The sequence below is a fragment of the Hypanus sabinus genome, chromosome 19, assembly GCF_030144855.1.
Source record: "Hypanus sabinus isolate sHypSab1 chromosome 19, sHypSab1.hap1, whole genome shotgun sequence".
Taxonomy (NCBI): domain Eukaryota; kingdom Metazoa; phylum Chordata; class Chondrichthyes; order Myliobatiformes; family Dasyatidae; genus Hypanus; species Hypanus sabinus.
This window is the reverse complement of record NC_082724.1, coordinates 57,400,250-57,834,109: the sequence shown is the minus strand read 5'-3', so window position 1 is coordinate 57,834,109 and position 433,860 is coordinate 57,400,250. Positions and strand designations below refer to the sequence as shown.

The 433,860-nt window shown below is 41.1% G+C and overlaps 1 protein-coding gene across 1 annotated transcript; it reads left to right on the top strand.

Moving 5' to 3' along the window:
• The first annotated feature begins 28,271 nt into the window (after window positions 1-28,271).
• fgd5a (FYVE, RhoGEF and PH domain containing 5a) lies at window positions 28,272-279,036 on the top strand. Its single transcript, XM_059944304.1, has 21 exons — window positions 28,272-28,530; window positions 32,601-35,814; window positions 72,392-72,491; window positions 72,958-73,016; window positions 89,590-89,620; window positions 124,928-125,082; window positions 125,591-125,750; window positions 139,123-139,207; window positions 157,241-157,291; window positions 178,013-178,071; window positions 182,306-182,377; window positions 183,751-183,819; window positions 185,967-186,050; window positions 186,436-186,515; window positions 206,320-206,419; window positions 208,600-208,725; window positions 238,100-238,202; window positions 261,703-261,833; window positions 265,681-265,809; window positions 270,075-270,229; window positions 274,075-279,036. The coding sequence occupies exons 1-21, from the start codon at window positions 28,272-28,274 to the stop codon at window positions 274,109-274,111; spliced, it is 5,259 nt and encodes a 1,752-aa protein (XP_059800287.1). The 3' UTR covers window positions 274,112-279,036.
• The last annotated feature ends 154,824 nt before the right edge of the window (window positions 279,037-433,860 follow it).

Below are 433,860 nucleotides of genomic sequence, written 5' to 3'. Positions count from 1 at the left end.
TGGTGGGAAGGGCTTTACCCATGATGGACTGGGCCATAGCCATTACTTTTGATACGATTTTCTGTTCAAGGGCATTGGTGTTTCCATAACAGGCTGTGCTGCAGCCAGTCAATATACTTTTCAACACAGATCTATAGAAGTTCATCAAAATTTTTCGATATCATACTGAATCTTCACAAATTGTTAGGGAAGTAGAGGCAGTGTCATGCTTTTTTTTGTAATTGCACTTGCATGCTGGGCCCAGGCCAAGTCCTCTATTGCTCATCCCTGTCCCTGTCTCTTCCCCCTTCTCTCTGAATCTACCTTCCCTGGGGACCATGCTCCCAATGCTTCGTTTCCCCATGACCCAGGGTCCACCCATCTGACTTCAGGGTTTCTTACTCTTCCCTTGTACTTTCTAATCCAGTTCTGCAATTCTACGTTATTGTGACTGATGTTTTGCTTCATTGCCATATTCCTGCATCACCCAATTTGCTTAATATCTATAAATTAATTTGCATTGAACATTTTTAGTGATGTGTGCCCACTGACCTGCCACTGCCACATGTCCACCAGTGTGCTTCCATCCTGTCAACTTCTCATTGATTTTCACTGCACCTTTCATCATTATTTCTATCTTCCTTCCATTAGTTAGCTGTTTATTTTATTCTCCCTGCTTTTTAGTGGGATTGAGATCACTTATCTCTCCTGCTAAAGTTTGTGGTCTGTCAGATTTCTTCACCTCCCCACTTCTGCTCCATTACCTTACACAATTTCTGCTTCACTTTGGTCAGTTAAATCCTCCCCAGGCTCAAATGTTCTTTGCAACACATACAAAATGCTGGTGGAACGCAGCAGGCCAGGCAGCATCTATAGGAAGAAGCACAGTCGACGTTTCGGGACGAGATCCTTCATCGGGACGAACTGAAAGAAAAGGTGGTAAGAGATTTGAAAATCGGAGGGTGAGGGGAAATTCGAAATGATAGGAGAAGACAGGAGGGGGAAGGGTGAAGCTAAGAGCTGGAAAGGTGATTGGCAAAACGAATACAGAGCCGGAGAAGGGAAAGGGTCATGGGATGGGAGGCCTAGGGAGAAAGAAAGGGGGAGGGGAGCACCAGAGGGAGATGGAGAACAGGCAGAGTGATTGTGAGAGGGACAGAGAGAAAAAAGGGGGGGGGGGAGGAGGAGGAGGAGGAAAGAAAATAAATAAATAAATAAGGGATGGGTTAAGAAGGGGAGGAGGGGCATTAACGGAAGCTAGAGAACTCAATGTTCATGCCATCAGGTTGGAGGCTACCCAGATGGAATATAAGGTGTTGTTCCTCCAACCTGAGTGTGGCTTCATCTTGACAGTAGAGGAGGCCATGGATAGACATACTACTCAAATGTTCTTTGCATCTTTTTGTTATTAACTAATGCATGTAAGACACAATCATTTATTAGTTCATACTGTAATCACAGACATGCTGAAAGAAATCAGGACTGGCAAGCAGACATTAGGTTTTGAATAATTCTCATCTGTATTCATTAAGGAGAAGAACATTGCCAATGAAGATGGCAAATGGAATTTATTTCGGGTAAGTGTTACATTTTGGAAGGACAAATCAAGGTAGGTCTTAACATCGAAAGGAGGTCACTGGATACTGTTGTAGAACAGAGGGACCTTGAAGTACATGGGCATCGTTCTCTTAAAATGGAGATAGTGAAGAAGGCTTTTAGCATGCCATATTTCATCACTCAGTGCATGGAGAAGAGAAGTTGGGAGGTTATATTGCAATTGTACAAGACATGGGTGAGGGCCCACTTGTAGTATTGTGTTCAATTTTGGTTGGCCTCTCAAAGGAAGGATGGGATTCAACTGGTAAGGTTACCTAAAAGATTTACAATGGTGTTGCCAGAATTTGAGCAACTGAGGTTACGATAAAGGACCTTTACTCCTTGGAGTGTTGGAAACTGAGGAGAGATTTTATGCATATATATACATAGATAGGGTGAGAGGTCTTTTTTTCCAGTATTGGAGAATTGAAAACTTGAGGAAACAGTCAAAGTTTAGAGGTTAAAGATTTAATAAGGACCCAAGAGGCAAGCTTTTGGCGCTTCCTGAAATGGGATTAGCTTGAATAAACACTCAATGGCCACTTTATCAGGTACTCCCTGTACTTAATAGAGTGGCCACAAGTAGATGTATTGTCTTTTACTGCTCTAGCCCATCCACTTTAAGTTTTGACATGTGCATTCAGAGAGGCTCTTCTCCATATCATTGTAATGCATTGTTACTTGGGGTGCTATGCTCTTTCTGTCAGCTTGAACACATCTGGCATTTTCCTGTGACCTCTCTCATTAACAAGGTGTTTTTGCCCACACTGCTGTTGCTCACTGAATATTCTTTTGTTTTTCACACTATTCTCTGTAAACTCTAGAGATGGTTGTGCATGAAAATCCTTGGGGATCAACTTTTTATAATATACGCAAAATCATTTCATTTCTTCCTCATTCTGATGTTTGGTCTGAACAACAGCTCAACCTCTTGACCATGTCTGCATGCTTATATGCATTGGGTTGCTTCCACATAATTGGCTGGTTAGATATTTGCATTAACAACCAGACAGACAGGTTTACCTAATAAAGTAGCCACTGGGAATTATATATGCTGACTTGTTCAGCATCGACAAGTATGGGCCAAAAGGCTGTATCACTCTTTGACTCTAGAATCTTGGAGAAGGAGATGAAGGAAAATCCAGTATGTTCCCTGAAATGGAGGGCTAAGATTGTAAGGCGAAATTAGGCTCAAGTTCAAGGTTAATTATCATTCAATGATACAAGTATATCCATGAATACACCCAAGTGAAACAGTGTTACTCTGGGGCCAAGGTGCAAAACACAGTACCAACAGTCACACACAGTACAAGGCACAAAGAGCATATATATGATAGCATGTGGTGTCATTGGAGAGAGTCCAGAGCAAATTCACAAGGATGATTCTGGAAATGAAGGGGTTAATTTATGAGGAGCGTTTGGCAGCTTTGGGCCTGTGCTCGCTGGATTTTAGAAGAATGCGGTGTGGGGGGGGGGGAAATCTGATTGAAACCTACCGAATGTTGGAAGCATAACACCCCGGGAAAGATTTCACTGCTGACGTAATGGTCTTTCTGTAGAAGCAGTGTTTGGTTATGGTTAGAGATAACAGGTGCTTTGGAATGTGAACTGTCCAATGAAGGGAGTGTGTTTTCTGTGTTGTGTGCCTGACACTGGTGTGAGCTGGGTCTTTTGTTCAGTGGGAAGTGAAAGGAGAAGACGCCAGGGAGAAGAGGTCATAGGACTTGACCTGGAGCAGGGCCATGATTCAACGAAGCCCGGGGAGATCGAGGGAGGATCGGCGAAGGGGAAACCATGAGCTCCAACTTATGCACATCAGATTGTTTCATTCAAATGGACCCTTTTCATTTTATTTTCTTTACTCACCCTTTGGTCAAATTAAGAATTATAAAGCTAAATCTTTTACTCTATTTGGTGTACTGTTTGTTATTACGTGGTATTTATTTGTAATGGGAACAAATCACACAACATCCGCACAAACTGGAGGATTTGGGGTGGACTTGAACTTTAATCTCCCATGTTTGGCAGGGCCAGAGATTGTCTTCCCTAGACTTACGCAGCTGATGGAACCAGGTTGTTACAATTGTGGGACTCATCTGGGATCAATTTCATTGGATGCTGTGTGATCGCCCTGAGCATTGACCCAGTGTGTTGTGTGTTTAAGTCTGTGCTGAAAGAGGAGTATAAGATTTGGGCAGAGTAGATCTCTCAGTTAGTAAATGAGCGGCAGTGCTCTGATGCTGTAAAACGACAGCGATTGGTTAAAAGTTTGAGTGGGCAGGCTGCTGATGTAGTGAGAGCTATAAAAGAACAGAACCCCCTTACTACTTTTGTGGCCAATATGCAAGCACTAGAAAAGGTGTCTGGCACAAAGGGAAGTCCAGTGGTGCTCATGACAGGGTTTCAGAACATGTGTCATGAAAAAGGGGAGCTTTCTGCCTACATTTTTTGGCTAGAGAGGCAGCTAAATTGCTTGTGGTGTAGAGGGGCCATTCAGCTGGCTGAGGTGGATCAGTTAAGAATGAACCAAATAGAGAAAAGTGCCCAGTCCCAGAACCTGATCACTGACTGTCTCATAAGATGCGGCCCCTCCCTCATTTGATGAGCTGATTAGAAGAGTACGAGAGGAGGAGAATGTTTTGGAGGCATGGGAGGCCTCTGTCAGCAGGGTACAACCCTCTGTAGTGGTCCCCTGCAGCAAAGTGACCACAGAGAGCTTGCCCCAGGAAGTGGTAGAGGAGATGTCCCAGTTGCTTTCAGTAGGTGTGACCCCTTCCCCCTCACCCCATATGATGGGGCTGATAGGAAGACAGACCCTCTAAAGTGGAGCAACTGGTATTGTCTGTTATAACTGTGGTGAAGAGGGACACTTTTCAGGTGGGAATGTGAATGATGGGAAACCTCTTGGAGAGTGAGCCCCCAGATACCTAAGCAGAGAGAGACTTCAGAAAAACTTAAAAGAGACCCAGTGAGGGGACGGCCTGGTGTCTCAGTGGGAACACGTTCCCAGCAATATATCAAGGAGCACCCTAGAGCAAAAAATCCTATTCCTGAAGCCTTAGTGTGGCCAAGCTCTAGTGTATCGCTACGGATAGAGGGTATTTATGTTAGAGCCATACTCGACACAGGGTCACAGGTCACTTTGTTATACTATTAATTTTACAAACTGTATCTGAAGCATTTGCCTTTGACGCCTCTCAGTGCACCAGAGATCTGGGGTGATTATCCATATGATGGTTATTTGTCAGTGAAGCTGGAGTTTTTGGAAGCCGATGTGGGAACGTCTGAGGTCCTTGATACATTAGTGCTAATTTGTCCAGAAGGGCAGTATATCAATTCTTGTGGAGACCAACACTCCTATTGTGATGAGGCTCTTGGGAGCTGCAAGGAGAAAGCTGGAGAGAGCTTCCTGAGAATATTGTCCATTCACCCGGTGTTTCGAACTGCTTTTAAGGGAGTGCGTGGCTGCATTGGACTGGATAATGAGTTTAGACAAGGGTTTGTGTGGTTCACCCAGTCAAAGCCAATCATATTACTACCTGGAGAATTAGCAAGAGTGTTGGGAAATTTCCTGGAATGCCTGAGGATGAGGCCCTCTTGGTGGATGCTCCGGGAGACCACGAGGAGGAGTCGGGCTTACCTGCTGGGGCACTGGTGAGATCTGAACTGCAGAAGCCCTCGGTTGTACAGGTGAACAGGATGTCAGTGACTGTCAGGAACACTACGAAGAGGGATGTCACCTTCAAGTGGGGGATGCCCCAGCGCATCTTTTCCTGGTAAAGGTAATGTCTGGTGTCCCTATGAGACAAGCCAGGGAGGAACTCTGTTCGAGAAAGGGAAAGTTGACTGCTGAGTCATTCAACTTTGGGGAGTCCCTTGTATCTGCAGGTTGGAAGAGGAGGTTAATAGAAAAATGTTGAATCTGGAAGATGTCTTTTCCGCTGACAAGTTTGGTGTGGGTTGTTCTAAGAGCTCTCGCCACACTATCTGGGTGACCGAGGACACCCCGTTCAGAGAAAGATGTGGCAACTGGACCCTGCAGAGGTGGAAGACATTCGGCAGCATTTGTGTAAGTTGAAGGAAGCTGGGATCATCAGTGAATCCAGAAGCCCCTATGCGCCCACAGTAGTAGTGCCCAGGAAAAGAACGGGAAGGTACAAATGTGTGCAGACTATAGGACTCTGAACAGGCATACTATCCCTGACCAGTATATGGTCACGAGGTTTGAAGATGCGCTGGCCTGTCTGAGTGGTGCAAAGTGGTTCAGTGTGGTGGACTTGAGGAATGGATATTACCAGATCCTCATGAGTGAGACTGACAAAGAAAAGATGGCATTTATATGTCCACTGGGATTCTTCCAGTTCAAAAGTATATCGGGCATATCGGGAGCCCCTGCAACCTTACGGCAGGTCATAGAGAAGACGGTGGGGGATATGAACTTGCTTGAGGTATTGGTGTATCTGGATGACCTCATAGTGTTTGGGTCCGCCTTGGAAGAACATGAAGCAAAGCTGCTAAAGGTGTTGGGTTGCTTGAAAGCTGAAGGGTTAAACCTTTCCCTGGATAAATGCCAGTTCTGTAAGACATCTGTCAGCTATGTTGGGCACAGAGTCTCACGGAATGGAGTAGCTATAGATCTATCTAAGATAGAGCAGGTGAACACATGGCCAAGGCTCAGATTGTGAGCACGTTATGCTTGTTCCTTGGGTTCTGTGGGTACTATCGGAGGTTCATGAAGGGGTACATGAAAGTGAGTCACCCTTTAAATCAGCATCTGTATGGTTACCTTCCCTTGGGGAAGAAAGGGAGGAGGACAAAAGGAGAGGAGGGTAAAGAGTATCTTATCCCTTCGGACTTTTTGGATTGAGGTGGGATGCAAAATGTGAAGAGGTCTTTCACTGAAGGAGCTGCTGACACAGGCACCTGTGCTGGCTTTTGCAGACCCCCGATTGCCACACGTACTGCATACAGATGCCAGCAGAGAGGGTTTAGGGGGTATCCTTTCTCTGGTTTCCACATCCTAGTGAGGTGACCAGAATTGAGCACAATACTCTAGATGGGGTCTGACCAGGGTCCTATTACCTCTCGGCTCCTAAATTCAATTCCACGATTGATGCAGGCCAATACACTGTATGCTTTCTTAACCACACAGTCAACCTGCATAGCAGCTTTTAGTGTCCTATGGACTTGAACCCCAAGTTCTCTCTGATCCTCCACACTGCCAAGAGTCTTATCATTAATGCTATATTCTGCCATCATATTGGATCTACCAAAATGAACCACCTCACACTTATCTGAGTTGAACTCCATCTGCCACTTCTCAGCCCAGTTTTGCATCCTATCAATGTCCCATTGTAACCTCTGATAGCCCTCCACACTATCCACAACACCCCCAACCTTTGTGTCATCAGCAAATTTACTAACCCATCCCTCCACTTCCTGATCCAGGTCATTTATAAAAATCACCAGGAGTAGGGGCCCCAGAACAGGGTGGAGGAGGTTGGGGAGGTCCTAAATGAATACTTTGCTTCAGTATTCACAAGTGAAAAGATCTTGATCAGGATGAGGTCGAAGTAGAGCGGGCCAGTGTGCTGACAATGTGGAGATTAGGGAAGAAGAAGTGCTGGATCTTCTTAAAAACATTAAGATTGGTAAATCCCCAGGGCAGTTTATGATACACCCCAGGTTGTTGTGGGAATTGAGAGAAGAGATCGCAGGAGCATTAGCCATGATCTTTGAATCCTCTTTGGCTGCAGGGGAAGTGCCGGAGGACTGGAGAATGACAAATGTAGTTCCCTTGTTTAAAAAAGGTAATAGGGAGAAACCTGGGAACTATATACCGGTGAGTCTTATGTCAGTGGTATGCAAACTACTGGAAAAGATTCTTAAGGATAGGATCTATGAGCATTTGGAGAAATACAGTCTACTCGTGAATAGTCAACATGGCTTTATGAAGGGAAGATCGTGCCTCACGAGCCTGATTGAGTTTCTTGAAGAGGTAACAGAAGAAGTTGATGAGGGTAGGGCAGTGGATGTAGTCTACATGGACTTTAGCAAAGCATTTGACAGGGTCCCTCATGAGAGACTCATCCAGAAAGTCATGAGGCATGGGATAAGTGGAACCTTGGCTGTTTGGATAAAAAAATAGCTTAAAGGAAGAAAGCAGAAGGTAGTGGAAGGAAAGGATTCTGCCTGGAGGTCAGTGACTAGTGGAATGCCACAGGGATCTGTCCTGGGACCCCTGCTATTTGTGATTTTTATAAATGACCTGGATGTAGAGGTGGAAGGATGGGTGAGTAAGTTTGCGGATGACACGAAGATTGGAGGAGTTGTGGATGGAACTATAGGTGGTTGAAGGTTACAAGAGGATATAGACAGCCTGCAGGGTTGGGCAGAAAAATGGCAGATGGAGTTCAATCTGGACAAGAGTGAGGTGATGCATTTTGGAAGGACAAACCAGAAGACTGAGTACAGGATTAATGGTCAGCTACTTAATAGTGTGGATGAACAAAGGGACCTTGGGGTTCAAATCCATACATCCCTCAAGGTAGTTAAGAAGGCCTGTGGGATGCTCGGCTTCATTATCAGGGGACTGAGTTCAAGAGTAAAGAGGTCATGTTGCAACTCTACAAATCACTGGTGAGACTGCACTTAAAGTATTGTGTTCAGTTCTGGTCACCTCAGTATAGGAAGGATGTGGAAGCTATGCAGAGGGTGCAGAGGAGACTTACCAGGATGTTGGCTGGATTGGAGAACAAGTCATATGAAGCAGAGCTGGGACTTTTCTCTGGAGTGTAAAAGAATGAGAGGGGACTTGTTAGAGGTCTACAAGATTATGAGAGGCATTGTTAGGGTGGATAGTCAGTACCTGTTTCCCAGGGCAGCAATAGCAAACACCAGAGAATATATGTACAAAATTAAGGGAGAGAAGTTTAGGGGAGACATCAGGGGTAAGTTTTTTACACAGAGGGTTGTGAGTGCCTGGAATGACTTGCCAGGGATGGTGGTGGAGGCTAAAACATTAGGGGTATTTAAGAGCCCCTTAGACAGGCACATGGATGAAAGAAAAATGGAGGGTTATAGGGTAGTGTGGGTTTAGTACTTTTTTTTAAGGATTATATGGGTCAGCACAACATGGAGGGCTGAGGGGCCTGTACTGTGCTGTAGTGTTCTATGGTTCTATGGTAGTTTCGCTTCTTTACCAGACATCAATATCCCTGATAACCAACATTGCAGCTGTATAAAAGTCCAATTAGACTACACTTGTGCTAAGTTCTGGTTACCTCATTATAGGAAGGATGTGGAAGCCTTAGAGGGGGTGCAGAGGAAATTTACCAGGATGCTGCCAAGATTACAGAGTATGCATTATGAGAAACCTCTGAGTGGGCTAAAGCCGCTCTCTTTGGAGCGAAGAAGGATGAGAAATAACTTAATAGAGATGTACAAGATGAAAAGGGGCATAAATAGAATAGATGTCCAGTATGTTTTCCCTAGGGTGGCAATGGCTAATACGAGGGGACGTACTTTTAAGATGTTTGGAGGAAAGGTTAGGTGTGAAGTCAGAGGTAGCGTTCTTACACAGACTGGTAAGTGCATGGGACACATTGCCAGGGCTGGTGTTAGAGGCAGATATATTAGAGGCAATTAAGACATTTTTAGATGGTTCTGGTGATGTCATTGTCCAGAATGGCAGCTTAAGTCTATAGCTTCTCCAGAAAAATGCATATTTTGCCCCATTAATCCATCAAATACAAGATCTTTCAAAAATATCTGAATTGATAAGGGGGGCAAGAACGGGGAAGAAGAATGGAGATAAAAAAAGCATCACTGCAGAGCCTATGGACGAGAGGGGTGCAGCAAGCAGCTCTCAATAGACAATAGACAATAGGTGCAGAAGTAGACCATTCGGCCCTTCAAGCCTGCACCGCCATTCTGAGATCATGGCTGATCATCTACTATCAATACCCGGTTCCTGCCTTGTCCCCATATCCCTTGATTCCCTTATCCATAAGATACCTATCTAGCTCCTTGAAAGCAAATTTTTCGGGCTCTCCTGCCAGAATGCGTGGTAGCAAGGCTGACGATGGGCCTCGTCCAGGCAAATACGATAAGAATTTTGGAAGAGATACAGGGATATAAAACAGCAACTAAATGATATCAAGACAGAGCTCGCCAAAGTCAATCAAAAAATAATGGTGGCAGAGACACGAATTGAGAAGGTGGAAGATCATGTTCAAAATGTGGAACGGATACTAAGTAAGATGATAAAAATATTAAATTAACAAGAAAGTAAACTGCTTGACCAGGAGGGAAGATCACCGCTGGAAGATATCAGGATATACGATGTTCTCGAAGGAGTGGAGGGTTAATCTATGATGGAGTTTGTACGAAAGTTGCTGCGGGATGCACTGGAGATTCCTTCGACTATGGAACTTGAAATTGAGAGGGCACATTGTGCACTCAGTCTGAGGCCGACCGGAGACAGAGAAGATAAGCCACTCGATAGTAATTAGATTCCTTTGATACAATACCAAGGTGGAGTTTCTACAAAGGGCCTGGGGAAAGAAGAGGGTATTTTTGGATGGGAAATTAATATATTTTGATCAAGATTAACCCCTGTGGTCCTGCAGAAATGTAAAGAATACTCTGAAGTAAAGCAAATATTAAAGCAAGGAAAGATTAGATTCCAAACTCCATACCCTGCTTCGAGTGTCTTATAAAGATGGGATGCAACTGTATCAGACAATGGAAGTGGCGACTATAGACATGAAGGCCAGAGGGTTGCCCGTCAGTGTGATCAAACCGAGGGAAAGCCTGGCTGAGCAGTTATCCTGCTCTGCTTGGGAAATAGTGAGAGAATCGAGAAAGCAGGGGACAGGAGGAGGGTAAGAGAAGTATATCGGGAAAAGGCTGTGAATTTTCCGAAGACAGCCCTCACCCCCTCCAGAAGAGCCATAAGGTTTGGCTAACTTTAAAAATGTTGATAAGCTAAACGGAAGCAAAAATAGACAGTGCTATACCTATCTGAAGAAATACTTATTATAATGTGGATTTTATATTACTCAATTATTCTTTTTTATTCATTCATTCACTCCTTTTTCCCCACCTAAATAAAAATATATTTATATGGGAGGAATACACCGGGAAATCTTTTCTGTGTAATGGACATACATTTGTTCACTTACTTTTATGGGTACTGCAATGGGGGCCCTCAAATCACAGGTAGGAGGGGCTATCTCCCACAGATAGACATTTCCTCTACCTCAACCCAGGGTCATCTACTAGAGACCTCAGCCTTGGAATCACACCTTCATTTGCTTTTTTAAAATTATTTGCGTTTCTTGGTTCTTATTTGTTCAGGGAGTAGATCGATTAAGTTTTATTCTGCTAACTTCAATGATATATTGACAGATAAATACACATGGCTAAGGACAAAGTAAAATTCTTTTAATGTCAATGGGCTGTTAAATCCAATCAAATGCAGTAAAATTCTAGCCAAAATGGAAAAAAAAACAAGCCCATGTAGTATATTTACAGGAAACTCACTTAAGTGATAATGAGCATAGAAAACTAAAGAGAACGGGCTTCACTAATTTGTTTTTCTCATATAAATCAGGACGTAGGAGAAGAGTTGCTATTCTTATTTCAAACAAGCTAAATTTTGAAAAAGTATTTGAAATGGGAGATAAGGAGGACAGATATATTCGGGCAAGAGGGAATACAAACGGAAATTCAGTTACTCTATTGAATATATATGCAGCCCCAGGAAGTGATATTGGTTTCTTTAAGAAAATTATGGTAACGGAAACAGAAGGTCTCCTGATGTGTGCGAGACTTAAATTTACAATTACAACCAAAGTTAGACTCTGTCAATAGAAAAAACCTATGAAAAAAAATCCTTACATAAGAAAGTTAATACACTTTTTGAGGGTGCTGGTCTAATTGGTATATGGAGGGACCTATTCCCCAACAGAAGAGATTACACTCATTATTCTGCCCCCCATTCTGTATATACAAGAATAGACTATTTCATAACATTTGGAAAAGACAAAGACAAAATAAACACCTGTGGAATTGGGACGATAGATGTAAGTGACCATGCACCTATATATTTTATCTGTTGATTTTAACCTACAACCAAAGAATACAATTTGGAAACTAAATTCAAGTCTACTCAATGATCCCTACTTTAAGGAACAAATTAAAAAAGAAATTGGTCTTTACTTAGAATTCAATGATAATGGAGAGGTTTCACCTCCCACTCTATGGGATACTCTGAAGGCTGTTTTAAGAGGGAAAATTTAGCGATATCTTCATATAAGAGAAAAAAGGAATAAAACATTAGAGGAATTACAAAATAGGCTGAAGGAACTAGAAAAAAACACACAGGAAATTACAAACATTACAGGAAATTAAAAAAAAATTAAGAATAAAATTAATAGTTTGGCTATGCAAGAAATCAGGAAAAAAATTAATGTTTCTGAAACAGAGACATTATGAAAGTGGATCTAAGTCTATGAAAATACTAGCGTGGAAACTGAAAAAAAAAAGATAGCAGAAAATACAATTCATAGAATTAGGGATCCAAGAACAAAAATGGTAAAAAAAATAAGCTGAGTGAAATTCAAGAAGGTTTATATTCCGAAGTTCCAGGGGGAAGCATAACCCAAATTGACACCTTCCTGAATTCTCTAGAGTTACCCGCTTTAAGCGAAGAACAAAATAGAATGATGACTGCTGACATAACTGAAGTTGAACTAAAAGCTGTAATTAGTAGGCTTAAATTAAGTAACACACCAAGAACAGATGGGTATACTGCAGAGTGGTAAAAAGTATTTAAAAATGAGTTAATTCCTGTCTTACTCCCCACACTGAACTGGGCTCTAAAAAAGGCACAAATACCACCCAGCTGGAAGGAAGCCATAATCTCAGCTATACCAAAAGAAGGCAAGTATAAAATGGAATGTGGGTCATTTAGACCAATATCAGTTCTTAATGTAGATTATAGATTATTTACCTCCATCATGGACAAACAATTAGAGGAATTTCTACCCATACTGATATGTAACGATCAGACAGGTTTTATACGACAACGCCAGACACAAGACAGTATACGAAGGACACTCACATTATGGGTCATGTACAAAAAATAAAATCGAAGCAATAGTGATAAGCATGGATGCTGAAAAGACATTTGATTCGGTTAATTGGAATTTTCTTTACAGTTTTACATAGATTTGGTTTCCATGACACAATTATTAAAACTATATGGACACATATGAAAACCCTACCGCTAGGATTAAAATCAAGGATATTTATCAAATAGTTTTACCCCAGGAAGGGGCATGAGACAGGGTTGTGCATGGTCACCACTACTCTTTGCATTATATCTGGAACCATTTGCTCAATACATCAGACTAAATGAAGATATCAGGGGAATTACTATTAAAGGGACAGAGCATAAATTGGCCTGTCATGCAGATGACATTTTGATCTATATAGGGCAACCAACATACTCTTTACCTAAACTGATGCAATCCTTTGAACGCTATGGTCAATTATCAGGATACAAGATCAACATAGATAAAACCCAATTACTTTCATATAACTATAGCTCACCAAAAGAAATTGAAAGTAGATATCCCTGGGCATGGCAAACAGAGTCTTTCAAATATTTGAGCATTATTATGCCAAAAGATTTGGCAAGATTATCAGAATGCAATTATCAGCCTATATATATAAAAAAATTAAGGAAGATATAACATGGAACCCAATTCCTTTTTTTAGTCTCAGTTCAAGGATTGAATCTATTAAAATGAATATACTGCCCAGACTATTATATCTCTTTCAGACCCTACCAATAGAGATTAATCAAAATCAATTCAATGAATGGAACAAGATGCTATCAAGATATATTTGGCAAGGTAAAAGGCCTAGAGTTCATCTCAAAACTTTGCAATTAGCCAAGGAAAAGGGGGGATGGGGCCTACCTCCTCTTACAGATTATTATTTTGCTGCACAGTTGAGAGCTGTGATACGTTGATGCAACCCATCTTATGATGCTCAATGGAAAAACATTGAGGAGCAGATACTTCCCATCCCCATATGGGCAATTTTGGCTGACAACAATCTACAAAGGTACATAAATACTATTGATAACCCATGAGTGAAATGGACTCTTAAAATATGGAAAACTACTATAAAAGAATATAATCTAGAGGGACATATATCAATTCTTAAATGCTGAGCATATGACTCGGATTTTACGCCAAATAAACTGGATGCTAGATTTAAGGACTGGACAGCTAAAGGAATAACAGTTCTTTGCAATATAATGAAAGAAGGAATACTGTTCAGTTTTGAAATGCTTAAAGAGAAACACTTATTAGAAAAACAAGACTTTTATCAGTATTTACAGATGCGACAATATGTTAATAGGACAGTTAAAAATGTAACCAGGGCAAGTACATGTTTGATAGAGTTATTTAGAAAAGCATGTAATTCAGATAATGGTAGTACAATCACTTCAAGCATGTATAAGGGTTTGTCAAATCTTAAAACACATTCGACTTCATGCATTAAAACAAAATGCGAGAAGTAAGGAGGGATATTTATATCTGAGGAAGAATGGACAATAATATGGAGGTACCAATGGAAGTGTACCAGTTTACAGAAATGGAGGGAGTTCGGATGGAAAAACTTGATAAAATATTTCATTACACCCTCTCAGAAATCCCATTATGATAATAACCTTACTGTTTGCTGGAGAAATTGTGGAAATCAAAATGCAAACCATTATCATATTTTCTGGGAATGCCCTGTTATCAAAGACTATTGAAGTGGGATACACAATGCCCGACAAGACATCTTTAAATGTGAAATATCCTTAGAGTGTAAGACCATATATTTTGGATATATACCTCAAGAATGATTGAAAAGAGATAAATATTTAATGAATATACTGATGCTGGCTGGTAAAAAGACTCTTACTAGGAAATGGTTATCACAGGAGAGCCCAACCTTAAATGCATGGATGGAAATTACAATAGACATGTACAAAATGAAGAAGATAACAGCATCTGTTAATCATAAGTTGGAGCAATTTGATTTATACTGGGAAAAAAGAGCAACAACATTGTGTTGCCTTTATGGCAGTTATTTAGTTTATAATATTTTCACTTAGTAATTCATTTGTTAGTATTTTCTAGTTAGAATTAGAAGTGTTTAAAGTATATTCATTGCCTGTAAAATATATCGGCATGTGATGACGTCACATCCGGTTTCGCTGCGTCTTGTGGGAAAATACCGGTTTGAGGTCAACGCGAGGGCGGGGGCTCACCACGAGGCAGACCTGAGCAGATGTTGTTTTGCAAGCATTAGAAATCACAGTGAGAGCAACGCTTTTTCACTGTAGTGTTCTCGCTCAGGTGTAACTGAAACGCCAAATTAAACGCCGAGATAAACCATATGTTAATGTGAAGAGTATACGGTTTATCTCGGCGTTTAATTCGGCGTTTCAGTTACACCCGAGCGAGAACGCTACAGTGAAAAAGCGGCATTATCAGGTGTTTCAAGTGCTGCAATGTCATCTCGATCCAGTATCAAGTTGATGCCGCCCAGCGACAAGGGCAGTAGAGTGACATCAAGTAAGTCCACCCATGCAAGAGCCAAGGCAGAAGCCGCCAAGGTGCGACTGCGCTACGCCAGACAAGAAGCAGATTTGAAAATGGAACAGGCTGCCAAAGAAGCTGAAATCCAGAAGGAAAAGGCTGCCAGAGGAATGGAAGCGACCACCAAAGAAGCCGAAATCCAGAAGGAAAAGGCTGCCAGAGAAATGGAAGCGGCCACCAGAGAAGCCGAAATCCAGTTGGAAATGGCAAGGATATCGACAAAGTTGCAAGTGCTGCAACTAGAAGGAGAAGAAGAAGCTGCCAAGGCGGAAGCAGAGTACATAGAAGAAGCTGAAGGAATGCATGATCTGGCCGACGTAAGATCTACTTCAGAAAGGACCGGATTGGAACGCACAAGCAACTATGTCCGATCTCAAATAGACAGGCAGGCTTGTCCTTCCTCTCCATACGTATTTGATAACATCCCATGTCATGAGGAACCTCAGAGAGGCCCGATTGCATCACATCCATACGAGGAAGACAATTTACCCTCGCAACTCCGTTATGAAGTCGAGAATGAAAGAGATGACAACCAATACTTCTCGACACCAAACTTACAAGATTTGGGGAGAAGAGATGCAGAGGTCGAATTCAGGACAGCAAATTCCATAAGAAACGTACTCCCTCAGTCATATACGCGCCAATGTATTTCAATGTAAAATGATAAGGGGGAGGTGTGCCACTCAACTGTAGTCTCTGATAAATTGGCAGTAGAAGTTTGCTAACCCCAGGAATCTTTGAAGTTGTTTGCAGGTCTTGGGCCTAGGCCATTCTTCCACTGCCCGGATATTCTCAGGGTCTGCTCTCACTTGCCTGCTCTCGATGATATAACCCAGGAAGCTGACCGAAGGAACGTGGAACTCACATTTCTTCGCCTTCACAAATAATTAGTTTTCCCACAGTCTCTGGAGGACTTGATGGACATGGTGAACATGTTCTTGGTGGGTGCTAGAAAATATCAGGATATCATCAAGGTAAACGAATATGAACCAATTAATAAAGTCCTTCAGTACGTCATTAATGAGGGCTTGAATAATGGCAGGAGCATTGGGAGGGGGGCCAAATGGCATGACCAAATATTCGAAGTGGCTCAGAGGTGTATTAACGGCTGTCTTCCATACATTCCCCTCCCTCACCCTGACTAGATGGTATGTGTTCCAAAGGTCCAGCTTTGAGAAAATGGTGGCTCCATGCAGTGGTCCAAAAGCCGAACTAATGAGGGGTAAAGGGTACTTATTCTTAACTGTTATACTGTTCAGGCCTCTAATCAATATAAGGACGAAGTGACCCATCCTTCTTTTCTACAAAGAAGAAACCGGCGTCTACCGTAGAAGATGAAGGTCTGATAATGCCCACCTCCTGGGACCTGCTGATGTACTTCTCCATGGCATCTCTCTCCAGTCGGGAAAGGTTAAAAAGGTGACTGGTGGGTAGTGATGCCCCGGGGAGAAGGTCGATGGCACAATCATATGGGCAGGGAAAGGGCCTATTGTTTACTGAATTCCAGTCCCAGGTCATGGTACTATGCGGGGACTCTGGACAAATCGAGGGGTTCCGGAACAGGTGGAGTTGTGGTAGCTTCCCTGGGAGATGGGGCTGAGGTATTCCAGCCTGGGAGGCTATGTCTTTGTCCAGCAGATTGCCCTCGGTGCCAGAATCCACCATAGCGGATAGGGACAGAGACTATCATTGGTAATTCACGGTAGCCGGGATCTGCATCTGAGTCTGGGGGGCTGAAGGGAGTATCGTCTGGCTCACCGGTTGTCCTTTTTTCACTGGTGCCCTCCCTTTTGGCCACTGAGGGAAGGTATCCCTGAAATGTCCTGGCTGACCACAATAGAAACAATCCCCAGCTCTCCACCTCCGAAGTTGGTCGGCCGGTACCATCCAAGCTGCATCAGTTCCTCCCCCAGGGTGGTGGGGATGATCCTAGCAGGAGCTACACTTCGAGCGGCTGGGGAAGGCAGGCTGGCTGGGACGGATAAGGTGGACTGTGGGCTTCCCCGACTGGTTCTTTCTCTCAGCCGCTCTTGAAGTTGATTATTGAATCTAGTGCCTAGCGAGATCAGATAGTACAGACAGTCCATGTCATCCCTCGTTGCCAGTTCATCCTTTATCTTGTCTGAGAGGCCCTGTCGAAACACCTCCCGCAAGGCCTCACCATTCCACTCTGAGTCAGCGGCTAAGGTTTGGAACTCGATGGAATACCTTGCTACACTTCACAAACTCTGACAAAGAGTCAGCAGGCGTTTGGTGGCATCCTTACCGCAAATGGGTTGTTCCAAGACCTTCCTCATTTCAGCAACAAAGGAGGGGAAGGAAGAACACCTCCCTAGTGTAGGGTTCGGGCTCGGGGACGTATGGCTCTCGAGGGGATTGTGTTGCTGATCCCAGGGGCGACGCTATCCCAAGCAGTACAGTTTGGGTAGTCGGGGTTCTTGGAGGGGACAGAGAAAGGAAAGCCAAAACTCGATCTGCCTGCTCACTGACCTTCCGTACATTTGTGGTTTTCCATGACCTCCCTAAGTAGTGGGCGCCCAGTAGGTAGCACTGACTGGTGAGGGCCTGTTGTATCCATGTCTGCTGGGTTCATTATGGTCAGTTCATTCTGTTGCAAGAATAAGGCTGAGGATGAATGCAAGTGTAAGACACAGGTGCAGATGCAGAGTCGGGAGGTGATCTTGACATAGCAAGTATGGAGCAAAGCTAGACTTAGAACTGACAATCCTAAGAACCATGAAACAAGGTTACTCACACTGGAGTCAACCAACAGACTGGCAGCTCCTTGTTGTGATCACAGGGTTTTTATACTGCATTTGCTGATGGAAAGCAGGTGTGTGTAGTTAGTGAAACCTGGGAATGATTGGAACTAAACAAGGGGATTGAGGCCCAATTCCTAAGGTAAATAGCCAGGTGGGGGATTGCCAGAAGGGACCATGACAGGTTAAGATTTTGGATTCTTGGACCCTGCAGAGAAGACTGTGACTATTCACCATATCTATTTCCCTCATAAATTTATAAACCTCCAGAAGCTCACCCTCAGCCTCCTTTGCTCCAGGGATAAAAAGTTCCAGCCTAACTGATGACTTTTTATAAATCATCATGAACCTTTTTTGCGTCCTCTCCAATTTAATGAAGTTCTTTCTATAGAGTTACCAGAACTGTATGCAGTACTCCAACTGTGGCCTCAGTATGTCATGTACAACTGTAAAATGATACCCCAATTCCTATACTTAATATTCCATAAGACCACAAGACAGAGGAGCAGAATTAGCACATTCAGCCTGTCAAATCTCCTCTGCTATTCCATCATCTGCCACACCTTGCCCCATTCTTCCAGTCTATCTAAGTCCTTCTGCAGACTTACTACTTCCTTAACAATATCTGCCCCTCCACCTATCTTTATTTCATCTGCAAACCTGGCCACAAAGCTATTAACTTCATCATCCAAATTATTGACCATACAAGATGAAAAGAACACCCGCAGAACACCACTAGTCACTGGCAGCTAACCAGAATAGACCCATTTATCCCCACTCTTTGCCTCCTGCCAGTCAGCCAGTCTTCTACTCATGCTAGTATCTTTCCTGTAACACCATGAGTCTTACCTTGTTAAGCAGCTCATGCGTGGCAACTTATCAAAAGCCTTTTGAAAATCTGAATATATCACATTGACAGACTCTCCTTTTATCTCTCCTGTGTTATTTCCTCAAAGAATTCCAACATGTTTACCAAGGAAGACTTCCCCTTAAGGAAACCATGCTGACTTTGGCCTATTTTATTATGTCCTCCCAGTACCCAAAGTTTCATCCTTAATAATATCCTTAACAACTGCAAAAGTCAGGCTTCTGCCTTCCTTCCTTCTTAAAAAGTTGAGTGAGATTTGCAATTTTCCTGTTCTCCAGAACTTTCCAGAATCTAGTGGGTTTTGAAAGATCATTATTAATACCTTCACAATCTCATTAAGAATCCATACATCCATACATGACCTCCTCTATTGCCATGACGAGGCCAAACTCAAGTTGGAGGAACAATACCTCATATACCGTCTTGGTAGTCTCCAGTCCCTTGGTATGAACATCGAATTCTCCAACTTCTGGTAATTCCCTCCTTCTCCCTTCCCCCGTCCCACCTTCACTCTGCCTCCTCTTCCAGCTGCCTATCACCTCTCTCATGATTCTGCCTTCTTCTACTACTCATAATGCTTTCCCTTTACATTCCTTCTTCACCTTTCCTACCTATCCCCTCCCTGCTTCCCCTCCCCCACCCCTTGATCTTTCCTCTGATTGGTTTTTCACCTGCCACCTTCCCCCACCTTCTTTTTAGGGCCCTTGCCCCCTCCTTCTTCAGTCCTGACGAAGGGTCTCAGCCTGAAACGTTGACTGGAGTATAGTTCATCTGGTCCAGGTGACCTATCTATCTTCAGACCTTTCAGCTTCCCAAGCACCTTCTCCTTAATAATAGCAACTACACTAACCCCTGACACTCTTAAATTAATGGCATAGTGCTAGTGTCTTCCACAGTGAAGAATGGCGCAAAATGCATATTAAGTTCATCTGCCATTTCTTTGTTCCTCATTATTACCTCACTTCTGTCATTGTCCTGTGATCTAATATCCACTTTCACCTTTTTTTATTCCTTATATATCTGAAAATAAGTTAGGAACATAGAAAACCTACAGCACAGTACAGGTCCTTTGGCCCACAATGTTGTGCTGGACATGTACTTATATGTTGGTATCCACTGTTATACTATTGACTCGCTTATCTTCATGTTTCATCTTTTCTCTCTTATGGCTTCTTTAGTTGTCTTCTATTAGTGTTTAGGAGCTTCCCAATCCTCTAACTTCCCACTAATTCTTCCTACATTATATGCCTCTCTTTTCTTTTATGCTGTCATTGACTTCCTTTGTCAGCCTTATTCAGATTGATGAAGGCAAGCATGTCAAATACTTTCTGCACCATAGTAAGACAGTAGTGTAGGGTAATATAATGGGTGACAAATGACACATATTGTTCATAAGAGAAACTGTTCTATATAATTCACAAACACTGTCACTGAGTTGTGATCACTTTATGAAACAACGATGTCAGTGTAAAGCGATTGCTTTTTTTGGAAGCAAAGGGCTGCGAATATTTGTTAAGCGCATAAAACAACTCTGGCATGTTTTATTCACCCCAGCGCTCTCAGCTGATTACAGAGTCATTTAACAACGTCTCAACCAACACAGTCACTTTGAAGCTACTGCAGTTTTGGGAGCAGCATGCTACCGGGTGGCTTGCACAAGTCCAGTTTGCAGTGTAAGAAATCACTGCAGACAATACCAAATTTTACCACGTTGTAGCATTGCTAAGTAGTTACACTGCAAACAGAGTGGTGAGTCTACCAGAAGACCCGCCTGCATGTGATATATTTATCACTCTGAAAACTCATCTGTTACAGACTTTTGGACTGAGTCTGAGCGCATCAAACAGTTACTCTTCTTGCATGGTGACCCTTGGCCTTCACATCTAATGGACCACGTGAAATCTCTCCTGGGAAATTACCATCCTTGTTTTATTTTTTAAAAACTCTTTATGCGACAAATGCTGAACCAAGTTTGCACAGCCCTTGCTAATACACCCATGAAGCACAATAGGGAACTTGCTAAAATGGCTGATTGTCTACACTCAGCCAGGCAGAGGTGCAATGTTCCCTTGCATAGTTCCCTTAAAGGCAGTGCTCCTAATCACCTGCTTGAGTGGTCAGTGGACATGCCCAAAGCATTTGATGACATCAAACTAGCTCTTTCAAATGTAACCCTACTGACCCACGCACTCTCCAGCATACTTTTAGTCATCACTACTGATGTCTCAGACTGTGCTGTGCATGCAGTGAAACTAACAATTAGTTGGAGGCATGTGGCCTCCGCTTGCCTTGACACCCCCCTCTCCCCTGAGGAAGTGTAACATGTTTGACCATGAGCTTCTTGCTCTCTATCTGGCTGTCCACTATTTTCATTTTCTCCCGGAGGGTTGGCATTTCACAGCATTCATTGACCACAAACCCCTCATGCATATGATGGCCAAAGTGTTAGATCATTAGTCTACACCGCAGCAACACTATCTGGCCTAATTTCAGAATTCACTTCTGACATACAGCACATCAAAGGGAAAAATAATGGTGTGGCTGATTGCCAGTCATGGCCAACCATTGATGCCACACATATTGGGATCTTTCTTCTATGCGATGTTTCAACCGGTCAACCTCACCTCATATGTCACGGGCTCCTTGCAGCCGGGCAGAAAGGCTTCACAGAAATTGGTTGCTTTAAAGTTTGTGTGGCATGGGCTGAAGAACGATATGTGAGACTGGGTGCCTATACTGTATGTCAACGGGAGAAAATTAATGTTATGTTCAGACACCACTGGCACCTTTCAAGGTCCCTCGGCAACAGTTTGATCATGTCAACGTGGACCTGCTATCCCACCACCACCTGCACTTTCACACATCTCCTCACCAAGGTAGACTATACAACCAGGTGGCCAGAGGTTGTCCCTCGAGTCAATGATGGCTGCAGATGTGGCTCAGGCATTGATCAACACCTGGTTTGCTCAGTTCCATACCCCATCTGATATTTCTTCCAACCGCAGTCCCAAGTTTATGGCAGATCTCTGGGCTGCTATGGCACAGATCTTCAGCATTAAGTTGCATCTCAGCATGGCGTTGCACCCACAATCTGCGTTGGTATTTTATTCCTCATGTCACGACCCTGGTCAGCCCCTCAACAGCGTTCCACACTCCTTAGTAAATTCAGTTCTTTTTCACCTGTTTCTACCTCCCATCAGTAGTCTTGAGTTCCTGTTGACCTCTACGTTCCACCTCATTTGTTTCATCTGCCATGATGCACACCAATATACCCTTAGGCCTCCTTACAATGGCCTGTTGCATGTTTTGCGAGAGGTCAAAAAGACTTTTATTGTAGCTAGGAAGAGTAAACCTAAATACATTTCTGTAGATTGCCTTAAACCAGCCCACAAAGACCTGGATAGCTGCACTACTATACCCCCTACATCATTACATGCCCATGTGCATGTCATAAAAGCTTGCAGTTGTAAACATAATGAACTCAAGAATGAAATTAGGAGAGCAAGAAGGGGCCATGAGAAGGCCTTGGTGAGCAGGATTAAGGAAAACCCCAAGGCATTCTACAAGTATGTGAGGAGCAAGAGGATGAGTCATGTGAGAATAGGACCAATCAGGGGTGATAGTGGAAATGTGTGCATGGAGTTGGAGGAGGTACTTAATGAATACTTATGTAAGTTAGATAAGTCACTGGGACTGGCTGAGTTATACCCCAGGGTACTGTGGGAACTGAGAGAGGAGATTGCTGAGCCTCTGGCAATGATCTTTGCATCATCAGTAGGGGCAGGAGAAATACCAGAGGATTGGAAGGTTGCAAATGTTGTCCCCTTGTTCAAGAAAGGGAGTAGAGATAATCCAGGAAATTATGGACTCTTACTTCAGTGGTGGGCACGTTGTTGAAGAAGATCCTGAGAGGCAGGATTTATGAATATTTGGAGTGACTTTATCTGGCTAGGGATAGTCAATATGGTATTGTCAAGGGCAGATCATGCCTTATGAGCCTGATTGAATTCTTTGAGGATGTAACAAAACACATTGATGAAGTTAGAGCAGTGGATGTAGTGTATATGGATTTCAGTAAGGCATTTGATAAGGTTCCCCATGCAAGGCTCATTCAGAAAGTAATGAGACATGGGATCAAAGGAGACTTTGCTTTATGGTCCCAGAATTGGCTTGCTCACAGAAGGCAAAGGGTGATTGTAGATGGCTTGTATTCTGCATGGAGTCGGTGACCAGTGGTGTTCCACAGGGATCTGTTCTGCGAGTCCTCCTCTTTGTGATTTTTATTAATGACCTGGATGAAGAAGTAGAAGTGTAGGTTAATAAGTTTGCTGATGACACAGAAGTTGGGGGTGTTGTGGATAGTGTGGAGGGTTTGTCAGAGATTACAGTGGGACATCAATGGGATGCAGAACTGGGCTGAGAAGTGACAGATGGAGTTCAACCCAGATAAGTGTGAAGTTGTTCATTTTGGTAGGTCAAATTTGAAGACAGAATATAATTTTAATGGAAAGACTCTTGGCAATGTGGAGGATCAGTGAGATCTTGAGGTCCATATCCATAGGAAACTCAAAGCTGCTGCGCAGGTTGAGAGTGTTGTTAAGAAGGGTATAGTGTGATGGCCTTCATCAACCATGGGATTGAGTTCAAGAGCCACGAGGTAATGTTAAAGCTATATAAGATCTTAGTTAGACCCCACTTGGAATACTGTGTTCCGTTCTAGCCACTTCAGCACCGGAAGGATATAGATACTATTGAGAGAGTGCAGAGGAGATCTACAAGGATGTTTCCTGGATTGGAGAGCATGTCTTACAAGAAATGGTTGAGTGAACTTGGACTTTCCTCCTTGGTGTGATGGAGGTTGAGAATTGACTTGATATTGATGTATAAGATGATGAGAGGCATTGATTTTGTGGATAGACAGAGATTTCTTTCCGGAGCTGAAATGGCTCGCATGAGGGGACATAGTTTTAAGGTGCTTGGAAGTAGGTACAAGGGGGATGTCAGAGGTAAGTTTTTCACGCAGAGAGTGATGGGTGCGTGGATTACACTGCCAGTGATGGTGCTAGAGGTGGATACAATAGGGTCTTTTAAGAGACTCTTAGGTAGGTACATGGAGTTTAGAAAAATAGAGGGCTATGCAGTAGGGAAATTCTAGGCAGTTTCTAGAGTAGGTTACATGGCTAGCAGAACATTGTGGGCTGAAGGGCCTGTAATGTGCGATAGATTTCTATGTTCTATATTCTATTATAGAGCTGTCTTTTGAGGTTTGAGGCTTAGAGGGTGTAAAAGGAAGATTTACACCTTTTAAATCCAGAGGATATTTGGAGTTTGAAATACACTGCTTGAGGGTGTGAAAGAAACCCTCTCCCGCAGTATCTCTCACCTAAATAAGAGACGTAAACCTGAATGTATTTCCGTAGATCGCCTTAAAATGGCCAGCCAAGATTTGGAGGATTCCACTACCATCACGATATGACCATGGTTGTAAATGTGCCCCACAACCCAAGTACAGATCACAGAACTATTAAGGAAGCAGTGATCCTAGCAGCAACTGTTGTGGAAATCCACTGGGCACCTGTCCAATCAACAAATTCTCTCCATTGCTTCTTTTGACAAGTTCTATCCAATTTGATAGTTTTCATCCCCTTTTACTCCATGGTCTATCATTCCCATGATAAGCCTATTAGGTACCACATATCATGCACCTTTTTATCAAAGGCTTATTGGAAACCTATATAAATATAGAGAGACACCATCAACTGGACATCCTTCAACAACACCCTCTGTTGGTCAAAAATCTTCACCAATAACTTAGTGAAGTCAGTGAGATAGATGTGGTTTGCTTTTGATACATCCTTAATGGCTGTCTAATCAATCCTTACTTGTCAAAATCATGTCTAATTCTATCACCAATTATTGTTTCTAAAGCTTACCCCACCACCAATTATGAACTGAGTTCCTTAGCTTTTTCTTAAAAAAGGTGTAACATTTGCAGTTTTCCAGCCCTCAAGCAATACCCCTGAATTCCAGACATTTGAAAGATGTTAGTCAGCATTTCTGCAGGTTTTCGGTGACTTTTGATGCCTTTCATCTGGACCAGGTGATTTATCCATATTAAGTATTTGTATTATTTCCTCTTTCGCAACGTAGCCCACCCAGGTCCTCAACTACATCATGCCTTTCCAAAGCTCCAGCAGCATCTTCTCATTTAGCAACTTGGCCAAGCCCTCTGCATTCAAATAGAAATTGCTTTTAAAAATCTGATCAACTCAATCTCTCTTCCTATGGACCTCTCACAGATGGTTGGGTTGTGAAGTTCTGGAATTCTCTATTCTGGAGGGTTGTGGAGGCTGGATCATTGAGGCATTAAAGTGGAGCGGAATACTTTTTGGAAGCCGAGGGAATTGAGAACAATGAAAAATTTGCACAGTGACTAATAACCAAAAGCACAGCATGGCAACAACCTTCCTAAAGACATACCTAAACTTTTAGTCTGACTTCAAATCACCTGTCATAAACACCACAGTAGATTATGAATCGCTGGGTTTATCAAGGCTTCTGATTTGGTGGACTTGGAATTCTTTGTGTATACACACTTGTTTTTAATAAAGTCATTAATGAAACATGGGTGAGCAAAAGGCTGCATAGTTATAAATTATTTCCCCATTGTCCCTTATTCTGTCTCCTGCCACTCAATTCATGGTCAAAAATGTAATTTCATGCCTGGCCTTTGGTAACAATGTATGAATATACCAACTTCGTACCGTCCACTAGATGAGCCACTTTAAACTTCAATCAGGTGCATCTGGCAGACCTGCCTTTACAAATCTATTCCCACTTTTAAGTATTCAGTGATTTCACATTTGACTTTAAACCCTGTTGGTTTTCACATAATCTCAGTTTTTGAGCTTTGGTTTTCAAGTAGCAGACTCAATTGAGTATAACTTTGCGATCTGAAGGAACAGTTCTCAATTTGAGAACTTTTGAAAGGTAGGACAGCTGACTCTTTGCAGCAGCAAAATGTGCTGAATAACAATCTTAGTACCAGAGTAATTGCTGCTTGTTTAGTATGCTATATAAAGCCAATATTCATTTCATCCATTTTGTTTTCTGTGACTGTGGAGAGTGTTTTAATGCAGGGTTTCTGACGGCAACTTCCTCTGTATTAAAGTACAGTGTTTAGAGTCTGTTGTAGTTTGTTTTAGAGACAGGAATTATTCTGTATTGGAGTACACAGCCATCTCTTCCACCCACACGGATGACATAATTTAAATCCTGTCCGGGCCTGAACAGAGATGTGAGAGCTGGGTGCAGCTCCCTGCCCTCCTCAAACAATTATAGACAGGAAATGTTAATCAGGAGGGCGGGAGACTGACTATTGTTCATTGGGCTGAGTAGGAGCCATTCTCCAACCTCGACTAGGCACCCTCTCACCCACCTTCAGAATGTCCAGCAACATAAGACCTGCTAAACTTAAAGCATCTGCTGAATTTGGATGGGATGGAGCATGGAGAAAAGCTGGGGAAAGTCTGCCAACACTCTTCAGCATACAAATGAAGCCAGAAGGCTGGGCAGAGAAGGATTCTTCACTCAGTGACTAGCAGAACACCATTTAACAACTGTCAATGTGGAGTCTACCAACAGCCTCTCCCTGAGTGTCAATGACTATGAATGTTGAGCAGAGAAATTGTTAGTTATTAGCAAATGTGACCTATAAAGGGGAAATACTGAGGAAGAATTTCATATATCACATTGCCAACCAAGTGCATATTTGTACCTGAATAAGTGAGACTTGAGGAGATGACTGTGAGATAATTGGAAAATGAAGGACATCTGGGATAGAAGAGCCTTCTTTCAAGGAAAAAAGAGGGTGTTCCAGGGAAGAGAGGGAGGGGTTGTACTGGATTGAGACAGGAAAAGAGAGGTACTCACTGTATGGAGGGGGGTGTTCATTATAAGGAAGGAAAGAGGGTCTTTACTGGATTGGTGGTCCAGAGAGCAGATTTCACTTGAGTGATGGGAAAGGAAGCTGTAGTTACAGGAAAGCATGTACCATTGGTGGCAGAGGGAATGATGGAGGGGGGTGGGTGATACCTACTAAAGAGGCAACAGAATGAGGAAGAAGAGGGTTCACTGGAAACAAAGTTCTAGTGGTGTTTATTGGTGTGTTGGGAGGGTAATGTAATGTCACAGGGGTAGGTGGGTGGGAGGGAGGGAGAGAGAGAGAGGGAGAGAGAAACACCTGTGTCTAGGCTGGGAGAGCTATTCCATAGTTGGGCAAGCATTCTTCACAGAATCAGACCTTACAGATGATGTCTCATGTTCCTCCATCACAATCCCTAAATCCCTACATGGGGGTGACATGGTAGCTTAGTGGTTAGCACAACACTTTACAGGACCAGCTATCTGGGTTCAATTCCCACTGCTGTCTGTATGTTCTCCCTATAACCATGTGGGTTGCTTCTGTGTGATTCAGTTTCCTTCCACAGTCCAAAGATACCCCAGTTGGTAGGTTAGTTGGTCGTTCTAAATTGTTCTATGATGGCCATGGTTAAATCAGGGGTTTCTGGGTGGTGCAGTTTGAAGCACTGCAAGCTGTATGTCAACCAACCAATAAATAAATAAATAAACTTAGTCTCATCCCATTGGCATGAAAGATTGGTGGAGGCCTCTAAGCTTTGAATTGGACTGAGCATTTTTGACTGATCTTGAAGATAACCTGAAGATAATCCAAGTGAGAGAGTTTGGCAGATAAATAGTTAACATTTCAATCTCATGACCTTGCACAGATGTGGCCTGACATCAGTATTCACACTTATTCCAGTTTCAGTGGTATTTTGCTGTGTGTGAGTGTGGCAAGGAGCTGTCCCTTCCCTGGAGGATGTAGTTGGAAGCAACTAGTTCAATGTAGTTGAAGTGCCAACTATCCACTCTCCAATACACACTGCCCACTGTTGGGTTGTTGGTGTCCTAGGTCCAGAAGTAATTATCTGAGGTCTGGTGCCTGGCGTTCAGGGTCCAATGTGAGGTGCCCAGTACCAGGGTGAGAATCTAATGTCCTACGCCAGCATTCCTCACTTATCCTCCTATGAATCCTGCCACTCTCAGCTTTTTGGGATGTCTCCTGTGTTGCCTCATGTCATCTCTGATTGATGAAATGGGGAGGACTGCTGGGCCAGGGGTTGTCCAGCTATGGGTAGAAAGTGAGATCTGGAACAAGGAATGGGCGTCAGGATCAGTGAATGGGGACAGATATCAGGAGCTAGGAATTGGATCAAGGGATGTGTTAGGGGGTCAGGATTAGGGAACGGAGCAGGTTGAGAAGGTTGGGAGCAGAAGCAGAATCGAGAAACGACTTCAGGATAAGGAGCAGGCGCAGGGTTTGGGATCAGGTCAAGGATGCGGCTGAGGCGCCTGCTCTGGTATTGGTACTGGGACTGGGACCGGCCCAGCGGCGGAACTTCGACATCCTGTTGTGAAGCGGCCGCCCAGTCCAAGTCCGGAGCCGAACGCTCCCGGTGCCTGACTCCGACCTGTTCACCATCATCGGCTGGCGGCGAGCAGCTCTCCTCGGGAGAGGCTGCGGGAGTCCAAGGGAACGGACCAGTGCGTCGGGATTCAGACCGGGAGCAAACGAAAGGCCGCAGCATGGAGCCCGGTGAGAGCGGGAGGGAAGGGGAAGGGGGAGGGGAACCTGCGATCCGGGATCTGGGATCCGGAAAGGGGAGAGTCCCTGATAGCTCCATTGATATAGGATTATCTCACGATTCATCCGCAGCCTTTCCATTCTTTGTCATGTCTTCTCCTCTGTAGGCAGGGCTGGACTATCCTAAATGGAACTGGGGATTGTTGTCGGCTAAGGGGAACGGCCTGATGGGATGGAGTCAATGGGCTGGGCGAGTTTGCGAAAGGACAGTTCCGGTAGAACTGGGCTTCCCTACCTTTAGTCGGAGGAACCTTGGTTGAATGGATACAAATTGAGTTAAAAACTTGGAGACAAAGAGGGAGTCTGAAGTGTGATAAAAGATATTGGTGGTTGTGGGGTGAGGAGTATTTTTAGATGAGGTTGCTATGGCAGTATGTAGATGAGAAACAGGATGGTCGAAGATACTGTAGCTCCTTCAGGAGGAACTGTGGCTTTGGAGGAGAAGCTCTAAACATGGAACACGGAGAAAAACACTGAAACAGGCCCTTCAGTCCATTATGCTGTGCGGAACAAAATAACAAATTGAACTAATCCCACTACCTGCATATGGTCCACATCCCTCTGTCTCAGGTCTGGTTATACCACTTAATGTTGCTATCACATTTGCTTCCTCTACCTCTGGCACCCACCATTTCCTGAATATATATTTGCTCCACAAATCTTCTTTAAACTTTCCCCCCTCTCATCTCAAGCTTATGATGCCTTTTGATATTTGACATTTTCACCCTGGGGAAGACTCTAACTGTCAACTTTGTCTATGTCTCTTAAATTTATAAACTTCTGTCAGGCACCCTTGGCCTCTGGCACTCCAGAGAAAACAACACAAGTTTGTTCAAACTCTTCCTATATTTAATATTCTCTAAGTTAAGCTACAACTGGGTGAACATCTTCAGTACCCTGTCCCAAGACTCTGTCTATATCCTTGGTGTAAAGCAGAGATCAGGATTGCACACAATTCTACAAATAGACCTAACCAAAGGTCTTTTACAGCTGCAACATCAGTTATGTAGGTGAATAGAACAGAGGCCATTGAGTGGTGAGGAGTGCTGGAGAAGGATGAAAGGAAAATCAAGGAGAGTATAAAATGTCCTCTCCCCCTTCAGGAGGGATGATACTAATGTCTTTAGTTAGAACTACTTAATCATCTGGCAGAAAACAATCAAGGGCTTTATGAAAGAAAAAATAATTTAGTTTTGGATAAAGGTTTTAAGGATAACGGAGAATTTTCAACTTGGAAATCGTGTTGTCATTTTAGTGGAACTGGGATGAAAGTTGCAAGAGTTATGGATAAACTTGAAGAGGGTGATAGAAAATAAATTAGAGAAAGATGCAAATCAGGTCCAGAGCTGGATCATCCTGGAGAAGTCTAGGGTTTTTGATGAGGGATCAAAGAGGAGAAAAGAGACTTCATAAGAAGCAAGTCAACAAACTCCTAATGTGCGGCGTGGATTCAGAAGAGGCAGGAAAAGAATTGGAGTTAAACAGAGTCTTATATTACAGCTTGGTCACACGGCAGATCATTGCGTAACAGTTACTGAGAACCATCTCCAAAGGTTACTGCAGAACTGAACCATTTCTATTCACATCTTGTCCCATGGATGATGGTAGTCATACTCGGGAGTTCAGGCAGAGAAAGAATACAAATTTTTGAAGTTTCAGACAACAAAATAACGTCCTTAGAAATGGTTTTGTAAACAGCATTGGATTGTATGACATGGAATTTGTGGCTTAGAGTAATAATGTTGTACATCACAGTACTAGGCCCTTCAGAATCAGAATTAATATCACTGACATAGTCATGAAATTTGTTGTTTTATGGCAGCAGTACAATGAAATACATGATAAATAAATATGGAGGAAAAAGTGAGTTACATTAAGTATATATATATCTATTAAATAATTAAGTTAAAATAAAGGATGTTGCCTGAATTGGAGGGCGTACCTTATGAGAATAGGTTGAGTGAACTTGGCTTTTTCTCCTTGGAACGACAGAGGATGAGAGGTGACCTAATAGAGGTGTATAAGATGATGAGGGACATTGATTATGTGGATAGCCAGAGGCTTTTCCCCAAGATTGAAATGGCTAACACGAGGAAGGCATAGTTTTAAGGTGTTTGGAAATAGGTACCAAGGGGATGTCAGGGGTAAGCTTTTTGTACAGATACGTGCGTGGAATGCATTGTCAGCAACAGTGGTGCAAGAGGATACAATAGGGTCTTTTAAGAGACTCTTAGATAGGTACATGGAACTTAGAAAATTAGGGGGCTATATCCTAGGGGAATTCTAGGCAGTTTCTAGAGTAGGTTACATGATTGGTACAATATTTTGGGCAGAAGGGCCTGTAATATGCTGTAGGTTTCTATGTTCTATTTAAGTAGTGTAAAAAAACAAATAAAAATGTAGTGAGATTGTGTTGAAGAGTCTAATGTCCATTTAGACTTTGGATAGCAGAGGGGAAGAAGCTGTTCCTGAATTACTGAGTGTGTGCCTTCAGGCTTCTATACCTCCAGTGTGACAGTGTGAAGAGAGCATGTCTTGGGTGGTGGGGATACTTAATGATGGATACTGTCTTCTTAAGGCACCACTCCAAGAAGATGTTTTAGATACTGCAGAGGCTAGTACTCATGATGGAGCTGACTGATTTTACAAGCTTCTGCAACTTATCTTGATTGTGCAGAAGCCCCCACCCACCCCCCCCTCCATACCAGACGGCGATGCAGCCAGTCAGAATGCTGTCCAAGGTAAAATTGTAGAGTTTTTGGAGTGTTTTAGTTGACAAATCTAATCTCCTCAAATTCCAAATGAAATATAGCTGCTGCATTGAAATGTTGCATCCAGGTTAGGTCTTCAGAGATATTGACACCTAGGAATTTGAAACTTCAGTGCACCATATTCAGGTTGACTTCTTTACCCATCTACACTAATCCTATTTGCTTTACTTGTTCCCATTTCTAAAAGTCAATGACAGTAAAGGTCCAAGTGGTCACAGGGGGCACTAGTCACAGACTTCCAATTAGAAACACACCTTGCAGCATTACGCTCTGCTTCCATTAGCATGGGAATTTGTGGCATGGTCTAATATGTTTCACTGCGGATTTTTGTCTCTTTGTTCTTCTCTCTCTTTCTTCTGATCTTCTGCTGTCCATCTTCAACTCAACCACTCCCTTGCTCAGCCTCTATTGTCATCTGACTCTGTACACCCATCTTTCCTTAATTTCCATTTGCTCCATATTACAAATCAATTCTTGATCTGCTGCTTGTATTCCCATTTGAAGAAGACCAGTGAGTGGCTTTTTGCTTCAGCAGTGGAAAATATGAGCAGTTTCAAATTCTGGGAATGCACATCTTACAGATCCTCTCATGGTCCCAGAACACATCATACACAAACAACAAAGCTCACTAATGCCTCTACTTTCTGAGGAGGCTGAAGAGAGCTGAACTTTGCACATTAATACTCAGACTTTGTATAGAAGCGCAGTAGAGAGCATCCTAACATGCTGTACCACTGCATTGCAGCAGACAGGAAGGTTCTACAATGGGTAGTCAGAAAGGTACCAGCAGTATCATGAAGGATCCCACCCACACTGCTTATGGACTGTTTGTCCCACTCCCATCAGGGACAAGGCTGTATAGTATCCACGCCAGGACCACCAAACTCAAAAACAGTTACTTTCCCCAAGACATAAAGCTGATCAACACCTCCTTCCATTCACATCCCACTACCACACTTTATCATTGCTTATCAGTCCCCTTATTCACATACACTCCTGTGTCTAGTGTCACTTTCAATCAATCTATGTATATAAGCTATTTTATGTATTTATATTTATTGTGTTTTTTTGTGCTTCATCAGATACAGAGTAACAATTATTTCATACTTTTTTACACTTGTGTACTGGAAATGTTGTTAAACAATTGTGAATCTTAAATCCCTCACGTCCCTGGGTTCCAGATCCAAATGTTGCTGACCACATAAAATTCTACGCCAGTATGATGGCTAATTTCAAATTTTCTCATTTTAGATCTAAAGAAACCTCCCTTGGCGCCAAAGCCCAGGCCCCCGGATTCACAGCCCTTAGTCACTGTTCCAACGGTTCCTTTGCTTCTACTGTCTGCTCCTAAGGCCCTGAAGCCACCAATTGCTCCAAAACCAAACCTTTACAATGAAGTGCCAGAGGCAAACCTGAATGCACGGAAGGGGATTTTAAGCACGTACTCTAACGGGAGCTTTTTGGCAACCAATCCTGTCCTGGCTAAGGGGGTTGAAGACCCAACTTATAAAAGTTTGGGTCAGACAAAAGATTCAGCAGCCTGTAACTTCTTCCCAGCTGCCGATGACAGGAGCACTCTGGAAGCAGCAGCTACACTGTGCCATGAAAATGGGTCATCAATGCCTGATGGTTATGAAGACCAAATAGTTCCACAGGATGCCAGTGCTGTAATGTCACAAGACAGAGACTTATCAAATGTTGACATCTGTGGCTTTAGCAGTGCGATGCCCGGAAAGAATTTAGGAAACTTCAGAGTTCAGGCAATTGCTGGAGGAGCTTTTCCCAATAAACTTGATGATTGCCTGTGTCTGAAAGATGAACTTCTATACAAGGGCAGTGGAGAAACCACGGACAATACAGAATGGTGTGAATGGCATTCCCAGGATGTCAGTGACGTTGCAGACAGTTCTGGCCTGGGAGCAGGAGAGGAATGGCATCTATCACTCACACCAGCAACTGCCTCAGCATCTGGAGAGGTAGAAGGACTGGATGAGAAGAAGAATGGTCAGAAAAAAGGGGCCGATGGGCAGGAGGAAGGGGTAGACCTTCCCTCAGAATGGCTGATGGAGGGTGTGGACGGGCAAAGGGAGGGATCAGATTATCCCTCAGACATGCTGAAAGAGGATGAAGACAGTCCCACAGACGTGCTGAAGGAAGGGGCAAATGGGCAGGAGGAAGGGGCAGACAGTCCCTTAGATGTGCTGAAGGAAGGGGTGGATGGGCAGGAGGAGGGGAAGGAGGCAGACAAGCTGGAGGAGGGGACAGATGGACAGGAGGAGGGGGCAGACAGTTCCTCAGACATGCTAAAGGAAGGGATGGTTGGGCAGAAGGAAGAATTAGACAGTTTACTGGAAAAGGAGATAGACAGACAGGAAGAGGAGGGGGCAGACAGCATACCAGATATGCTGGAAGAGGGGGCAGATAGGCTGCAGGAGGGGGTGGACGGGCAGAAGGAAGGGGCAGACAGTCACTCAGACATACTGAAGGAGGGGCTGTACAGGCAGATAGAAGGGACAGACAGTTCCCCAGATGGGCCAGGAGAGGGGGCAAGCAGACAGGAGGAGAATGGGGAGGGGCAAGATGGACAGGAGGGGCTGGGGGAGGGGCCAGACAGACAGGAAGAGGAGGAGGATGGGGCAGGCAAACAGGAAGAGGAGGAGGACAGGGCAGGCAAACAGGAAGAGGAGGAGAAATGGCCAGATGGTCAAGAGGAGGAGAAGCCTGAGCCAGAGCCGCCAGACAGACAGGATGACAAGGCAGACAGGCAGGAAGAGGAGAGGGCAGATAAACAAGAGAAGGGAGCAGGCGGCTCCCCAGACTGGCTAGAAGAGGGGGTAAACAGACAAGAGGTGGGGGCAGATGAATGGAATGAGTGGGCAGACGTTGCCTCAAATAGACAGGAGGAGGAGGAGGCAGATAGCTCCCCAGATGAAACTGACATGCTTATTTATGAAGCGTTGTTACCAAGTGCCTATAGGCCTGCTGCACCAAACAGTCTGGATGCCACAGCCAGCTGTACAGGCAATCTGGAGTGGGTTAGAGAGCTAGTGGGATCTCCTGTGATAATGAGTAGTGAAGGGAGGTGCAGAGTTGGTGACAAAGCCAAGGGGTCTGCTATTGGTGAGGAAGCATCTTGTGTTAGTGAGGAGGACAAGATGTCTGTTGCCCATAAATCAGAGGAGAAGTTGGTTGGATGTGTCCCAGGGGTGGAGGGCTGGATCTTAGAAACTGAAGGCAATGAGGAGGGAGTTGAGAGAAGGGTCCTCACTGATGTCAATGCAGAGGACATTTCTTCTATAGCTCACCGTGCGATAGGGTTCACTTCACGAGTTAAATGTGGAACCACACTGAGGCGAGATACAGAGGCAGACACATTAGCAGGTGACAATCTGAGTCTGGTTGGTGACCTGGCTGGGAAAGCTGTTACAGAATGGAAAAAAGCAAGAACCAGAACACAGTCACTGAGTGCACAGGTGCCTGAGACAGTTCCTGAGGAGACAGATCTAATACCTGTGGAAGGACAGAGCTCTGAGAAAAGGCAGGAGCCATTTGAAAATACAATGTTTGCCGCCAGCCACAAGTATTTCATGTTCTATCCCCGCTCATACTCTGTCACAGGCCGAGAACTTCCTGTTTGTGCTGACCGGGAAATGGAGGGGTCACTTTTAGAAGACAGCAGATTGAACAGGAAGGAAGATAACCTGTCTCTACCAAGTGTTGCTGTATATGACCAGAGGCACATTGCCACCTCTGGTGCTTCTCCACCCAGTTCAATGCTGGACATCCCTGCTCCTTTCCAACTGGCAAGCATCACCAAAAAGCCCATCACCAAAAGTTCACCATCAGTTCTAGTTGAAACGGACTCTCCGGATAAATACTTTAAGCAGAGTACAAAGAAAAAGTCATCTTTCAAGCGTTTTTTACCAATTAAACTGTCACTTAAGAAGAAGATTGAAAACAGGATTACAGTTGAGGTTAATGTCTGCAAGTCTGTGTCTGAGGCAGCCAGAGCCTTGGATTTTGACAGGAGGAGCTTGGGAAACTCGCCACAATTAAAAGCTCGATCTGGAAAGATGCGTAAATCAGATTCTTCATCCGCCTTTTTATTTTACAAGGACGGCAAAGGAAAAGGAATGCCCAGACCCTTTAGCAGAAGTGTGTCCAGAGTCGAATCTTTTGAAGACAGATCTCGACACTCATACACATCACTTCCTCTGACCAAGCCCAGATCCATTTCCTTCCCCAACACAGACTCCTCTGATTATGAGAACATTCCGGTTGTGAGCTCAGATTATGAAAATATACAAATCCCTCCCAACAGGATTGGCCATTTAGGGACTGTCACAGATTTCTTTGAAGATCCCAGGAGAAATTTCTCTTCGGCGTGTGAAAATGATGGTTATGTAGACATGAGCAGCTTTACTCCGTTGGACAACAGGCAGACATCAGAGCAGGAGCTGGAGAGGTAAGCTTTGTACTCTAACCCTGCTTGTTCCTACTCTTGTCAAGATCTCCAGAGCAGGCAGGCAAACCCCATTGAGATGCAGTTGTGATAGAAATGATATTTATGTCAGCTACAAGAAACAGTGGTGTGTTTGTGTCTGTGTGTATATGTATGTGAAAGGGAATGAATGTGTGTCTGGTTCTCTGTATTGGGGTCTGTGAGTCCGTATGTGGGGGGGAGTATGTATGCTTATATTTAGAATGTGAGTGTCAGTGGTGGAAGATGTCTATCCGTGGGTGTGTGTGTGTGTGTTGGGGGGGGGATTGTGTGGGGGTTGGTCAGTCTGGGTTGCGGTCTTTGTGGAGCAGTTAGTGGGTGTGTGTGTGGGGCGGTTCTGTGTCTGCATGTGTTGTCCCATTTTTCCAGCCGTGCATAGATTGGACATAGTGCTGGGGTGGACAGGTGGTGATGGAGTGATTAGGAAATTTAAGTCATAGCAGGTGTTTATTGGTAATGTTGGAACTGGTGAAGGAATGGCAGCCACATTGAGGAATATACATCTCACGTAGTCACTGAATAATAATAGCAACAATTTGGAGGCTATTTTAACTTATGTAAGCAGAAAGATGCTTACCTAGACAAGGTCTGACACTTGGCACCTTAGATCTGTCCTGAGAGATTCTCTATGATGTTCAAACATTATCATCAGGTCAGAGGAGGAGCAGCTCACTTCTCTCAGGAATCTTCTAGGACCTTTTGTTACCTTGATGTTTACCTGTGGTCAGATTCACTGTGGTCAGGTTAATTGGGGTCAGGTTAATTAGGGTTAGATTCACTGGGGTCAGGATAATTGAGGGCAGACTGCATGAGGTTCTGCACCATTCATGACTCCTCAGATAGTGAAGCAATTCATACCCAAATGCAGCAGGACCTGGACAATATCCAGGCTTGGGGTGACAAGAGGCAAGTAACATTCGAGCCACACAAGTGCCAGGCAATGACCATCTCCAACCAGAGAGGCTCTAACCATCATCCCTTGACATTCAGTGGCATCACCATCACTGAATCCCCTACTATCAACATCCTGGGGGTTACCATTGACAGGAAACTGAACTGGTCTAGCCATACAAACACCATGGCTACTAGAGGAGGTCAAAGGCTAGGAATCCTGCAGCGAGTAACTCACCTCCTCACTCCTCAAAGCCTGTCCACCATCTACAAGGCTCAGGTCAGGAGTGAGTGTAATGGAATACTTGCCACTCGCTTGGATGAGTGCAGCTTCATCAACACTCAAGAAGTTAGACCCATTCAGTACAGGGCAGCTCACTTGATTGGCACCCCTTCTACAAGCATCCAGTCCCTCCACCATCGACGAACAGTTGCAGCATTGTGTACTTTCTACAGAATCAACTGCAACAACACAACAAAGTTCCTAAGGCAACACCTGTCAGACCCACAACCATTACCATATAGAAGGATGAGAACAACAGATAACTGGGAATACCACATTTTGGAAATCTACACCCCCCCAAGTCACTCACCATCCTGACTTGGAAACATATTGCCATTCCTTCATTGTCACTGAGACAAAAGCATGGAATCCCCTCACTAACTGCTCAGGGACTGCAGCGGTTCAAAAAGGCAGCTCATCACCACCTTCTCAAAGACAACGAGGGATGGGCAATAAATGCTGGCTTAACTGGTGATGCCCACATCCTGTAAATGAAAAAATTAAAATTCACTGTTGTCAGGTTAACTGGGGTCACGTTACTTGAGGTCAGGTTAATTAAGGTCAGGTTCACTGGGGTCAGGTTAACTGGGGTCAGATTCACTGGGATCAGATTAACTATGGTCACGTTAATTGGGGTCAGATTAATTGAGGCCGGATTCACTGGAGTCAGGTTAATTGGGGTGAGGTTCACTGGTCAGGTTAATTGGGGTCAGGTTCACTGGTCAGGTTAATTTGGATCTGCTGTTACTTTACGGACAACTCAAAGATTAGTTGCGTTGTGGATGGAAAATGAATGCACAGCAGTACGGCACAGGAACAGGCCCACAATTTTGTGCCAAACTAATTAAGCTGGTAATTAAAAGCCAAACTAAACTAAATCCATATGCCTGCACAATATTCCTATCCTCTCATTCCCTGCATCTATCCAAGAGATTCTCTAAAGAATCTTATGTATTTCCCTGCATCACCAACACAGAAAGTGCATTTCAGGCACAATACCGTGCAGAAAAAAACCATCTTATTTGAATTTACTCCACCCCCACTTAGATCCATGCACTCTATTATTAGACATTATGATCCTGTGAAATTGATAATGTGTGTCAGCTTTACTTATGCCTCTCATGATCTTATAAAGAGTACAAGACAGGCAAGAATAGATATCAGAGCTTTTGAAAATTACATTGGAGAAGTAATAATGGAGGACAAAGTAATGGCAGACGAATTCAATGAGTATTTTGCATCAGTCATCACTGTGGAAGACAGCAGCACTATGCCAGAAGTCAAGTCAAGTCACTTTTATTGTCATTTCGACCGTAACTGCTGGTACAGTACACAGTAAAAATGACACAGTACAAAAACTAGACTGAACTACGTAAAAAAAAACACAAAGAAAGCTACACTAGACTACAGACCTACACAGGACTGCATAAAGTGCACAAAAACAGTGCAGGCATTACAATAAATAATAAACAGGACAATAGGGCAAAGTGTCAGTCCAGGCTTCGGGTATTGAAGAGTCTGATAGCTTGGGGGAAGAAACTGTTACATAGTCTGGTCGTGAGAGCCCGAATGCTTCGGAGCCTTTTCCCAGATGGCAGGAGGGAAAAGAGATTGTATGAGGGGTGTGTGTGGTCCTTCATAATGCTGTTTGCTTTGCGGATGCAGCGTGTTGTGTAAATGTCCGTGATGGCGGGAAGAAAGACCCTGATGATCTTCTCAGCTGACCTCACTATCCACTGTAGGGTCTTGCGATCCAAGATGGTGCAATTTCCAAACCAGGCAGTGATGCAGCTACTCAGGATGCTCTCAATACAACCCCTGTAGAATGTGATGAGGATGGGGGGGGGGGGCGGGGGGTGGTGGGAGACGGACTTTCCTCAGCCTTCGCAGGAAGTAGAGATGCTGCTGGGCTTTCTTTGCTATGGAGCTGGTGTTGAGGGACCAGGTGAGATTCTCCGTCAGGTGAACACCAAGAAATTTGGTGCTGTTTATGATCTCTACCGAGGAGCCGTTGATGTTCAGCGGGGAGTGGTCGCTCCGTGCCCTCCTGAAGTCAACAACCAACTCTTTTGTTTTGTTCACATTAAGAGACAGGTTGTTGGCTCTGCACCAGTCCGTTAGCCGCTGCACCGCCTCTCTGTAAGCTGACTCAACATTCTTGCTGTTGAGACCCACCATGGTCGTGTCATCGGTGAACTTCATGATATGGTTCGAGCTGTGTGTTGCAGTACAGTTGTGGGTCAGCAGAGTGAACAGCAGTGGACTAAGCACACAGCCCTGGGGAGCCCCTGTGCTCAGTGTGATGGTGTTGGATATGCTGTTCCCGATCCGGACTGACTGAGATCTCCCAGTCAGGAAGTCTAGGATCCAGTTGCAGAGGGAGGTGTTCAGGCCCAGTAGGCTCAGCTTTCCAATCAGTTTCTGAGGGATGATTGTGTTGAATGCTAAACGGAAGTCTATGAACAGCATCCTAACATATGTGGCTTTTTTGTCCAGGTGGATTAGGGCCAGGTGGAGGGTGAAAATGGAGAGTGTCGGGGTAGAAGTAGAAGTGCTGTTACAAAGGTGAAGGTGCATGGGAAGCTGAAATGTCTGAAGGTAGATAAGTCATCTGGACCTGATGGGCTACACCCTGGGGCCCTGAAAGATGCAGCTGAAGAGATTATGAAGGTATTAGTGATGTTCTTTCAAGACTCACTAGATTCTGGAATGGTTCCAGAGGACTGGAAAATTGCAAATGCCACTCCAAATGTTAAGAAGGGAGGGAGGAAAACAACAGGAAATTATAGGATAGATAGCCTGAATTCAGAGGTTAGCAAGATATTGGAATCCATTATTAAGAATGAGGTTTCGGGGGTACTTGAAAACACATGCTAAAATGGGCCAAAGTCAGCATGATTTTCTAAAGAGGAAATCTCAGCTGACAAATCTGTTGGAATTTTTGAGGAAATAACAGGCAAGATAGATGAAGGAGATGAAGGATGTTGTTTACTTTGATTTTTAGAACTTCTTTAATAAGGGTTTGCACATGATGCTGCTAATTAAAACCCATGGTATTAGTGGAAAGTTACTAGCATTGATGATTGGCTGACTGGCAGGAGGCAAAGAATGGGAATAAAGAAGCCCTTCTCTGATTGGCTGCTGGTGAGTATTGGTGCTCCACAGGGTTTGGTGATGGGACCACTTCTTTTCACATTATACAGTATTTTGAAAAGGTATTCAGCCCCAACTCTTTGTTCAACATAAATGAGTATTACAACCAGGGATTTTGGTCAGTTGAACTGAGAATGGTGAAGCAAACTTGATGAACCAAATGTTCTAATGCCTTATATTAGTCTCAGTACCTATATGAACCCCCCTCAGTCTCCAGAGAAAACAACACAGGTTTTTTTGCAACCTTTTTTTCCATTACAGGCACTGTAATCCAAGTAGCATCCTGGTAAACCTTCCCTGCAGCCTCTCCAAAGCCTCCAGATCCTTCCCGTAATGTGGTGATCAAATTTGAATGCAATACGCCAGATGTGACCTAACTAGAGTTTAGTAACTGCTCTATCCTTTGACTATCTTTGACATGATCCACATCACCTTCAGTCTTTGTATCATCTGTGAATTACTAATCTACACATCTACATTTTTATCCAGCTCCTTTATACATATCACCAACAGCAGAAGTCCCATTACAATTCCCTGTGGAATCCCACAGTAGCCTGGGTATATCTCGTCTGGTCCCAGTGACTTATCCAACTTGATGCTTTCCAAAAGTTCCAGCACATCCTCTTTCTTAATGTCCATATGCTCAAGCTTTTTAATCCGCTGTAAATCATCCCTTCAATCACCAAGATCCTTTTCCGTATAGAATACTGCAAATGACTTTGCTTCAGCAAAGTACTCATTAAGTACCTCAGCTATCTCCTCCAGTTCCATACAGACTTTTCCACTGTCACATTTGATTGATCCTATTCTCTCAGGTCTTATCCTCTTGCTCTTCACATACTTGTAGAATGCCTTGGGGTTTTCTTTACTCCTGCTCGCCAAAGCCTTCTCATGGCCCCTTCTCATGGTTTAGTTTGTAAATGTCACATCTTTGTTGCTATGTGCCTGTGATGCTGCTGCAATTGAGTTTTTCATTACACATGTGTAACTTGTATATAGGACAGTAAATGTGAAAAATAGCACTCTAAGGCTTTTCTATCCATGTACCTGTCCGGATTTCTTTTAAATACTGCTATTGTACCAACCTCAACAACTTCCTCTGGCAGCTTGTACCTTAGGTACACTACCCTTTGTGTGGAAAAAGTTGCCACTCGGGTTCATCTTTCCTCTCTAACTTTAAATCATTCATATTTAATTTTCCAAGCCTGAGGGGAAATGACTATGGCCATTCACTCACTCCATGTCCTCATGATTTTATATACCTCAGATTCCTACATATCAAGGAATAAGATTCTAGTCTGTCAAATCTCTCTCTACAATGCAATTCATGCTACCTTGACAACATCCTCATAAATTTTCTTTGAAGTCTTTCCAGCTTAATGACATTTTTCTGATAGCAGGGTGACTGAAGCTGAAGACTGTATTCCAAATATGGCCTCACCAGCATCTTGAATAATTGCAACATAACATCCCAACTTCTATACTCAGTGCCCTGACTGATTGATGGTGTACCAAAAGTCTTCTTCATCACCCTGTTTACCTGTGACACCAATTTTGTGAAGCTGTGTATTTGTAATTTTTGGTCCCTCTTCTGCAACTCTCCCTAGGATTCTACCATTCGTTGTGAAAATCCTGCTCTCATTTGCCTTCTCAAAGTGCAACACTTCACACCTATCCAAATTAAGTTCCATTTTCCATTCCTCAACCTATTTATCCAGCTGATCACAACCACAAATTTCTAACAACAAAGTTGTGCTGACTATCCCTGTCTATCTAAACACATGTCTTACTCTTCCAGGAATTCCAGCTGCCTGACCTGACCCATACCTCCTATTTCTTGACTAAAGCCTCAATATCTCACCCACTGGGTTCCTTACTGCTGACCACCTACCCATCGAAGTCTCTCATAATTAAAAAATGTCTCCCTTCTGCCTGTGACACTGTATAAAGAGAACAAGCCACAAGCTTGTCAAATCTTTCCCTTTTGCTCATGCCCTCTAATCCGGGCAGCATCCTGGTAAACCTGCTGTACACCCTCTCTGCAGACTCTATATCCTTCCTGTAATGCAGCAGCCAGAATTGCATGCAATAGTCCAAGTGCAGTCTGACGAAAAGTTTTATATACTGTAGTTGTCGCATGCCTTCTTTGCTCTTAGCACCACCATTAATGAAAGCAAGACCATAAGACGTAAGACATAGGAGCAGGATTAGGCCATTCAGCCCATTGAGTTTGCTCTGTAAGCAGGCCATATGCCTCCTTTACTACCTTATGCACTTGTATAACCACTTAAAGGACCAGGGTCCCAAGTACACAATGTACCTCAGTGCCTTTAAGAGGTCTATCGTTAACTCTGTACTTTCTTTTTTCAATTGACCTCCCAAAGTGTAAAACATCACTCTTTCCCAGCTTAAACTCTATCTGCCCATATCTTCAGCTGATCTATATCCCAATGTATCCTTTTCAATCTTCTACACTTGTCTACAATGCCATCAATCTTTGTATTGCTTGCAAACTCAGTAACCCGCCTGTCCACATTTTTATCCAAGTCAGTCATGTATATCACAAACAGCAAAGGTCCCAGTGTGGATTGCTCTGGAATATGGAAGGAGATAGTAGATATTTGTAGTAAGCACAGGATTGTGATTGTGGGAGATTTTAATTTTCCACACATAGACTGGGAAGCCCATACTGTAAAAGGGATGGATGGTTTGGAGTTTGTAAAATGTGTGCAGGGTAGTTTTTTGCAGCAATACATAGAGGTGCCAACTAGAGAAGGGGTAGTGTTGGATCTCCTGTTAGGGAATGAGATAGGTCAGATGACAGAGGTATGTGTTGGGGAGCACTTTGGGTCTAGTGATCACAATGCCATTAGTTTCAATATAATTATGGAGAAGGATAGTACTGGACCCAGGGTTGAGATTTTTGATTGGAGAAAGGCTAACTTTGAGGAGTTGCAAAAGGATTTAGGAGTGGATTGGGACAATTTGTTTTATGAGAAGGATGTAATAGAGAAATGGAGGTCATTTAAAGGTGAAATTTTGAGGGTACAGAATCTTTATGTTCTTGTTAGGTTGAAAGGAAAGGTTAAAAGTTTGAGAGCACCATGGTTTTCAAGGGACATTGGAAACTTGGTTTGGAAAAAAGAGATCTACAATAAAAAAAGGCAGCATGGAGTAAATGAGGAGCTCGAGGAATATAAAGAATGTAAAAAGAATCATAAAGAAATTAGAAAAGCTAAGAGAAGATACGAGGTTGTTTTGGCCAGTAAGATGAAAATATGTGTGGAGCCAAAAGAGATGGGGGAAATTTTGAACTATTTCTTTTCTTCGATATTCACTAAGGAGAAGGATATTGAATTGCATAAGGTAAGGGAAACAAGTAGGGAAGTTATGGAAACTATGACGATTAAAGAGGAGGAAGTACTGGCGCTTTTAAGGAATATAAAAGGATGGTGCCGGAGGATTGGCGTATTGCTCATGTTGTTCCATTGTTTAAATAGGGTTCAGAGAGTAAACCTAGCAATTATAGGCCTGTAAGTTTGACATCAGTGGTGGGTAAATTAATGGAAAGTATTCTTAGAGATGGTATATATAATTATCTGGAGAAACGGGATCTGGTTAGGAACAGTCAACATGGATTTGTGCGTGGAAGGTCATTTTTGACAAATCTTATTAAATTTTTTGAAGAGGTTACTAGGAAATTTGATGAGGGTAAAGCAGTGAATGTTGTCTATATGGACTTCAGTAAGGCCTTTGACAAGGTCCCGCTTGGAAGGTTAGTTAGGAAGGTTCAATCATTAGGTATTAATATTGAAGCAGTATAATGGATTCAGCAGTGGCTGGAGGGGAGATGCCAGAGAGTAGTGGTGGATAACTGTTTGTCAGGTTGGAGGTCAGTGACTAGTGCAGGGATCTGTACTGGGTCCAATGTTGTTTGTCATATACATTAATGATCTGGATGATGGGGTGGTAAATTGAATTAGTAAGTATGCAGATGATACTAAGGTAGGTGGCGTTGTGGATAATGAAGTAGGTTTTCGAAGCTTGCAGGGAGATTTAGGCCAGTTAGAAGAGTGGGCTGAAAGATGGCAGATGGAGTTTAATGCTGATAAGTGTGAGGTGTTACATTTTGGTAGGACTATTCAAAATAGGATGTACGTGGTAAAGGCATTGAAGAATGCAGTAGAACAGAGTGATCTAGGAATAATGGTGCGTAGTTTTCCGAAGATGGAATCTCATGTGGATAGGTTGGTGAAGAAAGCTTTTGGTATGCTGGCCTTTATAAATCAGAGCATTGAGTATAGGAGGTGGGATGTAATGTTAAAACTGTACAAGGCATTGGTAAGGCCGAATTTGGAGTATTGAGTACAGTTCTGGTCACCGAATTATAGGAAAGATGTCAACAAAATAGAGAGAGTACAGAGAATATTTACTAGAATGTTACCTGGGTTTCAGCACCTAAGTTACAGAGAAAGGTTGAACAAGTTAGGTCTTTATTCTTTGGAGCGTAGAAGGTTGAGGGGGGACTTGATAGAGGTATTTAAAATTATGAGGGGGATAGATAGAGTTGACGTGGATAGGCTTTTTCCATTGAGAGTAGGTAGATTCAAACAAGAAGGGCAAAAGTTTAAGGGTAACACGAGGGGGAACTTCTTTACTCAGAGAGTGGTAGCTGTGTGGAACGAGCTTCCAGTAGAAGTGGTAGAGGCAGGTTTGGTATTGTCATTTAAAGTAAAATTGGATAGGTATATGGACAGGAAAGGAATGGAGGGTTATGGGCTATGTGCAGGTCAGTGGGATTAGGTGAGAGTAAGCGTTCGGCACAGACTAGAAGGGCTGAGATGGCCTGTTTCCATGCTGTAATTGGTATATGGTTATAATACTCCTCATTACAGACCTCAGCCAGAGTATGGCCCATTAACCAATACTTTCTGTCTTCTATGGGCAGCCCAGTTTAGAATCCTATGCACCTTAATCTTCTGGATGAGCCTCATGAGGGACTTCGTCAAATATCTTACTGAAATCTATGTAAATGTCATCCACGGCTCTACCTTCATCAATCACCCTCATTACCTCAAAGTTGAATACCAACCAAGATTCCCATCTAAGCTGGTCTCTTTCTTCTGTGTTTGGTTCATATCCCTCTAAACTAGGGGTTCTCAACCTAGGGTCCATGGATTTCTTGCTTAATGGTATTGGTCCATAGCCTGAAAAAAGGTTGGGAACCCCTGTGCTACACCTGTCCTATCAATGTACCTGTTCAAGTACCTTTTAAATGTTGTTAATGAACTTGCTTTAGAAACCTCCTCTGCCAGTTCATTGCATATTCTAGGCATCCTCTGGGTGTCCTTCAGATCTCTATTTATACTCCCCTCCTCTCATGTTAAACCTATGCCTTTTAGTTCTTACAGTAATAGAGTTCTACAGCATAGAAACAGTTCCTTCAGCCCATCTAGTCCATGCTGACTTGATTTCCTGCTATTTACCTACACCCGGACCATACCCCTCCTAACCATCTCATCTCTGTACCTATCAAAAAGTCTCTTAAATTTTACAATTGAACCAGTATCTACCACTTCTGCTGGCAGCTCACTCAAGCTCGTACCACCCTCTGAGTGAAGAGGTTTTCACTCAGGTCTCCCTGAAATATTTCATTTTTCACCCTGAATATATGACCTCTAGTTCTAGTTTCATCCAACCTGAGGGGCAAAAGCCTGAATGCATTCGGCCTATTTATACCCCTAATATTTTTGTATACCTCTCTCCATTTGCCTGCGCTCCAGGAAATAAAGTCCTAACCTATTCAACCTTTCTCAGTAACTCAGGTCCTCAAGTTCTAGCATAATTCTTGTAAATTTTCTCTGCACGTTTTCAATCATAATGGTATCTTTACTGTAAGCAGATGACCAGAGCTACGCACAATACTCTAAATTCAGACTCATCAACATCTTGTACCAACCCATTTCCTGGACTCTCTGCCCTGATTAATGAAGGCCAATGTGCTAAAAGCTCTTCTTAGAGCCCTATCTACCCGTGATGCCACTTTCATAAAATATTCTGAGCATCCTCTGATTGTCCTTCAGATTCCTGGACTGTATTCCCTTCTGTTCTGTGGCACACCTTGGAGCCCTACCATTTATTGTTTAAGTCCTACCCTGGTTTGTCCTCCCAAATTTCAATACCTCACACTTGTTTGCATTAAGTTCCATCTGCCATTCATCAGCTCATTTTCCCAGCTCCCAGGTCCAGATCCCATTGCAAGCTTCGATAGTCCAGTACACTCCCCAGTCATGGTACCATCTGCAAATTTGCTGATCCTTTTTAGCACATTATCATTGCTATCATTAAAACAGATGATAAACAACATCTGACTGAGTACTAATTCCTGGACCATTCCACTATTCACTATTCTCCAGTCAGAGAGACAACCATCTACCACCACTCTTTTGCTTCTCCCTCTCAGTCAATAATGGATGCAGCTCGCTGCTTCATCCTGAATGCCAAGTAACTGGACCTTCTGGATCAGGCATCCATATAAAACTTTGCCAAAGGTTTATATGGATCCACCCACCACCTTTCCTTCATGAACTTGCTTGGTAAACACCTCAAAAACTTTATAAGGTTGGTTAGATCTGACCTACCATACAGAAAGACTATCCTCAATTAGTCCACCGTTTTTGAAATGATCATAAATCTTATCCCTAAAAATCTTCACCAATACCTTCCCTGAAACTGACATGAGATTCAATGGTTTATAGTTTCTTGGTTTATTCCTACTTTTCTTCTTGAATAGTGGGAAACATTAATTGCTTGCCATCCCTGTGGAACCAAGCCTATAGCTAGAGAGGACACGAAGATTGTCATGCCACCAGCAATCTCATCTCTTACCTTTCAATAACCTGGGGTATATTCCATCAAGCCCTGTGGACTTACCCACCTTAATGTCCTTTAAGAAACCCAACACTGTCTCCTTCCTTAACTCTAAATGCTCCAGCATATTAGTATCCTCCAGGTTGTACTCCTTCCCCTCCCCTAACCACTGGGGTGGTAACGAAGTGAAGAGACTCAGGAAAGGAAGGATGGTAAAAGAGTGAAGATAGTGTGCAGTCAGATTGTCAGGAATGGCAGGCAGGTGATGGGACTTAGTTGCAGCCAACAGGATGAGTGTCAAATCATTAGGGATGCAGAGTCAGAAAGGATAGCAAATACGGTACTCAAGGAGCTGTATCTAAATGCACATGGTATATGAAATAAGGTGGATGATCTTGTTGCAATTTAACAGATTGCCAGGTACGATGTTGTGGTTATCATTAAATCGTGGCTGAAGGATGGTTGTAGTTGGGAGCTGAATGTCCAAGGTTACAAGTTATATAGGAGGGATAGGAAGGTAGGTAGAGGGGGTAGTGTGGCTCTACTGGTAAAAAATGGCATCAAATCAGTAGAAAGATGTGACATAGGATGGGAAGATGTTGAATCCTTGTGTGTTGAATTACGAAACTGCAAAGGTAAAAGGACATTGATGGCAATTATATCCAGGCCTCCCAACAGTGGCTGAGAGGAGGACCACATGTTACAACAGGAAATAGAAAAGGTGAGTCAAAAGGGCAACGTTCTGGTAGTCATGGGAGATTTTAACATGCAGGTCATTTGGGAAAATCAGGTTGGTAGAGGATCTCAAAGCGAGTTTGTTGAATGCCTAAGAGATAGCCTAAGAGATAGCTTTTTTAGAGCAATTTATCATTGAGCCTACTAGGGAATCAGCTATACTGAATTGGGTGTTATGTAATGAACCATAGGTAATTAGGGAGCTTAAGGTAAAAGAACCCTTAGGAACCTGTGATCACAATATGATTGTGTCCAACTTGAAATTTGATAGGGAGAAAGTAAAGTCCAATGTAGCAGTATTTCAGTGGAGTAAGGGAAATTACAGTGGTATGAGAGAGGAGTTGGCCAGAGTAAATTGGAAGGAGCTGCTGGCAGGGATGTCAGCAGAGCAGCAATGGCATGCGTTTCTGGGAAAAATGAGGAAGGACATCAGTATTCCAAAAATGAAGAAATACTCAAATGGTAAAATAGTATAGCCATGGCTGACAAGGGAAGTCAAAACTATTTTAAAAGCATACAACAAAGCAAAAATTAGTGGGAAGATGGAAGATTGGGATGCTTTTAAAAACCTACAGAGAGCAACTAAAAAATCATTAGAAGGGAAAAGAAATATGAAAGCAAGCTAGCAAATGATATTAAGGTGGATATCAGAAGTTTTTTTCAAGTATGGTAAAAATAAAAGAGAAATAAGAGTGGATATAGGACTTCTAGAAAATGAGCCAGGAGAAATAATAACGGGGGACAAGGAGATAGCTGATGAACTAAACTTGATACTTGATCTATTATTAGGAAGTAAGGCAGGGCAGCTGACAGAAGTTTGCGTAGGGGAGCACTTTGGATCTAGTGATCATAATGCCACTGGTTTCAAAGTAAACATGGAAAAAGGTGTGTTTTGTCTTTGGGTTGAGTATATAAATAGGAGAAAGGCCAATCTTCATGGTATTGGAACGGACCCAGCAGAGATCAGACAGGCTGTTTTCTCACAATGGTGTGCTTGATAGGTGGGAGGCCTTAAAAAGTGAATTTTTGAGAGTACAAAGCTTGTACGTGCCTATGAATAAAAGGTAAAGTTAATAGTTTAGGGAACCTTGGGTTTTCAAGAGATATTGAGGCCCTTGTTAAGAAATAAAGGAGGTTGCATAGCAAGAATATGCAGGTATGAATAAACAAGGGATTAATGAAGTATAAGAAATGCAAAAGACCACTGAACAAAGATATCAGGAGAACTAAAAGAAGGCATGAGGTTGTACTAGCAGTCAAGCTGAAGGAGACTCTTGAGAAATTCTACAACTATGTTAAGAATAAAAGTATTGTAAGGGACAATATTGATCTGGAGGAGAAGAATGGTCATCTATGTATGGAGCCAAAAGAGATGGGGGTGATCTTAAATGGGTTTTTTTGCGTTTTTGTTTACTCAGGAGATGGACTCAGAGTCCATAAAAATGTGGCAAAGCAGCAGCAAGGCCAAGGACCCTATACAGATTACACAGGAAGAAATGTTTACTATCTTGAGACAAGTTATATAGAACCCTGGTCAGACCCCACTTGGAGTACTGCGCTCAGCTCTGGTTGCGTCACTACAGGAAGGATGTGGAAGCCATAGAAAGGGTGCAGAAGAGACTTACAAGGATGTTGCCTGGTTTGGGGAGCATGCCTTATGAGAATAGGTTGAGGGAACTCGACCTTTTCTCCTTGGAGCGACGGAGGATGAGAGGTGACCTGATAGAGGTGTATAAGATGATGAGAGGCATTATTTGTGTGGATAGTCAGAGGCTTTTTCCCAGGGCTGAATGGTTGCCACAGGAACACACAGGTTTAAGGTGCTGGGGAGTACAGAGGAGATGTCAGGGTTAAATTTTTTACTCAGAGAGTGGTGAGTGTGTGGACTGGGCTGCCGGCAACGGTGGTGGAGGCGGATACGATAGGATCTTTTAAGAAACTTTTAGATTGGTACATGGAGCTTAGTAAAATGGAGGGCTATAGGTAAGCCTAGTAATTTCTAAGGTAGGGACATGTTCGGCACAACTTTGTGCGCTGAAGGACCTGTATTGTGCAGTAGGTTTTCTATATTTCTATAAAGTTAGGGTGGATAAATCCCCAGGGCCTGACAAGGTGTTCTCTCAGACCCTGTGGGAGATAGGTGCAGAAATTTATTGGGCTCAGGTAGAGATATTTGAATTATCTAAGTCAAAAAGAAAAACTAAAAAGGTTTGAATGTTATTCCTTGGAATGTAGAAGATTGAGAGGAGATTTGATAGAGGTATATAAAATGATGAGTGGTATAGGGTAAATGCAAGCAGGCTTTTTTTCACTGAGGTTGGGTGAGACTACAGCTAGAGGTCCTGGATTAAGGTTGAAAGGTGAAAGTTTCAAAGGGAACACAAAGAGAATCTTCTTTACTCAGAGAGTGGAACAAACTGCCAGCGCATGTGGTGCATTGCAAGCATGCATGTTTAAGAGGAGTTTGGATTGATACATGGATGGTAGAGGCATGGAAGGTTATGGTCTGGTGCAGGATAATGGGAGTAGGCAGTTTGAATGGTTTGGCATAGACTAGATGGGCTGAAGGGCCTGTTTCTGTGCTGTAATCTTCTATGACTTTCTGTGACTAAGTAAGTATTTTGCATCATTCTTCATTGTGGAAGACACTAGTAGTATGCCTGATGTTGTAGTGTGTTAAGGAAGAGAAATGGATGCAGTTATTGTTACAAGAGAGAAGGTGCTCAAAAAGCTGAAAGGGATATAAGTCAGCTGGACTAGTTAAGCTGCAGCCTAGGGTTCTGAAAGAGGTAGCATTAGAGATTGTGGTGGCATTAGAAATGATCTTTCAAAAATCATTGGACTCTGGCATGGTGCCAGAGGACTGGAAAACTGCAAATGTTACTGCACTTTTTAAGAAAGTAGGAAGGCAGCAGAAAGGAAGTTATAGACTGGTTAGCCTGACCTCAATGGATGATGCTAAGAGTCAGTTCTTGAGGATGTTGTGACAAAGGACAAGATAGTATAAAGTCAGCATGGTTTCCTTAAGGGAAAATCCTACCTGACGAGTCTGTTGGAATTCTTTGAGGAGATTACAAGTAGGTTAGATAAAGGGAATGTAGTGGATGTTGTATATTTGGACTTTCAGAAGGCCTTTGACAAGGTGCCGCACATGAGGCTGCTAACCAAGTTAAGAACCCATGGTATTATAGAAAAGTTACTAACAAGGTTAGAGCATTAGCTGATTGGTAGGAGACTGTGAGTGGGAATAAAAGGATCCTTTTCTGGTTGGCTGCCAGTGACTAGTGATGTTCTGCAGCTTGGTGTTTGGACCACTTCTTTTTATACTGTATATAAATGATTTAGATGATGGCTTTGTACCAAGTTTGTAGATAATATGAAGATTGGTGGAGGGGCAGGTAGTATTGAGGAAATAGGTAGGATGCAGAAAGACTTAAACAGATTAGGAAAATGGGCAAGAAAGTGGCAAATGAAATACAATGTTGGAAAATGCATGGTCATGCACTTTGGTAGTAGAAGTAAATGTGCGGACTATTTTCTAAACGGGGAGAAAATGTAGGAATCTGAAATGCAGAGGACCTTGGGAGTCCTTGTGCAGTGCACCCTGAAGGTTAAGTTGCAGGTTGAGTTGGTGGTGAGGAAGGCAAATGCCATGTTAGCATTCATTTTAAGGGGTCTAGAATAAAAGAGCAAGGATGTGATGCTGAGGCTTTATAAGGCACTGATGACGCCTCACCTTGAGTATTGTGAACAGTTTTGGGCCCCTCATCTTAGAAAAGAGGTGCTGGCATTGGAGAGGGTCTGGAGGAGGTTCACAAGGATGATTCCAGGAATGAAAGGTTTTTCTTACGAGAAACGTTTAATGGCTCTGGGTCTGTACTCACTGGAATCCAGAAGAATGAGGAGGGATGTCATTGAAACCTTTTGAATGTTGAAAGGCGTAGACAGAGCAGTTGTGCAAACAATGTTTCCCATGGTGGGAGAGTCTAGGACAAGGGGGCACAGCATCAGGATAGAGGGGCGCCCTTTCAAAACAGAGATGCGGAGAAATTTCTTCAGCCAAAGGGTGGTGAATTTGTGGAAATTGTTGCCACATACGGTTGTGGAGGCCAGGTCATTGGGTGTATTTAAGGCAGAGATTAATAGGTTTTTAATTGTACATGGCATCAAAGGTTTTCGGGAGAAGGCTGGGAACTGGGGTTGAGGAGGAGATAGAAATAAGGATCAGCCATGATTGACTGGTAGAGCAGACTCGATGGGCCAAATGGCCTAATTCTGCTCCTATGTCTTATGGTCTTATGGTTGTGATTAACCATCCGCCTGAGTTGCTTTACTTCCTGAACTGGTCCTCTGCCAAAGGCGGAATTTCCTGGTGGCAACCATTTCATTCCTATTCTTATTCCCATTCCAACATGTCAGACCATGGCCTCCTCTTGTGCCATGATGAGGCCATTATGGTGGAGTAGCAACACCTAAGTTTGGGCAGCCTGCAACCTGATACCATGAACATCGATTTCTCCTTCTGGTAATTTTCCCTTCACCTTCCCTCTTCATCTGTTCCCTACTCTGCCCTCTTACCTCTTCTCCTCAGCTATCACCTCCCCTTGGTGCCCCTCCATCTTCCCTTTCTTAAATGGTCCACTCTCCTCTCCAGCCCTTTACTTTTCCCACCTACTGGCTGCACCTATCATCTTCCAGCTATCCCCCCCCCCCCCCAACTTTTTTTATTCTTGCATATTTCCCCCTTCCTTTCCAGTCTTGAAGAAGAGTCTCGGCTCAAAACTTCGTCTGTTTATTCATTTCCATAATTCCATTTCCATAATTTATTCACTTCCTGACCTGCCGAGTTTCTCCAGCATTTTGTGTATGCTGCTCCTATCTGTTCTGCTCAGCCTCTTCACTGTTGAGCCAAAACTTCAGTGCTTACAGCTGAGACACTGCCACTCCAAACTGGCTGCTGCATTAACATTTGCAGGTGTTTGATACCTACAAAAGAGCATTTAAATAGTGCTGACTCCTCCCCTCTCCATACAAATTTGTTTCTCTAATTTCCATTGGTGGTTAGAGGCACCATCACAATAAAGTGATCGTTCCCTTCTTATTTGTGCTGAACTAATTAAATTAGTAGTTAAATGCCTAACTAAGATAATCCCTTCTATCGTATCCTAATCTCCATTGTCCCGATTCTCTGCAAGTACATGTGCCTCGTAGAGCCTCTTAATTGCAAATCCACTGTTAACTCCCAACCTGCATTTCAGGTACCAAGAACTATGTTAAAAGAACTTTACCACACGTTTCCTTTGAACTTTTCTCCCTCTCACCTTAGATGCCCTTTATATTAGACATATCAACATTGTCTATCTATCCCTCTCATAATCTTATAAATATCCACTCGGCTTCCCTTCAGCCTCTACTGCTCAAGAGAAAACAACTCGAGTATGTCCAGTGCCTTATTTATTTAGTGATACAGTGTGGAGTAGGTCTTTCCGGCCCTTCAAACTGTGCTGCCCCAGCAACTCCTGACAACCTTGATTTAACCTTGGTCTTATCATGGGACAATTTGTAATGGCCAATTAACCTACCCCGTACATCTTTGAACTGTGGGAGGAAACTGGATGACCCAGAGAAAACACACGCATTCCATGGAGAGGACGTACAGATTCCCTATCAAGGATGTCAGGATTGAACTCTGAATTCTGATGCTCCGAGCTGTAATAACATTGTGCTAACCACTATGCTGCTATGGTCTTCTTTTAGCACATGCCTTAATCAGGCAGCATCTTGGTGAATTCTCTTCTGCACGCTCTCCAAAGCCTTAACATCCTTCTGATAATGAGGCAACCAGAACTGAATTCAAAACTCCCCATGCAGCCTAACTAAAACTTTATAAAACTGCAACATAGCTTCCCAACTCTTGAACTCAATCACTCAAGAATGACATACCACCCAATCAAGCAACACACACAAAATGCTGGTGGAACGCAGCAGGCCAGGCAGCATCTATAGGAAGAAGCACTGTCGACATTTCGAGCCAAGACCCTTCGCCAGGACTAACTGAAAGGAAAGATAGTAAGAGATTTGAAAGTAGGAGGGGGAGGGGGAAGGGGGAAATGTGAAATGATAGGAGAAGACCGGAGGGTGTGAGGTGAAGCTGAGAGCTGGAAAGGTGATTGGCAAAAGGGATACAGAGCTGGAGAAGGGAAAAGATCATGGGACGGGAGGCTTATGGAGAAAGAAAGGGGAGGGGAGCACCAGAGGGAGATGGAGAACAGGCAGAGTGATGGGCAGCGAGAGAAAAAAAAAGAAGAGGGAGAAAAGAAACTAAATATATCAGGGATGGGGTAAGAAGGGGAGGAGGGACATTAACGGAAGTTAGAGAAGTCAATGTTCATGCCATCAGGTTGGAGGCTACCCAGCCGGTATATAAGGTGTTGTTCCTCCAACCTGAGTTTGGATTCATTTTGACAGTAGAGGAGGCCATGGATAGATGAGCTCAGCAAGCGTGCAGGAGGCAGCGCCAATGCAGTCATTGATGTCGCGAAGGAAAAGAGGGGGGTCAATGTAGCGAAGGAAAGGAGGTCCATGTTCCAAGCCTATACGGGTATCCGTCCCCCTCTTTTCCTTCACTACATCAACGACTGCATTGGCGCTGCCTCCTGCACACATGCTGAGCTCGTTGACTTCATTAACTTTGCCTCCAACTTTCACCCTGCCCTCAGATTTACCTGGTCCATTTCCGACACCTCCCTCCCCTTTTTTGATCTTTCTGTCTCCATCTCTGGAGACGGCTTATCTACTGATATCTACTATAAGCCCACAGACTCTTACAGATACCTGGACTATTCCTGTTCCCACCCTGTCTCTTGCAAAAATGCTATCCCCTTCTCACAATTCCCCCGTGTCCGCCGCATCTGCTCTCAGGATGAGGCTTTTCATTCCAGGATGAAGGAGATGCCTTCCTGTTTTAATCAAAGGGGCTTCCCTTCTTCCACCATCAACTCTGCTCTCAAACGCATCTCTCCTATTTCCCACACATCTGCCCTCACCCCATCCGCTCGCCACACCACTCAGGATAGGGTTCCCCTTGTCCTCACCTACCACCCCACCAGCCTCCAGGTCCAACCTATAATTCAACATAACTTCTGCCACTTCCAATGGGATCCCACTACCAAGCACATCTTTCCCTCGCACCCCCCTTCTGCTTTCTGCAGGGATCGCTCCCTATGCAACTCTATTGACCATTCGTTCCCCCCCCCATCCCTCCCCACCGATCTCCCTCCTGGCACTTATCCTTGTAAGCGGAACAAGTGCTACACCTGCCCTTACACTTCCTCCCTCACTACCATTCAGGGCCACAGACTGTCCTTCCAGGTGAGACGACACTTCACCTGTGAGTCGGCTGGTGTGGTATACTGCATCCGGTGCTCCCGCTGTGGCCTTTTATATATTGGTGAGACCCGACGCAGACTGGGAGACCGTTTTGCTGAACACCTACGCTCTGTCCGCCAGAGAAAGCAGGATCTCCCAGTGGTCACACATTTTAATTCCACATCCCATTCCCATTCTGATATGTCTATCCATGGTCTCCTCTACTGTCAAGATGAAGCCACACTCAGGTTGGAGGAACAACACCTTATATACTGTCTGGGGAGCCTCCAACCTGATGGCATGAACATTGACTTCTCTAACTTCTGTTAATGCCCCTCCTCCCCTTCTTACCCCATCCCTGATATATTTAGTTTTTTTCCCCCCTCCTTTTTTTTCTCTCTTTCTGCCCACACTCTGCCTGTTCTCCATCTCCCTCTGGTGCTCCCCTCCCCCTTTCTTTCTCCTTAGGCCTCCCATCCCATGATCCTTACCCATCTCTAGCTCTGTATCCCTATTGCCAGTCACCTTTCCAGCTCTCAGCTTCACCCCACCCCCTCCGGTCTTCTCCTATCATTTCGCATTTCCCCCTCCCCGTCCTACTTTGAAATCTCTTACTATCTTTCCTTTCAGTTAGTCCTGACATAGAAACATAGAAAATAGGTGCAGGAGTAGGCCATTCAGCCCTTTGAGCCTGCACTGCCATTCAGTATGATCATGGCTGATCATCCAACTCAGAACCCTGTACCTGCTTTCTCTCCATACCCCCTGAATCCTTTAGCCACAAGGGCCATATCTAACTTCCTCTTAAATATAGCCAATGAACTGGCCTCAACTGTTTCCTGTGGCAGAGAATTCCACAGATTCAGCACTCTGTGTGAGAAGTTTTTCCTCATCTCAGTCCCCTTTATCCTTAAACTGTGACCCCTCGTTCTGGACTTCCCCAACATCAGAAACAATCTTCCTGCATCTAGCCTGTCCAATCCCTTTAGAATTTTATACGTTTCAATAAGATCCCCCCTCAATCTTCTAAATTCCAGTGAGTATAAGCCTAGTCGATCCAGTCTTTCTTCATATGAAAGTCCTGCCGTCCCAGGAATCAATCTGGTGAACATTCTCTGTACTCCCTCTATGGCAAGAATGTCTTTCCTCAGATTAGGGGACTAAAACTGCACACAATATTCTAGGGCCTTGTACAACTGCAGTAGAACCTCCCTGCTCCTATACTCAAATTCTTTTGCTGTGAATGCCAACATACCATTTGCCTTTTTCACCGGCTGCTGTACCTGCATGCCCACCTTCAATGACTGGTGTACAATGACACCCAGGTCTCGTTGCACCTCCCCTTTTCCTAATCGGCCACCATTCAGATAATAATCTGTTTTCCTGTTCTTGCAACCAAAGTGGATAACCTCACATTTATCCATATTAAATTGCATCTGCCATGAATTTGCCCACTCACCTAACCTATCCAAGTCACCCTGCATCCTCTTAGCATCCTCCTCACAGCTAACACCGCCGCCCAGCTTTGTGTCATCCGCAAACTTGGAGATGCTGCATTTAATTCCCTCGTCTAAATCATTAATATATATAGTAAACAACTGGGGTCCCAGCACTGAGCCTTGTGGTACCCCACTAGTCACTGCCTGCCATTCTGAAAAGGTCCCGTTTACTCCCACTCTTTGCTTCCTGTCTGCCAACCAATTCTTGATCCACATTAATACCATACCCCCAATACCGTGTGCTTTAAGTTTGCACACTAATCTCCTGTGTGGGACCTTGTCAAAAGCCTTTTGAAAATCTAAATATATCACATCCACTGGCTCTCCCCTATCCACTCTACTAGTTACATCTTCAAAAAATTCTATAAGATTCATCTGAAAGACATGATTTTCCTTTCACAAAACCATGCTGACTTTGTCTGATGATTTCACCTCTTTCCAAATGTGCTGTTATCACATCTTTGATAACCAACTCTAGCATTTTCCCCACCACCGATATCAGACTAACTGGTCTATAATTCCCTGGTTTCTCTCTCCCTCCTTTTTTTAAAAGTGGGGTTACATTAGCTACCCTCCAATCCTCAGGAACTAATCCAGAATCTAAGGAGATTTGAAAAATTATCACTAATGCATCCACAATTTCTTGGGCTACTTCCTTAAGCACTCTGGGATGCAGACCATCTGGCCCTGGGGATTTATCTGCCTTTAATCCCTTCAATTTACCTAACACCACCTCCCTACTAACATGTATTTCCCTCAGTTCCTTCATCTCACTAGACCCTCGGTCCCTTACTATTTCCGGAAGATTACTGATGTCCTCCTTAGTGAAGACAGAACCAAAGTAGGACGAAGGATCTCGGCCCGAAACGTCGACAGTGCTTCTCTCTATAGATGCTGCTTGACCTGCTGTATTCCACCAGCATTTTACCAGCATTTTGTGTGTGTTGCTTGAATTACCAGCATCTGCAGATTTCCTCATGTTTACCACCCAATCAACCTGTGCGGCCACCTTCAGGGAGCTATGGACTTGGACACTAAGATTCCTTTGTACATCAACAGTTTTAGTTCTGACGTTACAGTGTATTGCACCTTTACGTTTGTAAAGAGGGTTTCTTCTTTTTTGTTAACTAGCAGGAATGCTAATTTACTGATAATGAGAATGGTATTCCTTTGTAAACCAAATGGGGATTAATGTTCTTTCTTCTGAGTCTGTAAGCTTTTGTTGACGGGCTTTTGGGCAGATCGGCGCGAGGGGGTCGAGAGACAGGACGCAATGCTCTAAGCTGGGCGAGGATCGGACCCCAAAGGGGGGTCCGAGGCCGGGAGATTCTCCGAGGAGGGGGGGGATGAAGCTAGATGTGCTTGGTTGACCACTCGGAGGGTCCTGAGCTGTTTGGAGAGTCCGAGGAGTTCGGAGGGTCCTGAGCTGCGAGTCGAGGAGTTCGGAGGGGATCGAATGGTGGCCAGAAGACTTCAGAAATTGAGCTCCAACGGCTGTGCACGAAGTGGTTTGGACTTTGATAAGTTTGGCGCCTTTTCTTTAATTTTCTCTTCATATATACTGTATCGTTATTAATCACTTAGTTATAGTAACCTTTATAAATTGTACTCATTTAATCGCATATGGTGTACTGTCTGTTTTTGGGTGAGGCGGGGACCTCACACAGCATCCACACCAGCTGATTACCCAGTTTGGCGGGGCCGAAGGCTGCTCCCCCTAGACGAGAACGAGCTGAGCGAGCCTGCGACCCAGGGGGTTACACGTTTGATTTCCCAAAGAGCGCGCGCGCACGCACACACACACACACACACACACACACACACACACACACACACACACACACACACACACACACACACACACACACACACACACACACACACACACACACACACACACACACACACACACACACACACACACACACACACACCTGCCCTGAACACCACTCCACTCCTTTTGCAATTTTTGCTCATTTCCTTCCGAATACCTGCTAAAACATTGTTTACATTTACATTTTTTACTATTATATTGTAATTTGCCCTTTACTGTGCCTATTGTCTTTTTTATTAATTATTGTACTGTCTTGTGCACTTTATGTAGTCCCATGTAGGTCTGAATGTAGTTTTGTGTTATTTCAGGCAGTCCAGTGTAGTTTTGTCTTCTTTCATGGTCCTGGAGGAATGTTGTTTTGTTTTTACTGTGTACTGTACCAGCACTTATGGTTGAAATGACAATAAAAGCAACTCAACTCGACTCAATTCAATAGGTGCAACTGATCTGTATCTCGCTGTCTCCTTTAGCACTCTTCTGTGCTACCCACACCAACAATTATTGAAAAGTCTGCAAACTTATTAACCCATCCATGTACATTTTTATCTAGGTCATTTATAAGTAAAATGTCTTAAGTCCCCATACAGATCCCTGTGGAACTCCACTCGTCATGGATCAATTACTAGCCTCTGTCTTCTATGGGCAACCAATTCTGAACCTGAGCAGGCAAGCCACCGTAGATCCCATGCATCTTATCTTGAGGATTAGTGGAACTTGAAGGATTTTGTCAAATGTCATACTATAATCTACAGCTCTACTTGAAAGCTTTTAAAAATCAACAGAAGTCAACTAAAATAAGGAGGGGAAAGATAAAATATGAAGGTAAATTAACCAATAATATCAAAAAGAATACCAAAAGATTTTTTTCAGATATATAAAGAGTACATGAGAGGTGAGAGTAGGTATCCGACTGCTGGAAAAAGATGCTGGAGAGGTAGTAAAGGGGGTCAAGGAAATGACAGATAAACTGAATAAGTATTTTGTATCAATCCTCACTGTGGAAGACATTAGTAGTCCAGAAGTTCAAGAATGCCAGGGTGCAGAAGTGAGTGCATTTGCTTTTACTTGTGAAAAGATGCTTGGGACGCTGAAAGGTCTGAAGGTAGATAGTGACCTGGACCGGATGAACTTCACCCCTGGGTTCTGGCTAGTCAATATAACGTAGAAATACGATTGTGTCAGCATGAATTAAGCAGTCTGATGGCCTGGTGGAAGAAGCTGTCCCGGAACCTGTCGGTCCTGGCTTTTATGCTGTGGTATAATTTCCTGGTTGGTAGCAGCTGGAACAGTTTGTGGTTGGGGTGACTCGGGTCCCCAATGATCCTTTGGGTCCTTTTTACACACTTGTCTTTGTAAATGTCCTGAATAGTGGGAAGTTCTCATCTACAGATGCACTGAGCTGTCTGCAGTACTCTCTGCACAGTCCTGTGATTGAAGGAAGTACAATTCTGATACCAGGTTGTGATGAAGCCAGTCAGGATGGTCTCAATTGTGCCCCTGTAGAAAGTCCTTAGGATCTGGGGGCCCGTACCAAACTTCTTCAACCGTCTGAGGTGAAAGAAACGTTGGTGTGCTTTTTTTCACCACATAGCTGGTATGTACAGACCACGTGAGATCTTTGATGATGTATATGCCAAAGAACTTAAAGCTGTTCACCCTCTCAGATCAGAATCAGGTTTATTATCACCAGCATGTGACATGAAATTTGTTTACTTAGCGGCAGCAATTTAATGCAATACAAAATCTAGCAGGGAAAAAAAATAATAATAAACAAAATAATAAATAGACAAGTAAATCAATCATGTATATTGAATAGATTAAAAAATGTGCAAAAACAAAAATACTGTATATTTTAAAAAAGTGATGTAGAGTCCAAAGATACAATGTCCATTTAGGAATTGGATGGCAGAGGGAAGAAGCTGTTTCTGAATTGCTGAGTGTGTGCCTTCAGGTTTCTGTACCTCCTATCTGATGGTAACAGTGAGAAAAGGGCATGCCCTGGGTGCTGGAGGTCTTTAATAATGGCTGCTGCCTTCCTGATACACTGCTCCCTGGAAATGTCCTGGGCACTTAGTAGGCTATTACCTAAGATGGAACTGACTAGATTTACAACCTTCTGCAGCTTCTTTCGGTCCTGTGCAGTAACCCCTCCTTACCAGACAGTGATGCAGCCTGTCAGAATGCTCTCCACGGTACAATTATTGAAGTTTTTGAGTGTATCTGTTGATATGCCAAATCTCTTCAAACTCCTAGCCGCTGTCTTGCCCAGATCCATTGATATCAATAGGGGTTAGCCTGTCTCCATTCTTCCTGTAGTCCACAACCAGCTCCTTGTTTTTGTGACATTGAGGGAGAGGTTGTTTTCTTGACACCATTCTTCTCTCTAGGCTGCCTCATTATTATTTGAGATTAAGCCAATCAATCTAGTGTCATTGGCAAATTTAAATAGCAGATTGGAGCTGTGGGTGGTGACACAGATATGGATATCTTGTTGATAGGCTTCTTGTTGAGCCTGAAGGGAATAACAGTGTTGAATGCTGAACTGTAGGCTAAGAAGAGCATTCCCACATAAGCGTCCTTTTTCAGATGTGTAAGGACTGTGTATAGAGCTGTGGCCATTGTGTCATCTATCAATTGGTTGTTTTGGGAGGTGAATTTTTACGGGGTCCAGTGTGGGTGGTAGCATGCTGCAGATGTAGTCCTTGACCAGCCTCTCAGATCATTTGCTTATTATTGAGGCGAATGTGACAGGACGCCAGTCATTCAGACATGTTACTTTGGTCTTTTTAGATAAAGGAAAAATGATGGATATCTTGAAGCAGGAGGGCACTCGACACTGGGTGAGGGAGAGATTAAAAATGTCTGTAATCACACCTACATTCTGACTGCCCTCCCTTGGATGCCGTCCGGTCCTGCATCCTTGCAATTGTGCCTTCGCTGGAAACACCTGGTGCTTCAGCCTCAGAGGTGATCAAGCTGTAGGTCTCTTTGGCAGTTCTCCTCAGGGGCTCAGTATTGGCAACATTGAACTGAGCATAAAAAAGTTTTAGCTCATCCGGGAAAGAGGCAGTAATGTTGCCAGCATCATTGCATTTAGCTTTGAAGTCTGTGATGGTGTGTAGACCTTGCCATGAATTGCATGTGTTGTTGGTGGAGAGCTGTGTCTGGATCTTGTCTCTGTATTGTTGTTTCGCTGCCTTGATGACTTTGCGCATATCGTAGCTGCATTTCTTGAGTTTCTGTGGTTACCAGCAACATAAGCTCTGTGTCGCGTGGTAACTGCTGCACACACGAAACTGTTGATCAGCGTTTCTGGTTTGGATACACACTGACCGATTTTTGGGAGACAACATCCTCAATGCACGTCCCGAAGTAGCTCGTGTACTGCGTATGTTAATCAAAATGGCTTCTTTGTTTGTTAAAAGTTAAACTGCTTCTTTGTTATGCAAACTGGTGAGGGAGTATTTTCTTGCAGAGCATTCTCGAAGCTTCTCGCAGCTTGTTTAGGTTAAAATTGCTGATAGCGGGGATTGTATTCATTTGTTAACCAATTGGGTTGGATGTTATTTTCTTTTGTGGGTCTGGGAGCTGGGATTTTGTGGTCTTTTTGGGAGTTGGGGAGAAGACAGCGAAGAAGGTGGACGCATGCTGCGTTGCTCGGTTGATCACTTTGGGTGGTCCTAGGTGCAGGGTCGTGGAGGTCGGAGGAGAGCGAAGAGGGGAAGAGGGGTGGTTGAGCTCCAACAATGTGCACTAAATTGACTGAATGATAAGTTTTGGCGACTTTTCTTTATTTTCTTTTCCTTCATATATATTGTATCGTTATTAATCACTTAGTTCTAGTAAGATTCATAAAGTGTATTCTGTAACTGTACCTGGTGTGAGCTTGATATTGTGTATGTGACGTTGCATTAACGTGTATTCCACAGCATCTGCGTATACGGAAGGCGGGGTTTGGTGGGTGCCTGGAAATTTCCCCCTAGACATATACCTGCCTGTCGCGTAAGTGTTACACTCGTGACCCCTTCTGTGAACTCAGAGACATCCTCATTATAGAAGACAGGAATGATCCAATTTCCAACCAGTGGCCGAAGGAGCACATTGCGGAAGGGAGAGTAGCAGTGGTTGAGTATGCTGTCTCCCCATGTGCTCACCTGGATGTGTTGGGAAAACTTTGGAGAGACTTCAGACATTCTATTAAGCGATGATGAAGGCAGCCTCTGGGTGTAAAGTCGCCAGGGTGCTGATGGTGTCGTACAGTTCCTTGAGAGCCAGGTCAGTATCAGCCTCCAGTGGAATAGACACAGCTGTGATAATAACAGGCATGAACTCCATAGGCAGCTAGAGAGGCCTACACTGTAGCACCAGGTACTCCAGATCTAGGGAACAAAATGATTTGAGGGCATGCACATTCCGGGGGTTGCACCAAGCATTATTGACCATTAAGCATGCCCCACCTCTTTTACTCTTCCCAGATAGGTTTTTAGACCTGTCCACCCAGAACAGGGAGAACCCAGAGGGCTTGATGGTGTGATACGGTATCTCCTCTGTCAGCCTGGTCTTCAAGAAGCACAAAATGTTACATTACTTTGTTTCCTGCTGATAGGAGATTCTGGCTCTCAGCTTGCACAGCATATTGTCCAGGGACTGAACGTTAGTCAGCAGTTTGCTAGGGTGTGGCAGCTGATTAGCACGCCGTCCCAACCTCACTTGGATGCCGGCTCTTCTCTTTCGCCTCCAACACCACTTTTTTCCTTCAGAAGAAAGGAAATTATAGGTATTCGTCTGACCTCAGTGGTATGGAAGATGTTGGAGTCGATTGTTATGGATGAGGACACAGGGTACTTGGGGGCACATGATAAAATAGGCTAAAGTCAGCATGGTTTCCTTAAGGGGAAAACCTTGCCTGACAAATATGTTGGAATTCTTTGAGGAAATTACAAGCAGGATAGACAAAGGAGAATCGGTGGTTGTTGCATACTTGGATTTTCAGAAGGCATTTGACAAGGTGCCACACATGACGCTGCTTAGCAAAATAAAAGTCCATGGTATTCCACGGAATATAGTAACACGGATTGAGGATTGGCTGGTTGATAGGAGGCAAAGAGTGGGAATAAAGGGAGCCTTTGCTAGTTGGTTGCCAGTGATTGATGGGGTTCTGCAGTGGTTGGTGTTGGGACCGCTTCTTTTTGAAGGTTATGTCAATGACTTCCATCAAATTGATGTCTTTATGGCCAAATTTGTAGAAGATACAAATAAAGGTGGAAGGGTAGGTTGTTTTGAGTAAGCAGGGAAGCTGCAGAAGCTCTTAAGTAGATTAGGAAAATGGACAAAGAATTGGCAGATGGAATACAGTGTTGGGAAGTGTATGGTCATGCACTTTTGGAGAAGAAATAAAAATGTAGACTTTTTTTTAAATGGGGAGAAGATTCAAAAATCAGAGGTACAAAGGGACTTGGGAGTCCTCAAGCAGGATTTGTTAACTTGCTGGTTGAGTCAGTGGTGAGGAAGGCAAATGTGATGTCAGCGTTCACTATTCTATTCTATTCACTAGAATAGAAAAGCAAAGAAGGATGTAATGTTAAGGCTTTATAAGTCACTGGTGAGGCCTCATTTGGAGTATTTTGAGCAGTTTTGGGTGCCTTATCTAAGAAAGGATGTACTAACATTGGAGATGGTTCAAAGAAGGTTCAAAAGAGCAGACTCAATGGGTCGAATAGCATAATTCTGCTTCTATGTTTTGTGGTCTTATGATCTACTTTCTCAAATCACTGTCACCTTCTTCAAAAACTCAATGTTTAGCAAGACAGAACTTGCCCCACCCAAAGTCATTTGACTGTTGCTAATTAGACCATGGTTTTCTAAATGTTCATAAGTCCTCTCCCAAATCTTCTGCAATAGCTTCCCTACTGTATTTGTGAGATTCATTGAAGAGTAAAGGAGGTGGGGTATACTTCATGGTCAATAATGCTTGGTGCAACCCCTGGAATGTGCATGCCCCCAAATCCTTTTGTTCAGCTGACCTGGAGTACCTTGCACTACTGTGGCTTTTGCTTATGACCTTTTTGGTTGCCTAGGGAGTTCATGGCTGTTATTATCACAGCTGTGTCTATTCCACTGCAGGCTGGTACTGACCTGGCTCTCAAGGAACTGTACGAGACCATCAGCACCTTGGAGACTGCACGTCGAGAGTCTGCCTCTCGTGGAATCGTGGCCAGTAATTTTAATTGAGCGTCGCTGACTAAAGTCTCTCTGAAGTTTTGTCAGCACATCCAAGTGAGCACTCGTGGAGATAACACACTTGACCACCCGGTACTCTCCCTTCCGCAATGCCTACCTTCGCCCGCCATTTGGAAAATCGAATCAGTCCTCTATCTCGCTGTTGCCGAGGAATAGGCAGAAGCTGGAACAAGAGGCGGCCATAATTAAAACTGTCCATTGTTGGTCCAACCAGTCAGCCTCCACATTATAGAACTGCTTTGATGATGTCAACTGGAATGTTTTCCATGATGAGGATGTCTTCTGGTTCGTGGAAGGGATCACGAGCTTCTTTCAGAAGTGCATCAAGGATGTTGTCCCTCAGCGATTGGTCAGGGTGTATCCAAACCAGAAACCCTAGAGCAATAGTTCCGCGTGTGCAGCACTTACTGCGTGACACAGAGCTTATGTTGCCGGTGACCAACAGGAACTCAAGAAATGCAGTTAATATCTGCACGAAGTCATGAAGACAGCGAAACAACAATACAGGGACAAGATCCAGATTCAGCTCTCCGCCAACAACACACACAGCTTATGGCAAGGTCTGCACACCTTTGCAAACTTCAAAGCTAAATGCAGTGGTGTTTCCAACATCATTGCCTTTCTTCCAGATTTTTACACTCGATTCGATGTTGTCAACACTGAGCCTCTGAGGAGAGCCTCTGAAGAGACCTGCAGTTTGGTCATTTCTAAGGCTGAAGTACACAGGTGTTTCTCGACAAGTGGACAGTCGCAAGGCTGCTGAACCGGACTGCATCCCCGGCGGGTACTCAGGATGTGTGTGGCACAACTGGCAGGTGTGTTTGTAGACACATTTAATCTCTCCCTTTCCCAGTGTAGAGTGCCCTCCTGCTTCAAAACATCCACCATTGTTTATATATATAAATAGACCAAGGTAACATCTGAATGACTGGCATCCTGTTGCACTCACCTCAATAATTAGCAAATGCTTTGAGAGGCTGGTCAAGGATTACATCTGCAGCATGCTGCTACCCACACTGGACCCCTACAATTCACCTACTGACACAATTGGTTGACAGATGATGCAATAGTCACAGCTCTATGCTGTGTCCTTGCACATCTGGAAAAGAAGGATGCTTTTGTGAGAATGCTGTTCTTGGACTACAGTTCAGCATTCAACACCACAGAGACCTTGGCCTTCACCCTGCCTGAGTTGGTTATGGACTGCAAGAGGAATGGAGACAGGCTAACTCCTATTGACATCAATGGATCTGGAGTTGAGAGAGTGAACAACTTTAAGTTCCTTGGCAAGCACATTACGGAGGATCTCATGTGGTCTGTACAAGCCGACTGTGTGGTGAAAATAGCATGACAGTACCTCTTTCACTTCAGACGGTTGAAGAAGTTTGGTATGGGCCCCCAATTCCTAAGAACTTTCTACAGGGGTACAATTGAGAGCATCCTAACTGATCTGGGAACTTTACTTCCCTCAGTTGCAGGACTCTGCAGAGAATGGTGCGGACAGCCCAGCACATCTGTGGATGTGAACTTCTCACTATTCAGGACATTTACAAAGCCAAGTGCATAAAAGGGGCCCAAAGGATGATTGAGGACCCGAGTTACCCCAAATACAAACTGTTCCAGCTGCTACCATCCGGGAATCGATACTGCAGCATAAAAACCAACAGGACCAACAGGCTCTGGGACAGCTTCTTCCACCAGGCCATCAGACTGATTAATTCATGCTGATACAATTGTATTTCTATGTTATATTGACTATCCTGTTGTACATACTATTTATTATAAATTACTATAAAATACACATTGTACATTTAGACAGAGACACAATGTAAAGACTTTTACTCCTCATGTATATGATGTAAGTAATAAAGTCAATTCAATTCCTGAAGGATCATTAGTAATGCTTCCACAATCTACTCAGAACCTAGGGGTGCAGCTTCTTCCACCAGGCCATCAGACTGCTTAATTCATGCTGACAGAATTGTATTTCTATGTTATATTGACTAGCCAAAACCCAGGGGTGCAGTTCATCTGCTCCAGGTCACTTATCTACCTTCAGATCTTTCAGCGTCCCAAGCATCTTTTCCCAAGTAATAGCAAGTGCGCTCACTTCTGCACCCTGGCATTCTTGAACTTTCGGACTAATAATGTCTTCCACAGTGAGGATTGATCCAAAATACTTATCCAGTTTATCTGTCATTTCCTTGTCTCCCTTTATTACCTCTCTAGCATCTTTTTCCAGCAGTCCGATACCTACTCTCACCTCTCATGTACTCTTTATATATCTGAAAGATCTTTTGGTATCCTCTTTGATATTATTGGCTAGTTTACCTTCATATTTCATCAATTCAATTCACTGGTTTATCACATCCAAGATTATCCTAGTTTTCTTTTTTGATAACAGAACAACACTAACTACTTAAACACAAAGTACACTGCAGATGCTGTGGTCAAATCAAGACGTACAAAAGAGCTGGATGAACTCAGCAGGTCGGGCAGCATCCATTGAAAGAAGCAGTCAACGTTTTGGGTCGAGACCCTTCGTCAGGACTAAAGAAGGAGGGGTCAGGGGCCCTATAAAGAAGGTGGGGAGAGGGTGGAAGACCAATCAGAGGAAAGATCAAGGGGTGGGGGAGGGGAAGCAGGGAGGGGATAGGCAGGAAAGCTGAAGAAGGAATCTAAGGGGAAAGCACTATGGGTAGTAGAAGAAGGCAGAGATGATAGGCAGCTGGAAGAGGAGACAGAGTGAAGGTGGGATGGGGGAAGGGAGAGGGAGGGAATTACCAGAAGTTGGAGAATTCGATGTTCATACCAAGGGGCTGGAGACTACCCAGATGGTATATGAGATGTGCTACACCTGTCCCTACATCTCCTCTCTTACCACCATTCAGGGCCTCAAACAGTCCTTCCAGGTGAGGCAACACTTCACTTGTGAGTCTTTTGGGGTAATCTATTCCACCTGGTGCTCCCGGTGCAGCCTCCTCTACATCAGCGAGACCCGACGCAGATTGGGGGACCACTTCATCGAGCACCTGCGATCCGTCCGCCTCAACAGATGGGATCTCCCGGTTGCCACTCACTTCAACTCTCCTTCAAATTCCCATTCGGATATGTCCATACATGGCCTCCTCTACTGCCATGATGAGGCCAAACTTCGGCTGGAGGAACAACATCTCATATACCATCTGGGTAGTCTCCAGCCCCTTGGTATGAACATCGAATTCTCCAACTTCCGGTAATTCCCTCCTTCTCCCTTCCCCCATCCCACCTTCACTCTGTCTCCTCTTCCAGCTGCCTATCACCTCTCATGACTCTGCCTTCTTCTACTACCCATAGTGCTTTCCCCTTAGATTCCTTCTTCAGCTTTCCTGCCTATCCCCTCCCTGCTTCCCCTCCCCCACCCCTTGATCTTTCCTCTGATTGGTTTTTCACCCTCCCCCACCTTTATAGGGCCCCTGCCCCCTCCTTCTTTAGTCCTGATGAAGGGTCTCAACCCGAAACATGCTTCTTTCAACGGATGCTGCCCGACCTGCTGAGTTCATAACACTAGCTACTTGCCAGTCCTCTGGGTCCTTGTCTCTGGCTGCAGAGGACCTGAATATCTAGGCCAGGGCCTTAGCAATCTGTCCTCTTGCTTCTCTTAATAAACTCACCTGGGACATACTCAACTTAATTATTTTCAAGAGACCCAACAGAACCTTTTTCTTTATCTCAAAATGCTCTAGCTTATTACTATAGCTCACACTGATCTCTCTATCCTTCACACCCTTCTCCTTGGCAAATACTGTTACAAAGTACTCATTTACAATCTCACCCACATCTTCTGCCTCCAAGCAAGCTCCTCTATCCTTGTGCCATCTTCTTCCTAGTTATCCTCTTGCTCAACGTATGTATAGAATACCTTGGGGATCACTTTAATCCTACATGACTAGGTCTTTACATGGTTCCTTCTGGCTCTCCTGATTCCTTCATTGAGTTATTTTCTTTCTTCTCAAGGGCTGAATTTTATTTTAACTTCCTTAAACCTTACAAATGCTTTGTTTTTCTTTTTGACTAAATTCATCACCTCTCTTGTGATCCAAGTTTCCCTTTACCTTGCCATCCTTGTATAGGTCTTTAAATTCCCTTCACATATCAGGTATGGATTTAGAGTCATAAGAATAATACAGCTCAGAAGCAGGTCCCTCTGCCCAACTGATTCCATGCTGACCACAGCATCCTTCCTGCTCATCTCAGTTGACCACACTCGGTCCGTATCTCCAAGCCCCACCTTCTATGTAACGATCCAAATGTCTTTTGAATCTTGTAATTATACCTGCCTCAACAACTTCTTCGGGCAGCTAGTCTGTGTACTCACTACCCTCTGTGTAAAGAAGTTAACTTTCAGGTTTCTTTTTAATTCTCCTCTCTTATCTTGGATTTGTGTCCTTTAGTTTTGGTCTCCCAATCCTGGCGGAAGGTCTTATCCATATTGATCATGACTTTATTGAGATCACCCCTCATTCTCCTGTGCTCCATGAAATGAAGATCCAGAGTGGACAATCACTCGCTATAACTCAAGCCCTGGAGACCAGGAAGCATCTCCATAAATCCCTTCTGTACCTTCTCCAGCTTCCTTTAACAGATGACCAAAACTGCACACAATACCCCAAGGGCAGCCTAACCAATTACTTACATACATAACTACAACATAATATGTCTGCATTTAGCCTCGATACCAGCATACTGATTGCCTTCTTCATCACCCTGTCTACTTGCGCAGCCACTTACAGTGAACTGTATACTCCCAGGGTCTTCTGTTCCACATCACTCAGCAAGTGCTCTGCTGTGCACTGTACAGGTACTACCCCACCCAAAATGCATCATTTTACATTTATGTAAATTGAAATCTATTTGTTAATCCTCAGCCTATCTCTATGTCTGATTAAGATTTTTTTGCAATTCATTGTAACTTGTTTCACTATCAAAAAGACTCTGTAAATTAGTATCAGCAAATTTGCTAATCATGTGATGTACATTCTTATCCACATAGTTTCAGTAAATAATACTGACCTTGGGAGGCCTCTAGTTGGACCTTCAACTGTCACCCTTTGCTTCCTAACACTGAGTCATTTCTGAATCCCCTTGCAATCTAACCTTACAAATTAGCTTTGCATTTGGGACCTTGAGAACATCCACTTCATCTTCTCCCTGAGTTACCTCTTCTAAAGACTCCTAAAGATTTGTAAGACATGACCTTATACGAAAAAACATGCTAATTATTCATGATCAGGCCTTGACTATCCAGGTGATTGTAGGTCTTGTCTCTCAGAATTCCTTTTAGTAACTGAAGTCAAACTCACTGGCCTGTAGTTCCTTGGCCTGTCTTTGTTACCCTTCTGAAATAATGGAACAATATTAGCCACACTTCAGTCTCCTGGAAATTCTTCAGTGGCTAACGACGAAGCACTGATCTCTACAAGGGCCTCTGTGATGTCATCCTCGCCCCCCCCCCCCCCCATAAAGTCTTGGATACATTTGCTCAGGTGCTGGAGATTTGCCCTCCTTAATGTGCTTCAAGGCTACAAATTCCTTCTTCATTGCAGTATAGCGGTGAGTGCAATTGCTTTACAGTGATCAACGATTGCAGTTAAATTCCTGTCTCTGCCTGTTAGTTTGTATGTTCTCCCCATGCTTGGGTTTTCTCCGGGTGCTCTGGTTTTTACCCAAGTTCCAAAGATGTACAGTTAGAGTTAATGAATACAGGTAGTCCCCGAGTTACGAACATTCGACTTACGGACAACTCGTACTTACGAACCAAGGAAGGAGAACGCTGTCAGCTATTTTAAGTCAGATCGCGACACCGTCCGCCATTTTAAGTTGGATTGGTCGTTGCCGTTGACACTGTGTTGAGTGTTTAACTTTGTATTTCACTTAAATTTTCCTGACCCTGACCCCGCCCCCCCTCCCCTATTCCGGTCAGCTGGTGGCACAGTGAGATCAGCGCCAGGCTGGAGAATGGAGGTTTCCAAGTTCGATCTAGTGACAGACTGCTCCCATGCTGGGTTGATGTCGATCCAGTGACTCCTGTACCATCCCTGCTGGGTTGATGTCGAGCTCGCAACTCGACCTTGTAAAAAAAACACTGCCACCTCCAGTTTAAATTCCCACGTGGAATATTGTGATGATCAAATAACCAAACCCAGCACAGCCTCCACTGAACCCATTTAGCCTGTCTCTGTACGGTGGTCCTTAGGACCCAGCAGACCTTGGGAATCGGCAGAGGTCGGGACCCACCACCCGCAGTGTTTCTGTTCCATTGACGGGAAGTGATTGCGATTGAAAATAAAGTGGAAATAATAAAGTGTTTGGAAAGAAGTGAAATGCCATCGGTCATTAGAAAAGCGTTGGTCAACGATCAGAACAATTTTAAAGGATAACGGATAAAGTAAGAATAATGGAGCATGTGAAAGGCCCTGCCCCGATGAAAGCTACAATTATTACTAGGCAACGCAGTGGTTTAATTATTGGAATACATACGTTTCTTAAGTGTTTTATATGCATAGAAAGGTAAAATATATACTATATACTAAGACAAATATTTGACTAACTGACGCTAAATAATAACGGATGTACTAGTTCCGACTTACGTACAAATCCGACTTAAAGACGGACTCAGGAACAGAACTCGTACGTTACCCGGGGACTGCCTGTAGTGGGCATGTTATGTTGATGTTAGAAGCATGGTGATATTTGTGGGCTGCTCAGACATTCCTCACTTATTTGAGGCAAACTGTGTATCTCATTGTATATTTCAATCTTTCAATGTACATGTATATGATCCAAAGCATTATTGTTTATTACCCTAATCTCATTGGCATCCAAAGAAATTACTGCATGCCAAAGATAAATTGGAGCACAGAGTACTAGTCTCTCTTGCTAATCATCCTTTTACTTTGTATTGTAATTAAAAAACCTTTTTAACCCTGCTACCAAATCAATGTGATACCTCCTTTTGCCCTCCTGATTTCCCTATTGTCTTGCCCAAAAGCAGCTGTACTCTCATAATTTGCCCTGCCCCAATTTAATGCACTTCTGCCAAGTCTGTACTTATTCTTCTCCATAGCAATCTTAAATCTTAATGTTAAGATTAAGTTGGTGCTGGGTGGGGGTTAGGCTGTTATTCCCTGGAAGATCGAATAATCAGAAGGGGTCTCATAGAAACATACTGTTCTGATCGGATTGGATGGGCTGATTGGAGGGTGTTCCCTGTGGTGGAGATTCCAGAATCTGGAAACATGGCTTCGGAGTTCAGATATTGCCGACCGGCAATGAGGTCAGGAGAAGTTCTATTTCTCGGAGGGAGTAAGTCTGTGGAATTCTCTGCCCCCTTGGCAAGAGAAGTCAGAGTTGCAAAACCATACTCCAGGAGGAGGAAGATAGTCCAGAATGCCAGAAAGATATGGGGAGAAGGTGGAGGGTGCTCTGAAGTGTATAATTAACTGTGACTAAAAGGAGTGGTGTTAAGTCCCCATTATTCCCTGCATCCAAATTCTTTGCATCACCTTTGATCCTATTTTAGTCTCTTGCCCAGAAGAGTGTCTTTTCTCAGTTATTATGAGCTGGTGGGCAGGAAAGTCCCAGTCTAGTAATGAGCAGCATAGTTGACCTCAGTGTTTGTCGTTCTAGCGTGGACAGTGAGGTCCTGGCAGTGCATCAGTCCAATGAGGAGATGGCCTCCAGTGAGCAGACGGGAAACAGTTCCGAGTCGGAGGAGCTGACTACACAGGTAGACCATTCCATACCTAATGAAACACAGAAGTTATGATGCCTACTAAGTGCGTTCTGGCTCCTACTTTCCTTTAATATCTTCATTCTTACACACACCCAGCAATTCTTTTCTGACATTAACTTCATAGGTGGCAGTTGATGGTGGGATGTTGGTGGGATGTTAGTTGGATGTGGGAGAAAAGTGGAACACCTGCACAGAGTGAAATCATGCAAAGTCCACAAACACAGCGCAATCAGGGCTGAACTGGCAGTGATTGAAATACATCAGCTGTTAATGGCTGGGATCCAGCCAGCTAGTTTCTGCAGAGTTCATTGTTTGCAACAGTATATAAAGGCTCTCCATTTTAATCAGCAAAGATCTGGCTGATTCTTTTTTGTTTTTACATGTTATGGCTACACTTTGGAAATGATATGATGCTTTGATATGTCAATAAATGTCTCCATGTTTCTTTACTTCCTTGTAGAGTAACACAGAAATTAAAGGATATCGCATTGCAAAAATGATGACCGCTTCAGAGAGAGCGTAAGTGTGTCTCCCTGACAAGAGAGAGAGACTGAATGAGTGTCTGCATGTGCTTGTGTGAGAGAGTGTGTGTCAGTGTACATTGCCAGATATAGAGGGTATGCCTCCGTTTATGCCAGCAACTACGAAGAGTGCTAAAGAGAGCGAGAGGGAGAGATGCATGTCCCTAAGTTCAGAGGGTAACTGTGTATACGTCTCTAACTACAGTGAGAGAAAGGGATGGGGCAGGGGGAGAGAGACAGACAGAGGGAGATGGAGAAAATAAATGAATGTAGGTAAATGCTGCCATTTGTATATCATATCTGCTTGCACCACCTCAACTGCTTTTAGTGGAGTGGCCCTATTGAGGACAACATACTGAGGATTTGGCTGAGCTACCCACAAAGAGGGTGAGCAGGGATAAGAGCCAACATAAGCAGACAATTCACAAAGGAGATCATGAGCAATTGGAAGCATGTACATTGGCACAAATGACATGGGTAGAGAATGGGGTGAGGTCCTACAGAGTTAGGAGAAGTTAAAAATCAGGACCTTGAAGATGGTAACTCTGGATTACTCCCAGAGCCATGGCTAATGAGGGTAAGAATAGGAGAATATGGCAGATGAATCATGGATGATTGAGAAGTTTTAAAAATCCAACAAAAGGCAACCAAAAAAGCTACAAGAAGGGAAAAGATAATATAATATAAGGCAGGATACTGTAAGTTTTTTCAGTTATATAGCGAGTAAAAGGATGTTAAGAATTGATATCAGACCACTGGAAAGTGTTGCTGGTGAGGTAGTAATGGGGGAGAAAGAAATGGGAAATAAACTTAATAAATACTTCACATCAGGCTTCGCTGTGGAAGACACTAGCAGCATGCCAGAGGTCCGTGAGTGTCAGGTAGCAGGAATGAATGCCATTGTTATTATGAAGGTAAAAGTGCTAGGCAAACTGAAAGGTCTTAAGGTGGATAAGTCACTTGGACCAGATGGACTACACCACTGTCTTCTGTAAGAGGTTGATGAAAAGATAATAGGTGCATTGGTTATGATCTTCCAAGAATCACTTAATTCTGGCATTGTTCCGGAGGACTGGAAAATTGTAAATGTCGCTCTATTCTTTAAGAAGGAAGAAGGCAAAGGAAAGGAGATTATAGGTCAGTTAGCCTAACCTCAGTGGTTGAGGTTTTGAGGCACTTGGAGACTAATGATAAGATAAATCAAAGTCAGCATGGATTCTGTGAAGGGAATTCTTGCCTGACAAATCTGTTAGAGTTCTTCAAGGAAGTAACAAGCAGGGTGGACAAAGGAAAGGCAGTAGATATCATTTACTTGAATTTTCAGAAGGCATTTGACAAGGTGAGGTTTCTTAACAAGATGAAATCCTATGGCGTTATACAAAAGATACTGACATGAATAGGAGAACCCCAAGGCATTCAACAAGTATGTGAAGAGCAAGAGGATAACACATGAGAGAATAGGATCAGTCAAGTGTGACAGTGGAAAAGTGTGTATGGAACTGAAGGAGATAGCAGAGGTACTTAATGACTAGTCAGACCCCACTTGGAGGACTGGTCAGTTCTAGTCACCTCACTACAGGAAGGATGTGGAAAGTATAGAAAGGGTGCAGAGGAGATTTACAGGGATTTTGCCTGGATTGGGGAGCATGCCTTGTGAGAATAGGTTGAGTGAACTCGGCCTTTTCTCCTTGGAGCGACAGAGGATGAGAGGTGACCTGATAGAGGTGTATAAGATGATGAGAGGCTTTGATTGCGTGGATAGTCAGAGGCTTTTTCCCAGGACTGAAATGGCTAGCACGAGAGGGCACAGTTTTAAGGTGCTTGGAAGTAGGTGCTGAGGAATGTCAGGGCAAATCTTTTATGCAGAGTGTGGTGAGTGCATGGAATGGGCTGCCAGCAATGGTGGTGGAGGCTGATATGATAGGGTCGTTTAAGAGACTCCTGGAAAGGTACATTGAGCTTAGAAAGATAGAGGGCTATGGGTAACCCTAGGTCATTTCTAAAATAAGTACATGTTCAGCACAGCATCATGCGCCAAAGGGCCTGTATTGTACTGTAGGTTTTCTATGTTTCTAACTACATTGTCTCTGTAGATATGGACATGAACTGACACTGCCTGCAGAAAGGGACGGGCACCCACACACTCTGTACACATTATGTACCAACAGTGCCTCTGCAGTTAGAGATATGTACATACCTGCATTACTTCTGCTGTTGGAGCATGTACCTACACTCTCTGTAGTGAGGTGTGTGTAACTACAGCATTGTTATGGACAATAACATACACCTTGGCATGTACATAAACTCTCTGTTGTTAGGGCATGTACATACCTTCTCTGTGTGCTTTCTGAACATGCACTTATGTTGTCTCTGTAATTAGGATAAAGTAGGTACATAGTCTGTTCCTGGGGACGGTGGTGGAGGCTGATATGATAGGGTCTTTTAAGAGACTCCTGGATAGGTACATGGAGCTTAGAAAAATAGAGGGCTATGTGGTAGGGAAATTCTAGGCAGCTTCTAGAGTAGGTTAAATGGACAGCACGATGTTGTGGGTTGAAGGGCCTGTGTAATGCTCACACGATTGGCTGGTGTATGTCTAGGGGAAAATTCGTCCACCTGCCAAACTGCGCCTCCCATATACATGGATGCTGTGAAATGCACACTAATACAAACTTGCACACACAATATCAAACCGCACACCATGTATGTTTACAGAATACACTTTATAAATCTTACTAGAATGAGTGGAATGAGCTTCCAGTAGAAGTGGTAGAGGCAGGTTCGGTATTGTCATTTAAAGTAAAATTGGATGGGTAGATGGACAGGAAAGGAATGGAGGGTTATGGGCTGAGTGTGGGCCAGTGGGACTAGGTGAGAGTAAGCGTGTGGCACAGACTAGAAGGGCCGAAATGGCCTGTTTCCGTGCTGTAATTGTTATATGGTTATAAAACGAAGTGATTAATAGCAATACAATATATATGAAAGAAAAGAAAGGAAAGAAAAGGTGCCAGAACTTATCAGGGTTCAGTCAATTAGTGCACAATCGTTGGAGCTCAACCATCGAAGTTTTCGGTCCACTATTTGATCTTCTTCGACCTCCACAACCCGCGCACTAGGACCACCCTCGGTGATTGACCAGAGCGCCTCCAGCACCTTCCACTTTCCTTGCGATCTCCTCTCCAACTCCCCAAAGCCCACGAAACCACAGCTCACAGTACCACAAGAAAGAATAACCTATCCCAATTGGTTAACAAATTGATACAATTCTCATTGTCAGTAATCATAACCCAAACAAGCTGCGAGAGAAAGCTCTCTCTCACCAGTTATCATAACAAAGAAGCATCCCTACTTTTACTTAACAAAGAAGCCATTTTGATTAACATACACAGTAACATAAGAAATTCTTTACACTCTCTCCCCACCAACAAAAGGCACACCCTCATGACACTAATAGACACCAATGCTTCTTGCAAAACACAAAACCCAACCCAGGTGCAGAAAGCAGTGACAAAACTTGCCAGGGCAGTAGAGATCACACTCGGTTCTCCCTGTGCTGCATATGTCAATCGCTCCGGGGGGTGCCTACTTCTCTGAGACCTCCGTACCTCCTCTGCCGACCCTTCCAGCTCAGACACCACGGGGGACACCCCAGATCTACCTGTTGGACCCTCACCCTCTCCCTCACTGAGATCCCTCCACCTGAGAGCCCTCTGTCTCGTGTTCAGGTTCCACCCTCTCTCCCCCCAGTGCCAGCTGTATCTCAGTCTGCCCTCCTCTCACCTATTTCAGTGGGGGAAGGGCCAGGAGCCTCTTCTTCCAGTACTGGGGAATTAACGAACGGAAACAGATGCCACACATCTGAATCATCGTCTTCCAAAGCAGTATCCCTTTCTGGGGTGAGGACTGGTCCCGTCTCTTCTGCAGCAGGCTCTTTCCTCACCCTGTGCCCTTGCAGAGTCCTCATACTAGGCGTGACCTCCCACTCAGACTCTTGATTCACCTGCACTTCTTGACCCAGGGGCAACAGGTGGTTCCGATGGAGTACCTTGACAGGCCCTTTTCTGTCCTCGGGTTTCACCCGGTAAACAGGTAGATTCGGCATCTGGCTCTCAACTTGTGCTTACCAGGTAGTCCTAAATTCTGTATAAGGAACAAGTCTCCCGGCAATAGTTGAGCGAACTTTATTTTCTGATCATACGTCTTCTTATTCCTCTGATTCTGCTTGGTGGCCGCCGCCTCAGCCAACTCGTATGCCCTTTCCAACTCTCTCCTCGTATTGAAAACATACTTCAGATATGGCTTCGAAGGTAATTCACCCGCCTCAGTCCCAAAACACAAGTCAATGGGCAACCTCGCTTCCCGCCCGAACATCAGATAATAAGGCGAGTACCCTGTAGCGTCATTGCGAATACAGTTGTAACAGTGAACCAAATGCCCGATGTGCCGACTTCACTTACTTTTCTGACCAATCTCCAGAGTCCTGAGCTTATCCAACATGGTCCGGTTAAACCTCTCAGGCTGCGGGTGATAGGGTGTTGTCCTGGATTTCTCAACCCCAAGCATACCCAGTAATTCATGGATAACCCGGCTCTCGAAGTCCCGTCCCTGATCAATATGGATCCGCCTGGGAAGGCCATAATGAACAAAGTGTTTCTCCCATAACACCTTTGCCACTGTAGTCACTTTCTGATCCTTAGTGGGAAACACATGAGCATATTGAGTGTAGTGATCTGTGATAACTAAGACATTCGTGGTGTTGTTGGTGTCTGGCTCAATAGACATGAAATCCATACACACCAGGTCCAGGGGTCCCACACTCTGCAAGTGTGACAGAGTCAGGCAGGGTCTTCCTCCTGATGCAACGACTGCACTTCTTACAGTATTCTTCAACCTCCCCCCTCATCTGGGGCCAGTAAAACCGGTCCTTGAGTAATCCATACGTCTTTTCCACCCCCAAGTGCCCGGAATCATCTTGCAGTGCCTGGAGCACGGGCTTCTGATATTTCTCAGGCATGACCAGCTGCCAACGCCGGGAGTGGTCTGGGGGCGATGTGGCCTGGTACAAGACTTGGTTCTTCAACTTTAACCGAGGCCATTCCTTCAATAATGGAGGCACTGAACCGTGTTTCATCCTTTCTGCCCACACCATATCCCCCTTCTCCACCGTGCTCCAAACAGTGCCAATACCCAGGTCATTTCTCTGAGCAGCTGCCACTTCCCCCGAACTTAGTTCTGGCAACTGTTCAGTCTTCAGTGCAGTCAGGTCACAGTAAACCGGGGGCAGAGCGTCATCAGAAGCCCCCAATGGGTCCATTGCTCGCTCCAGCCTCCCCTTTTCCTCAGCCTTCACGGTGATAGCAAACTGACACATGGTTTTCACTCCAGGGGCATGAATGCTCTCCCACTCCCCGTCCGTCTCCGGTTCCTCATGCTCCCGCCGTGACAAAGCATCCGCATCAACATTCCTGCTTCCCGGCTGGTACTAAAGGCTGAAATCATATACCGATAAAGTCACCAACCACCTGTGGCATCCAATTTCGCTGAAGTCAGGATGTAAGTGAGAAGATTGTTATCCGTTCCCACCTCAAACTTGGCCCCATATAGATAGTCACTCAACTTGTCCACCACCGCCCATTTCAGCGCCAGGAACTTCAACTTGTGAGTGGGATAGTTTCTCTCAGATGGCGACAAACTTCAACTGACAAATGCCACCCGTCTCAACGCATTGCCGTGTTCCTGGTATGGGACAGCCCCAGACCTTCTCGGCTGACATCAGTGTGCAGCACATATGGCTTCTGGGGATCGGCAAAAGCCAATACCGGGGCCTGTGTCAGCGCTATTTTCAGAGATTGGAACGCTTCCTCACATTGATCATCCCATCTCGATCCAAAAGGCTCTGCCGGTTTCCAGTATCATCCTGCTTCTTGCCCTCGGTCCCCCTTCCTTTTCTTCCCCACAGGTGGATAGCCACACAATAGCTGGGTCAATGGGTGACTCATTTTAGCGCATCCTTTCACGAATCGCCAGTAATACTCACAGAACCCCAAAAATGAGTGTAGGGTGCTCACCTTCTGGGGTCTCAGCCAGGTGGTCACAGCGTCTATCTTAGCCGGATCAGTAGTCACTGCTTCTTGCGAAATTATGTGGCCAACATAGCCGACCGATGGCTTACAGAACTGGCATTTGTCCAGGGGAAGTTTCAACCCTTCCTCCTTAAGCCGGCTTAACACCTTCAGCAGCCTCTCCTCATGTTTCTCCAAAGTAGATCCAAACGCTATCAGATCATCCAGATACACCAACACCTCGAGCAGGTTCATATCCCCTACAGTCCTCTCCATGAGCCTCTGGAAGGTGGCTGCGGCCCCCGATATGCCTTGGGGCATTTGTTCGAACTGAAAGAACCCCAGTGGGCAGATAAAGGCTGTCTTCTCTTTATCAGCTTCACTCATTGGTATCTGGTAATATCTACTCCTCAAGTCCAGCACACTCCACTCAGGCAGGCCAGCATGTCTTCGACCCTTGGGACGGTATACTGGTCAGGGACAGTTTGCCGATTCAAAGTCCTGTAGTCAACACACATGCCTACCCTTCCGTTTTTCTTCCGGGCCACTACTATTAGGGATGCATAGGGGCTTCAGGACTCAGTGATGATCCCAGCTTCCTTCAACTTTCACAAGTGCTGCCGCACGTCTTCCACATCTGCAGGGGCCAGTCGCCGTGACTTCTCTCTGAACAGGGTGCCCTCAGTCACTCAGATGGTATGGCAAGTGCTTTTGGAGCAACACATATCAAACTCACCAAGAGAAAAAACATCTTCCAGCTTCGACATCTTCTCCACCAGCCTGCATTTCCACTCTGGTGGCACAGGAGAGTTCCCAAAGTTAAAGGCCTCGGTGGTCAGCTTTCCTGTTTTCCAATCCTCCTACTTTAGTGGGCCTCACTGGTGTGCTAGACATTACCATCACCAGGAACAGATGTGCCAGCGGCGTTCCCCTCTTAAAGGTGATTTCTCTTGCCGTAGTGTTCCTGATACTCACGGCTATCTGCCTCGCATGTACCACCACTGGCCTCTGCACTTCAGGTCTCACCAGCATCCCCGCTGGAAATCGTGTCTCCCCCTCGAGATCGTCCGGGGCGTCTACTAACAGGGCTTCGCCCGCTGGCACCAGGGAATCTGGAGGTCCCCATCATGAGAGTCACCTCCCCTGGCCATATCACTTTAGGCTTCGCCTGCGTACACCACACCCTCCCTCGTTTGCACTCAGGATCCAGCCCTTGGGGGGTCACCCACTTTTTCGAACACTGCTTAAAACACTGGGTGTACCGAGAGGGTCTCCAGATAGTTCTGCCCTGCCTTCTCCTTACTGGCTCCCAGGAGCCGGCGCACAAGGGGGGAGTTAGTCCCCACCAGAAGGGCAGCGCCACCGGTTTCCACCGGGTCCGGACAAACCAACACCAACGTCTCAATAGCTTCCGACACTCCCACATCGCCCTCCGAGAATTCCAATCTCACTGACAGGTACCCATCGTATGGATAATCACCCTCACTTACAGCCCAAATCTCCAGTGCATCAAATGGGTTACTGGCAAGTGCTTTAGATATTTGTTGTAGAATGACCGGTACAATAAGATAACCTGCGATCATGTGTGGAGGATGGCTTTTGCATAAATTCCCTCTATCCATAGGCACACGCTGGAACAGGGTCCCACCAGCCCAGTCAGAATAAAGGCTTGGGCTTTCAGCGGTCCCCTGGTTACTGGGAATGTGTTCCTCCAGAGACTCCAGTCTGTTCCCTGACTGAGTCTCTGCTAAGTTTCCTAACACCTCTCCCTTCTTAGGTGCCCAGGGACTTGCCCTTCGCGGGACGCCTTGTCTCTCACAATCACTCCGAAAGTGTCCCTCTTCCCCACAGCTGTAGCACACCCCTGGCCACTCACATTCCTGCCGGAAATGCCCCTCTTTCCCACAGTTATAGCACACACTACCTGCCGCCCCTCCTCTCCTGGGACGCCACCACTCCCAGCCCCCTGAAGGGGGTACTCTCCCTGTCCATCCCCTTGAACAGGGGGGTCCCTACTACTCTGGGACCCCTTGGGTTTCTCAGTCCTTAACCCAGCCACCACTTTCTGTATCGCTGAGGGTCGCTCCCAGTGGCCCGAGCCCCTTTTCAGCTGCCCGAGTGATGGAGGGGGGCTCTTTTTATAGGACTGCCAGAGACTCCACGCCACCTTGTCCTCCTCCAGGGAACCACTAAATATCTGACTCATCCTCACTCTCGCCACATCGTGTGCCTTCACTACCCTCCGGCGCTGCAACCCCGTAAGCATTCTCTCCAGCCGAAATATGTATTCTGAGAGCTTTCCCCCCTCCCTTGCTCCATGTGGTGAAACTCCGCTAAAAGCAGCCCTGACATCCCAAACGTTCCCTCCAAAGCCTCTAAATGCTCTGCCGATGAAGACGAGGGCTGTTCAGCTTTCAGCTCCCGGACTACTCTGGCTGCCGCACCTCTCAAACTTCCCATCAATCGCTGTCTCTTTTCCTCATCTGAGCCTGGCCATGCCTCGAACAACAAGGATGTGTTTTTGATCCAGGTATCATAGCCAACCTCCCCATCTGGAGTAGGTGTGGCTCCTGAGATAACCCCCAGCTTCGGCTGTGGCCTCTCGGCCACTCCCACCAAGGAGTTAAGGGCGTCTGCAGCTCGGAGGCCTCTCCTCTAGCTGGGGGGGGGGGTGCAGTCTGGCCAAGCCTTCCCACTTTGATCTGCCCTTACTGGTTACTGTCACATCTAGCTCCTCCCCTGGTGTCTCCTCACCTTCGTCCTCTGGGAGGGTGTGGAGCCTCCCCCCGGGATCACTGGCGGTTCCAACGTCATGACGTCAGCACTCATATGAACCAACACCCAGCTAACCTCCACCTCTTTATTGCACCTTCTAGCCCCCAGTTCTATCTGCCCCATATCTTTGACCAAACTCTACCCCTGCACTAACGCACCTTCCGAAATGCGGAAATCCACCCCGCTTAACACGCATGCATAATTCACCGGTACGTCACACCAGTTTACAATCTTATCTCAATCCATCACCGCACTACTGAATGTGGCGTTTTACACAGCTTATCGAAAATTCAATCCGGGACAGGCACCCCACAAATGTAATGCTCACGCAATCGGCTGGTGTATGTCTAAGGGAAAATTCGTCCACCCACCAAACCGTGTCTCCTGTATAAGCGGATGCTGTGAAATGCACACTAATACAAACTCGCACACACAATATCAAACCACATACCATGTATGTTTACTGAATACACTTTATAAATCTTTCTAGAACTAAGTTATTAATAGCGATACAATATATATGAAAGAAAAGAAAGGAAAGAAAGTGCGCCAGAACTTATCAGGGTTCAGTCAATTAGTGCACAGTCATTGGAGCTCAACCATCGAAATCTTTGGTCCACTACTCGATCTTATTCGACCTCCATGACCCGCGCGCCTGGGACCACCCTCAATGATCAACCAGAGTGCCTCCAGCATCGTCCACCTTCCTCGCGATCTCCTCTCCAACTTCCCAAAAGCCCACAAAACCACAGCTCATAACAAAGTTGCCATAACAAAGAAGCATCCCTATTTTTTCTTAACAAAGAAGCCATTTTGATTAACATACGCAGTAACATAAGAAACACTTTACACCTGTAATGTGCTATAGATTTTCTATGTTTCTATGATGTCAGGCTCAGAGGCCTATAATTTCCTGGATTACTTTTAGAGCCTTTCTTAAACAATGGAACAACATTTGCTATCCTCCAATGGATCCAGCATTTCACTTGTCACAATGATGCTTTAAATATCTCTGCCAGGGCCACTGCAATTCCTGCACTAGCCTCCCACAGGGTATGAGGAAACACATTTTCAGGCCTTGGGGATTCAGCCACCCTAATTTGCCTCATGACAGCAGACATCTCCTCTTTTGAAATCTGTATAGAGTCCATGACCTCGTTCCTGCTTTCCCTCACATCTATAGACTCTGTGTCTATCTCCTGAGTAAATACAGCTGCAAAAACTCCATTTAAGATCTCCACCATCTCATTTGGCTTCACGCATAAATTACCTCTCAGATCTTCGTGCGGACCAATTTTGTTCCTCATTATCCTTTTGCTCTTAATATGCTCTTAATGTGTAGAAGACCTTAAGAATCTCTTTCACCTTGACTCCTGGAGCAACCTGATATCTTCTTTTAGCCTTCTTGATTTCCTTCTTAAATGTTCTCTTACATTTCTTATACTCCTCAAGTACCTCATTTGCACCTGCCTTCTTTTTCTTAAACAGGCCCTCAATATCTCTCAAAAACCAAGGTTCATTAAATCTGTTATCCTTACCTTTTACTCTGACTGGATGGAACATACAAACACTGTACTCTCAAAATTATACTTTTGAAGGTCTCCCATTTACCTGCTCTAACATTCCCTAATAGGAGATCTAGTATTGCACTCTCTTTATTTGGGACTTCTTTATTTGGGATTAAAGAAACATCTGAAAAATTCTTTTTCCCTCCAAGGCTCCTTAAAATATGGGAGGTCCAGTCAATATATGGAAAGTTTAAATCACCTATCACAGACTTACATTTTTGCAACTGTCTGCTATCTCTCTGCAAATTTGCTTCTCTAAATCCCATGGACGGTTGGGAGAGGGGAGTTCATAATGTAATCCCATTAATGTGACCATACCTTTCTTACTCCTCAGTTTTACCCATGAAGCCTCACTAAGCGAGTTCTCCAGTCTGTCCTGACTGAGCACTGCCATGACATTTACCCTGACTACTAGTGCTACCCCTTCCCATTTAACCCTCCCACTTTATGACATCTAAAACAACAAAGCCCCAGAATATTCAGCTGCCAGTCCTGCCCCTCCTGTAATCGTCTCATTAATGGCTACAATATCATAATTCCATGTGTTAATCCATGTTCCGAGCTCAGTTGCCTTTCCTACTATGAAAATTCAGCCAAGTTTCCCTGGATCCTATGCCTCCTGACTTTCTGAATGAGCCTATTATGGGGATCTTTATCAGAACCCTTCATCTACTGCTCGACCTTCTTCATCTATGTACTTTGTTTCATCCTCAAAGAATCCAGTTGGACTCATGAGGCATGACTTGGCCAACTGTGCTTCCTGAAATGCTCATAAATTCTGTCTCTAAGTATCATCCCCAGTAATTTGCACCACTGAGGTAATACTCACAGTTCTGCTCCCTTTCTTGAACCTACATTTGCTGCTTTTGTATCATCTGGTACTATTCCTGTAGCCAGTGAAGACACAAAGATAATTGCCAAAGGCACAACTATCTCTTTCCTTGCTTCCTGTAGTAACCCGGGGTATATTCTGTCCAGCCTTGGAGACTTATCTAGCCTTATATTTTTAAAGTTTCCAGCACATTCTCTTTCTTAACATCAACATGATCTATTACATCAGCCTGTTTTATGCTGTCCTCACAAATGTCAAAGTCCCTCTCACTGGTGAATCCTTGTTCAAGGACCTCACTGACCTTCTCTGTCTCCACACATATTTCCTCTTCTATCCCTGATCAGTCCTATCCTCACTCTGGACAAATGTGTAGAACATCTTGGGGTTTTCTTTAATCCTACTCACCAAGGCCTTCTAATGCCTCCTTCAAATGTCAGATGTGGACTTGCTCAGAAACAGCTGGTCCCTATTAACAACTGACAATGATTTTGTTTCTGCCTAATGCTCTCGGAATCTGCCCAGCTCCAACATAATACTCTCCTACAAGGTCCATACTTACCTTTATCTGTAGCTACCTTCAAACTTAAAGAGATGTATTACTGTTCCATAACTGTTCTCCCACTGGAATGTCAGTCACCTGGCTGGGTTATTTCTTAACATCACACCCAGTATGACTGCTCTCTTATCGGACTATCTACGTGTTAGTTTAACACTCCTGGATGTACCTAACAAATTCTGCCCCTTCTAAACCTCTTTCACTGAGGAGGTTCAATTCTATTCTGCCAAAGAGTTCAAACTGTGCAAATAAAAGCGATACTGAGAACGTAAGTTGTAAAGAGTCCTTGAAAGTGAGTCTGTTGATCATAAAATCAGTTCAGAGTAGTGGTGAATGAAGTTATCCATGTCTGTTCAAGAGCTGATGGTTGCTGAACATGTTGGTGTGGGACCAGTCCTTGCTATCAGTCCTGTCCCTCCTTTAGCCTATGGAAATGGTTATAATATCCCAATCCAAAATAGCTACCTGCCCAGCTTCTTGCATTGAAGTTAATGCAATTTATTCTTGTGTTTCTCTCAGCCATATTCCTGTCAGTCTTGTCTACTGAAATTTTTGTTGTTGAATTCTATCTGAGCTTACAATCTCCCATTTATCTCACTGCAGGTTTGGATCACAAACACTGGTAATTTAGTTTAAATTTTCACTAGCAAATCTGCCCAATAGAATATTGGCTTCCCTCCAGTTCAAGTGTAATAAGACCAGTAGATATAGGAGCAGAATTAGGCCTGTCAGCCTATCGAGTCTACTCTACCATTCCATCATGGCTGATCCCGAATCTCACTAAACACCCCCATACCTGTAATCTCGCCATAACATTTGATGTCCTGACCAATCAGGAAACGATCAATTTTCATTTTAAATAAAGCCATGGTCTTGGCCTCCACAGCTATCTACGGCAGAACATTCCACAGATTTCACTACTCTCTGGCTTAAAGAATTCCTCCTTACCTCTGTTCTAAATGGTCACCTGTCAATTTTGAGGCTGTGCCCTGTTGTTCTCAGCACACCCACCAGAGGAAACATCCTCTCCACATCTTTTCAACATTCAGTAGGTTTTAAATTCCAGTGAGTACAGGCTCAAAGCTGCCCAAACACTCCTCATATATTAACTACTTCATTCCTGGAATCATCCTCATTAACCTCCTCTGGACTCTTTCCAATGACAACACATCCTTTCTGAGATATGGGCCAAAAACTGATGACAATATTCCAAGTGCAGCCTGTCTAGTGTCTTGTAAAGCCTCAGCATTATCTCTTTGTTTTTATATTCTGTTACCCTTGAAATGAATGCAAACATCACATTTGTCTTCTTTACCACTGACTCAACCTGTGAATTAACCTTCTGGGAATCTTGTACAAGGACTCCTAAGTTGCTTTGCACCCCATTTGAATTTTCTCCCCATTTAGAAAACAGTTTGCACTTTTGTTCCTTTTACCAAAATGCATTATCATACATTTCCCAAAACTGTATTCCATCTGCCACTTTTTTGCCCATTTTTCCAATTTGTCTAAGTCCTGCTGCAATCGCATTACTTCCTCAGCACAACCTACCCTTCCACCCATCTTCGTATCATCCGCAAACTTTGCCACAAATCCATCAATTCCATTATGCAAATCATTGTCAAACAATGTGAAAAGTAACTGACCCTGAGGAACACCACTAGTCACTGGCAGCCACCCAGAAAAGGTCCTCTTTATTCCCACTCACTGTCTCTTGCCAGCCAGTCATTAGAAACATAGAAAACCTACAGCACAATACAGGCCCTTCGGCCCACAAAGCTGTGCCAAACATGTCTGTACCTGAGATAAAACCTAGGGTTACACATAGCCCTCTGTTTTTCTGAGCTTAATATACCTGTCCAGGAGTTTCTTAGAAGATCCTGTCTCATCCACCTCCACCACAATCCCCGACAACCCATTCCACGCACTCACCACTCTCAGCGTAAAAGACTTACCTCTGATATCTCCCCGTACCTACTTACAAACACCTTAAAACTGTGCCCTCTCGAGCTAGCCATTTCAATCCTGAGAAAAAGTCTCCAACTATCCAGATGATCAATGCCTCTATCAGGTCACCTCTTATCCTCCGTCGCTCCAAGGAAAAAAGGCCGAGTTCACTCAACCTATTCTCATAAGGCATGCTCCCCAATCCAGGCAACATCCTTGTAAATCTCCTCTGCACCCTTCCTATGGTTTCCACATCCTTCCTGTAGTGGGGCTACCAGAACTGAGCACAGTACTCCAAGTGGGGTCTGACCAGGGTCAACATTACCTCTCAGCCCCTAAACTCAATTCCCTGATTGTTGAAGGCCAATGCACTGTATGCTTACTTTACAACAGAGTCAACCTGCAGCTGCCTTGAATTTTCTATGGACTCGCACCCCAAGATACCTCTGATCCTCCACACTGCCAAGAGTCATACCATTAATGCTATATTCTGCCATCACATTTGATCTACCAAAATGAACCACATCACACTTACATGGGTTGAACTCCATCTGCCTCTTCTCAGCCAAGTTTTGCATCCTATCGGCATCCTGTTGTAACCTCTGATAGCCCTCCACACTATCCACAACACAGAGAATGTCTCTGTCTTTAACTACAAAGAACGTACAGTGGCATGCAAAAGTTTGGGCCACCCAGTCAAAATTTGTGTTACTGTGAATAGTTAAGTGAGTAGAAGATAAACTGATCTCCAAAAGTCATAAAGTTAAAGATGAAACATTCTTTTCAACATTTTAAGCAAGGTAAGTGTATTATTTTTGTTTTGTACAATTTTGGAGTCAAAGAAAGGAAAGGAGGGCCATGCAAAAGTTTGGGCACCCCAAGAGATTTGAGCTCTCAGATAACTTTTACCAAGGTCTCAGACCTTAATTAGCTTGTTAGGACTATGGCTTGTTCACAGTCATCATTAGGAAAGGCCAGGTGATGCAAATTTCAAAGCTTTAAATTTCAAACCCTGACTCCTCAAACCTTGCTCCACCAATAAGCAGTTGTGGTCTCCTCTAAGCAGCTGCCTAGCACTCTGAAAATTAAAGTATGTAGGAGAAGGCTATAAGAAAATAGCAAAATGTTTTCAGGTAACTGTTTCCTCAGTTCATAATGTAATTAAGAAATGGCAGTTAATAGGAATGATGGAGATTAAGTTGAGGTCTGGAAGACCAAGAGAACTTTCTGAGAGAACTGCTCGTAGGATTGCTAGAAAGGCAAAATCAAAATCCCTGTTTGACTGCAAAAAACCTTCAGGAAGATTTAGCAGACTCTGGAGCAGTGGTGCACTGTTCTACTGTGCAGCGACACCTGCACAAATATGACCTTCATGGAAGAGTCATCAGAAGAAAACCTTTTCTACATCCTCACCACAAAATTCAGCATCAGAAGTTTGCAAAGGAACATCTAAACAAGCCTGATGCATTTTGGAAACAAGTCCTGTGGACTGATGAAGTTAAAATAGAACTTTATGGCCGCAATGAGCAAAGGTATGTTTGGAGAAAAAAGGGTGCAAAATTTCATGAAAAGAACACCTCGCTAACTGTTAAGCACGAGGGTGGATCGATCATGCTTTGGGCTTGTGCTTTGGGCACGTGGGGAACATTTCACTGTTAGAGGGAAGAATGAATTCAATTAAATACCAGCAAATTCAACGTCACACAGTCTAAAAAAGCTGAAGATGAAAAGAGGATGGCTTCTACAACAGGATAATGATTCTAAACACACCTCAAAACCCACAATGGGCTTCCTCAAAGAGGTGCAAGCTGAAGGTTTTGCCATGGCCCTCACAGTCACCCGACCTAAATGTCATCGAAGATCTGTGGCTAGACCACAAAAGAGCAGTGCATGCAAGACGGCCCAAGAATCTCACAGAACTAGAAGCCTTTTGCAAGGAAGAATGGGTGAAAATCCCCCAAACAAGAATTGAAAGACTCTTAGCTGGCTACAGAAGGCGTTTAAAAGCTGTGATACTTGCCAAAGGGAGTGTTACTAAGTACTGACCACACAGGGTGTCTAAACTTTTGCTTCGGGCCCTTTTCCTTTTTTTGTTATTTTGAAACTGTAAAGGATGGAAATACAAAAGTTTTCTTGCTTAAAATATTAAAGAAATGTGTCATCTTTAACTTTATGCCTTTTGGAAATGAGGTAATCTTTTACTTGCTTAGCTATTCACAGTAACAGAAAATTTGACCGGGGAGCCCAAACTTTTGCATACCACTGTATTACATATTCCTCACTATAGTTGCATGCCCCTCTCTACACAGACAGTGCAGGAACACGTTCAAACTGTAGAGCGAAATTCGACACATGACTCTGACTACAGACACAGTATTGGTATATGTCACTAACTAATGAGAGAGTGTAGGTCCCTAATTACAGAGACAGCATCGGAACATATTCCTGATAAAGAGAGAGTGTATGTAAATGTTTCTAACTGCAGGCACTGCAGTTAATTATCGCTAGTATAGGTGCTGACCATGAATACAGAGACAGCATAGGTTCAAGTCCCCAAAGTCAGAGAGAGTGTAGGTTCATGCCCTGAATTACTGTATGTACATCTCCCTAGCTGTACACCATCTATACATGTCCAGAGATTGTGTAAGTACATTTCCTCAATGACAGGGAGTGAAGGTATACCTACTTATCTAGAGAGCGAGTGTGTATGTTGGCATCATGATCAGCACAGACATATTGGCCTGTTCCTCTACTATCCAGCTGTATATTTTATACTCTTCTCTACTCCTCCATGTTTACTAAGTACCTCTCCATTTGTCTCCCTGATACAGGTTTGTGAATCTTCTTCAGGACCTACATTTGGTGAGTAGCAGTGTTTACTTAACGTTCCTGGGGATGTCAGTGCAAGATGTGCTGTGGATCTTCAGATGTCTGTGATGATTGTTTCTTCAGATGTTAGGATGAGAATGAACTGCAGGAAACAACTTCTGAAAGAATCTGTTGTGTATTTACTATTTCAATAATATTTGAGTAATCTTGTATATGGTTTGATGAAGCATTCTTGGTCATTAAAATAATTAATTACAGGTTAAATGTAAAATACATGAATTGCATACGTAATCACGTTACTATGCATGTGCACCTATGTGCACCTACGTTACTATACATGTGCACCTCGCTTAAAGTAAGCTCAAAGTATACACCCATATTTTTGGACTCCTGTGAGTTTCTTTGAATTAGTTTAATGTTTTGAAGTTACAAAACATAAAATTGGTGATGATGTATTTTCAAAACGAACCCGACACAGTTGCCAACCTGTTAAATGCAGCAAGATGTTCGAAATAAAATAAAACACCGCAAGAGCATCAGTGTGTTTAAAAAAAGGCACCCTAACATGTGGAGAGATGGTCAAGTTTAAAACAAGAGCAACCAGTACATGCTCTTTGGAAGGGAAGACTCAACTGAGTTTTTATTAAGGCAATAAGTGGAAGAATTCAGGGTTCATAAACTATGAGCACTGGATGATACTAATCCGATTACATTGGAAATATTGATGAGTTTGATTGCACAACAGGCAACTGGCTTGTGTATCATGAACTATTGGCAAAGTATTTTCAAGCAAATAAAATAACCTATGAGAAACAAGTGTCAATTTTGCTGTGTGCATTTGGGTTAAAGGCATTCAGTTTGCTTTGAAGTTTGACTACTTCAATGAAACCTGTAGAAATGAGCTTGTCAAAGTAATGCAGGAACACTGAGAACCAAAGCCATTGTTGATTGCAGAATGCTTTAGGTTTCATAAATGGAATCAAAAAGAAGAGGAGTCCTGGTCTTATGGTCTAAGACCTTATACCGGAGAAAAGATAACTCCTGTTGGAATGACATTCATGACTGTAAAATACAACAACCAACAAGCCAGTATGTGGTAAAAACAGAAGGACCAGCATCAAGAGGGTGTGACTGGCTGAACCAACAAAAACTTGATTGGAGACCATCCACAATATACATGCCAAATCCCCTGCAATGAAGCTATCTATCTGAAAGCAAATTTAGAAAGATACTGGATAATGCCACAACTGTCTCCATGCCAAACACTATGAATTGTTGCCCAACAGAGTGCAAACAAATGTTTGTGACAACCTCTGTGCCTTTGGTTGGAAAGCATATTGGACCAGGGAAAGACCAGGCTGGTCAGAAGAATTGTGAAAGTGACGGAAGTTCTGATTTGGCTACAACAGTTTTCGTAGGCAACATATCTGGGATCAGATTGTAAGCTTCTGATACGTTAATCAGACAGTTACTTGCAAAATGTGGCTTAGTTTTGAGCAGGAAGAAAGTTCAAGAAGCTTTAGGAAAATTGTAAACATTCGGCTTTTGTGAGTATAAAGAACCAGAATCTACTCTGCATACATTAAGGTTGTTGCATAAACTTAACTGGGAGACAAAAAACTGCTTGTAAAGTAGATGCAAAGACCAAAGCCCAGCTGGATGAATGGAAGGCCAAAAAGAAAGGAGTCAATGGAGATATGGAAACAGAGTATTAGTCAGATGTTGTGGATAAGGAAGCCAAGAGGAGAGCTCAGATTGTAAAAGGAGCAAATGAAGGATTAACAAGAAAATTCTCCAGTGAGCTGAATGCACTTTCCCAAAATCAAGATGCATAAACTAGAAGAATTAAAAGGAAGAAGGTGTCCAGAGCCGTCAGAATATCTTCCTGCAGTCCCAGAGTCAACTCCTGCAACCACCATGGAGGATGCCCCAGTACCTGAGATTGTTTCACAGCCACAAGTCTCACATGCTCAGCAGAGCGATCCCCCTTGTCAGAAAAGGCATTATCCCACTATAGTAAGAAATTCTTCACAGTGAATCTTTAAGCCTGACTGGAATAATTTAAAATTTACGATGCTGTGGATGTCTGCATTCTATATTGAGGTGGAGTTTGGAGGAGCTTATGTATTTTATATTTCAATTATATTTGAGTAATCTTGAATATATGGTTGATTAAACATCCTTTTTCATTTAAATAAATAATTATGGGTGAAGTGTCAAGTACATTAATTGCGTACATCATCATGATATGTGCATGCCTCGCTTAAAGTAAACTCAAAGTATACGGCTATATTTCAGACTCCTGTGAGTTTCTTTGAATTAGTTTAGTTTAATATTTTGAAGTTACAAAACATAACAGAATCCACATCAAAGTACTTAACTAATTTCTCAGTTTCTGCTGAGACTGTTTGACCCATGATCCTGATTTGCATGTCATGGGGTCATAGAGTCAGAGATTCATACAATGCAGAAACAGATCTTTTCAATCAACCGGTCCATGCTGACCAACATTCCCATCAAAGATCATCCTATTTGCTCACATTTAACCCACATCCTTCTCAACCTTTCCTATTCATGTACAGTACTGTGCGTAAGTTTTAGGCACACAAGCTAGGGTAATTGTCAACATGGAGCAGAGAGTGAGTTTCTGAGACTGGTGGGACTAAAGGATGTTGGGAATAGTGAGGTGGAGCACCGCAGGAAGAGTGTGGGATAGGTGGGGAGAAAGATTGCCAGGGTGGGGTGGTGTGAGATGGTTCAGATGCAGGCACACCCAGTGCTGAGGCACCAAGTAGGGAAATTTGACTCCAAACATTTGGTTTATTGATCATTACAGAATGTCTCTCTGGTGTTTCCCACACCCTCCCCTCTCCCTTCCCCTTTTCCCAACCGTGATTCCCCTCTCCCTGCCCCCTTTCCACTGTCAGTTCACAATTTGGAGTATTGTGTACAGTTATGGGAAGGATGTCAATGAAATAGAGAGAGTACAGAGGAGATTTACTAGAATGTTACCTGGGTTTCAGCACCTAAGTTACAGGGAAAGGTTACGGGTCTTTATTCTTTGGAACGTAAAAGGTTGAGGGGGGGACTTGATAGAGGTATTTACAATAATGAGGGGGATAGATAGAGTTGACGTGGATAGGCTTTTTCCATTGAGAGTAGGGGAGATTCAAACAAGAGGACATGAGTTGAGAGTTGGGGACAAAAGTTTAAGGGTAACATGAGGGGAAATTTCTTTTCTCAGAGAGTGGTAGCTGTGTGGATCGAGCTTCCAGTAGAAGTGGTAGAGGCAGGTTCGGTATTGTCATTTAAAGTAAAATTGGATAGGTATATGGACAGGAAAGGAATAGAGGGTCGTGGGCTGAGTGCGGGCCAGTGGGACTAAGTAAAAGTAAACGTTCGGCATGGACTAGAAGGGCCGAGATGGTCTGTTTCCGTGCTGTAATTACTATATGGTTATAATAGAGATATCAGAATCAGGTTTCTCATCACTCACATTTATCATAAAATTTGTTTTTTTTTGCAGTAGCAGTATACTGCAGTACATAAAATTACTACAGCATTGTGCAAATGTCTCTTGGAAGTTATTATTGTACTTACCTCACCGACTCCCTCTGCATATGAAAGTTGCCGCTTTGACCTCTTGGAAATATTTCCCCTCTCATCTTAAAGAATACACATGAGTTTTTGATTTTCTTTCTTTGTAAAGAGACTACATGCATTCACCCTATCAACGCCACTCAGATTTTATATACCTTTATAAGGTCAGTCTTGTGTCTCCTCTGATCCAAGGGAAAAAAAGGAACTGGCCTGCTCAGCCTCTCCTTATAACTCAAGTCCTATTTTAAAGAGTAAGGGTAGGTGAGGGTAAAGCTGTGATATGACCATTTGGATTGTAGCAAGGCCTTTGAAAAGGTCCTGTATGGTAAGTTGGTCTTGAGGTTTAGGTCCTGTGGAATTCAGGAAACTTAGTTACCTAGATTCAAAATTTGCCTTGAAAATTTTGGTTGGAAGCAGGGGCTGGTGGTTGAAGGTTGTTTTGCAGAACATAGGCCATTGAGGGGTAGTGTGCTGCAGGAGTTGGTGTTAACACTGTTATTTGCTATTTATATAAATTATTCGGATGAGAATGTTTAAGACTTGATCAGCAAGTTTGCGGATGACTTTCAGGAGGTGGTTGTTGATTTAGGAAGTTATTGTCGATTACAGAGGGACTTTCATCAATTATGGAAGTGCGTGAAGAGTGGCAAATGAATTTCAATACAGTTAAGTGTGAGGTGATGCGTTTTGGAAAGTTAAACTGGTGAGGGAATTGTACTATGAATGTAGAGCACTCAGAAACAGTGGAAACTAGGAGCACAGGTGCATATTTCATTGAGAATGGCATCACAGGTAGACAGGCTGGTGAAAAATTTATAATTTCCCCCTTTCCCCCCTTTTTTTTCTTTCAATCTTTTATAATTTTTCGCGGGTAGGTTAGATTTAGTTTTCTTTTCTGATTTTTTTTGTATTAAATTTTATACTTTTTCTGTTGAAGTTGTTCCTATTTGTAATTCTGTTCTCTAGTGCATAAATTATTTGCTATATTTGCTATATTATTTATATGGAACTTTTGTTAACGATATGGAACTGGAAGTCATTTTTGGGTTAATTTTTTTTGTAGAGCTAGCTGCTTTTTTGGGTAGCCGTCTAGTTTTGGGTTGCGAGGGTGGGGTGGATTCTCCAGTTCCAACACTACTCACTGTTTCTTTTGTTTTCCCTTGTTATTCAGGACATGTCTCTGTTTTGATTCTATTGATTTATGTTTACATTTTTGCTCCCAGACTGTACTGCTTGATTTTTTATATGCCTGCTACCTTCTATGCACTAACAATCGATAATGGTTAATACACTTAAATTTGTGAGCTGGAATGTAAAGGGATTGAATTATCCTGTTAAAAGAAGGAAGGTCTTCTTTCATATTAAACAACTCAAAGCTGACATAGCTTTCCTTCAAGAAACTCATATTCGTAGTTTTGATAATTCTCAGCTTTTGTCAAAGTGGGCAGGTCAGCATTTTCATTCATTCCTTGCCGCCAAAGCTGGGGGGGGGGAGGGGTCTCCATCCTTATTAACTCAAATATTCCTTTTGAACTCCATAATAAGATATTTGATACAAATGGCCGTTTTATTATTGTTTCTGGTAAATTACATAATACTAAAGTTGTACTAGCAAACCTGTATGCTCCCAATTTTGATGATGTTAATTTTTTTGAACGTTTTTTCTCCTCACTACCAGATTTAAACATATTCTCTCATACTGGGTGGCGATTTTAATTGTTGGTTAGATCCTAATTTGGATCGATCGTCCTCTGTTACTAGATCACCTACTAAATCTGCCTTAGCTATTCACTCTTTTCTTTCTAATTATTGGTATCTCAGATATATGGCGTTTCCTTCATCCTACTGAGAGAGATTATTCTTTTTTTTCACATGTTCACCATACTAGAATTGACTATTTTTTACTTGATAATCAACTTATTCCATTTGTCTATTCTTGTGATTATCAGAGTATACTGATTTCTGACCATGCCCTGATTACTTTGTCTTTAAATTTTCCTGGTCTTCCTCAGAGGAATAAACACTGGCGTCTTGACTCGACTTTATTATCGGATGATGATTTTCTAAAATATTAAGGATCAGATGACCTTTTATTTTAACACCAATACATCATCTGAAATGTCATCCCAGATTGTCTGGGATGCCATGAAGCATATTTGAGGGGTCACATAATCTCCTATATAGCAAATCTTAATAGAAAGTCCTGTACAGATAGATTAGACCTCATTAATCAGATTAAAGAATCATAACAACTGTATGCTCAAACTAAGAGTCCTGAATTATACAAGAAGCGTGTAGAACTTCAAACTAAATTTAATCTTCTGTCTACTCAACCTGTTGAACGTCAGCTTCTTGAATGTAAGAGTCGCTTTTATATTCATGGTGACAAATCTGGTAAATTTCTAGTTAATCAGCTGAGGCATTCTAAAGCTAAACAACATATTACAAAGATCCAGAAGGAAAATGGAGATTTTACATCGGATCACTTAGAAATCAATGACGTATTTAAAAATTTTTACTCTCGACTTTATTCCTTTGAATCTCTGAATGAGAATATTTCTGTTGATCTTTTTTTAAATAATCTGAATATTCCTTCACTTTCATCTGATTTTAAAGCCAAACTTAATGCACCTATATCATCAGAAGAAATACCTTTTGCAATTTCTGCATTGTCTTAAGGGAAATCTCCTGGACCTGATGGGTTCCGCGTAGAATTTTATAAATCATTCTCTTCACTTCCTTCTTCTCAGTTACTCTCAGTACTATCTGACTCGTTTAATTATGGTAAATTACCACCCTCTTTTAATGAGGCATCTATTATTCTTTTATTAAAAAAGGTTAAAGACCCAACAGAGTGTTCCTCGTACAGGCCGATTTCTTTGCTTAATGTTGATGTTAAAATCTTGGCCAAAGTTTTGGCTTATAGATTAGAAACTGTTATTCCCTCTATTATTTCTGATGATCAAACTGGTTTTATTAAAAACCGTCTTCCTTTTTTTAATATTTGCCGTTTATTTAACATTTTATATTCACCTTCAACTGGGATTCCTGAATGTGTTATTTCCCTCGATGCGGAGAAAGCTTTTGATCATATAGAGTGGAACTACCTTCTTGCAGTTTTAGAAAAATTTGACTTCGGTCAAAGTTTTATCTCTTGGATCAAATTGCTGTATCTGTGTCCTACTGCCTCTGTTTTGACTAATTTTCAGAAATCCCGGTTATTTAACCTCAAATGTGGCACACGTTAAGGATGCCCTTTAAGTCCCTTTCTCTTTGATTTGGCTATAGAACCTTTGGCGATAGCATTTCAAAGCTGTCCTGAATTGACCGGGATTTGGGGGGGGGGGGTGTTGAGCATAAAGTTTCTCTTTATGCTGATGACTTATTACTTTTTCTTTCAAATCCGTCTACATCCTTACCTCCAATGTTCTCACTTCTTGATAAGTTTAGCCAGTTTTTTGGCTATAAACTTAATTTACATAAGAGTGAACTTTTCCCAATTAATAAAGAAGCACAAGAATTAGCATTTCGTGACCTCCCTTTTAAAGTAGTTCATAATCAATTTACTTATCTTGGGGTTACAGTTACAAGGAAGTTTAAAGATCTTTTTCGTGAAAATTTTGCCAATCTTTTATATACTACAAAACAGAGTCTGTCACAATGGTCACCTCTATCTATGTCTTTGGCAGGTCGTATTAATGTTGTTAAAATGTATGTTCTCCCTAAATTTTTATATTTATTTCAATCAATCCCAATATTTATTTCTAAAACTTTTTTTGATTCCTTAGACTATTATTTTGTCATATCTGTGGAAGAATAAGCATTCCAGAATTAATAAAGTTTATCTCCAAAAATCTAAAAATAGAGGGTGGCATGGCCTTACCTAACTTTCGTTTATATTATTAGGCAGCCACTATACGTTGTGCTACCTTTTGGCCTTTTTTCCATAGCCAACCCGAGTGCCCTAATTGGGTGGCAATGGAATTGAGTTCCACTAAAGATTTATCTATTTCTGCACTTCTTGGCTCTGTACTCCCTAGTAGTTTGTCTAGATTAATTGTTAATCCTCTTGTTAGACACACTTTGCGAATATGGGCTCAGTTTAGGAAATTTTATGGTTTCTATGGTTTTTCCTCTTCTAGTCCTATCTTACATAATCACCTTTTTTTACCTACTATGTATGATTCAACATTCCATGATTGGTATAGGAAGGGCATTAGACATTTTGAAGATCTTTTTATTGATAATCGCTTCGCATCTTTTCAACAGCTCTCTGCTAAGTTCAATCTGCCCAATGCTCATTTTTTTAGATATCTCCAAATTAGACACTTTATTAATCCTTTAATTCTAACTTCCCTGAAATGCCTGAGAAAAATGTTATGGATTTATTTCTTTCTATTAATCCTCTGGGTAAAGGTTTAATATCATTTATTCGTGATAAAGTAGCATTCTTATGGCGTGCCCCTGTGGATAAAATTAGAATGGCTTGGGAGCATGATTTAAATATCTCTTTATCTGATAAGACTTGGGACTCAATTCTCAAATCGGTTAATTCAACCTCTCTTTGTGCTCGCCATTGCCTTTAACAATTTAAGATTGTTCATAGAGCCCATATGTCTAAATCTAAATTATCTCGATTTTACCCTAATATTAGTCCTCTTTGTGATAAATGGAAAAGTGGCGAGGCCTCTCTTATTCATATGTACTGGTCCTGTCCTAGCTTAGAGAAATTTTGGAAAGATGTCTTCATAACTTTATCCTATATTCTGATTCACCACTTAGAATCTAACCCTTTAATTGCTTTGTTTGGTTTTTTGGGTGAGACAGATGTACGTTTGAGTTCGACTAAGTGTCGAATATTATCTTTTGCTTCTCTCCTGGCTAGATGTTTAATCCTCCTTAGATGGAGAGATGTTGCCCCGCCCACGCATGCTCAATGGCTTAATGATATTATGTCCTGCTTAGACCTTGAAAAAATTCATTATTCAGTTCTTAATTCGGATATAAAGTTCCATAAGGTCTGGGGACCTTTTATTGAGTACTTTCATAACCTTCCTCTTAATTAAGGTTTTTTTTTCGGTCCCTTGCTTTCAGCTCTTTTTTTTTGGTAGTAGGCATTATTATCTTCTGTTTTCAAGTGTACTTACAGTTTTGGGGGTTTGAATGTCCTGATTTATATTCTCTATATTGTGTTGTGGTTAGTCTGGAGTTATTTTTGTTGCGGGGCTTGGGGAGGATACTAACTTTACATGACTTCAATTTAGTTGCTTTCTCAATGATCTTTTTTGTATTATATTATTATTGTATGTTTATTTTTGCACTGTATTAATTTTCTTCATTTTGGTTTGGGGTTTTTTTCTATCTGTAGTGATGTAGAAAATGCATAAAAAAACAATAAAAAAGCTGCAGTTCAAAGTTAAATTTATTATCAAAGTATATGTCACCATATTCATTTTCCATTTTCTTGCGGGCCTACACATTTAAATCGAAGAAATTAATAAAATCAATGAAAGGCCACATTCAACAGGACGGACAAACAACCAACATACAAAAGACAACAATCTGTGCAAATACAAAAGGAAAAATAACAACAATGGTCTCTGGCCATTACAGAGACTTGGCTCAGGGGCAGGAATGGCTGTTGAGTGTGTCAGGTTTTAGGTATCAGATCTCTTGGTGGGGGAGCATTTTAGAGGTAGTGATCACAACTTTATCATACTGCTGAAGAGGGATAGGAGTAGACAGTTTGGGAAAAGAAAACATTTGGTGTAGGGGAAATATAATGTTATTAGGCAGGAACTTAGGAGCATATATTGGGAGCAGATGTTCTCAGTGGAAATGTGGCAAATTTCAGGGAACATTTGAATGGCTTTCTGCATAGGCATGTTCCATTGAAGCAGGGAAAGGATGGTAGGGTAACAGACCATGGTGTACAAAGAATGTGGAAAATCTAGTTAAGAAAAAAAAAGCTGACAAAAGGTTCAAGAAGCTAGGTACTAATAAAGTTCTAGAAAATTACAAGGTTGCCAGGAAGGAGCTGAAGAATGATATTAGGAGAGCTAGAAGGGGCAATGAGCAGGCCTTGGTGAGCAGAATTAAGGCAAACCCCAAGGCATTCTACAAATATAGGAAGAGCAAGAGAATGAGCCGTGTGAGAATAGGACAAACCAGGTACGATAGTGAAGAGTCGGAGGAGTTAGTGGAGGTACTTAATGAATACTTTGCTTTAGTATTCACCAGGGGAAAGGACCATGGTAATTGTGGGATGACTTACAGTGGACTGAAATGCTTGAGCATATAGATATTAAGAAAGAGAATGTGCTGTAGCTTTTGAAAAGCATTAAGTTAGGTAAGTCACCAGGAGTGGATGAGATATACCCCAGGCTATTCTAGAAAGCGAGGAAAGAGGTTACTGAGCCTCTAGCAATGATCTTTGCATCAATAGGGATGGGAGGATTGGAAAGTTGCAAGTGTTGTTCCCTTGTTCAAGAAAGGGTGTAGAGGTAACCCAGGAAATTATAGTTCAGCAAGTTGTTGGAGAAAATTCTGAGAGGCAGGATTTATGAGTATTTCGAGAGACATAATCTGATTAGGATCGTCAGCATGGTTTTGTCAAGGACAGGTCGTGCCTAATTGAATTCTTTGAGGATATGACAAAAGACATTGATGAAAGTACAGCAGTGGATGTAGTGTATATGGATTTCAATAAGGCATTTGATGAGGTTCCCCATCCAAAGGTTGGAGGTATTGTGGATAATCTAGAGGGTTGTCAGAGGTTACAGTGGGACATCGATAGGATGCAGAACTGGGCTGAGAAGTGGCAGATGGAGTTCAACCCAGATAAGTATGAAGTAGTTCATTTTGGAAGGTCAAATTTGAAGGAAGAATGTAATATTAATGGTAAGACTCTTGACAATGTGGATGATCAGTGAGATCTTGGGTCCGTGCCCATAGGACACCCAAAGCTACTGTGCAGGTTGACAATGTTGTTAAGAGGGTGTATGTTGTGTTGACATTCTTCAACCATGGGATTGAGTTCAAGAGCCATAAAGTAATGCTACAGCTACATAAGACCTTGGTCAGACCCCACTGTGTTCAGTTCTGGTTTCCTCACTACAGGAAGGATGTGAATACAATTGAGAGATTGCAGAGGAGGTTTACAAGGATGTTGCCTGGATTGGAGAGCATGCCTTATGAGAACAGGTTGAGTGAACTTTGCCTTTTCTCCTTGAAGTGACAGAGGCTGAGAGAGATGTATAAGATGATAAGAGGCATCAATCATGTGGATAACCAGAGGCTTTTTTCCAGGGCTGAAATGGCTAATATGAGGGATAATGGTTTTAAAGTGCTTGGAAATAGATACAGAGATTATGTCAGTGGTATGTTTTTCACAGAGAGTGATGGGTTTGTGGAATGCGACAGTGGTGGTGGTGGATACAATAAGGTTTTTAAGAGTCTCTTAGGTCTTTGAAAGTGAGGTCATAGGAGTGGGAAAGTGTCCATGATGGGGTGAGTGAAATTCTCTGCTCTAGTTATCCCAGGTACAAGGGTCAGGGATGTCTCTGATCATGTGCACAGCATCCTGAAATGTGAAGGTGATCAGTCAGATGTTGTGGTACACATTGGTACCAATGACATAGGCAGAAAGAGGAGATCCTGAAGAGTGAGTACAGAGAGCTTGATAGGAAGCTGAAAGAAAGGACCTCAAGGGTAGTAATCTCCGGATTGCTACCTGTGCCACGTGCCAGTGAGGGTAAGAGTAGGATGCTCTGGCAGATGAACACGTGGCTGAGAAACTGGTGTAGGGTACAGGGTTTCAGATTTCTAGATCATTGGGACATCTTCTGGGGCAGGTGGGACCTGTACAAGAGAGACGTGTTACACCTGAACTACAAGGGGACCAATATCCTTACAGGGAGGTTTGCTAGTGTTATTGGGGAGGGTTTAAACTAGATATGCAGGGGGATGGGAACCAGAGTGCCAGAGTAGATAGTGGAACAGGGGTAAAAATAAATTATGTTAGTAGTTCATGCAAAGTCACAAATAGTAAGGTTGTGTGTGGTGGTAACAATCTTCTGAGGTGTGTATATTTCAATGCGAGGAGTATTGTGGGAAAGGCAGATGAGCTGAGGGCCTGGATTGACACGTGGAATTATGACATTGTAGCCATCATTGAAACTTGGCTACAGGAGGGGCAGGACTGGCAAGCTCAATGTTCCAGGGTTCTGATGTTTCAGACGTGATAGAGGCAAAGGGATGAAGGGTGGGGGGGTGGGGGGGGGGTGGTGGCGGCTCTGCTAGTGTCGTGGTTACTTGAAATGACTTGGAGACACAGACAATTCTTCAAGAAAATTAAACCTTTATTTGCAAACAAAGGCTGAGGCAATCAATGAATTTGTCACTGAAAGCCCGCTGAGCTCTGATGTATAGCATTCTTTATAGTAGTTTCTTATCTCAGTTACATTTCGGGTTCATCGCCATACCCAATCGAGTGTTAATTGCATATCATCTATATATGAATTAATTAATCGCTTTTGCTTAGCCTGCGGTGCGCCACCATTATGTGCCACCCGTTCGCATTGGGACTTGAGTCTTTGCCAAGATTATGTTCTCCAGACATCCCCCCTCACATTACATTCCTGCCCGCCATCGTTATCTAATACTGAACAAAGGCTGAGTGTAATACATGGGATATACCTCAGCTAATAGTGCTGCAAAACAACAGGTGTTCTGTAAGTGCCATAATATGCAGCTAAAAGAGTACAAAGTATTTAATGAAAACAACACATAACAAAATGTGTCTAGAAAATAATACATATTAATATTTGGTACCTAGAAGTGATTACATAGTATAGTAAATAGCTAATACATAGTGATTATATTTCAGGTATATATATAGTGGTTATGTTTCAGGTATATAGTGGTTATGAGTGGTTATGTCAGGTATATTTCTCAATATAATCCCCCCTTTGAGACCCACAGGGTCTCACACAGAAAAAGAACACTCAGAGGCCGTGCACCAAAGCCAAAATAAAGTTCAGCATTTTAATCCCAAATCTGGGTCAACTACAATTTTCATACTCGGAGCTCAAAATGATCTCTCTCTCTGTTAACCTAGGCTGTTGAGCCAAAAACCTGTCCTTCCGTAGCTGAGACAGGAAAAAAGACTCAGACACCTTTACAGACTAGTGTCCACATCTTTAACACTTTCCAGTCCGCTTGGTGCATCGTGCAGACTGTAACAGTACATCATCGTTTTTTTTCCTTGTCCAGGGTCAGATTCAACAATTTCCAGGAGCACCGGAAATTGTTTTGCTGTCGCACACATTATCAAAGTCTTGATACGTGGAAGAAAACAGCACAGAATAAATGCACAACTTATTAGCACAATCTGCAGTCATTGCCAGTTTAGTCAGCCACGCACCCCATCCCCCTAGTTTGCTTTCTAACCAGTCAAACCACTGATGCCCAAATCCTGCATTCTGTTTGACCTCCTTCCGCAGATCCTTTAATTTATTCATTGCTCTGGTGAAAGACCCTTCTGGGCTAGTATTGTTCTGTATGAAAGTGCAGCATTGTTCTCCAAACATTACACACACACCTCCTTTTTCTGCCAAAAGCCAATCCAGTACCTGTCTGTTTTGCCACACCACCCTGCTAGTTGCATCCAGCTGTTGCCCTAAGGCCTCCAGTGCATCATCAGTGTAGTTGATGAACCTCTGTTGATTGTAGTATATATAATTTATCCATTCAACATTTTTACTTATCCCTATCACAGGTATGAGAGCTTCCCAGCCTGCAGCAATCTCATTCCGCGCCTTGAGTTCGTTAGGTATACCTCTCGGCTGTCCTATACTGTCAATCTGGATTGTCGGGTTAGGTTCATATTTTCTCTTCCGCTGTAGCAGTGTCCGTTGCTCAGGGAAGTTAGCGCTGGACTGTACTTCAGGGGACATTATAACTTCCTGAAGCAGCATGACACGCGTGTATGTTCCTGCCCACCTGAGGGGGAGCGCAGATCTCAGACCTCCTTCCTGTCCACACAGCCACCAAGTGTTTGTTAATGGGATAGTCTGAGAGTCCAATGCTCCCTCAGGAGGAGGGGTACCTATTAAGTGTTTTTTACCTGGGGTGACATCCCACGTCTGAGTGCAGTTGCCTTGGAAATGGCCAACTGGGCGAGTGCCCACCCGCATGAAACATTCATAATTCAGATGACCCTGCATTGTTCCTGCATAGGTGTTTGGCTCCTTTTATTTATAGCCCAGGGTCTACTATAATTACAGTGATAGGCAAGCTTGTTTTGGTCAAAATGAGAGGACGCCTGATACAGCATACAACAATATGGGCACATGGGTGCATTGTTCAGACAGTTTCTATAACAGGAATCCTCATGTAACAAGCCCTAGCACTGACTGGACCAGGACATCGTTGCTCACATTGCTCCCTGTGATCCCTACGCCACTGCGCACAAGTGGAAGAATTATAAGGCATGGGGACTACGTGCTGCCCAGGGTTTGCCTTTGAGCACAGGTAGCAATTCTGTCTTTCCATCGTGCTTGCTGTATACATTGCCCATTGGTACCATGTGTTCTCTTGTCGTGACAAAACGGTGTGTGTGCTACTTCTCTTACTGCGTGCTCCCGAGTTTCCCAGGGTTACATCATTCCCATGCCATATCCATGTTGATGGTTTCCAAGTCTGCGCTATAGTAGGCAGGTGTGTTATTCTGTGGGGCAAAACTGTTTGCACCCAAACCATCCCCATTATCTGGAGGAATATTACTATCCCCAACTTCATTCCCAGAGTCATCAGAATTACCAAAGATCTCCCTTACCACCTGGTCAAATTCCTGTGCTGCAGTGTCGGCTTCTTGATCCTCCAGGCTGGCCTCTGCAATCTGCTCCTCCTCACCACTTACCTCAGGTTCCGCATCTGACTATACCTGTGGAACTGGCCTAGTGTAGTGGTTGAGATGATACCAAGTGGAACGCCCTTCCACCTAAACCACAGTGGGCGATGCCTTGATTACTGTGAAAGGCCCTTCCCTTCTTGGTTCGTTCCACTTCCTTCGAAACGCTCGCACGTAGACCTGATCTCCTGGTTGGATTGGTCCTTCCCTTTGGACCGTCTCCGGCTCTTTCTGTTTTTCCTGTGTATAAATAGACTGATGTATCATAGTTAATTGCCACATGTATTGTCTTAGTTCAAGTTCTAATTGCTCTAATCTGGGTCCCTTATATGGTCCTCTCCATTGGGGCACTTGCATGGGCCTTCCAGTTAGCATTTCATGTGGTGTCAAGCATGTTACCCGATTAGTCTGCACACGGTAACTCATTAATGCTAACGGTAATGCATCAACCCAATTTAGTCTAGTCTCTGCACAAATTTTGTTCAGTATGGCCTTCAGAGTGCCATTGATTCATTCTACCATGCCCTGTGACTGTGGGTGGTACACACATCCAAACCTTTGTTTTATTCTCAGTACTTTTAATACCAATTTGACCACCCTTTGGATGAAGGCCGAACTGTCATCCGAGCTAATCTCCGTAGGTATTCCAAATCTGGGGATCACTTCATTTGTCAGGAACTTTACCACTGTTCCTGCCCCTTGATCTTTCGAGGGTACTGCCTCTACCCATCTGCTGAACCTGTCAAATACCACCAGAATATATCTTTTCCCTCTTACCGTCTTTATCATATCTACGTAGTCGACCACCAGATGTCGAAAGGGTCCTTCAGGCATGGGTATGTGACCTATTGGGGTTGTAATCCCCTTTTGAACGTTATTCTGTGCACAAACCTCACATTGTGCTAGAATATAGTCTATCGAAGCCTGTAAGGCGACCAGAAACCATCCTTTTTTATTTTCCTTATTACTTCCCCCCTTGCACAATGGTCCACTCCATGTGCTTCTGAAATTAGGATAGTCAACAAAGGAGTAGGTGCTACCCACAAACCATCCTCCGTGCTCCACAGGCCTTCTGAGTTTTGTTTGGCCCCCCCGTCGCCTCCACATTGTCTGTTCTGCCAACGTTGCCCTACCTTGCATTTCAACCAGGTCCTCTAGCATGGGTTCTGGCTCTAGGCGTACCTGGGGTGCAATAATAACTGATGTACACCCAGACGTTTTCCTGGCTGCTTCATCTGCAGCTTGATTTCCTTTAGTTATCATACCATTCCATTTCTTGTATGCCTGGCATTTCACTATAGCCAGTGCTTGGGGTTTCATAAGTGCTTTTATTAAGTCTGAAATTTGCTGACAATGTTGAATGGGGTCTCCATTACCTTTCCTGAAACCTCTCTGTTTCCACACTGCCCCAAACAGATGACACACCCCGTGGGCATATGCCGAATCAGTGTAAATGTCTACTTTCTCACCTTCCGTCATCTCACATGCTGCTGTCAAAGCCTTGAGTTTTGCTAATTGGGCGGAGCACGGTTGTGGACAAGCTTCCACTCTAATGATCTTAAAGCTTGACTGGTCCTGCTGTACTATTGAGAATCCTGCATGATTTCCATCATAATCCCTATGACAAGAACCATCTACAAACAGAACCTTTTTATCCAAATCCTCTAGTGGCTCTGACCGTAAATCTGCTCTCAGCTTGGCAAATGTCATCGTTTTCCCTACACAATCATGGGGTTCTCCTTCGCAGCTCAAAGGGACGTAATCGGCTACGTTACTGGTGGTACATCTTTGTATAGTTACATCTGGAAATGTCAACAGCATCTGATACGCTGCTATCCTGGCTGGTGTTAACACAAATTTCCCTCTATCCAGCAATTCTGCTACCTTGTGGTGTGTGTACAGAATTACAGGATAACCCATAGTTACAGATGATGCCTTCTCATACGCACAGTACAGTGCTGCCAATTCCTGATAACAAGGTGGTTAGCCCTGGGCCACCTCGTCCAGTTTTGCACTGTAGTACGCTATTGGCTGCTTCGCCTTCCCTGTACCTGTAACTTGTATCAGCACTGCTGCGGCATAGCCTTCCCGTCGATTAGATACATACAAATGGAAAACCTTTTCATAGTCAGGTAATGCTAATGCTGGGGCTGACTGCAATCCCTGTTTAATAGTATTGAAAGCTATCTCTGCCTCCTCATTCCACTGCAAGCTAGTTCTCAAATTGGTATGGCCTGCTTCCTTCATTATCTTCCTCAGTGGTGCTACAATCTCAGCATATTCTCCAATCCAATCTGAGCTATATCCTGTCATTCCTAAAAACGTCATCATCTGCCCTACTGTTTGGGGCTTTGGAGCTTTCGTTATCACCTCAATCTGACTCGGCACTACTGCCTTTACGCCTTTAGATACCATCCTTCCTAAATATTCCACCTGCTGCTTACAAAATTGCAGTTTTTTCCTAGATATTTTATGTCCATACGCCAGTTTCTCTAGAAGTATCACAGTATTCCGTTCACACTGCTCCTTACTTTCAGAGCAAATCAACAAATCATCCACATACTGTATCAGTGTACTTACCAGCGAAATGCCATCCAAATCTTCCTTCAATACTTTATTAAAAACATGTGGTGAATGCTTAAATCCTTGTGGCATTCTAGTGTAGGTGTACTGGCTGCTTCTGTATGTAAATGCAAACAAATACTGACACTGTTCGGCTAGGGCAGGGGTCAGCAACCTTTACCACTGAAAGAGCCACTTGGACCCGTTTCCCACAGAAAAGAAAACACTGGGAGCCGCAAAACCCGTTTGACATTTAAAATGAAATAACACTGCATACAACGTTTTTTTTGCCTTTATGCTATGTATAAACAAACTATAATGTGTTGCATTTATGAAATTGATGAACTCCTGCAGAGAAAACGAAATTACATTTCTGCATGCAACAAAAACATTTTGAACTCCGAAAAAAAGACGGGTTGAAAGTTACTTTTAAGTAAAATATTCAATGTCTATTTGAGTCCTTCTTGTATTTATGAAAAACGCTGAACTTAAATTTTCCGCCAGCAGCAAACCAAAAATAACGTCAGCCAGCTGTCATCCTGAAAAATGAAAGGACTATTTCACTGAACAATGAAAAAATATGAATATAAGTAAAATAATAGGCAATTAAAATATTTATCATACTTGGTTAATGGGATTTCTGCTCCTGGACCTCAGCGCACAGCGTCTGCACATCAGGGCTGTATGATGTCACCTTCATCTTTACACAGGATCGCAAGCTGTCATCTGTGAGGTTTTCAATATCACTCCATTTGTGTTTCTGAGCAAGAACGGCCTTCTGACGGGCAACATCTTCAAGGTCTGCTGTCAAGCGTCTAAACTTGGACACCCATATGTCTTTGTCGGCTATGTCGGCCAGTTCCATCTCAAGATCAGGTTGACTCACACCTGCCAATGCAGTCGTATTCAGTAGGGATGGATCGATGCTTAAGGGAGTGACCGGGAAGGATAATGTGTTTTTTTCCTCTCTGAACTCACAGAAGCGTTTCCCAAACGATGTTTGCATTGCGATGATTGCAGAATGTAAATACTCCGAAATTATCATGTCGTGACCTTGTTTGAACTCTCTCAAATTGGGGAAGTGAGACAAAGTGCCTTTCTGTAAATCTCTGGCAAGCACTGTCAACTTGCGCTCGAATGCCAAAACATCCTCCAACATGTGCAGGGCTGTACGTCCTTTCCCCTGAAGAGCTGTGTTCAGCGTGTTCAGGTGCGCTGTCATGTCTACCATGAAGTGTAGCTTTTCCAGCCACTCTGGCTGTTCCAGCTCAGGAAAGGTGAGCCCTTTGCTGCCCAGGAAAGTTTTCACTTCTTCCAGACACGCGACAAAGCGTTTCAGCACCTTCCGTCTGGACAGCCAGCGATAAAAACACGTTGTAGCGGTGTCAGTAAACTGCAGTCAAAGATAGCTTTATTCGAACTAAACAGCCTTGCTTTTAAGCCTCCCTCAACCCAGCCCCCATGGACGCAGATGCTGCAAAAGACGCGTACTCACAAACCCCCGTAGGCTATCTCCCTTAGCCGGAATGCTGGCTAATTGTGAGCCGTTTCGGATGTGGCAGGAAATGTGTCGCTACACTTAGGTTGTACAAGATCACCATAATTACATTTCAAAAGCTAACAAACTAACATAAAATACATTTTAATTAAATACTGACCAATTATTTCCCAAAGCCACAGGGAGCCGCAGCGCAGAGGTGAAAGAGCCACAAATGGCTCGGGAGCCGCAGGTTGCCGACCCCCGGGCTAGGGGAATGCTGAAGAAAGCCGAACACAAATCAATTACTGAAAAGTAGCTTGCTTCTGGCGGGATATTAGTCAGCAGCGTGTGTGGATTTGGGACCACTGCTGCCAAATCCTCCACTACCTCATTCACTGCTCGTAAGTCATGCACCAGTCTCCATTTAGACCTGTCCGCTTTTGGGACAGGCAACAGCGGAGTATTGCAGGGGCTGTTTACTCTCTTAAGCACTCCTGCCGCCAACAGTCCCTGTATTGTCGGCACTATACCTTCCTCTTCTTCCGGCCTTAAGGGATATTGTGGTCTCCTAGGTGGAACTGCTCCTTTTTTTAACCTTACCTCCACCGGACTGGCTGTTTTTATTTTCCCCACGTCCGTGTCATGTTGCGACCACAGAATAGATGACAACTTGTCCAATATTCTATTTTCCTGCTGACCCCTTGCCTTCCCCAACAACGGCATATGTGGCTGAGGAGTTACTTCAACTTCCTTCGTAGTTCCTGTCACATCTATGTTTACCCCTATTTTATTGTAGTTGTTGTTTCCGGATATCCATACCTCAGGCATAACCTTTCTCCAAACTGTTATGGTGCATACCTGCTTTACCAGAGGTCCTAAGTCTTTAGACTGGTATCCCTCATTTACCAGCAGGGTTATATGGGGTACAGATTCCGGTATTCTGTACCATTCCTTCAAGAAGGTATTCCACCTGACTTGCAGGGCTGCCCCCTGCTTCCCAATTACTATGGCTTCCCCTTTTAGGTGTTGTCGAATATCTGTCCTCATGTTCCATTTCCTCTCTACCTCCTTATTCTGAGCCTCATCGAAAATTACAGTACAATGTAACTCAGATTTGGGCGCTACAGCCTTAGGTAATACTTTTCCCAGGTATCCCAGATCTGATCTTCTGTGTCCCCTATCCAAAAAAACATTGGCTCTCTTATCTTCTCGCACTATTAATTGAACCCCTGCTCTTTCCACACTTAACCCATTTCTGGTGCATTCTAATTTTAATTCCAATTTCAATAGAGCATCTCTGCCTAACAAATTAATTGGAGTTCCTTTAGATACTAGTACTGGTAAAACAATTCCTTTATTTCCCATTTTCAAATGCTCTGGAGCCGTGTATTGTGTCAACTGTGTTTTCCCCGAGAACCCTACCGTCTTTATAAACTTTCCTGACATGGGAAGGTGAAGGGCATACTGCGGCTGTACGCAAGTGTACGTGGCTCCAGTATCTATCATCATTGGTGTCAGTTGCCCTTCTAACATAACCTGAACCATAGGTTCCTCCTCTGCCTCCTTCGTTATCATTGGGTAATGTCCCTTCCCACTCGAGTTCTCGGGGCACCCCTAATACCTTGCATTAGGGTTTACAGGTCCGCCTTTACCCCCAGGAGCCGGCATGTGGCCAAACTGTGGTTCCCTTGTCATCGGTTCCTGCTGATACGAGACAGGCCATGGTTTAAATGGGCAGTCTCTCTTCATGTGTCCAGGCTGGTTGCATCCCCAGCATAATCTTTCTATCTCTCTTTCCCTCTGTCTCCTCACTAGTCCTCTCTGCCCATAATTCCTCTGTCCCCCTCCTTGGAAGTTCCAGTCCCATCTGGGCTGTTGCTTAAATTTACTCTGTCCCCAATAGGGCATCTGTGGAAATGTTCCTCCGAAGACATTCATTATTGGCATGGGGTTTTCTGGCCCTTGACTGACAGAATGACCGGTTCCCCCATCTAATGGTGTAATGGTTGTACTCACACTAGTGATGGCTGGCAGCATCTTTTTGCTTTTTTCTTTGTCCTTCTTTTTCAGTTCTTCGAGCTGCATTTGCAATAGTTTTCGCTGCACCTCTTCTTGCTGCTCAGCCAGCTTTTGTTTGTCTCTCCGATATTTCTCCACCGCGTGGACTACGTGATCACTGAATGCTCGTGGGGTCAGTGATGACAGCCCAACCACTTCCTCCAATTTAGACTTGACCTGTGGAGGCATCGCATCCAAAAATGTTCTGACGGAACAGTGAGTTCAGAAACAAGCTATTTTCCACCTCTTGCTCAGTCTCCAGTCTCCATCTTTTCAACTGGTTTTCTACATAGGCTGTTGGGTTTTCAGTGTCTCCCAGTAGTTCCCCCTTTAAGGCTTTGGGGTCTACTCTGGGTGGATAAAGCTTCCTGAGGGCCTGCCATACCCTCTGTCTCACTGGATTAAAATTGGCCCCATCAGTCTGTGGGCTGTCCACATTCTGTAATTCAGCCATCTCCATCAGTTCTTTCAGCTTGGAAGATCCCATCAACCTTATCAGCAGTGCCTTCAAATCTCCCATAGCCAACAATTGTCCCGTTGTTTCCTCCTCAGAGGCTCTAATCCACTTTCCTGCCCCCTCGTGCAGACTAGGCAGAGTATTTTTCAGCCTTTCCAGGTCCTGGGATCCCCAAGGGATATACTGTACTTGTCCTGATCCCTTTACCAGCAGTAGCAGCATTTCCCTCTCCCCGTTCCATGTAATCAAACTTTCTGCCTCACCTGATTCTTCATCTATTGCTGACCCTATTTCTACTGGCTGCCACTCATACCTCCTTGGGGTATACCTTCTTCCTTGCTCCTTCTCTTCTCTAGTCCCCTCTTCCATCTCCAATATCTGCCTCTCCGTCCTCTCTCGTACTTCCTCCAAACTCTCGTCTCCTACCTTTCTCCAACTTCCTCTTAACTCACTCCATTCTTGCTGTCTGGATGATTCCTGTTCTCTTCTAGTCCGTCTGTCTCTACAGAATAACCCGATATTCCTCATAATCCCTCTTCTCTCTCAGCTGCTGTAGCTTTTCCACTTCTCTTTCCATCTCCTTTCTTTCCTGTTCTATCTTTATCTTTTCTCCCTCTATCTCGTTCCTCAGCACCTCTCTCACCTTCTCATACTTCCTTTTTTCCTCCTCAGAGTCCCAGACCTCTACCTCCCCCTGCAGGCTTACTGTTCCTGATATTATGGGGCATTGTTTGGGTGTTCCCTGCTCATTACAGGGAGGGGGTCTTTCTACTTCTTTCAGATCCGGGTACAGAGCTGAAGCCGGGCTTCTGTTAGGTTTTTCCTCTCCCCCACCTGACTGTATTTCCTGTTCCTTTTTGTCTTTTTCGTTTATAATCAATATCCTGCCTGTCTTCCTCAATCTCTCCCCCTCCATCCTAAAAAGTTTCAATACTTCCATCTCCTGCTCTCTCCTTTCCTCCCTTTTCTTGGACTTATTGTTTGGTTTATAATTTTTAATTAGTGCTTCCAGCTCTTCACACAAGCTTACATTGAATGTCCCTTCTTTTGGCCATTTCGTGCACAGGTTTTTGGTTCTTTTTTCCCATTTCTCTGAAATTGCAGTAATCTCACCTCTACTTACCGGGAATTTCTTGCACAGTATGTCTACTGCTGTTCCTTTTTCCTCCATCATGTTATTTTCTCCTTTTCTTAGGTATTATTTCTTAAAAGTCTCACAGTTCAAATACTTCCCCGATCCTATCTTTACACCTAGCCCTACAGTTGTCTACCAGTGTTTAAGCACTTTATCAAATACTTCTTACTTTCTGTACCGTTTTGTCCAAGCAGCCCTCAACCTAGGGCAGTACTCACAGAAGTTTCTCTTCACTCACCCTGCCCGTTCAGCCCTTCGCTTTGTGCGAAGCGGTATCCACAGGGATTTACCAACACCACGTGGAATTTTCTTTACTCAACTTCTTGTTACCTTATTCGTACTTACCCCCACTGCAGTGTTCTCGATCAATCCTCTGAGCCTCCTGTCAAACCCTCAATTCTGCCAGATTCTATGGATCGGAGAGACCCTTCGGCAGTTGCTACACACTTCTGAGTCCCCGAGACCCCCAAAACCAACAGAATTTTAATCCAAATTATCGCAAAAAGCACTTACCTTTTTCTGGGTGCACCCGTAATTCTGATAGCTCTGTAAGGGCTCCCGAGGGACTGGGAAGCGACCTCAACCCGCCGGATCTTTTCCTCGGGTCTCTTCCCGGTCCTGCCGCAGTCGCCAATTTTGTCGTGGTTACTTGAAATGACTTGGAGACACAGACAATTCTTCAAGAAAATTAAACCTTTATTTGCAAACAAAGGCTGAGGCAATCAATGAATTTGTCACTGAAAGCCCGCTGAGCTCTGGTGTATAGCATTCTTTATAGTAATTTCTTATCTCAGTTACATTTTGGGTTCATCGCCATACCCAATCGAGTATTAATTGCGTATCATCTATATATGAATTAATTAATCGCTTTTGCCTAGCCCGCGGTGCGCCACCATTATGTGCCACTCGTTCGCATTGGGACTTGAGTCTTTGCCAAGATTATGTTCTCCAGACATCCCCCCTCACATTACATTCCCGCCCGCAGCATCCTGCCCGCCACCGTTATCTCATACTGAACAAAGGCTGAGTGTAATACATGGGATATACTTCAGCTAATAGTGCTGCAAAACAACAGGTGTTCTGTAAGTGCCATAATATGCAGCTAAAAGAGTACAAAGTATCTAGTGAAAACAACACATAACAAAATGTGTCTAGAAAATAATACATATTAATATTTGGTACCTAGAATTGATTACATAGTGTAGTAAATAGCTAATACATAGTGATTATATTTCAGGTATATATGTAGTGGTTATGTTTCAGGTATATAGTGGTTATGAGTGGTTATGTCAGGTATATTTCTCAATACTAGTCAGGGAAAATATTACAGCAGTGCTTCAGCAGGAAAGATTAGAGGGCTTGTCTACTGAAGCCATATGGGTGGAGCTGAGAAACAGGAAGGGTGTGACCACATTAATAGGGTTGCATTATAGACCACCCAATAGTCAGCAAGAATTGGAGGAGCAAATCTGCAGAGACAATTGCAGGAGACAGAAAGTTGTGATTACTATCAAAGGTCTAGATGGGTTAGAATTTGTGAAATGTGTTCAGGAAAGTTTTCTAAATCAATATATAGATGTACGAACTAGGGAAGATGCAATATTAGATCTCCTTTTAGGAAATGAGTTAGGGCAGGTGACGGAAGTGTGTGTAGGGGAACACTTTGGTTCCAGTGATCATAACGTCATTAGTTTCAACTTGATAAAGAAAGATCTGGTCCTCGAGTTGAAGTTCTAAACTGGAAAAAGGCCAAATTTGAAGAAATGAGAAAGGATCTAAGAAGTGTAGATTAGGACAGGTTGTTCTCTGGCAAGGATGTGATTGGTAAGTGGGAGGCCTTCAAAGGAGAAATTTTGAGAGTGCAGAGTTTGTATGTTCCTGTCAGGCAAAACGAATAAGAATAAGGAACCTTGGTTCTCAAGGGATATTAGACCTCTGATAAAGAAGAAGTGAGATGTACAATATGTATAGGCAACAGGGAGGAAATAAGATGCTTGCGGAGTATAAAGAGAGTAAGAAAATACTTAAGAAAGAAATCAGGAGGGCAAAAAGAAGACATGAGGTTGCTTTGGCAGTCCGGGTGAAGGATAATCCTAAGAGCTTCTACAGGTATGTTAAGAGCAAAAGGATAGTAAGGGATAAAATTGGTCCTTTTGAAGATCAGAGTGGTCGGCTATGTATGGAACCAAAACAAATGGGAGAGATATTAAAAGGTTTTTTTTGTATCTGTATTTACTAAGGAAACTGGAATGGAGTCTATGGAAACAAGGCGAACAAGTAGGGAGGTCATGGAACTTATACAGATTAGAGAGGAGGAGGTACTTGCAGTCTTGAGGCAAATCAGAGTAGATAAATCCCCAGGACATGACAGGGTATTTCCTCGGACCTTGAAGGAGACTAGTGTTGAAATTGCAGGGGCCCTGGCAGAAATATTTTAAATGTCAATATCCATGAGTCAGGTGCCAGAGGATTGGAGGATAGCTCATTTAGTTCCATCGTTTAAAAAAGGCTCAAAAAGAAAGCCAGGAAATTATAGGCCGGTAAGTTTGACATCGGTAATAGGTAAGTTATTGGAGGGAATACTAAGAGATAGGATCTACAAGTATTTGGATAGACTGGGACTTATTAGAAACAGTCAGCACGGCTTTGTGTGTGATAGGTCATGTTTAACCAATCTATCAGAGTTTTTCGAGGAAGTTGCCAGGAAAGCGGATGAAGGGAAGGCAGTGGATGTTGTATACATGGACTTCAGTAAGGCCTTTGACAAGGTCCCTCATGGGAGGTTAGTTAGGAAGATTCAGTCACTAGGTATACATGGAGATATAGTAAATTAGACATTGGCTCAATGGAAGAAGCCAGAGAGTGGTAGTGGAGGATTGCTACTCTGAGTAGAGGCCTGTGACCAATGGTGTGCCACAGGGATCAGTGCTGGGTCCATTGTTATTTGTCATCCATATCAATGATCTGGATGATAATGTGGCAAATTGGATCTGCAGATTTGCTGATGATACGAAGATTGGAGGTGTAGTGGACAGTGAGGAAGGTTTTCAAAGCTTGCAGAGGGATTTGGACCAGTTGAAGGAATGGGCTGAAAAATGGCAGGTGGAGTTCAATGCGGACAAGTGTGAGGTATTGCACTTTGAAGGACAAACAAAGGTAGAACATACAAGGTAAATGGTAGGACACTGAGGAGTGCAGTAGAACAGAGGGATCTGGGAGTACAGATACATAATTCCCTAAAAGTGGCGTCACAAGTAGATAGGGTTGTAAAGAGAACTTTTGGTATATTGGCCTTTATAAATCAAAGTATTGAGTATAAGAGTTGGAATGTAATGGTGAGGTTGTATAAGACATTGGTGAGACCGAATTTGGAGTATTGTGTGTAGTTTTGGTCACCTAATTACAGGAAGGATATATTGGTAAGGTTGAAAGAGTGCAGAGAAGGTTTACAAGGATGTTGCCGGGACTTGAGAAACTGAGTTACAGAGAAAGGTTGAATAAGTTAGGACTTTATTCCCTGGAGCATAGGAGAATGAGGGGTGATTTGATAGAGGTGTCTAAAATTATGATGGGTATAGATAGAGTGAATGCAAGTTGGCTTTTTCCACTGAGGCCAGGGGAGAAAAAAAAGAGGTCATGGGTTAAGGGTGAAGGAGGAAAAGTTTAAAGGGAACATTGGGGGGGGCTTCTTCATGCAGAGAGTGCTGGGAATGTGGAATGAGCTGCCAGATGAAGAAAATCTTGGACAGATATATGGATGAGAGGGGTTTGGAGGGATATGGCCAAGGTGCAGATCAGTGGGACTAGGCAAAAAAAAATGGTTTGGCACAGCCAAGAAGGGCCAAAAGGCCTGTTTTTGTGCTGTAATGTTCTATGATTCTATGGTTCAAGAGGCTGATGGTTGAGGAGTAATTACAATTCCTGAACCTGCTGGTATGGGTCCTGAGGTTCCTATACCTTCCTCCTGATGGCAGCAGTGAGAAGAGAGCATGATCTGGATGGTGGGGGCTTTGATGATGGATACTGCATTTCTGTGACAGCACTCTGTGTAGATGTGTTCAATGGTAGGTAGGGCTTTTCCTGTGGACTGGCGGATCCACTCTTTTTGTTCAAGGGCACTGGTATTTCCTTTCCAGGCTGTGATGCAACTAGTCAATATACTCTTCACCACACATCAAAAGCATTTCAGGATGTATATTATATATATTCCTCTGACATTAAATTGGACCTTTGAACATCTACAGAGTTTGGCAAAGACTTCTCATTCCAAATCTTCACAATCTTCTAAGGAAATAGAGGCCTGCAGTGCTTTCTTCATAATGGCATTTACCCACTGGACTGAGGACAGATCCTCTGAAATGGTAACACTGAGGAATTTAAAGTTAATGACCTTCTCCACCTCTGATCCCCCAGTAAGAAATGGAGGTCTCATGGACCTCCATTTTCTTCCTCCTGAAGTCAATAATCAGCTTCTTGGTCTTGCTGACATTGAGTGAGGGGTTGTTGTGGCATCACTCAGCCAGATTTTCAATGTCCCTCTTATATGCTGATTCATCATCACCTTTGACTTGGCCAGCACCAGTGGTGTCGTCAGCAAACTTAAATGTGACATTGAATCAGCGCTTAGCCACACTGTCATAAGTGTAAAGCGAGTGGAGCAGGAGGCTTAGCACACAGCCTTGTAGTACACTGTGCTGATAAAGATTGTGGAAGAGGTATTGAGGCCAAAGTCTTGAAGTTTATTGATTAGTTTTGCGTGGGTGATTGTATTGAATGTTGAGCTGTTGTTAATGAAGAGCATCCTTTTCTGATCAGATATTTCAGGGTTGAGTGAAGAGCTAATGAAGTAGCATGTGCTGTGGACATTGTGAGAGTAGGAAAACTGGAGTGGATCCAAGTTGCCTCTCAGGCAGGAGTTGATATATTTCATCACCAACCTCTCAAAGTACCTCATTATAGTGAATGTAAATTCTACTAGACAATTGTTATTGAGGCAAATTTTTCTTAGGCACTGCCTAAGGCACTAATGGCACTAATTGAAGCCTGCTTGAAGCAGATGGGTACCCCGGACTGCTGAAATGAGAGATAAAAGGTATTGGCAAACATTAGACAATAGACAATAGGTACAGGAGTAGGCCATTCAGCCCTTCGAGCCAGCACCACCATTGAATGTGATCATGGCTGATCTTCCACAATCAGTACCCCGTTCCTGCCTTCTCCCCATATCCCTTGACTCTGCTGTCTTTAAGAGCTCTATCTAACTCTTTCTTGAAAGCATCCAGAGAATTGGCTTCCACTGCCTTCTGAGGCAGAGCATTCCATAGATCCACAACTCTCTGGGTGCAAAGGTTTTTCCTCAACTCTGTTCTAAATGGCCTACCCCTTATTCTTAAACTGTGGCCTCTGGTTCTGGACTCCCCCAACATCAGGAACATGTTTCCTGCCTCTAGTGTGTCCAATCCCTTAATAATCTTATATGTTTCAATCAGATCCCTTCTCATCCTTCTAAATTCCAGTGTATACAAGCCCAGCCGCTCCAATTTTTTAACATATGACAGTCCCGCCATCCCGGGAATTAACCTTGTGAACCTATGCTGCACTCCCTCAATAGCAAGAATGTCCTTCCTCAAATTTGGAGACCAAAACTGAATTCTAGCCAGTTGATCAGCACAGGTCTTTAGTACACGGCCAAATACCCCATCTGGGCTGGATGCTTTCTGTAAGTTCACCTCCTGGACAACGCTTTCAAGTCAACCTCAGAAACTGAAATCACAGGGTCATCGGGGCTATGGGAACTTGTGCAGGTTACTCTGTGTTTTGGTGGTCATGGTGAGGATAGATGGCATTGAGCTCATCTGGGAGCAAAGGCTTGTTGTCACCTATGTCCTATGTCACTTGGTTTCACTTTGTGGAACCCTATTATTCAAACCCTGTCACAGCTGTTGAGCATCCTTCAGTGATTCAAGTTTGGTTCAGACTTGCCACTTTGCATGTGAGATGGCTTTCCAGAGATTATACTTGCATCTTACCTGGTCACCAGACCTGAATCCCATTGATCTGGCCCTTGCAGATTGCACATCTCATAGATCATTTGGAGTTTCTGGTTGGGGAAGACACTCTCTTTATGACTGTTTCTATGAAGTCCGTTACAACTTTGGTGTATCTGTTCAGATCTTCTGATGAGTCCTTAAATAGGGCACAGTGCATCGACTCAAAGCAATCCCTTAGCCACTTCTCTGACCCCCAACCATCATTCTGTTGTCCTTATCTCTAGAGCTTTGCTGTTTAGCCTCTGCCTGAATACAGGTAGGAGGAGGACAGCCAAGTGATCAGCTTTCCCAAAATGTGGTCTAGCAATGGAACAGTCTGCATTCTTAATCATAGTCGCAGTGGTTGAATGTGTTGGGACCCCTGGTGCTGCAGGTTATATGTTGATGATAAAGGGCAGTAATTCCTTCAAACAAGCTTGATTGAAGTCTCTGACAATGGTTTGAAAGGCATCAGGATATGTTGCCTCTTGTTCGCTGATGGCAGTACTTTGAGAGTCTGTTTAACAACTGCCCTTGATAGAATGTAAACTGTAGTCAAGATCAGGGAGGAAAACTCTCTTGGTAAGTAGAATGGTCGGCACTTAACCGTTAGGTGTTCCATGTCAAAGGAACAAGAATGTGACAAGACCACGGTGTGAAAAAACCCTGTAGAGTTTATCATGAAACACAGACCTCTCCAACTTTTTTCCTTCTCCAAAACAGCTGTCTGGTCCATCTGCCGTTTTGAGAAGCCCTTGGAACTTATTGATGTATCAGGTGTGTCCAGAGTGAGACATGTCTCCATGCACCTCTAAACACAACAATTTCACATATCCCTCCGATACAGCAATCTTCCCCCGGGGTCGTCAATCTTGTTCTCCAGTGACTACATTTACTAGCAAGACGTTGAGTATTGGAAGTTTCATTCTCCTGCATTTCAGTCTATCTTGGAATCCTCCCATCCTCCAGTTCTGTCAGCCATAGCAATGTACCTTCATCTGTTTAAAGTTACCGTACCTGTATACTTGAGAGTTAAGTCCACTGAGTCCTTCAGAAGATTGTGAAATTACTAGTTGATTAAGACAGTTCAAAAGTACGTTACTTACGGGGAAATTACAGGCTGCAGATTTCAATGAGAGTAGTTCAGTAGAACATTTAGAAGTTTTGCAGCTGCCTGCACAAGTTGCCATGGTTTACCTGTGCCACCTTGCCACACTGACTTACATCAGAAAGAGCATTGCTATGGAGTAGGGACATTCTGTTGTAATTGTATGAGTTGTTAGTGAAGCAACACTTCTAGCACTGCATATAGTGTAGTGTGGCGGCCTGCACACACAGGACTCGAACTGCCATCGGGAGCCACAGGCAGACACGTGGTAGCACGTTTGGAACTACCCGCTTGGGGGCGGACCTTCTGGGGACAGTCTGATGCCACGTCCAACGCACGGGTCGCAGAGGCCCGTGGGAGGGGAGATTTAAGTGCACGATTTTGAGTCAGTAAAGGCATTCTGAGTTCAGCTCTCTCTGCCTCTGTGCATTTCTTTAGTAGCGCGTTGCGTGTGACTACATTGGTGACCCCGACGTTGCAGACGGCATCTGGAGCCGGTGAGTCAGTGACCAGCCATGAGTTCGAGCAACTTGCACAGTACAGTCTCTCTGAAGCTCCCAACTTTCTGGGCCACTCAGCCCCACATTTGGTTCGAGCAGGCTGAGGCCCAGTTCAATAACAGAGACATTATAGCCAACGCCATGGTCAGCACGCTTGAGCAGGAGACGGCAGGCCGATCATCGACTTCCTACGCCAGCCACCAACGGAGGACAGGTACACTAAGCTTAAGGCGCTCCTGATCCGTACCTTTGGACTCTCCTGCCGCGAAAGAGCTTCTACACATGGACGGCCTGGGTGAACGCATGCCATCCGAGCTCATGAATGATGTGCTGGCGCTTATGGATGGCCATAAGCCGTGCCTTTTATTTGAACAGTTGTTCCTCGAGCAAATGTCAGAGGACATTCGCCTCCTCCTCGCGAGTGAGGATTTTAGCGACCCACGCAGGGTCAGCGTACTCCCCCCCTCGAACAGGGAGACTCGTAACGCGGTCCCAGGCCCAGAACTCACTGCTGCAAATGGCATCAGTATTCAGATGTACTGAAAACTATCTCACTGCATTTTGGGTCCAGCCATTTCACTTGGACCTTCACGTTGACAGCGGTGTCACAGCCACTACTAGGGGCAGATTTCCTGTGGGCCATCTGCTTCCTGGTTCACATAAAAGGCCGGTGTTTGATCCACACCGAGATGTTCCAGACTTTCCAGCTCGGAGAAGCCAAGCTATCAGCCTTCCACCTGGATTCTGTGACCCTCTAGGATAACGAATTTGCCAGGGTGTTGGCGGAATTCCCCTCCATAGTCACCCTACAGGTCTTCATGGCCGACCCCAAGCACGACGTGCAGCACCACATCACCACGCAAGGACCGCCACTGCATACCCGAGCTCGCAGGCTCCCACCCGACAAGCTCCACCTCGCCAAGGAGGAGTTCCATAAGATGGAAGAGAAGGGAATCGTACGCCGCTCAGAGAGCCCGTGGGCATCCCCGCTGCACATGGTGCCCAAGTCCGCAGGAGGTTGGAGGCCCTGTGGAGAGTCCAGAGGCTCAACGATGCCACAACCGCTGACAGATACCCGGTACTCCACATCCAGGACTTCAAGGCGAACCTGCACGGAGCGACCATCTTCTCCTTAATCAACCTGGTCAGGGGATACCATCAGATCCCAGTGCACCCCGACGATGTGCCCAAGACAGCCCTCATCACCTCATTCGGTTTGTTCGAATTCCTGAGGATGCCTTTTGGTCTCAAGAATGCAGCCCAAACTTTCCAAAGGCTCATGGACTCGGTGGGATGTGGCCTGGGTTTTGTTTTCATTTACTTAGACGATACCCTGATGGCCAGCAGTTCTCACCAAGAGCACGTGGCACATTTGCGCCAGCTCTGCCAATGCCTGAGCGACCACGGACTGGCAATCAATCCGGCGAAGTGCCAGTTCGGGCTGACTGAGATCAACTTCTTGGGCCACGGAGTCAACCGACATGGCGCAGTTCCCCTACTGAACAAGGTCCAGGCCATCTGCCAGTTTTCCAAGCCCAGCACGGTCAAGGGCCTGCAGGAGTTCATAGGGATGGACAACTTTTATCATCGGTTCGTGCTGGCGGCGACCTGCATCATGAGACCCTTGTTCCACCTGATGGCCAGCAAGGCCAAAGAAGTGGCATGGTACATGGAGTCCACGGAGGCATTTGAGCAGGCCAAGGAGGCGCTGGCAAGGGCGGCCCTCCTAGCGCACCCGAGAGTCGATGTACCAATGGCACTCACAGTAGTCGGTGGAGTCCTGGAGCAGCTCGTTGAGGACCAGAGGCGACCACTCGCTTTCTTCAGCTGGCACCTTCGGCCACCAGAGGCTTTCAACAGAGAGTTGCTAGCACTCTACCTGACTGTCCGGCATTTCCGGTACTTCCTTGAGGGAAGGGAGTTCACTGCGTATATGGACCACAAGCTCCTCACCTTCACACTGGCCCATGGTCAGCTCAGCAGCAGAGGCACCTGTCCTTCATTTCAGAATTCACCATGGACGTCCGCCACATTGCAAGGAAGAACAACGTCATCGCCGACACACCGTCTCGCCCCTGCCTCCAATCAGTAGACATATCGTCCTCAGGAATAGACTATGCAGCACTGGTGGAAGCACAACGGTCAGACGCCAAGATCCCGGATTACCGCACCGCCGTTTCGGGGCCCCAGTTGGAGGATGTCTCCATCAGCCCGGCAGTGGATCGACTCTTGTCTGACGTGTCTGCTGGCAAACCCCAACCTGTGATACCAGTGGCATGGAAGCGCCGGGAGTTCGACACGCTGCACGATCTGGCCCACACGTCCATCTGGGCGTCCATCAATCTGGTAGCGGACAGATTCATCTGGCACGGTTTGCGCAAACAGGTCGGACACTGGGCTAGGACCTGCGTACACTGCCAGACCGCCAAAGTCCTGTGGCACGTGAAGGCTCCCCTCCAGCAGTTCCAGCCAACGCAAAGGAGGTTCCAACACATCCACGTGGACATCGTCAGCCCCCTGCTAGTCTCAGGTATATCTTTACCATGGTAGACAGGTTCACCAGATGCCCAGTAGCCGTACTGCTGACAGACATGTTCACTGAGTCCTGCGCCAGGACGCTCATTGCAAGCTGAATTGCCAGGTTCAGCCTCCCAATGATCATCACCTCCGACAGAGGGGCGCAGTTGACGTCTGGTTCGTGGACAGCTCTGGCGTAGCTCCTAGGCACCCAGCTGCATCACATCACAGTGTACCATCCCCAGTCCAATGGTTTGATAGAGCGATTCCACAGGCATCTCAAGTCAGCCCTGATGGTGTGCCTCAAGGGCCCCAACTGGACAGATGAGCTTCCCTGGGTGCTACTGGGCATCCACACAGTCCCCAAGGAGGACCTGGACACCTTCTCGGTGGAATTGGTTTACGGTGCCCCCCCAACAGTCCCAGGCGAGTTCATACCAGAGGCATGAGGTTCAGAAGAAACTCCAGCAGCGCTGGTAACGAGGCTGCGGGACAAGGTAGGGACCCTGGCACCAGTCCCGACCTCCAGGCATGGTCCCGCACCATCCTTCACCCCTAAAGACCTCCAAGACTGTGAGTATGTTTTTATTTGCAGGGGCATGCACAGGTCACCTCTACAGCGGCCATACGAGGGACCCTTCAAGGTGATCCGGCACAACGGAACCACGTGTGTCGTGGAGGTGGGTGGCCGGGAAGAGACTTTTACAGTGGACCGCCTCAAACCGGCGCACTTGGACAGTGAGCAACCAGTGAGGGTACCCGCACCACGCCGGCAAGGCAGGCCACCCAGACAAGCCACGCAGACTGGGGGCTCCACTCCCCCGATGGATGTTTCTGATGGGGGTGGGTGGGTGGTGAGAGCTTCAAGTTCTTAGGAGTGAACATCACCAATAGCTTGTGCTACTTAACCATATAGACACAATGATCAAGGAAATGCCTCTACTTCCTCAGGAGGTTAAAGAAATCCAGTATGCTCCTGTTGACCCTTATAAATTTTTATCACTGCACCATAGAAAGCATCCTACCTGAATGCATTATGGCTTGAATTGGAACTGCTCTTCCCATGACCACTAGAAACTGCAGAGAGTTATGAGCATAGCTCAGCACATCCTCTCTATGCCTCTTGCTATCTCAATAAAGCAGCCATCATAATCAAAAACCCCACCCACCCCAGATAATCTATCCCATTGGGCAGAAAAGCTTGAAAGTATGCTGCTCCAGGTTCAAGGACAACTTCTATGCCGCTGTTATAATAGACTGGTTTCCTAATATGATAGCTTGAGCTCTTGACCTCATAATCTCAGCCCGAAATGTCAACTTTTTATTTCACTCCATAGATACAGTCTGACCTGCTGAGTTCCTCCAGTATTTCTGTGTGTGATTCTTGACCTCACAATCTACTTTGTTATGATGTTGCATCTATTGTCTAACTGTACTGCACCTGTACTGTACTACCACCACTTAGCTGGTACAGTCGGCCCTCCTTATCCGCGGGGGATTGGTTCCAGGACCCCTCGCGGATACCAAATTCGTGGATGCTCAAGTCCCTTATTCAGCCTGTCTTTATGCACTGGACCTTAGGACCCAGCGGAACCCCAGACCTTATTTAGCGTGTCTTAGTACGGTGGACATTAGGACCCGTGCCAGAGCTCTGAATCTGCAGTGTTTCTGTTCACGAAAATAATCACTATTGAAAATAAAGTGGAAATAATAAAGCGATCGGAAAGAGGTGAAATGCCTTCGGTCATTGTAAAAGCGTTAGGCTACAGTCGGTCAACGATCGGAACAACTTTAAAGGATAAAGTGAGAAAGGCTCTGCCCCAATGAAAGTTGCAATTATTACTAAGCAACACAGTGGTTTAATTATTGGGTTTTGGGGTTTTGAGCTTTTCAGAAGTGGTCTGTCACTGGATCAAACTCGGAAAATTCCGTTCTCGAGCCCGGCGCTGAAACATACGTTCTTAAGTGCTTTATATGCATAGAAAGGTAAAATATATACTATATACTAAGACAAACATTTGACTAATTGGTGCTAAATAATACTGGATGTACCTGTTCCGACTTACTTAGTAAGAGAACTTCCGACTTCTTTTGATCCCGATGCACGATAATCCACACACATCCTCCCATATACTTTAAATAATCTCTAGATTACTTATAATACCTAATACAATGTAAATGTTATGTAAAATGGTTGTTATACTGTATTGTTTAGGGATTAATGACGAAAAAAGTCTGTACATACTCAAACAAGTGCTGGAAGATCACTTCCGGGTTTTCGCAATTTGCAGTTGGTTGAACTTGCGCATGCGGAAGCTGCGGATAAGGAGGGCCAACTATATTGGAATTGGTTTATTATTATCACTTGTAACAAGATACAGTGAAAAGCGTACTGCATATCAAATTGCAGCATAGTGTATTGAGCTAGAACATGGTAAGACAACAAAAGAATGCAGTAATAAAGTGTAACAGCTACAAAATTTATCCTGTACTTTATTCTGCATTCGGTTTTACATTGCACTATCTCTGTGCATAAGGTAATGATTTGCTCGGTATGAATAATAGTGCAAGGTAAGGTTTTCACTGTATCTTGGTACATGTGAAAAATAATAAACCAATTCCAATTACGTATGTAGAACAATGATGCTCCATGACGCTATAACATTCTCATAAATATTTATTGCACTTTCTCAAGCTTAATGAAGCTTTTCATATGACAGAGCAATGAAAAGTGTGGCCTCATCGAAGTTCAGTACAACTGTCTGAAACCAGAATCAGAGTTATGCAGCTCTTGTTCCTTGTCCCCTCTGTGTTAATGGAGAGAAATTGTAGGCGTAGTGGGTCAAGGTGGGAGTTGTGTGATTGGACAAGTTTGCTATTGTCTAGACTTGGGAAGTGGGGGTACTGCCATAGAAAGTCAAATATGGGATGCCATGTACTGTGTTTTTAGTTTTACAGTTTTGGACATTTCTGTTTCAACAGAACTTCAGAGAGGTGGTCACAAGGATCATGGATGATAGTAATGGACAGCTGGTGATTGACCAAGAAGGAGTGACCCATACCCTACACCTCATCAATGAGTTACGCACAGTTCACCATGAGATACTGAGAGAGCTGGAACGAAGCATCCTGGAGTGGTACCTGCATAGCATTTCCGTAACAAGGGGAGGTGGGGTTGCTGAGTGTGGATGGAGACTGTTTAGCAGCATTGTAGCAGATCACGGCTAACTTGTGACTCTTCTCCTTAGCCTGTCCTATGGATCAAAGATAATACTTTGGGTTCAGAGGTGGTTGATTAGTGTAGAGTCACCGACTCTGCCTCAGCTGGGCTGAAGTCATTTGCCCCACTGCTGAGGCCCAGGGTTGATGGAAGGCACAAACTAAAGGTAAAAGGTCACTTAGTCAATCTGGAAACAACTAAGGACATCATAACACTGAAAGTGATTCCTTGGCCAGGAGCAGGCTCCCATATGAGTTGGTTGTTAGGCCTTTGTGCTTCCATGTTTTGGGGATGAATGACGTCTCAGAGGTTTGGGGTGTTGGTGTTTCAGAGTACCACGAGTGAAGAGCCATGTAGCTGGATATTCCAACATGGAGGACAGGGAATGTACCTGCCTGAATGACTTCTGTCTGTTTTGCTGCCAGGGATCAGACTGGGCCGAGTTTGGGTTGTGCATTGTCAAAATATGGACTAAGACTGAGCATATACTTCACGTATATTGAGCAGTTTGACAACAGTATTGCCTTTCTGGAAGAGAGCTGCTGGAAGGCACCTGGAATCTCCACTGCTCCCCTGCAGTCTGAGGTAACTCTTTCCAAATTGTTCTCATACAAATAGGAATGATATTTATAACTTTTAATTATAAAAGTTATGTCCCTTCTGTCTTGGCTCCTGTTCAACTTCTGGGCCCTGCTAAACAAATAATAATTTGGTTGTTTCACCAAATGCAACCACCTCATTCTAAATGGCATTAAATCACATTTATTGCTCAACTTCTCTGTAAAATTTCAAATTCCTTTTATCTTCCAAAGAACTAACTGCATCTCCTGTTTCTGTATTATTTGGCCTATAGAACATTGAACAGTACAGCATTGGACAGGCCATTTGATATTGATGCCAATTTATAATAAAGGTTCTCCTCATGTATCATCCATATACATTCCCATCATATTCGTGTGCCTACCTAAAAGCACCCTTTTGGATAGACTCATAATCATGTTCAAAGGCCATTTTAGATAAACTCACGTTCATGTGTCTACCTGAAATGGCCTGATTCCACAAATACCTTTGGCAACCCATTCCAGACACCTACCACTATCTGCCAAAATAAAATGCCCCTTCTGTTGCCTGTAAACCTCCCTTACTCTAACCTCAGGAATTTGACATTTCTACCAAAACAGATTCTGACTGTCTACCCTATCTATGCTTCTCATAATTTTAAAAAGTGATTTTTTATTATTTGGCTATAAAATATAATAAAATTCAATACTTAAATAGCTTTAACAACACAGCCTCTAACTCTCTAGGGAGAACAACCAAAGTTTGAACATTTCCTTATAACTAATGCCGTCTAACACAGGCTGCATCCTCTTATGCACCCACTCCACATCCTTCCTATAATGGGGTGATTAGAATGACACACAATACGCCAAGTACTGTCTACTAAAGTTTCATATAGGTGCAGCATGACTTCTTTACTCACTACCCCTACGAATGAAAGCAAGAATGCCATACAGCTTCCTAACCACCTTATCCACTTCCCCAGCTATTTTTAGTGAACTATGGAACTGGACCTTCAAGATAGCTCAATTCTCAATGATATTAAGATGAATATCATTCATCTTTTCATTTGACTTCCCAAATTACAACATTTCACACTTGCCCAGATTAAACTGGTCCATCTGCCACTTACCTCTATACCTGAACAATATCCCGCTGTATTTCTTGACTATCCATTACACTGTCCACAACTCCACAAATCTTGCTAATCCATCCAAATCATTCATATGTATCACAAATATCAGGAGAGATTTATAGAGTCTCTCAAAAGCAGATGTGAAGGTCAACTTCTCTTGGTGCACAAATATATCAGTGCTGTCCCAATTCTGCTCACTAGACCTGGAATATCTAGCAGTTATATCTATCATTTTACCTACCACGTGAAATTTCTGTGATCATTGTGGTAGTGGTATAACATAGAAACATAGAAAACCTACAGCACAATACAGGCCCTTCGGCCCATAAAGCTATGCCGAACCTTACCCATAGCCCTCTATTTTTCTAAGCTCCATGTAGCCATCCAGGAGTCTCTAAAAGACCCTATCATTTCTGCCTCCACCACCATCGCTGGCAGACCATTCCACGCACTCACCACCCTCTGAGTAAAAAACTTAACCCTGACATCTCCTCTGTATCTACTCCCCAGCACCTTAAACCTGTGTCCTCTTGTGGCAACCATTTCAGCCCTGGGAAAAAGCCTCTGACTATCCACACAATCAATGCCACTCATCATCTTAAACACCTCTATCAGGTCACCTCTCATCCTCCGTTGTTCCAAGGAGAAAAGACCGAGTTCACTCAACCTATTCCCATAAGGCAGCTCCCCAATTCAGGCAACATCCTTGTAAATCTCCTCTGCTGCCTTTCTATGTAGTACATCCTTCCTGCAGTGAGGTGACCAGAACTGAGCACAGTACTCCAAGTGGGGTCTGACCTGGGTCCTATGTAGCTGCAATATTACCTTTCGGGTTCTTAAACTCAATCCCATGATTGATGAAGGCCAGTGCACCTTGATTTCACCTCAGGCCAATGTCAATCAGGCTTCAGATGATCTGAGAAATGGGATCAATATGCACAAAACAGTGCACCCTGATGCCTTCACCCTCATTTTGGGGGATTTTAACCAGGCCAGTCTGAAAAAAAAATCACTAAACAATTACCATCAATGGATCACTTGCAATACCAGAAGAAACTCATCCACACAGGTTTTAATGACCATTGTTACACCACTATTAAGAATGTCTACCGTGCTATTCAATGCCCTCACTTCAGGAAGTCTGATCACCTGGCTATACTTCTACTCCCTGAGTACAGGCCGAGACTGAAGACTGCAGCACCAATAGTGAGGACCAAGAAGGTATGGACAAGGGAAACACAGAAGAGCCTACAAGACTGCTTTGAGTCGGTGGACTGGACTGTATTCAGGAATTCATTTTTGAATCTGGATGAATATGCTGCAGTTGTTACAGTCTTCATTAAAACCTGTGTGGATGAGTATGTGCCTACAAAGACTTGCTGTACATTCCCAAACTGAAAGCCATGGATGAAACAGGAGGTACATTGTCTGCTGAAGGCTAGATCTGTGATATTCAAGTCTGTTGACTCAGGTTTGTACCAGAAAACCAGGTATAATTTGCAGAGGGCGATTTCAAGGGCAAAGAGTTAATTTTGAATGCGGTTGGAAGTGACATCAGATGCACAGCAACTCTGGCAGGGTTTGTAAGACGTTGCTTCCTACAAAGCGAAACCCAATAGCATGAATGGCATTGATTCTTCAGTACCAGATGAACTCAACACCTTCTATGCCCACTTTGAAAGGGAGAATATAACTACAGCTGTGAAGGTCCCTGCTGTACCTGGTGACCCTGTAATCTCTGTCTCAGAGGCCGATGTTAGGGTGTTTTTAAAGAGGGTGAACCCTTGCAAGGCAGAAGGCCCCGATAGAGTACCTGGTTAGGCTCTGAAAACTTCTGCCAACCAACTGACGGGTGTATTCAAGGACTTTTTCAACCTCTTACTGCTATGGGTGGAAGTTCCCACTTGCTTTAAAAAAGCAGCAATTATACCAGAGTTTAAGAAGAATAATGTGAGCTGTCTTAATAACTGTTGCCCAGTAGCGTTCACATCTACATTAATGAAATGTTTTGAGAGGTTGCTCATGACTAGACTGAACTGCCTCAGCAAGGATCTGGACCTACTGCAATTTGCCTATCTCCACAATAGGCCAATGGCAGATGCAATCTCAATGGTTCTTTACATAGCCTTAGACCACCTGGACAATATGAACACCTATGTCAGGATGCTGTTCATCTACTATAGCTCAGCATTTAACACTGTTATTCCCGCAATCCTAATTGATAAGTTACAGGTTGTGGGCCTCTGTACCTCCCTCTGCAATTGGATCCCCAACTTCCTAACCAGAAGACCACAATTTGTGCGGATTGGTAATAATATCTCCTTCTCGCTGAAGATCAAAACTGGTACACCTCAGGAGTGTGTGCTTAGCTCACTTCTACTCTCTGTATAAACATGACTGTGTGGCTAGGCACAGCTCAAAGACCATCTTTAAATTTGCTAATGAAACAACCATTGTTGATAGAACCTCAGATGGAGATGAGAAGGCCTACAGAAGTGAGAAGCTAGTGGAGTGGTGTCACAGCAACAATCTTGCACTAATCATTAAGATGAAGAGCTGATTGTGGAATTCAGGGAGGATAAGATGAAGGAACACATACCAATAGAAGGATCAGAAGTGGAGAGAATGAGTAGTTTCAAGTACCTGGGTGTCAAGATCTCTGAGTATCTAACCTGGTCCCAAAACATTGATGTAGCTTTAAAGAAGGCAAAACAGTGACTATACTTCATTAGGAGTTTGAAGAGATTTGGTATGTCAACAAAAACACTCAAAGACTCTACAGGTGTACTGTGGAGAGCATTCTGACTGGCTGCCTCATTGTCTGGTATGGGTGGCTACTGTACAGGACCAAAAGAAGCTACAGAGGGTCATAAATTTACTCAGCTCCATCTTGTGTACTAGCCTACAAAGTACCCAGGACATCGACAAGGAGTGGTGTCTCAGAAAGTCTATTGTTAAGGACCCCTAGCACCCAGGGCATGCCCTTTTTCTCATTGTTACCATCAGGTAGGAGGTACAGCAGCTTGAAGGTATACACTCAGTGATTCAGGAACAGATTCTTCCCCTTTGCCATTCTATTCCGAAATGGACATTGAATCCTTGAACACTACCTCACTTTTTAATATATATTATTTTTGTTTTTGCACAATTTTTAATCTATTCAATATTCATATACAGTAATTTTACTTTATTCAATATTCATATACTTTATTTTTGCTTTTTTCTTTTATATTATGTGTTGCATTGAATTGCTGCTGCTAAGTTAACAAATTTCACAACACAGGCAGTGATAATAAACCTGATGCTGATTCTGATTCTGATTCTGACAAACAAAAGAAATCCCAAAACTGATCCTTGAAGAACACAACTGGTCACGGACCTATAGCCAGAATAACACAGCCTTCCACCTCTGCTCTCTGCCTTCTAATGGCAAGCCAGTTCTGCAACTCACCCTCCCGTGGATCTTTATTTTTTTGTATCAATCAACCACATGGAACCTTTTCAAATACCTTTCTACAGTCCATGTACATAATACTCACTGTCTTATTTTCATCCAAGTTTCTTTGTCACCTCATTAAAATGCTCTATCAAGTTTGTATAGTTTTGCTTGCCCTTCACAATGTCTTGTTGATTGTCCCTAAGTAGACCAAATGCACATTAATCATATTCTTAGGTATTCTCACCAATAGGTTCCCTACCACTGACCTAATGCTCACTGGCCTAAATTACCTGGATTATCTTTACTTCCTTTCTTGAACAGAGGCACAGCATTTATTCTCACCATTTTCAGGGAACTTATAGTACTAGGCCTCTCGGTTTTACAACAGTCCCCAAGACTCTGCCATTCACTGTATATGTCCTGCCCTGCCTTAACTTCCCAAAATGCATCACTCCACTGCTCGAGAAGAGATCTCAATGGTCCAAGAACATGAATCTCTCCCTCCTGCACCATGTCCTCACTCACATATTTACATCTCCTATTCGCTTATTCCTATCGTCACTTAGCACGTGGCATCCAGAGCTTACAATTCTTGAAGATCCTACTTAGTAACCTTCTGCCTAACACCCCACATTCACTATGCAGGATCCAATTGCTTTTCTGCCATTGTGCACTATGACCTTCATTTGCTACTGCACTCTTAACCTTGAAAAGAACATCTTTGATCCTGGTATTGCACCATCCTGGAGTCCTGTTCATGGCCACAGGTTCACCAGTTTGTCCCCATGATAATCAAGTCTTCTATCACTATATCTCTTTCCTTGTCTCCGCCCCAGCCTTTTGTACATCAGAGGCAGCCCTGGCTGAGGGACTGTCTGCCTGATCCCTCCATCTTTCCTACCTGTATCCACTGGGTGATTATGTCACTAAAGCTGCTATCTATGATGTTTTCAGCATCCTGGAGTCCAAACACAGCTCCATTTGCTCAATGTGGTCAGTCAGAAACTGCAGCTACCCACAGCTATAATTATCACGGACACCGGAAGTGTCTCTGACCTCCCACATCCTGCAGGAGGAGTTAGTGACTACCATCATTAAGCACCAAGACCACAGATTGCTCAGCCCTGGGCCAAAGCCTCTTGAGACAAATCCTCAGCACTGACACCTCAAACACAGCTACTCACAGAATACTCAAAAGCAACTGCTGTGCTGGACGTCAGCTGCTTTTAACTCTTCCTTCAAGATAGGCTCAAGGCTCTTGTTTGGACCAAGGCTGAGATGATGTCTGGAATCTGGGTTGAGATGGAGAATCCCAAACTGGACATTATGAGCAGGCTATTGATATCACTGCCTTCACTTCCCTGATGGTTGAGCATGCACTGATTGGGCAGGTCGATGTATTGGGTTTATCCTGCTTGTTGTGAATGAGACAATGTACCATGTGGTTGGGTAGATGTCACTGTTCTAACACTGCTTTCTGTACCCATTCCAACTGTTCATCATGTAGAAGCATACCGTCCTGAGGGAGGACAGTAGATAGTACTCAGGAGGGGGTTCCTTGCCCATGTTCAACCTGAGAGGAACCTTGATGATTGTGAGCTCAATGTAAAACAGTCAAATATGGTTGAACATATTGATGCTAAGAAAGAGGATGTGTTGGAAAGTTTGAAAAATATTAGGATTCATAAGATACTATGAGATTTGAGGGAAGAGATTGCTGTGCCTTTGGTGATGATCTTTGTGTCTTCACTAGCCACAGGAGTTGTACTGGATAATTGGAGGGTGGTAAAAGTTATTCCTTTGTTCAGGAAAGGAAGTAGGAATAACACTGGGAGTTATGGACCAATGTGTTTTTAATGTCAGTGGTGAGCAAAGTTTTGGGGAAGATTCATAGAGACAGGATTTATGAACAATTGGAGAAGCATAATCTGAATAGGGATAGTTAGTATGGCTTTGTGAGGGATGGTCATGCCTCACAAGCCTGATTGAAATCTATGACGATGTGACAAAGCACATTGATAAAGGTAGAACAGTGAATGTGATGTATATGGATCTTAGTAAGGTATTTGATAAGGACGGGTAGGGAAAGGAAGAGGAAAGCAGTAGTGATAGGCAACTCTATAGTTAAGGGGTCAGTCAGGCGATTCTGTGGACGCAGGAAAGAAAATTGGATGGTAGTTTGCCTCCCAGGTGCCAGGGTCTGGGATGTTTCAGATTGCGTCCAAGATATCCTGCAGTGGGAGAGAGAACAGCCAGAGGTCGTGGTACATATTGGTACCATTGATATAGGTAGGAAAATGGAAGAGGTCCTGAAAAAAGACTACAGGGAGTTAGGAAGGCAGTTGAGAAACAGGATCACATAGGTAGTAATCTCGGGATTATTGCCTTTGCCATACGACAGTGAGAATAGGAATAGAATGAGGTGGAGGATTAATGCGTGGCTGAGGGATTGGAGCAGGAGGCAGGGATTCAGATTTCTGGATCATTAGGACCTCTTTTGGCGCAGGTGTGACCTGTACAAAAAGGATGGGTTGCACTTGAATCCCAGGGGGACCAATATCCTGGTGGGGAGGTTTGCTAAGGCTTCTGGGGAAAATTTAAACTGGAATTGTTGGGAAGTGGGAACCAAACTGAAGAGACTGGGGAAGAGGTGACTGGCTCACTCAGACCGAAGATTTGAGATGTATCTATTTTAAAGCAAGGAGTATTGTGAATAAAGCAGATAAGGTTAGAGCGTGGATCAGTATTTGGAGATATGATGTGGTGGCCATTACGGAGAGTTGGATGGCTCAGAGACAGGAATGGTTACTTCAAGTGCCAGGTTTTAGATGTTTCAGAAAGGGCAGGGAGGGAGGCAAAAGAGGTGGGGTTGTGGCACTGTTGATCAGAGATGGTGTCACGGCTGCAAAAAAGGTGGACGTCATGGAGGGATTGTCTACGGAGTCTCTGTGGGTGGAGATTAGGAACAGGAAGGGGTCAATAACTTTACTGGGTGATTTTTCTAGGTTGTCCAATAGTAACAGGGATATCGAGGAGCAGATAGGGAAACATATCCTGGAAAGGTGTAATACTAACAGAGTTGTTGTGATGGGAGTTTTTAATCTCTCAAATATCGATTGGCATCTCCCTAGAGCAAGCGGTTTAGATGGAGTGGAGTTTGTTAGGTGGGTTAGGGAAGGTTTCTTGACACAATATGTAGCTAAGCCTACAAGAGGAGAATTGTACTTGATTTGGGATTGGGAAATTAACTTGGTCAGGGGTCAGATCTCTCAGTGGGAGAGCATTTTGGAGATAGTGATCATAATTCTATCTGCTTTACAAAAGCATTGGAGAGAGATAGGAACAGACAAGTTAGAAAAGTGCTTAATTGGAGTAAGGGGAATTATGAGGCTATTAGGCAGGAAATTGGAAGCTTAAATTGGAAACAGATGTTCTCAGGGAAAAGTATGGAAGAAATGCAGTAAATGCTCAGGGAATATACATCTAACTAGAATGTTACCTAAGTTACAGGGAAAGGTTGAACGAGTTAAGTCTTTATTCTTTGGAGTGTAGAAGGTTGAGGGGGGATTTGATAGAGGTATTTACAATTATGAGGGGGATAGATAGAGTTGGTGTGGATAGGCTTTTTCCATTGAGAGTAGGGGAGATTCAAACAAGAGGACATGAGTTGAGATTTAAGGGGCAATAGTTTAGGGGTAACAGGAGGGGGAACTTCTTTACTCAGAGGGTGGTAGCTGTGTGGAACGAACTTCCAGTAGAAGTGGTAGAGGCAGGTTTTTAAATGTTGTCATTTAAAAAAATTGGATAGGTATATGGACAGGAAAGGAATGGAGGGTTATGGGCTGAGTGCAGGTAGGTGGGACTAGGTAAGAGTAAGCATTCAGCATGGACTAGAAGGGCCAAGGTGGCCTGTTTCCATACTGTAATTGTTATATGGTTATATGGTTAATATTTGTGTGGAGTTCTGCATAGGTACACTCCAAAGAGACAGGGAAGTTATGGTAATGTACAGGAACTGTGGTGTACATAGGCTGTAATAAGTCTAGTCAAGAAGAAAAGAAAAGCTTACAAAAGGTTCAGAGAGCTAGGTAATGTTAGAGATCTAGAAGATTTTAAGGTTAACAGGAAGGAGCTTAAGGAAATTAGGAGAGCTAGAAGGGGCCATGAGAAGGCCTTGGCAGGCAGGATTAAGGAAAACCCCAAGGCATTCTACAAGTATGTGAAGAGCAAGAGAATAAAACATGAAAGAATAGGACCTATCAAGTGTGACAGTGGGGAAGTTTGTATGGAACCGGAGGAAATAGCAGAGGTACTTAATGAATACTTTACTTCAGTATTCACTATGGAAAAGGATCTTCGTGAGAGTAGTGATCAATTGCAGCAGACTGAAAAGCTTAAGCATGTAGATATTAAGAAAGAGGATGTGCTGGATCTTTTGGAAAGCATCAAGTTGGATACTTTGCTGGAACCGGATGATTTCTACCCTAGGCTACAGTGGGAGACGAGGGAGGAGATTGCTGAGCCTCTGGCAATAATCTTTGCAGCATCAATGGTGATGGGAGGGGTTCTGGAGGATTGGAGGTTTAAGCCATAGAACACTACAGGCCCTTCAGCCCTTCATGTTGTGCTGACCCATATAATCCTTTAAAAAAAGTACTAAACCCACACTACCTCATAACCCTCTATTTTTCTTTCATCCATGTGCCTGTCCAAGAGACTCTTAAATACCCTGAATAGTTTTAGCCTCCACCACCATTCCTGGCAAGTCATTCCAGGCACTCACAACCCTCTGTGTAAAAAAACTTACCCCTGATGTCTTCCCTAAACTTCCCTCCCTTAATTTTGTACATATGCCCTCTGGTGTTTGCTGTTGGTGCCCTGGGAAACAGGTACTGACTATCCACCTTATCTGTGCCTCTCATAATCTTGTAGACCTCTATCAAGTCCCCTCTCATTCTTCTACGCTCCAAAGAGAAAAGTCCCAGCTCTGCTAACCTAGCTTCATATGACTTGTTCTCCAAAGCAGGCAACATCCTGGTAAATCTCCTCTGCACCCTCTCCATAGCTTCCACATCCTTCCTATAATGAGGTGACCAGAATTGAACACAATTGTGGATTGCGGTTGCGGATGTTGTTCCGTTATTCAAGAAACGGAGTAGAGATAGCCCAGGAAATTATAGACCAGTGAGCCTTACCTCAGTGGTTGTTAAGTTGATGGAGAAGATCCTGAGAGGCAGGATCTATGAACATTTGGAGAGGCATAATATGATTAGGAATAGTTAGCATGGCTTTGTCAAGGGCAGGTCTTACGAGCCTGATTGAATTTTTGAGGATGTGATTAAACACATTGATAAAGAGCAGTAGATGTAGTGTATATGGATTTCAGCAAGGCATTTGATAAGTTACCCCATACAAGGCTTATTGAGAAAGTAAGGAGGCATGGGATCTAAGGGGACATTGCTTTGTTGATCTAGAACTGGCTTGCCCACAGAAGGCTAAGTGTGGTTGTAGAGGGGTCATGTTCTGCATGGAGGCCGGTCACCAGTGGAGTGCCTTAGGGATCTGTTCTGGGACCCTTACTCTTTGTGATTTTTACAAATGACCTGGATGAGGAAGTGGAGGGATTGGTTAGTAAGTTTGCTGATGACATAAAGGTTGGAGGTGTCGTGGATAGTGTGGAGGCTGTCAGAGATTACAGTGGGACATTGATAGGATGTAAAACTGGGCTGAGAAGTGGCAGATGGAGTTCAACCCAGATAAGTGTGAAGTGGTTCTTTTTGGTAGGTCAAACATGATGGCAGAATATAGTTAATGGTAAGACTCTTGGCTGTGTGGAGGATCACAAGGATCTTGGGTTTTGAGTCCATAGGACGCTCAGAGCAGCTACGCAGGTTGACTCAGTGGTTAAGACAGTGTACTGTATATTGGCCTTCATCAATCGTGGAATTGAATTTAGGAGCTGAGAGGTAATGTTGCAGCTAAGTAGTCAGACCCCACTTGGAGTACTGTGCTCAGTTCTGGTCACCTCACTATAGGAAGGATGTGAAAGCAATGGAAAGTGTGCAGAGGAGATTTACAAGGATGTTGCCTGGATTGGGGAGCATGCCTTATGAAAATAGGTTGAGTGAACTCGGCCTTTTCTCCTTAGAGCGACAGAGGATGAGAGGTGACCTGGTAGAGGTGTATTAGTTGATGAGAAACATTGATCATATGGACAGTCAGAGACTTTTTCCCAGGGCTGAAATGGTTGCCACAAGAAGTCACAGATTTAAGGTGCTGGGGAGTAGGTACAGAGGAGATGTCAGGGGTAAGTTTTTTACTCAGAGAGTGGTGAGTGCATGGAATGGGCTGCTGGCAACGGTGGTGGAGGCGGCTACAATTGGGTCTTTTAAGAGACTTTTGGATAGGTACATGGAGCTTAGAAAACTAGAGGGCTACAAGTAAGCCTAGTAATTTCTAAGGTAGGGACATGTTTGGCACAACTTTAGAACTATAGAACATTACAGTACAGAAACAGGCCTTTTGGCCCTTCTCGGATGTTCCATACCATTTTTCTGCCTAGTCGCACTGACCTGCACCTGGAACATATCCCTCCATACACCTCTCATCCATGTACCTGTCCAAGCTGTTCTTAAATGTTAAAAGTGAGCACACATTTATACTTCATCTGGCAGCTCATTCCACACTCCCACCACTCTCTGTGTGAAGAAGCCCCCTCTAATGTTCCCTTTAAACTTCTCCCCCTTTACTCTTAACCCAGGTCCTCTGGTTTTTTTCTCCCCTAGCCTCAGTGGAAAAAAGCCTGTTTGCATTCACTCTATCTATACCCATCATAATTTTATATGCCTCTATCAAATCTCCCCTCATTCTTCTACGCTACAGGGAATAAATTCCTAACCTATTCAACCTTTTTCTGTAACTCAGTTTCTCAAGTCCCAGCAACAACCTTGTAAACCTTCTCTTTACTCTTTCTACCTTATTAATATCCTTCCTGTAATTCAGTGACCAAAACTGCACACAATGCTCCAAATTTGGCCTCACTAATGCCTTATACAACCTCACCATAACATTCCAACTCAAACTCAATACTTTGATTTATAAAAGCCAATGCATCAAAAGCTCTCTTTATGACCCTATTTACCTGTGACGCCACTTTTAGGAAATTTTGTATCTGTATTCCCAGATCCCTCTGTTCTACTGCACTCCTCAGTGCCCTACCATTTACCTTGCATGTTCTACCTTGGTTTGTCCTTCCACAGTGCAATACCTCACACTTGTCTGTATTAAACTCCATCTGCCATTTTTCAGCCCATTTTTCCAGCTGGTCCAAATCCCTCTGTAAGCTTTGAAAACCTTCCCCATTGTCCACTACACCTCCAATCTTTGTATCATCAGCAAATTTGCTTATCCAATTTATCACATTATCATCCAGATCATTGATATGGATGACAAATAACAATGGATCCAGCACCGATCCCTGTGGCAAACCACTAGTCATTGGCTTCCACTCAGAGAAGCAATCCTCCACTACCACTCTCTGACTTCTCCCATTGAGCCAATGCCTAATTCAATTTACTACCTCACTATGTATACCTGGCGACTGAATCTTCCTAACTAACCTCCCATGCGGGACCTTGTCAAAGGCCTTACTGAAGTCCATGTAGACAACATCCACTGCCTTCCCTTCATCCACTTTCCTGGTAACCTCCTTGAAAAACTCTAATAGATTTGTTAAACATGACCTACCACGAACAAAGCCATGTTGACTCTCCCTAATAAGACCATGTCTATCCAAATACTTGTAGATCCTATCTCTTAGTACTCCTTCCAATAATTTACCTACTACTGATGTCAAACTTACTGGCCTATAATTTCCCGGATTACTTTTAGAGCCTTTTTTAAACAACAGAACAACTTGAGCTATCCTCCAATCTTCTGGCACCTGACCCGTAGATACGGACATTTTAAATATATCTGCCAGGGCCCCTGCAATTTCAGCACTAGTCTCCTTCAAATCCCCTGTCAGGTCCTGGGGATTTATCTACTCTGATCTACCTCAGGATGGCAAGCACCTCATCCTTTTCAATCTGTATAGGTTCCATGACCTCACTACTTGTTTGCCGTATTTATATTGACTCCAGGCCAGTTTCCTTCGTAAATACAGATGCAAAAAAATCATTTGAGATCTCCCCCATTTCTTTTGGTTCCATGCATAGCCGACCACTTCAAGAGGACCAATTTTATCCCTTACTATCCTATTGCAATTAATATACCTGTAGAAGCTCTTTGGATTATCCTTCACCTTGACTACCAAAGCAACCTTATGTCTTCTTTTAGCCCTCCTGATTTCTTTCTTAAATTTTTTTTGCACTTTTTATACTCCTCAAGTACCTTATTTGCTCTCTGTTTCCTATACATGTAATTTAAAAACATTTAGATAGACGCATGGATGTTAGAAAAATAGAAGGTTATATTGGAGGGAAGGGTCAGATTGATCTTAGAGTAAGTTCAAAGGTTGACACAACATCATGACTTGTTCTGTAGTGTATCATTATTTGTTCTATAGTACAGGTCTTTATTGGTCTGGACAACTGCTGAAGATTCGTTGAACTTCATCCTGACTTTTAGCACTCTCCATTTGTCTCTGCATGTTCCTTCCTGCTGAGAGAAGGTGTACCCTATCTTTGATTCTGTGTGTGAATATTTTGGGCGTCCTGTTTGTGCAGTACTTTGTTACACGCTATTTCTGGGTCAGACTTCGGAGTGAATTGTATGATTTGCTTGGAATGGAGATTTTTATATTTGTCTTCCTGGTTTTCCAGGTGCCTGTCTCAGAGTGTGCCCGTGTGAAGCAGCAGCTCTTCAGGACCCTCCGGCAAGTGTCACTCTACCATCATCACCTAACAGGTAGGGGGACCCGTGTCTGCTCCTTACCCTGAACCTGTGCTGTGTGGGTGGGAGGTTTGTACTCTGTACTGCTCATCATCCTGTATAACTCTGTGAGCTCCTCCTTCAGCTTTTTCTTCTCCAAGGAATACAGATCCAGCTTATTCAGTCTTTCGTCATACTGATACATTCCATCCCAGGCAATATCCTAGTGGATCTTACCCAATCTTTCTCTGTGTATTCATGCCCTTCTCATAGTGTGGTGTTGCCTAATGGTGTTGTTCTATGCATTTGAACCTATACTGCTCTCATTTTCTATGTCCTCAGCTAATGACGCAATAGAACATTATAGCACGGGAGTAGGCTATTTGGCCCATCTTGTCCATGCCAACGTATTTTACCTGCACCCAGACCATAGTTCTTCATACCCCTCTCATTCATGTACCTATCCATTCTTCTGTTAAGTGTTGCAATTGAACTTCCACTAGCTTGTTCCTCACCCTTACCGCCCTGGAGGTATGTTTCCTTCACGCAGAATTAGGCCATTTGACCCATCGAGTCTGCTCTGCCATTTTATCCTGCGTGATCCATTTTCCCACTCAGCACCAATCTCCTGCCTTCCCTCATATCCCCTATGCCCTGACGAATTAAACACCTATAACTTCTGCCTTAAATATACCCCAAGACTTGGCCTCCACAATCACCCGTGGCAACAAATTCCACAGATTCAGCACTCTCTGGCTATGGAAATTTTTCTTTATCTTTGTTCTAAAAGGATGTCCCACTATTTTGAAGCTGTGTCCTCAGGATACAGACTCACCCATTAAAGGAAACATCCTTTCCGCATCCATCTTATCAAGGCATTTCGACACTCAGTAGGTTGCATTCTTCTGAATTCCTGTGAGTACAGACCTAGAGCCATCAAACACTCCACATATGACAAGCCTTTCAATCCCAGGTTCATTTTCATGAACATCCTTTGAAACCTCTCCAATGTCAGCTCATCCTTTCTTAAATAAGGGGCCCAAAACTGTCTACAATACTTTAATGAGGCCTCACCAGTGCTTTATAAAGCCCGATATCATTACATCTTTGCTATTATATTCGAGTCCTCTTCAAATGATTGCTAAATATTCTGGTTGCTTCACTACAGGAAGGGCGTGGAAACCATAGAAAGGGTGCAGAAGAGATTTACAGGGATGTTGCCTGGGTTGGAGAGTATGCCTTATGAGAGTGAGAATAGGTTGCGTGAACTCGGCCTTTTCTCCGTGGAGCAACGGAGGATGAGAGGTGACCTGATAGAGGTGTTACAAGATAATGAGAGGCATTGATTGTGTGGCTAGTCAGAAGCTTTTCCCCAGGGCTGAAATGGCTAGCACACGAGGGCATAGTTTTAAGGTGCTTGAAAGTAGGTACAGAGGAGATGTTGGGTAAGTTTTTTATGCAGGCAGTAGTGAGTGCGTGGAATGGGCTGCTGGTGACGGTGGTGGAGGCGGAAACGATAGGGTCTTTTAAGAGACTCCTGAATGGCTACATGGAACTTAGAAAGATAGAGGGCTATGGGTAACCCTAGGTAGTTCTAAGGTAGGGACATGTTCGTCACATCTTTGTGGGCCGAAGGGCCTGTATTGTGCTGTAGGTTTTCTATGTTTCTATATTTCCAGCATCACATTTGCTTTCCTAATCACTGACTCAAACTGCAAATTAACCTTTAGAGAATTCTGCAGGAGAACTCCCAAGTTTCTTTGCACCTCAAATTTTTGAATTCTCTTTCCATGTAGAAAATAGTCTACACTTTTATTTCTTCTACAAAATTGCACAAATGTACACTTCCTGACACTGCATTCCATCTGCCATTTTTGGTCAATTTTCCTAATCTGTCGTCCTTCTGCAGCTTCTCAGCTTACTTAAAACTACCTGCTCCTCCACCTGTCTTCATATTATTCACAAACTTGATCACAAATCTATCAATTCCATTGTCCAAATCATTGACACATAACTCAAAAAGAAGCATCCCAACACAGTCCCTGTGGAACACCACTAGTCACTGGCAGCCAAATCGAAAAGGCTCTCTTTATTCCCACTCTTTGCCTCCTGCTAATCAGCAAAAGCTCTATTCATGCTAGTATCTTTCCTATAATACCATGGGCTCTTGTTAAGCAGCTTCATGTGTGGCACCTTCTGGAAATCTAAGTATACAACATCCACTTTGTCTAACCTGCTGGTTATATCGTCAAAGAATTCCACAGGCAAGATTTTCCCTTAAGGAAACCATGCTGTCTATGGCCTATTTTATCATGTACCCCAAAACCACATCCTTAACAAATAACTTCAACATCTCCCTAACTACTTAGGTGAGATTAACTGGCCTATAATTTCCTTTCTTTTATCTGTGGAGTGACATTTGCAATTTTCCATACCTCCTGAAGCATGCTGGAATCAATTAATTCTTGAAATGTTATTACTAATGCCTCCACAACCCCTGTAGCCACTTCTTTCAGAACCCTAGGGGTGTACACCATCTGGTCCAGGTGACTTATTTACATTCAGACCTTTCATTTTCCCAAGAACATTGTTCAGGGGGCAGAACTTCACACTTCTGCCCCCTGACACTCTTGAACATCTGGCATACTGCTGGTGTCCTCCATAATGAAGGCTGATGCAAAATACTTATTCTGCATTCAGCACAATTCTCTGTAACTTCTGCCATATTCAGTGGGATCCCACCACCAAGTACATGTTTCCCTCCCCCCCCCCCACACTTCTTGTTTTCTGCGGGGATCATTCCCTATGTGACTCCCTTGTCCATTCTTTCCTCCCCACTGATCTCCCTCCTGGCACTTACTCTTGCAAACAGAACAAGTGCTACACCTACCCCTACATCTCCTCCCTCACTACCATTCAGGGCCCCAAACAGTCCTTCCAAATGAGGTGACACTTCACCTGTGAGTCTGTTGGGGTCATGTACTGTGGTCGGTGCTCCCAGTTGGCCTTCTGAATATCGGTGAGACCTGATGTAGATTGACGGACCACTTTGCCAAGCACCTATGCTCCATCCACCAGAAAAAGCCAGATCTCCCAGTAACCACCCATTTTAATTCCATTTCCCATTCCTATTCCTCCATGTCAGTCCATGGCCTCCTCTACTTCTGCAATGAGACCGCACTTGGCATGGAAGAGCAACATGTTATATTCCATTTGGGTAGCCTCCAACCTGATGACATGAACATTGATTTCTCGAACTTTCGGTAATGCCTCAACCCTTCTTCTTCACCATTCCTCATTCCCATTTCCCTTTCTCACCTTATCTCCTTACCTGCCCATCACCTCTCTCTGAAGCTCCTCCTTTTCTTTCCTCCATGGCCTTCTGCCCTCTCCTATCAGCTTCCCCCTTCTCCAACCCTGTATCTCTTTCTACAGTCAACTTCCCAGCTCTTCAGCTCATCCTTCTCCCCTCCTGGTTTCACTCATCACTTTGCATTCTTCCTCACCCCCCCCAAACTTTTTACTCTGGCCCCTCATCTTTTCTTCTCCAATCTTTATGGGGGTCTTGGCCCGAAACGTCATCTATACTCTTGTCCACAGATGCTGCCTGGCCTGCTGAGTTCCTCCAGCATTGTGTGTGTGTGTTGTTTGGATTTACAGCATCTGCAGATTTTCTCTTGTTAATTATTCAGTTTGTCTGCCATTTCCTTATCTCTCATTACTACCTCTCCAACATCATTTTCCAGTAGTCCAATATCTACTATCACCTTTCTTTTACAACTTATATATCTGAAGAAGCTTTTGTATTCTTTTTAATATTATTGGCTAGCTTACTTTTTTATGACCTTTTTAGTTACCTTCTGTTGTTTTTTAAAAGCTTGTCAATCCTCCAACTTCCCACTAACTTTTGATCTACTATATGCCTTCTTGTTGGCTTTTGTGTTAGTTTTGACTTCTCTTGTTGTGTCATCCTGTTTTTAGAATACTTCTTTTTCTTTGGAATGTATATATCCTGTACCTTGCAAATAGCTCCCAAAAATTCCAGCTATTGCTGCTCTGCCATCATCCCTGTCAATGTTCCTTTCCAGTCAATTTCCTCTCTCATGGCTCTGTAACTCCTTTTATTCCACTGTAATACTGATACATCTGATTTTAACTTCTCCTTCTCAAATTTCAGGGTGAATTCTATCATGATCACTGGCTCCTAAGGGTTCCTTCACCTCAAGCTTTCCTCTGGTTTATTGCACAATGCCCAATCCAGAATAGCTGATACCCTAGTGAGCTCAACCATGAGCTGTTTTAAAAAGACATCTTGTAGGTGTCCTAGAAATTCCCCATCTTGGGATCCAGCACCAGCCTAATTTTCCCATCTACCTGTATATTGAAACCCACCTCCCCCCACCCCCCAAGCCTATGGCAACATTGTGATTTTGTATCTCTCATTGTAATTTGTAGACCACATCCTTACTACAGTTTGGGGCTCTGTTTATAACTTCCATCAGTGTCTTTTTACCTTTGCAGTTTCTTAGCTCTCGCCACAATGATTCAACACCTTCTGATCCTATTTATGTTTTTGCACTATTTAATATACATATATAAACTTACTGCAATTGATTTACTTTTCTAACAATCTAATTTAATTTTTTACCAACACAGCCAACACACCCCCTCTGCCTACTTGCCTGTCCTTTCGATACAATGTGAGTCCTTGGACATTAAGCTCCCAGCTATAATCTTCTTTCAGCTACAATTCACTGATGCCCACAACATCATACCTGCCAATCTGCAACTGTGCTACAAGTTTAGCTACAGTTACAGAGTCATAGAAAAGTACAGCACAGGAACAGTCCTTTGGCCCATCCAGTCCATGTAAAAACAACCTAAACTGCCTACTCCCATTGAATTGTACCAGGATCATAGCCCTCCATATCTCTACCTTTGACGTACTTATCCAAACTTTGCTTACATGTTGAAATCAAACTTGCATTGATTGCATTGTGTTGGCAGCTCGTTTCACACTCTCATGACCCATTGAATGAATCAGAATCAGATTTTGGATCACCAGCATATGGCATGAAATTTGTTAACTTAACAACAGCATTACAATGCAATACATGATAATATAGAAGAAAAGTAAATCAATTGCAGAAAGTATATATAATAGTGCAAAAATAGAAATAATGAAAGTGAGGTAGTGTTCATGGGTTCAATGTCAATTTAGGAATCAGATGGCGGAGGAGAAGAAGCTGTTCCTGAATCGCTGAGTGTGTGCCTTCAGGCTCCTTCCTGAAAGTAACAATGAGAAGAGGGCTGTCCTGGGTGAGGGGGGGTCCGTAATAATGGACATCACCTTTCTGAGGCACTGCTCCTTGATGTCTTGGATTCTACAGGGGCTCGAACCCTAGATGGAGCTGACTAATTTTACCAATCTCTGTAGCTTCTTTCAGTCCGGTGCAATAGCCAACCCTCCCATTTCAGACAGTAATGCAACCTGTCAGAATGCTCTTCATTTGTAGAAGTTTTGAGTGTTTTAGGTGACAAAGCAAATCTCCTCAAATTCCTAATGAAATATGGCTGCTGTCTTGCCTTTGTTTATAGCTGCATTGACATGTTGGGACCAGGTTAGATCCTCAGTGATCTTGACACCCAGGAAATTACTCACTCTTCCTACTTATGATCCCTTTATGAGGATTGGTTCATATTCCCTCATCTTACCCTTACTGCCCACAATCAGCTCTTTCGTCTTATGTTGAGTGCATGGTTAGTGCTGCATCAACTAGCTGGTATATCTTGCTTCTGTACGCTCTCTCATTTTCATTTGAGTTTCTACCAACAATGGTTGTATCATCAGCAAATTTATAGATAGTATTTGAGCTATGCCTAGCCACACAGTCATAGGTATAGTCAGAGTAGAGCAGTGGGCTAAGCTACACCCCTGATGTGCACCAGTGTTGATTGTCAATGAGGAGAAGATGTTATTTCCAATCCGCAGAGATTGTGGTCTTCTGGTTAGGAAGTAGAGAATCCAGTTGCAGAGGGAGGTACAAAGGCCCATGTAATAAGCCCATTAATGGGCTTATTAATCTGGACTGTGGGAATGAAGGTTGTTAAATGCTGAGCTCTAGTAAATGAACAGCATCCTGATATAGGTGTTTGTATTGTCCAGGTGATCTAGGGCCATGTGAAGTGCCTTTGAGACTGCATTTGCCATAGACCTATTGTTGTGATAGGCAAATGGCAGTGGGCCCAGGCCTTGGTGAGGTAGGAGTAGGTTCTAGTTATGACCAATCTCTCAAAGCGTTTCACCACTGTAATTGTGAGTGCTACTGGACAACAGTTATTAAGGCAGCTCATCAGTTGGTATGAAGAAGTTTCTCAATATGTTCCTCTTAAACTTTTCACCTTTCACCTTTACCACATGGCTTCTGGTTGTAGTCCCACCCAGCCTCAGTGGAAAATGCCTATTGTATTTACAGTATGAATACCCCTCATAATTTTGTATAACTCTGTCAAATCTCTCAATCTTCTACATTCTAAGGAATAAAGTCCTAGCCTATTCAATCTTTCCTTATAACTTAGGCCCTCCAGTCCCAGCAACATCCCTGTAAATTTTCGCTGCATTCTTTCAACCCTATTTACAACTTTCCTGTAAATAGGTGATCAAAACTCTACACAATACTTCAAATTAGGCCTCACCAATGTCTTATACTTCAACGTAACATCTCACCTCCTGTACTCAATACTTTTATTCATGAAGGCCAATGTTTCAAAAGCTGTCTTTACGATTCTATCCACTTGTGACACTATTTTCAATGAATTGTGGACCTGTATTCTTAGATCCCTTTGCTCTACCACACTCTTCAGTGCCTTAGTGTTCACTGTTTTAAGAACTACCCTGGTTGGTCCTACTGAAGTGCAACACCTCTCATTTGTCTACAATAAATTTCATCTACCATTTTTCATGCCATTTTTCCAGCTAATCCAAATGCCTCTGCAAGCCATGATAGCCTTCCTTGCTGTCCACTACATGGCCAATCTTGGTGTCATCTGCAAATTTGCTGAAGCCAATTAACCACATTATCATCCAGATTGTTGATATAGATGACAAACAACAATGGCACTGATTCCTGCGGTACTCAACTAATCATAGGCATCTAGTCAGAGAGGCAACCATGTACTACCTGGCTTCTTTGGCTTTTCCTACAAAACCTATGTCTAATCCAGTTTACTACCTCATGTAAAATGCTGAGTGGCTGAACCTTCTTGACTAGCCTCCCATTTGGAACCTTATCAAATGCCTTGCAAAAATCCATGTAGACAATATCCACTGGCTTGCCTTCATCCACTTTCATGGTAGCCTCCTCAGAACACTCTGTAAGATTGTTTAGACATGACCTAACACACACAAAACCATGCTGACTATCCTTAGTCAGTCCATGTAAACAGTGGAGTAACATTGGCTATCCTCCAGTCCTCTGGTATCTCTTCTGTCACTCAGGATTATTTAAATATCTTTGCTAGGGCTACGGCAGTTTGTACATTTGCCTCCCATAGAGTCCAAGGGAAGACCTTGTCAGGCCCTAGGGACTTATCCACCCTGGTTTGCCTTGAAAGCAAACACCTCCTGCTCTGTAATCTGTATAGGGTCCATGAAGTTCCTGTTGCTTTGCCTCATTTCTATACACTCTGTGCCTGTCTCCTGAATAAAAGCATAAGGAAAAAAATTATTTAAGACCTCTCATATCTTTTGGCTCCACACATAGCTTAGCATTCTGATCTTGCAGAAGACCAATTTTCTCCCTTGCAATCCTTTCACTATTGCATATCTGTAGAATCCCTTAGGATTCTCCTTTTACCTTGTCTGCTAGGGCATCCATATCCCTTCTTTTATCCCACGATTTCTTTCTTAAGTGTTTTTTGCATTTCTTATACTCAATAAGCACCTCATTTGTTCCTACCTGTCTATACTTGCTATGCACCTCCTTTTTTTTCTTAACCAGTCCTCAATATCTCTTGAAGTGCGAGGTTCCCTACACTTGTTATTCAAGGTCCTTACACCTTTTATGGTGACAGACACTGCTATGTATCCCGTGACAGGTTAAAAAGAACCAGAAGAAATGGACACACCTGGAGTCTGAGTCTTTAGTTATAAACTCTATTTTATTAATAACTTCGTGAATAAAGTAATATAAAACAAGATAAAGTAAACAGGTTAGCAGAGTATATGCATATATATAGGTGAGTAAATAAGGTTCCCAAGCTTCCCCAGCTCAGGTGATTAGGTGATACAGCCTTACAGTGGTATGGTAAGTAATCAGTTCAGTTCTGGAACTTGATTTGAGTAGTTGGAGAGAGACAGAAAGAGAGTTGGTTTGTTTTCCTGATGCCGATGCCGATCCTCTACATCATCCTCCCGAAACTTATGGTCACCGACTGGGACCACAAAAAGAGGATGCCGTCTTCTGTGGTGGAGTTATCAACCTAAACCAGAGTTAATCACACCGATAGCTCCCCACCGGTCACCACTTTGTCCACACTGTGAGCAAAAACCCCACCCTTGTCATGGCACACAAAGCTCACCAGTGTCCTCCTTGCCTCTGGCGTTGTGTGTCTCTTATGAGTCCGATTAAAAAGTCGACTGACCTTGCATATGTCTCCAAGTGCTGAACACGAGCTGTCCATCATATAGCTCCGCCTTTCAGTTTCCAAGGCAACTCACAGACTTTCTCTCTGTCCCTGCTGTTGAATTAGTACACAAGCTGTTCGCTCCCTCTCTCTCTTAAAGAAACAGTCCACTTTAGAACAATCCTTCAGATCTTGTCACAAACACATACAAGCTTTGACTTCCCAAACTTTGACTTTTGAAGTCCTCCTACTTTCCCAGTACAGCATTGCCAGAAAACAGCCGGTCTCAATCCACACTTGGCCAGATTATTTCTGATACCATCAAAACTGGCCCTCCCCCACAGACCAGACCTATCTTTTTGCATATTTACTTTGAAACTAATGGCATTGCAGTCACTAGATGCTCAGTGTTCCCCTACACAAACTTCTGTCACCTGGCCTGTCTCATTCCTTAATAGCAAATCAAATATTGCACACTCTCTCATTGGGACTTCTATGTTGTGATTATGGAAGCTCAGCTGAACACACTTGACAACCTCTGTTTCATCTAGTCCTTTTACAGTATGGGAGTCCCAGTCAATATACGGAAAGTTATAATCACCTACTATAACAACCTTAGGTTTATGCAACTGTTTATGAACTCTCTACAAATTTGTTCTTCTAAATCCCTCTGACTGCTGGGTGGTCTGTTGTGCTGACCCTTAAACCCTGCCCCCCATATAACCCTCCACCTTAAATTAATTCATATACCTGTCTAGTAGTCTCTTAAATTTCACTAGTGTATCTGCGTCCGCCACTGACTCAGGCAGTGCATTCCATGCACCAACCACTCTCTGAGTAAAAAAACCTTCCTTTAATATCCCCCTTGAACTTTTCTCCCCTTACCTTAAAGACATGTCCTTTTGTACTGAGCAGTGGTGCCCTGGGGAAGAGATGCAGGCTGTCCGCTCTATCTATTCCTCTTAATACCTTGTATACCTGTATCATGTCTCCGCTCATCCTCCTCCTCTTCAGAGAGTAAAGCCCGAGCTCCCTTAATATCTGATCATAATGCATACTCTCTAAAGCAAGCAACATCCAGGTGAATCTCCTCTGTACCCTTTCCAATGCTTCCACATCCTTCCTATAGTGAGGTACTGGACACCGTAATCCAAGTGTGGCCTAACCAGCATTTTATAGAGCTGCATCATTACCTCACGACTCTTAAACTCTACCCTTTGACCTATGAAAGCAAACACCCCATAAGCTTTCTTAACTACCCTATCTACCTGTGAAGGAAAATAAAGAATGGTAGGGTGAAGGAACCATGGGTGACAAGTGAAGTGGAGAATCTAGTCAGGTGGATGAAGGCAGCATACATGAGGTTTAGGAAGCAAGGATCTTATGGGTCTATTGAGGAATACAGGGTAGCAAAAAAGGAGCTTAAGAAGGGGCTGAGGAGAGCAAGAAATGGGTATGAGAAGGCCTTGGTGAGTAGGGGAAAGGAAAACCCCAAGGCATTCTTCATTTATGTGAAGAACAAAAGGTTGACAGGAGTGGAGATAGGACCGATTAGAGATAGTGGAAAGATGTGCCTGGAGGCTGTGGAATTGAGCAATGTCCTCAATGAATACTTCTTTTTGGTATTTACCAATGAGAGGGAAGTTGATGATGGTGAGGACAATATGAGTGAGGTTGATGTTCTGGAGCATTAAGGGAGAAGAGGTGTTGGAGTTGTTAAAATACATTAGGACAGGTAAGTCTCCGGGGCCTGATGGAATATTCCCTGGGCTGCTCCAGGAGGTGAGGGAAGAGATTGCTGAGCCTCTGGCTAGGATCTTTATGTCCTCGTTGTCCACTGGAATGGTACTAGAGGATTGGAGGGAGGCGAATGTTGTCCCCTTGTTCAAAAAAAGTAGTAGGGATAGTCCGGGTAATTATAGACCAGTGAGCCTTGCGTCTGTGGTGGGAAAGCTGTTGGAAAAGATTCTTAGAGATAGAATCTATGGGCATTTAGAGAATCATGGTCTGGTCAGGGACAGTCAGCATGGCTTTGTGAAGGGCAGTTCGTGTCTAACAAGCCTGATAGAGTTCTTTGAGTAGGTCACCAGGCATATAGATGAGGATAGTGCAGTGGATGTGATCTACATGGATTTTAGTAAGGCATTTGACAAGGTACCACATGGTAGGCTTATTCGGAAAGTCAGAAGGCATGGGATCCAGGGAGGTTTGGTCAGGTGGATTCAGAATTGGCTTGCCTGCAGAAAGCAGAGGGTCATGGTGGAGGGAGTACATTCAGATTGGAGGGTTGTGACTAGTGGTGTCCCACAAAGATCGGTTCTGGGACCTCTACCTTTCGTGATTTTTATTAACAACTTGGATGTCAGGGTAGAGGGTGGGTTGGCAAGTTTGCAGGTGACACAAAGGTTGGTGGTGTTGTGGATAGTGTAGAGGATTGTTGAAGATTGCAGAGAGATATTGATAGGATACAGAAGTGGGCTGAGAAGTGGCAGATGGAGTTCAACCCAGGGAAGTGTGAGGTGGTACATTTTGGAAGGACAAACTCCAAGGCAGAGTACAAAGTAAATGGCAGGATATTTGGAAGTGTGGAGGAGCAGAGGGATCTGGGGGTACATGTCCACAGATCCCTGAAAGTTGCCTCACAGGTAGATAGGGTAGTTAAGAAAGCTTATGGAGTGTTAGCTTTCATAAGTCGAGGGATGGAGTTTAAGAGTCGCAGGGTAATGATGCAGCTCTATAAAACTCTGGTTAGGCCACATTTGGAGTACTGTGTCCACTTCTGGTCGCCTCACTATAGGAAGGACGTGGAAGCATTGGAAAAGGTACAGAGGAGATTTACCAGGATACTGCCTGGTTTAGAGAGTACGCATTATGATCAGAAATTAAGGGAGCTAGGGCTTTACTCTCTAGCAGGGGTGTCAAACTCATTTTAGGTCACGGGCCGGATTGAGAAAAATGTGACTTCATGCGGGCCGGATCAGTTGTGCACGCGCGCATGCTCCCACTGCTTTCGTTGCCTTCATTTTTTCAACCTGCTCTCATGTGTCTCAGTCTCTGCTACATCTAAAATTGTTTCACTTTACAAATTTCATTTTTTATGAAACAGATTGCCTAGCAAGCATTCTTTTTATGATTGGTATTAACTTACAGACGTAGATTACAAGAAAGTAGGCAACGAGAAAGAAACGATGCTATTTCGGCTAAGATTGTTTTGGGAGCCATACGTTTTCCATTAATAAACCATTTGAAATCAAGCATTAGCAAACACAAATGTAGACCACAAACGCAGGGGTGTCAAACTCAAATACACAGTGGGCCAAAATTTAAAAATCGGTACAAGTCGAGGGCCAGACTGGTTCAGCGTTTATTGCAAAACTTAGGTTATTGCCTACAAAAACAACATTGAACATTAAATAAATTTAAAAAAATCAGTTGCATTTATTTCTTATGGCTTTATCTGCAGCTTTTCCAGAGTAATTTCTAATGAAAACATTTTTCCACAGGCCAACACTCTGTGATTCACACTAGTCTAAGCCAGATACTTGGCATCTCATCTTGGATGCAAGTTCATCAATGTTTGGAGTCAGGCACTGAGCTGAGGAAATCCTCAGAATTGAGTGAAGGTGTTCATCAGAAAGACGACTCCTGTGTGATGTTTTGTTTATCTTCATCAAAGAGAACAGTTGTTCACACAGATATGTGCTGCCAAACATAGAGAGCATTTGAGCAGCTTGGGTACGCAGCTGGGGCATTGTGTCGGGAGTGAAACGTAGAAACTGTGCAGCGCCCACCGAGTCACACTTTGCCTTGAGTGTGTCACTACATCGGAGTTCAATCAGCTCCATTTGTATGTTGGCTGGTGCGCTTTCCACGTCAGCTGCAAATGGATTACTGAGCAGTTCAAACCTGCTTTTTTGGGCTTCAAAGTTGGCAAATCACCGTGTGAAGTCGGCACCAAGTATGCTAAGTTTTTCAAAAAACTTTGCACGTGGGAACACTGCGGTAGAAACCTGCACTTTCATAGATTGGCAATACGGAAAATGGCTCAAGTTTTCTTGCTGCATCTGCGTCTCCCACAGGCGCAGCTTGGTTTTAAAAGCCCTCACTGCAGCGTACATGTCTGTGATCACACGACCCCGCCCCTGAAGCTGCAGGTTGAGTGCATTGAGATGGCTCGTGATGTCACACAGAAACGCCATTTCACAAAGCAACTTTTTATCCCGGAGCTCTGTTGTGTCTTTCCCTTTGCTTTCCATGAACTGACAGATCTCTTCATGCAACTCGAAACATCTTTTCAGCACTTCTCCTTGGTTTAACCATCGCACCTCTGTGTGATAGGGCAAATCATTATATTCTGAACCCAACTCCTCCAGAAACGACTTGAACTCGCGGTGATTTAAACCTTTGGCTCTTATGAAGTTAACTGCTCGTATTATGGTGCTTATTATATGTTCCATTTTCAAGGCTTTGCCACACAACGATTCCTGGTGTATGATGCAGTGATAAGCTGCCAGCTCACCTGCGCCGTTTTCCTCCCGCATCTTCTCCCGGATCCTGCCCACCAATCCACTCTTTTGACCGCACATCGCGGGCGCTCCATCTGTCATCAGTCCCACAAGTTTATCCCAAGGCAGCCTCATTATATTTACACATCTGGATACCTCTTCAAAGAGATCTTTTCCAATAGTTGTGCCATGCATTGATCTTAATCCCAAAAGTTCCTCTGTTACACACAGACTTGAGTCCACTCCACAAATGAAAATTGACAATTGGGCAGTATCAGAAGTGTCCCTGCTCTCATCCACAGCAAGGGAATATGCGATGAAATCTCTTCCCTTCCCCACCAGCTGTTGTTGTAGAGTGGTGGCAAGCTCACGTACATGGTCAGCAACGGTGTTTCTGCTCAGGCTCACATTTGAAAATGCTTGCCTTTTATCTGGGCACACGACGTTGCAAACGTTCATCATGCAGTTTTTAAAAATTCTCCCTCGGTAAAAGGCCGGGCTGATTTAGCGATCTCTGCTGCCACAATAAAACTAGCCTTTACAGCAGCCTCACTTTGTGTTTTGGCTTTTGTGAACATAGCCTGCTGTGACGCCAGACTTCTTTTCAACTCTTCTACCTTCTGGAGCTTCTGTTTCTTGTCAGATGCTTGTATTTGTCGTGGTGTTTCGTTTCATAGTGTCGTCTTACGTTATATTCTTTAATTACAGCCACACTGTCTCCGCACACAAGACAAACAGTTTTGCCCTTTATATCTGCGAACATATACTCTGTCTCCCGCCTGCCTTGAAAACCCCTGTTTTCAAAGTCCACCTTTTGATCAGCCATTTTTGGGGTGAGGGATAGCTGAAAGTTGACCACACGTGACTAGCGCCATAAGGATGCTGATGAGAGAGTAAGGCAAGCGCAAGCAATTGTGGGATTTGTAGTATTAGTGGTGCATGCAATATACTGGCGGGCCAGCTCTAATAGAAAAAAAATTTATTCATTAATGATATTCAGGAAATAAACCAGGGAAACCGAATAAACACTAAAAACCAGCATTAGCCATAGGCGCTTCGATTACTGGGGCCAGCTTTAATAGTAATTAGGTATCATCTCGCGGGCCAAAGATAATTCCACCGCGGGCCGGATTTGGCCCGTGGGCCTTGAGTTTGACATATATGCTCTAGAGAGAAGGAGGATGAGAGGAGACATGATAGAGGCATACAAGATATTACGAGGAATAGATAGAGTGGACAGCCAGCACCTCTTCCCCAGGGCACCAGTGCTCTTGTATTAAGAGGACATGGCTTTAACGTAAGGGGTGGGAAGTTCAAGGGGGATATTAGAAGGTTTTTTATTCAGAGAGTGGTTGGTGCGTGGAATACACTGCCTGAGGCAGATACGGTAGTGAAATTTAAGAGACTACTAGACAGGTATATGGAGGAATTTAAGGTGGAGGGTTCTATGGGGGGGGCAGGATCTAAAGGTTGGCACAACATTGTGGGCCAAAGGGCCTGTACTGTGCTGTATCGTTCTATGTTCTAGGATCTGCTATGGGCTCAACAACAAGCTGTTCTAAAAAGCCATTCCTTAGACTTTCTACAAATTCTCTCTCTTGCGGTCTTGTATTGGCCTAGTTTTCCCAATCCACTTTCATGTTAAAATTCCCAATGATTATCATGACATTACCCTTCTGCCATGCCTTTTCTGTCTCCTGCTGTAATTTATAATTCACATCCCGGCTAGGCTCTACACCTTCTGATCCTATGTCATCCCTGTCTAATGATTTAATATAATTTCTTATACACAGGGCCATGCTGCCCCATCTGTCTACTAACCTATCTTTCCGATATATGTATATCCTTGGATGTTCAACCCCCAATGGCAACCATCCTTTAGCCAAGTTTCAGAAGTGGCCACAATGTCATACTTGCCAATCTGTAGCTGTATTTCAAGATCATCCAATTTATTTCTTATGCTGCATGCAATCAGATACAACACTTTCAGTCCAGTATTTGTTGCTTTGTGTTTTAACTGCACCATGCCTCTAATGCCCTGTAACTCATCCCACTGTCTGTCCTTTCTATCATCTCTGTTGCATGCTATCTTTGATCTATTTCTGCTTCCTCTTCCTCAGCCCAATCACTCCGGTTCCCACCCCCCCCCCCCCCCAATCAAATAAGTTTAAATCCTCCTTAGCAGCCCTATTAAACCTGCCTGCTAGGATATTGGACCACTTTGGGTTCAGGTGTAACCTGTCCTTTTTTTACAGGTTGTACCTCCCCCAGAAAATGCCCCAATGATCCAGGAACCTGAAGCCCTTCCCCCTACACCAGTCTCAGCCATGCATTAATATGCCTGATCTTGCTATTCCTGTGCTTGTTAGTATGTGGCACAGGCAGCAATCCCAAAATTGCTACCCTGGAGGTCCTGCTTTTCAGCTTCCTACCCAACTCCCTGTTCAGGACATCCTCCCTTTTTCTACCTGTGTCAAAGTGTGCCAAGACTTCTGGCTGTTCACCCTCTCACCAGAATACTCTGCACCTGGTTGGAGACATCCCTGGCACCCTGGCACGTGGGAGGCAACACATCATGCTGGTATCTCTGTCGGCTGACAAAACCTTCTGTTTGTTTCTCTCACTATGGAATACCCTATGACTCCCTCATCTTCTCTCCCTTCTGTACCATGAAACTAGGCTCAGTGCCAGAGACCCGATCGCCACAGTTGTCCTCTGTCAGGTTACTCCCCTCAACAGCGTCCAAAATGAGATAATGATTACTGAGGGGGATGGCCACAGGGGTGCTCTCTACTATCTGAGCTCTTCCCATCCCTTCCCTGACAGTCACCCACTTATCTACCTCCTGCATCCTCAAGGCGACTAACTCCTTTTAGCTCTTATCTATCTCCTGCTCACGTTCCCTAATAAGCTGCAGGTCATAAAGCTGCAGCTCCAGATCCCTAACACGGTCTCTCAGAAGCAGCATCTCAATGCACCTGGTGCAGATGTGGCCATGTGGGAGACAGTATTCCCATATCTTGACACCCAGAGGAAAGTACTAGCCCTACAGACATGCTCTTTATCCCTCTTAAAAAAAATGGAAAGAAAAAAAATGAAGTCCACTCACCACTTACCTTGCTGAAGCCCGAATGAGCCAAAGCCCTACCACTCTGCCTCAGACCACTCCATTATGCAGTGTCTCCTTTTTATGCCTGAACCTTCCCTGCTATCTAACTCATGGCTAGTGCTCCAGTTATAGCTGCTGATAGGCCATGTATAATTGACAAACAACTCTTGAAGCTCCCTTTTTAAATAACCGCCACTGACCTGCGGAAAATGCCTCTTGGTAAAGCTCTGTTGATGCCGCTGATAGGCCACGTACGACTGCAACGAATTCGAGGTGATGCATTTTGAGAAGTTAAACAGGAGTAAGAAATAAAGAGTAATTTGATAGCGAGGTAAAGGACACAAAGTTCTTCAAAAAGAACTAGGCAGTGCAGAAGGGATGTTTATTCTACAGTTCATCTGTGTTATAACTGACCTGAATGATTTGGTGCATCAGATAAAGGGATCTACGTCCTAGCTACACTATCTTGCTATTAAAGTGATGGGATGACAGTGGCTGAATTTATCCTGCATCAACTTCTGGCCTGATGCCCTGTGAGCCATGTAGTCGGTGTTGATTGTATCACTAGTTCCTGCTGTTCTTGTAAAATTCTATTGCATTTTATTTTCCCTGTAATTGTCTGGAAGAAGTGAGTCTCAAGGTGGCAACATATACAGTAAGTATACGGAATATACATAAACCAAATATTGAAATGGATGTAGGGAAGATATTTCAAATTGTGGGGGAGTCTAGGATAGAGCTGAGGATGAATTTCTTTAGCCAGAGAAATCTGTGAAATTCATTGCCACAGATGACTGTGGAAGCAAAATCATTTGGTATATTTAAAGCAGAGGTTGATAGCTTCCTGATTAGTAAGAGTGTCAAAGGCTACAGAGAGAGAATGTAAACACAAGGAAATCTGCAGATGCTGGAAATTCAAACAACAACACACACAAAATGCTGGTGGAACACAGCAGGCCAGGCAGCATCAATAGGGAGAAGTACTGTCGACATTTCGGGCCAAGACCCTTCGTCAGGACTGGCGAGCCTGCCTAGCCTGCTGTGTTCCACCAGCATTTTGTGTGTGTTGTAGAGAGAGAATGTAGTTGAGAAGAAAATAAATCAGCCATGATCAAATGGTGGAGTAGACTCGATGGGCCTAATGGCCTAATCTTTTTCTTGGTCATGGTCTTATGGTCTATTTCTCTTAGTGACATCAATAACTAGGCAACAGTAAACTAAAGCGATTGACAGGGGGCTAGGGGGTGGGGAGGGAGACAAGCACCATTGATTTCACCCAGAGGCAGTGTAGAAAATAGTTGCTCTCATCACATTAAACAGAATGTGGAATAGAGCAGTGCCTGCAGGTAGGTGGGATTGGGCTGAGAAGCTCTCCTCTGTAGATGGAAAAGCTTGGCTTCATGTCCCAGAATGGACAGAGAAATGTTGGTGAGATACTACTGAGATGAATTTTCTTGTAATTAAGTCCTTGGTTGCTACATCTCAAATCAATGTCACTAACCACTAGGGAGGGATTTCACAAGATGATGAAAGGCAGGAGAGGACAATATGCTGTGTATGCTTGGAATTGGTGGTGACTCTGAGTACCAGCTTCTTGAAGAAGGGTTGTGGGAGGCCATATTCTGGATGAGGCGCCCATTGGATGAGAGATGGAATTCTAAGGCCTTGAATGATTTCATGGATTTGAGAAGCAACAAACTCAGTCCAGAAGTGCCAGCAAATCCTCTGGAAGTCAACACTGTAAAGTACTAGGAATACATCTTGGGTGCAGATCCTGAATATCATGGGTGCAGCATACTCTTATCTCACCTCTATTTGCTTATTTTCCAGATTATTTAAAGTATTTGTGTCCAGACACTACTGAATATGAAGACACGAAAGGTAATTCTAGAATTATAATCACAAAACATCATTACAAAACTTCAAATGTACTGCAGTTGGCATCGAATCAAAAAGAAACTCTGCTCTACTCCGCTACCTGTAGTTTTAATGAATTGTCTATGAAAGTAGATTCAACAAACATGTGGTTGGTCTGGGGATCCAGAAAGCTGATGGGAGAGGTGTGTGATTGGGCAGGATGGCCTGTCTGATGATGGGGGAGGTATGTAACTGGGTGAAACGGTTCACCCACTGATGGGGGGGGGGGGGGTATGTGACTGGGTGAGATGGTCCATCATTTGATGGGTTAGGTGTGTGATTGGGCAGGAGGGCCTGTCAGTTGAAGGGGTGATGTGTGATTGGGCAGGAGGGGTAAGATTCACCCACTGATGGGACAGCTGCTATCAGTTGAGTGGCAGTGATCTGCTTGACTGATTATGAAGGTGTTGAAATCCCGAGGGCTGCATCTTGTATGTGGAAGTGGGCACAGTGACCATAACTCAGCATAGTATGAATGGAACTGCAACACTCTAAATTGGCCGAATGTGCTGTTTGCCTGCTGCCTCCATGCTGGGATTCTGGGATTAACAACTTCCAATTTCAGTACTTTAACACTGTCCTTGCAACACTCGTTAGAGAGTCCTGGAGTCATACAGCAGGGAAACAGGTGTTACAGCCCAACTGATCCATGCTGACCAAGATGCCCATCCAAGCTAGTGCCATTTACTCATGTCATGTTTGGGCATAACCGTGTAAACCTTCTCTATCCATGTAACTGTCCAAGACCCTTTAAATATTGATGATATATTGGTTCAACCACTTCTTCTGGCAGCTCATTCTCTCTGCATGGAAACTGTTGCCCTTGTTCCTATTAAATCTTTTAAATATTAAATTGTTCCTATTAAATCTTTTGCCTTTTACTTTATACATACCCTGCAGCCCTGGGAAAATGATTGAGTGCATTCACTCTGCCTATGCCTTTTATTATTTTATGTATGTACCTCTTTAACATCTTGGTCTTCCGTGCTGAAAGGAAAAAGGTCCTTGCTTCTCCAGCTTCTCTCTTAACTCAGCTTCTTTAATCCTTATAAATATTTTTTGGACTTGTTCCTGTGTACAGCAGGGTAACCAGAAACTGAAAACAATACTCGAAGTGCTGCCTCAACTACATCTTATAACCACCTTATAACATCCTAACTCCTAATGCCCTGACTTTTGAAGGACAGGATGCCTTTCTTCCACTCTGTCTGCACCTTCTGGGGACCATGTACTTCATGTATTTGGAATTTCTTGATTCTACAATAGGACTCACATCAGGAATCAGGAGGAACTGTGAGATGCTACCTAAATGTGACATTCCAAACTGCAATACTTAACACTTACCTGACTTAACTCCATTTGCCAGTCCTCTGTCCACTTGCTGCAGGGAGCAGGGAAAGTCTATGGAGACCTCTCCTCTGGTCAACACATAGATGGTAAATTCTCTGTACTGACAGCGGTAGAGTTCTTATGCATGGAAATATTAATGCATGAAAACTTTACTGATATTGGGTAATTTGGAACTGAGTTTGCTGCTTCTTAAATCAATGTCACTTAAGTGCTGGACAGGATTTCACATGGTGATGAAAGGTTGAAAAGGAGAATGCATGTGCTTTGGTTTGGTGTTGGTCGGAGTGCCACCATCCACCTCTAGCTGACCAAGATGCCTCTGTCTTGTTGATAACCTTCTTCACTGTCTGCTATACCACATATTTTTGTGTCATTTGCAAACTTACTAACAATGTTTATACATTCATATCCAAATTGCTGACATTGATAACAAAGAACAATGGGCCAAGTTCTGACTCTTAAAGCACACCACTAGTCACAGGTCTCCCATCCAGGAAACAAGCTTTTACCATCACCCTTTGTTTCCTCCTATCAATTCAACTGTATGAAGGATCTTGGCCTGAAACATTGACTGTTTATTCCTCTCCATAATTCTGCGTGAGCGACTGAGTTTCTCCAACATTTTGTGTTTGCTGCTCAAGATTTCCAGCATCTGCAGAATCTCTTGTATTTCTTCATGCCTCAAATTAGTCAACTCTCCCTGGATCCAACCTTTCGGAGCAACTTGCCTTATGGAACTTTGTCAAAGGCCTTCATGAAGGCAATATGACCATGCTACCACTCTGCCTTCATCAATTTCCATGATCACTTCTTCAAAAACTCAATCTTCATAAAACATGATTTCCCATGCACGAAGCCATGCAAACTATCCCTAATTACCCTGTCTTTCAAGATGCATCTGATCCCTCAGAATCCTTTCCAGTAACTTACCTACCAAAGACTTTAGGTTTTCTGCTCTACAATTCCCAGATATTTCTTTGCAGCCCTAATAAATTAAGGTACAATATTAGCAACCCTCCAGTCTTTCGACACTTCACTCATCACTAACAATGATCAATATTTCAGCTACGGTTCCTGAAACTTATTCTATGGACTCTCACCTTGTTCTAGGATAAACCAGAATCAGAACTGGAATCCAGTTTAACATCGTAGAACATAGAAACATAGAACACCTACAGCACAATACAGGCCCTTCGGCCCACAAAGTTGTGCTGAACATGTCCCGACCTTAGAAATTACTAGGGTTACCCATAGCCCTCTATTTTTTTAAGTTCCATGTACCTATCCAAAAGTCTCTTGAAAGACCCTATCGTATCTGTCTCCACCACCATTGCTGGCAGCCCATTCCACGCAGTCATCATTCTCTTGAGTAAAAAATCTTAGCATTGACATCTCCTCTGTACCTACTCCCAAGCACCTTAAACCTGTGCCCTCTTGTGGCAAACCATTTTAGCCCTGGGAAAAAAGCCTCTGACAACCCACACGATCAATGCCTCTCATCATCTTATAGTGTCCACCTTTATCAGGTCACCTCTCATCCTCCGTCACTCCAAGGAGAAAAGGCTGAGTTCACTGAACTTTTTTTATAAGGCATGTTCCCCAATCCAAGCAACAACCTTGTAAATCTGCTCTGCACCCTTTCTATGGTTTTGGCATCCTTCCTGTAGTGAGGCAACCAGAAATGAGCACAGTATTCCAAATGGGTCCAGGGTCCTATATAGCTGCAACATTACCACTAAATTCAATTTCACGATTGATGGCCAATACACCGTATGCCTTCTTAACCACAGAGTCAACCTGCACAGCTGCTTTGAGCGTCCTATGGACTTAGACCTCAAGATCCCTCTGATCCTCTACATTGCCAAGAGTCTTATCATTAATACTATGTTCTGCCATCATATTTGACCTACCAAAAGGAACCACTTAACACTTATCTGGGCTGAACTCCATCTGCCACTTCTCAGCCCAGTTTTGCATCCTATCAATGTCCCGCTGTAACCTCTGATAGCCCTCCACGCTATCCTCCACACCCCCAACTTTTGTGTCATCAGCAAACTTACTGACACATCCCTCCACTTCCTCATCCAGATCATTTATAAAAATCAGGAGGAGTGAGGGTCCCAGAACAGATCCCTGAGGCACACCACTGGTGCAGAATATAACCCGTCTACACTCACTCTTTGCCTTCTGTGGGCTATCCAGACCCACAAGGCAATGTCCCCTTAGATCCCATGCCTCCTTACTTTCTTAATAAGCCTTGCATGGGGCACCTTATCAAATGCCTTGCTGAAATCCAGATACACTACATCTACTGCTCTACCTTCACCAATGTGTATAGTAACATCCTTAAAAAATTCAGTCAGGCTCATAAGGCATGACCTGCTCTTGATAAAGCCATGCTGAATATTCCTAATATAAACATATTACCATATAACAATTACAGCACGGAAACAGGCAATCTCGGCCCTTCTAGTCCATGCCAAATGCTCACTCTCACCTAGTCCCACCGACCAGCACTCAGCCCATAACCCTCCATTCCTTTCCTGTCCAGATACTGATTCAATTTTTTTTCAAATGACAAAATCGAACCTGCCTCTACCACTTCTACTGGAAGCTCGTTCCACATAGCTACCACTCTCTGAGTAAAGAAGTTCCCCATCATGTTACCCCTAAACGTTTGCTCCTTAACTCTCAACTCATGTATCTTGTTTGAATCTCCATTACTCTCAATGGAAAAAGCCTATCCAATTCAACTCTATCTATCCCCCTCATAATTTTAAATACCTCTATCAAGTCCCAACTCAATCTTCTGTGCTCCAAAGAATAAAGAACTAACTTGCTCAGTCTTACTCTGTATCTTAGGTGCTGAAACCCAGGTAACATTCTGATAAATCTTCTCTGTACTCTCTCTATTTTGTTGACATCTTTCCTATAATTCGGTGACTAGAACTGTACACGATACTCCAAATTTGGCCTCACCAATGCTTTGTACAATTTTAACATTACATCCCAACTCCTATACTCAATGCTCTGATTTATAAAGGCCAGCATACCAAAAGCTTTCTTCACCATCCTATCCACATGAGATTCCACCTTCAGGGAACTAAGCACCATTATCTAGATCACTCTGTTCTACTGCATTCCTCAATGTCCTACCATTTACCATGTATGTCCTATTTTGACTAGTCCTACCAAAATGTAGCACCTCACACTTATCAGCACCTCACACTTATCCGTCTGCCATCTTTCAGCCCACTCTTCTGACTGGCCTAAATCTCTCTGCAAGCTTTGAAAACCTACTTCATTATCCACAATGCCGCCTATCTTAGTACCATCTGCATAATTACTAATCCAATTTACCACCCCATCATCCAGATCATTAATGTATATGACAAACAACATTGGACCCAGTACAGATCCCTGAGGCATACCACTAGGCATACCACCGGACAAACAGTTATCCACCACTACTCTCTGGCATCTCCCATCCAGCCACTGTTGAATCTATTTTACTATTTCAATATTAATTCCTAACTAACCTTCCTTGTGGAACCTTGTCAGAGGCCTTACTGAAGTCCATATAGACAACATCCTTTACCCTTGTCACCCTCTCTAGTAACCTCTTCAAAAAATTCAGTAACATTTGTCAAACATGACCTTCCACTCACAAATCCATGTTGACTGTTCCTAATCAGACCCTGTCTATCCAGATAATTATATATACCATCTCTAAGAATACTTTCCATTAATTTACCCACCACTGACGTCAAACTTACAGGCCGACAATTGCTAGGTTTACACTTAGAACCCTTTTTAAACAATGGAACCACATGAGCAATACATCAATTCTCCGGCACCATCCCTGTTTCTAATGACATTTGAAATATTTCTGTCAGAGCCCCTGCTCTTTCTATACTAACTTTCCTCAAGGTCCTAGGGAATATCCTGTCAAGATCTGGAGACTTATCAACTTTGATATTCTTTAAAAGCACTAGTACTTCCTCTTCTTTAATAATCATAGTTTCCATAACTACATTACTTGTTTCCCCTGCCTTACACAATTCAATATCCTTCTCCTTAGTGTATACAGATGAAAAGAAATTGCTCAAAATCTCCTCCATCTCTTTTGGCTCCACACAAAGCTGTTAACTCTGATTCTTTAAAGGTCCAATTTTATCCCTCACTATCCTTTTGCTATTAATATAACTGTAGAAACCCTTTGGATTTATTTTCACCTTTTTACATTCTTTATATTCCTTGAGCACCTCATTTACTCCATGCTACCTATATTTATTGTAGATCTCTCTCTTTTTCCAAACCAAGTTTCCAATATCCCTTGCAAACCATGGCTCTCTCAAACTTTTAACCTTTCCTTTCAACCTAACAGGAACATAAAGATTCTGTACCCTCAAGATTTCACTTCCATTTCTCCATTACATCCTTCTCATGAAAAAAATAGTCCCAATCCACTCCTTCTAAATCCTTTCACATCTCCTCAAAGTTAGCCTTTCTCGGATCAAAAATCTCAAACCTGGGTCCAGTCCTATCCTTCTCCATAATTATATTGAAACTAATGACATTGTGATCACTGGACCCAAAGTGCTCCCCAACACATACCTCCGTCACCTGACCTATAACATTCCCTAACAGGAGATCCAACACTGTCCTTTCTCTACTTGGTACCTCTTTGTATTGCTGCAAAAAACTATCCTGCACACATTTTACAAACTCCAAACCATCCATCCCTTTTACAGTATGGGCTTCCCAGTCTATGTGTGGAAAATTAAAATCTCCCACAATCACAACCTTGTGCTTACTACAACTATTTGCTATCTCCTTACAAAATTGCTCCTCCAATTTTCGCTCCCCATTAGGTGGTCTATAATACACCCCTATAAGTGTTACTACACCTTTCCCATTCCTGAATTCCACCCAAATAGCCTCCGTAGACGAGCCCTCTAATCTATCCTGCCAAAGCACCGCTGTAATATTATCTCTGACAAGCAATGCAACACCTCCCCCTCTGTCTCTCTGATTCTATCACATCTGAAGCAACGAAATCCAGGAATATTTAGTTGCCAATCATACCCCTCACTAATTTTCACTAATAGCTACAACTTCATATTTCCAGGCATCACACCATGCTCTAAGCTCATCCACCTTTCTTACAATGCTCCTAGCATTAAAATAGATGCATTTAAGAAATTCTCCACCTCTTACTCTCGGTTTATCCCTAATGGTGCAAATAACTTATTATCTTTTTTTTTCTTTCTCCCCTACACCTTCGGTCTGAGCGCTCCCCTTCTCTGTCAGCTGCCTATCCTCCCTCACACACTGTCTACTAGCTTTCTCTATTTGTGAACTAACCTCCTCTCTCCTAGTCTCTTCAATTTGATTCCCACCCCCCATCCAATCTAGTTTAATGTCTCCCCAGTAGCCTTTGCAAATCTCCCCGCAAGATATTGGTCCCCCGAGGATTCAAGTGCAACCCATCCTTTTTGTACAGGTCACACCTGCCCCAAAAGAGGTCCCAATGATCCAGAAACTTGAATCCCTGCCCCCTGCTCCAATCCCTCAGCCACGTATTTATCCTCCACCTCATTCCATTCCTACTCTCACTGTCGTGTGGCACAGGCAGTAATCCCGAGATTACTACCTTTGCGGTCCTTTTTCTCAACTCCCTTCCTAACTCCCTATATCCTCCTTTCAGGACCTCTTCCTTTACCCTACCTATGTCATTAGTACCTATATGTACCACGACCTCTGGCTCATCACCCCCCCCCCCCACTTCATGATATCTTGGATACGATCAGAAACATCCTGGATGCTGGCACCAGGGAGGCAAACTACCATCTGGCTCTCCTGACAGCATGCACAGAATTGCCTATCTGACCCCCTAACTATTGAGTCCCCTATTACTACTACCTTACTCTTCCTTTCCCTACCCTTCTGAGCTACAGGGCCGGACTCTGTGACGGAGGCACGGCCATTGTTGCTTCCCCCAGGTAGGCTGTCACCCCCAACAGTACTCAAACAGGAGAACTTATTGCCAAGGGGTACAGCCACTGGGGTACTCTCTAGTACCTGACTCTTTCCTCTTCCCTCTCCTAACCGTGACCCACTTGTCTGCCTTCCGTGTCCCCGGTGTGACCACCTGCCTGTAACTCCTCTCTCTCCTCTCACTCTCCCTGACCAGATGAAGGTCATCGAGCTGCAGCTTCAGTTCCCTAACACAGTCCCTTAGGAGCTGCTGCTCGGCGCACGTGATGCAGATGTGGACTTCTGGGAGGCTAGGAGACTCCAGGACCTCCCACATCCAACACTAAGAACAACAAGCTGCCCTCACACGCATACTTACCCTTTTCCTCAATAACAGGAAAAAGTGAAACCTAAATCTACCTTGCCTTGCCTGTTTCCGCCTAAGCTCATTGAGCCCAAGTCCTTAAGCCTTCACTTTGCTCCCTGCTCACTCTGCTGCCCACAAAACGACACCTCCCGCTGTATAAGGCTGTGATCCTTTTAAATCTAGTGTGCTTCACTGCCCGACATCACACTCCTGCACAGTCCCGCCTTACTTAACTCCAATGAGAAGAAGAAAAAATCAAAATGGCTCCCGCTGCTCTCCCACTCCAATTCTCAGACTTCCTTCTCCAAATTGATTCTCCAAATCATGTTATACCTCTCCATATGCTCATAAATCCTGCCTGTCAGGTTCTTCTCCATCAACTTACCAACTCCTGAAGTAACACTCACTAGTCTATAATTACCTGGGATATCGCTACTCCCTTACTTGAATAAGGGAAGAGCATCCGCAACCCTTCGATCCTCCGGAACTGCTCCTGTCCCCAATGATAATGCAAAGATCATCTCCAGAATCTCAGCAATCTCCTCCCTCACCTCCCACTATAGCCTGGGGTACATCTCATCCGTCCCAGTGACTTATCCAACTTGATGCTTTCCAAAAGCTCCAGCACATCCTCTTCCTTAATATCTACATGCTCAAGCTTTTCAGTCTGCTGCAAGTCAGCACTACAATCACCAAGATCCTTTTCCATAGTGAATACTGAAGTAAGGTATTCATTAAGTACCTCTGCTATTTCCTCCAGTTCCATACACACTTTCCCACTGTCACACTTGATAGGTCCTGTTCTTTCATGTCTTATCCTTTTGCTCTTCACATACTTGTAGAATGCCTTGGGGATTTCCTTAATCCTGCCCACCAAGGCCATCAGGGCCCCTTCTCATGGCCCCTTCTGGCTCTCCTAATTTCCTTCTTAAGCTCCTTCTTATTAACCTTATAACCTTCCAGATCTCTAACATTACCTAGCTCTCTAAACCTTTTGTAAACTTTTCTTCTTGACTAGATTTATTACAGCCTTTGTACACCACGGTTCCTGTACCCTACCATAACTTTCCTGCCTCATTGCAACGTACCTATACAGAGCTCTACACAAATATCCCCTGAATATTTGCCACATTTCATCCGTACTTTTCCCGAGAACATCTGTTTCCAATTTAAGCCTGCAATTTCCTGCCTGATAGCCTCATAATTCCCCTTACTCCAATTAAATGCTTTTCTTTCTTTCTTTTTCTTTTTCAATCTTTTTATTGATTTTCACATATACACAAAAAAATAACATAATAATAAGTAAATTATAAATACAATAGACTTGAAATCACATTGATAATAAGATAATAATATCCTACTAAACATCAGCAAAAGAAAGTACCTTAATCAAGTCCACATGATTATATGAAAAAAAAAACAAATAACCATTAAAAAAGAAAAAAAAAAATATTAAAAAAATATGTGAGAAAAAATATATGTTAAAAAAAAATAAAACACTAAACTAAACTAACATAGGCAATAACAACAGTTTACAAGTATAAGATAGTGTCAAAGAACTCCGGAACTCCATACCTGAACATGAATAAGCAGAAAGGTCCGGAAAAGGCCAAATTAATTCATATGAAAATGTCGAATAAACGGTCTCCAAGTTTCTTCAAATTTAATTGATGAGTCAAAAATAGTGCTTCTAATTTTTTCCAAACTCAGATAAGAAATAGTTTGAGAAAGCCACTGAAATGTAGTAGGAGGATTTACTTCTTTCCAATTTTGTAGTATAGACCTTCTGGCCATTAATGTTACAAAAGCAATCATTCGTCTGATTGAAGGGGAAAACTGATTGCCATCTTCATTTGGTATGCCAAAAATTGCAGTAATAAAATGAGGTTGTAAATCTATATTCCAAATTGAGGAAATAGTAGTAAATATATCCTTCCAATAATTATGTAAAGTGGGACATGACCAAAACATATGGGTCAATGAGGCCACTGCTAAATGACATCTGTCACATAGAGGGTTAATATGAGAATAGAATCGAGCAAGTTTATCTTTAGACATATGAGCTCTATGTACAATTTTAAATTGTATTAAAGCATGTTTAGCACATATAGAAGAAGAATTAACCATTTGCAAAATTTTTTCCCATTTATCTGTTGATATGTTATATTGAAGTTCTTTTTCCCATTCTTGTTTAATTCTAACTGATATTTCTGGTTGTATCTTCATAATCATATTATAAATAAAAGCTACTAATCCCTTCTGACAAGGATTTAAGATAAAGATCAAATCTGTAGTATCCATCAAAGTTGAATTAGGAAAAGATGGTAAAACTTTATGTAAAAAATTTCTAATTTGTAAATATCTGAAAAAATTAGATTTAGGTAATTCAAATTTATTAGAAAGTTGATCAAATGACATCAAAGTATCTTCAAAAAAGAGATCACGAAAACATTTTATACCTTTCCTTTTCCATATGTTAAAAGCTTGATCTGTCCAGGAAGGTTTGAAAAAGAAATTAAATAAGATAGGGCTATCAAGAACAAAGTTTTTCAAAATAAAGAACTTACGAAATTGAAACCAAATTCGTAATGTATGTTTAATAACAGGATTAAATATTTGTTTATTAAATTTAACTAAATCCGTAGGAAGACACGAACCAAGAACAGAGAATAGAGAATATCCCTTTACCTCATTACATTCCAAATTTACCCACTGTGGGCACAGTGGTGAATCCAAATCCAATTTCCAATACAATAAATTACGAATATTATTTGCCCAATAATAAAATCTAAAATTAGGTAAAGCTAAACCACCATCTTTTTTTGATTTTTGTAATTGCTTTTTACTTAACCTAGGGTTTTTATTTTGCCACACAAATGAAGAAATTTTTGAATCAATGCTATCAAAAAAAGACTTAGGAATAAAAACTGGTAGGGCTTGAAATAAATATAAAAATTTCGGTAAAATCATCATTTTGACAGCATTAATCCGACCAATTAATGATAAAAACAAGGGAGACCATCTTGTAGTAAGTTGATGAATTTGATGGAGCATAGGTAAAAAATTCATTCTAAATAAATCTTTATATTTCTTGGTAATTTTTATACCTAGATAAGTGAAGTTATCAGTAACAACTTTAAATGGTGTCCTATCAGTCAATAAAGTTCAACCTTTCCCTGTAACTTAGGTAACATTCTAGTTAGATGTATATTCCCTGAGCATTTACTGCATTTCTTCCATACTTTTCCCTGAGAACATCTGTTTCCAATTTAAGCTTCCAATTTCCTGCCTAATAGCCTCATAATTCCCCTTACTCCAATTAAGCACTTTTCTAACTTGTCTGTTCCTATCTCTCTCCAATGCTTTTGTAAAGGAGATAGAATTATGATCACGATCTCCAAAATGCTCTCCCACTGAGAGATCTGACACCTGACCAGGTTCATTTCCCATTTCCAAATCAAGTACAATTCTCCTCTTGTAGGCTTATCTAGATATTTTGTCAAGAAACCTTCATGAACTCACCTAACACACTCCACCCTTTCTAAACCCCTGCTCTAGGGAGATACCAATCAATAATTGGGGAATTAAAATCTCCCACCACGATAACTCTGTTATTATTACACCTTTCCAGGATCTGTTTCCCTTTTTGCTTCTCGATATCCATGTTACTATTGGGCGGCCTATAAAGAACACACAGTAGAGTTATTGACCCCTTCCTGTTCCTAACCTCCACCCACAGAGACTCCGTAGACAATGCCTCCATGACGTCCACCTTTTCTGCAGCTGTGACACTATCTCTGATCAACAGTGACATGCCCCCACCTCTTTTGCCTCCCCCCCTGTCCTTTCAGAAACATCTAACTAGCTCTCCACTCATTATCACTGGCATATGTTGTGAAATATGTTGTTTTGTGGCAGCAGTACATTGCAATACATGATAAAAAAACTATAAATTACAACATAGATTAAATTAAATTAAATAAGTAGTGCAAAGAGAAAACAAAAAAAAAATAGTGAGGTAGTGTACATAGGTTCGTTATCCATTCGGAAGTAGTTTCTGAAGTGTTGAGTGTTTATCTTCAAGCTTCTTTACCTCTTCCTTGATGGTAGCAATGAGAAGAGGGCATGTTGTGGGTGATGGGGGTGTTGCTAATGATGGATGCCACCTTTTTGAGGCATCACATGTTGAAGGTCTTTTTGATGCTGGGGCCACTATTGCCCATGGTAGAGCTGGTTGAGCTTACAACTTTCTGCAGCTTTTTCTGATCCTGTGCAGTGGTCCTTCATACCAGACAGTGATGCAACCTATAATGATGCTCTCCATGATACAGCTATAGGAATTTTGTTGGAGTCTTTGTTGACATACTAAGTCTCCTCAAACTCCCAATGAAATATAGCCATTGTCATGCCTGCGGAGATATTGACATCCAGGAATTTGAAACTGCTCACCCTTTCCACTTCTGATCTCTCAATGAAGACTGGTATGTGTCCCCTTGACTGCCCCTTCCTGAAGTCCACAATTAATCCTTCTTCTTACTAATGTTGAGTGCAAGGCTGTTGTTATAGCACCAATCAATCAGCTGAACCATCTCACTCCTGCACGCCTCCTTGTTGCCATCTGAAATTCTGCCAAAAAAATTTGTGTCATCAGCAAATTTATAAATGGTGCTTGAGCTGCACCTAACCACACATTTGTGAGTGTAGAGAGAGTAAAGCAGTGGGTTAAACACTCATCCTTGCGATACACCAGGGTTGATTGTCAGTAAGTAGAAAATATTATTTCCAATCTGCATTGACTGTGCTCTATCGATGAGTAAGTCAAGAATCCAGTTGCAGAGGGAGGTATAGAGGCCCATGTTTTGGAGCTTATTGATTAGAACTGAGGGTATGATTATGTTGAACGCTGAGCCATAATTAATAAATACTAGCCTGACATAAGTATTACTATTGTCCAGGTGATCCAAGACCCAGTGGAGAGCTAGTGAGATTGCATCCTCTGTAGACCTATTTCAAATTTCAGCAGGTCCAAGTACTTGCTTAGGCAGGAGTTGACCAACCTCTCAAAGCACTTCATCATAATAGATGGGAGTGCATCTGGGCGATGGTCCTTGATGCAGCTTACCCTGCTGTTCTTGGGCATTGGTATGATTTTTGATATTTTGAAGCAGGTGGGAAATTCTGACTGCAACAGTGAAAGATTGAAGATGCCCTTGAGCAGTCCTGCCAATAATTTGGCACAGGTTTTCAGTGTACACCATCAGGGCCTTGTGTGTATTCACCCTCTTGATAGATGTTCTGACAGTGGCCTCTAAGACACAGATCTCCGTGTCACCAGATGCTGCAGGGATTTCCCCAGGTGTACGTGAACCTGATCACACTTTGGAAATCTGTCTACCTTCTCACATAGAAAATAGAAGATAATAGTACAGTCCAGTTCAGAACCGTTCAGCCCACAATTTTGTGCCAACTGTTTACCTACTCCAAGATCAATCAAACCCTTCCCTTCCCTCTCATTTAACTCACCATTTTTTCTTTGATCCACATGCCTATCTAAGAATGTCTATCTCTACCACCACCCCTGGCAGTATGTTGCATTAACCTTCACTCACTGTGTAAAAAAAAGATCTTTGACATTTCCCCAAACATCTTAAAATTAGGCCCCTTATGTTAGCCATTTCTGCTCTGGGTAAAAGTCACAAGCTGTTAGTCCCTTATGATATTGTACACCTCTATCAAGTCAACTCTCATCCTCCCCCTTCCCAAAGAGAAAAGCCCTAGCTTGCTCAAACTATACTATTAAGATATACTCTCCAATCCAGGCAGCAGCCTGGTAAATCTCCTCTGCACCCTCTATAAAGCTTCTAAATCCTTTCTATAATAAGGTGACCAGAACTGAACACAATATTCCAAGTGTGATCTAACTAGGGTCTTATAGAGCAGTGATATTACTTCATGGCTCTTGAAATCAGTCCAAGAACTAATGAAAGTCAATACACCATACACCGTCTTAACAATGATATCAACTTGCACAGCAACTTTAATGATTCAAGATCACTGTTCCTCCACACTGCTAAGAATCCTGCCATTAACCCTGTAATTTACTTACAAGGGTGAATCATTTCCAAAATGAATCACTTCACACTTTTCTGGGTTGAACTCTATCTGCCACTTCTAAAGCCTGGCTCTGCATTTTATCAATATCCTGTTGTAACCAACAACAGCCTTCACAACACCACCAATCTTTGTATCACAAAACTATGTTGACTAACCCTAACCATAGTACTCTTCTCCAAATGCCCATAAATCCCGTCTCTAAGAATCCTCTCCCATGTTCTATGATCACTGCTTTTGTTGCTACTACTCACATTAAAATAAACACATTTCAACCCATCCAACTAACTGTAATTATCCCCTTTCCACTGCCTGTTCTTTCCTCATTGTCTCTACATACTGCATCTTCTTTTGCACCAACTGTCCCATCCTCTGACCTATCACTGCAGTTCCACCCTCTGCCAAACTAGTTTAAGTCCTCTGCAACAGCTTTAGCAAACCTTTTCATAAAGATATTGGTTCTCCCTAAAGTTCAGGTGTTACCCATCACTTTTGTATAGGAAATACCTTCACTAGAAGAAATTCCAATTACCCACAAATTTGAAACCTGCCACCTGCACCAATTCCTCAGTCACATATTCATATATCAGATCACCCCCTTTCCCTCACTATTGTGTGACACAGGCAGAAGTTCAGAGATTACCACCCTTGAGGTACTGAATTTCACCTTTCTACCTAGCTCCACACATTCTCTCTTAAGGATCTCGTCCCTTTTCCAAGCTATGTTGTTGCTACCAATATGTACCACAATTTCTAGCTCCTTACACTCCTCCTTAAGATTGCTGTCGACCCAATCTGAGACATCTCTGATCCTGGCACCTGGGAGGCAACATACCATCTGGGGGACTCTGTCACATCCACAAATCTCCTGTTTGTTCCTCTGACCACTATCCCAATTGTTTTCGTCTTCTCCCCACTTTCCCTCTTAAATTATGAGCCACTGATCCAGACTCATTTCTACAGGCCTGACTGCTGAGGCTTTCCTCTGCTGGGTCCCTGCCCCCTTTGAGGTGAATAGCCACAGGGGTATCCTTCATTTGCTGCATATCCCCTTTATCCCTCCTGATGGTAACCCAGTTACCTCTGTCATGCACCTTTAATTGTATCTATCTCCTTGCATCTGCTGTCAATCAATCTCATTCCAAATGATCCAGAGTTTACCCAGCTCCAGCTCCAGTTCTCTAACATGATTTGTACGAAGCTGCAGTTGGATGCACTTCTTGCAAGTGTAGTCATCAAGGGACCGTGGAGGTCCCCCTGTTTTCCATATTCCAGACATCTCCACACAAAGGTATCTACTTAGGTGTTTGAGAGGCCTAATTCTCTCTCTTGTAACTCTAGAAGTACTCCTTATTACTTCTGCATGACCAAGTACCTGAACTGGCTGCAATTTATCTACCACCACAGCTGGTCTACAGCAGTTGCAGTCACACAGGCTTTTCACTTGGCCTTGGACAACCTAGAGAGCAACAATGTGTCAAGCTGCTGTTTATTGATTGCAGTGCAGCATTTAGCACCATCATTCAGTCAATACTAACCAAAAAGCTTCAACACCTGGGCCTCTGTAACTCCCTTTGCAATTAGATTCATGGCTTTCTCATTAGGAGATTAGTGGTAACATCTCCTCTTCGCTAACAATCAACACAGGTGCACCTCAAAGATGTATGCATCGTCCACTGCTCTGCCCCTCTGCATTCATGACTGTTTGGTTAAACACAGCTTTAGCACCATCTATAAATTTGCTAATGACACTACTGATGTTGGCAGAATCTCAGTTGGAAATGAGGAGGTATACAGGAGTAAAATGGATTGGCTGGTAGAGTGGTGTATCAATAACAATTTTGCATTTAATGTCAGAAAGACCAAAAATGTAATTGCATACTTCAGGATGGAGAAGTTGGGTGAACATACACCAACTCTCACTGAGGCGTCAGTGGTGGAATGTTCTTGAACATCTACATCCCAGATCTAACCTGGGCCCAACATATTGATGCAATTGCAAAAACGGCATGCTAGTGGGTATATTTCATTAGGAGTTTGATGAAATTTGGTATGTTTCCAAAGACACTAGCAAATTTCTACCTATGTACTTTGGAGAGCATTCTGACTGGTTGTATCATCGTCTAGTACGGAGGTACACGGGATCTTAAGAGGCTTCAGAGGGCTGCAGACTCAGCCAGCTTTATCACAGGCATAAGCCTCCACACTAAAGGATATTTTTAAAAGATGGTGTCTGAAGCAGGTAGCATTGATCATAAATGACCCTCACAATATGGGACATGCCCTCTTAGTCATTACCACCATCAACAGGGAGCTACAAGAGCCCGAAGTCCGGTGAACACTACCTTGCTATTCCTCTTTCAGTCTACTTATTTATTTTTTAATTATTGGAACTTATAGTAATTTGCTATGCCTACACTGTACTGCTGCCACAAAACAACAAATTTCATAACTTATGTCAATGCAAGTACACCTGATTCTGATTCTAAATAAAGTATAAAATCTATTTGGATTCTCCTTTATATTTTCTGTCAACGATATCTCATGCCTCCCCTTTTGTCCTCTTGATTTCCTTCTTGAGTATACTTCTGTGTCCCCTATATTCCTCCAGAGCTTTGCTTGATTCACGCTGCCTATACTTAACCCATTCCTCTATTGTTCTCCTGACCAGAACATTAGTATTCCACATCATCCAGGGTTCCTTACTCCTGCCAGTCTGACCCTTCACTTTAACAGGGACATGCAAACTATGAGCTTCATTTTATTTTTAGAAGCCTCCCGCTTGCCAGATATCCCATAAGCATGTGTAATACCATCAAAATTCACTTTACTCCAATTTAGAACTTGAACCTGTGGACCAGTTATGTCCCTTTCTATAACAATTAAAATTGATAGAACAATAGTCACTGACCCCACTGTCACCTCAGTCACCTGTTCTACCCTATTACCTGCTTTGCCACCGATAGTAATAGCTTCTCAAAATCCGAATCTGGTTTATTATCACCGACATGCTGTGAAATTTGTTGTTTTGTGGCAGCACTGCAGTACATAACCTAAGATCAGAATCAGAATCAGGTTTATTATCAAGAATGCAGGACTGAAGGTGCTTTATTTAAATGCACGTAGCATTCAGAATAAGGTGGCCGAGCTTGTGGCACAATTACAGATTGGTTGGTATGACATTGTGGACATCATTGAGTCATGGCTGAAAGAAGGCCACAGTGGGAATTTAACATCAAAGGATTTATTTTGTATCAAAAGGATAGGGAGGAAGGCATAGGCGGTGATGTGGCTTTATTGATAAGAGATGGAATTACATCTTTAGAAAGAGGTAACATAGAATTAGAGAATATCAAATCTCTGTGGGTGGAGTTAAGAAGCTGCAAGGGTAAGAAAATCATTATGGGAGTCATATATAAGTCTCCAAATAGTAGCTAAGATGTAGGGTTGAGATTGCAAAGGGAGCTGGAAAGGGCATGTAATAAGGGTAATGATACAACTGTAATGAGGGACTTCAATATGTAAGGGGTTTGGGAAAATCAGGTTGGTGTCAGGTTGCAAGGAATGTCTTGAATACCTACAAGATGTTTTAGAGCTACTTGTGCTTGGCACTACTCGAGGAAAGGCTATCTTAGATTGGGTATTGTGTAATAACCCAGATCTTATTTGGCAGCTTAATGTAAAGGAACCCTTAGTAGGCAGTGATCGTAATATGATTGAACCAGTGACTAGTAGTGTTCCACAGGGGCTGGTGTTATGACCGTTTCTTTTTATGCTGTATATAAATGATTTAGATGATGGAATAGATGGCTTTGTTGTCAAGTTTGCAGATTGGTGGAGCGCCAGGTAGTGTTGAAGAAACAGGTAGGCTGCAGAAGGACTTAAATTAGGAGAATGGGAAGAGAGTGGCAAATGAAATACAATGTTGGAAAATGCATGGTCATGTACTTTGATAGTAGAAATAGATGTTCAGACTATTTTCTAAATGGGGAGAAAATCCAAAATTCTGAGATGCAAAGGGACTTGGGAGTCCTTGTGCAGAACATCCTAAAGGTTAACTTGCAGGTGGTGAGGAAGGCAACTGCAATGTTAGCATTCATTTCAAAAGGTCTAGAATATAAGAGCAAGGATGTGATGCTGAGGCTTTATAAGGCACTGGTAAGGCCTCACCTTGAGTATCATGAGAAAATAAGTGCTGGCATTGGAGAGGGTTCAGAGGAGGTTCACAAAGGTGATTCTGGGAAAGAAAGGGTTATCATACGAGGAATGTTTGATAGCTATGGGTCTGTACTAGTAGGAATTTAGAAGGATGAGGGGGGATCTCATTGAAACCTTCTGAATGTTGAAAGGCCTAGACAGAGTAGGTGTGAAAAGGATGTTTCCCATTGTGGTGGAGTCTAGGACAAAAGGGCACAGCCTCAGGATAGAGGAGCATTCACTTAAAACAGAGATGCGGAGAAATTTCATTAGAAATTATAGTAAAAGTTACCATAAGTTACAAAAAGAATTAAATAGTGCAAAAGATAAATAATGAGGTAGAGTCATGGTTTCATGGACCATTCAGAAGTCTGAGGGGACATATGGTTATAAATTACATGAATAATTTCATGACTAACGACAGGAGTAACTTTTGAACTTCTACATGATGCTCCCTTTAATAAAAAATGCAAATCACCCCCACTTCAATCCTGCCTATAGCACTTCTACCTTGGAATATCTAGCTGCCAACTGTCCCTCCCATTACCATACTGCTGTAATGGGTAACATATCCCAATCTCATGTAGCCATCTGAACTTTACCTGTCATTGAAACACGATTTTATCCCATAGACTTTCCCTACTCTCTGGTGTGCTAGTGTCCGTTTTGTCTTTTCAACTTGCTGTCACTTTGCAGCTTCCCATCTACATCATTGCCATTTTTGGATTCCACTCCTTCCACATCTATTGCACTGACAAATCCATCAGACAGCATATTGGACTCTCCAGTTCAGGTGCTTCCCATCTTCTTGTGGTAAAATCATTTCTCCTTTATTAAGAAAAAAGCTGTGCAGACAATGTACTTCTTGCTGCAGTTAGTAAAATTCCATCTTCCGCAGAACATACTGATATAATTTTACATTGCCGTCATCCTCACATCAGCCATTACTCTGGTGCAGCATCCTTTCACAATGTACAAAAACTCCAGCAAACTGTCAGGTCAGCAGAATAGGTCATTTGCTGCTGTCTGCCATCACACAGAGCTTGTATGTGTCCAGGTCAAAGAAGCAGGCAAGAAAAATCATTGCTGATACTATCCACTTGCAGACTGCCTTTTGCAAAGCTCCCTTCTGGAAAGTGCTCCAGGGCTATTAAAACAAAAAACTTCATAACATCTTAAAAACTTCTTGCCCCAGGCTGTTAACCTGATCAATTATTCTAGTTTGCCCCTGCTCCAACTATTACCCCTGTCACTGCACTGCACTTTAAAACACTTTTTATAATATGTAAATAAATGCTGGTATTTATGCATTTTACTCCATACCAGTACTTTAGCCTCTAACCTTTTTAATATGATTCTTTATAATGGTTGAACATTGTTTTGTTGCATATTTCACCCTGACCAACACATCACAACGAATTTTTAATTCATGTAAATGTATCTGGTAAGTAAGGTGCTGATCCATGATTTTTTTATTTTGTCTAGGTTTCCTCTGTCCTAGGAAAAATTCTAATGATCCATGAATTTGAATCTCTGAACTCCAGCTATCTGCCATACCCTTCTAATTCTTACCTTCACTAGCTCAAGGCAGAGGCATTAATCCTACAATGCTTCACTTGCAACATTGTGCTCCCATACCTGCAGTGAAACAATATGGAATATACTGTAAACAAGCCTGACATTAATCTAGTTGTAAAATTGCCGGTTCCCTAAATAGCAAACAAGAGAAAATCTGCAGATGCTGGAAATCCAAGTAGTGAACCCTGCCAAAGGGTCACAGCCCAAAACATCAACTGTACTTTTTTTGAAAGATGCTGCTTGGCCTGCTGAGTTCTTCCAGCAATTTGTGTGTGTAGCTCCCTAAATAGATCTATTCTATCATTCATGGCGATTTGGTTCTTGCTTCACCTAGTTAGCAACATCAAATTCATCACTTGCCAGGTCTTATTTCTGAATACTAATAAGGGTTTTTTTTCCCCATGAACATTTGTTTTGCTCTCTGCTGATGCTGCCTGACCTGCTGAATATTTAACTAGAACGCTGCTGAAATGGGACAGACAGCAGTGACCACCACCGTGGACTTTGACCAACACTGACAGTAGTGGGAGATGTGGAGGGACAGTGGAGAATAGGAGTGTTCTCATAGTTGTAGGTCTCACTGCATGTGTGCAGCACATATGTCAATGGTTGTAGTGTGAAGGGCCAAGAAAAAGGAGGAATGTGCTCGAGGTGCACAGTAAATTTGGCAGAGTGGGTCAGAAATGGAGTAGGGGGAGGGATGCAAGGGGAAGAAGGGAAGGTGAGGGATGGGGTGGATGGTTGTGGGTGGGGTGGAAGTAATAGGTAGCCAGGAGGCGGAGGGATGGGTAGTTTGCTTCCTCACCATTTGATGCCACGTGGCAGTATTGGAGCCTACTCCTCCTTAGCCTTCTGTACTGAACACTGGATGTGTCCTTTACTGTGGGTGAGCTACAATGTGATCAAAGCCTGTTGTTCTGGTCCCCAGCCCTCAGAAGTGGTAGGTCTGGCCAGTCAACTGCTTTTCCATTCAGCACAGGACATTTCCTCATGCACAGTCTGGTCTCTCTCACTGACTTAGAAACCTCTGTAGCAGTCGGTGGTGTAGGGATGACCTCAGTTCTCAGCCCTTCATTGATGATAACCTTTTCTTTGCTTTGCAGCTGTGCTGGTTGTCGTGGATGAAGTCTGTGACCAGGTCCGGCTGAGTGTGAAACACGGAGTAAGGATTCATACTTTGCTATCGGAATGTCCCAGGATAGGGATGGGATGGGTTGGGACAAGGACTGGTAGAGACCAGGTCAGGGTGAAACTGGGACAGGTACAGAGACAGAGAGGGACAAACTGAGACCAGTGCAGTTTGAGCCCACACAGGAACACAGTGGCATAATTAAATCACCAAACAGGTAATTGGGGAACCACACTGTAAATCACACCAGGGCCATCAGTACTTTGGAAAATCAGCAGGCAAACAAAAGGAATAGATTCCTTTAAATTAATTTTTGAGGAAGGAGGGCATCAGGCTGATGTGATTCCAGAATCATCATCCCACCATCTACAAGGCATGTCAGGAGAGGGATGGAGTAGTTTCCATTGCCTGGAATGCAAACACCATCCTCCACAGCAAATGAACACATGCTCACACCTACACACCATAGACATATTCTCACCCCATCCATTCCCACCTCCACACCTTTCTACCACTTCCCTTTTCCCATTTCCCACCCTCTTCCACTTACCACCTTTCCTGTTACCTTCATCCTTCTACTTTTCTCTCTCTCTCCACCCTGCTTTCTACCCCACTTCTTCTTCTGCCCTATTTTCCTGCTCCTCCCTCCTTCTCTCCACACTCCTCCCCTTTTCCTTCCCTAACCCCATTTAAACACAGAAACATAGAAAACTTACAGCACAATACAGGCTCTTCAGCCCACAAAGTTGTGCCAAACATGTCCCTACCTTAGAAATTACTAGACTTACCTATAGCCCTCTATTTTACTAAGCTCCATGTACCTATCTAAAAGCCTCTTAAAAGACCCTATCGTATCTGCCTCCACCACTGTTGCCAGCAGCCCATTTCACGCACTCACCGCTCTCTGAGTAAAAAACATACCCCTGACATCTCCTCTGTGCCTACTCCCCAGCACCTTAAACCTGTGTCCTCTTGTGGCAACCATTTCAGCCCTGGGAAAAAGCCTCTGACTATCCACATGATCAAAGTCTCTCATCATCTTGTACACCTTTATCAGGTCACCTCTCATCCTCTGTCACTCCAAGGAGAAAAAACGGCCGAGTTAACTCAACCTATTCTCAAAAGGCACGCTCCCCAATCCAGGCAACATCCTTGTAAATCTCCTCTGCACCCTTTCTATGGCTTGTACATTCTTCCTGTAGTGAGGTGACCAGAACTGAGCACAGTACTCCAGGTGGGGTCTGAGCAGGGTCCGATATAGCTGCAACATTACCTCTTGGCTCCTAAATTCAATTCTACGATTGATGAAGGCCAATACACCACATGCCTTCTTAACCACAGAGTCACCCTGCGCAGCTGCTTTGAGCGTCCTATGGACTCGGTCCCCAAGATCCCTCTGATCCTCCACACTGCCAAGACTCTTACCATTAATACACTATTCTGCCATCATATTTGACCTACCGAAATGAACAACTTGACGCTTATCTGGGTTGAACTCCAACTGCCACTTCTCAGCTCAGTTTTGCATCGTGCTGTAACCTCTGACAGCCCTCCACGCTGTCCACAACACCTCCAACCTTTATGTCATCAGCAAACTTACTAACCCAGAATAGATCCCTGAGGCACTCCACTGGTGACCAACCTCCATGCAGAACATGACTCGTCTACAACCACACTTTGCCTTCTGGATCCACAAAGCAATGTCCCCTTGGATCCCATGCCTCCTTACTTTCTCAATAAGCCTTGCATGGGGCACCTTATGAAATGCCTTGCTGAAATCCATATACACTACATCTATAACCATATAACAATTGCAGTATGGAAAGAGGCCATCTCGGCCCTTCTAGTCCGTGCCAAATGGTTGCTCTCACCTAGTCCCACCTACCTGCATCAGCCCATAACCCTCCATTCCTTTCCTCTGTCCATATACCTATCCAATTTTTTTTTAAATGACTAAATCGAACCTGCTTCCACTTCTACTGGAAGCTCGTTCCACACAGTTACCACCCTCTGAGTAAAGAAGTTCCCCCTCATGTTACCCCTGAACATTTGCCCCCGAACTCTCTAATCATGTCCTCTTGTTTGAATCTCCCCTACTCTCAATGGAAAAAGCCTATCTACTGCTCTTCCTTCATCAATGTCTTTAGTCACATGCTCAAAAAATTGCCTTTCCTTTACAAAGCCATGCTGACTACTAATCATATTACACCTGTCCAAATGTTCATAAATCCTGCCTCTCAGGATCTTCTCCATCAACTTACCCACTGAGGTAAAACTCACTGGTCTATAATTTCCTGGGCTATCTCTACTCCCTTTCTTGAATAAAGGAACAACATCTGCAACCCTCCAATCCTCGGGAACCTCTCCCATCCCCATTGATGATGCAAAGATCATCACCAGAGGCTCAACAATCTCCTCTCTTGCCTCCCACAGTAGCCTGGGGTACATCTCATCCGGTCCCAGCGACTTATCCAACTTGATGCTTTCAAAAAGCTCCAGCACATCCTCTTTCTTAATATCTACATGCTCAAGCTTTTCAGTCCACTGCAAGTCATCACTACAATCACTAATATCCTTTTCCTTAGTGAATACTGAAATAAAGTATTCATTACCTCTGCTATTTCCTCCGGTTCCATACACACTTTCCCACTGTTACAGTTAATAGGTCCTATTCTTTCACGTCTTATCCTCTTGCTCTTCACGTACTAGTAGAATGCCTTGGGGTTATCCTTAATCCTGCCCACCAAGGCCTTCTCATGGCCCCTTCTGGCTCTCCTAATTTCCTTCTTAAGCTCCTTCCTGTTAGCTTTATAATCTTCTAGATCTCTAACATTACCTAGCTCTCTAAACCTTTTGTAAGCTTTTCTTCTTGACTATACTTATTACAGCCTTTGTACACCACGGTTCCTGTAGCCTACCATAACTTCCCTGTCTCATTGGAACATACCTATACAGAGCTCTACACAAATATCTCCTGAATATTTTCCACATTTCTTCTGTACTTTTCCCTGAGAACAGCTGTTTCCAGTTTAAGCCTGCAATTTCCTGCCTGATAGCCTCATAATTCCCCTTACTCCAGTTAAACGCCTTTCTACCTTGTCTCTTCCTATCTCTCTCCAATGCTATTGTAAAGCAGATAGAATTATGATCGCTATCTCAAAACACTCTCCCACTGAGAGATCTGACACCTGACCAGGTTCATTTCCCAATACCAGATCAAGTACAGCCTCTCCTCTTGTAGGCTTATCTACATACTGTGTCAAGAAACCTTCCTGAACACACCTAACAAACTCCACCCCATCTAAACCCCTCACTCTAGGGCGATGCCAATCGATATTTGGGAAATTAAAATCTACCATCATGACAACTCTGTTATTATTACACCTTTCCAGGATCTGTTTCCCTATCTGTTCCTTGATATTCCTGTTATTATTAGGTGGCCTATAAAAAACACCCAGTAAAGTTACTGACCCCTTTCTGTTCCTAACGTCCACCCACAGAGACGCCATAGACAATCCTTCCATGGCATCCACCTTTTCTGCAGCTGTGACACTATCTCTGATCAACAGTGCCACGCCCCCACCTCTTTTGTCTCCCTCCCTGTCCTTCTTGAAACATCTAAAACGGGCACTTGAAGTAACCAATCCTGTCCCTAAGCCATCCAAGTCTCTGTGATGGCCACCACATCATATCTCCAAGTACAGATCCATGCTCTAAGCTCATCCGCTTTGTTCACAGCACTCCTTGCATTAAAATAGACACATCTGAAGCCTTCGGTCTGAGTGGACCCCTTCTCTATCACCTGCCTATCCTCCCTTTCGCACTGTCTACAAGCTTTCTCTATTTGTGAACTAACCTCCTCTTCCCCAGTCTCTTCAGTTGGGTTCCCACCCCCAACAGTTCCAGTTTAAACTCTCCGCAGTAGCCTTAGCAAACCTCCCTGCCAGAATATTGGTCCCTCAGGATTCAAGTCCTTTTTGTACAGGTCACTCCTGCCCCAAAAGAGGTCCCAATGATCCAGAAATCTGAATCGCTGCCCCCAGCTCCAATCCCTCAGCCACGCATTTATCCTCCACCTCATCCTATTCTCACTGTCACATGGCACAGGTAGTAATCCCAAGATTACTTATTACCCTTTCTCTCATACCTCCTTCACCTTCCATCCCAATCCCTCCATTCATCTCTGTTCTACTGTCTGTTTTGCACTCTCTCCATCTCTATCTATTTGTCAATTCCCTTGATGATTCTTATTTTCGTCTTCAAACAGGAGAGCTTTCAGAAACTGCTTGACATTGAGTACCGAGTGAAGGGCTTCCATCAGGGTTTCCAGTCCGATAGGGTGAGTACATTCTTTCCTGGCTCTCAACCTACCATTTACTGTACTCCTCTTCTCGCACTGACAGCCAGTGTCTGTGGTGGCAGCCTTGGTGCCTGCAGCCAGACTGGGGCTGTCATAAGATTGGGTGTAGCAGGAACAGCAATATTAGAGGTTAGAATAGACTATGTTTGTAAGAGTACAGACCCTTACAACAGCCATAACTGGAGTGGGGAACGGACAGATTGGGAATAATGTCCAATGCAGGAGTGGGGAGCAGCAGGAATAGAAATCTAGTCCAGTGCAGAAGTGACCATCCTTCTAGTGACAGTGTAGGGACCACAGACAATAGAGCCACTGAAATATAGAAGTATATTATAGAATTTGGATAACGTTCAGTGCAGCAGTGGGAGGCTCATCAGGATAGGAGTATTATCCAATACAAATGGGGAATCTCTGAATGGGAATAATGTTCACTGCAGGAGCATAGAGAATGGAAATACTATCTAGTACAGGAATGGGGAGCACAGGGAATGAAATGGAATGGGAATATCTTCCAATGCAGTACTGGGAACAGGATACTGATCCAGAACAGAAAAGGGGACATAAGCAATGGGAATTCTGTACAGTGAATAAGTGACAAATGGTATAGAATAGGAATGTCATCTAGTGCAGGAGCAGGGATCATAGAGAATGGGAATGCAGTTTTATGCAGAATTTGGGAGCATAAGAAATTGGACAGTGGGGAGCAGTCAGAATTGAATAATCTGATGCAGAAGTAAAGGTAATGGAAATATTGGCAGTACATAGGTGGAGACCTCAAGGTTTGGAAATCTTGTCCAATAGTAGACCAGAGACACAATTAATGAGAATAAAGCCAGATGCAATAAATCAGAATATCATCCAAAACAAGAGTGGAGAGTTGGAGGACTGGATACCATTCAGTGCAGAAGCAAGACTATATGGAATGGGAATTCAGTGTCAGTGAAGTAGAGTCCTCAGCGAATGGATATGCTGCTCTGTATGGAAATGAGGGGAATCCCAAGTGGTCTGGGTGTGAGATCCAGGGAGAAAAGGGATTACATTTGTGGCTGAGTGGTCCACAGAGTGGTGGAAGATCAGCTCGTATCAGTATGGTGGGGGGAGCAACTGCTAGTTATTGGATCAATGTCCTCTCACAATCTGTAGCTCACAATCCTCAACAGATTGTCACACTACGCTGGGCAAAGGGCAGTGCTGACATAACCATTCTGGACATCCCAGGGTTAAAAAAGGATAAAATTTTGTGTTTTGGAGCATTAGACCCTTCAGTGCTGAGTGACAGGAGATATGGGGAGGAGTGTGGTTTTTGAACAGCACTTTGGAGCATTCATTTACCTGCCACTTTGTTGCTGCAGATGTTTATCAAAGAGGGACGTCTACTGAGACTGACTGATGGAGCCATGCAGCCTCGATACTGCTTCCTGGTAATATACACTTGCTTTATTTGAACTTATATTAGGGTGTAAATATTATCAGTGAATATTCACCGTAATACCATAAGATATAGGAGCAGAATTAGGCCATTTGGCCCATAGAGTCTGCTCTGCCATTTCATCATGGCTGTCCCAGTTTTCTTCTCAGCCCATTCTTCAGCCTTCCCCCCCATATCCCTTCATGCCCAGACCAATCAAGAATCTATCAACCTCTGCCTTAAATATGCATAAAGACTTGACCAGGCAGCATCTATAAGGAGAAGCACTGTCGACGTTTCAGGCTGAGACCCTTCGTCAGGACTAACTGAAAGAAAAGATAGTAAGAGATTTGAAAGTAGTGGGGGGAGGGGGAGGGGGAAATGTGAAATGATAGGAGAAGACCGGAGGGGGTGGGATGAAGCTAAGAGCTGGAAAGGTGATTGGCGAAAGTGATACAGAGCTGGAGAAGGGAAAGAATCATGGGACGGGAGGCCTAAGGAGAAAGAAAGGTGGGGGGGGCGGTGGGGGAAGCACCAGAGGGAGATGGAGAACAGGCAGAGTGATGGGCAGAGAGAGAGAAAAGAAACAAACAACTAAATAAGTCAGGGATGGGGTAAGAAGGGGAGGAGGGGCATTAACAGAAGTTAGAGAAGTCAATGTTCATGCCATCAGGTTGGAGGCTACCCAGCCGGTATATAAGGTGTTGTTCCTCCAACCTGAGTTTGGATTCATTTTGACAGTAGAGGAGGCCATGGATAGACATATCAGAATAGGAATGGGATATGGAATTAAAATATGTGGCCACTGGGAGATCCTGCTTTCTCTGGCGGACCAAGCATAGATGTTCAGCGAAACGGTCTCCCAGTCTGCGTCGGGTCTCACCAAAGGCCACACCGGGAGCACCGGACACAGTATACCACACCAGCCGACTCACAGGTGAAGTGTTGCCTCACCCGGAAGGACTGTCTGGGGCCCTGAATGGTGGTGAGGGAGGAAGTGTAAGGGTAGGTGTACCACTTGTTCCGCTTACAAGGATAAGTTATAAAAGGCCACACCGGGAACACTGGATGCAGTATACCACACCAGCCTCCAACCTGATGGCGTGAACATTGACTTCTCTAACTTCCATTAATGCCCCTCCTGCCCTTTTTACCCCATCCCTGACATACTTAGTTGTTTGTTTTTTTTCTCTCTCTCTGCCCATCACTCTGCCTGTTCTCCATCTCCCTCTGGTGCTTCCACCCCCCCCCCCCCCCCACACCTTTCTTTCTCCTGAGGCCTCCCGTCCCATGATCCTTTCCCTTCTCCAGCTCTGTATCACTTTCACCAATCACCTTTCCAGCTTCATCCCACCTCCTCCGGTCTACTCCTATCATTTCACATTTCCCCCTCTCCCCACTACTTTCAAATCTCTTACTATCTTTCCTTTCAGTTAGTCCTGACGAAGGGTCTCGGCCCAAAACGTTAACAGTGCTTCTCCTTATAGATGCTGCCTGGCCTGCTGTGTTCCACCAGCATCTTGTGTGTGTTGTTTGAATTTCCAGCATCTGCAGATTTCCTTGTGTTTGATTTTTCTAGTTCTTGCTTTATATTTCATTTATTATTCTGAGTTACTGTTTGCTGTATGTTAACATGTTTGCATGTTTACTGTGCTCTTTCATAATTTGCTACATTTAGATCCCATGAATATTTGAATTGCATAATCCAAGGTGTAGCAATCCATACAGTTCTGTTTATTATTAGCCTTATGACCATATAAGTACATAGAGTCATAGGAGAGAAACAGGCCCTTTGATTCAACTTGTCCATTCCAGCCAATCTCTCTAACAGAGTTAGTCCCATATCTCTTTAATCCTACTGTACCTACCTCTACCACTTCCTCCATCAGTTTCCATATATCCATCACATTATGAATAATTTGCCTCTTAGATCACCTTTAAATCACTCCCATTAAACCTATTTTCTCTAGTTTTAGACTCCCATACCCTGAGATAAGGGATTGTGATTATTCACCTCCTGAATGTCCCTCATGATTTTACAAGACCTTGAGATTGTGTCCACAACTTCTCTCAGCTACTGACATTACAGGAAGTATGAGATCTGACTGTAGATGAGGCTCACAGGATAAATGACTTAGTAAATTATCATTGTCTCCACAGCTGAGTGATATGTTGCTGTATACGGTGCCAAGACGTGGTGGCAAATGTCAGCTACGGAAGGTCCTGCCGCTGGAAACCCTAAAGGTAAATAGTGGGGTGGGTGTGAAAGTATTTGTGGAGGGGGCCCCTTCCCACTCCCCACCTTTGCAAGGCATTCCTCCACCACTTTGGTCTGCGAAGGGGGAGTGTTGAAGACATCCATTCACACAATGCAGGAATAGTCCATTTAGCCCAACACCCACAGTGGTGGGCACCCTTCATCTTAACCCCATGTGTGAACCCTTGGCCAAAATCTGCCTGTGTCAAGATGATTCAGTCTGGACCTTCCTTACACACTGTCAGTGTTCGCGCACTGCACTTACGTATTTACCTACTGTCCATAAAGACCTGCAATGCCCCACCTGCCTGTCCCTCACCATGGATGTGACCCTGAGTCTCCTGCTCATTCTTTGCTGCATTCCATTGTCAGGTGAGGAAGCTCTGTGCTGACACGGTGGAGAATGTGCTCAGGATCCAAGGTGTACATGGATCGCTCACCCTCTGTGCAAGGTACCAGTGCTATGCTTCAGCTTATCCCTCCTAGGGTGAGGGTCAATGTCAGGGTGGGTATATTCCTGTCCTACAGTGGTCAATGGTGAGTACTGGTGATAGTGGGGGAATTGGGCAGTGATGTTCAAACACCTCCTCTCTATATTCATGGGGAAATTGGGGGTTGGTGATGTTCAGATACTCTCCACAGTGTATTCATATTGCAATAGGTGGGTGTAAGGTGGCAGTGACATCTTCTACTACCAAGTTTGTTCCTATCCAAGACCTCTTTAAGTTCAAGTCATATTTGCTTGTATCACCACTGTTGCAGTGCAGTCCAGGCGCTGACCACTGTGTAAACCAACAGCTTGCTCCACACATTTTTGAACTTATCCCTCTCACATGCTCTCTTCTATAAGACATTTTAACCGAGGGGTGATTGGGGGAAGAAAACATTGGCTGTCTATTTTATCTATGTCATTCAGTCTTACAAACTTCTACCAGGTCCTTCCCCTCAGTTTGACTTTTCCTGGCTTCTCCTGGCTCTAATTCCTCTGTTGAGTTATTTTCCAGCTTTTTTATAATCTTCAAGAGCCCCATTTCATCTTCGCTTCCTAAGCCTTATTTCATCTTTTCCTTCTTGGATAAATTCACTGCCTAAATCTTAATGAAAATTTCTCTACCTTGCCATTCTTGTCTTTACTGTGACTGGGATATACCTATTCTGTACAGTTTGTCTTTAAACACCCTTTATGTCTCAGATATGCATTCATTCAGCAACAGTTGTTCCCTAGTTCCTGTCAAATACCCTCATAGTTTGCCCCTTGCCATTTTAAGGTTATAGGGCATGGAAGCAGTCTCACCAAGATTCCCATCTAAGCTTGACCCATTTGTCTGCATTTGGTCCACATCCCTCTAGCCCAAGGGTTCCCAACATTTTATTATGCCATTGAGCCTTAACATCAACTGAGGGGCCTGAGTTGAGTCCCTGCTCTAGGCTTTCCTATCCATGTATGTGTCTAAGTACCTTATAAATGTTGTTAATGCAGTACCTCACCACTTCCTTTGGCTGTGCAATCCATAAACACACACCACCTTTGGTCGTTGTTAATTCTCACCGCTCTCTTTTAAACAAGTCCTCTAGATTTCAATTCCCTTATCCTAACTGTGGCTCTCGTTTTTATACATCTCTATAAGATCACCCCTCAGTTTTCTACACTCCAGTGGAAAAAAATGCTCCAACCTTTCTCCACCTTTACTTTCAGTGACACCACCTATGTTATTGTCATCAGCAAATTTACTAATCATGCTGTGTAGTTTCTCAATACCAAGCAACAAGCCATAAGGCATACCTTGATTATTATCAAGGCAATTATCAAGGCAATTATCAAGGCAATTCCTATTATCAGGCAATTCCGTATCTAATTCACTAACTCTCCCTGGATCCCATGGTGGCTAACTTTCAATAGTACCCTATAAAGGAATCTATACAGACCACATCTACTGTCCTGCCCTCATGAATCTTCTCAGTCACAATATCAAAGCAAAATCAAATTCCAGAGACATGATATGCAACATACAAAGCTGTGCTGACTGTCCATAATCAACCGCTATATTTCCAAATGCTTGTTCATCTTATCCCTCAGAATTCCCTCCGCTAATTTGCCGACCATAAATTACTGGTCCAATTTTTCTTAACAGTCCTTTTTAAATATAGGCACATTGACCACCCTCCAGTCTTCTGGCACTTCACTTTCCACTAATGATGATATATATATTTCTGCCAGATTCCCTCAATTTGTTTTCTAGCTTCCCACTGCATTCTTGGGATGTACCTGGTCAGGCCATCAAGATTTACCTATGTTTTAACAGATCCACTGCCTCTTCTCCTGTACATAGAACATAGAAATCTACAGCACAATACAGGCCCTTTGGCCTACAATGTTAAAAGACCCTATTGTATCCACTTCCACCACTGCCTCCAGCAGTGTATTCTATGCACGCATCTGTGCAAAACATTTACCCCTGATATCCTGTTGGCACCTATTTCCAAACACCTTAAAACTATGCCCCCTCATGTTAGCCATTTCAGCCTTGGGAAAAAGACTCTGGCTATCCACATGATTAATGCCCCTCATCATCTTATACACCTTTATCAGGTCACCTCTCATCCTCCATCGCTCCAAGGAGAAAAGGCCAAGTTCACTCAACCTACTCTCATAAGACATGCTCTCAATCCAGGCAACGTCCTTGTAAATCTCCTCTGTTCTCTTTCTATAGTATCCACATCCTTCCTGTAGTGAGGTGACCAGAGCTGAACACAGTACTCCAAGTGGGGTCTAAATAAGGTCTTATATAGCTGTAACATTACCTCATGGCTCTTGAACTCAATCCCATAGTTGATGGATGCCAACACACCAAACGCCTTCTTAACAACACTGTCAACCTGCGCAGCAGATTTGAGTGTCCTGTCGACAAAGACACCAAGATCTTACTGATTCTCTACACTACCAAGAATCTTACCATAAATATTGTATTCTGTCTTCAAATTTGACATTCCAAAATGAACCACTTTACACTTTCCTGAGTTGAAGTCCATTTGTCTCTTCTCAGCCCAGTTCTGCAATATATCAATGTCCCGCTGTAACCTCTGACAACCCTCCAGACTCTCCACAACACCCCCAACTTTTGTGTCGTCGGCAGAGTTACTAACCCACCCTTCTACTTCATCCAGGTCAATTATAAAAGTCACAAGAAGGAGGGGTCCCAGATCACCACTGGTCACCAGCCTCCATGCAGAATATGACCCATCTATAACCACTCTTTGCCTTCTGTGGGCAAGCAAATTCTGGATCCACAAAGCAAGATCTCCTTGGATCTCATGCCTCCTTACTTTCTGAAGGAACTTTGCAAATGCCTACTGAAATCCATATACACTATACAGACTTCATCAATGTGTTGTGGTACATAATTAAAGAACTCAGTCAAGCTCATAAGGCACAGCCTGCCCTTGACAAAGCCATGCTGACTATCCCTAATCAGATTATGTCTCTCCAAATGCTCATAAATTCTGCCTCTCAGGATCTTCTCCAACAACTTGCCCACCATTGAAGTCAGACTCACCGGTCAATAATTTCATGGATTACCCCTACTCCCTTTCTTGAACAATGGAACAACATTTGCAACCCTCCATCGTCTGGTACTTCTTCTGTCCCTATTGATGATGCAAAGATCATTGCAAGAGGCTCAACAATCACCTCCCTCACTTCCCATGGTAGCCTGGGTTATATCTCATCTGGTCCTGGTGACTTATTTAACAATGCTTTTCAAAAGCTCCAGCACATCCTCTTTCTTAATGTCTATATTCTCAAGCATTTCAATCATCCCCACAATTGCCAAGGACTTTTTTCCTGGTGAATACTGAAGCAAAGTATTAACCATATACCATATAAGAATTACAGAATGGAAGCAGGCCACCTAGTCCCACTCACCCACTCTCAGCCCATAGCCCTCCATTCCTTTCCTGTCCATATACCGAACCAATTTTACTTTAAATGACAATACTGAACCTGCCTCTACCACTTCTACTAGCAGCTCGTTCCACACAGCTAAATTTCTCTAAAGAAATTGTCCCTTGTGTTACCCTTAAACTTTTGCCTCCTAACTCTTAACTCATGTCCTCTTGTTTGAATCTCCCCTATTCTTAATAGAAAAAGCCTATCCACGTCAACTCTATCTATCCCCCTCATAATTTTAAATACCTCTATCAAGTCCCCCCTCAACCTTCTACGCTCCAAAGAATAAAGACCTAACTTGTTCAATCTTTCCCTGTAACTTAGGTGCTGAAACCCAGGTAACATTCTAGTAAATCTCCTCTGTACTCTCTCTATTTTGTTGACATCTTTCCAATAATTCGGTGACCAGAACTGTACACAATACTCCAAATTCGGCCTCACCAATGCCTTGTACAATTTTAACATTACATCCCAACTCCTATACTCAATGCTCTGATTTATAAAGGTCAACATACCAAAAGCTTTCTTCACCACCCTATCCACATGAGATTCCACCTTCAGGGAACTAGACACTATTATTCCTAGATCACTCTGTTCTACTGGATTCTTCAATGCCCTACCATTTACCATGTATGTCCTATTTGGATTATTCCTACCAAAATGTAGCACCTCACACTTATCAGCATTAAACTCCATCTGCCATTGTTCAGCTCACTCTTCTAACTGGCCTAAATCTCTCTGCAAGCTTTGAAAACCTACTTTATTATCCATAACACCTTAGTATCATCTGCATAATTACTAATCCAATTTACCACCCCATCATCATTAATGTATATGACAAACAACATTGGACCCAGTACAGATCCCTGAGGCACACCACTAGTCACTGGCTTCCAACCTGACAAACAGTTATCCACCACTACCCTCTTGCATCTCCTCCCATCCAGCCATTGTTGAATCCATTTTACTACTTCAATATTAATACCTAACGATTGAACCTTCCTAATTAACCTTCACTGTGGAACCTTGTCAGAGGCCTTACTGAAGTCCATATAGACAACAACCACTGCTTTACCCTCGTCACCTTTCCTGGTAACCTCTTCAAAAAATTCAATAAGATTTGTCAAACATGACCTTCCACGTACAAATCCATGTTGACTGTTCATAATCTGACCCTGTCTATCCAGATAATTATATATACCATTATATTATATTATATATAATTATATATCCTTTAAATACCTCTGGCTACCTTCTCCAACTCAATGCACACGTTTCCACTAGTGCACCTGATTGGTCCTATTCTCACACGGCATATCCTCTTGCTCTTCACATACTTGTAAAATGCCTTGTGATTTTCCTTAATCCTGCTCACCAAGGCCTTCTCATGGCCTCTTATAGCTCTGCTCATTCCATTCTTAAGTGCCTTCCTTTCAACTTTGTAATTTTCTAGAGCTCTAACAGTACCTAATTTCTTAAACCTTCTTTAAGCTTTTCTTTCCTTCTTAGCTAGATTTTCTATATCCTTTGTACATCATGGTTCTTTTACCCTACCAACCTTTCCGTGGCTCAATGAAACATACCTATGCGTGACTCCATGCAAACGTTCTCTGAACATTTGCCATAATTCTGCCGTGCATTTCCCTGAGCATCTGCTCCCAATTTATGCACCCAAGTTCCTGTCTAATAGCATCATATTTCCCTCTACCCCAATTAAATGTTTTCCCAAAGTATCTGCTCCTATCCCTCTCCAGCACTATGGTAAAGGAGATAGTGTTGTGGTCACTCCCTCCAAAATGCTCTCCCACCGAGAGATCTGACACCTAACCGGGTTCATTTCCCAATACCTGATCAAGTACAGCCTCCCCTCTAGTTAGCTTATCTACATATTGTGGCAGGAAACCTTCAACACACCTAACAAACTCCACCCCATCTAAACCTTTTGTGCTAAAGAGATGCCAGTCAATATTAGTAATGTTAAAATCTTCCATCACAACAACCCTATTATTATTGCTCTTATCCAGAATCTGCCTCTCTATCTACTCTTCAATATGTCTGTTACTATTGGGGGGGGGGGTTTATTAAAACACCCAGTAGTTACTGCCCGTTTTCCTGTTTCTGACTTCCACCCACACTGACTCAGTAGACCATTCCTCCGTGATATCCTCCTTTTCTGCAGCCATGACACTATCCCTGATTAGCAATGCCATGCCCCCACCTCTTTTGCCTCCCTCTCTGTTCTTTTTGAAACATCTGAAGCCTGGCCCACTCAGCAGCCATTCCTGCTCCTGAGACATCCAAGTCTCTGTTATGGCCACGACATCATAGTTCCACATATTGATCCATGCTCCAAGTTCATCTGCCTTGTTCATGATACTCCTTGCATTAAAATAGACACATCTCAAACCATCTGCCTATTCTTCCTCACAGACTCCCAACAAGTTGTACTCCAACCTTCCCATCCTGTGACTCTTCACTTCAGTTCCCACCCCCCTGCAAATCTAGTTTAAGCCCTGCCCAATAGCATTAGCAAAACCTCCCTGCCAAGATATTGGTCCCCCTCAGATTCAAGTGCAACCCGTCCTTTCTCTACAGGTCACGCCTGCCACAGTAAAGGTCCCAATGATCCAAAACTCTGAAACCCTGCCCCCGCTCCAATCCTACAGCCAGACATTTATCCTCCACCTCATTCTATTCCCATACTCACTGTTGCATGGCACAGGCAGCAATCCCAAGATTACCATAAGACCATAAGACCATAAGACAAAGGAGCAGAAGTCGGCCATTTGGCCCATTGTCTGCTCCACCATTTCATCATGAGCTGATCCAATCTCCCCTTGAGTCCCATTCCCCCGCCTTCTCACCATAACCTTTGATGCCCTGACTACTCAGATACCTATCAATCTCTGCCTTAAATACACCCAATGACTTAGCCTCCACTGTCGCCCATGGCAACAAATTCCATAGATTCACCACCCTCTGGCTAAAAGAATTTTTTCACATCTCTGTTCTGAATGGGTGCCCTGCATTCCTCAAGTCATGTCCTCTCGTACTAGACTCCCCCACCATGGGAAACAACTTTGCCATATCCACTCTGTCCATGCCTTTTAACATTCGTAATGTTTCTATGAGGTCCCCCCTCATTCTTCTAAACTGCAAGGAGTACAGTCCAAGAGCAGTCAAACATTTCTCATATGTTAACACTCTCATTCCCGGAATCATTCTAGTGAATCTTCTCTGAGCCCTCTCCAATGTCAGCACATCGTTTCTTAAATAAGGAGCCCAAAACTGCACACAGTATTCCAAGTGAGGTCTTACCAATGCCTTATAGAGCCTCAACATCACATCCCTGCTCCTATACTCTATTCCTCTAGAAATGAATGCCAACATTGCATTCACTTTCTTCACCACCGACTCAACCTGGAGGTTAACCTTAAGGGTATCCTGCACGAGGACTCCCAAGTCCTGTTGCATCTCAGAACTTTGAATTCTCTCCCCATTTAAGTAATAGTCTGCCTGTTTATTTCTTCTACCAAAGTGCATGACCGTACACTTTCTGACATTGTAATTCATTTGCCACTTCTTTGCCTATACCCCTAATCTATCCAAGTCTCTCTGCAGACTCTCTGTTTCCTCAGCACTACCGGCCCCTCCACCTATCTTTGTATCATCAGCAAACTTAGCCACAAAGCCATCTATTCCATAATCCAAATCGTTGATATGCAAAGTAAAAAGAAGCGGCCCCAACACGGACCCCTGTGGAACACCACTGGTAACTGGCAGCCAACCAGAATGTGATCCCTTTATTTCCACTCTCTGTTTCCTGCCAATCAACCAACGCTTTATCCACGTATGTAACTTTCCTGTAATTCCACGGGCTCTTATCTTGTTTAGCAGCCTTATGTGTGGCACCTTGTCAAAGGCCTTCTGAAAATCCAAATACACAACATCCACTGCATCTCCCTTGTCTAGCCTACTTGTAATTTCCTCAAAAAATTGCACTAGATTTGTCAGGCAGGATTTTCCTTTAAGGAAACCATGCTGAGTTCTGCCTATCTTGTCATATGCCTCCAGGTACTCCGTAACCTCATCCTTGACAATCGACTACCAACAACTTCCCAACCACCGATGTCAAGCTAACAGGTCTATAATTTCCTTTTTGCTTCCTTGCCCCCTTCTTAAATAGCGGAGTGACATTTGCAATCTTCCAGTCCTCCGGAACCAGGCCAGAATCTATCAACTTTTGAAAGATCATTGCTAATGCCTCTTCAATCTCCACTGCTACTTCCTTGAAAACACAAGGGTGCATTCCATCTGGTCCAGGAGATTTATCTACCCTTAGACTATTCAGCTTCCTGAGTACTTTCTCTGTCGTAATTGTGACTGCACATATTTCTCTTCCCTGACACCCTTGAATGTCCGGTATATTGCTGATGTCTTCCTCAGTGAAGACTGATGCAAAATACTTGTTCAGTTCCTCTGCCATCTCCTTATCTCCCATTATAATTTCTCCAGCATCATTTTCTATCGGTCCTATATCTACTCTCACCTGTCTACTGCACACAGTATTCCAAGTGAGGTCCTTATTTCACAGTGAATTCAATCACGTTGTGACCACTGCCTCCTAAAGATTCCTTCATTTCCATCTCTCTAGTCACCTCTGGTTCATTACATAATACCCAATCCAATACAGTCGATCCCCTAGTGGGCTCAACAACAAGCTGTTCTAAAAAGCCATCTCATAGACATTCTACAAATTCTCTCTCTTGAGATCCAGTGCCGACCTGATATTCCCAATCCACTCGCATGTTAAAATCCCCGACAATTATCATAACACTGCACTTCTTGCAAGCCTTTTTTATTTCCTGTTGTAATTTGTAGTTCACCACCCTTGAGGTCCTGCTTCTCAGCTTCCTTCCTAACTCCCTTTATTCTGCTTTTAGGACATCCACCCTTTTTCTGCCTATGTTATTGTTACCAATATGTATCATGACCTCTGGTGCTCACTTCCCATTTCAGGATATTGTGGAGGTGTTCAGAAATATCACGGTGGCACCTAGGAGACACACTACCATCCTTGTTTCTTTCTCGCGTCCACAGAATCACCCATCTGTTCTCCTAACTATAGAGATCTCTATTACCACTGCCATCCTTGTCCGTTCCCCAAATGTAGTCTGTAAAGCAGACTGTCCCCAAAACCTCTCCATTAACTGTCTCAGGTCTATAAAAGTGAGGCAAAGCAGTCGTGAGTATATGGACCCTGTACAAATTACAGAAGAGGAGGTGTGTGCTGTCTAGAGGCAAATTGGAGTGGATACATCCCCAGAACCTGACAAGGTATCCCTTAGACTGTGTGAAAGACTCATGTAGAAATTGCAGGGGCCCTAGCAGAGATATTTAACACATTTTTAACCACTCATGAGATTCCAGAACATTGGAATGTTGTTCCGCTGTTTAAGAAAGGCTCTAAGAATAAGCCAAGAAGTTATAGGCCAGTGAACTTGGCATCAGTAATTGGAAAGTTATTGGAAGGTATTCTTAGGGACTGGTTATGGCTTTGTGCATGGTAAGTTGTGTCTAACTGGTCTTATAGAGTTTTTAAGAATGTTACCAGAAAATTTGATGAAGTCAAGGTAGTTGATGTTGTCTACAATGAATTTAGCAAGGTATTTGACAAGATCCTGCATGGGAGGTTGATCATGAAAGTTCACTTGCTTGCCATTCAAGATGAGGTAGTAAATTAGATTAGACATGGGTTTCGTGGGAGAACCCAGACAGTGGTTATAGATGGTTGTCTCTCTGACTGGAGGTTTCTGACTGGTGGGTTCAGTGCTGAATCCATTGTTTGTCATCTACATTAAAGCTTGCAGGCAGGATCTGGACCAGCTGGAAAAACGGGCTGAAAAATGTCAGATGTAATTCAATACAGATAAGTATGAAATGTTATACTTTGGAAGGACCACCCATTGGAGCAAGTGGCAGGGCATTAACGAGTGCAGTAGAACAGAAGGATCTGGGAATACAAATCCATAATTCATTGAAATTGGCATCAAGGGAAGATAGGGTTGTAAGGAAAGCTCTTGGCACATTGGCCTTCATAAATCAATTTATTCAGTACAGAAGTTAGGATGCGATGTTGAAGGTGTATAAGATGCTGGTGAGGCTTAATTTGGAGTATTGTGAGCAGTTTTGGTCAACTAACTACAAGAAAGATGTAAATAAGATTGAAAGAGTGCAGAGAGTTATAGGGAATAGTTTAATAGAGTAGTACTCTATTCCCTAGAACACTGAAGATTGAGGGGAGATTTGATAGAGGTACACAAAGTTATGAGGGGCATAGATAGGGTAAATGCAAACAGTCTTTTTCCACACTGAGGTTGGTGTGAAAAGTACTAGAGGTCATGGGTTAAGGGTGAAAGGTAAAATATTGAGGGGGAACATGAGGGGAAGCTTTTTCACTCAGAGGGTGGTATGAGTGTGATGCAGGTTCAATTTCAACATTTAAGAGAAATTTGGATAGATACACCGAAAGGAGTGAAATGGAGGGCTATAGCCGAAGTGCAGGTTAATATGAGTATGTCAATTAATGGTTTAGCATGGACTAGATGAGCCAAAGAATCTGTTTCTGTGCTGTAGTGTTCTATGGCACTATGTCTTTCTCCACGGTAAAACACAAAATTGCCTTTGAGGATCCCAGCCATCTCCAATGGCTCCATTCAAATATGTACTTTGGTCTTTGTTCTCTCTCATTACACTGTTCCCCTTAATACAATTTACAATTATAAAACCTCTTTGGATTCTGCTTAATCATCTGTCAAAGCTTATGCTCCCTTTGTGTACTCTGATTTCCTTTTTAATTATACTACAACATCTCTAGGATTCCTCCTAGGATTCTCTTGATCCCAGCTGCCTGTACTTGCCCACTTCTTCATCCTGACTGAAGCCTTAATAGCTCTGCTTACACATCAGCCTTGTTCTTCACTCTAACAGGAATATGCAGACTTTGAATACTAGATATCTCACTTTTAACAGTTTTCCACTTTGCTTACGAACAATGTAATCCAATCCAACTTTAGGATAGAGATAAGGAGGAATTTCTTTAGCCAGAAGATGGTGGATCTGTGGAATTCATTGCCACATATGCATGTGGAGACCAAGTCATTGGGTACATTTAAAGTGGATGTTGATAGGTTCTTGATTAGTAAGGGCATCAAATGTTCAGTATCAGAACCAGGTTTAACATTACTGGCATATGCAGTGAAATTTGTCTTGTGGCAGTCATATATTGCAATGCGTATTAATAATAATAATAAAAACATAAATTACATTAAGAAATTTGTCTTGTGGCAGACATATATTGCAATGCATAATAATAAAAACATAAATTACATTAAGAAATACATATAATTAAATTAAGTTGTTCAAAAAGAGGAAAAAAAATAGTCAGGAAGTGTATATGTGTTCATTGCCCCATCAGAAATCTGATGGCAGAGGGGAAGAAGCTGTTTCTGAAGCATTGAGTGTGTGTCTTCAGGGTCCTGTACCTCCTGCTTGATGGTAGCAGTAAGAAAAGGGCAAGTCCTGGGTGATGAGGATCTTTAATGATGGATGCTGTCTTTTGAGGCATCACCTTTTGAAGGCATCCTCGATGCTGAGAAGGCTGGTGTCCATGATGGAGATAGTTGAATTGCAAATTTCTGCACTTTTTCCAATCCTATGCAGTGGTCCTTCCATACCAGATGGGAATGTAACCAGTTACAATACTCTCCATGGCATATCTGTAGAAATTTGTAAGAGTCTTTGGTGACATACCAAGTCTACTCAAACTCCAAGTGAAGCATAGCCTCTATCGTGCCTTCTTTGCATCACATGTTGGGCTCACAACAGTTCTTCAGAGACGTTGACACTTGGTGTCTACACTTTGTTTGTCGTTTCTTGTGAGGAAGACAAGGATCCACTTTCAGAGGGAGGAGGCAGGGGAATGGGATTGAGTGGGATAATAAATCAGCCACGCTTTAATTGTGCAACAGACTCGATAGGCCAAATGTCTAGTTCTGCTTTTATATCTTATAGTCTTTTATGGTCCAGCTAACTTCAAAGATTCAGGGCACATTTATTATTAAGGAATGTATAAATTATACATCTTGAGATTTGTCTGCTTACAGGCAGCCAGGAAGCAAGAAACCCTAATAACCCAATTTATAAAAAACGGAAGACCCAAAACCACCGTGCAGAGAAAGAGAGAGAAAAAAAATACAAATCATGCAAATCTCGGTCCCAGTTCATCACACCAGCAGGGCAAAAATGTACGGTAGCCATATCATTTCATAACCTCGGAGCTGCAGAGAAAGTATGAACATTCAGGGGAGAGCAAGAGAAATCAGCTTCTGCAAGTTGTGGTTTAATGGCATCAAAATTTGCCTTGATCCAATTTCAAACATTAACCAGTGGACCAGGACTCATTTCTTCACTAATTTAAAACAAGTAGAACTGTTCCACCCTGCCCTCAAATGTACTTGGTCCATCTCTGACCCTTCTCTCCCCTTGCTCAATTCCTTTGTCTCCATCTCTGATACATCTGTCTAATGATATATTTTTATATACCTACTGTTTCTCATTATCTTGACTGTACCTCTGCCCACCCTGTTGCTTGTAAAAAAAAACAGTATAACCTTTTCTTAGTTCCTACCTCCACTGCATCTGTTCTCAGGATGAGGCTTTCCATTCCAGAACTTCTAAGATGTCCTCCTCCTTCAAAGAACATGGTTTTCTTTCCACCACTAGAGATGCCCTCACCCACATCTCCTCCATTTCCCTCACATCTGTCCTTTCTGTCTCATTCTCTTGCCCACTACCGTAATAGGGAGATTCAGTTCACTTTGTCTTTACCCATTAGCCTCTATATCCAGCACATCATTGTCCATAACCTCAGCCATCTAAAATGAGACCCTACTAATAAGCACATCTTTCGCTTCCCATCCCCCACACTTTTCATAGGGATCTTTCTCTACACAACTGCCTTGTCCACTTGGATCTTCCCCATTGATCTCCCTCTGGACACTTATGAGCCAAGTATCCCTACACCTCCACCCTCATTACCATTCAGGCCCCCAAGCAGTCCTTCTAGGTGAGGTGACGCTTCACCAGCAAATCTGTCAGGGTCATCTACTGTAACCGGTACTCCCAGTTTGGCTTCCACTATGATGATGAGGCCTGATGTAGAGTGGAAGACGACTTCATTGAGCACCTTTACTCCATCTGCCACTGAAGGCATGGTTTCCCAGTGGCTACCTATTTCAATTTGACTTCCCATTGCCATTTGGACCTGTCAGTCTATGGCTTCCTTCACAGTTATGGCGAGACCACACTCAGGCTGGAGTAGTACACCCCATATTCCATCTGGGTAGCCTCTGATCTAATGGCAAAAACATCAATTTCACTAACTTTTGTAATTTCTCTCCCCACCCCTTCTCTTTTTTTTTATTCTCTATTCTGGTTCTCCTCTCACCCCTTCTATTCTCCTCACCTGTCCATCACCTCCTCCCCTTTCTTCCTTGGTTCACTGTCTTCTCCTATCTGTTTCCATCTTTGGCCTTTTACCCCTTCCTCCTATCACTTCCCAGTTTCTTACTTCATCCCACCTTCCCCCTCTCCTGGTCTCACCCATCACATGCCAATTTGTACTCCACCCCATTCCCCACCTTCTCATTCAGACTTCTGCTGCCTTCCATTCCAATCCTGATTAAGGGTCTTGACCTGAAGCATTGATTGTTCATTCCTGTCCACAGATGCGGCCTGACTTAGAGTTGTTCCACCATTTGTGTGTGTTCCTCAAGATTTCCAACATCTGCAGAATCTCTTGTCCCAAAGCACCTTTTCCAAAGAATAGGTCAACCTTTGTCCTCTTCCTCATAGGGCCTTTGATATTTTGCACAAGGGAACTTTCCTGAACACTAACACATTCTACCTTTCCTAAGCCTTAGCACCGTGTCTATTTTGGTGAAGTTAAAATACCCTACTATGATAATCCTATTATTCTTGCAACTTTCTGCAAACTCCCTGCATTTTATTCCTCTAATTCCCATTGGCTGTTAGGTGGCCTATGTTACAATCCCAACAACGTGATCATCTCCTTCTTATTTCTCAGCTCCACCCATAAAGTGTTACTAGATGATCTTCCAGTAATTACATCTCTGACTACTGCTGTGATGTTCTCTTTAATCAGAAATGCACTCCCACTCCTCTATCCTCCCCAAATCACCTGTACTCTAGAATATTCAAATGTCACTCCTGTCTTAGCAATATTTCTGTAATCCCCATCCATGCCCTGAGTCCATATGCCTTCCCTGGCAGGCTTAATCCAACTCTTTCTTTGTTCCCTGCCATGCTGCTGCTGCCTGTCTTGATGACTAACTGCATTGTCATTGAATTCTATCTCAACCTGCAGCCTTCCATTTGTCTCATTTCTGCTTTGGATTCTACTCCCTTGCAACCCAACTTAAACCCTCTATGGTAGCACCAGGAAATATCCCTGCTGGGATATTGGGGCCTCTTGAATTCAGCTGAAACCTGTCCCTCTTGTACAGATCACCTCTACTGTAGAAGGGATCCCAACTGGTCACAGATCTGAAATCCTGCCCACTGCAACAACACTTCAACCACACATTTATCTACCATACCTTCCTGTTGTTACCCTCACTAACGTGTAGCACTAGAAATAATCCAGAGATTATTACCTTTGAGGCCCTACTTTCTGTATTGTCTGAAGGACATCATTCCTTTCCCTACCCAATGCACGCAATAACTTCTGACTGTTCCTCTTCCCCACTGGAAACGCTTTGTAGTCACTGAGACAACCTGACCCTGGCACTATGGAGGAAACAAACCATCCTAATCCCTTTTGTGGCCACTGAATCTCCTGCCTAATTCTTTAATTATTAAGTTTCCTATTACTATGGTCCTATCAGCTTTTACTGCTCCAATTGAGGCTGAAAGACAGGCCTGCTGCCACAAATCAGGGTGCATAATGTCTCATCCCTCTCCCCAATCCTCTCCCAAGAGGTATCCGAATGTATTGCTTTAGGACTTGTGCTCCGTAAGATTAACCATATAACCGTATAACAATCACAGCACGGAAACAGGCCATCTCGGCCCTCCTAGTCCGTGCCGAACACTTACTCTCACCTACTCCCACCTACCCGCACTCAGCCCATAACCCTCCACTCCTTTCCTGTCCATATACCTATCCAATTTTACCCTAAGTGACACAACTTCTACAGGAAGCTCATTCCACATTAGGAGCTCATTAGGAGCAGAATCAGGCTATTTGGCCCATTGTATCTACTCAGCCATTCCATCATGGCTGATTTATTATTCTTTGTCAACTTCCTGATCATGCCTTTCCCCATAATCTTTGATACCCTTACAAATCAGGAACCTATTAACTACTGTTTTAAATATACTTAATCATTTGGCCCCACAGCCATCTCTGGTAAAGAATCCACCACACTCTGGCTAAAGAAATACTGTTCTGAAGGGATATACATTAATTCTGAGGCAGAACCTTCTGATCCTAGACTCTCCCGCTGGTGAAACATCCTTTACATGTCAACTCAATCCAGTTCTTTCAATATTCAGTAAGTTTCATTGAGAGCCCCCTCATTCTTTTGAACTCCAGTGAGTCTAGGCTCAGAGGCAGCAAACGCTCCATTTGCATTAACCCTTTCACCACAAGAATCTTTATTGTAGGCTTCCTGTAGAACCTCTCCAACACCTGCACATTGTTCCTTAGATATGGGGCACAAAATTGTTCACAATTCTCCAAATATGATCTGACCAATACCTTATAAAGCCTTAACATTGTATCTTTGCTTTTATATTCTAGTCCTCTCAGGGGTATATTTTAATGGTCTGCTTGCTCCCTCTACTTTTCCCATTTGTTTCTCAACTATCTGCTACCTGTGTCTTAGTAGGTGTTACTACCTCACTAAAACTTTTATGATGTTCTCAGCATCCCAGATAACCCCAAGTATGTCCAGCTCCAGCTCTAATTCTTTCACTCAGTTGGAATATGGCCAATAACTTATATATGGCCACACTCAAAAATGGTTGGTGCAAACATTCCCTGAATGTTTGCCTCTTAATTGCTGGCTCTGGCTCCAACATTCACTGAGCGTTTGGTGAGCCTTCTATACCTTTGTGATTAAGTGCTCAACTGGACAATAATTAAATCTTGTGACAACACCTGCACAACCACAACCACAGACCTCATATTCCAGATTCCAACCACACCCTGGGTTTAAAAAAAAAATGAGAATTTCTCACTTTGAAATAATAAACCCACACCTCTGGTTATTTAAACCTTTGCCATTAGGAAAAGTTTATTACCATCTATTCTATTTATGTCCTTTAAGATTTCACGCACCTCTATCAAGTTTCCTGCTCAGCCGTGTCTGCACCAGAGAAAACAGAAGCAGGTACCAATAACGGATGGGAAGAGTGATGAGGTTCTGCAAAGTGAGTTCAGGAAGTTAGGTGCTAAGTTAAAGGACAGAACCTCCAGAGTTGTCATCCCAGGATTGCTACCTGTGCCATGTGCAAGCGAGACCAGAAATAGGAAGATTATACAGTTTAACACGTGGCTAAAGAGTTTCAGAAAAGACAAGGAGGGAGGCAAAAAAAGTAGGGGTGTGGCACTGCTGATCAGAGATAGTGTCACGGCTGCAGAAAAGAGGGGTTTGTCTACTGAGTCTCTGTGGGTAGAAGTTAGAAACTGGAAGGGGTCAATAACTGTACTGGGTGTTTTTTATGGACCACCCAATAGTAACAGGGACATCGAGGAGCAGATAGGAAGACAGGTTCTGGATAGGTGTAACAATAACAAAGTTGTCGTGGTGGGAGATTTTAATTTCCCCAGTTATTGGAGAGGGATAGGAACAGACAAGTTAGGGAAACGTTTAATACGTGTAAGGGGAAAATATGAAACTATCAGACAGGAACTTGGAATCATAAATTGAGAATAGATGTTCTCAGTGAAACACACGGCAGAAATGTGTCAAATGTTCAGGGGATATTGCGTTGTGTTCTGCATATGTACGTTCAAATGAAACAGGGAAAGGATGGTAGAGTACAGGAACAGTTGTGTACAAAGGGACAAAGTTGGTCCTCTGGAAGATCAAAATGCTAATCTATGTGTGGAGTCAAAAGAGATGGGAGAAATCTTACATACATTTTTTGCATCTATATTTATTCAGAAGACAGACAGAGTCTATAGAAGTGAGGTAAACCAGCATCAACTTCATGGACCCTATACAGGTTACAGAGGAGGTGGTGTTTGCTATGCTGAGGCAAATCAAGGTGAAAAAATCCCCAGGGCCTGACAAGTTGTTCCCTCAGATCCTAAGAGGGCAAGTGTAGAAATTGCTGGGGCCCCGACAGAGATGGGGGTCCCTGTCACCATAGTGACAGGGAAGGTAACAGAGGCTTGGAGTATTGCCAATGTTTTTCTATTTATTAAAAAAGGCTCTAAACATAAACCAGGAAACTATAGGATGGTGAATTTGAGTTGTGAGAAAGCTAATGGAAGGTATTCTAACAGACTGGATAATTAAGCATTTGGATAGACATGGATTGATTAATGATAGTCACCATGACTTCATGCATTGTAGGTCATGTCTATTCAAATTTATAGAGTTTTACGAGGAAGTTGCCAGGCAGTGGATGTTGCATATGTGGGCATTTGACAAGGTCCCACGTGGGAGATTGGTCAAGAAGGTTTAGTCACTCAGCATTCAGGATGCAAAAGTAAATTGGATTAGACATTGGCTTTGTGGGAGAAGCCAGAGAATGGTAGTAGATGGTTGCCTCTCTGATTAGAGACCTGTGACTAGTGGAGTGCTGCAGGATTAGTGCTGGGTCCATTGTTGTTTATCATCTGTATCAGTGATATAGATGATAAAGTAGTTAACTAGATCAGCAAATTTGCAGATGATATCAAGATTGAGAGTGCATTGGATAGCAAGGAAAGCCATCCTAGCTTGCAGAGGGATTTGGATCAGCTGGAAAAATAGGCTGAAAAATGGTAGGTGGAATTTTTTGCAGACAAGTGCAAGGTGTTGCAATTTGGTAGCACCAAACTTGGTAGGTCTTACACAGTGAACAGTAGAGCACTGAGGAGTGTGGTGGAACAACAGAATCTGTGAATACATGTCCATAGTTCGTTGAAAGTGGTGTTACAGGTAGATAGGGTTATAATGAAAGCTTTTGCCACATTGGCCTTCATAAATCAAAGTATTGAATACAGGAGATGGAATATTGTTGAAGGCATTGGTGAAACCTAATTTGGGAGTCTCAGAAATGATGTTAATAAGGTTGAAAAGATATTGCTGGGTCTGAAGAACATGAGTTATAAGGAAAGATTGAATAGGTCAGCTCTTATTCCTTGGAGTACAGAAGTTTGAGAGGAGATTTGATAGAGGTATACAAAATTATAAGAGGTATAAATAGTTATATGCAAGCAAGGTTTTTTTCCACTGAGGTTCGGTGGGACTACAACCAGAAGCCATGGATTAAGTGTGACAGGTGAAAAGTTTAAGGGGAACATGAGAGGTGGTGAGAGTGATGAATGAACTGTCAGCACAAGTGAAGCATGTGAGCTCAAATTCATTGTTAAAGCAAAGTTTGTATAGGTGCGTGGATTGTAGGGATATGGAGGGACATGGTCCCAGTGCAGGTTAATGGGAGTAGGCAGTTCAAATGGTTTTGGCATGGACTAGATGGGCTGAAGGGCCTGTATCTGTGCTGTACTTTTCTATGACTCTAATTAGAAATTTGGTTTTAATATCACTGGATTATGTCATGAACTTTGTTAACCAGTCACTACAGTCACCCCTCGTAACTGAAAAGCTTGATCCCAGGCAGCATCCCGGGGAATCTCCTATGTATCTCCACTATTCCCAGGGCACCTTTTTCAGTCTATGTCTAAAAGCTGGTAGTTTTGTCTGAATTTGACAAAGAACCTTTGACAAGGTTCCGCACGGAAGGTTAGTTAGGAAGGTTCAATTGTTTCGTATTAATATTGAAGTAGTAAAATGGATTTTACTACTAGATGGAGATACCAGAGAGTATTGGTGGATAACTGTTTGTCAGGTTGGAGGCCGGTGACTAGTGGTGTGCCTCAGGGATCTGGGTCCAATGTTGTTTGTCTTATACATTAATGATCTGGATGATGGGGTGGTAAATTGCATTAGTAAGTATGCAGATGATACTAAGGTAGGTGGCGTTGTGGATAATGAAGTAGATTTTCAAAGCTTGCAGAGAGATTTAGGCCAGTTAGAGAAGTGGGCTGAACGATGGCAGACGGAGTTTAATGCTAATAAGTGTGAGGTGCTACATTTTGGTAGGAATAATCCAAATAGGACATACATTGTAAATGGTAGGGCATTGAAGAATGCAGTAGAACAGAGTGATCTAGGAATAATGGTGTATAGTTCCCTGAAGGTGGAATCTCATGTGGATAGGGTGGTGAAGAAAGCTTTTGGTGTGCTGGCCTTTATGAATCAGAGCATTGAGTATAGGAGTTGGGATGTAATGTTAAAATTGTACAAGGCATTGGTGAGGCCAAATTTGGAGTATTGAGTACAGTTCTGGTCACCGAATTATAGGAAAGATATCAACAAAATAGAGAGTACAGAGAAGATTTACTAGAATGTTACCTGGGTTTCAGCACCTAAGTTACAGGGAAAAGCTGAACAAGTTAGGTCTTAATTCTTTGGAGCGTAGAAGGTTGAGGGGAAACTTGATAGAGGTATTTAAAATAATGAGGAGGTGGATAGGCTTTTTCCATTGAGAGTAGGGGCAATTCAAACAAGAGGACATGATTTGAGAGTTGGGGGCAAAAGTTTAAGGATAACACAAGGGGGAATTTATTTACTCAGAGAGTGGTAGCTGTGTGGAACGAGCTTCCAGTAGAAGTGGTAGAGGCAGGTTCGGTATTGTCATTTAAAGTAAAACTGGATAGGTATATGGCTAGGAAAGAGGGTTATGGGCTGAGTGCGGGCCAGTGGGACTAGGTGAGAGTAAGTGTCGGCACGGACTAGAAGAGCCCAGATGGCCTGTTTCCGTGCTGTAATTGTTATATGGTTATTTTGTCCAGTGGTAGAGATCTAACTGTGGCAGATACATTTCAATCTTCTTAATGTGATGAAGCAGCAAATAAACATGTTGAAAAGTTAGGAAAGATTTGTCACTGGAACTGGTCTTATCAGCTGAGATAGACCATGTCATGGCTTCATGTCTTCCTTCCTTGTCAGCTCTGCTCAAGACTGCGACAATTGGGTGTCTGCACTCAGCACCGCCGTGGAGGATCTACGGATTGTACAACTTGCGCTGGCCTTACCAGAGGAGCCCGAGGTTGGTGTCTGATAGCCTCCACTTTCCCACTGTGGTCCATTCTTTGCTTGCCACTTCGCGTGGTCCATATATATCCATCACCCAAAGACAAGTGTACATCCCATATAGCCATGGTTCAAACACACACACACACCTGAATACTGGTCTCAGAATATCCACTCAGGAGTAGGGAAATTTGGGTCCCACTGGTGGAAGGATCGGGCTCAGGTTGCTCATAGGCACAGCACCACCTCTGCTCCGTAGTGTGGTATGTAACAGCAAACAACAGCAGCAGGACTGAGAGACCCACCATTCCATGCAGCCAACGGTCAGCCCTAGACACATGGATCTCACACACACATGCATGTGTGCGCGCACACACACACTCTCTCCACAAATAAACATACACACACAGATGCTCCACAAATACTTCCAGGATGACTAACATCAGACAGAAACACTTGAGCATATAGATATTAAGAAAGAAGATGTGCTAGATCTTTTGAAAAGCATTAAGTTAGATACGTCACCAGGACCGGATGAGATATACCCCAGGCTACTGTGGGAAGTAAGAGAAGAGGTTGCTGAGCCTCTGGCGATGATCTTTACATCAATACGGATGGAAGAAGTACCAGAGGATTAGAAGGTTGTCAATGTTGTTCCCTTGTTCAAGAAAGGGAGTAAATAGAACCCAGGAAATTATAGACCAGTGAGTCTTACTTCAGTTGTGGGTAAGATTTTGAAAAAGATCCCCAGAGGCAGGATTTATGAGAATTTGGAGAGGCAAAGTCTGATTAGGGATAGTGAGCTTGGCTTTGTCAAGGGTAGGTCGTGTCTTACGAGCCCTATTGAATTCTTTGAGGATGTAACAATACACATTGATGAAGGTAGAGCAGTGGATATAGTGTGTATGGATTTCAGTAAGGCTTTTGATAAGGTTCCCCACACTTACAAATGCACACTGCACAAATACACACACACACACACACACACACACACACACACACACTTGATAAAGGCGCATACATACCCGCATATCTCATAAATACATATATATGCACTCACAGAGACACACACTCCACAAATACATACACACATATACTCACACTCACACACAGAAATACACAGATACTCCAGAAATAGACACGCAAACACACACAGACACCCACGGTCACAGAACTCCCAGACGTTAGTCATACACTCATGAACCCCTGCCCCCCCGACACCTAGATATCCATATTTCTACAGAGCTACAAACCGATACTCACACTCCATAGATTTAAAGAGCCATGCAACCAGACACAGACCACAAGCACACAGACATACATGCAAACACACACACTCACTCATACACCCATATACGTATCTGCACACAAAGCTGAACTGACCCCCACATACCTACACTCCCATAGAAACACAGACAGACTCATGTCCTTACCCACGTCCTTACCTCTGGAGAAACAGGCACAACCATATGCCCTTGGCCCCATAAAGACACTCACTCAGCCACCCATGCAAACCAAACCACATGACCACAGAGACACAACTAAATAACCACAGACCTACAGATGTGCAAAGCTTGTTTGGATGTCAGTGTAGGGAAGACAAGAAGCCTGCATCTCTCACTGGTCATTCCCACATCTGGAACAGGAGCAGAGGTATTCAAAGTGAATGTACACAGGTAGCATGCCTCCTAGAACCATAGAACACTACGGCACAGTACAGGCCCTTCTGCCCTCCATGTTGTGCTGACCCATATAATCCTTAAAAAAAAGTACTAAACACACACTACCCCATAACCCTCCATTTTACTTTCATCCATGTGCCTGTCCAAGAGGCTCTTAAATACCCCTAATATTTTGGCCTCCACCACCATCCTTGGCAAGTCATTCCAAGCACTCACAATCCTCTGTGTAAAAACTTACCCCTGATGTCTCCCCTAAACTTCCCTCCCTTAATTTTGTACATATGCCCTGGGACATATGTAATATGTACATATGTTGGTGCCCTGGGAAACAGGTACTGACTATCCACCCTATCTGTGCTTCTCATAATTTTGTAGACCTCTATCAAGTCCCCTCTCATTCTTCTACGCTCCAAAGAGAAAAGTCCTGTGGCAGAAATGGTGTGTGATGGGGAGTCTCAAAATTGCAACATTATATGTCATCTTTGTACTTGTGTTTGTCTTTCTCCTTGTGTAGGTGAACAGTTGCCTGGGAAGCACAGCGCCTGTGCTCATCCCTGCTTCCCATGTGCTGATGTGTATGCTGTGCACAGTTGGTTTCACCCTCCCATGGAGTCGCCTGCATTGTAACACTTGTGGGAAGGTATGTCCATCTGTCAAAACCCCAGTCCTCATGTGTAATACGTGTAGGAAGGCAAGTCCATCTCTTACAACCAAGTCCTTACGTATAACGTGGGAATGCAAGTTCTAACCTGTAACCCTTCACATACCTAGTCCTCACCCTCAACACACTGACAGAGAATGGCATAATCACACACAGCACAACAAGTCCCCAAGGACTTCTGCAGTTTTTTCCCCATAAGGTCCAGCCGTGCACATGGTCAGTATTGAAGATGTGCCAATTGTAATGTGCTTCAAGCTACAATTTCTCCTTCCTGTAATATGTTCTCACTATTATACCCTCATTTCTTTGAAATCTATGATATTCTCATTTGTAAACAGTGAAGAGAAATAGACACTAAAATATTTGGTAATCTCCTGTAGATCTACACGTAGGCAGCCTTAATAGTCTTTAAGAGGACCTAGTCTCTCTTTAACTGTCAATATAATTGAAGAACTTCTTGTGATTTGCCTTAATTCTGCCGGCCAAGTCAACCTCATATTCTCTTTTTGCCTTGATTTTCGTCTTAACCTATTCTTAAACATTTTATGTTCATTGAGTTCAGGAGCCATGAGGCAATGTTACAACTCTATTAAACCCTGGTTAGACCATACTTAAAATATTGTGTTCACTTTTAGTTGTCTCATTATAGAGGGCGCAGAGAACATTTACCAGGATGCTGCCTGGATGAGAGAGCATATTTTATGAGTAAAAGCTAAGTGAGCTAGAGTTTTTCTGTTTGGAGAGACAGAGGATGAGAGGTGACTTGATATAGATATACAAGATGATAAGAGACATGGATCAAGTGGGTAGCCAGAGACTTTTTCCCAGTGTGGAAATGGCTACTATGAGGACAGATAATTTTAAGGTGATTGGAGGAAACTATGAGAGATGTCAGAGGTACTGTTTTACACACAGAGATTGGTGGGTGCATGAAACATGCTGTCAGGGTAGGCAGTAGAGGCAGATAAATTAAAGGCATTTGTGAAACTCTTAGATTGGCACATAGATGATAGAAAAATTGTGGTTTAGATTGATCTTAGAGTGGGTTATCTTCATCATAATACAAAGAACCTTCATTGTGCTGTAATGTTTATTCATACCTAGCTAGCTAAAAGCATGTATACTTCCTTCATTTTCCTAACCAGAGCTTCAATATTTCTTGGAGATAAGGTTCCCTGCACATGCTTTATCTAGACTTCACACTAACAGAAACATGTTGCCCCTGGTCTCATGATATGATCCTTATAAAGTTTAATCATGCTAGTAACTCTACTAAAATACCATGGGCTCTTAACTTGGTAAGCAGCCTTATCTGTTGTACCTTGTCAAAGGTCTTCTGAAAATCCAAATATACAACATCCACTGCATCCTCTTCATCCACTGCATCCTCTTCATCTATCCTACTGGTAATCTCCTCAAAGAATTCCAACAGGTTCATCAGGCAAGATTTTCCCTTAAGAAAACCATGCTGACTTTGTCCTATCTTGTCCTGTGTCACAAAGTACTCCATCACCTTATCCTTAACAATTGACTCTTAACATCTTCCCAACCACTGAGGTCAGGCTAACTGGTCTATAATTTCCTTTCTATTGCCTTCCTCCTTTCTTAAAGAATAGAGTGACATTTTCAATTTTCCAGTCTGCCGGCATGACTGGAATCCAATGATTTTTTAAAGATAATTTCTAATGTCACCACAATCTCTACCACTACCTCTTTCAGAACCTGAGGGCACAGTTCATCTGGTCTGGGTGATGTATGTACCCTGAGGTTTTTCATCTTTTTGAGCACTTTCTCCCTTGTAATAGTAACTGCACCCAATTCTATTCCTTCACATCCTTCCACATCTGGCATACTGCCAGTATTTTCCACAGTGAAGACTGATACAAAGTACTCATTTAGTTAATCTGCCATCTCCTTGTCCCCCATTATTATTTCTTCAACCTAATTTTCTAGTGGGCCTATATTTATTCTCATCTCTCTTAATTTTTATATACTTCATAAAACTTTTACTATCCACTTTGATATTGTTTGCTAGCTTACTTGCATATTTAATTTTTTTCCCTCCTAATGACTATTGTACTTGCTCTCTGTAGGTTTTTAAAAACTTCCCAATCCTGTCTTCCTGCTAATTTTTGCTCTCTTTTACTCTTACTTTGCTCAAAGGAAGCTTTGACTTCCTTTGTCAGCTGTGGTTGTACTATTTTGCCATTTGGGTATTTCTTTGTTTTTGGAATACATTTATCCTACACCTTCCTCATTTTCCCACAGAAACTCATGCCATTACTGCTCTGCTGCCATCCCTGCCAACATCTCCTTCCAATTTACTTTGGCTGACTCCTCTCTCATACCACTGTAATTTTTTTTTTACTCCACTGAAATACAGCTACTTCAGACTTTACTTTCTCCCTATCAAATTTCAAGTTGAACTCAGTCATATTATGATCACTGCCTCCTAAGGGTTCTTTTGCTTTAAGCTCCCGAATCACATCTGGTTCATGACAGTACATCCAATTCAGAATAGCTGATCCTCTCGTAGGCTAAACAACAAACTGCTCTAAGAAGCCATCTTATAGGTGTTGAACAAACTCATTCTCTTGAGATCCATTACCAACCTGATTTTCCCAATTGACCTACATGTTAAGAATCTCCCATGACTATCATAACATTGCCCTTTTGACACGTCTTTTCTATCCCCTGTTGTAATCTGTGGTCCACATCCCAGCTACTGTTGGGAGGCCTGTATATAACTGCCATCAGGGTCCTTTTACCCTTGCAGTTGCTTAATTCAACCCAGAAGGACTCAACATTTTCTGATCCTATGTATCACCTTTCTACTGATTTGATGCCATTCTTTACCAGAGAGCCTAAGGTAGAAGGAGTCAATTTTTGAAAACCTAGCATATTTATTTTTCAACATAGTCCCCTCCTACATTTACACACTTAGTCCAACAGTAGTGGAGCATATGGATCTTGGACCTCCAGAAAGTGTCCACAGCAGGGGTGTTTGATAAGTTTGTTGGCCTAAAGTAGAAGGAGGTGAGTTATACAGCTCTCATTACATGCACTGCAGGTCAACTCTTTGAGTGATTATGCAGAAAGTTTGAAGTTAATAACTCATTAGTTAATAATTCATCGGGGTGATTGATAAACTTGTGTCCTAAGGTAGAATGAGATGCATTATTAACTTCAAACTTACTGCATAATCACTCAAAGAGTTGACCTGCGGTACATATAATTCATCTCCTTCTACCTTAGGCCACGAACTTATCAATCACTCCTTGTATAACAGTTTGATAATTATATCTTCTACCCTTTTTGATTCTGCATCCCTAATGCACTGATACTCACCCTGTTGCCTGCAATTATGTCCTATCATTTGCCTGCCCTTCCTGACAGTCTGACTACAGGCTATCTTTGTTTTTTTTTTAACCATCCATTAGTCTGCCTCCTGCACCCCTGCCATATTAGTTTAAACCCTTCCCAAAAGTTCTAACAAGCCGGCCCGCAAGAATATCAGTCCCTCTTGTGTTCAGTGCAACCTGTCATTTTTGTACAGGTCATACCTTCCCCAAAAGAGATTCCAATGATCCAAGAACCTGAAGCCCTGCCCCCTGCACCAGCTTCTCAGCCATGCTTCAATCTGCCATATCATCCTGTTTCTACCCTCACTGGTGCATGGGAAAGGCAGCAATCTAGAAATTACTATCCTGGAGGTCCTGCTTCTCAGCTTTCTACCCAGCTCTCTAGATTCTCTTTTCAGGACCTCTTTTCTTTTCCTACATGGATCAAGACATTTGGTTGCTTTCCATCCCTCTTCAAAATGCTGTGGACGCAGTTTGAGGTGTCCCTGATTCTCTGTTCCTGGCACCTGGGAGGCAACATATAATTCGTGTGTCCCATTCACGTCCACAGAATCTCCTGTCCATTCCCCTGACGATTGAGTCCCCTATCTCTACAGTTCCCCTCTTCTCCTTCTTTCCCTTCTGCACCATGGACCTGTGCTCAATACCAGTAACCCTATCTCCATGGCACACCCTGGATGTCATCCCCCACAACAGTATCCAAAGCAGATAACTTATTTTTGAGGGAATGGCCACAGAAGAGCTCTGTGCTAACTGCCTATTCATATTTCCAGTTCTCCTGACAGTCACCCAGCTACTTGCCTCCTGCAGCTATGGGGTGACTACTTCCCTGTATCTCTGATCGATTATCTCCTCTCTCTCCCATACAAGCCAAAGGTCACCATCTGTTACTTCAGATCCCTAACACAGTCTTCAAGGAGCTGCAGCTGGATGCACTTCACACAGATGTAGTTCCCTGGATGACTCTGGATTCCAACATCCGGCATGCAACAACCATTTATTACACCAGGTATAGTAAGAGAAAAATAAAGAAGCTTACCTAGAGCCAATGCCTCTTTTGAGCTGAGTCCTCCTTTGAGCCAAAGTCAGAGACCACTGGCCTGCTCCTAACAATGGCTTTCTGTACTTTTAAACAAGCATTGCCAGTTTGCAAGAAACCTCATTGCTGTGCCCTGCTCCTGCCTCTGATTGGGCCACCGGAAAAAGCCCGAACGCCTGCAAAGCTCTCCTTTTAAGCAAGCATCGCCAACCTGTGAGAAGTCTTATAGCATCTCGAGGTCCTCCATTTTAAATTTTTATCCAACTCGCCTGTAATCATTCTGTAGGTTTTCATCCAATGTCTACTTACAGTGTGTCAATTCTATCAAGGTATACAACAACCTCTGGCTACTGCAACTCCATAACCTGGTTAGACCACATGGGGAGTACTGTGTTCATTTATGGTTGCCATTAAGGATACAAAAGCTTTGGAGAGGGTATGGAGGAGATTTACCAGAATCCTGCCTAAATTAGAGAGCATATCTTATGAGGATGGGTTGAGTGAGTTAGGGATTTTTTCTTTTGAATAAAGGAGAATGAGAGATATCAATAGAGGTGTGTAGGTGATATGAGGGATAGACAGAGTGGATTGCTAGAGACTTCATTCCAGGTTTTTTACACACACACACACACACACACACACACACAATACTGCTGAGGGTTGTGGTAGAGCAGATACATTAGGAACATTTAAGAGACTTAATAAGCACATAGAATCATACTACACTACAGCAGAAAAATAGACCCCAACGTGTTGTCTTGTCTGTGCTGAACCATCCATTTGCCTAGGTCCATCAACCTCCACTGACCATAGCCCTCTATACCCCTCCCATCTAAGTATCTATCCAAATTTCTCTTAGATATTGAAATCAACCCCACATCCAGCACTGGTGCTGAGAGCTCATTCCACACTTTCACCAACCACTGAATAAAGAAGTTCCCCCTCATGGTCCCCTTAATTATTTCACCTTTCACCCTTAACCCATGACCTCAGTGGAAAAAGCCTGTTTGCATTTATCCTATCTCTACCCCTCATAATTTTGTATATCACAATCACTATCTCTGCTCCATTTTTTACGTTTTAGGGCATAGAGTCCTAACCTATTTAACCTTTCCCTAGAACTCAGATCCTCAAGCCTCAGCAAACTCCTTGTAAATTTTCACTACACTCTTTCAAACTTATTTACATCTTTCCTGTAGATAAGTGACCAAAACCGGAACAATTTTGCATATTAGGCCTCACCAACGCCTTATACAATTTCAACATAACATCCCAACTCCTGTACTCAATACATTGATTTATAAGGGTTAATGTGCCAAAAGATTTCTTTATGACCCTAAATACCTGGGGCACACTTTCAAAGAGTTGTGCGTCTGTATACCCAGATCCCTTTGTTCTACTGCACTTCTCAATGTACTACCACTCACTGTGTAAGATCTATCCTGGCTGGTCCTCTCACACTGCAATATCTCACACTTGTCTCCATTCATTTGCATCTGGCATTTTTGAAATCTTTTGTCCAGCTTAAAAATCACTGTGGCACAACATTAATCACAGGCCTTCAGTAAAAGAGGCAACTACTCTCTGGCTTCTTCTGTGAAGCCTATGTCTAATCCAATTTACTGCCTCATCTTGAATGCCAAATGACTGAACCTTCTTGGCCATCCTTCCATACAGGATCTTGTCAAAGGCCTTGCTGAAGTCCATGTAGAAAACAGCCATTGCCTTGCCTTCATTAACTTTCTTAGTAACTTCCTTGAAAAACTCTATAAGATTGGTTAGACATGCCTTAGCATGCACAAAACCATATTGACCATCCCTAATCAATCCTTGTATATCCAAATACATATATATCCCATCCTTAAAATGCCTTCCAAGAACCTCCGCACTGCTGATGTCAGGCTCCCCAGCCTACAGTTTCCTGCTTTATTTTTAGAGCCTTCCTTAAGCAATGGAACAACATTAGCTATCCTCTAGTGCTCAGGCACCTGAGCCATGGCTAAGGATGTTTTAAATATCTCTGCTAGGGCCCCTGCAATTTCTGCTCTAGTCTTACAGAGGGTCTGAACATTGTCAGGCACTGGGGATTTATTCACAATAATTTGCCCCAGACATCCTTGCAGCTGCATTGACTTAAATCTATATACTCTGTGTCCATCTCCCAAGTAAATACAGATGCAAAGAAGATCTCCATCTCATTCTGATCTTCCAGAGGATCAATTTTATATTTTGTCCTTTGCTATCCTTTAGCTCTTAATATTCTCCTTCACCTTGTCTGCAAGAGCAACCTTATGCCTTCTTTTAGCCTTCCTGATTTCCTTCTTAAGTGTCCTCTTGCATTTCTTATACTCTTCAAGTACCTCATTTCTTCCTACCTACCTATAGGTAGGTACTATGCACTTTTTTTTCTCAACTAGAGTCTCAATATCTCTTGGAAATAAGATTCCCTAAACCTGTTATCCTTGTCTTTTATTCTGATAGGAACATGCAAAACTCTACTCTCAAAATTTCACTTTTGAAGGCCTTCCACTGACCAAGTACACCTTTGCCAGAAAACTAATCTGTCCCGTTCCACACTTGCTGGATCCTTTCTGCTACCATCAAAAAAGGCTTTTCATGATTTTAGAATTTTCACCTATCTTTTTCCATAATTAGCTTGAAACAAATGGCATGATCACCAGGTGCAAAGTGTCCCCCCCCCCCCCCGCACACAAATTTCTGTCATCTGCCCTGTCTCATTTCCATAACAGGAGATCCAGTATCACGCTCCCTCTGGTTGGGACTTCTGTGTACTTATTAAGAAAATATTCCAGAACATATTTGTCAAACTCTTTCATATCCAACCCTTTTATAGTGTGGGAATCTCAGTCAATGTGCAGAACATTAAAATCATCTACTATCACAACTTTATGTTTCTTGCAACAGCTTGCAATCTCTCTACAGATTTGTTCTTCTAAATCCCTTGGAGTGTTGGGTGGTCTATAAGATAATCAATTAACATAGTCATATCTTTCTTATTCCTCAGTTCTACCCATAAAGCCTCACTAGATGAGTTCTCCAGTCTGTCCTGACTAAGCACCGCCATGACATTTTCCCTGACTAGTAATGCCCCTTTAATTCCCCCTATGCGATCACGTCTAAAACAATGGAAACCTGCAACATTGTACTACAAGTCCTGCCTCTCCTGCAAGCAAGTCTCACTAATGGCTACAATGTCATAATTCCACATGCTGATCTATGCCCTAAGCTCATCTGCCTTCCTTAGAATTGCTTATTCGTTATGTGTCATGTCATATGATGCAGTTGATCGTGGTCTTTTTATGATCATGATTATCCTGGGCAATTTGTATTACAAAAGTAGTTTGCCATTGCCTTTTTCTGGGCAGTGTCTTTACAAGATGGGTATCCCCAGCCATTATCAATACTCTTCAGAGATTATCTGCCTGGCATTAGTGTTTGTATAATCAGGACATGATAAGTAGTAGCTGTTTATATGACCATCCACCAGCTGCCTCCATGGCTTTATATGACTCTGACTGGGGAGGGGGTGTGCCTAAGCAGATGCTAGACCTTGCCCAAAGGTAACCTGTCAGCTAGCAGAGTGAAGGGGTGCCTTACACCTCCTTTAGTAGAGACGTATCTTCACCCTACCTTCTGTCTTACAATATTCCTTGCATTCAAATTTACACAACTCAGAACCACGCTCATCCTTCTGATTCCTCACGTATATAAGAAAACTTGAGGGCAAACTATTATAAAAGAATATAAACAGGAGGGAGATATTGTAATTCTTAAATGGGGTGCATACTGTATGACTCGGATTTTATGCCAAATAAACTGGATGCTAGATTTAAGGACTGGACAGCTAAAGGAATAACAGTTCTTTGCAATATAATGAGAAAAGGAACACTGTTCAGTTTTGAAATGCTTGAAGAGAAACACTTACTAGAAAAACAAGATTTTTATCCATATTTACAGATGCGACAATATGTTAATAGGACAGTTAAAAATGTAACCAAGGCAAGAATGTGTTTGATAGAGCTATTTAGTAAAGCATATAATTCAGATAATGGTAGTAGAATCATTTCAAGCATGTATAAGGGTTTGTCAAATCTGAAAGCATATTCGACTTCATACATTAAAACAAAATGGGAGAAGGAAGGAGGGATAATTACATCTGAGGAAGAATGGACAACAATATAGAGGTATCAATGGAAGTGTACCAGTTCACAGAAATGGAGGGAGTTCGGATGGAAAAACTTGATAAGTTATTTTTACTACACCCTCTCAGAAATCCCATTATGGTTGTAACCTCCCCATTTGCTGGAGAAATTGTGGAAATCAAAATACAAACCATTATCATATTTTCTGGGAACGCCCTGTTATCAAAGACGATTGGAGTGGGATAGACAATGCCCTACAAGACATCTTTAAATGTGAAATACCCTTAGAAAGTAAGACCATATATTTTGGGTATATACCTCAAGAAAGGTTGAAAAGAGATAAATATTTAATGAAAATACTGCTGGTGGTGGGTAAAAAGAGGCTTACTAGGAAATGGTTATCACAGGAGAGCCCAACCTTAAATGCATGATGGAAATTACACTGGACATTTATAAAATGGAGAAGATAACAACATCTGTTAATAATAAGTTGGAACAATTTGATTCACATTGGGAATCCTGACTAACTAGAAAAAAAAACCCATTAGGAATCAACCCCCCGGAGCAATACATTTGACCATCATCTAAATATATTAAAAAAAGAGTCATCAACCGCCAATTCATATTTATAAAAAATATAAAATTGGAAGGAAACCATATAGAATAATTCAAATTAAATGATAATATTTGGCAAAAGAACCCCACCTTCTCTCAAAATCGAATCGAGGATCAAAAATTCTTCTAATTTTTTTTCAAACTGAGACATAATATTACTTGAGAGAACCATTCAATTAATGCAGGGGAAGAGATATCTTTCCATTTTAATAAAATAGCCCTTTTTGCCAGTAGTGTAACAAATGCAATAACATATTGATCTGAAGATGAAATACCATGAATATGATGCAGAACTATTACAAATAGAACAGTCAATCTACAAACCCCATTTCCAGAAAAGGGATATTTTCCAAAATGCAATAAAAACAAAAATCTGTGATACGTTAATTCAGGTGAAACTTTATTTAACTGACAAAAGTACAAAGAAAAGATTTTCAATAGTTTTACTGACCAACTCAATTGTATTTTGTAAATATACACAAATTTAGAATTTGATGGCTGCAACACAGTCAACAAAAGTTGGGACAGAGGCATTTTACCATTGTGTTACATCACCTTTCCTTTTAATAACACTTTTTAATTGTTTTGGAACTGAGGATGCTAATTGTAGTAGATTTGCAATTGGAAATTTTGTCCATTCTGCTTGGTATAAGACTTCAGCTGCTCAACAGTCCGTGATCTCCGTTGTCTGATTCTCCTCTTCATGATGCGCCATACATTTTCAATAGGAGATAGATCTGGACTGGCAGCAGGCCAGTCAAACACACGCACTCTGTGACTACAAAGCCACGCTGTGTAGCCCATGCAGAATGTGGTCTGGTATTGTCCTGCTGAAATAAGCATGGACGTCCCGGGAAGCGATGTCACCTTGATGGCAACATGTGTCTCTCTAAAATCCTAATATACGCCTCAGAGTCAATGGTACCTTCACATACATGCAACTCACCCATGTTGTGGGCACTGATGCACCCCCATACCATCACAGATGCTGACTTTTGCACCTTTCGCTGATAACAATCAGGATGGTCGTTTTCATCTTTGGCATGGAGAACTCGATGCCTGTTTTTTCCAAAAACTAGCTAAAATGTGGACTCATCTGACCACAGCACACGGTTCCATAGTCTTTCGGTCCATCTGAGATGAGCTTGGGCCCAGAGAACTCACCAGCGTTTCTGCATAGAGTTGATGTATGGCTTCCTCCTTGTGTAATACAGTTTCAAGTTGTATTTCTGGATGCAACGACGGACTGTGTTAAGTGACAATGGTTTTCCGAAGTGCTCCCGAGCCCAGGTGGCTATAATTGTCACAGTAGCATGACGGTTTCTTAGGCAGTGCCGCCTGAGGGCTCGACGATCACGCGCATTCAACAGTGGTTTCTGACCTTGCACTTTATGCACTGAAATGCCTCTGAATTCTCTGAATCCTTTCACAATATTATGTAATGTAGATGTTGAAAGACCTAAATTCTCTGCAATCTTGCATTGGGAAATATTCCTTTTGAACTGACTAACAATTCTCTCATGAATTTTGGCACAAAGAGGTGAGCCACGACCCATCCTTGCTTGCAAAGACTGAGCCTTTGATGGACGCTGCTTTTATACCCAGTCATGATACCTCACCTTCTACCAATTAGCCTGCTTAATGTGGAGTCTTCCAAACCGGTGTTACTTGAATATTCTGTGCACTTTTCTATCTTATTTTAACTCTGTCCCAACTTTTGTTGAGTGTGTTGCAGCCATCAAATTCTAAATTTGAGTATGTTTACAAAATACAATTAAGTTGGTCAGTAAAACTATTGAAAATCTTTTCTTTGTACTTTTGTCAGTTAAATAAAGGTTTACGTGAATTAACATATCACAGATTTTTGTTTTTATTGCATTTTGGAAAATATCCCAACTTTTCTGGAAATGGGGTTTGTATTAGGTTGTAAATTAATTTTCAGAGTTTTAGAAATAGTAGAAAATAAAGATTTCCAAAACAATTTTAATGAAGAACATGACCAGATCATATGTGACAGAGTAGCTACTTCAGTTTTACATCTATCGCAGTAGTTGTCTATACTAGGAAATATTTTAGATAGTCTCTCCTTTGTTAAATAATAATGGTGAACAATTTTAAATTGAATTAAACAGTGGTTGGCATATATAGAAGAAGAAATTACGTTTTTCAAAACTTGAAGCCAATCTTCATTTACGAAGGTCATGCTAAGTTCTCTCTCCCAATCTTGTTTAATCTTTAGTGGTAGGTTCTCTTTTTGTGACAAAAATAAATTATAAATTCTGCTAATGGAACCTCTCACTAAAGGATTCAACTTCAAAATGGTATCCAACAAATCAGATTCTTATAAAAATGGAAACTTAGGTAAATATTGTTGTAAAAAATGTCTAACCTGAAAATATTGCAAAAAATCTGTATGAGTGAGAGAATATTTGTTAATTAATGCTTCAAAAGTCATCAATCAACCATCACAAAATAAATCTGTAAAACGGATCCCTTTATTTCTCCATAGGAGAAAAATGGGGTCAGTTATTCAAGGTTTAAATGAAAAGTTTCGATATAAATAATTAGACAACTTAAATTGTTTAAAATTTTAAAAAATTACGAACTGAACACAAATCCATAAAGCTTGTTTAATAACCAGGTAAAGCATTAAATTTGGAATTTTAGAGAGCTGTAAAGGTAATGGAGCTCCTAATACTGAAGTTAAATGAAATTGTTTAACAGCTTTTAATTCCAAATCAATCCATAATGGTTTTTGGTTCTTATCGAGCCAGTATAACCAAAAACATAATCATCTAATATTTACAGCCCAATAGTACAGTCTTAAATTAGGAAGAGCAAGTCCACCATCTTTTTTAGAGTTTTGTAAATGATACTTGTAAATTCATGATCTCTTATTGTTCCAAATAAAGGAAGAAATAAGAGAGTCAATTTGATCAAATTTTTTTTTAATTAAAAAGATAGGTCTATTGTGGAAAATATATAAAAATCTAGGTAAAATCATCATTTTCACAGCATGGATATGACCTATTAAAGAAAGAGTAAGTGGATTCCATCTAGAAAATAGTTGTTTCATGGAGTCCATTAAAGGAACTATATTAGCTTTGTAAATATCTTTGTATTTTTTCGTAATTATAATACCTAAGTATCTAGATGTATTTACAATTCTAAAAGGAATATCATTATATATACTAACATGGACAGTTAATGGAAACAATTCACTTTTATTCATGTTAAGTTTAAATCCTGAAAATTTACCAAAATCCTTAAGTGTTTCCAAAAGATTAGGAATTGATTCCTCAGGATTCGAAATAAAAACTGAAAGATCATCTGCATAAAGAGAAGTTTTATGCATGGTTCCATTCATAGAGATGCCATGAATATTTTTAGCTTCACATGATGTTATAGCTAAAGGCTCCAATACAAGATTAAATAATAAAGGGCTTAATGGACATCCCTGTCTAGTACCACGAGAAAGTGAGAAAAAAGGAGACCTGCAGTTATTAGTAATGACAGTGGCAATAGTATTCTTATAAATAATTTGAATCCACCTTTTGAAATTATTAACAAAACCAAATTTTTCTAATATTTTAATACTTTTCTAAATACTTATAATACTTTATAATTTTTTTAATACTTTGTAATACTAATACTTTAAACAAATATAGCCACTCAACTCTATCAAAAGCCTTTTTTTGCATCGAGAGAGATAACACATTGAGGTTGCTTAGATAATGATGAATATATAATGTTCATCAATCTCCAAACGTTAGAGAAAGAGTAACGTCCTTTAATAAAGCCCGTTTGATCCATAGAGATGATTTTAGTTAAAATATTTTCCAAGCGAGGCCATTATTTTAGAGAGAATTTTTGCATCCACATTTAATAGCGAAATAGGTCTATATGATGAACATTCAACAAGATCTTTATCTTTTTTAAGAATTAAGGAAACAGGTGTTTCATAAAAAGGTGGCAAATTACCCTTCTCAAAGGATTCATGAGATATTTCCAAAAGATAATGAGAAAGTAATCTTTCAATTTTTTTAAAAAATCCTACCAAATAACCATCAAGTCCAGGAGCTTTACCTGACTGTATTGATAAAATTGCTTTCTGAATTTCATGCTCAGGCATCTGTTGATCTGCAACAGAAATTTGTGGAAATTTAATCTTATGTAAAAAAGACTTCATTTTGGAGGAATCTGCAGGAAATTGAGATTTATAAAGATCAGAGTAAAAATATTTAAAAATATTATTACTGTCCTCATGGTTACTTGCTTTATCTCCATTATTTTTACAAATCTTTAAAATTTGTCTTTTAGCTCTGGCTGCTCTTAATTGGGAATCTAAAAGAGCTTATAGTTTTTATCCCCAAAAGTATAAAATTGACTTTTCAATTTAAGCAAATATCCTTCAATAGGATATGTTAGTAATAAATTATACCGTGATTGTAATTCTACTCTTTTAAATGAAACAACATTTGGAGAGATTGCATTGATGTAATCTAATTCTTTAATTTGTTTAGAGATTTTATCTAATTCCATTCTTGTTTGTTTCTTCAGTTTAGCTATATACGAAATAATTTGACCACGTAAATAAGCTTTTAATGTATCCCAAATTGCTACCTTTGAGATGTTTCTTATATTATTAAAGAAAAAAACTCTTTTATCTGAGCTTCAATAAACTCAACGAATTCTGAACTTTGTAATAAATGTTCTGGAAAACACCAAAATGGTCTGGTAGAAACAACATCTTTCAGTTCAAATATTAAGTTTAAAGAAGCATGATCAGAGATAGCAATCGCATCATACTCACATTTCTGAACATTAAATAAAAGTCGAGGGTCAACTATAAAACTATGATTCTTGAATATTTATTATGAACATCTGAGAAAAAAGAGTATTCTCTATCACTAGGGTGCATATGTCTGCAGATCTCAATTAAACAATAATCAATGGTTTTTAGTTTTACACCTTTAGTTTTACTCTGGGAGTTTGCATGAAACTGAGGACCTTCCAAAAGTTAAAAAAATTGATTTTTATCACATAACCTGAAATACATCTCTTGAGCAAAGATTATATCAAGCTGGAATCGGTTAATTAAATGTTTTCTTACGTAGGATGATTCCAACCAGAAACATTCCAAGTTAAAATGTTTAACTGTTTAGATACTATCATGGAACTTTGTATCTAAAAAGAGTAGTTAGATGCATGTCAGGATAAGGTAGGCGAAAATGGTGGAGATGAACAACAATAAAAATAATTGGCGTATTCCATAATGAGGATAAAAAAAGAAAAAAACCCACCCAAAGTACAAAGCCCAGAAACAAGTCGATATCAATCGGTGCAAGCCCCAAGAGAAGCATAGATGCAAATACAAACTCCGCCTACCTAAGTAAAATTAAAGTGAAAAAAGTAATCTCTGTCTCTGACAGTCATTACAGTCAGCAGATATCTCAATATAATTAACTTGGAAGGAAAGTGTTTTTCTTGTAAAACAAAATGACCTTTAGTCTGAAAGTAACCTTCATAATATTAGATAAGGGAAGAAAAACACATCCAAAACAGTTCTTGAAATATTTGCACAAATGAAAAACAATTGCCATCTTTAAATTGTCCAATCTATCTTTAAAACATAAGGAAATCCAAATAATTACTTAAAACATCTTTACAAAAGCATACGAAACAAAAACAAAACAATTAATTCATTTAAATGCTGCAGAGAAAAAATTCTAAATGGTTCAGACTTATCTACAGTCTATCACCAGTTCTCCCGCTATGTCTTCTGAGGTTAAAGCCATCCAAACCAGTCTTTTTCAGAGATAAAAATGCATTTTAAAGTAAAGAAGTTCTGTAACCATCAAATCTTCCAATCTCATCATCACTCTTTACACCGCACGACAATCAAGCCATTCTATATCATTCAGGCTTCAGAGTTGTCATCAGATCCATCAGGTAAAGAGTTAATAAAACGCAATGCTTTGGCTAGATCATCAAAAATATGAGCGCCAGACTTTTTGACAAAAAGCCTTAATTTAGCTGAGTACTGAAGCAATGGAAAAAGCTTTTTTTGATATGCTAGTTTCATAACCGATGCAAATCCAGCACGCTTCTTAGCAATTTCGCGTGGAAAATCTTCAAAAAAATGAATCTCTGAATCTTGATACTGAAATAGGCTTTTTTTTCTCGCAAGCTTAATAATACGGACTTTGTCTCTGAAACGGAGAAAACGCACAACAATGTGTCTGTTTTTACCTTGATCAGGGACTTTAAAGTGCCGATTCTAATGAGCCATTTCGATATCTGAAGGCTGTAAACAAACCTCCAGAAATAAAGACTGAAACATTTTTGCGAAATAATCCAGTGTGTCGGCCGATTCTGATTTCTCTTTTAACCAAACAATTCAAATATTATTCCAACGTGATCGAGCTTCGAGATCGATGATCCATTATTGGGCTTTTTCCAAACGAGAAGAAAGATCGGCAGCATTTCGACTAACTTCTTCAAGATCAAGGCTCAGAGAGTGAACTTTTTCTTCAAATTTCTCTTTTTATTGAGTATTTCAATGCCGATACTGCTGATTTGGGACTCCAGTCTCTTCACCCGGGTGCGGGGGGGGGGGGGTGGGGGGGTGGGGGTTCCTCCGAGAATTTGTCAGCTGTTTTGGGCTTCCCATTGCCCGGGTCCAGATTTATTTTGGTGCTTCTGAGAGTAGCCATAATTATAACTGTACCTCTACAGATCCGACTGAGTAAAGTTGAAATTTCAAAGTTTAAGTCGGAAAAGGGAGAGATTAAAGGCAGACATAAAGATACTATGTCTTACATGTCCGTATGTGGAGGGCGGAGTCCGAGAATTCTTTGTAGTCACTGAAAGATATCCTTTACCTGGGCACACAGGAAGCAATACACCATCTTGGTATGTTTTCTGCACTCACAGAATCTCCTGTCTGTCCCTCTCACAATGGTCTCCACATTATTGCCTTGTCTGACTGCAGCTTTATCTCTGAGCCTTGTAGCCAATCACAGTACCAGAGACCTGACTGATGCTGCTAGCCCCTAAAAGACCATTGCCTTCAACAGTATCTAAAAAGGTGTATCTGTTAAATGAGGGGAATAGCCACAGGGGTATCTTGCTTTGTCTGCCCACTGCCCTTACTCCCCTGATGGTCAGTCATTTATCTGAAGCCTGGACCTTAGGCATGGCCACCTTTATAAACATCTCATCAATGAAGCCCTCAGGTATCCATTGGATCTTGAGAACCTCCAATTCATGCTCCAGTTTGTCAGGATCTACAGCTAGGTGCACTTCCCAAAGATATCATCATCAGTGAGACTGTGAAGCTGCCACACCTTACAGGAGCAGTATGTCCTCTCATATTACTCATTTCCACCCTGGGGGAAAAGTGTTAGCTATCCACTCTATCCATGCTCAAACCACCCTGACTGGCACTAACAATCATTCCATAATTTCCACAGTCACTTAGATCACATTTCTTCCCCATTCTGATAGTTTGACTAAACACAACTGAACCTCTTGACCATGTCTGCATGCTTTTATGCTTCATGATATGCTAATTAGAAATTCTTATTAATGTCCAGGTATATATAACAAAGTGGCCAATGAGTGTGTATAAGAATGTAGATTTTATGATTAGTATGTTTGCAGATTACACAAAAATTGGTGGTGTGGTTAATAAGGACAAAGTTAGGTATAGGATGAGAGTGATCAGTTGGTAATATGGGTAGATGGAACTTAATCTTTATAAGGGTGAGGTGACGCACATTGGGTGAACAAATAATGATCAGACTCAACAAGTGACCTATAGAGTCCTTAGGGAGCATTGAGAAATAGAGGGATCTTGCTACACAAGTTGAAGAATCAGGAAAGTGGCAGCAATACAAAATTGATGGTGAAAGCAGCATGCGGAATGTCTACTCCTTCATGAGACAGGCCATAGAATACAACAGCGGGGGTGTTATGGGACAACTTCATAAGATATTGCTTGGATCATAAATGGAATGTACAATTCTGGTCACCACATAGTTGGAAAGCATCACAACCTGGATTTTGCTGTGAGATTTACGCACCTGTGCAGGCAGGCTGAAGAACAGGGTTGGCAAGCTCACTCGTGGCTATGTACATTCCAGCTAATCACTGTTTAATTATGATGGTACTTAACTCCCCTCTTTTCATTCTAGTTTTGTTGAGTTGACTAAAAGCACAGCAACTTTTATGTTCCCTGCTTACCCTCTTTTTTTGTCTGGAAAGATGACTACCATTTTGACAGATGCTGTAAAGGAGTGGTATTTAGTTATTGTTTCCAGCCACAGTGTTAGCATTTAACTTTCAGTTAGAGGGTTTTAGTTAACTGCCCTGTGGACCAGTGTTTATTGCTTTTTTTTAAATTCTGCAACAGTTCTCATTGAAGTCAGTGAACTTAACTTGCTTTAGTGTCTCACTCTTTCTCTGCACTTCAACCATATCCAAACATTGTGTCGGCAAATCTCAATCATGAAAGTGGACCCAGCAGAGACAGAACAGCTGACCATGGTCCCAAGGTTTATTAGCCAGGTAAGGGAGAAGTTCCAGGCAATCCATTCTATGTTGGGGGAAGTGACTGAAGCCATGCGACAGATAATTTCAATTCAGCGAGCCCAGTCTGAGGTGGAGAAATAGATGTCATCCATCATAGCAACAGTTCCGTAGCTCACCACCGATAATGAGAATCAGGTGGCAGCCATCTCTGCTCTCACAGACATGGTCCATGAGCTTACAGCCAACAGCCAGTGTCAGTTGACAGCCATTAGCACTCAGACAAGTACAATTCAGCAGCCTTAGGCCACATCAGTCCCACTCCCAGTTCTTGGAGATCCTCTTGTTCTGCTGGCCTAACAACATCAACCATAATTCCCTGAATCCTGTGACCATAGCAGAATTAGGTATTCCTCCACTGAACTCATTCCACCAAGATGCAACACTGAACATCATAAGAAGTCATTCCTGCGTGTGGCCATCAAAATTTACAACTCCTCTTTCAGAGTGTCAGACACCCTGAGCCAATAGGCTGGTCCTGGACTTATTTCTACTTGGCACAATTTACTTATTATTTAATTATTTATGGTTTTATATTGCTGTATTTCTACACTATTCTTGGTTGTTGCGACTGCAACGAAACCCAATTTCCCTCAGGATCAATAAAGTATGTCTGTCTGGACAGATACCCTGGTGACTGCAGGAATTTCATTACCCAGTGTGAGCTGACTTTCCAAACCCAGCCTGGTCAGTTTGCTTATGATGTGCATAAATTAGTGTAAGTGGTAAATCTCCTGTATAGAGGTCCACTCAGCCCGTTTAACGCTCTACGGGAGCAAGGTTCACTCACTGCCCGTTCATTTCAACATTTTGTTGTAAAGTTAAGGAGAGCTTTTGACCATCTAGTACTGGATCAGGAGGCTGCCTGCTGATCCAATGTGCCAAGGTAGAGGGATGGTATGTTAAGTTCGGCACATGTGCAGTGGAGACAGGATGAAATACGAGATTCCTCATCACAGCCTTGCAGCACAGACTAAACGCAGGGGTCTGACATGAGATTGCACTCTGTGATGAGCAGGACAGTTTGGATGATGTGATTAATCTAGCTATTCGAGTAAAACAGCAGGTAACTGAGTGGCACAGAGAAAGAAAGTCCCTGGCCAGAAGAAAATAGTGCCAGCGAATGATGCAATCAAGGGCAACATCCTCCAGACCGTTCGCAAACTACCTCCTTTGCTTCTTTTGCATTTTTTTTCTTTTGAATGTGTTCTGCTACTTTTGGAGCCTGTGATATACATTTTGGTGGAGCAGTTTCGAGCCAATTGAGTGATCTGGCGCTTTGCTATCTTTGAGTGTTTTATTGAGGCTTCAGGTGAAGTATGTGGCCTTGAGGCCAAGAAGTCTAGAATGCGACACAAGCCCATGATCAACTCAATTTCTTGTCAGTCTTGCCAATTGAAGTTTTGAGGAAGGTTTGAATCAACAAGGTTTGAATGGAAGGAGAGTGGGTGTTCAGCACCGTCTATCAGCCTCTCACTTGCTGCTGCTGGAGGAAGGTCCCTGCATGTGACGGTCCACCTCTCTCCCTCTCACTTGCTGCTCCTAGAGGAAGATATCCTTACATTTTAATGATCTGTCTCTCCCTCTCACTCAATGCTGCCACAGGATTGTGTTGGAGTCCTGGGTCTTGGACAAGGTTTAATCAATGCAGTTTGTGGATTGGATTCTTTAGTACATATTATAATGTCTTTCTAGTTCCTTTTTTTGTTGCCATTTTGGGTGATTTTGAATGGGGTGGCCTGCAGATAACAAATGACAAAGAGCTAAATTGAAATGAACTCAGCTGAACTGAATATGCCTGACTCTTTTGATTTTTGTGTTTTATACTGTTTTTCACTTGTTTTAAAACTATTTTGCCATTTGCACATTTTTTTGCGTGTCGGGGTTGAGTGTGTGGAAGGAGTGGTTGGCTGCTTTTCTTTGAATGAGTTCCAGGGTTTTCTTTGTTTTGTGACTGTCTGGGAAGATGAATCTCAAGGTTGTAGAGTGCATGCATACTTTGATAATAAACATACTTTGAATTTTTGAATCTTTGAATCTTGAGCTTCCTACTCTTTAGATCAGCATCTGAATTTCCAGCACCAAGTCCACAGTGGAGCCTATGCATGTGGGAAGCATGTGCCTATCTCAAATAGGTGTGGTGCTTCATGGGGTTAGCAAACCTTTATCACCGCTTAATCTGAACTTTCAGCTCTATGTGGCCTCCATAAATGCACTCACCAGGTGACCTCTATAGGATTTAATTGGACAAATGAAGCAGACCAAGTACTCTCAGAACTAAAGCTGTGCTTCCCCACTGCCCCATTGTTGCAAACACCCAGACACATCCCAGCCATTCATTGTTAAGTTTGATGCATCAGATGGCAGCATAGGATCTGGACTCTCTCAGGCCTGTCTGCAGATAGTTGGCTGCACACTTGTGCCCTTCCTTAACTCTAGCCAAGAGTAACTACGATGTTAAGAACTGAGAACTTCTGGCTGTCAAGGAGGCTCTGGAAGAATGGCGACATTAGCTGGAGGGGCAGATTTGATTTGATTTTTTGATTTGGATAGATTGCAAGTATATCTCCTACGTTTGGGACACTAAGAGATTCAACGCCCATCAAGCATGTTATGCCCTCTTCACCTGGTTTAATTTCATCCTCACCTATCTTCAGCAAGGTTGATACTCTCTTCTGGCAGTTAGATGGGTCTAAGGACAAAGCCAGTCCAGAGCCCATACTTCCTCACTTGTGCATTGCTGCTCTGGTGATTTAGGGAGTAGAAGTGGAGATGAAGGCCACCCAACAGTTGGATCCAGGCCCAGGTGGGGGACCTCCAACTGACTGTTTGTCCCCTTTAAGGTGCACTCCAAAGTGTTGGAATGGTGTCACATCTCTTGTCTGGTTGACCATCCTGAATTCAGTGGACCTGGGAGTTCATCAAGGGACAATTTTGGTGACCATCTATGTCCCAGGATGTCCACGACTTCATCTCTGCCTGCCCCACATGCTTAAAACAAGATATCATGCTAGCACTTTGTGGGTCTGCTATGTCCACTGCCTGTGCCCCACTGCACTTGGTCCCAGTTCTCTGTGGATTTCTTCACTGGTCTGCACCTGTCTAATGGAAACGCTACCATTCTGGTCATTGTGGGTCAATTCTCCAAGGCTATCCACTCTATTGCTCTCCCTAAGGCCCTGTTGATTTGTGGGACTGCCACCCTCCTGGTTCAGCATGTGTTCAGGCTGCCCAGCTTCCCTCAGGACATAATGTCTGATTGAGCACCATAGTTCATATCCCTCTTTTGAAAGGCTTGCTGTTTTCTTGTGGGTGCCACAACCAGCTTCTCATCTGGTTTCCATCTCCAATTTAACAGCCAGATTGAATCAGGAGTTGGAGACAACCTTGCACTGCTTTCCTTCATCCAATCCCACATCCTGGAGCTCCCAATTGGTTTGGGCAGAGACTGCGCACAATAGCATCCAGTCATCCTCCTGTGGCATGTCCCCCTTTGAATGCCAGAAGAGATTCCAGCCACTGATGGTACACTGTTGATCCACTTCAGCCAGTCTCCCTCTCTCTCCCTGTCTCCCCCTCGCCCACCTGGGCCATATCTGAACATTGTGTCAGAAGGAAATACTGGAGATTGACCAGGATGTTGGCTAGCATAAAGTGTTTTAGTTTTCTGGAGAGACTGGACAGGTTGGATTTGTAGAATTGAGGGAAGTATCTGTCTAAGCACTTGAACTGCCAGGGCATAAAAGACTATGGATCAAGTGCGAGTAAACGAGACTACTATGGATGGTCAGCATGGACATAGAATTGAATTGACTTTATTACTTACATCCATCATATACATGAGGAGTAAGAATCTTTACGTTATGTCTCCACCTAAATGTGCAATGTGCAATTGCAGTAATTTATAATAAGTATTATGTACAATTGGATAGTCAGTATAACATAGAAATATACGGTAGTTGCATCAGTCTGATGGCCTGGTGGAAGAAGCTGTCCGGAGCCTGTTGGTCCTGGCTTATATGCTACGGTACCATTTCCCAGAGGGTAACAGTTGTAACAGTTTGTGACACGAGTCCCCAATGATTCTTTGGGCCCTTTTTGCACACTTGTCTCTGTAAATGTCCTGAATAGTTGGAGGTTCACATTTACAGATGCACTGGGCTGTCCGCACCACTCTCTGCAGAGTCCTGAGATTGAGGGAAGTATGGTTCCCATACCAAACAGTGATGCAACCAGTCACGAAGTTCTCAGTTGTGCCCCTGCAGAAAGTCCTTAGGATTTCAGGGCCCATACAACCGTATACAACTCTGAGGTGAAAGAGGCGCTGTTGTGCCTTTTTCACCGCACAGCTGGTATATAAAGATCATATGAGATCCTTGGTGATGTGTATGCCGAGGAACTTCAAGCTGTTTACCCTCTCATCGCCAGATCCATTGATGTCAATAGAGGTTAGCCCCCTCCATTCCTCCTGTAGTCCACAACCAGCTCCTTTGTTTTTACGACATCGAGGGAGAGGTTGTTCGCTTGACACCACTATGTCAGGGTGATGACTTCTTCTTTGTAGACCATCTCGTTATTGTTTGAAATTAGGCCAATCAGTGTAGTACACTGTGGTATAGTACAGTGTGGAGTAGCACAGAGTAATACAGTGTGGAGTAGCACAGTGTGATGTAGTGTGTAGTACAGTGAAAAAGTGTAATACAGTGTGGTGTACAGTGTGATGTAGAACAATGTGGAGCAGTACAGTATCGTACAGAGTAGAACAGTGTAGAACATGAGGGTAGCACAGTAGTGGGGCAAAGCAACTGTTTCTGTGCTGCATGTCTCTATTATTCAATGACCCTAGGCACTATGGGGCCTGCTGTGCAAGGCCTTGATCCTTGGCATTGCCGAAAGGTCTTGGGGTGTTGGGAGATGAGTTTCTCACCATACCTATCAGCCTCTGAGCTGTTTTTGGAGCTACAGGATTCATATGGCTGTTTACTATTTATGACCCTTCACTATTCTTTCCCCTACAACACTTACTGACTTCAGTTTCACCTGGGTTATTTGATATCAAATTTCATCTTGATATTACGAGCTGCCATTCTTACCTCACCTCTTGATTAGGTAATTTCTCCATGTTGGCCAAGTCTGTACTAAGGTCTGGAGATTAATGTTCCAGGCAAAATCCAACCTAGACATTATGAGCCAGAAACAGGCCCTTAGGCCTACCATGTCCATGTCGATATTTTGCCATCTATCCCAATCCCATTTGTTCACTCAGGGACCTGCCTATTTAAGTGCTTGTCTAAATGCCTCTTATACAGACTGATCGCATCTTATTTGACCACCTGCTCTGGTAGTGTGTCCCAGATAGCAACCACTCTCAAAATAAAAAAAAACTTACCCCAGATATTCCATCCTCTCAATTGTGCCCTCTTGTTTTGATCACTTGGAATATCGTGAACAGTTTTGAGCTCCTTATCTTAGAAAGGAAATGCTGAAACTGGAGAAGGTTTAAAAGAGATTTACAAAAATGATTCCAGGATTGAATGGCTTGTCATATGAAGAGTGTTTGATGGCTCTGGGCCTATATTCACTGGAATTCAGAAGAATGAAGGGTGACCTCATTGAAACTTATTGAATCATGAAAGGCCTTGAGAGAGTGGATGTGGAGAGGATAGAACATAGAAATGTACAGCACATTACAGGCCCTTTGTCCCACAACATTGTGCCAACTATGTAACCTACTCTAGAAACTGCCTAGAATTTCCCTACTGCATAGAACTATTTCTTCTAAGTGCCTATGTAAGAGTCTCTTAAATGACCCTATTGTACCCACTTCTACCTCCATCACTGGTAGTGCATTCCATGCACTCATCACTTTCCGTGTGAAAAACTTGCCTCTGACATCCCCCTTGTACCTCCTTCATAAAACCTTAAAACTTTGTCCCCTCATGTTAGCCATTTGGGAAAAAGCCTCTGGCTATGCACATGATCAATGCCTCTCACCATTGCTTCAAGGAGAAAAAGCCAAGTTCACTCTGTCATGTATCCCATGAGCAGGTTACCAAACCAGCAGAATGGAATAATACGTTGGAGTCTGGTGGTACTGTAACTAAGAGTATTTATTAGTAAACTAAGTAATACAATACAATAAAATGCAAATATACATATAAAACAGGTTAGCAATGATATATACAGAAGTGTAGAAATAGGAATCAAAACCAAGCTCTATCAATGTCTTGGGGTAAATGAATATTATGATGGTGCAGAGTTCAGTTCAGTTTAGTTTAGGTCGAGGTAGTTGCCATTGTACCGTTGGGGGGAGAGAGAGAGAGCGAGAGATGAGCAGTTGCAGCAAGCAAACCTTCCATTGTCTTCTTGTTCTGTTGTGCTGTTGTGGTCACTGACTGTGACCCCTCCGTTCCCGGCCAGACCGTTCTTCAGTGGTGAGCCCATTACCCGGGCGAGGGTGGACATACACACAAGCCCCCACCGGTCTGCTTTCACACACTGTGAGCCTCTGATCGATTCCCCTGAATCAATCCTCCAAGCCCCCACCTTCCTGTGGGTGCACAATGCTCTTTCAGTGTCCCGTGGTGTGTCTGCTTGTGTCTCAGCAGACCTGCCTTTTCTCTGCCCTGCCAGGGTACCAGCCATCCATCATGTCCATCACCTAGTCCTGCCTTGCTGTCTCAGCAAGAATTTTACAAGCAGGCAAAGAATGTGTCCTTGGAGCAAAAGTAAATAATCAGCCATGGAGCCATAACTTTAAATCTTTGTCTCTCTCTTTCACATCTGCGCTGGGTGCCCCTTCCTCTTCTTCTCTCTCTCTCTCATTAGCAGCTCAAACAGTGTCCAAAAGCCAGTACCATTTTCCCGCCATTTTAAAGTGGTTGTCCACAGAAAATATGAACCCTAGGGGTACCTAACAACTCAAACTATTCTCATAAAGCATGCTTGTAAATCTTTGCACACCTTCTATAGTATCTACATCCTTCCTGTAATGATGTGACCAAAACTGAACATAGTACTCCAAATGGTGTCTAACTAAGGTTTTATATAGCCTCCCTGCTCTTGAACTCAATCCCATTGTTGATGAATGTTATGAATGTCTTCTTAACAACACTGTCAATCTGCAGAGCAGATTTAAGTGTCCTACGGACACAGACCCCAAAATCTTGCTGATCCTCCACACTGCCAAGAGTCTTACCATTAATATTATATTCAGTCTTCAAATTTGACAGAAGAATGAACTACTTCACAAATATCTGGGTTGAACTCCATCTGCCACTTCTCAGCCTAGTTCTGCATCCTAACAATGTCCTGCTGTAACCCAGACTCTTCACAACACCCCCAACTTTTGTGTCATCAGCAAACTTACTAACCCACCCTTCTACTTCTTCATTCAGGAGGGGTCCCAGAACAGATTCTTGCAGAACACCACTGTCCTCCATGCAGAATATGAACCATCCACAACCACCCTTTTGCCATCTGTGGGCATGCCACTTCTGGATCTATAATTAAGGTCTCCTTGGATCCCATGCCTCATCACTTTCTGAATGAGCCTTGCATGGGAACCTTATCAAATGACTTACTGAAATCCATATACACTACATCCATTGTTCTACCTTCATTAATGTGTTTTGCTACCTCCTCAAAGAATTCAATCAGGCTCGTAAGGCACGACCTGCCCTTGACAAAGACTGTTCTTAGTCAGAGTATGTCTCTCCAAATGCTCATAAATCCTGCCTCTTAGCATCTTCTCCAACAACTCGCCCACCACTGAAGTAAGACTCACTGGTCTATAATTTCCTGGGTTATCTCTACTCCCTTTGTTGAAAAATGGAGCAACAATTGCAACCCTCCAATCCTCTGGGCTTCTTCCATCCCTATTGAAGATGCAAAGATCATTGCCAGAGTCTCAGCAGTCTCCTCCCTTGATTCCCACAGTAGCCTGGGTTATATCTCATCTGGTCCCAGTGACTTATCTAACTTAATATCTTTCAAAAGCTCCAGCACATCCTCTTTCTTAATGTCTATATGCTCAGGCGTTTCAATTCACTGTAAGTCATCCCTACAATTACCAAGGTCCTTTTCACTGGTAAATGCTGAAACAAAGTATTCATCAAGTACCTTTGCTACCTCCTCCGACTCCATGCACATATTTCCACTGTCACTCCAGATTGGTCCTAATCACACACAGTTCATTCTCTTCACATACTTGTAGAATGCCTTGGGGCTTCCTTAGTCTTGCTCACCAAGGCCTCTCATGGCTCCTTCCACCTCTCATAATTTCATTCTCGAGCTCCTTGTAACTTCCTAGAGCTCGAACAGCTTTCTAGAAGTCAAACAGGGTTCTTGAATCTTTTCTAAGTTTTTCTTTTCTTCTTAACTAGATTTTCTGTATCCTTTGTACACCATAGTTCTTTTAACCTGCCATGCTTTCCCTGCATCATTGGAATATACCTATGCAGAATGCCCTGCACATGTTTGCTAAACATTTACCACATTTCTACCATGCATTTCCCTGAGAACATCTGCTCCCAAGTTATGTTTCCAAGTTCTTGCCTAATAGCATCATACGAACGTTTTTATTTCCCCCTTCCCCAATTAAATGTTTTCCCAAATTGTCTGCTCCTATCCCTCTCCATTGCCATGGTAAAAGAGATAGATTCTCCCACCAAGAGATCTTTGTCACCTGACCAGGTTCATTTCCCAATACCAGATCAAGTACAGCCTCCCCTCCAGTTGGCTTATCTATGTATTGTGTCAGGAAATCTTCCTGAAAACAGCTAATAAACTCCACTCCATCTAAACCTATTGCTCTAAGGAGATGCCTGAGAAAAGTTAAAATCATCCATCACAACAACCCTATTATTAATGCACCATTCCAGTCTCTGTTACTATTGGGGGTAGTTATTGCACCATCCTGTTTCTGACTTCTACCCACAATGACTCAGTAGGCAATCCCTTCATGCCTTCCTCCTTTTCTGCAGCTCTGATACTATCCCTGATTAGCAGTGCCACTCCCCCACCTCTTTTGCCTCCCTTCCTGTCCTTTTTGAAACATCTATAGCCCAGCACACTCAGCAGCAATTCCTACCCAGAGTCATCCAAGTCTCTGTAATGGCCACAGCATCATAGTTCCACGTATCGAGTTCCACACTCTTAAGTTTATCCACCTTGCTTATGATACTCATTTCATTGCATTAAAATAGACACATCTCAAACCATCTGGATGAGTGCATCTTTGCTCGATCATCTGCTTATCCTTCCTCTCAAGCTGACTCTACTTGTGTGTCAACCACCTCATCCTCTGCCTCTTCACTTCCATTCCTATCCTCCCTGCATATCTAATTTAAACCCTCCCCAACAGCATTAGTATATCTCCCTCCCAGGATATTCATTCCTCTAGTGGGAGAATCTAAGATCAGAGGACACAGCTTCAGAATAGAGATATGTCCTTTTAGAATGAAGATGAAGAGGAATTTCTTTAGCCAGAAAGTAGCGAATCTGTGGAATTCTTTGTCACAGGCAGCCATGGAGGCCAAGTCTATGTTTATTTAAGTCAGAGGTTAATAGATTCTTGATTGGTCAGAGCAAGAAGGGGATACAGGGAGAAAGCAGGAGATCAGAGCTGACAGGAAAATTGGATTAGCCATGATGAAATGGCAGAGCAAACTCAATGGGCCAACTGGCCCAATTCTGCCTCCATATCCTATCTATACTAATCCTACTAGCCTGCATTTATTTCATATCCCTTTAAGCCTTGCTCATTCAAGAACATGTCCAGATCCATCATTATATCTCTGAAACCTTTTGAGGGTTTCCAAGAAACATAGAAAACATAGTGCGCAATACAGGCCCTTCGACCCACAAAGTTATGCCAAACATGTCCCTACCTTAGAATTATCTAGACTTTACCCATAGCCCTCTATTTTTCTGAGCTCTATGCAGCCATTCAGGAGTCTCTTAAAAGACCCTCTCATTTCCACCACCACCAGCAGCCCATTCCACGCATTCACCACTCTTTGTGTAAAAAAACTTACGCCTGACATCTCCTCTACTCACTTCCAAGTACCTTAAAACTATGCCCTCTCGTGCTAGCCCTGAGGAAGAGTCTCTGACTATCCACACAATCAATGCCCCTCATTATCTTGTACATCTCTATCAAGTCACCTTTTATTCTCCATCGCTCCAAGGAGAAAAGGCCGAGTTCATTCAACCTATTCTCATAAGGCATGCTCCCCAATCCAGGCAACCTCCTTGTAAATCTCCTCTGCACCCTTTCTGTGGTTTCTACGTCCTTCCTGTAGTGAGGCAACCAGAATTGAGTACAGTACTCCAGGTGGGATCTGACCAGGGTCCTATATAGCTGCAGTATTACCTCTCAGCTCTTAAACTCAATCCCACGATTGATGAAGGCCAATACACCATAGGCTTCTTAACCACAGAGTCAACCTGCGCAGCTGCTTTGAACATCTTATGGAGTTGGACCCCAAGATCCCTCTGATCCTCCACACTGCCTAGAGTCCTACCATTAATGCTATATTCTGCCGTAATATATTTGACCAAAATGAACCACATCACACTTATCTGGGTTGAACTCCATCTGCTACGTCTCAGCCCAGTTTTACATCCTATCAATGTCCTGCTGTAACTTCTGACAGCCCTCCACACCATCCACAACACCCCCAACCTTTGTGTCATCAGCAAATTTACTAACACATCCCTCCACTTCCTCATTCAGGTCATTTATAAAAATCACAAAGAGTGGGGGTCCCAGAACAGATCCCTACCACTGGTCACCGGCCTCCATGCAGAATATGACCTGTCTACAACCACTCTTTGCCTTCTGTGGGCAAGCCAGTTCTGGATCCACAAAGCAATGTTCCCTTGGATCCCATGCCTCCTTACTTTCTCAATAAGCCTTGCATGGGATACCTTATCAAATGCCTTGCTAAAATCCATATACACTACATTTACTACTCTACCTTCATCACACCCTCAAAAAATTCAGTCAGGCTCGTAAGGCACAACCTGCCTTTCACAATGTCATACTGACTATTCCTAATCATATTATGCCTCTCCAAATGTTCATAAATACTGCCTCTCAGGATCTTCTCCATCAACTTTCCAACCACTGCAGTAAGACTCACTGGCTTATAATTTCCTGGGCTATCCCTACTCCCTTTCTTGAATAAGGGAACAACATCCGCAACCCTCCAATCCTCCGGAGCAATGCAAAGATCATTGTAAGAGGCTCAGCAATCTCCTCCCTTGCTTCCCACAGTAGCCTGGGGTACATCCTGTCCGGTCCCAGTGACTTATCTAACTTGATGCTTTCCAAAAGCTCCTGCACATACTCTTCCTTAATATCTATGTTCTCAAGCTTTTCTGTCCACTGCAAGACATCCCTACAATTGCCAAGATCCTTTTCCATAGTGAATACTGAAACAAAGTTGCTGTAACTTTGATCATGGAGTAAAGAGATGACTGACATCCATGGGCTGGATGTTTGGAGCTGGGAATCAATGAATGGTGCAAAATTGAGAGGATAGTGGCACCCACTTACTTGTAACTTTGTCTCTCAGGTTGTTTGTCGAACATGCTGCAGGAACAAATATCCACTTGGCTATCTGAAGGGCAGGCTGGCTCGGGTATGTGATCAGTGTCACAAGCAGCTGCAGAGGACAGGTAATGAACATGTTCCACAGCAGAGATTACTGCCCTTTGATCTGTCTTCATTCTCCACTTCTCACTTCCTTCTCCATTCCCCCTCCTGTGACTGTTGTAGAGCACAACATAGCGGGTGGCAGTTAGTGTAGTAATTAGGACTACACTTTACAGTACAGGCGACCCGGGTTTAATTCCTGCCGCTGCCATAAGGAGCTTGTTCATTCCCCGCATGCTTGTATGTGTTTCCTCTATCTGCTCTGGCTTCCTCCCACAGTCCGAAGATGTACCAGTTGGTACGTTAATTGGTCATTGTAAATTATCCCGTGATTAGGCTAGAATTAAATTGGTGGATTTCTGAGCAGTACAGCTCAAAGAGCCAGAAGGGCCTATTCCACACTGTATCTCAATAAATAAAAGTAGTTTTAAATATAGTATGAGAAAGATTGCTTGCCTGCTGGATTCTTGTGTTAGCCATTTCAACCCTGGGAAAAAGACTCCGCTATCTACACGATTGATGCCTCATACACCTCTATCAGGTCACCTCTCATCCTCCGTTGCTCCAAGGAGAAAAGGCCAAATTCACTCAACATATTCTCATAAGGCATGCACTCCAATCCAGGCAACATCCTTGTAAATCTCCTCTGTACTCTTTCTAGACCATCCCCTTCCTTTCTTTAATGAAGTGACCAGAACTGAACACAGTACGCCAAGTGGGGTCTAATGAACATTTACCACATTTCTGCTGTGCTCAGATGCTCTGAGAACATCTGCTCCCAATTTATGTTTCCAAGCTCCTGTCTAATAGCATCATATTTCCTCCACCCCAATTAACTGTTTTCCCAAATTGTCTGCTCCTATCCCTCCTCAGCGTGATGGTAAAGGAGGTAGAGTTGTGATCACTATCTCCAAAATGCTCTCCCACTGACACTTGGCTTGCTTAATCTCCCAATACCAGATCAAGTACAGCCTCTCCACTAGTTGGCTTATCTACATATTGCATCAGGAAACCTTCCAGAACACACCTAACAAACTCCATCACATCTGAACCCCTTGCTCCATGGAGACAGCAATGTTAAGAACGTTAATATCACCCATCACAATTCCCCCATTATTATTGCATCCTTCCAAAATATGCATCCTTGATTCTCTGTCACTATTTGGGGGGTGGGGTCAATAAAAATACCCAGTAGAGTTATTGCCTCCTTCCTGTTTCTGACTTCCACCCACACTGACTCAGTAGACAATCCCTCCGTGACTTCTTGCTTTTCTACAGCCATGATACAATCCCTCATTAGCAATGACACTCCCCCTCCTCTTTTTCCTCCCTCAGTCTGTTTTAAAACAGCTGAAGCCTGGCACACTCAGCAGCCATTCCTGCCCTTGAGTCATCCCAAGTCTCTGTAATGGCTGCAACATCATAGTTGCACGTATTGATCCACACTCTGTTCATCCGCCTTGCTCATGATACTCCTTGCATTAAAATAGACACATCTCAAGCCATCTGGCCGAGTGTTTCTTTGCTCTTATCATTTGCCTATCCTTTCTCATAAACTCCCTATAAGCTGTCACTACTTATGCACCAACTGCCCCATCCTCTGCCTCTTCACTTCTGTTCCCACCCCCCTGCAAATCTAGTTTAAACCCTCCCCAATAGCATTAGCAAACCTCCATCCCAGGATATCGGTTCCCCTTCAGTTCAGGTGCAACCCATCCCAATTGTACAAGTCACCCCTTCCCCAGAAAAAGTTCTAATGATTCAAGAACGTGAAATCCTGCCCCCTGCACTATCTCCTCAACCACTCATTCGTCTGCACTATCTTCTTGTTCTGATCTTCATTGGCTCATGGCACTGGGAGTTATCTGGAGATTACCACCTACTCTTCAACCTCCTTTCTAACCTTACTGCGCAGGACCTCTACCCCTCTCCTGCCTACGTCATTTGTACCAACATGTACCATGACCTCTGGCTATTATTGGAAGAAGTCCCGGAAATAATAGGTTATTGATTTGTGGCCTTCGTACAAAGAATATAGAAAGCAGAACATTACAGTCACTTTGGTCCACAATGTGCTGACTCTTTAACCTGTTCGAAGATGAATCCAACCCTTTCCTATTTTCCCCCTACATATCCATATCGGATACATTCGGGTCTTCTAAGAGACTCCTGGATAGGTATGTGGAGCTTAGAAAATTAGAGGGCTAATGGTAATTCTAGATAATTTCTAAAGTAAGTACATTTTCAGCGCCGCATTATGGCCTGAAGGACCTGTATTGTGCTGTAGGTTTTCTGTGTTTCTGTATTTCTTTCATTTAAGAGTTTCATAAGTGTCCCTAATGTATCTTCCTCTGCCACCACCACTGGCAGGACATTTGATGCACCTATTACTCTATGTATGAAGTTCTTACCATTCATACAAGCACCCCATACTTTCATCCAATCACCTTAAAGTTATACTCCTCATATAAGCCATTTCTGCCGTGGGAAAATGTCTGCAGCAATCCACTTGATCTACTCCACTTAACATCTTGTCCACTTCTATCAAGTCACCTCTCAACCTCCTTTGTTCCAAAGCGAAACACTAGCTCGCCCAACCTATCCTCATAAGACGTGCTCTCTAATCCAGGCAGTATCATGGTAATATCCTCTGCAACATCTCTAAAGCTTCCACATCGTTCCTATAATGAGTCAACCAGAAATGAATACAATATTCCAAGTGTGGTCTTATCAGTTACTGAACTCAAACCTCAACTAATAAAAACCAGCACACCATGCACCTTTTTAACAACCTTATCAACTGTGCAGCACCTTTGAAGGATCTAGTGACATGGATACTGTATTTTGTCTTCAAATTCAACCTTCAAAAATGAATCATGTCACACATTTCCAGATTGAACTCCTTCTGCCATTTCTTAACCCAGCTCTGCATGCTGGAAATCCAGAGGAACATACACAAAATGCTGGAAGAACTCAGCAGGTCAGGTAGTATCTATGGAAAGAAGTAAACAGTCAATGTTTCAGGCCAAGACCCTTCATGTCCTCCTCTACCGTAACGATGAGGTGACTCTCAGCTTTGAGGAGCACCACTTCATATTCCACCCGGTTAGCCTCCAATGGTATGAACTTCAATTTCTCTAATTTGTGGTAATTTTTTACTCCTCCCCTTTCCCTCATCTTCCATTCCCCACTCTGGATCTCTTCTCTTACAACTTCTCTTTGCCTTGCCTGCCTATCTCTCCCCCCTGGTGCACTCTTCCTTCCCTTTCTCCAATGGTCCACTCTCTTATCCTATCAGATTCCTTCTTCTTAGCTCTTATTCTTTTCCACCTCCTAACTTCTTACTTAATTCCTCCAAATCACTTTGGTTTAACCTATCGCCTACAAGCTGTACTCTTTCTCCTGAGCCCTCCCCCCCACCCCCCAACTTCTTATTCTGGCTTTTCCGTCCTTCCTTTCCAGTCCTGATGTAGGCCTTACCCTGAAACATTGACAGTTTATTTCTTTCCACAGACGTCACTTGACCTATTGAATTCCTTCAGCATTTTGTGTGTCTTCCACTTCCTCATCCAAGTCATTTCTAAAAATATCATAAAGCAGGTGTCCCAGAACAGATCCATGTGAAGTACCACTGGTCACTGACCTCCAGGCAGAAAGCACTCCATCTACAATCACACTCTGACTTATATAGTCAAACCAAAACAAAATCTTCACTGCCAAGTTTCCCTGGATTCCATGCTTCCTAACTTACTGAAATCCATATACACCACATCTACTGATCTACCTTCCTCAGTATATTCTTTGAACATCCTCAACAAATTCAGTCAGGCTCATTAAGTATCACTAAGCTATGCTGACTATTCCTAACTAGATTATGCTTCTCCATATGCTCGTATATCCTGTCTCTAAGAATCTTCTCCAATAATTTGCCCACTGGTCTATCATTCCCAGGGTTATCTCTCCTCCCTAACTTGAGCAAAGGAATAACATGAACCCTGTTGCTATTCCTGTGGCCAGTGAGGATGCAAATATTTTCCCTTACTTTCTGTAATAACCTGAGGTATATTCCATCTGGCCCTGGGGATACAGAATCTGTTGGACTCTGGAGTAGTTCCCACTAATTGCAAGTTGAAAGTATTTTCACCACTGTTTAGAAAAGTCTCTCTACAGGCTCTCTGTTTCCTCAACACTACCCGCTCTTCCACCTGTCTTTGTATCATCAACAAATTTAGCCACAAATTCATTAATACCGTAGTCCAAATCATTGACATATGTTGTGAAAAAACAGTAGTCCCAACACTGACCCCTGTGGAACTCCACTGGTAATTGGCAGTCAGCCAGAATAGGATCTCTTTATTCCCACTCTCTGTTTTCTGCCGACTAGCCAATGCTCCACCCATGCTAGTAACTTCCCTGTAATTCCATGGGGTCTTACAGGGTTGCGTAGAATTGTCAGGCAGGATTTTCCTTCATGAAACCATGCTGGCTTTGGCCTATCTTGTCATGTGCCTCCAGATACTCCGTAGTTTCATCCTTAACAATCAATTCCAACAACTTACCAACCATTGGTGTCAGGCTAGCAGGTCTTTCTGCTGCCTCCCACACTTCTTAAATAGTGGAGTAACATTGGCAATTTTCCAGTCATCTAGTACAATGCTAGAATATATTGATTCTTGAAAGATCATCGTTAATGTCTCCACAGTCTCTCCAACTACTTCCTTCAGAACCCAAGTTGCATTCCATCAGGTCCAGGAGATTAAGATTCTGGAGCACCTTCTCAGTCATAATTTTCACTGCAGATACTTCACTTCTCTGATACTCTTGAATGTCCGGTATACTGCAGATATCTTCCACTATGAAGACTGATGCAAAGTACGCAATCAGTTCCTTTGCCATCTCTGCATCTCTCATTACAATATCTTCAGCGTCTGAGTGTAAAGAACAAAATGATGTAGCATAAAATACACAATGGGCATAAAGAAAACATTAAAGAAACAAACATAAAATATAAATATAAAAGCAATCCTATAAAACACAATGTAGAAGTAACTGCTTTTAAATATATATAAACTGTATGGACTGTTGTAAAAAATACTACTTATAATGATGATTAGTGAGGCACAGAGAGATCTGTATTTACTGTCAACTATCTTTATTGTTTAAACTAACAAGTACATGAATTCATACACTAAATACCTTGTGTGCACACCTGCTAAGTCAGATTCAGATTCAATTTATTGTTATTTATAAACCACAAATACAATGCAGTTAAAAAATGAGACAATGTTCTCCGGAATGATATCATGAAAAAGCGCAAAACAGACCACACAAGAAAAACCACATAATGTTTGATAATCCCCAATCCAGAGTCCGGAGAGGCTGCTGCGTATTGATATTGCGCTACTGTCTTAGCACATTCCCCAGAAAGGGGAACCCATCAGACAAACCTAAAGTTACAAGACATACACAAAACCACATAGTTACATACAGTTATAGTTAACATATAGTTTCAATAGTGCAGACAATACCATAATTGATAAAAGACTAACTGACAAAGACAACATAATTAATACACATAGTTTCAACAGTGCAAAACAATACCGTAAGAGCAGTCCATGCAAGGTTTAAAAGAAAGTCTCAAAGTCCCAACAGCCCATTATCTCACATCGACGGTAGAAGGAAGAAAAACTCTTCCTGCCTTGAACCTCCAGTGCCGCAGCTTGCCGATACAGCACTTTGGGAGCTCCGACCACAGCCAACTCCGAGTCTGTGACTCTCCCTGAATAATCAAAGAATAGCAAAGGTGTTACCTGGGCAAAGGAGTTTACGCTGGCCAGGTGTTCCTCATTGTTCCGATGCACTCACCATATGTTTCACAGAGGGTTGCTCATGCTTGTATCTGTGATGGTTATTCTTCAAAGTTACTGCTAAGAGCACACATGAAGCATCCACTTTTATATCCATTCCTTATCAATTCAAATATTGCATTCCAATGTCATTGGGCACAGGTCATGTATCTGTCCTTTAAAAACTTGTTATTGACTCTGCTTCAAGCCAGCATCCATTTATTGCCCTCTTCCAATCAAGTGACAATTGATAATTTATAGCTGTTTGTTCTCAATCAGCAATGAGCTCGAATCACTTCAGGCAGGCATCTACCCCAACATTCACAAACCTGGATTTTTTCGCCACCCAGAGAACATCTCACAAATAGCTTCTTATTTGGAAATGATCTCCAGTCCAGCAGATTACTTGAAGTATCAGTGTCTTCTTTTAAAACATTGATCAATCCCAGCATGTCAAGCTCACAAAATGAAAAATAGAGTGTCTTCACAAAATGGCAGCTTCCATCTCCAAGCATATGGCAAGAACAAAGACAATTTGTCTGCTTCCACTGTCCTTGATTGATTTGAATTCACTGATTTGTAAATTGTTATTCTTTCTGGCCAACATCTCCCTCCTCTTGATCCAAAGATATTTATCTTAGGATCACTATCCTCCACTACTCTGTTGACTATCCATTGGATTGCCATGGATCCCCAGCAGGTGTGCTGCACTTACATTATAACCTTTACTTACTAAATTCATCCAATTTTTATACCAGCCATCATTTTCTCAGTATTGCAAAATCATCACCCTCTACCTTTTGCATAATTTCAGCCTTCCATCTTCTAAGTTGATACAATATACACATTAAACCATACAACTATCACTGTACATAAAATTAATATTACAGAAGCATGAGAGATTATTCTTACCCATGGATGTATTTGAACATTTGAGCCCCAATTCCAAATCTTATCCCATAAGGTTCAGTCACTCAATATTTTATTTGCCTTATTATAACCAATACAGCAGAGAAACAGGCCCTTCGGCCCTTCTAGTCTGTGCCGAACACTTACTCTCACCTAATTCCACTGACCCACACTCAGCCCATAACCCTCCATTCCTTTCCTGTCCATATACCTATCCAATTTTGCTTTAAATGACAATACCGAACCTGTCTCTACCACTTCTACTGGAAGCTCATTCCATGCAGCTACCACTCTCTGAGTAAAGAAATTCCCCCTCATGTTACCCTTAAACTTTTGCCCCCTAAGTCTCAACTCATGTCCTCTTGTTTGAATCTCCCCTGCTCTCAATGGCAAAAGCCTATCCACATCAACTCTATCTATCCCCCTCATAATTTTTAATACCTCTATCAAGTCCCCTTCAACCTTCTACGCTCCATAGAATAAAGACCTAACTTGTTCAATCTTTCTGTGTAACTTACGTGCTGAAACCCAGGTAACATTCTAGTAAATCTTCTCTGTACTCTCTCTATTTTGTTGACATCTTTCCTATAATTCGGTGACCAGAACTGTACACAATACTCCAAATTCAGCCTTACCAATGCCTTGTACAATTTTAACATTACATCCCAACTCCTATACTCAATGCTCTGATTTATAAAGGTCAACATACCAAAAGCTTTCTTCACCACCCTATCCACATGAGATTCCACCTTCAGGGAACTATACACCATTATTCCTAGATCACTCTGTTCTACTGCATTCTTCAATGCCCTACCATTTACCATATATGTCCTATTTGGATTATTCCTACCAAAATGTAGCACCTCACGCTTATCAGCATTAAACTCCATCTGATCTGCCATCGCTCAGCCCACTCTTCTAACTGGCCTAAATCTCTCTGCAAACTTTGAAAACCTACTTTATTATCCACAACGCCACCTACCTTAGTATCATCTCCATACTTACTAATCCAATCTACCATCCAGATCATTAATGTATATGACAACAACATTGGACCCAGTACAGATCCCTGAGGCACACCACTAGTTATCGGCCTCCAGCCTGACAAACAGTTATCCACCACTACTCTCTGGTATCTCCCATCCAGCCACTGTTGAATCCATTTTACTACTTCAATATTAATACCTAACAATTGAACCTTCCTAACTAACCTTCCGTGCAGAACCTTGTCAAAGGCCTTACTGAAGTCCATATAGACAACATCCACTGCTTTACCCTCATCAACTTGCCTCGTAACCTCTTCAAAAAATCCAATAAGATTTGTCAAACATGACCTTCCATGCACAAATCCATGTTGACTGTTCCTAATCAGACCCTGTCTATCCAGATAATTATATATACCATCTCTAAGAATACTTTCCATTAATTTACCCAGCACTGACGTCAAACTGACAGGCCTATAATTGCTAGGTTTACTCTTAGAAACCTTTTTAAACAATGGAACCACATGAGCAATACGCCAATTCTCCGGCACCATCCCCGTTTCTAATGACATTTGAAATATTTCTGTCAGAGCCACTGCTATTTCTACACTAACCTCCCTCAAGTTCCTAGGGAATATCCCTAGGACCTTGACCTATCCCCACACCACCCTGAAACAGTATTCCCACATTTCCCTGAAACCCCCTGTGACCACTATCCCCACACTATCCTGGAACTCATCACAACCACTATCCTCTCAATAACCTGCAACTCGCTGGGACCACTGACCTCACACTACCCTGAAAATCACCTGGGCCACGTTCACCACACTACCCTGACACTCTCGAACCACTATTCCAACATGGCCCTAAAACTCACTGGGACCACTATTCCCACACTAACGTGAAATTTATTATGACCACTGTCCCCTCGTTACCCTGAAACTTTCTCTGAACACAATTCCCGCATTACAGTGAAACTTATCCAGCACCTCTATACATACAGTACCCTGACACTCACTGGGAACACTATCCCCTCACTGCACAGAAATGCACTGTGACTACTGCCTGCAAACTCCCCTGAAACTCATTGGGACAACTATCCCCACACCACCCTGAATCTCACAGGGACCGCTATTCCCACATTGCCCTGAAACTCACTGTGACATCTCATCCTACACTATCCTGAAGCTCACTCTGACCACTGTCTCCTCACTACCCTGAAACTCAATCCGACCACTATACACACACTACCCTAAAACTCACTGTGACCACTATTCCCACATTCCCCTGAAACTCACTGTGACCGCTGTCCGCACACTACCCTGAAAATCACCTGGGCCACGATCACCACACTACCCTGAAACTCTCTAGGACCTCCATCACAACTATACCCTGAAACTCATTTGGACAACTATCTCCATACCACTGTGACTGTTCCTAATCAGACCCTGTCTATCCAGATAATTATATAGACCATCTCTAAGAATACTTTCCATTAATTTACCCAGCACTGACGTCAAACTGACAGGCCTATAATTGCTAGGTTTACTCTTAGAACCCTTTTTAAACAATGGAACCACATGAGCAATACGCCAATTCTCCGGCACCATCCCCATTTCTAATGACATTTGAAATATTTCTGTCAGTGCCCCTGCTATTTCTACACTAACCTCCCTCAAGTCCTAGGAAATATCCTGACAGGACCCAGAGATTTATCCACTTTTATATTCCTTAAAAGCGCCAGTACTTCCTCCTCTTTAATTGTCATAGTTTCCATAACTCCCCTACTTGTTTCCCTTACCTTACACAATTCAATATCCTTCTCCTTAGTGAATACCGAAGAAAAGAAATTGTTCAAAATCTCCCCCATCTCTTTCGGCTCCACACATTAGCATGTGTCTTAATAACTTCTGTATATTCAGTCCATTGATGAATTATCTCCTTTGCCTCTTCCACAATTTGTGTCCAGTCTGCAGTCAAATAAGGTATTGGTGGCAACTCAGTTACAATATAGTCCCACCAATATCAATCCTTATCAGTTCATTGGATTGCAAGCTTTTCCTCCACCACCTTCTCCACTGCTGGTTGAGGCAAAGTTTATCCTCCAATAGTCAAATTTAAAGTCACATTGCAATATTGTAACTTTCCAAAGGATACTCCTTCCATCCCTTAGTATAACTAACTCATGGCTGATGTTGCTATATAATATGTTCGACCCTCCAGTGCATACTGCAAGAAAGAATCATTATTCACAGGCAAAATAGACAATGAACAATTCTCATAAGTATTGAAACCACAATCCACAAATTTCTGTCTTGTCATCTCTTCTGGACAAGCCCAGTGACTTCCGCCTCAATGACATTTTGATAAATCTAACCCTCTTCCAATACCATTCATAACAATAGCATGTTTTGGTGGGTTACTTAAGGATATACAAATATTCTCATAATATTTACCCACAGTGTGAACCCTTTTCAATGAGTAAGTTCAAAATTATTTCCATGACGGAATGTGAAATACTGCACCAAAGTAAAACCTCCCTCTACCATCATCACAAGTATCTAGAACTCTATTGGATAGTGTAAGATTTCTAATACGACATAAGGGAACCTCTTCTCCAACCCATTCTATTAATTGCTCATCTGATATCCAATTTGGTACTTGATGTGCATCAAGTTGTAAAAAATTCATATCAACTGTGGTGAGTAATCAACTAGTATAGGTACCACAGATCTCTGCTTTATGTGTTCCTTTAGAGAGGAGGTCTATGTAGTCACTTAACAAATTTGTTGTATCCTGAAGGGTTTTCAGAAATTTAAGTGAATCCAGTGTTACCTGCGATGCACTCCGGCCAATCTGACTAGTTTGCATCTAATCCCAATAAGTTCTTCCAGTAATATCCCACATTTTTAGCTGAGGAGACTGTATCTGATAGTCCAATTCTGCTACCCCTGATGCGTAACCTGCTCCCACTAATTCCAATAGTCCTCTTTTCTTTCTATTTTTGATTGAACTAAACTCACTCCTGCTTAGTTGTCTCCCAAAATGGTGAGTAAATAATCGTCTTGTTGTAGATGAGCACCATTCAGGCACCATTATTTCAGTTAAATTAAAAATTACCTGCACTTGCTGGTATCATAGTACCAAAGTGACAAATTCCCCTATATCTTCTAACACTAATCCTACCATATTTGTATTACATGGAGTCTCACTACATTCAGGCTCTGGTGTAGTTTTAGTTAATTGGGGTTGTGGAGTGATCAATTTCCTGTTAGTTTTGAAAACCCTGAAAGAACCTGACAGAAACTTACCTATGTCCCTTAGTGTCCTTTCCATTCTACTCTCCCTGTATTCTATATCCTCCTGTGAACAGTTGTGTGGGGGTATGTTCTGTCAGTATTGTAATTGGATTAAATCCAACATGTAGGCAAAATGTTGTACCGCCCAGAAAACTGCTATCAAGTGTTTTTCACATACAGTATACCCATTCTACTGGTGAGAGCATATGCTACTGGTCTTAACTCTGCATGTGTCTCCTGTAATAGCATTGCTAAGAGGGTGGTGTCAGTTGTCACGACCTCCAATGAGAATGGCTCATTTAGATTTGGGGTTTTTAGAGCAGGCGCAGTGGCCAGTGCTTGCCACTGTGATGGCCTGGATGTGTTCTGATTTCCATTCCCACACCACATTCTTTTTCAGTAATTCCATTAAAGGAGCTGCCTTCGTGAAAAATCCATCAATATGATCCCTACAGTATCCTACCAGCTCCAGAAAGGACCTCAGCCCTTTCACATCTTGGGGAATAGGCAGTTTCATAACCAATTCTACTCTTTGCTTATCAATTTTTCTTTTTCCCAGTGTCAAGGTCATTCCCAAATAACTAACTTCTTGCTTCATTACATGTGCTTTTTTAGGGTCTACCTTTAGTCCCAATGCATGTACTTATTGCAGCAGTTCTGACAATACCTGATACTGTTCTTGCTTAGTTTCAGTCTGCAAGAGTAGATCATCTACATATTGGACAAAGCATTCAGGCTTTCAGAACCATCTCAGCCCTTCCCCTAAATACTCTAAATTCTAAATCCCTGTGGTAGGGCAGTCCCTGTATACTGCTGACCCTGGAATGTAAATGCAAACTAGTATTAACACTCCGTTTCTAGTGGGATAGACCAAAATCCATTGTTTATATCTAAAACTGTGAACCATTGCTCTCTTTCATTCTGTTTGACCACTGTCTCCAGGTTTGTTGCTACAGTTGGGGCTGTTAAGGGGATTACTTTATTCAGCTCTTGATAGTCTATTGTCAGCTTCCAACTACCATCTGGTTTCCTCACTGGCCATATGGGTCAGTTATTAGTGGAGGTTACTGGCCTCAGTACCCCTTTTTGTACCAAACTCTGTATTATCTTACGCATTTTCCTCAGCTTTTTTTGGAAACCCATATTACCTCTGTGGTTTGGGGTCTGGGCCGGCCATTTTTCTACAGTAATGCTTGTACCATGCAAATGCCCGAGTTCTGTGCAATGATTTGCTGTGCCATGTGATCGTTGCTTATCTCCTCCGGTTTTATCCACATTTCACCTATTATTCATATTATATCCTGATATTCACTTACTGTCTGTGACATATGTCATTCATACCAGTTGGCATTCACCAAATCATACAGTTAACTGGGTCAAAACAAAGCACTGCTTTGACCATGTAATCACTCCCCAGTATATGTTCCTGCTCCCAGGGTAATTCAACTAGCACTACAGAATGTGCTAATGCTATGTATCCTATTCTAACTTCTAAGGGTGCACTTACATGTCCCACTTGTGAATGTCCTGTCCTTTACTTAAGGTAATTTTGCCTCGTATTTCCCAATTTGCATTAGTTACATTAGTGGTGATGATGGTGGTTCGGGATCCTCCAGTGTCCCATAAGAAGGTAACAGGGCGGCCTCTGACCCTACCATTCACTAGAGGTCTTCCAGTCTTGTCCCACTTTGTGTCACATACATAGAAACATAGAAAACCTACAGCACAATACTGGTCTTTCAGCCTATAAAGCTGTGCTGAACATGTCCTTACCTTAGAAATTACCTAGGGTTACCCGTAGCCCTTGATTTCTCTTAGCTCCATGTACCTATCCAGGAGTCTCTTAAAAGACCCTATCGTTTCCATCTCCACCACTGTCACCGGCAGCCCATTCCAAGCACTCATTACTCTCTGTGTAAAAAAAACTTATCCCTGACATCTTCTCTGTACCTACTTCCAAGCATCTTAATATTGTGTCCTCTTGTGCTAACCATTGCAGCCCAGAAAAAGCCTCTGACTATCCACACAATCATTGCCTCTCATCATCTTATACACCTCCATCAGGTCACCTCTCACCCTCTGTCAATCCACGGAGAAAAGGCTGAGACATGCTCCCCAATCCAGGCAACATACTTGTAAATCTCCTCTGCACCCTTTCTATGGCTTCCACATCCTTCCTGTATTGAGGTGACCAGAACTGAGCACAGTACTCCAAGTGGAGTCTGACCAGGATCCTATATAGCTGCAACATTACCTCTTGGCTCCTAAATTCAATTCCACGATTGATGAAGGCCAATACACCGTACGCCCTCTTAACCACAGAGTCAACCTGTACAACTGCTTTGAGCATCTTATGGACTTGAACCCCAAAGTCCCTCTGATCCTCCACACTGCTAAGAGTCTTACCATTTATACTATATTCTGCCATCATATTTGTCCTACCAAAATGAATTACCTCACATTTATCTGGATTGAACTCCATCTGCCACTTCTCAGCCCAGTTTTGCATCCTATCAATGTCCTGTTGTAACTTCTGACAGCCCTCCACACTGTCCACAACATCTCCAAACTTTGTGTCATCAGCAAACTTACTGACCCATCCCTCCACTTCCACATCCAGGTCATTTATGAAAATCACGAAAAGTAAGGGTCCCAGAACAGATCCCTGAAGCACCCCATTTTCCATGCTCTTCTCATTGTTTTCTCTGGGATGTCAGAGGCTGAGGGGAGATCTGATAGAGGTTTACAAGATTGCAGCAGTGATTGGGGACTCTATAGTTTGGGGTTCAGATAGGTGATTCTCTGGATGCAGGGAAGAAACACAGATGGTAGTTTGCCTCCCTGTTGCCAGGGTCTGTGATGTTTCTGATCGCGTCCACAATATCTTCAAATGGGAAGAACAGCCAGAGTTTGTGGTACATATTGGTACCAACAACATAGGTAGGAAAAGAGAGGAAGTCCTGAAAACAGAATTCAGGGAGTTAGGAAAGAAGTTGAGAAGCAGAACTTCAAAGGTAGTAATCTTGGATTTGCTGCCTGTGCCACGCAACAGTGATATAGGAATAGAATGAGGTGGAGGATAAATGCATGGCTGAAGGATTGGGGGGGGGGGGGCAGGGATTCAGATTTCTGGATCATTGGGACCTCTTCTAGGGCAGATGTGACTGTACATAAAGGATGGGTTGCACTTGAATCCGAGGGGGACCAATATCCTGGTGGGGAGGTTTGCTAGGGCTATTGGGGAGAGTTTAATCTAGAATTGGCTCACAAATAGAAAAGCTTAGAGACAGTGCAAAAGGGAGGATACGCAAGTGATTGAAAAGGGACATGCTCAGACCTGTGGTTCGATATGTGTCTATTTTAATGTGAGGCGTGTTATGAATAAAGCGGATGAGCTTAGAGCATGGATCAGCACTTGGAGCTATGATGTTGTGGCTTGGATGGTGCACGAGCAGGAATGGCTACTTCAAGTGTCTGGCTTTAGGTGTTTCAGAAAGGTCTGGGAGGGAGGCAAAAGAGGTGGGGGCGTGGCAGTGTTGATCAGAGATAGTGTCACGGCTGCAGAAAAGGAGAGGTTGTCTACAAAGTCTGTGTGGGTAGAAGTTAGGAATAGGAAGGGGTCAATAAACCTACTGGGTGTTTTTATAGACCACCCAATAGTAACAGGGACATAGAGGAGCAGATAGGGAGACAGAGTCTGGAAAGGAGTAATAATAACAGGGTGGTTGTGGTGGAAGATTTTAATTTCCCAAATATTCATTGGCATCTCCCTAGAGTGAGAGGTTTAGATAGAGCAGTGTTTGTTAGGTGAGTTCAGGAAGATTTCTTGACACAATATGTAGATAAGCCTACAAGAGGAGAGGCTGTAGTTGATCTGGTATTGGGAAATGAACCTAGTAAGATGTCATGTGGGAGAGCATTTTGGAGATAGCGACCACAATTCTATCTCCTTTACCATAGCATTGGAGAGGGATAGGAACAGACATGTTAGGGAAATGTTTAATTGGAGTAAGGGGAAATACCATGCAGAAACTTGGAAGCATAAATTGGAAACAGATGTTCTCAGGGAAAATGTACGGAAGAAATGTGGCAAATGTTTAGAGGGATATTCGTGTGTGTTTCTGAGAGCAGGTATGTTCCAATGGAACATGGAAAGGATGTTAGGGTACAGGAACCATGGTGTACAAAGGCCGTTGTAAATCTAGTCAAGAAAGAAGAGCTTATGAATGGTTCAAAAAAAAACTAGGTAATGATAGGAATCTAGAACATTATAAGGTTAGCAGGAAGGAGTTTAAGAATGAAATTAGAAGAGCCAGGGACTTCCGGTGAGGCACGAGGCAAGATGGCAGCACGGCACTGAGCACTGACATATAACCCTCCTTTTTCACGTTCTTTAGGGTTCATAGACGGTCTTAATACAGTTTGAGTTGGATAAAGATCTAACTAAAGACATGACCTCAAAAAAAAGATCGAAATTCAACCAAGGAACAAGATACCAGCAGACAACACCAAGCTAGTGATTCATCTGAGGAAATAGCTATGCTAATTAAGCCAACAATGGCAATGGAGACAGAATCACAGCAAGAAACTTGCTAAAGAAATTGCTGGAAAAGGCCTCATACAGAAGCATATGGCAGAGAATGGCAACATTCTCCAGTCGTTAAAGGAGCAAGCGGACATTCATGCTAAAAAATTTAGTACGGTCTTCGACAAGACAGACAACGTTCAGATTAGCTTACGCAAGAATGAGAAAGATACTAGCTCCTGTCTCGCGGAGGTGACTAAGATACAGAAGAAGTTAAATGACCTGGAGGATAGATCCAGAAGAAACAATGTACGGCTGGTCAACTTAACCGACGATCCAAGAGGCTACCTCCAGGAGATGCTGCCTAATTGGATTCCAGTGCTCAAGAATTCCTACAGCACTCCATTGGAGATCAATAGAGCACGTAGGATCTTTTCCAGCAACATCTCAAGACCGTGGACCATTGTCTTTAGGCTTCTATGGTACGCTGACTGGCAGGCTATCCTGGAGAGCGCGAGAAAAGCCAAACCTACTTTCCCTGATGGCACCCAGCTGCAGTTCTTTGCCGATTACAGCCCCGGTACAATGCAGGAACGGCAGGGATACAAGGAGATCCACACTAAGACAGAAGGGGATTGACTCATTCCTCATATACCCGGCGATTTTGAGAGTGAATATCAAGGGCGTGAAGATGTCGTTTAACTTGGCAGAGGAAGCAAAAGCATTGGTGCCGGGAGATATGGAAGAAGACTCTGGACGAAGTCCACACATCCCTCAGGAGGAGATGGAACTGCATTAAGAGCTCGGACCAGCCTATACGCGCATTCTAATAGGCACGGGCAAGTTAGTATCCTAGGTGTGCTGTTTTCTGGTTATTCTTTTATTGGAAAGTCATTCGATGCACTTTTGTACTTAGTTAATTAGGGGGCCAATTAGTTTCTGAGTATTGCAGGGCAGAGTTTTAAGGCAATGGCTCAGTTAACTTGTTAGTACAAGGATAACATGGTAATGTGATATAAGTCCACCTAGGATATGCTTTTTATCTTTTACTTTCTAAGGTGATATTCAACACACCCAAATATCATACTTCATCAAGAATGAAGCTGAAAAACAGCAGTTTGTTCTAAATAACCTTAGTTCTACATGTTCATTTCGGGTTATGGCTCCAGTAGACTTGTTTACATTCTTGGGCGCCAGGTAAGGCATCACTGCATCATCGCTGAACGACGGTCTATTAAAGCAACAGTCTCCTGCAAGAGCTGTGTTGAGGGTCTTGATTATGTGTTATACTATATTTGAGACAGGAATGGTTTTAATTATATAGGTTAATGGGTTTGACCAGGTTTTTTCTTGTCTCTTTGATATGATTGTCTATGAGAACTACTTTGCCTTTCTAATTTGTTGGTGCTGGAGGGGGGCGGTTGATGTTCAATGTCTGACATTGCTAAGTGACACTCACAGATGTTACAAAGTAAAGGGTTGAATGTGAGGGGTGATGGGAGGGGGAGTGGGAAGAGAGTAACTCAGGGCTCCAACACCAACTTACAAGATCAGATCCAGGAAGATGAGCAACACAGATAAATTAGAAAATCTTACTATTGTATCACTTAATGTTAGAGGATTAAACTCTCCCTACAAACGTTCAAAGGTTTTAGATTTCTTACACAGAAAGAAAATAGATATTGCGCTGTTACAGGAAACGCATCTTAAACCTAATGACATTCCCAGGGTTCAAAACTGCTTTTATAAACCCGTTGTGGCATCAGCTGATGGTACTCGTACGAAAGGAGTTATGATATTAATGTATCAATTGAAAGGACTGGCTCCAACAATGAAGGACGTCTAGCTTTTTGCTGTACATCCATTCAGGATAAAAAAGTTGCATTCATTAGCCTATATGCCCCAACTATATTCGAGGCTGAATTTTTTCCCTCAATTACCTCACAATTACTGAAGTTAACTGACTACTAACTATATGTTGGTTTGACATGAATGATTTGGCAAAAAATAACCTCGATAAATCTTCCTCAACTATATCAAGCTCTCAAGAATCTGCTTCCAAAGCACTTAACCTCTTTCTAACAGATTTAAATTTAACTGATGTGTGGAGGGTGCATAATCCATCTGCTAAAGACTATACCTTCTTCTCCACAAGACATAAAACTTTCTCTCGGATAGATTACATTCTTAAATCCTCTGGTTTGCTGCCTTTGGTACACTCAATATGATATTTGCCCAGACACCTATCTGATCACAACCCAGTTATATCTGCTTTTAATTATGGCAAAATCCAAAATAAGGCTACCAGGTGGAGGTTTAACTTCACCCTTCTAAAAAAATGACAAATTTCAAATACAACTGAGAACAAAACTGATGGAATTTATAAATTTAAATAAAAATAGTGTCTTGGATGTGACAGTGATTTGGGCCTCCATCAAGGGTTTCTTATGAAATAACACCATATAGTTCAGTTCCCACCTACATAAAACCCGGCTTCAAAAGATTTCCACCGTAGAAGAACAATGTAAGGTTTTGGAGAATGATCTCAAAAGGAGATACACCATAACAAAAGAAAACGAGCTCAAAACAAAACAAGCAAAATTAGATGATTTATTAAGAAGCAGAGCAGAATATATGATCCATATAACCAAACGTTAAGTATTATGCAGAAGGCAGCAGACTGTGCCATCTTTTGGCACTAACGCTCAAACAACAGGAAGCTAAAAGGTCTATACCAGTGATTAGATGTGCTAAACATGGAGTAGTATCTTCAACAGAGGAAATAAACGAGACCTTTAAGAATTACTTTAAAGAAGTGTATACAAGTGGCTCAGTTCCTTCTGTGAATGACTTCACCGATTTTTTTAGTGGTTTAGAACTCCCTACATTGTCATTAGAGGACACCAAAACTTTAGACTCTCCTAATACCCTGGATGAACTACTGAAAGCAGTCAAAGCTACAAATACACCAGGTATAGACGGCATACCTGTGAAACTTTACATAGCACTTTGGGATAATCTTGGTCCAGTATGGTTAGAAACATTAAATTATGCTATTTGAAATGGCGCTTTCCATAGAGATCTAAACACAGCCCTGATCACAGCTATACCTAAGCCCGGTAAGGACCCCTTGGAGTGTGCCAATCACCATCCAATCTCCTTGATAATGCTGACCTCAAGATATTTTCCAGAGTCTGAGACAGTAATTGGGAAAATAATTAGCCCAGATCAAACGGGCTTTATCAGGGGACGTCTCACATCTGATGATATTCACCAGCTCTTACACATACTGAGTGCAACACATAAAATCCCACCTGCCTGTGACCTGCTATTTCTAGATGCTGAAAAAGCATTTGATCGCCTTGAGTGGTCATTTCTTTGGAGAGTTCTAAAAGAATTTAAGTTTGGCGATAAATTTATCAATATGATTCAAACAGTGGGTGCTAATCCTTCAGCCCGGGTATGTGTGGGAGGAGTTTTCTCAGAGTTATTTGACATAGGACGGGGCACACGACAAGGGGGCCCTCTGTCTCCTTTAATTTTTACTATATCTATTGAACAGCTTGCACATTTAATTAGAAACTCTCCTCAGATCTCCCCTATTACTAAAGGTACAACAACACATTCGATATCACTTTACGTGGATGACACATTAGTTTATATGGCAAATGTTCAACAAACTCTCCCCTATGTTTTAAAAACACTGAAGCAATTTGGTTTTCTTTCAGGATACAAAGGTAATTTGTCAAAATTAGCACTGATGCTGATTAATACAGATAAAAGTAAGGTGTAACTCCCTCCCCAGATTAATGTTACAATTGAGGTCCTCTACTTGGGTATTAAAGTTAATACTTCCCTATCGTCTGTGGCTAAAGCAAATTACTCTTTAATTTTGAAAAAAATAGAAGATATTAATAGATGGAGACACCTGCCAGCATCAGTCCCAGTCCGTATATTGGTCATTAAAATAAACATCTTACCCCACATTAATTTTATAAGCTCAATGATCCCACTTGCGCCTCCAGCAGGATATTGGCAAAAACTGGACTCCTTACTACGATGCTATGTTGGAACGGTAAACAACCCAATATAAAGTGGTCAGCTTTACAATTCAAAAAGTCGGATGGGGGATTGGCAAGTCCAAGTTTTAAACTGTATCACTGGGTATTTGTATTAAAAAGTCTTAGCTATTGAATGAAGGAGGATAAAGTTTCATCATGGAAAAATATAGAACAAGAGCTAATAGCACCAATAAGGTTGAAGGACTTTCTCCTTATAGGTATGTCTACCAAAAAATGTGATTTGTATTATGGTCCAATTTTAACCCATAAGCTACAAGTGTTAAGCAGCAGAAAAATTCCTAAAATTTAAAAGAATATGGTGCAAATCATCTCCATTATGAAACAATAATAATTTTCTATCTGGGGGGGAAACCATTTAGTAACAGAACTTGGGAAGACAAAAGTGTTAATACTCTTCAAGATATTAATGGGGCAAGTACTATCCTTAGCTTTCAAGAACTGGTATCTCAATATAATATTGATAAACACTCTTTTCTTCTACTTTAGAGTAAGATCAGCTTGTAAAGCCTATGGGGGTTCCCTGGGGGTCAGATTTAAAGGACCATTCCATTTTAAATTGGATACAGAGTGCTCTAAGACAGATAGTGTCATTTATGTATGATAAATTAGACTCCCAGAAATATATGCCCACATCAGGAATGTAAGCCTGGGATAGGGACATATCTGAATTGGGACAAGACTTAGACTGGGATGCGATTTGGGATAACACTGCCAGTGCTTCGAAAAACCCAAATTATCGGTATATACACTTGAAATTTTGTCATAGAGCATATCTAACACTGAGAATTAGACATCAGATGGGACTGGTTCCTGACCCATATTGCTCATTTTGCCCCCACGGAACCATTGGCTCTTTTATACATGTTGTATGGGAATGTCCAGGGGTTTTTGGTTTGTGGGAGAAGGTTATCAGTACTCTTATGGAACTAACAGGGATACAATTATCAATGGACCCCGCTGTACCTCTTCTAAATGATGACTCCCACCTTTCCCTTATGGAAAACACACGCAAAATCTGGCTGGCAGGTTTGACTGCAGCTAAGGAGATTGTAGTCCATCATTTAAAACCTCCTCATGAAGTACTCACTGGCTTCACAGCTTTTTGGACATTTCTTACCTGGAACTATCATCAGCAAGAGAAAATGATGCATGACCAAACACAATCTTAATGTGGATAAATGAGATACCTAACTTTAAAGATCTTCTGTTAAAATAGGAATGCTCTGTCTGTCTATGCACTACTATTCAGTTGGTTGGTGGAGGGGAGGGGGTGGAGAGTGGGTGGGGATGAGGGTTGGGGGTTGGCAGGCTTAAACAGTCAAAATCTAATCGGCAGCTGGTTGTACTCGATGTAATTTGTTGGTGTTGCAATACAAATTAGTGATTAAAAAAAATTAGGAGAGCCAGAAGGTGTGATGAGAAGGCCTTGAAGGAAAGGATTAAGTAAAACCCCAAGGCATTCTACAAGTATGTGAAGAGCAAGAGGATAAGACGTGAGAGAATAGGACCAATCAAGTGTGACAGTGGAAAAGTATGTATGGAACCAGAGGAAATGGCAGAGGTACTTAATGAGTACTTTGCTTCAGTATTCACTAAAGAAAAGGATCTTGGCAATTGTAGGAAAGACTTACAGCATTCTGAAAAGCTTGAGCATGTAGATATTAAGAAAGAGGATGTGCTGGAGCTTTTGGAAAGCATCAAGTTGGATCAGTCAATGGAACTGGACAAGATGTACCCCAGGCTACTGTGGGAGGTGAGGGAGTAGATTGCTGAGCCTTTTGCAATGATCTTTGCATCATCAATGAGGACGGGAGAGGTTCCGGAGGATTGGAAGGTTGCAGATGTTGTTCCCTTATTCAAGAAAGGGAGTAGGGATAGCGCAGTAAATTATAGGCCAGTGAGTCTTACTTCAGTGGTTGGTAAGTTGATGGAGAAAATCCTGACAGGCAGGATTTAAGAACATTTGGAGAGGCGTAATATGATTAGGAATATTCAGTATGGCTTTCTGAAAGGCAGGTTGTGCCTTACGAGCCTGACTGAATTTTTTGAGGATGTGACTAAATACATTGATGAAGGTAGAGCAGTAGATATTGTGTATTTGGATTTTAGCAAGGCATTTGAAAAGGTACCCCATGCAAGGCTTATTGAGAAAGTAAAGAGGAATGGGATCTAAGGGGGGCATTGCTTTGTGGATCCAGAACTGGCTTGCCCACAGAAGTCAAGGAATGGTTGTAGACGGGTCATATTCTGCATGAAGGTTGGTGACCAGTGGTGTGCCTCAGTGATTTGTTCTGGGACCCCTACTCTTTGTGATTTTTATAAATGACTTGGATGAGGGATGGGTTAGTAAATTTGCTGATGACACAAAGGTTGGGAGTGTTGTTGATAGTGTGAGGGCTGAAAGAGGTTACATCAGGACATTGATAGGATGCAAAACTGGGCTGAGAAGTGGCAGATGGAGTTCAACCCAGATAAGTGTGACGTGGTTCATTTTGGTTGGTCAAATATGATGGCAGAATATAGCATTAATTGCAAGACTCTTGGCAGTGTGGAGGATCAGAGAGATCTTGGGGACCGAGTCCGTAGCACACTCAAAATAGCTGCACAAGTTGACTCTGTGGTTAAGAAGGTGTATGGTGTATTGGCCTTCATCAATCATGGGATTGAGTTTAAGAGCCAAGAGGTAATGTTGCAGCTATATAGGACCCTGGTCAGACCCAACTTGGAGTACCATTCTCAATTCTGTTCACTTCACTACAGGAAGTGTGTGGAAACCATAGAAAGGGTGAAGAGGAGATTTGCAAGGATGTTGCCTGGATTGGGGAGTATGCCTTATGAGAATATGTTGAGTGAATTTGGCCTTTTCTCCTTGGAGCGATGGAGGATGAGAAGTGACCTGATAGAGATGTACAAGATAATGAGAGGCATTGATCGTGTGGATAGTCAGAGGCTTTTCCACACGGCTGAAACGACTAGCATGAGAGGGCATAGTTTCAAGGTGCTTGGAAGTAGGTACAGAGGAGATGTCAGGGGTAAGTTCTTTATGCAGAGAATGGTGAGTGCGTGGAATGGCCTGCCGGTGGCAGTGGTGAAGGCAGAAATGATAGGGTCTTTTAAGAGACTCCTGGATGGCTACGTGGAACTTAGAAAAACAGAGGGCTATGGGTAAAGCCTAGGTAGTTCTAAGGTAGGGACATGTTCGGCACAGCTTTGTGGGCCAAAGGGCCTGTATTGTGCTGTCAGTTTTCTATGTTTCCAAGATTATGAGAGGCAAAGAGAGTGGACAGAGAGCATCTGTTTCCTACGGTTGAAATACCTAATACCAGAGGGCATGCATTGAAGGTGAGAGGGGTCAGGTTCAAGGGAGATGTTAAGGGTAAGTATTTTACTCAGAGAGTGGTGGATGCCTGGAATGGGCTGCCTGATATTGTGGTAGACACAAACACATTAGAGGCTTTTAAGAGATGTTTTAATAGGCACATGGAAGATGGAGGGATATGGACATAGTGTAGGTAGGAGGGATTAGTGTTTGGGTGTTTTTTGATTGGCTTTTTAGCTCATTCAGAGTAACACTGTGGGCCAAATGGCCTGTTCCTGTGCTGTATTCTTCTGTGATCTCTGCTATGTTCTATGCTGTAGGTATGGATCTATTGGGCTGAAAGGCTTGTTCTTCTGCTGTCTGTTTCTTAGACTGAACAAATTCTTAAAAAAAAACAAGGTTACATCAAATGATTTTCCTTCCAACAGGATCTGGGATTACAGTCCCTTTCTCCTGGAATCCAGAAACAAATTTCCTTTTCCACTGAGATCCAAAGATGGATCTCAATCCTTCCCTCTAGTCTGTCAACTAATCTTTTATTCTCCATGCTTCTTCTGCAGGCTCCCAGAAGGAAGCGGTCCTTCAGCCACCACTGGCTCACTCACCCACCAAACGCTTCTCCTCCATGTTCAACATTCTTCACACACCACACAGTGGCAAACAGAGGACAAAACAAGTGGCTTGGCTAGAGGTAAGGATCACTCCAGGAGCGATCATAACTGACATTTGCAGCATGGGAATTTGCCCTTCAACCCAAATTCATCTTGTCTACCAAAGTTAGTCTCAACCCTTCATATCTATGTACTAATCCCAAAGTCTTTTAAATGTTGTAATTGTGCTCACTTCCTCTGGCAGCTTTTTCTAGATTCCAGCCACTAATATTCAGATTCAGATTCAGTTTATTGTCATTTAGAAACCACAAATGCAATGCAGTTAAAAAATGAGACAACGTTCCTCCAGAACGATATCACAAAAGCACATGACAAAACAGACTACACCAGAAAATCTTCATAACGTTTGGCAATCCCCAATCCAGAGTCCGGAGAGGCTGCCATATTAATATTGCACTATCTTCTTAGCACGGTAACCGGAAAGGAGCTCCACACCCACCAGACAAAACAAGATCAAAAACTAAAGCTACAAGACTTGCACAAAACCACATAGTTACAACATATAGTTACAACAGTGCAAACAATAGCATAATTGATAAAAAAAAAACAGACCATGGGCATGGTAAAAATAGTCCAAAGATATTAAAAGACTATAAGTTCAAAAGAAACCACCACACAGTTTCCAGAAGTCCTCAGGGTCCCAATAGACTCGTCATCCCATGCCAGCAACAGAAGGGAATACCCCCGCTGTGGACTTCCACAGTGCCACCCGACTCAGCCTCACAGACACAGCACACAGTGAAAGTGACCTGACCACAGTGGACTCCGAGTCTGTCGAACCTCCGAGCTTCTGACCATCCCCTCCAGCACAGTTTCTCTGAGCATCATCCTCTGCCGAGTGTATTAAGACCACCAGCAACGTGACCCCGAGGACTGGGGGCCTGTTCTTCTCAGTGGAGACCCGGACCTCACAGCAGCAGCAGCAATGAAGAGGGCCTCCCTGGAGATTTCCAGATGGTGCTCTGTGCTCCCACGTCCATTTTTCATTAGATTAGGATTGCGCAAGGCACCCGCGCTTAACAAGTAACATATCAGCTCCAGAGTGGCTGCTACAAGCTGTGTCGCGCCGCCATCTTGATTTTTTATTTGCCCCTCAGGTTCACAGATCTTTCTCCACTAAGCCTATGCCCTCTAGTTTCAGATTCCCCTACCCTGTGGGAAAAAAGTCAGCGTAGTTACTTAAGCCCTTAAGTAACTTCCGGAGAAAACAGACTCAGTCTGTCCAGCCCCTCTTTCTAACTCAAGCCCTCCAATCCCGGCAATGTCTTTGTGAATGTTTTCTGTAGCTTCTCTAGCCTAATCATATCCTTCAGTAGTACGGTGACCAGAACTGCACACAGAACTCTAACCAGCATTTGATAGCACTGTAACATGACATTCAACTTTAGTACTCTCAGCCATAAGCCTTCTTCACCACCCTGTGCACGTGCCTTGCTGCTTTCATTGAACTCTGTACAGCACTCCCTAGAGGAGTCGTGTAGGGGAAAACAGAGAGCAAAATGCTTGGTGGGTCATCCCATTAGTCTCTCTACGCAACTCCCTTGTCCACTTGTTTCTCCCCATTGATCTCCCTCCTGGTACTTACCTGTACAAGCAAAACAAGTGCTATACCTGCTTCTAAACCTCCCCCCTCACTACCATTCAGGGCCCCACACACTCATTCCAGGTGAGGCGACATTTTACCTGTGAATCTGTTGTCTATCAAATATATCTGATGCACTCAGTATGGCCTCATGTATATCAGTGAGACCTGACATAGATTGGGAGACTGCTTCGCCAAGTACCTATGCTCCATCTGCCAGAAAAAGCAAGATCTCCCATTTCAGTTCTACTTCCCATTCCCATTCCAACATGTCAGTCCATGGCCTCCTCTACTGCCGCATTGAGGCCACACCCAGGTTGGAGGAGCAACACCTTATATTTTGTCTGAGTAGCCTCCAACCTGATGGCATGAACATTGATTTCTTGAACTCCTGAAAATTGCCGCCCTCCCCTTCCCGCACCTCTTCACCATTCCCCAATCCTGTTTCCCTCTCTTACCTTGATTCTTACCTGCCCCTCTGGTGCTCTGCCTCCTTCCCTTTCCTCCATGGTCTTCTACTCTCTCTTATCAGATTCTCCCTTCTCCAGCCCTTTATATCTTTCAGCAATCAACTTCCTGCTCTTTACTTTACCTCTCTCCTAGTTTCACCATCACCTAAAACCTTTATTCTTCTTCCGTTCCCCCCACCTTCTTACTCTGACTTCTCATCTTTTTTTCCCAATCCTGATGAAGGGTCTCAGCCGAAAATTCGAGTGTTTATTCCTTTCCATAGGTGCTGCCTGGCCTGCTGAATTCCTCCAGCATTTTGTATGTGTTGCCTTGGATTTCCAGTGTCTGCAGATTTTCTTGTATTTGTGGACCCATCTGCCATTCCTTTGCCACTTTCCCAGATGATCTGGAATCAATTCTAGCCATAAAATATAGGAGCAGAATTAGTCCATTTGGCTGATCCATTTCCCTCTCAGCTCTAATCTCCCGCCTTCTTTCCCTTCATACTCTATCTAATTAAGAATCTATCAACCACTGCCTTAAATATAGTGCCTTGGAAGTTTTCATGTTTTATTGCTTTACAACTTTGAATCAAAGTGGATTTAATTTGGCTTTTTTGACACTGGTTAACAGAAAAAGACAAAGCTACACGAGTATGGCTTAAATACAACAAAGTTCATATCCTGGAGTGGTCAAGCTATATATATTTCTAGAACTCAAATCTATTGAGAATTTGTGGCTGGTCTTGAAAAGGGTTGTTCACTTACGATCCCTATGCAATCTAACAGAGCTTGAGCAGTTTTGTAAAGAACAGTGGGGAAAAATTGCAGTGTCCAGATCTGTTAGAGACCTATTCACACAGACTCAAGGCTATAATTGCTGCCAAAGGTGCATCGACTAATTACTGACTTGAAGGGAATGAATACTTATGCAGTCAGTTACTTTGTATTTTATATTTGTAATTAATTCAGATAACTTTGTAGGGATCTGTTTTCACTTTGATATGAAAAACTCTTTTTCTGTTGACCAGTGTCAAAAAAGCCAAATTAAATCCACATTGATACAATGTGAGCGAGGGCTTTACTCTTTGGAGAGAAGGAGGATGAGAGGAGACATGATATAGGTGTACAAGATATTAAGAGGAATAGACAGAGTGGACAGCCAGCGCCTCTTCCCCAGGGCACCACTGCTCAGTACAAGAGGACATGGCTTTAAGGTAAGGGGAGGGAAGTTCAAGGAGGATATTAGAGGAAGGTTTTTCACTCAGAGAGTGGTTGCTGCGTGGAATCCACTGCTTGAATCAGTGGTGGAGGCAGATACACTAGTGAAATTTAAGAGACTACTAGACAGGTATATGGAAGAATTTAAGGTGGGGGCTTATATGGGAGGCAGGGTTTGAGGGTTGGCACAACATTGTGGGCCGAAGGGCCTGTAATGTGCTGTACTAAAAATTATTCATAGATTATTATTCAATGTTGTAAAATAATAAAACACAAAATCTTCCAAAGGGGTGAATACTTTTTGTAGGCATTGTATACCCACTGACTTGGCCTCCACAGCTGCCTGTGGCAACAAATTCCAGATTCACCACTCTCTGACTAAAGAAATTTCTCCTCATCTCTATTCTAAATGATTGCACCTCTATTTTGAGGCTGTGTCTGTCCTCTGCTGTCAGACTCCCCCACCATAACCTTAGACAACATTTTTCATTCTCCACCATTCCTCCAATTTTAGAAAAATTAAGCTGAAGTCTGGCTCTGGCCCTGGGACTCCTCATTTTTGGTTGATGAAAGGTTGGGCCATCTTCAATTCTCACCTTTTGACTGTACTTCCAGACAGCAAGCTCACATGAAGGGGTGTCAATGAGCGGCGATCTTCAGAGACGGAAAGCAAGTAGACGGCAATGGAAGAAGCTTTGGTTTGTCATACATGATAAGGTTTTGTACACGTACAGGAGTAGAGAGGTGAGAGTACCCCATCACACTGCATGTAACTGGTTTTACTGTACCAGGTCTTCCTCTGAACTGTCTCCCACCCTCAACGTAACCCATGTAAACCAATAACTGACTCATGACTAGGGCCACCAATCCTTGTTCACCCCAGCAGCTTGTAATATCCATGTTTGCTGTGTCCCCAGAATTCTCGCCACTGCCCCAAGCAGCCCAAAAGCACATACATCCCCTCGACTACACACCCATCTGATGTTAAAACACTGGAGGGGTTTTGTTTTTCTCAGTTTGTGTTGTTGGAATCGTTTGTTTCCTATTGGCAGTACTGCCAAACTTCAGCCCATCATATTACCAACACTAGATGTGACCTTTGACCCTGCTGTGATACTGGTGCCAATAGTTATTGGGCTAAATTGCCGCTGGGGAACTTGTGATGATGCACACCGCAATCACTGTGTGAAACATAGTAACACAGAAAACATTCAGCACAATACAGGCCCTTTAGCCCACAAAACTGTGCTGAACATGTTTCCACCTTAGAACTACCCAGGCTTTACCCATAGCCCTCTATTTTTTGAATCTCCATTTAGCCATCCAGGAGTCTCTTAAAAGACCCTATTGTTTCTGCCTCCACCGCTGCCGCTGGCAGCCCATTCCATGCATTCACTATTCTCTGCGTAAAAAAACTTACCCCTGACATTTCCTCTGTATCTACTTCCAAGCACCTTAAGACTACGTACTAACATGCTAGCCATTTCAGCCCTGGGGAAAAGGCTCTGACGATCCACACGATCAATGCCTCTCATTATGTTGTACACCTTTATCATGTCGACTCTCTTCCTCTGTCGCTCCAACGAGAAAAAGCTGAGTACACTCATCCTATTCTCATAAGGCATGCTCCCCAATCCAGACAACATCCTTGTAAATCTCCTCTGCACCCTTTCTATGGTTTTCACATCCTTCCTATAGTGAGGCCACCAGACTTGAGCACAGTACTCCAAGTGGGGTCTGATCAGGGTCCTGTATAGCTGCAACATTACCTCTTGGCTCTTAAACTCAATCCCATAATTGATGAAGGCCAATGTACCGTATGCCTTCTTAACCACAGAGTCAACCTGTGCAGCAGCTTTGAATATCCAATGGACTCGGACCCCAAGATCCCTCTGATCCACCAGACTACCAAGAGTCATACCATTAATGCTATATTCTGCCATCATATTTAACCTACCAAAATGAACCACATCACAGTTATCTGGGTTGAACTCCATATGCCACTTCTCAGCCCAGTTTTGCATCCTATCAATGTCCTGATGTAACCTCTTTCAGCCCTCCACACTATCAACAACACTCCCAACCTTTGTGTCATCAGCAAATTTACTAACTCATCTCTCCACCTCCTCATCCAGGTGATTTATAAAAATCACAAAGAGTAGGGGTCCCAGAACAGATCGCTGAGGCACACCACTAGTCACTGGCTTCCAGTTTGAATATGACCAGTCTACAATCAATCTTTGCCTTCTGTGGGCAAGCCAGTTCTGGATCCACAAAGCTATGTCCCCTTGGATTCCATGCCTCCTTACCTTCTCAATAAGCCTTGCATGGGGTACTTTTTCAAATGCCTTGCTAAAATCCATACACACTACATCTACTGCTGTACCTTCATCAATATGTTTAGTCACATCCTCAAAAAATTCAGTCATCTGCCTTTGACAAAGCCATGCTGAATATTCCTAATCATATTATGCCTCTGCAAATATTCATAAATCCTTCCTGTCAGAATCTTCTTCATCAGCATATCAACCACTGAGGTAAGACTCACTGGCCTATAATTAGCTGGGCTATCCCTACTCCCTTTCTTGAATTAGGGAACAACATCCGCAACCCTCCAATCCTCCAGAGCCTCTCCGGTCCTCATTGATGATGCAAAGATCATTGCCAGAGGCTCAGCAATCTCCTCCCTCGCTTCCCACAGTAGCTTGGGGTACATATTGTCCAGTCCCAGTGACTTATCCAACTTGATGCTTTCCAAAAGCTCCAGCACATCCTCTTTCTTAATATCTGCATTCTGAAGCTTTTCAGTCCACTGCAAGTCATCCCTACAATCTCCAAGATCCTTTTCCGTACTGAATACTGAAGCAAAGTATTCATGTGTACCTCCGCTATTTCCTCCGGTTCCATACAAACTTTTCCATTGTCAAACTTGATTGGTCCTATTCTCTCATGTCATATCCTCTTGCTCTTCACATGTTTCTAGAATGCCTTAATCCTGTCAGCAAGGCCTTCTCATGGCCCATTCTGGCTCTCCTAATTTCATTCTTAAGCTCCTTCCTGCTAACCTTATAATCTTCTAGATTCATATCATTACCTTGTTTTTTGAACCTTTTTAAGCTTTTCTTTTCTTCTGGACTAGATTTACAGTAGCCAGTGTACTTGTACCCTAGCATCCTTTCCATGTCTCATTGGAATGTACCTATTCAGAACCCCACACAAATATCCCCTGAACATAAGCCACATTTCTTCCATACTTTTCCCTGAGAACATATGTTTCCAATTTATCCTTCCAAGTTCCTGCCTGATAGCCTCATAGTTACCCTTACTCCAATCAAAACGTTGCCAGTGCTGGAGAGGATTCAATAGAGTTAGTATGGATTTATGAAGGAAGATCACATTCAACTAATTTGTTTCAGTCCTTTGAGGATGCCATGGGGGAGTTACTGTATGTGTTGTTTTTCAGTTTTAAAACATAATGATATGGATTGGAAACAGGCCTCTACAGCCCACCTCATCCATGCTGACTATGATACTACTTACTCTAATCACATTTAATCTTTCCAGTCCAAATAACCATCACATAGAACCATAGAACATTACAACATAGAAACAGGCCTCTGCTCTAAATTTCTCGCTTCTCACCTTAAACCTGTACCCTCTAGTTCTAGACTTATCCATTCCAGGCAACAACCTGGTGAATCTCTTCTCCAAACTCTGTACATTTCATTCACTGTCAGTCCACACCTGGAGGAGCAGGGTCAATGGTTTAGGCCAAGAATCCATTATGAGGAGATTAGATTAATAGAACAATACAATATGTATAAGGCCATTTAGCCCAAACAGTCCATGCCAATCATGGTGACCACCCAACTTGTCCCAATTTCTTGTGCTCAGCCTATGTTCCACCAAGCACCACCCCACCCTGTACCTATCCAAGTGCTTCTTAAATTGTACTACTGTACTTGCCTGAACCATTTCCTCTGGTAGCTCCCTCTATACACTTGCCTTCTGCATGAAAAGGTTGCCCATCAGGACTCTTTTAAAGACTTCTCCTTCATCCTAAACCTATGCCTTCTAGTTTGGACTCCATTACCTATAGGAAAAGAGTTTTACCACCCACCTTTATGTCTGCTTCTCATATTTTTAAGCATTTCTATGTTCCAAGAAATAAAGACCTAACCTGGTCAAACCCTCCCGATAACTCAGGCCTTGAAGTCCTAGAAACATCCTTATATATTTTCTGAACTCTTTCCTGTTTAACCATCTCTTTCCTATAATAAGGTGACCAAAACTGTACACAGTACTCCAGTGTGGCCTAACCAATGACTTACATAATTGTAGCATCATGTCCCAACTCTTGTAATCAGTGCCTGGACTGTTAAAGGCCAGGTTGCCAAATACCTTTTTTACAATACTGTCTATCTGTGATGGAGATTTCAACCAAGTATGCACTTGTACTCTTAAGTTCGGCTGTTCCATTTCACTCCTTAGTGTCCTTCACAGTATAGATCCTACCCTGGTTTGTCTTTCCAAAACATATTACCTTACAGTAATGTTTATTAAAATCCAATTGCCTCTCCTCAGTCCACTTCCTTAATGGGTTAAGATCCTCCTGTTATTTATATTAACCTTTAATGACACCTAGTTTCATATCATCTACAAACTTATTAATCAAGCTCTGTGTACTCACATAAAGAATAATGGACCAGTCACTGGTCTCCATTCTGAGAAACAACCTTTAACCAGCTCTGCTTCCTACCTCCAAAGCCAACGTCGTATCCACCCAACAGCTTTCCCTGGATTCCAGGGGACTTAGCCTTCCAGACCAACCAGCCATGCAGGACCTTGCTAAAGTCCAAATAGACAACAATCCAAATAGATTTTAGGAAAGAAACTAAAGCCCAGGAGGATTCAGAGTGGTCAGAATTTTAAGGTGGATTTGTTGGTGTTCGAGAATGGACCAATTCAGATTAAAGGCTAAAGCTTAAGCAGTCTTTGTTTTGTGACAGGACAAAGTTGCTGCAGAGACTTTGCCTCTCCTGGGCTTCACCATCAAACAATGGAAGGATGGGGAGTCCTATGCACCCAGTGCAGAGTTCCAGCTCTACCATAAGACCAGCCTTTACTATTCTTTCAAAGCTGAGGATATCCACACAGCACAGAGGTAAGAAAGAAACCCTCACCACAGCACACAGCTCTGGCTAATCATCAATAACTTATCAAATATTGACAAACTTAAATGCAGTGGATGTGAAAACCAGTGGGGGAGTCTAGAACCAGAAGGCACAGTCTCAGAATAGAGGGACTCCCTTCAGAACAGGGATATGGAGGAATTTCTTGAGCTAGAGGGTAGTGAATCTGTGGAATTCATTGCCACAGACAGCTGGCAATGACAGTGGAGGCCAAGTCATTTTGTATATTTAAAGTGGTAGTTGATAGGTTCTTGATTAGTAAAGGCACCAAAGGTTACACGGAGAAGGCAGGAGAATGTGGTTGAGAAGGACAGTAAACCAACCATGATAGAATGGTGGAGCAGACTTGATGGGCAAAATGACTTAATTCTGCTCTTATGCTATTCTGGTTTTAATGTCTGGGGAGCTGAGCTCATGGTGTTTGCTGATCTACAGGTACAACTTTACTCTCAATCCCATCACCATAAGGGATGAGAGGAGTAGAATTCCTAATGGTAATCTAGTTTTAAAGGCTGAGATGTTGGTAACATTGGTCCCAGCCAATTCAGTATGCAGGTTGGCATTAGGGTACAGGCATATGCACAATGGTGTAATGTGGACATGACCAGCATGGGGTTGTATGAACTATTACAATCCGTAGCAGACAAATTACATACCCTTAGTTACCTGCTACAGACAGAGCACCATCTTTCCTAGATTCAGTTTACTTAGTATATCTGCTTTGTTTACCTGGCCTCCACACTATGTATGAGTTTTCTCTTTACTCAGTACTGATATTGCAGCCTCACAGACAGATGATTGTAGATTTACATGTCATTTTGTTTAGATATTGTTACTTTTTATTTGTTAGCATGAAAGTCATTCCTGCTGATATAATGTTAGACAGTAAACATTTAGAGTCATAGAACAATACAGAATGAAAGTAAGCCCTTCATCCCAAACAGTCCATGCCAACACGCCCACCCAGCTAGTCCCAATTTCCTGTATTCAGCCCTAAAATCTCTAAGCCTACCTGCCTCAACCACTTCCTCTGGAACTTCATTCCACACACTCATCACTGCATCATAATTTTAAACACCTCTCGAGGGTCTTTTCTTATTCTCCTATGTTCAAGGAGAACAACCTGGTTTGGCTAACCTTCAGTCCACCAGTATTGCTAAACCTGCTCAGCACTCTACAGTTTAACCATTCTTTTCTAAAACAGGGTGTCCAAAATTGTACATAGTTTTCCAAGCAGCACGTACAAAATGGTGGAGGAACTCAGCAGGCCAGACAGCATCTATGGAAAAGAATAAACAGTTGGCATTTTGGGCCGAGACTTTTTATCAAGACTAATCTTCTGAAATGATTACGCTGAGGAATTTAAAGTTATTGACACTCTACCTCTAATCCCTTGATAAGGACAGACCTTCACCAATGCCAGAACATCCTTGCTTATAAATTGGGCTCAAAGCTGTTCACTATACTCCAAGTGTGGTCTAACCATTGCCCTATAAAGCCTCAGCATTACATTTTTGCTTTAATATTCTAATTCTCTTGAAATGCATGCTAACACTTCCTTTCCTTACTATTGACTCAACCTGCAAGTTAACTTTTATAGAATCTTGCTCTTGGATTCGGAAGTTTATTTGCGTATCCAATTTCTGAATTCACTCCTCATTTAGAAAATAATCTATGCCTTTATTCCTTCTACCAAAGCGCATGATCAAACACTCTCTTACAATACAATTCATCTGCCATTTCTTTGCCCAGTCTGCTAGTCTGGTCAAGTCCTACTGCAGCTTACTTGCCTCCTCCAAACTGCCTCTCCATATAGTTCTCAATCGAATGCAAACCTGGCCACAAAGCCAACAGTTCTGTCATCCAAATCATTGGTGTATAAAAATCAGAGCATATAACGTTACAACACAGTACAAGCTCTTCGGTGCACATTGTTGTTCTGAACCTTTAACCTATTTTAAGATCAATCTAGCTCTTCCCTTGTTTTTCTGTCATTCATATGCCTATCTAAGAGATTTTTAAATGTCCTTAATTATCTGCCTCTATCATCACCCCTGGCAGAGCTTTCCATGCACCCACCAGTCTCTGAGTAAAGAACATACCCCTGATATCGCCCCTATACTTCCCTCCAATCAATTCCCCTTGTATTCTGTTCTGGGGGAAAAAATCTCTGGCTATCCACTCTATCCTCATCATCTTGTACACCTTTATCAAGTCACCTCTCATCCTTCTTCACTCTACAGGAAAAAGCCCTAGCTTTTGATATGCCCTTGAATTCAAGTGGTATCTCCTCTACATCCTCTCTAAATCTTCCAGGTCCTATTGAGGCAACCAGAGCTGAGCACAATATTGCAAGTGTGGTCTAACCAGGGTTTTATAGAGCTGTATGTAACATTACCTTGTGGCTCTTAAACTGAATCGCCTGACTAATGAAGGAAGTTAAGGAGTTAAGGTCACTGTTCCCTAATTTTTCACCCACTCATCCAGGCTTATTACCCAACTCCAGGTCCTGTATGACCCCTCCTCTTGTTGCACCAGCTACTTATTGATTTTAAAAACTACCTGGATATACTTAAATTATGTTGCATCTAAACACTAAGATCCTGGTTTATATTAGGGATGTTGAAATCTCCCACATCAACAATCCTGTTATTTTTACACATTTCCTTCTTCAGTCTCTCTACACATTGCACCTACCTCTATACTATACTGCCCTATTAATCTGACATCACTCTGGTTCCCATTCCCCTGCCAAGCTAGTTGAAACTCTCCCCAGTAATTCCAGCAAATCTGCCTGCCAGGATATTGGTCCCCTTGTTCTGTATATGACCCAGTTTTTTGGCAGGCCAATTGTATCTGTTACCAGTTCTTCTAGTAAAATCTGGGTGTCAGTTCCTACAGAGTATATCTGTTGCCAGTTCATGGAATGCAGACCGAGCTTGTTCCTAGTTTATAGGATATAGGTCTTTATTCTCAGTTTCTGGAACACTGACTATGCATCCCTCTTTGTGGAATGTAGTCTGTGTGTGTCCCAGTTCATGAAATAAGGACTGTGGTGATCTCAGTTGATGGAGTCTACTCCCAATATATAGATTATAGACTGTTTTTTCCTAATCTATGAAATGCAGACTTAGTGTTTACCTGATTCATTCCAAAATGATGCATTGTTCCACTGCACTATTATAGAATCAACAGAATTAAGTCTTTATCTTTCTATGTGCCTATCTAAATGCCTCTTAAGCATCATGATTTCCTCTCATATACAATCATTTGTGAACTCCAACCATTGTCTGTCTAATAGAACTGATGATGATGTTGACTCAGGCCTGAGAGGCCAGCATCGGGCCTTTTCATGCCTTACAAGGCGCAGAACGAAAGACTGTATGGTGCGCCACTCCTCACACAGACATTTCGCAGTATTTTTCTTTATTCTACGAGGTGAAGTTGTGAGCTCAACACTCAACCTGGCACAATGGAAAGCTTACACAGGAATTCGAACCTGGGAACCTCCATTCTGGAGTCCGGCACTGATGTCACTGCGCCATCAGTCGAGGTTTAGAAACATTTTAATTTCATTTAAAACATCCCTAAACCTAAGCCCTCATGTTTCTGACTACCCTACCATAGGAACAGTGAACATAGAACAGGATAAGACCCTTGTTTTATGATGTACCAAAGAAATCAAGGTAGTAATTAAATCCTTCTGCCTACACAAGTTCATATCCATCCATTCATTGCACATTAATGTGCTTCTACCACATTTTTCACTGTTTGCTGTCACATTACTAACTGCTGCTGTTTGTGTTCTGTATTGCAGGTGGATTGAAGCCATGCTTGATGCATCTGTGTTATAGCAGCCAAGGTGCCTCCTCACATTGATACACTCCTTACTTGTTTGATCCTTCAGTAGCAGTGCAATGGGACCACTGTGATCCACTGATGTGCTCGAGTATCTTTACATCTCAAGATGATTCTTCATTGAATGTATCTGATGGAGAATGATTGGAGTTGTGTACATCTGCTGATGTCCAGCGTTCCACACAGCCTTTCAACTACAGGACCATTTTAACATTTTGCTGCTTTTCTGATTGAATATCAGCTATCCTGAGCTGGGTTATCTTGTGGAGTGGGTGATGATGGTATCGACACAGATCCCTGAGTAGATCAATTTATGAAGTACTGTAAACCCTCGAGGTCTGATTTTAAATGTCCCTACAGGCTACTTGATATCCTCAGCAGAAAAACACTATATTGTGAAGGTGTGCTGAGCAAGAATAGATTAAAGATCTGCATTATTCATGTTCAGAAATAGAAGGTCAAACTGGGATTATCATTTGTGATTAATCCCAAGGAGAGTGGATGCTTTCTAGTGATTTTCAGCCGGGTGTTGTGCATGGATTGGGACTTTTCAGTTGGTGTCATTATTTGGGAGCACTGTCTTTCACTCCTACATTTTCTAGTGGAATATTTGATGAGAATTATTTGAGATAAATGCAGCTTAATGGAAATCTATGTACAAACTCAGTGTTTGTGTGTGTCTGTCTCATTTGTGAACCAATGGAAATCTGAAGTGAAATCCTGTTGCCAGAAGGAAGACAACATGCTTGACAACAACCTCATATTGACTCACAGCAACACAGTTTGCAAACCTACAACACTCAATTGGAAATTAAAGGTGGGCCAAACTGGTGAGATGGCTGTAGATCAGGGTCCTTTGGAAAAGGTGAGGGTGGAGATGAGGTAGAAGATGAGGAGTGGAAGCTGAGCTTAGCTGTAGAAGTTGCTTGTGTGCTAGTGAACAAGATAGAAATCATTTTACAGATTTTATGCCTGAATGTAAACTTGCAGAGACCCTGAAGATGGAATGAATGTCACAGAAAACAAATTCTATGTACTATGTGCTGAGTAGAAATCCATCTGAATAATAATCCATTCTATTTATGTTACACAATTATACACAGGCTGAAGTTGATGCCTGATGGTGAAGGAAGCCAAGGGAAGTTTGAGTGAAAAGTATGAGGTATTAATGAACATTTGAAAACCAGTGTAATTTATTCAATGAATAGCATTTTGGCATCATATAAGTTGTTAAGTGAACTTCCTTTTATCAGCAAACATCTACCACAATCTGAGTCTCAATATGAGCTTTCATTTAAACCCATTGTCTTACATCCTCTTCCTTCAGTCTAACAATTGTTGCGAGCAGGGTTCCATAGTGCAGGAAAGTCACCATGACATGCTACTCTCATATGTAGACACTGCTAAATTTTCCAGGCTCCTCTAGGAATGCAGGGGTAACCTTCCACCACTTCTCAGTGAAGAGTTGATTATCTTACCAATTTATTGAATAATAATATAATGCAGGGCATCTTCAAAAAGTTCTTACTTCTTTCTAATAAAACATTCAAGTGGTTCAGTACTTTAAAAAGTTTAAAGGTACACTTAATGTCAGAGAAATGTATACAATATACATCCTGAAATTCTTTTTCTTCACAAACATCCATGAAAACAGAGGAGTACCCCAAAAATGAATGACAGTTAAATGTTAGCCCCAGCTTCCTCCACCCATGCATAAGCAGCAGCAAAGCACCAATCCCCCCTCTTCCATCAGTTAAAAAAGCAATGGCAACCCCACCAAGCACTCAAGCGTGCAGACACAGACTTGCAGTACCCCAAAGACCACTCATTCACCTGGTAATTCGACGTACCACAGGCTCTCTCTCTCTCTCTCCCTAATAAAGGAATAAGAGGTGTCACCATTTCACAGCAAAAGGGGGGACATAACAAACAACTTGCTGATTTACGATGTTATAAGCCTGTTGTATCACTTTTTCTGAGCTCTCTGTCCAAAGAACTCAGGTCTCTGGGCACACAGCCAGCAGTCAGCTCGCTGCCTTTGATCTTCCATGTGCATCCAATACAAACCAGTTTCCTGCAGCAGCACCACCATTAAGTCCGCCCACCTCCAAAGCCACAAAACTCAGCGGGTTTGTCTTTAAGTGCAGGGTGCTTGGACTCAAGCTGCCAAAGCAAAACCCTGAGGTGGTGCCCGCCCTCCTTGTAGTTAGGTAGGATTTATTGGCCAACAAAAGTTTGGCTCAAGGGATGACTTTCAGTAGGTCGCAGCGAGGTAGCTGCTCTGCTACTTACAAAACCCTGAGCCCAAATTAGGTTGAATGTGAATATTTTAGCACCGGGCGTGAAAGGAAATGAGGAAAGGTGTAGCTGACTCATATCGCCATATCATATCATTTCCTCACGGCACAGTGGTTGAGGACAGCTGGCATAGAACACAGAGCGTAGACAATATAGCATAGAATATAGAACAGAGCATAGACCATAATCCTTAACCATAGACCATAAAACATAGAGCATAGAACATCGACCATAGAGCATAGACCAGACAGTAGAGAATACAGTACATAGAGAATCATAGAGCATAGATCATAGGGCATAGACCACAGAGCATAGACTACAGACAATACACCATTGTGCATAGATTATAGAACATGGACCATAAATCACAGAACACAGAGAACTGACCATAGAACATAGAGTGTAGATGATAGAGCATAGACCACAGAATACAGAGGAAGGACCATCAACTACAGGACCATAGAATATAGAGCATGGACCACAGAGGATAGATCACAGGCCACAGAGCAGAGAGCATAGATCATGGACCATAGGGAATAAACCATACTCAATAGATTACAGAACATAGAGCATGACACATCGGCCATAGAACATAGAGCACAGAGCCTAGACTACAGACCTTAGATGATAGAGTAGAGGGCATAGTCAATGGAACAGGGAGCATAGATCATACAGCATAAACCATAGACCGTATACCATAGTGCATAGAACATAGAAAATGGATAAAGAGCACAAAGTTCAGAGCCCTGTTAGCAGCAGATAGAAAAACATCATTTTAGATTGCTCCTACCCTACTTACTTTTTTGTCTCCTACCAGGTTTTTTTTTGAAACCTTATTATAATACTTTAATACTGTTCAACTATGGCTGGGAAAAGAACAAAAGCTTTAGCAAAAGGAAGAGAAACAGAAGATACATCCCCAGTCACTTTGGATTCAATCATTGACTTCCTTAAATGGCAAAAATTGGAATTTTCTGAGGAGTTTCAAAGACTTAATGGCAAATTGGATACAATCCAACAAACTTTAACTGAGCATGAGAACCGAATTCAGGAAAATACTGCAAAGTTTGTGACACTTGAAGCGGATGTTAAAGATATAATTAAACTCTACAAAGAGTTATCCTTAGCCAATGAAAAAATGATGAAAAGGATTATCAGTCTAGAAAATAGAAACAGGAGAAATAACTTGCGAATTCTGGGTCTTGAAGAATCAATTGAAGGCACTGACCCTACGAAGTTCTTTGGAAACTTTCTGAAACAGTTATTCCCTGTTTTATTCACTTCTGAGCCAAAGCTCAATCGAGCATGTTGCTTGGCGACTTTGAAGCCTTTGTCGTCAGCAGCGAGACCCAGGTCAGTCATTCTAAGTTTTCATGAATTTCATATTAAGGACCTTTTAATTCGCCATACCCGTCGACTATGAATGATTGATTTCCATGGCTACGAGGTCAGATTTGTGGAAGACTATTCGCCTGAAGTTATGGCTGAATGTACGAAATATTAAGAAGTTATGTCGGAACTTTACAATAAAGGATTTAAACCATCCCTTCAGTTTCCTGCCTGTCTGAGTATTGTTCTGAAGAACTGATTGCAAAGAAGAATGAAGTTGGTTTAAGGCGCAAAAGAGTTTCTGAAGGCTGAAGTCTAAAACTTATACTTCATATCCAATCAATTTTTTCTTCTGTTAATATGAATTTGAAATGTTTCAATAAGCTTATGTTTTGGCTGTTTGTTATATATTTTTTGATACTTTTTTATTATATCCCATTTTGAGGCTTTATTTTAACATAGTTTTCTTTGAATTTGTTTAAATTGACCCTTTTATATTTTTGAATACTGAGTTATTTTTATTTTTATGTTGTGGCTTGATAGGGACATAATTGACCTTGAAGGACCAGAGTTTCTGTCAGCAGGATTTTTTGGGGAGGAAACTTAGTTGTTAGCTCGCTGACTGTCTATTGGTCAGCCTTCTGGCTTTGGGTGGAGGAGGGGCTAGGGCCTATATCTTTCTGGGAGCTGTGTTGGGTTGGTTATATGATTGCCTGTTTGACTACCTTACCTTACAATTTGCTTTTTAGTTTTAATAGCTTATGGCCAGATCTTTTAATTGCATAATGATTTGTATTTAAAATGGTTGAAATATTAACTTATTTAGTTTGAATGTGAAAGGGCTGAATCACCCCATTAAACCGGACAAAGAGTTTGCTTATATTAAAAAATTAAAAGCACCTATTATTTTCTTACAAGAAACACATATACGCAGCTGTGATTGTTTACCTTTTTTTTACTCGATGGAAGGGTATGCAATTCCATTCTTTGTTTAATGCAAAATCACGTGGAGTTTTGATTTTTGTAGATAATAGTTTCCTTTGTTCGGCATAAAGTTATTTCAGATCATAATGGTCGATGTGTTATTGTATCAGGGAGTTCAGACAATAAATTGATTATTTTTGCTAATGTATATGCCCCCAACGTAGACAATCCAGGATTTTTTGAACACCTATTTTCGTTTTTCGCAGATTTATGTACTTACTCTCTTATAATGGGAGATTTTAACTGCTGATTAGTTCCAGTATTAGATCGCTCATCTGTCAAACCAGCCACACTTAATAAATCAGCTTTGTTTATCCAATCTGTTCCAACTAAATGTGGTATAATTGATGCTTGGCGTTTTCTTCATCCGACAGACAGGGAGTATTCTTTTTTCTCTCATGTCCATCATTCTTATACCAGGATTGATTATTTTTTTATTGACAGTCAAATATAAAGAGATTGCTATTTCTGACCACACTCCTGTACATCTATCTCTAAATCTTCCTGGTCCTATCCCTATGAGTAGATTTTGGTGATTTAATTTAACTCTGTTATCCGATAAGGACTTTTTAAAATTTAAGAAAAATCAAATTACTCTTTTTTTTTGAAGAAAACACGTTGGAAGAGATGTCTAGTCTTATTATATGGGATACTTTTAAAGCATATATCTGGGGTCAAATTATTTCTGATACTGCAAGTATTAAAAAAGCTAACAAAGAGAGAAACGAACTAGCTAATCAGTTAAAACAACTGGATCATAAATGTGCTTTGGTACTTGATCCTGAAACATATAAGAGACGTATTGAAACCAAACTAAATATGATCTCCTTTTAACGTATCCAATTGAAAGCCAGTTATTAAAAGATAGAAGTCAATTTTATATTCATGGAGATAAAACTGGTAAGCTATTGGCTAATCAATTGAAACCATTTATAGCCAAGCAACAAATTAAATAAATACGTAAAATTAATGGGGATATGACAACTGATCACTTTGAGATTAATGACACTTTTAGGGAATTTTATTCCAAATTGTATAGTTCTGACTCTGTTAATGATAATATTGCAATGAACAATTTTTTAGATCAATTAAATATTCCTAGTCTTTCGATAGATGATCATAGACAATTGGATCTACCCATTTCCCAAGAGGAAATTGCTCAGGGTATTCGAGAATTGCATCCTGGGAAATCCCCAGGACCTGATGGATTCTCAGGAGAGTTTTATAAGGCTTTTTCCTCCTTGCTTATACCACACTTATGTTCTACCCTTACAGATTCCTTCAAGGGAGGAAGATTATCGCAGCCTTTTTACAAAGCTTCCATTTCGCTTATTCTCAAAAAGATTAAGAATCCTACTGAATGCTCTTCATGTAGACCTATCTCTTAACTCAATTTTGAAACTAAAATTTTATCTTTAGTATTGGCTCGTAGACTTAAAAATATTATATCTTCTATAGTTTCAGATGATCAGACAGGATTTATTCAAAATCGATATTCCCATTTTAATATATGGTGTTTGTTAAATTTTATGCATTCTCAATCTAAGGAAATATCAGAATGTTTGATATCTTTGGATATGGAGAAGGCCTTTGACACAGTTGAATGGAATTATTTTTTTTACTGTTATGGTATGGCAACAATGAATATAGAATTGAGACTGGTTTTTTATAAACAAATTAAACATTTATTTAAACTCAGCTCAACAACAAATGAAAAGTAAACAAATGACTAACTTAACCATAAGTTAACTGCTACAGGGCAACTCGAACAGTTGAACAGTTCTTAAAGCAATAAATGCGAACACAATGTAACACAGTGATAAATGTAAAAGTCCAAGTGATTTAGACAGTCAATTAGGAGAGACTGTCCTGAAGTAATGAATTCCTCGACAATATGATGTTACTGCTGATCCCAGCGGAAATATGCCTTGCCTGAAGGATTTACAACAAAGGAAATAAAAATGGCTTAAAGGAACTGACCTTTCCTGTGGCGAATAACACTGTGTCCAATACTTCCTGCTCTTATAGCAGGGATTATTTCGGATGTATGTTACTATCTCTTTGAACGAGGATTCAATAAGGTTTATCACCCACAATACCAACTTTACTCAATCCTTTGGGTTTTCCATACTTCAGTAATTTCTTCACTTTCCAACTGGACTGCAAAGGTAGAAACCATAACTGGCAGTGTTTGGTGAGACTGCTGGCAATAACCTTTGAGACTTAAGACAGAAAATAAAACTTCACTTTAAAACAAAACTGCATCATGAGATGAATACGCAGCATAACGGAGTAACTGACAAATTAAACAATGAACTGACCTGCATCACAGCAAGGCTTTCCCATTGTATGCCTGTTGAAACAGGCCATCACATGACCTCTCACTGGTGGGAAATTACATCACCCCACCATCACAAGACCATTACATCATGCTCACCAGATACTCAATTACATCATGGTCATAAGACAGTCACGAGAATGCCCACGGGGTATGTAACATTACATCCTTAGAAAAAATTAATTTTGGACTTAATTTTATTCATCAGATTAAATTACTTTATTTATTTCCCTCCACTCTTACTAATCTTGAGGGTTCTTACTAATCTTCAGAATTCTAAACCCTTTAAACTCCAACGTGGAAATAGACAAGGTTGTCCTTTGAGCCCTCTGCATTTCGATTTGGCAATAGAACCCTTAGTAATTGCTTTTTGAGAGTCTAAAGAGATTACTGGTATTTTAAGGAGAGGCACTATCCGTAAAGTGTCGCTCTATGCTGATGACTTACTGCTTTTTATATCTAATGTTACAACCTCTTTACCATTTGTGTTCCATCTACTGACTAATTTTAGTCAGTTCTCAGGATATAAATTAAATTTACATGAGAGTGAACTGTTTCCTTTAAACAATTTAATACCAACTGATATTAACCTTCCTTTTAAAATTTTAAGAAAACAATTTACGTATTTAGGAGTAACAATTACTAAGCATTATAAAGATTTATTTAAGAAAAATTTTTAAACTTTAATGAATTATGTTAAAACACTTTCTAATTGGTTGCCTCTCTATCACTGATCAGACGAATTAATTCTATTAAAATAAATATCTTACCTAAATTTATATACCTTTTTCAAGCTGTGCCTGTTTTTATTCCTAAATCTTTTTTTTTACTCTTTGGAATCAATTCTTTCTTAAAGCTCACCTTCAAAAAACCAAACAGAATGGAGGCTTTGCCTTACCCAATTTTAGATTACATTATTGGGCAGTTAGTATATGAAATATTACGTTATGGATAAATTACATTAACCATGACAATTGCCCTAAATAGGTTTCTTTGGAAGTCAACTCTGTTATGAAATTTTCCATTATTTCTTTACTTGGATCCTCGCTTCCTTTATCTTTAAATAAACTAACTGACAATGTGGTGGCCAAACATACTTTGAGGATTTGGTTACAGTTTAGAAAACGTTTTGGTTTACTGAGATTCTCCCTCTCGAGTCCCATCTTTTCTAATTTTTTTAAACCATCTTTAATTGACCTGTCTTTTAAAGAATAGAATAGATTAGGTATTAAACGATTTCAGGATGTGTTTGATGGAGGGCATCTGTCTTCTTTTGTGCAACTTTCAACAAAATTTAACCTTTCCAATTCTCACTTTTCTCAATACTTACAGATTGGAGATTTTTTAAGATCCCAACTACATACATTTCCTACAAGTCCAGATAAGAATATCTTAGATACAATTTTTAATCTGAAACCCTTTGACAACAGTTCAATATCTTACATTTACGGTCTGCTGTTGGGACTGAAAAAGGCTTCTTTAGATAAAATTAAAGGAGACTGGGAAAAGGATTTTCATATCTGAAGAGAGCTGGAAGAGTATTTTAAAATAGATTAATTCTTCATCATTATGTGCTCGTCATTCTTTATTACAATTCAAAGTGGTACTTAGAGTTCATATGTCTAAAGCTCTCTCATTTCTGCACAGCTATTTCCCCCTATTGTGATAGGTGCACTAATGGAGTGGCCACATAAATTTATATGCTTTGGATTAATGTATTTCAAACTTTTTCTGTACTTTTCAATATTAGTTTTAAGCCCAATCCCTTGACTGTATGTTTGGTATTGTTACAAAACTGAAACCTTCTAATTTTCAGGTATTGGCCTTTATGTCTCTTTTGGCCAGGAGGGTGATCTTGCTCAAATTGAAGGATGCTGCCCCGCTCACTCATGTTCAATAGCTATTTGAAATTATGTTGTGCCTTGATCTAGGGAAGATTCGTTGTTAGATTTCTGATTCTAAACATGATTTTCTAATGTTATGGGGACCCTTTCTGAGTTACATTCATAATCTTTGAACTGTTATTAAAGTATGGATCTGAGCCATTATTAATGTATTATATGGTAAGGTAGTTTTTCTCTTTTTCACCAACTAGCTCATTTTGGTAGTTGGGGTAGAATTTTTTTAAAATAAAATACAATTATTTTATTTCATTCCATTTCATAATTCAATCTTCTTTTCTACATGGTTGATTTTGAATATGGGATACTGTTATTTAAATGTATACTTTGTATTACTTGTATCCTTATGAATTTTGTATTTGTTTTCATGCAATTTATATAATATTAGTAAAAATATTGAAAGAGAGCACAAAGTTTAGACCACAGAGTATAGACAGTAGCGCATAGCACACAGATCACAGAACATAGAGAAAAGGTCATAAACCATAGAGATCATTGACCACAAAACATAGAAGAGAGATCATTGACCATTCAGCATAGAGCACAGAGCACAGTCCATAGAGCATAAACAATAGAGGACAGAGCATAGAGCATAGACCATAGAACATAGATGATAGACCATACAGCATGGAGCCTAGAGTATTAACCATAGACCATGTGTCATACACTTTTCAAGATGCGAGATCATTCACTTCAGAAGGAATAATAGAGGAGCAGATTATTATTTAAATGGTGAAAGATTGCAGCATGCTGTTGTGCAGGGGGACTTGGGAGTGCTTGTGCATGAATCGCAATAAGTTGGCTTGCAGGTACAACAGATTATTAAGAAGGCAAAAGGAATGTTGGCTCTTAATGCTAGAGGGATTCAATTGAAGAGCAGGGAGGTCATGCTGCAACTATACAGGGTACTGTGTGCAGTTCTGGTCTCCATACTTGAGGAAGGATATGCTGGCTTTGGAGACAGTGCAGAGGAGGTACACCAGGTTGATTCCAGAGATGAAGGAGTTAACATATGAGGAGAGATTGAGTCGCCTGGGACTATAGTCTCTGGAATTCAGAAGAATGAGAGGGGATCTTATAGAAACATACAAAATTTTGAAAGACTAGATAAGATAGAAGTAGAAAAGTTTTTCCCTTAGGTAGGTGAGACTAGAACTAGGGGACATTGCCTCAAGATTCAGGGGAGGAGATTTAGGACAGAGATGAGGAGAAACTTTTTCCCGGAGAGTGGTGAATCTGTGGAATTCTCTGCCTAGGGAAGCAGTTGAGGCTTTTTCACTAAATATATTTAAGATACAGTTAGCTAGATTTTTACATTGTAGGGGAATTAAGGGTTATGGTGGAAAAGGCAGGTAGATGGAGCTGAGTTTGTGGACAGATCAGCCATGATCTTATAAAATGGCAGGGCAAGCTTGATGGGCTGGATGGCCTACTCCTGCTCCTATTTCTTATGTTCTTATGCATGCTCCACATGCATAGAGCATAGACCACAGAAATTAGATCAGAGAACATAGACCTTAGAACATGGATCTAATTCTCAATTCATAGAGAATAGAGCATAGACCACAGAGCATACAGCTTAGAATATTGAATATAGAGGAATGCTCATAGAACATGTTGCATAGACATTAGACTATGTGTTATACTCTATAGAACATAGGGCATCGACCTCTGAACTTCGAGCAGAGAACATAGACCATAGAACATAGAAGATAGACCATGGAGCAGAGAGCATAGACCACAGAGCACTGACCATTAAACCTAGCCCACACTGCACAGAGCATAGACCATAGAATATTGATGATAGACCATGGAGCACAGAGCCTAGAGCATAGAACATAGACAAAAGGCAATAGACCAGGTGGCATACTCCATACAACATTGGGCATTGACCATAGATGTTAGAGCAGAGAACATAGAGCATAGACCGTAGAGCAGATAGCAAACTCCACAGAGCATAGACCATAGAGCAAATAGCAAACTCCATAGAGCATAGACCATAGACCATAAAGCATAGAGCAAAGAGTGTAGACCATAGAGCCTAGCCCATAGAGAAAAGGGAATTGTCCATGGAACATAGATCATAGGGCCTAGACAATAGAGTATAGAACATTGATCATAGACCATACACCATAGAGAATAAACCAGAGAGCACAGACCACGTGGCATACTCCATACAGCATAGAGCATAGATCTCAAATTACAGCAGAGTACATAGACCTTAGAACATAGAGCAGAGCATAGGCCATGGAGCATAGAGCATAGACCATAGACCATACAGCAAAGAGCCTGGAGTATTGATCATAGACCATAAACCATAGAAAATAGAACATACAGCACAGACCACAGACCATGTGTCATACTCCTTACAGCATAGAGCATAGACCACAGAAATTAGAGCAGAGAACATAGACCTCAGAACATAGAGCAGTGAAAATGGAGAATAGGGCATAGACCACAGACCATACAGCACAGAGTATAGAATATAGAGGAAAGCTAATAGAGCATAGACTATTGACCATGTGTCATACTCTATAGAGCATAGGGCATCGACCTCAGAACTTAGAGAACATAGAGCATAGAGAATGGAGTAGAGAGCATGCAGCAGAGAGCATAGACCACAAAACATAGAGCAGAAGTCATAGACCATAGAGCATAGAACACTGACCACAGAATATAGAGCAGAGATCATCGACCATGGAGCATAGAGCATAGACCATAGGAAATAAACCAGAGAGCACATGCCATAGTGCATAAATGATAGAGCATAGAGCTGAAAACATAGAGCACAGACCATAGGACACAAAGCATAGAACGTAGAGCTTAGACCTTAGAGTATAGAGAACAGACAACAGAGCATAGAGCATAGACCACAGAGCATAGAGCAGAGAGCATAGAGCATAGATCATAGAACATAGAGCATGAAGCACAGATGATAGACTATAGTGCATAGAGCATTGACCATAGAACAAAGAGCATAGATGACAGAACATAGCGCAGAGTGCATAGACAATAGCTCATGGACCATAGAACACAGATCATAGACCATAGCCCACAGACCAAAGACTGCAGAGGATAGACCACAGAACACAGAGCAGAGAACATAGTTCATAAAGGGTAGAGCAGAGATCATAAACCATAAACCATAGAGCAGACAGCATACAACATAAATCATAATGCATAGACCATGGAGCATGGAGTATTGATGATAGAGCACAGAGCATAGATCATAGAACAGAGAGCTCACACCATAGAGCACAGATCATAGAACATAGAACACAGAACATAAGGCAGAGAGCATAGACTATCAGGCATAGAGCATATAGCATACAAAATAGAGCATAGACCTGTGACCATGAAGTGTAGAGCACAGAACACAGAGCGTAGACCATAGAGCGTAGACCACAGACCATACAGCATAGAGAACAGAACATAGAGCAATGCTCACAGAGATCATAACGCACAGACCACAGAGCATAGAGCAGAGAACATCAGCCATAGACTATACACCATAGAGCGTTGAATACGGAACATAAAGCAGGGAACATTGGCCATATAACATAAACCTTAGAGCATAGACCATAGAGCAAATATCATAGAGTATATACCAAAGAGCATTCACCATACAGCATAGAACATAGAGCATAGACCATGTGGCATACTTCACAGAGCATAGAGCATTGAGCATAGACCACAGAACATAGAACAGAGAACATAGACCATAGAACATAGAGCAAAGAGCAGAGAGCATAGACTACAGCGCACAGACCATAGAACATAGAAACATAGAAAACCTACAGCACAATACAGGCCCTTCATGTCCCTACATGCCGAACATGTCCCTACCGTAGAAATTACTAAGCTTACCCATAGCCTTCTATTTTTCTAAGCACCATGTACCTATCCAAAAGTCTCTTAAAAGACCCTATCATATCCACCTCCACCACCGTTGCTGGCAGCCCATTCCATGCACTCACCACTCTCTGCATGAAAAAACTTACCCCTGACTCCCCAGCAACTTAAACCTGTGTCCTCTTGTAACAACCATTTCAGCCCTGGAAAAAAGCCTCTGATTATCTTCGGCAGTGTGAACAGGGCACGTCTGTGCAAGTGAGTAAAAGTCGGCCTGTGAGGCAGTGGGAGAGTTTAAAAAGTGAGCAGATTAACAGAGTGGGCGATGGAGTAGTGGGAGACAGAGTAGTAAGGCTTTGGCTTGAGAGACTTCAGCGAGCAGAGGCTGAGGACGAGCTTGCTCCCAGTGAGGAAAGGCCAGGTAAGCTCCTTTAAATAACTCTAATTAACCTAGGAGACAGAAGTTAGGGCAATCGAGTGCTCCATTTGCAGTATGTGGGAAGTCAGGGCAAGCACAATTGTTCCTGTTAACTACACCTGTAAAAGGTGCATCCAGCTGCAGCTCCTGACAAACCAATTTAGGGAACTGGAGCTGGAGCTGGATGAACTTCAGATCATTCGTGAGGCAGAGGCAGAAATAAACAGGAGTTACAGGGAGATAGTCACCCCTAAAAGTCAGGATGCAGGTAGCTGGGTGACTGTCAGGAGAGGGAAGCGGAATAGACAGAATGAGCAAAGCACCCCTGTGCCCATTCCCATCAACAATAAGTATACTGTTGGTGGGGATGACCTACCAGGGAGAAGTTAAAGTTATAGGGGATTTGATAGTTAGTGGGACAGGTAAGAGGTCCTGTGGAAGAGATTGAGAATCCTGCATGGTCTGTTGCCTCCCTGGTCCCAGGGTCCACCATATCTCGGATCAAGTTCTCAGTATTCTCAAGAGGGAAGGTGAGCAGCCAGATGTCGTGGTCCACGTAGGGACCAGATGTGGATAGGAAGAAGGAGGAGGTCCTACAAAGAGAACTTAGGGAGTTAGGTGCAAAGTTGAAGGCCAGGACCTCCAGGGTTGCAATCTCAGGATTGCTACCCATGCCACGTGCTAGTGAGGCTAGAAATAGGAAGATAATGCAGCTAAGTACATGGCTAAGGAGTTGGTGCAGGAGGGAGGGCTTCATGTTTCTGGACAATTGGGCCTTGTTCCAGGGAAGGTGGGACCTGTTCCGACAAGACGGGTTGCACCTCAACTGGAGGGGGACTAACATCCTTGCAGGAAGGTTTGCTAGTGCTGCTCCGGGGGGTTTTGTTAAGGATCTGGCCTGAACACTGGGTCGAACGGCCTCTGCTGGTAGCTCTGGACCACGACAGTCTTTAATTTCTGCTTTCTTTCACCTGGCCATGTGGGTTTTGGCCCAGCCCACTTCCTTATTGGACTTTCTCCAATTACCTGCTTGTCTCCTCACTTGCACCCTCCTGTTTCTATTTTCACTCATTACCCTGTCCATTTGAACCCTGCCTTGACTCGCATTCTCTGCCAGTTCATCCCAGCTCTGACCTGTGTTGTTCTAGCCTGTCATTGCGACTGCTGCCAACCAATTTTGCCTGATTCTGTGTTTCTGGATTTTGCCTGTTCTGGGACCTGACTTTTGCCTGTGCGCTCTGAATCGTCTGCCCTCACCAGACTGCCTTTCCTGTGTAAGACCCCTGCCTGCCATTTCGGATTCGTGCCTGCCTCCTGTTTTTTTGAAAGACTGTTGCCTTTGTGCTCCCTAATAAATCCTGGTAAAAGAGCATTCATTGGTCTGCACTTGAGTCCCATTGTAACCCAACAGAACCCAACAGGTTTAAACTAGAATTGCAGGGAGAGGGGAACCAAAATGTTAGAGCAGATAGTGAGGTGGAAGAGGATAAAGTCATGCGAGAGCTGCAAGTATAGTGTATGGACTAAAGCCAGATCTAACATATGAAGAGACTTTGAGGAAAGAGAAACAGAATAAAGGGTGTAAAGTTAGGAAGGTAGAAGGGCTAAAGTGCGTGTACTTCAATGCAAGAAGGATCAGGAACAAAGGTGACAAACTGAGAGCTTGGATACATACATGGAATTATGATGTAGTGACCATTACAGAAACTTGGCTGGCACCAGGCCAGGAATGGATTCCCAATATTCCTGGATTTCAGTGCTTTAAAAGGGATGGATAGGGGAGAAAAGGGGAGGAGGGTGGCATTACTGGTCAAAGATACTATTACAGCTACAGAAGGGGTGGGTAATGCAGCAGGATCCTCTTTTGAGTCAGTGTGTGTAGAAGTCAGGAACAGGAAGGAAGCAGTTACTCTATTGGGAATATTCTATAGGCCCCCTGGTAGTAGCAGAGATACCGAGGAGCAGATTGGGAGGCAGATTTTGGAAAGGTGCAAAAATAACAGGGTTGTTATCATGACTGAATTTAACTTCCCATATATTGATTGGCACCTGATTAGTTCCAATGGTTTAGATGGGGCAGAGTTTGTGAAGTGCATCCAGAACAGATTCCTGTCACAGTATGTTTACAGGCCGACTAGGGGGAATGCTATACTAGATCTAGTATTAGGTAGTGAACTGGTTCGGGTCACAGATCTCTCAGTGGGTGAGCATCTGGGGGACAGTGACCACCGGTCCCTGGCCTTAAACATTATCATGAAGAAGGATGGAATCAGAGAGGACAGGAAAATTTTTAATTGGGGAAGGGCAAATTATGAGGCTTGTGGGTATGAATTGGGATGACATTTTTGCAGGGAAATATACTATTGACATGTGGTCAATGTTTAGGGATCTCTTGCAGGATGTTAGGGATAAATTTGTCCTGGTGAGGAAGATTTAAAAAAAATGGTACGGTGAAGGAACCATGAGTGACAAGTGAGGTGGAGAACCTAGTCAGATGGAAGAAGGCAGCAGACGTGAGGTTTAGGAAGCAAAAATCAGATGAGTCTATTGAGGAATATAGGGTAGCAAGAAAGGGGTGAGGAGAGCAAGAAGGGGGCATGAGAAGGCCTTGGTGAGTAGGGTAAAGGAAAACCCCAAGGCATTCTTCAATTATGTGAAAAACAAAAGGTTGATAGGAGTGAAGATAGGACCGATTAGAGATAAAGGTGGGAAGAATTGCCTGGAAGCTGTGGAAGTGAGCGAGGTCCTCAATGAATGCTTCTCTTCGTTATTCACCAATAAGAGGGAACTTGATTATGGTGAGGACAATATGAGTGAGGTTGATGTTCTGGAGCATGTTGATATTAAGGGAGAGGAGGTGTTGGAGTTGTTATATTCCTCAGGCTGCTCCACGAGGCGAGGGAAGAGATTGCTGAGCCTCTGTCTAGGATCTTTATGTCCTCACTGTCCATGGGAATGGTATTGGAGGATAGAAGAGAGGTGAATGTTGTCCACTTGTTCAAAAAAGGTAGTAAGGATAGTCCAAGTAGTTATAGACCAGTGAGCCTTACGTCTGTGGTGGGAAAGCTGTTGGAAAAGATTCTTAGAGATAGAATCTATGGGCATTTAGAGAATCATAGTCTGATTAGGGACAGTCAGCATGGTTTTGTGAAGGGCAGATCATGTCTAACAAGCCTGATAGAGTTCTTTGAGGAGGTGACCAGGCATATAGATGAGGGTAGTGCAGTGGATGTGATCTAATTGGATTTTAGTAAGGCATTTGACAAGGTACCACATGGTAGGCTTATTCAGTAAGTCAGAAGGCATGGGTTCCAGGGAAGTTTGGCCAGGTGGATTCAGAATTGGGTTGCCTGCAGAAAGCAGAGGGTCATGGTGGAGGGAGTACATTCAGACTGGAGGGTTGTGGCTAGTGGTGTCCCACAAGGATCGGTTCTGAGACCTCTGCTTTCTGTGATTTTTATTAATGACCTGGATGTGCAGGTAGAAGGGTGGCTTGGTAAGTTTGCAGACAACACAAAGTTTGGTGGTGTTGTGGATAGTGTTGAGGATTGTCGAAGATTGCAGAGAGACATTGATAGGATGCAGAAATGGGCTGAGAAGTGGCAGATGGAGTTCAACCCAGGGAAGTGTGAGGTGGTACACTTTGGAAGGACGAACTCCAAGGCAGAGTACAAAGTAAATGGCAGGTTACTTGGGAGTGTGGAGGAGCAGAGGGATCTGGGGGTACATGTCCACAGATCCCTGAAAGTTGCCTTACAGGTAGATAGGGTAGTTAAGAATGCTAATGGAGTGTTAGCTTTCATGTTGAGGCATAGAGTTTAAGAGTTGTGAGGTAATGATGCAACCCTATAAAAGTCTGGTTAGGCCACACTTGGAGTACTGCATCCAGTTCTGGTCACCTCACTATAGGAAGGATGTGGAAGCAATGAAAAGGGTACAGAGGAGATTTACCAGGATGCTGCCTGGTTTAGAGAGTGTGCATTATGATGAGAGATTAAGGAAGCTAGGGCTTTACCCTCTGGAGAGGAGGAGGATGAGAGGAGACATGATAGAGGTATACAAAATATTAAGAGGAATAGCTTTAAGGTAAGGGTGGAAAGTTCAAGGGGGATTTTAGAGGAAGGAATTTTACTCAGAGAGTGGTTGGTGTATGGAATGCACTGCCTGAGTCAGTGGTGGAGGCAGATGCATGAGTGAAATTTAAGAGACTACTAGTCAAGTATATGGAGGAATTTAAGGTGGAGGCAGAGTTTAAGGGTCGCAACAACATTGTGGGCCAAAGGGCCTGGACTGTGCTGTATTGTTCTATGTTCTATGTGCCAGGTTCTATCCACACATCATCTTATCAACTCCATCAGATCACCTCTCATCGTCCGTTGCTCCAAGAAGAAAAGGCCGAATTCACTCAACCTGTTTTCATAAGGCATGCTCCCCAATCCAGGCAACATCCTTGTAAATATCCTCTGCACCCTTTCTATGGCTTCCACATCCTTCCTGTATTGAGATAAACAGAACTGAGCACAGTACTCCAAGTGGGGTTTGACCAGGGTCCTATATAGCTGCAACATTACCTGTCGGCTCCTAAATTCCATTCCATGATTGACGAAGGCCAAGACACCGTATGCCTTCTTAACCACAAAGTCAACCTGTGCAGCTGCTTGGAGCATCCTATGGACTTGGACCCCAAGATCCTTCTGATCCTCCACACTGCCAAGAATTAGTACTATATTCTGCCACCATATTTGACCTACCAAAATGAATCACGTCACACTTATTTGGGTTGAACCCCATCTGCCACCTCTCAGCCCGATTTTGCATCCTATCAATGTCTCGCTGTAAACTCTGACAGCTCTCCACACTGTCCACAACACCTCCAACCTTTGTATCATCAGTAAATTTAGTAATCCATCCCTCCACTTCCTCATCCTGCTCATTTAGAAAAATCATGAAGAGTAAGGGTCACAAATCAGATCCCTGAGGCACACCATTGGTCACCGACCTCTATGCAGAATATGACTGTCTACAAACCACTCTTTGCCTTCTGTGGGCAAGCCAGTTCTGGATCCACAAAGCAATGTGCCCTTGGATCCCATTCTTCCTTACTTTCTCAATAAGCCTTGCATGGGGTACCTTATCAAATACATTGCTGAAATCCATATAAACTACATCTACTGCTCTTCCTTCATCAATGTGTTTAATCACGTCCTGAAAAAATTCAATCAGGCTCGTAAGGGACGACCTGCCTTGACAAAGCCATGTTGTAAGTATATTTAAATGTATACATCAAGTTAGCAACTAGTAAGTTTCAGCAAACTTTATGTATACACACTCATGGGCTAAATGCATTAATTTCTATTATGTGCATTTTGTGTTATGTATGTCTGCATAACTATTCAGTTTGAAGTGTAAATGTGTAGAAACAGCATAAATACTACTCAGAACCATGGAATATTCAAAATAAAGCAGAGTTCTGGAACGTACAACATAGCATTTACATTGAAACTGCCATTAGCTTTCTTTTCCTTAGTAAACGCTGAAGTACTATTCAGTGCAAATGGTGATATTAGTTAAAGTAACATGTCTAAGTTTAGTAGCACACTTATTAAATTTGTTGCAGACAACTCTAAATTATATGATGAGTAAAATTAAAATATTAACATCAAGTTAGCATGTAAAACATTTAATCATCTGGTACGTAAAATAAAAACTTTAACATCAAGATAGCACCTAGTACTTTTGAGCAAACTTGAAGTGTACTTGGAACTACTATTAACTTGAAGTGTACTTGGAACTGCCATTAGCTTTCTTTTCCTTTGAAAACGCCGAAGTACTATTCAGAGCAAAATGTGGTATTAGTTAAAGTAACATCTCTAACTTCAGTAGCACACTTATTAAATTTTTTGCAGACAACTCTAAATTATATGGTAAGTAAAATTAAAACGTTAACATCAAGTTAGCATGTAATACATTTGAGCAAACTTGATGTGTAGACTTTTATGACCTCAAAGCATTACTTCCTATCCTGTGCATTCTGTGTTATGTATGTCTGCATAACTATACAGATTGAGGTTTTTATATATAAAAACGGCATGAATACTACTCAGATCCATGGAATACTCAAAATAAAGCTGAATTCAGGAACCTACCACATAGCATTTACATTGAAACTGCCATTCACTTTCCTTTTCTCTGTATACGCTAAAGTCCCATTCAGTGCAAATGTTGATATTAGTCAAAGTATCTTCTCTCACCTTAATAGCACACTCATAAAATTGGTTGTAGAAAACTCCATATCATATGGTAAATAAAATTAAGATGTTAATATCAAGTTAGCACCTAGTACTTTTCAGAAACCGAGATGTGTACACTCTTATGAGCTCAATGCATTACTTTCCATTTTATGCATTTTGAAAGTATGTTCTCATAGCTACTCAGGTAGAGGTGTAGCTATATAGAAACTGCATGAATACTACTCAGAATCATGGAATACTCAAAATAAAGCTGAATTCCAGAACCCACCACAAAGCAATTACATTGCAACTGCCATTAGCTTTCTTTTTCTTTGAAACACTAGTGCAAATTGTGATATTAGTTAAACTAACTTCTCTAACATTAATAGCACTCTCAGAAAATTGGTTGTAGACAACTGTAACTCATATTGTCAGTATATTTAAATGTATACATCAAGTTAGCAACTAGTATGTTTCAGCAAACTTTAAGTGTACACACTTATGGGCTAAATGCATGACTTTCTATTATTTTTTGTGTTATTTTTGGTGCATTTTGTGTTATGTATGTCTGCATAACTATTCAGTTTGAGGTGTAAATGTGTAGAAACGGCATAAATACTGCTCAGAACCATGGAATATTCAAAATAAAGCTGAGTTCAGGAATGTACCACGAAACATTTACACTGGAACTGCAATTAGCTTTCTTTTCCTTAGTAAACGCTAAAGTCCCATTTTGTGCAAATATTGATATTAGTTAAAGTAACTTCTCAAAGTTTAGTAGCACTCTCAGAAAATTGGTTGCAGACAACTCTAAATCATATGGTAAGTAAAATTAAAATGTTAACCTAGTACTTTTGAGCAAACTTGAAGTGTATACTCTTATGAGCTCAATGTGTTACTTAACATTTTATGCATTTTGAAAGTATGTGCCCATAGCTACTGAGGTAGAGATGTAGCTGTATAGAAACTGCCTGAATACTACTCAGAACCATGGAATACTCAAAATAAAGCTGAATTCCGGAACCTACCACATAGCAATTACATTGGAACTGCAATTAACTTTCTTTTCCTTTGAAAACACTGAAGTGCTATTCAGTGCAAAATGTGATATTAGTTAAAGCAACAGGTCTAACTTTAGAAGCGCTCTGAGAAAATTGGAAGCAGACAGCTCTAAATCATATGGTAAGTAAAACTAAAATGTTAACATTAAGTTAGCACCTAGTACTTTTGAGCAAACTTGAAGCCTACACTATATGAGCTAAATAAAAGCTAAAATGAGCTTTCTATTCTGTGCATTCTCTGTTATGTATCTGCACATAACTACTCAGGTTGAGGTATAACTATATAGAAACTGCATGATTAATACTCAGAACCATGGAGTACTCAAAGTAAAGCCAAAGTTTAGAACCTGCAAGATAGCATTTACATTGGAACTGCTATTAGATTTCTTTTCCTTTGAACACTAAAGCCCTGTTCCGTGCAAAATGTGATATTACTGTAACATCCCTAACTTATTAAAAGTTGCAGACAACTCTAAATCATATGTTAAGTAAAATGAAAATGTTAACATCAAGTTTGCACCTAGTACTTTAGAGCAAACTTGATGTGTAGTCTCTTATGAACTCAATGCATTACCTTCTATTCTGTGCATTTTGTGGTATTTATGTCTGCATAATTATTCACATTGAGGTTTATATATATAAAAACTGCATGAATACTAATCAGAACCATGGAATACTCAAACTAAAGCTGAATTCAGGAACCTACCACATTGCATTTACATTGGAACTGCCATTAGCTTTCTTTTACTTTGAAAACGCTGAAATCCCATTCAGTGCAGATGCTGATATTAATTGAAGTAACATTTCTAACCTTAAAAGCACTGTCAGAAAATTGGTTGCAGAGAACCCTGAATCACATGTTCAGTAAAATTAAAATTTTAATATCAAGTTAGCACCTTGTACTTTTGAACAAACGTGAAGTGCAAATCCTTACGAGCTGAATGCATTGCTTTCTCTAGATGCTAGGGTCCATTATTAAAGATGAAATAGTGGCATATCTAGATAGCAGTGATAGGATTGGGCCGAGCCAGCATGGATTTACCAAGGGTATATCATGCTTGACTAATCTATTGGAGTTTTTCGAGGATGTAACCAAGAAGTTAGACAAGGGAGATCCAGTGGATGTAGTGTACCTCGATTTTCAGAAGGCACTTGATAAGGTCCCACATAGGAGATTGGTGGGTAAAATCAAAGCTCATGGCATTGGGGGGAAGACATTGATATGGATAGAAAACTGGTTGGCAGATAGAAAGCAAAGGGTAGCGGTGAATGGGTGTTTCTCAGAATGGCAGGTGGTGACTAGCGGGGTGCCACAGGGCTCGGTATTGGGACCACAGCTGTTTATGATTTACGTCAATGATTTAGATGAAGGCATTGAGAATAACATCAGCAAGTTTGCTGATGATACTAAGCTGGGTGGCAGTGTGACATGTGATGAGAATGTTAGGAGAATTCAGGGTGACTTGGATAGACTGGGTGAATTAGCAGATACTTGGCAGATGACGTTTAATGTGAATAGGTGTGAGGTTATCCACTTTGGGAGTAAGAAAAGGAAGGCAGATTATTATCTGAACTGTGTAAAGTTAGGTAAGGGAGAAATACAAAGAGATCTAGGGGTCCTTGTTCATCAGTCACTGAAGGTGAATGAGCAAGTGCAGCAGGCAGTGAAGAAGGCTAATGGAATGTTGGCCTTTACTACAAAGGGAATTGAGTACAAGAGCAAGGAAATCCTCTTGCATTTGTACAGGGCCCTGGTGAGACTACACCTGGAGTATTGTGTACAGTTTTGTTCTCCAGGGTTAAGGAAGGACATCCTGGCTGTAGGGGAAGTGCAGCATAGATTCACGAGGTTAATTCCTGGGATGTCGGGACTGTCTTACGCAGAGAGGTTAGAGAGACTGTGTTTATACATGCTGGAATTAAGGAGATTGAGAGGGGATCTGATTGCAGCATATAAGATTATTAAGGGATTGGACAAGATAGTGGCAGGAAATATGTTCCAGATGCTGTGAGAGTCCAGTACCACAGGGCATGGTTTGAGAATAAGGGGTAGGTCATTTACAACAGAGTTAAGGAAAAACTTCCTCTCCCAGAGAGTTGTGGGGCTCTGCAATGCACTGCCTCAGAAGGCAGTGGAGGCCAATTCTCTGGATGCTTTCAAGAAGGCGCTAGATAGGTATCTTATGGATAGGGGAATCAAGGGATATGGGGACAAGGCAGGAACCGGGTATTGATAGTAGATGATTAGCCATGATCTCAGAATGGCGGTGCAGGCTCGAAGGGTCAAATGGTCTACTTCTACACCTATTGTCTAAGGTTATGAGCACATGCTTAACATGAAATGCATAGAATAGAATGTAATGCCTTCAGCTCGTTATAGTGTAGTTTTGAAATTTACTGAAAACCATTATGTGCTAACTTGAGGGAAACCTTTTCATTTTGCATACCATTTGATTTACAGTTGTCAGCCAACCAATTTGATGAGTGGGCTACTAAACTTATAGAAGTTTCTTTAGGTTATATCACCCAATGTATATAGTAGAACACTGACAATTGCAAAGCTAAAGAAAGTGATTGGAAGTTCCAATGTAAATGCTATGTGGCAGGTTCCTGAATTCAGCTAGCATTTGAATATTTCATGGCTCTGAGTAGTATTCAGCCAGTTCATCTGCAGTTCACAGCCAAGCCAAGTAGTTATGAACACATACTTAACATGAAATGCATAGAATGGAATGTAATGCTCTCAGATCTTTACAGTGCAGACTTGAATTTAGCTGAAAACAACTATGTGCTAACATGATGTAAACCTTTTAATTTTACTTAACATTTGATTCAGAGTTTTCAGCAGTTTTATGAGTGGGTACTAAACTTATAGAAGTTACTTCAGGTTATATCACCCATTGTACACAGTAGAACATGTACACCTTCTAATTTTACTTCCCATTTGATTTAGAGTTGTTAGCAACCAATTTTAGGTGTGGTCTACTAATAGAAGTTACTTTAGGTTGTATCACCCATTCTACAGTGTAGAACACTGGCAATTCCAAAGCAAAAGAAAGATATTGGAAGTTCCATTGCAAATGCTATGTGGTAGGTTCCTGAATTCAGCTAGCATTTGAGTATTCCATGGCTCTGAGTAGTATTCAGCCAGTTCATCTGCGGTTCCCAGCCAAGCCAAATAGTTATGAACACATACTTAACATAAAATGCATAGAATAGAATGTAATGCATTCAGCTGGTTATAGTGTAGTTTTGAATTTTACTGAAAACCACTATGTGCTACCTTGATTTAAAGCTTTTCATTTTTCATACCATTTGGTTTGGAGTTGTCAGCCAACCAATTTTATGAGAGGGCAACTAAACTTATAGAAGTTACTTTAGGTTACATCACCCATTCTATGTAGTAGAACACTGGCAATTCCAAAGTGCAAGAATGATACTGGAAGTTTCATTGTAAATGCTATGCAGTAGTATCCTGAATTCAACTAGTATTTGAATATTCCATGGCTCTGAGTTGTATTCATCCAGATCATATGCAGTTCCAACTCAAGCCAAGTAGTTATGAACACATACTTAACATGAAATGCATAGGATTGTAATGCTTTCAGCTCGTTATAGTGCAGATTTGAATTTTGCAGGAAACCACTATGTGCTAACTTATGTGTACCTTTTACTTTTCCTTACCATTTAATTTACAGTTGTCAGCAAACAATTTTATGAGTGGGCTTCTAAATTTATAGAAGTTACTTTACGTTATATCGCCAATTCTGCATAGTAGAACACTGGCAATTCCAAAGCTAAAGCAAGGAAGTTCCAATGTAAATGCTATGTGGTAGGTTCCAGAATTCAGCTTGCATTTGAGTATTCCATGGCTCTGAGTAGTATTCAGCCAGTTCATCTGCTGTTCCCAGCCAAGCCAAATAGTTATGAACACATACTTAACATGAAATGCATAGAATAGAATATAATGCTTTCAGCTGGTTATAGTGTAGTTTTGAATGTTACTGAAAACCACTATGTGCTATCTAGATTTAAAGCTTTTCATTTTACATACCATTTGATTTAGAGTTGTCAGCAATCAGATTTATGAGAGGGCTTCTAAACTTATAGAATTTACTTTAGATTATATCAACCGTTGTACATAGAACACGCAATTCAAAAGCTAAAGAAAGATATTGGAAGTTCCAATGTAAATGCCATGTGGTAGGTTCCTGAATTCAACTGGTATTTGCGTATTCCATGGCTCTGAGTAGTATTCATCCAGTTCATATGCAGTTCCAGCTCAAGCCAAGTATATATGAACACATACTTAACATGAAATGCACAGAATAGAATGTAACGCTTTCAGCTCGTTATATTGCAGATTTGAATTTTGGTGAAAACCACTATGTGCTAACTTGATGTACACCTTCTAATTTTACTTCCCATTTGATTTAGAGTTGTTAGCAACCAATTTTATGTGTGGGCTACTAAACTTATAGAAGTTACTTTAGGTTATATCACCCATTCTACAGCGTAGAACACTGGCAATTCCAAAGCAAAAGGAAGATATTGGAAGTTCCATTGCAAATGCTATGTGGTAGGTTCCTGAATTCATCTAGCATTTGAGTATTCCACGGCTCTGAGTAATATTTAGCCAGTTCATCTGCAGTTCCCAGCCAATCCAAATAGTTATGAACACTGTTATGAAGGTACCACATCTCTGAGGGGCCGAAGGAGCGGGAGCAGCCCCCTCCTTCCGGAGAATCGCAAGATCGCTATTAATTCGGGTCTCGGAAGTGAGAGACAATGCAACCGTTCTGGCCATTGTTCTTAGAGGCACCTGTGTGTCCCTGCTACGAGACAGCTACCATGGACATGGACACCCTCGGGCAATGTGGGGGTTGGAGATTGCATCACCCTACTTTGACGGACATCTACAACACTGCAAGTAAAGATAAAAGCGGACTGCAGGAGGCAGTACCCGAGCGATGCACCAGAAGAACTTGCTCGCTCAACGCTCCCGTGAGAGCTGGAAGCCACTCAGCGCCACGTGCGCTCCTAACTCCTTTGGCCTAGGGAGCGGGTGGCTGATAATACCGAGAAGGACTTCGAACTAGCAACGGGGAAAACAACGCTCCGCTGATTTAACGGAGTGGATTCATAAAGACCCGGGCAAGTTTTCTTTTCGTTTTCACCGATCCCTCTAAAACACGTGAAACACAACGATTCCTCAAAAGGCTAAAGTCTGCAGACTTCTGAATGACTTTTTATATTTCCAATGGACAAAAATATTATCCCCTAGACAACAGCCGAGATTACTTCTTAATGATGATTATTACTATACCCGCGCTTTAGATTGAGTATTGGTGACGTGCATTATCTGAATGTTTGCATTAACCTTACTTTTGTGCCCCTTTATAAATAAAAACGTTTGAAAATAGTGACATCAGACTTCAACGGACCTCTCTATCTTTGCTGGTAGGTTATCCAGTTACGGGATACGTAACAACACATACTTAACATGAAATCCATAGAATAGAATGTAATGCTTTCAGCTCGTTATAGGTCAGATTTGAATGTTGCAGAAAACCGCTATGTGCTAACATGATGTAAACCTTTTCATTTTAATTACCATTTGATTTAGAATTGTCAGCCAACCAATTTTATGAGAGGGCTACTAAACTTATAGAAGTACCTTTAGGTTATGCCACCCATCCTGCATAGTAGAACACGCAGTTCCAAAGCTGAAGAAAGATAGTGGAAGTTCCACTGAAAATGCTATCTGGTAGGTTCCTGAAATCAACTGGCATTTGTGTATTCCATGGCTCTGAGTAGTATTCATCCAGTTCATCTGCAGTTCCAGCTCAAGCCAAGGATATATGAACACATACTTAAAATGAAATGCACAGAATAGAATGTAACTCTTTCAGTTCGTTATATCGCAGATTGGAATTTTGGTGAAAACCACTATGTGCTAACTTGATGTACACCTTCTCACTTTACTTCCCATTTGATTTAGAGTTGTTAGCAACCAATTTTATGTGTAGGCTACTAAACTTAAAGAATGTACTTTAGGTTGTATCACCCATTGTACATCGTAGAACATGGGATTCCAACGCTAAATAAAGATATTGGAAAGTTCATTGTAAATGCTATGTTGAAGGTTCCTGAATTCAGTGAGCATTTGAGTATTCCATGGCTCTGAGTAATATTTGCAGTTCCCAGCCAAGCCAAGTAGTTATGAACACATACTTATGTTACGTATCCTGTAACTGGATAACTCACCAGCAAAGATAGAGAGGTCTGTTGGAGTCTGATGGCACCATTTTCGAACGTTTTATTCATAAAGGGGCACAAAATTAAGGTTAACACAAACACTCAGAACATATACATCGGCCAAACTCAATCTAAAGCGCAGGTATAGCAATAATTAAGAAATAATCTCGACTGTTGTCTAGGGGATAATATATTGTCCGTTGGGAATAGAAAAGTCACTCAGAAGTCTGCAGCCTTCAGTCTTTTTGGAGAATCGCTGGGTTTCACGTTTTTCAGAGACATTGAGGAAAAACGACAAAACTTGCCCGGGTCTTTGACGAAGCAACACCGTTGAATCAGGGGAGCATTGTTTCCCTGTTATTAGTTCGAAGTCCTTCTCGGTATTATCAGCCACCCGCTCCCCAGGCAGAGAGGTTACGGAGCGCACGTGGCTTTTGACTGGCTTCCAGCTATCACGGGAGCGTTGAGCGATCGATTCCTTCTGGTGCGTCTCTCTGGGGTACCGCCTTCTGCAGTCCCCTTTTATCTTGACTTGCAGAGTTGTAGATGTCCATCAAAGTAGGGTGATGCAATCCCCACCCCCACATTGCCCGAGGGTGTCCATATCCGTGGTAGCTGTCACGTAGCAGGGTCATGCCCTTAGCACAGGTGTCTCTAAGAGCCCTGGCCAAAACCATTACATTGTCTCTCATTTGCCTGGGTCCGAGACCGAATTAATAGTGCTCTTGCGATTCTCCGGAAGGAGGGGGCTGCTCCCGCCCCTTCGGCCCCTCAGAGCTGTGGTACATTCATAACATCTCCCCTCTAAAAAAACGTTTTTTATCAGCGGTTAAAAATGGAGTTGTACAGAGACTTACAGGATTTTTAATCTAACACAATTACCCAAGCTTTTTCTTTTAATTACAGAGCCATACAGTTATACACGTAGTTCAGCATCTAGATAAACAACCCGTTAGCACATTATCACTCCCCTTAATGTGCTGTATCTTAATATCGAATTCCTGCAGCATCAGACTCCAGCTCAATAACCTCCTCTTTTTTTTCCATATTGGCCAGGAATACCAACGGGTTTTCATGGCCGCACCGACCAGCGCGGGGGTAGTGTCATGGTACCTTTTCATCATGTTCACGTGAACTAACTGGGTCGGCTTTCGCCGATCAGGGTTTTCAATCATGTAATTTAGCGAGTCTATTTTCTTACGCACTTTATATGGTCCTTGAAACCTCGCCTGAAGGGGATGGTTAACTACCGGAAATAGGACCAAAACCTTGTCAACTACGTAAAACTCTCGTTCTCTCGCTCTCGGGTTATACCACTGGCTCAGTTTTTTCCTGGGATTCTTTAAGGTTTTCCTTTGCCAAGGCGAGTACTTTATGCAGCCTCTCCCGGAATTTCAGAACATAGTCGATCACACTGACTTGAACAGTCAGACTAGACCACTTTTCTCTCAGGAGGGTTAGAGGGCCCCTGGGTTTGTGCCCGAAAATGAGCTCAAATGGACTGAACCCCAGTGAGCACTGGACTGTATCCCTGACGGCAAATAACAGAAGGGGTAAAGCCTCATCCCAGTCTTGAATGTTCTCCTGACAATAAGTTTTAAGCATGGTCTTTAGTGTAGCGTGGAACCTTTCCAACGCCCCTTGGGATTTCGGGTAGTACGCGGAGGCTAGAATTTGTTTGACCCCTAGCTGGGTCATCATCTGCCGAAATGCGTTAGATGTGAAGGTACTCCCCTGATCCGATTGTATCTCCTTAGGCAGCCCCACTGAAAAAGAATTTGATGAGGGCCCTCACCACCACAGCGGTCCTAATATTACCCAGAGGCACAGCCTCTGGAAATCATGTAGCAGCACACATCATGGTCATGATATACTGCCGCCCCCTCAGTTTTATGTAGGGGTCCCACAAAATCTACAATGATTCGGGAGAAAGGTCCCTCGCACGCGGGGATGGGTCGGAGGGGTGCCTTAGGGATAACTTGGTTCGGCTTACCCACCATTTGGCAGGTAAGACACCTTTTAAAATATTCAGAAATCTCTTTTCTCATGTTTGGCCAATAGAACTCTCTTTGAACCTGATCCACTGTCTTCGTTATTCTCGGATGCCCACCTAACAGTCCCTTATGAGCTAAGTTCAGAATTTCAAACCAATACGCTTTCGGGACTACTATCTGATGTACCACCACCCAGTCCTCATCGACCGACACCTTGGGGGGCCTCCACTTCCTCAACACACCCTCCTTCAGGTAGTAACCTTCGGGCTCGGTTTCAACCTCGGTCTCCAAAAGAACCAACTCTCTCAAGGCTATCAGCTCCTCGTCACTTTCCTGTTCCCGTACAAACTCTCGTCTGGCTAAGGGCAGGTCTACCTCCCCCTGTTTACTCTCTCCCCCCTCCCTACTCTCCGGTTTACCTTCCTCGAACCCTCGCTGGTACAGAGTCGATAAAAACGTGTCGGCCAAATCAAAACCGGCCAGATTTAGACTGCTCTCTCTCTCAGCTGTCTTTCTCGACATGCTGCGAGTGACCGCGCAGATCTTCAGATCTGAGGGAGGGGCCTCAATCCTCGCAGGCTGGGTTGTCAGCTTCACAGCTGTTCCCATTTTCCCTCCCGCTAGGTCGTTCCCCAGAAGGGCATCCACGCCTTCCCCCAGCAACTCCGGCAGGACCCCCAGCTCCACTGGTCCCAACACCAACTCACAATCTAGAAGGACCCTATGCAAGGGTACCAATTCGTAAGCCCGGAGAATGGCCTCCTTTACTTCAGCATAATTCTCCGCTTCCCCCTCCTCCAGGGACAACGCTGCATATGCTCGTTGGGCCTTCCCCTTTAACACACTTTGTAACAACGCCACCCACTGCTCTTTTGTCCATTTCTGATTTACTGCCACCGTTTCAAAAAACAAGAAATAACTATCAACATCTGTCTCCTCGAACAGGAATACCAATCTCAACTCCCTACTAACATTAAACCGCTCCGCTCGGTCTAATTCTTGATCTCTTTGCTCGTTTCTTATCTTCTCCATCTCCCAGTCAAGTTGCCTCCGTTTCTCATTCGCGACCGCTTTAGGTGAATTTCATGCTGTCTTTGCCTCTCCCTTTCTCTCTCTCTCTTTCCAGCTCTTTTAACTTAATTTCATATTCCAGCCTTAATTTCTCCACCTCTAACTGAACCATCCCACTTGATGGTACCTTTTCAGGGATATCTCCCAATACCTCAGCTTCAAACACTTTCTTCCCAATGTAATACTGGGTTATGGCCCTTCGCACCTCCCGCTTTTTCATGGATGACCTCACTTCTGCGAGGTTAAACCCCTTCACCAATTTTAACAAGTCTGATTTGGTGGCCACTTCTAGCGGGTTTTTCATAAATTCACCCACGTCCATCTTTGCCGGTTTCCCGTCTGGCTACCCGCGTAACCAGATTCAAGTTTTGGACTACAAGCCCGATTCACTGGCCTCCCAATTTGGTTTCAAATCCCAGACGAGAAACCCCACGTTGTTACGTATCCCGTAACTGGATAGCTCACCAGCAAAGATAGAGAGGTCTGTTGGAGTCTGATGGCACTATTTTTGAGCGTTTTATTCATAAAGGGGCACAAAATTAAGGTTAACACAAACGCTCAGAACATATACATTGGCCAAACTCAATCTAAAGCGCGGGTATAGCAATAATCATCATTAAGAAATAATCTCGACTGTTGTCTAAGGGATAATATATTGTCCGTTGGGAATAGAAAAGTCACTCAGAAGTCTGCAGCCTTCAGTCTTTTCTGGGGAATCGCTGGGTTTCACGTGTTTCAGAGACATTGAGGAAAAACGACAAAACTTGACCGGGTCTTTGACGAAGCAACACCGTTGAATCAGGGGAGCATTGTTTCCCTGTTATTAGTTCGAAGTCCTTCTCGGTATTATCAGCCACCCGCTCCCCAGGCAGAGAAGTTACGGAGCGCACGTGGCTTTTGACTGGCTTCCAGATATCACGGGAGCGTTGAGCGATCGATTCCTTCTGGTGCGTCTCTCTGGGGTACCGCCTTCTGCAGTCCCCTTTTATCTTGACTTGCAGAGTTGTAGATGTCCATCAAAGTAGGGTGATGCAATCCCCACCCCCACATTGCCCGAGGGTGTCCATATCCGTGGTAGCTGTCACGTAGCAGGGTCATGCTCTCAGCACAGGTGTCTCTAAGAGCCCTGGCCAAAACCATTACATTGTCTCTCATTTGCCTGGGTCCGAGACCGAATTAATAGTGCTCTTGCGATTCTCCGGAAGGAGGGGGCTGCTCCCGCCCCTTTGGCCCCTCAGAGCTATGGTACATTCATAACACTTAACATGAAATGCATAGAATACAGTGTAATGCTTTCAGCTCGTTATAGTGCAGACTTGAATTTTGCTGAAAACCACTAAGTGCTATCTTGATGTAAACCACTTAACTTTAGTTACCACTTGATTTAGAGCTGACAGCCACCAATTTTATGAATGTACTACTAAACCTATAGAAGTTACTATAGTTTCTATGCATTTCATGTTAAGTATGTGTGCATAACTACTTGGCTTGAGTTGGAGCAGAATATAATGAGGGCACTATTAAACCTATAGAATTTACTTCAGGTTATATCACCCATACTACGTAGCAGAACACTGTCCATTCCAAAGCAAAAGACAGATATAGGAAGGTTTATTGTAAATGTTCTGTCGTAGGTTCCTGAATTCAGTTTGTATTTGAGTATTCTATGGCTCTGAGTAGTAGTCATCCAATTCAAATGCGGTTCCAACTCAAACCAAGTAGTTATGAATTCATACTCAACCAAAAATACATAGAATACAGTGTAATGCTTTCAGCTCGTTACAGTGCAGAGTTGAATTTTGCTGAAAACCACTATGTCCTAACTTGATGTGAACCTTTTAATTTTATCTCCAATTTGATTTAGAGTTGTCAGCAACGAATTTTATGATTGGACTACTAATCCTATAGAAGTTACTTTAGGTTATATCTCCCATTCTACATAGCAGAACACTGGCCATTTGAAAGCTAAAGAAATATATTGGAAGTGCCATTGTAAATGCTATGTGTTAGGTACTTTAATTCAGTTTTCATTTGATTATTCCATGACTCTCAGTAGTAGTCTTCCAGTTTATATTGGGCTCCAACTCAAGCCAAGTAGTTATGCACACATTCTTAACATGAAATGCATAAAATAGAATGTAATGCTTTCAGCTCGTTATAGCGCAGAGTTGAATTTTGCTGAAAACCACTAAGTGCTAACGATGTAAACCTTTTAATTTTAGTTACCACTTGATTTAGAGTAGTCAGCCACCAATTTTATGAGTGTACTACTAAACCTATAGAAGTTACTTCAGGTTCTATGCATTTTATGTTAAGTATGTGTGCATAACTACTTGGCTTCAGTTGGAGCAGAATATAATGAGTGCACTACTAAACCTATAGAAGTTACTTTAGGTGATATCACCCATTCTACATAGCAGAACATTGGCGATTCCAAATCAAAAGAAAGATATTGGAAGTTTCATTGTAAATGCTATGCGGTAGATTCCTGAATTCAGTTTGCTTTTGTTACGTTTTCAGGCAACAATAAATATATGAGTTCGGCAAGGGTTTTTTATAACAAACAACACGTTTATTAAACACAGAAAACAAACCCCCAAAGGTAAACAAACACTAACGTAACCGGAAATCAACTGCAGTGCGGCAGCTCAAACAGCTCTTAAAGCGATATTGCAAAAACAGTTCTTTAAAATGGTATTGCCAAAAGTTCGATATGCTCACAGTCCATTGGAAAGGAGAGTCTTTATAAGATGATTTAAATTCTCTTTCACATCGCTTTGCTCCGATCCCCGGCGTCGAACTTCCCACGAAGTATTTACGAAACGAAACGGCTTAAAGGCACTGACCTTCCACACTATCCTCAATCCTTTCTGGTAATCCCAGGGATTAACACAAGAATAGTCAACGAAATGCTTCCGAATAAGGATCAAACAAAGGCCGAACCCGTTTCACTGTAGAAATCGATTCTTCTCGATCTTTAGCTCCCGAACTCCGATCTTCACTCTCCACTGATTCTCAAACTGGCAGAATTGTAAAGAACCTGCTGGCAATGACCTTTTAAACTTTAGGCATTAGATAAAACTTCATCTTTCAACTAAACTGCATCATCACATTAAATCACGCAGCGGCATGAAGTCAACTTGGCAAATCCAGCCACGAACTGCCCCTCCTCACAGGGTGGGGTCTTCCTTTTATAAGCTGAAAAAAAACCTGTCACATGATCTCCACTGGCGGGAAAAAGACGTCACTCCACCATCACAAGACCATTACCTCAAGTCCAGTATAGCTTCAACCCCAGTCACGTGACAAGGGTACCACTGTCATGTGTCACGAGTATGTAACACCTCTCTCCAAAAAAAATCATTTTTGGTCTGACAAGAACAAAAATTTTTAACAATTGCTTACAGGAAAAACAAAGGTATCAATTTTATAACATACACAATATAGAATACCATCATATAACAGCTTATAACTCACAATACAGTAGGAGTGTTACAATTGGAAAAAAACCACACCATAAAAAAATTGCATTGTACATTCAACATCAAGATAGACAATCAATGTACATTATCTTTACCTTTAATATGAGTTATCACAATATTGTACTCTTGTAACATCAAACTCCAGTTTGATAATCTTCTGTTTTTGTTTTTCATCTTACTCAGAAAAACTAACGGATTATGATCAGTGTAAAGAATAAGTGGTTTTTGAGTTATACCAACATATACCTCAAAATATTCCAAAGCTAAAACAAGAGATAACAATTCTTTCTCTATTGTCGAATAGTTTCTTTGATGCTTATTAAATTTCTTAGAAAAGTAAGCTACTGAATGATCAACCTCATCACTCTCATTCCTTTGCATTAATACTGCTCCTGCAGCCTCATCACTAGCATCCACAGCCAATGAAAAAGGTTTTTCAAAGTCAGGTGCCTTAAGCACAGGTTATTGACATATCATTGTTTTCAATTTTTCAAATGCTTCTTGACAAGGCACTGTCCATACAAACTTCTCATTCTTCTGCAGAAGGTTAGTTAATGGAAGGGCAACATTAGCAAAATTCTTACAAAATTTTCGATAATATCCTACCATTCCCAAAAATCTTCTGAGAGTTTCCCCGTTGGAGTGGGAATCTCTAAAATTGCCTGAACTTTTGCCTGAACAGGAGCTACCTTACCTTGACCCACAACATAACCAAGGTAAGTCACAGTGGCATGTCCAAATTCACTCTTAGCTAAATTAATAGTTAAGTTAACTTTTGAAAGCCTTTCAAACAATTTTTCCATCGCAATAATGTGTACTTCCCAAGTATCATTTCCTGTCACTAAATCATCAATATAAGCATCAGTATCTTTCAATCCCTGAATCACAGAGTTAATCATCCTCTGGAAAGTACCTGGGGCATTCTTCATCCCAAATGGAAGAACATTATACTCATATATCCCAGATGGAATTACAAATGCAGAAATCTCTCTACCTCTGTCCGTTAATGGAACACACCAATACCCTTTCAATAAATCAATCTTTGTAAGGAACTTTGCTTTTCCAACCTTATCTACACAATCATCTACTCTAGGAATTGGATATGCATCTGTTTTCGTTACAGCATTCACCTTCCTATAATCCGTACAAAACCTAATACTACCATCTGGTTTTGGCACCATAACACATGGTGAACTTCAATTTGAGTTAGAATGTCTAATGATATTATTCTCTAACATATATTCAATTTCTTTCTCAGCAAGTTCACATTTTTTTATGTTCATCCTATATGGATGTTGTTTGATAGGTTTGGCATCTCCAACATCTACATCATGTGAAGCTATAGTAGTCCTTCTCGGAACATCTGGAAACAACTCCTTATATTTAAAAATTAGCTTCTTCATCTGTTGTTTCTGCTCTAGCTGTAAATGTGCTAATTTCTCATCAATATTTTCCAGAATGGTTGAATTTGGTAACCTAACAGAAAGAATGTTGGATTTAGAATGAAAGTCAGATGAATCAGATGAATATCATGTTCCTAGTTAAATCAAGCTCATTCTCACTAGCCACAACAGTCACAGTATCAGATTGTTTCTTAAAATATGGTTTTATCATATTTATACGGCAAAGTTGTGTTTACCTTCTACGATCTGGAGTTTTTATCACGTAATCCACATCATTGATTTTAGACACAATTTCATAAGGACCATGAAATCTAGCTTGTAAAGGATTTGTCTGCACTGAGAAAAGAACCAACACCTTATCTCCAGGCTTAAACATCCTCATCCTAGCTTCTTTATCATACCAAGTCTTCATTTTCTCCTGAGCCAACTTTAAATTTTCCTTAGCTAAGCTACAAGCTTTATGTAACCTGTCCTTAAATTTCAAAACATAGTCCAACAAATTAGTGTGTACTTCCTTACTAATCCACTGTTCTTTCAATAAAGCTGAAGGTCCTCTATATGCCCAAACACAAGTTCAAATGGACTAAAACCTAAAGATTCCTGTACCGATTCCTTTACTGCAAATAAAATTAGGTTTATACCCTCATCCCAGTCACTTTCATTTTCCACACAAAATGTCCTAATCATATTCTTGAGGGTAGAATGAAACCTCTCCAAGGCACCTTGCGATTCTGGATGGTATGCAGATGAAGTGATTTGCTTAGCTCCCAATTTACAAACTATCTGTTGAAACAATCTAGACATAAAATTACTGCCTTGATCAGTTTGTATCTCCTTAGGTAATCCAAAATAAGTAAAAAAAATTATAAGGGCCTTTGTCACAGTTTTAGCTTTTATATTCCTAAGTGGTACTGTCTCTGGAAACCTAGACGAAGTACACATGATAGTCAGTTTTTGTCTTTGGTAATGGACCAACACAATCTACAATAACTTTCAAAAATGGTTCACCAAATGCTGGGATAGGTTGTAATGGAGCTACTGGTGTAACCTGATCGGGTTTACCCACAATTTGACAAGTATGGCACGTTTTACAAAACATTGCCACATCTTTTCTTAGACCAGGCCAGTAAAAATGTTTTAAAATCTTGTCTACAGTTTTCCTTACCCCTTGATGTCCACCTAAAGGCACACTATGAGCTAAAGTCAAAATCTCATTTCGATAAACTTTCGGGACAACTACCTGGTAAACAACATTCCAATCCTCACTTGCAGGAATTGTAGGTGATCTCCACTTCCTCATCAACACTCCTTTTTCCAAGTAATATCCTACTGGCACCTTCTCAATTTCACTATCTAGTAAAGCCTGCTCTCTTAATTTTATAATCTCAGAGTCTCTATTCTGCTCTGCTATCATCTCCTTCCGAGACAGAGATAAATCTTCATAGTCAGACTTACTCCAAGAATCTTGTTCAAACAACAAAGGTGAGAAAGTCTCTGACACATCATCAAAACTCGAATCCTGAGTTGAACAGTCCTGAGTAACAACCTCATTCTGTGCATTAATCTTTTTAGCCATATCTCTAGTCACAACACAGGAAGAATCTGTGTTAGAATTAAACTCTGGTTCCTCTGAATCCATTGTCAAATGCACTTCAGGAAAAACTTGTCCACCTGCCAAGTCATTACCTAACAATAAAGAAATACCCTTCACAGGTAAGCTATGCTGTAACCCTACTTCAACAAATCCTGTAACTAACCCTGACTTTAAATTTACTTTATGTAAATGTACAGGCATAAAATCACTCCCAACACCTCTTATGTAATTTACCTCACCAGTATCAGACTCTTCATTAAACTTCAACACACGTCTAACATCAGTGATTGAGAAGCACCAGTATCCCTAAGAATTTTTATTGGCACCAGAGTAGATCCTTCTTTCAAGGATACAAACCCTTCAGTTATAAAATGGTCATATTCCTTTTTAACTTGGTCAGACTCTAACAAAGCCTCATTTGTGTTTATCAAATTCTGTAACTTTACAGGTGCTTCAGTATGTTGCACACAAACATCTGGAACTGCTTCCTTCTCTTCCTTTTTCAATCTGAAACAGTTAGCTATTACATGGCCAGGCTTCTTACAGTAGTTACAAATAAGACCAAACTGTCTTTCCTTCACAGGCTTTCCTTCCTCCTTACCTTTCTCATTAACCTCTGATTTAATTTCTGATTTACCTTGAGTCTCCATGTTATTTTTCCTCTTAAAATTTCTGCCCTGAGGAAATTTATTCTTATGGATTAAAACATACTCATCAGCTAATCTAGCACAGTCCTGCAATTTATCAGTATCCCTCTCATTTAAGTAGGTCCTTAGTTCAACAGGAATGCTTCTTTTAAATTCCTCCATTAAAATCAGCTCTCTCAATGTACCATAGCCCCATTTACATTTTTAGAAGAAACCCATCTCTCAAAACACATAGCTTTATCATAGGCAAATTCCACATAAGTTTTTTCCACAGACTTTTTCAAACTTCTGAATCTTTCCCTATAAGCATATATGCTATAAGCTTCTGGGACTAATTCGTATGCGTTTAGAATATGCATCTTCACAATATCATAATCAAGTGCTTGCACAACAGTTAAAGCTGTGTAAACTTGTTGTGCTTTACCTTTAATTACACTCTGTAACAACACTGACCATTTATCTTTCTGCCACTCTGACATCCGAGCAATAGTTTCAAAATGTTGAAAATATCTTTCCACTTCTGTTTCACTAAGTGGAGGGACCAATTTAATTTCTTGACTAGTAAGAAACGGTTTTCTTGAACCAGAAGACTGATTCCCAGACCTTAATTTCTCCATTGCATATTCAAAATCGCTCTTCTTTTGATCCGCCTCCAATTTACAATGCTCCAATTCTTCTTTACTTTGTTCCAACCTCATTTGTTCGATTTGCAACTGCATCTCCAGATTACTTATTGGAAACGACCCTAAAATTGATTCATCAAAAACACCCGAGTCCGCATAGTGTGACGCGATTTTCCTCTATATCACAGCCTTTGACGTAGTCATCAAAATACCTTTAAGTTGCAATCTACGAGCTATCTCAAACACCTCAGTTTTTTTCACCTTCGCTAACAACTCCGCATCTGGTGAAGCCAGAAACACATCAATATTCATTGTTGCCGAATACCACTCACATGCCAATCAAACAAACAAATCGAGTATTCCCCTTTTCCAAAACACCGATTCAAAAATTAGCAAGCATATAAACTCAAACGATCCAATCCGGACGCAGCCCCCATATTTATGTTACGTATTCAGGCAACAATAAATATATGAGTTCGGCAAGGGTTTTTTATAACAAACAACACATTTATTAAACACAGAAAACAAACCCCCCAAAAGTAAACAAACACTAACGTAACCCGAAATCAACTGCAGTGTGGCAGCTCAAACAGTTCTTAAAGCGATATTGCAAAAACTGTTCTTTAAAATGGTATTGTCAAAAGTTCAATATGCTCACAGTCCATTTAAAAGGAGAGACTTTATAAGACTATTTAAATTCTCTTTCACGTCGCTTTGCTCTGATCCACGGAGTCAAACTTCCCACGAAGAATTTACGAAACAAAACGGCTTAAAGGCACTGACCTTCCACACTATCCTCAATCCTTTCTGGTAATCCCAGGGATTAACATGAGAATAGTCAACGAAATCCTTCCGAATAAGGATCAAACAAAGGCCGAACCCGTTTCACCATAGAAATTGATTCTCCTCGATCTTTAACTCCCGAACTCCGACCTTCACTCTCCACTGATTCTCAAACTAGCAGAATTGTAAAGAACCTGCTGGCAATGACCTTTTAAACTTTAGGCATGAGATAAAACTTCATCTTTCAACTAAACTGTGTCATCACATTAAATCACGCAGCGGCATGAAGTCAATTTGGCAAATCCAGCCACGAATTTTGAATTTTGAATTTTCCTTTTATAAACTGAAAAAAAACCTGTCACGTGATCTCCACTGGCGGGAAAATGACGTCACTCCATCATCACAAGACCATTACCTCAAGTCCAGTATAGCTTCAACCACAGTCGCGTGACAAGGGTACCACTGTCATGTGTCACGAGTACGTAACACTTTTGAGTATTCCATGGCTCTCAGTAGTAGTCATCGAATTCAAATGCAGTTCCAACTCAAGCCAATAGATATGCACACTTACTTAATATTAAATGCATAGCATAGAATGTAATGCTTTCAGCTCATTATTCAGCAGAGTTGAATTTTGCTGAAAACCACTATGTCCTAACTTGATGTGAACCTTTTAATTGTATGTACCATTTGATTTAGAGTTGTCAGCAATGAATTTTAGGAGTGGACTACTAATCCTATAGAAGTTACTTTAGGTTATATCGCCCATTCTACATAGCAGAGCACTGGCCATTTGAAAGTTAAAGAAAGATATTGGAAGTGCCATTGTAAATACTATGTGTTAGGTACCTTAATTCAGCTTTCATTTGATTATTGCATGACTCTGAGTAGTAGTCATCCAGTTTATATTCTGCTCCAACAAAAGCTAAGTAGTTATGCACAAATACTTAACAGGAAATGCATAGAATACAATGTAATGCTTTCAGCCCATTATAGTGCAGAGTTGATTTTTGCTCAAAACCACCATGTGCTAACTTGTTGTAAACCTTTTAATTTTAGTTACCACTTGATTTAGAGTTGTCAGCCACCAATTTTATGAGTGTACTACTAAACGTTTAGAAGTTACTTTAGGTTCTAAGCATTTTATGTTAAGTATGTGTGCGTAAATACTTGGCTTGAGTTGGAGAAGAATATAATGAGTGTACTACTAAACCTATAGAAGTTACTTTAGGTTATATCACCCATTCTACATAGCAGAACACTGGTGATTCCAAATCAAAAGAAAGATATTGGAAGTTTCATTGTAAATGCCATCTGGTAGGTTCCTGAATTCAGTTTGTTTTTGAGTATTCCATGGCTCTGAGTAGTAGTCATCCAATTCAAATGCAGTTCCAACACAAGCCAATAGATATGCACACTTACTTAATATGAAATACATAGAATAGAATGTAATGCTTTCAGCTCATTATTCTGCAGAGTTGAATTTTGCTGAAAACCACTATGTCCTAACTTGGTGTGAACCTTTTAATTTTATCTAACATTTGATTTAGAGTTGTCAGCAATGAATTTCATGAGTGGACTACTAATCCTATAGAAGTTACTTTAGGTTATATCACCCATTCTACATAGCAGAACACTGGCCACTTGAAAGCTGAAGAAAGATATTGGAAGTGCCATTGTAAATGCTATGTGTTAGGTACCTTAATTCAGTTTTCTTTTGATTATTCCATGACTCTCCGTAGTAGTCATTCAGTTTATATTGGGCTCCAACTCAAGCCAATTAGTTATGCACACAACCTTAACATGAAATGCATAGAATAGAATGCAATGCTTTCAGCTCGTTACAGTGCAGAGTTGAATTTTGCTGAAAACCACTAAGTGCTAATGATGTAAACCATTTAATTTTAGTTACCACTTGATTTAGAGTTCTTAGCCACCAATTTTATGAATGTACTACTAAACGTTTAGAAGTTACTTTAGGTTCTAAGCATTTTATGTTAAGTATGTGTGCGTAAATACTTGGCTTGAGTTGGAGCAGAATATAATGAGTGTACTACTAAACCTATAGAAGTTACTTTAGGTTATATCACACATTCTACATAGCAGAACACTGGCCATTCCAAATCAAAAGAAAGATATTGGAAGTTTCTTTGTAAATGCTATGCGGTAGGTTCCTGAATTCAGTTTGCTTTTGAGTATTCCATGCCTCTCAGTAGTAGTCATCCAATTCAAATGCAGTTTCAAATCAAGCCAAGTAGTTATGAACTCATACTTTACATGAAATACATAGAATACAGTGTAATGCTTTCAGCTGGTTATAGTGTAGAGTTGAATTGAACTGAAAACCACTGTGTCCTAAATTGCTGTGAACCTTTTAATATTATCTACCATTTGATTTAGAGTTGTCAGCAATGACTTTTATGAGTGGACTACTAATCCTATAGAAGATACTTTAGGTTATATCACCCATTCTACATAGCAGAACACTGGTGATTCCAAATCAAAAGAAAGATTTTGGAAGTTTCATTGTAAATGCTATGTGGTAGGTTCCTGAATTCAGTTTGCTTTTGAGTATTCCATGGCTCTGAATAGTAGTCATCCAATTCAAATGCAGTTCCAACTCAAGCTAATAGATATGCACACTTAATATGAAATGTATAGAATAGAATGTAATGCTTTCAGCTCATTATTCTGCAGAGTTGAATTTTGCTGAAAACCACTATGTCCTAACTTGATGTGAACCTTTTAATTTTATCTACCATTTGATTTAGAGTTGTCAGCAATGAATTTTATGAGTGGACTACTAGTCCTATAGAAGTTACTTTAGGTTATATCACCCATTCTACATCGCAGAACACTGGCCATTTGAAAGTTAAAGAAAGATATTGGAAGTGCCATTGTAAATGCTCTGTGTTACGTACCTTAATTCTGCTTTCATTTGATTATTCCATGACTCTGAGTAGTAGTCATCCAGTTTATAATCTTCTCCAACTCGAGCCAAGTAGTTATACACAGATACTTAAAATGAAATGCATAGAATAGAATGTAATGCTTTCAGTTTGTTATTGTGCAGAGTTGAATTGAGCCGAAAACAACTATGTCCTAACTTGATGTGAACCATTTAATTTTATCTAACATTTGATTTAGAGTTGTCAGAAACGAATTTTATGAGTGGAGTACTAATCCTATACAAGTTACTTTAGGTTATATCACTCATTCTACATAGCAGAACACTGGCCATTTGAAAGCTAAAGAAAGATATTGGAAGTGCCATTGTAAATGCTCTGTGTTACGTACCTTAATTCAGCTTTCATTTGATTATTGCATGACTCTGAGTAGTAGTCATCCAGTTTATATTCTGCTCCAACTCAAGCTAAGTAGTTATGCATACATACTTAACATGAAATGGATAGAATATGATGTAATGCTTTCAGCTCGTTATAGTGCAGAGTTGAATTTTGCTCAAAACCACCATGTGCTAACTTCATGTAAAACTTCTCATTTTAGTTACCACTTGATTTAGAGTTGTCAGCCACCAATTTTATGAGTGTACTACTAAACCTATAGTAGTTACTTTAGGTTATAACACCAATTCTACATAGCAGAACATTGGCGATTCCAAATCAAAAGAAAGATATTGGAAGTTTCATTGTAAATGCTATGTGGTAGGTTCCTGAATTCAGTTTGCTTTTGAGTATTCCATGGATCTGAGTAGTGGTCATCCAGTTTATAATCTTCTCCAACTCGAGCCAAGTAGTTATGCACACATCCTTAACATGAAATGCATAGAATAGAATGTAATGCTTTCAGCTCATTACAGTGCAGAGTTGAATTTTGCTGAAAACCACTAAATGCTAATGATGCAAACCAATTAATTTTAGTTTCCACTTGATTTAGAGTTGTCAGCCACCAATTTTATGAATGTACTATGAAACCTTTAGAAGTTACTTTAGGTTCTATGCATTTTATGTTAAGTATCTGTGCATAACTACTTGGCTTGAGTTGGAGCAGAATATAATGAGTGCACTACTAAACCTATAGAAGTTACTTCAGGTTATATCACCCATTCTACATAGCAGAACACTGACCATCCCAAATCAAAAGAAAGATATTGAAAGTTTCTTTGTAAATGCTATGCGGTATGTTCCTGAATTAAGTTTGCTTTTGAGTATTCCATGGCTCTCAGTAGTAGTTATCCAATTCAAATGCAGTTCCAACTCAAGCCAATTAGTTATGAACTCATACTTTACATGAAATGCATAGAATACTATGTAATGCTTTCAGCTCGTCATAGTGCAGAGTTCATTTTTGCTCAAAACCACCATGTGCTAACTTGATGAAAACCTTTTAATTTTATCTACCATTTGATTTAGAGTTGTCAGCAAAGAATTTTATGAGTGGGCTACTAGTCCTATAGAAGTTACTTTAGGTTATATCTCCCATTCTACATAGCAGAACACTGGCCATTTGAAAGCTAAAGAAAGATATTGGAAGTGCCATTGTAAATGCTATGTGTTAGTTACCTTAATTCAGTTTTAATTTGATTATTCCTTGACTCTCAGTAGTAGTCATCCAGTTTATATTGGTCTCCAACTCAAGCCAAGTAGTTATGCACACTTACTGAACATGAAATGCATAGAATAGAATGTAATGCTTTCAGCTCGTTATAGTGCAGAGTTGAATTTTGCCCAAAACCACCATGTGCTAACTTGATGTAAACCTTTTAATTTTAGTTACCACTTAATTTAGAGTTGTCAGCCTCCAATTTTATGAGTGTACTACTAAGCCTATAGAAGTTACTTTAGGTTATATCACCCATTATACATAGCAGAACACTGACCATCCCAAATCAAAAGAAAGATATTGAAAGTTTCTTTGTAAATGCTATGCGGTATGTTCCTGAATTAAGTTTGCTTTTGAGTATTCCATGGCTCTCAGTAGTAGTTATCCAATTCAAATGCAGTTCCAACTCAAGCCAATTAGTTATGAACTCATACTTTACATGAAATGCGTAGAATACTATGTAATGCTTTCAGCTCGTCATAGTGCAGAGTTCATTTTTGCTCAAAACCACCATGTGCTAACTTGATGTAAACCTTTTAATTTTATCTACCATTTGATTTAGAGTTGTCAGCAAAGAATTTTATGAGTGGACTACTAGTCCTATAGAAGTTACTTTAGGTTATATCTCCCATTCTACATAGCAGAACACTGGCCATTTGAAAGCTAAAGAAAGATATTGGAAGTGCCATTGTAAATGCTATGTGTTAGTTACCTTAATTCAGTTTTAATTTGATTATTCCTTGACTCTCAGTAGTAGTCATCCAGTTTATATTGGTCTCCAACTCAAGCCAAGTAGTTATGCACACATCCTTAACATGACATGCATAGAATAGAATGTAATGCTTTCAGCTCGTTGCAGTGCAGAGTTGAATTTTGCTGAAAACCACTAAGTGCTAATGATGTAAACCTTTTAATTTTAGTTACCACTTGATTTAGAGTTGTCAGCCACCAATTTTATGAATGTACTACTAAACCTTTAGAAGTTACTTTAGGTTCTATGCATTTTATGTTAAGAATGTGTGCATAACTACTTGGCTTGCGTTGGAGCAGAATATAATGAGTGCACTGCTAAACCTATAGAAGTTACTTTAGGTGATATCACCCATTCTAAATAGCAGAACACTGGCGATTCCAAATCAAAAGAAAGATATTGGAAGTTTCATTGTAAATGCTATGCGGCAGGTTCCTGAATTCAGTTTGCATTTGAGTATTCCATGCCTCTCAGTAGTAGTCATCCAATTCAAATGCAGTTCCAACTCAAGCCAATAGATATGCACACTTACTTAATATGAAATGCATAGAATAGAATGTAATGCTTTCAGCTCATTATTCTGCAGAGTTGCATTTTGCTGACAACCGCTATGTCCTAACTTGATGTGAACCTTTTAATTTTATCTACCATTTGATTTAGAGTTGTCAGCAAAGAATTTTATGAGTGGACTACTAGTCCTATAGAAGTTACTTTAGGTTTTATCACCCATTCTACATAGCAGAACACTGGCCATTTGAAAGTTAAAGAAAGATATTGGAAGTGCCATTGTAAATGCTATGTGTTAGGTACCTTAATTCAGCTTTCATTTGATTATTCTATGACTCTGAGTAGTAGTCATCCAGTTTATAATCTTCTCCAACTCGAGCCAAGTAGTTATACACAGATACTTAACATGAAATGCATGGAATAGAATGTAATGCTTTCAGCTTGTTATAGTGCAGAGTTGAATTGAGCCAAAAACAACTATGTCCTAACTTGATGTGAAACTTTTAATTTTAGTTACCACTTGATTTAGAGTTGTCAGCCACCAATTTTATGAGTGTACTACGAAACCTATAGTATAGTTACTTTAGGTTATATCACCCATTCTACATAGCAAAACATTGGCAATTCCAAATCAAAAGAAAGATATTGGAAGTTTCTTTGGAAATGCTATATGGTAGGTTCCTGAATTCAGTTTGCTTTTCAGTTTTCCATGGCTCTGAGTAGTAGTCATCCAGTTTATAATCTTCTCCAACTCAAGCCAAGTAGTTATGCACACATCCTTAAAATGAAATGCATAGAATAGAATGTAATGCTTTCAGCTCGTTACAGTGCAGAGTTGAATATTGCTGAAAACTACTAAGTGCTAATGATGTAAACCATTTAATTTTAGTTTCCACTTGAATTAGAGTTGTCAGCCACCAATCTTATGAATGTACTACGAAACCTTTAGAAGTTACTTTAGGTTCTATGCATTTTATGTTAAGTATCTGTGCATAACTACTTGGCTTGAGTTGGAGAAGAATATAATGAGTGTACTACTAAACCTATAGAAGTTACTTTAGGTTATATCACCCATTCTACATAGAATGAAGAACACTGGCGACTCCAAATCAAAAGAAAGATATTGGAAGTTTCATTGTAAATACTATGTGGTAGGTTTCTGAATTCAGTTTGCTTTTGAGTATTCCATGGCTCTGAGTAGTAGTCATCCAATTCAAGTGCAGTTCCAACTTAAGCCAATACATGTGCACACTTACTTAATATGAAATGCATAGAATAGAATGTAAAGCTTTCAGCTCATTATTCTGCAGAGTTGAATTTTGCTGAAAACCACTATGTCCTAACTTGATGTGAACCTTTTAATTTTATCTACCATTTGATTTAGAGTTGTCAGAAACGAATTTTATGAGTGGACTACTAATCCTATAGAAGTTACTTTAGGTAATATCTCCCATTCTACATAGCGTAACACTGGCCATTTGAAAGCTAAAGAAAGATATTGGAAGTGCCTTTGTAAATACTATGTGTTAGTTACCTTAATTCAGTTTTAATTTGATTATTCCTTGACTCTCAGTAGTAGTCATCCAGTTTATATTGGGCTCCAACTCAAGCCAAGTAGTTATGCACACATCTTTAACATGAAATGCATAAAATAGAATGTAATGCTTTCAGCTCGTTACAGTGCAGAGTTGAATTTTGCTGAAAACCACTAAGTGCTAACGATGTAAACCTTTTAATTTTAGTTACCACTTGATTTAGAGTTGTCAGCCACCAATTTTATGAATGTACTACTAAACCTTTAGAAGTTACTTTAGGTTCTATGCATTTTATGTTAAGTATGTGTGCATAACTACTTGGCTTGCGTTGGAGCAGAATATAATGAGTGCACTGCTAAACCTATAGAAGTTACTTTAGGTGATATCACCCATTCTAAATAGCAGAACACTGGCCATTCCAAATCAAAAGAAAGATATTGGAAGTTTCATTGTAAATGCTATGTGGCAGGTTCCTGAATTCAGTTTGCTTTTGGGTATTCCATGGCTCTTATTAGTAGTCATCCAATTCAAATGCAGTTCCAACTCAAGCCAATAGATATCCGCACTTACATAATATGAAATGCATAGAATTGAATGTAATGCTTTCAGCTCATTATTCTGCAGAGTTGAAATTTGCTGAAAACCACTATGTCTTAACTTGATGTTAACCTTTTAATTTTATCTACCATTTGATGTAGAGTTGTCAGCAATGAATTTTATGAGTGGACTACTAATCCTATAGAAGTGACTTTAGGTTATATTACTCATTCTACATAGCAGAACACTGGCTATTTGAAAGCTAAAGAAAGATAATGGAAAAGGCATTCTGAATGCTATGTGTTAGGTACCTTAATTCAGCCTTCATTTGATTATGGAACTGTATAGATACTGCATGTAGAGTGCTCAGTACCAAGGAATACTCCAATGCAACCGGAATTCAGTAAGCAACCTGGTACCATTTACAGTGGAATAGTCTTTGGCTTGGTTTCATTCTGCAAAATCTAATGTTCAACTGTGTAGAAAACGTGGTGTTACTGAAAGTAACTTCAGGATCTTAGGTAGTACACTCATAAAATTGGTTGCAGCCTACTCTAAGTAATATAGTGAGTAAAATAATAATGTTTACATCAAGTTAGCACATACTAGTTTTCAGCAAAATTGAACTATACAGTCCATTGAGTTGAATGCATTGCTTTCTATTCAATGCATTCTGTGATAAGGTTGAGCATAACTACTCAGGGTGATTGGGAACTGTAGGAGATATTTCATGTAGAGTGCTCAGTGCCATGGAATACTCCAATGCAAGCTGAATTCAGTAACCTACCTGGTCCCTTCTACAGTGGAGCAGCCTTTGACTTGGTTTCATTCTGCAAAAGCTAATGTTCAACTGTGTAGAAAACGTGGTGTTACTGAATGTAACTTCAGGATCTTAGGTAGTACATTCATAAAATTGGTTGCAGCCTACTCTAAGTCATATACTGAGTAAAATAATAATGTTTACATCATGATAGCACATACTAGTTTTCACCAAAATTGAACTAATCACTCCATTGAGTTGAATGCATTGCTTTCTATTCAATGCATTTTGTGATAAGGTTGTGTACATAGCTACTCAGGGTGATTGGGAACTGTAGATATACCGCATGTAGAGTGCTCAGTGCCATGGAATACTCCAATGCAAGCTGAATTCAGTAACCTACCTTGTAGCATTTACAGAGGAACAGCCTTTTACTTGGTTTCGTTCTGCAAACGCTAACGTTCAACTCTGTAGAAAACGTGACGTTACTGGAAGTAACTTCAGGAGCTTAGGTAGCACACTCATAAAATTCGTTGCAAACCACTCTAAATCATATGGAGTCTATAATAATAATGTTTACATCATGTTAGCACATCCTAGTTTTCAGGATAATTGAACTATACACTCCATTGAGTTGAATGCTTTACTTTCTATTCAATGCATTTTGTGATATGTTTGTGTACATAACTACTCAGGTTGATTTGGAACAGTATAGATATCGCATGTAGAGTGCTCAGTGCCATGGAATACTCCAATGAAAGCTTAATTCAGTAACCTAACTGGTACCATTTACAGTGGAACAGCCTTTGACTTGGTGTCATTCTGGAAATGCTAATGTTGAACTGTGTAGAAAACCTGATGTTACTGAAAGTAACTTCAGGAGCTTATGTAGCACACTCATAAAATTGGTTGCAACCTACTCTAAATCATATGGTGAGTATAATAATAATGTTTACATCAGGTTAACACATACCAGTTTTCATCAAAATTCAACTATACACTCCATTGAGTTGAATGCAATGCTTTCTATTCAATGCATTTTGTGACAAGGTTGTACATAACTACACAGGCTGATTCGCAACTGTAGAGATACCGCATGTAGAGTGCTCAGTGCCATGGAATACTCCAAAGCAAGCTGAATTCAGTAACCTGCCTGTTACTATTTACAGTGGAACAGCCTTTCATTTGGTTTAGTCCTGCAAACGCAAGTTCAACTGCGTAGACAACGTAATGTTAATGAAAGTAACTTCAGGTGTTTAGGTAGCACACTCATAAAATTGGTTGCAGCATACTCTAAATCATACGGTGAGTATAACAATAACGTTTATATCATGTTAGCACATACTAGTTTTCAGCAAAATTCAACTACTCACTCCATTGATTTCAATACATTGCATTCCATTCAATGCATTTTGTGATAAAGTTGAACATAACTACACAGGGTGATTGGGAATTGTAGAGATATTGCATGTAGAGTGCTCATTCCCATGGAATACTCCAATGAAAGCTTAATTCAGTAACCTAACTGGTACCATCTACAGTGGAACAGCCTTTGACTTGGTGTCATTCTGGATATGCTAATGTGGAACTGTGTAGAAAACCTGATGTTACTGAAAGTAACTTCAGGAGCTTATGTAGCACACTCATAAAATTGGTTGCAACCTACTCTAAATCATATGGTGCATATAATAATAATGTTTACATCAGGTTAACACATACCAATTTTCAGCAAAATTCAACTATACACTCCATTGAGTTGAATGCAATGCTTTCTATTCAATGCATTTTGTGACAAGGTTGTACATAACTACACAGGCTGATTCGGAACTGTAGAGATACCGCATGTAGAGTGCTCAGTGCCTTGGAATACTCCAAAGCAAGCTGAATTCAGGAAATTACGTGTTACCATTTACAGTGGAACTGCCTTTGACTTGCTTTCGTTCTGCAAATGCGAATGTTCAACTGTGCTGAAAACGTGGTGCTACTGAATGTAACTTCAGGATCTTAGTTAGTACACTCATAAAATTAGTTTCAGCCTACTCTAAATCATATGGTGAGTATAATAACAACGTTTGCATCAAGTTATCACATACCAGTTTTCAGCAAAATTGAAGTATACACTCCATTGAGTTGACTGCACTGCTTTGTATTCAATGCATTTTGTGACATGGTTGTACATAACTACACAGGCTGATTGGGAACTGTATGGATACCACATGTAGAGTGCTCAGTGCCATGGAATACTCCAATGCAAGCTGAATTCAGTAACCTACCTGTTACTATTGACAGTGGAACAGCCTTTCACTTGGTTTAGACCTGCAAACTCAAGTTCAATTGCGTAGAAAAGGTCATATTACTGAAAGTAACTTCAGGAGCTTATGTAGCACACTCATAAAATTGGTTGCAGCCTACTTTAAATCATATGGTGAGTATAATAATAATGTTTACATCAGGTTAACGCATACCAGTTTTCAGCAAAATTGAACTATACACTCCATTGAGTTGAATGCAATGCTTTCTATTCAATGCATTTTGTGACAAGGTTGTACAGAACTACACAGGCTGATTCGGAACTGTACAGATACCACATGTAGAGTGCTCAGTGCCTTGGTATACTCCAATGCAAGCTGAATTCAGTAACCTGACTGTTACTATTTACAGTGGAACAGCCTTTCACTTGGTTTAGTCCTGCAAACGCAAGTTCAACTGCATAGACAACGTGATGTTAATGAAAGTAACTTCAGGAGCTTAGGTAGCACACTCATAAAATTGGTTGCAGCATACTCTAAATCATACGGTGATTAGAACAATAACGTTTACATCATGTTAGCCCATACTAGTTTTCAGCAAAATTCAACTACTCACTCCATTGATTTCAATACATTGCATTCCATTCAATGCATTTTGCGATAAAGTTGAACATAACTACACAGGGTGATTGGGAACTGTAGAGATATCGCATGTAGAGTGCTCATTGCCAAGGAATACTCCAATGAAAGCTTAATTCAGTAACCTAACTGGTACCATCTACAGTGGAACAGCCTTTGACTTGGTGTCATTCTGGAAATGCTAATGTTGAACTGTGTAGAAAACCTGATGTTACTGAAAGTAACTTTAGGAGCTTATGTAGCACACTCATAAAATTGGTTGCAACCTACTCTAAATCATATGGTGAGTATAAATATAATGTTTACATCAGGTTAACACATACCAATTTTCAGCAAAATTCAACTATACACTCCATTGAGTTGAATGCAATGCTTTCTATTCAATGCATTTTGTGACAAAGTTGTACATAACTACACAGGCTGATTGGGAACTGTATGGATACCGCATGTAGAGTGCTCAGTGCCTTGGAATACTCCAATGAAAGCTTAATTCAGTAACCTAACTGGTACCATCTACAGTGGAATAGCCTTTGACTTGGTCTCATTCTGGAAATGCTAAAGTTCAACTGTGTAGAAAACATGATGTTACTCAAAGTAACTTCAGGAGCTTATGTAGCAGACTCATAAAATTGGTTGCAGCCTACTCTAAATCATATGGTAATAATGTTTACATCATGTTAGCACATACCAGTTTTCAGCAAAATTGAACTATATACTCCATTGAGTTGAATGCAATGCTTTCTATTCAATGCATTTTGTGACAAGGTTGTACATAACTACACAGGCTGATTGGGAACTGTATGGATACCACATGTAGAGTGCTCCGTGCCATGGAATACTCCAATGCAAGCTGAATTCAGTAACCTACCTGTTACTATTGACAGTGGAACAGCCTTTCAGTTGGTTTAGTCCTGCAAACGCGAGTTCAATTGCGTAGAAAAGGTCATATTACTGAAAGTAACTTCAGGAGCTTATGTAGCACACACATAAAATTGTTTGCAGCCTACTCTAAATCATATGGTTAGTGTGTATAATACAGTGTATATTACAGTGAGTATAATAATAACGTTTAGATCATGTTAGCACATACTGGTTTTCAACAAAATTCAACTACTCACTCCATTGTGTTGAATGCATTGCTTTCTATTCAATGCATTTTGTGATAAGGTTGAGTACATAACTACTCAGGGTGAATGGGAACTGTAGAGATATTGCATGTAGAGTGCTCATTGCCAAGGAATACTCCAATGAATGCTTAAATCAGTAACCTAACTGGTTACAGTTAATTGGTTTCAGCCTACTCTAAATCATATGGTGAGTATAATAACAATGTTTGCATCATGTTATCACATACTAGTTTTCAGCAAAATTGAACTATACACTCCATTGAGTTGAATGCATTGCTTTGTATTCAAAGCATTTTGTGATAAGGTTGTGTACATATCTACTCTGGGTGATTGGGAACAGTAGAGATACCGCATGTAGAGTGCTCATTGCCATGGAATACTCCAAAGCAAGCTGAATTCAGTAACCTGCCTGTTACTATTTACAGTGGAACAGCCTTTCCTTTGGTTTAGACCTGCAAACGCAAGTTCAACTGCGAAAAAAACGTAATGTTCAGGAGCTTAGGTAGCACACTCATAAAATTGGTTGCAGCATACTCTAAATCATACGGTGAGTATAACAATAACGTTTATATCATGTTAGCACATACTAGTTTTCAGCAAAATTCAACTGCTCGCTCCATTGATTTCAATACATTGCATTCCATTCAATGCAATTTGTGATAAAGTTGAACATAACTACACAGGGTGATTGGGAATTGTAGAGATATTTCATGTAGAGTGCTCATTCCCATGGAATACTCCAATGAAAGCTTAATTCAGTAACCTAACTGGTACCATCTACAGTGGAACAGCCTTTGACGTGGTGTCATTCTGCAAACGCGAATGTTCAACTGTGCTGAAAACGTGGTGCTACTGAATGTAACTTCAGGATCTTACTTAGTACACTCATAAAATTGGTTTCAGCCTACTCTAAATGATATGGTGAGCATAATAACAACGTTTGCATCATGTTATCACATACCAGTTTTCAGCAAAATTGAAGTATACACTCCATTGAGTTGACTGCACTGCTTTGTATTCAATGCATTTTGTGACAAGGTTGTACATAACTACACAGGCTGATTGGGAACTGTATGGATACCGCATGTTGAGTGCTCAGTGCCATGGAATACTCCAATGCAAGCTGAATTCAGTAACCTACCTGTTACTATTAACAGTGGAACAGCCTTTCACTTGGTTTAGTCCTGCAAACGCAAGTTCAATTGCGTAGAAAAGGTCATATTACTGAAAGTAACTTCAGGAGCTTATGTAGCACACTCATAAAATTGGTTGTAGCCTACTCTAAATCATATGGTGAGTATAATAATAATGTTTACATCAGGTTAACACATACCAGTTTTCACCAAAATTGAACTATACACTCTATTGAGTTGAATGCAATGCTTTCTATTCAATGCATTTTGTGACAAGGTTGTACAGAACTACACAGGCTGATTCGGAACTGTACATATACCGCATGTAGAATGCTCAGTGCCTTGGTATACTCCAATGCAAGCTGAAATCAGGAACTTACGTCTTACCATTTACAATGGAACTGCCTTTGACTTGCTCTCGTTCTCCAAACGCGAATGTTCAACTGTGCTGAAAACGTGGTGCTGCTGAATGTAACTTCAGGATCTTAGTTAGTACTCTCATAAAATTGGTTTCAGCCTACTCTAAATCATATGGTGAGTATAATAACAACGTTTGCATCATGTTATCACAAACCAGTTTTCAGCAAAATTGAACTATACACTCCATTGAGTTGAATGCAATGCTTTCTATTCAATGCATTTTGTGACAAGGTTGTACATAACTACACAGGCTGATTGGGAACTGTATGGATACCACATGTAGAGTGCTCCGTGCCATGGAATACTCCAATGCAAGCTGAATTCAGTAACCTACCTGTTACTATTGACAGTGGAACAGCCTTTCACTTGGTTTAGTCCTGCAAACGCAAGTTCAATTGCGTAGAAAAGGTCATATTACTGATAGTAACTTCAGGATCTTAGGAAGTACACTCATAAAATTGGTTGCAGCCTACTCCGAATCATATGGTGAGTAGAATAATAATGTTTACATCATGTTAGCACATACTATTTATGATCAAAATTGAACTATACACTCCATTGAGTTGAATGATTTGCTTAATGCGTTTTGTGATAAGGTTGAGTACATAACTACTCAGGGCGATTAGGAACTGTAGAGATATTGCATGTAGAGTGCTCATGGCCAAGGAATACTCCAATGAAAGCTTAATTCAGTAACCTAACTGGTACCATCTACAGTGGAATAGCCTTTGACTTGGTCTCATTCTGGAAATGCTAAAGTTCAACTGTGTAGAAAACATGATGTTACTCAAAGTAACTTCAGGAGCTTAGGTAGCACACTCATAAAATTGGTTGCAGCCTACTCTAAATCATATGGTAATAATGTTTACATCATGTTAGCACATACCAGTTTTCAGCAAAATTGAACTATACACTCCATTGAGTTGAATGCAATGCTTTCTATTCAATGCATTTTGTGACAAGGTTGTACATAACTACACAGGCTGATTCGGAACTGTAGAGATACCGCATGTAGAGTGCTCAGTGCCTTGGATTACTTCAATGCAAGCTGAATTCAGGAACTTACGTGTTACCATTTACAGTGGAACTGCCTTTGACTTGCTTTCGTTCTGCAAACGCGAATGTTCAACTGTGCTGAAAACGTGGTGCTACTGAATGTAACTTCAGGATCTTAGTTAGTACACTCATAAAATTGGTTTCAGCCTACTCTAAATTATATGGTGAGTATAATAACAACGTTTGCATCATGTTATCACATACCAGTTTTCAGCAAAATTGAACTATACACTCCATTGAGTTGAATGCATTGCTTTGTATTCAAAGCATTTTGTGATAAGGTTGTGTACATATCTACTCTGGGTGATTGGGAACAGTAGAGATACCACATGTAGAGTGCTCATTGCCATGGAATACTCCAAAGCAAGCTGAATTCAGTAACCTGCCTGTTACAATTTACAGTGGAACAGCCTTATCTTTGGTTTAGTCCTGCAAACGCAAGTTCAACTGCGTAGACACCATAATGTTCAGGAGCTTAGGTAGCACACTCATAAAATTGGTTGCAGCATACTCTAAATCATATGGTGAGTATAATAACAACGTTTGCATCATGTTATCACATACTAGTTTTCAGCAAAATTGAAGTATACACTCCATTGAGTTGACTGCACTGCTTTGTATTCAATGCATTTTGTGACAAGGTTGTACATAACTACACAGGCTGATTGGGAACTGTATGCATACCACATGTAGAGTGCTCAGTGCCATGGAATACTCCAATGCAAGCTGAATTCAGTAACCTACCTGTTACTATTGACAGTGGAACAGCCTTTCACTTGGTTTAGTCCTGCAAACGCAAGTTCAACTGCATAGACAACGTGATGTTAATGAATGTAACTTCAGGAGCTTAGGTAGCACACTCATAAAATTGGTTGCAGCATACTCTAAATCATACGGTGAGTAGAACAATAACGTTTACATCATGTTAGCCCATACTAGTTTTCAGCAAAATTCAACTACTCACTCCATTGATTTCAATACATTGCATTCCATTCAATGCATTTTGTGATAAAGTTGAACATAACTACACAGGGTGATTGGGAACTGTAGAGATATTGCATGTAGAGTGCTCATTGCCAAGGAATACTCCAATGAAAGCTTAATTCAGTAACCTAACTGGTACCATCTACAGTGGAACAGCCTTTGACTTGGTGTCATTCTTGAAATGCTAATGTTGAACTGTGTAGGAAACCTGATGTTACTGAAAGTAACTTCAGGAGCTTATGTAGCACACTCATAAAATTGGTTTCAACCTACTCTAAATCATATGGTGAGTATAATAATAATGTTTACATCTGGTTAACACATGCCAATTTTCAGCAAAATTCAACTATACACTCCATTGAGTTGAATGCAATGCTTTCTATTCAATGCATTTTGTGACAAGGTTGTACATAACTACACAGGCTGATTCGGAACTGTAGAGATACCGCATGTAGAGTGCTCAGTGCCTTGGAATACTCCAATGCAAGCTGAATTCAGGAACTTACGTGTTACCATTTACAGTGGAACTGCCTTTGACTTGCTTTCGTTCTGCAAACGCGAATGTTCAACTGTGCTGAAAACGTGGTGCTACTGAATGTAACTTCAGGATCTTAGTTAGTACACTCATAAAATTGGTTTCAGCCTACTCTAAATGATATGGTGAGTATAATAATAACGTTTGCATCATGTTATCACATACCAGTTTTCAGCAAAATTGAACTATACACTCCATTGAGTTGAATGCATTGCTTTGTATTCAAAGCATTTTGTGATAAGGTTGTGTACATATCTACTCTGGGTGATTGGGAACAGTAGAGATACCGCATGTAGAGTGCTCATTGCCATGGAATACTCCAAAGCAAGCTGAATTCAGTAACCTGCCTGTTACTATTTACAGTGGAACAGCCTTTCCTTTGGTTTAGACCTGCAAACGCAAGTTCAACTGTGAAAAAAACGTAATGTTTTGGAGCTTAGGTAGCACATTCATAAAATTGGTTGCAGCATACTCTAAATCATACGGTGAGTATAACAATAACGTTTATATCATGTTAGCACATACTAGTTTTCAGCAAAATTCAACTGCTCGCTCCATTGATTTCAATACATTGCATTCCATTCAATGCATTTTGTGATAAAGTTGAACATAACTACACAGGGTGATTGGGAATTGTAGAGATATTTCATGTAGAGTGCTCATTCCCATGGAATACTCCAATGAATGCTTAATTCAGTAACCTAACTGGTACCATCTACAGTGGAACAGCCTTTGACTTGGTGTCATTCTGGAAATGCTAATGTTGAACTGTGTAGAAAACCTGATGTTACTGAAAGTAACTTTAGGAGCTTATGTAGCACACTCATAAAATTGGTTGCAACCTACTCTAAATCATATGGTGAGTATAAATATAATGTTTACATCAGGTTAACACATACCAATTTTCAGCAAAATTCAACTATACACTCCATTGAGTTGAATGCAATGCTTTCTATTCAATGCATTTTGTGACAAGGTTGTACAGAACTACACAGGCTGATTCGGAACTGTACATATACCGCATGTAGAATGCTCAGTGCCTTGGTATACTCCAATGCAAGCTGAAATCAGGAACTTACGTCTTACCATTTACAGTGGAACTGCCTTTGACTTGCTCTCGTTCTCCAAACGCGAATGTTCAACTGTGCTGAAAACGTGGTGCTACTGAATGTAACTTCAGGATCTTAGTTAGTACACTCATAAAATTGGTTTCAGCCTACTCTAAATGATATAGTGAGTATAATAATAACGTTTGCATCATGTTACCACATACCAGTTTTCAGCAAAATTGAACTATACACTCTATTGAGTTGAATGCAATGCTTTCTATTCAATGCATTTTGTGACAAGGTTGTACAGAACTACACAGGCTGATTGGGAACTGTAGGAGATATTGCATGTAGAGTTCTCATTGCCAAGGAATACACCAATGCAAGCTGAATTCAGTAACCTAACTGGTACTATCTACAGTGGAATAGCCTTTGACTTGGTCTCATTCTGGAAATGCTAAAGTTCAACTGTGTAGAAAACATGATGTTACTCAAAGTAACTTCAGGAGCTTATGTAGCAGACTCATAAAATTGGTTGCAGCCTACTCTAAATCATATGGTAATAATGTTTACATCATGTTAGCACATACCAGTTTTCAGCAAAATTGAACTATATACTCCATTGAGTTGAATGCAATGCTTTCTATTCAATGCATTTTGTGACAAGGTTGTACATAACTACACAGGCTGATTGGGAACTGTATGGATACCACATGTAGAGTGCTCCGTGCCATGGAATACTCCAATGCAAGCTGAATTCAGTAACCTACCTGTTACTATTGACAGTGGAACAGCCTTTCAGTTGGTTTAGTCCTGCAAACGCGAGTTCAATTGCGTAGAAAAGGTCATATTACTGAAAGTAACTTCAGGAGCTTATGTAGCACACACATAAAATTGTTTGCAGCCTACTCTAAATCATATGGTTAGTGTGTATAATACAGTGTATATTACAGTGAGTATAATAATAACGTTTAGATCATGTTAGCACATACTGGTTTTCAACAAAATTCAACTACTCACTCCATTGTGTTGAATGCATTGCTTTCTATTCAATGCATTTTGTGATAAGGTTGAGTACATAACTACTCAGGGTGAATGGGAACTGTAGAGATATTGCATGTAGAGTGCTCATTGCCAAGGAATACTCCAATGAATGCTTAAATCAGTAACCTAACTGGTTACAGTTAATTGGTTTCAGCCTACTCTAAATCATATGGTGAGTATAATAACAATGTTTGCATCATGTTATCACATACTAGTTTTCAGCAAAATTGAACTATACACTCCATTGAGTTGAATGCATTGCTTTGTATTCAAAGCATTTTGTGATAAGGTTGTGTACATATCTACTCTGGGTGATTGGGAACAGTAGAGATACCGCATGTAGAGTGCTCATTGCCATGGAATACTCCAAAGCAAGCTGAATTCAGTAACCTGCCTGTTACTATTTACAGTGGAACAGCCTTTCCTTTGGTTTAGACCTGCAAACGCAAGTTCAACTGCGAAAAAAACGTAATGTTCAGGAGCTTAGGTAGCACACTCATAAAATTGGTTGCAGCATACTCTAAATCATACGGTGAGTATAACAATAACGTTTATATCATGTTAGCACATACTAGTTTTCAGCAAAATTCAACTGCTCGCTCCATTGATTTCAATACATTGCATTCCATTCAATGCAATTTGTGATAAAGTTGAACATAACTACACAGGGTGATTGGGAATTGTAGAGATATTTCATGTAGAGTGCTCATTCCCATGGAATACTCCAATGAAAGCTTAATTCAGTAACCTAACTGGTACCATCTACAGTGGAACAGCCTTTGACGTGGTGTCATTCTGCAAACGCGAATGTTCAACTGTGCTGAAAACGTGGTGCTACTGAATGTAACTTCAGGATCTTAGTTAGTACACTCATAAAATTGGTTTCAGCCTACTCTAAATGATATGGTGAGCATAATAACAACGTTTGCATCATGTTATCACATACCAGTTTTCAGCAAAATTGAAGTATACACTCCATTGAGTTGACTGCACTGCTTTGTATTCAATGCATTTTGTGACAAGGTTGTACATAACTACACAGGCTGATTGGGAACTGTATGGATACCGCATGTTGAGTGCTCAGTGCCATGGAATACTCCAATGCAAGCTGAATTCAGTAACCTACCTGTTACTATTAACAGTGGAACAGCCTTTCACTTGGTGTAGTCCTGCAAACGCAAGTTCAATTGCGTAGAAAAGGTCATATTACTGAAAGTAACTTCAGGAGCTTATGTAGCACACTCATAAAATTGGTTGTAGCCTACTCTAAATCATATGGTGAGTATAATAATAATGTTTACATCAGGTTAACACATACCAGTTTTCACCAAAATTGAACTATACACTCTATTGAGTTGAATGCAATGCTTTCTATTCAATGCATTTTGTGACAAGGTTGTACAGAACTACACAGGCTGATTCGGAACTGTACATATACCGCATGTAGAATGCTCAGTGCCTTGGTATACTCCAATGCAAGCTGAAATCAGGAACTTACGTCTTACCATTTACAATGGAACTGCCTTTGACTTGCTCTCGTTCTCCAAACGCGAATGTTCAACTGTGCTGAAAACGTGGTGCTACTGAATGTAACTTCAGGATCTTAGTTAGTACTCTCATAAAATTGGTTTCAGCCTACTCTAAATCATATGGTGAGTATAATAACAACGTTTGCATCATGTTATCACAAACCATTTTTCAGCAAAATTGAACTATACACTCCATTGAGTTGAATGCAATGCTTTCTATTCAATGCATTTTGTGACAAGGTTGTACATAACTACACAGGCTGATTGGGAACTGTATGGATACCACATGTAGAGTGCTCCGTGCCATGGAATACTCCAATGCAAGCTGAATTCAGTAACCTACCTGTTACTATTGACAGTGGAACAGCCTTTCACTTGGTTTAGTCCTGCAAACGCAAGTTCAATTGCGTAGAAAAGGTCATATTACTGATAGTAACTTCAGGATCTTAGGAAGTACACTCATAAAATTGGTTGCAGCCTACTCCGAATCATATGGTGAGTAGAATAATAATGTTTACATCATGTTAGCACATACTATTTATGATCAAAATTGAACTATACACTCCATTGAGTTGAATGATTTGCTTAATGCGTTTTGTGATAAGGTTGAGTACATAACTACTCAGGGCGATTAGGAACTGTAGAGATATTGCATGTAGAGTGCTCATGGCCAAGGAATACTCCAATGAAAGCTTAATTCAGTAACCTAACTGGTACCATCTACAGTGGAATAGCCTTTGACTTGGTCTCATTCTGGAAATGCTAAAGTTCAACTGTGTAGAAAACATGATGTTACTCAAAGTAACTTCAGGAGCTTAGGTAGCACACTCATAAAATTGGTTGCAGCCTACTCTAAATCATATGGTAATAATGTTTACATCATGTTAGCACATACCAGTTTTCAGCAAAATTGAACTATACACTCCATTGAGTTGAATGCAATGCTTTCTATTCAATGCATTTTGTGACAAGGTTGTACATAACTACACAGGCTGATTCGGAACTGTAGAGATACCGCATGTAGAGTGCTCAGTGCCTTGGATTACTCCAATGCAAGCTGAATTCAGGAACTTACGTGTTACCATTTACAGTGGAACTGCCTTTGACTTGCTTTCGTTCTGCAAACGCGAATGTTCAACTGTGCTGAAAACGTGGTGCTACTGAATGTAACTTCAGGATCTTAGTTAGTACACTCATAAAATTGGTTTCAGCCTACTCTAAATCATATGGTGAGTATAATAATAACGTTTGCATCATGTTATCACATACCAGTTTTCAGCAAAATTGAACTATACACTCCATTGAGTTGAATGCATTGCTTTGTATTCAAAGCATTTTGTGATAAGGTTGTACATAACTACACAGGCTGATTGGGAACTGTATGGATACCGCATGTTGAGTGCTCAGTGCCATGGAATACTCCAATGCAAGCTGAATTCAGTAACCTACCTGTTACTATTAACAGTGGAACAGCCTTTCACTTGGTGTAGTCCTGCAAACGCAAGTTCAATTGCGTAGAAAAGGTCATATTACTGAAAGTAACTTCAGGAGCTTATGTAGCACACTCATAAAATTGGTTGTAGCCTACTCTAAATCATATGGTGAGTATAATAATAATGTTTACATCAGGTTAACACATACCAGTTTTCACCAAAATTGAACTATACACTCTATTGAGTTGAATGCAATGCTTTCTATTCAATGCATTTTGTGACAAGGTTGTACAGAACTACACAGGCTGATTCGGAACTGTACATATACCGCATGTAGAATGCTCAGTGCCTTGGTATACTCCAATGCAAGCTGAAATCAGGAACTTACGTCTTACCATTTACAGTGGAACTGCCTTTGACTTGCTCTCGTTCTGCAAACGCGAATGTTCAACTGTGCTGAAAACGTGGTGCTACTGAATGTAACTTCAGGATCTTAGTTAGTACACTCATAAAATTGCTTTCAGCCTACTCTAAATGATATGGTGAGTATAATAATAACGTTTGCATCATGTTATCACATACCAGTTTTCAGCAAAATTGAACTATACACTCCATTGAGTTGACTGCACTGCTTTGTATTCAATGCATTTTGTGACAAGGTTGTACATAACTACACAGGCTGATTGGGAACTGTATGGATACCGCATGTAGAGTGCTCAAGTCCAAGGAATACTCCAATGAAAGCTTCATTCAGTAACCTAACTGGTACCATCTACAGTGGAATAGCCTTTGACTTGGTCTCATTCTGGAAATGCTAAAGTTCAACTGTGTAGAAAACATGATGTTACTCAAAGTAACTTCAGGAGCTTATGTAGCAGACTCATAAAATTGGTTGCAGCCTACTCTAAATCATATGGTAATAATGTTTACATCATGTTAGCACATACCAGTTTTCAGCAAAATTGAACTATATACTCCATTGAGTTGAATGCAATGCTTTCTATTCAATGCATTTTGTGACAAGGTTGTACATAACTACACAGGCTGATTGGGAACTGTATGGATACCACATGTAGAGTGCTCCGTGCCATGGAATACTCCAATGCAAGCTGAATTCAGTAACCTACCTGTTACTAATGACAGTGGAACAGCCTTTCAGTTGGTTTAGTCCTGCAAACGCAAGTTCAATTGCGTAGAAAAGGTCATATTACTGAAAGTAACTTCAGGAGCTTATGTAGCACACACACAAAATTGTTTGCAGCCTACTCTAAATCATATGGTTAGTGTGTATAATACAGTGTATATTACAGTGAGTATAATAATAACGTTTAGATCATGTTAGCACATACTGGTTTTCAACAAATCTCAACTACTCACTCCATTGTGTTGAATGCATTGCTTTCTATTCAATGCATTTTGTGATAAGGTTGAGTACATAACTACTCAGGGTGAATGGGAACTGTAGAGATATTGCATGTAGAGTGCTCATTGCCAAGGAATACTCCAATGAATGCTTAAATCAGTAACCTAACTGGTTACAGTTAATTGGTTTCAGCCTACTCTAAATCATATGGTGAGTATAATAACAATGTTTGCATCATGTTATCACATACTAGTTTTCAGCAAAATTGAACTATACACTCCATTGAGTTGAATGCATTGCTTTGTATTCAAAGCATTTTGTGATAAGGTTGTGTACATATCTACTCTGGGTGATTGGGAACAGTAGAGATACCGCATGTAGAGTGCTCATTGCCATGGAATACTCCAAAGCAAGCTGAATTCAGTAACCTGCCTGTTACTATTTACAGTGGAACAGCCTTTCCTTTGGTTTAGACCTGCAAACGCAAGTTCAACTGCGAAAAAAACGTAATGTTCAGGAGCTTAGGTAGCACACTCATAAAATTGGTTGCAGCATACTCTAAATCATACGGTGAGTATAACAATAACGTTTATATCATGTTAGCACATACTAGTTTTCAGCAAAATTCAACTGCTCGCTCCATTGATTTCAATACATTGCATTCCATTCAATGCATTTTGTGATAAAGTTGAACATAACTACACAGGGTGATTGGGAATTGTAGAGATATTTCATGTAGAGTGCTCATTCCCATGGAATACTCCAATGAAAGCTTAATTCAGTAACCTAACTGGTACCATCTACAGTGGAACAGCCTTTGACTTGGTGTCATTCTGGAAATGCTAATGTTGAACTGTGTAGAAAACCTGATGTTACTGAAAGTAACTTTAGGAGCTTATGTAGCACACTCATAAAATTGGTTGCAACCTACTCTAAATCATATGGTGAGTATAAATATAATGTTTACATCAGGTTAACACATACCAATTTTCAGCAAAATTCAACTATACACACCATTGAGTTGAATGCAATGCTTTCTATTCAATGCATTTTGTGACAAGGTTGTACATAACTACACAGGCTGATTCGCAACTGTAGAGATACCGCATGTAGAGTGCTCAGTGCCATGGAATACTCCAAAGCAAGCTGAATTCAGTAACCTACCTGGTCCCATTTACAGTGGAACTGCCTTTGACTTGCTTTCGTTCTGCAAACGCGAATGTTCAACTGTGCTGAAAACGTGGTGCTACTGAATGTAACTTCAGGATCTTACTTAGTACACTCATAAAATTGGTTTCAGCCTACTCTAAATGATATGGTGAGTATAATAACAACGTTTGCATCATGTTATCACATACCAGTTTTCAGCAAAATTGAACTATACACTCCATTGAGTTGACTGCACTGCTTTGTATTCAATGCATTTTGTGACAAGGTTGTACATAACTACACAGGCTGATTGGGAACTGTATGGATACCGCATGTAGAGTGCTCAAGTCCAAGGAATACTCCAATGAAAGCTTCATTCAGTAACCTAACTGGTACCTTCTACAGTGGAATAGCCTTTGACTTGGTCTCATTCTGGAAATGCTAAAGTTCAACTGTGTAGAAAACATGATGTTACTCAAAGTAACTTCAGGAGCTTATGTAGCAGACTCATAAAATTGGTTGCAGCCTACTCTAAATCATATGGTAATAATGTTTACATCATGTTAGCACATACCAGTTTTCAGCAAAATTGAACTATATACTCCATTGAGTTGAATGCAATGCTTTCTATTCAATGCATTTTGTGATAAGGTTGAGTACATAACTACTCAGGGTGAATGGGAACTGTAGAGATATTGCATGTAGAGTGCTCATTGCCAAGGAATACTCCAATGAATGCTTAAATCAGTAACCTAACTGGTTACAGTTAATTGGTTTCAGCCTACTCTAAATCATATGGTGAGTATAATAACAATGTTTGCATCATGTTATCACATACTAGTTTTCAGCAAAATTGAACTATACACTCCATTGAGTTGAATGCATTGCTTTGTATTCAAAGCATTTTGTGATAAGGTTGTGTACATATCTACTCTGGGTGATTGGGAACAGTAGAGATACCGCATGTAGAGTGCTCATTGCCATGGAATACTCCAAAGCAAGCTGAATTCAGTAACCTGCCTGTTACTATTTACAGTGGAACAGCCTTTCCTTTGGTTTAGACCTGCAAACGCAAGTTCAACTGCGAAAAAAACGTAATGTTCAGGAGCTTAGGTAGCACACTCATAAAATTGGTTGCAGCATACTCTAAATCATACGGTGAGTATAACAATAACGTTTATATCATGTTAGCACATACTAGTTTTCAGCAAAATTCAACTGCTCGCTCCATTGATTTCAATACATTGCATTCCATTCAATGCATTTTGTGATAAAGTTGAACATAACTACACAGGGTGATTGGGAATTGTAGAGATATTTCATGTAGAGTGCTCATTCCCATGGAATACTCCAATGAATGCTTAATTCAGTAACCTAACTGGTACCATCTACAGTGGAACAGCCTTTGACTTGGTGTCATTCTGGAAATGCTAATGTTGAACTGTGTAGAAAACCTGATGTTACTGAAAGTAACTTTAGGAGCTTATGTAGCACACTCATAAAATTGGTTGCAACCTACTCTAAATCATATGGTGAGTATAAATATAATGTTTACATCAGGTTAACACATACCAATTTTCAGCAAAATTCAACTATACACTCCATTGAGTTGAATGCAATGCTTTCTATTCAATGCATTTTGTGACAAGGCTGTACATAACTACACAGGCTGATTCGGAACTGTAGAGATACCGCATGTAGAGTGCTCAGTGCCTTGGATTACTCCAATGCAAGCTGAATTCAGGAACTTACGTGTTACCATTTACAGTGGAACTGCCTTTGACTTGCTTTCGTTCTGCAAACGCGAATGTTCAACTGTGCTGAAAACGTGGTGCTACTGAATGTAACTTCAGGATCTTACTTAGTACACTCATAAAATTGGTTTCAGCCTACTCTAAATGATATGGTGAGTATAATAACAACGTTTGCATCATGTTATCACATACCAGTTTTCAGCAAAATTGAAGTATACACTCCATTGAGTTGACTGCACTGCTTTGTATTCAATGCATTTTGTGACAAGGTTGTACATAACTACACAGGCTGATTGGGAACTGTATGGATACCGCATGTTGAGTGCTCAGTGCCATGGAATACTCCAATGCAAGCTGAATTCAGTAACCTACCTGTTACTATTAACAGTGGAACAGCCTTTCACTTGGTGTAGTCCTGCAAACGCAAGTTCAATTGCGTAGAAAAGGTCATATTACTGAAAGTAACTTCAGGAGCTTATGTAGCACACTCATAAAATTGGTTGTAGCCTACTCTAAATCATATGGTGAGTATAATAATAATGTTTACATCAGGTTAACACATACCAGTTTTCACCAAAATTGAACTATACACTCTATTGAGTTGAATGCAATGCTTTCTATTCAATGCATTTTGTGACAAGGTTGTACAGAACTACACAGGCTGATTCGGAACTGTACATATACCGCATGTAGAATGCTCAGTGCCTTGGTATACTCCAATGCAAGCTGAAATCAGGAACTTATGTCTTACCATTTACAGTGGAACTGCCTTTGACTTGCTCTCGTTCTCCAAACGCGAATGTTCAACTGTGCTGAAAACGTGGTGCTACTGAATGTAACTTCAGGATCTTAGTTAGTACACTCATAAAATTGGTTTCAGCCTACTCTAAATGATATAGTGAGTATAATAATAACGTTTGCATCATGTTACCACATACCAGTTTTCAGCAAAATTGAACTATACACTCTATTGAGTTGAATGCAATGCTTTCTATTCAATGCATTTTGTGACAAGGTTGTACAGAACTACACAGGCTGATTGGGAACTGTAGGAGATATTGCATGTAGAGTTCTCATTGCCAAGGAATACACCAATGCAAGCTGAATTCAGTAACCTACCTGGTACCATTTACAGTGGAACAGCCATTGACTTGGTTTCGTTCTGCAAATGCAAATATTCAACTGCATAGAAAACGTGATGTTACCGAATGTAACTTCAGGAGCTTAGGTAGCACACTCATAAAATTGGTTGCAGACTGCTCTAAATCATATCGTGACTATAATAATAAAGTTTACTTCATGTTAGCAGATCCTATTTTTCAGCATAATTGAAATAAACACTCCATTGAGTTGAATGCATTGCTTTCTATTCAATGCATTTTGTGATAACGTTGTGTACATAACTACTCAGGGTGATTTGGACCTGTAGAGATACCACATGTGGAGTGCTGAGTGCCATGGAATACTACAATGCAAACTGAATTCTGTAACCTACCTGTTACTATTTACAGTGGAACAGCCTTTCACTTGGTTTAGTCCTGCAAATGCAAGTTCAACTGCGTTAGACAACGTGATGTTAATGAAAGTAACTTCAGGAGCTTAGGTAGCACACTCATAAAATTGGTTGCAGACTACTCTAAATCATATCGTGACTATAATAATAAAGTTTACTTCATGTTAGCAGATCCTATTTTTCAGCATAATTGAAATAAACACTCCATTGAGTTGAATGCATTGCTTTCTATTCAATGCATTTTGTGATAACGTTGTGTACATAACTACTCAGGGTGATTTGGAGCTGTAGAGATACCACATGTGGAGTGCTGAGTGCCATGGAATACTACAATGCAAACTGAATTCAGTAACCTACCTGTTACTATTTACAGTTGAACAGCCTTTCACTTGGTTTAGTCCTGCAAACGCAAGTTCAACTGCGTTAGACAACGTGATGTTAATGAAAGTAACTTCAGGAGCTTAGGTAGCACACTCATAAAATTGGTTGCAGACTACTCTAAATCATATCGTGACTATAATAATAAAGTTTACATCATGTTAGCAGATCCTAGTTTTCAGCATAATTGTAATAAACACTCCTTTGAGTTGAATGCTTTACTTTCTATTGAATGCATTTTGTGATAACGTTGTGTATATAGCTACTCAGCGTGATTGGGAACTGTAGAGATACCATATGTAGAGTGCTCAGTGCCATGGAATACTCCAAAGCAAGCTGAATTCAGTAACCTACCTGGTACCACTTACAGTGGAACAGCCTTTCACTTGGTTTAGTCCTGCAAACGCTAACGTTCAACTCTGTAGAAAACGGGACGTTAATGAAAGTAACGTCAGGAGCTTAGGTAGCACACTCATAAAATTGGTTGCAGCATACTCTAAATCATACGGTGAGTATAATAATAACGTTTACATCATGTTAGCATATACTAGTTTTCAGCAAATTTGAACTATACACTCCATTGAGTTGAATGCATTGCTTTCTATTCAATGCATTTTGTGATACGTTTGTGTACATAACTAATCAGTGTGATTTGGAACTGTAGAGATATTGCATGCAGAGTGCTCTGAGCGATGGAACACTCCAATGCAAGCTGAATTGAAGATCCTACCTGGTACCATCTACAGTGGAACAGCCTTTGACTTGGTCTCATTATGCAAATGGTAATGCTCAACGGTGTAAGAAACGTGGTGTTACTGAAAGTAACTTCATGACCTCTGGTAGTACACTCATACAACTGGTTGCAGCCTACACAAAGTCATATAGTGAGTATAATAATAACATTTACATCATATTGGCACATACTAGTTTTCAGCAAAATTGAACTATACACTCCATTGAGTTGAATGCATTGCTTTCTATTCAATGCATTTTGTGATAAGGTTGAGTACATAACTACTCAGGGTGATTAGGAACTGTAAAGATATTGCATGTAGATTGCTCATGGCCAAGGAATACCTCAATGAAAGCTTAATTCAGTAACATAACTGGTAACATCTACAGTGGAACCGCCTTTGACTTGGTCTCATTCTGGAAATGATAATGTTCAACTGTGTAGAAAACATGATGTTACTGAAAATAACTTCAGGAGCTTAGGTAGCACAATCATCAAAGTGGTTGCAGACTACCCTAAATCATATGGTGACTATAGGTATAAGATTTATATCCTGTTAGCACATACTAGATTTCAGCAAATATGAACTATACACTCCATTGAGTTGAATGCATTGCTTTCTATTCAATGCATTTTGTGATAACTTTGTGTAAATAACTACTCAGGGTGATTGGGAACTGTAGTGATACAGCATGTAGAGTGCTCAGTGCCATGGAATACTCCAATGCAAGCTGAGTTCAGTAGCCTGCCTGGTACCATTTACAGTGGAACAGCCTTTGACTTGGTTTCGTTCTGGAAATGCTAATGGTCAACTGTGTAGAAAACATGACGTTACTGAAAGTAACTTCAGGAGCTTAGGTAGCACACTCATAAATTTGGCTGCAGCCTACTCGAAATAATATCATCAGTATAATAATAACGTTTACATTATGTTAGCACATACTAGTTTTCTGCAAAATCGACTTACACACTCCATTGAGTTGAAAGCATTGTTTTCTATTGAATGCATTTTGTGATAACTTTGTGTACTTAACTACTCAGTGTGATTTGGAACTGTAGAGATATTGCATGTAGAGTGCTCTGTGCCATGGAACACTCCAATGCAAGCTGAATTGAAGAACCTACCTGGTACAATCTACATTGGAACAGCCTTTGACTTGGTCTCATTCTGGAAATGCTAATGTTCAACTCTGTAGAAAACATGATGTTACTGAAAGTAAATTCAGGAGCTTAGGTAGCACACTCATAAAATTGGTTGCAGCCTTCTCTAAATCATATGGTGAATATAATAATAACGTTTACATCATGTTAGCACATACTAGTTTTCAGCAAAATTGAACTATACACTCCATTGATTTGAATGCATAGCTTTCTATTCAGTGTATTTTGTGATAAGGTTGTGTACATAACTACTCATGGTGATTGGGAACTGTAGAGATACCGCATGTAGATTGCTTAGTGCCATGGAATACTCCAATGCAAGCTCAATTCAGTAACCTACCTGATACCATTTACTGTCGAACAGCCTTTGACTTAATTTAGTTCTGCAAACGCATGTTCAACTGTGTAGAAAACGTGATGTTACTGAAATTAACTTCAGGAGCTTAGGTAGTACACTCATAAAAGTGGTTGCAGACTACCCCAAATCATATGGTGACTATAGTTATAACATTTACATCCTGTTAGCACATCCTAGTTTTCAGCATAATTGAACTATACACTCCATTGAGTTGAATGCATTGCTTTCTATTCAATGCATTTTGTGATAACTTTGTGTACATAACTACTCAGGGTGATTGGGAACTGTAGTGATACAGCATGTAGAGTGCTCAGTGCCATGGAATACTCCAATGCAAGCTGACTTCAGTAGCCTGCCTGGTACCATTTACATTGGAACAGCCTTTGACTTGGTTTCGTTCTGGAAATGCTAATGGTCAACTGTGTAGAAAACATGACGTTACTGAAAGTAACTTCAGGAGCTTAGGTAGCACACTCATAAATTTGGCTGCAGCCTACTCGAAATAATATCGTGAGTATAATAATAACATTTACATTATGTTAGCCCATACTAGTTTTCTGCAAAATTTTCTTACACACTCCATTGAGTTGAAAGCATTGCTTTCTATTGAATGCATTTTGTGATAACTTTGTGTACATAACTACTCAGTGTGATTTGGAACTGTAGAGATATTGCATGTAGAGTGCTCTGTGCCATGGAACACTCCAATGCAAGCTGAATTGAAGAACCTACCTGGTACAATCTACATTGGAACAGCCTTTGACTTGGTTTCGTTCTGGAAATGCTAATGGTCAACTGTGTAGAAAACATGACGTTACTGAAAGTAACTTCAGGAGCTTAGGTAGCACACTCATAAATTTGGCTGCAGCCTACTCGAAATAATATCGTGAGTATAATAATAACTTTTACATTATGTTAGCACATACTAGTTTTCTGCAAAATTGACTTACACACTCCATTGAGTTGAAAGCATTGCTTTCTATTGAATGCATTTTGTGATAACTTTGTGTACATAACTACTCAGTGTGATTTGGAACTGTAGAGATATTGCATGTAGAGTGCTCTGTGCCATGGAACACTCCAATGCAAGCTGAATTGAAGAACCTACCTGGTACAATCTGCATTGGAACAGCCTTTGACTTGGTCTCATTCTGGAAATGCTAATGTTCAACTCTGTAGAAAACATGATGTTACTGAAAGTAAATTCAGGAGCTTAGGTAGCACACTCATAAAATTGGTTGCAGCTTCTCTAAATCATATGGTGAATATAATAATAACGTTTACATCATGTTAGCACATACTAGTTTTCAGCAAAATTGAACTATACACTCCATTGATTTGAATGCATAGCTTTCTATTCAGTGTATTTTGTGATAAGGTTGTGTACATAACTACTCATGGTGATTGGGAACTGTAGAGATACCGCATGTAGATTGCTTAGTGCCATGGAATACTCCAATGCAAGCTCAATTCAGTAACCTACCTGAAACCATTTACTGTCGAACAGCCTTTGACTTACTTTAGTTCTGCAAACGCATGTTCAACTGTGTAGAAAACGTGATGTTACTGAAATTAACTTCAGGAGCTTAGGTAGTACACTCATAAAAGTGGTTGCAGACTACCCCAAATCATATGGTGACTATAGTTATAACATTTACATCCTGTTAGCACATCCTACTTTTCAGCGTAATTGAACTATACACTCCATTGAGTTGAATGCTTTACTTTCTGTTGTGCATTTTGTGATACGTTTGTGTTCATAACTACTCAGGGTGATTTGGAACTGTATAGATATCGTATGTAGAGTGCTCAGCGCCAAGGAATACTCAAATGCAAGCTGTATTCAGTAATCTATACGGTACCATCTACAGTGGAACAGCCATTGAATTGGTTTCGTTCTGCAAACGCTAATGTTGAACTGTGTAGAAAACATGACGTTACTGAAAGTAACTTGAAGATCCTAGGTAGTACGCTCATCAAATTGGTTGCCGCCAACTCTAAATCATATGGTGAATATAATAATAACGTTTACATCATGTTAGCATATACTAGTTTTCAGCAAATTTGAACTATACACTCCATTGAGTTGAATGCATTGCTTTGTATTCAATGCATTTTGTGATAACTTTGTGTACATAACTACTCAGGGTGATTGGGAACTGTAGTGATACAGCATGTGGAGTGCTCAGTGCCATGGAATACTCCAATGCAAGCTGAGTTCAGTAGCCTGCCTGGTACCATTTAGAGTGGAACAGCCTTTGACTTGGTTTCATTCTGGAAATGCTAATGGTCAACTGTGTAGAAAACATGACGTTACTGAAAGTAACTTCAGGAGCTTAGGTAGCACACTCATAAATTTGGCTGCAGCCTACTCGAAATAATATTGTGAGTATAATAATAACGTTTACATTATGTTAGCACATACTAGTTTTCTGCAAAATTGACTTACACACTCCATTGAGTTGAAAGCATTGCTTTCTATTGAATGCATTTTGTGATAACTTTGTGTACATAACTACTCATGGTGATTGGGAACTGTAGAGATACCACATGTAGTTTGCTTAGTGCCATGGAATACTCCAATGCAAGCTCAATTCAGTAACCTACCTGATACCATTTACTGTCGAACAGCCTTTGACTTACTTTAGTTCTGCAAACGCATGTTCAACTGTGTAGAAAACGTGATGTTACTGAAATTAACTTCAGGAGCTTAGGTAGTACACTCATAAAAGTGGTTGCAGACTACCCCAAATCATATGGTGACTATAGTTATAACATTTACATCCTGTTAGCACATCCTACTTTTCAGCATAATTGAACTATACACTCCATTGAGTTGAATGCTTTACTTTCTGTTGTGCATTTTGTGATACGTTTGTGTTCATAACTACTCAGGGTGATTTGGAACTGTATAGATATCGCATGTAGAGTGCTCTGTGCCATGGAACACTCCAATGCAAGCTGAATTGAAGAACCTACCTGGTACAATCTACATTGGAACAGCCTTTGACTTGGTTTCGTTCTGGAAATGCTAATGGTCAACTGTGTAGAAAACATGATGTTACTGAAAGTAACTGCAGGAGCTTAGGTAGCACACTCATAAATTTGGTTGCAGCCTACTCTAAGTAATGTCGTGAGTATAATAATAACGTTTACATTATGTTAGCACATACTAGTTTTCTGCAAAATCGACTTACACACTCCATTGAGTTGAAAGCATTGTTTTCTATTGAATGCATTTTGTGATAACTTTGTGTACTTAACTACTCAGTGTGATTTGGAACTGTAGAGATATTGCATGTAGAGTGCTCAGTGCCATGGAACACTCCAATGCAAGCTGAATTGAAGAACCTACCTGGTACAATCTACATTGGAACAGCCTTTGACTTGGTCTCATTCTGGAAATGCTAATGTTCAACTCTGTAGAAAACATGATGTTACTGAAAGTAAATTCAGGAGCTTAGGTAGCACACTCATAAAATTGGTTGCAGCCTTCTCTAAATCATATGGTGAATATAATAATAACGTTTACATCATGTTAGCACATACTAGTTTTCAGCAAAATTGAACTATACACTCCATTGATTTGAATGCATAGCTTTCTATTCAGTGTATTTTGTGATAAGGTTGTGTACATAACTACTCATGGTGATTGGGAACTGTAGAGATACCGCATGTAGATTGCTTAGTGCCATGGAATACTCCAATGCAAGCTCAATTCAGTAACCTACCTGATACCATTTACTGTCGAACAGCCTTTGACTTACTTTAGTTCTGCAAACGCATGTTCAACTGTGTAGAAAACGTGATGTTACTGAAATTAACTTCAGGAGCTTAGGTAGTACACTCATAAAAGTGGTTGCAGACTACCCCAAATCATATGGTGACTATAGTTATAACATTTACATCCTGTTAGCACATCCTACTTTTCAGCATAATTGAACTATACACTCCATTGAGTTGAATGCTTTACTTTCTGTTGTGCATTTTGTGATACGTTTGTGTTCATAACTACTCAGGGTGATTTGGAACTGTATAGATATCGCATGTAGAGTGCTCTGTGCCATGGAACACTCCAATGCAAGCTGAATTGAAGAACCTACCTGGTACAATCTACATTGGAACAGCCTTTGACTTGGTTTCGTTCTGGAAATGCTAATGGTCAACTGTGTAGAAAACATGATGTTACTGAAAGTAACTGCAGGAGCTTAGGTAGCACACTCATAAATTTGGTTGCAGCCTACTCTAAGTAATGTCGTGAGTATAATAATAACGTTTACATTATGTTAGCACATACTAGTTTTCTGCAAAATCGACTTACACACTCCATTGAGTTGAAAGCATTGTTTTCTATTGAATGCATTTTGTGATAACTTTGTGTACTTAACTACTCAGTGTGATTTGGAACTGTAGAGATATTGCATGTAGAGTGCTCAGTGCCATGGAACACTCCAATGCAAGCTGAATTGAAGAACCTACCTGGTACAATCTACATTGGAACAGCCTTTGACTTGGTCTCATTCTGGAAATGCTAATGTTCAACTCTGTAGAAAACATGATGTTACTGAAAGTAAATTCAGGAGCTTAGGTAGCACACTCATAAAATTGGTTGCAGCCTTCTCTAAATCATATGGTGAATATAATAATAACGTTTACATCATGTTAGCACATACTAGTTTTCAGCAAAATTGAACTATACACTCCATTGATTTGAATGCATAGCTTTCTATTCAGTGTATTTTGTGATAAGGTTGTGTACATAACTACTCATGGTGATTGGGAACTGTAGAGATACCGCATGTAGATTGCTTAGTGCCATGGAATACTCCAATGCAAGCTCAATTCAGTAACCTACCTGATACCATTTACTGTCGAACAGCCTTTGACTTACTTTAGTTCTGCAAACGCATGTTCAACTGTGTAGAAAACGTGATGTTACTGAAATTAACTTCAGGAGCTTAGGTAGTACACTCATAAAAGTGGTTGCAGACTACCCCAAATCATATGGTGACTATAGTTATAACATTTACATCCTGTTAGCACATCCTACTTTTCAGCATAATTGAACTATACACTCCATTGAGTTGAATGCTTTACTTTCTGTTGTGCATCTTGTGATACGTTTGTGTTCATAACTACTCAGGGTGATTTGGAACTGTATAGATATCGCATGTAGAGTGCTCTGTGCCATGGAACACTCCAATGCAAGCTGAATTGAAGAACCTACCTGGTACAATCTACATTGGAACAGCCTTTGACTTGGTTTCGTTCTGGAAATGCTAATGGTCAACTGTGTAGAAAACATGATGTTACTGAAAGTAACTGCAGGAGCTTAGGTAGCACACTCATAAATTTGGTTGCAGCCTACTCTAAGTAATGTCGTGAGTATAATAATAACGTTTACATTATGTTAGCACATACTAGTTTTCTGCAAAATCGACTTACACACTCCATTGAGTTGAAAGCATTGTTTTCTATTGAATGCATTTTGTGATAACTTTGTGTACTTAACTACTCAGTGTGATTTGGAACTGTAGAGATATTGCATGTAGAGTGCTCAGTGCCATGGAACACTCCAATGCAAGCTGAATTGAAGAACCTACCTGGTACAATCTACATTGGAACAGCCTTTGACTTGGTCTCATTCTGGAAATGCTAATGTTCAACTCTGTAGAAAACATGATGTTACTGAAAGTAAATTCAGGAGCTTAGGTAGCACACTCATAAAATTGGTTGCAGCCTTCTCTAAATCATATGGTGAATATAATAATAACGTTTACATCATGTTAGCACATACTAGTTTTCAGCAAAATTGAACTATACACTCCATTGATTTGAATGCATAGCTTTCTATTCAGTGTATTTTGTGATAAGGTTGTGTACATAACTACTCATGGTGATTGGGAACTGTAGAGATACCGCATGTAGATTGCTTAGTGCCATGGAATACTCCAATGCAAGCTCAATTCAGTAACCTACCTGATACCATTTACTGTCGAACAGCCTTTGACTTAATTTAGTTCTGCAAACGCATGTTCAACTGTGTAGAAAACGTGATGTTACTGAAATTAACTTCAGGAGCTTAGGTAGTACACTCATAAAAGTGGTTGCAGACTACCCCAAATCATATGGTGACTATAGTTATAACATTTACATCCTGTTAGCACATCCTAGTTTTCAGCATAATTGAACTATACACTCCATTGAGTTGAATGCATTGCTTTCTAGTCAAGGCATTTCGTGATAACGTTGTGCACATAACTACTCAGTGTGATTTGGAACTGTAGAGATATTGCATGTAGAGTGCTCTGTGCCATGGAACACTCCAATGCAAGCTGAATTGAAGAACCTACCTGGTACAATCTACATTGGAACAGCCTTTGACTTGGTTTCGTTCTGGAAATGCTAATGGTCAACTGTGTAGAAAACATGACGTTACTGAAAGTAACTTCAGGAGCTTAGGTAGCACACTCATAAATTTGGCTGCAGCCTACTCGAAATAATATCGTGAGTATAATAATAACTTTTACATTATGTTAGCACATACTAGTTTTCTGCAAAATTGACTTACACACTCCATTGAGTTGAAAGCATTGCTTTCTATTGAATGCATTTTGTGATAACTTTGTGTACATAACTACTCAGTGTGATTTGGAACTGTAGAGATATTGCATGTAGAGTGCTCTGTGCCATGGAACACTCCAATGCAAGCTGAATTGAAGAACCTACCTGGTACAATCTACATTGGAACAGCCTTTGACTTGGTCTCATTCTGGAAATGCTAATGTTCAACTCTGTAGAAAACATGATGTTACTGAAAGTAAATTCAGGAGCTTAGGTAGCACACTCATAAAATTGGTTGCAGCCTTCTCTAAATCATATGGTGAATATAATAATAACGTTTACATCATGTTAGCACATACTAGTTTTCAGCAAAATTGAACTATACACTCCATTGATTTGAATGCATAGCTTTCTATTCAGTGTATTTTGTGATAAGGTTGTGTACATAACTACTCATGGTGATTGGGAACTGTAGAGATACCGCATGTAGATTGCTTAGTGCCATGGAATACTCCAATGCAAGCTCAATTCAGTAACCTACCTGATACCATTTACTGTCGAACAGCCTTTGACTTACTTTAGTTCTGCAAACGCATGTTCAACTGTGTAGAAAACGTGATGTTACTGAAATTAACTTCAGGAGCTTAGGTAGTACACTCATAAAAGTGGTTGCAGACTACCCCAAATCATATGGTGACTATAGTTATAACATTTACATCCTGTTAGCACATCCTAGTTTTCAGCATAATTGAACTATACACTCCATTGAGTTGAATGCATTGCTTTCTATTCAATACATTTTGTGATAAGGTTGTGTACATAGCTAGTCAGGGTGATTGGGAACTGTAGATATACCGCATGTAGAGTGCACAGTACCATGGAATACTCCAATGCAAGCTGAATTCAGTAACCTACCTGGTCCCATTTACACTGGAACAGCCTTTGACTTGGTTTCGTTCTGCAAACGCTAATGTTCGACTGTGTAGAAAACGTGGTGTTACTGATAGTAACTTCAGGATCATAGGTAGTACACTCATAAAATTGTTTGCAGCCTACTCTAAATCCTACGGTGAGTATAATAATAACGTTTAGATCTTGTTAGCACATACGAGGTTTCAGCAAAATTGCATTATACAATCCATTGAGTTGAATGCATTGCTTTCTAGTCAATGCATTTTGTGATAACGTTGTGCACATAACTACTCAGAGTGATTTGGAACTGTAGAGATATTGCATGCAGAGTGCGCCGTGCCAAGGAATACTCCAAAGCAATCTGAATTCAGTAACCTGCCTGTTACCATTTACTGTGGAACAGCCTTTGACTTGGTTTCGTTCTGCCTACGCAAGTTCAACGGTGTAGAAAACGTGATGTTACTGAAAGTAAGTTCAGGACCTTAGGTAGCACAATCATAACATCGGTTGCAGCATACTCTAAATCATAAGATGAGTAGAATAATAACGTTTATATCATGTTAGCAGATACTAGTTTTCAGCGAAACTGAACTATACACTCCATTGAGTTGAATGCATTGCTTTCTATTCAATACATTTTGTGATAAGGTTGTGTACATAGCTAGTCAGGGTGATTGGGAACTGTAGATATACCGCATGTAGAGTGCACAGTACCATGGAATACTCCAATGCAAGCTGAATTCAGTAACCTACCTGGTCCCATTTACACTGGAACAGCCTTTGACTTGGTTTCGTTCTGCAAACGCTAATGTTCGATTGTGTAGAAAACGTGGTAACCTAACTGGTACCATCTACAGTGGAACAGCCTTTGACTTGGTCTCATTCTGGAAATGCTAATGTTCAACTGTGTAGAAAACATGATGTTACTGAAAGTAAGTTCAGGGGCTTAGGTAGCACACTCATAAAATTGGTTGCAGCCTTCTCTGAATCATATGGTGAATATATTAATAATGTTTACATCATGTTAGCACATACTAGTTTTCAGCAAAATTGAACTATACACTCCATTGAGTTGAATGCATTGCTTTCTAGTCAATGCATTTTGTGATAACGTTGTGCTCATAACTACTCAGAGTGATTTGGAACTGCAGAGATATTGCATGCAGAGTGCGCAGTGCCAAGGAATACTCCAAAGCAAGCTGAATTCAGTAACCTGCCTGTTACCATTTACTGTGGAACAGCCGTTGAATTGGTCTCATTCTGGAAATGCTAATGTTCAACTGTGTAGAAAACATGTTGTTACTGAAAGTAACTTCAGGAGCTTAGGTAGTATACTCATCAAATTGGTTGCTGCCAACTCTAAATCATATGGTGAATATAACAATAACGTTTACATCATGTTAGCATATACTAGTTCTCAGCAAATTTGAACTATACACTCCATTGAGTTGAATTCATTGCTTTCTATTCAATGTATTTGTGTACATAACTACTAAGGGTGATTGGGAACTGTAGTGATACAGCATGTAGAGTGCTCAGTGCCATGGAATACTCCAATGCAAGCTGAGTTCAGTAGCCTTCCTGGTACCATTTACAGTGGAACAGCCTTTGACTTTGTTTCGTCCTGGAAATGCTAATGGTCAACTGTGTAGAAAACATGATGCTACTGAAAGTAACTTCAGGAGCTTAGGTAGCACACTCATAAATTTGGTTGCCGCTTACTCTAAGTAATATCGTGAGTATAATAATAAAGTTTGCATCATGTTGGCACATACTAGTTTTCAGCAAAATTGAACTATACACTCCATTGAGTTGAATGCATTGCTTTGTATTCAATACATTTTGTGATAAGGTTGTGTACATAACTACTCATGGTAATTGGGAACTGTAGAGAAACCGCATGTAGATTGCTTAGTGCCATGGAATACTCCAATGCAAGCTCAATTCAGTAACCTATCTGATACCATTTACTGTCGAACAGCCTTTGACTTGGTTTAGTTCTGCAAATGGATGTTCAACTATGTAGAAAACGTGATGTTACTGAAAATAACTTCAGGAGCTTAGGTAGTACACTCATAAAAGTGGTTGCAGACTAACCTAAATCATATGGTGACTATAGTTATAACATTTACATCCTGTTAGCACATTCTAGTTTTCAGCATAATTGAAGTATACACTCTATTGAGTTGAATGCTTTACTTTCCATTCAGTGCATTTTGTGATAAGCTTCTGTACATAACTACTCAGGGTGATTTCGAACTGTATAGATATCGCATGTAGAGTGCTCAGTGCCAAGGAATACTCCAATGCAAGCTGTATTCAGTAATCTACATGGTACCATTTACAGTGGAACAGCCTTTTACTTGCTTTCGTTCTGCAAACGCTAACGTTCAACTGTGTAGAAAACGTGATGTTACTGAAAGTAAGCTCAGGAGCGTAGGTAGCACACTCATAAAATGGGTTGCAGCATACTCTAAATCATATGATGAGTAGAATAATAACGTTCATATCATGTTAGCACATACTATTTTTCAGCAAAATTGAACTACACTCTCCAGTGAGTTGAATGCATTGCTTTCTATTCAATGCATTTTGTGATAAGGTTGAGTACCTAACTACTCAGGTTGATTGGGAACTGTAGGAGATATTGCATGTAGAGTTCTCAGTGCCAAGGAATACACCAATGCAAGCTGAATTCAGTAACCTACCTGGTAGCATTTACAGTGGAACAGCCTTTGACTTGGTTTTGTTCTGCAAACGCTAATGTTCAACTGTGTAGAAAACGTGATGTTACTGAAAGTGACTTCGGGAGCTTAGGTAGCACACTGATAAAATTGGTTGCAGACTACTCTAAATCATATGGTGACGATAATGATAACGTTTACATCATGATAGCACATCCTAGTTTTCAGCATAACTGAACTATACACTCCATTGGGTTGAATGCATTGCTTTCTAGTCAATGCATTTTGTGATAACGTTGTGCTCATAACTACTCAGAGTGATTTGGAACTGCAGAGATATTGCATGCAGAGTGCGCAGTGCCAAGGAATACTCCAAAGCAAGCTGAATTCAGTAACCTGCCTGTTACCATTTACTGTGGAACAGCCGTTGAATTGGTCTCATTCTGGAAATGCTAATGTTCAACTGTGTAGAAAACATGTTGTTACTGAAAGTAACTTCAGGAGCTTAGGTAGTATACTCATCAAATTGGTTGCTGCCAACTCTAAATCATATGGTGAATATAACAATAACGTTTACATCATGTTAGCATATACTAGTTCTCAGCAAATTTGAACTATACACTCCATTGAGTTGAATTCATTGCTTTCTATTCAATGTATTTGTGTACATAACTACTAAGGGTGATTGGGAACTGTAGTGATACAGCATGTAGAGTGCTCAGTGCCATGGAATACTCCAAATGCAAGCTGAGTTCAGTAGCCTTCCTGGTACCATTTACAGTGGAACAGCCTTTGACTTTGTTTCGTCCTGGAAATGCTAATGGTCAACTGTGTAGAAAACATGATGTTACTGAAAGTAACTTCAGGAGCTTAGGTAGCACACTCATGAATTTGGTTGCCGCCTCCTCTAAGTAATATCGTGAGTATAGTAATAACGTTTGCATTATGTTAGCACATAATAATTTTCTGCAAAATTGACTTACACACTCCATTGAGTTGAAAGCATTGCTTTCTATTGAATGCATTTTGCGATAAGTTTGTGTACATAACTACTCAGTGTGATTTGGAACTGTAGAGATATTGCATTCAGAGTGCTCTGTGCCATGGAACACTCCGATGCAAGCTGAATTGAAGAATCTACCTGGTACGATTTACAGTGGAACAGCCATTGACTTGGTTCCGTTCTGCAAATGCTAATGTTCAACGGTGTAAGAAACGTGGTGTTACTAAAAGTAACTTCAGGAGCTTAGGTAGCACAGTGATAAAATTGGTTGCAGACTACTCTAAATCATATGGTGACGATAATGATAACGTTTACATCATGTTAGCACATCCTAGTTTTCGGCATAATTGAACTATACACTCCATCGAGTTGAATGCATTACTTTCTATTCAATGCATTCTGTGGTTAAGTTGTGTACATAACTACTCAGGGTGATTTGGAACTGTATAGATATTGCATGTAGAATGCTCAGTGCCAAGGAATACTCCAAAGCAAGCTGAATTCAGTAACCTACCTGTTACCATTTACTGTGGAACAGCCTTTTAACTTGGTTTCGTTCTGCAAACGCAAGTTCAACGATGTAGAAAACGTGATGTTACTGAAAGTAACTTCAGGAGCTTAGGTAGCACACTCATAACATCGGTTGCAGCATACTCTAAATCATAAGATGAGTAGAATAATAACGTTTATATCATGTTAGCACATACTATTTTTCTGCAAAATTGAACTACTCTCTCCATTGAGTTGAATGCATTGCTTTCTATTCAATTCATTTTGTGATAAGGTTGAGTACATAACTACTCAGGGTGATTAGGAACTGTAGAGATATTGCATGTAGAGTGCTCATGGCCAAGGAATACGTCAATGAAAGCTTAATTCAGTAACCTAACTGGTACCATCTAGAGTGGAACAGCCTTTGACTTGGTCTCATTCTGGAAATGCTAATGTTCAACGGTGTAAGAAACGTGGTGTTACTGAAAGTAACTTCATGACCTCTGGTAGTACACTCATACAATTGGTTGCAGCCTACACGAAGTCATATAGTGAGTATAATAATAACGTTTAGAACATGTTAGCACATTCGAGGTTTCAACAAAATTGCACTATACACTCCATTGAGTTGAATGCATTGCATTGCATTCAATGCATTTTGTGATAAGGTTGAACATAACTACTCAGGTTGATTGGGAACTGTAGGAGATATTGCATTTAGAGTTCTCAGTGTCAAGGAATACACCAATGCAAGCTGAATTCAGTAACCTACCTAGTAGCATTTACAGTGGAACAGCCTTTGACTTGGTTTCGTTCTGCAAACGCTAACTTTCAAAGGTGTAGAAAACGTGATGTTACTGAAAGTAACTTCAGGAGCTTAGGTAGCACACTAATAAAATTGGTTGCAGACTACTCTAAATCATATGGTGACGATAATGATATCGTTTACATCATGTTATCACATCCTTGTTTTCAGCATAACTGAACTATACACTCCATTGGGTTGAATGCATTGCTTTCTAGTCAATGCATTTTGTGATAACATTGTGCTCATAACTACTCAGAGTGATTTGGAACTGCAGAGATATTGCATGCAGAGTGCGCAGTGCCAAGGAATACTCCAAAGCAAGCTGAATTCAGTAACCTGCCTGTTACCATTTACTGTGGAACAGCCGTTGAATTGGTCTCATTCTGGAAATGCTAATGTTCAACTGTGTAGAAAACATGTTGTTACTGAAAGTAACTTCAGGAGCTTAGCTAGTATACTCATCAAATTGGTTGCTGCCAACTCTAAATCATATGGTGAATATAACAATAACGTTTACATCATGTTAGCATATACTAGTTCTCAGCAAATTTGAACTATACACTCCATTGAGTTGAATTCATTGCTCTCTATTCAATGTATTTGTGTACATAACTACTAAGGGTGATTGGGAACTGTAGTGATACAGCATGTAGAGTGCTCAGTGCCATGGAATACTCCAATGCAAGCTGAGTTCAGTGGCCTTCCTGGTACCATTTGCAGTGGAACAGCCTTTGACTTTGTTTCGTCCTGGAAATGCTAATGGTCAACTGTGTAGAAAACATGATGTTACTGAAAGTAACTTCAGGAGCTTAGGTAGCACACTCATGAACTTGGTTGCCGCCTCCTCTAAGTAATATCGTGAGTATAGTAATAACGTTTGCATTATGTTAGCACATACTAATTTTCTGCAAAATTGACTTACACACTCCATTGAGTTGAAAGCATTGCTTTCTATTGAATGCATTTTGCGATAAGTTTGTGTACATAACTACTCAGTGTGATTTGGAACTGTAGAGATATTGCATTCAGAGTGCTCTGTGCCATGGAACACTCCAATGCAAGCTGAATTGAAGAATCTACCTGGTACGATTTACAGTGGAACAGCCATTGACTTGGTTCCGTTCTGCAAATGCTAATGTTCAACTGTGTAGAAAATATGTTGTTACTGAAAGTAACTTCAGGAACTTAGGTAGCACACTCATAAAATTGTTTGCAGCATATTCTAAATCCTACGGTGAGTATAATAATAACGTTTAGATCTTGTTAGCACATACGAGGTTTCAGCAAAATTGCATTATACACTCCTTTGAGTTGAATGCATTGCATTCCATTCAATGCATTTTGTTATACACTCCTTTGAGTTGAATGCATTGCATTCCATTCAATGCATTTTGTGATAAGGTTGAACATAATTACTCAGGTTGATCGGGAACTGTAGGAGATATTGCATGTAGAGTTCTCAGTGCCAAGGAATACACCAATGCAAGCTGAATTCAGTAACCTACCTGGTACCATTTACAGTGGAACAGCCTTTGACTTGGTTTCGTTCTGCAAACGCTAACGTTCAATGGTGTAGAGAACGTGATGTTACTGAAAGTAACTTCAGGAGCTTAGGAAGCACACTGATAAAATTGGTTGCAGACTACACTAAATCATATGGTGACGATAATGATAATGTTTACATCATGTTAACACATCTTAGTTTTCAGCATAATTGAACTATGCACTCCATTGAGCTGAATGCATTCCTTTCTAGTCAATGCATTTTGTGATAACGTTGTGCACATAACTACTCAGAGTGATTTGGAACTGTAGAGATATTGCATGCAGAGTGCACAGTGCCAAGGAATATTCCAAAGCAAGCTGAATTCAGTAACCTGCCTGTTACCATTTACTGTGGAACAGCCTTTGACTTGGTTTCGTTCTGCAAACGCAAGTTCAACGGTGTAGAAAACGTGATGTTACTGAAAGTAACTTCAGGAGCTTAGGTAGCACACTCATAAAATTGGTTGCAGCTTACTCTAAATCATATGGTGACGATAATGATAACGTTTACATCATGTTAGCACATACTAGTTTTCAGCATAATTGAAGTATACACTCCATTGAGTTGAATGCTTTACTTTCCATTCAGTGCATTTTGTGATAAGCTTCTGTACATAACTACTCAGGGTGATTTGGAACTGTATACATATAGCATGTAGAGTGCTCAGTGCCAAGGAATACTCCAATGCAAGCTGTATTCAGTAATCTACATGGTACCATTTACAGTGGAACAGCCTTTGACTTTGTTTCGTCCTGGAAATGCTAATGGTCAACTGTGTAGAAAACATGATGCTACTGAAAGTAACTTCAGGAGCTTAGGTAGCACACTCATAAATTTGGTTGCCGCCTACTCTAAGTAATATCGTGAGTATAATAATAACGTTTGCATTATGTTGGCACATCCTAGTTTTCAGCAAAATTGAGCTATACACTCCATTGACTTGAATGCATTGCTTTCTATTCAATGTATTTTGTGATAAGGTTGTGTACATAACTACTCATGGTAATTGGGAACTGTAGAGAAACCGCATGTAGATTGTTTAGTGCCATGGAATACTCCAATGCAAGCTCAATTCAGTAACCTATCTGATACCATTTACTGTCAAACAGCCTTTGACTTGGTTTAGTTCTGCAAACGGATGTTCAACTATGTAGAAAACGTGATGTTACTGAAAATAACTTCAGGAGCTTAGGTAGTACACTCATAAAAGTGGTTGCAGACTAACCTAAATCATATGGTGACTATAGTTATAACATTTACATCCTGTTAGCACATTCTAGTTTTCAGCATAATTGAAGTATACACTCCATTGAGTTGAATGCTTTACTTTCCATTCAGTGCATTTTGTGATAAGCTTCTGTACATAACTACTCAGGGTGATTTCGAACTGTATAGATATCGCATGTAGAGTGCTCAGTGCCAAGGAATACTCCAATGCAAGCTGTATTCAGTAATCTACATGGTACCATTTACAGTGGAACAGCCTTTTACTTGCTTTCGTTCTGCAAACGCTAACGTTCAACTGTGTAGAAAACGTGATGTTACTGAAAGTAAGCTCAGGAGCGTAGGTAGCACACTCATAAAATGGGTTGCAGCATACTCTAAATCATATGATGAGTAGAATAATAACGTTCATATCATGTTAGCACATACTATTTTTCAGCAAAATTGAACTACACTCTCCAGTGAGTTGAATGCATTGCTTTCTATTCAATGCATTTTGTGATAAGGTTGAGTACCTAACTACTCAGGTTGATTGGGAACTGTAGGAGATACTGCATGCAGAGTGCGCAGTGCCAAGGAATACTCCAAAGCAAGCTGAATTGAAGAATCTACCTGGTACGATTTACAGTGGAACAGCCATTGACTTGGTTCCGTTCTGCAAATGCTAATGTTCAACGGTGTAAGAAACGTGGTGTTACTGAAAGTAACTTCAGGAGCTTAGGTAGCACAGTGATAAAATTGGTTGCAGACTACTCTAAATCATATGGTGACGATAATGTAACGTTTACATCATGTTAGCACATCCTAGTTTTCAGCATAATTGAGCTATACACTCCATTGAGTTGAATGCATTGCATTCTAGTCAATGCATTTTGTGATAACGTTGTGCACATAACTACTCATGGTAATTGGGAACTGTAGAGAAACCGCATGTAGATTGCTTAGTGCCATGGAATACTCCAATGCAAGCTCAATTCAGTAACCTATCTGATACCATTTACTGTCGAACAGCCTTTGACTTGGTTTAGTTCTGCAAACGGATGTTCAACTATGTAGAAAACGTGATGTTACTGAAAATAACTTCAGGAGCTTAGGTAGTACACTCATAAAAGTGGTTGCAGACTAACCTAAATCATATGGTGACTCTAGTTATAACATTTACATCCTGTTAGCACATTCTAGTTTTCAGCATAATTGAAGTATACACTCTATTGAGTTGAATGCTTTACTTTCCATTCAGTGCATTTTGGGATAAGCTTCTGTACATAACTACTCAGGGTGATTTCGAACTGTATAGATATCGCATGTAGAGTGCTCAGTGCCAAGGAGCACTCCAATGCAAGCTGTATTCAGTAATCTACATGGTACCATTTACAGTGGAACAGCCTTTTACTTGCTTTCGTTCTGCAAACGCTAACGTTCAACTGTGTAGAAAACGTGATGTTACTGAAAGTAAGCTCAGGAGCATAGGTAGCACACTCATAAAATGGGTTGCAGCATACTCTAAATCATATGATGAGTAGAATAATAACGTTCATATCATGTTAGCACATACTATTTTTCAGCAAAATTGAACTACACTCTCCAGTGAGTTGAATGCATTGCTTTCTATTCAATGCATTTTGTGATAAGGTTGAGTACCTAACTACTCAGGTTGATTGGGAACTGTAGGAGATATCGCATGTAGAGTGCTCAGTGCCAAGGAGCACTCCAATGCAAGCTGTATTCAGTAATCTACATGGTACCATTTACAGTGGAACAGCCTTTTACTTGCTTTCGTTCTGCAAACGCTAACGTTCAACTGTGTAGAAAACGTGATGTTACTGAAAGTGACTTCGGGAGCTTAGGTAGCACACTGATAAAATTGGTTGCAGACTACTCTAAATCATATGGTGACGATAATGATAACGTTTACATCATGATAGCACATCCTAGTTTTCAGCATAACTGAACTATACACTCCATTGGGTTGAATGCATTGCTTTCTAGTCAATGCATTTTGTGATAACGTTGTGCTCATAACTACTCAGAGTGATTTGGAACTGCAGAGATATTGCATGCAGAGTGCGCAGTGCCAAGGAATACTCCAAAGCAAGCTGAATTCAGTAACCTGCCTGTTACCATTTACTGTGGAACAGCCGTTGAATTGGTCTTATTCTGGAAATGCTAATGTTCAACTGTGTAGAAAACATGTTGTTACTGAAAGTAACTTCAGGAGCTTAGGTAGTATACTCATCAAATTGGTTGCTGCCAACTCTAAATCATATGGTGAATATAACAATAACGTTTACATCATGTTAGCATATACTAGTTCTCAGCAAATTTGAACTATACACTCCATTGAGTTGAATTCATTGCTTTCTATTCAATGTATTTGTGTACATAACTACTAAGGGTGATTGGGAACTGTAGTGTTGCAGCATGTAGAGTGCTCAGTGCCATGGAATACTCCAATGCCAGCTGAGTTCAGTAGCCTTCCTGGTACCATTTGCAGTGGAACAGCCTTTGACTTTGTTTCGTCCTGGAAATGCTAATGGTCAACTGTGTAGAAAACATGATGTTACTGAAAGTAACTTCAGGAGCTTAGGTAGCACACTCATGAATTTGGTTGCCGCCTCCTCTAAGTAATATCGTGAGTATAGTAATAACGTTTGCATTATGTTAGCACATACTAATTTTCTGCAAAATTGACTTACACACTCCATTGAGTTGAAAGCATTGCTTTCTATTGAATGCATTTTGCGATAAGTTTGTGTACATAACTACTCAGTGTGATTTGGAACTGTAGAGATATTGCATTCAGAGTGCTCTGTGCCATGGAACACTCCAATGCAAGCTGAATTGAAGAATCTACCTGGTACGATTTACAGTGGAACAGCATTGACTTGGTTCCGTTCTGCAAATGCTAATGTTCAACGGTGTAAGAAACGTGGTGTTACTGAAAGTAACTTCAGGAGCTTAGGTAGCACAGTGATAAAATTGGTTGCAGACTACTCTAAATCATATGGTGACGATAATGATAACGTTTACATCATGTTAGCATATCCTAGTTTTCAGCATAATTGAACTATACATTCCATTGAGTTGAATGCATTGCTTTCTAGTCAATGCATTTTGTGATAACGTTGTGCACATAACTACTCAGAGTGATTTGGAACTGTATTTGATATTGCATGCAGAGTGCGCAGTGCCAAGGAATACTCCAAAGCAAGCTGAATTCAGTAACCTACCTGTTACCATTTACTGTGGAACAGCCTTTTAACTTGGTTTCATTCTGCAAACGCAAGTTCAACGATGTAGAAAACGTGATGTTACTGAAAGTAACTTCAGGAGCTTAGGTAGCACACTCATAACATCGGTTGCAGCATACTCTAAATCATAAGATGAGTAGAATAATAACGTTTATATCATGTTAGCACATACTATTTTTCAGCAAAATTGAACTACTCTCTCCATTGAGTTGAATGCATTGCTTTCTATTCAATTCATTTTGTGATAAGGTTGAGTACATAACTACTCAGGTTGATTGGGAACTGTAGGAGATACTGCATGCAGAGTGCGCAGTGCCAAGGAATACTCCAAAGCAAGCTGAATTGAAGAATCTACCTGGTACGATTTACAGTGGAACAGCCATTGACTTGGTTCCGTTCTGCAAATGCTAATGTTCAACGGTGTAAGAAACGTGGTGTTACTGAAAGTAACTTCAGGAGCTTAGGTAGCACAGTGATAAAATTGGTTGCAGACTACTCTAAATCATATGGTGACGATAATGTAACGTTTACATCATGTTAGCACATCCTAGTTTTCAGCATAATTGAGCTATACACTCCATTGAGTTGAATGCATTGCATTCTAGTCAATGCATTTTGTGATAACGTTGTGCACATAACTACTCATGGTAATTGGGAACTGTAGAGAAACCGCATGTAGATTGCTTAGTGCCATGGAATACTCCAATGCAAGCTCAATTCAGTAACCTATCTGATACCATTTACTGTCGAACAGCCTTTGACTTGGTTTAGTTCTGCAAACGGATGTTCAACTATGTAGAAAACGTGATGTTACTGAAAATAACTTCAGGAGCTTAGGTAGTACACTCATAAAAGTGGTTGCAGACTAACCTAAATCATATGGTGACTCTAGTTATAACATTTACATCCTGTTAGCACATTCTAGTTTTCAGCATAATTGAAGTATACACTCTATTGAGTTGAATGCTTTACTTTCCATTCAGTGCATTTTGGGATAAGCTTCTGTACATAACTACTCAGGGTGATTTCGAACTGTATAGATATCGCATGTAGAGTGCTCAGTGCCAAGGAGCACTCCAATGCAAGCTGTATTCAGTAATCTACATGGTACCATTTACAGTGGAACAGCCTTTTACTTGCTTTCGTTCTGCAAACGGATGTTCAACTATGTAGAAAACGTGATGTTACTGAAAATAACTTCAGGAGCTTAGGTAGTACACTCATAAAAGTGGTTGCAGACTAACCTAAATCATATGGTGACTCTAGTTATAACATTTACATCCTGTTAGCACATTCTAGTTTTCAGCATAATTGAAGTATACACTCTATTGAGTTGAATGCTTTACTTTCCATTCAGTGCATTTTGGGATAAGCTTCTGTACATAACTACTCAGGGTGATTTCGAACTGTAGGAGATATCGCATGTAGAGTGCTCAGTGCCAAGGAGCACTCCAATGCAAGCTGTATTCAGTAATCTACATGGTACCATTTACAGTGGAACAGCCTTTTACTTGCTTTCGTTCTGCAAACGCTAACGTTCAACTGTGTAGAAAACGTGATGTTACTGAAAGTGACTTCGGGAGCTTAGGTAGCACACTGATAAAATTGGTTGCAGACTACTCTAAATCATATGGTGACGATAATGATAACGTTTACATCATGATAGCACATCCTAGTTTTCAGCATAACTGAACTATACACTCCATTGGGTTGAATGCATTGCTTTCTAGTCAATGCATTTTGTGATAACGTTGTGCTCATAACTACTCAGAGTGATTTGGAACTGCAGAGATATTGCATGCAGAGTGCGCAGTGCCAAGGAATACTCCAAAGCAAGCTGAATTCAGTAACCTGCCTGTTACCATTTACTGTGGAACAGCCGTTGAATTGGTCTTATTCTGGAAATGCTAATGTTCAACTGTGTAGAAAACATGTTGTTACTGAAAGTAACTTCAGGAGCTTAGGTAGTATACTCATCAAATTGGTTGCTGCCAACTCTAAATCATATGGTGAATATAACAATAACGTTTACATCATGTTAGCATATACTAGTTCTCAGCAAATTTGAACTATACACTCCATTGAGTTGAATTCATTGCTTTCTATTCAATGTATTTGTGTACATAACTACTAAGGGTGATTGGGAACTGTAGTGTTGCAGCATGTAGAGTGCTCAGTGCCATGGAATACTCCAATGCCAGCTGAGTTCAGTAGCCTTCCTGGTACCATTTGCAGTGGAACAGCCTTTGACTTTGTTTCGTCCTGGAAATGCTAATGGTCAACTGTGTAGAAAACATGATGTTACTGAAAGTAACTTCAGGAGCTTAGGTAGCACACTCATGAATTTGGTTGCCGCCTCCTCTAAGTAATATCGTGAGTATAGTAATAACGTTTGCATTATGTTAGCACATACTAATTTTCTGCAAAATTGACTTACACACTCCATTGAGTTGAAAGCATTGCTTTCTATTGAATGCATTTTGCGATAAGTTTGTGTACATAACTACTCAGTGTGATTTGGAACTGTAGAGATATTGCATTCAGAGTGCTCTGTGCCATGGAACACTCCAATGCAAGCTGAATTGAAGAATCTACCTGGTACGATTTACAGTGGAACAGCATTGACTTGGTTCCGTTCTGCAAATGCTAATGTTCAACGGTGTAAGAAACGTGGTGTTACTGAAAGTAACTTCAGGAGCTTAGGTAGCACAGTGATAAAATTGGTTGCAGACTACTCTAAATCATATGGTGACGATAATGATAACGTTTACATCATGTTAGCATATCCTAGTTTTCAGCATAATTGAACTATACATTCCATTGAGTTGAATGCATTGCTTTCTAGTCAATGCATTTTGTGATAACGTTGTGCACATAACTACTCAGAGTGATTTGGAACTGTATTTGATATTGCATGCAGAGTGCGCAGTGCCAAGGAATACTCCAAAGCAAGCTGAATTCAGTAACCTACCTGTTACCATTTACTGTGGAACAGCCGTTGAATTGGTCTTATTCTGGAAATGCTAATGTTCAACTGTGTAGAAAACATGTTGTTACTGAAAGTAACTTCAGGAGCTTAGGTAGTATACTCATCAAATTGGTTGCTGCCAACTCTAAATCATATGGTGAATATAACAATAACGTTTACATCATGTTAGCATATACTAGTTCTCAGCAAATTTGAACTATACACTCCATTGAGTTGAATTCATTGCTTTCTATTCAATGTATTTGTGTACATAACTACTAAGGGTGATTGGGAACTGTAGTGTTGCAGCATGTAGAGTGCTCAGTGCCATGGAATACTCCAATGCCAGCTGAGTTCAGTAGCCTTCCTGGTACCATTTGCAGTGGAACAGCCTTTGACTTTGTTTCGTCCTGGAAATGCTAATGGTCAACTGTGTAGAAAACATGATGTTACTGAAAGTAACTTCAGGAGCTTAGGTAGCACACTCATGAATTTGGTTGCCGCCTCCTCTAAGTAATATCGTGAGTATAGTAATAACGTTTGCATTATGTTAGCACATACTAATTTTCTGCAAAATTGACTTACACACTCCATTGAGTTGAAAGCATTGCTTTCTATTGAATGCATTTTGCGATAAGTTTGTGTACATAACTACTCAGTGTGATTTGGAACTGTAGAGATATTGCATTCAGAGTGCTCTGTGCCATGGAACACTCCAATGCAAGCTGAATTGAAGAATCTACCTGGTACGATTTACAGTGGAACAGCATTGACTTGGTTCCGTTCTGCAAATGCTAATGTTCAACGGTGTAAGAAACGTGGTGTTACTGAAAGTAACTTCAGGAGCTTAGGTAGCACAGTGATAAAATTGGTTGCAGACTACTCTAAATCATATGGTGACGATAATGATAACGTTTACATCATGTTAGCATATCCTAGTTTTCAGCATAATTGAACTATACATTCCATTGAGTTGAATGCATTGCTTTCTAGTCAATGCATTTTGTGATAACGTTGTGCACATAACTACTCAGAGTGATTTGGAACTGTATTTGATATTGCATGCAGAGTGCGCAGTGCCAAGGAATACTCCAAAGCAAGCTGAATTCAGTAACCTACCTGTTACCATTTACTGTGGAACAGCCTTTTAACTTGGTTTCATTCTGCAAACGCAAGTTCAACGATGTAGAAAACGTGATGTTACTGAAAGTAACTTCAGGAGCTTAGGTAGCACACTCATAACATCGGTTGCAGCATACTCTAAATCATAAGATGAGTAGAATAATAACGTTTATATCATGTTAGCACATACTATTTTTCAGCAAAATTGAACTACTCTCTCCATTGAGTTGAATGCATTGCTTTCTATTCAATTCATTTTGTGATAAGGTTGAGTACATAACTACTCAGGTTGATTGGGAACTGTAGGAGATACTGCATGCAGAGTGCGCAGTGCCAAGGAATACTCCAAAGCAAGCTGAATTGAAGAATCTACCTGGTACGATTTACAGTGGAACAGCCATTGACTTGGTTCCGTTCTGCAAATGCTAATGTTCAACGGTGTAAGAAACGTGGTGTTACTGAAAGTAACTTCAGGAGCTTAGGTAGCACAGTGATAAAATTGGTTGCAGACTACTCTAAATCATATGGTGACGATAATGTAACGTTTACATCATGTTAGCACATCCTAGTTTTCAGCATAATTGAGCTATACACTCCATTGAGTTGAATGCATTGCATTCTAGTCAATGCATTTTGTGATAACGTTGTGCACATAACTACTCATGGTAATTGGGAACTGTAGAGAAACCGCATGTAGATTGCTTAGTGCCATGGAATACTCCAATGCAAGCTCAATTCAGTAACCTATCTGATACCATTTACTGTCGAACAGCCTTTGACTTGGTTTAGTTCTGCAAACGGATGTTCAACTATGTAGAAAACGTGATGTTACTGAAAATAACTTCAGGAGCTTAGGTAGTACACTCATAAAAGTGGTTGCAGACTAACCTAAATCATATGGTGACTCTAGTTATAACATTTACATCCTGTTAGCACATTCTAGTTTTCAGCATAATTGAAGTATACACTCTATTGAGTTGAATGCTTTACTTTCCATTCAGTGCATTTTGGGATAAGCTTCTGTACATAACTACTCAGGGTGATTTCGAACTGTATAGATATCGCATGTAGAGTGCTCAGTGCCAAGGAGCACTCCAATGCAAGCTGTATTCAGTAATCTACATGGTACCATTTACAGTGGAACAGCCTTTTACTTGCTTTCGTTCTGCAAACGCTAACGTTCAACTGTGTAGAAAACGTGATGTTACTGAAAGTAAGCTCAGGAGCATAGGTAGCACACTCATAAAATGGGTTGCAGCATACTCTAAATCATATGATGAGTAGAATAATAACGTTCATATCATGTTAGCACATACTATTTTTCAGCAAAATTGAACTACACTCTCCAGTGAGTTGAATGCATTGCTTTCTATTCAATGCATTTTGTGATAAGGTTGAGTACCTAACTACTCAGGTTGATTGGGAACTGTAGGAGATATCGCATGTAGAGTGCTCAGTGCCAAGGAGCACTCCAATGCAAGCTGTATTCAGTAATCTACATGGTACCATTTACAGTGGAACAGCCTTTTACTTGCTTTCGTTCTGCAAACGCTAACGTTCAACTGTGTAGAAAACGTGATGTTACTGAAAGTGACTTCGGGAGCTTAGGTAGCACACTGATAAAATTGGTTGCAGACTACTCTAAATCATATGGTGACGATAATGATAACGTTTACATCATGATAGCACATCCTAGTTTTCAGCATAACTGAACTATACACTCCATTGGGTTGAATGCATTGCTTTCTAGTCAATGCATTTTGTGATAACGTTGTGCTCATAACTACTCAGAGTGATTTGGAACTGCAGAGATATTGCATGCAGAGTGCGCAGTGCCAAGGAATACTCCAAAGCAAGCTGAATTCAGTAACCTGCCTGTTACCATTTACTGTGGAACAGCCGTTGAATTGGTCTTATTCTGGAAATGCTAATGTTCAACTGTGTAGAAAACATGTTGTTACTGAAAGTAACTTCAGGAGCTTAGGTAGTATACTCATCAAATTGGTTGCTGCCAACTCTAAATCATATGGTGAATATAACAATAACGTTTACATCATGTTAGCATATACTAGTTCTCAGCAAATTTGAACTATACACTCCATTGAGTTGAATTCATTGCTTTCTATTCAATGTATTTGTGTACATAACTACTAAGGGTGATTGGGAACTGTAGTGTTGCAGCATGTAGAGTGCTCAGTGCCATGGAATACTCCAATGCCAGCTGAGTTCAGTAGCCTTCCTGGTACCATTTGCAGTGGAACAGCCTTTGACTTTGTTTCGTCCTGGAAATGCTAATGGTCAACTGTGTAGAAAACATGATGTTACTGAAAGTAACTTCAGGAGCTTAGGTAGCACACTCATGAATTTGGTTGCCGCCTCCTCTAAGTAATATCGTGAGTATAGTAATAACGTTTGCATTATGTTAGCACATACTAATTTTCTGCAAAATTGACTTACACACTCCATTGAGTTGAAAGCATTGCTTTCTATTGAATGCATTTTGCGATAAGTTTGTGTACATAACTACTCAGTGTGATTTGGAACTGTAGAGATATTGCATTCAGAGTGCTCTGTGCCATGGAACACTCCAATGCAAGCTGAATTGAAGAATCTACCTGGTACGATTTACAGTGGAACAGCATTGACTTGGTTCCGTTCTGCAAATGCTAATGTTCAACGGTGTAAGAAACGTGGTGTTACTGAAAGTAACTTCAGGAGCTTAGGTAGCACAGTGATAAAATTGGTTGCAGACTACTCTAAATCATATGGTGACGATAATGATAACGTTTACATCATGTTAGCATATCCTAGTTTTCAGCATAATTGAACTATACATTCCATTGAGTTGAATGCATTGCTTTCTAGTCAATGCATTTTGTGATAACGTTGTGCACATAACTACTCAGAGTGATTTGGAACTGTATTTGATATTGCATGCAGAGTGCGCAGTGCCAAGGAATACTCCAAAGCAAGCTGAATTCAGTAACCTACCTGTTACCATTTACTGTGGAACAGCCTTTTAACTTGGTTTCATTCTGCAAACGCAAGTTCAACGATGTAGAAAACGTGATGTTACTGAAAGTAACTTCAGGAGCTTAGGTAGCACACTCATAACATCGGTTGCAGCATACTCTAAATCATAAGATGAGTAGAATAATAACGTTTATATCATGTTAGCACATACTATTTTTCAGCAAAATTGAACTACTCTCTCCATTGAGTTGAATGCATTGCTTTCTATTCAATTCATTTTGTGATAAGGTTGAGTACATAACTACTCAGGGTGATTAGGAACTGTAGAGATATTGCATGTAGAGTGCTCATGTCCAAGGAATACGTCAATGAAAGCTTAATTCAGTAACCTAACTGGTACCATCTAGAGTGGAACAGCCTTTGACTTGGTCTCATTCTGGAAATGCTAATGTTCAGCGGTGTAAGAAACGTGGTGTTACTGAAAGTAACTTCATGACCTCTGGTAGTACACTCATACAATTGGTTGCAGCCTACACGAAGTCATATAGTGAGTATAATAATAACGTTTAGAACATGTTAGCACATTCGAGGTTTCAACAAAATTGCACTATACACTCCATTGAGTTGAATGCATTGCATTGCATTCAATGCATTTTGTGATAAGGTTGAACATAACTACTCAGGTTGATTGGGAACTGTAGGAGATATTGCATTTAGAGTTCTCAGTGCCAAGGAATACACCAATGCAAGCTGAATTCAGTAACCTACCTAGTAGCATTTACAGTGGAACAGCCTTTGACTTGGTTTCGTTCTGCAAAAGCTAACGTTCAATGGTGTAGAAAACGTGATGTTACTGAAAGTAACTTCAGGAGCTTAGGTAGCACACTGATAAAATTGGTTGCAGACTACTCTAAATCATATGGTGACGATAATGATATCGTTTACATCATGTTATCACATCCTAATTTTAGGCATAATTGAACTATACATTCCATTGAGTTGAATGCATTGCTTTCTAGTCAATGCATTTTGTGATAACGTTGTGCACATAACTACTCAGAGTGATTTGGAACTGTAGAGATATTGCATGCAGAGTGCGCAGTGCCAAGGAATACTCCAAAGCAAGCTGAATTCAGTAACCTGCCTGTTACCATTTACTGTGGAACAGCCGTTGAATTGATCTCATTCTGGAAATGCTAATGTTCAACTGTGTAGAAAATATGTTGTTACTGAAAGTAACTTCAGGAACTTAGGTAGCACACTCATAAAATTGTTTGCAGCATATTCTAAATCCTACGGTGAGTATAATAATAACGTTTAGATCTTGTTAGCACATACGAGGTTTCAGCAAAATTGCATTATACACTCCTTTGAGTTGAATGCATTGCATTCCATTCAATGCATTTTGTTATACACTCCTTTGAGTTGAATGCATTGCATTCCATTCAATGCATTTTGTTATACACTCCTTTGAGTTGAATGCATTGCATTCCATTCAATGCATTTTGTGATAAGGTTGAACATAATTGAATAATATAATTGAACATAATTGAACATAATTGAATAATATAATTGAACATAATTGAACATAATAGCAGAACTGAACTACTCTCTCCATTGAGTTGAATGCATTGCTTTCTATTCAATGCATTTTGTGATAAGGTTGAGTACATAACTACTCAGGGTGATTAGGAACTGTAGAGATATTGCATGGAGAGTGTGTAGAAAACATAAGTTCAGGGGCTTAGGTAGCATACTCATAAAATTGGTTGCAGCCTTCTCTGAATCATATGGTGAATATATTAATAATGTTTACATCATGTTAGCACATACTAGTTTTCAGCAAAATTGAACTATACACTCCAATGAGTTGAATGCATTGCTTTCTATTCAATGCATTTTGTGATAAGGTTGTGTACATAACTACTCAGGGTGATTTGGAACTGTATAGATATCGCATCTAGAGTGCTCAGTGCCAAGGAATACTCCAAAGCAAGCTGTATTCAGTAATCTACATGGTACCATTTACAGTGGAACAGCCTTTGAATTGGTTTCGTTGTGCAAACGCTAATGTTCAACTGTGTAGAAAACGTGGTGTTACTGAAAGTAACTTGAAGATCTTAGGTAGTACATTCATCAAATTGGTTGCTGCCAACTCTAAATCATATGGTGAATATAATAATAACGTTTACATCATGTTAGCATATACTAGTTTTCAGCAAATTTGAACTATACACTCCATTGAGTTGAATTCATTGCTTTCTATTCAATGCATTTGTGTACATAACTACTAAGGGTGATTGGGAACTGTAGTGATACAGCATGTAGAGTGCTCAGTGCCATGGAATACAATGCAAGCTGAGTTCAGTAGCCTTCCTGGTACCATTTACAGTGGAACAGCCTTTGACTTTGTTTCGTCCTGGAAATGCTAATGGTCAACTATGTAGAAAACATGATGCTACTGAAAGTAACTTCAGGAGCTTAGGTAGTATACTCATCAAATTGGTTGCTGCCAACTCTAAATCATATGGTGAATATAACAATAACGTTTACATCATGTTAGCATATACTAGTTCTCAGCAAATTTGAACTATACACTCCATTGAGTTGAATTCATTGCTTTCTATTCAATGTATTTGTGTACATAACTACTAAGGGTGATTGGGAACTGTAGTGATACAGCATGTAGAGTGCTCAGTGCCATGGAATACTCCAATGCAAGCTGAGTTCAGTAGCCTTCCTGGTACCATTTACAGTGGAACAGCCTTTGACTTTGTTTCGTCCTGGAAATGCTAATGGTCAACTGTGTAGAAAACATGATGCTACTGAAAGTAACTTCAGGAGCTTAGGTAGCACACTCATAAATTTGGTTGCCGCTTACTCTAAGTAATATCGTGAGTATAATAATAAAGTTTGCATCATGTTGGCACATACTAGTTTTCAGCAAAATTGAACTATACACTCCATTGAGTTGAATGCATTGCTTTGTATTCAATACATTTTGTGATAACGTTGTGCACATAACTACTCATGGTAATTGGGAACTGTAGAGAAACCGCATGTAGATTGCTTAGTGCCATGGAATACTCCAATGCAAGCTCAATTCAGTAACCTATCTGATACCATTTACTGTCGAACAGCCTTTGACTTGGTTTAGTTCTGCAAATGGATGTTCAACTATGTAGAAAACGTGATGTTACTGAAAATAACTTCAGGAGCTTAGGTAGTACACTCATAAAAGTGGTTGCAGACTAACCTAAATCATATGGTGACTATAGTTATAACATTTACATCCTGTTAGCACATTCTAGTTTTCAGCATAATTGAAGTATACACTCTATTGAGTTGAATGCTTTACTTTCCATTCAGTGCATTTTGTGATAAGCTTCTGTACATAACTACTCAGGGTGATTTCGAACTGTATAGATATCGCATGTAGAGTGCTCAGTGCCAAGGAATACTCCAATGCAAGCTGTATTCAGTAATCTACATGGTACCATTTACAGTGGAACAGCCTTTTACTTGCTTTCGTTCTGCAAACGCTAACGTTCAACTGTGTAGAAAACGTGATGTTACTGAAAGTAAGCTCAGGAGCGTAGGTAGCACACTCATAAAATGGGTTGCAGCATACTCTAAATCATATGATGAGTAGAATAATAACGTTCATATCATGTTAGCACATACTATTTTTCAGCAAAATTGAACTACACTCTCCAGTGAGTTGAATGCATTGCTTTCTATTCAATGCATTTTGTGATAAGGTTGAGTACCTAACTACTCAGGTTGATTGGGAACTGTAGGAGATATTGCATGTAGAGTTCTCAGTGCCAAGGAATACACCAATGCAAGCTGAATTCAGTAACCTACCTGGTAGCATTTACAGTGGAACAGCCTTTGACTTGGTTTTGTTCTGCAAACGCTAATGTTCAACTGTGTAGAAAACGTGATGTTACTGAAAGTGACTTCGGGAGCTTAGGTAGCACACTGATAAAATTGGTTGCAGACTACTCTAAATCATATGGTGACGATAATGATAACGTTTACATCATGATAGCACATCCTAGTTTTCAGCATAACTGAACTATACACTCCATTGGGTTGAATGCATTGCTTTCTAGTCAATGCATTTTGTGATAACGTTGTGCTCATAACTACTCAGAGTGATTTGGAACTGCAGAGATATTGCATGCAGAGTGCGCAGTGCCAAGGAATACTCCAAAGCAAGCTGAATTCAGTAACCTGCCTGTTACCATTTACTGTGGAACAGCCGTTGAATTGGTCTCATTCTGGAAATGCTAATGTTCAACTGTGTAGAAAACATGTTGTTACTGAAAGTAACTTCAGGAGCTTAGGTAGTATACTCATCAAATTGGTTGCTGCCAACTCTAAATCATATGGTGAATATAACAATAACGTTTACATCATGTTAGCATATACTAGTTCTCAGCAAATTTGAACTATACACTCCATTGAGTTGAATTCATTGCTTTCTATTCAATGTATTTGTGTGCATAACTACTAAGGGTGATTGGGAACTGTAGTGATACAGCATGTAGAGTGCTCAGTGCCATGGAATACTCCAAATGCAAGCTGAGTTCAGTAGCCTTCCTGGTACCATTTACAGTGGAACAGCCTTTGACTTTGTTTCGTCCTGGAAATGCTAATGGTCAACTGTGTAGAAAACATGATGTTACTGAAAGTAACTTCAGGAGCTTAGGTAGCACACTCATGAATTTGGTTGCCGCCTCCTCTAAGTAATATCGTGAGTATAGTAATAACGTTTGCATTATGTTAGCACATAATAATTTTCTGCAAAATTGACTTACACACTCCATTGAGTTGAAAGCATTGCTTTCTATTGAATGCATTTTGCGATAAGTTTGTGTACATAACTACTCAGTGTGATTTGGAACTGTAGAGATATTGCATTCAGAGTGCTCTGTGCCATGGAACACTCCGATGCAAGCTGAATTGAAGAATCTACCTGGTACGATTTACAGTGGAACAGCCATTGACTTGGTTCCGTTCTGCAAATGCTAATGTTCAACGGTGTAAGAAACGTGGTGTTACTAAAAGTAACTTCAGGAGCTTAGGTAGCACAGTGATAAAATTGGTTGCAGACTACTCTAAATCATATGGTGACGATAATGATAACGTTTACATCATGTTAGCACATCCTAGTTTTCGGCATAATTGAACTATACACTCCATCGAGTTGAATGCATTACTTTCTATTCAATGCATTCTGTGGTTAAGTTGTGTACATAACTACTCAGGGTGATTTGGAACTGTATAGATATTGCATGTAGAATGCTCAGTGCCAAGGAATACTCCAAAGCAAGCTGAATTCAGTAACCTACCTGTTACCATTTACTGTGGAACAGCCTTTTAACTTGGTTTCGTTCTGCAAACGCAAGTTCAACGATGTAGAAAACGTGATGTTACTGAAAGTAACTTCAGGAGCTTAGGTAGCACACTCATGAATTTGGTTGCCGCCTCCTCTAAGTAATATCGTGAGTATAGTAATAACGTTTGCATTATGTTAGCACATAATAATTTTCTGCAAAATTGACTTACACACTCCATTGAGTTGAAAGCATTGCTTTCTATTGAATGCATTTTGCGATAAGTTTGTGTACATAACTACTCAGTGTGATTTGGAACTGTAGAGATATTGCATTCAGAGTGCTCTGTGCCATGGAACACTCCGATGCAAGCTGAATTGAAGAATCTACCTGGTACGATTTACAGTGGAACAGCCATTGACTTGGTTCCGTTCTGCAAATGCTAATGTTCAACGGTGTAAGAAACGTGGTGTTACTAAAAGTAACTTCAGGAGCTTAGGTAGCACAGTGATAAAATTGGTTGCAGACTACTCTAAATCATATGGTGACGATAATGATAACGTTTACATCATGTTAGCACATCCTAGTTTTCGGCATAATTGAACTATACACTCCATCGAGTTGAAAGCATTACTTTCTATTCAATGCATTCTGTGGTTAAGTTGTGTACATAACTACTCAGGGTGATTTGGAACTGTATAGATATTGCATGTAGAATGCTCAGTGCCAAGGAATACTCCAAAGCAAGCTGAATTCAGTAACCTACCTGTTACCATTTACTGTGGAACAGCCTTTTAACTTGGTTTCGTTCTGCAAACGCAAGTTCAACGATGTAGAAAACGTGATGTTACTGAAAGTAACTTCAGGAGCTTAGGTAGCACACTCATAACATCGGTTGCAGCATACTCTAAATCATAAGATGAGTAGAATAATAACGTTTATATCATGTTAGCACATACTATTTTTCTGCAAAATTGAACTACTCTCTCCATTGAGTTGAATGCATTGCTTTCTATTCAATTCATTTTGTGATAAGGTTGAGTACATAACTACTCAGGGTGATTAGGAACTGTAGAGATATTGCATGTAGAGTGCTCATGGCCAAGGAATACGTCAATGAAAGCTTAATTCAGTAACCTAACTGGTACCATCTAGAGTGGAACAGCCTTTGACTTGGTCTCATTCTGGAAATGCTAATGTTCAACGGTGTAAGAAACGTGGTGTTACTGAAAGTAACTTCATGACCTCTGGTAGTACACTCATACAATTGGTTGCAGCCTACACGAAGTCATATAGTGAGTATAATAATAACGTTTAGAACATGTTAGCACATTCGAGGTTTCAACAAAATTGCACTATACACTCCATTGAGTTGAATGCATTGCATTGCATTCAATGCATTTTGTGATAAGGTTGAACATAACTACTCAGGTTGATTGGGAACTGTAGGAGATATTGCATTTAGAGTTCTCAGTGTCAAGGAATACACCAATGCAAGCTGAATTCAGTAACCTACCTAGTAGCATTTACAGTGGAACAGCCTTTGACTTGGTTTCGTTCTGCAAACGCTAACGTTCAAAGGTGTAGAAAACGTGATGTTACTGAAAGTAACTTCAGGAGCTTAGGTAGCACACTGATAAAATTGGTTGCAGACTACTCTAAATCATATGGTGACGATAATGATATCGTTTACATCATGTTATCACATCCTTGTTTTCAGCATAACTGAACTATACACTCCATTGGGTTGAATGCATTGCTTTCTAGTCAATGCATTTTGTGATAACATTGTGCTCATAACTACTCAGAGTGATTTGGAACTGCAGAGATATTGCATGCAGAGTGCGCAGTGCCAAGGAATACTCCAAAGCAAGCTGAATTCAGTAACCTGCCTGTTACCATTTACTGTGGAACAGCCGTTGAATTGGTCTCATTCTGGAAATGCTAATGTTCAACTGTGTAGAAAACATGTTGTTACTGAAAGTAACTTCAGGAGCTTAGGTAGTATACTCATCAAATTGGTTGCTGCCAACTCTAAATCATATGGTGAATATAACAATAACGTTTACATCATGTTAGCATATACTAGTTCTCAGCAAATTTGAACTATACACTCCATTGAGTTGAATTCATTGCTCTCTATTCAATGTATTTGTGTACATAACTACTAAGGGTGATTGGGAACTGTAGTGATACAGCATGTAGAGTGCTCAGTGCCATGGAATACTCCAATGCAAGCTGAGTTCAGTGGCCTTCCTGGTACCATTTGCAGTGGAACAGCCTTTGACTTTGTTTCGTCCTGGAAATGCTAATGGTCAACTGTGTAGAAAACATGATGTTACTGAAAGTAACTTCAGGAGCTTAGGTAGCACACTCATGAACTTGGTTGCCGCCTCCTCTAAGTAATATCGTGAGTATAGTAATAACGTTTGCATTATGTTAGCACATACTAATTTTCTGCAAAATTGACTTACACACTCCATTGAGTTGAAAGCATTGCTTTCTATTGAATGCATTTTGCGATAAGTTTGTGTACATAACTACTCAGTGTGATTTGGAACTGTAGAGATATTGCATTCAGAGTGCTCTGTGCCATGGAACACTCCAATGCAAGCTGAATTGAAGAATCTACCTGGTACGATTTACAGTGGAACAGCCATTGACTTGGTTCCGTTCTGCAAATGCTAATGTTCAACTGTGTAGAAAATATGTTGTTACTGAAAGTAACTTCAGGAACTTAGGTAGCACACTCATAAAATTGTTTGCAGCATATTCTAAATCCTACGGTGAGTATAATAATAACGTTTAGATCTTGTTAGCACATACGAGGTTTCAGCAAAATTGCATTATACACTCCTTTGAGTTGAATGCATTGCATTCCATTCAATGCATTTTGTTATACACTCCTTTGAGTTGAATGCATTGCATTCCATTCAATGCATTTTGTGATAAGGTTGAACATAATTACTCAGGTTGATCGGGAACTGTAGGAGATATTGCATGTAGAGTTCTCAGTGCCAAGGAATACACCAATGCAAGCTGAATTCAGTAACCTACCTGGTACCATTTACAGTGGAACAGCCTTTGACTTGGTTTCGTTCTGCAAACGCTAACGTTCAATGGTGTAGAGAACGTGATGTTACTGAAAGTAACTTCAGGAGCTTAGGAAGCACACTGATAAAATTGGTTGCAGACTACACTAAATCATATGGTGACGATAATGATAATGTTTACATCATGTTAACACATCTTAGTTTTCAGCATAATTGAACTATGCACTCCATTGAGCTGAATGCATTCCTTTCTAGTCAATGCATTTTGTGATAACGTTGTGCACATAACTACTCAGAGTGATTTGGAACTGTAGAGATATTGCATGCAGAGTGCACAGTGCCAAGGAATATTCCAAAGCAAGCTGAATTCAGTAACCTGCCTGTTACCATTTACTGTGGAACAGCCTTTGACTTGGTTTCGTTCTGCAAACGCAAGTTCAACGGTGTAGAAAACGTGATGTTACTGAAAGTAACTTCAGGAGCTTAGGTAGCACACTCATAAAATTGGTTGCAGCTTACTCTAAATCATATGGTGACGATAATGATAACGTTTACATCATGTTAGCACATACTAGTTTTCAGATAATTGAAGTATACACTCCATTGAGTTGAATGCTTTACTTTCCATTCAGTGCATTTTGTGATAAGCTTCTGTACATAACTACTCAGGGTGATTTGGAACTGTATACATATAGCATGTAGAGTGCTCAGTGCCAAGGAATACTCCAATGCAAGCTGTATTCAGTAATCTACATGGTACCATTTACAGTGGAACAGCCTTTGACTTTGTTTCGTCCTGGAAATGCTAATGGTCAACTGTGTAGAAAACATGATGCTACTGAAAGTAACTTCAGGAGCTTAGGTAGCACACTCATAAATTTGGTTGCCGCCTACTCTAAGTAATATCGTGAGTATAATAATAACGTTTGCATTATGTTGGCACATACTAGTTTTCAGCAAAATTGAGCTATACACTCCATTGACTTGAATGCATTGCTTTCTATTCAATGTATTTTGTGATAAGGTTGTGTACATAACTACTCATGGTAATTGGGAACTGTAGAGAAACCGCATGTAGATTGTTTAGTGCCATGGAATACTCCAATGCAAGCTCAATTCAGTAACCTATCTGATACCATTTACTGTCAAACAGCCTTTGACTTGGTTTAGTTCTGCAAACGGATGTTCAACTATGTAGAAAACGTGATGTTACTGAAAATAACTTCAGGAGCTTAGGTAGTACACTCATAAAAGTGGTTGCAGACTAACCTAAATCATATGGTGACTATAGTTATAACATTTACATCCTGTTAGCACATTCTAGTTTTCAGCATAATTGAAGTATACACTCCATTGAGTTGAATGCTTTACTTTCCATTCAGTGCATTTTGTGATAAGCTTCTGTACATAACTACTCAGGGTGATTTCAAACTGTATAGATATCGCATGTAGAGTGCTCAGTGCCAAGGAATACTCCAATACAAGCTGTATTCAGTAATCTACATGGTACCATTTACAGTGGAACAGCCTTTTACTTGCTTTCGTTCTGCAAACGCTAACGTTCAACTGTGTAGAAAACGTGATGATACTGAAAGTAAGCTCAGGAGCGTAGGTAGCACACTCATAAAATGGGTTGCAGCATACTCTAAATCAGATGATGAGTAGAATAATAACGTTCATATCATGTTAGCACATACTATTTTTCAGCAAAATTGAACTACACTCTCCAGTGAGTTGAATGCATTGCTTTCTATTCAATGCATTTTGTGATAAGGTTGAGTACCTAACTACTCAGGTTGATTGGGAACTGTAGGAGATATTGCATGTAGAGTTCTCAGTGCCAAGGAATACACCAATGCAAGCTGAATTCAGTAACCTACCTGGTAGCATTTACAGTGGAACAGCCTTTGACTTTGTTTCGTCCTGGAAATGCTAATGGTCAACTGTGTAGAAAACATGATGTTACTGAAAGTAACTTCAGGAGCTTAGGTAGCACACTCATGAATTTGGTTGCCGCCTCCTCTAAGTAATATCGTGAGTATAGTAATAACGTTTGCATTATGTTAGCACATACTAATTTTCTGCAAAATTGACTTACACACTCCATTGAGTTGAAAGCATTGCTTTCTATTGAATGCATTTTGCGATAAGTTTGTGTACATAACTACTCAGTGTGATTTGGAACTGTAGAGATATTGCATTCAGAGTGCTCTGTGCCATGGAACACTCCAATGCAAGCTGAATTGAAGAATCTACCTGGTACGATTTACAGTGGAACAGCATTGACTTGGTTCCGTTCTGCAAATGCTAATGTTCAACGGTGTAAGAAACGTGGTGTTACTGAAAGTAACTTCAGGAGCTTAGGTAGCACAGTGATAAAATTGGTTGCAGACTACTCTAAATCATATGGTGACGATAATGATAACGTTTACATCATGTTAGCATATCCTAGTTTTCAGCATAATTGAACTATACATTCCATTGAGTTGAATGCATTGCTTTCTAGTCAATGCATTTTGTGATAACGTTGTGCACATAACTACTCAGAGTGATTTGGAACTGTATTTGATATTGCATGCAGAGTGCGCAGTGCCAAGGAATACTCCAAAGCAAGCTGAATTCAGTAACCTACCTGTTACCATTTACTGTGGAACAGCCTTTTAACTTGGTTTCATTCTGCAAACGCAAGTTCAACGATGTAGAAAACGTGATGTTACTGAAAGTAACTTCAGGAGCTTAGGTAGCACACTCATAACATCGGTTGCAGCATACTCTAAATCATAAGATGAGTAGAATAATAACGTTTATATCATGTTAGCACATACTATTTTTCAGCAAAATTGAACTACTCTCTCCATTGAGTTGAATGCATTGCTTTCTATTCAATTCATTTTGTGATAAGGTTGAGTACATAACTACTGAGGGTGATTAGGAACTGTAGAGATATTGCATGTAGAGTGCTCATGTCCAAGGAATACGTCAATGAAAGCTTAATTCAGTAACCTAACTGGTACCATCTAGAGTGGAACAGCCTTTGACTTGGTCTCATTCTGGAAATGCTAATGTTCAACGGTGTAAGAAACGTGGTGTTACTGAAAGTAACTTCATGACCTCTGGTAGTACACTCATACAATTGGTTGCAGCCTACACGAAGTCATATAGTGAGTATAATAATAACGTTTAGAACATGTTAGCACATTCGAGGTTTCAACAAAATTGCACTATACACTCCATTGAGTTGAATGCATTGCATTGCATTCAATGCATTTTGTGATAAGGTTGAACATAACTACTCAGGTTGATTGGGAACTGTAGGAGATATTGCATTTAGAGTTCTCAGTGCCAAGGAATACACCAATGCAAGCTGAATTCAGTAACCTACCTAGTAGCATTTACAGTGGAACAGCCTTTGACTTGGTTTCGTTCTGCAAACGCTAACGTTCAATGGTGTAGAAAACGTGATGTTACTGAAAGTAACTTCAGGAGCTTAGGTAGCACACTGATAAAATTGGTTGCAGACTACTCTAAATCATATGGTGACGATAATGATATCGTTTACATCATGTTATCACATCCTAATTTTAGGCATAATTGAACTATACATTCCATTGAGTTGAATGCATTGCTTTCTAGTCAATGCATTTTGTGATAACGTTGTGCACATAACTACTCAGAGTGATTTGGAACTGTAGAGATATTGCATGCAGAGTGCGCAGTGCCAAGGAATACTCCAAAGCAAGCTGAATTCAGTAACCTGCCTGTTACCATTTACTGTGGAACAGCCGTTGAATTGATCTCATTCTGGAAATGCTAATGTTCAACTGTGTAGAAAATATGTTGTTACTGAAAGTAACTTCAGGAACTTAGGTAGCACACTCATAAAATTGTTTGCAGCATATTCTAAATCCTACGGTGAGTATAATAATAACGTTTAGATCTTGTTAGCACATACGAGGTTTCAGCAAAATTGCATTATACACTCCTTTGAGTTGAATGCATTGCATTCCATTCAATGCATTTTGTTATACACTCCTTTGAGTTGAATGCATTGCATTCCATTCAATGCATTTTGTGATAAGGTTGAACATAACTACTCAGGTTGATCGGGAACTGTAGGAGATATTGCACGTAGAGTTCTCAGTGCCAAGGAATACACCAATGCAAGCTGAATTCAGTAACCTACCTGGTACCATTTACAGTGGAACAGCCTTTGACTTGGTTTCGTTCTGCAAACGCTAACGTTCAATGGTGTAGAGAACGTGATGTTACTGAAAGTAACTTCAGGAGCTTAGGAAGCACACTGATAAAATTGGTTGCAGACTACACTAAATCATATGGTGACGATAATGATAATGTTTACATCATGTTAACACATCTTAGTTTTCAGCATAATTGAATTATGCAGTCCATTGAGCTGAATGCATTCCTTTCTAGTCAATGCATTTTGTGATAACGTTGTGCACATAACTACTCAGAGTGATTTGGAACTGTAGAGATATTGCATGCAGAGTGCACAGTGCCAAGGAATATTCCAAAGCAAGCTGAATTCAGTAACCTGCCTGTTACCATTTACTGTGGAACAGCCTTTGACTTGGTTTCGTTCTGCAAACGCAAGTTCAACGGTGTAGAAAACGTGATGTTACTGAAAGTAACTTCAGGAGCTTAGGTAGCACACTCATAACATCGGTTGCAGCATACTCTAAATCATAAGATGAGTAGAATAATAACGTTTATATCATGTTAGCACATACTATTTTTCAGCAGAATTGAACTACTCTCTCCATTGAGTTGAATGCATTGCTTTCTATTCAATGCATTTTGTGATAAGGTTGAGTACATAACTACTCAGGGTGATTAGGAACTGTAGAGATATTGCATGGAGAGTGTGTAGAAAACATAAGTTCAGGGGCTTAGGTAGCATACTCATAAAATTGGTTGCAGCCTTCTCTGAATCATATGGTGAATATATTAATAATGTTTACATCATGTTAGCACATACTAGTTTTCAGCAAAATTGAACTATACACTCCAATGAGTTGAATGCATTGCTTTCTATTCAATGCATTTTGTGATAAGGTTGTGTACATAACTACTCAGGGTGATTTGGAACTGTATAGATATCGCATCTAGAGTGCTCAGTGCCAAGGAATACTCCAAAGCAAGCTGTATTCAGTAATCTACATGGTACCATTTACAGTGGAACAGCCTTTGAATTGGTTTCGTTGTGCAAACGCTAATGTTCAACTGTGTAGAAAACGTGGTGTTACTGAAAGTAACTTGAAGATCTTAGGTAGTACATTCATCAAATTGGTTGCTGCCAACTCTAAATCATATGGTGAATATAATAATAACGTTTACATCATGTTAGCATATACTAGTTTTCAGCAAATTTGAACTATACACTCCATTGAGTTGAATTCATTGCTTTCTATTCAATGCATTTGTGTACATAACTACTAAGGGTGATTGGGAACTGTAGTGATACAGCATGTAGAGTGCTCAGTGCCATGGAATACAATGCAAGCTGAGTTCAGTAGCCTTCCTGGTACCATTTACAGTGGAACAGCCTTTGACTTTGTTTCGTCCTGGAAATGCTAATGGTCAACTATGTAGAAAACATGATGCTACTGAAAGTAACTTCAGGAGCTTAGGTAGCACACTCATAAATTTGGTTGCCGCCTACTCTAAGTAATATCGTGAGTATAATAATAAAGTTTGCATCATGTTGGCACATACTAGTTTTCAGCAAAATTGAACTATACACTCCATTGAGTTGAATGCATTGCTTTGTATTCAATACATTTTGTGATAAGGTTGTGTACATAGCTCGTCAGGGTGATTGGGAACTGTAGATATACCGCATGTAGATTGCTTAGTGCCATGGAATACTCCAATGCAAGCTCAATTCAGTAACCTATCTGATACCGTTTACTGTCAAACAGCCTTTGACTTGGTTTAGTTCTGCAAACGGATGTTCAACTGTGTAGAAAACGTGATGTTACTGAAAATAACTTCAGGAGCTTAGGTAGCACACTCATAAAATTGGTTGCAGCTTACTCTAAATCATATGGTGACGATAATGATAACGTTTACATCATGTTAGCACATACTAGTTTTCAGCATAATTGAAGTATACACTCCATTGAGTTGAATGCTTTACTTTCCATTCAGTGCATTTTGTGATAAGCTTCTGTACATAACTACTCAGGGTGATTTGGAACTGTATACATATAGCATGTAGAGTGCTCAGTGCCAAGGAATCCTCCAATGCAAGCTGTATTCAGTAATCTACATGGTACCATTTACAGTGGAACAGCCTTTGACTTTGTTTCGTCCTGGAAACGCTAACGTTCAACTGTGTAGAAAACGTGATGTTACTGAAAGTAAGCTCAGGAGCGTAGGTAGCACACTCATAAAATGGGTTGCAGCATACTCTAAATCATATGATGAGTAGAATAATAACGTTCATATCATGTTAGCACATACTATTTTTCAGCAAAATTGAACTACACTCTCCAGTGAGTTGAATGCATTGCTTTCTATTCAATGCATTTTGTGATAAGTTTGAGTACCTAACTACTCAGGTTGATTGGGAACTGTAGGAGATATTGCATGTAGAGTTCTCAGTGCCAAGGAATACACCAATGCAAGCTGAATTCAGTAACCTACCTGGTAGCATTTACAGTGGAACAGCCTTTGACTTGGTTTTGTTCTGCAAACGCTAATGTTCAACTGTGTAGAAAACGTGATGTTACTGAAAGTGACTTCGGGAGCTTAGGTAGCACACTGATAAAATTGGTTGCAGACTACTCTAAATCATATGGTGACGATAATGATAACGTTTACATCATGTTAGCACATCCTAGTTTTCAGCATAACTGAACTATACACTCCATTGGGTTGAATGCATTGCTTTCTAGTCAATGCATTTTGTGATAACGTTGTGCTCATAAATACTCAGAGTGATTTGGAACTGCAGAGATATTGCATGCAGAGTGCGCAGTGCCAAGGAATCCTCCAAAGCAAGCTGAATTGAAGAATCTACCTGGTACGATTTACAGTGGAACAGCCATTGACTTGGTTCCGTTCTGCAAATGCTAATGTTCAACGGTGTAAGAAACGTGGTGTTACTGAAAGTAACTTCAGGAGCTTAGGTAGCACAGTGATAAAATTGGTTGCAGACTACTCTAAATCATATGGTGACGATAATGATAAAGTTTACATCATGTTAGCACATCCTAGTTTTCAGCATAATTGAGCTATACACTCCATTGAGTTGAATGCATTGCATTCTAGTCAATGCATTTTGTGATAACGTTGTGCACATAACTACTCAGAGTGATTTGGAACTGTAGAGATATTGCATGCAGAGTGCGCAGTGCCATGAATACTCCAAAGCAAGCTGAATTCAGTAACCTGCCTTTTACCATTTACTGTGGAACAGCCGTTGAATTGGTCTCATTCTGGAAATGCTAATGTTCAACTGTGTAGAAAACATGTTGTTACTGAAAGTAACTTCAGGAGCTTAGGTAGTACACTCATCAAATTGGTTGCTGCCAACTCTAAATCATATGGTGAATATAATAATAACGTTTACATCATGTTAGCATGTACTACTTTTCAGCAAATTTGAACTATACACTCCATTGAGTTGAATTCATTGCTTTCTATTCAATGCATTTGTGTACATAACTACTAAGGGTGATTGGCAACTGTAGTGATACAGCATGTAGAGTGCTCAGTGCCATGAAATACTCCAATGCAAGCTGAGTTCAGTAGCCTTCCTGGTACCATTTACAGTGGAACAGCCTTTGACCTTGTTTTGTCCTGGAAATGCTAATGGTCAACTGTGTAGAAAACGTGATGTTACTGAAAGTAACTTCAGGAGCTTAGGTAGCACACTCATAAATTTGGTTGCCGCCTACTCTAAGTAATATCGTGAGTATAGTAATAACGTTTGCATTACGTTAGCACATACTAGTTTTCTGCAAAATTGACTTACACACTCCATTGAGTTGAAAGCATTGCTTTCTATTGAATGCATTTTGTGATAAGGTTGTACATATCTACTCAGCGTGAATTGGAACTGTAGGAGATATTGCAGGTAGAGTGCTCAGTGTCATGGAATACTCCAATGCAAGCTGAATTCAGTAACCTACCTTGTCCCATTTACAGTGGAACAGCCTTTGACTTGGTTTCGTTCTGCAAACGCTGATGTTCAACTGTGTAGAAAACGTGGTGTTACTGATAGTAACTTCAGGATCTTAGGTAGTACACTCATAAAATTGGTTGCAGACTACTCTGAATCATATGGTGATGCCGAGTAGAAAAATAACGTTTACATCATGTAAGCACATACTATTTATCATCAGAATTGAACTGTACTCTCCATTGAGTTGAATGTATTGGTTTCTATTCAATGGATTTTGTGATAAGGTTGAGTACCTAACTACTCAGGGTGATTAGGAACTGTAGAGATATTGCATGTAGAGTGCTCATGGCCAAGGAATACTCCAATGAAAGCTTAATTCAGTAACCTAACTGGTACCATCTACAGTGGAACAGCCTTTAACTTGGTCTCATTCTGGAAATGCTAATGTTCAACTGTGTAGAAAACAAGTTGTTACTGAAAGTAACTTCAGGAGTTTAGGTAGCACACATAAAATTGTTTGCAGCCTACTCTAAATCCTACGGTGAGTATAATGATAACGTTTACATCATGTTAGCACATCCTAGTTTTCAGCATAATTGAACTATACACTCCATTGAGTGGAATGCATTGCTTTCTATTGAATGCATTTTGTGATAATTTTGTGTACATAACTACTCAGGGTGATTTGGAACTGTAGAGATATTGCATTCAGAGTGCTCTGTGCCATGGAACACTCCAATGCAAGCTGAATTGAAGAACCTACCTGGTACGACTTACAGTGGAACAGCCATTGACTTGGTTCCGTTCTGCAAATGCTAATGTTCAACTGTGTAGAAAACATGATGTTACTGAAATAAACTTCAGGAGCTTAGGTAGCACACTCATAAATTTGGTTGCCGCCTACTCTAAGTAATATCGTGAGTATAATAATAACGTTTGCATTATGTTAGCACATACTACTTTTCTGCAAAATTGACTTACACACTCCATTGAGTTGAAAGCATTGCTTTCTATTGAATGCATTTTGTGATAATTTTGTGTACATAACTACTCAGGGTGATTTGGAACTGTAGAGATATTGCATTCAGAGTGCTCTGTGCCATGGAACACTCCAATTGAAGCTGAATTGAAGAACCTACCTGGTACGATTTACAGTGGAACAGCCATTGACTTGGTTCCGTTCTGCAAATGCTAATGTTCAACGGTGTAAGAAACGTGGTGTTACTGAAAGTAACTTCATGAACTCTGGTATTTCACTCATACAATTCATTGCTGCCTACACGAAGTCATATAGTGAGTATAATAATAACATTTACATCATGTTGGCACATACTAGTTTTCAGCAAAATTGAACTATACACTCCATTGAGTTGAATGCATTGCTTTCTATTCAATGCATTTTCTGATAAGGTTGTGTACATAGCTAGTCAGGGTAATTGGGAACTGTAGATATACCACATGTAGAGTGCTCAGTGCCATGGAATACTCCAATGCAAGCTGAATTCAGTAACCTACCTGGTAGCATTTACACTGGAACAGCCTTTTACTTGCTTTCGTTCTGCAAACGCTAACGTTCAACTGTGTAGAAAACGTGATGTTACTGAAAGTAACTTCAGGAGCTTAGGTAGCACACTCATAAAATTGGTTGCAGCGTACTCTAAATCATATGGTGATGATAATGATAACGTTTACATCATGTTAGCACATACTAGTTTTCAGCGAAATTGAACTATACACTCCATTGACTTGAATGCATTGCTTTCTATTCAATGCATTTTGTGATAAGGTTGTGTACATAACTACTCATGGTGATTGGGAACTGTAGAGATACCGCATGTAGATTGCTTAGTGCCATGGAATACTCCAATGCAAACTCAGTTCAGTAACCTACCTGATACCATTTACTGTCGAACAGCCTTTGACTTGGTTTAGTTCTGCAAACGGATGTTCAACTATGTAGAAAACGTGATGTTACTGAAAATAACTTCAGGAGCTTAGGTAGTACACTCATAAAAGTGGTTGCAGACTAACCTAAATCATATGGTGACTACAGTTATAACATTACATCCTGTTAGCACATTCTAGTTTTCAGCATAATTGAACTATACACTCCATTGAGTTGAATGCTTTACTTTCTATTCAGTGCATTTTGTGATAAGCTTGTGTACATAACTACTCAGGGTGATTTGGAACTGTATAGATATCGCATGTAGAGTGCTCAATGCCAAGCAATACTCCAATGCAAGCTGTATTCAGTAATCTACATGGTACCATTTACAGTGCAACAGCCTTTTACTTGCTTTCGTTCTGCGAGCGCTAACGTTCAACTGTGTAGAAAACGTGATGTTACTGAAAGTAAGTTCAGGAGCTTAGGTAGCACACTCATAAAATTGGTCAGAGACTACTCTAAATCATATGGTGACGATAATGATAACGTTTACATCATGTTAGCACACCCTAGTTTTCAGCATAATTGAACTATACACTCCATTGAGTTGAATGCATTGCTTTCTAGTCAATGCATTTTGTGATAACGTTGTGCACATAGCTACTCAGGGTGATTGGGAACTGTAGAGATACCGCAAGTAGAGTGCTCAGTGACATGGAATACTCCAAAGCAAGCTGAATTGAAGAACCTACCTGGTACCATTTACAGTGGAACAGCCATTGACTTGGTTCCGTTCTGCAAATGCTAATGTTCAACTGTGTAGAAAACATGATGTTACTGAAAGTAACTTCAGGAGCTTAGGTAGCACACTCATAAATTTGGTTGCTGCCTACTCTAAGTAATATCGTGAGTATAATAATAACGTTTGCATTATGTTAGCACATACTACTTTTCTGCAAAATTGACTTACACACTCCATTGAGTTGAAAGCATTGCTTTCTATTGAATGCATTTTGTGATAATTTTGTGTACATAACTACTCAGGGTGATTTGGAACTGTAGAGATATTGCATTCAGAGTGCTCTGTGCCATGGAACACTCCAATGGAAGCTGAATTGAAGAACCTACCTGGTACGATTTACAGTGGAACAGCCATTGACTTGGTTCCGTTCTGCAAATGCTAATGTTCAACGGTGTAAGAAACGTGGTGTTACTGAAAGTAACTTCATGAACTCTGGTAGTTCACTCATACAATTCGTTGCTGCCTACACGAAGTCATATAGTGAGTATAATAATAACGTTTACATCATGTTGGCACATACTAGTTTTCAGCAAAATTGAACTATACACTCCATTGAGTTGAATGCATTGCTTTCTATTCAATGCATTTTGTGATAAGTTTGTGTACATAGCTAGTCAGGGTAATTGGGAACTGTAGATATACCACATGTAGAGTGCTCAGTGCCATGGAATACTCCAATGCAAGCTGAATTCAGTAACCTACCTGTTACCATTTACAGTGGAACAGCCATTGACTTGGTTTAATGCTGCAAAGGCTAAAGTTCCACTGTGTAGAGAAGGTAATGTTACTGAAAGTATCTTCTGGAGCATAGGTAGCACACTCATAAAATTGGTTGCAGACAACTCTAAATCATATGGTTAGTGTGCTAACATTGTTTACATCATGTTAGCACATAGTTGTTATCAGCTAAATTGAACTGTACACTCCATTCAGTTGAATGCATTACTTTCTATTCAATGCATTCCGTGGTAAGGTTGTGTACATAACTACACTGGGTGATTTGGAACTGTATAGATATTGCATGTAGAGTGCTCAGTGCCATGGAATACTCCAATGCAAGCTGATTTCAGTAACCTACCTGGTACCATTTACAGTGGAACAGCCTTTGACTTGGTTTCGTTCTGCAAACGCTTATGTTCAACTGTGTAGAAAACGTGGTGTTACTGATAATAACTACAGGATCTTTGGTAGTACACTCATAAAATTGGTTGCAACCTACTCTGAATCATATGGAGATGCCGAGTAGAATAATAAAGTTTACATGATGTAAGCACATACTATTTATCATCAGAATTGAACTATACTCTCCATTGAGTTGAATGTATTGCTTTCTAATCAATGCATTTTGTGATAAGGTTGAGTACCTAACTAAGGGTGATTAGGAACTGTAGAGATATTGCATGTAGAGTGTTCATGGCCAAGGAATACCTCAATGAAAGCTTAATTCAATAACCTAAGTGGTACCATCTACAGTGGAACAGCCTTTGACTTGGTCTCATTCTGGAAATGCTAATGTTCAACTGTGTAGAAAACAGGATGTTACTTAAAGTAACTTCAGTAGCTTAGGTAGCACACTCATAAAATTGGTTGCAGCCTTCTCTAAATCATATGGTGAATATAATAATAACGTATACATCATGTTAGCACATACTAGTTTTCAGCAAAATTGAACTATACACTCTATTGAGCTGAATGCATTGCTTTCTATTCAATGCATTTTGTGATAAGGTTGTGTACCTAACTACTCATGGTGATTGGGAAGTGTAGAGATACCGCATGTAGATTGCATAGTGCCATGGAATGCTCCAATGCAAGCTCAATTCAGTAACCTACCTGATACCATTTACTGTCGAACAGCCTTTGACTTGGTTTAGTTCTGGAAACGCATGTTCAACTGTGTAGAAAATGTGATGTTACTGAAAATAACTTCAGGAGCTTAGGTAGTACACTCATAAAAGTGGTTGCAGACGACCCTAAATCATATGGTGACTATAGTTATAACATTTATATCTTCTTAGCACATCCTAGTTTTCAGCATAATTGAACTATGCACTCTATTGAGTTGAATGCTTTACTTTCTATTCAGTGCACTTTGTGATAAGTTTGTGTACATAACTACTCAGGGTGATTTGGAACTGTATAGATATCGCATGTAGAGTGCTCAGTGCCAAGGATTACTCCAATGCAAGCTGTATTCAGTAATCTACATGGTACCATTTACAGTGGAACAGCCTTTGAATTGGTTTCATTCTGCAAACGCTAATGATCAACTGTGTAGAAAACGTGGTGTTACTGAAAGTAACTTGAAGACCTTAGGTAGTACAATCATCAAATTTGTTGCCGCCAACTCTAAATCATATTGTGAATATAATAATAACGTTTACATCATGTTAGCTTATACTAGTTTTCAGCAAATTTGAACTATACACTCCATTGAGCTGAATGCATTGATTTCTATTCAATGCATTTTGTGATATCTTTATGTACATAACTACTCAGGGTGATTGCGAACTGTAGTGATACAGCATGTAGAGTGCTCAGTGCCATCGAATACTCCAATGCAAGCTGAGTTCAGTAGCCTTCCTGGTACCATTTACAGTGGAACAGCCTTTGACTTGGTTTCGTTCTGGAAATGCTAATGGACAACTGTGTAGAAAACATGATGTTACTGAAAGTAACTTCAGGAGCTTAGGTAGCACACTCATAAATTTGGTTGCAGCCTTCTCTAAAGAATATCGTGAGTATAATAATAACGTTTACATTATGTTAGCACATACTAGTTTTCTGCAAAATTGACTTACACACTCCATTGAGTTGAATGCATTGCTTTCTATTCAATGCATTTTGTGATAAGGTTGAGTACATAACTACTCAGGGTGATTAGGAACTGTACAGATATTGCATGTAGAGTGCTCAGTGTCATGGAATACTCCAATGCAAGCTGAATTGAAGAACCTGCCTGTTCCCATTTACTGTGGAACAGCCTTTGACTTGGTTTCATTCTGCAAATGCTAATGTTCAACTGTGTAGAAAAGGTGATGTTACTGAAAGTAACTTTAGGAGCATAGGTAGCACACTCATAAAATGGGTTGCAGCATACTCTAAGCCATATGATGAGTAGAATAATAACGTTTATATCATCTTAGCACATACTATTTTTCAGCAAAATTGAACTACACTCTCCATTGAGTTGAATGCATTGCTTTCTATTCAATGCATTTTGTGATAAGGTTGAACATATCTACTCAGGGTGATTGGGAACTGTAGGAGATATTGCATGTAGAGTGCTCAGTGTCATGGAATTCTCCAATGGAAGCTGAATTCAGTAACCTACCTGGTCCCATTTACAGTGGAACAGCCTTTGACTTGGTTTCGTTCTGCAAACGCTAATGTTCAACTGTGTAGAAAACGTGGTGCTACTGATAATAACTTCAGGATCTTTGGTAGTACACTCATAAATTTGGTTGCAGCCTAGTCTGAAACATATGGTGATGCCGAGGAGAATAATAACGTTTACATCATGTAAGCACATACTATTTATCATCAGAATTGAACTATACTCTCCATTGAGTTGAATGTATTGCTTTCTATTCAATGCATTTTGTGATAAGGTTGAGTACCTAACTAAGGGTGATTAGGAACTGTAGAGATATTGCATGTAGAGTGCTCATGGCCAAGGAATACCTCAATGAAAGCTCAATTCAGTAACCTAACTGGTACCATCTACAGTGGAACAGCCTTTGACTTGGTCTCATTCTGGAAATGCTAATGTTCAACTGTGTAGAAAACATGATGTTACTGAAAGTAACTTCAGGAGCTTAGGTAGCACACTCATAAAATTGGTTGCAGACTACTCTAAATCATATGGTGACGATAATGATAACGTTTACATCATGTTAGCACACCCTAGTTTTCAGCATAATTGAACTATGCACTCCATTCAGTTGAATGCATTGCTTTCTAGTCAATGCATTTTGTGATAGCGTTGTGCACATAGCTACTCAGGGTGATTGGGAACTGTAGAGATACCGCATGTAGATTGCTCAGTGCCATGGAATACAAAGCAAGCTGCATTCAGTAACCTGCCTGTTACCATTTACTCTGGAACAGCCTTTGACTTGGTTTCGTTCTGCAAACGCATGTTCAACGGTGTAGAAAACGTGATGTTACTGAAAGTAACTTTACGAGCATAGGTAGCACACTCATAAAATGGGTTGCTGCATACTCTACATCATATGATGAGTAGAATAATAACGTTTATATCATGTTAGCACATACTATTTTTCAGCAAAATTGAACTACACTCTCCATTGAGTTGAATGCATTGCTTTCTATTCAATGCATTTTGTGATAAGGTTGAACATATCTACTCAGGGTGATTGAGAACTGTAGGAGATATTGCATGTAGAGTGCTCAGTGCCATGGAATACAAGGCAAGCTGAATTCAGTAACCTGCCTGTTACCATTTACTGTGGAACAGCCATTGACTTGGTTTCGTTCTGCAAACGCAAGTTCAACGGTGTAGAAAACGTGGTGTTACTGAAAGTAACTTGAGGATCCTAGGTAGTACACTCATAAAATTGGTTGCAGCCTACTCTAAATCATATGGTGAGTAGAATAATAAAGTTTACATCATGATAGACATATTATTTTTCATCAAAATTGAACTATACACTCCATTGAGTTGAATGCATTGCTTTCTATTCAATGCATTTTGTGATAACGTTGTGTATATAGCTACTCAGGGTCATTGGGAACTGTAGAGATACCGCATGTAGAGTGCTCAGTGCCATGGAGTACTCCAAAGCAAGCCGAATTCAGTAACCTGCCTGTTACCATTTGCTGTGGAACAGCCTTTGACTTGCTATAGTTCTGCAAACGCAAGTTCAACAGCGTAGAAAAGGTGATGTTACTGAAAGTAACTTCAGGAGCTTAGGTAGCACACTCATAAATTTGGTTGCAGCCTTCTCTAAAGAATATCGTGAGTATAATAATAACGTTTACATTATGTTAGCACATACTAGTTTTCTGCAAAATTGACTTACACACTCCATTGAGTTGAATGCATTGCTTTCTATTCAATGCATTTTGTGATAAGGTTGAGTACATAACTACTCAGGGTGATTAGGAACTGTACAGATATTGCATGTAGAGTGCTCAGTGTCATGGAATACTCCAATGCAAGCTGAATTGAAGAACCTGCCTGATCCCATTTACTGTGGAACAGCCTTTGACTTGGTTTCATTCTGCAAATGCTAATGTTCAACTGTGTAGAAAAGGTGATGTTACTGAAAGTAACTTTAGGAGCATAGGTAGCACACTCATAAAATGGGTTGCAGCATACTCTAAGTCATATGATGAGTAGAATAATAACGTTTATATCATGTTAGCACATACTAGTTTTCAACAAAATTGAACTATACACTCCATTGAGTTGAATGCATTGCTTTCTATTCAATGCATTTTGCGATAAGGTTGTGTAAATAACTACTCAGGGTGATTTGGAACTGTATAGATATCGCATGTAGAGAGCTCAGTGCCAAGGAATACTCCAATGCAAGCTGTATTCAGTAATCTACATTGTACCATTTACTGTTCAACATCCTTTGAATTGGTTTCGTTCTGCAAACGCTTATGTTCAACTGTGTAGAAAAAGTGGTGTTACTGAAAGTAACTTGAGGATCCTAGGTAGTACACTCATAAAATTGGTTGCAGCCTACTCTAAATCATATGGTGAGTAGAATAATAAAGTTTACATCATGATAGACATATTATTTTTCATCAAAATTGAACTATACACTCCATTGAGTTGAATGCATTGCTTTCTATTCAATGCATTTTGTGATAACGTTGTGTATATAGCTACTCAGGGTCATTGGGAACTGTAGAGATACCGCATGTAGAGTGCTCAGTGCCATGGAGTACTCCAAAGCAAGCTGAATTCAGTAACCTGCCTGTTACCATTTGCTGTGGAAAAGCCTTTGACTTGCTATAGTTCTGCAAACGCAAGTTCAACAGCGTAGAAAAGGTGATGTTACTGAAAGTAACTTCAGGAGCTTAGGTAGCACACTCATAAATTTGGTTGCAGCCTTCTCTAAAGAATATCGTGAGTATAATAATAACGTTTACATTATGTTAGCACATACTAGTTTTCTGCAAAATTGACTTACACACTCCATTGAGTTGAATGCATTGCTTTCTATTCAATGCATTTTGTGATAAGGTTGAGTACATAACTACTCAGGGTGATTAGGAACTGTACAGATATTGCATGTAGAGTGCTCAGTGTCATGGAATACTCCAATGCAAGCTGAATTGAAGAACCTGCCTGTTCCCATTTACTGTGGAACAGCCTTTGACTTGGTTTCATTCTGCAAATGCTAATGTTCAACTGTGTAGAAAAGGTGATGTTACTGAAAGTAACTTTAGGAGCATAGGTAGCACACTCATAAAATGGGTTGCAGCATACTCTAAGTCATATGATGAGTAGAATAATAACGTTTATATCATCTTAGCACATACTATTTTTCAGCAAAATTGAACTACACTCTCCATTGAGTTGAATGCATTGCTTTCTATTCAATGCATTTTGTGATAAGGTTGAACATATCTACTCAGGGTGATTGGGAACTGTAGGAGATATTGCATGTAGAGTGCTCAGTGTCATGGAATTCTCCAATGGAAGCTGAATTCAGTAACCTACCTGGTCCCATTTACAGTGGAACAGCCTTTGACTTGGTTTCGTTCTGCAAACGCTAATGTTCAACTGTGTAGAAAACGTGGTGCTACTGATAATAACTTCAGGATCTTTGGTAGTACACTCATAAATTTGGTTGCAGCCTAGTCTGAAACATATGGTGATGCCGAGGAGAATAATAACGTTTACATCATGTAAGCACATACTATTTATCATCAGAATTGAACTATACTCTCCATTGAGTTGAATGTATTGCTTTCTATTCAATGCATTTTGTGATAAGGTTGAGTACCTAACTAAGGGTGATTAGGAACTGTAGAGATATTGCATGTAGAGTGCTCATGGCCAAGGAATACCTCAATGAAAGCTCAATTCAGTAACCTAACTGGTACCATCTACAGTGGAACAGCCTTTGACTTGGTCTCATTCTGGAAATGCTAATGTTCAACTGTGTAGAAAACATGATGTTACTGAAAGTAACTTCAGGAGCTTAGGTAGCACACTCATAAAATTGGTTGCAGACTACTCTAAATCATATGGTGACGATAATGATAACGTTTACATCATGTTAGCACACCCTAGTTTTCAGCATAATTGAACTATGCACTCCATTCAGTTGAATGCATTGCTTTCTAGTCAATGCATTTTGTGATAGCGTTGTGCACATAGCTACTCAGGGTGATTGGGAACTGTAGAGATACCGCATGTAGATTGCTCAGTGCCATGGAATACAAAGCAGGCTGCATTCAGTAACCTGCCTGTTACCATTTACTCTGGAACAGCCTTTGACTTGGTTTCGTTCTGCAAACGCATGTTCAACGGTGTAGAAAACGTGATGTTACTGAAAGTAACTTTACGAGCATAGGTAGCACACTCATAAAATGGGTTGCTGCATACTCTACATCATATGATGAGTAGAATAATAACGTTTATATCATGTTAGCACATACTATTTTTCAGCAAAATTGAACTACACTCTCCATTGAGTTGAATGCATTGCTTTCTATTCAATGCATTTTGTGATAAGGTTGAACATATCTACTCAGGGTGATTGAGAACTGTAGGAGATATTGCATGTAGAGAGCTCAGTGCCAAGGAATACTCCAATGCAAGCTGTATTCAGTAATCTACATTGTACCATATACTGTTCAACATCCTTTGAATTGGTTTCGTTCTGCAAACGCTTATGTTCAACTGTGTAGAAAAAGTGGTGTTACTGAAAGTAACTTGAGGATCCTAGGTAGTACACTCATAAAATTGGTTGCAGCCTACTCTAAATCATATGGTGAGTAGAATAATAAAGTTTACATCATGATAGACATATTATTTTTCATCAAAATTGAACTATACACGCCATTGAGTTGAATGCATTGCTTTCTATTCAATGCATTTTGTGATAACGTTGTGTATATAGCTACTCAGGGTCATTGGGAACTGTAGAGATACCGCATGTAGAGTGCTCAGTGCCATGGAGTACTCCAAAGCAAGCTGAATTCAGTAACCTGCCTGTTACCATTTGCTGTGGAACAGCCTTTGACTTGCTATAGTTCTGCAAACGCAAGTTCAACAGCGTAGAAAAGGTGATGTTACTGAAAGTAACTTCAGGAGCTTAGGTAGCACACTCATAAAATTGGTTGCACACTACTCTAAATCATATGCTGACGATAATGATAACGTTTACATCATGTTAGCACACACTAGTTTTCAGCAGAATTGAACTATACACTCCACTGAGTTGAATGCATTGCATTCTAGTCAATGCATTTTGTGATAACGTTGTGCACATAGCTACTCAGGGTGATTGGGAACTGTAGGGATACCGCATGTAGAGTGCTCAGTGCCATGGAATACAAGGCAAGCTGAATTCAGTAACCTGCCTGTTACCATTTACTGTGGAACAGCCTTTGACTTGGTTTCGTTCTGCAAACGCATGTTCAACGGTGTAGAAAACGTGGTGTTACTAATAATAACTTCAGGATCTTTGGTAGTACACTCATAAAATTGGTTGCAGCCTTCTCTAAATCATATGGTGAATATAATAATAACGTTTACATCATGTTAGCACATACTAGTTTTCAGCAAAATTGAACTATACACTCCATTAAGTTGAATGCATTGCTTTCTATTCAATGCATTTTGTGATAAGGTTGTGTACATAACTACTCATGGTGATTGGGAACTGTAGAGATACCACATGTAGATTGCTTAGTGCCATGGAATACTCCAATGCAAGCTCAATTCAGTAACCTGCCTGTTACCATTTACTGTGGAACAGCCTTTGACTTGGTTTCGTTCTGCAAACGCATGTTCAACTGTGTAGAAAACGTGATGTTACTGAAAATAACTTCAGGAGCTTAGGTAGTACATGCATAAAAGTGGTTGCACACTACCCTAAATCATATGGTGACTATAGTTATAACATTTATATCTTGTTAGCACATCCTAGTATTCAGCATAATTGAACTAATTGAAGGTGGAACAGCCTTTGAATTGGTTTCGTTCTACAAACGCTAATGTTCAACTGTGTAGAAAACGTGGTGTTACTGAAAGTAACTTGAAGATCTTAGGTAGTACACTCATCAAATTGGTCGCCGCCAACTCTAAATCATATGGTGAATATAATAATAACGTTTACATCATGTTAGCATATACTAGTTTTCAGCAAATTTGAACTATACACTCCATTGTGCTGAATGCATTGATTTCTATTCAATGCATTTTGTGATATGGTTGTATAGATAGCTACTCAGGGTCATTGGGAACTGTAGTGATACAGCATGTAGAGTGCTCAGTGCCATGGAATACTCCAATGCAAGCTGAGTTCAGTAGCCTTCCTGGTACCATTTACAGTGGAGCAGCCTTTGACTTGGTTTCGTTCTGGAAATTCTAATGGTCAACTGTGTAGAAAACATGATGTTACTGAAACTAACTTCAGGAGGTTAGGTAGCACACTCATACATTTGGTTGCAGCCTACTCTAAATAATATCGTGAGTATAATAATAACGTTTACATTATGTTAGCACATACTAGTTTTCTGCAAAATTGACTTACACGCTCCATTGTGTTGAAAACATTGCATTCTATTGAATGCATTTTGTGATAAGGTTGAGTACATAACTACTCAGGGTGATTTGGAACTGTAGAGATATTGCATGCAGAGTGCGCAGTGCCAAGGAATACTCCAAAGCAAGCTGAATTCAGTAACCTGCCTGTTACCAGTTACTGTGGAACAGCCATTGACTTGGTTTCGTTCTGCAAACGCAAGTTCAACGGTGTAGAAAACGTGATGTTACTGAAAGTAACTTCAGGCGCTTAGGTAGCATACTCATAACATCGGTTGCAGCATACTCTAAATCATACGATGAGTAGAATAATAACGTTTATATCATGTTAGCACATACTATTTTTCAGCAAAATTGAGCTACTCTCTCCATTGAGTTGAATGCATTGCTTTCTATTCAATGCATTTTGTGATAAGGTTGAACATATCTAATCAGGGTGATTGGGAACTGTAGGAGATATTGCATGTAGAGTGCTCAGTGTCATGGAATTCTCCAATGCAAGCTGCGTTCAATAGCCTTCCTGGTACCATTTTCAGTGGAACATCCTTTGACTTGGTTTCGTTCTGGAAATGCTAATGGTCAACGGTGTAGAAAACATGATGTTACTGAAAGTAACTTCAGGAGCTTAGGTAGCACACTCATAAATTTGGTTGCAGCCTTCTCTAAAGAATATCGTGAGTATAATAATAACGTTTACATTATGTTAGCACTTACTAGTTTTCTGCAAAATTGACTTACACACTCCATTGTGTTGAATGCATTGCTTTCTATTCAATGCATTTTGTGATAAGGTTGAGTACATAACTACTCAGGGTTATTAGGAACTGTAGAGATATTGAATGTAGAGTGCTCATGGCCAAAGAATACCTCAATGAAAGCTTAATTCAGTAACCAAACTGGTACCATCTACAGTGGAACAGCCTTTGACTTGGTTTAGTTCTGCAAACGCTTAGGTTCAACTGTGTAGAAAACGTGGTGTTACTGAAAGTAACTTGAGGATCCTAGGTAGTACACTCATAAAATTGGTTGCAGCCTACTCTACATCATATGATGAGCAGAATAATAAAGTTTACATCATGATAGGACATACTATTTTTCATCAACATTGAACTATACACTCCATTGAGTTGAATGCATTGCTTTCTATTCAAAGCATTTTGTGATAACGTTGTGTATATAGCTACTCAGGGTCATTGGGAACTGTAGAGATACCGCATGTAGAGTGCTCAGTGCAATGGAATAAAAAGCAAGCTGAATTCAGTAACCTGCCTGTTACCATTTACTCTGGAACAGCCTTTGACTTGGTTTCGTTCTGCAAACGCATGTTCAACGGTGTAGAAAACGTGATGTTACTGAAAGTAACTTTAGGAGCATAGGTAGCACACTCATAAAATGGGTTGCAGCATACTCTACATCATATGATGAGTAGAATAATAACGTTTATATCATGTTAGCACATACTATTTTTCAGCAAAATTGAACTACACTCTCCATTGAGTTGAATGCATTGCTTTCTATTCAATGCATTTTGTGATAAGGTTGAACATATCTACTCAGGGTGATTGGGAACTGTAGGAGATATTGCATGTAGAGTGCTCAGTGCCAAGGAATACTCCAAAGCAAGCTGAATTCAGTAACCTGCCTGTTACCAGTTACTGTGGAACAGCCATTGACTTGGTTTCGCTCTGCAGACGCAAGTTCAACGGTGTAGAAAACGTGATGTTACTGAAAGTAACTTCAGGCGCTTAGGTAGCACTCTCATAACATCGGTTGCAGCATACTCTAAATCATACGATGAGTAGAATAATAACGTTTATATCATGTTAGCACAGACTATTTTTCAGCAAAATTGAGCTACTCTCTCCATTGAGTTGAATGCATTGCTTTCTATTCAATGCATTTTGTGATAAGGTTGAGTACATAACTACTCAGGGTGATTAGGAACTGTAGAGATATTGCATGCAGAGTGCTCTGTGCCATGGAACACTCCAATGCAAGCTGAATTGAAGAACCTACCTGGTACCATTTACAGTGGAACAGCCTTTGACTTGGTTCCGTTCTGCAAATGCTAATGTTCAACGGTGTAAGAAACGTGGTGTTACTGAAAGTAACTTCATGACCTCAGGTAGTACAACTCATACAATTGGTTGCAGCCTGCACGAAGACATATAGTGAGTATAATAATAACGTTTACAACATGTTGTCACAAACTAGTTTTCAGCAAAATTCAACTATATACTCCATTGTGTTGAATGCATTGCTTTCTATTCAATGCATTTTGTGATAAGGTTGAGTACATAACTACTCAGGGTTATTAGGAACTGTAGAGATATTGAATGTAGAGTGCTCATGGCCAAAGAATACCTCAATGAAAGCTTAATTCAGTAACCAAACTGGTACCATCTACAGTGGAACAGCCTTTGACTTGGTTTAGTTCTGCAAACGCTTAGGTTCAACTGTGTAGAAAACGTGGTGTTACTGAAAGTAACTTGAGGATCCTAGGTAGTACACTCATAAAATTGGTTGCAGCCTACTCTACATCATATGATGAGCAGAATAATAAAGTTTACATCATGATAGGACATACTATTTTTCATCAACATTGAACTATACACTCCATTGAGTTGAATGCATTGCTTTCTATTCAAAGCATTTTGTGATAACGTTGTGTATATAGCTACTCAGGGTCATTGGGAACTGTAGAGATACCGCATGTAGAGTGCTCAGTGCAATGGAATAAAAAGCAAGCTGAATTCAGTAACCTGCCTGTTACCATTTACTCTGGAACAGCCTTTGACTTGGTTTCGTTCTGCAAACGCATGTTCAACGGTGTAGAAAACGTGATGTTACTGAAAGTAACTTTAGGAGCATAGGTAGCACACTCATAAAATGGGTTGCAGCATACTCTACATCATATGATGAGTAGAATAATAACGTTTATATCATGTTAGCACATACTATTTTTCAGCAAAATTGAACTACACTCTCCATTGAGTTGAATGCATTGCTTTCTATTCAATGCATTTTGTGATAAGGTTGAACATATCTACTCAGGGTGATTGGGAACTGTAGGAGATATTGCATGTAGAGTGCTCAGTGCCAAGGAATACTCCAAAGCAAGCTGAATTCAGTAACCTGCCTGTTACCAGTTACTGTGGAACAGCCATTGACTTGGTTTCGCTCTGCAGACGCAAGTTCAACGGTGTAGAAAACGTGATGTTACTGAAAGTAACTTCAGGCGCTTAGGTAGCACTCTCATAACATCGGTTGCAGCATACTCTAAATCATACGATGAGTAGAATAATAACGTTTATATCATGTTAGCACAGACTATTTTTCAGCAAAATTGAGCTACTCTCTCCATTGAGTTGAATGCATTGCTTTCTATTCAATGCATTTTGTGATAAGGTTGAGTACATAACTACTCAGGGTGATTAGGAACTGTAGAGATATTGCATGTAGAGTGCTCAGTGCCATGGAATACTCCAAAGCAAGCTGAATTCAGCAATCTACATGGTACCATTTACAGTGGAACAGCCTTTGAATTGGTTTCGTTCTGCAAACGCTAATGTTCAACTGTGTAGAAAACGTGGTGTTACTGAAAGTAACTTGAAGATCTTAGGTAGTACACTCATCAAATTGGTTGCCGCCAACTCTAAATCATATGGTGAATATAATAATAACGTTTACATCATGTTAGCACATACTAGTTTTCAGCAAAATTGAACTATACACTCCATTAAGTTGAATGCATTGCTTTCTATTCAATGCATTTTCTGATAAGGTTGTGTACATAACTACTCATGGTGATTGGGAACTGTAGAGATACCACATGTAGATTGCTTAGTGCCATGGAATACTCCAATGCAAGCTCAATTCAGTAACCTGCCTGTTACCATTTACTGTGGAACAGCCTTTGACTTGGTTTCGTTCTGCAAACGCATGTTCAACTGTGTAGAAAACGTGATGTTACTGAAAATAACTTCAGGAGCTTAGGTAGTACATGCATAAAAGTGGTTGCACACTACCCTAAATCATATGGTGACTATAGTTATAACATTTATATCTTGTTAGCACATCCTAGTATTCAGCATAATTGAACTAATTGAAGGTGGAACAGCCTTTGAATTGGTTTCGTTCTACAAACGCTAATGTTCAACTGTGTAGAAAACGTGGTGTTACTGAAAGTAACTTGAAGATCTTAGGTAGTACACTCATCAAATTGGTTGCCGCCAACTCTAAATCATATGGTGAATATAATAATAACGTTTACATCATGTTAGCATATACTAGTTTTCAGCAAATTTGAACTATACACTCCATTGTGCTGAATGCATTGATTTCTATTCAATGCATTTTGTGATATGGTTGTGTAGATAGCTACTCAGGGTGATTGGGAACTGTAGTTGTATAGCATGTAGAGTGCTCAGTGCCATGGAATACTCCAATGCAAGCTGAGTTCAGTAGCCTTCCTGGTACCATTTACAGTGGAGCAGCCTTTGACTTGGTTTCGTTCTGGAAATTCTAATGGTCAACTGTGTAGAAAACATGATGTTACTGAAACTAACTTCAGGAGGTTAGGTAGCACACTCATACATTTGGTTGCAGCCTACTCTAAATAATATCGTGAGTATAATAATAACATTTACATTATGTTAGCACATACTAGTTTTCTGCAAAATTGACTTACACGCTCCATTGAGTTGAAAACATTGCATTCTATTGAATGCATTTTGTGATAAGGTTGAGTACATAACTACTCAGGGTGATTTGGAACTGTAGAGATATTGCATGCAGAGTGCGCAGTGCCAAGGAATACACCAAAGCAAGCTGAATTCAGTAACCTGCCTGTTACCAGTTACTGTGGAACAGCCATTGACTTGGTTTCGTTCTGCAAACGCAAGTTCAACGGTGTAGAAAACGTGATGTTACTGAAAGTAACTTCAGGCGCTTAGGTAGCACACTCATAACATCGGTTGCAGCATACTCTAAATCATACGATGAGTAGAATAATAACGTTTATATCATGTTAGCACAGACTATTTTTCAGCAAAATTGAGCTACTCTCTCCATTGAGTTGAATGCATTGCTTTCTATTCAATGCATTTTGTGATAAGGTTGAGTACATAACTACTCAGGGTGATTAGGAACTGTAGAGATATTGCATGTAGAGTGCTCAGTGCCATGGAATACTCCAAAGCAAGCTGAATTCAGCAATCTACATGGTACCATTTACAGTGGAACAGCCTTTGAATTGGTTTCGTTCTGCAAACGCTAATGTTCAACTGTGTAGAAAACGTGGTGTTACTGAAAGTAACTTGAAGATCTTAGGTAGTACACTCATCAAATTGGTTGCCGCCAACTCTAAATCATATGGTGAATATAATAATAACGTTTACATCATGTTAGCACATACTAGTTTTCAGCAAAATTGAACTATACACTCCATTAAGTTGAATGCATTGCTTTCTATTCAATGCATTTTCTGATAAGGTTGTGTACATAACTACTCATGGTGATTGGGAACTGTAGAGATACCACATGTAGATTGCTTAGTGCCATGGAATACTCCAATGCAAGCTCAATTCAGTAACCTGCCTGTTACCATTTACTGTGGAACAGCCTTTGACTTGGTTTCGTTCTGCAAACGCATGTTCAACTGTGTAGAAAACGTGATGTTACTGAAAATAACTTCAGGAGCTTAGGTAGTACATGCATAAAAGTGGTTGCACACTACCCTAAATCATATGGTGACTATAGTTATAACATTTATATCTTGTTAGCACATCCTAGTATTCAGCATAATTGAACTAATTGAAGGTGGAACAGCCTTTGAATTGGTTTCGTTCTACAAACGCTAATGTTCAACTGTGTAGAAAACGTGGTGTTACTGAAAGTAACTTGAAGATCTTAGGTAGTACACTCATCAAATTGGTTGCCGCCAACTCTAAATCATATGGTGAATATAATAATAACGTTTACATCATGTTAGCATATACTAGTTTTCAGCAAATTTGAACTATACACTCCATTGTGCTGAATGCATTGATTTCTATTCAATGCATTTTGTGATATGGTTGTGTAGATAGCTACTCAGGGTGATTGGGAACTGTAGTTGTATAGCATGTAGAGTGCTCAGTGCCATGGAATACTCCAATGCAAGCTGAGTTCAGTAGCCTTACTGGTACCATTTACAGTGGAGCAGCCTTTGACTTGGTTTCGTTCTGGAAATTCTAATGGTCAACTGTGTAGAAAACATGATGTTACTGAAACTAACTTCAGGAGGTTAGGTAGCACACTCATACATTTGGTTGCAGCCTACTCTAAATAATATCGTGAGTATAATAATAACATTTACATTATGTTAGCACATACTAGTTTTCTGCAAAATTGACTTACACGCTCCATTGAGTTGAAAACATTGCATTCTATTGAATGCATTTTGTGATAAGGTTGAGTACATAACTACTCAGGGTGATTTGGAACTGTAGAGATATTGCATGCAGAGTGCGCAGTGCCAAGGAATACACCAAAGCAAGCTGAATTCAGTAACCTGCCTGTTACCAGTTACTGTGGAACAGCCATTGACTTGGTTTCGTTCTGCAAACGCAAGTTCAACGGTGTAGAAAACGTGATGTTACTGAAAGTAACTTCAGGCGCTTAGGTAGCACACTCATAACATCGGTTGCAGCATACTCTAAATCATACGATGAGTAGAATAATAACGTTTATATCATGTTAGCACAGACTATTTTTCAGCAAAATTGAGCTACTCTCTCCATTGAGTTGAATGCATTGCTTTCTATTCAATGCATTTTGTGATAAGGTTGAGTACATAACTACTCAGGGTGATTAGGAACTGTAGAGATATTGCATGCAGAGTGCTCTGTGCCATGGAACACTCCAATGCAAGCTGAATTGAAGAACCTACCTGGTACCATTTACAGTGGAACAGCCTTTGACTTGGTTCCGTTCTGCAAATGCTAATGTTCAACGGTGTAAGAAACGTGGCGTTACTGAAAGTAACTTCATGACCTCAGGTAGTACAACTCATACAATTGGTTGCAGCCTGCACGAAGTCATATAGTGAGTATAATAATAACGTTTACAACATGTTGTCACAAACTAGTTTTCAGCAAAATTCAACTATATACTCCATTGTGTTGAATGCATTGCTTTCTATTCAATGCATTTTGTGATAAGGTTGAGTACATAACTACTCAGGGTGATTAGGAACTGTAGAGATATTGCATGCAGAGTGCTCTGTGCCATGGAACACTCCAATGCAAGCTGAATTGAAGAACCTACCTGGTACCATTTACAGTGGAACAGCCTTTGACTTGGTTCCGTTCTGCAAATGCTAATGTTCAACGGTGTAAGAAACGTGGCGTTACTGAAAGTAACTTCATGACCTCAGGTAGTACAACTCATACAATTGGTTGCAGCCTGCACGAAGTCATATAGTGAGTATAATAATAACGTTTACAACATGTTGTCACAAACTAGTTTTCAGCAAAATTCAACTATATACTCCATTGTGTTGAATGCATTGCTTTCTATTCAATGCATTTTGTGATAAGGTTGAGTACATAACTACTCAGGGTTATTAGGAACTGTAGAGATATTGAATGTAGAGTGCTCATGGCCAAAGAATACCTCAATGAAAGCTTAATTCAGTAACCAAACTGGTACCATCTACAGTGGAACAGCCTTTGACTTGGTTTAGTTCTGCAAACGCTTAGGTTCAACTGTGTAGAAAACGTGGTGTTACTGAAAGTAACTTGAGGATCCTAGGTAGTACACTCATAAAATTGGTTGCAGCCTACTCTACATCATATGATGAGCAGAATAATAAAGTTTACATCATGATAGGACATACTATTTTTCATCAACATTGAACTATACACTCCATTGAGTTGAATGCATTGCTTTCTATTCAAAGCATTTTGTGATAACGTTGTGTATATAGCTACTCAGGGTCATTGGGAACTGTAGAGATACCGCATGTAGAGTGCTCAGTGCAATGGAATAAAAAGCAAGCTGAATTCAGTAACCTGCCTGTTACCATTTACTCTGGAACAGCCTTTGACTTGGTTTCGTTCTGCAAACGCATGTTCAACGGTGTAGAAAACGTGATGTTACTGAAAGTAACTTTAGGAGCATAGGTAGCACACTCATAAAATGGGTTGCAGCATACTCTACATCATATGATGAGTAGAATAATAACGTTTATATCATGTTAGCACATACTATTTTTCAGCAAAATTGAACTACACTCTCCATTGAGTTGAATGCATTGCTTTCTATTCAATGCATTTTGTGATAAGGTTGAACATATCTACTCAGGGTGATTGGGAACTGTAGGAGATATTGCATGTAGAGTGCTCAGTGCCAAGGAATACTCCAAAGCAAGCTGAATTCAGTAACCTGCCTGTTACCAGTTACTGTGGAACAGCCATTGACTTGGTTTCGCTCTGCAGACGCAAGTTCAACGGTGTAGAAAACGTGATGTTACTGAAAGTAACTTCAGGCGCTTAGGTAGCACTCTCATAACATCGGTTGCAGCATACTCTAAATCATACGATGAGTAGAATAATAACGTTTATATCATGTTAGCACAGACTATTTTTCAGCAAAATTGAGCTACTCTCTCCATTGAGTTGAATGCATTGCTTTCTATTCAATGCATTTTGTGATAAGGTTGAGTACATAACTACTCAGGGTGATTAGGAACTGTAGAGATATTGCATGCAGAGTGCTCTGTGCCATGGAACACTCCAATGCAAGCTGAATTGAAGAACCTACCTGGTACCATTTACAGTGGAACAGCCTTTGACTTGGTTCCGTTCTGCAAATGCTAATGTTCAACGGTGTATAAACGTGGTGTTACTGAAAGTAACTTCATGACCTCAGGTAGTACAACTCATACAATTGGTTGCAGCCTGCACGAAGTCATATAGTGAGTATAATAATAACGTTTACAACATGTTGTCACAAACTAGTTTTCAGCAAAATTCAACTATATACTCCATTGTGTTGAATGCATTGCTTTCTATTCAATGCATTTTGTGATAAGGTTGAACATATCTAATCAGGGTGATTGGGAACTGTAGGAGATATTGCATGTAGAGTGCTAAGTGTCATGGAATTCTCCAATGCAAGCTGAATTCAGTAACCTACCTCGTCCCATTTGCAGTGGAACAGCCTTTGACTTGGTTTCGTTCTGCAAACGCTAATGCTCAACTGTGTAGAAAACGTGGTGTTACTGATAAAAACTTCAGGATCTTAGGTAGTACACTGATAAAATTGGTTGCAGCCTTCTCTAAATCATATGGTGAATATAATAATAACGTTTACATCATGTTAGCACATACTAGTTTTCATCAAAATTGAACTATACACTCCATTGTGTTAAATGCATTGCTTTCTATTCAATGCATTTTGTGATAAGGTTGTGTACATAACTACTCAGGGTGATTGGGAACTGTAGTGATACCGCATGTAGAGTGCTCAGTACCATGGAATACTCCAAAGCAAGCTGAATTCAGTAACCTGCCTGTTACCATTCACTGTGGAACAGCGTTTGACTTGCTATAGTTCTGCAAACGCAAGTCCAACTGCGTAGAAAAGGTGATGTTACTGAAAGTAACTTCAGGAGCTTAGGTAGCACACTCATAAAATTGGTTGCAGACTACTCTAAATCATATGGTGACGATAATGATAACGTTTACATCATGTTAGCACACCCTAGTTTTCAGCATAATTGAACTATACACTCCATTGAGTTGAATGCATTGCTTTCTAGTCAAAGCATTTTGTGATAAAGTTGTGCACATAGCTACTCAGGGTGATTGGGAACTGTAGAGATACGACATGTAGAGTGCTCAGTGCCATGGAATACAAAGCAAGCTGAATACAGTAACCTGCCTGCTACCATTTACTGTGGAACAGCCTTTGACTTGGTTTCGTTCTGCAAACGCATGTTCAACGGTGTAGAAAACGTGATGTTACTGAAAGTAACTTTAGGAGCATAGGTAGCACACTCATAAAATGGGTTGCAGCATACTCTACATCATATGATGAGTAGAATAATAACGTTTATATCATGTTAGCACAGACTATTTTTCAGCAAAATTGAACTACACTCTCCATTGAGTTGAATGCATTGCTTTCTATTCAATGCATTTTGTGATAAGGTTGAACATATCTACTCAGGGTGATTGGGAACTGTAGGAGATATTGCATGTAGAGTGCTCAGTGTCATGGAATTCTCCAATGCAAGCTGTATTCAGTAACCTACCTGGTCCCATTTACAGTGGAGCAGCCTTTGACTTGGTTTCGTTTTGCAAACGCTAATGTTCAACTGTGTAGAAAACGTGGTGTTACTGATAATAACTTCAGGATCTTAGGTAGTACACTCATAAAATTGGTTGCAGCCAACTCTGAATCATATGGTGATGCCGAGGAGAATAATAACGTTTACATCATGTAAGCACATACTATTTATCATCAGAATTGAGCTATACTCTCCATTGAGTTGAATGTATTGCTTTCTATACAATGCATTTTGTGATAAGGTTGAGTACCTAAGTAAGGGTGATTAGGAACTGTAGAGATATTGCATGTAGAGTGCTCATGGCCAAGGAATACCTCAATGAAAGCTTAATTCAGTAAACTAACTGGTACCATCAACAGTGGAACAGCCTTTGACTTGGTCTCATTCTGGAAATGCTAATCTTCAACTGTGTAGAAAACAAGAAAACATGAAAGTAACTTCAGGAGCTTAGGTAGCACACTCATAAAATTGGTTGCAGCCTTCTCTAAATGATATGGTGAATATAATAATAACGTTTACATCATGTTAGCACATACTAGTTTTCAGCAAAATTGAACTATACACTCCATTGTGTTAAATGCACTGCTTTCTATTCAATGTATTTTGTGATAAGGTTGTGTACATAACTACTCAGGGTGATTGGGAACTGTAGTGATACAGCATGTGAAGTGCTCAGTGCCATGGAATACTCCAATGCAAGCTGAGTTCAGTAGCCTTCCTAGTAACATTTACAGTACAACAGCCTTTGAATTGGTTTAGTTCTGCAAACGCTAATGTTGAGCTGTGTAGAAAACATGGTGTTACTGAATGTAACTTGAAGATCATAGGTAGTACACTCATCAAATTGGTTGCCGCCAACTCTAAATCATATGGTGAATATAATAATAACGTTTACATCATATTAGCATATACTAGTTTTCAGCAAATTTGAACTATACACTCCATTGAGTTAATGCATTGATTTCTATTCAATGCATTTTGTGATGACTTTGTGTACATAACTACTCAAGGTGATTGGGAACTGTAGTGATACAGCATGTAGAGTGCTCTGTGCCATGGAATACTCCAATGCAAGCTGCGTTCAATAGCCTTCCTGGTACCATTTTCAGTGGAACATCCTTTGACTTGGTTTCGTTCTGGAAATGCTAATGGTCAATGGTGTAGAAAACATGATGTTACTGAAAGTAACTTCAGGAGCTTAGGTAGCACACTCATAAATTTGGTTGCAGCCTTTTCTAAATAATATCGTGAGTATAATAATAACGTTTGCATTATGTTAGCACATACTAGTTTTCTGCAAAATTGACTTACACCATTGAGTTGAAAGCACTGCTTTCTATTGAATGCATTTTGTGATAAGTTTGTATACATAACTACTCATTGTGATTTGGAACTGTAGAGATATTGCATGCAGAGTGCTCTGTGCCATGGAACACTCCAATGCAAGCTGAATTGAAGAACCTACCTGGTACCATTTACAGTGGAACACCCTTTGACTTGGTTCCGTTCTGCAAATGCTAATGTTCAACGGTGTAAGAAGCGTGGTGTTTCTGAAAGTAACTTCATGACCTCAGGTAGTACAACTCATACAATTGGTTGCAGCCTGCACGAAGTCATATAGTGAGTATAATAATAACATTTACATCATGTTGTCACAAACTAGTTTTCAGCAAATTTGAACTATACACTCCACTGAGCTGAATGCATTGCTTTCTATTCAATGCATTTTGTGATATCTCTGTGTACATAACTACTCAGGGTGATTGGGAACTGTAGTGATACAGCATGTAGAGTGCTCAGTGCCATGGAATACTCCAATGCAAGCTGAATTCAGTAACCTACCTGTTACCATTTACAGTGGAACAGCCATTGACTTGGTTTACTTCTGCAAAGGCTAAAGTTCCACTGTGTACAGAAGGTAATGTTACTGAAAGTAACTTCTGGAGTATAGGTAGCACACTCATAGAATTGGGTGCAGACAACTCTAAATCATATGGGTAGTATAATAACAATGATTACATCAGGTTACCACATAGTAGTTATCAGCAAAATTGAACTGTACACTCCATTGAGATGAATACATTACTTTCTATTCAATGCATTCTGTGGTAAGGTTGTGTACATAAATACTCTGGGTGATTTGGAACTGTATAGATATTGCATGTAGAGTGCTCAGTGCCATGGAATACTCCAATGCAAGCTGATAACAGTAACCTACCTGGTACCATTTACAGTGGAACAGCCATTGACTTGGTTTACTTCTGCAAAGGCTAATGTTGAACTGTGTAGTGAAGGTAATGTTACTGAAAGTAACTTCTGGAGCATAGGTAACACACTGATAAAATTGGTTGCAGACAACTCTAAATCATATGGTTAGTGTGCTAACATCATTTACATCATGCTAGCACATAGTAGTTATCAGCTAAATAGAACTGCACACTCCATTGAGTTGAATGCATTACTTTCTATTCAATGCATTCTGTGGTAAGGTTGTGTACATAACTACTCTGGGTGATTTGGAACTGTATAGATTTTGCATGTAGAGTGCTCAGTGCCATGGAATACTCCAATGCAAGCTGAATTCAGTAACCTACCAGTTACCATTTACAGTGGAACAGCCATTGACTTGGTTTAAATCTGCAAAGGCTGAAGTTCCACTGTGTACAGAAGGTAATGTTACTGAAAGTAACTTCTGGAGTATAGGTAGCACACTCATAAAATTGGTTGCAGAAAACTCTAAATCATATGGTTAGTGTGCTAACATTGTTTACATCATGGTAGCACATAGTAGTTATCAGCTAGATAGAACTGTACACTCCATTGAGTTGAATGCATTACTTTCTATTCAATGCATGCTGTGGTAAGGTTGAGTACATAACTACTCTGGGTGGTTTGGAACTGTATAGATTTTGCATGTAGAGTGCTCAGTGCCATGGAATACTCCAATGCAAGCTGAATTCAGTAACCTACCTGGTACCATTTACAGTGGAACAGCCATTGACTTGGTATAATTCTGCAAAGGCTAAAGTTCCACTGTGTAGAGAAGGTAATGTTACTGAAAGTAACTTCCGGAGCATAGGTAGCACACACATAAAATTGGTTGCAGACAACTCAAAATCATATGGTTAGTGTGCTATCAGAATTTACATCATGTTAGCACATAGTAGTTATCAGCTAAATAGAACTGTACACTCCTTTGAGTTGAATGCATTACTTTCTATTCAATGCTTGCTGTGGTAAGTTTGAGTACATAACTACTCTGTGTGGTTTGGAACTGTATAGATTTTGCATGTAGAGTGCTCAGTGCCATGGAATACTCCAATGCAAGCTGAATTCAGTAACCTACCTGTTACAATTTACAGTGGAACAGCCATTGACCTGGTTTACTTCTGCAAAGGCTAAAGTTCCACTGTGTAGAGAAGATAATGTTACTGAAAGTAACTTCTGAAGTATAGGTAGCACACTCATAGAATTGGGTGCAGAAAACTCTAAATCATATGGTTAGTGTGCTAACATTGTTTACATCATGATAGCACATAGTAGTTATCAGCTAAATAGAACTGTACACTCCATTGAGTTGAATACATTACTTTCTATTAAATGCTTGCTGTGGTAAGGTTGAGTACATAACTACTCTGGGTGGTTTGGAAATGTATAGGTTTTGCATGTAGAGTCCTCAGTGCCATGGAATACTCCAATGCAAGCTGAATTCAGTAACCTACCTGGTACCATTTACAGTGGAACAGCCATTGACTTGGTTTAATTCTGCAAAGCCTAAAGTTCCACTGTGTAGAGAAGGTAATGTTACTGAAAGTAACTTCTGGAGTATAGGTAGCACACTCATAAAATTGGTTGCAGAAAACTCTAAATCATATGGTTAGTGTGCTAACATTGTTTACATCATGCTAGCACATAGTAGTTATCAGCTAAATAGAACTGTATACTCCATTGAGTTGAATACATTACTTTCTATTCAATGCTTGCTGTGGTAAGGTTGAGTACATAACTACTCTGGGTGGTTTGGAACTGTATAGATTTTGCATGTGGAGCGCTCAGTGCCATGGAATACTCCAATGGAAGCTGAATTCAGTAACCTACCTGGTACCATTTACAGTGGAACAGCCATTGACCTGGTTTACTTCTGCAAAGGCTAAAGTTACACTGTGTTGAAAGGTAATGTTACTGAAAGTAACTTCTGGAGCATAGGTAGCACACACATAAAATTGGTTGCAGACAACTCTAAATCATATGGTTAGTGTGCTATCATAAGTTACATCATGTTAGCACATAGTAGTTATCAGCTAAATAGAACTGTACACTCCATTGAGTTGAATACATTACTTTCTATTCAATGCTTGCTGTGGTAAGGTTGAGTACATAACTACTCTGGGTGGTTTGGAAATGTATAGATTTTGCATGTACAGTGCTCAGTGCCATGGAATACTCCAATGCAAGCTGAATTCAGTAACCTACCTGGTACCATTTACAGTGGAACAGCCATTGACTTGGTATAATTCTGCAAAGGCTAAAGTTCCACTGTGTAGAGAAGGTATTGTTACTGAAAGTAACTTCTGGAGCATAGGTAGCACACACATAAAATTGGTTGCAGACAACTCAAAATCATATGGTTAGTGTGCTATCAGAATTTACATCATGTTAGCACATAGTAGTTATCAGCTAAATAGAACTGTACACTCCATTGAGTTGAATGCATTACTTTCTATTCAATGCTTGCTGTGGTAAGTTTGAGTACATAACTACTCTGTGTGGTTTGGAACTGTATAGATTTTGCATGTAGAGTGCTCAGTGCCATGGAATACTCCAATGCAAGCTGAATTCAGTAACCTACCTGTTACAATTTACAGTGGAACAGCCATTGACCTGGTTTACTTCTGCAAAGGCTAAAGTTCCACTGTGTAGAGAAGATAATGTTACTGAAAGTAACTTCTGGAGTATAGGTAGCACACTCTTAGAATTGGGTGCAGAAAACTCTAAATCATATGGTTAGTGTGCTAACATTGTTTACATCATGCTAGCACATAGTAGTTATCAGCTAAATAGAACTGTACACTCCATTGAGTTGAATGCATTACTTTCTATTCAATGCTTGCTGTGGTAAGTTTGAGTACATAACTACTCTGTGTGGTTTGGAACTGTATAGATTTTGCATGTAGAGTGCTCAGTGCCATGGAATACTCCAATGCAAGCTGAATTCAGTAACCTACCTGTTACAATTTACAGTGGAACAGCCATTGACCTGGTTTACTTCTGCAAAGGCTAAAGTTCCACTGTGTAGAGAAGATAATGTTACTGAAAGTAACTTCTGGAGTATAGGTAGCACACTCATAGAATTGGGTGCAGAAAACTCTAAATCATATGGTTAGTGTGCTAACATTGTTTACATCATGCTAGCACATAGTAGTTATCAGCTAAATAGAACTGTACACTCCATTGAGTTGAATGCATTACTTTCTATTCAATGCATTCTGTGGTAAGGTTGTGTACATAACTACTCTGGGTAATTTGGAACTGTATAGATATTGCATGTAGAGTGCTCAGTGCCATGGAATACTCCAATGCAAGCTTAATTCAGTAACCTACCTGTTACCATTTACAGTGGAACAGCCATTGACTTGGTTTACTTCTGCAAAGCCTAAAGTTCCACTGTGTAGAGAAGGTAATGTTACTGAAAGTAACTTCTGGAGTATAGGTAGCACACTCATAAAATTGGTTGCAGAAAACTCTAAATCATATGGTTAGTGTGCTAACATTGTTTACATCATGCTAGCACATAGTAGTTATCAGCTAAATAGAACTGTACACTCCATTGAGTTGAATACATTACTTTCTATTAAATGCTTGCTGTGGTAAGGTTGAGTACATAACTACTCTGGGTGGTTTGGAAATGTATAGGTTTTGCATGTAGAGTCCTCAGTGCCATGGAATACTCCAATGCAAGCTGAATTCAGTAACCTACCTGGTACCATTTACAGTGGAACAGCCATTGACTTGGTTTAATTCTGCAAAGCCTAAAGTTCCACTGTGTAGAGAAGGTAATGTTACTGAAAGTAACTTCTGGAGTATAGGTAGCACACTCATAAAATTGGTTGCAGAAAACTCTAAATCATATGGTTAGTGTGCTAACATTGTTTACATCATGCTAGCACATAGTAGTTATCAGCTAAATAGAACTGTATACTCCATTGAGTTGAATACATTACTTTCTATTCAATGCTTGCTGTGGTAAGGTTGAGTACATAACTACTCTGGGTGGTTTGGAACTGTATAGATTTTGCATGTGGAGCGCTCAGTGCCATGGAATACTCCAATGCAAGCTGAATTCAGTAACCTACCTGGTACCATTTACAGTGGAACAGCCATTGACCTGGTTTACTTCTGCAAAGGCTAAAGTTACACTGTGTTGAAAGGTAATGTTACTGAAAGTAACTTCTGGAGCATAGGTAGCACACACATAAAATTGGTTGCAGACAACTCTAAATCATATGGTTAGTGTGCTATCATAAGTTACATCATGTTAGCACATAGTAGTTATCAGCTAAATAGAACTGTACACTCCATTGAGTTGAATACATTACTTTCTATTCAATGCTTGCTGTGGTAAGGTTGAGTACATAACTCCTCTGGGTGGTTTGGAAATGTATAGATTTTGCATGTAGAGTGCTCAGTGCCATGGAATACTCCAATGCAAGCTGAATTCAGTAACCTACCTGGTACCATTTACAGTGGAACAGCCATTGACTTGGTATAATTCTGCAAAGGCTAAAGTTCCACTGTGTAGAGAAGGTAATGTTACTGAAAGTAACTTCTGGAGCATAGGTAGCACACACATAAAATTGGTTGCAGACAACTCAAAATCATATGGTTAGTGTGCTATCAGAATTTACATCATGTTAGCACATAGTAGTTATCAGCTAAATAGAACTGTACACTCCATTGAGTTGAATGCATTACTTTCTATTCAATGCTTGCTGTGGTAAGTTTGAGTACATAACTACTCTGTGTGGTTTGGAACTGTATAGATATTGCATGTAGAGTGCTCAGTGCCATGGAATACTCCAATGCAAGCTGAATTCAGTAACCTACCTGTTACAATTTACAGTGGAACAGCCATTGACCTGGTTTACTTCTGCAAAGGCTAAAGTTCCACTGTGTAGAGAAGATAATGTTACTGAAAGTAACTTCTGGAGTATAGGTAGCACACTCTTAGAATTGGGTGCAGAAAACTCTAAATCATATGGTTAGTGTGCTAACATTGTTTACATCATGCTAGCACATAGTAGTTATCAGCTAAATAGAACTGTACACTCCATTGAGTTGAATGCATTACTTTCTATTCAATGCTTGCTGTGGTAAGTTTGAGTACATAACTACTCTGTGTGGTTTGGAACTGTATAGATTTTGCATGTAGAGTGCTCAGTGCCATGGAATACTCCAATGCAAGCTGAATTCAGTAACCTACCTGTTACAATTTACAGTGGAACAGCCATTGACCTGGTTTACTTCTGCAAAGGCTAAAGTTCCACTGTGTAGAGAAGATAATGTTACTGAAAGTAACTTCTGGAGTATAGGTAGCACACTCATAGAATTGGGTGCAGAAAACTCTAAATCATATGGTTAGTGTGCTAACATTGTTTACATCATGCTAGCACATAGTAGTTATCAGCTAAATAGAACTGTACACTCCATTGAGTTGAATGCATTACTTTCTATTCAATGCATTCTGTGGTAAGGTTGTGTACATAACTACTCTGGGTAATTTGGAACTGTATAGATATTGCATGTAGAGTGCTCAGTGCCATGGAATACTCCAATGCAAGCTTAATTCAGTAACCTACCTGTTACCATTTACAGTGGAACAGCCATTGACTTGGTTTACTTCTGCAAAGCCTAAAGTTCCACTGTGTAGAGAAGGTAATGTTACTGAAAGTAACTTCTGGAGTATAGGTAGCACACTCATAAAATTGGTTGCAGAAAACTCTAAATCATATGGTTAGTGTGCTAACATTGTTTACATCATGCTAGCAAATAGTAGTTATCAGCTAAATAGAACTATACACTCCATTGAGTTGAATACATTACTTTCTATTCAATGCTTGCTGTGGTAAGGTTGAGTACATAACTACTCTGGGTGGTTTGGAACTGTATAGATTTTGCATGTGGAGCGCTCAGTGCCATGGAATACTCCAATGCAAGCTGAATTCAGTAACCTACCTGGTACCATTTACAGTGGAACAGCCATTGACTTGGTTTACTTCTGTAAAGCCTAAAGTTCCACTGTGTAGAGAAGGTAATGTTACTGAAAGTAACTTCTGGAGTATAGGTAGCTCACTCATAAAATTGGTTGCAGAAAACTCTAAATCATATGTTTAGTGTGCTAACATTGTTTACATCATGCTAGCACATAGTAGTTATCAGCTAAATAGAACTGTACACTCCATTGAGTTGAATGCATTACTTTCTATTCAATGCATGCTGTGGTAAGGTTGAGTACATAACTACTCTGGGTGGTTTGGAATTGTATAGATTTTGAAAGTAGAGTGCTCAGTGCCATGGAATACTCCAATGCAAGCTGAATTCAGTAACCTACCTGTTACCATTTACAGTGGAGCAGCCATTGACATGGTTTACTTCTGCAAAGGCTAAAGTTACACTGTGTAGAGAAGGTAATGTTACTGAAAGTAACTTCTGGAGTATAGGCAGCACACTCATAGAATTGGGTGCAGACAACTCTAAATCATATGGGTAGTATAATAACAATGATTACATCAGGTTACCACATAGTAGTTATCAGCAAAATTGAACAGTACACTCCATTGAGTTGAATGCATTACTTTCTTTTCAATGCATTCTGTGGTAACGTCGTGTACATAACTACTCAGGGTGATTTGGAACTGTATAGGTATTGCATGTAGAGTGCTCAGTGCCATGGAATACTCCAATGCAAGCTGAATTCAGTAACCTACCTGGTACCATTTACAGTGGAACAGCCATTGACTTGGTATAATTCTGCAAAGGCTAAAGTTCCACTGTGCAGAGAAGGTAATGTTACTAAAAGTAACTTCCGGAGCATAGGTAGCACACACATAAAATTGGTTGCAGACAACTCAAAATCATATGGTTAGTGTGCTATCAGAATTTACATCATGTTAGCACATAGTAGTTATCAGCTAAATAGAACTGTACACTCCTTTGAGTTGAATGCATTACTTTCTATTCAATGCTTGCTGTGGTAAGTTTGAGTACATAACTACTCTGTGTGGTTTGGAACTGTATAGATTTTGCATGTAGAGTGCTCAGTGCCATGGAATACTCCAATGCAAGCTGAATTCAGTAACCTACCTGTTACAATTTACAGTGGAACAGCCATTGACCTGGTTTACTTCTGCAAAGGCTAAAGTTCCACTGTGTAGAGAAGATAATGTTACTGAAAGTAACTTCTGAAGTATAGGTAGCACACTCATAGAATTGGGTGCAGAAAACTCTAAATCATATGGTTAGTGTGCTAACATTGTTTACATCATGATAGCACATAGTAGTTATCAGCTAAATAGAACTGTACACTCCATTGAGTTGAATACATTACTTTCTATTAAATGCTTGCTGTGGTAAGGTTGAGTACATAACTACTCTGGGTGGTTTGGAAATGTATAGGTTTTGCATGTAGAGTCCTCAGTGCCATGGAATACTCCAATGCAAGCTGAATTCAGTAACCTACCTGGTACCATTTACAGTGGAACAGCCATTGACTTGGTTTAATTCTGCAAAGCCTAAAGTTCCACTGTGTAGAGAAGGTAATGTTACTGAAAGTAACTTCTGGAGTATAGGTAGCACACTCATAAAATTGGTTGCAGAAAACTCTAAATCATATGGTTAGTGTGCTAACATTGTTTACATCATGCTAGCACATAGTAGTTATCAGCTAAATAGAACTGTATACTCCATTGAGTTGAATACATTACTTTCTATTCAATGCTTGCTGTGGTAAGGTTGAGTACATAACTACTCTGGGTGGTTTGGAACTGTATAGATTTTGCATGTGGAGCGCTCAGTGCCATGGAATACTCCAATGGAAGCTGAATTCAGTAACCTACCTGGTACCATTTACAGTGGAACAGCCATTGACCTGGTTTACTTCTGCAAAGGCTAAAGTTACACTGTGTTGAAAGGTAATGTTACTGAAAGTAACTTCTGGAGCATAGGTAGCACACACATAAAATTGGTTGCAGACAACTCTAAATCATATGGTTAGTGTGCTATCATAAGTTACATCATGTTAGCACATAGTAGTTATCAGCTAAATAGAACTGTACACTCCATTGAGTTGAATACATTACTTTCTATTCAATGCTTGCTGTGGTAAGGTTGAGTACATAACTACTCTGGGTGGTTTGGAAATGTATAGATTTTGCATGTACAGTGCTCAGTGCCATGGAATACTCCAATGCAAGCTGAATTCAGTAACCTACCTGGTACCATTTACAGTGGAACAGCCATTGACTTGGTATAATTCTGCAAAGGCTAAAGTTCCACTGTGTAGAGAAGGTAATGTTACTGAAAGTAACTTCTGGAGCATAGGTAGCACACACATAAAATTGGTTGCAGACAACTCAAAATCATATGGTTAGTGTGCTATCAGAATTTACATCATGTTAGCACATAGTAGTTATCAGCTAAATAGAACTGTACACTCCATTGAGTTGAATGCATTACTTTCTATTCAATGCTTGCTGTGGTAAGTTTGAGTACATAACTACTCTGTGTGGTTTGGAACTGTATAGATTTTGCATGTAGAGTGCTCAGTGCCATGGAATACTCCAATGCAAGCTGAATTCAGTAACCTACCTGTTACAATTTACAGTGGAACAGCCATTGACCTGGTTTACTTCTGCAAAGGCTAAAGTTCCACTGTGTAGAGAAGATAATGTTACTGAAAGTAACTTCTGGAGTATAGGTAGCACACTCTTAGAATTGGGTGCAGAAAACTCTAAATCATATGGTTAGTGTGCTAACATTGTTTACATCATGCTAGCACATAGTAGTTATCAGCTAAATAGAACTGTACACTCCATTGAGTTGAATGCATTACTTTCTATTCAATGCTTGCTGTGGTAAGTTTGAGTACATAACTACTCTGTGTGGTTTGGAACTGTATAGATTTTGCATGTAGAGTGCTCAGTGCCATGGAATACTCCAATGCAAGCTGAATTCAGTAACCTACCTGTTACAATTTACAGTGGAACAGCCATTGACCTGGTTTACTTCTGCAAAGGCTAAAGTTCCACTGTGTAGAGAAGATAATGTTACTGAAAGTAACTTCTGGAGTATAGGTAGCACACTCATAGAATTGGGTGCAGAAAACTCTAAATCATATGGTTAGTGTGCTAACATTGTTTACATCATGCTAGCACATAGTAGTTATCAGCTAAATAGAACTGTACACTCCATTGAGTTGAATGCATTACTTTCTATTCAATGCATTCTGTGGTAAGGTTGTGTACATAACTACTCTGGGTAATTTGGATCTGTATAGATATTGCATGTAGAGTGCTCAGTGCCATGGAATACTCCAATGCAAGCTTAATTCAGTAACCTACCTGTTACCATTTACAGTGGAACAGCCATTGACTTGGTTTACTTCTGCAAAGCCTAAAGTTCCACTGTGTAGAGAAGGTAATGTTACTGAAAGTAACTTCTGGAGTATAGGTAGCACACTCATAAAATTGGTTGCAGAAAACTCTAAATCATATGGTTAGTGTGCTAACATTGTTTACATCATGCTAGCACATAGTAGTTATCAGCTAAATAGAACTGTACACTCCATTGAGTTGAATACATTACTTTCTATTAAATGCTTGCTGTGGTAAGGTTGAGTACATAACTACTCTGGGTGGTTTGGAAATGTATAGGTTTTGCATGTAGAGTCCTCAGTGCCATGGAATACTCCAATGCAAGCTGAATTCAGTAACCTACCTGGTACCATTTACAGTGGAACAGCCATTGACTTGGTTTAATTCTGCAAAGCCTAAAGTTCCACTGTGTAGAGAAGGTAATGTTACTGAAAGTAACTTCTGGAGTATAGGTAGCACACTCATAAAATTGGTTGCAGAAAACTCTAAATCATATGGTTAGTGTGCTAACATTGTTTACATCATGCTAGCACATAGTAGTTATCAGCTAAATAGAACTGTATACTCCATTGAGTTGAATACATTACTTTCTATTCAATGCTTGCTGTGGTAAGGTTGAGTACATAACTACTCTGGGTGGTTTGGAACTGTATAGATTTTGCATGTGGAGCGCTCAGTGCCATGGAATACTCCAATGCAAGCTGAATTCAGTAACCTACCTGGTACCATTTACAGTGGAACAGCCATTGACCTGGTTTACTTCTGCAAAGGCTAAAGTTACACTGTGTTGAAAGGTAATGTTACTGAAAGTAACTTCTGGAGCATAGGTAGCACACACATAAAATTGGTTGCAGACAACTCTAAATCATATGGTTAGTGTGCTATCATAAGTTACATCATGTTAGCACATAGTAGTTATCAGCTAAATAGAACTGTACACTCCATTGAGTTGAATACATTACTTTCTATTCAATGCTTGCTGTGGTAAGGTTGAGTACATAACTCCTCTGGGTGGTTTGGAAATGTATAGATTTTGCATGTAGAGTGCTCAGTGCCATGGAATACTCCAATGCAAGCTGAATTCAGTAACCTACCTGGTACCATTTACAGTGGAACAGCCATTGACTTGGTATAATTCTGCAAAGGCTAAAGTTCCACTGTGTAGAGAAGGTAATGTTACTGAAAGTAACTTCTGGAGCATAGGTAGCACACACATAAAATTGGTTGCAGACAACTCAAAATCATATGGTTAGTGTGCTATCAGAATTTACATCATGTTAGCACATAGTAGTTATCAGCTAAATAGAACTGTACACTCCATTGAGTTGAATGCATTACTTTCTATTCAATGCTTGCTGTGGTAAGTTTGAGTACATAACTACTCTGTGTGGTTTGGAACTGTATAGATTTTGCATGTAGAGTGCTCAGTGCCATGGAATACTCCAATGCAAGCTGAATTCAGTAACCTACCTGTTACAATTTACAGTGGAACAGCCATTGACCTGGTTTACTTCTGCAAAGGCTAAAGTTCCACTGTGTAGAGAAGATAATGTTACTGAAAGTAACTTCTGGAGTATAGGTAGCACACTCTTAGAATTGGGTGCAGAAAACTCTAAATCATATGGTTAGTGTGCTAACATTGTTTACATCATGCTAGCACATAGTAGTTATCAGCTAAATAGAACTGTACACTCCATTGAGTTGAATGCATTACTTTCTATTCAATGCTTGCTGTGGTAAGTTTGAGTACATAACTACTCTGTGTGGTTTGGAACTGTATAGATTTTGCATGTAGAGTGCTCAGTGCCATGGAATACTCCAATGCAAGCTGAATTCAGTAACCTACCTGTTACAATTTACAGTGGAACAGCCATTGACCTGGTTTACTTCTGCAAAGGCTAAAGTTCCACTGTGTAGAGAAGATAATGTTACTGAAAGTAACTTCTGGAGTATAGGTAGCACACTCATAGAATTGGGTGCAGAAAACTCTAAATCATATGGTTAGTGTGCTAACATTGTTTACATCATGCTAGCACATAGTAGTTATCAGCTAAATAGAACTGTACACTCCATTGAGTTGAATGCATTACTTTCTATTCAATGCATTCTGTGGTAAGGTTGTGTACATAACTACTCTGGGTAATTTGGAACTGTATAGATATTGCATGTAGAGTGCTCAGTGCCATGGAATACTCCAATGCAAGCTTAATTCAGTAACCTACCTGTTACCATTTACAGTGGAACAGCCATTGACTTGGTTTACTTCTGCAAAGCCTAAAGTTCCACTGTGTAGAGAAGGTAATGTTACTGAAAGTAACTTCTGGAGTATAGGTAGCACACTCATAAAATTGGTTGCAGAAAACTCTAAATCATATGGTTAGTGTGCTAACATTGTTTACATCATGCTAGCAAATAGTAGTTATCAGCTAAATAGAACTGTACACTCCATTGAGTTGAATACATTACTTTCTATTCAATGCTTGCTGTGGTAAGGTTGAGTACATAACTACTCTGGGTGGTTTGGAACTGTATAGATTTTGCATGTGGAGCGCTCAGTGCCATGGAATACTCCAATGCAAGCTGAATTCAGTAACCTACCTGGTACCATTTACAGTGGAACAGCCATTGACTTGGTTTACTTCTGTAAAGCCTAAAGTTCCACTGTGTAGAGAAGGTAATGTTACTGAAAGTAACTTCTGGAGTATAGGTAGCTCACTCATAAAATTGGTTGCAGAAAACTCTAAATCATATGTTTAGTGTGCTAACATTGTTTACATCATGCTAGCACATAGTAGTTATCAGCTAAATAGAACTGTACACTCCATTGAGTTGAATGCATTACTTTCTATTCAATGCATGCTGTGGTAAGGTTGAGTACATAACTACTCTGGGTGGTTTGGAATTGTATAGATTTTGAAAGTAGAGTGCTCAGTGCCATGGAATACTCCAATGCAAGCTGAATTCTGTAACCTACCTGTTACCATTTACAGTGGAGCAGCCATTGACATGGTTTACTTCTGCAAAGGCTAAAGTTACACTGTGTAGAGAAGGTAATGTTACTGAAAGTAACTTCTGGAGTATAGGCAGCACACTCATAGAATTGGGTGCAGACAACTCTAAATCATATGGGTAGTATAATAACAATGATTACATCAGGTTACCACATAGTAGTTATCAGCAAAATTGAACAGTACACTCCATTGAGTTGAATGCATTACTTTCTTTTCAATGCATTCTGTGGTAACGTCGTGTACATAACTACTCAGGGTGATTTGGAACTGTATAGGTATTGCATGTAGAGTGCTGAGTACCATAGAATACTCCAATGCAAGCTGAATTCAGTAACCTACCTGGTACCATTTACAGTGGAACAGCAATTGACTTGGTTTAATTCTGCAAAGGCTAAAGTTCCACTGTGTAGAGAAGGTAATGTTACTGAAAGTAACTTCTGGAGTATAGGTAGCACACTCATAGAATTGGGTGCAGAAAACTCTAAAGCATATGGTTAGTGTGCTAACATTGTTTACATCATGCTAGCACATAGTAGTTATCAGCTAAATAGAACTGTACACTCCATTGAGTTGAATGCATTACTTTCTATTCAATGCATTCTGTGGTAAGGTTGTGTACATAACTACTCTGGGTGATTTGGAACAGTATAGATTTTGCATGTAGAGTGCTCAGTGCCATGGAATACTCCAATGCAAGCTGAATTCAGTAACCTACCAGTTACCATTTACAGTGGAACAGCCATTGACTTGGTTTAAATCTGCAAAGGCTAAAGTTCCACTGTGTACAGAAGGTAATGTTACTGAATGTAACTTCTGGAGTATAGGTAGCACACTCATAAAATTGGTTGCAGACAACTCTAAATCATATGCTTAATGTGCTATCATAAGTTACATCATGTTAGCACATAGTAGTTATCAGCTAAATAGAACTGTACACTCCATTGAGTTGAATACATTACTTTCTATTCAATGCTTGCTGTGGTAAGGTTGAGTACATAACTACTCTGGGTGGTTTGGAAATGTATAGATTTTGCATGTAGAGTGCTCAGTGCCATGGAATACTCCAATGCAAGCTGAATTCAGTAACCTACCTGGTACCATTTACAGTGGAACAGCCATTGACTTGGTTTAATTCTGCAAAGGCTAAAGTTCCACTGTGTAGAGAAGGTAATGTTACTGAAAGTAACTTCTGGAGCATAGGTAGCACACACTTAAAATTGGTTGCAGACAACTCGAAATCATATGGTTAGTGTGCTAACATTGTTTACATCATGCTAGCACATAGTAGTTATCAGCTAAATAGAACTGTACACTCCATTGAGTTGAATGCATTACTTTCTATTCAATGCATTCTGTGGTAAGGTTGTGTACATAACCACTCTGGGTAATTTGGAACTGTATAGATATTGCATGTAGAGTGCTCAGTGCCATGGAATACTCCAATGCAAGCTGAATTCAGTAACCTACCTGGTACCATTTACAGTGGAACAGCCATTGACTTGGTTTACTTCTGCAAAGCCTAAAGTTCCACTGTGTAGAGAAGGTAATGTTACTGAAAGTAACTTCTGGAGTATAGGTAACTCACTCATAAAATTGGTTGCAGAAAACTCTAAATCATATGGTTAGTGTGCTAACATTGTTTACATCATGCTAGCACATAGTAGTTATCAGCTAAATAGAACTGTACACTCCATTGAGTTGAATACATTACTTTCTATTCAATGCTTGCTGTGGTAAGGTTGAGTACATAACTACTCTGGGTGGTTTGGAAATGTATAGATTTTGCATGTAGAGTCCTCAGTGCCATGGAATACTCCAATGCAAGCTGAATTCAGTAACCTACCTGGTACCATTTACAGTGGAACAGCCATTGACTTGGTTTAATTCTGCAAAGGCTAAAGTTCCACTGTGTAGAGAAGGTAATGTTACTGAGAGAAACTTCTGGAGCATAGGTAGCACACACATAAAATTGGTTGCAGACAACTCTAAATCATATGGTTAGTGTGCTAACATTGTTTACATCATGCTAGCACATAGTAGTTATCAGCTAAATAGAACTGTACACTCCATTGAGTTGAATACATTACTTTCTATTCAATGCATTCTGTGGTAAGGTTGTGTACATAACTACTCTGGGTAATTTGGAACTGTATAGATATTGCATGTAGAGTGCTCAGTGCCATGGAATACTCCAATGCAAGCTGAATTCAGTAACCTACCTGTTACCATTTACAGTGGAACAGCCATTGACTTGGTTTACTTCTGCAAAGCCTAAAGTTCCACTGTGTAGAGAAGGTAATGTTACTGAAAGTAACTTCTGGAGTATAGGTAGCACACTCATAAAATTGGTTGCAGAAAACTCTAAATCATATGGTTAGTGTGCTAACATTGTTTACATCATGCTAGCACATAGTAGTTATCAGCTAAATAGAACTGTACACTCCATTGAGTTGAATACATTACTTTCTATTCAATGCTTGCTGTGGTAAGGTTGAGTACATAACTACTCTGGGTGGTTTGGAAATGTATAGATTTTGCATGTAGAGTGCTCAGTGCCATGGAATACTCCAATGCAAGCTGAATTCAGTAACCTACCTGGTACCATTTACAGTGGAACAGCCATTGACTTGGTTTAATTCTGCAAAGGCTAAAGTTCCACTGTGTAGAGAAGGTAATGTTACTGAAAGTAACTTCTGGAGCATAGGTAGCACACACTTAAAATTGGTTGCAGACAACTCGAAATCATATGGTTAGTGTGCTAACATTGTTTACATCATGCTAGCACATAGTAGTTATCAGCTAAATAGAACTGTACACTCCATTGAGTTGAATGCATTACTTTCTATTCAATGCATTCTGTGGTAAGGTTGTGTACATAACCACTCTGGGTAATTTGGAACTGTATAGATATTGCATGTAGAGTGCTCAGTGCCATGGAATACTCCAATGCAAGCTGAATTCAGTAACCTACCTGGTACCATTTACAGTGGAACAGCCATTGACTTGGTTTACTTCTGCAAAGCCTAAAGTTCCACTGTGTAGAGAAGGTAATGTTACTGAAAGTAACTTCTGGAGTATAGGTAACTCACTCATAAAATTGGTTGCAGAAAACTCTAAATCATATGGTTAGTGTGCTAACATTGTTTACATCATGCTAGCACATAGTAGTTATCAGCTAAATAGAACTGTACACTCCATTGAGTTGAATACATTACTTTCTATTCAATGCTTGCTGTGGTAAGGTTGAGTACATAACTACTCTGGGTGGTTTGGAAATGTATAGATTTTGCATGTAGAGTCCTCAGTGCCATGGAATACTCCAATGCAAGCTGAATTCAGTAACCTACCTGGTACCATTTACAGTGGAACAGCCATTGACTTGGTTTAATTCTGCAAAGGCTAAAGTTCCACTGTGTAGAGAAGGTAATGTTACTGAGAGAAACTTCTGGAGCATAGGTAGCACACACATAAAATTGGTTGCAGACAACTCTAAATCATATGGTTAGTGTGCTAACATTGTTTACATCATGCTAGCACATAGTAGTTATCAGCTAAATAGAACTGTACACTCCATTGAGTTGAATACATTACTTTCTATTCAATGCATTCTGTGGTAAGGTTGTGTACATAACTACTCTGGGTAATTTGGAACTGTATAGATATTGCATGTAGAGTGCTCAGTGCCATGGAATACTCCAATGCAAGCTGAATTCAGTAACCTACCTGTTACCATTTACAGTGGAACAGCCATTGACTTGGTTTACTTCTGCAAAGCCTAAAGTTCCACTGTGTAGAGAAGGTAATGTTACTGAAAGTAACTTCTGGAGTATAGGTAGCACACTCATAAAATTGGTTGCAGAAAACTCTAAATCATATGGTTAGTGTGCTAACATTGTTTACATCATGCTAGCACATAGTAGTTATCAGCTAAATAGAACTGTACACTCCATTGAGTTGAATACATTACTTTCTATTCAATGCTTGCTGTGGTAAGGTTGAGTACATAACTACTCTGGGTGGTTTGGAACTGTATAGATTTTGCATGTAGAGTGCTCAGTGCCATGGAATACTCCAATGCAAGCTGAATTCAGTAACCTACCTGTTACCATTTACAGTGGAACAGCCATTGACCTGGTTTACTTCTGCAAAGGCTAAAGTTCCACTGTGTAGAGAAGGTAATGTTACTGAAAGTAACTTCTGGAGCATAGGTAGCACACTCATACAATTGGGTGCAGACAACTCTAAATCAAATTGGTAGTATAATAACAATGATTACATCAGGTTAGCACATAGTAGTTATCAGCAAAATTGAACTGTACACTCCATTGAGTTGAATGCATTACTTTCTATTCAATGCTTGCTGTGGTAAGTTTGAGTACATAACTACTCTGTGTGGTTGGGAACAGTATAGAGTTTGCATGTAGAGTGCTCAGTGCCATGGAATACTCCAATGCAAGCTGAATTCAGTAACCTACCTGTTACAATTTACAGTTGAACAGCCATTGACCTGGTTTACTTCTGCAAAGGCTAAAGTTCCACTGTGTAGATAAGATAATGTTACTGAAATTAACTTCGGGAGTATAGGTAGCACACTCATAGAATTGGGTGCAGAAAACTCTAAAGCATATGGTTAGTGTGCTAACATTGTTTACATCATGCTAGCACATAGTAGTTATCAGCTAAATAGAACTGTACACTCCATTGAGTTGAATGCATTACTTTCTATTCAATGCATTCTGTGGTAAGGTTGTGTACATAACTACTCTGGGTAATTTGGAACTGTATAGATATTGCATGTAGAGTGCTCAGTGCCATGGAATACTCCAATGCAAGCTGAATTCAGTAACCTACCTGTTACCATTTACAGTGGAACAGCCATTGACTTGGTTTACTTCTGCAAAGCCTAAAGTTCCACTGTGTAGAGAAGGTAATGTTACTGAAAGTAACTTCTGGAGTATAGGTAGCACACTCATAGAATTGGGTGCAGACAACTCTAAATCATATGGGTAGTATAATAACAATGATTACATCAGGTTACCACATAGTAGTTATCAGCAAAATTGAACTGTACACTCCAATGAGTTGAATACATTACTTTCTATTCAATGCATTCTGTGGTAAGGTTGTGTACATAAATACTCTGGGTGATTTGGAACTGTATAGATATTGCATGTAGAGTGCTCAGTGCCATGGAATACTACAATGCAAGCTGATATCAGTAACCTACCTGGTACCATTTACAGTGGAACAGCCATTGACTAGGTTTAATTCTGCAAAGGCTAATGTTCAACTCTGTAGAGAAGGTAATGTTACTGAAAGTAACTTCTGGAGCATAGGTAACACACTGATAAAATTGGTTGCAGACAACTCTAAATCATATGGCTAGTGTGCTAACATCATTTACTTCATGTTGGCACATAGTAGTTATCAGCTAAAATGAACAGTACACTCCATTGAGTTGAATGCAATACTTTCTTTTCAATGCATCCTGTGGTAACGTTGTGTACATAACTACTCAGGGTGATTTGGAACTGTATAGATATTGCATGTAGAGTGCTGAGTACCATAGAATACTCCAATGCAAGCTGAATTCAGTAACCTACCTGTTACAATTTACAGTGGAACAGCCATTGACTTGGTTTACTTCTGCAAAGGCTAAAGTTCCACTGTGTAGAGAAGGTAATGTTACTGAAAGTAACTTCTGGAGCATAGGTAGCACACTCATACAATTGGGTGCAGACAACTCTAAATCAAATTGGTAGTATAATAACAATGATTACATCAGGTTAGCACATAGTAGTTATCAGCAAAATTGAACTGTACACTCCATTGAGTTGAATGCATTACTTTCTATTCAATGCTTGCTGTGGTAAGTTTGAGTACATAACTACTCTGTGTGGTTGGGAACAGTATAGATTTTGCATGTAGAGTGCTCAGTGCCATGGAATACTCCAATGCAAGCTGAATTCAGTAACCTACCTGTTACAATTTACAGTTGAACAGCCATTGACCTGGTTTACTTCTGCAAAGGCTAAAGTTCCACTGTGTAGATAAGATAATGTTACTGAAATTAACTTCGGGAGTATAGGTAGCACACTCATAGAATTGGGTGCAGAAAACTCTAAAGCATATGGTTAGTGTGCTAACATTGTTTACATCATGCTAGCACATAGTAGTTATCAGCTAAATAGAACTGTACACTCCATTGAGTTGAATGCATTACTTTCTATTCAATGCATTCTGTGGTAAGGTTGTGTACATAACTACTCTGGGTAATTTGGAACTGTATAGATATTGCATGTAGAGTGCTCAGTGCCATGGAATACTCCAATGCAAGCTGAATTCAGTAACCTACCTGTTACCATTTACAGTGGAACAGCCATTGACTTGGTTTACTTCTGCAAAGCCTAAAGTTCCACTGTGTAGAGAAGGTAATGTTACTGAAAGTAACTTCTGGAGTATAGGTAGCACACTCATAGAATTGGGTGCAGACAACTCTAAATCATATGGGTAGTATAATAACAATGATTACATCAGGTTACCACATAGTAGTTATCAGCAAAATTGAACTGTACACTCCAATGAGTTGAATACATTACTTTCTATTCAATGCATTCTGTGGTAAGGTTGTGTACATAAATACTCTGGGTGATTTGGAACTGTATAGATATTGCATGTAGAGTGCTCAGTGCCATGGAATACTCCAATGCAAGCTGATATCAGTAACCTACCTGGTACCATTTACAGTGGAACAGCCATTGACTAGGTTTAATTCTGCAAAGGCTAATGTTCAACTCTGTAGAGAAGGTAATGTTACTGAAAGTAACTTCTGGAGCATAGGTAACACACTGATAAAATTGGTTGCAGACAACTCTAAATCATATGGCTAGTGTGCTAACATCATTTACTTCATGTTGGCACATAGTAGTTATCAGCTAAAATGAACAGTACACTCCATTGAGTTGAATGCAATACTTTCTTTTCAATGCATCCTGTGGTAACGTTGTGTACATAACTACTCAGGGTGATTTGGAACTGTATAGATATTGCATGTAGAGTGCTGAGTACCATAGAATACTCCAATGCAAGCTGAATTCAGTAACCTACCTGTTACAATTTACAGTGGAACAGCCATTGACTTGGTTTACTTCTGCAAAGGCTAAAGTTCCACTGTGTAGAGAAGGTAATGTTACTGAAAGTAACTTCTGGAGCATAGGTAGCACACTCATACAATTGGGTGCAGACAACTCTAAATCAAATTGGTAGTATAATAACAATGATTACATCAGGTTAGCACATAGTAGTTATCAGCAAAATTGAACTGTACACTCCATTGAGTTGAATGCATTACTTTCTATTCAATGCTTGCTGTGGTAAGTTTGAGTACATAACTACTCTGTGTGGTTTGGAACAGTATAGATTTTGCATGTAGAGTGCTCAGTGCCATGGAATACTCCAATGCAAGCTGAATTCAGTAACCTACCTGTTACAATTTACAGTTGAACAGCCATTGACCTGGTTTACTTCTGCAAAGGCTAAAGTTCCACTGTGTAGATAAGATAATGTTACTGAAATTAACTTCGGCAGTATAGGTAGCACACTCATAGAATTGGGTGCAGAAAACTCTAAAGCATATGGTTAGTGTGCTAACATTGTTTACATCATGCTAGCACATAGTAGTTATCAGCTAAATAGAACTGTACACTCCATTGAGTTGAATGCATTACTTTCTATTCAATGCATTCTGTGGTAAGGTTGTGTACATAACTACTCTGGGTGATTTGGAACTGTATAGATTTTGCATGTAGTGTGCTCAGTGCCATGGAATACTCCAATGCAAGCTGAATTCAGTAACCTACCAGTTACCATTTACAGTGGAACAGCCATTGACTTGGTTTAAATCTGCAAAGGCTAAAGTTCCACTGTGTACAGAAGGTAATGTTACTGAATGTAACTTCTGGAGTATAGGTAGCACACTCATAAAATTGGTTGCAGAAAACTCTAAATCATATGGTTAGTGTGCTAACATTGTTTACATCATGCTAGCACATAGTAGTTATCAGCTAAATAGAACTGTACACTCCATTGAGTTGAATGCATTACTTTCTATTCAATGCATGCTGTGGTAAGGTTGAGTACATATCTACTCTGGGTGGTTTGGAATTGTATAGATTTTGAAAGTAGAGTGCTCAGTGCCATGGAATACTCCAATGCAAGCTGAATTCAGTAACCTACCTGTTACCATTTACAGTGGAACAGCCATTGACATGGTTTACTTCTGCAAAGGCTAAAGTTACACTGTGTAGAGAAGGTAATGTTACTGAAAGTAACTTCTGGAGTATAGGTAGCACACTCATAGAATTGGGTGCAGACAACTCTAAATCATATGGGTAGTATAATAACAATGATTACATCAGGTTACCACATAGTAGTTATCAGCAAAATTGAACTGTACACTCCAATGAGTTGAATACATTACTTTCTATTCAATGCATTCTGTGGTAAGGTTGTGTACATAAATACTCTGGGTGATTTGGAACTGTATAGATATTGCATCTAGAGTGCTCAGTGCCATGGAATACTCCAATGCAAGCTGATATCAGTAACCTACCTTGTACCATTTACAGTGGAACAGCCATTGACTAGGTTTAATTCTGCAAAGGCTAATGTTCAACTCTGTAGAGAAGGTAATGTTACTGAAAGTAACTTCTGGAGCATAGGTAACACACTGATAAAACTGGTTGCAGACAACTCTAAATCATATGGTTAGTGTGCTAACATCATTTACATCATGTTGGCACATAATAGTTATCAGCTAAAATGAACAGTACACTCCATTGAGTTTAATGCAATACTTTCTTTTCAATGCATTCTGTGGTAACGTTGTGTACATAACTACTCAGGGTGATTTGGAACTGCATAGATATTGCATGTAGAGTGCTGAGTACCATAGAATACTCCAATGCAAGCTGAATTCAGTAACCTACCTGTTACCATTTACAGTGGAACAGCAATTGACTTGGTTTAATTCTGCAAAGGCTGAAGTTCCACTGTGTAGAGAAGGTAATGTTACTGAAAGTAACTTCTGGAGTATAGGTAGCACACTCATAGAATTGGGTGCAGACAACTCTAAATCATATGCTTAATGTGCTATCATAAGTTACATCATGTTAGCACATAGTAGTTATCAGCTAAATAGAACTGTACACTCCATTGAGTTGAATACATTACTTTCTATTCAATGCTTGCTGTGGTAAGGTTGGGTACATAACTACTCTGGGTGGTTTGGAAATGTATAGATTTTGCATGTAGAGTGCTCAGTGCCATGGAATACTCCAATGCAAGCTGAATTCAGTAACCTACCTGGTACCATTTACAGTGGAACAGCCATTGACTTGGTTTAATTCTGCAAAGGCTAAAGTTCCACTGTGTAGAGAAGGTAATGTTACTGAAAGTAACTTCTGGAGCATAGGTAGCACACACTTAAAATTGGTTGCAGACAACTCGAAATCATATGGTTAGTGTGCTAACATTGTTTACATCATGCTAGCACATAGTAGTTATCAGCGAAATAGAACTGTACACTCCATTGAGTTGAATGCATTACTTTCTATTCAATGCATTCTGTGGTAAGGTTGTGTACATAACCACTCTGGGTAATTTGGAACTGTATAGATATTGCATGTAGAGTGCTCAGTGCCATGGAATACTCCAATGCAAGCTGAATTCAGTAACCTACCTGGTACCATTTACAGTGGAACAGCCATTGACTTGGTTTACTTCTGCAAAGCCTAAAGTTCCACTGTGTAGAGAAGGTAATGTTACTGAAAGTAACTTCTGGAGTATAGGTAACTCACTCATAAAATTGGTTGCAGAAAACTCTAAATCATATGGTTAGTGTGCTAACATTGTTTACATCATGCTAGCACATAGTAGTTATCAGCTAAATAGAACTGTACACTCCATTGAGTTGAATACATTACTTTCTATTCAATGCTTGCTGTGGTAAGGTTGAGTACATAACTACTCTGGGTGGTTTGGAACTGTATAGATTTTGCATGTAGAGCGCTCAGTGCCATGGAATACTCCAATGCAAGCTGAATTCAGTAACCTACCTGGTACCATTTACAGTGGAACAGCCATTGACTTGGTTTACTTCTGCAAAGCCTAAAGTTCCACTGTGTAGAGAAGGTAATGTTACTGAAAGTAACTTCTGGAGTATAGGTAGCTCACTTATAAAATTGGTTGCAGAAAACTCTAAATCATATGGTTAGTGTGCTAACATTGTTTACATCATGCTAGCACATAGTAGTTATCAGCTAAATAGAACTGTACACTCCATTGAGTTGAATACATTACTTTCTATTCAATGCTTGCTGTGGTAAGGTTGAGTACATAACTACTCTGGGTGGTTTGGAACTGTATAGATTTTGCATGTAGAGTGCTCAGTGCCATGGAATACACCAATGCAAGCTGAATTCAGTAACCTACCTGTTACCATTTACAGTTGAACAGCCATTGACCTGGTTTACTTCTGCAAAGGCTAAAGTTCCACTGTGTAGAGAAGGTAATGTTACTGAAAGTAACTTCTGGAGCATAGGTAGCACACTCATACAATTGGGTGCAGACAACTCTAAATCATATGGGTAGTATAATAACAATGATTACATCAGGTTACCACATAGTAGTTATCAGCAAAATTGAACTGTACACTCCAATGAGTTGAATACATTACTTTCTATTCAATGCATTCTGTGGTAAGGTTGTGTACATAAATACTCTGGGTGATTTGGAACTGTATAGATATTGCATGTAGAGTGCTCAGTGCCATGGAATACTCCAATGCAAGCTGATATCAGTAACCTACCTGGTACCATTTACAGTGGAACAGCCATTGACTAGGTTTAATTCTGCAAAGGCTAATGTTCAACTCTGTAGAGAAGGTAATGTTACTGAAAGTAACTTCTGGAGCATAGGTAACACACTGATAAAATTGGTTGCAGACAACTCTAAATCATATGGCTAGTGTGCTAACATCATTTACGTCATGTTGGCACATAGTAGTTATCAGCTAAAATGAACAGTACACTCCATTGAGTTGAATGCAATACTTTCTTTTCAATGCATCCTGTGGTAACGTTGTGTACATAACTACTCAGGGTGATTTGGAACTGTATAGATATTGCATGTAGAGTGCTGAGTACCATAGAATACTCCAATGCAAGCTGAATTCAGTAACCTACCTGTTACAATTTACAGTGGAACAGCAATTGACTTGGTTTAATTCTGCAAAGGCTAAAGTTCCACTGTGTAGAGAAGGTAATGTTACTGAAAGTAACTTCTGGAGTATAGGTAGCACACTCATAGAATTGGGTGCAGAAAACTCTAAATCATATGGTTAGTGTGCTAACATTGTTTACATCATGCTAGCACATAGTAGTTATCAGCTAAATAGAACTGTACACTCCATTGAGTTGAATGCATTACTTTCTATTCAATGCATGCTGTGGTAAGGTTGAGTACATATCTACTCTGGGTGGTTTGGAATTGTATAGATTTTGAAAGTAGAGTGCTCAGTGCCATGGAATACTCCACAAGCTGAATTCAGTAACCTACCTGGTACCATTTACAGTGGAACAGCCATTGACTTGGTTTAATTCTGCAAAGGCTAAAGTTC

Coding starts and splice junctions, on each gene's coding strand:
- fgd5a (XM_059944304.1), top strand. CDS start 28,272: ATGCGGCTGAGGCGCCTGCTCTGGTATTGGTACTGGGACTGGGACCGG. Junction 157,292..178,012: donor TGAATATGAAGACACGAAAG/GTAATTCTAGAA, acceptor TTTGCTTTGCAG/CTGTGCTGGTTGTCGTGGAT. Junction 265,810..270,074: donor ACACGTACAGGAGTAGAGAG/GTGAGAGTACCC, acceptor GTTTTGTGACAG/GACAAAGTTGCTGCAGAGAC.